Source organism: Ovis aries, chromosome 12 (genome assembly GCF_016772045.2).
Source record: "Ovis aries strain OAR_USU_Benz2616 breed Rambouillet chromosome 12, ARS-UI_Ramb_v3.0, whole genome shotgun sequence".
NCBI classification, from domain to species: Eukaryota; Metazoa; Chordata; class Mammalia; order Artiodactyla; family Bovidae; genus Ovis; species Ovis aries.
In genome coordinates, this window is record NC_056065.1 from 36,016,835 (window position 1) to 36,593,550 (window position 576,716).

The 576,716-nt window shown below is 39.8% G+C and overlaps 7 protein-coding genes, 2 long non-coding RNA genes, 1 other non-coding gene and 3 pseudogenes across 18 annotated transcripts; 8 read left to right on the top strand and 5 right to left on the bottom strand.

Moving 5' to 3' along the window:
* Nucleotides 1-18,408: 18,408 nt before the first annotated feature.
* Nucleotides 18,409-47,620, top strand: ATP1B1 (ATPase Na+/K+ transporting subunit beta 1). Its single transcript, NM_001009796.1, is given in 7 exon segments — nucleotides 18,409-18,527; nucleotides 18,988-19,493; nucleotides 23,833-23,961; nucleotides 39,373-39,528; nucleotides 41,282-41,466; nucleotides 45,227-45,307; nucleotides 46,230-47,620. Coding segments are annotated over 6 exon segments (912 nt in total). The 5' UTR covers nucleotides 18,409-18,527; nucleotides 18,988-19,396; the 3' UTR covers nucleotides 46,494-47,620.
* On the top strand, nucleotides 35,847-35,979 carry LOC114117360 (small nucleolar RNA SNORA66). Its single transcript, XR_003591063.1, has one exon. It is a non-coding gene; the product is annotated as a small nucleolar RNA SNORA66 (small nucleolar RNA).
* NME7 (NME/NM23 family member 7) lies at nucleotides 47,475-289,038 on the bottom strand. Its single transcript, XM_042257207.2, is given in 15 exon segments — nucleotides 47,475-47,763; nucleotides 102,970-103,077; nucleotides 174,726-174,827; nucleotides 185,842-185,910; nucleotides 189,734-189,798; nucleotides 221,857-221,965; nucleotides 229,478-229,685; nucleotides 231,027-231,077; nucleotides 235,051-235,161; nucleotides 244,961-245,099; nucleotides 245,102-245,126; nucleotides 245,971-245,990; nucleotides 245,993-246,077; nucleotides 288,721-288,823; nucleotides 288,955-289,038. Coding segments are annotated over 14 exon segments (1,182 nt in total). The 5' UTR covers nucleotides 288,778-288,823; nucleotides 288,955-289,038; the 3' UTR covers nucleotides 47,475-47,730.
* Nucleotides 167,489-167,912, top strand: LOC114117222 (prefoldin subunit 6-like; annotated as a pseudogene).
* Nucleotides 289,039-289,432: 394 nt separating the features above from the next.
* Nucleotides 289,433-315,082, top strand: BLZF1 (basic leucine zipper nuclear factor 1). Of its 2 annotated transcripts, XM_060396470.1 has the most exons (8): nucleotides 289,433-289,569; nucleotides 290,372-290,448; nucleotides 302,124-302,563; nucleotides 304,391-304,590; nucleotides 307,109-307,237; nucleotides 309,345-309,564; nucleotides 312,447-312,524; nucleotides 313,715-313,871. In XM_060396470.1, exons 2-7 carry the CDS (start codon nucleotides 290,418-290,420, stop codon nucleotides 312,504-312,506), a joined length of 1,080 nt encoding a protein of 359 aa, XP_060252453.1. In that variant the 5' UTR covers nucleotides 289,433-289,569; nucleotides 290,372-290,417; the 3' UTR covers nucleotides 312,507-312,524; nucleotides 313,715-313,871. The 2 variants fall into 2 exon arrangements, with proteins under 2 accessions (XP_060252453.1, XP_004013722.1); XM_004013673.4 differs by lacking the exon at nucleotides 312,447-312,524 and having other exon boundaries at nucleotides 313,715-315,082.
* Nucleotides 296,754-343,331, bottom strand: CCDC181 (coiled-coil domain containing 181). 7 transcript variants are annotated; one of them, XM_060396469.1, is made up of 7 exons: nucleotides 343,180-343,331; nucleotides 336,902-337,041; nucleotides 333,187-334,128; nucleotides 328,799-328,945; nucleotides 323,439-323,593; nucleotides 321,863-322,027; nucleotides 296,754-298,174 (listed from the first exon to the last, which is right to left on the bottom strand). In XM_060396469.1, exons 2-6 carry the CDS (start codon nucleotides 337,016-337,018, stop codon nucleotides 321,865-321,867), a joined length of 1,524 nt encoding a protein of 507 aa, XP_060252452.1. In that variant the 5' UTR covers nucleotides 337,019-337,041; nucleotides 343,180-343,331; the 3' UTR covers nucleotides 296,754-298,174; nucleotides 321,863-321,864. The 7 variants fall into 7 exon arrangements, with proteins under 7 accessions (XP_060252452.1, XP_042113146.1, XP_042113142.1 ...); XM_042257212.1 differs by lacking the exon at nucleotides 296,754-298,174 and adding an exon at nucleotides 340,212-340,330 and having other exon boundaries at nucleotides 321,672-322,027; nucleotides 323,439-323,590; XM_042257208.1 differs by lacking the exon at nucleotides 296,754-298,174 and adding an exon at nucleotides 340,212-340,330 and having other exon boundaries at nucleotides 321,672-322,027.
* On the top strand, nucleotides 318,296-318,517 carry LOC101108936 (SNRPN upstream reading frame protein-like; annotated as a pseudogene).
* Nucleotides 318,610-319,373, top strand: LOC101109198 (small nuclear ribonucleoprotein-associated protein N-like; annotated as a pseudogene).
* Nucleotides 343,332-343,405: 74 nt separating the features above from the next.
* LOC121820775 (uncharacterized) lies at nucleotides 343,406-358,298 on the top strand. Its single transcript, XR_009595816.1, has 3 exons — nucleotides 343,406-343,506; nucleotides 353,981-354,205; nucleotides 355,504-358,298. It is a non-coding gene; the product is annotated as an uncharacterized LOC121820775 (long non-coding RNA).
* Nucleotides 355,711-390,937, bottom strand: SLC19A2 (solute carrier family 19 member 2). Its single transcript, XM_027975590.2, has 6 exons — nucleotides 390,559-390,937; nucleotides 382,421-383,023; nucleotides 361,826-362,048; nucleotides 360,313-360,505; nucleotides 359,810-359,951; nucleotides 355,711-357,657 (listed from the first exon to the last, which is right to left on the bottom strand). The coding sequence occupies exons 1-6, from the start codon at nucleotides 390,757-390,759 to the stop codon at nucleotides 357,529-357,531; spliced, it is 1,491 nt and encodes a 496-aa protein (XP_027831391.2). The 5' UTR covers nucleotides 390,760-390,937; the 3' UTR covers nucleotides 355,711-357,528.
* Nucleotides 390,197-400,480, top strand: LOC132657507 (uncharacterized). Of its 2 annotated transcripts, none has more exons than XR_009595814.1 (2): nucleotides 390,197-395,947; nucleotides 397,278-400,480. It is a non-coding gene; the product is annotated as an uncharacterized LOC132657507 (long non-coding RNA). The 2 variants fall into 2 exon arrangements; XR_009595815.1 differs by having other exon boundaries at nucleotides 390,197-391,613.
* Nucleotides 400,481-421,194: 20,714 nt separating this feature from the next.
* On the bottom strand, nucleotides 421,195-497,525 carry F5 (coagulation factor V). The gene is made up of 25 exons (XM_012187245.5): nucleotides 497,239-497,525; nucleotides 492,614-492,705; nucleotides 483,103-483,225; nucleotides 470,283-470,495; nucleotides 468,938-469,081; nucleotides 466,140-466,361; nucleotides 464,742-464,907; nucleotides 459,370-459,547; nucleotides 457,125-457,224; nucleotides 454,980-455,191; nucleotides 454,269-454,419; nucleotides 452,126-452,338; nucleotides 448,253-450,719; nucleotides 444,406-444,568; nucleotides 443,428-443,664; nucleotides 442,328-442,538; nucleotides 439,581-439,760; nucleotides 436,980-437,096; nucleotides 436,026-436,097; nucleotides 434,961-435,064; nucleotides 434,175-434,330; nucleotides 431,752-431,896; nucleotides 428,803-428,954; nucleotides 423,626-423,808; nucleotides 421,195-421,715 (listed from the first exon to the last, which is right to left on the bottom strand). The coding sequence occupies exons 1-25, from the start codon at nucleotides 497,394-497,396 to the stop codon at nucleotides 421,569-421,571; spliced, it is 6,306 nt and encodes a 2,101-aa protein (XP_012042635.2). The 5' UTR covers nucleotides 497,397-497,525; the 3' UTR covers nucleotides 421,195-421,568.
* A 3,379-nt stretch (nucleotides 497,526-500,904) lies between these two features.
* SELP (selectin P) lies at nucleotides 500,905-535,656 on the bottom strand (the record flags this gene model as incomplete). Its single annotated transcript, NM_001009295.1, is given in 15 exon segments — nucleotides 500,905-501,145; nucleotides 501,766-501,821; nucleotides 502,917-502,947; nucleotides 505,918-506,037; nucleotides 506,975-507,160; nucleotides 508,181-508,393; nucleotides 509,509-509,694; nucleotides 516,501-516,686; nucleotides 520,075-520,260; nucleotides 523,993-524,178; nucleotides 526,790-526,975; nucleotides 527,723-527,908; nucleotides 528,670-528,777; nucleotides 532,757-533,143; nucleotides 535,565-535,656. Coding segments are annotated over 14 exon segments (2,308 nt in total), but the record flags the coding sequence as incomplete, so codon positions are not given.
* Between the last annotated feature and the right edge of the window lie 41,060 nt (nucleotides 535,657-576,716).

Below are 576,716 nucleotides of genomic sequence, written 5' to 3' on the forward strand. Positions count from 1 at the left end.
AACACTACAGAGGGGCTTTTAGCAGAAATACCCTATATTTGTCAGCAGAGGATTTCTTTTTCACGGCTAGGGCCTAGACAGATCTCTGAAGGATTGGGGACCTTCAAGTAGAAGGTCACAAGAATTGGATGAGAATATTATGGACTGCAAGGAAGAGATCACTCTCATAACTCTTGACTACAACCCACTGTCTGGATCATCTGCAAGTAACTTACCTGTGGGGCCACAATAAAGTTTTTTGGGTTCAGAAGTTTACTTTGAACAGCAACTATACATTAAAACTAGCAGTTAAAATTGGGGATCCTTCCTTCCTCATTCATTTATTCAAGAAGTATTTCTTGAAACCTCATGTGTTATCAGGCACTATGCTAAGAACTGCAGACAACTAGAGGTAAGATTTTGTTTCTGTTCTCAAGGAGGTGGCAATGTGAACATAGTGACTTCTTCCTAGTCCTCCTCTGGCCGCTACGTTTGGAGTTCTCTTTGGGATAGTCATTTTTGTCTTATGTTTTATGGCTTGAACTTTTCCTCTTCATTCATAATCCCAATTAATACAACCATTTGCATTGTTATTTTCAGTGGAACTCTCTATATAGGAGTTGGGTATTTGGTGAGACAATATAATGATTTATATTTTTAAAGAGAAAGGACAGTGATTATTGAAGATATTGGGGAAATATTAGAAATAGGAAGCAAGTCCTGAGGTGATGAGAAAAAAGAAAAACATCCTTGGAAGCTAAAGAATCTTTGATTTAAAAGATAGGAACATACCCTCAGATAGAGAGAGAGGAGAAGAGAGTCTTCAGAGAGGATGAAGAAATCTTTGTGGTGAAGTAAAAAGAGCAAATAGGTGAGCAAAAGAAAGATAAGAACACTTAGGAGAACACTTCCTTTAAAGGGTTTTCCCTACCTTTGTTGAATTGCATGCTTGGATTTCACTGAGGGTGATTGGTCATGTCAACTTCAGGATGTAGTACACCTCAATTATTTTTCAAAGAAAACAGAATTAAAACTTTATCAGCTCAGTGGTTTGGATGTCCTCAATAGATGAATACAGTGTATGTCTTAATAAGTTCAAAGACTTGAAATCAGACCCAGGGTTCCACAGAGATCTCAGTTTTTTATTCAATACTCCATGTCACCACTTCACCTGGGGATGTGGGCTTGGAGATGTTGGGGGAGAAGATAGCAAGCTACTGGTAACAGCCATGTCTTTGCTTTACTTTTTTTGGCCCCAGCACACAGCATGTAGGATAACTTCCCTGACCAGGAATCGAACCCACGCCTCTTGCAATGGAAGCATGGAGTCTTAACCACTGGACCACCAAGAAAGTCCCTATTTTTACTTCTTAAAAAGCCCTCTGTACAAAAGTGCTACAGTGAACACACCTTGTTTTATTTCCACATACCCTTCACCTAAGCACAGCAATCAACTGTCTCTAAATTTTCTAGGATGTCTTCAAATCTCAAAGGGCTAACTTGTCTTATAGGTTTCTTCATCAAGTTTAAGCATATTGAGAATTCCTGAATATAACAGTCTCATCCTAGAGCCACATTCCTGTGCCTAGAATGGGGGTCTTAATACCCAGCTGTGCTATCTTCCTAATCTTCTCATAGGTGAAAGTGAAAGTGTTAGTCACTTAGTCCTGTCCAACTCTTTGTGACCCCATGGGCTGTAGCCCACCAGGCTCCTCTGCCCATGGAGTTCTCCAGGCAAGAATACTGGAGTGGGTTGCCATTTCCTTCTCCAGGGGATCTTCCCAAGCCAGGGATCAAACATGGTTCTCCCTCACTGCAGGCAGACTCTTTACCCACTGAGCCACCAGGGAAGGCCTTTCTCATAGGTAGGGCTGCTCAATCATTTTGGTTCTTTTAATAGTTACCTGGGAATCTTGTTCACATGCAGAGTCCCAGGCCCGATCCAGATGATTCTGGAGGAAGAAGGAGATGAGCCCAGGAATGTGCCCTTTAAAGGAGTCAACCAGGTAAATCTGAGCAGGGGATTCATGGTCAACATGTTGAGAAAAATCTGTGCAATTGTATTAGGGTTTGAGACAAATGTGCAGGGGGACCTCGTTACTCAGCTGAATGTATAGAATGCATACATATGTGTCCATCTGTGCTAGGTAGAGGGGATACCATGGTGGACCAAGGCTGTTCCCATGAAACTTAAGCAAGTAAACAATCACACAAATGAATGTAGAACTACTTCCGTGACAAATGACACAAAGACTTACATGATGCCATATGAAAAGCTGTGGCTAAGACATTTTCCCTAGTTCCAGATGTCAGGAAAATCTTCCCCTGGAAGCTCTGTAGGTATTACCTAGCCAAAAGGGGAGAGATGAACATTCCAGGCACAGAGAGACTAGCATGTGTAAAAACCTTGTGATAAGAGGAAGACTGGAGAGGCTGAGGAGCTGCCAAAAGTTACCCAGGGGACTGAATAATATGTAGTCCAATGTTGGCCAACCCCAATTAAGACTTCAAAACTCTAACATTCCATCCTTTTGGAAGGTTGATGAGATCGAAGAACTATTAATTTGCTGGAAGTGGCTCTCAATTTGCAACTAAATGTGAGCTGCTCTACGACCTTGTCCGTGAACAGGCTAAAACTGGCAGGGCAGCTGGCATCCTGGGTCAGATAAATCACACATCCTTGGCCACCACAACTTGTACGAAGACAAGGCAACAGCTGTCTAAATCCCACAAGCCCCCAGAGAGGCTGGAGGAGATTGAATCCAATGTTGCCTTAGGAAGTAGAGAAAGATGGTGGGCAGAATATCAACAAATCAGCACTCATCATCTATCTATCTATACATACACACACACACACAGATACATATTGCTTCAGTTGTGTCCAACTCTTTGCAACCCCATAGTCTATAGTCTCCCAGGCTTTTCTGTCCATGGGATTCTCCAGGCAAGAATACTGGAGTGGGTTACCATTTCCTATTCCAGGATATCTATATCTATATCTATCTATCTATCTATCTATAGAGAGAGATCCTTCCTATGTTACTCTTGCTATATATATATATATATATATATATATATATATATATATATATATATATACATACATATATAGTGCCATGAGCATGATCTGTGTCTCTGCCCTATTGGCTAGGGTTGGTTTGCTGATATTCTGCCCACCATCATATTCACATATGTGTGTGTGTGTGTATGAATCTGTTTTCTGCACACTCTTTTTGAGATCTTTTCCAGCTCTGCTCCCCTGCTTCTTCCAGAGCCACTTCCTATGATCCAAGTGGCCTGGACTTTTCTTACGGTTTTGTCTTACAATGGCTCATCTCTCTTACCACAAAAGAACTGATATTCTCACTGGACAACATAGATAATGGTACCCCTCCCAGGATTTGTATTTTGAAAAAGGCCTGGAAAATAATAACTCAGAAGAGCAAATCAATATATGTCAAATTTCTCAGCATTGTTGTGGTAGACACAAGGATAGACCCTATAATTTTTAGCTGGGCCCACAGTGCCCAAAATAAACACTATATTTCTCATCTTTCCTTATATCATACGGTTGCCCTGAGGTCAAGTTCTGATCAATGAGATGGGAGCAGACATGTCGGGTTACAGTTTCTGGATGGATGTTTTCATAAAGGGAAGTTGGCACTTAGATCTTTCCTCTTCTTCTTTGTCCTTTCTTCCAGCCTGGCTATAATGACTACCATCCTAGGCACCACCTTGGACTGTGAAAGCAAGGGCCACAGACGAAGGATAATAAAACAGGGTAAGCTGGAAGGGGCTCAGCTCTCTAGGGATGTAATGGAATACAGCCATCTCCCCATTCCTGGACCATTTTCCTCTGGACTCATGAGAGGGAAATAAATCCTATGTGGTTGAAGCCATTGTTATTTTGGGTTTCAGTTACTCACAGCCAAACCTAACTCTAACTGATGAAAACTTCATGGAGATTTGTCTTTATTTTTTTCTTTCTTTCTTAATGGAAGAACCCAGTAAATTTTCTTCTTGGGGTTCCCTCAAATGTAGGCAACAACCTTCCCCATCTGCATGTGTGGCTGCTTCTTCAGGTCAACTCAAACTGAATTATAAGATGGAAAATGGACATGGACTCGGAGCATGAAGCCTTGGTCTGAAGCCAGTTCAGCCACAGGCTGTCCCATCAATTTCTCTCACCAGCTTCTGCTTCCTCATCTGAAAATAACCTCTAAGTTTTCTTACAATTCTGATCATTTCTAAGGCCAGGCATGCTAGGCCTCCCTCAAGTCTTATACCCACTCTGCCAGGCAATGAAAATTGTTATTAGGATAAAGAGTTGTCATCTAACAACACGTTGTATTTTTAAAGTCTATTATTACTTGTTTGGAACTTGCAACACAATTTTCCACAGGTCCATAATATACATGAAGGTTAGGGTCTCAAGCAAATTCCAAGAAGGTGTTTAATCAACTTTCAGTTCAACTATAGTGCTGGGAGAGTCAAGGAACCAAAACAGAATGTAAAATATTGGTGTGGGGGGAAAAGGTGCACAATTTCAAACTGGAGGAGGGGACAGAAACCTCTTTTCCTCTACCTGTGGCAAAGAAGGGGACACCCCTGTCCTCAGCCCTGTATTCTGGTGGAGGGAATAATCACCTCCCAAGTAATAGTACTTCCCTTTCACATCCAGATTCGTATGAAAGCTAAGAAAAATGGGAGTTTCATCAGGTGTCAAATAGGACACCTATGAGACTGCCACCTGGTTTTCTTCAGTCTAATTCTGACTTCATCTGAAAACCTTGTCCTATAGATAAAAGAAAGGCCATTTTCTGGGCATGCCCCAGTTCCCTTAAGCAGACATTATGCAGAACCTCTGGGACAGGCAGAGGGAGGAAGGGTGCTCTCTTTTAAGGAAATGATGCTTTTATGGCCAAGTCTGACTTCTCTGGTTGATTGCACAGACGCAGAGCCTGGACATCACCCAGTTCAACCAAGAGAGCTTAGTGAGGGAGAAACAGTGAGAGGAAGACCTGATTTCATACACTGTATGGACGGAGGGAGTATCTTTTTCTTCCTATCCTGATGAACATCAGAGTGCTGAGAAGGAAGTCACAGTTCTCTGGTGGGCTCTGATCTGCTCCGCTCTGTTTTTTTTTTTAACTGGTCAATATTATTTTATGTAAATAACACCTCACTAAAGCTTAAAAGTAATAATGAAAACAAAGCAAACAAAAAAACCCTAGAAAATGGTAAGATAATCTAGAACAGCTATATTATAAGCAAAAGGAGATCTTTCCAAGAACCCCCTCCCAGAGGACCTCCCCTTCCCTTAGAAAGGGCAGTCCACACCCTGTACCGCTAAGTCTCATCTCTTCTCTTTGTCCAAGGTGTTCCCTCCATCTACCCTGACTGAACACAGCCTGCATTTCCATGCACTTGCACAAGCTTCCCCTCGGTCTGCCAAAGCCTTCCCCTCATTCCCTCTCTTGTCCAGATGCCACTGTCTGCAGGAAGTCTTCCCAGCTCCCAGGACACCACCCTCCTGTGCTCTCCCTCTCCTAGCGCCTTGGCATGCATCATGGTGTCCCCACATGAGAGACTAAGCTCCTTGACCATGTTGACTCTGGTGACCAGCAAAGCGACCCCGCACACAGGAAGGTTCCTGATGGTCAACGAATGCGCGAGTGTTCCTTCTTCTCTGCTCCTTCTCACAGGGTTGTTGGAACCCTGCTCAGGGCCCATCTCTTCCAAAAGGGGTATCTCTCTTCTCTAAATTCCTATTGTCCCTCTTATTTGTGGTACTAACTGTGGAACATAATTATTTACTACCCTGCATTGTTGTCTGCTCATTCCTGTGTGTCTGGCCTCACTGTTTCCATTGAATGCTGCTAAAAGGTTAAGACATCTCTGTGGGGGAGAAAAGTGCTCAGTTTCAAACTGTGATTTCCCTTGGATTCTAAGGCAACAGACCATGTACATGGTAAGCAATTGATGAATGATTGATGGATAAGTATATGAATCCAAAATCGGCTTCTTTCAATTGTGACCCAGTGAAGATTTACATGATCTTGGATAGCTTTTGACATTAAAACAAACAAACAAAAAAGCTTTATACAATTCCACCCATGTGGTGGCATGAGCTATGCTTACACTTTCTACATGTAAACTTTCTATATGTAACTTCCAAAGAGGGAGTTAGGCCTAGGGGTTCAGAGCATGGGTTCTGGAGCCAGGCTGCCTGGGCCTGAAAGTAGCCTTCCTTCTTGAGAGCCTTAGGCATCTAAACTTATGAAAGACTTCTTTGTTTCATCTGTAAAATTAAGATAATAATCAGTTCAGTTCAGTCACTCAGAGTCTGACTCTTTGTACCACATGGACTGCAGCACACTAGGCTTCCCTGTCCATCACCAACTCCCAAAGCTTGCTCAAACTCATGTCCATCAAGTCAGTGATGCCATCCAACCATCTCATCCTCTGTTGTCCCCTTCTCCTCCTGCCTTCAATCTTTCCCAGCATCAAGGTCTTTTCCAATGAGTCAGTTCTCTGCATCAGATGGCCAACATACTGGAATTTCAGTTTCAGCATCAGTTCTTCCAATGAATATTCAGGATTGATTTCCTTTAGGATGGACTGGTTGGATCTCCTTGCAGTCCAAGGGACTCTCAAGAGTCTTCTCCAACACCACAGTTCAAAAGCATCAATTCTTTAGTGCTCAGCTTTCTTTATAGTCCAACTCTCACATTCATACATGGCTACTGGAGAAACCATAGCTTTGAGATGGACCTCTGTAGGCAAAATAATGTCTCTGCTTTTTAATAAGCTGTCTAAGTTGGATATAGCTTTTCTTCCAGGGAACAAGCATCTTTCAATTTCATGGCTGAAGTCATCATCTGCAGTGATTTTGGAGCCCAAGAAAATAAAGTCTATCACTGTTTCCATTGTTTCCCCATCTATTTGCCATGAAGTGATGGGACCAGATGCCATGACCTTAGTTTTATGAATACTGAGTTTTAAGCCAACATTTTCACTCTCCTCTTTCACGTTCATCAAGAGGCTCTTTAGTTCGTCTTCGCTATCTGCCATTAAGGATGGTGCCATCTGTATATCTGAGGTTATTTATATTTCTCCTGGCAATCTTGATTCCAGCTTGTGCTTCATGCAGCTGGCATTTTGCATGATATATTCTCATTTCAGCTCAGTTCAGTCACTCAGTCGTGTCCGACTCTTTTCGACCCCATGAATCGCAGCACGCCAGGCCTTCCTATCCATCACCAACTCCCGGAGTTCACTCAGACTCACATCCATCGAGTCAGTGATACCATCCAGCCATCTCATCCTGGTCATCCCCTTTTCCTCCTGCTCCCAATCCCTCCCAGCATCAAAGTCTTTTCCAATGAGTCAACTCTTCCCATGAGGTGGCCAAAGTACTGGAGTTTCAGCTTTAGTATCATTCCCTCCAAAGAAATCCCAGGGTTGATCTCCTTCAGAATGGACTGGTTGGATCTCCTTGCAGTCCAAGGGACTCTCAAGAGTCTTCTCCAACACCACAGTTCAAAAGCATCAATTCTTTGACGCTCAGCCTTCTTCACAGTCCAACTCTCACATCCATACATGACTACTGGAAAAACCATAGCCTTGACTAGACGGACCTTAGTCGGCAAAGTAATGTCTCTGCTTTTGAATATGCTATCTAGGTTGGTCATAACTTTTCTTCCAAGGAGTAAGCGTCTTTTCATTTCATGGCTGCAGTCACCATCTGCAGTGATTTTGGAGCCCAGAAAAATAAAGTCTGACACTGTTTCCACTGTTTCTTCATCTATATCCCATGGAGTGATGGGACTGGATGCCATGATCTTCGTTTTCTGAACGTTGAGCTTTAAACCAACTTTTTCACTCTCCTCTTTTACTTTCATCAAGAGGCTTTTTAGTTCCTCTTCACTTTCTGCCATAAGGGTGGTGCCATCTGCATATCTGAGGTTATTGATATTTCTCCCAGCAATCTTGATTCTAGCTTGTGTTTCTTCCAGTTCAGCATTTCTCATGATGTACTCTGCATAGAAGTTAAATAAGCAGGGTGACAATATACAGCCTTGACGTACTCCTTTTCCTATTTGGAACCAGTTTGTTTTTCCATGTCCAGTTCTAACTGTTGCCTCCTGGCCTGCATACAGATTTCTCAAGAGGCAGGTCAGGTGGTCTGGTATTCCCATCTCTTTCAGAATTTTCCACAGTTTCTTGTGATCCACACAGTCAAAGGCTTTGGCATAGTCAATAAAGCAGAAATAGATGTTTTTCTGGAACTCTCTTGCTTTTTCCATGGTCCAGCGGATGTTGGCAATTTGATCTCTGGTTCCTCTGCCTTTTCTAAAACCAGCTTGAACATCTGGAAGTTCATGGTTCACACATTGCTGAAGCCTGGCTTGGAGAATTTTGAGCATTACTTTACTAGTGTGTGAGATGAGTGCAATTGTGCGGTAGTTTGAGCATTCTTTGGCATTGCCTTTCTTTGGAATTGGAATGAAAACTGACCTCTTCCAGTCCTGTGGCCACTGCTGAGTTTTCCAAATTTGCTGGCATATTGAGTGCAGCACTTTCACAGCATCATCTTTCAGGCTTTGAAATAGCTAAAATGGAATTCCATCACCTCCACTAGCTTTGTTCATAGTGATGCTTTCTAAGGCCCACTTGACTTCACATTCCAGGATGTCTGGCTCTAGGTGAGCGATCACACCATCATGATTATCTGCGTTGTGAAGATCCTTTTTGTACAGTTCTTCTGTGTATTCTTGCCACCTCTTCTTAATATCTTCTGCTTCTGTTAGGTCCATACCATTTCTGTCCTTTATCGAGCTTATCTTTGCATGAAATGTTCCCTTGGTAGCTCTAATTTTCTTGAAGAGAGCTCTAGTCTTTCCCATTCTGTTGTTTTCCTCTATTTCTTTGCACTGATCACTGAGGAAGGCTTTCTTATCTCTCCTTGCTATTCTTTGAAACTCTGCATTCAAATGGGTATATCTTTCCTTTTCTCCTTTACCTTTCACTTCTCTTCTTTTCTCAGCTATTTGTAAGGCTTCCTTAGATAACCATTTTGCCTTTTTGTATTCTTTTTCTTGGGGATTGTCTTGATAACTGCCTTCTGTAGAATGTTACAAACCTCCATCCACAGTTCTTCAGGCACTCTGTCTAACAGATCTAGGCACTTAAATCTATTTCTCACTTCCACTGTATAATCATAAGGGATCTGACTTAGGTCATACCTGAATGGTCTAGTGGTTTTCCCTACTTTCTTCAATTTAAGTCTGAATTTGGCAATAAGGAGTTCACGATCTGAGCCACAGTCAGCTCCCGGTATGTTTTTGGTGACTGTATAGAGCTTCTCCATCTTTGGCTGCAAAGAACATAATCAATCTGATTTTGGTGTTAACCATCTGGTGATGTCCATGTGTAGAGTCTTCTCTTGTGTTGTTGGAAGAGGGTGTTTGCTATGACCAGTGCATTCTCTTGGCAAACTCTGTTAGCCTTTGACCTGCTTCATTTTGTACTCCAAGGCCAAATTTGCCTGTTACTCCAGGTATCTCTTAACTTACTACTTTTGCTTTCCAGTCCCCTATAATAAAAAGGATATCTTTTATTGGTGTTAGTTCTCAAAAGTCTTTTAGGTCTTCATAGAACCATTCAACTTCAGCTTCTTCAGCATGACTGGCTGGGGCATAGACTTAGATTACTGTGATACTGAATGTCTTCCTCAATGAAACTATGAGCCATGCCGTGTAGGGCCACCAAAGATGAATGGGTCATGATGGAGAGTTCTGACAAAACATGGTCTGCTGGTGAAGGCAATGGCAAACCACTTTAGTATTCTTGCCTTGAGAACCCCATGAACAGAATGAAAAGGCAAAAATATATGACACTGAAAGATGAACTCCCCAGGGCAGGAGGTGCCCAATCTTCATGACCCAGATAACCACGATGGTGTGATTCCTCACCTAGGGCACTCCACCAGCGACGAGTGGAGAAATAACACCAGAAAGAATGAAGACATGGCACCAAAGTGAAAACAATGCTCAGTTGTGGATGTGACTGGTGATGGAAGTAAAGTTTGATGCTGTAAAGAGCAATATTGCACAGGAACCTGGAATGTTAGGTCCATGAATCAAGGCAAATTGAAAGTGGTCAAACAGGAGATGGCAAAAGTGAACGTCGATATTTTAGGAATCAGTGAACTAAAAGGGACTGGAATGGGTGAATTTAACTCAGATGACCATTATATGGGCAAGATTCCCTTAGAAGAAATGGAGTAGCCACCATAGTCAACAAAAGAATCTGAAATGCAGTATTTGGATGCAATCTCAAAAACAACAGAATGATGTCTGTTCGTTTCCAAGATAATAATAATAGGACTGTATTAGTCATGGCTCTTCAGAGAAACAGAACCAATAGGATACATAGAGATAGATATATCTATAAGAGGAAATTTACTATAGGAATTGTCTCATGCTGTTATGGAGGCAGAGAAGTCCCATAATTTGCCATCTGCAAGTGGAAAACCAGAAAGGCCAGGGATAATTCAATCTGAATCCAAACGCCTGACAATCAGGCAGCCAATGGTTTAAGTCCTAGTCTGTTTCTGAAAACCCTAGAATCCAGAGCATCAGTGTCTGAGGGCTGGAGGAAATGGATGTCACACTGAAGTCGAGAGTAGGAATTTGCCATTCCTCTGCTTTTTGTTTTACTCAGGCTGTCAACGTGCTAGATGATGATGTCCACCTGCTTTGGTGAGGGTGATGTCCTTTACTTAGTCTACTGATTCAAATGCTGATGCTGCTAAGTTGCTTCAGTCGTGTCCGACTCTGTGCGACCCCATAGACGGCAGCCCACCAGGCTCCGCCGTCCCTGGGATTCTCCAGGCAAGAATACTGGAGTGGGTTGCCATTTTCTTCTCCAATGCATACAGTGAAAAGTGAAAGTGAAGTTGCTCAGTCGTGTCTGACTTCTACGACCCCATGGACTGCAGCCTTCCAGGCTCCGCCATTCATGGGATTTTCCAGGCAAGAGTACTGGAGTGGGGTGTCACTGCCTTCTCTGATTCAAATGCTAGTCTCTTTCAAAGATACCCTCAGGGACACAGCCAGAATAATATTTTACCAGCCATCTGGGCAACCCTTAGTCCAGTCACTTTGATACACAAAAGTAATCATCTCAGGATCTACCTCCTTAAGTTGTTAAACAGGACTATAAAGTAGGTAATAAACAGGTAATATAAAGTAGGTAATAAACAGGCAATATAAAAGCTTCCCTGGTGGCTCAGTTGGTAAAGAATCTGCTTACAGTGTGGGAGACCTGGGTTCAATCCCTGGGTGCAGAAGATCCCCTTGAGAAGGGAATGGTTACCCACTCTAGTATTTTTGCCTGGAGAATTCCATGGACAGAGTAGCCTGGTGGGCTACACAGTCCATGGGGTCACAAAGAGTTGGACACACCTGAGTGACTAATGCTAAAGTAGAAAACAGAAAAGAAAAGTGATCATACTGAATACTTGGCATAGTATTTGGCTTATCGTGCTTGATAACTGCAGTTATTGTTGGCCAGTGTAGCTGCTAATATGATGCCAGAAGGTTTATACAGAACAAGAGCTCTTGGGAAAGCCAGGGCTCAGTGATCCTGGTCGTCATTCCACTCACTCATGAGTTACTGTGAGGAAAGGCACAACAACACCTTTTGGAACCAGGAAGTCAAGCACCCTGGCAGGTAGTGTCATGTCCTGTGACTGTATATAAGGCCACCTGATACTTAGGACACATTTCAAAAACTTCAGCAAAGGGGGTCTACCCTTCAGTGAGATCAGTGGGTGCAATGCCACGTAGATGGTAGGTATGAAAGACTAAATGTTATCATTTATTAATCCCCCAGAACAAGCTGTCAGCTAGCTATGGTACAGATACTGCAAAAGCTCATTCGCCTAAAGGATTTGCTCCTTGAGAGTATAAAAGTGTTCTCATTACTTGGTGTAGAAATGGATATAAATTTAATTGTAATCCAGTTTATGCAAAAAAAAAAAATTGCATTTTCCTACCTTCCAGCTCCTCCTCAAAGTATAACAGATGCAAAACTCATTTTTCATGTCTTTTGGTTTTATCCCTGTACGGTAGCCACAGGAAAATGTAATCTTTCTAGAATGGTGTGGAAAGATACAGTACCTCGGAGAGCAGAAAATCTGGCAAGTTTATACAGGGTATAAAGGTTCATTGTTCTACATGCTTGTTTGTCTACCTGTCTGCCTGCCTACCTGAGTGTGTGTGTCTGTCTTGTGCCAGCCAACAGCTCGGTAGCCATTTCAACCAGCAGACGCTGCATGAGGCAGGGGGTACTTAGGCCAGGATAGTCAATGCTAAGATTTCCCCCAAATACCTCTGACCTGTGAAAATGGGGTCTGTGCCAAATAAGTAAGCCTTCGCCGGTCAGCAACGGGAACTACAGCCGCAGCGCCATGAGAAATGCAGGACCACAAAAGTCTGAGGCAACTGACCTGCCTACGAGCCACAGCTGGGCACAAGGGGCCTCCAAGGAAGTCAGAGTGTGGTGAGAAAGCCCACAGTACACTGCTGAGTCACTTCAGTGGCGATGCCAGAATAAAGATCTCCGGACCCTGGCCCGCCGTCTGCCCAGAAGAGTCCCTTCTAGCCCAGCGTTGGTGGCCCTTTGCCCAGCACCTAGGGACAGGCATCCCCCTGCCCTGACTGCTCCATGTGTAGCCATTTTCCTTGAGCTAGACTTCAGGGGATAGGGGTGTCTCTGTTCTCTGCAAGAGATTTTTCTAAAACATTTATTAGACGTCAGCGCTAAAGAGGTTTAGCTCAAGCAAACCCTGAAGGTACAGTGTTGGAAGGATCATCCTTGATGAAAAAAACCAATTATGTCCTGATCACAATCTGAAATCATCACCACTAGACTCTGTACTCCTTGGAACCAGGGTACTTCTTTTTAAAAAGGATGTCAACAAGCGGGAAACTGTGCAACAGAAAGGAGTTAGCATAACAAGGATGTCAGAAACCAGCTCACACATGTGCTGAAGAAATGGGGGATTTTTTTTTTTCACTTTGAAAGGCATGTATGTATGTAGAACTGACACACTGGACATGCACCTGACTTGAATCCTGTCTTTCAAGAAAGAACCAGGATTGGCAGAAGTTACCAGGAACTAGGTTTTAGTTCAGTGTTTCCCAACAGTGGAATGCTCCCCTGCAAGGAAGGGAGGACACAGCCCCTGGCTAGCTGACCTTGTCTCCGGGAGATGGGAGTTTGGACTCAAGGACTTCTGGCATTATTGCTAGAAGCACTGGACACAGTGAGTTCATCCCTGGTGATTCTCCATTGCTTTCAAGCCCTCAGTTAAGGAGCAGCTGAAAATTAAGCGGACCTTCTCAACCCTGGAAGACTTCAGGTAAGTGGTCCAGCAAGGAAAGGACTGTGATATACCTCCAGATTCTTGTCTCATCTACACCTGACCCTGAGACCAGTAAGACCAGGCCTATCCCACCTGCCAATACAGGAGACATAAGAGACGCCAGTTCAATCTCTGGTTGGGAAGAGGCCCTGTAGGAAGAAATGGCAACCCACTCCAGCGTTCTTGCCTGGGAAATCCCATGGACCGAGGAGCCTGGCGGGCGACAGTCCCTGGGGTCACAAAGAGTCAGACACGTCTGAGTGACTGAGCACGCACACACTGACGGGGGAATGATGCAGTGGGACCTCCCCTCACTGAGCCGAGCCTCAGAGGAGTGCCCACTTGCCTCCTTTTAAGTAGATGGAAAATACAGGCAAGGAATTTTAGTTTCTGAAGCCTAGGATGCACTGACTGGCACCAGATATTTTTCCAAGGTAAAGGCAAAGTTCCACCTCTTGCCCCACACTGGGGAAGTACAAAGCAACGGGTAAACTCTGAGAGCTGTAAGGGCAGTCTGGCAGTGCATGCCTCTGGACCTTCTTTTCTTACTGCCCACCACATCAGGAATATTTGTAAAAGCTATACACCTCTGTGGTCCTGCCAGAGCAAACAAACAGAACCACGTGCCCTGTGTCTTCTCTCTACTCTGGTCACGTCCACCATCCACATACCTAACAGCAACTCTGCAGAGGACAGGGGCGGTGGAAAGAAAGCAGGCAAGTCTCCTCACACCACATGCACACTTTCTGGACTGTTTCCCAAAACAGCATCACAGAAAGTAACTTTTGGAAGTCTGCCTGTCAGGGCCTGGTGACCAAGGGGACACTTAGGTAACTTGTCACTTCCACTGATGACAGGAATACCACTTTCCCAAATAGACCTTCCAAAAAAAAAAAAAAAAGTTCTTTTTTCATTATTTTCTTATTATGTCCTCAACCAGGATAAGAATTCAATTCCAGTGAAACAGCAAAGGGTCAGAATGACTTTAAATGAAAGGAATGGAGGGATATTCCTATATATCCCCATTCAGGGCCTCTGGCTTCTTGCAGAAACCAGAACCTTTCCACAGAATGTTTTTCTGTCCAATACGCAGGGTCCCTGGTGAGGCACAAAATGATGTACTGTGGACCTTTCAAGCCACTGTGATGGATGGGTAGGGTGCACAGTGTGGGGCCGGGTACACTGTGTGAGATGTTGGGCAGGCATCTGCCCATGTTCCTACCACGATGACCAGCCTGGAGACCTTGCCCAGCCCTCCTCTCTCCCAGTGCTTGGCCTCCACTGCGGAGTGGTGCATCCTGTCTGCTTCCCACTGCAAACAGACACTGCCATTGAGCCATTTTCCTCCACACTGCACACAGTTTCTGCTGCCAAGATGTCACCATGCAACACATCCCCTCACCCCCTCCACCATGCAACACATCCCCTCACCCCCTCCTCTCTGGGGCTGGCCGAACAGAACCTTGTTGTCCCTGAGCACGTGTGTGAACGTGGGATCAGCAGCCCAGCCCTTCCCTGTCCTCTGCGAGCGGACCGCAGCGTGTTTGCCCAAGGGGTTCAGAGAGCGGACAGCTTGGGGCGGTTCTGTTTTTCAGATCTGGATCAGCTCACGCTGCCTGCCAAGCTGCACCTTCTCTTTTGTGGGTAGGTAAACCTTCATGTGAGCCTCTCTGATCTTGAGCAAAGTAGCTGGCAGCCTGGGGTTAACCTGTTCCGCCTCTTGTCCCAGCCGGGCTTCTGACTGGTCATCATGCTGCTAGACAAGGCTGCCCTGTCCTTTTACCTTGGGGCCCCTTCTCTGCTGCAGGGTACATTCTGCTTCAATCTGCATCTCCTTGTTTCCTGAGTTAGATCCGTCATCCTCCTTGCTTGGACAGAGGTCCCTAACCTCCCTCCCCTCTTCGCTGCCATCCATGCTCTAGGTTTCCCCTCTCTCCACCCCACCACCCCTCACCCCCTCTACACACAGAGCTCCAGTCTTGGGCAGAACCAACCACAGTCCTCCATAGCCATTCCAATTCCCTAGCACGTGTAGAAAAACAGATGAAAACAGTGTCCTTTTGCCCTGAGCCTTTAACCTGGGCGGAAGAATTCTGTTCTCCTTCTTTCTGCACAGAAACACCAGACCTCCCTAGGCATGGACTGAACAGCTTCCATGGTGCACACCTCCTCCAGCCCTACCCAGAGCCACAAGCTCCATCTGCCAGAAGCGCCCCTCCCTCTAGAGAACCACTCACTCTCCGCTTTCAACCTGCTGCCACAGCACCCTTCTCTGAAGGGGCCTCAGTACGCAAGCCCAGCCCAGCACAGCCCAAAGGGACATGGTGTGCTCGAGTTATTCATTACTCAACTTAGAGGAGGTCACAGAGCAGGAAGCACTGGAAAGCAAGGGGAAAGGTGGCCTAGAGGGTGGAGAATTAGTCAGGGTGACCTTCTCAGGGAACTCAGAACCCTGGCAGGAGGGGCTGTCACAGTGGGAAGGTCCTAGCAGCAGCCTCAAGGTTAGACAAGGTCAAATGGAAACAGCTAATTATAATTAAGCTGGTTGCTCAATAGCTCTTGTTATGTACCAGGCAACTGCACTTAGGGCTTTCCCACATCTCCCATTTAATCCTTGCAACACTGTGTCACTCCAATTTTACAACTGAGAGAACTGGCCCTGGAGAGAACAAGGGACTTGCTCAAGGCCACACAGCTGAAGCTGGGTGAATGCGGGTCTGTCTTGCCCTTCACCAGGTTGCTCTTTCTGGTGATATGGTTCAGTCAGTTGCTCAGTTGTGTGCGACTCTTTGTGACCCCATGGACTGTAGCCCACCAGGCTCCTCTGTCCATGGAATTCTCCAGAAAAGAATACTGGAGTGGGTTGCCATTTCCTTCTCCAGGGGATCTTCCCAACCCAGGAATTGAACCCATGTCTCGTGCATTTTGGGCAGATTCTTTTCAGTCTGATCCAGCAGGGAAGTCCAACATAGTTAGATGAGTGAAACAATTCTAGACAGTCTAGAATGGAAGGTGAAGTTTGAATCTGATTCTCATCGAGATGAGATCATGCTTTCCAGTGGCAATACCAGGTTTGGGTAGAAACACAGAGGTTCCTATAAGCCAGGGGAGGTTGATTTAGAATGAGATGTTCTTGCCTGGAAAACCCCATGGATGGGGAGCCTAGTCGGCTGCCATCTATGGGGTTGCACAGAGTCGGACACGACTGAGTGCCTTCACTTTCACTTTTCACTTTCATGCACTGGAGCAGGAAATGGCAACCCACTCCAGTGTTACTGCCTGGAGAATCCCAGGGATGGGGGAGCCTGGTGGGCTGCTGTTATGGGGTCGCACAGGCGTGCTGCAATTCATGGGGTCACAAAGAGTCGGACACGATTGAGCAACTGAACTGAACTGAACTGAACTGAACAGAACAGAGTCAGACCCAACTGCAGCGACTTAGCAGCAGCAGCAGCAACTGCCGTGAAGGCATGACCCTCAAAGCTTGTCAGAACCTGGCAAAAGTTTACCTGCAAGGGAAGAAGAATGAACAAAGCTAGGGAGGTAAAGTTTGAGGGGAGTTTATCTTCCCCTAAAGATAGCAGGGAAGAAGTACCTAAAGGCCAGCAGAAAAAGCTCATCCTTGCCGGACACAGGATCAGGCCAATTGGCAATTGCCACAACTCTAGAGAGTAAGATAGAATACCTCTTTTTTAAGGAGAAAATGAGGGTTCTAATAAAAAACCTGGCAATGTGAGCCCTTCTCGGCATACTTTGTTGTACTACATATCTCTACTGGAGAAGAGAGAGAGAGGTAGAGTGAGGGAGGGAGGGGTGGGTAAAGGGAGTTTGCACAAAGGAGGGCGCTGCACTCTCTCACTCAAACCCCCATCCCTTCCCATTCCATCTTTCCCTCCATTCATCCTCTTTCACTGATTCTGCCCACAGGTTTTTCCTGGTCTTGCTCATAGCAGGTACTCCCTAAACGCATGCCCTTCCTAGTGACCTGTCCTGCTGGCGAGTCCGCCATGAGTTAACTTCTGCTGGGAGGGTACCGGGGCATCATCCCCACAAGGGCAGCTTCTTCCTGCAGTTCTACCACCAGCTTGGGGCTTTTCCAATACAAACACTGCAGGGGCAAAGCAGGGGGCAGCTTCCTTTCTCCGCAGAGCAGTTCTCAAAGTTGCCCTTGACCCAAGCCTACATGCAGCAGCCCCTCTGGGGCTGGGTGGATGGATGGCTGCTCCTGCATTTCAGGAATTTTCAGGTTTGCCCAGGTCATGTAGGTGGGCCTTGGGAAGGATTCGTGGGAAAGAGCTCGCACTACATCAATGCAAGCTTGTCCTTAGACTTACCAGGTTGACCTTGGCGACAAAAAGGTGACTCGGACAAGCATCCCCCTGTACGGCTTTCTAAATATGGGGATGGGAAAGCTCCTTTCCCAAGATGGACTAGGTTGCCCCCTGGGGATGGGGCTTCTCTGTCCTGACTGCAGAGGCTCCCCTGCTGATTTCTGCTGTGTCACTGTCTTGAGAAGGACATGTGAAACTGCTCAGGGGCTTAGCAGAAGGAGATGAAACCAAGAAGTCTGGCTTTTCACGTGAGGCACGGGGGATAAAGGAGGGGAAGGAATAATAGGTGCCAATGGTTGCCTTGCAACTTTTCGCCGTTTGAACTGGACTTCCCTGAGCCTTTTAGGCCTTCGGTATTTTATAGAAGAACAAAGTGGTCTTTTTGTGACCCCCTAAGGGGGCATAAAACCATGTCCGTGACAGTACCAGGCACCGATTCGGCGCCAAGGGGAGTCCTGGGTGGCTGGGTCACCTGCAGATTTTGTCGCCCAGGTCTAGACCGGTGTGAGCCGCCAGCCAGGCAGTACGACTGGTTTCCGAGGGAACGACCCACTGGGAGCTGACCGGTCGGCCTCCTACACCACCTCACCCCTTCCCAACCCCGGATCTGGGCTGCCGCCCTGGGTGGGTTTGGCAATTGTCCAGCTTGAGGTGGTTCAGGCCGCCCACAAGGAGCACAGTGAGGCAGTCAGGAGCCGGGGCGGCCGACTGGACTGGCCTGGAAGGAGAGGGACGGGCCGGAACTGCAACCGCAGCGGCGGGGAGCGCGGAGCCGGCGGCAGGTGCAGGAGCCGGGAGGCGGGGCGGAGCGGGGCAAGAGTCCCCGACTCTCAGGAGTCCGGGAATGGCCTTCCCCCACCCAGCCAGGGCCTAGGAGGGGTGGGACCGGCGGCGGACGGAGGCCGGGGACCCCGAGCGCCTGCCGGGCGCCGGGCGACGCAGGTGCAGAGCAGCTCAGTACGGAAAGGAGGGGTCTGTGCCCAGCCCGGATCGAGGAGGGGGCTGCGCGGGCTTGCGGGCGCGCCGTGTCCCCGCCCCGGCTCCAGCCCGCCCCTCGCGCCGCCGCCGCGCAGTTCCTTTGTGCCAGCCCCGCGCCCGCCCCTTCGGGCCGCAGGCCCCGCCCCTCGCGGTATATAGTAAAGGTAGGGCGTGCGCCCCAGCCAATTTCTCGACTCGTGGCAGACGGCAGTCGTTTGTCCGTCCTTCCTTCTGACTTTCTTCTGTCCCTGCCTGTTTCTGCAGAGGTCACAGGAGGTGGGGGCCGGACACGCGTCCCTGGTGGCTGCGGGAGCGGCATCTGCGGGCCCCGAACTGCCCCCCGCCCAAGGGCAAGAGGAGCGCGTGGCGGACCAAAGAGAGCCCGCGAGCGGCCGCGCGCCCACCAATAGGTGCGGGGCTCGGAGCCGCCCAGCGTGCGCGGTCCCTCCCTCCTCCCTCCGCCCCCGCCCCCGCCGCCGCCGCCTACCCCTCCTGCCGCTCCTGACTCTGCTTCTCCGCCGCGCGTCTGGCACTCAGAGAGCCGCAGCGCCAGCGGCGGGTGCAGCCAGCGGAGAGCCAGGCCGGGAACGCCGAGCGGCAGCCCGGGAGGACGCGAGGGCGCACGCCGCAGTCACCCATCTTCAGTCCCTGCGGCAGCTGCTGACCCGCCACCATGGCCCGCGGAAAAGCCAAGGAGGAGGGCAGCTGGAAGAAATTTATCTGGAACTCGGAGAAGAAGGAGTTTTTGGGCAGGACCGGTGGCAGCTGGTGTAAGTACGGGGTCCGCAGCTCTTGCCCCCCTAGCGCCTTGTGTTTCCGGGTAGGCGCATCCCTTGCGCAGGCTCTGCGGACCGCTCCGCGCGCTCCGCGCTGGCGAAGGCGCAGCGGGTTCGGGTGGTGAGCGCTGCTCTGATTGCGCCGGCCCGGGCTTGTCATCCCTGTGCGGAATGCGGAGTCCCCGGAATAGGCGCGGGCGGGGATGGGAGCTCGCTAGGTAGAGCGTTATGTGGATTGTGGCGGTCTCGGTCAGTTGTAGTCTATCTGAGCATCACTGGAGCCCTTCCGTCCTGGGAACGGTCCGGCGGTGGGAGAGTTGATCTGTCTCTCCCTTACAGTCGTGTCCCAAGTCCTTAAAAATGAAATTTGAGGCTCTGAGAGAACCACAGGAAGGAAATCGGATCGAATGCAGGAGAGTTTGTGTATTATAGCACCTTTCATCTAGTCTAAATATGTACTTCAGAAGGCGAGGGTGGGGGGCGGCGGAGACAGAATCCATACACTGCAGTGTTTCGTAGCGAGACCTAGAATCTCGCCACCGATGACCTACCCTGGAGTCATCACAACCCAGAAGCGGCCCTGGAAGCTCTGTGTCAGGACTCCGTTTCTGAGCCTTGGCCCGTAAACATGGCAAAGTCGGTTTGTTTTCAGGGTCTACAGAGAGAGGCAGAATCGGTGCCTGGGTGTAAGAAATAAGTCGCATAAAGGCAGAAACAGGTCATCTTACAAGATTTTGAGTAGCCTGTTGCTTGACTGGATAGATTTTTTTTTCCCGTTGCAAATTAGATACCTTACCTGTCTTCCACCTCTCTACACGGAAAGGGTGACTTTTTTTTTTGGTAAGGTCATTTTGAAGGGCAGAGTTGTAGGCAAATCTGAATATGAGTCGTGACTGCGGAAGAGAGGGAAGGAGGGAGGGAACTCCCCCCTCCTGCATCACTGCCCCTCCTTCTCTAATATCATCATCACCATCACCGACACCACTAGCACCGCCACTGCAACCACTGAGGGAGCCCTGGGTAGGTGCTGATGTGATTCTTCTGATTGGAAGGCTCTGTGAGCATCGGCAGGAGAATGAGTCAGGGAAATAGCGCTTGGCTGACATTTTGAAATGGAAGAACCTGGAACGTACGATTTTTGTAGAGGAAAAAAAAAGCAGCCTGTAATGGGTCTCTCTTGATTGAAAAGTAAAGGGTTAATAATGCATCACACTTCAAGGTTAGTCAAGGTGAAGTCTTATCCCATACCTATGCTGAAGCATAGGTATCCTGAGCATGTTGAATGCAGGTCTTTAAGGCGATGGCTTGCAGCTTGTATTTTATATTTTATTTTGGAAAGACTGTATTCTTCAGTGGGGTTACTGCCATAGTTTCTCATGCAGAATGATAGCTCTCTGTGTTTTCTTAACGTGGAAGGGAAGGCCTGGAGAATTCAGGGTGTTTGTGGAGTGAACAGCTCCCAGCCTGGGCCATCTCCTAGTGACTCTTGGTAACTTGAGTGAAGTGTGAGGGGTACGCTGCAGGATGGGCCCCCTTCTCCCAGATTCACCGGAGGTTCCTACCACAATGATCTGATTGCAGCTTCAGCTTCGTCAGGGGCTGGGGCGTCATCGACTCCAGGCATATTGTAAAATCGGCCCTCTAGAGTTTTTCCCTCTCATAAAATATCTTTTTTTCCTCATTCCAATTCCAGAATAATATTTGTTTCAGAGGGTAAGGCAGTGTGGAACGACTTGTTCTGTAATCTGACAGCACCTCCATATGAGAGAGAGAGTGTATGTGTTGATGTTTGTGTCTTGATACTACATATAGCAGAGTGTCGATACACTGATTCATGAATGCAGACATGAGTACTGATGCTTATGGTTCATATTTCCTTCCATTTTCCAAGATGCAGGTGAGGTGCTGGGCTAAGAAATTCAGTTTTTCTTTTGCAGTTTTCCTTTCTGGCCGTATAAGAAATGACAGAGCCTCTCACAGACAGAGGAGGCGGCAGCAGCTGTGTCTTTGTGGAGAAAATGCCACCTTCCTAGTCCTGGGCCCAACACGGATGCCCTTGAGACCAGGGCAGGTTGCCCTTGGTTCAGTTCTGCTTGTAGGTAGATTTTCACCAAGATGGACGCGAGAGCCTTGCCTGTCACCTGCTGGAGAGAGCGTAGCACACAAATCGCCCAGTGCTGTCTACCTTTTTGTTAAGTTAATACAGGCGTTGGTAGGTGTTTATGTTGACCGCTGGGCCCAGATGCCATTTTCCCTTCTGCATATGACCTTTTGAAGGGTACTCTTTTTTTCAAATTGAAATAATTCTATATTACTTATATATATTTTTAGAGGAAGACCTATTGCTTCAAAAGAAAAAAAAAAAGTGTCTAAAATGTACCCTCTGCGCCACTCTGTCAGGTCGGTACCATATACCTGGTTTTTCTTTTCGAGCCAGCATGTCAGCACCCAGGGCCTACGCCCCACCACACCTGCATTGCCCACTCTAAGCAAGTGACCTCACAGCACCAACGGGGGAGACTGCTCAGTAACGTCTCAGCACAAAAGTGGAGAACCCCTCAGTTCCCGGAGGGTACAGTGTTGGGCAGATAGGGGAGGCTGTATCTCCTGAAACTGAATCAGTGTGCTTACAAAATGAGTTGTTTTTCCCCAGTCGTACTTTAATCAAATTGTGGCCTCAATTCTGTACCTCCTCCTGTCATTAGAATCGGGTATCTGTAGCCCCAGAAATGAGTGTTAAACGTTTCCGTGGTTAGGCTGTAAGTGCCTAGGGTGGGGGCAGCAGAGAACCATATTGACCATGTTACACCAGCTCCTGCACCTCTTAGGAGCGTTCACTGGAAAATTTTTCCAGATCTCTTGACGTCACAGCCTTGCCATTTGCCTACTGCTGCCTGGATACAGAATGCAGCACTTAACTCTTGTCCTGCGGGGAGACATGGATTGAGCTGGGCAGCTGTAGTTCTGGATTGTACAGTCTTTTCATTTCTTCTTATCTTGGCGTGGGTCTTTGCCCATTTCCTTCTTTTCTTTTTTTTTTTCCAAATGGAGGAGAAAAAGGATTATGGTGAAGCATTTTTCGTATGGTTTTCTGTGGATTTTGCTTGTTTTAACAACTCTAGAGTATCGTTTCCCCTGAACTATTTATCACTGATAGAAAAGTTGAGCTTTGAAGTATACACAGAAGGCAAACCTGGCTAATTCCAGCCACAGTGAACCTACTCCCTCCTGACCTCCTTCACACATATACACATACACTTTAATAATACTTTTGTTCTATTGCTTTTTCCCAAGGACCCCAGCGTTTACTGCAGGAGATCTGAGCGTTTTGAGAAGTAACTTAAGGCCCCTTTGTGCAGTCATGTTTCAGACTTGATAACCCCGTTCCCACCGCTGCCTTCGCATTGAGTGTTTGGCTGGCACAGGGCTGCCCGGAGATGCCTAGTACAGCCTGTTACTATGCGGCTAATCTGGGAGATAATCCCTGTAAACTGGTAACTGATACCCTCATTCCAGTCCATGGGCTTCAAGGTTTGTTTTTTGGGTTTTTGGTTTTGTTTTTTATTTTTATTTTTTATTTTTTTGCTTTTGCAGCTATTTTGGCTTCCATTCTGTTATCCTGTGAACTATGGGAGAAAAAGTCAGTTTTATCAGTCCTTAATCTGAGTCCTGTCAGAAGATGAAATAAAAATTTCTACTTGCCATTTTACTATAGCGGTTCCTTCTTTTTTCTTTTCTCCCCCCTTGTTTGGTGCCCCTGAAAGGAAAGACAGTGTACTTGGTCAGGAGAGCTTCACCAGCTTGCTCAGCATTCATCACTCTTTCTCAGGGTAAAAACTCACGGGCATTCGAATGTTTGGAGAAGCATCAGGGCCTGGATTGTAGTGTTGGAATGTCAAGGGATAAGCAAGCAAAGGAAACATCATTCTCTAAGGGAATATATTGTCATATTTGAAAGGCATTGCATAAGCACACAAACACAGCCCCAGGTTTTATTAATGATCTTCCTGACAGTTCTTTTTTTTAATTTAGAGAATAAAATTATTTCCTAAAGAATCTTGGTTCTCGTTGAATATTCATCCTATCCTTAACCATCCTGCAACACAGATACATTATAACGGAGGGCTCCCTGTCCCCCTGTTTTTGCCCCACAGTCTGGGAGTCTGGGAGTGAGGTGCAGACTCTTGCTCAAGATTGGGAAAGCAGACTCTGAAGACACAGCTTAGAGGGGAAGCCAGGAAGGAAATCCATTCATCTCTGGCAAGGTTCGCCCTGTATTCTGAGCATAGGACTGCTTCATAGCCTTTTTTATTTCTGTTTGTTCTCCTTGCAGTTAAGATCCTTCTATTCTACGTAATTTTTTATGGCTGCCTGGCGGGCATCTTCATCGGAACCATCCAAGTGATGCTGCTCACCATCAGTGAATTTAAGCCCACATATCAGGACCGAGTGGCCCCACCAGGTAAAATGAATGTAAATATGTTCAGTTTTCTTCTGGAGATAAAAGGAGGGTCACTTTTTCAACTGATATAACACTTCTACCAATAATAGTTGTATTATCTGAGCACATTCTTCTGAACATTTGTCTGTCTCATGGTTGTAAAGCCAGCCTGGGAAGAAAAAATGGGGACTGTGTCTCTTGCAGGCAGCGCTCCTCCCTGCATTGCAGGCAGTGCTGCTGGGGTTGCAGACATCTTACTTTCCCAGCTCTGCTGGGAGGGAAAAGAGCCCTGGTCCTTTATGCAGCCTGGTGCTCACCTGCTCTGTGACTCCTGACCCTGTGACTCCTGACTGGAGCCTTGCTCTCATCGTCCCTCACACCCAAGGGGTTGGTTAGTGGGCTCGTTATGGGGCCTTTCCAGCTCACACACTTATTTTCAGTTGCTTGAGGGGACTATGACTCAGATAAATCCTTTAAAAAACCACTTTGGCTCTCGTTTTTAAAGGTTAACTTATTTGTAAGGATGATGAGAAGCTCTGAAACGGCCACCAACTCCCAGGGAGGGGAGCCCTGACTTCAGGAGTCCATTCTTTCACCTGTTCTTGACGGGCAGCTTGACCTTCAACAAGGCACACTCTCTTCACTCCTCTATTTATGTTCGTTTGTTTAATAGGCATCTTATTTACTGGCTTTCTGGGCCCCCTCTGCAGGCTAAGTAGCTGTCTCCTTTAGCTCTGAAAACTTGAGGCCACAAAGAGCTTATCACGGAGAAATGCAGGCTCCACACGAGTGCCCTGCTGTGATGTGGATGCAGTCGCTGCAGAGTGACCTGCCCTGTGTGCCCTGTGTGAGGCATGTGTGTCCTCAGTGGTCACTGAGCCCCGGGGAGTCCCGCTGCCCTTTTGGCTGACTGACACAAGGACGAGGCCGCAGAGCCGGCACACTCGATTATTCTGTTAGTGACTGCACTGTCTGGCTAGTCTAAGAGTCATTGTCAGGAGGACCTCGGGAGAGGAAATGTTGCATAACTTCCGGGTTCTCACATGGTCAATGACCTTGAGGCTGCCACCAGGGGTGGCGGTGACGTGTCCCGTCTCCACTTTCCCCGGGCAACGGTTTACGAACAGCTGTATTGAGGTGACAGTCTCGAGGCTGTCTTCATGGGGCTGAGCGGCCTTGATCAAGTGTGGCTGCCAGTCACAAGCTGGTCATGTCCACCTCCTCCTTAGGCCTGAGAAGGACTCTCAGAAGAAAGTCTTCAGAATATGGAGGTGGAAGACACTCCTTGTTAGCCCCAAGTCAAACAGTCCTCTACTGTCAGAAAAATCCTAAATATTTCCAGATAAATTTAGATCTAGGGGATTTTGGAAGTGACAGAAAGAGAATATATAAGTATATAAAATGACTTAAACCTGCTAAATAATTCCTAGTTTGTGACAACTGTTTCCTCAAAGAGGTGGGTATGTGGAAAGGTTGAGGCAAGAATTCTGGTTTGTACAGAGAAACTTAGGATCTTAAATAAACATGTTGGACACTGGCTTTTGTGACAGTAAAGCATGGCGTGTTTTTTCACGTTCATGTCTGCTTCAGCTTTTATGGTGGCATTAGCAGTCGTAATTCTAAATCTTTGTAGACTTTCTTTCTTTCTTTTTTTTTTTTTGCCATTTAAAAGCTAATTTTCAATCATGATGCCATTTTCTAACAATTCTTAGACTCAAGGTGACCCCAAAGTCAAGCATTTTCTTTAATTTCCTAAAGAAAATTTCCAGTTTAAAAACTGGCCCTTGAGTATTTAACCTTTGTGGAGTCAATCCGTAATAAAATTAAAAGTATTCTTCATGTTCTCTGCAGAAAGGGAAGTTTCACTTTCAAAAAGAAATAGTCAAAGAACCAGCCCTTTGAAGTAAGGGCTTACAAATGACCTTGCATTTCCCTCCCTCCCCTTCCTTCCAGCCCCTTCCTAAAAGACATGTTCTGAGTACCTATATTTAGTGTCCTCACAGCAGTTGGACTGACCTGACAAACAGTCACTTCTCCAAAGGAATGCCGGTGGCTCATCTTGGAAATATGCATTCCTGTCCTTTGGTCTGAGTCACAGGAGTCCTCCTCCTCAGCCCTCCATCCCACCCCCTTCCACCCCCCCCCCCCCCCCCCCCCCCCCCCCCCCAGTACTTTGTCATTTCGCTGTCTCTCCTTTTCCTCACCCATCAGCTTGCCAGTAGAGGCTAGGCCAAGCTTCCTTTTACAAACCTCGCCTTTTCAAGGGACATAACATTCATTTGAAAGTGATGGTGGCCTTTGAGCAGGGTGGCCAGGTCGGCAGAGCACTCGATGCCGAGAATCGAGAAGTGCAGCCTGTGGTCTCTCCCTGAGTGCTCCGAGGGACCCTCCCGAACTCTTTAACACATCTTAAGGATTTATATTTTTGGTAGGCAATAACTATTTCTTCAGGCCACAGACTGAAGGACTGTATAGAAACACTGGCAAAATTTTTGACTTCAAATTAATATCTTTAAGCCTCTGTTTTCATGACCGTTAAAGGGGGGAAAGTGTATGTTTAAGTCAGATGAACCTTTTGAGTGTGAAAGAGGTGGTCTGTTATTTAAAGATGTAAAGACTTATTAATGCTGTTATTAACTGAACTTGAGTTATGAAGACAAACCTGACCAGACTGAGGTTTGACTGCCCTTTTCACACTGGAATACCTTGTCATCAGATCTCTTCTAAATAACATGTGTGAACGTGGTCAAATTAAGCAGTGGCAATTGTACAGAACATTTGCGTCTGTTTGTGTATAATACTGGACAAGCTGTGGGGGTTAAACACAAAAGTCTCAGGGCAAGGAATAAACCTTTAAACAGGAGGAAAATGTAGGAAAAAAATAGATAACGTACAGTTTCTTGCCCTGACCAGTTGTGGCCATTAGTGGTTATAATATTCCTTACAAAGTCATACTGCTCTGTGATAGCGAAACAGAAGTGCCTCCTCAGCCTGGAAGGCAAGGGCTGCTAAGATTTTATGTTGAAACATATTAATTTGCTATTTTAGTGGGTCAAAAAATGGTTACCTGTTGGCAGTTTCATGTTGCATAACCTTAATGTGAGAACAGCGCCTGAGGTCGCAAGCCATGACGCATAAATTCCCAATAAAACTGACCTGAAAAGGACAAGCAGGGGCTGCGGAACTGGACACAATCCCCCCATTCCACACAGTACTTAACCTCACTGAGCCTCAGTTTTCTCATCTATAAAATGGGGATTAAGGATTAAAAAAGATACTACATATATGTCAAATGACTAGTACTTTAGAGTCACAAACCTCACGGCACTAGGTAAATGGTGGCTGTTAACAGGTACCTCGATTTTTTATAGCCCTGTCATTTCACTGGAAGCAGAGTGTCTTCTTTTTGGATATTGAATTTAGTATTTCCAACCTTTGGATGATATAACATGGATGTTTTGCACACTTAGATTTTCATTGGTCGGGAAGATACCCTGCAGAAGGGAATGGCAACCCACTCCAGTATTCCTGCCTGGGAAATCCCATGGACAGAGGAGCCTGATGGACTACAGTCCATCAGGTAGGACTTAACAACTAAACAACCACAATAGGATCTTAGCTTTCCATCAGTTCAGTTCAGTTCATTCAGTCGCTCAGTCGTGTCCGACTCTTTGCGACCCCATGAATCGTAGCACGTCAGGCCTCCCTGTTCATCACCATCTCCTGGAGTTCACTCAGACTCACGTCTATCGAGTCCGTGATGCCATCAGGCCATCTCATCCTCTGTTGTCCCCTTCTCCTCCTGCCCTCAATCCCTCCCAGCATCAGACTTTTTTCCAATGAGTCAACTCTTCACATGAGGTGGCCAAAGTACTGGAGTTTCAGCTTTAGCATCATTCCTTCCAAAGAAATCCCAGGGTTGATCTCCTTCAGAATGGACTGGTTGGATCTCCTTGCAGTCCAAGGGACTCTCAAGAGTCTTCTCCAACACCACAGTTCAAAAGCATCAATTCTTGGGCACTCAGCCTTCTTCACAGTCCAACTCTCACATCCATACATGGCCACAGGAAAAACCATAGCCTTGGCTAGACGGACCTTAGTTGGCAAAGTAATGTGTCTGCTTTTGAATATGCTGTCTAGGTTGGTCATAACTTTTCTTCCAAGGAGTAAGCGTCTTTTAATTTCATGGCTGCAGTCACCATCTGCAGTGATTCCGGAGCCCCAAAAAATAAAGTCTGACACTGTTTCCACTGTTTCCCCATCTATTTCCCATGAAGTGATGGGACCAGATGCCGTGATCTTCGTTTTCTGAATGTTGAGCTTTAGGCCAACTTTTTCACTGTCCTCTTTCACTTTCATCAAGAGGCATTTTAGTTCCTCTTCACTTTCTGTCATAAGGGTGGTGCCATGTGCATATCTGAGGTTATTGATATTTCTCCCAGCAATCTTGATTCCAGCTTGTGTTTCTTCCAGTCCAGCATTTCTCATCATGTACTCTGCATAGAAGTTAAATAAGCAGGGTGACAATATACAGCCTTGACGTACTCCTTTTCCTATTTGAAGCCAGTCTGTTGTTCCATGTCCAGTTCTAACTGTTGCTTCCTGACCTGCATACAGATTTTTCAAGAGGCAGGTCAGGTGGTCTGGTATTCCCATCTCTTTCAGAATTTTCCACAGTTTCTTGTAATCCACACAGTCAAAGGCTTTGGCATAGTCAATAAAGCAGAAATAGATGTTTTCTGGAACTCTCTTGCTTTTTCCATGATCCAACGGATGTTGGCAATTTGATCTCTGGTTCCTCTGCCTTTTCTAAAACCAGCTTGAACGTCAGGGAGTTCACGGTTTATGTATTGCTGAAGCCTGGCTTGGAGAATTTTGAGCATTACTCTACTAGCGTGTGAGATGAATGCAATTGTGTGGTAGTTTGAGCATTCTTTGGCATTGCTTTTCTTTGGGATTGGAATGAAAACTGACCTTTTCCAGTCCTGTGGCCACTGCTGAGTTTTCCAAATTTGCTGGCATATTGAGTGCAGTACTTTCACAGCATCATCTTTCAGGATTTGAAGCAGCTCAACTGGAATTCCATCACCTCCACTAGCTTTGTTTGTAGTGATCCTTTCTAAGGCCCACTTGACTTCACATTCCAAGATGTCTGGTTCTAGATTAATGATCACATCATCATGACTATCTGGGTCGTGAAGATCTTTTTTGTACAGTTCTTCTGCATATTCTTGCCACCTCTTCTTAATATCTTCTGCTTCTGTTAGGTCCATAGCATTTCTGTCCTTTATCGAGCCCATCTTTGCATGAAATGTTCCCTTGCTATCTCTAATTTTCTTGAAGAGATCTCTAGTCTTTCCCAATCTGTTGTTTTCCTCTATTTCTTTGCATTGATCGTTGAAGAAGACTTTCTTATCTCTGCTTGCTATTCTTTGGAACTCTGCATTCAGATGCTTATATCTTTCCTTTTCTCCTTTGCTTTTTGCCTCTCTTCTTTTCACAGCTATTTGTAAGGCCTCCCCAGACAGCCATGTTGCTTTTTTGCATTTCTTTTCCATAGGGATGGTCTTGATCCCTGTCTCCTGTATAGTGTCACAAACCTCATTCCATAGTTCATCAGGCACTCTATCTGTCAGATCTAGGCCCTTAAATCTATTTCTCACTTCCACTGTATAATCATAAGGGATTTGATTTAGGTCATACCTGAATGGTCTAGCGGTTTTCCCTTGTTTCTTCAATTTCAGTCTGAATTTGGTAATAAAGAGTTCATGATCTGAGCCACAGTCAGCTCCTGGTCTTCTTTTTGTTGACTGTATAGAGCTTCTCCATCTTTGGCTGCAAAGAATATAATCAGTCTGATTTCGGTGTTGACCATCTGGTGATGTCCATGGGTAGAGTCTTTGAGGGTGTTTGCTATGACCAGTGCATTTTCTTGGCAAAACTCTACTAGTCTTTGCCCTGCTTCATTCCGCGTTCGAAGGCCAAATTTGCCTGTTACTCCAGGTGTTTCTTGACTTCCTACTTTTGCATTCCTGTCCCCTATAATGAAAAGGACATCTTTTTTGGGTGTTAGTTCTAAAAGGTCTTGTAGGTCTTCATAAAACTGTTCAACTTCAGCTTCTTCAGCATTACTGGTTGGGGCACAGGCTTGGATAACTGTGATATTGAATGGTTTGCCTTGGAGACGAACAGAGATCATTCTGTCATTTTTGAGATTGCATCCAAGTACTGCATTTCAGACTCTTTTGTTGACCATGATGGCTATTTCATTTCTTCTGAGGTATTCCTGGCCGCAGTAGTAGATGTAATGGTCATCTGAGTTAAATTTACCCATTCCAGTCCATTTTAGTTCGCTGATTTCCTAGAATGTTGATGTTCACCCTTGCCCTCTCTTGTTTGACCACTTCCAATTTGCCTTGATTCATGGACCTGACATTCCAGGTTCCTATGCAATACTGCTCTTTATAGCATCGGATCTTGCTTCTATCACCAGTCATATCCACAACTGGGTATTGTTTTTGCTTTGGTTCCATCCCTTCGTTCTTTTCTGTAGTTATTTCTCCTCTGATCTCCAGTAGCATATTGGGCACCTAATGACCTGGGGAGTTCCTCTTTGGTATCCTATCATTTTGCCTTTTCATACTGTTCATGGGGTTCTCAAGGCAAGAGTACTGAAGTGGCTTGCCATTCCCTTCTCCAGTGGACCACATTCTGTCAGGCCTCTCCACCATGACCCGCCCATCTTGGGTTGCCCCGCAGGCATGGCTTGGTTTCATTGAGTTAGACAAGGCTGTGGTCCTAGTGTGATTAGATTGACTAGTTTTCTGTGAGTATGGTTTCACTGTGTCTGCCCTCTGATGCCCTCTTGCAACACCTACCATCTTACTTGGTTTTCTCTTACCTTGGACGTGGGGGTATCTCTTTACGGCTTCTCCAGCAAAGCACAGCTGCTGCTCCTTACCTTGGACGAGGGGTATCTCCTTACCGCCACCGTTCCTGACGTTCACCGTGGGATAGCTCCTCTAGACCCTCCTGTGCCTGGGCAGCCACCGCTACTGGGTTGCTCCTCCCGGTCGCCGGCCCTGGCCTCTGGCGTGGGTGGCTCCTTCCAGCTGCCGCCCCTGGCCTCGGGCACAAGGTGGCTTCTCCCGGCCGCCCCTGACCTCAGACGCAGGGTGTCTCCTCCCGGTGGCCCCTGGCCTCGGACGCTGGGTAGCTCCTCCTGGCCGCCACCCTGACCTCGGATGCAGGGTGTCTCCTCCCGGACGCCACCGCGACCTCGGACACGGGATAACTCCTCCCAGCCACCACTGACCTCGGATGCAGTGTAGCTCCTCTAGGCCGGTGCCCCTGACTTCAGACACAGGGTAGCTCCTCTCGGCCATTCCTGCGCCGTCACAGCTTGTCACTCTAGGCCGCTGCCCCTGACCTCGGACGTGGGTAGCTCCTCTCAGCTGTACTTAGTGAGCCAGCTCTCGCATGGAGAGTGGGAGAATCTGGGTTAGGAAACACGTTTAAGAAAAATGGTTAAGTACATTTAAGTGACATCATGTTGGTCCTACTCTCTCCCTCTAAAATGGGTTCACCCCTGCCAAGCTTTCCTCCCTGGGGGACCCTCTTAAGAAGATCACCTGTTAAGGGTGTTGGGTCTGGAGAGAGACGCAGTTGTCAGCATGCGAGAGAGGGCAGCAGGCACACCCACGTGCCCTGCCACACACACGCAAATGCACGCTCACCATGCCTGCCCCTGATTTGACCCTGCACTTTTTGCTGCCTGGCCAGTGGTGTGAGGGAAATGTCTCCCCTTCCATTCCTATTCCACCCCGCTCTGCATGCACAGAGCCACGGGGGGACGAAATGAAGGTCACTGTGTGTTAGTCAGGGGGTCCAGGAGACTCCCAGCCGCCTTCCTTCCTGGTGAGCGGTGTGGATGTGCACACTTCCTTTTAAGTTATGGGCAGGTGTTTGTTTTGTTTTGATGTAAAGATGGCTTAGTGTAGGAAGAATTCATTTTAAAAGGCTCATATTTTCAGTGAGATGGTAGCCAGCAATGAGGCAGGGGAATAGGGTGGGCAGAGACCAGCAGACTACACTGCCACCACCAGCAGGTTCCACTTCACCTTGATTGGGAAACATCTTGTCAAGGCACTGGAATTCCAATCTCATTGTAATTCCTTCTCATTCATTCTCAGTGATTTCTTGAGAAGTCATTACGTCAGTCTCAGAATTCCCTTTTTTTTTTCTTTCCAAACTATACCACACTGTATTTAGTCTCTTTCACCTAAATTTCAAAAGGGGGAATTGGACGTATTTGGCTTCCTTATACTTTGGGGGAATTGTTACTTCAGGGCGCCAGCAAGATGTTTTTCTGCTATTGCGTTAGATTACGTTGATCTGTGAGCTTATATGGTAAACAGCTGATGCCCTCCAGCTTCGCCTGGCACTCAGTTCCCTCACCTGCCTCTCCTCCCTCCCCGACATGGGTCCTGCCAGCCTGCTCCCAGAGCCTGAGGCTATGGATGAGTTGGCATTGGTGGCGCTAGGGTTTCCAGGGGCACCTACCCAGACTCGTAGTTTGCTAAAGGGTTGAGGACAGCAAACTCGAGGTTCCCTTCCTCAGTGAGCCTGCCTCTTAGGCCTTCACAACTCACCCACCCAGGGTGCTTTTTCTTCCAGTCTAAAGATAAAGGTATGATTAATCATGTCAGCTCAGGTGCACAGGAAGCCTACTGATTAACTTAAAAACATTCTTGGAGTCACAGAAAAAAATGCATCTTACTTCATATGCTCATTTTAGATGACTGAGCAGAGCAAAGACCTCTGGTGAATAGGACCAGGTAACAGATTTCATGCAGAGGTGGAGATGGGAGTGGGGAGATGAATCTGAAGCTTCGTGTAGGGCTTTTCCGCCGCTCTGTCTTGGGGAAGGTGGTGGAAAGAACATCAGCCTTACAGCCTCCAGCTCTGCCCTCCCTGTCTATGGTAAAATACGATGGGTTGCACTTGCTGTCTGCGCTTGTTCTGTGCTCTCATTCTAGTAATCTCAGGACCCCGCGCCTCATCTGACAGACAAGATGAGGGGAGCTGGGAAGACGAAGGGGAAATGGGGGCTAGCGCCTAGTGGCTTCCAGCCAGAAAAGTGTCTTTCCCCACATAACATGCATGAGTAGACATCGGCAGATATCCTGTTCAATGTGGCGTCTTGTTTTAGGATATTGGTCACTTAGCAAATTTTGTATCTAAAATCAAAATACTGTTTGTGCTTGTTCATCCATTTGGCCTTGGATTAAAAAAGCATCATTAATATGGTAGATTTCACTATTTATAGTTTTCCATTTTAAAAGTGGTTATCATTTATTTTACTGAGAACAAGCATAATAATGAGCTGTACAAGATATTAAAGCTATGTCCCTGTGAAATTCCATGTGTATCTAAGATAGAGCCATTGAATTAAATATCACTAGTTCTCTCTGCTCACCTGAAGATGATTATACAACTATAGGAAAATAAATATCTGATGATATAGGGTAATTCCATAAATAGAGAAGAGCCTTCAACCAATGTGCCTGCCATTTAACTTAGGAGAAAAGATTTCCATACACTGAGGGTTTTTGAACACCCAAATAGGCTGTAGAGAACAGTCCAGCAACCCATCTTTCTAAGGCTTTTCAAAGAGAGCAGCTTCTTGAGATTCTTGAGGGTTGGGGAGGGTGGAGACGTGAACCTTCCCAGAGGCAGGGGGGTTGACTTCAGCTGATCCCAGGCCACAGTGGAAAGCGAATCAGAGGCAGAGGTGAGGTTTAGGCGACTGGTTTCCAGAAAATACAGTGGCGCCTTTTCTCCTGTGCCCTCACTGTATTTTTGTTAGGTAAATTGATACTAATCCTACATAGGTAACATAAAAATTAAAAGCAACAGTCAAAACCCATAAATATCCTAGTGGCATTTGAAGGGGGAGTACGTGTGTGTGTGTGTGTGTGTGTGTGTGTGTGTGTGTGTGTGTGTATGTGCGGGTGTGTGCACGCACTCAGTAGTGTCCAACTCTTTGTGACCCCATGGACTGTACTCTGCCAGGCTCCTCTATCTGTGGAATTTTCCAGGCAAGAATACTGGAGTGGGTGGCCATTTCCTCCTCCAGGGGATCTTCCTGACTCAGGGATCAAACCCTCATCTCCTGCCTATCCTGCGTTGGCAGGCAGGTTTTTTACCACTGAGCCACCAGGGAAGCCCATGCATGTGTGTATTTATGTGTACCTAGATTTGTATGACTATGTGTATAAAACCACGTTCCCAGTTGTTTCTTTGAATGGAAAATTACTTTTCTACTTGGAATGTTCAGGAGACCAGTATGTATGTAGTATGTGCAAGGCTACCTTTATAAGCACTTTTTTGTCTTCTGGAGGTTTCTGTGGAAAGTGATTCCTATTTAGGGCATTTGGCCTAGTAATTTATTGGTTGTAATAAATGACAGGCACAAGCAGCTGTACTTTGGAACTCCCTTTGAGTAACTTTGAAAGGTTAAAATGAATGCATTCTAGTTTAAATACTTCAAACTCGTAAGTAGATGGAGAAATTATAAGCTTGCTACATTATAAACCTAATTAGAAGCAAAATACTTTTCTTAATGAACAGTCTGTCTTTTCTCTTTCCTTTCTCTTCCTCTTTTACTTTCCCCTGACCCCTCCTGCTATGAACCCTACTAAAGTCTGTGGTGATGTGTTTTCCTTATTTGTTTTCTCAAGAAATGGGGAACCAAGTAGAGGTCAATGTAATTCAAAGTCCAGGGTTGTTTTTTTTTTTTTTTTTTTTAATTATTTTTAACTTCACATCTTACGTGAAGTTGACATGCTAGTTAAAAACCACATATTAAAGCTTCACACCTCCAGATTCTCATTTCAGTCCTTTCAGATGACTATTTGATAATAGTCTGCAGTTTACGGCAAATGATCAGTTGAGGGCTAAGCTGTCCAGAGCTTAGTGTGGTTCATGTAGGTTCAAGTTCAGAAGCCTGGAGAAGCACAAGGTTAGGTCTGTTTCCTAGAATATAATTTGAAACTGCAAGTCAGTGATTGGGTATTCTGCTGGCTTGGCCTCTCAGAGTTACTACTGCAAAGCTTGTCCTTGTCCAGAGCTATAACTAACAATCATAAGGAGTGAGCATTGTGGAGAGGGACAGCTGAAGGGATTTGTGTAGTCCTTGGAGAGGGTCATGGTTGAGAAATTTGCTTATGGACTCAAGATGACTCTTTGTGATCCCATCAACTGTAGCCTGCCAGGCTCCTCTGTCCATGGAATTCTCCAGTCCAGAATACTGGAGTGGGTAGCTGTTTCCTTCTCCAGGAGATATTCCTGACCCAGGGATCGAACCCAGGTCTCCCTCATTGCAAGCAGATTCTTTACCATCTGAGCCACCAGGGAAGCCCCAAGAAAATAAAGAAGTTGCCAAATCCAGTTCTATCCCTTTTTATCCCAGACTAATGGAAAATTAGTCTGATAATATAAATGGTTTAAAGGATTTAGATACCAGGTCAAGGGTCCTTCATCATCTTCTTTTGAGTATCTAATTGCTTTAGAGAAATTATTAGGAATTTTCCTAATGGTTTAGAGAAAATCTCAGCAGAGAACGCTCCTAATTAAGATTATCCAGAACAGAACAGTCCAGGGGATTGCTCTCTGATAGCTTCCAGGAAGAGAAATTCTCAGGTTAGCAGATTCTACACAAAGAAAAGAGAAGAGGCAAAGGTGGTGGGTGAGAGAGTGAGGGGCCTTCCAGAAATACGAGGAAGGGGAGCTGAAGAACACACCAAGGAGGCGAGAGCCGCACTTGACTCTGGGGTGGCCTTCTGGATATTTGTATATTATGTGTGCGTGTGCTCACAGCAGCGTTTCTGATAAGAATTGCTGGTGTGCAGACTCGACCACTAGCTCTGCCTGATGTTGCAGGAGTGAGGGGCACCAGGTTTGCTACAGTAATTGTGGCAATAGAAATGGACTGGCCTTGGATGCTACCAAGGTGGTCTCCTCTGTCACATTATTTAAAAAAAAAAAAAGGGTCCCTGGTACAAGTCTCTGGATAGGCATGAATTTGGCTTTCACCAGAGCTCTCAGGCTGCTGAAGAACTCACTAGCTGTGCCCTTTTGGTAGTAAAGAGCCAGAGCACTGGGTGAAAGGAGCTAATGCTTCTTTAATAGTGGGGACCCTGCACTGGGCACTGAAAGGGAAAGGACAGCTCTCTGCAGAACCCCACCTCCTCTTCTTGCTCTTTCTTCTCTGGGAGAACCGGAGAAGTACATCACTCATACTCATACACACGTACACACCTGGGAGGTAGAATAGCCAGGGGAGAGAAATGCAGAAGCGGCCAGAAAGTGCAAGGCAGACTGCTGGGGAGGAGAGCTGCAGCTGGGCCAGAGGGAGCGCTGACCCGGGTGACCCTCACCTCGCCATGCCGACGCTACCATGTTTGCTCTCCACGTGACCTTTCGAACTGTTGGGTGAGATGCTCCAAATCTCACACCAGGCTCATGGACGTTTGGTAGTGTTTTGTGTATTGCTGTGTCACCGCTCTGCAGAGAGACGGCGGCTGCCATGCCTGACTCACCACGCTGATGTCCTTGCAGTCAGCCAGCCGGTTCCTCCCCACCTCCTTCCTTCCTGAAGTTGAGGGGAGACCACCCCTTGGCTTCTGACAGTTGGTCTCCTCTCTTTCCTCTGTCCACTGCTCTCCTGCCCCTCTCTTTCCCAAGCCTGGAAACACTGTTGAACCGTGTGCACCTAGGTCTTAGTCCGTTTCTGCCCACCCCCTTGCAGGCACACAGAGTACCTGATGCCTTTGGCGGCATTTGCCTGAGTGCTCTGCTCGCCCTGTGCGCTGCCTTTCTCAGTGCCCCCGCCCCCACCCCTGGAGACCAGTGAATGTCCCTCGAGGCTCCTCTGTTCCCTCCTGACTACAGGATTAGAACATCCGCGCCCCCCGAGTTCTGTGAAACCTCCAGCTCTGGGCCTGCCTCTGCTCTTCCCCAGGTCCAGGGAAGTCACCTTGACTTAGGTGTCTTGTTTACAAAGCAAACCAGCAACGACCCTCCCTCCTAGACTTTCTGCATTTCAGAGGGAGGAGCGCTGTCTGCTGCTCTAGCTCAGGCAGGCAGTCCCAGTGGCAGTCTGTGTATATTTGCATGTATGTCTTCATCATGTGGCCTCTTTTTGTGCTATAAATAATCACAATGCCCATTTTCTAAGTTAATAATGTGTCAACGGAAAAACATTTTTTAGAGTATATTTAAATTGCTTAAGTCATGATTTTCTATGGTTTGTGAGCATCATAAAAAATGTTTTAATTGTAGTAACCTTTGTTTTTAATGGAAGAGTCTTTTCCTGCTTCTTCCCTTTTAGACTCATTTTTATCACCATTGACACTCCCCTTCCCCCCAGAAATTCTTCAGGTTCTCTATTATCCTTCGGAGATGACTCTTAATGTCACTCGTAGCTTGCCTCGGGCACCCTCTCTGCCCAGCTGTAGACCCTTGCGTTCCCTGTCTTCATCATTTCCATGCCTTTAGGTAACTGCCTGTCTTCATCATTTCCATGCCTTTAGGTAACTGCCGGCACAGAAGAACTTCCCATTCAACCCTGAGGTCTCCCCAGCCTCATTATTTAATTACTTTTGAAGTGCAAAGCCATCGTTAATGATGAGGGAAAATAACAGGTCATTTAGCCCAGACCCTACTGAAACCTGGTCTGAAGCCTCACAAATGGTGCTGCTAAATGGGCTTCCCTTGTAGCTCAGTTGATAAAGAATCTGCCTGCAATGCAGGAGAACGTGGTTCGATTCCTGGGTCAGGAAGATCCTCTGGAAAAAGAGATGGCAACCCACTTCAGTATTCTTACCTGGAGAATCCCATGGACAGAGGAGCCTGGCAGACTATAGTCCATGGGGTTGCAAGAGTCAGACTCGACTTAGTGACTAAACCACCCAATGGTTACTACCCTCTGGTTATCACTTCTGCTTTAATGAGGTCATTGAGTCAGGACTGCCACACCCAGGTTCTCATCCTCTATAGCAGTAGTTCTCAAACCAAGAATGCTTAAGGATCTCTTCAAGCTTGGTAAGCAGAGATTCCCATGTTGCACCCTTAGAGATGGGAATTTGACAGGTCCCCAGCAGAGCCGGCAAGGCTGCACATTTAATAAGCCTCTAAATGAGAGCAATGGAGGTTACCCTGCAAGACTGTGATGATGAGGCTCCTTCTGTGCCCAACACCAAGAGGACAAGTCTGGGACTGGGGATTCATATAGGGTTGCTAGATTAACAGATAAAAATATAGGATGCCCAATTAAATATGAACTTCAGGTAAACCATGAATAATTTTTTATGTATGTCCCCAGTTTTACATAAGACATACTTGTATAAAACATTATTCATGGTTTATCTGAAATTCAAGTGTAACTGTGCATTTTATATTTTATCTCGCAGTCCTAGAATAGAATGCTGTTGTGATTGACTGTCCAGTCACTATCTGAGGCAGTGCTGTGTAGCATTGCTCAAATGTTTATCTAGGAAGTCATGTAAATGGCAGAGGCTTTTAGAAGTCAAAGAATCTAAAAAGTCTGTTAAAGAGTGGAAATCCAAGGTATACATACTTTGGTTTTTACCCTGTCTGGCACTTGCTTAGAATGTTTGGAATGGAAAGCTGGAGAAGCACATGAATTCCATATTCCTCCAGTCTAGGTTAAAAGATACATGTATCTCTATTGAGTAGTCTTAAGTCTGCAGTTTCCACTGGTCATAAGTTCATTGATTAAAAGGAATATGGAGGAAGACCTCTGTGCTCAGTCTTACGTGCAGTTAGGGAAGGAAGAACCATCTGCATGAGATGCTGACTTGCAATGTATTTTTTTTTTTAACTTGGGCACAAAGGAAGACTGGGAAGAGAGCAGGCTTTAGAGTACAGCATGCCTGGGTTGGAATTCCGGTTCCACCACTTCCTCTGTGACTTTGGGCCAGGTACTTAAGCTTTCTGTGCAAGAAGTATTTCATACACAAAACAGAGATATGTCTATCATGAAATGTTGCTGGGGAACTTATATGATATCTGATATTAAGACACAGTCATTGGTACTTATGTACTTAACCTAAATGCCAGAGAAAGGATTTCACACGAGTGAGAATTTAACCCAATTTTTTTTTTTTTTTTTGGGCTGTACACTGCAGCCTGTGGGACCTTAGTTCCCTGACCAGGAATTGAACCCACAACCCCTGCATTGGAAGGTGGAGTCTTAACCACTGGACCCACTGGGGAAGTCTCATAAGCCTTTCTTTTTAGCCAGAATGCATTAGCAAAGTATGTTTTACATGTGGAGAGTCTGCAGTATTATGGTTGATTGCCTTCCCACTCATGATTTCTGTTTTTCTAACTTTCTACCTGGTCTAGGATTAACACAGATTCCTCAGATCCAAAAGACTGAAATTGCCTTTCGTCCTAACGATCCCAAGAGCTATATGACATATGTGGATAACATAGATAATTTCCTGAAGAAGTACAGAGATTCGGCTCAGAAGGATGATATGATTTTTGAAGATTGTGGCAGTAAGTAGAAATGTTTTGGATGACTGTGATCGATTAATTCTGATCTCCCGTTTCTATTTGTTATTTAATAATTGAAAGATCCTCCTGAAGTATTTAAAAGATTAACTCTGACTATATTGAGAGGAACTGTTCTTTGTTTTTTACAGCAGAAAGACTTTATGGTTTAGGCTTGGATACAGTGAAACTGTATAGCTGCAAGTGTTACTTTAACCCCTATTTGAAAGGTGTGTTTTGAATACTGCCAGGCATCTCTGTTCACTGATCAGTCTCAAAGACCATATTACAATTCTGATCCTCCTACATACATTGGTTTTGAGAAACATAATTGCTTATATTTCCAGATTTCTGCCCCGCTCCTTCCCCCCAACCCCCTGGCCCCTACAGAAGAGTTCATAGGACCTTCTCTCACCCAAATGACCCTTTGGTGTGATTAGCTATAACCACACTGAACTGATGGAGGAGGGTTTATGGTCAGGGTATATTTTAGAGACCCTGGCCAGGATGGATAATGAAATACATCTTGGGCAGCTAAGCATCTGGATAAGGGAATGACTGATGAACGTAAAGAATAGCTCTTAGTTTCATTAAGCCATTGACACAAACACACATCCTCCCCCTTGCTCCCTGGAGTATGAATTTCCCAGCTTTGTTATCATACCTATCACAAATAAGACGTGCTGTGAGTTACTTAGTGATAATCAGTTTTTCTAATTCCATTCAACTCCAGTTCTTTATATGGCAGATTGTTGTGTAATATGGGGTAAATTGTCATTTTAAGTTATTTTGAAAGGATTTAGTAATTTAAAAGAAACATCTTCATGAAATTTTCCTCATTTGAATTTAAATGAGATTTTCATCTTACTTTGTAATAATTAAATGGCCCATATGATAGAGTGAATCACTTTTCAGGAGATGGACTGAATTGAGGTACTTTACTATTGGAAGGGAAAATAGTTAATTTGTGGACTTAAAAATATATATAAGTACATATATATACATACACATACATAGTTTATGGTATCTGCATCAGTTTCCTGCAGAATGCTTTAACTTTGAATTCTATTTTCATTTTTTTTTCCTAAGGCTTTCAATTTAAAACACACAGCTATAAATTTTCCCCATCAAACAAATGCTTATAAGAACTGTGTTAAAAGGCAAAAACTCAAAAAAAAATTTTTTTTAAACCTGAATGGTGGTTGAAAAGGAAAAACTATTCTTTCCTGTTCACTTTTTACTATTTAACATGTTCATTAGCAGCATAGCTCTAAGAAATCTCAATCAAGAAACTTCTAGTTCTGAAAATTACTGGCAGTCCTTTTAATTTGTGTTCTAATTATAACATCCCCATTATTGATCTAAGCTGTTGCTGACCTGTGCAAACAATGCTACTCATGAAGAGAGATCCAATTTCCTCTCAGTCTTCTAAACAGCAGAGTCATCCATTATTTAAAGGAAGAGAAATATTGTTAGAGAGCAGACATCATATGCTTGCTCATCAAGCACTATGGAGTACTATGACATTTTGGTGTGAAGTCAGGTACTGCCTAGTGCTTTTGGAAAAATACCTTTTTAAGGTCAGGGGAGAGATGAGAGATGGCTTGCTGGGAATCTTTCCTTAATTCAGGCGATACAGGAAGTGCAGGATAGCTCTGTCTGAGAATCAGTCATGGTGACAGGGAAGAGAGCCCTGTCCTCTATCAGTAATGCTCAGGGAATTGTCAGTACAATGTGAAAATGGCATTTGCGTTTTCAGATGTGCCCAGCGAACTCAAAGATCGAGGAGAATTTAACAACGAACAAGGAGAGCGAAAAGTCTGCAGGTTCAAGCTTGAATGGCTGGGAAATTGCTCTGGAATAAATGATGAAACTTACGGCTACAAAGAGGGCAAACCATGTGTCATTATAAAGCTCAACCGAGTTCTGGGCTTCAAACCTAAGGCAAGTAATATTTTAAATTGCAGAATTTCAATGAGCCATTCACACTAAAATGTAGTCCTTAATTGGTATGAGAAGAGGAGACTATAATGAGTTTTTAAAGGATCCTCATTTCTCTAATAATGAGTGATGTTGAGGATCTTTTCATGTGTTTGTTAGCCATCCGTATGTCTTCTTTGGAGAAATGTCTATTTAGTTCTTTGGCCCATTTTTTGATTGGGTCGTTTATTTTCTGGAATTGAGCTGCATAAGTTGCTTGTATATTTTTGAGATTAGTTGTTTGTCAGTTGCTTCATTTACTATTATTTTCTCCCATTCAGAAGGCTGTCTTTTCACCTTGCTTATATTTTCCTTTGTTGTGCAGAAGCTTTTAATTAGATCCCATTTGTTTATTTTTGCTTATCACACTGTTGGTGGGAATGCAAACTAGTACAGCCACTATGGAGAACAGTGTGGAGATTCCTTAAAAATTGCAAATAGAACTACCATATGACCCAGCAATCCCACTGCTGGGCATACACACCGAGGAAACCAGAATTGAAAGAGACACATGTACCCCAATGTTCATCGCAGCACTGTTTATAATAGCCAGGACATGGAAACAACCTAGATGTCCATCAGCAGATGAATGGATAAGAAAGCTGTGGTACATATATACAATGGAGTATTACTCAGCCGTTAAAAAGAATTCATTTGAATCAGTTCTAATGAGATGGATGAAACTGGAGCCGATTATACAGAGTGAAGTAAGCCAGAAAGAAAAACACCAATACAGTATACTAACATATATATGGAATTTAGAAAGATGGCAATGATGACCCTGTATGCAAGACAGGAAAAAAGACACAGATGTGTATAACGGACTTTTGGACTCAGAGGGAGAGGGAGAGGGTGGGATGATTTGGGAGAGTGGCATTCTAACATGTATACTATCATGTAAGAATTGAATTGCCAGTCTATGTCTGACGCAGGATACAGCATGCTTGGGGCTGGTGCATGGGGATGACCCACAGAGATGTTATGGGGAGGGAGGTGGGAGGGGGGTTCATGTTTGGGAACGCCTGTAAGAATAAAAGATTTTAAAATTTAAAAAAAAAACTAAAAAAAAAAAAATAAAAAATAAAAAAAAATAAAGGATCCTCAGTGACAGTTTTAAAGCCCCATCAGAGTAACATTGAAAACCTCTGTAGCCGTCTTGAAATTCTTAGAGTTAGGTCATTAATCTTATTTCCTAAAGTTAGAGAAGTCCTGTGTGGCAGAGTCAAATTCAGACATCAGTCCGGTGGCCCTGTTCTGCATTTCTATAATGTAATTGTATAAATTCTTTGAAAGTAAAAAGAGAAACAGGTCTCTCTTAGGTTTAAAACCTACCTGCCTGTACAGTCAGACTCTGGTTTTGGTACTCTAGGGGCCACAGTATTTAAAAAAACGAAAGTATCTGGTAATTTGAAAAAAATGATGTGATCATCAGAAATAAACTTTGTTTTTACTGAACAAAGATTTCATTGCAAAATTAGTTGAATACTAGGTTGAACTTTAATAACAATGCCATTGGCTTTTGCCATTATTGCAGCCCATGGAAAGGTGAGTATTCCTTGAGAGCACCAAAAAATGGCAAGTTGGCTCCATTCACCTTTAGTGGGATGATAGTAATTCTTTAGAAGGAAAAATTGTATTGGTGTTACCTCTGCTTTTATACAATTGCTGTTTATTTTCTCCCCCAGATCATGAATTTAAAAATGCCATCCTTTTCTCTTAAGCATGCATTCTTCCATAAGGTTTCTTGCATTTGTACATATGAACATCACCATTAAGAGGGTAGTTTTGGTTCTGATAGGAATTGACTTCGAACAAACTTATCTCCTTCTGGAATCTCGCTTTTTTGTTCATCAACTTTCTGTTACATGCTATTTTTTCCCACAGTGTTACCCATGAATAATATTTTTAAAAAGTCAATGTAGAGATGAAAAGTTTTATTACCATAACCAAAGGATGTAGCAAAACTCCCTCACTGCCACAGGAGGAAAAAATAGATGAGTGGGTAGATGGCTGGCTGATTTGATGGCCTGCCTACAGAAATTTATGTGTCGCTCAACAGAATTTTAAATCTTCTTTCCACTTAGACTAGGATGGTGGTGGTTTAGTCACTCAGTCATGACCAACTCTCTGCAACCCCATGGACTGTAGCCTGCCAGGCTCCTCTATGGGATGTCCTAGGCAAGAATACCGGAGTGGGTTGCCATTTCCTTCTCCAGGGGATCTTCTGACCCATGGATCAAACTTCGATCTCCTGCATTGCAGGTAGATTTTTTTACTGATTGAGCCACCAGGGAAGTCTGGACTAACATACAATGGAAGAAAAAGGGTGAGAGCCATTACATCACACACAGAGCTGATGTTCATATTGCTGGGAAGCTCTTCACCAAGATAAACCAGCTACTTAGCAGTGAAAGGAATTGGTGCAGTGTGTCCCAAGGACTAATCGTGATCTTTGCTCTTTGAACCTTTTTGGTAATTTTGGTATTTTCTCTTTATAGTTGCTGAATGATATTTGTCCCCTATAGAGGTAGTACTTCTAGTCTGTTATGATTCACAGCTCTTCCCATATTTGTAAAGATGCTCTGTTAAAGTTATGCATTCAGCTCCTTTTACTTTTCAGTCTGCCCCTGAACCCCCCCTGCTGTGGACTCCCCTTGGTTACCCATCACCACTTTCTGACTAGCACCCCATCCCAAATCCCAGTCTCTTTTGTTGTTGCAGTTATAGAGATCGTAGAACTCCACATCTTCCCTCATGTACCTGTTTCCTCCTCCCTGAAGATAGATTCCAGTAACTACTTTGTTAGGAAACATTTTCTATGTTAGTAGATATATTTTAAAGATAAGTCTATTGCTGGCAGAAAGTTCCAAGAGAGTTAAATCTAGATGGTCATCTTTCTGTATTCCAAAACAAAGAATAGTACCAAAAAGTCCCTTACTAATACAGAAAAGTGTCCCTTTTATCTAACTCTGATTGGACTGTGTGTTTACATCTCATGTCAAGGCTCATGGCTCTGCTGATGTGATGTGAGTAGGCAAGTGGCTGTGTTCCAGGGAGTAGACGTTCCTCACACGTCTTAGGAGGTGGATTTGAGCCAGGGCTGTAGGAGCGCAGGCCATGGGTATTTCACTTCAGCCGTAACTTTCAAAGTGTACTGTGGGTCCCTTCAGTGGACTCATCCCTTTACGAGACCCCTTCATGTAGGGCGGTGCCACCTTTATCTGTTCTGTATGCCGGGATTTCCTAACAAAACTGGGGCTTAAATGACAGTGCCTCTACTGGAGATTTAAAAAAGGAAAGCTTACTTGAAGAAGGCATGCTTGAAGGAGAAGGATGGCATTATTTATTCATGGCTTGGGAGGAAAGCCCAGTTTTATAAAAACAGAAATGTCAACCCACCTTTCCATCTAATTTTAATCTTAGCAAATGAGAAGAGAGGATTATTTCTGACTTGGCTTTTATTTTTCAGTGTTCTTGAATAGAGCACCTAATGGGTTACCATTAGAAGTTCCATTTAGAACAAAAGTTGGGCATTTATTTTCAAGAAAATTAGTGACCTTTCCTAGATTGGTTAGGGCAGTCATTCATTCTGCCGTCCTCAAGTGTTTGGTTATTATTTCAGCTGACAAAAGTGTACTTGTTTGGGCTGCAAGTTTTAGTTTTCTATTTCAGAAATAAAAAAATTATTTACAGACTTAGTGACCAACATGGATTTTATTTTTAGCCTCCCAAGAATGAGTCCTTGGAGACTTACCCAGTGATGAAGTACAATCCGTATGTCCTGCCTGTTCAGTGCACTGGCAAGGTAAGGAGATCTGAGTTACTGAGGGTCGGTCGGGGAGAGGGGAGAATAAATGAGATGGTCTTAAATTACAGGTAAAATTTTAACATGGAAATAAGAAACACTGCTTCCAGGAATTAGTCTCAGCCAATTGAGTTGTAGGTACACTGGGTAAAACTTAACAAAACCATAAGATAGAAGAAGAGTAAAACTGTCAGTTTCTCCACTGGCACAAGAAACAAATTTAATCAGTTGGGATACTGGTTTAAAGATCTGAGAGGTGAACTAGCCCACACAAATGTTTCTCTAGCCCATATGTTGTGTTAAAAACTTGAGGCCAACATTTTTTTCCAACTGACAATTTTACACTAAAAAGTTGTTTCTTGATGTTCTTTAAAAAAAATAAAAATATGAAGGTAACCATCAATGTGTATTTCCTTTAAGTAGAATAAAAGGAATCTCCAAAAGGTCCAATTTTATGTTGGCATCAAGAAAGGAAATGGATACAAGAAAATGCAAGGCAAATAGTTAAACTTTCAGGGATAATGTCATTGAGAATATCCACGGGACCCACACTGGAGTTCCTGACTTTCAGTGTTGGCTCTATTTCTAGAAGGTTGTGTTAGCTTGAAGAAGTGCTTGATCGGCCTCTGCTGCAGCCTCCCGTCTGTACCATACGCACAGCCTCCTTTGAGGACGATTTCTCAGGGCTGCTATGGATCAGGCTGCATGTGTGTCAGATACAGTATATGTTAGGCGTGTCATAGCCTCCGGTGGTTAATGTTCACCTCCTCCCAGAAGGGACTTGAGCTGGCATCTTACAGGAGGACTGATGGTGTTCTAGCAGACAGCTTTGTGGGACTGGCAGTCTCATTTGTATGTGAGCACTAATAGTGATTCCCAGGATGTGAGCCATTAAAATCTCATTCCCTCTCTGGCTTTTTAGCGAGACGAAGATAAGGAAAAAGTCGGAAGCATAGAGTACTTTGGACTGGGCGGCTACCCTGGTTTCCCTCTGCAGTATTATCCCTACTATGGCAAGCTCCTGCAGCCCAAGTACCTGCAGCCTCTCCTGGCCGTGCAGTTCACCAACCTCACCATGGACACTGAAATCCGCATAGAGTGTAAGGCGTATGGTGAGAACATTGGGTACAGTGAGAAAGACCGTTTTCAGGGACGCTTTGATGTAAAAATTGAAGTTAAGAGCTGATCACAAGCACACATCTTTCTCACTAGCCATTTAAAAAAAGTTTAAAAAAAAAAGATACAAAAACCTACTAGTCTTGAACAAACTGTCATACGTATGGGACCTACACTTAATCTATATGCTTTACACTAGCTTTCTGCATTTAATAGGTTAGAATGTAAATTTAAAGTGTAGCAATAGCAACAAAATATTTATTCTACTGTAAATGACAAAAGAAAAAATAAAAATTGAGCCTTGGGACGTGCCCATTTTTACTGTAAATTATGATTCCATAACTGACTTGTAGTAAGCAGTGTTTCTGACCCCTAAGTATCGCTGCCTTGTGTATTTTATTTAGTGTACAGTACTCTAGGTGCACACTCTGGTCATTTTTCAAGCCATGTTTTATTGTATCCGTTTTCTACTTTATGTGAGCAAGGTTTGCTGTCCAAGGTGTAAATATTCAATGGGAATAAAACTGGCATGGTACTTTTTTTTTTTTTCCTCTTTGGGTTTGGCTCTTTCAAATATAACGGCCCATCGATGAGCATTTTTAACACACTCCATAGTCTTTTCCTGTGGTGTTAGGTCTTCTTTCTTTTTTTCTCCTGGGTCTGGGTGGGGGTGGGGTGGGCTGTCATGGGGGAACTGCCCTTTCAATTTTAAGTGACACTACGGAAACACACACAAAGGTGATGGGTTGTGTTGTGCTTTGTACTGAATGCTGTCTCGACTTCTCTTTCCCCGTCCTCCGGTCCGTTCTGAAACTGTGGGTAAGATCTGGAGCGCCCATCACTTTGGCTAGTGATAGGGCCGATTAATTTGCTTTGTACATTTTCTTTCACTTTCCTTTTTTCCTTTCTCTGGAGGCATCACATGCTGGTGCTGTGTCTTTATGAATGTTTTAACCATTTTCATGGTGGAAGAATTTTATATTTATGCAGTTGTACAATTTTATTTTTTTCTGCAAGAAAAAGTGTAATGTATGAAATAAACCAAAGTCACTTGTTTGAAAATAAATCTTTATTTTGGACTTTATAAAAAGCAATGCAGTACCCCATAGACTGATGTTGAATGTTGTCTACAGTGCAAAATCCATGTTCTAACATATGTCATAATTGCCAGGAGTACAGTGCTCTTGTTGATCTTGTATTCAGTCAGGTTAAAACAATGGACAATAAAAGAATGAACACATTCCTCATGTGCGTGATTCACTCTTGTCTAAATGCCCCAAACTGTGACTGCTTTACTCTCTACACTGCTAGTTATCCAAGATCTTGAAGAAGTACTGAACCTGAAAGACAAAAATGTGATTTCATTAGTTCCTATGGAACTTTGGCCTTTTCCATCCAACAGACGCCAAGAGCTGGGTCAGGACTCTGGACACTGGACATCAAGGTGCACACCCCTTCCTGTGAGACAACTAGGTTAACTGCAGGCAGACAGTCAATGAAGCTTTAAAGTTCAAGTTTAGAAATATTTTGCAATGATACTCAGTTTAGAAAACATGAAATTTTGGTTCCTGCTAGTGCTTCACAAAATACGGCTGTTCAAAAAAAGTCAAGGTGGTTATTGCTTCAGTTTAAAAAAAAGTGATGCTAACAATCAAAAAATGGACAGAAAATGTGTATAGATGTTTCTCCAAAGAAAATGTACAGATGAGCAATAGGCACATGAAAAGATGCTCAGGATCGCTAATTATTAGAGAACTGCAAATCAAAATAACAATAAGGTACCATCACATACCAGTCAGAATGGCCATCTTTAAGTCTACAAAAAACAAATGCTAGAGTATGTGTGGAGAAAAGGGAACTCTATTACTCTGTTGGTTGGAATGTTCATTGGTGCAGCTACTATGGAGAACAGGATGGAGGTTTCTCAAAAAACTAAAAGCTACTATATGATCCAGCAGTCCCACTCCTGGGAATATATCCTGACGAAACTATAATTTGAAAAGACACATGCACCCAAATGTTCATAGCAGCACTATTCACAATAGCCAAGACATGGAAGCGACCTAAATGTCCTTCAAGAGATGAATGGAAAAGAGGATATGGTGTATATACACACACACAATGAAATATTACTCAGCCATAAAAGGAACATAATGCCATTTGCAGCAACATGGATGGACCTAGAGATTTTCATACTAAGTAAGTCAGACAAATATATCATTTATATGTGGAATCTAAAATAGAACATAACTTACCTATGAAATAGACTCACAGAGAACAGACTTGTGGTTGCTAAGGGGTGATGGAACAGGGGAGGGATGGATTGGGAGTTGAGATGATCAGATGCAAACTATTGTATATAGTATCAATAAATAACAAGTTCCTAATGTATAGCACAGGGAACTATATCCAATATCCTGTGATAAACCATAATGGAAAAGAATATGAAAAATAATATAACTGAAAAAACTAGCATGTGCCCAAAAAAGTTGAGGTTCAATAAATTAAGAAGGTTTATACCCTGGTTTTCAGTTCATGGTTTGGCCTAAGTCCTTGTTTAAGTGAAAGTGAAAGAAAGTCCAAGTTGCTCAGTTGTGTTCGACTCTGCGACCCCATGGACTATACAGTCCATGGAATTCTCTAGGCCAAGAATACTGGAGTGGGTAGCCTATCCCTTCTCCAGCTGATCTTCCCGATTTAGGAGTTGAACCGGGGTCTCCTGCATTGCAAGCGGACTCTTTACCAACTGAGCTATCAGGGAAGCCCAAGTCCTTATTTAGCTATATATTTAAAAACTAGCCTTAGAGTGAAAGAAAGTGAAAATGAGCTTTCAGAAAAACATTCTCTAGGTATAACTGAGCTGAAGATTTAAGCTTCACTTAACCTGCATGGGAAATACCCAAACTAAAGTCTTGAAATCGTGTTTCAGAAAGGAGAAATCTTTCACAAAGCCTGTGCAGCCACAGCTCACATCAACCCTTCCTGTCTTCAGGCTGGTCCTGAGAAATCCTTTGGTACGAAGCTGGGCTCCCCTCTTACAGAGAGACAGACCGAGAGGCCCATAGCCATTTCTGCAACAGTTCAGCTTGTTCAGAAATAGCAGTAAGAGCTTAAATTCCCACCTTATTGTCCCATTTTTATTATCCTGCCAATCTGCTTCTCTTGTTTATTCTTGAAAAATACTACCTGAGACTTTGCTATCGCTAGAGCAGCAAATCGTGTGACGGCAAATGAATATCAGAAGAAAAATGACTCCATTTTATTAAAATGTAGCAAAGGGAATAGTGGGAAATGGCACAACTGCCTAGATGCAAAGGTTTAAGGGGCCCTCCTTAACAACTGACGAGATTCTGCAGAATCCATTAGTGGACAGCATACTTCATAAACCTGGGTTTCTCAAAATGCAACCCCCATATACACTGAAATAGAGGGTATTTTATATTTTTAACAGAGGATGGTCTGTCTTGATGAAACTGAGCCTTAATTGTGTGATGTGTATGAACAAGAAGGGGAGAATGGCTCTACATCTGAGGAAAGGGGAGTATTTATTCAAATTGGAAAGTAGTTTGTATTTTTGAGACTGTTCTCATGTCTCAACCCCCTGCTTTCATATGAACCTTGTGCCTTCTGTTCTAAGATGCTGTATGTTCACGTATATGTCTGCATATGCACCCATGTATGTGTGTGTGTGTGTGTGCAGAGATGCCTATTCCTTCCTTCAAGATTGTGTGCAAATCTTGCTTCCCTGTAATCTCTCCAGATGCTGCTGCTAAGTCACTTCAGTCGTGTCCGACTCTGTGTGACCCCATAGACAGCAGCCCACCAGGCTCCCCCCTCCCTGGGATTCTCCAGGCAAGAACACTGGAGTGGGTTGCCATTTCCTTCTCCAGTGCATGAAAGTGAAAAGTGAAAGTGAAGTCGCTCAGTCGTATCCGACCCTTAGCAACCCCATGGACTGCAGCCTACCAGGCTTCTCCATCCATGGGATTTTCCAGGCAAGAGTACTGGAGCGGGGTGCCACTGCCTTCTCCGAATCTCTCCAGATAGTGCTAACCTATTCCCTGGCCACGAGAGTGGTTAAATCTCCAATGGGAGACTGGGAGCATGGTTAGTGTGGACTCAGTGGATATTTGCTGGTGCCAAGTACTCTCCTAACTGCTACAGAAAGACCCATGAGTGACCCTCTGCAGCTCAGATTCTAGTATTAATACTGAAGTACTTGCTTATTTCTGGAACTCTTGTTTCTATACATTTATCATGAATTTCTCACCTTGTATTATTAGGTGACACATTTCTTGGGTATAAGGACAATGCCTTCTACTTTTGGGGGTTTTCTTATATCCTGAACAGGGTTTCATGTTAGTTTAATAAATCAAATATTGAATTCCTCACCACAAAATATAAAAGGAATCAGTTTTTTCAAATGCATTGTTTCTCAAATGTGTGCTGAGTAACACTTGGAATCAAAAGGACTGGAAGTTACTGAATAGAGGAAAAGGGATTCTGTTTTTTCTTTCTTTCCTTTGTGTTTTTCTTCAATCCATCATATTCCCTGAAGGAAAGTTTCAATGTGGTACTAGTATGACTTCAACCCAGGTTAATCCCCTTTCAAATAAAGGGAGAGAGGCCTGGGGCTCAGAACCTTTGGCAAGCAATATCATCTAGCTAGAATTTAATAACTTTTGCTTTCATTGTATTTATTACCTTCAATTAAAGTACAAGTAATACTCGTTTCCCACCTAACAGCAAATAAAAATTTCCATAATGGAAATCAATGTATTCAAGTATTACAGTGAGTGTACTTAAAAGTAGTAAATATAATTTAAGGTGGTATTCAGATAATCCAAAACTCATGAAGGTAAAAAAGGCCAACCAGAACACAGGAACTTTTGCCCTAAAATACAGCATTAACAGAAGCCAAGGTTTTCAGTTCTGTACCTGTTTGGGCAAAATCTAATTTGAATCTATTGTTTTAGAACAATAGCATGCCCTGTCTGCTCAGGCTGCACTTATTACCAGAGGGAACTGCTCCAACTCCAAATTAAAAACATTATCAGCAATCAGAGACAAAAATCCAGTTATTAAAATCTTTCAAAGTCCAGTGAAAGCTCAAACTCCTGGCTTTTTAAAGGATTAGTAACACCTCAATATCAGGTTACATTTGGTCCATGGAGGAGAACTAAATGAGGTTACTTAGAAAATCCATGATTAAGGACAGAAGGCAACATAATCCAGAGGGAAACTATCCAAGGAGCATTTAAGAACAGTTGTAATCAACTGAATAAAAAACACTCTTGGTTTCAAATTCAGAGAAAATGTGACCCTCTCTCCTCTTCTTTCAGAGGGAATTAGCATTAACCAGTCATGTTATCTGCCATCTTCTTGGCCCTGTACAGGAAAAGATGACCAGGTGATAGATTTAAACCTGTTAATCTCCCAACTGAAGTTTGTGATCAGCCATAGCCTACCCAATGTGAAACCAGGAGGACTGGACCAAAGGCAGATTATCTTGGTTCATATTTTAATTCTGTATTTTCCTCCCAGAAACTGTCAGCATTGGTCTGTTCTGAGAGATTAAGTATCTCTTGAAGGTACTGATTCTCACTAACTACAGAATCCAGCTGTTTTATTTAGCCACAAATGAGTCCCACACCCTAAGAAAAGGCCCATATTGTAATAAAACTGTGACTTACTATCTCCAGTTTGCTTTTAAAAACAGGGATTTCATTAGATCAGCACTCTTACTGGCAGTCTGTAAAGTGCTACCTTTTCCAAGGAATTGCTCATCTTCTTCCTCCACGTTGGCCCTACATAGGCCAGGTAGGAGGAGGTACTGAGTGATTTGAAACCAACCTATTTATTTATCTACAACATCTGATAAACTCCTCAGTAGATTGATCCTTTGGTTTAAGTGCTTCAGGGTTCAAATATTTCATTTCTCTGTAAGGAGGCTATTTAGTGCCCATGACTTGTTATAGGAATTTATGGTTACTAAATTAGCAAGTGTTGGAGGAGCATGGAACAGTCCTATAGCAATGAGAAATTCCTTTAGAGAAGGAGCAGGGGTTCTAAAACGACCAGTGGGTGAGGATCAGGCCTTGGGAAGGTGGTGATTATTCAGCGTTGGAAGCTCTGGGGGGCAAGGGAACAGAATAAGGCTTATAGACCCTTTGGGGTTGTACTACCCAAAATGAAACACAGCAGGAGGAGTTAATGCTGATGGAAACCTTGGCCTATCACTAACCTTTCTTCTTTTCTTACTTACAAATTTCTCCCAAGCTACCTACTCTGTGCCCAGCACGGATTATGAATTCAGGGAGGGAAGGATTCAGGCAAACAAGACCCCTGTTCTTATGAAACTATGGCTTTACACTATACACATTTAAATGCCTTAAATGGCCTAAACTATTCTCACTTATACTTGATTCCTTTCCCTCCTTTGTCAATCATACGGAGCACACCCCAGTCATGATAATTCAGTGAAGGGTGAGACCTGGTCCTCAGAAAGCTTATAGCCTGGAAAGAGGAAAATCCATGTAATTAAATAAAATCACAATCCTGTGCTAAGATATAAGGGGGAATAATTAACTGCCAGTGGGAACACAAAATATTTCATAAAGTGGTTAACATCTGAGTCTTCGGGATGAGTTGGAAGCCACACAGATGAAGAAGGAACAAATTTTAGCTGACTATCCAATTGCTATGCCAAAGCCAATCTTCACTAGTAATATTAACTTGAGGATTTATTCTCTCTTTATCACTGTTAGATTTAAATACGAATACCTTACATTTATTAACTACTTCACAGTCTACAGTCTAACTTCATACAGAAGCTGTCTCCTTCACACCAGCTCTGTGGTCTTATTTCGAGACAGAGCAGCATCCTGAGACTCAGAAGCATATGACAATCCCTACATAGTAATCTGGTAAACTGGGGACTTGCTCAGTTGGCAAGGATGGAACTTGACTCTGTATCTTCCAAGTCTAAGCCACACTAGTGCTGTGACCTCCCTTGGAGTAGTCCCTGCATTTGCGGATGACTGTATATTACTGCAGATTCTGTAAGAAAGTACAATAGCTCAAACAGATGTATACTTTCTGTAATTGCTTCAAGTGTAGGCTTAACAAACGCTTGCAGAGTGTTTGGTCTTTGCCCTGAGTACAGTGCACAGCAAAAAATGGCTCTTAATGCTAGTGATTCCCAGTTCACCACTCCTGCAGTGGAACTTCTAGTATATGGAGCAAGCATGAAATTTCTTTGCATGTTTTATTAACTCTGGCTTTGTATCACAGTCTAGTGCAGCTCACTGCTCCTGACACCTGGGCTCTAGCACAGACGACAGAATCAGACACTTCTTAAAGGAGGAGCGCAGGTGTCTATTTTCCCATGATTCTTAATGTTGATAAGGGAAAGGCTACTTGGAGAAGGGAAAGGCTACCCACTCCAGTATTCTGGCCTGGAGAATTCCATGGACTCTATAGTCCATGGGATCACAAAGAGTTGGACACGACTGAGAGACTTTCACTTCACACATACTTAATGCTGACTGAGCAACAAAAATACCTGTGGAGTTTTGTTTTTTTCCTTACTTTTAAAGCAAAGTATAGGTATGCTCGAACATTTACAGAATTTACCTATCCTTCTATCATGGAGTTCAGCCCCAAATTTAAATATGTGTTCCTGTGCCATTATACTAAGTAGATTTTCAGATAACATCTAATCAGTTGGAATTGGATTGAGGTACAGTTTTGTTTTTGTTCCAATGATATATTGATTTTTAAATATGTCAGCCTATTTAGAAGGAAAACAACTTTCAACTCCCCGGGGACCCTTACAGAATGTAACCTGTTCTGACACACAGGGCCATATGCTTAGAAGGGCCTGCATGTTGCTAAGTCGCTTCAGTTGTGTCCAACTCTTTGCAACCCTATGGGCTGTAGTTCGCCAGGTTCCTCTGTCCATGGGGTTCTCCCAGGCAAGAATGCTGGAGTGGTTGCCATGCCCTCCTCCAGGGGACCCTCCTGACCCTGGAGGGAACCCTCGTCTTATGTCTCCTGCGTCAGCAGATGGGTCTTTACTACTAGAGCCACATGGGGAGCCCCAGAAGGGCCTATGCTGATTTAATGCTCCACTCTCTCTCTCGAAACTCTTTTTTGAACCAAGGCCCCTGTATTTCCATCCTGCAACAGTTTTTGGAATCACGGGCTTCTGTGTTAGGGCTAATTTGGCCTGGTTTTCCTATTGGCTGAGTGGAAAATGTGGTTGAAAAAGCTGCTTGTAAAATGGGCAATGGACAGATCCATGATGAGAGCTGGGTCAGAGAAGGTGCAGGTTGAGGCCGGCTATGGAAGGTGAGAGTCAGCAGACTTTCCAGGAGAGGAACAGAGGCCAGGATGTCAGGCGGAGCCCTGGGGCAGGGGTGAGGGGAGGAGGACCTGGGCTGTGGGGACAGCTGGAGGAGGCTACCAGCAGCCCTTCATGTGTGAGCCTGAATCCTTTCTGAACTCAGCCCTCACTCCCTCGCTCCCTCTTTGTCTTCCCTCTACAAGTCACCACTTATTTTCAGCTCCACAGATGTGGAGTTCAGAAGTAAACAGTTGTGAGGAAAAAGGTGGTGGGGAAAGGATACCTAGGGTTCTCCTGACAGATGGGGTCAGAGGAAACATTCTTGCTTTGAGAAAAAGGATGAAAAATCTGTCCTTGCTTACAATTGCACTGGCCAAAAATTTCATGAGGTTTTTTTCATAAGATGGTACAGAAACACCCAAATGAACTTTTTACCCAATAGCTACAGAGCCTATAAAGTTCTTGGACTGCAGAGGTACCCCCCTCAAATCTATTTATAGGCTACAAAATAAAGAAGTTGAACCAACACAGTCATTAAGAGTTACCTCCTTCACAGGTTTATCTTCTCCATTGCTTCAGAGGCTGTATTTGGCCTCTTCCCCCCTTTAACTGGAGTCCAGCTGATTCACAGTGCTGTGCTAGTTTCAGATATATATGAGATAGATAACTGATAAGGACCTACTGTACAGTGCAGGGAACTCTACTCAACAATCTGTAATAACCTATCTGGGAAAAGAATCTTAAGAAGAATTGATATATGTATATGTATACCAGATTTACTTTACTCTACAGCTGAAGTCTTTGAAGAGAAAATGAAAAGTTCACAATGAAATGACTAGAAATTTCAGTGATTCGGTAAACCCAGTGTTCTCAAAGTTCTCTTATAAAGACCTCTTGATTCTTATGCTGCCAGCCACTAATGAGAACAACCGTCTTTTTAAAGCTAGAAGAATATTATACCTCAGCCCAGAATAGAGTGGTGTTAACCTTTCTCTTTATAGGAAACAGACACCCTTTCCCCCCGCCCCCCAATACATCTAAAGATACAGGTGTCCTTTCTAGAAATTCATTCTAAAATTGTGTTTTGTGACTCATTCCTATCTGGCCTCTTCTGCCCTGAAGGTGGTTTTGGTTGCTGCTAGCCCTTCCCCAGCCCCTCAAAGTATCTAAAAATATGAATTGGTGTTTGTCACTTCTGTTCACTTCTCCCCACGCCCAGTGATTAAAAAAGTACTCTCTGATAGTCACCATATTTCAGGGTGAGTCATGTATAACTTTTCAATATTTACATTTAAAATTTTATCAATATTCACTCTTAAAAAAATGGAATCCTTGTTATTTATCAAATGCTTATCTTTTATGTATATTTTATATACGATACCTTATTTTGGTTAAACCTAACAACTGAAATAGATGCATTAGTCCCACTTTTTCAGTTGATGAGACTGGGGATTTTAGACCTAACAACTTGCCTGAGAACACAGGACCCCTGGGGCTCTGCTTATTCTGATTAACAGCTCAAGGTTGGGATGGAGCCTGCCAGAGGGGGTCTGATTCCTAGCCTTGCCATTTCCTCGATGGATGACCTTGGGTAAGTCACTTAACTTCTTGTTTCTCATATTCCACATCTCTAATATAATAATAGCATCACATGAGTGTTGTTGTAAAGATAAAATGAGTTACTATATGGAAAGCATTTAAAAGAATACCCAGAATATAGTATATATACCATAATAACTATCATTATTGGGTCTCCAACATTCCCACAATGCTGTGATCTGTCTTGCAATACATCAGTAAGCTTCCCTGGTGGCTCAGATGGTAAAGCATCTGCGTGCAGTACGGGAGACCAGGGTTCAATCCCTGGGTTGGAAAGATCCCCCGGAGAAGGAAATGGCAACCCACTCTAGTACTCTTGCTTGGAAAATTCCATGGACTGAGGAGCCTGGTAGGCTACAGTCCATGGGGTTGCAAAGAGTCGGACACGACTGAGCGACTTCACTTCACTTCACTTCACTTCATACATCAGTAAAGCCTTTGGTTTCTGAGCAACTTCTTCACGCTCTTAGAGCCAAAACTGCCAGGATAATTCCAGCTTCTTAGGGGACATGCATGCGTGTGTGTGCATGCTCCGTGACTTCAGTCACGTCCACCTCTTTGCAACCCTATGAGCTGTAGCCCACCAGGCTCCTCTGTCCATGGGAATACTGGAGTGGGTTGCCATGCCCTCCTCCAGGGGATCTTCAAGACCCAGGGATGGAACCCACATCTCTTATGTCTCCTGCATTGGCAGGTGGCTTCTTTAGCACTAGCACCACCTTATCAGGGGACAACCTACTTAATGAACCAGGTCATGAATGACAAAGGCAGACTAAGGATCTTTGCAGACAAAGACAGTAAAGAGACACAGAACCAAATACAACATGTAATCCTTGCATGGACACTAGACTAAACATTTTTTCTTTTACAGAAAAAAATCTGTGGGTGAAACTGCAACAGGAGGGAAAGGGGCAGGGCACAACTTTTGAAAGAATGACATAGCCCAAGGACACAACATAAATGGATTAGAATCAAATGGGTCCAAGATGGCAGACAAGACCTTTGACTAGAACTTGATCCTCAATCAACAAGCTAAATGACACATCCAGAAGTGCCATGACAGTTCCAAGGCACTGTCAAAAGAACAAGCAGTGGGAAGCAGCCCAAATCCTGGAAATCTCCACTCCTTCCCCCAAAGTTGTAATAATCCTCCCACTCATTAGCATATGAAATTACCCAGCCTATAAAAACAACTTTTCATGCAAAGATGGACACCATAAAGGACAGAAATGGTATAGACCCAACAGAGGCAGAAGATACTACGAAGAGATGGCAAGAATACATAGAAGAACTGTACAAAAAAGATCTTCACGACCCAGATAATCACGATGGTGTGATCACTCACCTAGAGCCAGACATCCTGGAATGTGAAGTCAAGTGGGCCTTACAAAGCATCACTACGAACAAAGCTAGTGGAGGTGATGGAATTCCAGTTGAGCTATTTCAAATCCTGAAAGATGATGCTGTGAAAGTGCTGCACTCAACATGCCAGCAAATTTGGAAAACTCAGCAGTGGCCACAAGACTAAAAAGGTCAGTTTTCATTCCAATCCCAAAGAAAGGCAATGCCAAAGAATGCTTAAACTACCACACAATTGCACTCATCTCACACACTAGTAAAGTAATGCTCAAAATTCTCCAAGCCAGGCTTCAGCAATACGTGAACTGTGAACTTCCAGATGTTCAAGCTGATTTTAGAAAAGGCAGAGGAAGCAGAGATCAAACTGCCAACATCCACTGGATCATAAAAAAAGCAACAGAGTTCCAAAAACACATCTATTTCTGCTTTATTGACTATGCCAAAGCCTTTGACTCTGTGGATCACAATAAACTGTGGAAAATTCTGAAAGAGATGGGAATACCAGACCACCTGATCTGCCTCTTGAGAAATCTATATGCAGTTCAGGAAGCAACAGTTAGAATTGGACATGGAACAACAGACTGGTTCCAAATAGGAAAAGGACTACATCAAGGCTGTACATTGTCACCCTGCTTATTTAACTTATATGCAGAGTACATCATGAGAAACACTGGGCTGGAGGAAGCACAAGCTGGAATCAAGATTGCCGGGAGAAATATCAATAACCTCAGATATGCAGATGACACCACCCTTATGGCGGAAAGTGAAGAAGAACTAAAAAGCTTCTTGATGAAAGTGAAAGAGGAGAGTGAAAAAGTTGGCTTAAAGCTCAACATTCAGAAAATGAAGATCATGGCATCTGGTCCCATAACTTCATGGGAAATAGATGGAGAAACAGTGGAAACAGTGGCTGACTTTATTTTTCTGGGCTCCAAAATTACTGCAGATGGTGACTGCAGCCATGAAATTAAAAGACGCTTACTCCTTGGAAGGAAAGTTATAACCAACCTAGATAGCATATTAAAAAGCAGAGACATTACTTTGCAAACAAAGTCCATCTAGTCAAGGCTATGGTTTTCCAGTAGTCATGTATCGGGGTTGCAGTGTCGGACACGACTGAGTGACTGAACTGAACTGAACTGATCCTTGGAAGAAAAGCTATGACCAACCGAGAAAAACCAGAGGTATTACCTTTCCAACAAAGGTCCAGCTAGTCAAAGCTATGGTTTTTCCAGTGGTCATCTATGGATGTGAGAGTGGACCATAAAGAAAGCTAAATGCCCAGAACTGATGCTTTTGAACTGCAGTGTTGGAGAAGACTCTTGAGGGTCCCTTGGACTGCAAGGAGTTCCACCCGGTCCATCCTAAAGGAAATCAGGATGTCTATCTATCTCCTGTCTATCATTGGAAGGACTGATGCTGAAGCTGAAACTCCAATACTTTGGCCACCTGATATGAAGAACTGACTCATTGGAAAAGACCCTGATGGTGGGAAAGACTGAAGGCAGGAGGAGAAGGGGATGACAGAGGATGACATGGTTGGATGGCATCACTGACTTGATGCACATGAGTTTGAGCAAGCTTTGGGAGTTGGTGATGGACAGGGAAGCCTGGCATGCTGCAGTCCATGAGGTCACAAAGAGTCGGACCCAGTTGAGCAACTGAACCGAACTGATAAAAACTAACCATGCTACATTTCATGGCCACACTCACCCTTTGTGATGGTCCACAGTCTTTTTGTGGAGAGTGCTTCTCTCTGAATCTGAACAAATCCATTTGTTACTTATCACTTTGTCTCTCACTGAATTCTTTCTGAGATGAGATATCAAGAACCTGAGCTTCATTAGGTCCTGAAACCAGGTACCGAGGGTTTTGGCTGGGTTAGAGTCTCAGTCACATGGGTTCAAGTTCCAGTCTGACATTTCAAAACTGGTTAAGATTTAAATTTCTGTACATAGTAGTACTGTATTAATTTCTGGATTTCTCATCATTGTTCTTTGGTGAAGGAAGAGAATATCTGTGTGTGAGGAAATAAACACTGAAATATTGAGAGATAAAGGGAATCATAATTGCAATTTACTGTCATATATATATATACACACAAACATATGTCAGAAATTAATATACACATACGCAAGATGAAAGAAGAAAGAGAATGATTAATATGATAAATTTTAACATTTGGGGAATGCAGGTAAAAGGTTTACAGGTAAAGGGTATTATTTCTTTGTAATTTTTAAAAATAAGTCTAAAATTATTTTGAAATAAAAGATGAAAATATTAATCAGTAGAAATAAACAGTCTAGTATTATTGCATGAAAGAGAAGGGGGCGCAAGAGGATGAGGTCACATCCCAGGTCACGTCCAAGTCCTTGGGATGGCTGCCAAGTGTGGGTTGTTCACTTCATGCAGGAAAAAATTCAAGAGCTATTGTAAAGTGAAAGAAGGTTTATTCAGGGAGGAAACACACTCCAGAGAGAGAGTGTGGGCCATCTTGAAAGCCAAAAGAGGTACAGGGTAGAAGGCAGTGTTTTTATTTTGGGAAGGGGTGGGAATTTCCAGGAATTGGGCCACCAGCTACCTTTTGACCTCATAGTGCCTGGGGTGTGTCATTTAGCATGCTGATGTGTTACAATGAGCGTAAAATGAGGCTCAAGATCAAGTGGAAGCTGAGTCATCCATCCTGAATATAGTTGGTTCTAATCAATTTATATTTTGCCCTGAGCTATACCATTCTTCATTTTTGTTTAGATTTTTTTTTTTATTTTTGAACATTTTATTTTATATTGGGGAGTTCAGTTCAGTTCAGTCGCTCAGTTGTGTCCAACTCTTTGTGACCCCATGAACTGCAGCATGCGAGGCCTCCCTGTCCATCACCAACTCCCAGAGTTCACTCAAACTCACGTCCATAGAGTCAGTGATGCCATCCAGCCATCTCATCCTCTGTCATCCCCTTCTCCTCCTGCCCCCAATTCCTCCCAGCATCAGAGTCTTTTCCAATGAGTCAACTCTTTGCATCAGGTGGCCAAAGTACTGGAGTTTCAGCTTTAGCATCATTCCTTCCAAAGAACACCCAGGACTGATCTCCTTTAGGATGGACTGGTTGGATCTCCTTGCAGTGCAAGGGACTCTCAAGAGTCTTCTCCTACACCGCAGTTCAAAAGCATCAATTCTTTGGTGCTCAGCTTTCTTCACAGTCCAACTCTCACATCCATACATGACTACTGGAAAAACCATAGCCTTGACTAGATGGACCTTTGTTGGCAAAGTAATGTCTCTGCTTTTGAATACGCTATCTAGGTTGGTCATAACTTTTCTTCCAAGGAGTAAGAGGCTTTTAATTTCATGGCTGCAGTCACCATCTGCAGTGATTTTGGAGCCCCCCAAAATAAAGTCAGCCACTGTTTCCACTGTTTCCCCATCTATTTCCCATGAAGTGATGGGACCAGATGCCATGATCTTCCATTTTCTGAATGTTGAGCTTTAAGCCAACTTTTTCACTCTCCTCTTTCACTTTCATCAAGAGGCTTTTTAGTTCCTCTTCTCTTTCTGCCATAAGAGTGGTGCCATCTGCATATCTGAGGTTATTGATATTTCTCCCGGCAATCTTGATTCCAGCTTGTGCTTCTTCCAGCCCAGCATTTCTCATGATGTACTTTGCATATAAGTTAAATAAGCAGGGTGACAATATACAGCCTTGATGTAGTCCTTTTCCTATTTGGAACCAGTCTGTTGTTCCATGTCCAGTTCTAACTGTTGCTTCCTGACTTGCATATAGATTTTTCAAGAGGCAGATCAGGTGGTCTGGTATTCCCATCTCTTTCATAAGCTGATTAATGATCTTGTGACAGTTCCAGGTGAAGCGTGAAGGGACACAGTCATACATATACGTGTATCCATTCTCCCCCAGTGGGCTTCCCTGGTGGCTTACATGGTAAAGAATCTGCCTGCAATGCAGGAGACCTGGGTTCAGTCCTTGGGTCAGGAAGATCCCCTGGAGAAGGAAATGGCAACCTACTCCAGTATTTTTACTTGGGAAATCCCAAAGACAGAAGAGCCTGGTGGGCTACAGTCTATGGGGTTACAAAGAGTTGGACAAGACTGAGAGACTAACATTTTCACTTTCTTTATTGTCCCCTAAAGCCCACCTCCAAACCAGGCTGTCACATAACACTGAGCAGAGTTCCATGTCCTATACAATAGGTCCTTGTTGGTATAAGGGATGTCATAGAGTATGTCTCCTTTTATATCTGGCTATGTCATTCTTTTAAAGGCTGTGTTCTGCCACCTTCCTGTCTCAGTATAGTAAAAGAGTACTGAATTCAGAGTTGGAAGAACTGAGTTTAATTCTAGCCACTATTTCCTTATGTTCTTCAGCAAGGCATGTAAATTCTTTCAGACTGTTCCTAATCTAAAAATTGAGACTAATAAGACCTATTTCACTGGGAAAAATGTGTATATGCTGAGTATGTATAAATTCATGGCTGAATTTATAAAGTTGTAGTGCTTTGTACAAATCATAAATTTTACTAAGCAGTTTAGCATGGACTCTGCTACAAGTCAGTTTCAGTGAGGCTCAGGGGCTCAATTGGGAATATCAGGCAAGCAGGGGAGAAAACACAGGTGAACTTTCCATTTCATGTTAGAAATTCATTTTTGCTCAGTCCCTACAGAAGAAAAGGTTTCTGATAGGGAACATAGTCTATACTGAAACTGAAAGTCGCTAAGTCATGTCCGACTGTTTGCAAGCCCATGGACTGCAACCCACCAGGCTCCTGTGTCCATGGTATTTCCCAGGTAAGGATACCAGAGTGGGTTTTCATTTCCTTCATCAGGGGATCTTCCTAACCCAGGGATCGAACCTGGGTCTCCTGCATTACAGGCAGATTCTTTATAATCAAAGCCACCAGGGAAGCCCACAAAAATGTAAATATGACGATCAATTGCTAAGATGGATTATTTCCCATCTGGCAATAGATCTGGATCACCCTTCAGTGCTTAAAAAAGAAATGGATGGTTGGATTCCATTCCCCGAGAGTCTGATTCACTAGGTGTCAGGAAGATCCTGGGCATATGCACATCAAATAACTCCACAGATACTTCTGATGTTAACTGGGGCTACAAATCACTGCCCTGGATAAAGAGTTAGTAAAAGTAGATGACCTAGAAATCAGGGCTGGAACCATGCCTATCTGATACTGCCATAAGTGATCAGAAATCTCCCAGTTTACTTGGCATTTGCTAGCACACTGGAGGTCCTTGACATGGATAATATGCCCAAGAGATGGGCAATACAGGAGACAGTGAATTTTGACAGGGTCATTTTGAGTATTCATGAGAGAGAAATCAAGCAGCCTCACAGACAGTTCTATAACAGTACACAGTGACTCAGGAAAAGGATGTTAGAGTGTGTTCTGATGGTCCTCTATAGACTTGGGCCCAAGGGGCAATGCTGTTTGGGAGGCTTTCTCTGCAGCTGACCTCATAATGGATACTAAAAATTCAAACCCATGGAATTACAGTACCCTTAAGGAAAACCAAACCCACAGGTATTTGTTTCTTGGGAAGTTCTTGTTGCTATTCTTCACATACATTTCAGTTTGAAAAGCTCCAAAAGGAAAACGATCAAGTTAGAAAATAGCAATTAAAATTATTTAGAAGATAGGGCATCATTTTTATAAAGAGATATTAGAAAAAACTTTAAGTGCTTAAATCAGATCAAAGCAGACAGAATATATAATAAATAATGATGGAACAGTTGGGATGGACTTTTCTACTAAATTCACAAAGAATTTGAGAGGGCAAATGTTGAAATAATCTAAGAAATTTTGAGATAATTTAAGATTTAGGGAAAAAAGAACTCCTTATATTCAAAGATTTAAGGGGTCAAATGGCTGGAATGCAATCTTTTGAAGGGCAAATTGGAGATGTTGAAGGAATACTTTTAATTTTTGATTTCAATGTTATAAAAAGCAATTGCCATACTTTTTCTATAAACTTTCCTGCTACTACTGCAAAAGTTATTCTGGGCTAAATGTATTCCAGTGAAATTTCAAGCTTCTTCTTATATATGTAAAGAGCTTGTTGCATAGTTTCTGGGAAAGATGAATTGAGACAATGGCCTTGAGCTGAGGTGGCCAGTGCTCCGGGTAGGTAGATAGTGGCCTGGAGATGGCTGCACAAGGAGAATGAGATGAGTTGCCAGCTAATGCTAAGAAGACAGGGAGGCTCCCCTCTCCACCTGTGCTCCAGCCAACTCTAATGTCACTGCCCAAAGCAGCCTCTGAACCTCACAGACCTTCCCCAGCTCAAAGGCTCCACTGCTCCTGTTTTCCACTGTATTACATCAGACTTTTTGGCGTGGCTTTCATAAAGCCCAACATTACAACCCCCTAAAACCAACTTGCTTCTGGCTCCAGTCACTCTCCCTGTCCTGATGCTCAGGGGCAGAGAAAGGACTTTACTGCTTGAAATGTCCTTTCTTTTATTCTTTCAGGGCAAAGGATGCCCCTTTTAATTCTTTTCTATAGGTCAGAGCTCTTTATATGTAGTGGGCTATAGACAATAATTAAATATCTGTATCATGTTCTCTAGTTCTCTTCTTATCATCCAATCTTTCTCAAAGTTGGCTACAGATTAAAAATAAGCTTTTTACCTAAATAGACGTTTCTCCAGAGAAGACATACAAATGGCCAAGATGCACAAGATGTTCAGCATCACTAATTATTAGAGAAATGCAAATCAAAACTATGATGAGCTACCACGTCACACTGGTAGAAATGGCCATTATAAAATCAACAAATAACACATGCTGGAGAGGGTGTGGAGGAGAAAAGGGAACCCTCCTACACTGTTGGTGGGAATGTAAGTTGGTGCAGCCAATGGAAAACAGCACGGAGGTTCCTCAAAAAACTAAAATCGGAGTTGCCATCCAGCAATCCCACACCTGGGCATATATCCTGAGAAAACCATAATTCAAAACTATACATGCATCCCTATATTCACAGCAACACTATTCACAACAGCCAAGATATGGAAACAACCTAAGTGTCCATCAACTGATGAGTGGATGAAGAAAATACAGTGAAAATACCTACCACATACATACAATGGCATACTACTCAGTCATAATAAAGAATGAAATAATACCATTTTCAACAGCAGGAATGGACCTAAAGATTATCATACTAAGTGAAGTCAGAAGGAGAAAGACAAATACCATATGAAATCATTAATATAAGAAATCTAAATATGACACAAAAGAACTTGTCTATGAGACAGAAACAGACTTACAGACATAGAGAGCAGACGTGTGGATGCCAAGGGGGAGAGAGGGTGTGAGAGCTTGGCACTAGCAGATGGGAAACTATCATTTCTAGGATGGATAAATAACAAGCTCTTATTACAGCAGAGAACAGAGAAAAGTATCCTGTGATAAAGCAGAATGGAAAAGAATCTGAAAAAGAATGTGTAAATATATGCATAACTGAACCACTTTGCTATATAGCAGAAACTAACACAACATTGTAAATCAACTATACTTCAATAGAATACATTAAAAAAAAAGTTTCTGATACAATCTCCATCACTGACTTCTGCCAATCACGCTGATACAAAAACAAACACTGACATTCATGGACAGAACGGAAAGCACTCTGTTTCTAGGCCAGCAAAGACCATGGCTGGTTTGCAGTGAACAGTTTAGGGCCCTAAAGAACTGGAGAGGATTTCTGGAGGATAAGAAATGAGTGACTATATTTCTGTCAAAAAAGGAGAGTAAATAGGGTTCCACAAAGAGGAAATTATGACAGAGATATGCTTCAGACAAGTACTTTTTATATCATGAATCAATCTTAATCTTATTTTCAAACAAGAATATCAGTGTCCCATAAATACTCCAAAAGATTTTTAAGTTTCCAGAATAGTATAAAACAATGACTCCTATAAAGCTTATCAGTTTTAAAGATTTCATTTAGAGTAGCTTAGTTCTTAGTTTCTAAGCCTTATTTCGAATGAGACCTGGACTTGGTCTCATCAAAAACCTAGATATTTTATTTAATGTTTCATTTTCTCTTACATTGCTTAAAACAGAACAGTGATGTCAAAGGCTTAAACAGAATCCAATCAATTAAAATATAGGTGACTTCCTGTTGGCATATTCCTCTGGGGCTATTTTCAAGAATCATGTTGATAGACTGTGTTTTAAAACAGAGAGGTTTTCTATGGATTCTGTCTCTGGGAACTTTACAGTAGAGAAAGCTGACAGTGTTTCAAGATAAAGCAGTAATAACAGCAGTAACAACACTGAAAATAATGTGGTGGAGACTGCCAGTGCCCACCCAGTACTCATTTTCCCTTCCTCCTGCATAAAGAGGATTTTGATTTTGTTGGTGGATAACCAAGTATATAACTTCTGTTACAGGTGGCGGGGAGGAGAGGATGATGACTCATTTCTGACTAATATCATATAAGCAAAAGTGTTGGGCAGGGCTTACAGGAAAGCTCCTTAAAAGCAGGCACACTCATCTCACAGTATCCTGTTGCTCTTTGCCCTTCAGTTCTTTCTGCTGGAATGAGCACACCATGCCAGAGACAGAGTAGCCACCTTAGAACTAAGGGGCAATCACAAGGGAAAGGACAAGAGCATCGCAGAGATCTGGGGACTGAATTCCAGAGCTGCTAAACCGAAGCCTATCATGGCCTGCCTCCTCACTTCTTGTTTCACAATAAGAAAACCTCTAATTTTTTGTTGTATTTTTGGCACATCTATTTCTAGCAGCCAAATTCTTAATGGATATAAATAACAGCAATAACTACAATAACACTGATGATAACAACAGCACTGGTCTACTAAATGCTCTGCATTATTTAATACTTACTGATCTATGATTATTATCTCTGTATGACAATTGAGGTTTGGACCCCATAGCCAGCTAAGGAGCAGAGTTAGGATTTGAGTCCTGGCAATCTAGATAGCATATTCAAAAGCAGAGACATTACTTTGCCAACAAAGGTCCATCTAGTCAAGGCTATGGTTTTTCCAGTAGTCATGTATGGATGTGAGAGTTGGACTGTGAAGAAAGCTGAGCACCAAAGAATTGATGCTTTTGAACTGCGGTGTTGGAGAAGATTCTTGAGAGTCCCTTGGACTGCAAGGAGATCCAACCAGTCCATCCTAAAGGAGATCAGTCCTGGGTGTTCTTTGGAGAAATGATGATAAAACTGAAACTCCAGTACTTTGGCCACCTGATGCAAAGAGTTGACTCATTGGAAAAGACTCTGATGCTGGGAGGGATTGGGGGCAGGAGGAGAAGGGGACAACAGAGGATGAGATGGCTGGATGGCATCACTGACTCGATGGACCTGAGTTTGAGTGAACTCTGGGAGTTGGTGATGGACAGGGAGGCCTGGCATGCTGCAATTCATGGGGTCGCAAAGAGTCGGGCACGACTGAGTGACTGAACTGAACTGAACTGAATTTAATTTTACTGGAGAAGGAAATGGCAACCCACTCCATTATTCTTGCCTGGAAAATCCCATGGACAGAGGAGTCTGGCGGGCTACAGACCATGGGGGTTGCAAAGAGTTGGACATGACCAAGTGGGCCATAATCTGCCGACCCTTATTAAAGCATGCTATGTCTAAATAGCACACATCTCTAGCTGGCAACATACATCATTTTCGATGACTGTATTCATAAATAGCAAAATCATACTGATCATATACCAGAGAAGATATTTTGTCACAAGTTGTATCTGCCATGTGGGAGGCCTTCATTTTTTGTGCCAAAAAATCTAGTTAAAAATAATTTTAAGTGACTTCCCTGGTGGTCCAGTGGTTAAGACTCCATGCTTGCAAGCAGGGAACAAGGGTTTGATCCCTGGTCAGGGGACTAAAATCCTTCATGCCATGCAGTATGGCCAAAAAAGTTTTTTTAATTAAAAATAGATTAAAATATAATTTAACATTTCTTGGTACTTAACAAATGCCAAAGATTATACTAATTGAACCCCAATAGAATACAAATTCACCTCATTATTGGTGAATTATGCATTTTTTTTTTTTTACATGACTTTCTCCCTCCCTCCTTTCTTCAGATTCAAGAAAATTTTCTGACTCAGAGAAGGAGCCAAAAACCCACTCCAACTTTGGTCACTGCACAAAGCTATATCAACCATAGCAGCTTACAGAGAGCAGGCACAGAGTCTGGTACCAGTGCAACTGATGTTATATTTCTTACTTGATACTCAAGGCTTCACAGGTTCTCATCACAGAAGTGATTATAAGGAAAAGGTCTTATTTGCTTTCTACAAAGATTAAATATATTGCACTTGTGTAAGTTCTTTTCACTGATACGTTATCCAAAAAAAACTCCTTGCTTTTGAAAAAAGGGTTAAAGTGTTTCAAAACTATTTCTTCATTTAGTTCTGTATTGATAAATCACCCAATATTTAATATGAAGTTAATGCCTTCTTTCCCTCATTTCTTTAGCAAACCCAGGTGTAGCTAGTCTCTAAGGATGGCCTTTATGAGTTGCACCATCCGGTACTTGTAACCTTGGGTATCTGCCCCTACACTGAATACAGGCTGGCCTGGGATTCACTTTAACGAGACATGTTAAGGTGAATGAAAGGGATGTACTGGAAAGTTTATGTGATGGAAGGGATGTTGTGCCAGTTCTTGATCTAAGCCTTAAGAAGGCCTAGCTGCTTCTGTTTTTGGCAGTCCTAAGCTGCCACATAAGGAGTCTTTCTGCTGGACACGTGACCATGTGACCATGTGAAAGGGGTGTTCAGCTGTCCGATCCAAGCTCTCTTGTGGTTCTCCACCAAACGTCAGAGATGTGAAAGAGTTCTCTTGAACATTCTAGCCCAGTTGAACCCCTATGTGACTGCAGCTCCAGCCAGCATCACAAGGAATAAATAAACCACCAAAAGAACCCAGTAAACCACAGAACTGTGAGAGAGAAAATGATGATTATTATTTTTTTTAGCCACTAAGTTTTGGGGTCGTTTATAACACAGCAATAGATAACTGAAACACTCTGAAATAATAAAAAAAGAATACAGGAATAGTGTTTCTTTGCTGGGAATCATTGTAGTGAATACTCAAACCATACAGACTTCTACCCGGAGTTAGTAAAAAAGAAAAAAAAAACACAACTTTTTTTCTTTCCTGAAAAAAGCTTATTGACCTGGTCTTGACTTGGCCCACAGGAACACAAAGTGAAAAACAACATCTTCAGAATAGGGTAACTTGGGGATCACCTAGAAGACAAGTGATCAATCAACATATTAGTGTTCTACAGAGAGAAGTAAATGTGTTCCATGGAAAAATCATCGGTGTTGGAGTCATATGTGGATTTGGGTTTGCCTCCCAGCATTTCTGTTTCCTTGCTATGAGATCTTGAGCAAATCATTTAGTATCACCAAATCTCAGTTTCCTTAGCTCCCAAGTGAGAATACTGGCTGCTGCTGCTAAGTCACTTCAGTCGTGTCCGACTCTGTGCGACCCCGTAGACGGCAGCCCACCAGGCTCCCCCATCCCTGGGATTCTCCACGCAAGAACACTGGAGAGGGTTGCCATTTCCTTCTTCAATGCGTGAAAGTGAAAAGTGAAAGTGAAGTCGCTCAGTCGTGTCTGACCCTCAGCGACCCCATGGACTGCAGCCCACCAGGTTCCTCCGTCCATGGGATTTTCCAGGCAAGAGTACTGGAGTGGGGTGCCATTGCCTTCTCCGGAGACTACTGGCAGTTCCCACCTTTTAGGACTGTTTTAAGGGTTCAATTAGATAAATGTATGTAAAATGCCTAGCACAGTTTTGGTATATAATAGGTATTCAGAAAATCTTATAGAGGTATCATGATGAGATCTTGGCTGAATTGAAGGCCTAAGTCTGGGGGTATGCCTCCCTCCCACCATAGTTCCTCTGATTGCCTTCCAAGGGATGGCAAGAACTGAATCCTCCATCTGACCAACAAGTATTATGATGTCCATCTTGGGCTACTGCTACTAGATGAACTGTGTTCCCCCCACATTCACATGTCTCTTAGTTATCTCAGAATGTGACTGTATTTGGAGAAGGATCTTTAAACTGGTGATTAAATTAAGCTGGGGTGGTTAGGATGGCTCCTAATCCAACCCTTGTAAGAAGAAGAGATTAGGGCCCAAACACACACAGAAGAAAGACTATGTGAAAACAAGAAGACAACCTAGATGGATGGGATGGGGAGGGAGATGGGAGGGAGTTTCAAAAGGGAGGGGATATATGTATACTTCTGGCTGATTCATGTTGAGGTTTGACAGAAAACAGCAAAATTCTGTAAAGCAATTATCCTTCAATAAAAAATAAATAAAGCTGTTAAAAAAAGAAAAGAGAAGAAGACAGCCATCTACCAACCAAGGAGTGAAGGTCTTGGAAGAAACCAAGGCTGCTGACACCTTCATCTCAAACTTCTGGCCTCCACAAATGTGAGTACATAAATTTTTGTTGGTTAAACCACCCAGTTGTGGCACTTTGTTATGGCAGACATGGTAAACTAGCTACTCTGAAAATGACTAAGGTACCTAAGGTACATGAAACAAGCTAATAAATCACTGGTTACAAAAGGAGTGGAAAGGAATGAAGCAGCAGGAGATGGGGGAAACGAAAAGAGAATGGAGAGAGGCCTTGCCACTTGGGGAGCTCAGGTTGTGATGTCATTTGGGATCCGCCTAAATCCATGCCTAAGCCTGGGAGGTAAAAGGTTCACCTAAGGATATAGAACAGCCAAAAGAAAATAACACCTCTATACCAAATGCAGAAAGAGCAAAAACTCTTCCCTTGGGACCCTCTTCCTCTAGAAAAGTATTAAAACAGCTTACAGTACAAGTAAAAAGGGGAAACGCTCTGCTATTTTGAGCCTCTTTCACTCTTGGAAATGACATATGTGGTGTCAACATTCAATGAGAGCTATTCAGAAGTTGGCACTTTTAATTCGTGTGAGAATGCCAATTCCACTGAGTAAGGAAGATATTAGAGCTATACTTAATATAGAGTGCAAATATTGCACTGGAGTAGGTTAGAGATAGAAATGTCAATTATATGTAAAATTAAATACCACCTTCTTGAATCATTCATCTTGGCATCATGGAAAATTTTCCAGCCTTCTCCAAGAGTGTCAGATTTGGTAACATTAATTCATAAACGGCCTGATTCCTGAGTGAGTCAACAGTGACTAAAATATTTTGAATAAATGTTCCACTGATTTAAATTGTCCGGTCAAAACCACAATTTACTGAATTCTCTCCGGGGGTTTATATTTTTTAAAGAGTTACAGTTGCCACTTGCATCCTCTCAATGCTCCCTATGCTACTGACACACAAGAAACCGAGTAGACATGATTAATAGGATGCTGATTGGGCACCCCCATGTCTTAAAAGTCAACAACAACAAAAAAGATTCATTACATAGGTAGCCATGGTGATTATATTAAAAAATAGAGCTTACTCCCATGAACAGATGATCCTGGGTTTCAAGGCAGGACCTTACTGCATCTTTGTCTCTGGAAATTCTAAAATAACTTCTTTTAGTGAACAAGGGACATTACATTGAAACTTGAAATTATGGGAGATTATGAGAATAGAGCTTGAAATTAACAAAACCAAACCATAAAAATCTAAGATTTTACTATAACCTCTTTTACTCCCTTTTAAAACTGAAGTTCTTCAGATCATATGGAAACTTAATACCTGGTTTAACATTTAGTGCTAAATATAAACCAAAGATTTAAGGACTATGAAGCTGGCATTAAACATATACCCTTCCAAATTAGTCCTGATGGCTGTTAGAGTCATAAAAAATTCAGAAGAAAGTTACTAATCCATGTCATTTTATAATTTTAATTAATTTAATGATTCTCTTATTTGTTCCTTAGTGGAGGGAACTTTCTGAGTCTTTCAGTGACACTGTGGAATTTACTTTGCTTCTAATCTGTAAACTAATATACAAAATAATAAATCAAAAATATTGAAGAACCTTGCCAAGGTTCTTCCCTTTCGCTTATGCCCAGATCTATTAATTTTTTAAAATTATTGTATTTTTGGCTCTACTGGGTCCTCATTGCTGCTCACGGGCTTTCTCTAGCTGTGGCGAGTAGAAGCTACTCTCTAGTTGTGGTGCACAAGTTTCTCCTTGCGGTGGCTTCTCTTATCACAGATCATGAGCTCTAGACGGTGTGGGCTTCAGTGGTTGCGGCACATAGGTGTAGTTCTCCCTCCCAGCCCGTGGGATCTTCCTGGACCAGGGATTGAACTGGTGTCCTTGGCATTGAAAAGCAGATTCTTAAGCACTGGGCCTCCAGGGAAGCCCCTAGATTTATTCATGTAAATGTGAAACAACATTTTTAAGTTGGAGATATCTGAATGTAATGTCTGAACATGTTAGAAAAAAGTGCCCCATAGGCCAGCATGATAGGTTCTGCATGGCTAAAATATCATATACTTGAATGAGAAAAACTAATATGTGTTCATCTCAGTGGAATGACATTAGTCATAAAAGCCCGAGCTGTAAACTGCTTATTACTTGATTTTCTACCATTTCCAAAGGATTAGTGATAATATATATTCTACTTTGAACATAAAAAATTCTCTGCTTCATTTCCTTTAACTTATAAATTATTTTTATCTTTCTTTTAAAAACTGTATCCTCATTTGGATGATATTGGAAAGGCATGGACTAAAAATAAAAATGTCTTAGTGAAGTCACTCAGTCATGTACGACTCTTTGTGACCCCATGGACTGTGGCCCACAGGCTCCTCCGTTCACGGGATTCTCCAGGCAAGAATACTGGAGTGGGTTGCCATTTCCTTCTCCAGGAAAAATGTCTTAAGCTTAGGCTTTATTTAAAATATTGTTGACCTGACACTGTTAGGCTGTTATAAATGCCCAGTGATATTTTGTGGTATGGACACGAAGTAACAAAGCTAACTTCTATGATCTATCACCTGGCACTCATTATTCTGCCATTAAATATTACCAGGGTTTTAGTATTGAGACATTACAGGAACTTTTTACTCAGATGTGGTATGTAGAGAAGTTTGACTCATAAAGAAAATCCTTGTTTTCATTTCTTTTTTAATTAGTAGATCATACTTCATTAGTCCAGCAATCAACTCAAAATTCTTGGTAGTGCTCCCAAGATTAAATCACAACACGGAGTTATTGGAATAGAGGCAATTCTGCTGAAAGTGGCCAAGTTACAGAGGGCTTGACCTACTATCAAGAAAATGCCATATAAATCCATGCTGTGAAAACTTTCACACTTTTCCTGTTTAAAGTATATTCATGATTTCTACTATACTTCCTAAATAGTTTGTGGTCCCTCAAGTACTTCTATCTTCTGATTTTCATTTATAGTTGTCAGTAACCAGACAGCACTTTTTTTTTTTTTGTAAATGAGACACTGGATGCAAAATGTTCCTTCCACCAAGGTTCCAGTTTTTCATAATCTTTTGCTAAGAGGCCAGTGAAGTGGCTCAGTCGTGTCCGACTCTTTGCGATCCTATGGTCAGTAGCCCACCAGGCTCCTCCATCCATGGGATTTTCCAGGCAAGAGTACTGGAGTGGGTTGCCATTTCCTTCTCTAGGGGATCTTCCCTACCCAGGGATCCAACCCAGGTCTCCCGCATTGCAGACAAACACTTTACTGTCTGAGCCACCAGCTTTGTACTTATCATGCCACTGAGCAGAGAAAACTAAGGCTTTGAGGCAGATTTTATAAACCTGCACTGAAGTATTCTACCCGAAATAAACTATTCTGTTTGTGAGATTCTAAACCTAAAACCCAAACTAAATGTTCTCTATCTTCTGGCACTTAACTTTTTAAATATATTTTTCATACCTGAACCCTACTACAAGGATACTTTCACTCCAACCAAAATGTTTATTCATGTTTCTTTGAACTTATACATCTTTTCTTCCACAACTTCATTTGAAATACTCCCTCTTTGTAGAGTACCCACCTTTTATTACCTTCTTTTAATGTCTATCCAAGTCTCACCTCCATATATGACTTTTCCTAAATATTGTTTGTGGTCCCTCAAGTACTTCTATCTTCTGATGTTCATTTATATTTTCATGGGAATATATATTATGGGAATATATTTTAAGAATTAAGAACATGATATAACAAGTATAGAGTATTGTTTCATGTGTATGGATTTGTCTGTTGTATTTTTGGACCCTTCAAATACAGGTAGGTCAACATGCACTTGTTGGTAATAATGACAAAAGGAGTTTCAGAATGCGATTATCAGGCTTCCATTTGCCAAGGAGGCTTAAACGAAGCCTAATATTAATTTAAACTTATACATTAGAAACTAGGGGAAAAAAAGAGCAAATTAAATCCAAATTAAGCAAAAGAAATAATAAAAACTAGAGCACAAATCAATAAAATTTAAAAGATGTCATCCATAGGTAAAAAAGGGAACCCTCTTACACTGTTGGTGGGAATGCAAACTAGTACAGCCACTATGGAGAACAGTGTGGAGATTCCTTAAAAAACTGCAAATAGAACTGCCTTATGACTCAGCAATCCCACTGCTGGGCATACACGCCAAAGAAACCAGAATTGAAAGAGACACATACATGTATCCCAATGTTCATTGCAGCACTGTTTATAATAGCCAGGACATGGAAACAACCTAGATGTCCATCAGCAGACGAATGGATAAGAAAGCTGTCGTACATATACACAATGGAGTATTACTCAGCCACTAAAAGGAATACATTTGAATCAGTTCTAATGAGATGGATGAAACTGGAGCCAATTATACACAGTGAAGTAAGCCAGAAAGAAAAACACCAATACAGTATACTAACACATATATATGGAATTTAGAAAGATGGTATTGATGACCCTGTATGTGAGACAGCAAAAGAGACACAGATGTGCAGAACAGACTTTTGGACTCAGGGAGAGGGAGAGGGTGGGATGATTTGGGAGAATGGCATTGAAACATGTATACTATCATGTAAGAAACGAATCGCCAGTCTATGTTCGATACAGGATACAGGATGCTTGGGGCTGGTGCACGGGGATGATCCAGAGAGATGATATTGGGTGGGAGGTGGGAGGGGTGTTCATGATTGGGAACTCATATACACCCATGGTGGATTCATGTCAATGTATGACAAAACCAATACAGTATTGTAAAGTAAAATAAAGTAAAAATAAAAATTAAAACAAACAAACAAACAAAAAGGCCCTAAAAAAGACCAATAAAATCCATAAGCTTCTTGCCACCCTAATAAAGAAAAAAAAAAAGGAAAGAAAATTATTAATAGTACAAATGAAAGAGGGGATATTACTACAGATCCTTTGGAAATTAAAAGGATAATAAAGGATATTATGAAATAAATACTCTATGTCCCTAAAGCTGCTGCTGCTGCTAAGTTGCTTCAGTTGTGTCCTACCCTGTGCGACACCATAGACGGCAGCCCACCACGCCCTGGAGTCCCTGGGATTTTCCAGGCAAGAACACTGGAGTGGGTTGCCATTTCCTTCTCCAATGCATGAAAGTGAAAAGTGAAAGTGAAGTCACTCAGTTTGACTCTTAGCGACCCCATGGACGGCAGCCTACTAGGCTCCTCTGTCCATGAGATTTCCTAGGAGAAACTAATTCCTTGAAAGACACAAAAGAAGTATACCATCTGAATAGGCCTATATCTATTAATAACATTGAATTAATCATTAATAACCTTCCAAAACAGAAAGCACTAGGCCCAGATTGGTGAATTCTACCAAACACATAAGATTATATTAATTCTCTACAATCTCTTACAGAAGACAGAAGCAGAAGGAGCACTTCCCAAGTCATTTTTTGAGACCAGCATTACTCTAATAATAAAACCAGAAAAACACTACATAAAAACTACATAATAATATCTCTCATGAACATAGATGCAAACATCCTCAACAAAATATTAGCAAATAAAGTCCAACAATATATAAAAATAATTAGACATTACAATGAAGTGAGATTATCCTAGTATGTAAGGCTGTATCAACATTTGAAAATCAGTGAATGAAATCTATTAAATCAACAGGCTAAAAGAGAAAAATCATATGCTCACTGATTCTTAGGAAAAGCATTTGATAAAATCCCACACACTCTTAGCAAACAAGGAACAGGGGGAACTTCCTCAACTTAATAAAGAATATCTACTGAAAAAACAAATAAAAGCCTACAGCTAACATACTTAAAAGTGAGAAACTCAAAGCTTTCCCACTAAGACTGGAAAAAAGGCAAGGATTTCCTCTCTCAATACTACTTTTCAACATTGCACTGGAATTCCTAGCTAATGCAATAAGAAAAAAAAAAGGAGGGGAAATAAAAGGTAGACAGATTAGGAAAGAAAAATAAAACTGCCTTTGTTCATAAATGACATGAGAAACAAATAAATGAACAAAAAACTTCTGGAGCTAATAGGCAATTATTGCAACTTTTCAGGTTGTAAGGTTAATTTGCAAAAGTAAGTGACTTTTCTATACCAGCAATGAACAAGATAAATTTGAAATGAAAAATACAATACCACTTATATTTTAACCAAAAAATAATACTTAGGTATAAATCTAATGAAATATATTAAAGATCTATATGAGGAAATATATAAAACTCTGACAAAAGAAATCAAAGAACTAATTCCTTGAAAGAAGGACATACAGAAGATATATACCAACTATAAAGCAACAGTAACCCAGAAAGTTTAGTACTGATGGAAGAAGTAGATCAATGAAACAGAATAGAGAGCCCAGAAACAGACCCATATAAATATAGTCAACTGAACATGGACATAGGAATGAAGGAAATGCAATGTCTTTTCAACAGATGGTGTGTGTCACTGAAGATACAACAGTGGCATATCAGCATAGAAAAAGATGTTTCATATCACATTTTGTGGATGTCAACAAACTGATTCTAAAATTTATATGTAGAAGCAAAAGACTCTGAATAGCCAATACAACACTGAAGAAGAGCAACAAAGTTGGACTGACACTATCAGACTTCAAGACCTAGAATAGTAACAGTAATCAAGATAGTGATGAAAAAAAAACAGACAAAAAGATCAATAAAACAAAACATGAGCATAGGAGAGAGTCACAGGCCTACATAAACATAGTCAATCACTCTTTGACAAAGGAGCAAAGGCAATGCAATGGAGCAAAAATAGCCTTTTTCTTTTTTGGCTGTGCCACACAGTTTGTGGGATCTTATTGATAACTCCCTAACCAGAGATGGAACCCGGACTATGGCTGTGAAAGCCCTGAGTCCTAACTTCTAGACTGCCAGGGAATTCCCAAAGATAGCCTTTTTAACAAATGTTTCTGAGCTATTGGACATGCATGCATGCTAAGGCACTCAATCATGTCTGACTCTTTACGACACTATGGACTGTAGCCTGCCAGGCTCTTCTGTCCATGGAGATTCTCCAGGCAAGAATACAGGAGTGAGTTGCCACGCCCTCCTCTAGGGGGATCAAACCCATGTCTCATGTCTCCTGAATTGGCAGACAGGTTCTTTACCACTAGCGCGCCATCTGGGAAGCCTAAACTATTGGATATCCACATGCAAAATAAAAATGAATCTAGACACAGTTCTTACATCCGTCACAAAAATTAACTCAAAATGGATTACAGACCTAAATGTAAAACACAAAACTATAAAACTCCTAGAAGATGGCATGAGAAAATATAGGTCACCTTGAGCATAGAGGTGATTTTTGAAATACAATACCAAAGGCATAATCCATGGAAAGAATAATTTGATAAACTGGATTACATTAAAATCTCTGCTCTGAGAGGACACCATCGAAAGAATGAGAAGCCACAAACTGGGAGAAAATAATAACAAAAACACAAGTGACAAAGGACTGTTACATGAAATATACAAAAATCTTTTAAAACTCAACAATAAGGAAACAAACAAGGGACTTTCCTGGTGGTCTAGTGGTTAAGAATCTGCCTTCCAATGCACATGACGTGGGTTCAATCCCTGGTTGGGGAACTAAGATCCCATATGCTGGGAAAGATAAAACTATGGAAATAGTGAAAACATCAGTGATTGCCAGGAGCTGGGGAGACGGAAAGACAAACAGACATTGCACAGGAGTTTTAATGTGGTGAAACTCCTCTGTATGATACTGTAATGGTGGCTATGTGTCATTATACATGTGTTCAAACCCACAGAATGTACAGCCTCAAAGGTGAGCTCTAATTTAAACTGCAGATTTGGGGTGATAAGGATGTGTCAATTGTGGGGTCACCAATTCTAATAAATGTACCACTCTGGGTCAGGGATGCTGATAATGGGGAGGCAGTCCATGCATCAGGGGAGGGGGTATTTCAAAAATCCCTGTACCTCCCCCCTCATTGTGCTGTGAACCTAAAACTGCTATAAAACTAGTCTATTAAACAACAAAACACCAAAACCAAAACCATAATGTTCATAATGCTAGATCATTAACTCAATATATAGCAGCACTTGATCTATTAAATTATAGGCAATTTTGTTCTGTCGGTTGTCATGTTAGGTGTAATTGTTTCATCTTCTTGGAATGTTAGCTCCATAAGGTCAGGAAGCATACCTGAAATTCATTCCCTAGGGATATGTCTAAAGGTCAATACATATATCTTTTAGTGAAGGAATTACATTTAAAGTCCTTAAATAAAATATGATGCAACGAAATAGTACAATGTAGAAAGTTTTCTGGATTTTAGAAGTGAAGTGAAGTCACTCAGTCACGTCTGAGTCACTCAGTCCATCTTCGCCACCCCACGGACTGCAGCCTACCAGGCTCTTCCGTCCATGGGATTTTCCAGGCAAGAGTACTGGAGTGGGGTGCCACTTCCTTCTCCAGAGGATCTTCCTGACCCAGGGATCAAACCCAGGTCTCCCGCATTGTAGGCAGATGCTATACCGTCTGAGCCATCAGGGAAATCCTTTGGATTTTAGAAGGGAGCGACAGAGGATGAGATGGTCTGATGTTGTCAATGACTCAATGGACATGAGTTTGAGCAAACTCAAGGAGATGGTGAAGGACAGGGAAGCCTGGTGTACTGCAGTCCATGGGGTTGCAAAAAGCTGGACATACTGACCAGACAACAACAACAACAAAATAATATATCTTTTAGCAAAGGAATTATATTTAAAGTCCTAAATAAAATATGATGCAAAGAAATAATACAATGTAGAAAGCTTTCTGGATTTTAAATGTAGTTAAGCAGGTATCCAAGAAATATTTCTTAAATAAATAAATGAAGAAATAAAACATCATTTTAGGGCATGCCGGCTTGAGTAGTCACAGCTGTCAGGCTCTAGAGCACAGGCTCTGTAGTTGTGGCACATGGGTTTTAGTTGCCCAAGGCCTATGGAATCTTCCCAGCCCTCAACATTTAAATTTCAGACTCATACTGATTCTGAAGATAAACATCCTTCTTATCTAAGTGTGATTGGCTGGAAAACATAAAATAAAGAAAGAAATAAAAATAGTTAAAGAGAAATTTATGCCACAGACTAAATACAAGAGAAATACAGACTTTCTCTTTTAACTTTTTATTTTATACTGGAGTATAGCTGATTAATGGAGAAGTCAATGGCAACCCACTCCAGTACTCTTGCCTGGAAAATCCCATGGACAGAGGAGCCTGGTGGGCTGCAGTCCATGGGGTCGAGAAGAGTCGGACACGACTGAGCGACTTCACTTTCACTTTTCACTTTCATGCATTGGAGAAGGAAATGGCAACCCACTCCAGTGTTCTTGCCTGGAGAATCCCAGGGATGGCGGAGCCTGGTGGGCTGCTATCTATGGGGTCTCACAGAGTTGGACACGACTGAATTGACTTAGCAGCATAGCTGATTAACAATGTTGTGACAGTTTTAGGTGAACAGCAAAGGGACTCAGCCATACATATACATGTATTTATTCTCCTTCAAACTGCCCCCCTCTGTCCAGGCTGCCACATAACATTGAGCAGAGTTCCATGTGCTATACAGCAGGTCTTTCTTGGTTATCATTTTAAATATAACCCTTTGCTTGACTTTCAAAATACAGGTCAGATGTTTAAACTAGCTCCTCTTCTCGGTAGTTCAGTTAATTGCAAAAGTACTGTAAGTGCTATTCCTGTCTGTCACTTCTGATTAAATCTTCCTTAACTAAAAAACAGTACAACCTGAGACTCTCTAGGTGAAAGGGAGCATTTGAAAAACAGGTGTCCCTGCATCAGAAAAAACAGGGAACTCTGTAACTGACCTATCATTTTGTGGGGTTGTTCTCATCCTAAAATAGTGATGGAAAGAACAACACAGATGTTTTGTTATTAGGGTTTCTGGGTGCCAAAAGCTTATCAGAATAGAAGGAAATGAATAGGGAAAATAAATAAATGAGAGGAGAGAAATGAAGATAATGGTGGTGAGAGCAATGCACTACTGCTATAATTACACTCTTTCATGAGCTTAGAAAATAATTTCAAAATGGTTGTACCATTGACAGTTTGTTATAGGAAAAGAAGATTTCGTTTCTGTCTAGGCACCCAATGAGATCAATCAGCTGTTTATACATAAATGCTGCAAAGCTTATCCTGTCACAAAAGGGTTAACTGAATTGAGTCCTATTGTTTAAATTCAGTAATTATGTTAACTGAATCAGAAAACACAAAGAAATTTGCTTTATTATCTACTGCTATCTTGCCAGGGAGAAAAATGGATCTTAAAAATAATGGGTTCACAACCTAGATGAAGATTTACATTTAATTGCATCCTTGGTACATCCCCTAAGAATAGAAGCAAATCAACCTCTTAAGGTTAATAGAAATGTACAAGTAAATTATGTATTATAACTAAGTGATACCTATACTCCTGCTACTAATATACCAACAGCAACAAAACCAACAATAACTATTACTTATTGGGCATCTGCTTGTATGCCATACTCTGGGCTCTGTTGTGGCAGATACCTAGATTGGGCCTCAATTTCTATTTTATCCTCCTTCTATTTGGTAACTGTTGTTATTGTCTTGGTGTTTAGTCACTAAATGCTAAAGGACATAAATCCTGAATATTCACTGGAAGGACTGATGCTGAAGCTGAAGCTCCAATACTTTGGCCACATGATGCGAAGAACCAACTCACTGGAAAAGACCCTGATGCTGGGGAAGATTGAAGGCAGGAGGAGAAGGGGACGACAAAGGATGAGATGATTGGATGGCATTACTGACTCAATGGACAGGAGTCTGAGCAAGCTTCGGGAGATGAACGACAAGGAAGCCTGGTGTGCTGCAGTCCATGGGGTCACAAAGAGTCAGACATGACTGAGCGACTGAACACTAAGTCGCATCCGACTCTGCAACCCCATGGACTGTAGCCCACCAGGCGCCTCTGTTCATGGAATTTCCCTGGCAAGAATACTGGAGTGTGTTGCCATTTCCTTCTCCAGGGGATTTTCCTGACCCAGGGATTGAACATGCGTCTCCCGCATTTGCAGGTGGATTCTTTACAGCTCAGCCTCCAGGGAAGCCCGCATTTGGTAATTAGAAAGCTACAAACTACATTTCCCAAACTCCCTTACATCTTAGATTCTTGTTACAAACTAGGCTCCACAAATCTGGGGCATTCATGGGAAATTTGGAAGAGAGAGGCAAACAAAGACTGTCTTCTTATTGCTCTGATGCTGGCAAGCATGTTCAGGGAGTGTTCACAGTGGCTGGACTCAAACTTCCAGCGTGGTATCATCAGGTTCACAGCTGTGAGATGGCAGTTACATCAGCGGTTGTGGTTGAGGTGGCATCAGAAGCAGGTGCCTGAGTCTGTTTCACAGTTAGCTGTTGTTCAGTTGCTCAATCATATCTGACTCTGTGACCCTGCAGACTGTAGCCACCAGGTTCCTCTATCCTCCACTATCTCCTAGCATCTACTCAAATTCATGTCCATTGAGTTCATAATGCCATCTAACCACCTCATCCTGTGCTGCCCCCTTCTAGTAATTGCCCTCTGCTCTTCCTCAGTAGCTTACTGGACATCTTCCAAGGGAGGCTCATCTTCTAATGTCATATCTTTTTTGCCTTTTCATACTCTTCATGGAGTTTTCCATGCACAAATACTGGAGTGGTTTGCCATTCCCCCACGTTTTGTCAGAACTCTTCACCATCACCCATCTATCTTGGGTGGCCCTGCACGGCATGGATCACAGTTTCATTGGGTTATACAAGTTCCTTCACCACGACAATGCTGTGCTACGTGAAGGGGCACAATTGCAGTAGTGTGAGGTCAGCGACCTGTGGCATCCTCTTCCTTCCCTTGATTCCCCTATATTAAACCCCTTCCTTCTTGAAACATCATGATTTGTTTCTGTTTTCTATACTGAACTCTGATGACACAGTCCATTTTTTTGTATATGGTCTCATTCAGTGCTTACTCTGAAATGTCATTATTTCTATTCAGCAAATGGGGAAAGTGAGCCTGAGAAAAGTAATTTTTCCTAAGTCACAAAGTTGGTAGGTGAAGAAGTTGGGGATTTGAATTCAGATCACCCAACTCCAGAGCCTGTGCTCAGAAGCACTATACTCCTCTGCCTGTCTCAGATTCATACTCAACTTTAAACTTTTGATTTACCTTTGAACGCAAGTTCAAATCAAGTAAAAAGCTTACTGAAAGCTCAGCTAATTTCTGTTTCTACTCATCACTTCTGTATGCTTACAGACTTTGGACTGACTTAGAAGTAGAAATGCTGGTCTTGCAATATTTTCGGCTTAGTCAGAATAAAGTAAGAAGTCTGCTCTCCTGGGAAGTCAAAGCAAGCTTCAAGTTTTAGTAAAATGATGTTTGAGATCTTAGAGAAATAAATTTTTACCAGTTATTGAAAAAATATGAAATGTATTTCTGATCAAAACTAAGGAAAGAAAAAAAAGCACCTGCAATCTTGATCATTATAATAACCAATGACCTAATCACAAGGAATATAAAGACAGTATACATATTAGAAAAACGTAGCATTACTGGTTAGGAGACTAATGTTCTACATGCACTGAGCTATGGAATCTTAACCTTTCCTTGTAGCTCAGTCAGTAAAGAATCTGCCTGCAATGCAGGAGACCTGGGTTTGAGTCCTGGGTTGGGAAGATTCCCTGAGGAAGGAAATGGCAACCCACTCCAGTATTCTTGCCTGGAGAATCCCATGGACAGAGGAGCCTGGCAGACTACAGTCTGTGGGGTTGCAAGAGTCAGACATGAGTTAGCAACTAAACTACTATGGAATCTCAGTGTATATAGTCACTTCCTTCTTCAGGCTACACACTTCTCATTGGTAAAAACAAGGGGGATAGACTGGAATTTGACTTCCTCAAAATCTAGAATCATGAAATGTTAGTGCACAGAAAGGGTTTACAGTGGGACTCTCGATCTTTGTCACCTTACAGCACATATAGAAAAGGCTATTTCTTGTGTGACACACTCAAGTCATAGCAGGAAGCCATTCAGAATCGAAGAACTGCTCTGAGGCCTCTGAGGATCAATTTCTCAGATCATTTGTGGGGAAGTCTAAACTTAGAGAACCACTGGTTCATCCTCATCAGTTTCCACACGGAGAAACTAAAGCAAATTTATAAAAACCCAATAAGTTACAGTAAAGTATATGGTATCGATATATTATCAATTGTGATACTTGTATATTATTTAATAAGTTTTCCCCAATTTGTTCCCCTTCAGTTCATTTTCTACACAGCAGCCAGGAACTTTCTTAAAACATACAGATTTGATCATGTCAGTGCCCACTTTCCCTTTCATTGTTCTTCGGATAAAGACTCATGTTCTTTATCACAATAAGAGAGCCCACTGGGCCCTGCATGTTCCAACCTCTGTTTCTCCAGGGTCATCTCATGCTCTTCTCCCCACTGTACTTTATATTCCTTTTTTCCTCTCCTAAAACAGCCCAAGCACTTTTCTGCATCAGAGATTTAGAGTCTAGGGTCTCTTTTACTTTCTTCCCCAGCTGACACTTAACTCATTTCCACAGTTCTCAGTTCAAACATCGTTTCCCCAAGAAAACCTTCCCTAATCCCCTTCTACATCAGGTTCCCCTACTATTTCTCATCTTTTCTTTCACTGCACAGCACTGATAACAGTATGAACTTGCTCATCTCTTTTGTGATTATCTGATTAGTGCTTGCTGTCCTCATTAGACTCTGAGCTCTGAAAAGGGACAGTGTGTCTTTTGGTCTCTCCTCAGAGCCAACCACAGCTTCATAGGGCCACTTACAAAATCATTGTTACCAAGATCTGACACTCTCATTGGAGAAGGATGAAAAATTTTTCATGATGCCAGGACAAATGATTCAAGAATATGTTTCAATTAGATATTTATTTAATGAATAAATGTATGGTTTTACTCAGGCTATAAGTAGGAGTCTTCCTGGCAACTCTAAGCTTTGAACTGATAAGGTTCTGTTCATCAAATTTCTTATGATGTAAAATACAGATACGGTGATACTTATTCTAATTAATGAACAGTATGTCCTTGCATGTCCTGGCGGCATACACATGAATATTTGCATGCTTTCAGTACAAATATTCTTAATTTTTGGATTATGGAATACATCGATATCTAATAAAAGCTTTGGATACTTTTTTTAAGAAAACAAATAATTCACAACATTTTTTACAAATAGTGTGAAAATAATTCACAAACAATCTTAGGCAGTCAGTCCATGGGCTATCTCTATGAATAAATTTCAAGCACCTAAATATGGCATAAAATAATTATTTGATTTGATCCTTAGATACCTTTCCAAGCTCACCTGCCACTTTCTAATATTATTTAAAATTCTAATATATCATTTCCCTTCCTAGGATGCCATCCTCATTTTTTCTTTTTAACATATCCTCCAATACTTGGATCAAAACTTTTATCTTCCAGGGGCCTCACCTGACTCATCTGCTGGGAAATAGGCTTCTCATAAGGGCTTTCATGACACCTGGTAAAAATCAGCATTTACTTCTTGATATTAAAATTATAGTCTTTCCTGGAGGACATTAAATTTTTTGAGTGTAGGGACCATGTCTGAAGCCGTTCAACCCTCTGCACCCCAGTGTTTGGAACTGAGAGGGTAACAGGCAGGAAGGCCAGGGGTCTCCAAATGGAGGAAATAGCCAGAAACTGTCAGACATTTTTATCTCTCTTAAGCAGCAGGAGGAAACAAAGTAGCGATATTTTTTCCTTCTCTATACAAATTTAAAAGGAGGTTTCTCTTAAAATTCTGTGTTGCCGTGACACCTGGTTTCACCTGAAGTTAACCAATGCCTTTTTCTTATGGAAATGTTTATCTTAGGCTATGCTATTGTACCATGCATTTACCCCAAACTCTGTCTTCAAGTCGGTTCCGCCTTTTGGCTCAGAACCTACTTGATAAACCAGTATGTTATACTCCGATATTGTTCCTCTAATCTATGTAAATAACACTATTTGTATGCTGCTCTGCCCTTCTTCAAGATTCAAGTTAATCCTTTTATGGCCCAAGATGAACCATTTGGAGCCAAGATTATCCCAAAATATATCCTATGGGTGAGGGGCCTGGTGCCATTCTAAGTTTTGAGACATTTCTTTCTTTCATTAACAGACTGCTGATAACTATATAACATCCAGCTAAAGACCAGCAGGGGGGTACTCTTTCTGCCCCCTCCTGATGCCTATGTCAGAAGCTTTCTCTATCTCCTTTATACTTTAATAAAACTTTATTACACAAAAGCTCTGAGCAATCAAGCCTCGTCTTTGGCCCCTGATTGAATTCTTCACCTCTGGGGGCAAAGAATCCTGGCGTCTTAATTCAACAACCTTTCAGAACAGTGAACAATACAAATGGGTCTTCAATACTTGTATGTTAATTTGAACTGTTGAAGAACCAAAATTAACAATGGAAGACGAGTCAAGAGTACCCATAAATAATGTTCCTCCACTGAGAGGACAAATTGGAATACTAACAAATAAACTGAACATCTACAGTGTATGTGCTGTGCAGTCGCTCAGTCATGTCCGACTCTTTGCAACCCCATGGACTGTGGCCCATTGGGTTCCTTTCTCCATGGGGATTCTCCAGGCAAGAATACTGGAGTGGGTTGCCATGTCCTTCTCCTTCTATAATGTATAATCATCAACAAAGGCTGTTAACACAAAAGACATATAACAAAATTGTTTGATCATAGAAAAGTTAGTCTAAGCTATCAGCATCACTATGGGTGTCTATCCCAGGAATAACCAGGAGAACAATGGATTCTTTATTAAGATAGTTTGAAGGTAATATTCAGAAATTGTATCATTATGATGCCTTCATCAAAAGGTCCAATACCAGGCTCCTGCTACTGCTGTATAATGTTTTACAGTTCTCACTGTCCCATGAATAGGAAGCAGCAGATTTCTGCTCTCGGGTGGTAATTGTACAGTAACAAAAAAGTTAATGTGCAACAGTAAAAAGGAGAACTTTGCACAGAGAGTTATGTACACTGATATTCCAAACAAATTATTTTTGCTGTTTTAAAGCTGGGTTACTCATTTACCCAGCAGATTATGAAATTCCACAGTTGATACCGAAGGGGACCAGTAATTATCACTGGGAGGATGACCATTCATGACACAATAGACCATAAGCATAACGTAGAATGTGATGGGGAAGGATCCAATGAGATGGCCAATTCACACATCTTCATTTCACTGACTCTGGAACTCCTCTCTTATGCCAGGTTCACTTACCGGCTGTCATTAGTCAGATATTGCAGCACAATGAGGGGTGGAGGCAAGGGACAGGTGCATTATCAGAAGATTCCACGGAAGGACTGTCTTTTAAGCCCTGCATCCCTGCTGAGAACTGATCTGCTGATTTCCTCTCAGCCTCATTCCAGCCACCCCCGGCCCCCACACCCTCCCACCCTGCCACACACTCCACTCAAACTGCGAGGATGAGAGAGATATCACCAATGGTACAGATTATGTTTTGTGTACAAAATGCCAGGAGCATTTTGTAATGAAAAAAAAAAAAAAAGACTGAAAACCACCAAACAAGAGGGTGCTTACAACAAAGATGGAAGCCGTCATGTTTGCTGAATTTAAAAAAAAGAAAAAAGACTGAATTATGTAGGAAGAAACATTTAAAGCCCTTAGAAACAAAACTGGCATCCAGTACAGTTGTGGACACACAGTGCAAAATATAAGTGATATGAACTAAAGTGGGGTGAAATGGGAGAGTGTGGTTGAGATAGGGAGAAGAGGGAAGAAGAAAGCAGAGAGAGACAGTATTTAGTATTATTGAGAGAAAAAAAAAACAAAACACCCCAATGCTGCACATTTGTCTCAAATAATAAATTGGTGGTTTTTCAAAGAATTGGCCATATTTTCTAAAGCAGACTTCCTAATGTATATCTATGTTATGAGATAGAAATTTGGATGATGCAATGCTGGGAGGGCACCTACACAGGCGTTCTGTAGAAATTAAGCAAAAACAAACATGCCATCAACAATCACATGTGAATTCACCAAGACTTCCACCAAAGCCCTGCTGACAATGTAAGTAGCCTTCTGGTTGTGCTATTTATTTGAAGAATAAGTAATTTTGTACTTTTCATCTAAAACTGAAGGGGACAACTTCATGAATACAAATATAAAGATAAAACATAAGTAAATGCCCAATCATCCTAATTATTGATGGAGGCCAAATATTTTCTTCCCAGCTTAATTTTCTTACCCACTATCCTACTGATAACTCTACAGAAGTAATACTTGCTACAGTTAAGATTATAATACAATGGCGGTGAAGGCAGAAAGTGTGAATTCTACACCCAGACTGCCTGGATTCAACTTCCATTCTGCTGCTTTCCAGCTGAACAACTTTAGGGAAGTTGCTTAACCCTTCTGTGCTTCAGTTACTCATCTGCAAATGAGGGACTAATAGTAACTTCATTGAGAGATACGTAAGTTAGAGCATGTAACACACTTAGAACAACGCTTGGCACACGGTAAGTACTCCCTAAAGCTAGTTAATAGTGCTGCCACCCAAATACATAAAAAACACAAAAGTAATCAGCAAATGACACAAAGGAGCTGATCCAAATAAATTTCATGACACAGCTATCTTTTAAAATGAGTCACAAACATGACTGTACTGAGTTCTTAACTATAATATATGACAAAGACTTGTCCAAGATAAGATTTATTTTTTTAAAGTAACTGTAGTGGTTTGGACCGTGTGACTTTGCTGTGGATACTTTCAAGATTCTGTCTAGTTGCTACCTTTGTGGGTAAAGGAATGTTCAGCTTAAAGAAGAGAAAATAACTCCCATTATCGTTCTTTCACAGAAAATTGCAGAATTATCACAGGAAAATACTTACACGAAATTAGTATGTATGTGATAGGAAAGGTATTTGATTGAAGATTAAAGTCTTTTCAAGTTTCTTTAGAAGCTTTCTGTTACCTGAAAAATCTCAATGTATTTATTCTGGAAAACATTTAGGCCTAAACTTTTCCTTCGGTTAGATTATTTCTGTTTCCTCTCTTGTTAAAATTAAAATGTCCATAACTATATAATGGGTGAAAAACAGCAGTGGGTTTAGCAACTTTTACTCTGACACTAAAGTGGAAGTAGTAGTAATATTTTATGAATGAAAAAGAAGATCAATTTGATTAGGTCAACAATGTTTCAGGCTCCTTTCTAGGCCCTCTCTAAGGACCTTCAATTAGTCAAGTGAGAGTTACTTATTAACTCAGACCATGCTTAGTCACTGGCTAAAAAAATGAAGGATCCTGTCGACCAAAGACAAGAGGTCAGGGTCAAACTGCAGAGAGCAAAGGACGATGAATGGATGGCTACACCTTCCTCCTCTTCTTTCAGTCAGGGAAACGAGGCAAGCAGGTAGCCTTCGGAGGTACTAGTGTGAATGTAACATCAGGTGTGCTAGTGAAGAGACACAAGCAACCCCAGTTAAAAAGGGTGTTTTGCCTGCCTCCCTTGAGATCAGGATCAGAGCCATGAACCCCCATGAGCGCTGGGTTTGGTACCTTTTTTCTTTCCAGGATGACAATACACATAGCAGACACCACCCCAATGCAGTTCTGATGCTATTCTGGAAGGTTTTTTACTTCAGCATTACTGAAATAAGAGCACCAGTGAGCATATCTATTTATTAGTTTTAAATAATATTTAACTCAGAGAGGCTAAATATTAGTTTAGCTCCACATTTTAATTCCACATTTCTATCACTAGAGGATTATACTTGATGATAATATAACCTCATCAAATCTAGAGCATATAATTCTGGGATGAATCAGTCTTTTAACTTCTAGTTTGTGACTTTGGGTCCCTTCACAATTCTTAACCACCTTCATTTGATCATAAACTATCTATTTTAAGCCCACAAGTATTTTTTGTACTTTATAAGAAAATGGCTAAGAATAACAAATTTAAGAGCAAGAGAACAATTCATTCCACTTGGATACTTATTACCGAAAAAGAAAAATGTCATTTGGTGAACAGGTTGGGTTGCACCAGTGGACAAATGGTTGCTGGTCTCTCTCTGGATTACAAGTGCCCTTGCCAACCTCTTCATGTCTCCATTCTGTAAATGACCAAGAATTGACCATACCCACTTTGTCAACATAAGTGAAGATCATCGTGGTGAAGGGCTACAAATTAGAGACAAGCACCACTCAGTGAGAATGGAAGGAACTTTTTGTTTCACTTGTTTTTAATAAAGAATTGGCAGGCTAAAGTTTTGCTTTTTTAGATAAAATGTGTATTTTTACTTCCTCACAATTAGCTCATCTAGCTTTGGCCTCTCAAACCTCAGCTGAAAAAGGAATCATCCATGAGTTTCATCTTACTGCTAGGTTATAGACAACAGAGTTTATACAATTAGACAAGAAGCTGGAAAACAAAAAACCAAGAGGACCAGGTTTAGTTGCTATGGCACTGAGGTTAGCTAGCACTTAGGTACTGACTTGGATTGCCTGCAAAGGAATATAATCTGATACTCAGTCATAAAGGGCTACACTAAAAAAGAAAGGCTTCTTTTATTAATATTTAAAAACATATTTGAAACCAGGTCTGTATATGCTTTGTATTTGGTGAAAATAGAATTAAGTGGTTTCTGACAGTGAAACTATACTTAGAGCTTTAATTTAACTGGGGATATTGTTTGTGAAAGAGCCGAACAGGCCTGACACTTAATGGGCACAACAAAAAATTTATAGCTTTCCCATTGACTCTGATATATTTATTTTCCAATAGTCAAATGTAATGGTAAGGATTTTGATAATAATGATACATATAATAATAACTATTGTTATCTTTATTGAATATTTCCTATTCTTATTGATTTATGTATATTAACTAATTTATTTCTTATAACTACCTTTGGAGCTGTGTCATTATGTTCATCTTAAGGTGAGGGGACTGATGCACAATATTTTAAGCAACTTGATTAAACCAGTCCATTCTGAAGGAGATCAGCCCTGGGATTTCTTTTGGAAGGAATGATGCTAAAGCTGAAACTCCAGTACTCTGGCCACCTCATGCGAAGAGTTGACTCTTTGGAAAAGACTCTGATGCTGGAAGGGATTGGGGGCAGGAGGAGAAGGGGACGACAGAGGATAAGATGGCTGGATGGCATCACTGACTTGATGGACGTGAGTCTCGGTGAACTCCAGGAGTTGGTGATGGACAGGGAGGCCTGGCGTGCTGTTATTCATGGGGTTGCAAAGAATCGGACATGACTGAGTGATTGAACTGAACTGAACTGAAGTGGCAGAGCAGAATTTAAAGAATAGATCATTAGAAAAGACCCTGATGCTGGGAAAGATTGAAGGCAGGAAGAGAAGGGGACGACAGAGGATGAGATGGTTGGGTGGCATCACTGACTCAATGGACGTGAGTTTGAGCAATCTCCAGGAGTTGGTGATGGACAGGGAAGTCTAGCGTGCTGCAGTCCATGGGGTCACAAAGAGTTGGACACAACTGAGCGACTAAACTGAACTGGTGTGTGTGTGTGTGTGTGTGTGTGTGTGTGTGTGTGTGTGTGTGTGTGTGTGTGTGTGTGTGTGTGTGTGTGTGTGTGTGTGTGTGTGTGTGTGTGTGTGTGTATAACAATTACTGTGCTATACATCTGAAACTAACACATTTTAAATCTTCTATACTTCAGTTAAACAAACAAATATTTTAGACTGCTAAGTCCTTAAGACTTCTTACTAGATGCTTAGAGTACGTGTTTCCATTACTCCTATTATCTATTCATGTAAACTCTGCTGCCTGGTTAAAGTTTTGACCTACTTTGCCAGGTCATTGCCCTATTCAAAAACCTTTGATTGCTTCCAGCTTTCTAGAGCCTAAGTAGCCACTTTGTGTCATACATATCAGCAAGCTACCATCCCCTATATATGGAAATGACAGTTATTTTTACGTCCACATCTATATCATCACACTTGAGCCTAAGTATTGCGAGTGAAGTGAGACAGACAAAGTCAAACATTGTATGATATCACTTTTATGTGAAATCTTTAAAACAACAAAAAAAGGGTACAGATGAACTTATCCACAAAACAGAAATAGATATACAGATATAGAAAACAAATTTACGGTCACCAGGGGTAAGGGTGGGGAGGGATAATTTGGGAGATTGGGATTGACATATATATACTACTGTATAAATTACATAAATAATAAGAACCTACTGTATAGCAAAGAAAACTCTGCTCAGTACTCTGTAATGGCCTACAAGGGAAAAGAATCTAAAAAAGAATGGATGTATGTATAACTGATACACTCTGCTGTTCATCTGAATCTGACACAACACTGTAAATCAACTAGACTCCAATAAAAATTTAAAACTAAAGAAAGACTATACCTTTCCATCCAATTAGAAAGGCTTTTGTTCTTTGTTTTTGTATCTACAGAAAATGCAACCACATTTTGCCTGTACCTGTAGCAGACTGCTTCCACCACTGGGCCCTTGGTATGTCATAACAATAAAGTGAGTTCTGAGTAAAGCTGTGCTGTGCTGTAATAAGTCACTTCAGCCATGTTCAACTCTTTGTGACCCATGGACTATAGCCTGAGAGGCTCCTCTGTCTATTGGATTCTCCAGGCAAGAATACCGGAGCGGGTTGCTATGCACTCCTCCAGGGAATCTTCTCGACCCAGGGATCAAACACACATCTCTTACATCTCCTGCAATGGCAGGTTTGTTCTTTACCACTAGCACCACCTGGGAAGCCCTTTGAGTAAAGCTAAATTTATCCAATTGAAGAGACAGGTCATTATTCTGTGACTAAATGTTGTTGGCAATTTAAATGTCCTTTCAAAACAAAATGATGGTGATGACGAGAAACAATTAAAAAAAAATCATTTGCTGAATATTTAAAGTTGACTGTTAGACCTATCCTCAATTCAGGCTTTGTTACTGTTCATTGCTTGGTTTATTTTTGCAAATGTCCCTACGTCTATGAAATCCCATGTCTGAGAACAATTAACCAAGACAACAACTTGACTTAGCAGAGTAAGGGCATGCTGTGACATTTGGCCTAGGGCAGTGGTTCTCAAAGTGTGGGCATGAGACGGCATGAGGGCACCAGGGTTAACTGGGAACTAAAGAGAAGCGCAAACCTACTGAATCAGAAGCTCTGGAGAGGAGACCAGTCATCTCTGTGTTTAAAAAGGCCTCCAGTGGATTCTGCTGCTGATAAAGGTTGCAGACTTTATCAAAGTTGACTGAACTCTCCGACTAGGTAGGGAAGATGAGAAAGTGCTGAGACAAAATATCTGGAGGTTTTTAAATGCCCCTCTAAGGTCATTTTTTAGTCCAATAATTCTTCATCTAATTTATTTTGTAGGGATTTGCCATGGTTATTGACTAATCAATCTTTACAAAAAGAATTAATTGAGATTTATTTCCTAGAGCCTACAGTGAAAGTTTTTATAAGTGCCTATTCAAAATGGGCTGTGGGGGGCGGGGTTAGTTGCTCAGTCGTGTCTGACTCTTGCAATCCCATGGAGTATGGCCTGCCAGGCTCCTCTGTCCACAGGATTTCCCAGGCAAGAATACTGGAGTGGGTAGCCATTCCCTTTCCCCGGGGATCTTCGTGACCCAGGGATTGAACTGAGTCTTCTGCATTACACTGCAGACCGATTCTTTACCATCTGAGCCACCAGAGAAGCCCCAAGGTAGGATAAATGATACTAAATATAGACCATAAGTAATTAGGCTTGTTACTTCTCAGGGTGAGAAGACAGTTGACCTAAGAAAGTTGGAGCTGAAGCTGTAATTGAGTGACTGAAGGATCTAGGGACCTGTGAACTCACTTTATGTAATGTCATTTCAGTCATTAGAGCGAATGCATAGTTATTATAGTATAGTATAGTATCTATAAATTTCTATAGAAATTTCCATGATGTAAGCAGGTATTATGACTGTTTATGATAAATTATGCCAGCATTCCACTACTGTCTTGAATAGAAAATTAAAGTCCCACCTAAGCTAAGTGAGGGAAATCCTAGAGATCGCTGATCCCTGAGAGAGTGTGAAACTGAGGTGAAAGTAATCAAAGTCACCCAGCAAGGAACATGAGCTCCACATGGGGCAGGATACAGAGGGAACCTGAACTTGCTCCTTATAGATTCTTTTATCAGAGAAAATAACCAATTCTGATGAAATAATAACTAGACCATAAACAATTACAATTTGATAGCCTAATGCTTCTTATGGTTTCAGGATTTTTTAAGATTAATGTAGAAACTTTTAAAATATTATGTTTGAGAAGGAAGAAAACTCGATGCAAACCAGCAGCTCTCCACACACACATTTCAGGTTTGGCCTATATACACAGTCGGCAGTAAAGGATACTGGCAGCAGTAGACTTTCCTGACAATTGGAAGTGGAGGGAAAGGTGGGATGCGGCCTTGGCAGTGGGGCTCGCCCTCATCAGGCTGTGCCTTTTCAGCCATGTGAAGACAGACAGAGGGATGGAGGTGCACTGACCCCATTCATGATACATTCCCCCAATTCCCGGCTGTGTCGACTCAGTAGACGTTGACTAAAAGCGTGCAGTATGCTACGCTAGACAGGATCTAGAGACAAAAGCCTATGAGAGATCAGGGCCCTCAAGGCACCTACACAACTATAGGGTAAGATGTGACTTGGTTCCCGGCACACTCTGAGCCACATGCCCAGGCTAATTTGTGAGTGCAGATGTGAAGGGTCTGAGGAGAACTGTTTTCAGCTGTGAGCGATCTGGGGCCTCTGTCCTTGTTAGCCTTAGCATGAATCAGTGCTTATACATACACACACATACATCCCAGGCTTCTAGTTACTCCCTGGGAGGGCATTATGGCAGCCTCGACATTGAGCCTTCCCCCCAAATCCAGGTCCTCAATCAGGTCATAGCTGCCTCCCTTCCTGAGGAGCCAAAGATTGCCCCAGAGACTGGGATTTCCGTGGAAGTATAACAACCCGTGGCTGCAGCTATATCCATTGACAGGCTACGTTGTTATTGTTTAGTCACTAAGTCGTGTCCGACTCTGTGTCCCCATGGACTATAACCCACACCAGGCTCCTCTGTCCACGGGATTTCCCAGGCAAGAATACTGGAGTGGGTTGCCATCACCTTCTCTAGGGGATCTTCCTAACCCAAGGATCAAACCTGTATGTCCTGCTTTGGCAGGCAGATTCCTTGCCACTGAGTCACCTGGGAAGTAGATAAGACTATAGATCATCTCAAATCTCAGAGGTTGTTCCTATTTCTGATTCTCACTGAGTTTTCAAAGCAAATTAACCCCTTTGTTGACCTACCCACAGGGTCTAGGTTTCTCTCAAAAGGAGGATCATGACCAACTTTTTCCAAAAAGTCTGAAGGGCAGTGGTTCCCAAATGTTCATTTAATTATTAACTACATCAAAATCACCTACAACATAAGAAAAATGCATTTATAGGAAACAGATCCAAGATTCACTTACCCAGCACCTTCTAAGATGGAGCTCCTAGTGCATGTGGTTTTAAAAATTCCACAGGTGGTTTTGATGTGCCATGAGCTGGGAACCATTGCACCAGGGCAGTGGTTCTCAGCCTTTAGGGGAATCACCAGGAGGGCCTGTTAAAGTATAGATTCCTGGGCTTGATCTCCAGAATTTCTGAGTCAGCAGGTCTACACTGGGGCTGAGAATTTAAGTCCCACTAAGTTCTCAAGTGATGGAGATGCTGCTGGTCAGGGATGAAGCTTGAGAACTACCGTATTAGGGGAGGGCAGGGGCCAAGTCTACTGGAGACCTGGTTCCTGGCTGAATAACCCTATTACCCTGTTGACCTCCTATGGCAGACACTGCTCTTCACCCCCTCCCTTTATGCATTCTAGCCAAAACTTGATTTTTATGGAGGTAGTAATGCTCTCAACTAATAGAACTACATTGATCAGCTTCCCTTGAAGAAGGGGGTGGTTGTGGGACTAAATTCCAGCAAACAAATCTTAAGCAGAAGTTGTTGGGTGGGGCTTCTGGAAAAGCATATTAAAGCTGGTGAGGAGGAGGGTGATGGCTGAGCTGGCATTTTCCACCTTTTGCCCCTTGCTTTTCCTCTTTTCAAGCCTGGAACACAGAAATGATGATTGTAGTTCCCACAACATCAAGTTAAGAAAGCTCCCTGACAATTTAACACAGTAACATTTCTGCAGCAATATCTGTGGGTTCCACACACATGGGGTATGAAGGGTGGACTACATTTTATATAAGGGTCTTGATCATCCACAGATTTTGGTATCCACAGGGGTCCTGGAAACAACCTACACAGATATTGAGGGAAAGGGAAAAGGGAAAGTTGCTCAGTTGTGTCCAGCTCTTTGTGACCCCATGGACTATACAGTCCATGGAATTCTCCAGGCCAGAATACTGGAGTGGGTAGCCTTTCCCTTCTCCACGGGATCTTCCCAACCCAGAGATCGAACCCAGGTCTCCAGCACTGCAGGGAGATTCTTTACCAGCTGAGCCACAAGGGAAGCCCAAGAATACTAGAGTGGGTAGCTATCCCTTCTCCAGAGGGTCTTCCTGACCCAGGAATCCAACCAGAGTCTCCTGCATTGCAGGTGGATTCTTTACCAACTGAGCTATCTGGGAAGCCCTAAAAAGTAGTGAAGACAAAAGTCGCTCAGTTGTGTCCGACTCTTTGCAACCCCAGGTCAATAGAATTCTCCAGGCCAGAATACTGGAGTGGGTAGCTGTTCCATTCTCCAGGGGATCTTCCCAACCCAGGGATCGAACCCAGGTAGGATGTCATATATAAGATCAGGTTAGGCTCTGACATCAAACTTACAAAACAAAACCTTTGGTCTCAGAAATGCTGGTATCACAAAGACGGTAGTTTCTGTACCAGCATCTTCGCTTGGAGCTAATCTTGTTTCATTCCCTCAGGTTATCTGTCATATCTGCCACAGTGTCTGTGGTTGTCATGTATACACTCCACACACGCCCCCCCCCCACCGGCCACCCCACACCCCCAAAAAAATCTTTCCAAGCTCTTGCTTGTGGCTATTTCCACTGTCGTGGCCATTCAGGCTACCAGAATCTGTCCCTGGATTATCTTTTTTTTTTTTTTCCTGGATTATCTTAATAGCCTTCTCCCTAGGAGGTCTGTCTCCCTCCAGATTGATTCCCCCAACTCTGCTTTGATTTGTCTCCACGCTGTAGCCAGAGTGGCCCCTATGACACAGAAATGATTGTGCTAATCTCCTGCGTAAAACATATATTTGGATTTCTGTTGCCCTTTGGATAAAGTTCAGATGTCTTAATAGGATGTTACAAGCCCCTTGTTGATTTTTCAACCCTTATCTCTTGTCATTTTCCACATCAAGGTCAAAGCCCCTGCCTTACTAAACTATTTTTAGATCTCTTAGAGAAAGCTATTTGCTCTTGTCTTTGTACAAGTTGTTCCCTCTTGGACAATGTACTAGTAAAAATCATAACTCTTCCTTCAAGATAGAAACTAAAGCTAAATTATGAGTGTTAGTGTGTGCAGAAGCCTACACTAACCACAGCCAAAAAATCCAGGCCTGTCCAATTATCTTATTCACCCTCTACCTATGTTTATTTCTGGTTAATGCTTGATTCTTTTTCTTCCAGAATGTACTAGAAGAAGCAATAAAGAAATAACTACCAAATAACTACCAAATAACAACCAAATTCAGACTTGTGTTGATTGACTATTCATACCTACAATGAAATACTTAATGTATTTCTTAAATTTTCATTTTATAGCTATAGAAGTGATATAACCAAGTGATAGAACATTTGGAAAAAAAAAACAGAGAAAAGATCCATATTTTCATTATTCTATAAAACAATTACTATGATTATTGTCGCCCAGAAGGTAAGCTCCCTGAGGGAAAGAGCTACACTTACCCTATTTACTGCTGTGTCCCCAGTGCTTTTAGTTTTGTTAAAAATGTAAATATCTGGATGAATGACTGATACATCATTTTGGTGTATAGAATTCAAGATTCAAACATATTTGAATTTTCTACCATATACCTATTAGTCAAATTTGAGAATTTCAATTACAATACACTTTACAGTGAAGTGTTGAAGATAATCAGAGAAAGATGGACCTGAGGACAGACTACAGTAGTAAAGGAAAGGCAAAGGAATATACTTTTTCAGTAAAGCTTTGGGAGAGATAAAGCAAGGAGAAAATCAAACTGACCCTCAGAAGTATTTGTATCATCAATGACATGAGTAGGAGGAGGACTAACATTGAAGGCAGGGGAGACACAAAGCAAAAAGAGTCACAAAACAAAAAGGCATCATGCACTTTCATGGACAGAGAGTCAACAGATGCCACTGCATACAGAATATATGCCATATCATCAAATAAAAATGTCAGTATCTGGTATGGACTGTAGGTGGAAGCCATCTAGAGAGGTTTCTGAGGAGCAAAGGAATGAATGGATCAATTAAATAACAATCTGTCCTTATTACCTTCAAAGGTGTCAAGGTCAAGGAAAATCTGAGAACTGTTCTAGACTGTAAGAAACTAAAGAGAAACTAAATGCAATGCAAGATTCTGACCTGAAGACTTTCCATTTATTATTTATTGGATCCATTTATTATTGATTGGAAAACTCAGAGTTTAAAGATTCCATAGAAGTAATGCATCAACATTAATTTCCTAATGTAGATGCTTGTGTTATGGTTATGATACATCATTTTGGAGAAAAGGAGAAGAGGAACAGACTGGTTCCAAATTGGGAAAGGAGTTTGTCAAGGCTGTATATTGTTACCCTGCTAATTTAACTTATATGCAGAGTACATCATGCAAAGTGCCAGGCAGCTGAAGCACAAGTTGGAATCAAGATTGCTGGGATAAATATCAATAACCTCAGATATGCAGATAAGGCCACCCTTATGGCAGAAAGCGAAGAACTAAAGAGCCCCTTGATGAAAGTGAAAGAAGAGAGGGAAAAAGCTGGCTTAAAACTCAACATTCATAAAACTAAGATCATGGCATCCAGTCCCATCACTTCATGGCAAATAGATGGGGAAACAATGGAAACAGTGACAGACTTTATTTTTGGGAGCTCCAAAATCACTTCAGATGGTGACTGCAGCCATGAAATTAAAAGATGCTTGATCCTTGGAAGAAAAGCTATGATCAAACTAGACAGCATATTAAAAAACAGAGACATTACTTTGCAACAAAGGTCCGTCTAATCAAAGCTATGGTTTTTCCAGTAGTCCTGTATGGATGTGAGAGTTGGACTATAAAGAAAGCTGAGTGCCAAAGAACTGATGCTTTTGAACTGTGGTGTTGGAGAAAACTCTTGAGAGTCCCTTAGACTGCAAGGAGATCAAACCAGTCAATCCTAAAGGAAATCAGGATGATTATTCATTGGAAGGACTGATGCTGAAGCTGAAACTCCAATACTTTGGCCACCTGATGCAGAGAACTGATTCATTAGAAAAGACCCTGATGCTGGGAAAGAATGAAGGCAGGAGGAGAAGGGGACGACAGAGGATGAAATGGTTGGATGGCATCACCGACTCAATGGACACGAGTTTGAGCAAGCTCCATGAGTTGGTGATGGACAGGGAAGCCTGGTGTCCTGCAGTCCTTGGGGCCACAAAGAGTTGGACATAACTGAACGACTGAACTGAACTGATATGGTTATGTAGGAAAATATTCCTTTATGTTAAAAAATACACATTAAAATATTCAGTAAAATGGGACATTATGTTGGCAACTTAATCCCAGACATCTATTTTTTAAAAAATTTTGTATACTAAGCTTGAAATTACTTTAAAAAAAATTAGAATCTTGAAAGTTGGGTCTTGACATCAGTACTTATAAACTGCCAAGGTGATCCTAACATACAACCAAAGCTAGAAACCACTACTGTAGAGTCTGCATTATCAACATTAAAGAAAAAAGGTTAGAGATTAGTACATGAACTATATTTAACCAAACTATTCCATTTTTTCTTTCAAAACTGACTTAGCAAAGGGTTTCGCTAGGCCAGACAAAACAGAATCTCTTCCCTACAAGTACCAAGTCTCATGGGAAATAATCTATAAGCAAAATAAGTGCTGAAATAATATAATTGTTATCATTTGTTCAATCAGTAACATGTGTTAGATACTATGCTCTCTGATAGGTCCAACACTGCTATTATCTTCTTTTTACAGAATGAGGAATCCTAGGCACAATGAATTGAGCAATTTTCCCTAGACTCTAGGGCCTAGAGCACAGATCTATGTTGACTCTTGACCACACTGACGTATCAGAGGAAAGGAAAGTGCTATGAAAACACACAGACGGACCTTTACTGCAGACTACAGGCATCAAGGAAGCTTAATCAGAGGAAGAACATCGATGTATCTTTAGATATGCACTCTATTTTCAATTTAATTACCACAAATACTTTATTTCATTTTATTATTATTTTTTTTTTTTTGCCACACCACTTGCAGGACCTTCACTTCCCTGACCAGGGATTGAATCCAGGCCCTAATAGTGAAAGAACCTAGTCTTAACCACTGGGCAACCAGAGAGTTCCCTCATACCACTTTTTTAAAAAATTTCTTTAATGTAAACTTTTTATTTTGTGTTGGGGTATAGCCGATTAACAATACTGTGATAGTTTCAGGTGAATGGCAAAGGGACTCTGCCATACATATACATGTATCCATTCTCCCCCAAACTCCTCTCCCATCTGGGCTGCCACATAACAGTTAGCAGAGTTCCATGTACCACAAATACTTCTTAAATGAACTTCCCATTTAGGAGCTGTGCTGCTACCTCTCCCCTTTGGTGTGATTCTAAGTAGAATTCTGGGACAAAGTATATGAAAAAATCCCATGGTTTTCAATACCTATTACCACATAGCTGTCATCAGCAATATAAGGGTATCAATATTACTGTAGCCTTACCAGAAGTGGGCACTGATACTTTAAAACTTCTTTGCCACTAGTAGAAAACTACTATTTCTTTATTACAAGTTAAGCTAAACATTTTCCATGAATGCTTTCTTGAAAGCATAAGTTTAATATCTTCCTAATTACCACCAGTAGTCTCTGTGCATGGCACCAGCAAAATAACATCTTAGAATGTCTCATACTAAAATGGGGCTGTCATTTTTCCCTATAACCACAAAAGGGGCTGTGTCACAACAGCAGCATTCAATGACATTAGATTTTTACACTCACACTAAGATCCTTGACCTCTACGACTTACTGTAAACTCAATGAGGACAGAAAAAATGTCGTTTGATTTTGAAATCCTAAAGTCAGCAACTTAAAATGCACTCTATAATTCTTTGCTGTAAGAATAACTAAATAAGATAATGGATAGTGACAAAATATAAATTGACACCATATTTTCTGAGCTCCACACACGTGACACAAATAAATTTAGCTCAGTAAACATCACATGAGAAAAAGGAGAACTAGGTTGTTCCTTCTTTCCATATAACTACGGCACCCGTGATTCCAGTATGCCAAGGACAGTTCTTATTTATACCTTTTGTTCTCACATCCTATCTGCTTAATTCTGGATTGGGCAACACATTTTATGGTCACTCTACATCAAAAGAATATTCCTTTCATGAATAGTAGATCTAAGTGCAAAGGAAAGCTCCTGTCCAGAGAGCTTGTCTTTGTGTCACTTTGAATTTCACTTTAAAAACCTATAAGCAGATAATTCTTTGGGCCTCACGGGTTTTTTTTTTTTTTCCCTTAAATAATATTTTACCACTTAAAGCTAAGTAACAACCTCCAAATAGTTAATCGCTAACTAACAGAATATCCCCTGATGGTATCAGCACTCTTTATTCCATTTTGTTGATAAGAGAAGAAACAAATGGGAAGAAAAAGTGACTTATTCCAGGGCACATCAAGTATGAATTATCAGCAAGGTGAAAGGAGGCTATTGGAGCTCCAGTCTCTGGTTTTTGATTAATTCTCTGAACCACACAGCCATTAATCTGCAATTAGATCTCCTGTGTAGTTTGGTTTGAGATTTTACTTAGTAAATGGCTTTGTAAACTGCAGGCCATAATAACCTATTTCAAATTATATGAGCAAAATCACAAGCATACCTTGGATAATATTTTTTAATGGGCATAATATTCATGGTTAATAATATTTAAATTTCACTGAACAACAGTCTGAATTCAAGCTTAATCTATAGTTCTAAGTTATCAGAAGGCAAAAGGAATATTTATAAAATAGGTGAAGTATAAATAGTTAATACTTTGGGTAACTGAAAACAAAATTGTTACAGTTTTACATTTCAGAAGTATGTATGTCTACACTTCATTCCACAGTGCAATTTGGATAAGATTTTAGCAGATTAACATCCCAAATTATAACAGTCTTAATGGAGCTAGCAAAGTCATTCTTTATAGCAACTACAACAAAAACTCACAGAAATAAATGTAATACACTATGAATGTAATACACTATATATGTAAGACCCATATATAAAAGAGGCATACCATATATGTATTTGATGAACTATTATTATACTTTGTCACACCCAGATTAATTTATAAACATATTGTAAAGCCAAGGTCCCATTGACATCTTGTGAGGGTGGGATAAGAAACTTGTAAACTCATGTAAAGTTCATTTAGAGGAATAAATTTCAGAGAATAAACAAGAAAACATTTTAAAAGTATAAATAAACTACAACAATAAAAAATAGTACTTTTCTGGCACAGACCAATGGAATAAAATGCAAAGAAACAGGCACAGGTGCATCAAGTATTCAATAAATGAAAAATAACAATGAAAGAACAGAAGGGTTTAAAAAGTGATGTTATGACAGCTGACTCAATCCGCACCTCACATCATTCAGCAAACAAATTCCAGGTGAGGTGGGCATCTCAGTGTAAGAAAGCAAAACCAAAATATTTGGGAAGGCTTTTCTACATACTATGTAGAAATTATTATAATATTAGTACAATAATTATAAATTATAATATTAATTAATAATATTTAATATTTAATAATATTAAATAATAAACATTATAACTTATAATATTGTTATTCATATAGAGGTCATTCTACATGACTTCAAAGATAAAAAGACATAGATTTGATATAAAACATAACATTTATTGAAATAAATATGTATTAAGGATAGCAATCAGTTTTCTGCCATTCATGCTATAATCACTTAAATTCATCATTTGTCTTTTAATTTCATTTAGCGCCTTGACACACAAAAAAAATGTTTAACTATAAGAAGTTAAAAATACCAATTTTTTCTTTAAGGTCTCTTTCCTTTTAGCTGTGAAATCGTTTTCTTAACCCCAAACCAGAACAATTTTCACTTCATTTTCTTGTGATTTTTTTCATTGTTTATGTTAATTAAACAAATGAGAAGTCAAAATACAGCTTTCCCCTCTATTATTTGTTTGATTTAAGGATGTTAATTAACTTCTCTGACATGATAATGTCAGCCTGTTACAGTTACTGTTAAGATTAAAATACTTTCTATGAAACATTTTTCATATTTACTACAGAACCTATTACAAATAGCATCCTACAACTTGGTCTTTAACGCTGCAGTCTGAAGTTATCAGATGGCCAAAGAACGTTGTAATCCAAGAGTACCAAAAGGTTCCTTATACACTAGAACCACAGATTATTTATGAGCTTGAAATATAAATAGGATATTTACCCTTCTTCATCTTACCTCTAATAGACCATCCTCTGGCAGATCTGTACAGTGGACAGCATTCTGGATCTTAGTTTTACCAAAGATTGCTCGGAGGGTTCCAGGGCGTAAATGTCGGGCAATTTCCTATTAAAAACATACTCATATATAAAGTCAGTCATGTAGTGTTAATTAAAAAAGCCACCAGCTATAGGAAACACCTGAATTATTCATTAATGAGATACATGTATATGTTACTAGTAATGATTTTTCCTAGAAACAGCACGAATGCATGAAAACTGAGCATTGAACATTCTCAGTTGACTCACAAAACTCACCTGGCCCAATGTAACGTCCACTGTAATCTATGTTAAAGGCAACAATAATTACATCTCTTCTTATCAACAGATTATGGGAGTCACATAAAATATGAACCCAGTTCATAAAATACAAGTAAGAGACTTGTATTTTATAAGACAATAGAGATCCTAATGACTTAATTTAAAATGAACTAGTCTGACAGCATTGATTTCAAAAGGGTTTTTTTTAAATGTAATAGTTGTATCAGTTTAGTGCTACCTCACACTTAGGGGAAAAAAGTTACAAATAAAATTGTGGGTAAAAGAAATGAGGTTAAAAAAACTGAAGATGTGGGAATATCAGTGATATACTTAATAGTCTTTGTTTTTCCAAGTTAAAGATTTTCTAAAACCCTATTTTAATTTTGAAATATATCGTACATGCAAAAAAGGCATTGACTGCACATGAATATTTAGGAATAATAATGAAAAAAATACCTGTGTACACACCACTGAGCAGAATTAAAATAATATTAAAATAATTTCCAATGCTCCTTGTGTGACCCTTCCTCATTCCATCTACTCCCATCTCCATCCAGAGGTTACAATTATTACCCTGTTATTTTTCAAGGCATTGTTTTTCACATTTGTCCATGTAAATATGTGTAGCTGTAACTCATTTTTGTTACTATATATATTCCAATGTATGACTGTTCAGCTGCTAAGTTGTATCCGACTGTTTTACGACCCCATGGGCTGTAGCTCTCCAGGCTCCTCTGTCCATGGGATTTTCCAGGCAAGAATACTGGAGTGGGTTGCCATTCCCTTCTCCAGTGAATCTTCCCAATCCAGCAACTAAACCCACTTCTCCTGGATTTGCAGGTTGTTTCTTTACCTCTGAGCCACCAGGGAAGCCCCCAGTGCAGGACAGAACATACTTTATCTATTTTCCTGATGATTGACATTCAGTTAATTTCTCTCTCTCCCACCTCTCTCTCTCTCTCTCTCTCTCTCTCTCTCTCTCTCTCTCTCTCTCTCTCTCTAACACACACACATACATGCGTGCACACACAAACAATTCTGCTACAAGCATTTTTGTACATGGTGCACATACGCAGTTTTTCTGTAATCTTAGGGCATATACATACTCAGTTTCCCTAAGTACTGTCAAACTGCTTTCTTAAATAGCTGAAACAATTTGCCCTCAATCATTATTGCATACCAGAGTTAAGGAATTTTACTACAAAGGGGAGAGAAATGAAGCAGTACTGGAGAGAGAGGTGGGATAAAGAGAGGGTTTGTTTGTTCGTTTGTTTGTTTTTTTGAGAGAGAGAGACAGGATGTAACTTTTAAAGTTGGAGAAATAATACATGGTTCTATGCTGATAGGAACGATCCAACAAAGTGGAAAACTGATGAAGCAGAAGGGAGAAGAGAGAGTCGCTGGAGAGATGGAAGCAAGTGACTAAGTAGAGAAGCTGGCCTTATCTAAGAGCATGAAGCATTCATCCTAAACATCAAGACAGTACACGGGCCCAGTTATAGCTGTGGGTTTATGTGGTAGCCGGAACTTATGGAAGTTCTTTCTCTACTTTTAAGTTTTACTGAGGTATAACTTTACATATGATAACATGCATTGGCTTTCAGTGTACTGCCCCATGAATTCTGTCAAATGTATATACTCAGCAACTCTCATTTTAAACTGAATATAGAACATTTCTAAAGTTCCTTCTAGATACTTTTTTTTTTTTTTACTCATTTTGACTATTTTCAAGTGAAAAAAGTCAGCAAGATTGGTACCAACTGAGAGGAAGGATGGGGAGGAAGTTTTGGGGATCTGAGGAGAGAAAAGGAGGCATGAGATAACATTTTAAGAGGGGAGAAAAGTGAATGAATTAGAAAAATGGATGTGACTCCACTAAGGGCCTCTTGAAGTCAGTGATCACAAAAGAGAGGTTATTCCCAACAGCAATGCATTCTCCAGTCATGGACACAGGCAAAGGTGAGGCAGAAAGATGAATTTAATGAGGGCTGGGTTTTCATCAAAACAACATGAGAGAGGGGTAAGGGAGGCTCAGGGTGTATGTAAGATAACGATGATAATCATGGACAAAATTTATTTTTAATTGAGGAAGAAAGTAAGTGGGGGAGGATAAGGAAAAGGGTGAGACACAATGAAAAGGTAGATCAGTACATTAGAGCTCCTAGTGGGATGCGATGATTTATGCAAATCCATGTGTTAGAAGAAATGAGCTGGAAAGTTAAGAGACTGGATATTTGAAATTGGAATTACAGGGGGTGGGCAGAGATGGCGTTATAAAGATTTATAATGACCCATTTTAAGGCATAACCATGCTGAGCTCAGGTGGAAAGAAAGAAGGTTGAAAGAAAGGAGGACAGCAGCTGGAGAGGCCAAGGTATGGAATGGGCTGTGCTGTGCTGTGCTTAGTCACTCAGTCGTGTCTGACTCTTTGCAACCCCATGGACTGTAGCCCGCCAGGCTCCTCGGTCCATGGGGATTCTCTAGGCAAGAATACTGCAGTGGGCTAGTGCATGGGTATGACCCAGAAAGATGTTATGGGGAGGGAGGTGGGAGGGGGGTTCATGTTTGGGAATGCATGTAAGAATTAAAGATTTTAAAATTTAAAAAAAAAAAAAAAAAAAGAATACTGCAGTGGGCTGTCATGCCCTTCTCCAGGGGATCTTCCCAACCCAGGGATCAAACTCAGGTCTCCCACATTGTAGGTGGATTCTTTACTATCTGTGTCACCAGGGAAGCCCTAAGGAATGGATTAACTGTATGAATATGCAAATCACCAAGAATTATGACAGGTGTAGGGTATGGTGCTGGGATGCTGAGCAGCGTTCACAGCTGTGATTTCATCACTTCTGCACATTTTAAAGGCATGCATTTAATTACTTAAGTCATAGTTTCAAGGTTTCTATCAAAAGTCAGTTACAAATGTATCAAGTTTAAGAAAACCATTTTGATCAACTACGAAATAAGGATGACTTTATATTTTATTTCATATTCATTATTTTCATTCTGTTCCTCATAATTGTCTGGGAATGAAGTACCCGATATTCAACACCTACTCTACTTATGGAATGCAAAAGTAGGAAGTCAAGAAACACCTGTAGTAACAGGCAAATTTGGCCTTGGAATGTGGAATGAAGCTGGGCAAAGACTAATAGAGTTTTGCCAAGAAAATGCACTGGTCATAGCAAACACCCTCTTCCAACAACACAAGAGAAGACTCTACACATGGACATCACCAGATGGTCAAAACCGAAATCAGATTGATTATATTCTTTGCAGCCAAAGAGGCAGAAGCTCGCTACAGTCAACAAAAACGAGACCAGGAGCTGACTGCGGCTCAGATCATGAACTCCTTATTACCAAATTCAGACTCAAATTGAAGAAAATAGGGAAAACCGCTAGACCATTCGGGTATGACCTAAATCAAATCCCTTATGATTATACAGTGGAAGTGAGAAATAGATTTAAGGGCCTAGATTTGACAGATAGAGTGCCTGATGAACTATGGAATGAGGTTCGTGACATTGTACAGGAGACAGGTTTCAAGATCATCCCCATGGAGAAGAAATGCAAAAAAGCAACATGGCTGTCTGGGGAGGCCTTACAAATAGCTGTGAAGAGAAGAGAAGTGAAAAGCAAAGGAGAAAAGGAAAGATATAAGCATCTGAATGCAGAGTTCCAAAGAACAGCAAGAAGAGATAAGAAAGCCTTCTTCAGCAATCAATGCAAAGAAATAGAGGAAAACAACAGATTGGGAAAGACTAGAGATCTCTTCAAGAAAATTAGAGATAGCAAGGGAACATTTCATGTAAAGATGGGCTCGATAAAGGACAGAAATGGTATGGACCTAATAGAAGCAGAAGATATTAAGAAGAGGTGGCAAGAATATACGGAAGAACTGTACAAAAAAGATCTTCACGACCCAGATAATCAAGATGATGTGATCACTAATCTAGAGCCAGACATCTTGGAATGTGAAGTCAAGTGGGCCTTAGAAAGCATCACTATGAACAAAGCTAGTGGAGGTGATGGAATTCCAGTAGAGCTGTTTCAAATCCTGAAAGATGATGCTGTGAAAGTGCTGCACTCAATATGCCAGCACATTTGGAAAACTCAGCAGTGGCCACAGGACTGGAAAAGGTCAGTTTTCATTCCAATCCCAAAGAAAGGCAATGCCAAAGCATGCTCAAACAATTGCACAATTGCACTCATCTCACACGCTAGTAAAGTAATGCTCAAAATTCTCCAAGCCAGGCTTCAGTAATACGTGAACCATGAACTCCCTGATGTTCAAGCTGGTTTTAGAAAAGGCAGAGGAACCAGAGATCAAATTATCCGCTGGATCATGGAAAAAGCAAGAGAGTTCCAGAAAAACATCTATTTCTGCTTTATTGACTATGCCAAGCCTTTGACTGTGTGGATCACAAGAAACTGTGGAAAATTCTGAAAGAGATGGGAATACAGACCACCTGACCTGCCTCTTGAGAAATCTGTATGCAGGTCAGGAAGCAACAGTTAGAACTGGACATGGAACAACAGACTGGTTCCAAATAGGAGAAGGAGTATGTCAAGGCTGTATATTGTCACCCTGCTTATTTAACTTCTATGCAGAGTACATGATGAGAAATGCTGGACTGGAAGAAACACAAGCTGGAATCAAGATTGCGGGGAGAAATATCAACAACCTCAGCTATGCAGATGACACCACCCTTATGGCAGAAAGTGAAGAGGAGCTAAAAAGCCTCTTGATGAAAGTGAAAGAGGAGAGTGAAAAAGTTGGCTTAAAGCTCAACATTCAGAAAATGAAGATCATGGCATCCGGTCCCATCACTTCATGGGAAATAGATGGGGAAACAGTGGAAACAGTGTCAGACTTTATTTTTGGGGGCTCCAAAATCACTGCAGATGGTGACTGCAGCCATGAAATTAAAAGACACTCCTTGGAAGAAAAGTTTATGACCAACTTAGATAGTATATTCAAAAGCATAGACATTACTTTGCCGACTAAGGTCCATCTAGTCGAGGCTATGGTTTTTCCTGTGGTCATGTATGGATGTGAGAGTTGGACTGTGAAGAAAGCTGAGTGCTCAAGAATTGATGCTTTTGAACTGTGGTGTTGGAGAAGACTCTTGAGAGTGCCTTGGACTGTAGGGAGATCCAACCAGTCCATTCTGAAGGAGATCAGCCCTGGGATTTCTTTGGAAGGAATGATGCTAAAGGTGAAGCTCCAGTACTTTGGCCACCTCATGCGAAGAGTTGACTCATTGGAAAAGACTCTGCTGTTGGGAGGGATTGAGGGCAGGAGGAGAAGGGGACGACCAAGGATGAGATGGCTGGATGGCATCACGGACTCAATGGACGTGAGTCTGAGTAATCTCCAGGAGATAGTGATGGACAGGGAGCCCTGGAGTGCTGCGATTCATGGGGTCACAAAGAGTCAGACACGACTGAGCGACCGAACTGAACTGAACTGACTCTACTTATGTGGTGGTAAGCTGCCATTCTGTGAAATACAGTGTACTTTGGAAAATTATGAAAGGTGAGTACTTCTTTTCTTTTCCTTATTGTTTCAGATTAGGGGAAAAACTTTGAAGTGACTCACTCTGAAATATCACTTTCATGTAGGTGTCCGCTATGTGCACAGCACTTGAACTCTGAAGAGACTGGTGTGTTGGAGGGATGTTGTACTGTGGCCAGAGAGTGCAGTTTCTTTGGTCTTCTTTTGAAAGGATTTGTGTGTCCTAATGCATAGTCCATTTTAGTGAAGGTCTCATGGACAGTGGGGGCTTCCCAGGTGGTGCAGTGGTAAAGAATCCACCTGCCAATGCAGGAGACAAAGTTTCAATCTCTGGGTTGGGAGGATCCCCTGGAGTAGGAAATGGCAACCCACTTCAGTATCCTTGCCTGGAGAATCCTATGGACAGAGGAGCCTGGTAGGCTACAGTCCACAGGGTCACAGAGAGACACAACTGAGCACGCATGTACACACACATGGGTAGTGGAAAAGAATATTATCACAGGTTGCATTCTCCCAGATATCAACTCTGAGGTGCACATTTGCATGCAGAAAGTTTATTGGGGAGTAGCCTTAGGAACTATACTTGTGGGGAAGTGAGGAAAACAAGACTAGGCAGAGGGAGAAGTTGAAGTTCAATGCAGTAACAGTAGTTGCCCCAGGTAATCCTACAAGGAGCTCTGGAGCTTCAGAGTTGTCCTCAACTGAAACAAACAGGTCAGACTTTTATTTATCCAAATTGACAAGTCACTGGACAGAGGCCAGTCCAAGGAAGGGGGCATGTCTTTGGACAGATGGCTTTTCTTCAGCAGACAGCAGTCTCTGGAGAGGGACTTACTGTATTACCATCAGCTGCTAACACTCCCAGCAGCTGGGGATTGTGCACTTCAGTCCTGAAGGGCAGATGGGGATCTGAGCAGCCCTCCATGGCATCTACTAATTACATACATACAAACATACACACACACAGAGAGGCACACATGCACACGTATATATAATGCATGTGGTATATACAGCATGTATGACAAAACACATGTGGACTATTGCAATCTGATTACCATTCTTTTTAGGTAATTTTTTTTCTTTTCCGGAAGTTTTTGAATTACCTCTTTATCTAGGCACTGGCCATTTACTGGTCATTCTCCTCCATACTCAATAGTCCAATCTAACTTAAAGATACATATTTTCAGTTTATTATTTCTTTTATTGTTTTCTCTCCTCTGTTTTATTTTTTCCTTTTTTAAACCAGCCATTTCCATGTAACAGATATTGACACTGCTGATTCTATCTTGCCTCTCTCTTTTTATATTTTCCATCTAATTGTCTATTTGTGTTATATTCTGGGAGAATTCCTCCATTTGACGTGTCAGCTCAATAATCTGCTTTTAAACTTGGTCCACTGCAGAATTCTATTCATTTTCTAAGTATTTTTCACATTTCAAAAATTATATTTTAAGTTTTCTGTATCTGTGATTATTTTTATGGATTCAATTTTTTTTTTCTGGGGATGCTGACTATATTAAAGACTCTTGTTAGCTCCAGTAATTTGCTTGCCTTAGGTGTTGACATTCTAGGAATAAGCAAACTAAAATGGACTAGAATGGGTGAATTTAACTCAGATGACCATTATATCTACTACTGTGGGCAGGAATCCCTTAGAAGAAATGGAGTAGCCATCATGGTCAACAAAAGAGTCTAAAATGCAGTACTTGGATGAAATCTCAAAAACAACACAATGATCTCTGTTTGCTTCCAAGGCAAACCATTCAATATCATGGTAATCGAAGCCTATGCCCCAACCAGCAACACTGAAGAAGCTGAAGTTGAACGGTTCTATGAAGATCTACAAGACCTTTCAGAACTAACACCCAAAAAAGATGTCCTTTTCATTATAGGGGACAGGAATGCAAAAGTAGGAAGTCAAGAAACACCTGGAGTAACAGGCAAATTTGGCCATGAAGTACGGAATGAAGCAGGGCAAAGACTAATAGAGTTTTGCTAAGAAAACACACTGGTCATAATAAACACTCTCCTTCAACAACACAAGAGAAGACTCTACACATGGACATCACCAGATGGTCAACACCAAAATCAGATTGATTATATTCTTTGCAGCCAAAGATGGAGCAGCTCTATACAGTCAACAAAAACAAGACCAGGAGCTGACTGTGGCTCAGATCATGAACTCCTTATTACCAAATTCAGACTTAGATTGAAGAAAGTGGGGAAAACCACTAGACCATTCAGGTATGACCTAAATCAAATCCCTTATGATTATACAGTGGAAGTGAGAAACAGATTTAAGGGACTAGATCTGATAGATAGAGTGCCTGATGAACTATGGAATGAAGTTCGTGACATTGTACAGGAGACAGGGATCAAGACCATCCCCATGGAAAAGAAATGCAAAAAGCAAAATGGCTGTCTGAGGAGGCCTTACAAACAGCTGTGAAAAGAAGAGGGGCAAAAAGCAAAGGAGAAAAGGAAAGATATAAGCATCTGAATGCAGAGTTCCAAAGAATAGCAAGGAGAGATAAGAAAGCCTTCCTCAGCGATCAATGTAAAGAAATAGAGGAAAACAACAGAATGGGAAAGACTAGAGATCTCTTCAAGAAAATTAGAGCTACCAAGGGAATATTTCATGCAAAGATGGGCTCGATAAAGGACAGAAATGGTATGGACCTAACAGAAGCAGAAGATATTAAGAAGAGGTGGCAAGAATACGCAGAAGAACTGTACAAAAAAGATCTTCATGATCAAGATAATCACGATGGGGGGATCACTCACCTAGAGCCAGACATCTTGGAATGTGAAGTCAAGTGGGCCTTAGAAAGCATCACTACGAACAAAGCTAGTGGAGGTGATGGAATTCCAGCTGAGCTATCTCAAGTCCTGAAAGATGATGCTGTGAAAGTGCTGCACTCAATATGCCAGCAAATTTGGAAAACTCAGCAGTGGCCACAGGACTGGAAAAGGTCAGTTTTCATTCCAATTCCAAACAAAGGCAATGCCAAAGAATGCTCAAACTACCACACAATTGCACTCATCTCACATGCTAGTAAAGTAATGCTCAAAATTCTCCAAGCCAGGCTTCAGCAATACATGAACCGTGAACTTTCTGATGTTCAAGCTGGTTTTAGAAAAGGCAGAGGAACCAGAGATCAAATTGCCAACATCTGCTGGATCATGGGAAAAGCAAGAGGGTTCCAGAAACACATCTATTTCTGCTTTATTGACTATGCCAAAGCCTTTGACTGTATGGATCACAATAAACTGTGGAAAATTCTGAGAGATGGGAATACCAGACCACCTGACCTGCCTCTTGAGAAACCTGTATGCAGGTCAGAAAGGAACAGTTAGAACTGGACATGGAAGAACAGACTGGTTACAAAGAGGAAAAGGAGTACGTCAAGGCTGTATATTGTCACCCTGCTTATTTAACTTCTATGCAGAGTACATCATGAGACATGCTGCCGGAAGAAACACAAGCTGGAATCAAGATTGCCAGGAGAAATATCAATAACCTCAGATGTGCAGATGACACCACCATTATGGCAGAAAGTGAAGAGGAGCTAAAAAGCCTCTTGATGAAAGTGAAAGAGGAGAGTGAAAAAGTTGGCTTAAAGCTCAACATTCAGAAAATGAAGATCATGGCATCTGGTCCCATCACTTCATGGGAAGTAGATGGGGAAACAACGGAAACAGTGTCAGACTTAATTTTTTGGGGCTCCAGGACCACTGCAGATGGTGACTGCAGCCATGAAATTAAAAGACGCTTAATCCTTGGAAGGAAAGTTATGACCAACCTAGACAGTATATTGTAAAGCAGAGATATTACTTTGCCGACTAAGGTCCATCTAGTCAAGGCTATGGTTTTCCAGTGGTCATGTATGGATATGAGAGTTGGACTGTGAAGAAGGCTGAGCGCCGAAGAATTGATGCTTTTGAACTGTGGTGTTGGAGAAGACTCTTGAGAGTCCCTTGGACAGCAAGGAGATCCAACCAGTCCCTCCTAAAGGAGATCAGTCCTGGGTGTTCATTGTAAGGACTGATGCTAAAGCTGAAACTCCAATATTTTGGCCACCTCATGCGAAGATTTGACTCATTGGAAAAGACTCTGATGCTGGGAGGGATTAGAGGCAGGAAGAGAAGGGGACGACAGAGGTTGAGATGGGTGGATGGCATCACCGACTCTATGGACATGAGTTTGAGTGAACTCTGGGAGTTGGTGATGGACAGGGAGGCCTGGCATGCTGCCATTCATAGGGTCGCAATGAGTCAGACACAACTGAGCGACTGAACTGACTGACTGACTAGGTGTTGATTACGTATGTTGTATTTGGTGTCTTCTTTATGGTATAAATTAACTGCAAATGGTTGGAACTCCTGACTCTTTATCTTTGGAATTCTCTGTTTACCTGTCACAGAGGGCAGGAAAATACCAACATATAAGGTTTGGTCATTGTTTTTCTTAAGGAGGTGGGGCTTCTCATTTTTCCCAGGTGTCACTAGCTACCTACCCACCACATTACCTCTAGCTAAAGCCCCACACTCTTGGCGTTGGGCTGTGGCTAAAAGCATCAGATGTCCTCTGCTCAGCATAAGCAAGCAAAGGGGAAATGGCTGGTGGACTCTGCTGTTCTTTATGCAGCCTCCTCACCCATCGTCCTGCTAATGGCTCCAGGCCCCTCCTGGGCATCGTGTCCACATCATCTGATATACAGTCAGATACCCTGCCCCTTCTGAGCAGGCCTCTCCTGCATGCTTTAGAGTAGGCTTCTCCTTAACAGTCCAATCCTACCCGCTTTTGCCTTTTGAAGTTGATGGCCTGCTAATGGTAAGCACTCTTTCTTGTTTTCCAGCTTGGCTGGAGATTTCCTCTTTTAAATAAAACAAGATAAAATACACCTCCCATAGTTTCTGAGGATTGGAAAGGGAGGGAAAGATGGGCACATATTTGTTATCTGCCACACTGATGAAAACTCATCTTACTGACATTTCCATTTCTCCAAACATAATAAGTTACTTTTAATTCACACTAGCTACTATCATTTTATGTGTAAAACACAGACATTATTATGCTATTCACTTGCTATGACCTAATGTCTCAGCTTGTTAGTGTGTCATTTATATTCCTCCACATTCTGCCTAAATCTATCCGTTAGGCCTCACAGACACCTTCCCTGAAACCTAAAATCCCAACAACATAATTTCCTCTATAAAACTAACCTGAATTCCTCCCAGAGTAATCTTTCCATTCCCACTGCTCATACAGGAATCTATGTTCCTACTGTAGATCCCTGACTTGCAATCATAGTTTTTCTGTGTGCCTATTTCAGTAAGTTTCCATTAGACTCCCAACCCTTTGACACAACATAAGACTGTGATCACATGGACTGTAACTTGCCTGGCTCCTCTGTCCATAGAATTCTCCAGGCAAGCCTACTGGAGTGGGTTGTCATTTCCTTCTCCAGACGATCTTCCTGACCCAGGGATTAAACCAGGGTCTCCTGCATTGCAGGCAGATTCTTTAACAACTGAGCCACTAGGGATGAACACACAGTAAGTGTTTGCTAAATATTTCCGACTGACATAAAATGCCAACACTGCTATTCAATAAGCCAGTAAGCAGCAGAATGAAGGATAAGGACTGTGGAGAAAGGCTCTCTGGATTTGAATTTTGCTTCAGTCACTTACAAGTGGTGTGGCCATGCCATGTTGCTTAACCTTTCTGCCTATTGTAATGTTCTCCTTCGTAAAATATCAATTAAAAACAGGACTTAACTACAATGTTGTTGTGATAATTAGAGTAAGTAAAAGTATTTTGGAGCAGTTAAAGACTCTGTCTGCAGTGTGGGAGACTCTGTTTGATCCCTCAGTTGGGACGATCCCCAGGGGAAGGGAATGGCAACCCCCTCCAGTATTCTTGCCTGGAGAATTCCTTGGAGAGAGAAGTCTATAGTCCATGGGGTCACAAAGAGTCAGACACAACTGAGTGACTAGCACTTTCTTTTCTTTCTGTCATATGGTAAACAATTAATTGATAATGGCTATTAGTTTTATTAATAAAACCTTAAAATTAAAAGGAGGTTAAGATAAGAGTTCTTAAAGAGATAAAGAAGGGTATATATTAACATATGTCAAAGATGACCCAACCAAATATTCAAGTATCTTTTAATTAATATGTGGAATTTCTTAAGAATTTTAATTATAAGTTTAGAATGTTCAAATAATCAAGTAATAAGACATTTAGATATTATCTATAAATAGACATTTACAGATAATAATCTATAAACATACCTCAGAAAACAAGGTATTTTTATGTGTATATTTGTTTGAGGTAAACAATAATGATAAAATATAGAACAAGTATTGTCTTCATATCTGTTAAAATTTAGACTTTCGTTTGGGATCAGTTGTTTTTTTTTTTTAAGGTAATACATTTATGTTAGATTTGACCATTGTAAAACATCAAATATGCTCTATAAGAGTAAAAAATACTGAAATGTTTAAAGTGAAAGCCTAGAAAACTCCTCCATTGATCATTTCCCCCCTCATTTCCTGGGAGACTTTCCCTAATCATTCCCAATAGATCCATCTTCCTCATGCTCCTTGTATTGTATGGTGAAAACCCTCCTACCATGCAGTTCCTCTCCCATAATGAAGCAGAGAGGAGTACCAGGTAAATAAAAGCAACGGAAGTATCAACATGCAATTTAAATTTAACAGGTAAATAAATTTTAAGTTATCACAATATTATAAGTGAGGGATTATGCTGAGAAAGTAAGACTCTTTAAAGAGCACTGTTTATTTACACTTAGAAGTCTTTCAAACTGTACTGAATTTCCGCATATTCATCCCCCACCACAACCTTGCCGTCTCAGCTCCATCAAGTCAAATGCTTGAACAGCTCATTTTAAGTACTAAAAATTCTATTCAGGGAATCCTGTGAGTGGGAGGAAGAAATATGGTTTAAAGAATGACCTTTAAAACAAAGACATGGGAAAAAAATGTACTAAGTACAATGGTAATAAAATACTGAAAACAAAGAAGAGAAAGTTTATATAATTATTCTATTACTGTGTGTATTATAAAGAATATTACTGTCTACTGAATAACAGGTCTATCAGACTGACAAAATATGTGTGGACAAAGAAAACAAACTGCTTCCCTAGAAAGCTAATCTGTTTCAGTTCTCCCTGATACAGAAGAGATATACAAGAATGAAAATCACCTTCCACTTAAGAAATGAATTAAATCTGGAAGAGATTTGTAAAATTCACTGATTATGGAAGTTTTAAGAATGACAACTTTGTGACTAACTCTAGAATACAGTCTGGAGAAGGAAATGGCAACCCACTCCGTATTCTGGCCTAGAAAATCCTGTGGACAGAGGAGCCTGGTGGGCTGCTGTCTATGGGATTCCACAGAGTCGGACACGATTGAAGCGAATCAGCAGCAGCAGCAGCTAGAATACAGTCATAAAATGAGTGACACATGGTGCATAATCACAGCTGGTCATTAGCCTAATTAGGGGAAAATTCTAAGTAAAAGGAAAAAACTCTTGGCTTAATCTATTGAATAACCTTAATCTATAGGTTATCCTTAATCTACAGGATAACCATGTTAGTAGTGATATAGATAAGAGGATAAATCTTAACAGAGGAACTAGCATGGCTCCAATCTTAGCAATCCTAAAAGATTTGTGAAACAAAAGAAATGTTACAGCCACTGCCATCATTCATAGGCAACAAGGGTAACAGAATTTAATATCAAAGGCCAATGAAACAATGACTATAATTAAAACAGCAAACACTCAAGTTTCTGGCCATTACTGGTGCTCTTCGGCAGAGTCCTATAATATTAAAAAGTACATGCTAAGCCCTCTTCTTAACTCCTCTGATACTCCAAATATATCTTCAGTTCAGTTCAGTTCTGCTCAGAACTGCTCAGTCGCGTCTTTGCGACCCCATGAATCGCAGCACACCAGGCCTCCCTGTCCATCACCAACTCCGGAGTTCACTCAGATTCACGTCCATCGAGTCAGTGATGCCATCCAGCCATCTCATCCTCTGTCGTCCTCTTCTCCTCCTGCCCCCAATCCCTCCCAGCATCAGAGTCTTTTCCAATGAGTCAACTCTTCGCATGAGGTGGCCAAAGTACTGGAGCTTCAGCTTTAGCATCATTACTTCCAAAGAAATCCCAGGGCTGATCTCCTTCAGAATGGACTGGTTGGACCTCTTGCAGTCCAAGGCACTCTCAAGAGTCTTCTCCAACACCACAGTTCAAAAGCATCAATTCTTCGGCGCTCAGCCTTCTTCACAGTCCAACTCTCACATTCATACATGACTACTGGAAAAACCATAGCCTTGACTAGACAGACCTTAGTCGGCAAAGCAATGTCTCTGCTTTTGAATATGCTATCTAGGTTGGTCATAACTTTTCTTCCAAGGAGTAGGCACCTTTTAATTTCATGGCTGCAGTCACCATCTGCAGTGATTTTGGAGCCCCCCAAAATTAAAGTCTGTCACTGCTTCCACTGTTTCCCCATCTGTTTCCCATGAAGTGATGGGACCAGATGCCATGATCTTCATTTTCTGAATGTTGAGCTTTAGGCCAACTTTTTCACTCTCCTCTTTCACTTTCATCAAGAGGCTTTTTAGTTCCTCTTCACTTTCTGCCGTAAGGGTGGTGTCATCTGCATATCTGAGGTTATTGGTATTTCTCCCGGCAATCTTGATTCCAGCTTGTGTTTCTTCCAGTCTAGCGTTTCTCATCATGTACTCTGCATAGAAGTTAAATAAGCAGGGTGACAATATACAACTTTGATGTACACCTTTTCCTATTTGGAACCAGTCTGTTGTTCCATGTCCAGTTCTAACTGTTGCTTCCTGACCTGCATATAGGTTTCTCAAGAGGCAGGTCAGGTGGTCTGTATTCCCATCTCTTTCAGAATTTTCCACAGTTTATTGTGATCCACACAGTCAAAGGCTTTGGCATAGTCAATAAAGCAGAAATAGATGTTTCTCTGGAAAATATATCTTACCAAACCTTAACCACCAACCATTTTTCCCATTTCCATGCAACTTTGTATTAAGTAATGCAGTTACAGTTTCACATTCCTGGGAGATACCAGGAATACCAGGCTAATTCACAACTAAAACAATGAAACACCAAAAGGAATCAAAAATAGGAAAGGAAATCAGAGAAGAGATCCAAAAGCTACTTTCTATAAGTCTAAGGATCCTTCTAGGAGAAGTAATTGCAAAACTAAACACATCTACTTATATATTAGTCTCATTGAATGAGCCATTGGAGAATTCACAGCAAATACTCTCATTAGCTCTAGAGACCACATGAATTATTTATATAGAGGAATCATTAAAATCTGGTTTGGGACCTCTGACTAGCTTCACAGCTCCCTTTTAATTAAATAGAAATTAGCTGTAATGTAAATTTATAGAACATGAAGAGGGTCACAATTAAGTGTAATTTCAGGTGAACCATTTAGACAATTCAATCCTATCTTCTCCACTAGTCTCCAACAGACCACAGGTCATAGTAATCACTGCCTCCAATCGAGCTCTTGCTACTGCAGTCAATAGTAGGCACTCGCTGAAATAAGGTCTCATTTGACACCGGTATTATTTTTATATGTAAAATGATTTGGTTCTCCTGGTTCTCCTTTTTTAAAATTGTTGGGCAAATCTTTTTGTTTGCTTTTATGTGACTTGCTTTGTATTTCAGCAAAATGCACAAGGACTTGTTTGTAAGTAAAGTCTGAGAACATAAACATTAATATAGAGGAAACAAACTCCTTTTCAGTAAATATTTTTCTATTTCTTTTCTGTTTTTCCCCAAAGTTACATTATAGGAGATTTAACCTTTGAAGTACAGGCTTTACCTGGCAGACACTATGGATCTGATTCCAGACCACTGCAACAAAGTGAGTTCTGCAATAAAGTGATTCACACAAGTTTCTTGGTTTCCCAGTCCATATGTTATGTTTACAATATACTTTAGTCTATTAAGTGTGCAATAGCATTATTTCTAAAAAAAAAAAGAACATATCTTAATTAAAAAATAATCTATTGCTAAAAAATGCTTGGCTTTCCCAGGTAGCACTAGTGGTAAAGAACCCGCCTGCCAGTGCAGGAGATGTGAGAAACGGGTCTTATCCTTGGATTGGGAAGTTACCCTGGAGAAGGGAATGGCAACCCACTCCAGTATTCTTGTCTGAAGAATCCACATGGACAGAGGAGCCTGGAGGGCTACAGTCCATAGGGACACAAAGAATTGGACACAACTTAGTTGTGAACCAACTTAGCTATTATTAGTTAAAAAATGCTAACCACCATCTGAGCCTTCTGTAATAGTAGCATCGAAGATCACTGGTCACAGATCACTATGACAAACATACACAATAATGAAAAAGTACAAAATATTGTGAGATCTGCCAAAATACGACACAAACATGAAGTGAACGAGCACTGCTGGAAAAACAGTGTTGATAGACTTGCTTGTGGCAGGGTTGCTACAAACCTTCAGTTTGTTAAAAACAAACACACAAACAAAAGACCCCCATGGTATTAGTGAAGCCTAATTAAGTGGAACAATAAAACAAAGCAAGCCTGTATAGACACATCACTACTGAGAAACTTGAGGGGCATTCTCAATCTCTCCCCCGTGGAAAAAAAAGTGTTGTGCAGTCTACTACACCCTGATAACATAACTGCTGCTCAAACTTCTAAAGAGACTTACAGCTCAATAAAGTAATGGAGCTATATAAATAATGAAGGAATAAAGTAATGAAATAGCTAAGACCCATTCTGGCATCTCTGATTCACTGCCACATTCTGCCATAACAAATGCTGAAATGTGGCCCTTATCAGTCTGCTTTCTATCTTTACTCTGCCACCATATTCTCATTGATTTCTAGGCTACTGATTTCTTCCTGGTTCATCCACTGCTCTTGATAAATATATTCACCACAAAATAGTCAGAGTGGGCTTTATAAAACGTAAGTCAAGTTATACCATTTTCCTGCCTCATATCCTCTGATGCTTTTCCTAAGAGAAAAATCCACAAGTTTTAACATAAGCTATACAGTCCTGCATGATCGAATACCTGCTTACCTCTCTACCCTGAAATGGTCTCGTCACACCAGCCTCTTCCAATTTTTCAAAGCCACCAAGCTCTTCCCTACTTCACGCATGAAAACACATACTATTCCCTTTGAATATTCTGGCTCAGAAATTCTTCTCCCTCTTCTTATGTTCTTTACAAATAGTTCAGAAAAAGCAGCTGTAGTAGATTCTACAGAGTGGCTCTTTCAACTCTTCATTCTATCCCCCTTCTAGGTGAAAGTCAAAAACCTAAAAACTACCTTCATGGTGCAGGTTATGTCATGCTAGTGAGATCTAGAAGGTAAAACTGAGCAGAGCCCATCTTCCGCTGATAATGTTACTGGCAGACAAAGCCGGTGGTGGGAGAAATGCATGTTTGGAGGCTTTTGTGGTGGCCAGACTCACTGTCTGAGTGACCGGATTCCCAGAAATGAGAGTCAGTGGTAGAGGCAGCAGTGGAGGCAACAGCAGAAGCCACTTCTGCTTCTAGACGCAAGGATGCCCTTAAACTCAACGGCTCCAATGGCCCTTCTAATGTTTGTAAAAGTCTATTTTTTCCCTGTATCAAATCCCTTTTAAAAGAATCCCTTGGCTGGTTTGTTTCCTGCTCTGAACTTTCAGTGATACTTTGATGTTCCATCTCTCTTTCTCATCTCTACACAAAATGACAATCTCTGCTGCTACTTAGTCAGTAGGGCTTCCCAGGCAGTTGTAGAGAATCTCCTGGCAATTCAGGAGACGCAGGTTCGATCCCTGGGTCAGGAAGATCCCCTGGAGAAAGAAATGGCAACCCACTCCAGTCTTCTTGCCTGAGAAATCCCATGGACAGGGGGTCTGGGGGGCTACAGCCAACAGGGTTGCAAAAGTCTGACATGACTTAGCGACTAAACAACTTAGTAAGTACATTCTTGCCATCTGGCTTTCACCACCACTCTCTTGAAATTACTCTCTCAAAAGTCACTTGAAATAATCAGTCTTCTTGCTGAAATCTCTTATGTAGTAGCAAAATGACAAAAGTGCCATCAAAAGTAGCATCTAGTATGGGTACACTTCAGTTTATAAAGTCGGACAGAGAGTTTATTAAAGGCTTAGGTCCAGCAATGCTAGGTTGAATTAAATGAGATAATGCCCATAAAATGTCTAATACTGTCTGACCAAATTGGAGGCACACAGAAGTAGATAAACTCATCTTCATATTTTTAAAAATAAACTCTTAAAGTTATAACTAACCACTAACCATGAGGCACTCACATAGTCTTTTCATTTTAAAAAGCAGGTAGTATTTTATATGAATCTCACAACCCCCTACTGTATTGACAATGTAAATAGTTTTCACCTTTTGTAGATATGGATAATTTGGTTTAATGGACCATCTTAGACTTCCCATCCAGAACTAAAGAAAGAGTGTATTCAAAGATCCAACCACTCTGGGAAAACTCGTATCAAAATTTTAATTTCCTAACTGCCCCAGGTCCACTATAATTCCCTTTAAAGTCATTATGAGCAGCTAAGATTCCACACTGAAGTTAGCACTTAAAAATCATCTAAATGCATTTCACAGTTACCAAGAGCAGCACAGTCTAATAGATATAATAACATGAGCCACATTAAAAAGTAAAACAAGATAAGTTAATTTTAACAATAAAAAAAGCTGAGTGCTGAAAAATTGATGCTTTTGAACTGTAGTGTTGGAGAAAACTCTTGAGAGTCCCTTGGACTGCAAGGAGACCAAACCAGTCAAGCCTAAAGGAAATCAGTCCTGAATATTCATTGGAAGGACTGATGCTGAAGCTGAAAATCCAATACTTTGGGCACCTGATGTGAAGAACTGACTCACTGGAAAAGACCCTGATGCTGGGAAAGATTGAAGGCGGGAGGAGAAGGGGACAACAGAGGATGAGATGGTTGCATGGCATCACTGACTCAATGGACATGAGTTTGAGTAAACTCTGGGAATTGGTGATAGACAGGGAGGCCTGGTGTGCTGCAGTCCATGGGGTTGAAAAGAGTTGGACACGAATGAGCGACTGAACTGAACTGAATACAATTTATTTAACCCTATATATCTAAAATATAATTCCAGTGAATAATTAATATAAAAATTATTAATGAGCTATTTTACATTATTATTTCACACTAAACATTCAAAGTCCTGGGTGTACCTCATATGTACAACACATCTCAATTTGAACCAGTCATCCTTTAAGTGCTTGAGTGCTACAAGGGCATAGTGGACACCATGTGGATAACATAGACCTAGAGACTGGTAGCTTTCTTCTTTGACCCAGTATACTTCTTGGCAACATTCTACTTAAAAGCTGAGCCAAAACTGTTAATATCTATAGTATCAATGCTTCTTACTTAAAGGAGACTTTACACTGGACCAAAGCCTCTAGGGCAATCTAGCCATGCTTCTCATATTTCCATCCTAGGCTATAATCTTATCTCATCTTATCTATTTATCTATCTATCCTCTCTGTTGCCCATTTTCTTCTACAATTGACATTACAGATGTACACCATTATCCTCATGCCCCTATCCTTAGCTACATCTTTTCTCTCAGCAGACAACTTTGTTTCCTGCTTCACAGAGAAAATTGAGACTATCCAGAATTATCTCCTTAAATTTCCTCTACCCAGTTACTTATATTTGTATACTCTCCGCTCTTATTTACTGTAAAAAGAAGAAAAAGTATGTCTTTTCCTTTTAATAGTTAACCCTTCCATCTCTTGGTCACTCTAAGTTAGGAAATTTGTTTCATTATAATTCTACTTCTCTTGTATTTAATATTTTCAACATTTCTTTCTCCTGAATCCTACACAAAAGCTCAAGTCTCTCCCATCACACACACATACAAATAAACAACTTTAATTACTCTCCCATCTCTTCCCTTCCCTTTTAAGAAGTCTTAATAATCTCTGGAAGAAAAGCTATGACCAAATTAGACAGCATATTAAAAAGCAGAGACATTACTTTGCCAACAAAAGTCATCTAGTCAAAGCTTTTATTTTTCTAGTAGTCATGTATGGATGTGCGAGCCAGACTATAAAGAAAGCTGAGTGCCAAAGAATTGATGCTTTAGAACTGTGGTGTTGGAGAAGACTCTTGAGAGTCCCTTGGACTGCAAGGAGACCAAACCAGTCCACCCTAAAGGAAATCAGTCCTGAATATTCATTGGAAGGACTGATGCTGAAGCTGAAACTCCAATACTTTGGGCACCTGATGCGAAGAGCTGACTCATTTGAAAAGACCCTGATGCTGGGAAAGATTGAGGGCAGGAGGAGAAGGGGACGACAGAGGATGAGATGGTTGGATGGTGTCACTGACTCAATGCACATGAGTTTGGGCAAGCTCCAGAAGTTGGTGATGGACAGGGAAGCCTGGCATTCTGCAGTCCACGGGGTTGCAAAGAGTGGGAAACAACTGAGCAACTAAACTGAACTGAATAATCTCTATTCCCTTTATACTCTTTGCTTTGGCAAAGGACACTAATTATTTTCTAACCGGTCACAGGATCTCTCCATTTGTGACTTCTCTCCATTCCCTTATTCCTGAAGCTCCCCTTTACTCAGTCCATGTGGTACCCGGTCCAGGTTCTCCCTATGGCTCCTCAGCCCCCTTTGTTTACACATTCCTCCTGCCCAGAGCTCCCTCTTTGTTCTCTCATCTTTTGGCTCTGCCTGGGCAATCTCATTCATTACTAATCATGTCTCTTCAGGGGACTCTTTAATCCCTAAATTTAGCCCAGTCCTCTTTACTAAATTCCAAACTGGAATATACAACTGCCTAACCAACGTCACTTGGTTATCCCACAGGACTCTTATGTTCAATTTGCCCAAAGCTAATCTCAGTCGGAGAAGGCAATGGCACCCCACTCCAGTACTCTTGTCTGGAAAATTCCATGGACGGAGGAGCCTGGAAGACTGCAGTCCATGAGGTTGCTGAGGGTCAAACACGACTGAACAACTTCACTTTCACTTTTCACTTTCATGCATTGGAGAAGGAAATGGCTACCCACTCCAGTGTAATTGCCTGGAGAATCTCAGGGATGGGGGAGCCTGGTGGGCTGCCGTCTATGGTGTCGCACAGAGTCAGACACGACTGTAGCGACTTAGCAGCAGCAGCAGCAGCAGCAATCTCAGTATCTCCTATCTCAAATCCTCCTCCTCCTAAATTCCCTCTCTTCATGAACAGCACTACCACTCAACCAAGGTATCTAGAACAAAACTTGGGAGTCATCCTCAGACTCCTCTCTGTTCCTTTTGGGTCCCATATCCAATTCATGTCAATGACATGGATTCATTTCTTTAACAAAGCATCCTTTCCTTAACGTTCGCAGTTTACCCCAATTGCCATAGTTCACCCTCTCATCTTGTTTAGAACACTGGGTCTCCTAATAAGCCAGCATGCCTCTACCATCAAAAATGTATTCCATTTATTTGTTCACACATCTGTTTTACTTTTGTAATCTGTAAACTCTGTAAGGACAAGGACTATGACCTTTCCATATCCAACACATAGGAAATGTTCATAAAAGAATCATTGAGTAACAGTCATTATGATTTAATGTAAGAGAACAAATAAATGAAATGACTAACATGACCAAATTTATACACTTCATTAACCTGCTTAATGACAGACAGTGAAACTATGCCTCTATGTTACCAATATTCCAGCCCACTTTGGCTAAATTACCCTCTTCAGAAGTGCCTATTTTAAGGAACACTGAAGCAAATCCTTTTGAAATCCAAGTAATCATCACTTAATTTATCTATTTTGTGAACTGACAGTTTTGTATATCAGATTTTCTCAAACTAGGGCACACGTGTCTGAGAATGGAATTTAAAAACTCCAAGTACTGATCCCCAAAGCTCTGAAAATGACTTGCTCTGTGACCTTGATTGAAGAGAATATCCCTGTTTTATCACAGATATGAAACATCTTACAGTGGATCCAAAATGAGATGGGAGCACTCCACCAAAGGAACATTACATTTATAAGTGCAAGATCTTAAGTGACTTTTCCAGTGGGGATATAAAGACATGCCTAATTCCCTGAAGAAATATTGAATCTTGAGCAGCAGCAGGGTGAATATACAGTGTAGAAAAGACCAATTCACTCTAAACATTAGAGTCCATACTACAGTAGATGATCTTTCATCTTATTTGTTTAAATTCTCTTACCTATTTTTAAAATATATACTCCTCTATTGCTCTATAATGCAATAACTCACATTTTAAAATATGATCTTGAGCAAGATTCTCATTTAAAACAGAAAGAATGAACTCTGTTTACCACAGTTGCAAAATCAACATTATTATTTTTTGGTTATATTTTTAAAAACCACTCATTTGTATACAGAATATACTGAATTATTGTATGAATGGGAATATTTCCTAAATAAGAATACCCTTTTACCTAGATAACTCATATTTAAATTCTTGCCCTCCAAGGTATCTTGTTTTCCTTCCCCAAGGCTTTTATTATAAAAAAGTAATTTTTTTCTCATCTTTAGTCTTTATCTATAATAGCTTTTTAAAAAATAAATTTTTTTCTTTAGGCATTATATTCTAAAAGGTAATTTTATCCTCCCCCCAAATTCATTTTCTCTTCCTAGGATTATTATAAACATTACCTTGAAATACATAATTTACTTCTCTCTTTTTTAAATTTCCTCATTTTCTTCTCTTCTCTCTGCCAAAATAATGTTCAGAATGTATTATAGAAATTTTATTTTCTCTTATACTGCTGGAATAAAGCAATTTTTTTAACTTTGAACTTTAGTCTATGTAGTTAAGTATTTTAGAAAACCACAGAAAAAAATAATTTCTATAATTGTATAGTAATTGGAATAAATGTTAGTAATCTTGAACCTTGATCTTCTGCTAGCACCTCAAACACATGTCCCAAAACACTTATCTTCCACTATTTCTCCAACCCGCACATCCTGCCTGATGCCAATGTACTTTCTCTTTGGTTTCTAGTGGCATCACTATTTTCCCATATTTTCATGCTTGATAACTCAGATCTATTTCTAACAATTTCATGTTATCCAAAGGTGTGAAGATGAAGTCTGGGCAATATAGATGGGAAGCCAACCAGAATTTACACTGGAGCATCTCAATAAAATTAGATTTTTCTCCATGAGAAAAGAGTCATGACCAGGTCCACTATTGCTTTTAGGCAACAGTTTAAACACCAACACTTTGCACCAGGTGCAAAGTGAAACTGGGAGGACTTGTACAAATAACAAAATGGCACCACAGACTGGACCCCAAAGTCCAGATATCATTTTGCATCTTTTTTTAAAGAAGTTTCCTGAGAACCCACAGGATGGGGATCTGGATATTATACTGCTTTGTGGTTTTGGATATGTGTAATATATTTCTTACCTATTTCAAAGTTTTTATTGATGCCACAATATTGATGCCACAATATTTGGTGAGTGAATTCATTCAAATACCTAAAGGAGCATTTTGTAACATGTTCTCTTTGAAGAGTATATTAGAATAAAACAAGATTCAAGGACAAATGTACTATGGGTACTTTATTGAGAGTTTTTGTTTTGTTTTGTTTGAATGTGTATGTTTTTATATCAGGCAAGGATAAGTATTTGATCACACCTCTTTTTAAAAAAAATATTTCAGACTAACACTATATAGTCATGCTTCATCCTATAGGGCTTTCGTAACTTGATTCTTCCAATAATTCCCATGCAACACACGACTGGAAATGAATCCAGGCCCTGCCTGTGGATGCAGCCCGGGCCTGCCTCATTATGGCTTTCCCTCCATTCAAGTGAATGTCCATGTTATTCTCCTTAATCTCCGCAAGTAGTGCACCTGGCTTGGCTAAGAGGAAAAGCACACCCCTCTGTACTTGCCCGGGGACATAGAATAACCACATTCCAGAGATTTTCCAGGGACTTTAACCTTGATCTTTGTGCCACTCAATATTACCAAATATTGATTTAATAAAGAAAATGTATAGAGCTTGCTTTAGGGAAATAGAAACAACATACCCTTCCTTTTAAAGCTCTGTCCCTGCACTGCACTACCTCTTGGTGAAGTTTAGGACTAGAAATCATGCTGATCTCTCACACAGTTATTGCCCACTGGGTGATACCACCAGCTTCTTATAAAGAATAGCCTACGAAACCTGCTTTCATTGAACAGTGAGTGCTAGATCACATAGGGCCTTCTTCCGGGATCCATGAAAGAATTTCCTCTTAGGTATCAGGAAAAGTTAGGATTTTGAGAAAACAAGTTTGTTTATCCCATGGACACTGCCAGTCATATAGCTTGATAGCATGGACGTCTAAAAATTAACACCCACACGGTGGCCTTTGTGTAAAAGTACAGGATTTCATGGCATGCCTTTTACCATGCATGAGAAAATGGCATGTTTTCTCATTTCCTCATTCATTTTAATTTGTCTTATCATCTTGCATAGTGTTTCTAATCTACCTTAAATAATAGCTGGAAAAAAGGAAATTTAAATAAATAAATAAATGTACCAATGGCAATGTTTTAAGCTTCTTAAAAGATATATAACATTAGCCTATAATAAAACATCTGCTTATATACAATTGCAACCATTATATTGATATGTAAGTACAGACATTCTTGTTGCAGGCACTCAAACAATGAATATTTTAAAATCATAAAACTTCTATTCATGTACTAAATATCTTACTTTCTGAAAGATTTATTTACTTTTATAAAACTAAACTCATAAAGTACTTGCATGATCATCGGCTCTATTTATTTAACAAGCTATATCAAAAGCAGCCCCATATTTACATGAATGCTGTGATACATCAGCTCATGCAGTTCAGCTATTTTCAAAATATATTTTAAAATATTTGATTCTGCTTTTAAAATATGATAACAAGCTGGTTGTGAAAGGCAACAAATAGCATATATATAGTCTCAATGTCTCAAATGTGACAAGACTGTAACAAAATTAGACAGTGAATTCTGGTAAGTCAAGTTGATGAATGTTGTTCACTGTAATGCCTGTAATGCCTACTGTTTACTATCTCCTCAGGTTAATTAGTATTCTGAATAGTACATAACTCTCATATATATTGATGCACTTTACGAACCAAAAAAAGTCCTGCTATTCAAACAAAATACAATGGAAACCATGTAATCATTTAAGTCATAGTCTATTATGCTGCCACTGTGGCTTTAGAAAGGACAAAACAAATTATAAATGAATACCTTTTGTCCTCTGACCCAGTAATTTCACCTGTAGGAATTTATTCAAAGGTAATAATAAAAATAAGAAATAAAATAATAAAATTAGAAAATAATAAAAACCTGTGAAGGTATATATTTATAAATCTGATCCCTGCAGTGTCCTTGACATAAAAGTGAATCAACAGTAGAAGAATTGTTAACTAATACATATGCTGGAATACTATGCAGTTCTTAATAATCAGGTTAAGGAAGTGACTTAATGACATTAGAAGAGATCACAACATATTTTTAATTAAATAAGGAAGCTACAAAATTGTAAATACTGCATGACCTTAATTTTACTTTTATAATGATATGCTGAGAAAAGAAGAGAAGCAACAGATAAAGGAGAAAAGGAAAGATATACCCATGTGAATGCAGAGTTCCAAAGAATAGCAAGGAAACATAAGAAAGCCTTCTTCAGCGATCAGTGCAAAGAAATAGAGGAAAACAACAGAATGGGAAAGACTAGAGATTTCCTCAAGAAAATCAGAGATACCAAGGGAGCATTTCATGCAAAGATGGGCTCAATAAAGGACAGAAATGGTACGGACTTAAGCAGAAGATATTAAGAGGTGGCAAGAAAACACGCAAGAACTACACAAAAAAGATCTTCATGACCCAGATAACCATGATGGTGTGATCATTCACCTAGAGCCAGACATCCTGGAATATGAAGTCAAGTGGGCCTTAGAAAGCATCACTACGAACAAAGCTAGCAGAGGTGATGGAATTCCAGTTGAGCTATTTCAGTTCCTGAAAGATGATGCTGTGAAAGCACTGCACTCAATATGCCAGCAAACTTGGAAAACTCAACAGTGGCCACAGGACTGGAAAAGGGCAGTTTAATCCCAATCCCAAAGAAAGGCAATGTCAAAGAATGTTCAAACTACTGCACAATTGCACTCGTCACATGCTAGCAAAGGAATGCTCAAAATTTTCCAAGCCAGGCTTCAACGGTACGTAAACTGTGAACTTCCATATGCTCAAGCTGGATTCAGAAAAGTCAGAGGAACCAGAGATCAAACTGCCAATGTACACTGGATCAAAGAAAAAGCAAAAGAGTTCCAGAAAAACATCTATTTCTGCTTTATTGACTATGCCAAAGTCTTTGGCTGTGTGGATCACAACAAACTGTGGAAAATTCTTAAAGAGATGGGAATACCAGACCACCTGACCTGCCTCCTGAGAAATCTGTACGCAGGTCAAGAAGCAACTGTTAGAACTGGACATGGAACAACAGACTGTTTCCAAATCAGCAAAGGAGTATGTCAAGGTGGTAGATCATCAGCCTGCTTATTTAACTTCTATGCAGAGTACATCATGCAAAATGCCAGGCTGGATGAAACACAAGCTGGAATCAAGATTGCCAGGAGAAATATCAATAACCTCAGATACGCATATGACACCACCCTTATGACAGAAAGAGAAGAGGAACTAAAAGCCTCTTGATGAAAGTGAAAGAGGAGAGTGAAAAAGTTGGCTTAAAACTCAACATTCAGAAAACTAAGATCATGGCATCTAGTCCCATCACTTCATGGCAAATAGAGGGGAAACAAAGGAAACAGTATCAGACTAATTTTTTTTGGGGGGGGGGGCTCCAATATCACTGCAGATAGTGACTGTAGACATGAAATTAAAAGAAGCTTACTTCTGGGAAGAAAAGCTATGACCAACCTAGACAGCACATTAAAGAGCAGAGACATTACTTTGCTGACAAAGTCTATCTAGTCAAAGCTATGGTTTTTCCAGTAGCCATGTATGGATGTGAGAGTTGCACTATAAAGAAAGTTGAGTGCCAAAGAATTGATGCTTTTGAACTGTGGTGTTGGAGAAGACTCTTGAGAATCCCTTGGACTGCAAGGAGATCAAATCAGTCAATCCTGAAGGAAATCAGTCCTGAATATTCACTGGAAGGACTGATGCTAAAGCTGAAACTGCAAAACTCTGGGCACCTGATGTGAAGAACTGACTCACTGGAAAGACCCTGATGCTGGAAAAGATTGAAGGCAGGAGGAGAAGGGGAAAACAGAGCATGAGATGGTTGGATGGCATCACTGACTCGATGGACATGAGCTTGAGCAAGCTCTGGGAGTTGGTGATGGACAGGGAAGCCTGGGGTGCTGCAGCCCATGGGGTCACAACAGGTCAGACATGACTGTGCAACCGAACTGAACTGAATATACATAAATATGGTTTGAGATCAAAAGGCATTTATTTCTGAAAAGTAGGAAAACTGTCAGGAAACGTTTAACAGGAGGATTACTATGTGCTGTTTCTTATAAAGCCTCTGTTCCTTATCAGTTCCTGGCAACAGGAATGAGTGGAACGGCAAGCCGCTCCCAGGACTGAGGTCATAGGATGAAACACATGCATGAATCTCCTTCAGGAAATATTCTCCTTATGACAATACTGCTTAGTCTTGATCCTCTTTCTTAAGATATGGGTTGTCTCCTGACCTTATCACCAGTGTTAATCCTTTGTTCCCTTGACAATGGTTGCTGTACCTTTGGTTTTCTGATCTTTATCATTTTTGAAAGAAATTCCTTGTACAACAGCCTATATATACTCACGGAAAGATCATTAAAGCACCCTTGCTCCACCAGAGGCTTGCTCCACCAGAGGCTTGGGTACCGGTGTCTTTCTTTCTCTCTCCCTCCCTCCCTCCGGCTAATTCTCTAAAGTATGGAAACCCTCCAAGCTCATTCTCCTGCCCAGGCTTTCAAGACCTCCTCGAGAGGGCGCCCTGTGCCTTCGTGAATGATGCAAGCCCTGTTCTAGGGTTTTATTGGTTCTCTGCATAAACCAGAGAATATTAGTTTCATTCTCTTTCACTTTCTTACCGTCGACTCTGGACCACCAGGTTCTGGTCCATTAAAGGACCACAACAATAGCAATTTTTAAATTTTTGTAGGTTGGCTCGTGGTTCTTTCATATAATTTTCCTTACTTTGATTCCTTTAGGGGGTAGGGGTAACAAGCATGAACTACTTTAGAAATTCAGGAAAAAATGATAAAAATTACATCAAAAAGTGATTCATTTCACTAGTTGTAGAACAGAAATGTCTTCAGTTTTAGTGTGCCTGATTTCACTTTCGAGGACTTATACTGAAGTAGATTTGGAACATGGGGATAGAGGCAATACAAAAAATTGTAGGCCATGAAAATTATAGCTCACTCACACCAAATAACATCCGGGCACTGACATTTCACAGGAAGGATGCAAGTTAACTATTTCTACCAAAATAACCAGAATAATGAGTCCTATTTGGATATTTTAACACTGGCAATCAAAGTTTGAAGGACACATAATCTGCTAGATTACCGTGTTCTCTATTTGGAGAAACAAGGAAAATCAACAATGGACTCTGGTAATGAACATGAGTTTCTCTGTTGCAATTACAGCCTCAGGACCCAATCATTGCTTGCTGATAATTCTTAATGGTCCACTTTTGAATTCCAACAGAAAAGGGAAGAAAAACTTTTTATAAATTGAGAATAAGTTTATGCATAATTCTTGATCCTGAAATGTGATACATACAGGATATGAGTCTATCAGGAAAACTATATCTGCTCCTCAAAGCTAGAGGTCCCAAGTAAGAGCAAAAGTTAGAAAAAGACTGGATAACTCAGATGATTGGACATGTGTTATGACAGCCCTTGCTCTTCAGTTCAGTTCAGTCGCTCAGTTGTGTCTGACTCTTTGCGACCCCATGAATCGCAGCACGCCAGGCCTCTCTGTCCATCACCAACTCCCGGAGTTCACTCAGATTCACGTCCATCGAGTCAGTGATGCCATCCAGCCATCTCATCCTCGGTCGTCCCCTTCTCCTCCTGCCCCCAATCCCTCCCAGCAGCAAAGTCTTTTCCAATGAGTCAACTCTTCCCATGAGGTGGCCAAAGTACTGGGCTTCAGCTTTAGCATCATTCCTTCCAAAGAAATCCCAGGGCTGATCTCCTTTAGAATGGACTGGTTGGACCTCCTTGCAGTCCAAGGCACTCTCAAGAGTCTTCTCCAACACCACAGTTCAAAAGCATCAATTCTTCGGTGCTCAGCCTTCTTCACAGTCCAACTCTCACATCCATGCATGACTACTGGAAAAACCATAGCCTTGACTAGACGGACTTTAGTCGGCAAAGTAATGTCTCTGCTTTTGAATATGCTATCTGGGTTGGTCATAACTTTTCTTCCAAGGAGTAAGTGTCTTTTAATTTCATGGCTGCAGTCACCATCTGCAGTGATTTTGGAACCCCCCTCCCCCAAAAAAGTCTGACACTGTTTCCACTGTTTCCCCATCTATTTCCCATGAAGTGATGGGACCAGATGCCATGATCTTCATTTTTTGAATGTTGAGCTTTCTGAATGTTAAGTCAACTTCTTCACTCTCCCTCTTTCACTTTCGTCAAGAGGCTTTTTAGTTCCTCTTCACTTTCTGCCGTAAGGGTGGTGTCATCTGCATATCTGAGGTTATTGATATTTCTCCCGGCAATCTTGATTCCAGCTTGTGCTTCTTCCAGTCCAGCGTTTCTCATGATGTACTCTGCATAGAAGTTAAATAAGTAGGGTGACAATATACAGCCTTGACATACTCCTTTTCCTATTTGGAACCAGTCTGTTGTTCCATGTCCAGTTCTAACAGTTGCTTCCTGACCTGCATACAGATTTCTCAAGAGGCAGGTCAGGTGGTCTGTATTCCCATCTCTCTCAGAATTTTCTTGTGATCCACACAGTCAAAGGCTTTGGCATAGTCAATAAAGCAGAAATAGATGTTTTTTTGGAACTCTCTTGCTTTTTCGATGATCCAGTGGATGTTGGCAATTTGATCTCTGGTTCTTCTGCCTTTTCTAAAACCAGCTTGAACATCAGGAAGTTCACGGTTCACGTATTGTTGAAGCCTGGCTTGGAGAATTTTGAGCATTACTTTAAGCAAGCCTAAGTCAAGTGAAGCCAGAAGTAGAAAGTATACACATATAATCTCAACCAGTGTGATATTTATTTATTAAAATGGGCAAGCTAAAGTCCATTCCTATTGATCAGAGAAATTAGAAGAAAAAAAAAAAACTCCTGTAAAATGGTTGTATAATTCATTGTGTAGACAATGAGTAACACAGGAGTTCAAAGGAAAGCAAATATAACTCAAGGTTGGGGCACTTTGTAGTGTCTTAAAGGAAAACCAGTACCTAGAAAAGAAGGGAAAAGTCAATAGGGTATATGCAACCCAACTTGGATAAATTTCCTCTCTAGCAGTTTTGTAATTGTGACATAAATAGAGCTCTGACTGAGGACTGAGTAGGATCAGGAGAGAAATGGTTAGCAGGCCCTGGGTCCTGTCCAAAATGTATGTAAGATATTTACTTCATTAGACATTTGGCCTACATCAAAAAGTTCTGGAAATTTGGTTCTACTCAGAATGCATATTTGGTTCATGCCAAATGGTTTTGCACAGGAAAAATAGCAAGGACCTTTTGGCATGGATCAAATGCCTTATGGATATTTTGGACAGGACCAAATGTCCTGCAAAGACAGAAACTATTAAGTCTGAACAACTTATAGCAACTAGAAAACAGCATACCAACTGGGTAGCAAAGCTTCAGAAGATAATAGAGTGAGGAATCCTGAGAGATCACATTGATTTATTCTGAAATGTATAACTAACCTTCTCTGAATGAGAACAAGTTTTTTGTTTTTTTTTTTTCTTTTAGTCCATTTATATTTTACTTTTTACATTAAATGTCTTATATCTGAGTTTTACTTAAAATATAGGGGAAAGTCTTTCTGAAAAGATTCTAATACCCTACTGAAAAGATTCTATTGCAAACTACAGAATCCTTTTATGATACTCATAGTGAATTCCTTAATTTACTGTGAGCTAACATTTTCATTATATTTTAATTGCTTTCAAAAAGATTCTGGCTATACTTACTACGGAGGAGCAATGATTACTGTTTTGCTCTCCAGTGTCACCGATCAAAAATCACAACACAAAGGTTATCTGTGTGCTTCTTTTAAGGATCCCTGAAGTCCCTTTCTTTGGCCATGCAAGTGGGAGGACTGTCTCACACAGATATAAATAAAACGCTTTACTAACAACATCCTGAGAACACCATGGCTCAGTACTATTCATGCCAAATGTAACTGATCCTGGGCTCGAGCTTGAGCTGGTGTCAGTGGCTTTTACCTGTTGAGAACTTTGTAAGGTGGCAAGCTCTTACATGTCCCCGAATGGTGATTTCCCAGGGACTTTAGAAGGTTTAAAAATATTTTCCTTCCATCTCAACACAAAGACTACTGTCTTTAAGTAATACCACTAGCAGTTGACATTTGAAACTAACAGGCAGCACATGTGCATAAGGGTGATAAAAACTGGCACATGTTGCTGTGGCCTCCTGGGATTTTAGAACACTACCAGCTCCAGCTGGCAGCTGTGATGCACGGCCCAGTGTGCACTGCTTTGGGGAAACTCGAGCCCCGCCCTCTGACTGTGATGGGGACATGTCTGACTGCAATATGGTTATTTTTGAAGACATTTGAAACAAGTGATCTCCTGTATGAATTAAAAAAAAAAAAAAAAGGAAAGAAAAAAAAAGAGGTAAAATGTTAAGCTAAGAGATCTTAATGGGAACAGTATTATCTGGTGGAAAACAGTTAAAGCAGCCAAAGGGAGAATAAAGGACCATTAGAGAGGAATATTTTTTAAAATAAAAAAGGAAAATCAATGAGAGAAATGAGACTAAAAGGGAAAATTTCTTGTGAGGATCATTCAGAAAAACGTACTGGCAAAATGTACTGATATGGGGAAGGGGAAATGAAAACCAGTTAAATATTAAAATTACAGAAAGGAAAAGAGAAGAGAAAAGGGAAGGGAAGGAAAGAGAAAGGGAAGGAAAAAAAGAAACAAAAAGAAAGAAAGAAAGGCATAATGGTCCATTATGAAAGAAAAAATATAGCTACCAAATTTCCCCAATCCCTGTGGGAACCAAGATGGCACCTACAGAATACAAGGCAAGGGATGAGAAGCTGAGGATGGAAGAAGAGGGGTGGACACAGTACTTTGCCATGAAGATGCTAGGGCCAGAGGAGCAAGGAAAGCCAAAAACCTCCCAGGGAAAACAAAATTCAAAATGCTTGAAGAGTCAGCAAAAGTACCAAACCCAAAAGGATACATAGACAAGCATCTTCAAAACAGCTAAAATTTTGAGTGACAGTTTCATGATGGGTTACTGAAATGAACTACAGATTCAGAAAGCTAATTTTGAGACTGATGTCTAGAAAGACATCACTCTCACCATCAAAATATCTGTTGTTAATATTGTCACAGACAGAAACCATACTGAAGAGGTTAGAGACTGACTCAGCAAGAGAATTATATTCTTAGGTGCTTTGTGGACCTTCAAAATATTTCTTGCATTTTACACAATTATAATTTGGAGAAAAAATGTTACTGAGATTTTTTTCAATCACTAAAAAAATTTCAAGATGGAACCAGGCAAAAAAAGAGTTCAAATCCAGACTTCAGTCTTTGATAGGAAAATGTCCTTTGAGGAAAAAAATTAAAAGATATTTTTTAATGTTTGTAAATAAGTCTCTCTGAGCCTTAATTTCATTCTTCATCTATAAAATGGGCACCAGAAAATCTACTGTTAAAGACATTGAGCATAAAACAAGTAAACATAAAGCTTCTGGGTCAAGGACTAGATATAGTAGCCACAAAAAATAGTACATGAAATATGTGTTTAGGCAATAGAAAATGAAATGTACTAATATTTTATCCTCCACTAACATTTGTCTTTTGGGAAAAAAAAAAGTACAATGAGTACCTACTATGTGCCAGACACTCTTCCTGATATATTGGTGAGAAAATAATAAAAAAATTCCTTCCTTCCTAGACTTTATATGCCACTGGGGGAAAAAAAAATGTGTTCAATAAATGATATAGTATGCTTAGAACCTAATACTTATTACAGAAAAAAAGTAAAACAAAATAGGGTAGAATAAGCAATTGACCTCTTTTATGTGAGACATTCAAGTACAAGCGCTACTTAGCACAAATAACTGATGTAAGGAAGTACGAATTTGGATTCCTCCAAGTAAATTTTTGATGTTTGATACATGGATGGCATTTTGTTACTGTTATCCAAAAGCTTAAATAAGCTATGTTTGCTGTAAGAATCTTACCTTGAAATATTCTAACAACTGTACTCCATTTTCATATTATTCTTAATATGAAAGAATAATAGAAAATCTATTTTGCCAATCTGAAGAAAATGAAAACACTAACTCAAAAAGATATATGCACTGTAATGTTCATAGCAGCATTATTTATAATAGTCAAGATACGGTAGCAACCTAAGTGTTTATCAACAGATGAATGGATAAAGACGTGTACATACACACACATACACACACACAATAGAATATTAACCATAAAAAGAATGAAATGTTGCCATTTGCAACAACATGGATAGACCTGGAGGGTATTACACTTAGTAAGGTAAATCAGAGAAAGAAAGACAAATACTATATGCTTTTATTTATATGTGGAATATAAAAAATAAAACAAATAAATGGATATACCAAAACAGAAAGAGATTCACAGATACAGAGAACAAACTAGTGGCTACTGTGAAAAGAGGAAAGGGGGAAGGGGCAACACAGAGGTAGGGAATTAAGAGATGTGAACAACTATATATAAAGTAAATAGGCTACAAAGACATTAGCACGGGGAATATAGTCAATATTTTATAATAACTTAAATGGAGTACGACTATATACATACTGAATCACTATGTTACATAGCTGAAACTAATATTATAAATTAACTATGCTTCAATTAAAGTAATTAATTTAAAAAATAAGTAAAACAGTCATTTCTTTTGACCTCACAGCAAAAGTACTGATTAAGGCCATGTTCATTATCAGTCTTCAGAGGCTGTCCTTAAGGCATTCCCCATCTCCCTGTGGTCTTATTTTACCTACTTTCTCTTGCCTGTTTTGCCATTAGAACAAAAACTCTGTGAAGACAGGGATTTTTGTATTGTTTTTTTCACTGCAGTATCCCTTAGCCTAGTATTGCCTGACATGTAAGAAGTTCTTGGTGCATGGCTGAATGAATGAAAGGAAGTAATTAAGAATTGTTTTTAGAAAGGAACCACCATTTAGGAAATCATTAAGATGTTTCCATAGTTAATAAAAGGCCTGGAATTCAGAGATTAGACATTTGTGGTTTCAAGTACTTAAAATACTGAAGGTGTGTGACATATAATAAAACACTGCAGACGCTTGTGAATGGGAGCAAATCACTTATCAAGGGAGCTGCCCAGCTTCTGACATAAATAAATGGTGGTTTTATCATTTTCTACTCATGACTGAGCACATCTGTATGCGGCAAGTTATTTGCTAGAGTAGTGCAAGGACTACTTCCCTAGGTCAGGAAGACTCCCCTGGAGAAGGAAATGGCAACTTACTCCAGTATTCTTGTCTGGAAAATCCCATGGACGGAGGAACCTGGTAGGCTACAACCCATGGAGTCTCAAAGAGGTGGACACAAATGAACAACTAACAAACAGTACAAGAACTGGAGAGTCAAGATCTCAGGATGTAGCCCTCTTACTTTATAAAAGTCATTTTAATATAATAAAATTCTGATCCCTAATCTAACAATACAGAGCAGCCTGGTGAAGTGGTCAGAGTACAGAAATGGCTTAAACTAAGTGAGTGACCTGGACAGGTCACTGCATTTTCCATGCAGTTTCCTCACAGATAAAAAAGGAAAGACAGTAACATCAGTAAGTAACAGTACCTATATCTCACCAAATTATTTTTAGGACCAAGTGAAGTAATGTATATTTAATTGCTTTAAAAACTGAAAAATAACTTTGGAAAAAGATATTCTCAAAATATAAGCTATGGTTAATATTCAGAAAAATTCCAGGTTTATGCAAGACTTGGAATTATATTCTTATTTATACTTAAGGATGTAATTCTGAATGAATCCTTACTTTTCATGTCTGGTTAACTCCATTATTATGATGATAAAATTGCTTATTTTCAAAAATTTTACAAAACAAACAAATCTTACATACACCTTCCTGGATGTCAACAGTCCTTAAAACATTCTTTTCTTTTAAAGAATGTCATTCTTTCTTTAAAAGAAAAGACAGAAAAACAATAAAATGTTTCAAAATCAAATCAAATGTATGTCTGGCAGAAGGACAGACACTACAGATCAATGGGAGAGCCCGGCAATAAACCCATACGTCTACAGTCATCTGATTTCCAACAAAGATGCCAAAACCACTCAATGCGGAAACAACAGTCTTTTCAACAAATGATGCTAAGACAACTAAATAGCCACATACAAAAGAATGAAGTTTGATCCTTAGCATCATACCAAATACATATTTTTCAGTTCACTTCAGTTCAGTCCATCAGTTGTGTCCGACTCTTTGTGACCCCATGAATCGTAGCACGCCAGGCCTCCCTGTCCATCACCACCTCCCAGAGTTCACTCAAACTCACGTCCGTCAAGTCGGTGATGCCATCCAGTCGCCTCATCCTCTGTCGCCCCCTCTTCCTCCTGCCCCCAACCCCTCCCCACATCATTTCAACTATTGATAAAAACAAAGACCTAAGAGTAAAAACTAAAACTATAAAAAGTTTAGAAGACAACATAGGGGTAAAACCTTCATGACCTTGGATGTGGCAAAAAGGATTTAAAAATACATCAAAAGCAAACAACAAAAGAAAAAATATATAAACTGGACTTTGCTAAAATTAAAAACTTTTGTGCTTCAAAGGACACCATCAAGAAAGTAAAATGACAATCAACAGAATGGGAAAAGACGTTTGCAAGTTATATGTCTGATAAGGGACTTTATCTAGAATATACAAAGAACTCTTATAACTCAATAATAAAAAGACAAAAGACCCAGTTAAAAATAGGCAAAAGAACTAAATAGATAATTTCTCTAAGGAAGATACATACATGGATAATAAGTATATGAAAAAATACTTGATATCATTAGTCAACAGAGAAATGCAAATCAAAACCACTGGGATGGTTAACATCAAAAAATCAGATAACAAGTATTGATGAGAATGTGGAGAAACCAAGGCTTTACTATACTGCACGGAGCCTAGTGGGCTGCCATCTATGGGGTCACACAGAGTTGGACATGACTGAAATGGCTTAGTGGCAGCAGCAGTACTGTCAAATGGTGCAGTCACTTCGGAAAAATAGTCTGGCAGATCTTCAAACACAGAGTTACTGTATGACCCAGGAATACTCATCCCAGGCATATACCCAAGAGAACTGAGAACATATATCCTCACACAAATTTGTACACAGTGTTTACAGTAGCATTATTCATAATGACCAGGGAAAGGAAAGAACCAAAATGGTCATCAATTGACAAATAGATACAGTACTGTGGTATAGATTTTAAATGACTATTATTCAACCATAAAAAGAAAGTTCCAAATACATGGTACAACAGGGGTGAACCTTGAAAACACTATGCTATAGGAAAGAAGACAGTCACAATAGACTACATTTTACATGATTCACTTCATGTGAAATGTCCAGAGCAGGCAAATCTATAGAGGTGAGGAGAAGATTGGTGGTTGCTCAGGACTGAGGCATAGGAAGGGAATAGCATAAGGTATGGGGTTTATTTTTGAGGTGATATTCTAAATGTTCAAAAATAGACTGTGGTAATGGTTGCACATATGTGTAAATATACTAAAAACTATTGGACTATACAGTTTAAAACAAGTAAGTTGAATTATATGCGAAACTATATCTCAATAGTGCTGTTAAAAAAGCATATGTATATAATTTAGTTTTTACAAACTTCACAAAAAGATTATTTTCCTCTCCCCCTCTCCCTCTTTTTTCAATCTCTCTAAAAATTAATTTACCACACAGCCTATCTGGGTTATTACTTTTTTAAAAGATGTCCTTTCATTGTCTTTGTTTTGATTATGCAAAGTGTGACAGATAATAGCAATTAAAAATGGCTAAATATAAATATTTAAAGCTAAATAATCCATTTATTTTCTTCCTTATTTCTCAAACATAATGCCATTACACTCTTTAAACCTTGGCCAGTATCGTACAGTAAGGGTGCAGAATATGATTGAGTAGCAATAATCATGATAATCTCCCTAACGCTGATGACAATAATAATGTTATCTATTAATAATGTCAATTAAGTGTTCACTATGCTAGGGAGTTTACATGAATAATCTCATTTATACTTTACAATAATAATCCCAAGAGGTAGGTATCATTATCCCAATTTCACAGGTGAAGAAATTAAAATTTTGAGAGGTTACCTACCTGAACCAAGAGCAACTGGTGTAGGTGGAATGTGCACTCAGATAACAGAACTCAAGATCTTAACCACCTTGATATACTTCTTGGATAATATTATATATACAAATCCTGTAACACATTTCTGAGAGTTGCAATTTTTAAACCTGCAAATTATGTCTCCAAGCCACATAAAGGAAAAGATCTAATTCACCAAAAGTTCAACAAAAATAAAAATTTCATAGTTGGAAGGAGCACCATAAATCATTTAGTTTGATGATAACTTCACGGAAGTAATAAAACTGAGGATTTGGGGACTTTTGTTTAATGCTTACAAAATAAGGTAATTTCAATAGTGATGCTTTTCCTATGGTTAAGACTAATTTAAAACTCATTCATTCATTCACTTATTCATTAAGCCATTTTTCATCTCAGTCAACAACTGTATATTAAATGTCAGCTACATGCTAGGTTACAGACCCTAGAAAATCAAAGAGGAATATGACAGTTCTAGTTCTCAAGGAAATGGCAACCCACTCCAGTGTTCTTGCCTGGAGAATCCCAGGGACAGGGGAGCCTGGTGGGCTGTCGTCTATGGGGTCGCACAGAGTTGGACACGACTGAAGCAACTTAGCAGCAGTTCTCAAGGGGATTACAGTCTGGGAGGGAGGTGGTCTTAAGCAATACATGTAAACTAGTATCTATAACATAATGTGGTAAGCAACAACGAATATACATGGTAGGGAGTTATGAGTCTGTTGGAAACGTTAGGGAAACCTTCACCAAGAAAATCATTAAGATATAAATTGTTCTTTTCCAGGAAGAAGGTAGAGAAATTTAACATGGAATGGTCAGACATTGCAAGTACTTTAGAACTGACGGAAACAAAGCCACTGAAAGTGGGAGACTGTTATTAGCATGTCTCTTTATTCTGATGTTCTGACATCTGGGCTTTATAGACCCTGGAAAGTCCAACCAGTCCACAACATTCCCCACAAACTCCCACCCCATACACACCCTCTTCTCCTCTATCAGGCATTTATACTCCTGGGCAATATTTCCCTGCCCTTATCACCCTAGGACCAGGTACCAGACAACTTAGAACAGCCTCCTACACCCCAAAATTCACTAAAGTTATAAAACCAGCAATCCTAAGCCTGCTTACTTGTCCTTCCACAGAAGTCACAATAGATTTGCCCACACTCCCTACTGCCATCCCACTTCTGCTTCTCGACTAACTCTGGTGCTTTCCCCCATGGCTCTGTGTGGGATGGCACGCCCCTTCCTCTTTAGAACTGCAAATACCTTTCCAGTAGCAACCTGTCTCCAGATCTGCAGACTTTACCATAAATGAATAATAATAAAACCTACATTTTAAAACAGAGATACAGTAAGTTCTACTTCATAACTAGAAAGGGCTAAGATTATGGCCTTATCTGTCTCACTGAGGCATTTTAAACTACTCAGCAAACACTGGAAGCAAAAGAATGGTTTCAAGAGGAAGCATATCATGATGAGAATGACATTAAAAAAGAAAATTACTCAGGTCACAGTGTGCTTACTGAAGTGGAGGGAAGTCATTCTGACTGTAAGGAAACTAGGCAGAAAATTACTGCATAAAACAGGAAGCGGAGAAAATCTCGAGACTTTTTTTTTTCTGTTCCTGCACTGTTTCATCTATCCCACACACAGAAACTAGAGATACTGTCAAAACACATCAGGTCATGTCCTCTGCTCAGACTTGTCAATGGGCCTCTATTTTACTCAGCGTAAAAGCCAAAGTCCTTTCAGTGGCAGGCACTGCTCCCACACAGTCTTTGTCCCCATCCCTTCCCACCTCCTGCTGCGCTCCCCACGGTCATTCTGCTCCAGCTACACTGTGCCGCTAGCTTCTTCAAGCACACCAGGCTCTGCAACTCTGGAAGTGGCTATTCCCTTGACTGAGATTGCTAAATGACTCTTACTTTCTTCAAGTCTATATTCAGTGTTACAGTCTTCCCTGTCCATTCCCTTTTAAAACTGCAAATTCCCTCACTTCCTGGAGAATCCTATTTCCTTCCCTGCTTGATTTTTCTCCCATAGCACATACCATCATTGGCCATACTTAACATTTTACTTATTTATTCTGCTCATGGCTTGACTGGTGGCTCAGACAGTAGAGAATCTGGATGCAACACAGGAGTCCTGGGTTCAATCCCTGGGTTGAGAAGATCCCCTGGAGAAGGAAATGGCTACCCACTCTAGTATTCTTGCCTGGAGAATTCCATGGACAGAGGAGCTTGGTGGGCTACAGCCCACCAAATAATGCAAAGAGTCAGACACAACTGAGCAACTTTCACTTTCACTTTTCATTCTGTTCATGATCTGTCTCCCTCCATCAGTATGTCATCTCTACAAGGACAAGGTTCATTGCTTGTTCTATTCATTGCTGTATCTCCATAATCCGCTCAGTACATAATGGGTACATGAGTCCATCTAAATATCTATATAGAAGTTGGTGCGAGTGTTAAAAGAATGAACAGTAAGAATGGGTTATAAGCCTTAGAAGTTCTCGTAAGGAAGAAGAGAATTCATGGTGGGCAAAGAAATAAAACGGAAGAAGCTGCCTTGGGTACCCTTTGTCTTCTAACTCCAGGTCTTATGGTTTATCCTTATTTAACCCTGCATATTTTCTTCTAAAACAATAGTTTTTCATTTTTTTGTTATTCTTGGGTCCTCTTCTGGCAGCCTGATGAAATCTAAAAACCATTCCCACAGCAATGTTTTAAAATGCATAAAACATATAGGATTACAAAGGAAAGTATTTTGAAATACAACTATCAAAGTATTTTAAGCTGTAATATAAAAATATAATTTGCATCTTTACTAAGATCTAGCAGCTGATCTAATTACTCCTATATTTTTAAAATGGCAATGGCTGTAAATAATATTTTACAACTCTACAGCTATAATGTGACACAAAAATATTTGTCGTTTCTAATGATTGCAAAGTCAAGGTATAGCTACTACAGTGGTTTACTGCTTGTATTCCCAGGAATTCTTTCATTCAAAGATTAGTGAAAGTAAGTACATGATTTTTTTGTTTTGCATCTAAGTTCAGACTCCTGATTCTGTTCCCCAAAACCTTAGGGGTCTATAGAAAACAGGATAAGAATTCCTCCTCTAGGATCAATCTCAGGCAATATTCAAAGGGAAAGGAGAGGATCAAAACTAAGTACCCTTCAATACATACAATGGAATGCTACTCAGCCATAAAAAATAATGAAATGATGCCATTTGCAGCAATATGGATGGATCTAGAAATTACCATAGTAAGTCAGAAAGGCAAATTACCATATGATATCACTTATATGTGGAATCTAAAATATAACATCAATGAATTTATCTATGAAACAGAAACAGACTCACATAGAGAACAGACTTGCAGTTGCCAAGGCAAGGGGAGAATGGGGAAAGGATGGATTGGGAGCTAGGGGTTAGCAGATGAAAGCTACTGGAAAAAAACATTTTTTCCAGGGAACTATATTCATTATCCTCGGATAAACCATAATGGCAAAGAATATGAAAAAGAATGTGTATATACATGTGTAGACTGAATCACTTTGCTGTACAGCAGAAATTCACACTACATTGTAAATCAACTACACTTAAGTAAAGTTTAAAATAAAATAGAAACTAAGTAACTTCCTGTTCCCTCAGCATCAGAAAGTGGATGACAAAAAACAAACAGAAGTAAAACAAAACTATTTTTCAAAATTCCTTTAACTGTAGATAATCTTTTTCATTTAATACTTAGAGACTAGACCTAAAAATGCAAGTATTTCTGAATGTTAGAATATCAAGATGAATGAATTTCACTAATAGGACAAATGGTTACTTTCTAACATTGACGAGAAATTCAAAAGCACTAAAGACTCAAAATCAGTGCACAGATCCATGGCAGGGTGAAAGGAGTATGCTGGGATGAGTCAATAGGAAGAAAGAAGATAAATTTTGAAATTTAGATTTATACCACCCTGTTTATCTTTCTCTCTTCCCTAAACAGTAAAAGCTATGTTTCAAAATTCTTTGTTCTCTTCACAGTCCCTGCAGGCAGCTTAGCAAGAATTATGGTTTGGGATTCTTCTTATCCTGACTGTCATCTCTAGCTTTTGGCAACAAAGTTGGAAAATACTTCATACCAGATGCCCTTTTTGGAGATTCACAATTCATGTTAGCATTAAAAATATTCTAGAGTCCTGTAATAGATAAATTTGTTTAACGTCATTTAATCCAGTATTTCTCAACCTTTTTTCTTGTTTTTTTTCCCAGTTGTTAGAAATGTATTAATTTTTCTTCCAGTTTTATTGGGATATAATGAACATGTAGCACTGTACAAGTTTAAGGTGGTCAGCATAATGGATTTGACTTATATCTGGAAACTACCACAATAAGGTTAGTGACCTCCGGTCTTTTCATGTAGATACAAAAATTTTTTAAAAATAGAAAAAAAAAATTTTTTTCCTTGTGAAAACTCAGGATTCACGCTCTTAACCTTGATACCTAACTTACAGCAGTGTTAGTTATATTTATCATGTTGTACATTACATTCCTAGTACTTATTTATCTTATAACTGGAAGCTCGGACCTTTAGAACACCTTTATCCTAATCCTCCTCTCTCATACCTCCTGCCTCTCATAACCACAAATGTGATCTCTCTTTCTATGAATTTGTTTTTAAAGAATAATCCACCTGCAATACTAAGTTAGTTCCTGGTATACAGCATAGTGGTTCAATATTTCTATACATTTCAAAATGATCACCATAGTAAGGCTAGTTACCAAGTCACCCTACAAAGATATTACATAATTACTGACTATAGTCACACGGTGCATTTTATACCCATGACTCATTCATTTTGTAACTAGAAGTTTGTCCCTCTTAATGTCCTTCACCTATTTCTGTCTTCCCCAACCCTGTTCTCCCCTCTGGCAACCACCTGTTTGTTCTCTCTCTCTCTGGCTCTGTTTTGCTGTGTTTATCCATTTGGTGTGCTTTTTCAGATTCCATATATGAGTGAAATCATACAGCATTTGTCTTTTTCTACCTGATTTCACTTAGCACAACACCCTTTAGGTCCGCCCATGACTTAGCACAACACACTCTAGGCCCACTCGTGCTGTTGCAAATGGCAAGATTTTTTTTTTTTCTTTTTAAAGGCTAATATTACATAGTGTATATGGTCCATATCCATTCACCTATTGATGAGCATTTAAGGTTGCTTCCATATCTTGACTATTGTAAATAATGCCATTCTGAACATGGGGAGCATGGACATATCTTTTCAAATTAGTGTTTCGGTATTTCTCAATTTATTTGATCACAACCTTTTTCCATTTGACACATATGACTATCATAGCCACTAGAAGACTTTCCTGCAGTTACTGGTTGTGCAGGGACTGCCTTAAGGACACAAATTCCTTTGGCTCAGGGAAAATGTGTTGTTCATCTTTTCACTGTCAATCTAGACACCTAGTGGTATGTAAACGTTGCTTGATGGCTGGTGGGTTGACTGTTTGAATCACAAATCAGAGAGAGAAAAAGAAATGCTTTGAGCCAAGTTCACTGTCTATACTACCTCTACAACTTGAAAGGAGCCTTCAGAAGCCTGATGAAGTGAGGTTAACAGCAGGAAAGGAAAACAAAGGATAAATGGCTGTTATCAGTAAACTTCTCCCTGAAAGTTCACATGCACAGTTAAACTAAAGTAACAGTACTATCCTAGCTAAGAAAAGGAAGACATATTTCTATTCTAATCATTTCCACAGCTTTGAAATTAGAAAGATTATGTCATTGATGATTTAATCAGCACCTCATTTGCATTTCATGCAAGATTAAATGTGACATCTCAGGAAGTGCCACATTTCCTAGCAGTACATTATGGTAATTAATAGGAAGGCTTAAAGGCCAAAACTGGGATCAATCCCAAAGCATTTATAAATGTAACCTTAAATGGCTTGGATCACATTTATAGGAGATAGTAAATTAGAAAATAGATATTCATAGAGTTGCAGGTTTAAGAAAAAAAAGTATTAGTAGTTGTATTTCAACTCTTCAAGATTGTAAAGAATTTTTTTTCACAGTCTATTTGTTTTTGGATCCTAATCAACTAATTCCACCCACTTCTGAATCCCCAATGCAGAACTAACAAGAAAACAACATATGCTGATTACAACAGGATAATACATAGCATTTTTGTTTTTACAAAACCTGATTACAAAAAATATCAAAATTAAAACTAACATTGAAGGAGCTGAATAAGGGTCCATTATGACCAGACTACTTTCTTTAAGGAGTCAATAACCTTATCGAGGGATTCCAAATACTCAAAAAGCTCATAGATACTCAAATAACAGTCTTGTTTAAAGACCGTTTAAACAGTCTTGTTTAAACTTAAGACTGAATGCTTTCTTTCCATTCCTATCTCTAACTTTTTTGAGAGTAAAGTTATTTATGTGTACCTAAAATTTAAACTGATAGCTCAGGAAGAACATTTAAATGATGAATATGGTTAAATAGGCTTTAGTGTTTTAATCTGTTTCCGTATGTCTTCTAAATAGTGATTCAGATGTGTATATACACATCTGTACACCTGAAACTAGCACATTATTAATGAACTTTAAAATTTAAGAATAAATAGAGATTCTTCTATCACAAATTTCTTTATAGTAAACTACCTAACTCTTCATGCCCATATCCAAATCATCGAGGTCTACAAGCTCTCCTTTCCAATACTATATTCAAAATCTCCCACTCTCACCATCTAATGCTGGTTATGAGTCCAGGGTCTCAAAATTTCCAATGTGAATTATTTTATCCTGCTCCAAACAATTTTCCACATGGTAGTCAGAACGGTATTTTAAAATACAAATTTGATCATATTGACCCCTTATTTAAGCTTTTCCATAGAATTTCCCATTGTACTTGAATAGGCACAAACTAGTTAATGTGGCCTTTATAACCTGCCTAAACTATCTCTTCAGTCACTCTGTAGGCAACCCTCCTCTTCACACTCGAAGCATGAATCAAACTGAACCTCCCTGAATTCCTAGAATATGCAAGATTCTCCCCAGATTTAGGGCCACCACATGTGGCTGTTCACTATCCTTCAAATTTGGATAAATGAGAATCTTTCAGGAATCTCTCTACTTTGACTAAGCTTTCTATTATAAGCTCTTGCACAAGGATCACACTCTGTTATAGTTTCTAACATAGCTCTAATATATACTCAGTCAACTGCTTAATAACCATATTCCTCATTAGACTATCAGCTCCACATTGACAAAGCTAACATCTATCATCCCACTACTACATACCACTCACATACACACTGTATACTATAATTTTAGTTAAATGAAGCAAAGTAAAATGTCAATCCAACAAAAATGTAGGTAAAAGGCAAAAATCTCTTAAAGTGAAATTTATCTCTAGTATAGATAGGAACAGCCGACTGATGTGAACAGCTGACTCATTAGAAAAGACCCTGGTGCTGGGAAAGATTGAAGGCAAAAGGAGAAGGGGGTAATGGAGGCTGAGATGGTTGGATGGCATTACCAATTCAATGGACATGAATTTGGGCAAACTCCAGGAGATGGTGAGGGACAGGGAAGCCTGGTGTGCTGCAGTCCATGGGGTCACAGAGTTGGACATAACTTGGTGACTGAACAACAGCAACAACATACCCTAAATCTATACCACATTCAATCTCTAGAAGTTTTACTCACAATGGATACTTTCCTGTATTCTCCATGCCACTAGTAGATAGATATTAATAGATAGATCTATATCTATAAAACATGAACCTATACTCTGTATAAGTTTGCATTATTTTTTTCAGATTCCACATATAAGTGAGATTATATGGTATTTGTCTTTTTCTGACTTATTTCATTTAGCATAATGCCCTCAAAGTCCATATGTTTTGTTATTAATGATAGGGTTTCCTTCCTTTTAGGCCTGAATAATATTCCATTGTGTCCACATACCACATTTTCTTTATCCATTAATCAAGGGGCATTTAGATTGTTTTCACATCTTCAGTTCAGTCACTCAGTTGTGTCCGACTCTTTGTGACCTCATGGTCTGCAGTACGTCAGGCTTCCCTGTCCATCACCAACACTCAGAGCCTACACAAATTCATGTATATCGCATCGGTGATACCATCCAACCATCTCATCTTCTGTTGTCCCCTTCTCCTCCCGCCTTCAATCTTTCCCAGCATCAGGGTCTTTTCCATCAGTCGGTTCTATGCAGAAGATGGCCAAGGTATTGGAGTAACAGCTTTAGCATCAGTCCTTCCAAATAATATTCAGGACTGCTTTCCTTCAGGATTGACTGCAGTCCAACACCACAGTTCAAAAGCATCAATTCTTTGGTGCTCAGCTTTCTTTATAGTCCAACTCTCACATCCATATATAACTACTGGAAAGACTATAGCTTTGACTAGATGGACCTTTGTTGGTAAAGCAATATCTCTGCTTTTTAATATGCTATCTAGGCTGGTCATAGCTTTTCTTCTAAGGAGCAAGCGTCTTTTAATTTCATGGCTGCAGTCACCATCTGCAGTGATTCTGGAGCTCCCAAAAATAAAGTCTGGCACTGTCTCCATTGTTTCCCCATCTATTTGCCACAAAGTGATGGGACCAGCCATGATCTTAGTTTTCTGAATGCTGAGATTTAAGCCAACTTTTTCACTCTCCTCTTTCACTTTCATCAAGAGGCTCTTTAGTTCTTCTTCACTTTCTGCCATAACGGTGGTGGCATCTGTGTATCTGAGCTTACTGATATTTCTCCCAGCAATCTTGATTTCAGCTTCACCCAGCCTGGCATTTTGCATGATGTACTCTGCTGCTGCTGCTGCTGCTGCTGCTAAGTCGCTTCAGTCATGTTCAACTCTGTGTGACCCTATAGACGGCAGCTCACCAGGCTCCCTCGTCCCTGGAATTCTTCAGGCAGGAACACTGGAGTGGGCTGCCATGTACTCTGCATATAAGTTAAATAAGTAGGGTGACAGTGTACAGCCTTGACATACTCCTTTCCCGATTTGGAACCAGTCTGTTGTTCCATGTCCAGTTCTAACTGTTGCTTCTTGACCTGCATACAGATTTCTCAGGTCGCAGGTCAGGTGGTCTCGTTTTCTCATTTCTTTAAGAATTTTTCACAGTTCATTGTGATCCAAAGAGTCAAAGGCTTTGGCATAGTCAATTCTCTGCTTTTTCGATGATCCAGCAGGTGTTGGCAACTTGATCTCTGGTTCCTCTGCCTTTTCTAAATCCAGCTTGAATATCTGGAAGTTCACAGTGCACATACTGTTGAAGCCTGGCTTGGAGAATTTTGAGCATTACTTTGCTAGCATGTGAGATGAGTGCAATTATGCAGTAGTTTGAGCATTCTTTGGCATTGCCTTTCTCTGGGATTAGAATGAAAACTGACCTTTTCCAGTCCTGTGGCCACTGCTGAGTTTTCCAGATTTGCTGGCATACTGAGTAGAGCACTTTCACAGCATCATCTTTTAGGATTTGAAATAGCTCAAGCAGAATTCCATCACTTCCACTAGCTTTGCTTGTAGTGATGCTTCCATGTCTTGGCCATTGTAAATGATGCTTCAGTGAACATGGGGATGTGGATATGTTTACAAGTTAGCGTCTTTGTTTCCTTTGGAAATACACCCTGAAGTAGAATTGCTGGACCACATGGTAATTCTATTTTTAACTTCTTGAGGACCATCAATACTGTTTTTCATAGTGGCTGCAGAAACTAATACTTCCTCCAAGGTGCACAAGAGTACACTTTTCTCTATGTCCTTGCCAACACTTGATATTTCTTATCTTTTGATAATAGCCATTCTGGCATGTATAAGGTAACATCTCATTGCTTTAATTTGCATTTCCCTGATAATTACTGATGTTGAACACTTATTTCATGTACCTGTTGGCCATCTTCACGGCTTTTTGGAAAAATGTCTTAATCTTCTGCCTGTTTTCTTATCAGAGTTTTTTTTGAGCTACTGAATTGCATGCGTTCTTTACATATTTTGTATAACCCTTCTAAAATATCATTTTCAATATCACAAAATATATTTTTTTCTGTCAAATAAGAGTGTACTCTAAATATAATATGCCAAAGCAAGAATTATAATGCTACTATACAATAACGGACTTTCCCAGTTAGGTTATAATCACAAATAAAATGGGAAAAAGGGAGGTGGGGGGAAGAAGTTCCATGATCAGAGGACAGTGTGATACCCCCAGAGAATCACACACTGTGTAGTTCTCAGCCAGCTAAGCTGGCCCCATCACTCTCCCCTACTGCTTTGGCTTAGTTCTCCTGGCCTCTCTGAGGCTTCCCCTTTGCCTCCAGGCCAACTTTGAGAAGTTTAGACTCAATTCAGCTCACAGACTTTATTTCTACCCTGGCCTATTTACAATCTGCTGTCCAGATAATCAGTCTTTTAAGATCAGAGAGTTTATCTCTTGTTTTCCTTTTCTTTTTTTAAATGCAACAGCTTATCATAGTATAATGTATTAGAAGACTGCATGAGATGGCTCAGTTACCATATTTGATGGACTTACAAGGCAGAATGCTAGAGAAACATTTGAATATATTTTAAAAAAAACTTCTGGAAAAGAATTAACTATAAATAGAATGAATACTAAAGAAATTTTCCTAGTTAATTGTCCAAAGAGATCTAGATGATTGTTTAGACCTCACCAATAGAGACCCATCTTGTTCAGACAGAAGTGTGAGCCTAAATGATTTCAGTAGTTTGCCAACAGAACTGTCTCATAAAAATGGCAAAATCTTCTTGAAAGAAAAGATATATAAACACACAGTGGAAACTCTGTTAACTAAGGTCCAGTTGACAGACTGTCTGGATTAGCCAATGCTATACACTCATTCTCTTTGTAATACACATTGATTGGTGGTATGAACACACAGACATCCCAGTAGTAAGCTACACTCTATTAGTGTATCTCTCAAAGATCTGTACAATCAGTCCTACTTATCATCTGAGAACTTCAAAAGCAAATTATGAGATAAGATAATGTTAGTCCTCATTAGATTTTGAAAGCTGGGAGACAAAACAAGTACAGATTTGGAAATATGCTGGAAGCAAGTTGGTTTAAGGAAGAGCTTATATGTGAGATTAGAATTAAACCAGGCAGATGCCCTAGAAAAAAGTCTCAATATCGTTCTCCATCATTATTCCTTTAAAAAAGATTGGCAGTTCCTTTTTCAAAGTATCCTGAGCCTCAGCCTGGTGGTGAAGGAGACAGCCTAATTTGAAAACAAGATTATAGACCCTGCGGTGACTCCTCCAAGTCCCTTGGTATCCTTATTCATTTGGAAAAACCCAAAGCTTTTATGTGATTTTTTTTTCTTTTTGCTACTTCAAAGAATGAAAAGAAGTCCAAGTTAAATTATCTCAAGTACCTTAAAGAGACTTTGACTAGGATAGAAGACCCCAGGGCATGAGAAATGGCTTTCTTTCTAAGACTATTTTATTTGAAGAGAAAGAAGTCTTCCTAACTTTCTCCAGGACCATGTTAACAGAGAGGTAGTATTTATTTTGTTGTATAAAGAAGATAGGGCTTCCCAGGTGGCTCAGTGGTAAAGAACCCACCTGCCAGTGCAGGGGATGTGGGTTTGATCCCTGGGTTGGGAGGATCCTCTGGAAAAGGAAACGGCAACCCATTCAGTATTCTTGACTGAAAAATCCCAAGGACAGAGTAGCCTGGTAAGGCTACAGTCCATGGGGTCCAAAGGAGTTGGACACAAGTGAGTACACACACATAAAGAACACAGGATTAATATCAAACTGGAACAAAGAGATAACTTATTTTTTCCCAAGGTTGAGGAATACTGGCTTAAGGCCTTATTTTGAGCTTTAGAAAGTAGGAGCACAACTGGAAAGCAAAGAGGAAGTTAGTTCCAAAGGTAGGTTGAGGCATTAGCTCAAAGAAATGACAATATTGACCAGAGTCCTGGGATATCTACATAAAGAATCTTAGTGCTTATTGCCCATAATAATAATGATAATCACATTGCTAATGAATTCTTGGAAGTAGAATGGGGAATGAGAAATTTAACTGAGAGAGGCATATTCCAGTTAAGTAGAATAGTAGGGTAAGTTTCACTGAGAAGGTTATATTTGAGTGGAGACTTGAAGAAGGTGAGGGAGTAAGGCATGTGGCTCCCTGGGGGAACAGCATTCCAGGCAGAAAGGGTAACCAGAATAAATGCCTGAGCATAAGAGCATCCCGATCCAGGGGTCATGTGCTTGGCCTACAGTGGGAAGATCCCCTGGAGAAGGGAACAGCAACCCACTCCAGTATTCTTGCCTGGAGAATCCCAGGGACAGAGGAGCCTAGCAGGCTACAGCCACTGGGTCACAAAGAGTTGGATACGACTAACCGACAGAGCACACAGTGACCTCTCTCGTATCATGTTGACTGTATCACAAGAAGGACACTCAGCCATTTGCCACAGATAATGTTGCTTGTTTAAAGATCTGCAATAAAATAACTAAAAATAACAAAGACTCAAAATTCAGTGTGATTTGATACTGGTGGTGCTCGTGGTGAAGAATCCGCCTGCCAACACAGGAGATGCAAGAGACCTGGGTTTGATCCCTGGGGGCCCTGATCCCCTGAAAATCCCATGGAGAAGGGAATGGCACCCACTCCAGTACTCTCCTGTGCCTGGGAAATCCCATGGACAGAGGAGCCTGGCATGCTTCAGTTCGTAGGGTCGCAAAGAGTCAGACATTACTGAGCAATTGAGCACTACTAAAGAAGTATCAGCAGAGAGGAGGCCAGTGTGGTTTATCAAAATTTCAAAAACCTGGTCATGGATCTTCTAATGCAACTATGTTCATAAAAACATATGAGGGACCTCCCTGGTGGTCCAGTGGCTAAGACTCTGTGCTCCCAATGCAGAGGACCTGGGTTAGGGAACTAGATCCCACATGCTATAACTCAGACCAGGCACAGTCAAATAAATAGGAAAAACAACAACAACAACAACAACACACATGAGAAGATTTAATACCATGAAGCTCTTTGCCATCACTGAACCAGAGATGTTATGTCTATGGGTCTTTCCCTAAGAGGAACCTCCTACTCAATGTTGTAGGCTTTGGAATTAGAGTTCAAATCTGGAAGTTCAAGTCTTTCACTTAATTTCAAGTCTTTCACCTAATATGTGACATTAGGCCAGACACTGATATTCTCTCAGGACCTCAGTTTCCTCATCTGTATGTTGGAATAAATCATAATATTCTCATGGGATTGCTGGGAGAATTAAATAATTAAATGGATTTTAGCACAGGGTCTGGCAAATATAAATGCTTAATAAACAATGGATAGTATCTATCACCTAAGTGTCCTCTTTAGAAAGTCATACCTGTTTAAATGGCTCAATTAAAGATTTTAAGTATAGCAAAACTGGCAATTTCAGATCTTCTAATAAAGGAACTAGACTGATATATGGTATAAAGAAAATATATTTCTAATAACTGAGGGAACTTGCTAGTATCAATGCACGTAATATTGCTGTTCCCAAAAAGGAATTTTATTTTACGAATCTCTTCATTTACTTAGGTGAATCAGTAAAGAAAGAAATGGAGGCTCAATCAAAAGTAACTCATAAGACCTTCAGGTTGCTAAAGGGTCTTCTATAGGAGATGAGAATGAAAATGATATAAAAGACACAAGAGGTTAAAAGCTGCAAATACAGAAATTATGAAATAATAAAAATAGCAAGGAAAGTAAGCTAAAAACAATATATAAACAATAAACATCTAAAAATAATTACATAGTTTATAAAACTATAGGATCTAGCACAAAAACCTAGAGGGCTAAAAGGATAGAGTAGGTAATAGCATACATTTTTTAGATTCCTTGTACTTACAGAAACAAAGCAAGTCATCTACACCAGTGAACTCTAAGAGAACTTTCTGTGACAAAACAAACGTTCTATAGTCTAGGCTATCCAATATGGAGGCCCTAACCACATGTGGTTATTAAGAACTTGAAATGCGGTAGTGTGACTGAGTACAATTTTCAATTTTATTTAATTATTATTAAATGTAGATAGCCACCGTGGCTAGTTGATGACTACTATACTGGACAACACATCTGTAGACAGAAGCAGCTTCCACAGCCTATCTTCAGGGCTCAAAGGAGACCCCTTCCTCGACTGCAGCCCTTTATTAACTGTGGCCCCTTGGCAGCCTTCACATATTTCTGCCTAATGAGCACAAAGAAACATGAGAGCACCACCACAAACTTGGGGTTGTAATGATTTTCCTTCCTCAGTCTCTGACTCATCTAGAAGAGGGAAAAGTCTTCCACATGTACTCGACATGATACAACACGGACCCTAAAGAAATCCTGTAGCAGAAGAAAAACCACGTTAAAATGATTCAGTGTTATGTCTAGGGCTCCTCACTCTCCCTGTTCTAACCCTTTAGAGGTCAATGACATTTCTGTTGTGCTTTCATAGTGCCATCTGGTGACTATCTTAGCTATTCATACTTACTACTTTTTTAAGCTTTTATTTATTTAAATTTTGACTGAGCTGAATCTTCGTTGCTACACCCAGGCTTTCTCTAATTGCGGTGCATGGGCTTCCTTGAGGTGGCTTTCTCTTGTTGCAGAGCATGGGCTCTAGGGCGTGTGAGCTTCAGGAGTGGTGGTACCTGGGCTTAGTTGTCCCACAGCATGTGGGATCTTCCTGGACAAGGATCGAAACCATGCCCCCTGCATTCGCAGATGAATTCTTAACCACTGGACCACCAAGGAAGTCCTCATTTATATTTTTTAAATGTCTGCTTTGTCGCTTAACCCATCCCCACAGAAAACTGCTTGAGATCAGATACTATATTATTCATGAATGTATTCCCAATGTACACTCCAATGCATTTTAACTATTAATTAATATTTGTTATAAGAATAAACTGAATATACTATGTTTTCTCAAAATCTTTCATTCTTTCCTTAACGCATTTATGGCCTGGCTTTCATTCTCAATATTCCATTGTAATTACTTTTACCACTTTCATCAGGCTTCCCAATACACCAAGTTGGATACTTTTCAAACTCTCCTCTCTCCACTCCAAAGTCCGTATGTACGAAAATGAAATTCAACATTTCCTCTCAAATTGGTTTCTCTTCCTATATTTACTAGTTTAATTAATAGTACTACATATAATCCAAGTTGCCTAAGATAAAATAATTTTTTAAAGCTAGGCATCATCCTGGATATTTCTTCGTGTATCACGCTCAGCTGATACCAACCACTGTGGATTCTACAGCCCTCTTTAGCATCTTTCAATCTGCCCTCTCTGCTCTGACTACAGTGCCACTACTTTAGGTTAGCCCTTCACCACTTCTCATCTACATTTTCATAGGATGTAAAATAAATAAATAAAAAATGGAAACCTCACTTAAATATAGTTGGGAAACAGAAGAGGGAGCTCTCATGCCCTTTGAAGATGACAGAGCCCAAAAGGCAGACTCTTCCTCATTCTTGGCAAGGATTCGGGATTAATGAAAGGATTAATGAAAAGCCATGGACTCTTTGCTTATTATTGCCCTCCCACCTTTCTTTTCTGCTCTTTAAATGTATTCTCTTTCCTTTGCCATGTGGGGATCTGCACATGGCTTACCTTGGTTGCAGACTCAAAACTATAATTTTCTGCTGATCCTGAATAAAACTGTCTTTGCTAGAGAGACAGCTGGCAGTCTATTCGTTTCAGGTCAACAAGGACCTTCTCTCTGCTTTTAATGAAGCTGCTCTTAAATGGGTCTTCCACACTACCATAATAATAATTTCTCTAAAAATGCAAAAATGATCAGATAATTGCTCTGATGAAAACTCACTAACTCGTCCCCCTTTCTCATCTCTAGGCCTCTGGAATGAAATCCCAACTCTTTAGCATAACTTACAAAGCCTTTTCTAATGTGGCCCTTGCCTAACCCCCACTGCATGGTCTAAAGAAACACGCGGTTAGAACTGTTAAAAGTACCTGAGAGAAACAAGCACAAGGGAATTAAAACAACGCATTATAATACTTTATTGTTTGTACTTTGACCCAGTGTAGCACTCCAATCTCAGTTAGACTATGGGAGAAGGTCCTTTATTCATAAGTAAGGTCTGCTGGAATGGTCTAGATTTGCACTATTCAATATGGTAGCCACTAGCCACATATGTCTATTAAGTATATGATATGTGGCTAGTTCAATTGAGATGTGCTCTTAGTATAAAATAAATGAAAAATTTTAAAGACAATGAAAAAGAACAGGTGTTGCTTCTTACCCAAGATCCAGACTTCTGAAGGAAGTAACAGTGAAGGCAGAAGGAAGGAGCCTTGATCTCCTATTAGAAGTCAGTTTGAATCATGATATCAAACCGACTATGATAAATAGGATCTCTTCTTGGCCTAGGCAAAGTTTATTGTCTTTAAATCACTACAACAGTCTACAAGATCTACCTCAGTTCTTATCTCACTGGCTTTATCTCCCACCTACTCATTCCCCCAAGTTCTAGGATTACCCCAAGCAACCTCCTCTCCTAGAGCTTACACCTTGGCTGTTCCCTCTGCCTATGACATTCTTCACATAGCAACAGGCATGGCTGGCTCTTTTCTCTTCCTTCTTTCATCCTTTTCTTATGACTCCAATTTCGAGCAGAATCCTGTGTATATATCCTAGCTCCAGTTCCCTTTTCTTGCTTCATTTTTATCCATGTGAAATTACTGTGCACTCTATTTTTTATTTGGCTATGGTCTGTCTTCAACTCAAACGTAACCCCAGTGCTTTGTGAGGAGACTACATGAGCTCTCTCCGTATCACAGACACACACACAGTTGTTTTGTACACTGATATATCCATAGTACATAGAATAGTGCATGGCACCTAGTAGGCATTCAATTATTCACGGATGAATGAATGAAAGAAAAGTATCTAAGAATTCCCATCAGTCAGCTTTTCTTTCCTCAGTCACCTTCCTGGGGCCTGACTGCAAAACAGGAAATTTTTTTTAAGATAAAAATAATTCATTCTGACAGAAGATGAGATGGTTGGATGGCATCCCTGACTCGACGGACATAAGTCTGAGTGAGCTCCAGGACTGTTGATGTATAGGGAAGCCTGACATCCTGCAGTCCATGGGGCTGAACAGAGTCAAACACAACTGAGCTACTGAACTGAACTGAACTGAATGCAGTTTTTAAATTTATTTATTTTAATTGGAGGTTAATTTGGGAGGAGCTACCCCATGTCCAAGGTCAGGGACGGCGGCCAAGAGGAACAACCCCATGTCCAAGGAGCAGTGGCTACACGGGCGCAGGAGGGCCAAGAGGAGCTACTCCACTTTCAAGGTCAGGAGGGGCTGTGGTGAAGAGATACCCCTCGTCCAAAGTAAGGAGCCGCGGCTGTGCTTTGCTGGAGAAACCGTGAAGAGATACCCCACGTCCAAGGTAAGAGAGACCCAAGTCAGATGGTAGGTGTTGCGAGAGAGAATCAGAGGGCAGACACACTGAAACTATACTCACAGAAAACTAGTCAATCTAATCACATGGACCACAGCCTTGTCTAACTCAATGAAACTAAACCACGCCGTGTGGGGCCACCCAAGATGGACAGGTCATGGTGGAGACATCTGACAGAATGTGGTCCACTGGAGAAGGGAATGGCAAACCACTTCAGTATTTTTGCCTTGAGAACCCCATGGACAGTATGAAAAGGCAAAATGAAAGGATACTGAAAGAGGAACTCCCCAGGTCAGTAGGTGCCCAACACGCTACTGGAGATCAGAGGAGAAATAACTACAGAAAGAATCAAGAGATGGAGCCACAGCATGCGGATGTGACGTGATAGAAGCAAGGTCCAATGCTGTAAAGAGCACTACTGCATAGGAACCTGGAATGTCAGGTCCATGAATCAAGGCAAATTGGAAGTGGTCAAACAAGAGATGGCGAGAGTGAATGTCGACATTCTAGGAATCAGAGAACTAAAATGGACTGGAATGGGTGAATTTAACTCAGATGACCATTATATCTACTACTGCAGGCAGGAATCCCTCAGAAGAAATGGAGTAGCCATCACGGTCAACAAGAGAGTCCAAAATACAGTACTTGGATGCAATCTCAAAAATGGCAGAATGATCTCTGTTTGTTTCCAAGGCAAACCATTCAATATCATAGTAATCCAAGTCTATGCCCCAACCAGTAATGCTGAAGAAGCTGAAGTTGAACAGTTCTTTGAAGACCTACAAGACCTTTTAGAATTAACACCCAAAAAAGATGTCCTTTTCATTATAGGGAACTGGAATGCAAAAGTAGGAAGTCAAGAAACACCTGGAGTAACAGGCAAATTTGGCCTTCAAACGCGGAATGAAGCAGGGCAAAGACTAATAAGAGTTTTGCCAAGAAAATGCACTGGTCATAGCAAACACCCTCTTCCAACAACACAAGAGAAGACTCTACACATGGACATCACCAGATGGTCAACACCAAAATCAGATTGATTATATTCTTTGCAGCCAAAGAGGCAGAAGCTCTCTACAGTCAACAAAAACGAGACCAGGAGCTGACTGTGGCTCAGATCATGAACTCCTTATTACCAAATTCCAACTTAAATTGAAGAAAGTAGGGGAAACTGCTAGACCATTCAGGTATGACCTAAATCAAATCCCTTATGATTATACAGTAGAAGTGAGAAATAGATTTAAGGGACTAGATCTGATAGAGTGCCTGATGAACAGAGGTTCGTGACATTGTACAGGAGATAGGGATCAAGACCATCCCCATGGAAAAGAAATGCAAAAAAGTAACATGGCTGTCTGGGGAGGCCTTACAAACAGCTGTGAAAAGAAGAGAGGCGAAAAGCAAAGGAGAAAAGGAAAGATATAAGCATCTGAATGCAGAGTTCCAAAGAATAGCAAGAAGAGATAAGAAAGCCTTCTTCAGCGATCAATGCAAAGAAATAGAGGAAAAGAACAGAATGGGAAAGACTAGAGATCTCTTCAAGAAAATTAGAGCTACCAAGGGAACATTTCATGCAAAGACGGGCTCGATAAAGGACAGAAATGGTATGGACCTAACAGAAGCAGAAGATATTAAGAAGAGGTGGCAAGAATACACAGAAGAACTGTACAAAAAAAGATCTTCATGACCCAGATAATCACGATGGTGTGATAACTCATCTAGAGCCAAACATCCTGCAATGTGAAAGTCAAGTGGGCCTTAGGAAGCATCACTATGAACAAAGCTAGTGGAGGTGGTGGAATTCCAGTTGAGCTATTTCAAATCCTGAAAGATGATGCTGTGAAAGTGTTGCACTCAATATGCCAGCAAATTTGGAAAACTCAGCAGTGGCCACAGGACTGGAAAAGGTCAGTTTTCATTCCAATTCCAAACAAAGGCAATGCCAAAGAATGCTCAAACTTCTGCACAACTGCACTCATCTCTACACTAGTAAAGTAATGGTCAAAATTCTCCAAGCCAGGCATCAGCAATACATGAACCGTGAACTTCCAGATGTGCAAGCTGGTTTTAGAAAAGGCAGAGGAACCAGAGATCAAATTGCCAACATCTGCTGGATCATGGAAAAAGCAAGAGAGTTCCAGAAAAACATCTACTTCTGCTTTATTGACTATTCCAAAGCCTTTGACTGTGTGGATCACAAGAAACTGTGGAAAATCCTGAAAGAGATGGGAATACAGACCACCTGACCTGCCTCTTGAGAAACCTATATGCAGGTCAGGAAGCAACAGTTAGAACTGGACATGGAACAACAGACTGGTTCCAAATAGGAGAAGGAGTATGTCAAGGCTGTATATTGTCACCCTGTTTATTTAACTTCTATGCAGGGTACATCATGAGAAATGCTGGACTGGAAGAAGCACAAGCTGGAATCAAGATTGCCAGGAGAAATATCAATAACCTCAGATGTGCAGATGATACCACCCTTATGACAGAAAGTGAAGAGGAACTAAAAAGCCTCTTGATGAAAGTAAAAGAAGAGAGTAAAAAAGTTGGCTTAAAGCTCAACATTCAGAAAACAAAGATCATGGCATCTGGTCCCATCACTTCATGGGAATTAGATGGGGAAACAGTGGAAACAGTATCAGACTTTATTTTTTTGGGCTCCAAAATCACTGCAGATGGTGACTGCAGCCATGAAATTAAAAGACGCTTACTCCTTGGAAGAAAAGTTATGACCAACCTAGACAGCATATTAAAGGTCCATCTAGTCAAGGCTATGGTTTTCCCAGCAGTCATGTATGGGTGTGAGAATTGGACTGTGAAGAAGGCTGAGCGCTGAAGAATTGATGCTTTTGAACTGTGGTGTTGGAGAAGACTCTTGAGAGTCCCTTGGACTGCAAGGAGATCCAACCAGTCCATTCTAAAGGAGATCGGTCCTGGGTGTTCTTTGGAAGGAATGATGCTAAAGCTGAAACCCAGTACTGTGGCCACCTCATGCAAAGAGTTGACCCACTGGAAAAACTCTGATGCTGGGAGGGATTGGGGGCAGGAGGAGAAGGGGACCACAGAGGGTGAGATGGCTGGATGGCATTACTGACTTGATGGACGTGAGTTTGAGTGAACTCCGGGAATTGGAGATGGGCAGGGAGGCCTGGCATGCTGCAATTCATGGGGTCGCAAAGAGTCGGATATGACTGAGCGACTGAACTTAACTGAATTACTTTACAATATTGTAGTGGTTTTTGCCATACATTGACATGAATCAGCCATGGGTTTACATGTGTCCCATCCTGAACACCACCCCCCCCCTCCTTCCTCATCCCATCCCTCTGGGTCATCTCAGTGTACCAGCCCTTTTAAAAGGAGGGGAAAAAAAGGGAAAACCTTGGCAGTGATAATGTATTCTTTAAGAGTAGTAATTTGCATCTCAATGTGACTGAATTTGCCAGATATGATTAGAGACTTTGTTGTGTTAAGGAAAAGAGGAACCCTAAGCCCAACAAACACAGCTAGTGGAGGTGATGAAATTCAAGGTGAGCTATTTCAAATCCTAAAAGATGATGCTACGAAAGTGCTGCACTCAATATGCCAGCAAATCTGGAAAACTCAGCAGTGGCCACAGGACTAGAAAAAGTCAGTTTTCATTCCAATCCCAAGGAAGGAACAGCAATGCCAGACAATGTTCAAACTACTACACAGCTGCACTCATCTCTCATGTTACTAAAGTAATGCTCGAAATTCTCCACATCAGGCTTCAACAGTATGTGAACCATGAAATTCTAGATGTTCAAGCTAGTTGTAGAAACGGCAGAGGTACCAGAGATCAAACTGACAACATCCACTGGATCATTTAAAAAGCAATAAAGTTCCAGAAAAACATCTACTTCTGCTTTATTGACTATGCCGAAGCCTTTGACTCTGTGGATCACAATGAACTGTGGAAAATTCTTAAAGAATTGGGAATACCAGACCACCTGAACTGCCTCCTGAGAAATATGTATGGAGGTCAAGAAGCAACAGTTAGAACTGGACATGGAACAACAGACTGGATCCAAATCGGGAAAGGAGTACATCAAGGCAGTATACTGTCACCATGCTTATTTAACTTATATGCAAAATACGTCATGTGAAAGTCCAGGCTGGATAAAGCACAAGCTGGAAGCAAGACTGCCGGGAGAAATATCAGTAAGCTCAGATATACAGATGACACCACCCTTATTGTGAAGAAGAACTAAAGAGCCTCTTGATGAAAGTGAAAGAGGACAGTGAAAAAGTTGGCTTAAAACTCAACATTCAAAAAACTAACATTACTGCATCTGTTCCATCATTTCATAGCAAAAAGATGGGTAAAGAAAGGTACCAGTGATAGAGTTTATTTGGGGGGGCTCCAAAATCACTGCAGATGGAGACTGCAGCAATGAAATTAAAAGCTGGTTGCTCCTTGGAAGAAAAGCTATGAAAGACCTAGACAGTGTAGTAAAAAGCAGAGACATTAGTTTACAGACAAGGGGCTGCCTAATCAAAGCTATGGTTTTCCAGTAGTCGTGTATGGATGTGAGAGGTGGACCATAAAGAAGGCCGAGAACCAAAGAATTGATGCTTGAACTGTGGTGTTGGAAAAGACTCTTGGGAGCCACTTGGACTGCAATGGAGATCAAACCAGTGAATCCTGAAGGAAATCAGCCCTGAATATTCATTGGAAGGACTGATGCCAAAACTCTAATACTTTGGCCACATGATGAGAAAAGTCAACTCATTAGATAAGACCCTGATGCTGGGAAATATTAAAGGTAGGAAGAGAAGGGGATGACAGAGGATGAGATGATTGTATAGCATCACTCACTCAATGGACATGAGTTTAAACAAACTCTGGGAGATGGTGAAGTACTTCAAAGCCTGGTATACTACAGTCCAGGGGTTGCAAAGGGTCAGACACAACTTAGCAACTCAACAACAACAACAAAGACACACAGAGCAAACTGGTGGTTGCCAGGAGGGGTGGAAGTTGTGTGAAATAAGTGAAGAGGATTAAGAGGTACAAAACTTCACTTACATAATAAATAAATCAGGATCATGGTGAAGGTATAGATATACAATCATAAGGAACAGATCAAAAATAATATAATTATTTTAGATGGGGACAGATGGTTATTACATTTAACATGGTGATAATTTCATAATATATGCAAATGTCAGTGATTGCAAATGTAATGATTAATGATGTACATAATATGTAAAACAACTATATTCCAGTATTTTTTAAAAGCATTGAGTATGGCTATGGAGGAAAACTGAGAAAATTGATAGTTGAGCTCTGAGGCTAGGTGTTGGGTGAATCCTTTACATGGATGTTATGGCAAGCATTTGGATGAAGAATATAATCAGGATTTCCAAGTCTTCAGTTAATAAAGGAATGTGACCAGAAAGTCAACAGATCATAGAACCAACAACTTTCAAGCATTTCTCTCCCAAGTTTCAACAACTTGCCGCACATTCATGCTAAAAGAGCTGCCTTTCAAAATATGACACTTCTACTTTGATCATGAAATCAACCACTAGATAACAGGCAGAATATCCCTCTGAAAAATAAAATGAATGCAAAACTTCATTAAAATGTGAAGAGCTACTTTTACTTTCTGTATATGAAAATGACACAACAGAATCTGGTGATGGGGTTAAAGGTTTCAAAGGAAGAAAGCAGATAAGGATAATTCAGATTCCCTGAAATAAGATCATTTACATCAAGTATTTAACAAAAACATTTTTCATAAAAGACAGCATACGTATGTTAGGTTATTTTTGCTTGTCATACTTACCAGTCCAAGGACAAATATATTTTGCATGATTTTTGCAGACAATTTACTACTTCTTTGGTGATTCTTTCAGGTTGCTAATGGCTCAGCAGGAAAACTGCCAAGCTACTCAACAGCGAAATTCTTCAACAGGTGCAATGAAAACCTCTTCCAGAGGCACATCTGGAACAGATTTCCTGCCTAAGTGAATGTATTTCTCCAGGTGATTGTGTGGTGAGTAAATACTTCTTGAATTGCAAAGAAATCTGTTGCAATAATTTTACCACTCTATGTAGTAGCGACTAACATTTCCCAAGCACCCTTCTCAGTAGAATATGTAAATACACCAAAATATGTATATATTTTAATAGATTATTTAAATGTACTCTTATTCATCCACATATTGCATTTATCAAACTTTAATTTCTTTTGTTTACTTTTTGTCCCCTCCCTCTTGAACCCCCCTCCCATCTTCTACCCCATCCCAATTTGTTACTTTTATATGGCAAATAAATGTAAGTGGAAAGTCTAATACTTCCCCTCACAATGAACTGTCTTGTGCACCACCCTCTCTCTGGAGACCACTTCTGGACAGACTGGAAGAAATTCCATTCATATATGTTTTCTTCAAGTTATGAGACCATAGAGAGGCAGAATCTCTGCCAACAGCAAATATTAATGATGAAATAAGTCAATATACAACACCTAAGAGTTGACCCTTGGACAACAAGGATTTCCACTGCTCACATCCACTAATATACAGATTTTTCTCAATAGTAAATGTCTGTCTAGTTAAAGCTATGGCTTTTCCAGTAGTCATGTATGGATGTGAGAGTTGGACCATAAAGAAAGCTGAGCACTGAAGAACTGATGCTTTTGAACTGTGATGTTGGAGAAGACTCTTGAGAGTCCCTTGGACTGCAAGAAGATCTAACCAGTCAATCCTAAAGGAAATCAGTCCTGAATATTCATTGGAAGGACTGATGCTGAAGCTGAAACTCCAAAACTCTGGCCACTGGATGCGAAGAAGTGACTCATTTGAAAAGACCCTGATGCTGGGAAAGATTGAAGGTGGGAGGAGAAGGGAATGACAGAGGATAAAATGGTTGAATGGCATCACTGATGCGATGGACATGAGTTTGAGTAGGCTCCGGGAGATCCTGGCGTGCCACAGTCCATGGGGTCACAAAAAGCTGGACACGGCTGAGTGACTGAACTGATAGTACTAGACAACTTGCAGTTGGTTGAATCCCTGCATTCAGAACATGGATATAGAGGAATCACAGATATGGAGGGCTGACTATATATTAAACACGGATTTTTGATTGCTCGGAGGGTTGGTGCCCCTCCACTCATTGTTCAAAGGTCAGCGGTATAGTTATAAACTGATCTAATGGTCACTGTTATGCTGAATCTTCTTTTGAATCAACTTGAAAAGTAGTTCTATATTTTAGAAAAGAACAAAGAAAAAAAGGATCCACTTTGTAGATAAAATACATTTAAATAATCAATTAGTACAAGTCCTTAATATAGCCAGTCTGTTCATTAATTCATCAAATATTAATTCCATGGTCATTATGTACCTGGCATTCTTCCAAGTACTAATTAGACTGACATGTATTATAACCAAGGTTCTCACTTCATATATGGGAATTACTAAGCAGTGAAGAAATATGTAAATTATTTTAACATAATACATGAATAGATTAGGGCTTCCCTGGTGGCTCAGAAAGTAAAGAAACTGCCTGCAATGCAGGTGACCTGGGTATGATCCCTAGATCGGGAAGATCCCCTAGAGAAAGGAATAGCTACCCACTCCAGTATTTCAATATGTCAGCAAATTTAGAAAACTCAGCAGTGGCCACAGAACTGGAAGAGGTCAGTTTTCATTCCAATCCCAAAGAAGGGCAGTGCCCAAGATTGTTCAAACCACCAGGCAGTTGCACTCATTCCCCATACTAGTAAGGTTATGCTCAAAATTCTTCAAGCTAAGTTTCAATAGTATGGGAAGCAAGAATTTCCAGATGTACAGGCTGGATTTAGAAAAGGCAGAGGAACCAGAGATCAAATTGCTAACATTTGCTGGATCACAGAGAAAGCAAGGGAATTTCAGTAAAACACATCTACTTCTGCCTCACTGACTACACCTTTGACTGTGTGGATCACAACAAACTGGAAAATTCTTAAAGAGATGGGAATACCAAACCACCTTACCTGCTTCCTGAGAAACCTGTATGCAGATCAAGAAGCAACAGTTAGAAATAGACATGGAACAGGCTGGTTCCAAATTGGGAAAGGAGTACGTCAAGGCTGTATACTGTCACCCTGCTTACTTAACTTATATACAGAGTACATCATGTGAAATGCTGGGTAAATGAATCATAAGCTGGAATCAAGATTGGTGGGAGAGATATCAACAACTTCATATATGCATATGATACCACTTTAATGGCAGAAAGTGAAGAGGAACTAAAGAGCCTCTTAATGAGAATGAAAGGGGAGAGTAAAAACCTGGCTTGAAACTCAGTACTCAAAAAAATATGATTATGGCATCTGGTCCATCACTTCATGGCAAATAGAAGGGTAAACAGTAGAAGCAGTAACAGATTTTATTTTCTTGGGCTCCAAAATCACTGAAGACAGTGACTGCAGCCATGAAATTATAACATGCTTATTCCTCGGAAGGAAAGCTATAATAAACCTAGACAGTGTATTAGAAAGCAAAGACATTCACTTTATAGACAAAGGTTCATATAGTCAAAGCTATGGTTTTTCATGTACAGATGTGAGAGCTGGACCAGAAAGAAGGCTAAGCAATTGATGCTTTCAAATCATGCTGCTGGAGGGCTTTCAAATCATGCTGCCGGGAAAGACTTTTGAGAGTCCATTGGACTGCAAGGAGACCAAACAAGTCAATCTTACAGGAAATCAACCCTGAATGTTCATTGGAAGGACTGATGCTAAAGTGCCAATACTTTGCCACCTGACGTGAAAAGCCAGCTCATTGGAAAAGACCCTGATGCTGGGAACGACTGAGGGCAAGAGGAGAAGAGGGAGGCAGAGAAAGACGGTGAGATAGCATCCCTGACTCAGTGGGACATGTATTTGAGCAGACTCCAGGAGATAGTGAAGGACCAGGAAGCCTGGTGTACTACAGTCCAGTCCAGGGGGTTGCAAACAGACAGACAGGACTTAGCAACTGAATAACAACAACAATAAATAGACTGGCATATCTAGCGGTTTAAAGTAAGATGGCTATTTAATTATCAAGTCTACCTCCTAGAACTAGACCATTAAATTCCTCAAAGATAAGGACTGTATTTACTGGAAAGGTAGGAGGAGAGCGAGGAAAAGAAAGGAAGGAGGATAAGATGAACTAACTTCTGAGACCGAACTGAAAAGGCTATTTTATTGTTCATAAAGCTTGACTATAATGACTAATGGTATTTCTTCTGACTTGAAATAATCATCAGTATTCATCAAAAGCATATGGTCTTGAATAGGGAACTATATTCAATATTTTATAATAACCTATAAGGGACAAGAATCTAAAAAAGAATAGGTACTTATATGTGTAAGCAACTGAATCACTTTGATGTATACCTGAAACTAACAAGACATTGTAAATCATCTATATTTCCTTAAAATTAAAAAAAATAGGGTTTACCAATACTGAAGGGAGAACACTCTCATCCCCGCCATGGCGGAGGTAATCCAGAAGAAGCTACAGGGAGAAGTGGAGAAATAATCAACAGCTGCAGAAGGACTTGAGTAAACCCGTGTCAGGGAGGCAGAAACTAGAGGTGCAACTAACAGAAAATAGTATCATGAAGGAGGAACTGGCTCTACTGGATGGGTCCAGTGTGGCGTTTAAACTTCTGGGGCCCATACTGGTCAAACAGGAGCTGGCGGAAGCTCGGGCCACAGTGGGTAAAAGGCTGGACCACATCACAGCTGAGATTAAGCGATACGAATCCCAGCTCCGGGATCTAGAGCGGCAGTCAGAACAACAGAGGGAGACCTTTGCTCAGCTGCAGCAGGAGTTTCAGACTGCCCAGGCAGCAAAGGCAGGGCTCCTGGGAAGGCCTGACACTGCCCTGGGGGTGGGGGAGGGGAAGGAATGAGGCAGCTCTAGGGTCTACAGTGTAGCTAATAAAATGTAAAACTATCCAGCGTTTTCTGACCAAAAAAAAAAAAAAAATCCACCAATCAAACTTTTAAAGAGCATATAGTCCCGCTTGAAATCCTATACCTACGCTTAGAACATGACGTAGGACCCTGAGACCCAAGACGAGAAATCAGTCCTAAATCAGCCCCAACTCCTCATTTATTAATACAAGTTCATTCACTTTCAGGTTTTATGATAAAATAAAATGTATTTTTCTTATTATAAAAATCTTAAAGAAAAACTGTAAAATATAGGAAAGTAGAATTGACAATTATAATCCTACCACCCAAAGACAGCCACTGTTAACATTTTATATGTTAGATTAGTACCAAAATTTAAAATCCCTGTGGTATAACTCTACATAATGCAATAAATGCCAAAGAATGTTCCAACTACACAAAAAAGATCTTAATGACTCAGACAACCATGATGGTGTGACCACTCACCTAGAGCCAGACATCCTGGAATGTGAAGTCAAGTGGGCCTTAGGAAGCATCACTATGAACAAAGCTAGTGGAGGTGGTGGAATTCCAGTTGAGCTATTTCAAATCCTAAAAGATGATGCTGTGAAAGTGTTGCACTCAATATGCCAGCAAATTTGGAAAACTCAGCAGTGGCCACAGGACTGGAAAAGGTCAGTCTTCAATCCGATCCCAAAGAAAGGCAATGCCAAATAATGTTCAAACTACCACACAACTGCATTGATCTTACACGCTAGCAAAGTAATGCTCAAAATTCTCCACACCAGGCTTCAACTGTATGTGAACCGAGATATTCTACATATTCAAGCTGGATTGAGAAAAGACAGAGAAACCAGAGATCAAACTGCTAACATCTGAAGGATTATAGGAAAAGCAAGAGAGTTCCAGAAAAACATTTACTTCTGCTTTATTGACTATGCCAAAGCCTTTGACTGTGTGGATCACAACAGAATGGAATATTATTAAAGAGATGGGAATAACAGACCACCTTACCTGCCTCCTGAGAAATCTGTATGCAGATCAAGAAGCAACAGTTAGAACCGGACATAGAACAACAGACTGGTTCCAAATAGGAAAAGGAGTACATCAAGGCTGTATATTATCACCCTGCTTCTTTAACTTATATGCAGAGTACGTCATGTGAAATGAAATGTACATCATGTGAAATGCAGAGTACATCATGTGAAATGCCAAACAAGCTGGAATCAAGATTTCAGGGAGAAATATCAATAACCTCAGATATGCAGATGACACCACCCTTATTGCAGAAAGCAAAGAGGAACTAAAGAGCCTCTTGATAAAAGTGAAAGAAGAGAGTAAAGAAGTTGGCTTAAAACTCAACATTCAAAAAACTAAGATCATGGCATCCAGTCCCATCGCTTCACGGCCAATAGATGGGGAAATAATGGAAACAGTGACAGACTTTATTTTCTTGGGCTCCAAAATCACTGCAGATGGTGACTACAGCCATGAAATTAAAAGACACTTGCTACTTGGAAGAAAAGCTATGACAAATCTAGACATTTCATTAAAAAACAGAGACATTACTTTGCCAACAAAAGTCTGTCTAGTCAAAACTATGGTTTTTCCAGTAGTCATGTATGGATATGAGAGCTGGACCATAAAGAAAGCTGAGTGCTGAAGAACTGATGCTTTTGAACTGTGGTGTCAGAGAAGACTCTTGAGAGTCCTTTGGAATGTAAAGAGATCCAACCAGTCAATCCTAAAGGAAATCAATCCTGAATATTCACTGGAAGGCTGATGCTGAAGCTGAAGCTCCAATACTTTGACCACCTGATGCAAAGAACTGACTCATTGGAAAAGACCATGATGCTGGGAAAGATTGAAGGTGGGAGAAGAAAGGGACAACATGGGATGAGATGGCTGGATGTCATTACCGACTCAATCGATATGAGTTTGAGCAAGCTCCGGGTGTTGGTGATGGACAGGGAGGCCTGACGTGCTACAGTCCGTGGGATCGCAAAGAGTTAGACACAACAAGCAACTGAACTGAACTCATCATACAGGGTTCATAAAAAACTACAATAAAAAAATTAAGTGGGGTAATTCCAACTATGCTTTAACGATGCAATTTGGACTCTGAAAGGGATTATGAGTCACTTAACGAAAGACAGCTGGCTTTAGACATCTTTATTTTGGCTCAGCCATGTGATAAAGCAGTAAACTTTGTACATATTGTTCAATTCATAAGTGTTCACTGAATATTTAGAAAGAAACGGAATCAGCAAATTTTTATATTCAGGACTCTTCCTTCTATGATCACTCACTTGCTTACTTCCCACTTCTTCCCCAGCAACTTTCTTTCTGATTCACTGCCCTGTATTTTAGCAAAAGCAGTGTTGTTTTATGAATTCATACCTTTATTATTTTCCACCTTCTCCACTTAGCTAAGCTCTACTCATTCCTCACAATTTAGCTCAGCTACCATGTTCTTGAAGAAGTCTCGCCTGACTCCATTATCCATCCCCAGACTAAACTAAATGGTATAATTCTGGACTGCCATAGTACCCAATGGGCTTCCCTGGTGGCTCAGACAGTATAGAATCCGCCTGCAATGTGGGAGACCTGGGTTCAATCCCTGGGTCAGAAAGATCCCTTGGAGGAAGGCATGGCAACCCACTCCAGTATTCTTGCCTAGAGAATCCCCATGGACAGATGAGCCTGGCAGGCTACAGTCCATGGGGTCGCAAAGAGTTGGACATGACTCAGTGACTAAGCACAGCACTTAGTACCCAATATAAGTATCCAATAATGTAATTGCCACAAAACCCAATATAAGTATCCAATAATGTAGTTGCCACAAAACATAGAAACTAACCACTTAAATATCTGTGCCCACTCATAGACTGTAAGCTCTTTAAAGCTTCTATCTTTATAGTCACAAATACTAGCACAGATTCAACAAATATTTATTGAATGAATGAAAGAATGAGCAAACTCATCTCATTCCTTTTTTGCCTTAATTTTTCTCTCTTTAACTTATCTATGTTTGGTCAGCTGGTCACCCACAATTTTAACTATCTTAAAAAACAAATGAACAAAATCCTCTTTGGCCAAACAGAAATCAAAAATTAAAATGACCCTGAGTTCTGCTTATTTATATACCCAAAAAGTATTCCTTTCTAATATTTTACAATTAATATTCAATAACTACTTAACATCACCACCACTTTCTCCTAATGTCCTCTAAAGCAGAGTCACATCTTAATATTCACTCTTTCACAATCACACATATTATTTATTTCTACTCTTCTTTCTCCTTGAAAAGATATAAAGTACAGTAACTCTTTCTCTACTGATGCCATCACGTCTGTCCCTTTCCATTTCTAGAGCCCCTGACCTTAATCTCTTTCAGTTCAGTTTGCTCTAGATGCATCAAAGGAATAATTTAGTATACCGAAACTACATATAAGGAATTTCTGTTTCTTACTATACAGTATTCTAATTACACAGAATCCACAATTTTTAGCCTGTCTTTTAAAGATATGCATCACACCTTCATCTCTACCAGTATTTTCCTTGTTTCCTCTAAAAAAAAAATATGTATTTCCCTGTGTTTCCAGGTATGCATTTCCCATTGAAGCCAAGCAAATATTCTTGATGTATATCACAGTAAATCTGCAAATTCCTGCATGGTTACTTTTGTATACTGAGCTTTCAAGCTTTCCCTATTTTCTTTGTACCTTGATTCATTTTTTTATTTAAATTAACTTTTATTGGAGTGTAGTCGTTTTGCAATGTTGTTAGTTTCTGCTATTCAGCAAAGTGAACCAACTACACATATATGTACATCCACTCTTTTTTAGATACCCTTCCCATGTAGATCACCACAGAGCATTAGGTAGAAATCCCTGCACTGTACAGTAGGTTTTCATCAATTAACCATTTTATAAAAAGTAGTATATATATGTCAATCCCAATCTCCCAGTACGTCCCACCCCCACTACCCACCTAGGTATCTATGGTTGTTTTCTATACTTATGACTCTCTTTCCTCTTTGCTAGCAAGTTTATCTCCTCCATTTTTCTAGATTCCACATATAAACGATATTGCACAGTATTTGTTTTTCTCTTCTTGAGTTACTTCACTCTTGATGACAATCTCTGGGTCCATCTATGTCACTACAAATGGCATTATTTCATTCCTTTTTGTGGCTGAGTAATAAACCACTTTGCCCATTCCTCTGCTGATAGACATTTAGGTTGCTTCCACGTTGTGGTGGTTGTAAACAATGCTGCAATGAAAGCTGAGGTGCATGGATCCTTTCAAATTATGGTTTTTCTCCAGCTGTATGCCAGGAGTGGAACTGCTGGATTATATGGTAGATCTAGTTTTAAAAGGAGCCTCCATATTGTTCTCCATAGTGGTGGTACCATCAACAATTTAAGGGAGTTCCTTTTTCTTCATTGGAGAAGGAAATGGCAACCCACTCCAGTATTCTTGCCTGAAAAACTCCAAGGACTGTTGCCTACATGGACTGTCACCTGAGGAGATTGGCAGGTGACAACCCACGAATTTGCAAAGAGTCGGACATGACTGAGTGACTTCATGACTTCACGATGACTTTTTCTTCACACCTTATCCACTTTGTAGATTTTTTTGATGATGGCCATTCTGACTGGTGTAGATGATACCTTGTTGTAGTACTGATTTGCATTTCTCTAATAATTAGTGATGTTGAGCATGTCTTCATGTGCTTTTTTGGCCATCTGTCTTTTTTGGGTAAATTTCTATGTATACATTCTGATCATTTTTTGATTATTTGTTTTTTGATATTGAGGTACATGAGCTGCTTGTACATTTTGAAGATTAATCCCTTGTCAATCACTTCATTTGCAAATATTTTCTCTCATTTTGAAGGCCATCTTTTCATTTTGTTTATGATTTCCTTTGCTATGCAAAATCTTAAAAGCTTAACTAGGTCTCATTTGTTTACTTTTGTTATTATTTTCATTACTCTAGGTGGTGAACAAAAACATCCCTGTTTACATTTCTCCTCCTCCTTAATTACCTTCAGAAATATTAATTGCTCCCTTAATAAACAACCTTTTAACATTTGTATTTTACCTGAACTGACACTATATTGCTCTGTAAATTTTGGGGAGGAAGTTTATATGTGCACTTCTGGATTACTGTCCTCCTTACAGGGCTTAATCCAGCACCACACTCTGTCATATAAGTTGGCTTTTTAATTCAAGTTGGCCCTAGAGGTAAAAAACCCACCTGCCAATGCAGGAGACACAGGAGATGTAGACTGGATCCTTAGATCAAGAAGATGCCCTGGAGGAGGGCATGGCAACTCACTCCAGTATTCTTGCCTGGAGAACCCCATGGACGAAGGAGCCTGATGGGCTACAGTCCATAGGGTCACCAAGAGTCGGGCACCACTGAAGAGACTTAGCATGCACCAGGAACTTACTATCTTACATTTAAGGGACTCAGTAAATGCAATTAAACTGAACTGACTGTTCTTCAATAAACTTTACAAGTGATAGTGAAATAAACAGTAAATTTAAATTATAGTTAGTGTTTAAAATCAGTAATACTTCCTATAACCCTACTCATCTTAGAATATTTGCATAGAGCTTTTGCATACGCATTCAAAGGTTATTTCTATTTTAAACCTCATCCCCACTTCATACTTCATCCCTTTTACTACTAAATGTACGTGTAACGAAACCTGAAGGAAACTGAAGGGCATACTAGAGAATATCACTTTTCACTTAAGTCTCACTGCTCATAATTATTTATACATCTGGTATGAAGCCATCATATTAATATTCTCCACATTTAGAGTTTTATTTATGGCCCTTGGTGGCTCAGATGGTAAAGAATCTGCCTGCAGTGCAGGAGACCTGAGTTTGATCCCTGGGTCTAGGAGATCCCTTGGAGAAGGGAATGTACCCACTCCAGTATTCTTGCCTGGAGAATTCCATGGACATAGGAGGCTGTTGGGCTATAGTCCATGGGGTCACAAAGAGTCAGATACAACCGAGTGACTAACACTTTGACTTTCATGTCAAAGGATAATTAATACGTTCAGTTGAGTTCAGTTCAGTCGCTCAGTTGTGTCCGACTCTTTGTGACCCCATGAACTGCAGCACACCAGGCCTCCCTGTCCATCACCAACTCCCAGAGTTCACTCAAACTCATGTTCATTAAGTCAGCGATGCCATCCAGCCATCTCATCCTCTGTCGTCCCCTTCTCCTCCTGCCCCCAATCCCTCCCAGCATCAGGGTCTTTTCCAATGAGTCAACTCCACATGAGGTGGCCAAAGTATTGGAGTTTCAACCTCAGCATCAGTCCCTCCAATGAACACCCAGGACTGGTCTCCGTTAGGATGGACTGGTTGGATCTCCTTGCAGTTCAAGGGACTCGCAAGAGTCTTTTCCAGCACCACAGTTCAAAAGCATCAATTCTTTGGTACTCAGCCTTCTTCACAGTCCAACTCTCAAATCCATACATGACCACTTTCTATCACAGAGCTTAACAAATTTACTTATACAATTTAGCAACAAGAAACAGTAAAAGAAAATGTCACAGTAAATGTTTTTGCCTATATATTGTCACTAGGTTAATTTAAAAAATTCACTTTTGGGAGAATACTATCTAAGAAATAAATAATGTAAAATGCTATTTTGAATAAAACTGTGTCCATATATTCATTTTGTTTCTTTAAAGAACAAACTAAAGGTATCAAAAACCCATTAAGATATTTAGTTAATGGATAAAACAGACTTGATTAATATATTAAACAAAAACTTACAGGATCAGCAGGTCCACAGAATTCTCGAAATGTCATTGTAGGATTAGTTTGTTGAATCTCCATTGCTACACAAGGCCCAGAATACATTTCTGTCACCATTTCCTATAATATATAAATAAGCTAATATTAACAAATGAGTAGAATTTAATAATCTTTTGCTTCTCTTCGATTAATTGCACTACTATTCTATTGGACTCAAAATGTTAAAGTTATCTTTGATTTCTTCTCCACCTGTACCCTCTATGCCAAGCACTTCCCACATTTTGTCCATTTTTCCTACAAAATTGTATTTTAGATATGTTCCCTTGTCTCCATTCCTACTATTATCATACTAATGCTTTATTACTTGATATGTTCACTATTTGAAATTATCTTCTAGTACATATTTCTTTTAAAAAGCTCTCTCCTCTCAAACACAAAATATATTAAATGAACATTTAGAAAGATATATATTCCAAGTGTTTCTCCCAAAGAAACTTATAAAAATCATAATGAGTTTTAGCAATGAGGAATAATAGTCATCAGATCATTTTCTCACATTAAACATCTAGAAACTAAAAGCAATAAACATAGATTGTTTTTAGACACTGAACAATAGACAGCACAGTACCATGATCCTCAAGAGAAGGAAAATGAAAGGGATAAGCTGTACAACTGTCCATCTTACTGCCTAAAGGCTTCTAGACAGTGAAACAGGTATAGGAAACACAAAAGAGCCCAACATTCTCACTGAATAGAACAGATGGAGACTGGAGTTTAGGGAGGCCGATGAGGCTACAATTTGCCAAACAGAATACTAGAGGAAGTGGGAGAGCAACAAGAGCGTAAGCCTCAGGGATCTGCAGAGAAGTTTTTGAGTCTTAGACTAAGAGTATGTGTAATATATAGAGGATACTACTGAAGGCTGAGAAAAGAAGTCCCAGAAAGCAGTAAATGAAACAATTCATAAATACAGAATAAGACTGGGAAGAATTTGTACTCCTATAAGCTGGAGTGGAAAGCCCCCATATATACAGGGCATCATGTAGAGTCCTCAGAATGGTATTATACCCTAGTTGTTATTGTTCAGTCACTAAGGGTATACAACACTTTGTGATCGCACGAACTGCAGAACGCCAGGCTTCTTTGCCTATCACTATCTCCCTGAATTTGCTCAAACTCATGTCCATTGAGTCAGTGATGCCATTCAACCATCTCATCCTCTGCTGTCCCCTCCTCCTCCTCCCTCCATCTTTCCCAGCATCAGGATCTTTTCTAGTGCGTCAGCTCTTTGCATCAAGTGGCCAAAGTATTGGAGCTTCAGCATCAGTCCTCCCAATGATATTCAGGATTGATTTCCTTTAGGATTGACTGGTTTGATTTCCCCACATTCCAAGGGATTCTCAAGAGTCTTCTCCAACACCACAGTTCAAAAGCATCAGTTCTTTGGCATTCATCCTTCTTTATGGTTCATCTCTCATATCCATACACGGAAAAACCACAGTTTTGACTAGACAGACCTTTGTCAGCGAAGTAATGTCTCTGCTTTTTAAACTGTTTAGGTTTGACATAGCTATTTTTCCAAGGAGCAAGTGTCTTTTAATTTCATGGCTACAGTCACCATCTTTTGGAGCCCAAGAAAATGAAATCTGACACTGTTTCCACATTTTCCCCATCTATTTGTCATGAAGTGATAGGACCAGATGCATGATCTTAGGTTTTTGAATGCTGAGTTTGAAGCCAGCTTTTCACTCTCCTCTTTCACATTCATCAAGAGGCTCCTTAGTTCCTCTTCATTTTCTTCCATTAAAATATACTACACTAGTTGGCCTAAATGAGCCTTATGTATGGAACACTCTGTATCTATCCTATGAAAGCTTAAAAGCAAGTCTCAAAAGTGTCAAACTGATGCCAAGTAACTTGTCCAAGGGCCAGAACAAAATCAAACATTTTTTAAAGAAATACAGCAACACCATGTAATGGTGTAAATTCCACAATACCAGTACATAACAAAAATTGCCAGACATACAAAGAAGTAGGAAAATATGTCAACCAGTGTAATTGGAGCCTCAAAAGAAAGGATGATGAACAGAAATTATGGGGAATTAATTAATCTTGAGGATTAATCACTAAAAAGTTTTTAAATTTGATGAAACTGAAGAGGAACTAAAAACCCTCTTGATGAAAGTGAAAGCGGAGAGTGAAAAAGTTGGCTTAAAGTTCAACATTCAGAAAACCAAGATCATGGCATCTGGTCCCATCACTTCATGGGAAATGGATGGAGAAACAGTGTAAACAGTGTCAGACTTTATTTTGAGGGGCTCCAAAATCACTGCAGATGGTGACTGCAGCCATGAAATTAAAAGACGCTTACTCCTTGGAAGAAAAGTTATGACCAACCTAGATAGTATATTCAAAAGCAGAGACATTACTTTGCCAACAAAGGTCTGTCTAGTCAAGGCTATGGTTTTTCCTGTGGTCATGTATGGATGTGAGAGTTGGACTGTGAAGAAAGCTGAGCGCCGAAGAATTGATGCTTTTGAACTGTGGTGTTGGAGAAGACTCTTGAGAGTCCCTTGGACTGCAAGGAGATCCAACCAGTCCATTCTGAAGGAGATCAGTCCTGGGATTTCTTTGGAAAGAATGATGCTAAAGCTGAAACTCCAGTACTTTGGCCACCTCATGCGAAGAGTTGACTCATTAGAAAGACTCTGATGCTGGGAGGGACTGGGGGCAGGAGGAGAAGGGGACGACAGAGGATGAGAGGGCTGGATGGCATCCCTGACTCGATGGACATGAGTCTGAGTGAACTCCGGGAGATGGTGATGGACAGGAGGCCTGGCATGCTGCGATTCATGGGGTCGCAAAGAGTCGGACACGACTGAGTGACTGAACTGACTGACTGATAAACCCACAGATACAACAAAATCCAAGGAGAAAAAGTGGAAAGAAAAATAAAGTAGGCCACATCATAATCAGATTAGCTATGAAACACGAACAACAATAACAAAAAAAGCAGCAAAAAACACTGGAACAAAAACAACAAAAAATGTAGAAACATCCAAAAAAAAGAAAACAGAACAAAGATAAGGATAAAAACAACTTATGTCAAATTCTATAATCAGTTGAGAAAATATTTGGAAAATATTTTTCGAAATGAATGAAAAATAAAGGCTTTTTCAGAGTATAGGTATTTAACCTCTTTGGTTAAGTTTATTCATAGGTATTTTACTCTTTATTACCCAATTTCAAATGGGGATTGCTTTCTCACTTTACCTTTCTGATAGTTCATTTTAGTGTACAGGAAACCAATAGATTTCTATATGTGAGCCTTGTATCCTGCAACTTTACTGAATTCACTTAATTCTAATAGTTTTTGTTTGTTTGTTTGTTTTTGGTGGAGACTTTAAGATATTCTCTATATAATAACACTTGTTGTTTAGTTGCTAAGTTGTGTCTCATTCTTTGTGACCCCATAGATTGCAGACCACCAGTTTCATCTGCCCACCAGAATTTCCCAGGCAAAAATACTACAATGGGTACGCATTTCCTTCTCCATGGGATCTTTGCAACCCAGGGATCATGCCTGCATCTACTGCACTGGCAGGTGGGTTCTTTAACTCTGAGCTTCCAGGGTAGCAAATAATACCATAGCATCTGCAAATAGTGACAGTTTTATTTCTTCCTCACAATTTGAATGCCTCTTATTTCTTTTACTTCTCTGATTACTATGGCAAAGACTTCTAATACTATGTTAAATAAAAGCAGGGAGAGTTGGCATCCTTGTCTTGGAAGTAAAAGACCTATACTACGTAAACTATAGAATACTGATGAAGGAAACTGAAGATGATGCAAAGATATCCTGCATTCTTGGACTGGAGAAAGTAATATTGTTAAAATGGCTATACTAACCAAAGCAATCTACAGATTTAATGCAATCTCTATCAAAATATCCATGACATTTTTCACAGAACTCAAACAAATAATCCTAAAATTTATATGGAACTACAAAGGACCCTGAATTGCCAGAGCAATCTTGAGGGGGAAGAAATGCTGGAGGTATCATGCTCCCTGACTTTAGACTACACAGGAAAGCTACAGTAGTCAAAAGAACATGGTACTGGTACAAAGATAGACACACAGAAGAAGGGAACAGAACAGAAGGCCCAAAATAAACCCACACACTTATGATCACTCTACAACAAAGAAGGCAAGAATACACAATGGAAAAAGACGGTCCCTTTAACAAGTGATGCTGGGAAAACTGAACAGCTACATGTAAGAGTGAAATTAGAACATTTTCTTACACTGTATAAAAAATACACTCAAGAAAGATTAAAGACCTAAAAGTAAGACCTGAATCCAAAAAAAAAATTACTTCTACAAGAAAATACAGACAGAATACACTTCAACATAAATTGCAGCATTATTTTTTTTGGATCAGTCTTTTAGGCAAAAGAAATAAAAGCAAAAATAAATAAATGGGAACTATTAAACATAAAAGTTTTATACCGCAAAGGAAACCATCAACAAAATGAAAAGACAACATACTGAATGGGAGAAAAAAATTATAAATACTCTGATTGATAAAGATTTAATATCAAAAATAAAGAGCTCATAGAACTCAATGTCAAAAGGCAAAAACTCTATTAAAAAATGTGGAGGGCTCAATAGACATTTTTCCCAAAGAAGACATACAGATGGCCAACAGACATACAGATGGCCAAAATCTCTCAGATTTTGTTTGTCTGATAAAATCTTTCTTTTTTGATTGAAAGATCACTGACTTACAATACTAGTTTCAGGTGTACAACATAGTGATTCAATATTTTTATAGATTATATTCCATTTACAGTTATTACAAAATAATGGCAATATTCTCCTGATAGTTTATCCTTTATACCAGAGAGGTGCAAATAAAAGCACAATGAGATATCACACCTGCTACAATAGCTACCATCAAAATGTCTACAAATAACAAATGCTGGCAAGGATGTGCAGAAACGGGAACCCTAGTACATTGTTACTGAGAATGTAACTGGTGCAGCCACTATGGAAAACAGTATGGAGGTTCCTCAGAAAAAGTAAAAACAGAACTACCATATGATCCAGCAACTCCACTGCTGGATATATATCTGAAGAAAATAAAAACACTAATTCAAAAAGATATATGCATTCCAGTAGCGGTATTATTTTCAAGAGCCAATATATGGAAGCAGTCTAAGTATCCAACAACAGGTTAATGAATAATGAAGATGTGATATGTACATAAATGGAATACTACTCAGTAATAAAAACGTCAGACAAAAATATGGAGCCACACAAAACAATGGTAAATATGTGGGTAAATATAAAACATGTTTCACAGCAATTAAAAAAGAAAATTTAATTGATTATTTAAAGCAAAAATATTAAAAATGTATCATAAAGCTTTTAACATATAAATGTAAAATCTAAAACAACAGCATGCAGAGTAAGAGGGAGGAAATAGATGTATACTTTTTAAGGTTCTTAACTGTATATGTGAAATGGTTTAAGGAAAAACATGGTCCAAAAAAAGTGCCTCTCACTGAAAGATTCAGTGAATGGAACATTTCAGACAGAACTGAAAATAAATATAAAGACCTAGAGGAAGAAGTACAGTTGGGGTATATGAAGTTCAGTAAAGAGCTATGGTATCAGGACCTGAGTGAGACCACAGGAAAGCAGTTAAGAGATGAGGCCCAGGGGACTTCCCTGCTTGTCCAGGGGTTAAGACTGCCTTCCAAAGCAGGGAGTGAGGGTTCAATCCTGGTCGGGGAGCTAAGATTCCACATGCCTTGTGGCCAAAAAACCAAAACATAAAACGGAAACAACGTTGTAACAAATTCAGTAAAGACTTTAAAAATAGTCCACATTAGAAAAGAAAAGGGATGAGGTCAGATCACGGCAGGCCATGTAAACCATGTTAATGACCTTGGAAGGCTTATAATACCCAATGCCAAAGTAAAATAAAGGCAATTTATTACAGACCAGTATTTAAATATTAATCAGAACTCAATCATCATGTCTACTAAAAATGCCAGAAGTTAAAAAAGGAAGGAGAGGACTTCATAATTAATATGGTAAACAGATCCCTACTCATGAGAACCCCTAAATTATGCCCCTGAAGTTACTTCACTAATTCACAAAGGTCATATGAAATTGATTTTTATGGATAATTATGTTGAGGAGGATCTTCTATCTCATGATATGAAGTACTGCCTACACATAAATGTCAAGAGCCTAAATCCTCAGTTGGGGCAGAAGAAGGGATGAGTATGTTATCCAAAAAGAGAAGTGCCAATTTTGTCCACCTTTCTTTTATGTGTGTGTCTCTCTCTCTTTCAGTGTTAAATACTATTAAAATGATAAACAGAGGGCTACACAAAGCACAAAGAAAATGTTGAAAAAAGAACTGCATCAAAAACATAAAGTGATCCTTAAAAATTGAACTTGAGAATTCTGTTAATAGATTAAGAATTAATTAAGAGAATTAACAGAATTCTCAAACCTAGGTTTTTACTTAAGTAAAAAGTATCAAACAAAAAAGGACTTGTTTCCTTCCTTAACAGCCCTTTGATTACAGTCCTTAAGTAGTTGAAATGGAGTATCTGATTTAATATCCATCCTCACCAGGACATAAGCTCCAAGAATGCAGGCAGTGTGCATTTCTGGCTCCCTGGTATCCAACACATTGTCTGGCCCACAGGCAGTAATATATGTGTGGCAAATAACTGGATCATGATAACACTATAAGATAGTAATTATTACCTTTTCATGACTGCAAATGCTGAAGCAGCAAATTTAAGTGTAAATGATCAACATGGAATCTACTATAAAGAATGTCAGCCTTAATAACAATAAAAGTAGTAATAATAAAAACAGCTGATATTTACTAAAGCAACAATCTCAGTAATATGTGAGATTGCTTTACATGATTTATTTCATTTCATAACCACAATAATTTTATAAAGTAATAATAACATTGTTTCAATTTTATATACAGGTAAACTAGGGCTTAAAAAAGGTAAGTAATTTCTATGGTCATACAACTGGTGGTTTTGGTATCTGAACCTAGCATCTGACTCGACAGTCAAAAAAGGAAAGAACCTGAGGTAATGAAGCTGTAAGCAGCTGCAATGAAATTTGGGAGCTAGGAAAATTCTACAGTTTGAAGAAAGTGATATGAGATAACCTAGAACTAGAGTCGAATTATACACACACACACACATTTAGTACGGCAGTGTCAGTGACACTGTATTATTTCCCGCTATGTATTCCAGGGGTCCTTAACCCTAGGATCTAATGCCTGCTGATCTAAGGTGGAGCTGGTGTAATAATAATAGAAATAAACTGCACAATAAATGCAATGCACTTGATTCATCCCAAAACCATCCCTCCATCCCTTTCCCCAGGATCCGTGGAAAAACTGTCTTCCACGAAACTGATCCATAGAGCCAAAAAGTTTAAGGACCACTGACATATTCTACATTTGAGAGGATCATTTCACATCCTTTTTTTGTTTTTTTTTTGTTGTTGTTGTTGTTGTTTGTTTGTTTTTTTTAGCTTTTTATTTTTTTAATTTTAAAATCTTTAATTCTTACATGCGTTCCCAAACATGAACCCCCCTCCCACCTCCCTCCCCATAACATCTCTCTGGGTCATCGCGCCTGACATTAAGAAAACTTTAAGTTTAAAAAATAATAAAATGGATGGAACCACTAATATGACTTTATATATCTTCTTTTATAAGTAAGAATCTGAAGACAAAGAGGTCAAAGCATTATACTAACAAAGTCAATAAGAATCAGATCACCTGTCTTTTAGTTCCTTTCGATTATGTTGCCTCTTAAGATTATTTTTACAGGGCCTACTTTATAGCATTATATAAAGCTCCTAAAATTAAGGGGCTTCCCCGGTGGCTCGAACAGTAAAGAATCTGCCTGCAACACAGGAAAGCTGGGTATGATCACTGGGTTGGGAAGATCCCCTGAAGAAGGGAATGGCAACCCACATCAGTATTGCTGCCTGAAGAATTTCACGGACAGAGGAGCCTGAGGGGCTACACTCCATGGGGTCACAGAGTCGGACACAACTGAGGAACTAACATTTTCACTTTTTCAAAATTAAGAGACATCTAGTATGCAGCATTTTACCTCTTCCACCTAAATATTAACTGTCATGAGAAATAAGACACCCAAGAGAAATAAAACAATCCCAATAGCAAGTGAGATCCAGGGTTTGCTATCTGATTCTTATGATCACAAATTACCCAAGGAAAGATATCACAAACATATGCATTTCTAGTATGTGAATACAGACCATCACACAACTTCCTCTGAATGAAATAGTCAGAGAATGAAATAGTCAGAATGAATGAGACTAGAACTTTTAAAGAATCAGACTATAAATCACTCATAAGAATATTATTTATTTCAATAAACTATTACTGGGATAAAGACACTCTTACTTCCCTTTGGGGAAAAATTTTCAAGGAAATAACTTTTCCTAGATTCAATAAAATTATATATCATATAAATATAGTAACATCTCAAAGATACTTGGATATTGATATATTCTGGCTCATACTATATGAGCCAGTGCATGAGCCAGTGCATTCTCCCATTAACAGGCTGTTATAAACCAACCATTTGAAATATATATTTTAAGCTGAATAAGCCATTTTAAGCTGAATGAAAATTATAACCATTACTAAAAACTACTCACAAGACTAATAATTAGTCTGGAATAAAGTAGTTTTTCCCTTTCAAAAAGTCCCTCTGTTCTTTCTCCTAAGTAGGTTCTTTCATTAATATTACAAGATTTAATTAATAATTATAGGAGATATCTTACTGAGAAGATTAAACAGAAGAAAGTATATCAACACCAATCATTCTGAGCTGTTCTGACATTAAAGTATAATATTGCTGCTGCTAAGTCGCGTCAGTCGTGTCCGACTCTGTGCGACCCCATAGACAGAAACCCAACAGGCTCCTCTGTCCCTGGGATTCTCCAGGCAAGAACACTATTGGCATTCAAATTCCTGATTTCTCAGGAAAAATAACATGTTCACCCAGTGATACATTTATCTTAATCTCCAGAATCCTGAGTTCAAAAAATTCCAAGAGTAAATGTATACTATACAAAAGTTGCATGTATGGCATTTATAAAACACACCATATAATGCTGTACACATGAAACTGATGTATACTGTTATAAACCAATGTTACCTCCACAAAAAGGAAATTTTAAAAGATAAAAGCTTTAAAAAAAAAAGTTGTTTACCAACAGGAAATATGACTTACCTCAGATATGGATATAAAACATTAATGTACCCAACTACTACTTGTTACCAAATTCAATTTTATCTGATATTGTAGGAGAATATAACTCAGGATCAAAGGGACTGTGAGATAAGTATCCATGAGTCTCTCTATCTTATAAACAGTAAAACTATAATGTGCATTAACAAAGGTACTTGCTTTTGACTATAAATTTAAAAGTCAATGTAACACATAAAAGAAGGGAAATGTAAAAAAGAAACATTTTTAAAATGGAAAACAGTTGTCACTGGTTGAATAAATGATGTTAAGAACACACTTCAAAATTTCTTCCATTCAAAAAAAGAAAAAGCATAACTAAAATGAAGAAGCCGATAAGATTAAAGCTTGAAAAGCTGTAACAATAGGAAAAGCACTTTGGTTCCTCTAAAGAAGGGTAGAACACTACCAGTGTGCTAAATGCAAAATATAAGATTTCATCATCGGTCTTTACTATGTAAGGCTAAACAGGAGAAAAGCTGAGGCCAGTTCTTGGACCAGTGCCGTTTTCCCTTTCCTAAGGTAGGTTGAGGACTTCCCTGTTGGCTCAGTGCTAAAGAAGCCACTTGCCATTGCAGAAGATACGGGTTCAATCGCTGATGCAGGAAGAGCCCACATACCACAGAACAACGAAGCCTATGCCCCACAACTACCCGCAACTATTACAGCCCCTATACCCTAGAGCCCGTGCTCCCCAACAAGAGAAGCCACCACGATGAGAAGCCTGTGTACCGCAACCAGAGAACAGCCCCGACTCTTGGCAACTTGAGAAAAAAAACCATGCACCAACGAAGACCTAGCACAGCCAAATATAAATAAATAACTTTTTAAAAAATTAGAAATAAAATTTTTTAAAACTAGGTTAAAAGGAAAGGGTGTAGAGAGATGAGGAGAGGGGAATCTAGTCTCACTGTCAGGGTGAACTTTACTCAAAAAGAAAAAAAAAAAAAAGAGCAAAATGCCCTATAAAGCAATAAGGGTGATGAGGCAGGCCACCAGCACAAATGTATCTAATTTGATAAAAGGGGAAGGAAACTAATTTTGATTAAATATCTGTCATGTGTTATTTTAAGGAACAATACTTGGTTTATTTGAATACAGTCTTGTTTTCAAGAATGAATTTCATTGCTCTCTAAACAGCTCCCCTTAAGTCTTACTATTATTCACTTTCCACTGTATTTTGAGATGATTCTATCTGGATTTGTATCATTAAATAGACTATGCTATGAAATAACTGCTGTGCAACTACATCAAGAACTATTTGCTCTCAACTTTTTAAAGCATTTTCAACAGTCTTCTACCTTGAGAATATTATCTCCATGTGCTGTGCTTAGTCGATGAGCTGTTTCAGACTCTTTGTGACCCCATGGGCTGTGTAGCCCACTTGGGCTACAGACTCCTCTGTTCATGGGGATTCTCCAGGCAAGAATACTAGAGTATTCTTGGGGCATAGCCCCAACCCAGGGATCGAACCCTGGTCTCCCGCACTGCAGGCAGATTCTTTACTGTTTGGGCCACAAGGGAAGCCTATCAAAACGTGTCAATATCTCAGCAAAGTGATTTTTGGATTTCTGTATATTTTTGTTCCATAAATGAAATAGCATCATATTTTAAAAACTGACCCACTGGCTTTCAGGGATAAAAATATTTCAGTCATTGGTATGATCAGTTGTCAACTGGCAGAACTGTGAATACTTCAAGGAATACTTTCATGATTATAAATTATACTGAGATCTACAAAATCTGAGATACACAAGTTTTCAATACCAATACTTCACGTTTACTTCAGTACTTACATTATACTCAGACACTACTCCTTTATAAACTTCATAAAACTCTTCAACATTAATCCGATCCATATTAAACTGTATTAAAAAAAAATAAATAAGTCAACCAAAAAAATAGAATGAATCACACTTAGCATTCAATATTTATGTTCTCTCAGATATATTTTCTTTAAAATTTAAACCCTGAAGAAATTAGTCTTTGAAGAAGTGTTAAAGTTCAGCCCATCAATAATAAATTATCATTTATCAAAAATAAGAATTTATTTGTAAAATTTATCGAGTACTCAATATATCAAGCATTGTTCCAGGTGCTGTTCATGTACCACCTTATTTAATTATAACAATTGCCCTACAATATAAGCAATGTTAACAGCTCCAATTTACAAATGAGGTGAAGACTCAGTGGGGTAATAGAACCTTCACTACCTGGCATTCCATCTCAAACTGTCTGATCCCACTGATTGGGCTCTCAACTACTACAATCTATCTTATTGAAGAAAAAACCTCATTCTTCATACAAAAAAGACATAGGCACAATGTAATTTTGTTTATCAACAGATCAGTGGCAAAAGAAAGCAACATTACCAAAGAACATTGCTTCAAATTTTGTAGAGGGGCCTGGAAATAATACTCTTATCCTCCCAGGTATTCAGAAAAATCCCTAGTTAGTCTGGCTCATAATAAAGCTCTGACACCATTCATCTGAAAATCCTACTATTCTTCAGAAAGAATTGTCAGAGTATGCTAGTAAGGTAAAGCCACAAAGACTCATTCTTATCCAGGCTGGATTCAAACTTAGAAATAAAATTTCATTAAGTTCTCGAGTTTCAAGAACCAAAACCTCAAATTTTTAAAAACTAGACACAGGTTTTTGTTTTCCTCCCTACTTTGTCCTTTTATTGTTGCCAGGATTGAAGACCACGGAGCTTCTCCCTAACCAGACAACAGTTCAAACTATTTATTTTCATAGTTCAGTTCAGTGCAGTCACTCAGTTGTGTCCGACTCTTTATGACCCCATGGACTGCAGCACAGCAGGCTTCCCTGTCCATCACCAACTCCAAGAGCTTGCTCAAACTCATGTCCATCACATTGGTGATATCAACCAGCCATCTCATCCTCTGTCGTCCCCTTCTCCTCCTGCCCTCAATCTTTCCCAGCATCAGGGTCTTTTCAAATGAATCACTTCTTTGCATCAAGTGGCCAAAATATTGTAGCTTCAGCTTTAATATCAATCCTTCCAATGAATATTCAGGACTGATTTCCTTCAGGATTGACTGATTGGATCCCCTTACAGTCCAAGGGACTCTCAAGAGTATTCTCCAGGACCACAGTTCAAAAACATTGATTCTTTGGCGCTCAGCTTTCCTTATAGTCCAACTCTCACATCCATACATGACTACTGGAAAAACCATAGCTTTGACTGCTATGGACCTTTGTTGGCAAAGTAATGTCTCTGCTTTTTAATATGCTATCTAGGTTGGTCATAGCTTTTCTTCCAAGAAGCAAACATCTTTTAATTTCATGGCTTCAGTCACCACCTGCAATGATTTTGGAGCCCCCAAAAATAAAGTCTGTCACTGTTTCCATTGTTTCCCCATCTGTTTGCCATGAAGTGATGGGACTGGATGTCATGATCTTAGTTTTTAAATGTTGAGTTTTAAACTAATTTTTTCACTCTCCTCTTTCACTTTCATCAAGAGGCTCTTTAGTTCTTCTTCGCTTTCTGCCATAAGGGTGGTGTCATCTGCCTATCTTGAGGTTACTGATATTTCTCCTGGCAATTTTGATTCCAAATTGTGCTTCATCCAGCCCGGCATTTCGCATGATGTACTCTGCATAGGCAACACAGCTATTACAGGGAGGGAACTTTCTTTGATTTCAGTATCTTCTTCAATATTCATACAACTTCTTATATTACTAATATTACAAAATAAAAACAGGGTGAAAATTAAAAGTAGTAGTTGCTCAGTCTTGTCTGACTCCTTTCAACCCCATGAACTATAGTCCGCCAGGCTCCTCTGTCCATGGAATTCTCCAGGCAAGATTGCTGGAGTGGGTTGCCATTCTCTTCTCCAGGGGACCTTCCCAACCCAGGCATCAAACCCTGTCCTCCTGCATTGCAGGCCGTTTCTTCACCATCTGAGCAACCAGGGAAGCCCAAATAACAAGGAATAATTTATTTAATATTTGGTAATTTGAACTGGAAATCTTCAAAGTATTGTGTAGTGTTAATTTATTTAATGCACAAAATAAGCCACAGCGGCAAATAATATTATCATTGCCTAGTTGAGAAAACTGAAGATAAGAATGCTTAAAATCTGGCCAAGTTTATAACCCAGAAAGTAGAAGATCCATGATTCAGAAATAGAGTTTGCTGATTTCAAAAATCACAATGATTCTGATTGCCATTAAACTACCATGCCTCCCCCATAAATTCAATTAATCTTTTTTAAAACAAATTATTCTTTTCTTTCACTAAGCACTTACTATGGGCAATCACTATGCTAGGTTGTAAGTCTAGAGTTAGATTAATGTTTAGTTCTAAAATGTTCACAGTGATTACTACGTAAGCAGGCTTAGATCCCATAATCCTGTGGCTCACTACATCACCAAGCTAATACTTTGAGAACGCTGTTGCTATCAATTTCATTACAGTCCTGGGCAAGATTCTTCAAATATTAAATTTCTCATTTGTCTCCGAGCTGTGCCTGATAACTTTGCAAACTAGCTGATACATCTAATCTTTTCTCATTTTATGAGCATTCCCACCAATCTGCGATACAAAATAGGCAGAACCCAAGTTAGTGCCCTGATCTCTGATCTGGGCTGATGCAAAGACTTCATAGAAATCAAAAGGAGTTCCTTTCCAGAGAAACAGAAAATAAACTGGTATGAAAATTCTTTCCAGAACTGGTAATTCACTACCACAATAACACAAACCTGCTGTCTTTCAAAAACTGTAAAATTCAAATTATTAATGGCAACAAACTCCAATCCTCTTGACTGAAAAATCCCATGGACGGAGGAGCCTGGTAGGCTACAGTCCATTGGATCACAAAGAGTCGGACTCAACTAAGCGACTTCACTTTTACTTTTCACTTTCATGCATTGGAGAAGGAAATGGCAAGCCACTCCAGTGTTCTTGCCTGGAGAATCCCAGGGACAGGGGAGCCTGGTGGGCTGCCGTCTATGAGGTCTCACAGAGTCGGACACGACTGAAGTGACTTAGCAGTAGAAGCATAATAATTGTACCAATTTATTTGTCAAGTGCAATGATAAGTGTACCACAAAGATACAGAAGAGCTCTAGAGAAGTTAATATTGTTTCTTCAGTGAAGGGTTTCCTGGAAATGTGTCAGCTGGGCAATTTTGAATGATTGTGGACTCCGGAGGCTTAGTGGTGTTATTGCCAAGAGAGGGGCTGAAATGTGCTAACTCTAAAGAAGATCCTGAGAGAAAGTCCAGAAACCAGCAAAGGTCCTGGTCAGGGAAAAAGGCCAAATTGATTCCCTTCTTAGTCACAAATCCAGACAACAAAATTTCATTATAAGTACTCAGCTTAAAACTATTTCTTGTTTGGAGGAATTAAATGCATTGTTTCAGTCCACATTTACTCTGCAACTAAAGTTCCAGGAATTATATAAATCTGCTTTATAAGCTTAAATTAGATGTACCATTGGACGGTTAGCTCTCAGTGAGAGATTATACTGGTAAAATCATTTCAAAAATATTTTTTACTATCAGTTATCATGTTCAACATATCTTTTTGCTTTTAATGTGTTGAGTTCACAAGTGCACAGAGAAAATTCAATGTAAAACGTATTAAAGCATGCTATTAAAACACACACACACACACACACACAGTTCATCAGTAAGTTAATGACTCTTGCAAACTACCTACCATCTGCATAGCTGAGATTTCAAAACCTGCATCTCGGATAGTCATCAGGATCTTTCCCAGAAGTCCTGAAAATACAGAACAAATGAGTGCAAAAATACAAAATTTCTAAGGTATTTTAGCTTAACTTTGCCTTTAGAAAATGCAAATTTTCTATATCAAAGTATTTTGCTTAAACACTTGGGCTTCCCTGTTGGCTTAGACAGTAAAGAATCTACCTGCAATGCAGGAGACCCAGGTTTGATCCCTTGATTGGGAAGACCCCCTGGAGAAGGGGGAATAAGCCAGTATTCTCAGCTGGAGAATTCCATGGACAGAGAAGCCTGATGGGCTGCAATCCATGGGGTCACAAAGACTTGGACAAGATCGAGCAACTAACACCTGCTTACACTATGTAAGAGTGAATCACATAAATCTGCCCAGGAAAACTAGACCTCTAATACTGTAACCCCATTTGATTCACTAATCCCATTTGATTTTGTAGTCCCAAATGTTTAGTAAAGTGCTTCAGGAATATTGACAATCATTTTTTTCAGTTTTGAAAACTATTTTTTAAATTTATTTTTAATTGGAGGATAACTGCTTTACAATGTTGTGTTGGTTTCTGCCATACAACTACATGAACCAGGCATAAGTATTCATATGAGAACCTTTCTCCCAGCCCCGCCCCTATCCTATCCCTCTAACTACAATACCTTGTTGAGCTGTGTTATGCAGAAACTTCCCACCAGCTATCTGTTTTACACCTGGTAAGGTATATGTTTTAATGCCACTCTCTTATTTCATCCCACCTTCGCCTTCCCCCACTGTGTCTACAGTCTGTTCTCCTCAAAACCAATCTTGAAGATTATGCAAAAAACTTTTAAGAACCTGAAGTCTCAGTTCAGTTCAGTTCAGTCGCTCAGTTGTGTCCGACTCTTTGCGACCCCATGAATCGCAGCACGCCAGGCCTCCCTGTCCATCACCAACTCCCGGAGTCCACTCAGACTCACGTCCATCAAGTCGGTGATGCCATCCAGCCATCTCATCCTCTGTCGTCCCCTTTTCCTCCTGCCCCCAATCCCTCCCAGCATCAGAGTCTTTCCCAATGAGTCAACTCTTCGCATGAGGTGGCCAGAGTATTGGAGTTTCAGCTTCGTGATATAAAAACTATGAAAATTAAAGAGTTAAACTAATATTATTTTAAAAATGTGGTGTTAAAGAACCAGATATGGAAGGAGTCCAAAAGAAGTCAAAGGTGGAGAAATGTCAAATTAAAACTGAAGAGAACAGAAGCTTCAGTGGGAAATGAGGGCAGGAACTAGCTCTTTAAGGTTATAGACAGATGGGATTATATAGGGACAAAGGTATAAAAAGAGACAAGGCATAGAGCTGGGGAAAATGTGAACCTGTGTACACAAATAGTGCCTGTGGGTGTGCTCAGACAGTTCAGTTTTGCGCCTTCAGACTCTTTGTGATCCCATGGACTATAGCCTGCCAGGCTCCTCTGTCCATGGGATTTCCCAGGCAAGAATACTGGAGTGGGTTGCCATTTCCTTCTCCAGGGGATCTTCTGGACCCAGGGATTGAACCTAGGTCTACAGCATTGGCAGGTGGATTCCCAGGTCACTGGTGCCACCCGGGAAGTCCATACACAATAGTAAGAGGTCAAAAAAGCTAAAAAGGAAAAGAAATCTAACCCAAATTTATAAAGGCCTTGGATGTCAACATGAAGAATTTGGTCTTTATGCCACAAATAGCAATTTTTATAATGGTGGTTTTAGACTCTGAAGGTCTAGAACTGATTTTTGAGATTCCATTAGTCTCCTATAAAAATCTAAGTTTCTCTTTTTCAAGTGAACTGAGATTCTTTTTCTCTCTCTTTCACACATTACACGCACAGACACACTCCCTATTCTGGATCATCTTGATGCTTACCTAATGATCCCAAATAACTAGTATCAGTATCAAATAAGTAGTATGAGTGCCTGAATGTGTATTTTTATTTACTGTCTTACTGCTGCCAAATAGGCTATTTTAATGACAGCTGGCTGAGGCATGAAAAAACAAACAAACAAAAAAGACAAGGACAGATCTATTTCTCAAAAGATATATTTGTACCAACTGAAGGCCAAATGATACAATAGCATGCTGTAGAAAGAAAGGTTTCTCAGAAGTTTCAAGAGTACACTAGGTCCCTGCCAAATGCAGAATACTCAGTGCCATATTCATCTTGAACTTACTGATTTTCCACAAACATCTTTTGTCACATTAATGTTAACCTAAATTTTATCCATTTTATAGTTTTGTTTGTAATGAATCTGTAAATTGTTTTAGTTATATAGCTGTACGTGCAAAAGTTTACATTTATTTGTATGTGCGGACATACTTAAGTTACATTATAATTAAAATAATTTATATCAACATTGAGAATCTGGTGAGAAAAATCTTCCTTCAAAAGAAACACAGCCAAAAGAAATGAACCACTGCAAATGTGAATAGGAGAATACAGGAAGATTATTAATGTAATAACAATGGGTGAGCTGGCCTGAAGAAAAGAATAAGGGACAGAAAGAATAGCAAAGGCTGTTGGCATCATCTACTCTGCTGATTGGACTTGCATGGTAGAAGTAAAGAAATAAAAAAGTACTGAATATAAGATATTCCCCAAAAAAAGTAATAGGACTAAAGTGAACATAGAGCATGAAGATGAAGGAATAAAGGATTTGAATCTAAGTGACCAGAAGAATGATAGCACTTTTAAGATGAAAACAAGGTATGAACCTGAATTAAGAATAAAGATACTGAATTAATTTGGACACAGAAACAGAATTTTAGAGAAGCACACTGATCAGCATTTGAGAAGACAATATGTTCAATGGCAGAAAAAATCATCAAGGAATGAATGAACACACTCCCTTTATTAAACTGGTAATGTGGGGCTGTATTCCAATAGATAGACATGCAATGAGGCATGATGAGAACAGATGAGTACTTGTTTGATAAAAATAAGGGGAAAAGCAAAAAAAAAAAAAAAAAGAGAGAGAGAGAGATGAGAGGAATGAGTTTCGAGAAAATACTTGAAGTTTGGGAACTGAAGAATGAATTCTTCAAACGAATAAAGACATGTAAAAGGACATTTGCAAGAGAATCAAGAAGAAAAATATTACAGTAGTATTATAATATCAAAAGGAGAGGAAAATTCTTGGAATATACGGATCTTTAAGAATGAAAGGAAATTAAGCACCCTGGAAATTAAGATAAATACGCTGGCTTAAGCAAGATGGTATGATGATATTAAAGAAAGTCGTATCAACAGAGGGTTAGGAAAGAGAGGTTTTGCATGTACATGCTCAATCATATCCGCCCCTTTTTGAGACCACATGGACTGCAGCTCACCAGACTCCTCTGTCCATGGGTATTTCAGGCAACGATACTGGAGTGGGTTGCCATTCCCTTTTCTAGGGATCTTCCCAACCCAAAAATTGAACCTGTGTCTCCAGCGTCTCCTACATTGACAGGCGGATCTTTTACCACTGAGTCACCTGAGAAGCCCCAACTTATTAGTAATCTGTATCAAATAGTCAGATGACATTGGACACAGGAGTAATAACCAAAATTTCAAGACTTTTATCAATAGGAAAAATATAGATAAGTTAGAAAAGAAGAAAGTAAATTAATTGTTGGGAACTCAGCCCTTTCACAGGAAGTTATTCCATTTAATCCTTACAGCAATATGCTAAAACAGGGATTACCATCCGACTACAGAATGAGACTATATGAAGATTTGGAGACGATAGATAAAACTTGCTTAACATCACAAAACTACTGGGTCTCCATATCAGTCTTTCTGCCAGTTTTAATGGGAAAAAAGGAATGTATGGAAGCCTGATATGTGAAACTCATGAGACAGACAGTGTGACTTCCTGAGGCAAATGCCATGTTCATTCTAAGACTCATGGTATCTCTAGTGACACCAGTATCACTAGTCTAGCATGGATGTAGTAGGTAGCTGACAAATATTGCTCATTGAATAACAAAGTTAATAAAAGAAATAGCCAAAGGAAGGAAACAATCATAGCTCTCTACCTGATGTGAGTCTGAGAAACTCTAAGACTCTTCAGAGCACAGTTAGAAAACACCAGAAAATTGTAAAGGAATCATTAAAATTAGAGAAGGGAAAAAAACTTTTTTTTTTAATTTTTGGTTTAATAATTCAAGAAAAAAAGTTCATAGTGACTTCATGCCACATACAAACATTAATTCTAATGAACTCAAGGTAAATGTTAAAATATATATATATAAACACAATTGCTTGGGAAAACATCTACATGATTATTCTCTTCTCATGATATAAGTAGCCTTTTGAAAAGGAGAGAAAGAGGTTGGCTGAAAGCTTCAATTCCAGCTCTGGATAGAATCACCCTCCTCCAACATGAAATCTTTCATATCCTTTTCCACATATTTATTCCTTTCCACTTTGGTCTGTTTTTTCCTCTCACTCTCACCATCAGACCACCTTCTAACTCTTTACCCAGTGTCTTTTGAAACCCTGAAATATTTTAAACAGTCTTTATATCTTCAATCTCAGCTACCCACCACAAGCTCTTCTTACTCAGAATTAATCTTCATTTTTCACTTACCTACAATCATAACAGGTTAAAGGTTTGCCTCCTTTTTTCCCTTGCTATAATTTAAGTTTTTGAGTACTATCTAAGCTCATATGTTGAAATATTAACGCCCAATGTGATGATAGGGGCCTTCAGTGGTGGCTTAGTGGTAAAGAATCCACCTGCCAATGCAGGAGATGTGGGTTCAATCCCTGGGTTGGGAAGATCCCCTGGAGAAGGAAATGGCAACCCACTCCAGTATTCTTGCCTGGGAAATCCCGTGGACAGGGGATTTGGACAGGAATCTGGCAGGCCACAGTCCACAGGGTCACAGAATCAGACTCGACTTAGTGACTAAACAACAACAATGTGATGGTATGAGGAGGTTGGGCCTTTGGGAGGTGCTTAAGTCATGAGGTTGGAGCCCTCATAAATGAGATTAGTAAAGGTCAAGATTTTAGATGCATTAGTAAATCAAGATCCAGTTATATGATATCTATAAGATAGCAAGTTTAAATATGAAGACACAGATAGGCTGAAAGTAAATGGACAGAAGGGAGGGGGTTCAGGATGGGGAACACGTGTATGCCTGTGGAGGAGTCATGTTGATGTATGGCAAAACCAATACAATATTGTAAAGTAATTAACCTCCAATTAAAATAAATAAATTTATATTAAAAAAATAAAGAAAAAAGATATACTGTACAAACAATAAGTATAAGAAAGCTAGAGTGGTTATATTAATTTTAAATAAAGTAGAATTTATGAAAGGAGTATTATACAGATAAATGTCCCAAGAGGCATTCAGACACAGAACTTTAGACAGAGAGCTGAAAGAAAGTGGATATTCATGACAAAAAGAGCATAGAGCAAATGTACGGAGAAGTAAAACAGCAAAGTTCTTTTGGGAAAGGGGAAATGAGACAGGAGAGAGCATAGCAGAGGTGGCAGAAGACACTGATAGAAGGACTTTTGGATCTTATATACAGAGGTTTAAATTTCATCCTATAGGCCAAAAGTTCCCAAAGCTTTTTGGTTTCATGGACCTCTTCTTAGAAATTATTAAAAATTCTAAAACACTTTTATGTACTAGGTTATATTGATAAATATTTGCTGCATTATAAATTAAAACAGGAAATTTTAAGATATTTATTAATTTAAATATAACAAAAATTCTTTACATTTTAACATAAATATAACTTTTATGAGAAAAATGACTTTTCCAAAACAATAAAAAATCAGTGAGGAGAGATAGTTTCACATTTAAAAAAACTCTAATTTCTAATTTGATGAAAAGCAGCTGCCTTCTCACATCTGTTTCAACTTTCAATCTGCTGCTCTGTGTTGTTTGCTTAAAATATGTAGATTTGGGCGGAAAATGTAATATTTTAATAGTCTAATAACATTTTATATATTCTTCTTTCTTTGACAAGTAGTAGTTTCTTAAAAGCTCACTGCCACATATAATTTCAAACTTCTACCAATGAACGTTAACCTTGTTACACTAAAATCCACTGGCCTATCTTATACTCTGTATTAATCTTCTATCCTTGCATGATTTTGTAACATCATACACATTGTTTGAAAAATTCTATTATGCAGATCTTCCAAATGCTGACTCTACTACACAACATCAAAAACATCCCATTTGTCAAATACCAATTTCATCAGAACAGTCTAAGTATTGGGAAGCTGTTCAAGATGGTGCATACAGTTTCCCAAACTCTTAACTCTAATTTTCACTTGTAATTTTATCTTCTTTTGGATTTTTATCTTGAGCAACAATATTTCCAGTTGTCACTTCTTTTAAATGACAAGCTTATTTAAAAGAAAATGCCAAATGGCCTTATCTGAATAACCACAGATTGTCATTCTTTCAAGTAAAAATGGTAAAACAGCTGTATATGTATTTCTCCTAAAGATAAAATTACATTTCAATATGGATCAAAACTGCTTTATGCATACTTCCCATTTCTTCACACAGAATATTATAAATATTTTGACTTGAGGGGCAAAACTTAAGTTAATAATTTTTACTGTTTCATCAAGGGTATTCTTAAGTGAAAGCGGTTTTTTCAATTTTTCTGCAAACACAGAAAATACACTGACCACTGGTATAGTCTGCTACCACTATCCTGATCTTTGCTGAAGTGCCAGCAGTTTTACACACCATTGCTTCTGCACCATCGGTCCAAATGTCAACACATTTTAAAAAGCAAATAAATGCTTAGTACTTATGAGATTTGGTCTCAAGGATACCTGAAAAGATCTTATTTATTCTAATAAAGAAAATTTTACATGATTACACAAGAATCCTGATGTCAATATGAAAGTCATATTTAGTCCTATGCATTCACCAATAGAGAAATACAGAATCTAGTATAAATCTATAAATCACATTAAACTATGCCCTGTAGGTCATATTTACACATTGAACAGAATAATTCTATTCACAGATAAACGAATAAAATTTATAGCCCAAGCAGCCCTGACATGGTGCCAAGAACAGTCAGACATGAGTCAAGGTTACTGCTTTTTTTATATTCAGTTGGTTATGCGTGGAGGCATGATAGAGAGGCATTTAAGAAAACTGTTCTGTGTTTAACAGCTTGAAACGACAAACTGTCAATAACCTTATGTCCTTTACTTTGTTCTAGACAGAAAATGTTCAGCTGACTAAACAAATGACAATAACTATGTAAATAAAGTAACAAACAAAAAAAAAAGGTATAACTGCATGCCCCAGAGCAAACATGTTCAAAAGGGTCAAACAAAACAGATAGCTTATTTTATTTGGCTGGTGTTTGTACAGTTAATTTGTTTTTTAATAATTTGCTTATAACTCCATGAATGCTACCTAAATGTTTTGAATGTCAAATCACCTCTCCATCTCCACTCATCCTCAGTTCATATCCTGATATCTTTCATCTGAACTGTTCTAAAGCCTTTTTAATAAGCAGCCACCCTCTATCCAATCATCAACAATATGTCTATTACTTCATCTTTCTAAAAAGGCTTGCTTCTCCTGGGTTTAGGAGCTTCCCATCCTCTCAGGTAAATTAAACCATTTGACTAGAAAAGGAATTGCCATCTTCTTACATGACCCTATAACCACAAGCTTCAGCCAGTGGTCAAGAAGTGGACGCCAGACCTAAAGAAGGTCAATCATAGCACTCAGCTGGCTGGGCCAAACTAATTCACCCAGGAATGGGCCTAGAATTGGTACAATTCAGAGTACCTTCCCTGACCCAATCAGACTTCTGCCCTGGAATTTTTCAGCTTGAGTCAGGGGAAAAACAACTCTTTCCACTATGTTTCTAAGTATATGAGCCTCTCATTGCTGGCAACCCAACCTCTCTCCCAAAGTGCTATTAAAAGCTAATCTGTGAGCATGAAAGTGAGTCAAAAGCCAGAGAGAACAAAGATGCTGAGCAAATCTCCCTAAGCCAAGCTCAACCCCCTAATCTACTTCCAGCACTATCCTTAAATGAGACAAATAGGAAATTCAAGTTGGGTTTCTGTCAGTTGTACTAACAGTGTCCTCACTAAGCCCCCTTTTAATATGAGGTGACACACTGAAGCCTGAGGGAAAAAAGGCTAACAGTTCAGTTCAGTTCAGTTCAGTCACTCAGTCATGTCCGACTCTTTGCGACCCCATGAATCACAGCACGCCAGGCCTCCCTGTTCATCACCATCTCCTGGAGTTCACTCAGACTCACGTCCGTCGAGTCCGTGATGCCATCCAGCCATCTCATCCTCAGTTGTCCCCTTTTCCTCCTGCCCCCAATCCCTCCCAGCATCAGAGTCTTTTCCAATGAGTCAACTCTTCGCATGAGGTGGCCAAATAGTAGGGTGGATAAAAAAGAAACAGTACATTTTGAAAGCTGAGGTACTCTGATGTGTGCTTTCTAATAAAAAAATTAAAGTCAGCAGATATTCTAGAAAAAAATCGTAAGCATAGGCAAATCATCAAAAACTGGAATTGGAAGATCCCTCTTCTGTCTACTAGGGCTTCCCCAGGAGCTCAGACAGTAAAGAATCTGCCTGCTTGCAGGAGACCCAGGTTCTATCACTGGGTTGGGAACCTGGAGAAGGGAATGGCAACCCACTCCAGTATTCTTGCCTGGACAATTCCATGGACAGAGGAGCCTGGTGGGCTACAGTCCATGGGGGTCACAAAGAGTAGACACGACCAAGCAACTACCACTTCTGTCTATAATGCTCATAAATGATCATGGTTGGAGAGTGTAAGAAAAGTAACTAATGATAAGTATTCAGGTACACTGAAGTCCAAACAGTATTAGAAATAGTAGACTTAACCATTTAAATAAAAACAGATTGGAACCAAATAAAGGAAACAAAATTGCAAGGAAACTGAATAAAACAGGCACTTTAATACCAACTGGTATCAATAAAATAAAAAGGACAGTAAAGACTTTCATTCAATTTAAATCATATAACACAACATGATTTGCATCATTTGGAAGAAAATAAGGGCATCAGGATTATATGATCCAGGATGGATGCATAAGTGTCACATACAGTACCCCAGGGGCTTCCCAGGTGGCTCAGTTGGTAAAGAAATCGCCTGCCGATGCAGGAGATGCTGGTTGATCTCTGGGTTGGGAAGATCTCCTGCTGTAGAGAATGTCAGCCCAGTCCAGTATTCTTGCGTGGGAAATCCCATGGACAAGAGGAGTCTGGTAGGCTACAGCCCATGGGGTCTTAAAAAGATTCGGACACAACTGAGTGACTGAGCACACACTAGGTACCCTAGGTCACCAAGGCAAGTATAATGAAGTGCTAATATAATGTTTTAAGACTGGGGGTATGAAAGCAGCAACATGATGACAGTCTTCAGGACTGAGACAAGCTTCTCCCAATAGTTACAGTGAAAATATGGCTTAAATTCAAAATGGAAATAAACGTGGGTTTTCTCCCCCAGTTTTAAATAAATACATAAATTGAAATACAGTATATATCTTTGAGAATCCATTGTTTCTCCCTCCAATCTGTACCTGGTCAGGGTAAATATATCACTGTTAACAGACCTGCCTTCATTTGGCTCTGTTATCTGCCATCACCCCTGCAAAAATGGGCACTTAGACTGAAAGTGCCCTTATGAGTTGAATTAGGATTATATTGCTCATTATAACCTAGAGTTGAAATGAGTTGTTACATCTGTACAGCTGCCAAAGAGGAGTAAACATGTGGAACAGAGAGAGGAAGGTTATCAACAATGACGACGCATGAGATATTTGGCCAGGGACTAAGTGTGTCAATTTGCTCTCCAGGCCACAGATATAAGGGCTGGTGAACACTTCAGTCTGAAGACCCTTCTCCTTCGCCTATCTCAATCTAACCTCTCTACAGTCTCAGTTTCTTTCCTCATCTGTAAAAGGGGGTAATACCTACCTCACAGGGTTGTCACAATGATTAAATGTATCTGTATATGTAAAATTCTTAGAACAGCCAGTGGCACACAACAGCATTATTAGGTAATGTAAGCAGCAGTAGAGACTTCCCTGGTGGCTCGATCAGACATGACTGAGCATCTAGCAGCAGCAGGGTGGTAGCAGATGTATAGTCGCTAAGTTGTGTCCAACTCTTTGCGACCCCATGAACTGCAGCCCACCAGGCTCCTCTGTCCATGGGATTTCCCAGGCAAGAATAATGGAGTGGGTTGCTATTTCCTACTCCGGGGCATCTTCCCAATCCAGGGATCAAACCCATATCTCCTGCATTGGCAGGTGGATTCTTTACCACTGAGCCACCAAGAAAGCCCCAGTAGAGAGTAGTATTAGAGCCAATAATCATCTCAGTGTGTTAGGATACACATCTGGGTTTTTACAATTAGCATGAATTTTCAGCAGTACTGTTAAAATGCAAACATTCTGTTGAACTGGACATGAACAGCAGACTGGTTCCAAATTGGGAAAGGAGTGTGTCAAGGCTGTATGTTGTCACCCTGCTTATTTAACTTATATGCAGAGCATATCATGTGAAATGCTGGACTGGATGAAGCACAAGCTGGAATCAAGACTGCCAGAAGAGATATCAATAACCTTAGTTATGCAGATGACACCACCCTTATTGCAGAGAGCGAAGAAGAACTAAAGAGCCTCTTGCTGAAAGTGAAAGAGGAGAGTGAAAAAGTTGTTTTAAAATTCAACATTCAGAAAACTAAGATCATAGCATACTGTCCCATCACTTCATGGCAAATAGAAGGGGAAACAATGGAAATAGTGACATTTTCTTGGACTCCAAAATCACTGCAGATGGTGACTGCAGCCATGAAATTAAAAGAAAGATTAAAAGCTCCTTGGAAGAAAAGCTATGACCAACCTAGATAGCATATTAGAAAGCAGAGACATTACTTTGCCAACAAAGGTCTGTCTAATCAAAGCTATGGTTTCTCCAGTAGTCATATATGAATGTGAGAGTTGGACTATAAAGAAAGCTGAGCACTGAAGAATCAACGCTTTTTAACTACGGTGTTGGAGAAGACTCTTGAGAGCCCCTTGGACTGCAAGGAGATCTAACCATTCAATCCTAAAGGAAATCAGTCCTGAATATTCATTGGAAGGACTCATGCTGAAGGTGAAACTCCAATACTTTGACCATCTGATGCAAAGAACTGACTCATTGGAAAAGACCTTGATGCTGGGAGATTGAAGTCAGAAGGAGAAGGGGACAACAGAGGATGATATGATTGGATGGCATCACCGACTCAATGGACATGAGTTTGAGGAGGCTCTGGGAGTTGGTAATGGACAGGGAAGCCTGGGGTGCTGCAGTCCATGGGGTCATAAAGATTTGGAAATAACTGAGTGACTGAACTAAACTGAGCCACGAGGGAAGCCCCAGTAGAGTAATACTAGAGCTAATAATCATCCCAGTGTGTTAGGATACACAGCTGGGCTAATACAGCTAGCATGAATTTAATTTTCAGAAGTACTGTTAAAATACAAACATTTTATATGTTCCATTTGACAGGAGACTGTTGTGTCACAGACACACCTCCAGGAGACTAATGCTAATGGCTGGGTCACAGTGAATGAGACTGATGCAGTGACTGTGAGAAGCAGATAACAGGGTCAGGTCTACACCCAGCTAGAGCCACAATAGGGCCTGGCAACCCCACTGGTTCTCAGAAGGAAAGCCACTGCTGTCTAAGCCAGTCATGCCTGGCAAGCACCATGATAAAAATGAGAGGAAGTCTGAGCAAGAAAAGAGGGAAGAAGGGGGTCCTTACACTTGACAAAGCAAGGCTTCTCTCTCTGACTAGGAACTCCTAGAAATATATGAGGTGAACTGTGTAAAGAGCTTGAGTTCTGTCTTAGTAGATGAGTATGTATATTAGTGAAACAACTTCTATAGGTTCATAAAGAATACGAACAGCTTTAAGTAGAATTTGAAACAAAGTTTTGCCTATAAAAACCTCTGCAGGGGGAAAAAAAACCAAGATAACACTTTATATTTACATCAAATTTTTGAAATAAAAAATCAAAATCATAAAACAAAATGGCAAATGTAGGATCAGTCAGTTTATAACTCCCCATTTAAAGATAGTCTCTATTTTATAGATGGTACCATAATATGTATTTTATCTATTTTACAGATAACCAATAAGGACCTACTATATTGCACAGCAACTCTACTCAGCACTCTGTAATGGCCTATATGGGAAAAGAATATAAAAATGCGTGGATATATACATAACTGATTCACTTTGCTGTACACGTGAAACTAACAGAATACTGTAAATCAACTACACTCTAATTAAAACTTTAAAAAGTAGCAGCCAGTCTGTTGTACAAGACGATTCATCACAATTTAGATACTATGCTCCACAATACTTACACTAAATAGGGGTGGTGAGAAATAAAAATGGTAGCTAAAGAAGTGTCAAAAAAGAAATCTTGCGTTTTATTTGAGGTGAGACCTGTGCAACATCAGGGTGAGACCTGTGAAACAAAAGTTTTAATCTTGATACAGCCAAGAATGCATGAACTAACAAAACTGATTTATAAACAGATGTCATGTTTAATGCTAATAATCAATTTAAATAAAAATGAAGGAATTTTATTTCTTTTAAATTTTAAATATTTTATTTCACTAGAAAATAGGCCTGTTTTGTCCTTAAAATGTGATTAGTATAAAGCAGATTACACTAATCATTAAGAGTTTGAGTTTAATTTTCAATGCCAAAATACAAAAGAAATAACAAACATTACTGAATTCAACAGAAAGAATTTAGTACTAATCATGGCAAACATACATAACAAATCAACTTAGGCATAAAAGCCAGGTGCAAAAGCTTTCTGTTTCTTAGGCAGCAATATGTCACTAGGCAAGACCACTTGACTGATAATCTTCCAGTAATTCTTAATCAGATGAAAAGATAAATCCATAGATCAGCCTGGCTTCAAATGTCTGTTATGATATTTTGCTGGCTAGTGAGCAAAAATATTGTAGCATCACATGACATCAATTGCAGATGAGAGTTTGAATTCAGCAGAATTATTAAACTGAGAGCTAGCAAATTAAGTCTTAGAGGATCTCAAAAATATTAGCTGATCGTAAAGTTCATTCCAGTAGCAAGAAGGCTTATAAAATACAGACCTAATTCATCTAAAAGCATTTCTGATTCTCTACTTATACCACATCCAAAACTAAAATACACACTTCCTTACCAGTGTCCTAACAACCGTAATCTGCAATTCCTTACAAGGCAATAAAAAGAGTAACCGATATAACTTTACAGATGCACCCACAATATGGTAACTCAGTATATTAAAATTCATCACAAAGTATTTGAGTAGAAAATAGTAAAGGCGGGTTCTACACCAACATTAGAGCAACAGAGAAGACCCATGGGATCTAAAAATCTCCAGGGAAAGGCCATCAAGAACCCCTCCTTACTGGGAAAAAAGTATGGACTCAGCATAGCAAAAGGAAGCCAAGAACAATCAGCATCAGCATGGTTGAAATAAGATTACAATTTTAAAACATGGACAGTCCAAGAAAAACAAAGCAGGGTACCAAGCTGACAGGGCAAAAACTGAAAATTTTGTAGTATTAGGCAAACAGATCATCAGAAGTACAAAGTTAACACCAGGTTACCACGGAAAACAAGTCAATCACATAATCATAAAGCAATGCTACATTTTTATTTTTTTTATTTTTTTTTATTTTTTTTATTTTTTTAGTTTTTTATTTTTTAAAATCTTTAATTCTTACATGCGTTCCCAAACATGAACCCCCTCCCACCTCCCTCCCCATAACATCTTTCTGGGTCATCCCCATGCACCAGCCCCAAGCATGCTGCATCCTGCGTCAGACATAGACTGGCGATTCAATTCACATGATAGTATACATGTTAGAATGTCATTCTCCCAAATCATCCCACCCTCTCCCTCTCCCTCTGAGTCCAAAAGTCCGTTATACACATCTGTGTCTCTTTCCCTGTCTTGCATACAGGGTCGTCATTGCCATCTTCCTAAACTCCATATATATGTGTTAGTATACTGTATTGGTGTTTTTCTTTCTGGCTTACTTCACTCTGTATAATCGGCTCCAGTTTCATCCATCTCATCAGAACTGATTCAAATGAATTCTTTTAACGGCTGAGTAATACTCCATTGTGTATATGTACCACAGCTTTCTTATCCATTCATCTGCTGATGGACATCTAGGTTGTTTCCATGTCCTGGCTATTATAAACAGTGCTGCGATGAACATTGGGGTACATGTGTCTCTTTCAATTCTGGTTTCTCGGTGTGTATGCCCAGAAGTGGGATTGCTGGGTCATAAGGTAGTTCTATTTGCAATTTTTAAGGAATCTCCACACTGTTCTCCATAGTGGCTGTACTAGTTTGCATTCCCACCAACAGTGTAGGAGGGTTCCCTTTCTCCACACCCTCTCCAGCATTTATTGCTTGCAGATTTTTGGATTGAGCCATTCTGACTGGTGTGAAGTGGTACCTCATTGTGGTTTTGATTTGCATTTCTCTAATAATGAGTGATGTTGAGCATCTTTTCATGTGTTTGTTAGCCATCCGTATGTCTTCTTTGGAGAAATGTCTATTTAGTTCTTTGGCCCATTTTTTGATTGGGAAACTGGTCAACCACTTGTAAAAGAATGAAACTAGATCACTTTCTAACACCGCACACAAAAATAAACTCAAAATGGATTAAAGATCTAAATGTAAGATCAGAAACTATAAAACTCCTAGAGGAGAACATAGGCAAAACACTCTCAGACATAAATCACAGCAGGATCCTCTATGATCCACCTCCCAGAATTCTGGAAATAAAAGCAAAAATAAACAAATGGGATCTAATTAAAATTAAAAGCTTCTGCACAACAAAGGAAAATATAAGCAAGGTGAAAAGACAGCCTTCTGAATGGGAGAAAATAATAGCAAATGAAGCAACTGACAAACAACTAATCTCAAAATATACAAGCAACTTACGCAGCTCAACTCCAGAAAAATGCTACATTTTTAAAGCACAGGATACTACTGCTGGCTTCCAGGTAGTGGGAGATTTTTTCTAATCTTGAAAGACAACAGTCCCTCTTCTGAAGGGTTGGAGAAAGCACAAGTCCCACTGGAAGTAGACATCACGTTTCTAGGAGGTTTTCATGAATATGATTGTACATGTGCTATACATGTTATAGGGGCTTCCCTGGTGGTGGTGCTGTTCAGTTGCTAAGTCATGTCTGACTCTTTGCAACCCCATGGACTGCACCATGCCAGACTTCCCTGTCTTTCACTATCTTCCAGAGTTTGCTCAAACTCATGTCCATTGAGTGGATGATGTCATCCAACCACTTCATTCTCTTTCACCTCCTTCTTCTCATGCCCTCAATCTTTTCCAGCATCAGTGTCTTTTCCAATGAGTCAGCTCTTCACGTCAGGTAGCCAAAGTATTGGAGCTTCAGCTTCAGCATCAGTCCTTCCAATAAACATTCAGGGTTGATTTCCTTTAGGATTGACTGGTTTGATCTCCTTGCTGTCCAAGGGACTCTAAAGAGTCTTCTCCAACACGACAGTTTGAAAGCATCAATCCTTCGCTGCTCAGCCTTCTTTATGGTCCAACCCTCACATCCATACATGACTACTGGAAAAACCCTAGCTCTGACTATACGGACCTTGTCAGCAAAGTGATGTCTCTGCTTTTTAATACACTGTCTAGGTTGATCACAGCTTTTCTTCCAAGGAGCAAGCATCTTTTAAAGAACTTGCCTACCAATGCAGGAGACACAAGTTTGATCCCTGAATTGGGAAGATCCCATGGAGAAGGAAATGGCAATCCACTTCAGTATTCTTGCCTGGGAAACCCCACGGATAGAGAAGCATGGTGGGCTATAGTCCATGGGGTTGCAGGAAAGTTAGACACAACTTAGTGACTAAGCAACAACAACGTTATAACTTACCAATAAAAATCTGTTAGTTTTATAAGCAAGCACCAGAAAAGACTGAAAAGGTAATTCAAAACCATGGGTCCATTAACTCTGAAATGAACAAAACCAAGTAAAATTCTTTTTCCTTCCATAAAATTAGTTCTGTTGTTTTGTATTCTATTTTTACAACATATAAAGAAAAGGACTCTCGAAGCTTGTCTTTGCACAATTTTTAAAAATATGAACATTTATTTTCTTTATTCCAGTTATCCAAAGTCACCATTAAGGAGGAAACAAACTTAGACATCTTATTACAAAAACACTGCTTCTTTTGTTGACTTTAAATGACTCTATCTAATTTCCCCAGTTGGCAAAATTACATTGCAATTCATAGATAGGCTTAAAAGTAGACATAATGCCACAAATTATATAACTCTTGCTCCTCATCTGTTGGAAGCACAGTTTATATGTACTGGGTACAGGCCTCTATTTTTGGTCTATTTTCCAGCATGTCCTTATGTAGAGGGCAGTTTTGCTGATCATTATTTCTCAAAATGTGGTCTCTGCATCAGCAGCATTAGCCTGACTTGGGAAATTTCAGAAATGAAGACATACTGAGTCAAACTCTCTGAAGGTATGGCCCAGGAATCTCTATTTTAACAATCCAGATCCAGTTACCCAGATGCTCACTAAAGTTTGAAAACTATGAATGGGAGCAAAAGATCTGAGGACAAGACAGCATCACAATTACTCTCCCGGCCATGAAAAAGGTGAATACGATCTGAAAAGCCTATGACTTAATCTCTAGTCTGCTTCTTCCTTAATCCCGTTACTTCATACCTACATCACTGTAAAAAACAAGTCAAAGTGAAAGTGAAGTCACTCAGTCGTGTCCGACTCTTTGCGACCCGTGGACTGTAGCCCACCAAGCTCCTCCATCCATGGGATTCTCCAGGCAAGAGTACTGGAGTGGGTTGCCATTTCCTTCTCCAAAACAAGTCAAACGTGTCTTAAATTCTTAAGTTCTGAATTTTGGGTCTTAATTTCCCCTACCCTTTTTTATACAAGTTTTAAAAATATGCCTCATTGGAAAACAAGCAAAATGGAAGTAAGAGGGGTACATGGTGAAAGTAAATCTCCTTTCCACCCCAGATTCTCAGTCCTTCCTCTTAGAGGAAATCACTGTAAGTAAGACTTTACATACTCTTCTAGAAATACTAAACATATGTACAAATACACATACATATTTTTTTGTTTGTTTTTAAGGAAATAAGAACATATTATACCATCTACTGGTTCCCTGGTGGCTTAGATGGTAAAGAATTTGCCTGCAATGTGGGAGACCTGGATTCGATCCCTGGGTTGGGAAGATCCCCTGGAGAAAGGAATGGCTACCCACGCCAGTATTCTTGCCTGGAGAATTCCATGGATAGAGGAGTCTGGCAGGCTACAGTCCATAGGGTAGTGAAGAGTCAGACACGACTGAGAGACTACAGCTTCACTTTTCATACCATCTACTCCTTCCCTTGCCCAGTTTCTAAATATTTACTGTAAAATATAAAAAGTACACGTTTTAGGCAAAATATATAACAGTTTAATAATTTTAAAGTGACCATCTGTGCTCAGAAAAAAATCAGAACATTCAGTTATATATATAATATATATATAACTGAATAATTTTGCTCTACACCAGAAACTAGGAAAACATGTAAATGTATTTCAATAATGAGAAAAGACCCTTAAGATTATCCTAAAGAGACACTGCAGAGTGCTCCTTTGATAACTAAGCTCTTCTGTAATGACCACCACGAAAATGGCTGACGAGAAATAACTTCCCATTTGGCACACACAAGCCACCATATGACAACACAGAGATGTAGTCAATGTAAGGTAGAGACAGGGCGTAAACGAACTAACCACCGAAACAAGTGAGAACTTTGAACCACAAGCTTTCTAGAGTAGGAAAGTTGTGTGAATATGCAGAAAAGCAGTGTACCATTTATTAAACAATGCAAAAAGTAATGACACAGATCACATCTTCCAGCACTTCTCCTAAGTATCAACTGCTCTCATCCTTTAACATGTCATTTGGAAACGCAAGCTCTCTAGACTTCTGTAAGGTACCATCCTTTCTTTAGATGTGTGCCTTTTTTCTTCCTCATAAGAATCAATTCTCACTAAGTTGTCAGAATTTCCTCATTGATAATCTGTCATGTAACATGAGTCATCTTTTAAAGTCTTAGCACACAAGGTCATGCTTCCATGGCTTTTCATTTTTAAAATATCTTCTGATAAAGTAACATGATGTGGCCCAAATCCCTGGGCCCCAGCTCCAGAGAGATGGGTCCTACTCCTGGGCTAGTGGAAGGAAGCTGTCCAAAGAACAAGACCAAAGCCTAAGTCCTGCCTTCCTCTGTCATTGTGCAATTACAGGGGCATTTCTGCAGAGGAGGAGTAAGAGAGATACACAATAAATCAGTACCAGAGATCCCTCCAAAGGCAGAAGAATGGGAACACACTGTCTTTGTAAATTCTTTGAGATATGTTTTCCTCAAGTCTAGACCATTTGTGGGCTTCCCAGGTGGCGCTAGTGGTAAAAGAACTTGCCTGCCAATGGCAATGCAGCAGACTTAAGAGATGCTGGTTCGATCCCTGAGTTGGGAAGATCTCCTGAAGAAGAAAATGGCAACCTACTCCAATACTCTTGCTTGGAAAATCCCATGGACAGAGGAGCCTGGCGGGCTGTAGTCCATGGGGTTGCAAAGAGTCAGACGCAACTGGTGAGGCAACTCAGCACTCACAGCACAGAACATTTCTAACTATGTTTGGCATTACTTACTGACCTTTCTAAAATTACATGGTCCTCTAACAGACATGAGCATGAAAAATAAACAAGGAGAGTAGTATTTTGTCAAAACTCAGCATCTATTCTTGCATGGATCCTGTTCCTTCTTAAACACTCTGAATAGCTAGAAAACATGTAGTCAAAGCTATGGTTTTTCCAGCAGTCACGTATGGATGTGAGAGCTGTACTATAAGGAAATCTGAGCACTGAAGAATTGATGCTTTTGAACTGTGGTGTTGGAGAAGGCTCTTGAGAGTTCCTTGGATAGCAAGGAGATCCAAACAGTCAATCCTAAAGGAAATCAGTCCTGAAAATTCATTGAAAGGACTGATGCTGAAGCTGAAGCTCCAATACTTTGGCCACCTGATGAGAGGAACTGATTCACTGGAAACGACCTTGATGCTGGGAAAGATTGAAGGCAGGAGGAGAAGGGGACGACAGAGGATGAGATGGTTGGATGCATCACCGACTCAACGGATATGAGTTTGAGCAAGCTCCGAGAGTTGGTGATGGACAGGGGAGCCTGGCATGCTGCAGTCCTTGGGGTCACAAAGAGTCGGACATGACTGAATGACTGAACTGAACTGAACAAGTCAACAGGTGAATAATCTCAAAGGCATACGTGTCATGTTGCCTCGGTAACATCATTCCCTGAATGGTAACTCTTAAATTCTAACATATAAAAAGATGAAGAAAAGGAATGGGAAAATGAAGCTTCCTCAAACAAAATAGTTCTCCTGCCAATAAATATCATTTCCTTCAGTAATATATATACAGGTTGTCCCACAAGACTTAGTGTAGTAACTTAAAAATATAAATGCTAGAAATGTATAATAAAATATGATTTGAAAGTTATGTAGATTTCTTTTTAAATATTTACCAAAACAAAAACTGTATTCAAGCTACAAAACATGGAATAAATGTAAAAGAAATTTAATTTAATTTTATAAATGATATTATTTATTGCATTTATAATTCTAAAGTCATCAAAGCTTAAAATTACACTAAGACTTCTGAGAGACCTTAGAAGTCACCTTCCTTAATGTTATACTTCTTCCAGTGCTCTTTCAATAAAAACAGGTTTCATTCTAATCTCACTTAGAGAGTAATGCCTAGCTAGACACAGGTCAAACTTTTCTGTTATTTTTATTAAACTGCTACATAGACATTATTGAGAATAATGCTATTGAAATAGCATTACTGAGAAGCTACTTTGGTAAAGCAGAGTGCCATGGATACTCAAATTTTCCATCACTCCAAGAAATTCTCACCAACTTAAAACCTAGAACAGGGGACTGCCTCTGTGGAGTCATATGAATTACTGAAAACTAAAAGGTAAACTCTTCCTTAACCTTCTTCGTGGTTGTTATTAACCTGCCACAGGAAACAAGCTACAAATCTTCCACTTGGTATAAAATAAATGGCAACTCACTCCAGTATGCTTGCCTGGAAAGTTCCATGGACAGAGGAGCCTGGCAGGCTACAGTCCATGGGGGTCACAAAAGAGTTGGACATGACTGAGCAACTAAACAACGAAAAAGTAGCCTCTGATACAGGTAGATCACCAGAGGAAACACAGGATGTTCCTTGTGCTCAAAATTTACGATAAATGGTTCTCAAACTGGACATCAGATGTTCATCAGGATGACCTGGGGAAACTTTAAAAAAATACATTTGTTTATCGCTAATTGGAGGATAATTGCTTCACAATGATGTGTTGGTTTCTGCCATGTACCAACATGAATCAGCCACAGGTATACATATACGCCATCCCTACTGAACCTCTCTCCCATCTCTGACCCCTCTAGGTTAGGAGAGACTTTTCAAATACTTATTTCTGGTCTCCGCTCCAGACTTATTAAATTCTGAAGTTAGGACCCAGAAATATGCATTTTAAAAGTCCCCCAAATGGTTCTGGTTCACTGAAAAGCTTGAGAAGCACTGTCTAACATATCTCCATGGTTTCAGGTTCGAGTATCAAATTCCAATCATGTACAAACTTTATAGTACTTGAGGGAAACTGCTACACTGACAGTCCCCAGTGAACCATGATCCCTGGTATTCATCAGTTCAGTTCAGTTGCTCAGTTGTGTCCTACTCTTTGAGACCCTATGGACTGCAGTATGCCAGGCTTCCCTGTCCATCACCAAATTCCAGAGCTTGCTCAAACTCATGTCCATCCCCTGTCATCCCCTTCTCCTCCTGCTTTCAATCTTTCCCAGCATCAGGGTCTTTTCCAATGAATCAGTTCTTCGCATCAGGTGGCCAAAGTACTGGAGTTTCAGTTTCAGCATCAGTCCTTCCAACGAATACTCAGGAGTGATTTCCTTTAGGATTGACTGGTTGGATCTCCATGCAGTCCAAGGGACTCTCAAGAGTCTTCTCCAACACCACAGTTCAAAAGCATCGATTCTTCAGCACTCAGCTTTCTTTATGGTCCAACTCTCACATCCATACATGACTACTGGACAAACCACAGCTTTGACTAGACAGATCTTTGTTGGCAAAGTAATGTCTCTGCTTTTTAATAAGCTGTCTATGTTGGTCATGGTTTTTCTTCCAAGAAGCAAGCGTCTTTTAATTTCATGACTACAGTCACCATCTACAGTGATTTTGAAGCTCTAGAAAATAAAGTCTATCACTGTTTGCATTGTTTCCCATCTATTTGCCGTGAAGTGATGGGACCAGATGCCATGATCTTAGTTTTTTGAATGTTGAGTTTTAAGCCAGCTTTTTCACGCTCCTCTTTCACTTTCATCAAGAGGCTTTTTAGTTTCTCTTCAGTTTCTGCCATAAGGGTGGAGTCATCTGCATATCTGAGGTTATTGATATTTCTCCCAGCAATCTTGATTCTAGCTTGTGCTTCATCCAGTCTGGCATTTCTCATGATGTACTCTGCATAGAAGTTAAATAAGCAGGGTGACAATATACAGCCTTGACGTACTCCTTTCCCAATTTGGAACCAGTCCATTGTTTCATCTTCAGTTCTGTTGCTTCTCAACCTGCATACAGATTTCTTAGGAGGCAGGTAAGGAGGTCTGGTATTCCCATCTCTTTAAAAATTTTCCACAGTTTGTTGTGATTCATGTAGTCAAAAGCTTTAGCGCAGTTAATGAAGCAGAAATACATGTATTTCAGGAATTCTCTTGCTTTTTCTATGATCCAACGGATGTTGGCAATTTGATCTCTGGTTCCTCTGCCTTTTCTAAATTCAGCTTGAACATCTGGAAGTTCTCAGTTTACATACTGGTATTCAGGCTTTTGTGTAATTCTCTCTCATACTGATTTGGCCACATGACTAGAGTTAGCCATTGGGACAGTAAGGCATGATGGAAGCAGAGGCTTGTTGAGCTCTTGCACATTGAGGACTGCCTTGGAATACTCTTTTCGGAAGCCAGCAACCATGCCATAATGAAGCTTAGGATAGACTACTGAATGGTAAGGAAGTGAAAAAGTGTTAGTTGCTCGTGACTGACTCTTTGTGACCCTATGGACTCTAGCCCATCAGGTTCCTCTGTCCATGGGATTCTCCATGCAACAATGCTGGAGTGGGTTACCATTTCCTTCTCCAAGGGATCTTCCTGACCCAGAGGCAGCACGCCAGGCCTCCCTGTCCATCACCATCTCCCAGAGTTCACTCAGACTCACGTCCATTGAGTCCGTGATGCCATCCAGCCATCTCATCCTGGGTTGTCCCCTTCTCCTCCTGCCCCCAATCTCTCCCAGCATCAGAGTCTTTTCCAATGAGTCAACTCTTCACATGAGGTGTCCAAAGTACTGGAGCTTCAGCTTTAGCATCATTCTTTCCAAAGAAATCCCAGCGCTGATCTCCTTCAGAATGGACTGGTTGGATCTCCTTGCAGTCCAAGGGACTCTCAAGAGTCTTCTCCAACACCACAGTTTAAACGCATCAATTCTTTGGCACTCAGCCTTCTTCACAGTCCAACTCTCACATCCATACATGACTACTGGACAAACCATAGCCTTGACTAGACGGACCTTAGTCGGCAAAATGTCTCTGCTTTTGAATATACTATCTAGGTTGGTCATAACTTTTCTTCCAAGGAGTAAGTGTCTTTTAATTTCATGGCTGCAGTCACCATCTGCAGTGATTTTGGAGCCCAAAAAAATAAAGTCTGACACTGTTTCTACTGTTTCCCATCTATTTCCCATGAAGTGATGGGACCAGATGTCATGATCTTCATTTTCTGAATGTTGAGCTTTAAGCCAACTGTTTCACTCTCCTCTTTCACTTTCATCAAGAGGCTTTTTAGCTCCTCATGTATACCACAAGAAAATTGCCAACTGAGCTCAGGGAACACACAGAATCATGAGAAATAATAAATCATTTTTAAGGAACTAATTTGGAGATGGTTGTTACAAAGAGATAAAACATAACTGATTCAGGTTTTCCAAAAAATGTGTTACGTGATATTATCTCTAAAGCTACTACTACTAATAGTCAACACTTCATTGTGTATTTACTAGGCAAACTACTCCACGTGCATCACATGTATTAACTTACTCATGAAGTAGGTTCTGTCATCTTCATTTTGCAGAACAAAAAAATAAATAAATAAAGCTTTAGAGACGTCAAGAAATGTCTTCAAGGCCACATAATCAGTGTCAAGCCATAAAATTATAACAGTCATTCCAAACATTATATACTATGATCATTCTTGCCAGATAGTTATTAGGACTTTCACTGAGCTCTCTGCCATTCTTTTATCCATATTCTTATTTCTTCTAATTCAGACATTTTGAGTATAGACAGATATTCCACTTGTACTATATATCACTAGGCTCTGAAGAGAGTCTAGGATTCCTCATGCACACATCACAGTTGGTAGGTGCTAGTGCTTTGGCTGCCTGGCAACAGATGTTTCTCTATTCCAGTCAGGTGTAAAGAACAAGCCCTGACTTTCAACAATAAAAGACACAGTGACTTTTCACTGCTTTGTCATTGGTTAAAAAAAAAAACAACCCTATAATCATAAAGGCATACAATTAGGCCTGGAATAAATCTATTCAATCTTCCTGCTTTCACATAGTAACATGCAAATAATCAAAAAACACTTATCCTCTAAATGTCTCCCAAGAGATATCAGCCAGGACCAAGTTTATCCACTAAGGAGGACTTCTTGACTCTAAGAGTTTGACATTAGTGCCAAAAATGTACAATTAGAATGTGTGCATTTTATATTATGGAAAGTTATACATCAATAAAGTTACTTAAAATTTTAAAAGGAGAACATTTTCACACCAATAAATTGGAAGATGGGAAAAGATCTTAGCGGTTGCTTAAACCATTCTAAAGCCTGTCTTTGGAAAAATTTGGAGTGAACAAACTCAAATTTTATTAACATGATTTATTAGAGTTAAGTACTAAAGATGCTAAAAATTAAGTAGAAGTTTAAATTTTAAGATGCTAAATTTAATTTAAAATTTAAATTTTAAGATGCTAAAATTTAAGTAGAACCAATTTAAAAATATGGGCTTCCCTGGTGCCTCAATGGAAAAGAATCCACCTGCCAAAAAGAAAACATGGGTTCAATCCCTGGTCCGGGAAGATCCCTGAAGAAGGAAATGGAAACCCACTCCAGTATTCTTGCCTGGAGAATTCCATGGGCAGAGGAGCCTGGTGAGCTACAGTCCATGGGGTCGCAAAAGAGTTGAACATGAGTTGGACACAACTTAGTGACTGAACAAATGAATTAAAAAATATATACTCTATGTCAGATGTCAGGAAACTTTTTCTGTAAAAGGTAAGACAGTTAATATTTTAGGCTTTTCAGGATTTACTAGTATCTGTCACAACTGCTCAATCATACTAATGTAGCAATAAAAGCAGCCGTAGACAATACATAAATGAATGAGTATGGCTGTGTTCCAATAAGCTTTATTTAAAAAAAAAAAAAAAACATTTATTTGGCTGCACCAGGTATTAGTTGTGGCACTTGGGATCTTCCATCTTTGCTGTAGCCTCTGGGATATTTAGTTGCAGACTGTGGGGTCTATTTCCCTCACCAGGGATCAAACCCAGGGCCCCTGCTTTGGGAGCACAGAATCCTAACCATTGGACCACCAAGGGAGTCCCAAATAAAAATTTATTTATAAACCCAGGCAGCTGGTCCAACTTAGCCCAATGGCTGTAGTCTGCTGATCCCCTCTCTAGGGCTTTCAAATTGGCAGATAAACAACAGAGAAAGAGGGAAATAAAGAAAAATGTATCCATCCAACAGAAGGTGGAAAGAGGTGGGGGGTTAAAGAGCAGGGAGAAAGAATGAAAAAAACATCTTAAGCATGATAAAGAAAGGAATCCAAATCCGTTATCACAATAAATGACAATCAGTTAAATTAAACTATTTTAACACTGCTAGACTGGATTGAAAAAGCAAAAAAATTTTAAATAGGAATGAAATAAAATTCAGTTATAATGGTTATAAGATATATAAGGAAAAGGCTGAAAATTAGAAAAATATATGCCTTCTTTTCAGGTAAACAACAAAAAACAATTATTGGAACTAAAGTAAGACACTACATTAGGAAGAAAAAAATAATCACACACACAAAAAAGTCTCAAACAAAGCAGTCCAAACTGAAAGGAGAAATGAAAAATTCATAATAACAGATAATTTTAACATGGAAGAATTTAACAAAGTTTTTTTCAGAAGCTGATTATTCAAGCAGATAAAAAAATACAATTTGGGGCAACCAAGTTTAAATGAATAACTACTTATATATAAAGAGAGAACAATGCAGTAACATCCTTCTTTTCAAACTCACATTGGAATTTTTAAAATGAGTCACTAGTTAAGTCACAAAGGACAACAACAAATTTCAAAGAAACAAACATCACAGAGACCACATTCTCTGACAACATTCAGATACTAAAGACTCCTAAGTAACACATTCCCTGGTGACTCAGATGGTAAAGAATCTGCCTGCAATGCAGGAGACCGGGGTTCAATCCCTGGGTTAGGAAGATCCCCTGGAAAAAGGAATGGCAACCCACTCCAGTATTCTTGCCTGGAGAATCCCTTGGACAGAGAAGCCTGGTGGGCTACAGCCCATGGGGTCATAAGGAGTCGGACACAACTGAGCAACTAACACTTTATTTCACTTTCTTCTCTAAAAATAAAAATTATAATGAGGAGTACAAAATATTTTTTAAAGTATGACAATGAAACAAATACTGTTCCTATAATCAGAGTTTGTAATACAGTAGAGGTAAAAAAGATCACTCAAAAATTAATATATATTATGTATTACAGCTATATATGTATCTACATGCATACACACACATACAGATATAATTACACAATATATAATAGCAAGCCATGCTAAGCGCCATAAAGGGAAAGCAGAGAGTGCCAAGAGAACATGTCATTTGGGGTTTCCCTGAGGAAAAAATGACATTTTGTGGGGTGGGAGAAGGAGGAAGGGATGCACCTCCCAGGGAAAGGAAAGCAGTAGAAAGGCCCTGAGGAGAAAAGGAACAAGGGAGTGGTTCTGGGACAGAGTAAACTGAAATACATGAAAATAAATTACACCTAGGAAAAGACTTCAACCTTAAAAACAGGATAAAACAAAATAAGAACTGAGTAATACTCCACTGTATAGATGCACCACGTCTTCTTTATACCCTCCTCTGCGGATGGACATTTAGGTTGCTTCAACATCCTGGATATTGTACATAGTGCTGCAATGAACATTGGGGTACATGTATCTTTTGGAATTATGGTTTCCTCTGGGTACATCATGAGAAACGCTGGACTGGAAGAAACGCAAGCTGGAATCAAGATTGCCGAGAGAAATATCAATAACCTCAGATATGCAGATGATACCACCCTTATGGCAGAAAGTGAAGAGGAGCTAAAAAGCCTCTTGACAAAAGTGAAAGAGGAGAGTGAAAAAGTTGGCCTAAAGCTCAACATTCAGAAAACGAAGATCATGGCATCCAGTCCCGTCACTTCATGGGAAATAGATGGGGAAACAGTGTCAGACTTTATTTTTTTTGGCTCCAAAATCACTGCAGATGGTGACTGCAGCCATGAAATTAAATATGACCAACCTACATAGTATATTCAAAAGCAGAGACATTACTTTGCCGACTAAGGTCCATCTAGTCAAGGCTATGGTTTTTCCAGTGGTCATGTATGGATGTAAGAGTTGGACTGTGAAGAAGGCTGAGCACTGAAGAATTGATGCTTTTGAACTGTGGTGTTGGAGAAGACTCTTGAGAGTCCCTTGGACTGCAAGGAGATCCAACCAGTCCATTCTGAAGGAGATCAACCCTGGGATTTCTTTGGAAGGAATGATGCTAAAGCTGAAACTCCAGTACTTTGGCCACCTCATGTGAAGAGTTGACTCTTTAGAAAAGACTCGGATGCTGGGAGGGATTGGGGGCAGGAGGAGAAGGGGACGACTGAGGATGAGATAGCTGGATGGCATCACTGACTCAATGGACGTGAGTCTGAGTGAACTCCGGGAGTTGGTGATGGACAGGGAGGCCTGGCATGCTGCGATTCATGGGGTTGCAAAGAGTCAGACACGACTGAGCGACTGAACTGAAATGAACTGAACTGAACTGAACTAAACAGGGTATATGCCCAGGACTGGGATTTCTCAGTCAAACGGTAGTCCTATTTTTAGTGTTTTAAGGAACCTCCATACTGTTCTCCATAGTGGTTGTACCAATTTACATTCCCACCAACACTGTAGGAGGGTTCCCTATTCTTCTCACCCGCTCCAGCATTTACTGTTTGCAGATTTGTTTTATAATGGCGATTCTGATAGGTGTGTAGTTTTAATTTGCATTTCTCTAATAACCAGTGATAGTGATGCTGAGCATCTATAAATATTTTCCACCCAGTTAAGATTTTTAAAACTACGTTTAAGATATTCAGATTACCCTTCATACCTATCAGGAATGGCATTCCACAATTAGTTATCTCAGTATTCATGGAGTAGCACAAATATCACAAATAATTTCAGCTGTGGAATCAAACAGCCCTGGATTTCAAGTTATAACTTATCCCTTCTAATTCTTAGATTCCATATCGGTAAAATGGGGTTAATAATCAAACTTGATGATGGGGATTTATAGGGTCTAAGTGATAACCCATGTGGATGCAGGATAGTATAATGTGATAAAAAGAAGACAAATTTGGTTCAAATCCCAACCCTACCACCTAAGAGTTGTAGGACTTTGGGCAAGTTATTAACATCTCACTGCCTAGGTTTCTTCCTCTGTGGCATGCATTTCAAATAATACCTAGCCTCACTCCATAAACATGAACTACAATTAGTATTAATAATAAAAAGCTATTGTTGTTCTATACTTAAGTTCTAACAGTCTCATTAACTAGATTTGAGGAGACTTTCTTCTCTTGCCCTCATTCAAGATATTACAACTGACAATCCTAGGGGCTCTCATTTCCTTCTAAAGGGTATTAGATGTTAGAACATATTAGCAGACAAATTTCACTATTTCTAAAAGGTTTTCAGTAGCCTAATGCACAACTACTTTGTTAGGACCATTAAAAGCAATTCTTCCTGAAGAGTGGGCTTCTTTAGTAGGAACTAACAGAACTCTTTAGATTCCTTATAACTGAATACATTGATGACTTCATTGAAAGTCCCCATAACTTACAAATTCATTAGATATTTTCAATACCTATAATCTTGTGCTTCAAAAATGCATGCTAAGCTCCATACAAAGTCAGAGTTTTATACGTACAGTAGTTCAATGAACCTATTGTACATCCCCTTCGACTGTTTACTCCTTCAGATAGGATAAAACAATCACAAAACTCTAACACTGTGAGTTTTAGAGTTTAAAACTCTAACTCCTAGCAAAGCTGGGCCCACTCAAGAATTTTTACTGAAACTGAGATTAACAATGTTATATCCAATCCTTTTATTTATAATTAACATATAGTACTACATTAGTCTCAGGTGTACACCGATTCCGCACTCCGAAATGATCACCACATTAAGGCGAGTTATCACCTGTCACCATACAAAGCTGTTACAATGTTACTGACTCTTCTATGTGTGCATTACATCCTCCTGACCTATTTATTTTATAAATTTGTACCTTTTCATCTCCTTCACCTATTTTGTCCACCTCCCCAAACCCCGCCCCCTCTGGCAACCACCAGCTTATTCTTGGACTCTGTGAGTCTGTATCTGCTTTGTTTGTTCATTTGCTGTTCATTTTTTATATTCCTCATATAAGTGGAATCATATGTAAATCCAATCTCTCTATACCAAAAACTGTCATGCTTCTTCCATAGTATTCCAGATGCTGAATTACTTGAAGGAAATCCAACACACAAAAAGCTGGGAACTTAACCAAATTCAGTCAGCCAAAATTCAGGGGGGCGCCTGTTAGGTAGTAAGTTAGTTTTTAGAGCCAAAACACAACAGTGAGCTACACAATATACTTTTCTTTCATAAGAATTTTCTACACAGTTTCATAGAATAATATCTATTCTATTCTTAAACTATCCTAACTTATTTTACTGAGGAGGAACATACAATCAAAGAGGGCAATGTTAAGAAAAATGTAGCAAATTGTTCAATGCAGTAATCTGTTAAAAGTAAGGAAAATTTCCAACAAAACTTCAGGGTTCTAATATATCAAAAAGCCTAATGTCTTGACCATTACAAGTACAAAAGCAGCTCTCCCATATTTGGTTAACATCTCCTGCCCAGGGCCAACAGGAATGGATAATCAGAATAGGTAATTGCTGATAGCTGCCAAAACAACTAGATGGAAGCATTAATCCTACTTCATGGGCTTAAGTTTAGACTTAAAAAAAATATTTTGTTCCTCAAACAATAAAGGGATTTTCTTTCTGGGGATGACGGACGTTGGATTTTGTTAGTATTTTAAACTACTGCTTTGTCTCTAAGGCGTCATTCACCTTCATTTAAAAAGGAAAAGATAATGACAGTAGTAATGGTAGTAGGAAGACAGCAGTAATCATAATAGTAATAATGCCTAACACATACAGCACTTTAAGTTCTGGGCACTGTCTAGGACATTAATCTCTACATTTAATCACTTAATTAGTCATTCAGTCATGTAACCATTACATTAAGTGCACTTAAACCTTACTACTACCTTGTGAAGAGGGGATACTATCATTTCCATTTTATAGATGAAAAACAAGGTACAAAGAGATTAAGTAATTTATCCAGTATTCCCATGGCTAGTAAGTAGCAGACCCAGAATACAAATCTACACAGCCTGATTTCAGAGTAAAAATAATTCATTTTATCGATGGAATTAAACTAACTATATATAAATAATACTAAGGACATCAAGACAAGCACATTGCATAATTTCTAAATTAGAAAACAAAACAAGAAAATTCACTTTGTTTTTCTTCCCTTATAAATCCTAAGTCCCAAATAACAAAATATATTTCAATCTACTGAGGTAAAAAGACTACAATACCCCAAATTTCCACCATTTATTCCACAAATTAAGCTCTTTTTCTCTAGTTCTCTTAGAAGTTAGAAGTGAATCACTGCATCCATATAGATTAACTAGAATACTAAGAACCAAGGCCGCCTACATCCACATGACTTTATCATTTGTGCCAAGAAATTACTGCCCACAAAGATAAAACTGTAAATCAGTAAATAACTTCACTGTTTAGCTCAAGAACCTCCCAAAAGTCCGGTTATCTCAACAACAGACTATTCAAAGTGTTTCTTTTTCACAATATTCCTTCAATGGGGCAAATAACTCAAACAGTTATATACTTTTAAGACTTGGTTAAGATTCTTGCCTCAATGTTTCTACTAATTCTAAACTATTATATTACAAATTTTACCCCATTTCAATCATATTACTGCACTGACAGACCTATCTTAAATCTGTCAGGGTCACACCTGAAATTCTATACTATCTGCCCATGACCTCTCCATTGTAAAGTCCACTAAGAGTCCATCCTGGTGTGATCTCCTTACTGTAGTAAGCAATAAACTCAGTTTTGCTTAACCAACAAGCCTTTTTGGCCTTCTTTGGGGGAGTGGACAGTCAACAAAAGATAATATTCTGTTATTCCATTTCAGCTGCTCTCTTAACAACTCCTTTTTAAAAGAAATCTCCTCTTCGAGAACACAGGTAAAATTAAATGCACCAGGAAATTGGATCATTATAGAAAAAGAAACATAAACCAGCCAGTGGAAGGGGGCCAAGTAAATCTAATAGTAAACTCAACATGAGACCTGAAACTTTATTTCATATAGTCACAGCTTAAGCTGAATTGGGTTAATTATGCATTTCACGATGGTTTAAAATATCCCTAAAATTGAAATTTAAAAATAAAAAATGCCTTCATATATCAAAGTTTAAATAAAATATTTTGCCATCTGATTAGACTCAACAAAAATTTCTTTTACTTGAACTCATATGCCTCTACTTTCATATATCAAATACGAGTATATGAAATATAGTTTAAATCTTTAAAAACTAAAAATGATTTAAACCCATATAATACTTAGAAAACAAAATTTTAAAAACCCATTCATTCATCTATTATTTATTTAGTATAAATAAATATTATTTAGTATTTATTTAAACATCTATTATTTAGTATATTCCAGTTTTTTAAAGATGACCTTTTAAATTATACCCCATCTCATTTCCAAAAGGATTTGGGATGGCTGACAAAAATACATTGAACAGACTAAAACAAACACATGAAGAAAAATAAAGAAAAAAATGCAAACTCTTTCACACACATACACACAAACATACACATATGAAAGAACTCTGTTTCAGATACTCAGAACCAAAAGAACTTTCCAGCTTTCTCAGGAAGGGCATACTGCAGATCTGATAGATTTTGCTTTAAATTAGAAGTGCTGTTTAAGTGAATTAAGTTAACCACAGTATGTGGCTGGGAGAAGAGAAAGCAGAGTAAAAGTCAGGGAATCAAGATCAGTAATAGGATGAGCATGAGCAGGAACCCAAGGAACACAATGTATGGCAAAACCAATACAGTATTGTAAAGTAAAATAAAAGTAAAAATAAAAAAATTTTTTTAAAAAAAGAAATGCACAAAGAGAAAGACAAATATAAACTCAGATTTTGCCCTCATATTACATCACTTTTATTCATGTGCCTTCAAAAAAGTGAATGGAAATATTAAAACTATATTTTAATTTCAACACATAACCTATATCAGGAAAACAAATATTAACAAATTCAGCTATTAGCAGAATGTATTGGCTATACTGTATTTAACACAGTACTTACCTTCGCTGACAGCATGGGGCTTAACAATGCAACAAGTAGTACAATTGGTAAATTTAGCAGTGTTTGCTGGCCCACACACTCCACTCGAAGGAAAAAATAACTCCATTTCCTAAAGACAGAGAGAAATGACTTTGGCACATGTAGTTTTGTTATACCTCTGTAAAACGACTCAGGAAATGTGCATCAGAGACTACTATCTGGGTACCTCAGAGAGGAGCTAAAGTAGAGGGTATGGGGGAAGCGACTGTCCCAGGGAGGCCCCATAGGCTCCTACCCAAATACAATCTCTTTTACTCCTAAGCTATTTATATGAGAGGGGAGGGGAAGAACAAAGCAATTACTTTTAAAGTTTCACAATATAAATTCTTTCTTGAATTTCCCAAAAATTATTTTTACAAAGGCTAACTGATGAACTGAACCTTGTTTTAAGTCTTAAAAAAGAACATATAAAGAAGTATTAAAGCAATGACAATATGTATTATCCTTGTTTTAAGTCTTAAAAAAGAACATATAAAGAAGTATTAAAGCAATGACAATATGTATTATTCTGTCCCAGGAATAAAACTGAGAATGTCTTAACATTTTGAATATTGGATGTAATCAATGTAAAGTTCCCTATTTTATCCAGAGTATCAGTTTATGAGACACAGGTTTGATTCAAAGCTTTTCATTAAAATGTCTAAAATGCAGTTAAAAATTAGGAAATCTTTACAGAAACAGATGAGTATTCAAGAATGAGAGCTACAGTTAGTTAAAATTAATTTACTATATATATATATACACACACATATATAGTGCTAAAGTCAAGTCACATGAATGTTATTTTCTAACCAGATACATGTTGTGCTATTTGCTTTGCACATAATTAATTAAAAGGACAACCCAGCAATTTGAACTGGCCATGAAGATGGTCACACTAACCAATTTTTCAGACATACGCTTCTCTGCCACTAAGCTTTTACTACTATTATCTCCACCGTTCCCTATAAAGCCGGTTGTCCTCAAAGAACCATGCTAATGTGTAAAGGATCACTTCAAAGATCACTTCCTCCAGGAGGCCTTTACTGATGCTGCCAGTCATCAGTACCCTATACTTCTCCAAGGTTGTGGTTATTTGGGTAATTGCCCCGCAAAAGAACTAACTTGCATAGCCTTGTAGGTGCTTCAGCATCTAAAACAAAGAGCTCAAAGTAAATACTCACTTTCACTAAATTTAAAAATTGAAAGATAATAGGATGTGTTACTGTACCACACTGGTGTGCAGTTTAAAAAACCAACTGGGGACATCCCTGGTGGTCCAGAGGTTAAGACTCTGCACTCCCAGTGCAGGGGTGCAGGTCTGATTGCTGGTTGAGGATCTAAGAGCTAACATGCCTTATGGTGTGGCCAGAAAAACAAAAAAACAATCTGAGGAACTGTTCAAATAGTAGCATATATACTTGAGTGATTCCAGCATTAACGACTCTTTAGAATTAAAATGTTCCATTCCTTAGACAAGTATCTTTCTATTGTATTAATGCCTTTGCTTACTACTCTTCTTGATGAGTATCACCAAGTACTGATTGTAGACCTGTACCAGATGCTTTGATTACATATTCTCAGAGAACATGTATGGTACAGGTGAAAACTCAGATACCTACAGGGTCCTGGTAGGTAGTGAATGAATGAATGAAGTAAACCTAGTGTGACAAGAAGCTATGGTAGAGGACTGCAAACTGCAAGGACAGGGCCATTCTACAGGTCCTCTTCTCTGCTTCCTTTGCAACAAAACTTCTCAGAAGAGATGTCTTCATTCTGTCTTCTTCTCTTCCACTCCCTCTTAAACTTACAACTAATTAGGCTTTCATTCTGTGGAAGTTTACTCATGAAAATCCCCAGCCACCTCCACGTTGCCAAGTACCCGGTTAATTCTCAGACCTCACCTTACCTGACCCAACAGCATTTGACACAATTGATCCCTACATCCTGGAATGCTGTCATTATGTGGTTTTCTTCCCACCTCACTGTCACTTCTTCTCAGTCTCCTTTAATAATTTTCTCCTATCTAGCAGACCCTTAAGTGCTCGTGACGGGTCTAGTACTATCTATTGTCACTATTCTATTGTCACTGTCTTGTATTGTCCTTGAGTCCCATGGCTTTCAATGCTCTCTGTACTCTGATGGTTCCTACATTTTAACCACCGGCCCAACTTCCGCCCTGAACTACACATCCATATTGACATTTCAGATTTAAAACATCTAAAACAGAACTTCTAATTTCCACTGTCTCCCATTATCTGTTCAGTCCCACCTTTTTCCTTATCCTTCAATTGCACGAGCCAAAAATAAACAACAACAACAAGAAACAGTAATTGCTGATTATTCTCCACCTGTCCCATATATCAGGAAATCCTTCAAAATATATCCAGAATCCATCCACTACCTCCACATCTGTCACTCTGGTCCATGCCACATGCCAACCAACTCTCCCTTTAACAACTTCACTAACCACCTGACTGACCTCCCATTCTAACTTTTCCCACAACACATGTCCCTCCACCCTAACTGGTCCATTATTCAGTTCAGTTCAGTTCAGTCGCTCAGTCATGTCTGACTCTTTGCGACCCCATGAATCGCAGCACACCAGGCCTCCCTGTCCATCACCATCTCCCGGAGTCCTCTCAGACTCACGTCCATTGAGTCCGTGAGGCCATCCAGCCATCTCATCCTGGGTCATCCCCTTCTCCTCATGCCCCCAATCCCTCCCAGCATCAGAGTCTTTTCCAATGAGTCAATTCTTCGTATGAGGTATCCAAAGTACTGGAGCTTCAGCTTTAGCATCATTCTTTCCAAAGAAATCCCAGGGTTGATCTCCTTCAGAATGGACTGGTTGGATCTCCTTGCAGTCCAAGGGACTCTCAAGAGTCTTCTCCAACACCACAGTTCAAAAGCATCAATTTTTCGGCACTCAGCTTTCTTCACAGTCCAACTCTCACATCCATACATGACTACTGGAAAAACCATAGCCTTGACTAGACGGACCTTAGTCGGCAAAGTAACATCTCTGCTTTTGAATATGCTATCTAGGTTGGTCATAACTTTTCTTCCAAGCAGTAAGCGTCTTTTAATTTCATGGCTGCAGTCACCATCTGCAGTGATTTTTGGAGCCCAAAAAAATAAAGTCTGACACTGTTTCTACTGTTTCCCCATCTACTTCCCATGAAGTGATGGGACCAGGTGCCATGATCTTCGTTTTCTGAATGTTGAACTTTAAGCCAACTTTTTGACTCTCCTCTTTCACTTTCATCAAGAGGCTTTTTAGCTCCTCTTCACTTTCTGCCATTAGGGTGGTGTCATCTGCACATCTGAGGTTCTTGATATTTCTCCCAGCGATCTTGATTCCAGCTTGTGCAGTCCGGCGTTTCTCATGATGTACTCTGCATAGAAGTTAAATAAGCAGGGTGACAATATACAGCCTTGACATACTCCTTTTCCTATTTGGAACCAGTCTGTTGTTCCATGTCCAGTTCTAACTGTTGCTTCCTGACCTGGATACAGATTTATCAAGAGGCAGGTCAGGTGGTCTGGTATTCCCATCTCTTTCAGAATTTTCCACAGTTTATTGTGATCCACACAGTCAGAGGCTTTGGCATAGTCAATAAAGCAGAAATAGGTGTTTTTCCGGAACTCTCTCGCTTTTTCCATGACCCAGCAGATGTTGGCAATTTGATCTCTGGTTCCTCTGCCTTTTCTAAAACCAGCTTGAACATCAGGGAGTTCACGGTTCACGTATTGCTGAAGCCTGGCTTGGAGAATTTTGAGCATTAATTTACTAGCATGTGAGATGAGTGCAATTGTGCGGTAGTTTGAGCATTCTTTGGCATTGCCTTTCTTTGGGATTGGAATGAAAACTGACCTTTTCCAGTCCTGTGGTCACTGCTGAGTTTTCCAAACTTGCTGGCGTATTGAGTACAGCACTTTCACAGCATCATCTTTCAGTATTTGAAACAGCTCTACTGGAATTCCATCACCTCTACTAGCTTTGTTCATAGTGATGCTTTCTAAGGCCCCCCTGACTTCACATTCCAAGATGTCTGGCTCTAGATGAGTGATCACATCATCATGATTATCTGGGTTGTGAAGATCTTTTTTGTACAGTTCTTCCATGTATTCTTGCCACCTCTTCTGAATATCTTCTGCTTCTGTTAGGTCCAGACCACTTCTGTCCTTTATTGAGTCCATCTTTGCATGAAATGTTCCCTTGGTATCTCTAATTTTCTTGAAGAGATCTCTAGTCTTTCCCATTCTGTTGTTTTCCTCTATTTCTTTGCATTGATTGCTGAAGATCCATTATTAACAGTAGTAAAAATGAAACTTAGAAAAATCGTGTCACTCCTCTGCACAGTACCCTCCAACATCTCCTGTCTCATCCACAATAAATTTCAAAGTCCCAGATGGCCTCATGTGACCTGGTTCCTGGCTATACCTGACTTAATCTTCAAGCTATTTCCATGAAGCTATTTCTGCCCCAGCATCACTGGCCTCACCTCCTCACTGTTCCTTGAACACAGCAAATATGTTCCTACCTTAGAATCTTTACACGTATTGTTCCCTTTCTTCCTGGAACATTTTCCCCCAGACATTTGCATGGCTTTCTCCCTCACTGCCTTCTGATCTCTGCTCAAACCAGAGACTGTAAGGACTTTCTGAATATACTGTATTTAACAGCATTCTAGAGACTTCCCTGGTGGTCCAGTGGTTAAGAATCCACCTTCCAATGCAAGGGGATGTGGGTTTGATCCCTGGTTGGGGAACCAAGATCTTACATGCTAAGGGGCAACTAAGCCTGTGCGCTGCAACTACTGAGCCTCCTGCCACAACTAGAAAGCCTGGGCACTTTAACAAAATATCCCGCATGCCTCAACTAAGACTGGACACAGCCAAAACTGATTTTTTTTTTTAAATAGCATTCCACACCTCCACTCCACACACCATCCTTCCAGACTCTGGTCTTTTTCTGTGCCCTTCTCCTTGTTTATTTTCTTCAGAGCACTTATCAGTAGACATCAGAGTTATCAATCTGTTTATTTATTATCTGACATTAGAAGAGCTGTAAGCTCCATGAGAAGCAGGACTTTGCCTTGTTCACAGTAGCTTCTCAATAAACATTTTGGAATGATTGAAATTCAGAAGCAGTTTATTTAACATATGAAGAATTTTTATTTATCTACCCTGTACAAATGAGAAAAAAAGACATTAAGAAGGCTTAGGAACAAGCCCTTGCAAGTTAATAGATGGCAAAGTCATGTTTCAAAATCCAGTCATACTAACTCCAAAGTCCTGAACTTTTTCTATAATATCACCTCTCTTTCAGATGTAAAAAGCAATACTAGAATGTTCCAACTCTAGTTTAACCAATTATTTGACCAATTATTTTTGTCTCAACTTTTTGCTCAGTTTAAAAAAATGAAAACCCAAGTTTTCAAGTATTCATTTATATATGAATAAATATGTATTTAAGGCAAAAATATAAAGATTGCCACTTAAATCTATCTTGGTGAAAGTGAGTAATTCTATGCCTTTGCTTTCTCTTTCTCCTTGTGCTGACTGCCACATCTGCCTCACCTATTAATCCAGCTAATATTTGCAAGAACACTGATACTGTTATTTGCAAGGTCACAGTTATATGGCAAGTAATTTAAAGACTTCAAACAACAAATATATTGATAATGTCAAACAAAAATTCATATTTGTTTGTGATTTCAGCTGCTTTAAACATTCTGCATAAAGCTTTTCTCTTTCTGAGGCTCTTTGCTATTACTCTAAGTCTTCTATATGTCTCTAAATGACCTAGCTGCTGCTGCTGCTGCTAAGTCACTTTAGTCATGTCCGACTCTGTGCGACCCCATAGACAGCAGCCCACCAGGCTCCCCCATCCCTGGGATTCTCCAGGCAAGAACACTGGAGTGGGTTGCCATTTCCTTCTCCAATGCATGAAAGTGAAAAGCGAAAGTGAAGTCGCTCAGTCGTGTCTGAGTCTTAGTGACCCATGGAACTGCAGCCTACCAGGCTCTTCTGTCCATGGGATTTTCCAGGCAAGAGTACTGGAGTGGGGTGCCATTGCCTTCTCTGAAATGACCTAGCAGGGAAGGATAAAGATATGTAACTTTCCCCAAAAATAAAACTCAGACTCAATTTGATCAGCTTTAAGTATAGAGTATTTTGTACTGTATTTTACACAAATTGTTAAGTATATACTTACACCATTTCATATATTTCACCCTGATAAGACCATCTCCAGGGTCGCATAGAGTCGGACATGATTGAAGCGACATAGCAGCAGCATCAGCAAGACCCCATGTGAAATCTCCTAAAACATTTGACTAATCTACATCCATATCCTTAATCATCATGATAAAATACATTAATAAACGGTTGCCAGTTACAGGTATCTCTGAAAATTTCCCAGTCATTTTAAATATCATTTTTGTAAAGGACCCAATTTAAGACATTAAAAAAAATTACTGAAATCTACATATTCTAATGTCAAATATGAAATCTGTTCTCAGAAAATAAACCAAGATATTGATGAAATATTAAGTCACATGATCAGTGCACCCTTATTACAAATATGAAAAGAATTAGAACCTAACAAAACATCCAAAGTAAAAATGCTTTATCCATGCAAGAGAATATTTCACAGCCATCAAAACTTAAGGGCTTCCTCAGTGGCTCAGCACTAAAAGAATCCACCTACAATGCAGGAGATGAGGATTCAGTCCCTGGGTCGGGAAGATCCCCTGGAGAAGGAAATGGCAACCCATTCCAGTATTCTTGCCTGGAAAATCCCATGGACAGAGGAGCCTGGTGGGCTACTGTCCATGGGGCTGCAAAAATCAGACATGACTGAGCAACTAACACTTTCACTTTCATATCATAAAACTTGCTAGTATTATTTCACTTTATTTATGACCAGACCAAAAACCATCTTAAATTAGCTGAGAAACTTCTCAGAATGCTACGAGTTAACTTGCATTTCATTAATTCAACATCAGTATAAACCCAGTGGAGTAACACCTTATTTATATAAAGTTAAAATGAGAATTATTAATAGAAAACTTTCATAAACACTAGCTGTATGTAGAAAAAGGAAGGATGTTAAGCTTGGAAATATGGTGTCAAGTCTGAGTCAAAGAAAGAATATGTCTTTTTGAATATTCACTTTCCATAAACTGGTATTCTTACAGGAATAATTCATTTACTGATAAGCCTCAGTGATTTAAGCCCTTGGAACAAAACAAGACAAGTATTTTAACTGAGAAACTTATTCAGACCATGACCAGGTTACCAATTCTCAAAGGAGACATATCATTGAAACACTGTTTCAGTTAGGTCACTCAGTCTTGTCCCACTCTTTGCGACCCCATGGACTGCAGCACACCAAGCTCCCCTATCCATCACCAACTCCCAGAGCTTGCTCAAACTCATGTCTATTTAATCACAAGCAAAAGGTCAAAGGTTTCTTCTACTATTAGATCAGCTGCATAAATCTACCTTAAGTCAGCTGTGACAAAAGGTTTTACTCTGACATCAAACATTTAGCAAAACCAAAACAAATTAAAACAGTTTAAAAACACCTTACTCTGGCAGCACAAGCGAAAGAATCAGGGCCATGAGCTGCATTCTTTATGCCATCTGTTCCAAAGAGGGCTCTAATGCTTTCAGGAGCATCTGTACGTGCCAGTCCAGAGTTTGCAGGTCCAAGAAGTCTCTTCCATTCACATATAGCGTCATCTCGTAAAATCTCCATGGCAATTATAGGTCCACTTGTAATAAACTGGATCAGCTCACTGTGAAACAGGTGAAAGATTGATTTCCTTCATTTTTGTATTAACCAAAGCATCTCTCTTAACAAAGAAATATTACCATTTGAGTATTTAATCACATAGCTATAAATATGAATATTATCATCTCAGAACTATTGGGCATAGTGAATTTTACATGGACAAGGTAAAGTTTTCATAAACTGAGTGTCCTGCAGTAGCCTGAGTCACTATAAATCACTATTGTCAAACCAATTACTGTTAGCAGAAGCATCAATAATAAATTTGTAGTAAGAATTCAATAATTTCTGTGTAGATTTATTAGAATTCAAAGAATGACAATGAATTTTCAGTCACTAGGCACTGAGTTGGTCAAGTGACATACAAGATATTAAACTAGAAGTTGTAATAATACAAATATATACTAAAAGCGAAGAATAATTTCCAAGAGAATTATGGATGCCTATTCTACACAAGGTTCGGGAATATTTTGATAATGCTTTGTTTAAAATAAACTATAACATATGATTTTCTTATGTAAAACTTGAATAAAACACTATTATATACAGGACACCAACTAGAATGTTTACTGTAGTTTGGCTAATCCTTCATTATTAGAAAAGTAAGCACTTCTCCTTTGTCAACAGTAATGAGGTACACCATATTCACCTAACTTTAAATACAACCCAAATATTTAGAACATAGATTCACTTTCTAACATATTTGTCGCTATATTTCAAACAGCAAAACGTGTATCAAACAATTTATTTAACACAAGGTTCTAGGAACAATGTTTTACATACATTGAGAATACCGTTAATAGTTTAAAACACAAATAGATACTCAACATAAATGTAATTATTACTCTATTTTTATTCTACTGAAATTTAAAAAGGAAGCTATGCTCCTCATAATTTAAACAATTCATGCCATTTGCTTCTGATTCAAGTTTAGTATATTTATTTAACAAAGAATTTTCACCTAGTGAAAGGAGGGGGGGAAAAAACACACCAATTCTTAGAAAAAAAGCTCTCTACAGTTGCAAGATGTTGCCAAGGACTTTTTTAAAAGATATTTTTATTTTATTTATTTGCCCTACTGGGTCTTGGCAGTGACATTCAGGGTCTTTAGTTGAGGCATGTGAACTCTAGTTGTGGCATATGGGATCTAGTTCCCTGGCGAGGGACCGAACCTGGGCCCGCTGCATTGGGAGTGCAGAGTCTTAGCCATTGCACCACCGGGAAGTCCCTGCTAAGAACTTTTTGACAAATTATTCTCATGTAACAGATTTTTGAATTGTGAAGTTATAACTCTAGTTTTCCACAATACCCTCCATTATACAACATGAGCCTTGAACTCAGTACCTACTTTAAAAAGGGCCTTGACTGATGGTCTATATGAAAATCTGTTGCTTCTTTCCTATAAAATAAACAAAATGACAAAAGTTAACAATTATGTAAGGAAAATTAACATATTAATAAAATAATGAAATTCTCTATTTGATCCATATGAGAATTAAGGACTTTTCACCAAATATTCTGCTCAAATGCCCCCTCTCTTCAAATTTTTGCTAGCTTGCATCTATGTTAAGATGTAAAATCAAAATGAATAAAAGAGGCAATATTTACTGTTCATGTTCAAGTCTACTATCTTCCTTTCCACTAGCATCCTTATCATTCTAAAAACAACATTTAACATATGACCAATAAGAATTACTGTTTTTTAAAGTTCACATAAGTTGAACATCAAAAAATATGTAATCTTTATCAATGAAAAGAAAAATATTAATTATTGCAAAGATATTTACAGATTCAAAAGATTTTACTTTCTTCTATAGGCTTTAACTTGAGAGCTTAGACTAGAATTTTAATTTAATAGTTAAAATGTTCTTTCTTATATAGATTGCTCCAAAAGAAAGACTATGGACTTGTGTTTTTAAAGACTGCTTGACAAATTATGCACATCAATGTACTCTTACTGGTTATTACTGTATTAACAACTAATGCTTGAACTTACATCTCCCAAAAAAGGGATAATATAGAGATATTCAGAAATCTGAATTTATCAGTGGCAATCAGGATTAACTTTTTAAATTTATAGTCCCACAACCATGGAGAAAATAAATAGGATAATGGAATTTTACACATATTGAAAAAGTTATTTAGACTTTTCAGCTAATCAAATCAAGTGTCTCAAACTCATACAGTTTTCTCAAAGGCTTGAAACAGTTCATAGTATGTGACAAACATATGTCAATACCAATTTTTTAACACAGCCAAGTATCCTCTAACAAAGGATTAAACTTTCAGGCTTGATAATTTAGTATGCAATGCATTAAGATTTTATATGTTAGTTGATCAACCATGTCCGACTCTGTGAACCCATGGACTGTAGCCCACCAGGCTTCTCTATCCATGGAATTCTCCAGTCAAGAATACTAGAGTAGGTAGTCATTACCTTCTCCACGGGATCTTCCCAACCAAGGGATCAAACCCAGGTGTCTTGCATTGCAGGCCGATTCTTTTCAAGCCACCAGGGGCTTGACATGATGCTTTAAGATCTTATGGGCCCATTAAGAAATAAATCATATACTAATTCATATAATAATTCATACATGAGGATATACTTTTATTCAAACCAAATGTACTAAAATATTCTCTTTGGCCATGAAGAGATTATGAAAGTATACTATGTAAGTATAGAAAACAAAATTTGCCCCAAGACCTAGAAGGGGAAGAAAATTTATTCTTCTAGAGACTATTATATGCCAACGTTAAATTTTATTATTCCCCACAACAATATATTGAAATAGGTATGATCATCTTCATTTTACATTTAAAAATAATGTAGTTCAGCATGATTCTATAACTTATCCAGAGCAAAATGCTACTTAGTAAAGGAAGAAGGACAAGGAGATTTAAACCCAAATTTCTGATTGCTTATGACCTTTCTATTACCAACTTCAGAAGAATAAAAATAAAAACTCTAGAGGGTAGGCAGAAGAATTCACAAAACTGATAGGGATAATCCGTATTGCATCCTAAAATGAGGTAAAACTCTGAAAAATTCAAGTGGGGAGTATCTTAGAAGAGTTAGCAGTGAGACTACTAATCTGACCAATTCTACAGAACTACTAAGAAAACAAAATCATCTTTAACATTAATAAAAACTATTAATTACTGAAAGTATTTTGTTTTCTTCTAACATGTCACTGACTCCATAGTTACTTCCATTCAAAATCTATCACTAAAACCAAAATGAGTTTATGAATTTTTTTCTCATCATTTTTATTTAATTCCTCCCTTAAAAGGCTTAGATGGAGAGAAACACGTGTATGACCAGCTACAGAAGTCTTTCTGTTCTTGTTTTGTTATGTTTTCTTGTGTTTTCATAACATTCTCACAATGATCTATTAATTATTTTACGAAATATTTACTTAGTGTCTACTTTGAATCAGGCCCTGATCCGAGAACTAGAAGTACTAGAAGTTAAATGGAACCCAGCTGCTGCTTTTCAGATACTGTCATGAGGGAGGAGCTGACGTTTGAGCAAATAAGTTTTGAGATTTAAGCTTTGGGAGACACTTCTCTGTGGGTCTCTTGTCTTCCTAACACATCTGATTGGGTATGCCAAGAATGCAAGGCCCCAACTACTCTTTATCCTAGCCATTTCTTGGAGTTATGTTTATAGTGAGGGACTTTGAGGGATGAGGTCATGTCTCCTTAGTACAAAGAGCAGACTTGTTTACAGCTTGCTAATGAAACAGTGGGTAACCTGAGTTCAACCCTCTTCAGCTGTGATGCAATCACCTATGTGTGCAACATCTACCCAGGCCCATCTCATATTATTCTCACAGGACATGAAGGCAATGGGAACCAACAGAAACATGATGTTCATGCTGCTAATTGAACCTAATCAAGCCCTGTGTCCCTGGCTCAGAAGTCTCATGTCTTCTGCTAGCATCCCTGAGAGAGTAACACACTAACTCATTAACTTTTAGGTAAAATCCAAGACATGACAGTAATATTAATAGAAATGTATGAGGTGCTATGAACAATTTAAACAGCTGTTAAGTTACTGGGGGCAGCTTTATTGTGGGAAATTTGATGCCAGATTACACCTCCAATGTTTGATATAGACAAAGTTTTAATGTCACTAACACTAATCAAAGTCATCTCTCAGAATTCAGCCCCATTGCCTGCTGTAAGGGCAAGCATCTTCAATACAGACAGAAACGGGACAAATCTAACTATGCTCATAAGGATCATGACCTCTGTTTCCACTAAGTAATAATGACAGCACTGGTAAGTACTATACTACCACCACTAATAGCTAACACCTTGAAGTAACTTAGCAGCAGCAGCAGCATATGTGCTTACTGTGTGCAACAATTTTTCAAAACATTTTACTTTTATTAAGCTCCCATAACCCTCATAACAACTTTACAAAATTGGTGATATTATAACCTCCATTTAGCAGATGAAGAAACTGAAACATAGAAGTTGTACAGAGCCACAACCTAATCTGGCTCTAGATTCTGTGCTCTGAAATAGATGTCTGCCTTTCTAGAAAATATGTAAGCTGGGAGATCTTACATAGGGGAAAATTTCAAATTGTCTTTTTTGGGGGTAAAATTGAGGATGTTTTGTTAAGGTTTCTAGGGAGCAGACTTCTCAATACTGAATTTCTACTGCTATCGATTGTCCCTGTTCTCATAGAGACAAAAAAGCAACTGACCCATGGGAGAGAGAGCCAGGAACAGCAGTGAGAAGACACCTAATCAAACAGATATAGATCACTGGAGTAAGTAACAAACTGCTGGGTCCAGCCCTGCCTAACAACTACACCAATCCCCTTACCTTACAGTAAGTCTCACTTTCACTAAATAACTTAGAAAATATCTGGTCAAATAAAATTGCTTGCTTTTCAGAACAGTAAATAGGTATATCTACCAATTACATACAATATGTTGGGAGGAACGAAAACATTTCCAAACTAAAACATTTCCAAACACATCACTTTTGAAATCTCAACAGTAAGAGCTCCTTGTCAAATATGAATAATCTAATATTCATTTCTTCTATAATTTCTATACAATGTGTTATATAAAAAATTACAGGTATGAAACACTGATGGATTATGAAAGAAAATAAAGAATTAATGTCTAATAAATAGTTAATAGTTATTAGTATAACCTGAAAATTCCTACTTGCTTAGAGTTCAATCAGGATTTATGCATCTGATTACCTGTTGTCTTATATTTTCTCATTCTAATAAGATTACTAATCTATTCTTTGTCATTCTGTGGAAGTTTTTAAACAACATGAAAGATAATTTTTTTAAGAAAAAAGGAACCAGACATTATATAACTGAAAATGATCAAAAAGTTTACCTTGATAGTGTCATCATTTTGAGTTTGGTTAGAGTAAATCCAGCTTTGTTTATTATTTCAATTATTTCTCCAGCTTTTGATACTGCATCTGGTTTAATCAGGGCTAATGTTCTGTAAGGAAATACATTTAAAAATAAAAATAGTTCAGGAGTTTTTACTTATAACACCTAATCAGAGGTCGTTTCCATTAAAATCCTAGCTCAAAGTGAATTATAAAGAGAAATGTACTAATAATCTCTTAAAAACTTATACAATGCTATTCTCTCAAATCATCCCACCCTTGCCTTCTCCCACAGAGTCTGAATATCTGTTCTTTATATCTGTGTCTTTTTTGCTGTCTCGCATATAGGGTCACTGTTACCATCTTTCTAAATTCCATACGTATGTGTTAACACTCCGTATTGGTGTTTTCCTTTCTGACTTACTTCAGTCTGTATAGTGAAGTCGCTCAGTCGTGTCCGACTCTTAGTGACCCCATGGACTGTAGCCTACCAGGCTCCTCCCTCCATGGGATTCTCCAGGCAAGATAACTAGAGTGGGTTGCCATTTCCTTCTCCAAGAGATCTTCCCGACCCAGGGATTGAACCCCGGTCTCCTGCAGTGCAGGCAGATGCTTTAACCTCTGAGCCACCACTCTGTATAATAGGCTCCAATTCACTCTGTATAATTAGCCTCCAATCAAAATAAATAAATAAATAAAAACTTATACAATGAAAGTTTACTATTTTTCCCAAAGAAATAAAAATTAGTACCCAATCTATAAAAGAGTAATAAAAGGTTAGAGGAAAAAAAAGTTAAGACTGTGATTTTAAATATGCCCACGTAAGAAAACATAGGTGTTTAAAAACACTTCTATTTCTTAGCATTTTATAAAGGACAACAATTTTCTAAAAAGTTGCATTAAACATATTATCACCTTGATTTCTGGTCTCTTAAACTTTAACACTGGAGAAGGCAATGGCAACTCTTGCCTGGGAAAATCCCATGGATGGAGGAGTCTGGTAGGCTGCAGTCCATGGGGTCACTAGGATTTGGACACGACTGAGTGACTTCACTTTCACTTCTCACTTTCACACATTGGAGAAGGAAACGGCAACCCACTCCAGTGTTCTTGCCTGGAGAACTCCAGGGACGGGAGCCTGGTGGGCTGCTCTCTACGGGGTCGCACAGAGTTGGACACGACTGAAGTGACTTAGCAGCAGCAGCAAACTTTAACATGTGTATGCCATGCAGTCAGCTCAGCATTGATTTGGAAATAACTATAAATTCTTCTGTTAACACTTTATTCATAGCATGAATCATGTACAAAGAAATAAATGTCTCCCTACCTGACAACGTTTATGACTAGCAAACACCCTAACATTTTTTTTCACTATGTGTTTAATCGGAGGATAGCTGCTTTACAATGTTGTGTTGGTTTCCGCCATACAACAACATGCATCAGTCATAAGTATACATATGTCCCCTCCCTCTTGAACCTCCCTTCCATCCCCTACCCATCCCACCCCTCTAGGCTGTCACAGAACACCAGGTTGAGCTCTCTGTCATGCAGCAAATCCATACTAGCTAACTATTTGACTTACGGCAGTGTATATGTTTCAAAGCCACTCTCTCAATTCGCCCCCCCCCCCCACCTTGCCCCGTTGTGTCCACAAGTCTGTCTCAGTGTCTGGGTCTCTACCGCTGCCCTGGCAAATAGGTTCATCAGCATCATTTTTCTAGATTCCATACATTTGTGTTAATATACAATATTTGTCTTTCTCTTTCTGATAAACTTCACTCTGTATAACAGGCTCTGGGTTCATCCACTTCACTAGAACTGACTCAAATCATATTTTCTAAGAGGATACATCAGAGCTATGAATTTTCCCCTCTGAAGCCATAGAATGAATATATTTTTGGAGTTGGAGAGCACCTTAGTTTCCTGATTTTACTAACAAGGAAATGAAACCCAGAGAGGTTACTCTCCAAAGGTCACAGAAGAGGTGTGTGGCATTTTCAGGACAAAACACCAGCTCACACAACTCCTGGATAGTCTGTGCTCCTTCCACACCACAAATAAAGCTACTATTAACATATAAAAAAGAGCAGAATCACAAATCCTCAAGATTAATACTTGCACATACAAGGTAAAATCAGATTAGTTGGAGTAATTCAGCTTATATGACACACAAAATAAGACTAAAAAATTACTGCCACTTTCTTTTTATTTTCAGTTGTTCTGATATGTTGGTATTAATTCAAGGAATCTATAAAAAGAGAATGGTTGGCTTTTTCACAGTGGACTTTTTTTTCCCCAATGAGACAAAATTAGCTAAGAATATAATGATAAAAATATCCTTACAGTTGGATATAACTTACGTGTGTGTTAGTCACTTAGTTGTGTTTGACTTTTGCAACCCCATGGACTGCAGCCTGCTTGGCTCCTCTGTCCATGGAATCCTAAAACTTATGGCTGGCTTTTAAAACTTTTAAACAACAAAAGCTGTTCATTTTAGTCTGATAGAGCTTGTCATAAATGGACTACCTTTTATTTTGAAGCGAGTCACTTATAGCATTTTACAACGCTTCATTAAAGATACAATTAAAATTGTCACTTCTTAGCTCAATTGTTTAAATATTATAAGGCCAAAACTAACCCATGATTGTTTATGCTAAGTTCTAGAAATGCCTTCAGGAACCAAAGCTCTTAAAGAAAATATGAAACGTATCGGCAGTGAACAAGAAGCAATGTGAAAAATTTTGCAGTTTAGTTTAAAATGCAGTTTCATTTTCTCTTTAAATGCCTACAGGAGACAAAGCATTGATTCAATCAGTTCAGTTCAAGAGAATGCACTGGTCATAGCAAACCCCTTTTCCAACAACACAAGAGACAACTCTACACATGGACATCACCAGATGGTCAACACCGAAATCAGACTGATTATATTCTTTGCAGCCAAAGCTAGAGAAGCTCTACACAGTCAGCAAAAACAAGACCTGGAGCTGACTGTGGCTCAAATCATGATCTCCTTATTGCCAAATGCAGACTTAAATTGAACAAAATAGGGAAAACCACTAGATCATTCAGGTATGACCTAAATCAAATCCCTTACAATTATACAGTGGAAGTGACAAACAGATTCAAGGGATTAGATCTAATAGAGTGCCTGAAGAATCATGGCCAGAGGTTTGTAACATTGTACAGGAGGCAGTGATTAAGGCCATCCCAAGAAAAAGAAATGCAAAAAGGAAAAATGGCTGCCTGAGGAGGCTTTACAAATAGCTGAGAAAAGAGAAATGAAAGGCAAAGGAGAAAAGGAAAGATATACCCATTTGAATGTAGAGTTCCAAAGAAGAGCAAGGAGAGATAAGAAAGCCTTTCTCAGTGATCAGTGCAAAGAAATAGAGGAAAACAACAGAATGGGAAAGACCAGAAATCTTTTCAAGAAAATTAGAGATACCAAGGGAACATTTCATGCAAAGATGGACTCAATAAAGGACAGAAATGGTATAGACCTAACAGAAGCAGAAGATCTTAAGAAGAAGTGGCAAGAATACACAGAAAAACTATACAAAAAAGATCTTCATAACCCAGATAACCACAATGGTGTGATCACTCACCTAGAGACAGACATCCTGAAATGCGAAGTCAAGTGGGCCTTAGGAAGCATTACTACAAACAAAGCTAGTGGAGGTGATGGGATTCCAGTTGAACTGTTTCAAATCCTACAAGATGATACTGTGAAAGTGCTGCACTCAATATGCCAGCAAATCTGGGAAACTCAGTAGTGGCCACAAGACTGAAAAGGTCAGTTTTCATTCCAATCCCAAAGAAAGGCAATGCCAAAGAATGTTCCAACTACTGCACAATCATGTCTTCACTGTTTAATTATTCAGTAGTAATAGTTAAACTTATTTTGGAGGGAAAATAACATAAGCATCAGGAATCATTTATATTATTTAAAAGTGAAGATAGCACACCAAAAAGGGCCACAAAAATATATTAATAGTGCCATTGTTACCTGTTGTTTAGTTGCTCAGTCATGTCTGACTCTTTGCATCCCCATGGACTACAGGCTCCTCTGTCCATGGGATTTCCCAGGCAAGAACACTGGAGTGGGTTGCCATTCCCTTCTCAAGGGATCTTCCTGACCCAGTAATGGAACCTGTGTTTTCTGCTTGCTGATAACAAACCACCCCAAAATGTATTGGCTTAAAATTACAAACAGTTTCTCAAGATCTTCTAGGTCAGCTGTTGAGTGGTTTCAGCTGGGATGGGTCACAAAACTGGGGCAGTGAGGCTTCTCTTTCCTTGAGGCCTCAAGAGCTGGAGCAGGCAAGGAGATAGATTCTCCCCTTCTGCTAATGCTGCTAAGTTGCTTCAGTTGTGTCCGACTTTGTGCAACCCTATAGATGGCAGCCCACCAGGCTCCCCCGTCCCTGGGATTCTCCAGGCAAGAACGCTGGAGTGGGTTGCCATTTCCTTCTCCAATGCATGAAAGTGAAAAGTGAAAGTGAAGTCGCTCAGTCATGCCCGACTCTTAGCAACACCATGGACTGCAGCCTACCAGGCTCCTCGGTCCATGGGATTTTCCAGGCAAGAGTACTTTGCTACAGTGGGCAGGATGTAGCAAAGTCCTAGCTACTCAGGGCAGAGAGAAGCTACTATTTACAGGGGGAATTGACATCAGGTGGGTTCACCAGTTACCAAGGGCTAATTAACCCTTATAATTAAGAGAACTGGATAGTTGTATGAGTGAAGCAGGCCGGAAGAAAATCTCAACCATTCTCAGAGGTGGCTTATACTAGACAGCCTAAACCAGTACTTGACTTTGATTTACATCTGGCACCTACATCAGTGCTCCATCAGTTAAAAATTAGGAGAATGAGACTAACTAAACCCAAGAGATGACAAGAAGACTGTATGATGTCTTTACATCTGAACAGTAAAACTATAAAGCATCAATTCATTGCTTAGTCACTCAGTCATGTCTGACCCTCTGTGGCCCCATGGACGGCAGCCTGCCAGGCTCATCTGTCCATGGAATTTTCCAGACAAGAATACTGGAACAGATTGGTATTTCCTACTCCAGGGGATCTTCCCAACCCAGGGACTGAACTCGAATCTCTTGGGTCTCCTGCATAGGCAGGCAGATTCTTTACCACTAGTGCCACAGGGAAGCCCACCAATTCATTTTTGCCCATACAAAATGTAAATCAAATACTCTTAAAAAAAAAGAGAGAAAAAAATTTAAAAAGACAAAAATGGGAAACAAAACAATTAAAAAAAACAAACACTCTGACTCATTGACAACTAATAACATTTATCCATTTGCTTTGAGGAGCTTCATAAAGGGAACAAGTTAAAAAATTAGCTAAGGGAGTAGATCTTTCATTAAGTTCTCTTACAACAAAAGAAAAATCAACGTAAAAAATAATAAGAGGGAGGGAGGGAAGTTTTGAAAGTGATAAATAAATTCACACCCTTGATTGTGGAAATGGTTTCATAGGTTTATACTTATCTCCAAACTCCAAAGTTGTGTTAAATATTTACAGCTTTTTGTTTGTCCATTATATCTCAATACAGAGATTTTGAAAAAGAGAATAGAAATGTGAATCAAATGTCAGATTTCTACAGTTAAGAGAAATTATATATGGAATTTAAAAAGATGGTAACGATAACCCTGTATTCAAGACAGCAGAGACACAGATGTATAGAACAGTCTTTTGGACTCTGTGGAAGAGGGAGAGGGTGGGATGCTTTGGGAGAATGGCACTAAAACATGTATAATATCATATAAAAAACGAATCGCCAGTCCAGGTTTGATGCAGGATACAGGATGCTTGGGGCTGGTGCACTGGGATGACCCAGAGAGATGGTATGGGGAGGGAGGTGGCAGGGTGGGTTCAGAATTGGGAACATGTGTACACCTGCGGCGGATTCATGTTGATGTATGGCAAAATCAATACAATATTGTAAAGTATTTAGCCTCCAATTAAAATAAATAAATTTAAATTAAAAAAAACAAAACAAAACAAAAAAGAGGAATTAGAAAGCTGAGGCTAGTTTGTGAGCTAAACTGAATTATATAGAATAGCATTATCTTGATAAGTACCTCAAAATTAGCAGATAGGCACCTTAGAGATCAGCTTTACTCCTCCCTCTCCAACAGGTTTTACTCCAGAAAGAAAGGAGTTGAGTATGATAAACATAATAGGGATGTAGTTAGTTCATAAATTCTCCTTGACACTATATAAAACTGAGAGCTAGGCTAAGTTACAATTATTACATAGAAGATATTTCCATGGGACCATGATAGACATGCCTGTATTTCTCCATACGCCTACCTCTTTGGTCATTTAAATGAAACAATATATTTTCAAAAACTCTTTAATTCTGAAGAAGCTTATTTAAGTCACCCAAATGGCTGCTGCATTTAACACCCTTGCAGTTAGGAAAGAATCAGAAGACAAAATGGCAAAATAATTTTAGTCAGTAAAAATATAATACTGCACATATTTTAATTAATTATATTTATAAAGCCCAAATATTTAAAATCTGCCTTCATATTCTTCTACTATTTTTAAATCAGTCCACTCAATAATATTTACCAACATATTAATTGGAAGTTTAATAGAATGAGTTTTAAAGTCAAACATGACAAGATTTACTTGTTTCCCCTTTCTTTGTAGCTGTGTGACTACGGCCAAGTTACTGAACTATTCTATAAAGGAAACAACAACATTCAGTGTAGAAAAATCAAACTTTATATACAACATGTAATAACTGCTATAGATTTTTACTTTGCTATATATACAATATATAATACATATAATAATTACTATAGATATGCTGCTGCTAAGTCACTGCAGTCATGTCCGACTCTGTGCAACCCCATAGACGGCAGCTCACCAGGCTCCCCCATCCTAGGATTCTCCAGGCAAGAACACTGGGGTGGGTTGCCATTTCCTTCTCCAACGCTGAAAGTGAAAAGTGAAAGTGAAGACGCTCAGTCGTGTCCGACTCTTAGCAACCCCATGGACCACAGCCTATCAGGCTCCTCCATTCATGGGATTCTCCTGGCAAGAGAACTGGAGTCATACTACAGATATAATAATTTATATATATTTATAATAATTGCTATAGATTTTACTTTGATTGGGTCATACTATTAACCCTGTCTCCCTCATTTACCTATTCTTGCTAGTTTAAATGAAAACTTGAAGTAGTCGTGAACTAAGATGCCTACCACAGTGATTGGCATATAGCATGTGCTCAGAAACTTTAAGTTATAAATATTTATTTCTTGTAAATAAAGGAATTGTGGTTGATGCTTCCTTAACCCCACAGACTTTTATTAGTAGATCTCATAATAAATGAGATTCTTATTTATCTAACATTCTATCTTCTTTTTTTCCTTCCTATTTCGAGTTGTCCTGGGAACCTTTGGTTTTTCTTTTTTATGAATCATTCACCATCTCACTGATCTATCACCACCTGTGTACTAATACCACACTGAGCATCAAAGTACCTCCAGAATCATAAAGAGTTTTTAAAAAGTCACAGAAAGAATATTACTATGAGGGGACTCAGATGTTAGGTAATCAGCTATTATTTGGGTGGCAAACCTCAAAAAATAGTTTGACAGATATTTTTTTTCCTGTAGAATTAAATAGTTTTTCGAGCTTTTTATACAGATAGCCTTAACTTCCACCAGTGATCCCTATTCTTCATTACTGCAACAATCACTCCACAAATACAAAGAATCCCTCAAGTCAGCATAAAAGCATATAATATAAGCCACAGAAACTAGAGCCTGGAAAGATGACCAAAGAATGAAAATTCCATTTCAAATACAGTTCAAACTAGACTCAGAAAGCTGCAAACTCATAAATGCAGAGATTAAAACTTACAATGTCATTTTAGTAATGTTTTCCGGATAGCCTAATTTTCAGCTACAACTCCAACTTGTTCTGTCTCTCTTCTAAATCAAAACTGAGGGAAAGTCAGAATGACAAATGTAGCTTTGACAAACAATGACTAGAAAAGACCAGAGAGACACCATGCTATAGTTTCTCCATGTCACAGGAAGAGCAACACACAAAGGCAGGGAGAGGAGAAGGCAGGGAAGCAGCCAGCCAGAAGCTCTTCCTCCAGACACAACTGTTTCCAAAGATGTATCGTTCATTCAGTAAATTTTGTGGGGCAGCTCCTGTAAATACTTCATTGTTTGAGGCACAATACAATGGACTTCTGGGAGGCAGTTGTGATCCCAAGAGGGATTAAATTTCTTTGTATCACAATGTTTTTGTACATTTTTTAAAAATAAATATCCTGTCTTCAATTGATCAGTTAATATTTATCAGTTCAGTTCAGTTCAGTCGCTCAGTTGTGTCCGACTCTTTGCAACCCCATGAATCACAGCACGCCAGGCCTCCTGTCCATCACCATCTCCCGGAGTTCACTCAGACTCATGTCCATCGAGTCCGTGATGCCATCCAGCCATCTCATCCTCTGTTGTCCCCTTCTCCTACTGCCCCCAATCCCTCCCAGCATCAGAGTCTTTTCCAATGAGTCAACTCTTTGCATGAGGTGGCCAAAATGCTGGAGTTTCAGCTTCAGCATCATTCCTTCCAAAGAAATCCCAGGGTTGATCTCCTTCAGAATGGACTAGTTGGATCTCCTTGCAGTCCAAGGGACCCTCAAGAGTCTTCTCCAACACCACAGTTCAAAAGCATCAATTAAATAAAACTCAAAAATAGACAATTTATATTAAAAGCAATCTTCTGGTGCTAGAGAAGACTCTTGCAGTTCCTTGGACTGCAAGGAGATCAAACCAGTCCATCCTAAAGGAAATCAGTCCTGAATAGTCATTGGAAGGACTGATGCTGCAGCTGAAGCTCCAATACTTTGGCCACCTGATGTGAAGAGCCAACTCATTGAAAAGACCTGATGCTGGGAAAGACTGAGGGCAGGAGGAGAAGGGACAACAGAGGATGAGATGGCTGGATGGCATCCCTGACTCAATGGACATGAGTTTGAGCAAGCTCCAGGAGATAGTGAAGGACAAGGGAGCCTGGCATGCTGCAGTCCATGGGGTCGCAAAAAGTCGGACAAGACTTAGCGACTTAGTCAGCAAGACAAAAACATCTTTGTCAATTAGATCAATGGTCATCATTTGAAAATGGGGGGAATGAAAAATAGGAAAGAGTAGATAATAAATTTTAAATTGTTATTCAATGATTTGTTTACCTAACACAGATAAAGTGCTTGTAATGTGTGAGGAGATGTGCCAGGTACCACAGGAGACAAAAATCTGAATTGAGACAGAAAGGAGACAACCATCTTGCAGGTCTTACTCATTCTCCTGTGACTGGACTTTAATATTGCCTCTACTCTGCGATATTCAGCAAGTTACCTAACGTCTCTAAGCCTCAACTTCTCCATCTGCAGAGTGGAATTAATAATAATATTATTAGCCTTTGTATTTAAGTTGTTGTGGAGCTTAAACAAATGATGCATAGAAATCATTTTAATACAATGTCTGATATAAAAACAGCTAACAGATATTAATACTTTCTTCTGAGTGTCCACTGAGCTTATGGCACTCACTGCTTTTGCCCCATAAACCAAGACTTAAAGTCTCAGCTCCCAATTAGAAGACTGATAAGGGTATATATAAAAGATTTGCATTTTCCCTCCAGAAAATAATCAGTCTAAGACCATGGGTATCACTTTATTATCTAAGTGAGGAAAAATTACAGAATCTGCTCCACAGAATTCTAAAAATGTCCTAACACTGAATTGGATCACTGAAAATACTTATACTATAAAAAACACAGGATAGAAACAAGAAATTCGAATTTGGTACCAAGACAGACATAATGTTCTAAGAATTTTAAAAAGATTACATAATAGTTTTCTTACTTTTCTTTCCTACTGCCCAGTTGACGAGCTGTGTATTGATCTCCATAGTCAAGCAGCACCAGTTGTCGAGAAAAGATGTTCACTTTGTTGCCTATAAATAAATCTTCCAGGTGAAGGTCTTCGTATTTTGTCCGCTTTAAAAGGTGCGATGATTCTTCACATCATGCTGGAATCAAAAACAATACAATAAAACAAATCATTGTCAGCAGGGAATGTTAACCTTATTATAAACTAGAAATAAAGTTATTAATTCTGCTTTATTAAACATAAGTTACATATTATTTCATTTTTGCCACAAGTACAAGTAATAATTTCTTTTATAGCATGCATTTCCTAGTTTAATCCAGTAATAACATAAAAATTACAAATTTGATACTTTTAAACCCTGAAGAGAAATTTTTGTTTATTTCCAAATCATGGGAGCAAATTAGTGCCTCCAAGATGCCAAATTTCTCCTTTCTTGCCTACACAAAATCCCAATACCAGATAGGTCAGCCTGCAAAAGGGACTGTCAGGAAAGGGACACAAAGAAATAAGCAGGATCTCTTGGCTCAGTCTTCTACAATCAGACTTTTTGTAGTGATAGCAGCATTCAACAATGGTGACATTGATGACCGTGATAATCTTTATCTACAACCACTTGACTATTGATTAATACAAAACATGAATAACCCTACTTCAGTTTTCTAACTGCAAAACAATTTCTATTAAAAATAAAGGCACAAAGTATCTTCTTGTAATGGAATTATAATATCAAAAATTTTTTAATTTCCCAAATAAAAATAATGTATTTATTTTTTTCTTTCAGTTTTGTTGAGATATGATTAACCTATGAGTTTAAAGAGTATGGCATAATGATTTGACTCATACATTATGAAGAGATGACCACAAAATTCCATGAACATTCATCATCTCACATAGACACAACTAGAAAAAAAGGCAATCCTATTCCTCCCCAATCCCACCTTTACTCCATTTGCCAACTTTTAAGCAAAGCAAGGCTCATTTACCATTTCAACAGATCCATCCCGGGGTAAAATAAAAGCTCATAACGTCGAAATAGTGAAGCATTTGGATCAAACCACTCTGCGATGAAAACGAATCTCTCACTATGATTCTGCAAAGAAAGAAGAATTTTAACAATAACATACAAAATATAAGCCCTCTTGTAAAAATCCTATGAATTGAAAGAATGAGCAAATATTTACAATGAACAAATCTACTATTATAATACTTATTAATAATTGCATAATTCTGGTTTTCAACAATATGACAGCTTTCAACAATATGACAGCTATCAACACATCCTCAGAAATATTTCCCTCTAATTTCTTATTAAATATCCTTAGATATATCAGAGTTGACTTATGAACTTAATACTTCACAGCCACCCAATCATCCTGGGTAAACTGACACTTTTTTAGAACATGAGCTCCTTATCTGTCAACTGTGATAATTCAGTACCTCTCCATAAAGTTCTAATTGTTCTAAGTTTAAGATTCCAGCAGTATTAGAATATTGTTGTCATTCAGATTATAGCAAACATCTTTTCTCTCCTTAGTAATTTCACATGATAGTATCTTTTTATAGAAATAGTGGGAGAATGTGTTAGTCTAGGTCCCCCCGAGAAGCAGACAAGATGCCAAGACAGTGCCAAGACAGGATTAAACATTCAAGAATCTTATTCCTGTAGGAGAAATTCTGAATGGAAATTCCTAACAGAGAAAATAGGGAGGGATCCAGGGAAAGCAGACAGACCACAGTACAGAGTTGACCCTGAGTTGAAGGAGAGAGAGAAGGAAGGTTGGGGGAACCCTCCTGGATTGCTCTTCAATCTAAGGAAGGTTCAGCAAGACATCAGGCAGTGCTCAAGCCAGATAGCCCTCAGAGTTCCCTGACTTCCAGGGATGGGTGGGCCTGTTTTAGTATCCCTGTTTCTCTCAGCCAAGGGCTGGGAGCCGCTGGAAAACAGGTCCTAAACACAAAAGCAGCGGTAGATTTCAGAGCACAGGAACTAAGGTCCTTTGGTCACTTATGCTCCCTCTGGATGAAGATCTGTGAGGTGTATACAATGAAACATAAGTCAAAGAAGGCCCTCTTTCCTTGACTGTTAGGCAGAATTTCCCATCACATGCTATAATAGCTTAGCCCCTAAAGGTCCTTCATCACAATAAGCAAATGAGGAAGGAAGAAAGGAATCTAAGGGTTTTATTACTAAGTCTAGATTTAGCATCTGATTCTCTGGTTAGTGTATATAGATGGGTTTCTTTTATATTAATAATTCACTTATAAATTCTAATAATAGTATGTCTAGCTATATTTACGATCCTATTCATAAGCTATAATAGAGGCACTTTTTAAGACACTATTTTATTTTTCCCACAATCATCCAAAAAGACACGTTTAAATAATGTGTAGTAGTCAAGAGAAACAAAAAGATAAAATAAGAGATATACCATTGTCTTAATACAAGTCTTTCATTATTTTTCATATTAATCCTTATAAATACAGCATTTTATTTTTATTTTTTAATATGACTGCTTAAAATTTAGGTTTCATTATGTATTCTAGTATTATACTCTCCTTTTAATACAAAATTTAAATAGTAGTAGTTTATCAAAAACCTTACTACCTATTTAAAATATCCATTTGTTCAAAAGCATTATTGAAATATTGCCTTCATTAAAACAGGTAAAATTATGAAATAAAAGAAATGATGAGACATGTAATTGAAGGTGAGGCAAATGAAAAACCAATGAGACTTGGTAGTTCCATTTATCCAGGCAGCCTTAACCACAAAACCTGCCAATCACACTCTTTAATTCTACACCAGATGGTAGAATTTTTCATGATTCATTATTCAGAAAACATCTTTAATACAAAGAAAGTAAACTGAAGAAGTACTGTTTCTGGCTAATAAGGCAGCTTATGGCATATCACTGATGCTTTCCAAGAACAACCAGAAAAATGGAATATTAAAAAAAAAAAGGATCTATCTGATGACATTGGAGAGCACCTAAAGACAGCCAGATTTTATCATCTAAGATTCAGAAAGAAAGGAAGCTCACTGAGGTGAGCACAGTACTTTTTATGCTGCTTTTACCCGAGGACATGTGCTCAGACTCAAGTCAAGCTGGATAAGAGATGAAGAAGCCCATGAAGCTGACAGAGGAAGGCTGTCTAGAGGCAGAGAAGCTAAGAGATTTTGACAAGGTCATGGGGATAAGTAGACAGATATTGGAATCTGAGCCTACCAAACCAGTCAAAACTGGAGGGGCAAAGATCCTAGAGAAAATGAAATCATAGAGAAGTGAGCTCAAGCCTGTGTTTGTTCAACGGAGCTTTCAGTTGCCTTTCTGTTGTATCTCCTGGAACATCACACTCCAGGAGCATGGGTAAACTAAAGGTAAACTAACAAAATTTGAAACAAGTTTTGTATTCACACAATGCTTAGCCCTTAATCATGCTGAAGTGATATTTCCTCTATTTTAGCTGTCTGAATCTCCAGAAATGGAAATAAAGGTTTTCCTATGCAATGACATGCTTGCAAAGATAAACGACGAGATTACCAAAAAAGAAGGCCAACAGGAAAAAAAGAGACAATAGAAAGAAATCCATGAATACCCTAGTTATCGGACAAAATTTTCAAAATAAGCATGAAAAATATATGTCAAGATTAATAATTTCACCAGAGAACCAGAATCTACTTTTTTAATCAATAAGAAATTAAAGAATGAAAAGCAATTGCACACAACATTCTATAACTAAGAAAATTACCCTTCAAAAGGTAAAGGTGAAATAAAGATATTTTCAGACAAGTAAAAACAGAAAATTTATTGCCACTGGAAGTTCTGAAAGAAAGTGGTTCAAGATGATTCAAGAAATAGAAGGAAACCATTATTTCCAAAAACAATGGAAATATAAGTATGTGGGTAAATCTAAATAAATCATGCATATATAAAATTACAATAATGTCTTGTGGTATACAAAATAAGTAGAACTTGAATGCAGGTCAATAAGAATATAAAGAGAGTGAGAGGAAGACAATATTCTTTAAATCACGTGAAGCAAAAAAAGTATCTCCTACATCAACTGCTCAATCTTTTCTCAAATTCCAATGAACATCAGTGAAGAGAATATCTCTTAAGATAACAGGCACACAAACTGGAGACATTCTGTTCAATTTTTTACCCTCTGTTCTCTTAGAATGACTTTTCTTCATCTCCTAGTGCTCAGACAACATGAAAACAATTCTCAAATATTAAATAAATCAGTGCCATTCAAACTTTAAGACACTAATAATAACCATTAATCATGACAATAACAATAATAATTTTTAGAATACCTACTAAATAGCAGTTTCTTTACATACATTATCTCTTTCCATCCTCATGACAGACAATGTAGGTTGACAGAAACAGGGATACAATTTCATGGACAAGAACAGTAAAGCTCAGATAATTTGAACACTGGTCCAGGGTTACACAACAAAAAATGAATAAGTCAGCACTAAAACTTTTGTCTGAAGACAAAACCCGTATTTTGTCGCATTAAACTGCATCACCTACATAAAATGATACAAAAGTCAGTGTTAAAGGAAGTACTCGTTCACTGGACCTAAATTAATGGTGAACTGAAGTATTTAACTACTCCTCTATGTAAAGTTAAATAATTCTATTTCAAGGTCAATTTTGTAACATTTAACAATCATGTAGGAGAAAGGGAATAGATTACTATAAAATAGGATAAGGAAATCAAGTTGTTCCCTGTGACATCAAACATACTTAACAAAATATCTCATTTCAATTACATCCCAATTCCAGAATCTTAAGAAATCAAGTCAGTGAGGTGTGCCCTTATACAATACCAAAAAATACCTGTAAATATAGAACTACATTTTAAAACCCATATCACATTCATATGGAAATGCAAGAGACCCAGCATAGCTAAAATAGTTTCAAAAATGAAAAACAAAGTTGGAAGACTCACATTTTCTATTTCCAAAACGTACTGCAAAGCTACAGTAATCAAGACAGTATACTACTGGCATAGAATAGATACAGGTTAATCTAAGAGGAGAGAGTCCAGAAACAAGCTCATACATATCTGACCAACTGATTTTCATCAAGGGCACCAAGACCATTCAAATGGGGAAAGATGAGTCTTTCAACTAATAGTGCAGGGACAACTGGATACCATAGACCAAAAAAATGACATTGTATCCCTACCTCACTCTATATACAAAAATTAACTCAAAATGGATCACAGACTAAACAAGAGCTAAGCTAGAAAAACTGCTGGAATGAAACATTTGTGACTTTGGGTTAGGCAATAGTTTCTTAGATAAGACACCAAAAGCACAAATGGTCAAAAAAACAGAACAACAAAAACACAGATAATTTGGACTCTAAATCATCAAAGGAGCAAAATGACAGGCCACCAAACTGGAGAAAATACTCACAATTTATATATCTGATCAGGGAGGGTCTAGCATCCAGAATATACCAAGAATTTTAACTACTCGATAATAAAAGACAACCCAGTTACAAAATGGACAAAGGATCTGAGTAGACATTTTCCCAAAGAAGATATCAGAAGATACACAAAGAGCCAATAAACCTATGAAAAGATACTCAATACCACTAGCTATTAGGGAAACGGAAATCAAAACTGCAACGAGATAGTACCTCTCACACACCTAACTGGCTATAATAAGAAAGATATACAATAACAAATGTTGGTGAGGATGTAGAGAAAATGAAACATATATTTTGCTGGTAGAAATGTAAAATGATGCAGTTACTCTGAAAACAATTTGGCAATTCCTCAGAATGTCTACCTGCAATGAGGGAGACCTGGGTTTGATCTCTGGGCTGGGAAGATTCCCTGGAAGAGGGCATGGCAACCCACTCCAGTATTCTTGCCTGGAGAATCCCCATGGACAGAGGAGCCTGGTGGGCTACAGTCTATGGGGTCTCAAAGAGTTGGACACAACTAAGCACAGAACAGCAACAAAATGTTAAACACAGAGTTATATATGACCCAGCAATTCCACTCCTGGATACAAACCCAAGAGAAATGAAAATATAGTATATACCCATACAAAACCTCTTGAAGTCTTGACATATACAGTTTCACAATAGCACCTATGTACAAAGAAAAAATATATCATAATCTCTCAAAAAATTAGCTCATTCCTTCACCTAATAACTGTGATTTGCCTCAATGAGACTGTTAAAAAAACTATATATGAATAATGGAACTTCTATTATAGAAGAAGAAAGTAACAAGCAAGTACTGTTTCTTCTATGAAAAAAGGTTTATCGTGCCAAGTAAAAATTATATCCAAATTTGACTTAACCTTAACCTTTGCAGCAGAAAATGGTTATTTCCTAGAGTCAAAAGATGTCTAGAGATGTAACAGTGATACATCTGGGCTTGGCAGAGAGCAATGACACATGGGAACGTCCCATTCAGGCTGCCTTTCAACTAGCTGCCTCATTACACACACACACACCCACACACGAGCACACACCCACACACAAGCACACACCTAAACACCTTACATTTTAAACTTTAAGAATTTTATTTTTAGCTAAGAAGAGCCAAATCTAGCAAAGAACTCAATTCCTTTTTTTCCCTGATGTCAGAGCTGAATACCATTGTGTTCAAACTCTTCATTTTATGGATAAAGAAACTGAGGCAAGCAAATATATATTACACCCATAAAGTCACAGACCTAGCTGATGACTGAGCTAAATCTGGAACCTCCACTCACTATGACTCAGATATTTCCATAATACTGGGCTTCCGGGGCCTACTCAAGGAGAAACTAACACTTACACAGGGACACCTCCAGTTTTCTGTCAGATCTTCGGATGAGAATGTCACTGCCCGGATAATCACAGGGACAACAAAGATTTCTGTCTCTGTCAGAAACACCATCATGCAGAATATTTAAAAATTATGCTCTAGCACAGAAAGACTTTTCCTTAAAGATGCCAAATTATTTTCCTTCTTCTGAACATTTCAAATATAACCTATACATAATAAAACACTTCTATTGTTTATACACAATAAAGCATTCAAGCACACTTTGTTCCAACTTTGTAAATAACCACCAAGGTGTCATCAAACTTTTCAAATGTTATAAGCAGATATCCACACAATGAGATTCAGAACATGTGTGTGCTTCCTCAGTTGCTCAGTCGTGTCCTCCTCTGTGACCCCATGGGCTGTATGTAGCCCGCCAGGCTCTTCTGTCCACGGTATTTCCCAGGCAAGAACACTGGAGTAGGTCCTTCTCCAGGGGACCTTCCCAACCCAGGGATCAAACCTGGGTTTATAAAAATCAATGTAAACAATTATGTATCAGATATACGATACAAAAGAGATTGGGATAATTAACATTAAAAGTTTAAGATTTACTTTTCTTCTATTCCTCTGTATTTTATATAAAAACATATTAAAAGCTTAAAAAAACTTTATATAAAAAGTACCAAAAAATAAATTTTCTATAAAAATCTTCATTTAAAAGATATAAAAACATTTTAAAATATTTTACATTGTAGAACTTTTAGTGAGCAGACAATTGGATACAGCATTTTTTATTTTATCTTAAATTTACCCCTCCTCTCCTCTTATAAAACAGAAAGATAGATGCAGTTGGGAGAGGAATGTTTTGAAGCAAAATGCATTCCTAAGTAGCAGTGGAATACAGAGAAAGTAGAAGAGGACAAATCTCCCAAAAAAAGCATTTCAGAATGAGGTAGGAACAAGTTCTAAAACCATGATTTCAGAACTAAGAAAAAGGAAAATCATTCAGATTTTTATAAGAAAAGGCTATTAGTGTTATACAGGGCTCAGTACAAAGCAGAGTCATATGTGGAAATTAATATAAGCATTAGCCATAATAAAAACAAGTGGTGTGTTTAGAGTATGGTCCTGGAGTTAAACAATCTATGACTAACTAGCTCCTAACTTCGATATGCTCAGTCTAATAAAGTTAATGTGAGCACATTTGTGAAAGGGTCTGCTACACAACATGGAAAACTAAAGAGGTCTTTTGTTAGAGCCAAAAGGCACTGGCTAATGTTCAACAACAAACAAAACAATGTATTTTTTAAACTGTCAATAAACCAGAATGATTAAAGATCAGAAGCAAATTAGCAAAATTAAAGATGAGAATTTCAGGATGAAATGATCACTTTTTAATCTCAGAGCATTACCAACATCTACAATTCTTAGAAGACTTAAAATTGCAGCTTAGATTTTAGGAGAAACTGACACAGGGTTCTGCAAGTGAGCATTCACTTGAAGGGCTGTATGAGAGTGTGTTCAATCTCATGTCTGCAGTTCAACCAGTGTACTTCAGTTTTCTTTTGAATTAATAAAATGCTTACAACTGTCAAACTGACTTGCATCAACCTATTTATATCTGTCTTTATATGACAAACATAGACAGTGTATTAAAAGTAGAGACATCACTTTGCTGACAAAGTTCCATATAATCAAAGCTATGATTTTTCCAGTCATCAGGTACAAATGTGAGAGTTGGACCATAAAGAAAACTGAGCACCGAATTGATGCTTTTGAACTGTGGTGTTGGAGAAGACTCCTGAGAGTCCCTTGGACTGCAAGGAGATCAAACCAGTCAATTCTAAAGGAAATCAACCCTGAATATTCATTGGAAGGACTGATGCTGAAGTTGAAGCTCCAATACTTTAGCCACCTGATGTGGAGAGCCAACTCATTGGAAAAGACCCTGAGGCTGGGAAAGACTGAAGGCAGGAGCAAAAGGGGATGGCATCACCAAATCAATGGACTCAATGAGTCTGAGCAAACTCCTGGAGATACTGAAGGACAAGGAAGCCTGGCATGCTGCAGTCCATGGGATGGCAGAGTCAGACACAACTTAGCAACTAAATAACAAATACAAATTTACCACAATTTCAGCATAGGCCTCACTACTTACATGCTGAAAAGGAGAAGGCAAGGCCACTACACCTTATTATGTCATCTGATTTCCATCCATCAATTCATGCATTCAACAGATTGAGCACTTACCACCTTCTGTATACTATGCTAGGTACTTGGATATGACATGACGATGATGATTAGAAACAAACATCGACCTTGCCTTCATAGACCTTATTATCTAGCAGAGAATAGCCAATCAATCACACAAATACTTTTTTTAACAAAAAGAAGGAAAAGAATCTATTGTGTTACTCTTATTTCTAAGAACTTAGAACTAGAACTCCTGGCTCTAAATTCATTATTCTACTACATTACAACAACTCAGTTAAGTAGGTCATTTAATTTTTCTCTCATCTTACTCAAAACCCATTTTATACTGTTTATATAACTACTCATCAGAATGTGCTGTAAAGCACTTTACAACTTCTATTTTAATTTCCCTTTGACGGTATGCATTTTTAAATGTTGAAAAACCTTAGATTATTTTTCTAAACTTATTTTGTAACACCTTCTAAAAAAGGAAAATGTCATTTTAAAATGCATCATATGAAAATTCCTGTCTATTCAAATGACATTCTGGAATGAATCATCTCCCAGTGCAGTCATTTTTTAAAATAGTAGGATTATACCATGTACATGCTGATTACTTAGGTAAGTTTCTTCCATTAATTTTGAAAACATTTTTCCTTCTCTCAATTCCTTTTTAAAAAATAGGTTATCAACAGTAGAAATGATAATGTTCTTTTATAAAACAGGTAAAATTCTAAAAACATATATATGTTGATTAAAGTATGGTAATGAATGAACTTGCATAAATGCTGGAAGGAAGGACAGGATTAACATAGATGAATTAGCCACATTCTGACCTTTGTTATTACCTGAACTTTTTCTACCACCAAATTCAGGGATTGGAGCATTCTCTTCACTGCCCATATCTCCTGTACTTACAGTTAGTTATGTCCTCATTATCAGGCTTTCCAATGCAAAAGTACTTTCACATATTCCTAATGCACCAGCCTCTCTTTCTTTCACTTCCTTCCTTATCCATCGCAGATTCCTTGATTTGTCGTTTCAATCACACTTCTAACAGTTCTTTTCATTGCACCATTTGGCCAACTCAACTCTAAATGAAATTGACTACTGTGCTTTCTTTGTGCTTGCAGTGGAGTTTACAACTTTGTAATGTATTAATATATTTAGGTCTGTGATCCATTTTGAGTTAATTCTGTGAAGGATATAAGCTTTGTGTCTAGTCATTCATTTTAAAAGGTATATATATATATATATCAAAGAGTGACTGAGCATTCAGGTCTTCCTAAAAATTAGTCTTAATCAATGATAATATAAACATTTTCACATTGCATCAAACATACCTTACTGAGTAGAATATAAAATTCACATAATTTGTAAGATTAAAATAGGTAATTTTAAGGAAATTTCAACCAATGCTGGAATTCCAGGTGATGTGACATTTGAAGGGCAACTAAGCCTTTGGAGGGGCTTCCCTGGTAGCTCAGTGAGAACCAGCCTCTCGAGTAGGAGGTGTGGTTTAATCCCTGGGTCAGGCAGATCCCCTGGAGAAGAAAATGGCAACCCACTCCAGTATTCTGGCCTGGAGAATCCCATGGACAGAGGAGCCTGATGAGCTACAGGCCATGGGGTTGCAGAGTCAGACAGGACTTAGTGACTAAACAATTACAAGCCTTTGGAAAATCAAATTATACCACACCTCTTTGTCATTGCTTGAAGGAAGGCTCAGCCCTAAATGGATCATGTGAAACTAACAATCTTTTCCATGCATAAGTGCTTTTAAAAATCCCTTAGTTCGAGCGTAAGTTTATTAAACTTGTGCCAAAAATATAATTGTACTTTGGCCTCATACAGTTCAATATTGGTGGTGGTGGTGGTGGTGGCTTAGTCACTAACTTGTGTCTGATTCTTGCACTCCATGGACTGTAGCCCACCAGGCTCTTCTGTCCATGGGATTCACCAAGCAGGAATACGGGAGTGGGTTGCCATTTCCTTCTCCAGGGGATCTTTGCAACCCAGGAATCAAACCCAGGTCTCTTGCACTGCAGGCAGATTCTTTACTGACTGAGCCACGTGGGAATCCCACACTTCAATATTACTGGTCAGAAAAAAACATTCCAGAAATATTGCAATTTGCAACAACATGGATGGACCTATTACACTAAGTGAAGTAAGTTAAACACAGACAAATATTACGATATCACTAATCTGTGGAATCTAAAAATAATACAAGTGTATCTATTTGCAAAACAGAAACATATAGACAAAGAAAACAAATTGGGAAGCGGGCAAGGGATAAAAAGCGGGCGAGGGATGAATGAGAAGGACTGTGTAGATGGATCACAATAAACTGTGGAAAATTCTTCAAGAGATGGGAATACCAGACCACTTGACCTGCCTCTTGAGAAACCTATATGCAGGTCAGGAAGCAACAGTTAGAACTGGACATGGAACAACAGACTGCTTCCAAATAGGAAAAGGAGTACATCAAGGCTTTATATTGTCACCCTGCTTATTTAACTTATATGCAGAGTACATCATGAGAAACGCTGGGCTGGAAGAAGCACAAGCTGGAATCAAGATTGCCAGGAGAAATATCAATAACCTCAGATATGCAGATGACACCACCCTTATGGCAGAAAGTGAAGAGGAACTAAAAAGCCTCTTGATGAAAAGTGAAAGAGGAGAATGAAAAAGTTGGCTTAAAGCTCAACATTCAGAAAATGAAGATCATGGCATCTGGTCCCATCATTTCATGGGAAATAGATGGGAAACAGTGGAAACAGTGTCAGACTTTATTTTTGGGGGCTCCAAAATCACTGCAGATGGTGACTGCAGCCATGAAATTAAAAGACGCTTACTCCTTGGAAGGAAAGTTAGGACCAACCTAGATAGCATATTCAAAAGCAGAGACATTACTTTGCCGACTAAGGTCTGTCTAGTCAAGGCTATGGTTTTCCAGTAGTCATGTATGGATGTGAGAGTTGGACTGTGAAGAAGGCTGAGCACCGAAGAATTGATGCTTTTGAACTGTGGTGTTGGAGAAGACTCTTGAGAGTCCCTTGGACTGCAGGGAGATCCAACCAGTCCATTCTGAAGGAGATCAGCCCTGGGATTTCTTTGGAAGGAACGATGCTAAAGCTGAAACTCCAGTACTTTGGCCACCTCATGCGAAGAGTTGACTCATTGGAAAGACTGATGCTGGGAGGAATCGGGGGCAGGAGGAAAAGGGGACAACAGAGGATGAGATGGCTGGATGGCATCACGGACTCAATGGACGGGAAGTCTGAGTGAACTCCAGGAGATGGTGATGGACAGGGAGGCCTGGAGTGCTGCGATTCGCGGGGTCGCAAAGAGTCGGACACGACCGAGCGACTGAACTGAACTGAGGAGATTAGCAGATATACATTACTATTTATAAAACAAATAAACAACGAGGATTTCCTATGTAGCACAGAGAATAATCTCAATATCTTGTAAAAATCTATAATGGAAAATAATCTGAAAAATATATGTATGTATGCATTCTTGGCTGTCCACCTGAAACTAACACAGTATTGTTATTATAAATCTATTCTGCTTCAATTTGAAAAAAGAAACATTCCATTTCTGATGACACTATAGCAGTCAATCAACAAATACTGCCTGGACCTGGCACTACCAGTATTGCTCAGTGCAGTGCTGTTGCCCGTCGTTCAGCTGCTCAGTCATCTCCAACTCTTTGCGACCTCATGGACTGCAGCACGCCAGCCTTCCCTGTCCTTCACCATCTCCTGGAGTTTGCTCAAACCCATGTCCATTGAGTTGGTGATGCCATCCAACCACCTCATCCTCTGTCGTCCCCTTCTCCTCCTGCCTTCAACCTTTCCCAGCATCAGAGTCTTCTTCAATGAGTGGACTCGTCACATCAGGTGGCCAAAAGTATTGGACCTTCAACTTCAACATAAGTTCTTCCAATGAATATTCAAGGTTGATTTTCTTTAGGATTGACTGATTTTACCTTCTTGCAGTCCAAGGGACTCTCAAGAGTCTTCTCCAACACTCTTGCTGGTAGCTTCAGCAAATGACATGGCTCTGAGCTGTGTTACTTGAAAAAGAAAATCCAGAAAACTGTAGAGTTTTCTTTTGGGGTCAGATGGAAAACACTTCAGGATAGCTAAGAACACGGACTCTAGAGTCATATAGACCTGGGGTTGGTGACACAGACAAGATAAACCTCTGAGCCTCAGGTTCACTCCCCGCAACATGGGAATAGTAATAGTACTTTCCTTAGAGAGTAGTTGTGTGGATTAGATGACTAGTGTATATAAAGCCCTAGGATTTCTGTTACTTAGGTCTTATAGCAGTGATGGTGGCTTGTTGGGACACCTGTGACTTGTGAGCTACACTGCACACAAGTGTTTCACTGGGCTTTCTCTGATATTCAAGAAGGGGCTCTTTGAATTAGTGACACTGCAGCCTGCACAGGAGCAAATCCTAGTAAATAGTTTTTTAAAGGTTTTTGCAGAAGAAAAAAAAATCAGTGGGAAGGAAGAAGTTTGTGACAAAGAGAAAACTATGAATGTGACTAAAATTTTATTATGAAAAGAACAGCTGCTGTGTTTTTATCAATATTAAATTGAGTACCAATTTTCTTCTTAAATTTTATGATGTCATCTCTTACACGTTAATCATTAGTATTGTAACTCAAACGTCTCAAAGGAAATGTACCACTGGAAAAAATCACAAATTACATGAATAAACACAAAATTATTGCTGCAATTTGTAGATGTAAAAACATAAACCATGTGCCTTGGTGTGGCATGGAAACACTGAGATGATGGAAAATAATAAGAAAACATTCACAATCTATAGCTAATATAATATATAGTCATAATAGACATTATACTTACTAGCAAACTGTATGTTCAAAGAAGCAGGTAGCACATCTTACCATTGAACTACTCTAAGATTCAAAATTAACTATGTGCCCAGTTACCAAGACCAAGAAGAAATCTAAGGAGCTATGTGAATGTTTATGAAATAGGAGTAAAATCTGAAGAATTTCCCTCTAATTCCACAAAGCAAAGCAGAGATATTCTATATTTTACTTAAAAGAGAGAAATAGGTACTTATAAGAAAGCATGCCAGTCCAAGGCTTCTCTGGTATCTAAAATAAAGCACAGAAAATTATTTTCAAATAAGTTATCTAAATCTTCATTTAATAGCTCAACAGTGAAATAAAATGTCTACTTAAGGCAACTTTTCACATAATATTTTATTCCTGATAGCAATAAGCTTGGGACAAAGGCAGGCTTTCTTTCGTTTGAAAATGAAAATCATACTCATTATCTGATCCCACATCAATTATAAATTCAGAAGAAACAAAATAAAATATTAATATGGATAGAAATGTACTTCCCCCATACATAAGCATTTGGGTTTATGAGTTCATGGGTATATGTGCATTTATATGTATATTAAGTGAAGATGAATATTTCTGAATAATACATGGTAACAGTACAAAATTATCTTTACTGCTTTTTACAAATGAACTACAAGGTTTCTGAAGAGCAGTTCCGATTTTAAATTGCTCCACTGGGGTAGAGCTCCTTAACAAGTATGTTATTCTTCCAGGGACCCTTTCTTTATTTTCATAAGGCTTCAAGGGGATACTGGAAAAATAACATATCAGCACAAATATCACCACCGTTAAACACTTTAAATGCTTACAAAGAAGAAAAGGAAGGAAGGAAGATGGTGCCATTATTGTATTGGTTCTCTTTTAGGGTACCAACAACCGTTATCTTGCATAAATCAGGGGGATCCACTGTTTACATTTGATTACTTGTACTTATGACTTTTTTTGGCATCTGGTCCCGTCACTTCATGGGAAATAGATGGGGAAACAGTGGAAATAGTGTCAGACTTTATTGTGGGGGGCTCCAAAATCACTGCAGATGGTGACTGCAGCCATGAAATTAAAAGACGCTTACTCCTTGGAAGGAAAGTTAGGACCAACCTAGATAGCATATTCAAAAGCAGAGACATTACTTTGCCGACTAAGGTCTGTCTAGTCAAGGCTATGGTTTTTCCAGTAGTCATGTATGGATGTGAGAGTTGGACTGTGAAGAAGGCTGAGCACTGAAGAATTGATGCTTTTGAACTGTGGTGTTGGAGAAGACTCTTGAGAGTCCCTTGGACTGCAAGGAGATCCAACCAGTCCATCCTAAAGGAGACCAGTCCTGGGTGTTCACTAGAAGGAATGATGCTAAAGCTGAAACTCCATACTTTGGCCACCTCATGCGAAGAGTTGACTCACTGGAAACGACTCTGATGCTGGGAGGGACTGGGGGCAGGAGAAGGGGACGACAGAGGATGAGATGGCTGGATGGCACCACCTACTCAATGCACATGAGTTTGGGTGAACTCCAGAAGTCAGCGATGGACAGGGAGGCCTGGCGTGCTGCTATTCATGGGGTCGCAAAGAGTCGGATATAACTGAGCAACTGAACTGAACTGAACTGAACTGATAGAGATCAAACTGCTAGTCAGAGCCAGTGCTAGAATTCAAAGGTTTGTCCGATGCCAAAAAACTGATGCTTATTTTCAGATACTGAAAGCACTGAATCAAGGCATATAACAAAATCAGGAGTTCTGGATCAGCCAGAAGAGCAACAGAGATGGGAGGCAGTGAGGAAGGTAGTCTGTCTACAAGGCACATCTGAACACAAAAGTGGACTGCAATAATAAATCAGAGGAGACGACTACAATGAAAACTCTGGCCTCAATCCAAGGAAAAACAGGAGCCATTCCAAGTTACAGAAGGATTCTGAGGCCTCGCAAACGTTTCTGGCAGTTGTATTTAAAATGTGTTATAGGAGATCATGGAGAAGGAGTTACTCGAGGTCAAAACAAGACTCCTAGGGGACAAAAATCAGTTCATGGAATAGAAAAACAGATAAAAGAAAAAATACTGCAGTGGCAACAGTGATAGGATGTAGTGGTGTGGATTCAGAGAAACAGATGTTTGTCTGGAAATGTCTTTATTTCACCTCCATTATTTTGAAGGGTACCTTTGCTAGCTATACAATTCGATAGTGGAGAACTAACAGTTATTCAGGAATGCATCTCGAAGAACAATACTTTGGAGTCTTCTACCCTAAAACAGTAACTGAAGAGAAGACTATCCCAAATAACTTCAGTTATTCAAAGAAATGCATCTTTTAAAACGTAATGATATTAGGTACCAAGAGCCTCCTCTATGTCTGAAACATAGTACTGTACATCTAGTTTCTGAAATTGTGAAAGATGAGATTTTTAAATGGCTGCTACTTACATATTTTACAATTACAGAACTGCAAAGGGTTATTGTTAAGACAGAAATACTAAATGAGAGTCATCGAAGAACAAAATAGTATATTGGGCACAGAGGACAGGAGTGGAAAATGTTTACAAAGTTGAATAAATAAGACTGTTGAATGACTTTAGAGTCTAAATGAGAAAAGCACAGTTATTAAAGTTATTTTTTAAAAATCATAGAAAGTATATAATACAGGAAAATTACTTATTATTATACAATATAATTTTTTCCATATGTTTAAAATCCCATTACACTAGTGGCTTTCAAATTTTTGACTAGTACAGTCATAACTTCAGATTATAACCCAATATACACATATTAATACATGTAAATATGTTATTGATATATGTCACAGAGCAATATTTATCCTTACTATATACTGTGTACTAAGATATTTTTTCTTTTCTTTTTATTTTATTTAACTTTTATTTTATATTGGAGTATGGTTGATTAACAATGCTGTGTTAGTTTTGTGTGTATAGCAAAGTGATTCAGTTATACATATATGAATAGCCATTCTTTTTGAACTTACTAAGCTATTTCTTATTCCAGTCTTTTTTCTAATACCTCAATGGAGTCCCACTAAACTGACTTTATAACTTAACATATATAGCAAAATCTTTGAAAAACACTGTTATTACCTCCCATGCTCCCTTCACATACTCTCCTTTGCTCTCAGGCTCACCACCCTCAAAAAGACAAAAAAATGGTCTTCCTTACTGAAACCAAGCAATATATCAGTCATTAAAATAAATGTGCTGAACTGAAAACAGACTACAAAGGGGAAACAGTCATATGTTCACACTGGCTACTGACCCATCCATGCACAGACAGAGTAGTAGCTTAAAATGAAGAGGAAATTACAACTCTGTGGTTCAGTATGGTTATAAGTAAACAGCCTATGATGCTATGGGGTCTGGGCTGCGTGGCACAAATAGTCAAACTGCTTAAAATTCTCATAGAAAGATGAAGCAAAAAAGAATCAGTGCTTCTGAAATAAATTATCTGAAACAGAGTCCAGTGAAAGAGCCATATAACACTTCACTAAACACTAAACACTAAACACTCCAGTGCTCTTGCCTGGAGAATCCCCATGGATGGAGGAGCCTGGTAGGCTCCAGTCCATGGGGTCGCTTAGAGTCAGACACGACTGAGCAACTTCATTTTCACTTTTCACTTTTCACTTTCATGCATTGGAGAAGGAAATGGCAACCCACTCCAGTATCCTTGCCTGGAGAATCCCAGGGACAGAGGAGTTTGTTGGGCTGCCGTCTACAGGGTCGCACAGAGTCGGACACAACTGATGTGACTTAGCAGCAGCAGCAGCAGGTCTAAACAATTACATTCTAGCTAACAAGAATTATCACTTCTGCACTTAATAGCTAAAGAAAAGAAAGAAAGTCATTCAGTCATGTCTGACTCTCTGTGACCCTATGGACTGTAGCCCACCAGGCTCCTCTGTCCATGAAATTTTCCAAGCAAGAATATTGGAGTGGGTTGCCACTTCCTTCTCCAGGGGATCTTCCCAACCCAGGGATCCAACTTGGGTCTCCTGCATTGCATCTGAGCTGCCAGGGAATCCCCTTAAAAGCTAAACACCAAATTTAAAATGTGCATTATTTAAATATTTATTGTACAAATTATTTGAACCTATGGATCATAACTCAATGCCACTTAGAAGTTTTATCTCTTCCAGCAAACAATGAAATAGTTCTCATTACATTTTCCCACTTGCCCAAGAATTGAGAGTGAACTTTTGCGCTTCCCTCATTTCCCATGGCATCTCACAATTCAGCCATGGTCAATTAATCAATACAAGTTTAACAAAACATTCTCATTACTATTTTTGAAAAATACTTTAGTCAACTGTAGGGAACTAGGAAATTTTGGCTAAAGTTTTAAACTACTAGTTCTCTTAACTGGACAGCAGTAAGCACCCTCTGTTGTATTTTGTTTTATTACTAACAGAAGCAGAAGGTATTAAGAGGTGACAAGAATACACAGAAGAACTATACAAAAAGATCTTCACAACCCAGATAATCACGATGGTGTGATCATCCACTGAGAGCCAGGCATCCTGCAATGTGAAGTCAAGTGGGCCTTAGGAAGCATCACTACGAACAGAGCCAGTGGAGGTGATGGAATTCCAATTGAGCTATTACAAATCCTAAAAGATGATGCTGAGAAAGTGCTACATTCAATATGCCAGCAAATTTGGAAAACTCAACAGTGGTCACAGGACTGGAAAAGGTCAGCTTTCATTCCAATCCCAAAGAACCACAATGCCAAAGAATGTTCAAACTACTGCAAAATTGCACTCATCTTACACACTAGCAAAGTAATGCTCAAAATTCTACCAGCCAGCCTTCAACAGTACATGAACTGTGAATTTCCAGATGTTCAAGCTGCCTTTAGAAAAGGCAGAAGAACCAGAGATCAAATTGCCAACATCCGCAGGATCATCGAAAAGACAACAGAGTTTCAGAAAAATATCTATTTCTGCTTTATTGACTATGCCAAAGCCTTTGACTGTGTGGATCACAACAAACTATGGAAAATTCTTAAAGAGATGGGAATACCAGACCACCTGACCTGCCTCCTGAGAGATCTGTATGCAGGACAAGAAGCAACAGTTAGAACCGGACATGGAACAATAGACTGGTTCCAAATCAGGAAAGGAGTACGTCAAGGTTGTATATTGTCACCCTGCTTATTTACTTTATATGCAGAGTACATAATGAGAAAGACTAGGCTGGATGAAGCACAAGCTGGAATCAAGACTGCCGGGAGAAATATCAATGACCTCAGATATGTATATGACACCACCCTTATGGAAGAAAGTGAAGAAGAATTAAAGAGCCTCTTGATCAAAGTGAAAGAGGAGCATGAAAAAGTTGGCTTAAAACCCAACATTCAGAAAACTAAGATCATGGCATCTAGCTCCATCATTTCATGGCAAATAGATGGGAAAACAATGGAAACAGTGACAGACTTTATTTTGGGGGCTCCAAAATCACCACAGATGGTAATTACAGCCATGAAATTAAAAGACACTTAATCCTTGGAAGAAAAGCTACGACCAACCTAGACAGCATGTTGAAAAGCAGAGACATTACTTTGCCAACAAAGGTCCGTCTAGTCAAAGCTATGGTTTTTTCCAGTAGTCATGTATGGATGTGGGAGTTGGACTATAAAGAAAGCTGAGTGCTGAAGAATTGATGATGCCTTTGAACTGTGGTGTTGGAGAAGACTCTTGAGGGTCCCTTGGACTGCAAGGAGATCCAACCAGTCCATTCTAAAGAAAATCAGTTCTGAATATTCACTGGAAGGACTGATGCTGAAGCTGAAACTCCAATACTTTGGACACCTGATGCGAAAGAACTGACTTATTTGAAAAGACCCTGATGCTGGGAAAGATTGAAGGCAGGAGGAGAAAGGGACAACAGAGGATGAGATGGCTAGACGGCATCACTGACTCAGTGGTCATGAGTTTGAGTAAACTCTGGAAGTTGGTGATGGACAGGGAGGCCTGACGTGCTGCAGGCCACAGGGTCGCAGAGTCGGACACAACTGAGCAACTGAACTGAACCACTTAATATAGGAAATGTTTCAGATCTAAGAAATGTGAAACTGTCTATACCTTTTGCCTTACTCTAGTCCCTTTACCTTCACCCTCTTTTCTGCTCTTCCAAATTTCAAAGCATTTAATTTTGACACAACTAAACTACCTTCAATTGAATCCTCCCTTTATTGAGTGAAATCTGTTTTTTTAAAAAAAGAGAGGATAAGATCTGTCTCACAAAGATTTGCCAAAATAAAAGCCTACTCACTCAGAAAAACGGTAAGCCTTCTAACTAGCTACACTGTGTAGTTACCAATGAACCACAGAGTTGTAATTTCCTCTTCCTTTTAAGGAGCTCTGCAACCACCTATGTGAAGATGGATCAACAGCCTAGCACAAACTATTTTCTGAGTGGGGGAAGAATCAGGAAACTAGTTCTTACCCATCATCACATTCCAGGAAGACGTGGCTGGCTCCTTCTGGATAGTGAATAGATAAATATAGGCAGACTCTAAAATCGTAAGTAAATAATTGGCCCATTTAGTTTTTCTGGGACCAAAAAAGGATCACACTTTAAATTCTAAAGGTGAACTAATTCAGTGTCTGAATGCTGAAATACACCCTTAAATTCTCTGCAGACCTGGATCAATGGGAGGTACCATGTATCTTCTTATTTATGGTACTTCTCCTAAGCTTTTGAACAGTCTCAGTTCCTTCAAAACCTTCACACATATTCTTTCCAAAACTCAATTCAAATTCCACCTGCTTGGCAAAAATCTCCATGAGCCTCCCAAATGAAAGACATTTTTCAATACTGTGAAATCCCCTTGTATTTTATCTGACCCTTTGAGGCATATTTACAGTTGTCTACATACACAGTTTATCTATCTACTATAATGTAAATCCCTGAGGACAAAGGAAGGGTATCATTCATCTTTATATCCCCAAAGTACATATCCTAGGGCCTTTTACAAGTTGGCATTCAGTCAATAATTGGTCAATACTTCAATCTTGGACTCATATAAGAACCAGTTCCTACTGAAAACTGTTTATACAATACCTAGCACAACACAACCCAGGCAGGTATTTTTATATGCCCATTTTATCTGTTGCTGTTAAGATTACAAAAAAAAATTGTTGTATGTATTTCTATATCTTACTACTTTACTTCTACTTTTAATAAACTTTACCCTGTATATCTACTAAGTGCTTGTCACTAATATATTTACAAGTTTTTAAAAGTACACCAGCCAAATCAAATATATATTTTTTGCACTCAAATAAACATGGGTTTAATTAGTGACTATATAAACAAAATAATAATTTCTAAACTCCAGTACTTTGGCCACCTCATGCCAAGAGTTGACTCACTGGAAAAGACTTTGATGCTGGGAGGGATTGGGGGCAGGAGGAGAAAGGGACGACCAAGGATGAGATGGCTGGATGGCATCACTGACTCAATGGACGTGAGTCTGAATGAACTCCGGAAGTTGGTGATGGACAGGGAGGCCTGGCGTGCTGCGATTCATGGGGTCGCAAAGAGTCGGACACGACTGAGCAACTGAACTGAACTGAACTGAAATACGAGGCCCATGCCTCTCTGTGGCCACTGAGGTAAACACACTCAACCCTTTACAAACACCAGTGATTGGGAGAGAAGGAGAAAAGACATACCACCAGATACTGTACTTAATTCCTTGTGTCTGATTACTATTAAGAAGTTCAATATCAGATTTTCTGTTTTTAATAATAAAACAAAAGGCTGATAAAATTAGTTGACAGTGTAGGTTGCTTTCACACAGATGATCTTCAGCAGGCTCTGTACAGACTGAATTGATAGGGAGAGAGAATAAGCATCCTTCTAGACTCAGTCTTAGGTTCTAGGTAGGAGAAGGGGGGATATACAGAGGTCAAATAACAATCTTCATAATCAGGTGCTTTGCAATCATCCTAAATGGGCAAATAAAAACCAGTACACATGAAAAAAAAAGCGCTAGAAAACTACACAAATAATTCAGAGATAAGCCAAGTGCTATGATAAGCCAAAACTAGAGGCATTTGAAGAAGAGCAGTTTATATGATCATCATGACAAAGCCACAGAAAGCTGAGCTGGGAATAAGCTTGGGTATTATTGGTGGCCTGGGAGGATGGAGCTTGTACAAGGACACAGAAGGTTCAACAAATGATATGTTTACATTTAAAAAACCAAATGAAAGTAGTGGATCATTGAGATAGTGAACATTCTGAATAGAGACATAAGATCATGAGGCTAAAATTAAAATAAGAGTCATCTGAATAGGGATATGCTCTCTGGAGGAAGAGCCTTATTGCCAGTACCTAGAAAAGTAACTGGCAAAAGAAGGGGCTCAATAAATGTTTTCCAATATAATAATTGGATGTACAGATGGATGGATAAGAGCACAAACAGTCTAAATCAGAGAGACTGATTGGGAAACCAAGCAAATGTCTTAATTCAGGCCTAAAAGTAGTAACAGTAAAAATGAAGAGGAAGTGATGAGTACAAGAGACAACTCTAAGTAAGTAGTAATAAATTCATGACAGAAGGGGAAGAGATATGGGAATAAAAAACAGATGGATCAAAGTTTTTTCAAAGCTTTTTCAAAGTTTCCAAAGTGAATGGGAGAATGCAGGGATCTTTTCAAAGGTAAACAAAATAAGATTACATTTAGGCCAATAGATTTTTGAAATGAAGACAGAACTTCTAATTGTTATAGTAATTAATAATTTGGAGCTACAAGATTAGGCAGATTCTTTATCAGCTGAGCTACCAAGAAAGCCCAGAAGTACAGAACTGATGATTTAAAATAAAATAAAATAAAATAAGAACAGATTAGGATCAAGAAAATGAGGTAGCAAAGTGCAAACATTTGATAGAATTGCCATATTTACCTGATTTGCTGTGTAATTCTCCAATCTGTTTCAATAACAAAATTATTAATAATTCATTAGAACTTTCTCTTCATGAGTAATCAGTCAAGTAGTACTGAAAGAAGTTTCTAAGGGGATGTTCACAGACCAAGAAATCAGGGGTATAAATTATGATTATTTTATTTTACAAAGTGACAGCATTTTCTTCTTTCTGCCACTCAGAGGCCAACAATGGCATCACTGATGATTTACCTGAGCTGTGCTCATCTGTTTACACTTTCACATTCAATAAAAATGTGCAGTTACTATGGCAAAAAAAATAAAATAAAATAAAATAAAATAAAATAAAATCCGCCCCTCCATAAAAAATGTATTAGAATATGTAAAAGCTAGCAATTTCATGAAAAATTCCCAAAGGAAACATATCTTCCAAAAAATCATTTTTATCATCATCAACAAAGCAATAACATGACTCTAATTTATTATCAGTATTATTATTATAGCTGCTAACATTTACTTAGCCTTTACTATGTATTATGCACCACAGTGATTTATATATATTATTGCATTTTATCCTTACAATGATTCTAGAAGATTGTTATGATTGTACCCACCTTCTAGAATAGGAAACTGGGACACAGAGTAGTTAAATAACCACATTTAAGTGCCAGAAGCAGAACTTAAATCCAAGTTTGATAATATTCTAGGCCAAATATTCTCTAAGATCCTGGATAGAAATTTAAAAAAAAAAAAAACCTCAACATTGCTTTTCCTATTTTAAAAAAATCTTAATCTATGAAGGTTTCTATTACTGTTTTACAACTTATATAATGTATTAACACTGCTGCTGCTGCTAAGTCACTTCAGTCGTGTCCGACTGTGTGACCCCATAGACGGCAGCCCACCAGGCTCTGCCGTCCCTGGGATTCTCCAGGCAAGAACACTGGAGTGGGTTGCCATTTCCTTCTCCAATGAATGAAAGTGAAAAGTGAAAGTGAAGTTGCTCAGTCATGTCTGACTCTTCGCGACCCCATGGACCACAGCCTACCAGGCTCCTTTGTCCATGGGATTTTCCAGGCAAGAGTACTGGAGTGGGGTGCCATCGCCTTCTCCGTGTATTAACACAGTGGTATATAAATTATAACTAAGCACTCATTTATGAGGGAGAGACAGTCTGTTTTTTCTAGTAGGAATGGGAGATCAAAACAGTTTATATATATATACATGTATATATGTTTTATACACACACACACACACACACACACACACACACACACACATACACCCTTTCCTGTCTACCTTTGTTTCCTACAAGAATTCAGTATCAAAAGTTTTATCTTCTGTTTTCTTTAAAAAGAGACCACTTAAATGCCCAGAAGAATTAAAAGTAGGGTTTTGAAGATATATATATATATGTATACACACTCACACTCACACTCACACTCACACACACCCACCCACCCATGTTCATAGCAGCATTATTCACAATAGCTAAAATATGGAAGCAATCCAGTGTCCATTCATGGGTGAATGAATAAACAAAAATGTGATATATACATACAAGGGAATATTATTCGGCTTTAAAAAGGAAGGAAATTCTGACACCTGCCACAACATGGATGAAACTTGAGGACATTATACTAAGTAAAATAAACCAGTCACAGAAAGAAAAATACTGCATGATTTCATTTACGTGAGGTACTTAGAGTAGTCAAAACTATAGAGACAGAAGGCAGAATGGTGGTTGCCAAGGCCTGGGGGAGAGAGAAATAGGGAGTCATTGTTTACAGGTTATAGAGTTTCAGTCTTACAAGATGACAAGGATTATGGAGATGGATGGTTGGTTGCACAACATTATGAGTGCATGTAAAATATACCACTGAATTGTACACTTAAAAATAAGTTAAGATGATAAATTTCATGTTGTGTGTATTTTGTCACAATAGTTTTTATTTTTTGTCTGGCTATTGATTGTGAAAACTGATAAACATGTTTTACTATTGTGAACAAAAAAAAAAGGAAGAAAAAAAAAACAAACAGACCACAGATGCTCAGATTCTCTATTTACACATTCATTTATTTTAAAACTATCTATTAACTGCTTCTCTTATGCCAAACTCTGGTGGTACATTCAGTGATTTCTAAGAAACAATCCCTGATTTTAAGGAGGTCAGTAAGGAAGTCAGTGATGTAAAACCCAAACATATAAACAAATCATTCTAAGTTAATATTCTAAGAACAATAATAGTGATAGTCAAAAGCTAGCACTTTCTATTAGGTACTTGTTATATGCTAAGTAAACACTTTTACCTGAACAATGTTAGGAGAGAGATGGATTATCATCTGTACTTTACAGAAGATAAAACTGATTCGGATAGGTTAAAAAATACTCTCAAGAGGGCCCGGCTTAGAAACATGTGAACCCAGGCAGGTTGATTCCAGACCCCATTCTTCTAGCCACACTCCCCAGAGTGGTAGAAAGGGGGTCTAGGGGAACAGACCTACACATACTACTTTTGTTTGCTAGGTCTCCAATACCCAAAGCCAAACTCTTTCATTTTCATTGCCTATTGAAACAAATCACATATTAAAAAACAACACTACAACAATAAAAATCAGGCCATACTCGTCAGACTTGTAATTCTAACATTTCATTGAAAAATGTATATTGCATTCTATAATGCTATATTTTAGAAAACATGGCAACAAAACACTTTTGTTTATACAAAAGTGCTCCCCAGCTTAAATCAAACTGGAATGGGTTTACAGAATTCAACATGAGCAACAGTCTTAAACCAGAAATGTGATTTTTCAGAAGTTGCATACTTAAGATTCAGTAACTAGTCACCATCTATTTTAACCCAAATATCTGCTTCTATGTGATCTCAAAGGCATCCTGAAGTAAACTATATAGATGGTAAAGTTTACCATTCAACAGGCTTCTAAAGTTTAATCTAAGTCTCCATATACCTCCATCCACCCTGAATGACATTAAAATAGAAATCAACAGTACATGCTGCTGCTGCTGCTAAGTCGCTTCAGTCATATCTGATTCTGTGCGACCCGACAGACAGCAGCCCACCGGGCTGAGAACCTGCTATATCAAGCCAGCTGTTTTCAGTGAGGATTCGTGAAAAGTGGTTCCAAAAAACAAACTTCACTTTGTCTTGAACATTCTAAGAACATAGTGGATCTTTAAATATTTATTACCTGACTAAGGCACATAAACATAGCAATTCCTATGGCTCTACTTAGATGCCACAGTGATAAGTACAATAGAAATGAAGAGTCAACAACCAAAAGGAAAAAAAAAAAAACAACCAACAGGTTTATATTTTCCTATTACCATGGACTAGACTTTCAGCAAAACCTTGTTTTGTACTAAATCTTTACCAGTCTTCCTCCAGGGCTTCTTTCAAGGATCAAGCATTCTTTTACATGGAGTTGTGTCAAATACTAACCTTAACTTTAATGTGGCCAAAACCACTTTCAAACCTGTCCAGATTGTTCTCAGAGAGCTATTGCTTCCTGATAAATCCACCTTGAAAGGCAAACAGACGGTTAGTTCAAGTGAAAAGGGTCTTCATGTAGAGAATCTGATTTGCTAAGTCTAGCTTAGTTTTCATGAATAAAGTCAGACAAGCAAATAACATTAGGAGGAAAAGTTTGGCGAACTATTAAATTTAATTATTTTCCTATTCCATGAAAATTCTTTAAGAATTAAGTAAAAATGCTGTAATCATCTTTTTTTTTTGTAATCATCTTTTAAAAATGTCAGTTTCAGGCCAATTATCTTCTCCTTTTATGAAAAAGAGAATGTTCAACATGAGGATTCTACATATTTCCAAGATTTAGTTTTCCTTTTAAAAAAGTCATTTGAGACAATATCTCAGGAGTAGAATGCATTATTTTCTTTAACAGAAAAAATAGTCAATACTGCAATCTCATGTGTTTTCCCAACTATGATGCTTAGAAATGCACTTAATACTTGCTTAATTTTATTAAAGAATAAAAATACCAGGAAAGAGCCATTTCCATAGTATAAGTGCAAATCATCAAGGCTGTATATTGTCGCCCTGCTTATTTAATTTATACGCAGAGTACATCATGTGAAATGCTGGGCTGGATGAAGCATAATATGGTATCAAGATTGCTGGGAGAAACATCAATAACTTCAGATACACAGATGACACTACCCTTATGGCAGAAAGTGAAGAAGACCTAAAAAGCTTCTTGATGAAAGTGAAAGAGGAGAGTGAAAAAGTTGGCTTAAAACTCAACATTCAGAAAACTAAGATCATGGCATCCGGTCCCATCACTTCAGGGCAAATAGATGGGGAAACAATGGAAACAGCAACAGACTTTATTTTGGGGGCTCCAAAATCACCACAGATGATGACTGCAGCCATGAAAGTAAAAGACACTTGCTCCTTGGAAGAAAAGCTATGACCAACCTAGACAGCATATTAAAAAGCAGAGACATTACTTTGCCAATAAAGGTCTGTCGATTCAAAGCTGTGGTTTTTCCAGTAGTCATATAGGGATGAGAGTTGGACCATCAAGCCGAGTACCAAAGAATTGATGCTTTCAAACTGTGGTGTTGGAGAAGACTCTTGAGAGTCCCTTGGACTGCAAGGAGATTCAACCAGTCCATCCTAAAGAAATCAGTCCTGAATATTCATTGGAAGAACTGATGCTGAAGTCCAATACTTTGGCCAACTGATGTGAAGAACTGACCCATTTGAAAAGACCCTGATGCTGGGAAAGATTGAGGGCAGGAGGAGAAGAGGATGACAGAGGATGAGATGGTTGGATGGCATCACCAACTCAACAGACATGAGTTTGAGCAAGCTCTGAGAGTTCATGATGGACAAGGAAGCTTGGCATGCTGCAGTCCTTGGGGTTGCAAAAGTTAGACACAATTGTGACTGAAATATAAAGCAGGAAACTGACCAAACAAGAATAATTTTTAAAAGCATATATCCAGTTTTAGGGAAGAAAGAACTTTTTCAGTTTGAGCCCTAAAGATCCTTGAAAATTCCTCCTCTTAGACTTTTGCAGATCAGTACCTTAAAAACTTAACTCCACATGTGGCCATGAAAAAAAAAAAGGGACATACTACCTACTAGGGGAAACCCTCTCTCTGAAAAGCAAGGCTGACAGAATGCACAATTATTGTAAAGTCTTTCCAGATCAACCCTAGCCAACTGATATTTCTATATACTTGGAACTTGATTTTCACCAACTTCCAGAGATCAAGGGAACATATATAAATTAAATGACTTGGCAAGAGTTTGGTGACTTGCAAAGTAGCAGAGTTTAACAAAGACCTTTGTTTCCTGATAGGCAAATTGATGCTTCCACAGTAGAACACTGGGCTGTCATCTGGCAGGTTTGTACAACACATAATCTCTCTATAACAAAATTCTGAGTTTCTGAAGGATAGAAACTGCACTATTTATTGCTTTTGAGACTCCGGAGTGATTTTGCTAGTTTTGGGACCCTTAAAAAAAAAAGTCAGATATATACTACCAAAATAAAGATTGAAGGGAGTAAATAAATGTGTTCAGGACAAGATCTTGATAAATGGCAAAAGTTCACCCTTCAAGATTAAAAACAAAACCCAGCACCCATTTGTCTCCATGTCTGTTTATTCTTATTTCCAGAAAAATTCCAAAAGAAGAGATTTTTTTCTTACTTTTTCAAATAAGTATGGCTTTCCTGTCTGGCACCTTAAAAACCATACTTGATGAAAGATTAAGGGACTCCAGGATAAGAGTTATCCATAAAGGATCTCTTGTCAATAATTATCTGAACCACAGTACTCAAAAAGGCAAACGGATTTGAACCAAAAAAGAAATATTGGGTCTAACTATAATGGCAAGAGACTATTAAAGCAATTACACACTATTCACCTAATAGTCAATTAGAAAATTTATTCCATTCTTGGGCTAGAAGTCATTTGATAAGACAGAAAATTAGAATATAAATGGTATCTGTATGTTTTTGGATCCAAAGAGCTGTTGCTAAGGTCATAACAAGTATAGCAGGCCTAATCTTATCATGCCTTTATCCCACAGCCACTGTACCCCACCCCTGGGCCTGGAAGAGAATGTGCTAACCAGTCTCAATGTGTCCCTCCAGACCTTCACTCTGCTCTTTTTTAACCTGTGCTGAGTTGGGCCAGCCAACCAGCATGAGCTTCACCAAAGGACTCTCTTGTCTCTGGACTTTCACGAGTCTGGCCAGTGGGAGGCAGTGACCAAAGATCAAAGAAAGAAAAGTGAAGATTTTTATACTCCTAACTTTCTCCCTTTTCCAGATGACATTGGTCAGTTGCTCTCCTCTACTAAAGGCCACAGCTCCTGTCAGTCCATCCTTCCATGACAGCTCTTCCCTAGTAGCTCTCTCCTTTTGCCCTGGGGACAGCCCTATAGGTAGTACTGGCTCCCTGCAGCTGCTAGCCCCTCCTTCTTATACTGAACCATTTCCCCTTAATTCTGCCCATACCTCTGTAATTATTCTCTTCAGTAAACTTTTCAGTTATCCCAATTGAATAGAGAGTATCTATGTCTGGTAGGACCTAGAATGATACGTTGGGATAGAGGTACTTCTTGCTTCACATTGCCAATTCCAGATAACTTTACTGGGGGTGGGGGAGGGGACCTTTGGTTACTTATGCTTTTGTTGTCATACCTAAGAAGGTTCTGCCTAACCCAAGGTCACATATATTTATCCCTGTATTTTCTTCTAAGAGCTTTACAGTTTTAGCTCTTCATTTAGGTCTATAATTCACTTTGATTGCTTTTCATTTAGAGTCTAAATGTATCTTTTTTAATATGGATGTCCAATTGTCCCAGTACCATTTGTGAGTATTCGTGTGAATTCTTTCTTCATTTAATTGCATTGGCATTCTTGTTGAAAATCAACTTACCATAAAAGGTTTATTTCTGGATTCTAATCCTGTTCCACTGATCTCTGTGTCTAGCCTTACACCAGCACTACACTGTCCTGATTACTGTATATTTAAGGTTTGAAACCAGGAAGTCTAAATCTTCCAGTTTTAGTCATTTAAAACTGTGTTGACTGTTCTGAGTTCTTCACATTTCCATATCAGCTTAGGATCAGCTTTTCAATTTCTACAAAAATGTCTGCTAGAATTTGGTATGGACTACACTGAATCTATTTACTTTCAGGTTTCTTCTTTTTTTAACCTATTTACTTTATAGAAAATTGCCAGTAAAATTATATTGATCTTTCCAATCCATGAACATGGAATGTCACCATTCATTTAGATCTTAGTCTTACAATTTTACTCAGCGATGTTTTGGAGTATTCAGTGTACATCCTGTACTGCTATTAAAAAAAAAATGTCTAAGTATTTATTCTTTTGATGCTATGGGAAATGGAAGTTATTTCTTAATTTCCTCTTTAGATGATCCATTGTAGTACAAAGAAATAGTTGATTTTTGTATATTGACATTGTATATCGATCTCATATTCTGCAACCTTACTGAACATATTAGTTACAAAAAAAGTGTTTTGGTATTGGGTAGGTGGGTGGTAGACTTGGGATTTTCTACATATATGATTATATCACCTATGAATAAAGGCAGTTTTAATTCTTCCTATCCAATCTGCATGCCTCTTTATCTCTTTTTCTCTCACCTGACTGCAAATGACTAAAACTTCTTTTACAACATCATATAAAACTGCTGAAAGCAGACATCACTCTCTCTTATTACCTATCTTAGGAAAAAAGCATCAACATTTTCACCATTAAGTATGTTGTTAGCTATAGGTTTTCTGTGAATCTCCTGAGTCAGGCTGAAGGAGTTTACTTCTCCTCTTAGTTTGTTGAGAATTTTTATTATGGATGGTACTGGATTTTGTAAAAGTGTTTTCATGTCTTCTGATGATCATGTGGATTTTGTCTTTTATTAATAAGGTGACTTATACTAATTAATCTAATTTTTCAGATACAATATCAACCTGGCATTCTTGGCATAAATCCCACTGGGTTAGGTTGTATAATCCCTTCCATATGTTGCTGGATTCAGTTTACTAATATTTTGTTGAGGATTTGTATATATAAGTTCACAAGGAATGCTGGCAGTTTTCTTTTCTCATAATGTCTTCCTCTGGCTTCAGTATAAGAGTAACACTGGCATCACTGGATGAGTTGGGAAGTACTTCCTCTTCTATTTTCCTGAAAGGTTGGTATTAATTATTCTTTAAATGTTTGATATAATTCACCAGAGAAATCATCTCGGCCTGAATTTTTCTTTGTAGAAAGGTTTTTTTTTTTTTTTTTTAACACTAATTCAATTGCTTTGCCTGGTATAGGTCTATTCAGATGTTCTCCATCTTCTTGAGTCTATTTTAGTAATTGTATCTTTCAAGAACTTCACTTGGTTCATCCAAGTTGTCTAATTTGATGGCATAAAGTTGTTTGCAGTATTTCACTATAATTCCTTTAATTTATGGAGGGTCCGTAGAGATACCTTCTCTTTCATTCCTAATTTTGGTAATTTATATCAATACCTTTGGTCTTCTTTTATTAGTCAGTCTAACCAAAGTATTATCTGTGTTAATCATTTCAAAGAAACAATTTTTGGTTTCATTCATTTTCTCTGTTGTTTCTCAGTTTCCTATTTTATTGATTTCCACTCTAAATTTCATTTCCATCTTTTTTCCCGTCTTAGGTTGAGTTTGCTCTTATTTTTGTTTGTCTTCTTAAGGTAGAAGCTTAAGTTACTAACTTGTAACCTCTTTTCCAGCATTTGCATTTCCCCTTGATTTCTTAACGTTCAAGTACCTTGGGTCTTGATCTTTGAACATCTTGTTTCTATCTATATTCACTCTCCTAATGATACTGCTTGGTCACATGGCTTTAAAATACACCCATATACAGACAGCTCTCAGGGTAGACCTCTCCAAATTTCAGGGTCATGTAAGCAACTCCTTCTTACCTTAGATATTAAATAAGTGTCTCTAACTGAATGGGCTCCAAACTAAACCCCTGCTCCAGCCCCTCACCAAACTTGCTCCTCATCAGTCTTCCACAGCTCTATTAATAGCAACTCAGTCCTTACCATTGCTTAGGCAGTAACCCAAGGGTAATCTTTTAACTCCATCCCTGACTCACTCTTTCTCTGAAACCTCAGATCCATCAGGAAACCCTGTTAGCTCTAACTACAAAGGATATACACTGAATCACTCCACTACCTCCATTGCAATCGCACTGCTCCAAGCCACCATACTCTGACTTAGATTACATCTAATAAATGGTCTCTCTACTTCCATTCTTGACCACTGCCCTTCACCACATTCTATTCTATTTTTCTATTCTCTAAGAAGCAGTCAAAGAGATCCTGTAAAAATATAAGCTGAACCACCTTACCATTCCTCTTAAAACCTGCAGACTCAAACACTTCCTATTTCTATCAGAATAAAATCAACCCACTTTCAATGAGCTGCAAACCTGGCCTCCAGTTACCTATCTGATTCCATCTCCCACAACTATCACTCTTGCTTACGGTGTCAGAGCCACACTATTACCTGAACACATGGCATTCTCTACCTAAGAGCCTCTCTATTGGCTGCCCTACTTCCTGGAATACTTTCTCTCCAGCATCTGCTTGGTGTATCATTTCTCACTCTCCAGTCTTTGCTCAGCTATCATCTTCTCTGGTAGACTGACCCTGGCCACTTCCCTATCAATTATATTCCCCATCATTACTAGCATTCCCAGTGTTCATCACCCTGACCATTTTTTCCCTATAGCATTTAACATCTTAAAATATTATGCATATTATACTTAATATGTTGATTATTTATTATACATCTCCCTCAATAGAATTTAAGACCTCTTAGGTCAGGAATTGTCTGTTTTGTTCACAGATATAGTCCAAGGGACTAAGTATATGCATGGCATGTAATAGGTGTAACTAAATATTCGTTGAAAGAACAAATTTAAAAAACAGAACTTATCCACTGGCTATTATCAAATAAAAAGTTATTCAGGCCTGAAAAGCTGAATTTATTTATTCCTCCATTCATTCAGCAAATATTCAGTTTCTTCTCTTTGCCAGGCACTGCAACAGACAATAGGGATATTCAAAACTGACAAGGCCCTGTTGACATGGAGCTTGCTCACCAACTTTCTGTCTCTCCTTGTAGCATGTTTTTAAAAACGGTGTGATTCCTACAACAATAAGTGCTATAAAGACAAGACAATGCCTAAGTAAATATGTTAATGATTTGGGACACAGCGCTAAGGAATCTTCCTTCAACTAGAATATAAAGCAAAGCCCTCTATGTGGAGATGTCATTTGAAGTAAAACCAGGATAAGAAATAAACCATTCACGCAGAAGTCTGGGAGAGAAATATTCCAGAAAGACAATAAGTACGAAGCCTCAGTGGGAAGATGAGGCTTGGTGAATTTGTGGGGTAAAAAGTCAGTATGACCTGAAGGTGGTGGGAGAGGGGCAGATAAGGTGGGAGGGCATCCTGATGCTATTGTGGAGGCTCTAAACCCACTGTGACCCTTTTAGCAATTTAGACACATCCTACAATGTTATTTTTATATCACCTTCTTTCTCCTGTGCTCCCTCTTCTATCTTCTACTCTTTTTTCCTCTAGGGAAAATGCCAATGGCACTGAGTGCCAAGCTTATTCCTTAGCAGACCTGGTGCTTTTACACAAATCAGGAAGAGTGCTTTCCTTGGAACATTTTCTGTCATCTATTAGAAAAATAAGCATATCTGCAATTCACTCACAGTTGTAGAGTGCACCATGCACAGAAGACTGCAGTGGCCCTGGCTACAGAGACCGAGGAGTGTTGCTCTTCACAAACCAAACTGGTTCCATGTTTCCTCTGCTTCAAATACTGAATGCTACAGATGTGAAACATACATGTAGCTTTGCAAACATCGTAATTATTACTATTGAGTATTTCTACAGTTGGCTACTGATTCTGTTAGCTTTATCCTCATGTGGAAAGGAATGAGTCTGAGTATTTTGAAGTATCAGTCATTGAAGAAAGTACTACATGCACGCTCAAGTGATGCAGATTCAAAGGGCTATAAGCAAAAATGTACTTCTATAAAATCAGCAAGTGTTAGACGTACTGATCATCAGAGAGTCTATCTGAAGAGATGCATATTAGGATAATCCTCCCTACTGTTTAGAAGAGTTTTTGCCTACATATTTCATGTGACTCCTGCATTATTTTAATTTAAATTTAGTAGTTTACTGTTTAGGGCTTCTTTTAAACAGGACAAAGGATATTTTGGTGGAGTAACAGATTCTTCAGAGAAGCCACTTTCAATTTTAATCCCCAAGAAAGCCCTTCTTTTCATCTAGGTTTCAGTTTCCTACTTTATGAAAAGGAAAAGTGTGTGTCTTCATGAGAAATAATCCGTGATACTGTGTTCTTTCCAGATGAATGGTATTCGTATACTATATCAATAAAATTAAAATGAATGAGCAACTGGTAATATCCATAAAACTATCGTTCCCCCAAAAAATGTATCCAGTGATTAAGGAGCGCCACCTAATGTTCAATGTGGATTTCAACATATCCAGGCCATGCAGCCATTTGACAAACACCCCTCAGTCGGAGCCCTGTAATTAATTCTATATTAAATCACGATCATTTTGCAGAGGCCATAACTATCAAAATATGAATTATGACTTTTGAAGAAAATTTGTATCACACATATGCTCTAGAAATTGAGTTTTCAAAAAGGAAGAGCCTTCACTTCTCTCTATAGTTATGAAAAAAAAGAGGAAGAAATTTATTCCTAGAAAATTTAAACACCGTGACCCCAGTTGAAGCAGATGAGAAAGAGTTCAGGTTTCCAGGTTAAATAGGTTCAAATCAGGGCCCAGCCACTCAACAGCAGTATAACTTTGGGTCTCTTTTAACACTGAGACTGTTTCCCTCCATGAAAAGAACTTAGTTTATTTATAGTAGGCCTAAAATAAATGATTGATATTAGTTACTAAGAAAAGAAGGTTTCCCATTCTGATTTACAAGTTAATAAGTTAACTTAGTTTTTACTAGATCCTCTTTCAGTCATCAGGGCTTTAAGAAATATTTTAATGAACAGACAATACATGCCAGGTCAACAATTTCATTTCTCTCTAATTCCTTCCATAAAAAGGACCTAATCTGAGCTCTTCTTTGATACTTCCCCCAACTAGTCCCAAGTAGACTTAAAGCATACTTTTTTAGTCACTGAAGAAATAATCAGGTTCAAACAACAACTCTTATGAAAGAAGAATAACATCCACTGAATTCTCTTCATTTGCTTTCTAATATCTAATACATTACATTCATGTGTGCGCAGTCGTATCTGACTCTTTGAAACCCCATGCATTGTAGCCCGCCAGGCTTTTCTGTGCATGGAATTTCCCAGGCAGGAATACTGAAGTGGGTTGCCATTTCCTGTTCCAGGGAAGTTTAAAAATTATTGTTTGGAATTGTTTAAAATCCCATTGGAGAAGGAAATGGCAACCCACTCCAGTGTTCTTACCTGGAGAATCCCAGGGACAGAGGAGCCTGGTGGGCTGCCGTCTATGGGGTCACACAGAGTCGGACACGACTGAGGCGACTTAGCAGCAGCAGCAGCAAAATCCCATTATGTGACATACAGGGTTTTAAATAATTCAAAACAATAATTATTTTAAATCCTGTTAAACAATTTCAAGAACATCTTTCTCATGACATTAAAAAAAGGAAGGGATTAATCTGGTATGTGTGTGTATATGTGTTTGTAAAAGAATTTTTTTTTAAACCTTTGGACTAATATCATCAAACTTCATTAATCTACCTTTGCAGTTCTCCAAAATTAAGTCTCTTTTGAGCCTAATCCTTCTTCCCTTTCATATTACAGATTTATTGTTTGTAGAAGTGACAATTTAGTTGTAACAGATAGGAACAGTCTCATGACAGCTCAGTGTCTTAATTAGGAAGGTCTTTCAAGCACAGCATTACTGAGGACCTTCATGGACCAGGCCTAGGGATGTCAAGGAGCGTAGTAAATAAACCCTGCTCTCCAGGAGCTCACTCTCCTCAGCACACTACTGATCCTCTGAGAGCCAGAAGACAGATTACAAAGGTAAATTCCCAATACATGTCTTTGAAAGTGGACGGAGCCCCTTCTCCACCAGCGCTGTCTTCCCAGAAGACCAGGCCTTCAGGAAGGAGCAATGGGAACCATAGAAACGGCAGGAAGAATAGGCAAGTCAGAGATCTGGCTACTTCTCTCTCTCTCTCATGGCCTTGGAGATTTCTCTCTTTTCTCTCCTGGACTGTAGATGTCTGTCCCTCTCCCTCTCTCTGGGTCCTGGATTTCTTTCTCTCCCTCTCTATCTCTTCACTTTGGATAGCTTTCTTTCCTAGGGAAATAAAAAGGATATTTAGGAAAATGAAGACTGCAAAGGGATATAAGCCAAACAGTGTAAAAAAGATCATAAAACAGAACTGAAGTTGCTATCCTAATACTTACTGATATGGTATTAACTAAATAAAGCTTGCAATTCCTTCCCGTATTTAAGAAATTAGAGGACTTTCTTGGTGGTCCAGTGTTAAGAATCTGCCTGCTAATGCAGAGGACATGGGTTTAATCCTTGGTCCGGAAAGATTCACATGCTCTGAGGGTAACTAAGCCCATGCACCACAACTACTGAGCCTCTAAGCCTAGAGCCTGCGCTCCACAAGTAAAGCCACGAAGTGAAAAGGTTGTGCCCCATAACTAGTGAGTAGGCCCCACGAGCTGCAACCAGAGAAAGCAGCAATGAAGACCCAGAGTAGAGAAAAATAAATAAATAAAACATTTAAAAAGACAGAAATTAGAACTAATGCAGCATGGAATCAGTCACATCTACATCCGGACGTGCATACAACATCTAGACAGGAGCACAGTACAGCAGCAAGAAGGGCTTGCTGAGCAAGAAATCACGTGCACCTCTGAGTACTTCCTAACTTGAGGTTCCCCATCTACAATATTTGGATGTAAGGCTAGATCAGTGGTTCACAAGCATTTTACTTTGTTTTCACCAAAACTTACAGTAATAACTATAATTTCCACCAAAACCAATACACACACACACCCCCCACAACTGAAGAAAAGTTCTATCAAATAATTATCCTCAGAATGTGCAATGTACTGATATGTTACTTTTGTAAAAGCAAATCGCTATTCACAATTTAGAGTTCACAATCCACCAAAAGGTCTCAACCTCAGTTTCAGAAACAAGAGTCTCTTTCAGCTCTAAGGGTTTATGATTTCATACCACATAGAGCTTATATGATCTGGCCTCAGGCTACCTCTCAACATTTCTGCTCTTTTCTCCTTCGCCCTCTTTGCTCCAATCTTACTGGCCTTCTTGCTCATCCCTGCAGGCTCCCACCTCAGAATCTTTACCCTTGGTATTCCCTCTGTCTCTTCTGCTCCACTGCTAGGATTACCAGGGTTCTCTAAGCATCACTGCATTCAGCTCTCTGCTCAAATGTTAGCGAGATAAGCTTCCCTGACCACCCACTAAATACCAGCAGAAATAATACTACCTTCTCCACTCCTTTTCCCATAATCTAATTTTTCAGAGCACTTATCAATAATTAACACTACATTTTTTTTTTAAATTCTGTGACTCCCTATCCCCAAATTTTAGCTCTATGAGGGCACGACTTTGCCGGACATTGCTACATCCTGGGTGCGTAGAACACTATCTGGCAAATAATAGGAACTTAAAAGTCATTGTTGAATGAGTTAATGAATCTAGAGTTCTCTCTTAGAATAAAACAGCCTACCTCATAGCTCAGCTGATAAAGAATCTGCCTGCAATGTGGCAGACCTGGGTTTGATCCCTGGATTGGGAAGATCCCCTGGAGAAGAGAATGGCTATCCACTTCAGTATTCTGGCCTGAAGAATTCCATGGGGTCGCAGAGTCTAACACAACTTAGCGACTTTCACTTCACTGTTTTGAGTTTGTTCAAATCCATGTCCATTGAGTCGGTGATACTATCTAACCATCTTATCCTCTGCTGTCCCTTTCTCCTTCTGCCTTCAATCTACCAATCTACCGTATATCATGTTTCTCTCTTCCCTGCCTTCCTTCTTCCTCCAAGACAGCGAGCTCCTTAAGAGAGAGATCTGGTCTAATTCATCTTTGTATCTCACATTTACAGCATGGAGCAGGAACCCAACAGTAGGGCAGAAGGATGAGTTCAAGAGGCTCTGCTCCACTTCTATATAACTACTTAGTAATTCAATTTTGGTTCTAAAAATGTTCTGATGATGCATGCCTGACCTACATGTACAGCAAGAGATAAGATAAATTCTCAAGGTCATTACTAGATTTTAAAAGGAAATTCTGAGAAAAAATGGGCTTCCCAGGTGACACTAGTGGTAAAGGAACCCATCTCCCAACGCAGGAGACGTAAGACACCCGGGTTCAGTTCCTGAGTTGGGAAGATCCCCTGGAGAAGGGAATGGCAACCCACTCCAGTATTCTTGCCTGAAGAATCCCATAGCCCTGGCGGGCTATGGTCTATAGTGTTACAAAAGAATCGGACACAATTGAAGCAGCCTCTCAAGCATGTACTGAGGAAAATTGAGCATGTTATTATAGGATCCATTCTCCCTTTGGAGATTAAATTTTCAATTATTTAATTATGAAAAACACTCAAATATCTAAGATGTACAAATATTCACCTTTCAGAGATTTGGGTACACACAGTAACACACTCAAGAAACTACTTAAAGAGCAAGATGGTTTACTAAAAATGATAGACCCATACTTGCCACTAGATGGAGGGATTTCCCATTTTCCAAAGCCCTATTTCTGAGCCTCTTTAGCAAGAAACCGGAGAAGGAAATGGCAACCCACTCCAGTGTTCTTGCCTGGAGAACCCCTGGGACAGGAAAGCCTGGTGGGCTGCCATCTCTGGGGTCGCACAGAGTCTGACACGACTGAAGCGACTTAGCAGCAGCAGTAACAACAAGAAACAGATTAGACCTGAAAAGGGCTCCTACATATAGTTTCACAATCAAATCACTGCATAGTAAAGTTTCAAGACTAACAGTAACAAAAGTACATGTTCCCAGCTAATCCATTTAAGTTGGACAGAAACTTATGGATCTCAAGATCTAATATTTGCTAACTACATATCATTCATGCTTAGCTGTCTCTTTCCCAAAAGTTTGTTGTTGTTTAGTTCCAAAGTTGTGTCCGACTCTTTCACAACCCCATGGACGGTAACCCACCAGGCCCCTCTGTCCATGGGATTTCCCAGACAAGAATACTGGAATGTGTTGCCATTTCCTACTCCAGGGGATCTTCCTGACCCAGGGATGGAACTCCTGTCTCCATGTCTTCTGCACTGCAGGGGGATTCTTTACCACTGAGCCACCAGGGAAGCCCCAAAAGTACATAAGAGCTATGAAACTGGATTAAGAACTATACCTGCCATCTCCCATTCCCTCCCTTTACCCTGACCTTTTACTATTCCTTAGGAAAATGAATCTATAACAGTAATTGAGGAAGATGCAATCTAATATATAAAAGGAAAAATTTTAAATATCCACAAAATTGAACAGTAACACAACAAAGCATGCCTCTGTACTATATCAAGTTAGAGGTTAAGAGAAATAGACACACTGGCACACTGCTGTGTGTTAGTTGCTCAGTCGTGTCTGACTCTTTTGCAACCCCATGGACTGTAGCCCTCCAGGCTCCTCTGTCCATGGAATTCTCCAGGCAAGAATACTGGAGTGGGTAGCTATTCCTTTCTCCAGGGGATCTTCCCAACCCAGGGATCAAACCTGGGTCTGCTGCATTGCATGCAGATTCCTTACCATCTGAGCCACCACGGAAGACCATGGCATACTGCTTGTAGAGTACAAATGGGTAATATTTGGAATCATCTTCTCTATTCTCTGTATACACAACAGTAAATAAATTGATGACTCTGCTATATTCTTTATCTTATCTTAAACAGTATGTATGGGAGACAACCTTAACTACAGTTGCCTATCTCTGCTTCATGAGATAAAGGTGGTTCTAAAATCTGAAACCTGAACCCAATTCTGCTACTAGAAGCTACAACAGTAACAAACCAGATGCAGATAACTTAATTGCAATGACAGGAAGCCACACCAGGAAACAAGCTCCATCCTCAGTTGCTTATAGCAACCATCAGCTTTGATAGAGTACAGATGCCTGTGGCCAGACTGAACAGAGAAAGGACATCTGTTTCTTTTTCTAAAGGCCTACTCTTTCTCATAAAGGACTGACAGCAACTGACATAAGAGGAAGATCTGGATGCAGAAACTTGAAAATTCTACTCTAGTCAATTTTACACTTTCACTAAATTCAGAGTTTTTCTTGCCACACAATAAGATTGTCACTGATTCAAAGGAGGAAGAAAAAATCTGCATCCCTTGAGATTTCAACTATCTTGCCATTTATAGTGTGTATTGCTCAAAGTATATTATATCTTGAACTCTGTGGATCATGACGTACAGTAAGAAATATATTCTACATCATAATCCAGTACACACAACACACATAGAATTTTTTTAAGTTTCATGAAAGCGATCCTTACATGCAATAAATACAGTTAAAGTCTACTTCATGTGTCTTCTTTTTTAATGTTGGCTACACACCACAAATTAATTTCATGACCCAATAATGGGTTACATCTATAGTTTGCAAAACACTGCTAAACTTCGTTCTTGTGGTTTACCCTTTGCCTACCTCTCTACTGGAATCTCATGCTATTCTCTACCATACTCCCCCCACCCCCCCGCCCCGCCCCAACACTTCACAATCTAATTTCTATTCTTTGTTCACATTAAACCTTAAGGTCAGAGCTCAAAGCTCTTTTGATTTGTTGTTGGTACAGTCTAGAATCTTCCCTCAGATCACTGCACCTTAATATTCAGACTCGAAGACAAAAGTCACTGCCTCAGAGGAGCCTTCACTGACCACCCAATCTGAAACAGCCACCACACACCTCCAGCCAGTGCAGAGAGTGCAGGGAGCAATTCATTGCTCTTAGGATTGTTGGAAAATCTGAATGGCAGGCACCAAAACACAGTATTTTGCAAATGTCACTTTTCATCTCCTTATGATTCTGTACAGGCTTCCCTGGTGGCTCAGTGATAAAGAATTCAACTGCATGCAGGAGACACGAGTTCAATCCCTGAGTCAGGGATATTCCCAGGAAAAGGAAATGGCAACCCACCCCAGTATTCTTGCCTGGGAAATCCCATGGACAGAGTAGTCTGGCAGGCTATTGAGCCCATGGGGTCGCAAAGAGCTGGACACAACTGAGTGTCTGAGCACATACTTCAGCTGTCACAGAAAAGCTAAATAAAATAAATTTTGAGGAGAAATTACTGGATTTGGCACTTAAAAGGCCATTCAAAATTTAAGCAAGAACACCTTCATGATATCAACAACCTCAGATATGCAGATGATACCACCCTAGTGGCAGAAAGCAAAGAGGAACTAAAGAGCCTCTTGATGAAGGTGAAAGAGGAGAGTGAAAAAGTTGGTGTAAAATTCAATATTGAAAAACTAAGATTGCGGCATCCAGTCCCATCACTTCATGGCAAATAGATGGGGAAAAAATGGAAAGAGCGGCAGATTTTATTTTCTTGGGCTCCAAAATCAATACAGAGGGTGACGACAGCCACAGAATTAAAACATGCTTGCTCCTTTGAAGAAAAACTATAACAAACCTAGACAACATATTAAGAAGCAGAGGCATCACTTTGCTAACAAAGGTTCATATAGTCAAAGCTATGGTTTTTCCATTACTCATGTATAAATGTGAGAGCTGAAGCATAAAGAAGGCTGAAAGTCGAAGAATTGATGGTTTTGAACTGTGGTGCTGGAGAAGACTCATGAGAATCCCTTGGACTGCAAGGAGATCAGACCAATCAATCCTAAAGGGAATCAGTCCTGAATATTCATTGGAAGGACTGATGCTAAAGCTGAAGCTCCAATACTTTGGACACTTGATGCAAAGAGCCAACTCACTGGAAAAGACTCTCATGCTGGGAAAGATTAAGGGCACCAGGAGAAGAGGGTGACAGAGGATGAGATGGTCAGATGGCATCACTGACTCAATAAGCATGGGTTTGAGTAAACTCAGGGAGACACTGAAGGACAAGGAAGCCTTGCGTGCTGCAGTCCATGGGCTTGCAGAGTCAGACATGACTTAGTGACTGAACAACTTCACGAAGCTGTTAGAGAGGAATTCAGACAACAGAGTTTTGAGGATGCACGTGAACAAGCAGAATTTGCTAAAAATGGAAGCACTATGCTTTCCAGCAGCTTACTGATAAGTGGGGAGAATAGATAAACACAAGATGGGGAATGGGCTTCTGTTTTATTTCATTTTCTTGAGATGCATGACTCAGACACTGAGGAGAAGGAAATGGAGAGGAAAAGGCTGAAAGTACAGGAAAGGAGAACGATAACCCGAAGCAAAAAGTCCTGTAAGTAGTGGGAGGCAATAAGATTTAGAGCAAAAATGAAAGCATTATCTTTCAACACCTGTTTCTATAAACTAGAAACAAAAGACCCAATGATGGGTAAAAAGAAATATCAATATATAGGTTGGAGACTTGGGGTTAAAGAAACTGACCGTTAGACTCTGTCATCTGGGTGGAATGGAGGGAAAGGGGACAGGGTTTTTAAAAGTGAAGGTTTGGAAAGGGATTGGAAGGAGGAGGGCAGAGACAGACTGGGGTAATAAAATGAGTTGCTGAGTAGTAGTGGAGAAAGAATGGGCAGTGGGAGAGCCTCTGATGTTAAGTTCATAACTAAATTCATCTGACAATGGACATCCTTCTATCCTCCAGTTCCTTATTTGTAAATGTTTAAAATGTTTGGCCATTAAGTGAATCCATTAGAACCCTGGTGTTTACAAACATGTGACTGAATTAAAATCATCCTTAGGCTTTTAAAAATTCAAATATGGAGCCCTATTCCTATTTATTCAGAATTTCTAGGGATGAAGCTCTAGCAAGTGCTGCTGCTGCTGCTGCTGCTGCTGCTGCTGCTAAGTTGCTTCAGTTGTGTCCGACTCTGTGCAACCCCATAGACGGCAGCCCACCAGGCTCTCCCGTCCCTGGGATTCTCTACGCAAGAATACTGGAGTGGGCTGCCATTTCCTTCCCCAGTGCGTGAAAATGAAAAGTCAAAGTGAAGTAGTTCAGTCGTGTCCGACTCTTAGCGACCCCATGGACTGCAGCTTACCAGGCTCCTCTGTCCATGGGATTTTCCAGGCAAGAGTACTGGAGTGGGGTGACATTGCCTTCTCCAAGTGAATTTTCTATAAATGATCTCCAAGTGATCTTGAGGGGCATTCTTGTTAAAAAGCACAGAACTAGAAGGTAATCAACTGGCTAGAACTAATGCAAAATACAGCTATTACTAAATGGCCCTTAGACAGTGTATGCGACAGTGGTTGACCACTCAAGAAAGCAAAGACTTCAGAATATAAGGATATTCAGATCAGTAATGAGAAAGTAGGGCTTCCCAGGTTGCGCTACTGTTAGAAGAACCTGCCTGCCAATGCAGGAGACTCGAGAGACATGGATTCGATCCCTGGGTGGGGAAGATCTCCTAGAAAAGGAAATAGCAACCCAGATCCTGTATTCTTGCCTGGGAAATTCCAGGGAAATCCCATAGACAGAGGAGCCTGGCGGGCTACAGTCCTTGGGGTCACTGAAGAGTCAGACACGACTGAGCGCGCTCAGACACACACACACACACTAGCCAATGAGAAAGTAACATACACACAACACAGTGTTAAATGAAGCGCGTTAAGGTGAAGCCGAGAGCTTGGAAGAAAAAAATGATTAAAAATAAAAACATTTTACACGTCTGTTCGAAACAATGTCTCACCTCAAACTGTTAGAGTCTTACCCCTAAACTTTCTGTCACATTACGCTCAAGGCTTAGCAGTACGAAAGTGGGATTCATGGTGCTACAAAAACCGGGAAAAACAAGAAAACTGCAGGGACGGCGCCTGGAAAGGGAGAAAAAGAAAACGAGGTGACGAGAGAAGGGACGCGAACTCCTCTCAGGACCCAGACGCCCCAGGACTTGGGACGCTACGTATACACGACCCCGGACCTTCTGGCCTCGCCTAGCACTCACCATAGCCTCAGGATCTTAGCACAAGGAAACAGGTATCTTTTCAACAGGAAGGAACCAACACCAACGCCAGGTTACTCCGGCAACAAAGCCCCGCCTACTGCCGGACTCTAGCCGGGCGGCCAGTGGCCCGCCCTTTCGTCTCTATTGGCTAGGAGTAAACCCACCTCCGCCCACTCGGTCGACAGTACTGCCTCGTCACTCCGTCGCCTAGGGTGACGGAACACCGCCTACCTCTTTCCCCGATCGTCACTTCCGTTTGATTGACAGGTGACCGGAAGTTGAAGCTACTACGTGGCTAAGGTCCAAATAATCTACATTTTTAAATAGGAGTTTATCCAGTTTTCACTTAGTGAAGTCTTACACCATATGTTCTGTGTTACTTAAGTTTAAATGCATCGCATAATGAGTTGACATTTTTCTTTTGGAAAATTTTCCGGAAACTAAACCCTGAGTAATCGGAAGTGATTATTTGTGAACCAGAAGCTTGATGTCACCAAGGCCTGGGCGGATCGGCTTCAGAATGCTAGAGGAGTGTCTGTCGTTAAACCAGTGAGATCTGGACGTAGAATCTGTAAAGTGAGGCCCCCTGCAATAGGAAGAGTAAGAATCTGAGCGGTAAGTCCCAGAACGGACTTGTGTAACTAAGAAGGGATTTTGGAAAGGGACGGCGGTACGAGTTGAAGTTTGGGTGTTGAGCCGCTTTGGATTTAGGGAAAGGTTGCCTGTTGTTCCAGAAAGGCTTGTACCGCCTTTAAGGCCATCCATACATTTCTGAAAGCATATACTATGCTATTTTAATTTCATTACAAAGAAATACGAATTAAGTTATGAATTTTTTTTGTCACTTGTCAAACATCTGAAGAGAAGCTCCTCTATGATGTATTTAATGAACAGTGGGTGTTGGTGGTGTTGGTGTTGGTGTTGTTAGAAGCTCAGTCGTGTCCAACTCAGCGATCCCATGGACTGTAAGCCGCCAGGCTCCTCTGTCCATGGAATTCTCCAGGAAAGAATGCTGCCATTCCCTTCTCTGGGATTTAGTGAACAAAATAGTGTCAATGATGTCTCGTGAGGACTTAATTAGTTTAACTGCTTTTAAATTCCTGGTGTCCATCAGTGATACAAAGGCCCCTATATTAACTACAGTACTATTTCTGAGCTAAATTTAAGGACACACATCAGATAATCTAGATTCTACTGGTGATAATTTAGAGTATACAGTGAAATTACCCCTAATTTTTTTAAGATATTTGGTAGCCATAACTATATTACCTTGTGAAAAGGGGCTTTAAGGGACACTTCCAAATGCAAGTTTACTAAATGCAGAAGCAAGTAGAATATCATAATATTAAAATTACAGGGACCTGGTGAATGTATTTATATGATACTGTTTTAATTCTTTCATTTTATACATTTTTAGGTTTTTCAGTAGAAGTCTTGGAGTACACTTTCATTGGTTAAAAACAATGACTACTCTTGAAAGCTTAGAAACCAAAGGTAAGTATTCTTCTTTTGGTGATAATTGTTTTTAAAACATGAAATTTATGATGATAAGATAAAGGAATGTTTCAGCCAGGGAACCAAACCCCAAAGAGCCCTTGGGAATCATCTGTGCTTCGTATCTCATGTTTGTTTTTTAATACAGTGTTTACACTTCAGCACTTCAGATATATGATTGAATATTGACATTGTTCGGTAGTATTTACTAGATGGCTACTGCTGTTAAACAGTAGTGAGAGCAAATTTTTACAGCTATGTTCTCTGTCCACTAGAAGATCAAGATTTAAGTAAATAAGAGCATACCTTTGTAAAGATTTAGGTAGATAGACAAACAACTGGCAGATATAGAATACCTTTTTCTTATTGCATTGGTTAGGGATACCAATGTGATAGAAAGTATCACAAACTGGTGACTTAAACAACAGAAGTTTATTGCCTCACAATTTTGGAGTCTAGTAGTCCAAGATCCAGGCTTCATTGGTAGCTCAGCTGGTAAAGAAGTGCCTGTAGTGCAGGAGACCCCAGTTTGATTCCTGGGTTGGGAAGATCCCCTGGAGAAAGGATAGGCTACCCATTCCAATATTCTCATGCTTCCCTGGTGGCTCAGACGGTGAAGAAGCTGCCCACAATGCAGAAGACCTGGGTTCAATCCCTGGGTTGGGAAGATCCCCTGGAGTAGGGTATGGCAACCCACTCCAGTATTCTTGCCTGGAGAATCCCCATGGACAGAGGAACCTGGTGGACTACAGTCCATGGGGTAGCAGAGACTCGGAAACGACTGAGCAACTAAGCATGGCACAGCACAGTCCAAGATCACGGGCTTCTCTAGTGGCTCAGTGGTAGAGAGTCTGCCTACCAATGCAGGAGACTTGGGTTTGATCCCTGGGTTGAGAAGATTCCCTTAGAGTAGGAAAAGGCAACCGACACATATTCTTTCTTGGAGAATCCCATGGACAGAGGAGCTTGGTGGGCTACAATCCACAGGGTCACCAAAGAGTTGGACATGATTTAGTGACTAAGCATCAACAACAGCAAAGTCCAAGATCAGTGTGTTGGCAGAGCCATGCTACCTCTGCAGGCAGTGGAGAAGGATCTCTTCCAGGCCTCTCTCCTAGTTTCTGGTGGCTTGCTGGGAATTTCTTGTATTCCATGTCTTGTAGACACATCACCATGATCTCTGCATTTTTGTTCACGTGGCATTTTCCCTTTGTGTGTGTGTGTCTGTGTCCAAATTTATCCTTTTTTTACAAGGACATCAATCATATTGGATTAGAAATGCACACTACTCCAGTATGATCTCATCTTAAATACATCTGCAAAGACTCTTTTTCCAAATAAGGTCACATTCTGAGGTATGGGACAACATTATGAATATTTGGGGTGGGACAGAATTCAACTCAGAATACTTGTTAACTACATTTGTTACTTTTTAGTCCTGCTTTGCTTGTCCTTTGTAGAGCATTTCATGCTATTGCTCATTCCCACTTTTTGAAATTCTTTCTATGATTTCCATGAGTTCATCTTATTTTCCATCTACTCTGTGGCCCTTCACTGTCCAACACAGTAGCGACATGTGGCTATTTGAATTTAAATTAACATTTTCTTAAAAATTAAAAAAATTGTAGGTTTTCAGGTTTTTTTCATGTTTTCAGTCACACTGGCCATATTTAAGTGCTCAATAGTCACTTGTGACTGGTGGCTGTTGTATTAGAAAGCGCAGATATAGAACATTTTCATCACTGTAGAAAGTCTTGTTGGACACCACTGCTCTAGCTATAGTTTTTTCTGTTTTTTTTAATTTGGCTGTGTTAGGTCTTCATTGCTTTGTATCAGCTTTCTCTAGTTGCAGCGAGCCGGGGCTACTCTTTGTTGCAGTGCAGGGGCTTCTCATTACCATGGCCTCTCTTGTTGTAGAGCACAGGTTCTAGGCGCACAGGCTTCGGTCGGTGTGGTGCTCAGGCTCCCTAGTTGCCACCTGTGGATTCTAGGTGTGCTGGCTCTAGGGCGCAGCCTCAGTAGTTGTGATGCATAGGCTTACTTGTTCTGGGATGTGTGGAATCTTCCCAGACCTGGGATCCAACCCATGACCCCTGCTTTGACAGGCAGATTCTTACTTGCCACTGTGCCACCTGGTACGGCCTTTAGTTTCTTTTTAATCCTCCTCTTCTTCTGGTTTACCTTTCACTGCTTTAAGACTTATGACTTCCAAATCTATCTATAGCTTAGATCTCTTTTCTTGTGATTCAGACCTGTACAGCCTACTGTCTACTATCTTCACGTAGACATGGATAAGTCTTAGCATGTCCCAAAGTGAGCACCTCTTGTTTCAGGTATTCTTGGGTGGAGTGAGTTATGGAGAAACTATTTTCTTTTTTGGTTGTTGGGGGCGGGGGGTGGGGGGGGGGGGGGGGTATGGTGGGGAGGGCCAGGCTGGGTGGAGTGAGATGAGAAACTATTCTCTAGAAGTCAGTTTTGCAGCAAGCAGGTCTCCAACAGCAAACTCTTTAAAGGGGGTTTAAATGTGTTTAGGAAGTGAAGATCATGCTAAATGTTTAATTCAATTCAATTCAGCTGTGTGCAATAGCATTTCAGAGTCACCAGAGGCTTTTTACAGTATTAGAATAAGCAAATTAGAGACTGAAGTGAAAGTAATAAGCTGGGGATTAATGGGGAAAAGAGCAGTTAAATCATAACTAATATGAAAGCAGCGTGATTCTTGGCAAAAAGAAAAGTTACATACAACATTATCATTAGTAATTAAAAGTCATTGCAAGGCCTCTGTGAAATTAAGTTATTATTTGTTACTTGTTTGTAATGAGGATCAGAGTTATAAAGCACTTTCACATGCATTGTTTCACTTGATCTTAATTTTACAGTGAAGTAGATAATTCAACTATTAGTCCTAATCCTATGTAATATCATGATAACTGTTGTTAGTGAAGAAGAATTACTTGCCTGTATCGCGTGGCCTGAGAAAGGGTGAACTTATGGTTGACATTTGTTGGTTGCTTGCATTTCCTATAACTGCCTCAGAAGAGAAGCAGGATTGGCTTAAGGAGACAGAACTTCCTCTCAGTGGACATTTGAGCAGTAGCCATCATGAGAGGGATGTGTCCTTGCTGCTAGGGCTGTTTTTGAAAGGGAAACATGCGGTAAATAGGGACAACTAGGAAATTAGAATTCAAATCCAAAGAGCAAAAGTTGGAGAGCAAAATTGAAATTAAAAGTAAAGGAATTAAAGCCAGACAGTTTAGTCTGACTTTCAGATAGGAAGGTCTGAGATGTTCAGATACTTTTTAATTCCATAAATAGTCTAACGTTTTTAAGTCTAGGTCTGTAAAATAATATTTATTAGGTGAAAAAGGACTCCATGGGTAGATAAATTTGGGGAATGCTGGATTAAAGGAGAGATTATACTATAGGACCCCTCAGAGCCTTTAATATATTAATGTACATTGTGCAACTCCAAAGAGATATAGTATGCAGCATTGCCCACACTTATTTGACCAGGGAACTCTTTATTTGTCAGGCCTTTGACAAAAGGAATGTTTGGATTCCATGTCAGTGTGGGCCTAACTCTTAAATTCACTGCCTATAGTATATTTTTCTAATTAAATGGTAACCAAACTTTATTAGGTGATATTGGTGACATTTAAAAGAATATTACTTTAAAATCACCAAGTGATGATACCTAATAACTGTTTTATAGCTGAACTGCATATGATCTGAAAAGTTTGTCAGATTATAAATGAGTAATTACTGATTTTGTGTAGTGGGAAAATATTCAGAAATTTTAAATAATTATTGGATGTTGAAATGAAATCTTCTAGGTGATGTGTGAGTGTTAACATTGATGAACTTCAAAACACGTATTCCCCTTTTCTGCACCAAGTACCTTTAAAGTAAGCTGGTGATACAAACATTAGGAGGCAGTCCCTTCCCTAAGGATTTCTCAGCAATTTCATCTACAGGAGAAAAATACTCGTGTGTTTGCATTATTCTGAAAGCACTGTAGGATATAGGGGTTGTGGGGGTCACGGGGGTGAAGGTGTGTGCAAGTTAAATGGTTTGCCCAAGGCCATATAATAAGTGGCAGTAGAGACTTAAGTTTTTGACTCAGAGTCCAGTGTTCTTTCCTCTGTACGATCCTGCTAACTTTGAGTATCTGTCTTCATAGATTTACAGTTTTATGAAAAAAGGAGAAACATCTTTTTAACAACAAACTATAAAATGATGTTCTTTTGTTGCCAAAAACTTGGCCTCTGTTCACCAGTGCTGAATAGAAACGTGAAGACAGAGCTTTGGAGGAGGAGCAAAGAGTAGCTTTGTTATTGGGTTGGCCAAGAGGTTTATTTGGGTTTTCCTATAAGATGTTACAGAACATCTTATAGGCTCCCAAAAGGAGCCTTTTGGGCAACCCAGTACTTTGCCAGGCAAAGAGGGCCACAGCAGGCTAATGCTGTCTAGACTGTCCCTTTCCTGAGGGATGGCAAGGGGTCTTACAGTTTCAGAGTGGAAAATAGGGTTGTAGATAAGGATCAGGGCTGATATTGTCTTACATTCTTCTTTCCTCATGGAGACATTAATTAAGATCATTAGCACTGGCATCAGGTGGTTCTAGAACTGATTCCAGTGGTCCTCAAGATTATCGTTGTATGACCTCCTTTCTAGAATGAAGAATGCTCACAAAGGACAGGAGCATTTTCTTGACATCAGGTGCTCTCTAGATATCATGTGTTTGGTACAGCTTTAGCGAGAGGGCAGTCATTCTCGGGGTGCAATTAGGCAAGAAAGAGAGAGGACAAAACATCTGTAGGAGACAGGTTGAATGGGCAGAAAGAATAAGGGCTATAACATAATAATGTGAGTGTCTCAACTAGTTTCTGCTACAGCAAATTTGCCTCAGTATTTTAGAGCAAGGGTTGGCACATTAGGGATCTTAGGCCTTCTGAGAATATTTGCAATCAGTTTGATAATAGGGAACACTAACTTTGAATCCTACTTAAGCCTAGTGTTTATCCCAAATAAAAGGGCTTCCCAGGTGCCTGCCAGTGCAGGAAATGCCAGAGTTGAGGGTTCGATCTCTAGGTTGGGGAGATCCGCTGGAGTAGGGCATGGCACACTCCAGTATTCTTGCCTGGAAAATACCATGGGCAGAGGAGCCTGATGGCTACAGTCCATGGGGCCGCAAACAGTTGGACATGACTGAGCATGCATCCAAACACATATCCCAAATAAAAAGAACTGTTCTTTTCATTATTAGACCTATATTACAAAAAAACACACTTTTATTGTTATCATAGTTTGAATTTCATCCTTAAAATTTTGTTTTTTCTCTTCATATATAAATGCCTATATAATATCCTTAATTTTGCCTCATGGTCCACAAACCCTAAAATATTTATTATCTGGCCTTCTATGGAAAAAGTTTGCCAACCCCTATTGTAGAATATTTGTTCTTTCCCTGCATGTTACCAATTTGCGAGAAAGGTGGAAAGAATGAGCCATAAACCTTAGATATGTTTTCATTCTTTGATAAGTGATCACAAGTAGAAATTAATATTGATGTTGGTTCCCTTCAAACAATGGAAAGGGGTTGATATTTTACTCAAACATTGCTCATAATTACAGAGCTTGTCCTCCCACCAGACCAAAGGTAATTCCTCTTGAATATTCCCTGGGTTGGGCCTAGTGCGTATGTAATAAAGGCTTCTGTGTGTGTCACAGGAAAAACAGAATTATGAAAGTAAGTTACCAGGTGAGAAAACATAAAGCCTTGGCTCCCCAGCCTGTCTCCTTGCCTGTGCACATTAGCTAGAAGTATAGACGTTACAAAGAGGGAGCTGCCATGTGATACACCGTTCAGCTTTGGTTCTCACAAATGCTTGAGTAAGTGTAACAGTTTAAATAAAGTTAAGAGTAAACTGAGTTTGAGCAAAGTTGATTAAATTACTTGATTGGAGTTTTATAACATATTTTGTTTGAAAAGAGATTTCTGTTAAGTACCCATTAATGTTTGTTTGCCTTTTAAATTTGGCATTAACCATTTTATGGTTTGTTCTTGAATCTTCATTACCTAAAATTCCAACTCAACAATGTTATGACTTGCTTAGAAATCATATTTAATCTTATTTCTTCAGGTTCAGAGGGCCTGAATGGTATAGCTCTAGTGTCTTTTTGTGGTCTTTTAAATTATTACTCTGTAGTTAATTCGTGGTTCTACATTATTTCTTAAATGCCAGAATGTCCGAGTGACAAGATTAACTTTGCACTAGGTACAGTTAGACAAACTTAAAACCAGATTTTGAGAGCATGGGAATAGGCCTTTATTTTTAAAACAGTTCATTTTTGGGAATTGTCCTCCATGCTAATATGCATGAATTAACCACAAAACCCTTTTGCTTTCTGAAGTATTCCTTTTTTCATCTCTTTGAAAGCAGAATCAGTCCTAAAGCCCAAGTGTCTTTGTTAACACTTAATACAGAAATGACAAATACTTTCAGTTCAGTTCAGTTCAGTTTCTCAGTCATGTCCAACTCTTTGTGACCCCATGAACTACAGCACACCAGGCCTCCCTGTCCATCACCAACTCCCGGAGTTCACTCAAATTCATGTCCATCGAGTGAGTGATGCCATCCAGCCATCTCATCCTCTGTCGTCCCCTTCTTCTCCTGCCCCCAATCCCTCCTAGCGTCAGAGTCTTTAACAGTGAGTCAACTTTTCGCATGAGGTGGCCAAAGTACTGGAGCTTCAGCTTTAGCATCATTACTTCCAAAGAAATCCCAGGACTGATCTCCTTTAGAATGGATTGGTTGGATCTTCTTGCAGTCCAAGGGACCCTCAAGAGTCTTCTTCAACACCACAGTTCAAAAGCATCAATTCTTTAGCACTCAGTTTTCTTCATAGTCCAACTCTCACATCCATACACAACTACTGGAAAAACCATAGCCTTGACTAGACGGACCTTTGTTGGCAAAGTAATGTCTCTGCTTTTGAATATGCTATCTAGGTTGGTCATAACTTTTCTTCCAAGGAGTAAGCATCTTTTAATTTCATGGCTGCAATCACCATCTGCAGTGATTTTGGAGCCCCCAAAAATAAAGTCTGACACTGTTTCCACTGTTTCCCCATCTATTTCCCGTGAAGTGATGGGACCAGATGTCATGATCTTCGTTTTCTGACTGTTGAGCTTTAAGCCAGCTTTTTCACTTTCCTCTTTAAGAGGCTTTTTAGTTCCTCTTCACTTTCTGCCATAAGGGTGGTGTCATCTGCATAGCTGAGGTTATTGATATTTCTCCCAGCAATCTTAATTCCAGCTGTGCTTCCTCCAGCCCAGCGTTTCTCATGATGTACTCTGCATAGGAGTTAAATAAGCAGGGTGACAATATACAGCCTTGACGTATTTCTTTTCCTATTTGGAACTAGTCTGTTGTTCCATGTCCAGTTCTAACTGTTGCTTCCTCACCTGCATATAGGTCTCTCAAGAGGCAGGTCAGGTGGTCTGGTATTCCCATCTCTTTGAGAATTTTCCACAGTTTATTGTGATCCACACAGTCAAAGGCTTTGGCATAGTCAATAAAACAGAAATAGATGTTTTTCTGGCACTCTCTTGCTTTTTTGATGATCTAGCGGATGTTGGCAGTTTGATCTCTGGTTCCTCTGCCTTTTCTAAAACCAGCTTGAACATCAGGAAGTTCATGGTTCATGTATTGCTGAAGCCTGGCTTGGAGAATTTTGAGCATTACTTTACTAGCATGTGAGATGAATGACAAATACTTTGTTCTACTATAAAATATTTTATTAAATAGAACACCTTAATTATAGCTCAGATGTCATTCTACCTCTTGTCTAATGAGCATAACTTGGGATTCCCTGTCCATTACATACTTAAGAAAAACTCTACAAAAATATGTTAAATGAAAAAATAGTTCTGGAGTATGGTGATATAACTTTGTAGAACTTTAGTGTAAGAGAATAAAAGGCAGAATTATGTTTTATCATATTAATTAAGCTTTTTGTCCCCTTAAGGATTAACTCTGAAGTTTATCATTATCACCACTATTACGTGTGCTCATCCTTTTCCCCTTGTTACCCTGCATTAATTGTTCCTCAGAGAGTCTTAGGTACAAGGCATTTTACCAAGAGTACGAAGGTAAACACAAGGCACGTAGTCCCGCCCCTCATGGAACTTATATCCCAGTGGAAGGCAAAAACAGTATATTTCTAATTACACTGAACAAAATGTCAGTTAACCGTTTTGATAAATGGTAAAAAGAAAGGCATGGTCTTTGCTGTAGAAGCATATAATCTTGGAAGACTAGAGAAAAGCTTCCCTTCAGAAAGTTTGAACTGAGAGTTGAAAGGTGAGTAGGGAGGAGGAAGTTAGGAAGAATATTCCAATAAGAAATGTTTGCAGAGGAAGAGGAAGGCATCTGCTCCTATTGAGACACTAAAAGAAAACAAATAAGGCTGGAACTTAGGATCTGAGGGAGTGAACCGCATAAACTTGAGACCCAGGAGATGAGCAGGGAACTAGATCACCGAGCTATGGTGAGGATCTTGGTCTTTCTTCTGAGAGTGATGGGAAATCATTCAAGGGTCCAGTGCAGATAAGATCTACATTTTTTTTTAAGCTTGCTATAACTGTTATATAAATTCTGTGGGCTTTTGCAACCTAACAGGGCTGTTAAAAGAGGCAATAAGTTTAGGCTGATAAGGTGCAATAGTTTTGGTTTGTGGGAAGACCCAAAAATCTGCCTGCAATGCCGGAGACCCAGGTTCAGTCCCTGGGTCGGGAAGATCCTCTGGAGAAGGAAATGGATACTCACTTCTAGTATCCTTGCCTAGAGAATTTCATGGACAGAGGAGCCTAGTGAGGTACAGTCCATGCAGTCGCAGAGTTGGACATGACCAAGGGACTAATACACTTTCCCAGATCAATTATCGTCTTAGCTCTGGATTCATATTTGGATTGAAATCCTAGTTTGACACTGATGATTTGGACAAGCTATTTAACCTTTCATTGCTTCTGTTTCTGTCTGCAAAATGGATACTATTGTGCAAAGTCATGAGACTTGTAAAACCAAATGATACTGATGCACCTGAAGGACTTAGCAGAACTGACTCCTTGGCACATAGTAAAGTAAATAAAAGCTAATTGTCATTACCATTCCTAGGTTTTGGCCTCCGTTTTCTCAGATGTATTCTGGACTTGTAAAATGGCAGGAATCTCACTTGTTGCTCACAGGAATGTTAGTGAATTTACTAACTCAGGAATTCCATGTCAGTTAGGTGTCATTCTAGCCATCTCTTCGAGGTTTGCAACATTTCCCATCCTCGCAGATCCTCAATTCTTTCTAAACTCTAAACCACGTTTTTTCTTGAATCAGTGAGTGAAAGTAGCCCTTTCTTGGAAACTTCTTACACTGCTTAATTAGAAATAAGGTAAAATAGAAAAGAAACAATTTGTTCTTTGACTGGAGCAATGGTAGTATAGTAGTGAGCATAGTTGCCTTCCAAATGCTGTCTGAACTAAGGATGACTAGTCAGGTTTGGCTTATATGAGGGGAGATAATTTATTTCAGTTGAGCAGATTAGTAGACATGTGCATCATTGTATTAAGTGTTTCAGAGGAAGGGGGATAGGAGCTATCATTTATCTGCATTTACTTCTGTGCAAGACAGTTTCTACACTTGAAGAGGCAGTGTGTACAGTAGTCAAGGCCCTAATCTTTGGGACCAGGCTACCTAGAATTAAATTCTGCACCGTCTACTTGGAAAAGACCCTATTGCTGGGAAGGATTGAAGGCAAAAGGAAAAGAGGGCAGCAGAGGATGAGATGGTTAGATAGCATCACTGACTCAATGGACATGTGTTTGAGCAAACTCCAGGAGATAGTGAAGGACAGGGAAGCCTGGCATGCTGCAGTCGATGGGGTCACAAAATATCAGATATGACTGAGCAACTGAATAACGACAACAATATTCTCTACTTACTAGCCGGGTGGTGTGACTGTGGGCAAGTTCCTGGACCTCTTTGTGCCTCATTTTCTTATATGTAAAGTATTTAGAATAGTGTTTAGCATGTGCTAAGTCTTTATAAACATTGGTTATTTGTTACTTACCATTCTTTCTTTGAAGACACAGGTAACCCTAGATGTACTGTTAAATCCATTTCATGGAGGCTAAAACTGAAGCTCAGATAATTTGCAGGGTTTTGTACAGGATTATACAGGAAGCAGTGGTGGAAATAGGACTAAGAACCAGATCTGGCTAATCCCAGAGTCTATGGCATTTCTATAATGTCCTGCTCCTTCCATTTGTTTAGGGCATGGTGCCTAGCCACAGAGTGTTTATCAGACTTACTGGGAAAGTGACATTTAGCATATAATAAAACCCATAAATGATAATTATGGATCATGATTAAGATTCACACTGAGTGTTGAGATAGTAAGTAGCATAGGCATTTAGAGTGTAAGCTAAAAGTTGGAAAATTTTAATGCAGAGTAGAGTTTAAGCTGGCTTTTTAAAGGGATAAGTTAGAATCACAGTAAGTGGTGGAAGAAGCCATCTAAGAGAATAAGAAATAGCAGAAACAGAGGCCTGATTAGAGGCCTAGGAGAGAGAGTAGTCCAGTTGGATAGTTTGTGAAGCATTCTTTGCTAAGAGTTCACAAACAGGTGAGTCTGTTCTGAGATAGACACTTTCAAATAGGTATATACATAGCCTACATTTATTTTTATATTTAACTAAGATTATTGAGTGTCCACAGTGTGCCAGGCATTTGATCTTACTACAGTCTTTCTTACCACAACCTTGTAGCATATTTATTACATATTTGTTACTATCTCCACTTTTCAGATTAGGAACTTGAAATTCACAGAGAGTTACATTATTTACCTAGGATTATACTAGGAAGTAGGACTTCCCTGGTGGCTCAGACGGTAAAACATCTGCCTACAATGCGGGAGACCTACAATGTGGGAGACCTACAATGTGGGGTCCAATCCCTGGGTCGGGAAGATCTCCTGGAGAAGAAAATGGCAACCCACTCCAGTATTCTCGCCTGGAAAATCCCATGGACAGAGGAGCCTGGCAGGCTACAGTCCATGGGGTCGCAAAGAGTCGGACATGACTGAGCAACTTCACTTTCACTCTTTTACTAGGAAGTGGGCTTCCCCGCTGGCTCAGCAGTAAGGAATCTGCCTGCAATGCAGGAGACACAGGAAACATGGGTTTGATCCCTGGGTCAGGAAGATCCCCTGGAGGAGGACATGGCAACCCACTCCAGTATTCTCGCTTGGAGAATCCCATGGACAGAGGAGTGTGGCAGGCTATAGTCCATGGGGTCGCAAAGAGTTGGACACGACTGAAGCAGCTTAGCACAGCACAGCACAGCATACTAGGAAGTAGAAGTGGGAACCAAATACCTTGATTCCAAATCTCTTGCAGTTTCTACCAAGAGAGGAACCATTTACTTAAGAAAGGTTTGAACCTATAAGACTTCGTTCATCCTTTGTTGACACAGGATTATTTTGAAATTTAATTTTTATTCGAAATTTTTTCTTTTTTTTTTGTCAATGCCAGGAATTCTCAATGTAGGGTAAAGTATATCTTGGCATTTCCTGGCATTTCTTTTCAGCAAATAGCTTATGTTTTGTTTTCCATCCTACAGTCATCCTAACTCCATCCCCAATCCGAGGAGCGGGAGATGGAATGGAAACTGAGGAGCCACCTAAATCTATTGAAGTTACTCCTGGAATCCAACCTATAACACATCACATCCTTCAGAGTCCACGAAAGAAAGCAGTCCCATCAGAGAGCCCAGGAGTTCTTCAGCTAGGGAAGATTCTTGCTGAAAAAGCCGTGGAAGTCGAAGCTGTAAGAATATTAGTTCCCAAAGCCGCTATAACCCATAATATCCCCTACAAAAATGCAAAGGTTAAGTCTCTGGGACATCATAAAGGAGAACTTCTTGGCCAGCCAGAGGGAGTCACAGAACCCAGAAAGGAACTGTCCGAGGTAAAGAATACATTGGAAAAGCTCAAGAACTCTGAAAGGAGATTGCTACAGGACAAAGAAGGCCTTTCAAATCAGCTCAGAGTACAGTCAGAGGTAAGAACAGCCTTCATAGCTTTAATGACACTGGCTCTTTACACCTGGGCCTTCTAAGCCTGCATGTTAGAATGAACATAGAGAATGTTATAAATATAGAATAAAATATATTTCCTCTTGGAATGTTCATTATAACTTGTCATTACTCCAAAAGGCTTCCTCTTAAATTTCCCATTCTCTTAGTGCCTCTACTAGAATTAGTTTATATTGGGAACTTATATTCTAAACATGGTTGAAGATGACATGTAAGATACTTTGGACAATGTGAGGTACTTTGGACATTGTACAAGACCACCTATAAGTTATTAAGGAGGTTATTACAGTTAAGAACTCACAGGCCAGCGATTAACCAAATCAACTAGTTAGTAATCCTTGCTTTAAGAATCCATAAATTCCAAGTATTTTTTCTATGTATAGATAATTCTTAGAATAAAGAAAATTGTGGAGTAAGCATTGGTATCTTCATTGTAAATTGGCAATGACCTATATTGCTTGATTTACTTTCTGTAAACTTTTGTTGTTGCTGTTCAGTCACTAAGCTGTGTCCAGTTCTTTGCAACCCCATGAACTGCAACACGCCAGGCCTCCCTGTTCATCACCATCTCCTAGAGCTTACTCAAACTCATGTCCATTGAGTCGGTGAAGCCATCCAACCATCTCTTCCTCTGTCGCCCCCTTCTCCTCCTGCCCTCAATCTTTCCCAGCATCAGGGTGTTTTCCAATGAGTTGGCTCTTCACATCAGGTGAGAAGAGAAACAAAGTGAGGAGCGGTAAGGCAATATTTGCTAAAATGTAAAGTTTAAAGGCTGTTTAAAAAAAGTTCATAGTCTTAATCTTTACATCTTAGTAAATATTGCCTTACCACTGCCCACTTTGTTTCTGTTAGGTTATACATCTTTCTACTAGAGGTTAGTCTTTATAAGTGACACCATGGTTACTCTTACCCAAATATGTTTCTAATGTATTTAATAATATATTTTAAACAACTAATTTGAAATTTAAAAACTAGTACATATTTATTTGTAAACATCTTAGAAAATACAGAAAAAACAATGAAAATAGTATCACCTATAAATACCATCCAGCTATCCAGCTATACATGCATAATTATACATATTGAGTTCATTTTTGCCTTGTAATTTACTTTTTTTAGTTAATATTTTCCTATGTCTCAAGATATTCTATTAAAATATCATTATTAATAGCAACAGTTTTTCAATGACTATACCACATACCAATACCTTTTATTGGACATTTGTTTTAATTTTGTTTCATTTTTGATAACAATGTGAAGAACATGATTATAGACATCTTGAATTGCTTTCTTTGCTTAAATTCTTAAAAATCCTAGGGTACAAAGAAACCAATTTTTATTTTATTTTTCTTTTTTAACAAGGAATGCCAAGCCTTTTTTTTCCTTTTTTTTTTTTTACAATACTGTATTGGTTTTGCCGTACACTGACATGAATCCAATTTTTAAATGTTGAAAAAGATTTATAAAACACTGTCATACTTTTTAGCAAAATTTATTGGTTTTTTAAATTTTTGCCTTTTTAAGTGTTGACAAGAGGCAGTTTGTAATATTTATGATAATGATTTGTACTCTTAAGAGGCTCAAATTATAACCGCATGGACTATAGATTAATAGAGATATAGACATGGTATGTATATATTATGAAACTTAACTATTTGATATCACTTTTTGATATGTACTTATAGTAATGGAGGTCCAAATTACATATGAAGCACAGTTTCTTTCCTGTTCATTTTGCTACACTGAACTCACTGGCATTATTTTGAACTTGTATTGGTCATGATTTCTTCCAGGTCAATCGTGAGTTAAAAAAGCTGCTCGTGGCTTCTGTTGGGGATGACCTTCAGTATCACTTTGAACGTGTAGCCCGTGAGAAAAATCAGCTTATTTTAGAAAATGAAGCCCTGGGTCGAAACATTGCTCAGCTTTCTGAACAGTTAGAACGGATGTCGATACAGTGTGATGTGTGGCGAAGTAAATTCCTCGCAAGCAGGTATTTTCTATTTTATTTCCTAGTTTTTGCTCTGCCAGATTTGTTGACCCTCCTAATGCCAAAAAAAAAAAAAAAATGGATTGTAGTGTGAAAATTTCTGACTGAGATTGTCAGATTACCTCATACATTATTTAGGAGGTGGACTCTCCCTCCTCTGGATGGTCATACAGTAAATAGTAATTCATTTCCTACTTTTTGCTCTGCCAGATTTGTTGACCCTCCTAATGCCAAAAAAAACTGGATTGTAGTGTGAAAATTTCTGACTGAGACTGTCAAATTAACTCATACATGATTTAAGAGATGGACTTGCCCTACTCTGGATGGTTATACAGTCTCTCTACATGGAAAAGTGCATTCCATGCACTCCCTCATTCCAGAATTCTGAGTTACTCTTCTGTAGTGCAAATCACTCTGACTACAATGTTTAAGATCAAAACAAAACTAAATTCAGACAGCTAATAAATATTTAAATTTTTAAAAGATTTTTTCCCCACATTCTCTCTAAAAACTCACATACTATTGCCACTCCATAATGTCTTATTTTGTCTCTCAGACTTTGTTCTCATTGCTCATTTAAGTACATCATAAGAGAGTTTCCCAATCTTTTTCTTGCCATGCACAAATAGAAAGTGATAATAATCTGCATGGCATACTGGAAAAGGCTACCTTTCCAGTAGAGGTGAGAGCTTTAGGCCCTTATAACCCCCAGGCCCATGAACACAACTGGTAGTTGGGAAGGTCTCTAATATGTTATGATTTTCTATTCATCCCCTCCTTCCAACTTTGAGTTACTGGAGAACAGAATCTGGGTGTTATCCATCTGTGTATTTTCAGCATTTAGCTCAGTGCTTCACATATAATATGTTATAATAACATTGATTTAAATTTAATCATCTGGAGGTTTCTCACAAACACTAAAGGTTTCCAGTCTGTACCTTAAGAACCACTGATTGTAATGAATATATTTTTAGAAAGTTATTTATTCATGTCTTAGTATCGGTGATACTTTCTAATAATTGATTACTCTTAAAATCCTTAATTTGTTTTCTAATGGTACTAATAAAGGATGTATTTGGAGAAATGAATTTACTGTTTATTGGCTTAGAATGAATAAGTTCATTTTTACTGAACAGCTTAAGAAGCAAATCATGCCTGCATTTTACAGATTACTACAATATGTAACTTATTAAACATTCTGATCAATGTTAATAGTAATACTTTGAGGGCAATAATAGTGAAACCAAACTTTATTGATATTTTAGTTGATTTAATCTTTTAACATCAGAACTGTTTTCATTTTAAGGAATTCAGTGGTTACTCTGGTCTGAGACTTTAATTTTAGTTGCAAGATTTTTCAACTGAATAAAAATACTTTAAAATTTTGCTTCAGTTCTATCACTAGAGAATTGTTAAATACATTTTGCTACATCCAATCAGAAAACATGAAGCTTTTTTTTTTTTTTAACCAAAAAGGAAACGAAATGGCTCTATATATGCTAATATGAAAAAAATCATCAAGGTAAATTATTAGGTGAAAAAGTGAACTACAGAAAAGTTTGTATCAGATAATTCCTTTTTGTAAATAAAATTAATTAATATATTTATTTTTATACATACTTTTATGCTGATATACATATAAGTTACTTTTTCCTAGAAAAATATATTGGTTGCTTTATTGATTACTGATTATAAAAGGAGGGGCCAGGCTGCTGGACAAGAAGACTTTGTTTTCCTTTTATATAAACCTTTCTATATTTAATGTTTTTCTAATGTCAAAAGGTTAATGAGTGGTAGAAAAATAACTCTTGTTTTTCTCTAAAATTTTCTCTATTTGAGAACAATTAATGTTATTTGTCTTCCAAAACTTGATTAATCTAGAGTAAGACTGAAGTACATTCCAAAGTCACTGTACAGGAAAGTTAAAACACTGTTTTCTTTGTCATTTTGTAAACAGATATTTTAATTGTTATGCTTTTTATGCTATGTTATGCATTTTAAATATTATGCTTTTGAACTGTGGTGTTGGAGAAGACTCTTGAGAGTCCCTTGGATTGCAAGGAGATCCAACCAGTCCATCCTAAAGGAGATCAGTCCTGGGTGTTCATTGGAAGAACTGGTGTTGAAGCTGAAATTCCAATACTTTGGCTACCTCATGCGAAGAGTTGACTCATTTGAAAAGACCCTGATGCTGGGAAAGATTGAAGGCAGGAGGAGAAGTGGACGACAGAGGATGAAATGGTTGGATGGCATCACCGACTCAATGGACATGGGTTTGGGTAGAGTCTGGGAGTTGGTGATAGACAGGGAGGCCTGGCGTGCTGCAGTTCATGGGGTTGCAAAGAGTCGAACACGACTGAGCAACTGAACTGACTGAACTGAAGTGAAGGTTTAAAAACTGAGAAGTAATTTGACAGTGGTAAATCTTTTTGTAAGTTTTTAAAAATGACAATCACAGAGGTAGTATATTAACTTTTTAACACTGTCTGAGAATTTATATGTAAGATTTTTATCTTTCCAGGGTTATGGCAGATGAGTTAACCAACTCCAGAGCAGTTCTGCAGCGTCAGAACCGTGATGCACAGAGCGCTATACAAGATCTCCTGAGTGAACGGGAACAGTTTCGTCAGGAAATGATAGCTACGCAGAAGTATGGCCCTTGTTTGCATTCTGAGCCCTTCTATTTTCTCCTGCAATTTTTGTAATTGTTATAGTTCTTTCGTATTTCTACATTTATTAATTCACTCAGCATGTACTTTGAGTAGCATTTTAAAGCAGCTGCCCAAGGAAAGGAGGAAGAATGAAAAAAACAGAAGACATGCTTCTTATATTCTTAATGGGGGAGAGATTAGTTATATCTATACTGGAAGAAATTTTTGCATTTAAAAGTAGTTTTTGGTTACAGTTATAGCAGTTATGTAGTTTTTGGTAGAAGCCAAAAAGTGAACTGGTCTTTACTTTGGAGGGAGATCTTTTTGAGAACTATTCTACAGTATAAGAGCTTAATTTTATGTCCATATGAACCAGAACTGTCAAAGTTGAGAGTCTTCCTTAAAAACACTTTATGCTTTTATATAATTGATTTCTTACAAATTAAATAAGTAAAATTCAAGAGAAAATTATAGAGGACATTAGAAGAATGAAAACACAAATATATCAAAATATCAGATTTTGTGGGAGGCAACTAAAGCAGTGTTTAGAGGGAATTAATAAAGCTATAGCTTTAAATGCTTATTGTAGGAAAGGAAAAAAAGGTCTCATCAATAAGCTAACCTTCCTTTTTTTCCCTTTTCTTTTATTTATTTATTTATTTTTATTTTACTTTACAATACTGTATTGGTTTTGCCATACATCAACATGAATCCGCCACGGGTATACACGTGTTCCTTTTTAAGAAACACAGCAAATTAAGCAGAAGAAAAGAAAGGATGAGAGCAGAAATAAATGAAATAGAAAACCAAGCACTGGTTGTTTGAAAGGATAGATTTACAAAACCTCCAGGCAGTACAATCAGGGGAAAAAGAAAAACAAAAGATACACAGCATGAGAAGGAAAGGGGTACACTAGAGAGTCTATAGTCACACGATAATAGGAGATGTTAGGAACAACTCTTTTCATGTAAGTTCAACAGCTTACATGGACAATCTACTTAAAAGACTGAGACTACTAGAATCCTCAAGAACAGATAACCTGAATAACCCTGACCTATTAAAGCAATTTGCTTTGTAGTTAAAAACCTTCTAATAAAGGAAACTGCAGGCCTACGTGGATCAACTGGTAAATACTAACAAACATCTAAGGAAGAAATAAAACCCAATTTATACAAACTTTACTAGAAAATAAAAGAACAGTTTCTAGCTTATTTTATGAGGCCAGCATCATCATGATACCGAAACTATACAGAGGTATTACAAGAAAACTGCAGGCCAATATCTCATCTATAATGAATATAGATGCAAAATTCCTTAATAGAATTTTAGTGATTCAAATCCAACAGTATATAAAAAGCTTTAAATCATTATGGCTATGGAGGTTTTACCCCAAGAATTATAGGTTGGTTTATCATTTAAAAATCAATCAATGAAATACAAAAAAATTATCATATATATACATACATATATGCACACACATAACATATATATATATACATACACACATGCATACACATACATATATATATACACCTACATATATATATACACCTGCTATATAAGCCTCTCAATAAATGCACAAATTAAATAAGTAGTTCTATAATACTGCTGCTGCTGCTGCTGCTAAGTCGCTTCAGTTGTGTCCGACTCTGTGCGACCCCATAGACGGCAGCCCACCAGGCTCCCTGTCCCTGGGATTCTCCAGGCAAGAACAGTGGAGTGGGTTGCCATTTCCTTCTCCAAAGCATGAAAGTGAAAAGTGAAAGTGAAGCCGCTCAGTTGTGTCCAACTCTTAGCAACCCCATGGACTGCAACCTACCAGGCTCCTACGTCCATGGGATTTTCCAGGCAAGAGTACTACCTGAGTATATTTTACCTGTACTACAATAAGAGAATCAAAAAGGTACTGTTTGTTGATTTCCAGATAACCATAAAATTAGTTTAAGTGCTTTTTGTAGTCTGACTTATTTTACCAGACTTCGTGGTTTATTGAACTCTTGAGAAAGAGGAGAAAGAAACTATATGATTTCAGAAACATGTTTCTCAGCATTCTTGATTTTTATATTTTATCCTCTTACTAATGTTCAGTGCTGTGTGTTGCTGCAGGTTGCTGGAGGAGCTCTTGGTCTCTTTGCAGTGGGGAAGGGAGCAAACTTACTACCCTAGCGGGCAACCTCACAGCACGGCAGAACTGGCATTAACAAATCACAAGTTGGCAAAAGCAGTAAATTCTCATCTTCTGGGAAATGTTGGCACTAATGGTCAAAAAAAGGTTCCATCAACAGTTGAATTCTGCAGTACTCCAGCAGAAAAAATGGCTGAAACGGTAAAATATTTCTCTTTCATGATCTGTATAACCTCTAAGACTGTCCTCTTCAGTTCAGTTCAGTTCAGTTGCTCAGTCATGTCCGACTCTTTGCGACCCCATGAATCGCAGCACGCCAGGCATCCCTGTCCATCACCATCTCCCGGAGTTCACTCAGACTCATGTCCATCAAGTCCGTGATGCCATCCAGCCATCTCATCCTCGGTCGTCCCCTTCTCCTCCTGCCCCCAATCTCTCCCAGCATCAGAGTCTTTTCCAATGACTGTCCTCTTACATATTATAATGAAAAGTGGCTTGGCACTGGGAGTTAGGAAATATGGAATCAAAACTTGATCCTCGTGCTAATGAGCTAGGAATCTTGGAGAAAATTATTTCCTCCTCTGAGCTTAATTTTCTCAAACTCTATTACTATACTCTGAGGAGAAAAAAGTGTAATTGTTTTTAAAGATGACCATTCCTATCTTAGTTCAGCTGCTTGCCCTCTTGGTTTTTATACCCATCCAACTTGTACCTCAGATTCAGTAGATGACTTTGGTTCCTCATTCACAGAACAAAAAGAGGGTAGGGGCAGAAAACTCCCTCCAGGTCCCAGCTTGGTCTCTCAAAGCCTAGCTATGTGGCCTCCAACCTTACATATATTTCTGTTACTTGAAAAGTGTCTATTTGGCTCTCCAAAGCATAGCATATTCCCCCAGGCTGATCAGGCCTCTCACTAACAGGTACTTCTTCTGTTGACTCTTACCTTTTGACTTAAGAACATGTCCAAGTATCTTCCATTTAAAAGAAAACTGTTCCATCTATCTTAAGTTCTCTACATATGGTCTTATCACCTTCCCTTCACAACCAAGAATCTGGAACAAGCAGTTCATATTTATTTCTACTTACATACCTCCCCTCCTCAACTCCTGCCATTGCTTATCTCACTCGACTTCCAGCTCCACTGTCCTCAAAAAGGACTCGCATAAAGGCCATGAATATTTAAGTACCTTGTCACATTTTACTTGAACTCCCTCAGTTTCTGAAGCTGTCATACTCTCCCAATTCTTAGCTACTGCTGTGACTGTTCGTTCTCAGTATTTCGTGGGGGGAAGGGGAATCCTCTTCTTGTGCCCACTCTTGAGCCTTTCCTCACGTAGTTGACTTTCTGTATCTTCTCGGGACTATCGTTAGCTAATTCCCATAGTTTTATGCTTGTGACTTCTTCAGCTGAGACTTTTTTTTCTAGAATAAGACACATACCCAGCTGGACATCTCCATCAGCTCGTCCCATAGACAGCTAAAAATAGAACAACCTCTTGCTTTTGTATTTGTATTTCCATTCTAGGGGTAAAAAAAAAAGTAAAAGAAAAATAACCTGTTTCTTCTGTATTTCCTAGCTTAGCGAACTGTACCTACTACATTGGATGTTTTGAAGATTCCATAAAATAATACATATAAAGCCTATAGCCATTTCTAATATAGGTACAGTAATTTCTCAATAAATAGTAGCTATCATTTTTATTATTATATCCTTCATCCCCTAAACCTGTTGCCTTTATGAGTCCTGTCAGTTTCTTCTAATTTATTCCCTCTGCCAAGTTTAGACACCTGACTTCCAGGCTAGACTGTACAGTAGCCTCCTAACCAGTATCCCTCCCTTGCTTTTCTACTTACCTCCAGCCATCCTCTGCTGCCAGAGTGTTCTTTCAAAAATGTCAGTCCCATCATCTTGGTACCCGTGTTCAGAGGACTCCTAGTCTCCCTCATTACTCAATCTGAATTATTTCATATTGTATAGAAGGCCTTTCATTAATCATTATTCCAGCTCCCCTTCCCTTGGATCACTTCCCAGCTGTGCCCACCCCCTGCACTTCACATCCCAGCTGTGTTAACCACTTTCATTCCACAGACAAGCCACTGTATCTCATGCCTCTGTACATAGTTTCACTCTGCCTAGACAGCCTCCCAACAATCTCTCTTCTTGCCCAACCGCTACATTGCCTTTAAGAATCAGCCTTCCCTGATTCCTTCAGGCAAACCTAGATTTTCCTTCCTCTAGGCTTCCAGTTCATCTTGTACATAAATCTAGTATAGCTCTTTATCATGGTACATTGCAGTTTGATTCTCTGCCTCCCAAACTGTAAGCTCTTCAAAGATGGGCACTATGTTTCCTCAAGTCTGGCACAATCCTTTATACATAGTAGGTGTTCAGCTATTTACTGAATGAATCAGTCCCTGAAACTAAACATTATCCAAAATTGTTTCTCCTTTTTCTATTTTTTTTGTTGGGAAATTGTGTTGCTGCCGTAGCATCTGGTATAATTAACTACTTCTGATATCTTGAAACACTCGCTTCCCTTGGCTGATGTAACCTTTCGCCCTCCAGACTTTTCTCTTTTCCCTGACCATTCTATTTCACCATACAATGGTGGGTAACCTCAGGGCTTGGTTTTGGTTTCCATCCTCTTCTTCCAGTCCTTTATCCACCACACTGTCTGACAGAACAAAACTGACAGTCCTCCTTCCTCAGTGTCTCTTAGACCTTTCAGCCACATTGCTTCAAGATCAACCTTTCTTAGCTGAATTATTGCATTAAACTCCCTTTCTCTCTTATTCCCATTGTCTGCTTTGGTTCCCACCCCTTCTCTCATCTACCAGCTGTGTACAGAGTGATCGCTCTGAAAGGCACCCAACTTAAAATCTTTATCACTTTCAGGCTAAAATCTGGAAACCTTTTATCCTAGTGGTATCTCAGTCTCCTTTAACTGTATTCATTTGGCATTTTGTTTCTCTCTAAAGATACGTAATATAATTACAAATATAGAGAACAGGGTTACCTTTCTTATTTCCCCTTCTCAATTTATAAGCAGCTTTAAGATAAGCCCTTTATCTCTGTCCTTTAGCATCTAACCAAGCTCCATAAAAACAGAAGAATATCAAAAACTAAATTGAAGAAGCAATAATCCTGTAGAAAAACAGAGGTATGGAAATGGAATGGTAGCTCTTAAATGATGCTGGGACATTTTTTAATTAGTTGTGGCTCCTTGGGTACCTTGGTAACTTAGAAGGAAAAAATCCTGTTGGACAATATGACAGCTAGGGAAACAGACATCTTGAGCCATTTCTGAAAGTTGTTTTGATAAGCCTTACATAGAAGAGAAAGCTCCTTTCCACACTGCTTTTCCCAGTTCCTTTCTAATTCCACTGCCAATCTCCTTTGCACAGTAACTCATATTCATCATATGATGATGGTTGTCATTGTTTAGTTGCTAAGTTATGTCCAACTCTTTTGCGAACCTATGGACTGTAGCCCCCAAGGCTCCTCTGTCCATGACATTTCCCAGGCAAGAATACTGGAATAGGTTGCCATTTCCTTCTTTAGAGGATCTTCCTGACCCAGGGAGCAAACCTACATCTCCTGCATTGTAGGCAGGTTCTTTACTGCTAGGCCACCAGGGAAGCCCCATCAAGATGGTTAGGAGAATATGAAATGAGAAATAGGAGTTATGAGCCAGCCATGTTATCCTTGCCCTTAACCAGAGAATTTTTTTCAAACCAAGATTTCCTCTAGTTGTGGGTCTCAGAAAATGAAATGGAATAGAAAATTCAGAGCAGAAGAATTGAAAGTGTATGATGTCCATGAATCCAAGAAACAAAAACATGATTTTTAGCATAAAATATTGCATGTAAATTAGAAAAGAAAAGAAAAACCATTGATTTGACAAATAAATGATCAAAAACTTTGAAATACATTTCAATAGAAGAATAAAGGTAGAATTCCAGTTTCAAAAGTTCAATGAAGGCCTGAAGGAGAAAGATAATAAGTATATTTTGATTAAGGATAAAAATGAGTATCACTTATGGTAAAATTGATATAACCGTATCAATTTATTTTCTTCTATGTTTTCATATATTTTCATCAATATGCATGAGAACATTTCTTTATTTTTAAAAATAGGTAACCTAGGTAATATAACAACTAGACATCATTGTTAAATTTAGAAGTTTTTGAGAAAAAGCATAAGTTCTTGAGTCAAATGCATCATTCAGATCTTACTTTTATGGTAGTTACATATTAATGAAATAGAACGTATGAGTAGTTACATATTAGTAAGCCAAGGACTTTTGTAGTCCCTGCTGTGTATATGACGTTACCTCTTATTTTCCTTAGGTTCTACGCATTTTGGATCCAGTTACATGTACAGAAAGCTCACCTGATAATCCATTTTCTGAGTCTTCACCAACCACCTTACTTGCTACAAAGAAAAATATTGGACGATTTCATCCCTATACAAGATATGAAAATATAACTTTCAATTGCTGCAATCACTGCCAGGGAGAACTTATTGCCCTTTAACAATCAATATGGTGGAGGCACACTACAGCCACTTGCTTTTTACCCAAGAGTCATTATTATTTGGGAGCTAGGGATCTTTGGATGCTAGAAGTATTATCACTTTCTATTTTAATAATATATATCCCCAAAGATGTTTCATGTACTGGACTCCAGATTACCCTTTCTTAATAAATACCTCAGGGTAAAGAAAAAAAATGAAACTGTGTCGATATATATAAGTAGACAATACTTTCCAGGCATGTTAGGATGGTTCTTCCTAAAGGACTAGATTCTATACCTTTCTTTCTTTCAGGCCCCAATTTATTATTTATCTTGCTATATATTTTACATAAACAGATTTAATTTCTGAACTCTAAAACAAGGATTGGCAGACTATGGCCTTGGGTCATATGCAGCCATACCCATTCATTTACTGTTGTCTATGGTTATGCTACAACAGCAGAACTGAGTAGATACAACAGGGTTTATATAACTAGCAAAGCCTAAAATATTTATTATCTGACTCTTTACAGGAAAAGTTTTCTGACCCTCACTCTAACACAAATTAGCTGCAAGGGTTGGGGAGGGAATGGGGTAAGGAGTCCTATCTCTTTTGGAGCAGAGTACAAAAGAGTCTTATGGAAATAACAGGTGGAGGAACTATTTTAAAAATAAATGCTAAATGTTAAAACAAATTTAAATATTTTACAGCCACATTAACAAATGCTTGAGCAAAATCATTGTTCTTATTTTGGTTTTATGCAGGGGATTCTGTATTTTAAATGGATATAACTGATCTACAGAAGAAACAACTGTTGAGCTCAGTTTGGCAATTGCAGCACAATAGGAATATCCAATTTGATACTTATGAAATATAGCAGAGAAAGTATAATCTTTGGAGAACATCGCTCAAGCTCAAAAATGCAGTTCATCAATTGATTTTTATTATGTAACGTGTTATTATTTATTTATGATGGCCCATCATAAAACACCTTTTTAGAGGCCTATAAAAATGTCCACAAAAATGTTTATAACAAATTACCCTAATTGGTTTCTTTACCTATCAGTAAAGAAATCCTCAAAAGACAACTCTGATCAAGTAACAATATATTTTAATGTCAACTTAATGATTTTTTTTTTTTGGTCTGATTCATCTGAGTTGTACTTTCAAATGGGTGGCAATAAATTTCTTTACCTGCTTTAGTTTGAATATTGATTTTTTTTCCCTCCAGAATGATGTACTTCAATTCAAGTCTTCATCTAGTTTATACTATTTACAACTTACTCTTCAGTCTTTCTTTTAAGTTTACAGAGCATAAAACTTAGAAGGAAAAATAGAGGAAAACCTTCATGACAGTGGATTTGGCAATGATTTCTTGGCTATGACACCAGAAGTACAGGCAACAAAAGAAAAAAATGGATGAATTAAACCTCATCAAAATTAAAACTTTCTGCATAGCAAAAGAAACACTCAACAAAATGAAAAGGCATCCTGAAAAATGAAGGAAAATATTCACAAGTCACGTATCAAGGGTCTACTGATGAGAATAAATGAAGGGCTGCAAATCAACAACTGAAAAAAAAAATCCAATTTTAAAAAAATGGGCAAAGTAACAGACATTTCTCCAAAAGAGATATACAAATGGCCAATAAGGACATCAAAAGATGCTCAGCATCACTAATTATTAAGTAAATTCAAATTGCTATCACTTCACACCCAGAATGGCTACTACCAATAAAGCAAAATAACAAGTATTGGCAAAGATGTGGAGAAACTAGAACCCTTGTGCATTGCTGGTTGGTATGCATACAACTGCCATATGATCCAGGAATTCCACCTTGAGGTAGATACCCAGAAGAATTGAAAGCAGGGACTCAAAAGGACATTTGTATACCAATGTCCATAGCAGCATTATTCACAATAGCCAAAAAATAGTAACACGTGTCCTTTGATGGATGGATACATAAACAAAATGTTGTATGTACATGTAGTGGAATATTATTCAGCTTAGAAGGAGTAAATTCTGATGCTACAGCATAGATGAACCTTTAAAACTCCATATGGAGATCTGACACAGAAGGACAAATAATGTATGATTCTACTTATATGAGGTACCTGAAGTGATTAATAGAAATAACAAGTAGAATAGTGGTTACCTGGGGTTAAGGGAAAGCAGAATGGAGAGTTTTTGTTTGCTAGGTACAGAGTTTCAGTTTGGGAGGATGAAAAATCATGAAGACAAAGGGGTAATGGTTGAAAAACATGAATGTACTTAATGACACAATTATACATTTTAAAAAATGGTCAAAATGATAAATCTTAGGTTATATATATTTTACCACAATAAAAAAAATTCTATACATACACTCATAACCACAAACTGGTGGCACACTTTGCAACTGTTGGTTAAAGAGTGTCAGTAATACTAACAATAGCTCGATAACAGTTAATTGAGCTAAACAGGCCAAGAAAGAAAAAAAAAACGACTTCATATTAACAATCTAAATACTATACCTGAAGGAACTAGAAAAAGAAAAGCAAACAACCCACAGCTAGCAGAAGGAAGACAATTGAAATTAGAGTGGAGAGAAAATAGAAAAATAGAGAATGAAAATCAAAAGCGGGTTCTGTGAAAAGATCCACAAAATTGGCAAACCTATAACCAGAGTGACAAAAAAAGTTGCAAATACCTAAACTCAGAAATGAGTGGGGGGGACATTAGCAATCTCATTTAAATAAAGGAATAATTATATACCAACAAATAACCTGGATGAAATAGACAAATTCCTAGAAACACAATTTACCAAAACTGACTCAAGGAGAAATGTAAAATGTGAAAAGGCTTATGTATGAGTGTGCTTAGTCGCTCAGTTGTATCCAACTCTTTGGGATTCTATGGACCGTAACCCGCCAGGCTCCTCAGTCTGTGGGGATTCTGCAGGCAAGAAAATGAGTGGGTTGCCATGCCCTCCTCCAGGGGATCTTCCCAACCCAGGCATTGAACCCAGGTCTTCTGTAATGCAGGTGGATTCTTTACCATCTGAGTCACCAGGAGAAAGGCTTGTAATGAGAGATTACAGCAGTAATCACAAACCTCCCAACACCAAGAGCTATAGATGTTGGATGATAGTGATGTGTAAATTTAGGTTCATTAATTGCAACAAATGAACCACCTTGTGGGAGATGATGACAGGGGAGATTTTAAGGAGGGAGGAAGCAGGAGTTACATGGGAACTCTGTACTTTCTGCTCAGTTTCTCTATGAACCTAAAACTGCTCTAAAAAACAAACTGTACTAAGAAACAAAAAACTCCCAACAAAGAAAAGTCCAGGGCCAGATAGTTTCACTGGTGACTTCTGCCAAAAATTTAAAGAGTTAATAGCAATCCTCCCAAGAAAATAAAAGACGGAACAGTTCATTCTATGAGGCCAGCATTACCTTGATACCAAAGCCAGACAAAGATCCCCCAAGAAAAGAGTATTACCAAAAAAAAAAAAAACTCTTAAAAATACAGATGAAAAATCCTCACAAAATACTAGCAAACCAAATGGAATATCATAGAAAAGGGGATTTATATACCACCAAGAGGTATTTGTCTCAGGAATGCAAGGGTGCTTCAATATTAAGAATGTCATGAATAGAACAAAGGAGAAAAAGCCCATTATCATTTCACTTGACACAAAAAGCATTTAATAAAATCCAACATACTTTCATGATGAAGTGAAGTGAAGTTGTGAAGTTGCTCAGTCGTGTCCGACTCTTTGCAACCCCACGGATTGTAGCCTACCAGGCTTCTCAGTCCATGGGATTTTCCAGGCAAGAGTACTGGAGTGGGTTTCCATTTCCTTCTCCAGGGGATCTTCCTAACCCAGGGATCGAACCCAGGTCTCCCACACTGGAGGCAGATGCTTTATCCACTGAGCTACCAGGGAAGCCCACCCCATGATAAAAGCACTCAAAAAAAAGTAATAGAAGAATAGAAATAAGTACAGGAGAGGAATAAGAATAGGACTTGACCTCAACTTTATAAAGGACATTTATGGAAAACCCACAGCTAACATCATGCATGTGTGCATGCTATGTTGCTTCATGTCCGCCTCTATGTGACCAGATGATCTGTAGCCCACCAGGCTCCTCTGTTTGTGGGATTCTCCAGGCAAGAATACTGGAGTGGGTTGCCATGCCTTCCTCCAGGGAATCTTCCTGACCCAGGGCTCAAACCTGCATCTCATGACTCCTGCACTGGCAGGCGGGTTCTTTATCACTAGTGCCACCTGGGAAGGCCCAGCTAACACCATACTTAAGGCTAAAAGACTAAAAGCTTTCCTCCTAAGATCAAGAACAAGATAAGGATGCCCAGGCAGAGGGGAGTAGCAGCCAGAGATGTTCTGTTCTGAGGAGCAGCCAGTGGTGTGATGGTGCAAGCCATGGACCATTCACACCTGAGACGGACTATGGAAAAGCAAGTACTGGAGGTGGAAGTCCAAGTCAAACACAGAAGGACAGCCTCGCTGAGCAACCTGGAGTGTCACCTGTACCTGAGGTAATCTCAGCAGCAGCAGCAACAAGTACCTGTGGTTGATTTCCAGGCAGAACTGAAACAAGCATTCTTAGCTGAGACACCAAGCAATGGTTAAAGCAGTATTGGAACACCTGGGTGGCTGATTCCAAAAGACACAATCAAATAAAACTACCTTCTCTTAGGTCTTAAGGATCCCAAATCTTTGCTATGGGCATTGGAGCTGGTGGAACAGCAATCATGACTGTGGGAAGGAGCAGCAAGATGCTGCCGCACACTGACCATAGGATAGAATATATCCTGAGATGGCCGGACCTTCATCGGTACGTTCAAGACTTTTGACAAACGTATGAACTTGACCCTCTATGACTGTGATGAGTTCAGGAGGATTGGGCCAAAGGATGTGAAACAGCCACAGCATGAAAAAAAAGTGAGTTTTGGGTCAAGTGTTGCTCTGTGGGAAAACTTGGTTTCCATGACTCTGAAGGGAAAGATACTGGCATTGCTCAGGTACCTCTTGCTGGAGCTGCAGGAGGCCCTGGGGTTGGCAGGGCAGTTAGCGGAGATGTTTCAGCTGGTGTTCCAATTCCCTAGGTCCCTGCTGGAACAGCAGGCTCTGTCCAAGGGATTGAGGGGTCATCCCAACAGGTAGTGACCCCACAGGGAAGAGGCACAGTAGCAGCTGCTGCAGGTGCTGCTACTGCCAGCACTGCCGGAGCCCCAAGTAGTATCCATGAGGATGGGGGACTGCCCCTGCCGCCATCAGTTGGTCGAACAACCCCACCTCCAGGAATTATGGCTCCTCCACCTGGTATGAGACCACCATGGGCCCACCACTTCCTTCCCCCTACTCAAGAGATATCAACAGGCATGCCCCCTCCAGGAATGAGGACCCCCCTTCACCAGGAATAAGAGGTTCACCTCCTCCAAGAAAGCATCTACTAAGACCTGAGGGTACTACTGATTCTTCTTAGTCACTTTTTTTCCACAATGAATCTTGTGAAATATGTGGAGTGTTTGTGAACTTTTGTCTCCTTTGCTGCATTAATGCAAGTGAAAGTGTTAGTAACTCAGTCATGACTGACTCTTTGCAACCCCATGGACTATACCCTGCCAGGCTCCTCTGTCCATGGGATTCTCCAGGCAAGAATACTGGAGTGGGTTGCCACTCCCTTCTCCAGGAGAACCTCCCGACCCAGGGATTAAACCCAAGTCGCCTGCATTGCAGGCAGATTTTTTACCATCTGAGCCACCATGGAAGCACTGCTACATTAAGATCAACTAATAGACACATATGGGGAAAAAAAATGATGTCCACTTTCACTACTCCTACTCTACATTATACTAGAAGTTTTAGCCAGAGAAGTCAGTCAAGAAAGATAAATAAAGGCATCCCATTTGGAAAGGAAAAATTAAAACTATCTCTATTTGCAGATGATATCTAGCCTACATGGGCATCCCTGGTGGCTTGGCCATAAAGACTCTGCATGCAATCCAAGAGATGTGGGTTCAATCCCTGGGTCAGGAAGATCCCCTGGAGAGGTAAATGGCTACACACTCCAGTATTCTTGCCTGGGAAACTCCATGGACACAGAAACCTAGCGGGTTACCATCCATGCGGTCACAAGAATCAGACCTGACTTAGCAACTAAATACCACCACCACCATCTATCCTATACAAAGAAAATTCAAAATTTTTTCACCAAAAAATGTAGTACTAATAAATTCAGCCATGTTTCAGGGTACAACATCAATATACACAAATCTGTTTGTGTTTCAAGTATAGAACACAAAGAAAAGAAAACAATTCCATTTGCAATAGAATCCAAAAGAATAAATATCTATGAATAAATTTAACAAAGCAGGTGAAAGACTTATACACTGAAAACTATAAAACATTGCTGCACTAAATGAAAAGACATCCTGTGTTTATGGGTTAGAAGACAGTCTCATGATGGAGAAGGAAATGGCAACCCACTCCACTACTCTTGCCTGGAAAATTCCATGGATGGAGGAGCCTGGTAGGCTATAGTCCATGGGGTCGCAAAGAGTCAGACATGACTGAGCAACTTCACTTTCTTTCTTTCCCTAGTTCTTTTGGAGAAGGGACTGGCAACCCACTCCATTGTTCTTGCCTGGAGAATCCCATGGACGGATTCGCTGTCTATGGAGAATCCCATAGACTGGTGGGCCACAGTCTATGGGGCTGCAAACAGTCGGACGCAACTAAGCAACACACACACACACACACACACACACACTCTCTCTCTCTCTCTCTCTCTCTCTCTCTCTCTCTCTCTCTCATGAAGATGGCAATGCTACCTAAAGCAAATGACAGATTCACTGCAATCCTTATGAAAATTTCAGCAGCCAGTTTTGCAAAACTGTTGTGGAATACTTAAATGTCAAATTGGTTCTTATCATTAAAAATAAACATTAAACAACACAAGACTAGTTATAATGAAAAGTTAAATTGCCTGGTATACGCTCAAAGTGCTGTAATAAGCTGAGAAAGGATTGAATAATTCTGTTTTCTAATTTAGGGTCAAGTGATTAAGGTACAAATATCCAGTTGTTAAGAACCCTGTCTTCTGAAGCTTTGAAAGAACTCCTACAGCAATTCTCCACTCTCCATCACACTTGTATGTTTGCCTTTGTCCTCCACTCCTCAAGTGCTCTTACACACATCAAAGATACTGTTTCCCCACACGTGGAATTACAAATGTCTACCAAGGTATGTAGGCTTTATAGTAAAACTAAAAGAAAGAATTCTGCAACCATACAAATCTCAGAATCTGTGAGCAAACTGCTCACCTCTATAGTTTCTTCATCTGCAAAACAAGAATGAGTAATAGGGTTGTTATAAGATCAAATTATTTATGTAAAGCATTTACAACAATACCAGGTACATTATGAACTCTCAATAAGAGCTGTATGATTTTGTATAACATACCCAAAATAGTTATGCTTTTTGTTTTTTTAAAGAACATGTGGAAGTATGCCTAACCTATTGCTTAGCTTGCTACCGCTATTCAAAATTGACATAATTAGGACTGTGTATGAGGCCTTGATCCAGATTTGGTTAAGAGGTCACTTCTCCTGCCTTATGAAATGTTCTACTGCAATTTTTTAAAATGATAACAGGAACTAAGAATAGGTACCTGTCCCTTTTTTGTGTCTGTTTCAGCTAGAAATGTTAAAATAACTTAGAAGTAAAGAAATGTAGAGTTCATTTGTTCAATTTTTTGCATGGACTAAGATGGTATAACACATTACAATGCTGCAAGATAAGAAATTTATTTTGCTCTACTATTAAAGGAAATAAGACAAATTCACCATCAACACCATCAAAAGATAAGTAGCACTTCCATAATTTAGAGTATAACCAAAGCACACAGGCCATAAGAAATGATATCCAAAATTTTGAGGACAGCAGCTTCCAAATGAAGTATTTAATAAATACCTTCAGTTGTAATGATCAGTAAAACGGAAAGATTTGGCTTCTGACATATTATATAGGTGGCACTGTAACTGTTTAGACCGCTTTGCTTCTAGTCGGAGCTGTCTAGCTCTTTCTTTGACAGCTTGTTGCTCTGCTATTTTTTCTATCTGTTTTCTTCTTAGCCATCTGTAGAGAAAGACATAATCAGATCTGGTATCAGCCTGGATATATCTTCACACTATAAAGTTATTACTATAGACAATTATAGGAAATTGGACTTATATTGAAATGCTCTGGTCACAGCACAAATTAGTATTAACTGAAAAATTTCATTCTTATACCAAAGGCTCACACTAGGAAAGCATGGTAACATTCACAATCAAATATTTGAAATGAAGTTTGTCTTATAATGAAACTGCCAACTAAAAAACTTTTTAAAGTGATTTACAAACTATTTTACATGTGGCATACATAATATGTAAAATGAATTTTAAATCTTTTTTAAAATATGATTTTCTAAACAACTAAGTGTTTGACTGGTTCCATATAATTTATTTAGCAGCATGCAGAAATGCTGCCTTGCTATTCTTGGTAGAGAAATCATAGAGTTCCTGCTTTTCAGTGAATAAAATTATTCTTCCTTAAAATGGAAAAATAAGCCTAAGAAGAAAAAACATCAAAAAAGGTGATGGGAAAGGCCACATTCTAACAAATTTAAGTCTATAAAGCTTGCTTAGGTTAAATAACATTAAAAATAACTATATATATTACATCTCTGGTATGAAAGTGCATAAGTGGTGTGTGCATGTGTGTATATATGTTTTCAGAAATAAATCCGAACAACTAAATGACTGCACTAGCATAAAAGGGACTTAGGAAACCTCTAATCCAATGTTGTATGGTCTTGAATTGGATAGTAGTTTGAGCAAATTAACTGCAGTCCCTTAGGGGTCAACTGGGAAAGGAAAGAAAGAAAGAGGCTAAGAAACTAAGAAAGAGAAAGACAGCAGAAAAGAAAGAAATGAACTTCAAACAGTGGACTAAATTTCCACTCCCTTTCCCAAGTCTTGCTGGCAAAATTATGAAGCCAGATCTGTTTCCTCAGAATAAGCCAAGTATTACACTCTTACCCAGGCAACTGAAAGGAGACTGGGCTTGCCTTCAATTACCAAAATAGGTTTCTAAATCCCCCTTTCATCTGGTCTGTACAGATCTTCCTCCTCTTTACAGAAAAAATACTTACTGGTTAAGTGCAACTCTTTATTCAGTCTTCTGAGGACTAAGTAGGAGAAGCTGTAACCAATCTTGGGCCCACTTCTCCAAGCAATGAACAAATCAATCAATCAATGGGAGGCTATCAAAAGTTATCACACTGGTGCCATTAAGAAATAGTTTTAGTATTAAAACATATCTTGAAAGAATGGTATAGATATTACGCAAAGCATGGAGTTAAAGAATTTTCTCACATATTTTTAAAACTGTGGCTTTAAAACTGTATAGGTATATAATGTAAGGGATTACTTTTTTTTAAGTTCTATTGACTATATAATTGTCTAAGTTGCCCCTGAGGAGGGGAAACACCCTTCTTTTGACTTACTGTTTAAAGGCCCGGTCACGGCCTTCTGTTCCTTTAAGGAAGACTAAGCACTCCTCTTGCTTCCGCAGTTCTTCTGTCTTTCTTTCTTTCAGTTGTTCTTCATGCTTTTTTTTAAGCCATAATCGAAAAGCTTGCTGTGGATCTCTGTTTTCCTGCTGTTCGCAAAAGTAAGTTTTGCTTAAAGAAATGAAAACTACTTTTTAAGGCCCTGCCAATAGAACCCTATAAGAATACATGTCCTATTCACAACTGTTCATAATAATACCAGTCTCATTACTTGCACTCTTAGCATCCAAACCAAATATATGACCTCTGAATCAACATTTACTGCCCTCTTGCTTCCTTCAAAAGTCTTACTGAGGTAATCAATAAACGGAGAATGTCAAGATGCAGTGATTGGCAAACTTTTCAAAACTGAGCCCTTTGACAATTAAAATAATTTTGCACATTGACACAAGCATATAAAGTCAGTATGAGTGACGTATTGGTATCAATTACTGAAGGAAGCTCCACTGGAATTGAAAATCAATGACCCAACATTTGTGTTATTCAACCTTTCTTTTAAATTATTCTTTCATTTTTAAGAGCACCTGCCAAGCCCATCTCCAAAAATGCAATTATTACTATGGAACATGGCAATAAGGATTTTCAACCATAAGAATTTTTTCATAAGGATAATTGCCATGAGGATTTTGTCATAAGAATGGGCTAGTGGGAATAGCTTATTGTATGGTTCTTCAAACTTTATGATGGATACAGTCCTCAAGGAGTTTTCAAAAGCTGAAAGAGCTCTTATTTGGGAGAGTAAAGAGAGCAAAGAGAAAGATTTTGGGGCTCTTCAGCCTTGGAAAACGCGTGATTCATTATATGGATGCCTGGCTAGAATACAAAAGGAAAAGATGCATTCATTTAATACTTTTGCCACGTCTGAGTTCTGTGATAGCTCCTACACCTTGCATTTTCCTTTATCTGTAGCCCACACTGCCAAGTATGCTCCAGTCTAATTTATTTAATTTATATAACCTAGAATCTTTGGTGTATAATGCAGAACTTTGTGAAGAGGTCCTATGGACCTACAAGACCATTGCTGAACACCTGAAAGTTTGGGAGTATCTGGAGATTACTAAAAAGTGTTCAATCTGCAACTATAGATTAAAAGAGTTAGGAATGCAGGGACAGACAGGATTGATGGATATCACTGTTCATCTATTCATTCAACAGATATTCACAGAGCATCTACTACATACAGCATCTACCTGTACAGAGCTACTGCTGCTGCTGCTGCTGCTGCTGCTGCTAGGTCACTTCAGTTATGTCCGACTATGCACCAAAGGTGGGGGGGTGGGGAAACAAGGCTCCCTTTCTCATACATTCTATACCAGCACTGTATGATACATAGCCACTAGTCATAAGTAACTACTTAAATAAAATTAGAAATTCAGTATCTCGGTCACATTAGCTACATTTTAAGTACTTAACAGTCATATTATAGCCAGTGGCCACTTTACTGGACAGTGTAGATACAGTGTTACCATCATCACAGAAAATTGTATTGGGCAGTGTTGTTCAAGATAAGATGAAATATAGGATTGATTGACTGTTATGTCAGCTTCAAAAGAAAAGTATGGTAAGGAAAGACAGTAATAATGGGAGATGTGAGGAAAAAGGAATAAACTCCTAGAAACATAATATTTACCAAGGCTGAATCAGGAAGAACAGAAAATGTGAACAGGTTGATTACTAGTAATGAAACTGAATAAATAATCAAAAATCTCCCCCAAAACAAAAGTCCAAGACCAGATGGCTTCTAGAAAATCTAAAGAAAAATTAATACTGTTCATTCTCAAACTCTTCCAACAAACAGAAGAGGAGAGGACACTTCCAATCCATTTTAAGAGGCCTGATTACTGTCATACCAAAGCCAGACAAAGATAATACAAGAAAACAAAATTAGAGGCTGACATACTTGATGAATTCTTTAAATGTAAAAATACTCAACAAACTATCAGAAAAGCTAATTCAGCAGTATATTAAAAAAAATCATACATCAATGATCAAGTGGGATTTTACAGAGATGCTAGGATGGTTCAAATCTACAAATCAGTGTTATACACACTAATGAGTTGAAAGATAAAAATCATATGATGATCTAAATAGATGCAAAAAAAGCATTTGACAAAATATATATTTTCATGATAAAAACTCTCAAAAATTGGGTATAGAGAGAATATACCTCAATATAATAAAGACTATATATCACAAGTCCACAGCTAACATCATACTATCAGGGGCAAGATAAGAATCCCCATTCTCACTACTTTTATTCAACACATAGTTGAAGTCCCAGCTGGAGCAATCAGACAAGAAAAAGAAATAAAAGGCATTCGAATTAGAAAGAAAGAAGTGAAATTGCTCTATTTGCACATTACATATTATTATTATATACAGAAACCCTAGAGACTTTACCCCTCCCCACAGGAAAAAAAAAAAAAAACAGAACTAATAAACCATTCAGTAAAGCTGCAGGATACAAAATCAATATATAAAAATCAACTGTGTTTCAATACACTAAAAACAAACTATCTGAAAGAGAATTAACAAAGCCTTTTAAAATAGCAGAAAAGAAGAATGAAATAGATACCTAGGAATAAATTTAACCAAGGAGGTGAAAGACTATATGCTGAAAGCATAAAGACATTAATGAAAGAAACTGAAGAAGATACAAATGAATGGAAAGATACTCCATGACCATGGACTAGAAAAACTAATATTGTTAAAATGTCCATACTATCTAAAAATTGTCCATGCAATCTAAAATTCATTACATAAAAGTTCCAATGGAATTTTTCACAAAATTGAAAAAAACTCCTAAAATCTGCATAAGGGCCAAACCTCCAATGTAATCCTGAGAAAGAACAACAAAGCTGGAAGCATCTCACTTCCTGATTTTAATCTATATTATAAAGCTGAAACAATCAAATAGTATATTAATAGTACTGGCATGAGAATAGACACATAGATCAATGGAAGAGAATAGAGAGCACAGAAATCAACCCATGCATATACTGTCAATTATTTTCAACAAAGAAGCCAACAATAACAATGAGGAAGGAACAGTCTCTTCAATAAATGGAATTAGGAAAACTGAATTGCTACACGTAAAAATTACCTCATTTCCTTTTCTCTTAACATACTGGATAGAACTCCCAGAATGAAATTATTTATTATAGAAGGGAGACTTACCTGTCTCTGACTTTAATGGGTATACCTATAGTATTTCCTAAGATAGTATTTATCCTGTAATCCACATTTTATTAGAAAAAATTAAAAATAAATGCTAGTAAATACGAGTATATACTTTTTCTATATCTTTCAAGATAGACAAATTCTTTTTATTTACCTATTTTGTACTAAATATATTAATAGATTTGTTATTACTGGTCCATAATTTCCTTCCTAAAATAAACTAAACTTGGTTATAGCATGCTATTATTTTACTATACAGTTGCAGTCAAATTTCTCAATATTTTCTCTTTTAGTTCATGGTTTCAGGTTTACTACCTGAAAAGATATTGTCCATCCCAAGATTATAAAAGCTAAATTTCTATAAATAGCATAACAAATAACGTAAAAGTACATCATTTTGTTAGTCAAGGAAAACATATTTACAGACATAATAGACAAGGATTAAAATCTGTACTGCCTGCAATGCAAGAGACCCTGATTCAAATACTGGGTCAGGAAGACCCCCTGGAGAAGGGATAGGCTATCCACTCCAGTATTCTTGGGCTTCCCTGGTGGCTCAGTTGGTAAAGAATCCGCCTGCAATGTGGGAGACCTGGATTCCATCCCTAGGTTGGGAAGATCCCCTGGAGGAAGGCATGGCAACCCACTCCAGTTTTTTTTCCTGGAGAATCCCCATGGACAGAGGAGCCTGATGGGCTATAGTCCACGAGGTCGCAGAGTCGGACATGACTGAGCAACTAAGCACAAGAAAAATAAAACTGGTAAAAAAGAAAAGACTACAAATAGGAAATTCACAGAAAACACATGCTCATATACATTCATATATACTAATAATTTGAAAAAATAAAAAAATAAACTACATACAATGTTAGACATGATATATTAAACATTCGCTCTTACATACTGCTGGCTGCTGCTAAGTCACTTCAGTCATGTCCAACTCTGTGTGACCCCATAGACAGCAGCCCACCAGGCTCCCCCGTCCCTGGGATTCTCCAGGCAAGAACACTGGAGTGGGTTGCCATTTCCTTCTCCAATGCATGAACGTGAAAAGTCAAAGTGAAGTCTCTCAGTCGTGTCCAACTCTTAGCGACCCCATGGACTGCAGCCTACCAGGCTCCTCCATCCATGGGATTTTCCAGGCAAGAGTACTGGAGTAGGGTGCCATTGCTTTCTCCATACATACTGCTGGAGGGACTATAAATTGATACAACCTTTTAGGGGGCTAACTTTGCATATTTAACCACAACTTTTATTCTGGATATCCAATAAGTCATAAATTTCCAAGAAACCCTCTTACAGAATATTGATGTTCTCCTATAGAATTTACATGTTCACAACAGCCCTGTTAATTAATGGAGCAATATTAGAATCAATCTAAATATCTACAAATGAGGAATGGTTTAATAAATTGTTACGTCTGAAAGTAGAATATCATGGAGCTATTTGAAAAGAGATCTAAATGCAATGATCTAGAAATATGTCCTTGATGAATGAGTGAAAAAAATCCAACCACATAATACACTTTTAGCAGATAAACATGTAAATAAAAATAAAAGCTAGAAGGATTTACAGCACACTGTTAAAAGCAGTTACCACTAGGAGATGAGCCTGGAAGGAGTTAGGATTGAATTTTCAATTTTCAGTTTATATACATTTTTTAAAGAGTAGGGATATCGATGATTTTTTTACTTTCTCATGGGTTTTCTGTATATTTCAAATTTTTAAAAAAATTACATATGATGGCTTTGTTAGTTTTCACATAAGATTCCTATACATCTATTCTTAAGTGAGACCAATCTGTAGAGATTTTGTGTGCATTGTCCTATTTAAATATCAAAGTTATATATCTTGAAAAAAATGAATTGGTAGCTTTCCTTTTTTCTGTGCTTTAACTGTTTGAATAAAATAAGAATCATTTGATTTTTACAAGGCTTCTTAGAATTTAATTATGTAATAAAGTCATCTGTATGTTGCATCTTTTGCAAGGGTAGTTCCTGGACCACTTTTTCTACTTCTTTAGGCTTTTAGTCTGATAGTCAGACTCCCTTCTATAAATAAATCCAGCTTTCACATATGTATGAACTTATTTTTCATGAAGAAGGATTGCTTACTCTACTGTTCATGTCTTCAATCTGCTTTGCTCGCTGAATTCTCCTCATTTCTTGGACCTGCTCTCTCTTCTTTTGCAACCATGCTTTAAATACCATGTCGTTCTCTTTTTTCTTTTCTTTTTCTTCTTCTATTTTCTTTTCATCTTCCTGGGGGAAAGAATATCCAAACACACTAATATAAAATTATATATGTTATCAAAGTAGAGAGATATATTTTGATGTCTGACATTAGAATTCCCAGCCTCTAAAAATTTCCATCTGTAAATTGGGCCTCCCTAAAGAAAACAAGGCCTCCAATTTTCTTAGGGAAAAAAAGGAGGACTTCAGATAAATTGTAGAGGTAAAGTCTATAATTACATAAATCTACACTATGCAACATGCTGTTCAAGAATTTCTTGGATCTCTCCTTAGCTTCCTAGTTTATTTTTTGTATTTAACTCCTCAAAAACCACAGCTATGCAAAAGACTGCCCCCAAAACACACACACATACACACACATTCTCTCTCACTCTACAAGCGTGAATATGGTGTCTACAGAAGCACTGTAAATGCCTTAAACATTTTTAGATGATTGTTAAATTTGTTAATTGTGACACATGACATTGTGATTATGAAACCAGTGCTATAATCATTTTCTATTTGAAGTATACAATCATCTCTGAAGTGTACAAGTGAGCAATGATTGGATGTCCAGGACTTGCTTTGAAAAAAACTTCAGCCAAAAAAGGAAGAGATGAAGCAAATCAGCCAAAATCTCAATGACTCTTGAATCTGGGTAATGGAGATATAAGGGTTAACTGTACCTTCATATGTGTTGGAGATTTTTTATCATACTGTTTAAAATATTTTCAACTAGTGTATATCGATAAAGTAACATTTTTGCTATCAGAAAAATATTTAAACAGTTAACTATAAGAACAAAATGAATTTTTAAACTGAATTATTAAAGTGATGTTATAAAAGAGAGTTACTTAAACTTTAAAGGAGGTATTTATTTAAACCAGTTATGAAGAGCTATAAAACAGTAACTGGGAACAATGTAGCATGTCTTAGTGGAAATATCACCATGGTAGAAGTTAAGAGATCTGAGTAACAATCATACTGCCATCATACTATGTTAATTTGGGCAAACCATTTAACTCAGTATTCTCATCTATAAAATGAAGTTGTATTAACAAGCTCAGAAGTCTCTTTCAATACTAAAATTTTAGCATGGAAATAAATTGAATGATAGAATCCATGCTTAAACTGTTTTCAAATAATGAATTCAGAGTTCTTTCCACATGTTTTGACAGTATAGCAAGCCCTTTTTGATCAAACAAAATGTAGAAGGAAAAATTCTATACAATTAATAGCATAAAATGTCTTTTTAAAAACTTGTTACCATTTTCTAAGCCCTTATAATGGAGCTTACATAATATGTGAATTTACTATTATATTTTATATTTATTTTAGCTCCCTTTTACCAAAGGATTTGGGATGCCTTGCATGAATAATTGTAGGACAATTATTTTTCCAGACAGGACATCTGGATTAAACAGATGATATTAGCCAAAGCACAGACATTGCAGTTGCCAAAGAGAACAGTGAGATGATGCACTTAGCGTAGAGAGATGGAGTAGAGCAGCCCTACCTGCCCCTAGGAAATATTTTGCAGGGCATCAAAAAGGAAGGCCTTCTCCTGAAACCAGCTGAAAATATTTTAAAGTCTTAGCACTTAAAGACCATGCTCTGAGCTAGTACATAACCAAAGTGAAACTTAGTTATGAGGATCCTGACATGAGAAAAGTATATCCCAAAACAGTGTGTGACACCCAAAAAAGAGGATCAAAAGAAAAACGAACTGTCCATTAGTCATACCCGTTAAAGATTACCATTAGTTCATTAGTGAAAATGACACTGACATTATATAAAACCTTCTATATAACTTCTACAGAAATATATACAGAAGCACACATGTAAACATGTGTGTGTGCAGCAAACAAGTAGTTCAGTTATTCTCAACAAGTTCTTTTATATTATCATGCAGTTCTGAGTTAACAGATCCTTTTACATACCTATCATATACCTGAACCAAGGAAGCTGAGTCTGACAGAGCTCAGATTTCAGTAGCCAACTAAGCTAAATTTTACTAAATATGCACCCTTTCAGATTTCCTGCCTAAAAGTGTGCTATAGGTTACATGTTCTTAGTAACTTCATTTCTTAATCTTTTTCTGCTAATTTGAGTTCCTGATTTAAATGCCAGAAATTTCCATTGATCATTTCCTGCATAAGTGGAAAACAGACCACTTATCAACTTCTCAACATGACAGGAAAACTGGGATTTTGACTTTGCTACAAACAAGTCACGGGAATTTGGTAAAGTTATTTAAATTATCTGGACGAGTTTTTCACCTATGAAATAATCTTTTAAGGTTTCTTCTTATGTTCTATTAACTGTGATTCTTTTGCCGTTAGGTATTTACAGTTAGACATTTTATGTGGTTCAGCTTAATGCTATCTGGTATTCAGTAAAACAGAGAATCAGGGCACTGATTTATGTAGTTCAGAGAAAATTCCCGTTTTAGTACTTAGAATTTTCAATTATAAAACACTTTTATTCTCTTTAGGAGCAACCCCCCCTCAAAATAACAATAATTTTGGATTCGGTAGGACATCCTGGAGACATTTCAGTTAGGTTATTAGGCTCTATTCTTAATTAAAATGAGAATCCCTGAAATCAATAAAATGTAGTGTTGATAACAATCTCTAAGAGGAACAGAGGAGTTTCATTCCAGCCACACTGAGGACTATTGCCCAGGAGACACAAATTGAAGAAGCATCTGGATTGTGTTCCACAGCATTACAAAATAGGCGAGGCATATATGTAGGCAAAAAATGCAAATCACAGAAGTTGTTTGTCAGGAATTAGGCTTGAAGCTAGCAAGCAATAAGGGTGCTTCTTAAGCAAGGATTGGCTGGTATCTGACATGGTTAAAAAACTACAAGGGGAGACCTTGAGACCATAAAGTTGAAGCTGGCAGATGGTGTTTTGAAGAGGTCTGGTGATATACTTGAGTTTGACACAGTTCAGAAAATTCAGGTTCTCAGTGATACAGGAACACATCTGAAACCATATCCACAATGGCCACCCAGCTCCATTCTGGATGCCTGAACCACAGTTTTTTATCTTGTCAGAACAAAGAACATGAAATATCAAATATGACGGGGGTACATTCCTTCAAGGTTTCAGAAGAGACAGGTGAACATGTACACAGTAAGGCAGTATGGCCTTGGTGTCTGGGAAGGGAAGCTCATCTTCAAACGAGAACTAGCATGAGTGTCATGGGAAGGCGGGGAGCATTTATCCTATCTTCAAGGAGGCATTCTAAACAATCTGGTAAATATTCTTTTTTTTTTCCCCAATGGTGAAAGCAGAGGTACAAAGTATGTTTGACAGGCTGTTCAAATAGATAGGCTGTTCTAGTCAGCATAAAAGGCTTCCCAGGTAGTGCATAATGTTCAAGACAAATCAGGCATAAGCCAGAATTCCCTGTACCTCAATATGTGAAACTTTCTTCCACCCAGTAGTCCTGGAAGATATATGAAATATACACACATCCATACACACACACCAGAGAATTATAATCTAATTCCTTTGTTGCCTTCTAAACCCCAACAAATTTGTGCCTTCATTTTTTTCATCTGACATCTGATTTTCACCTATCTCATATCAAAATTGGGCTTTCCTGATAGCTCAGCTGGTAAAGATTCTACCTGCAATGCAGGAGACCCTGGTTTGGAGGTTGGGAAGATCCCCTGGAGAAGGGATAGGCTACCCTCTCCAGTATTCATGGGCTTCCCTGGTGGCTCCGATGGTAAAGAATCCACCTGCAATGTGGGAGACCTGGGTTCGATTCCTAGGTTGGGAAGATGCCCTGGAGGAGGGCATGGCAACCCACTCCAGTATTCTTGTCTGGAGAATCCCCATGGACAGAGGAGCCTGGCGGGCTACAGCCCAAAGGGTTGCAAAGAGTCAGATACAACTGAGCGATGAAGCATACATAGCACAGCATATCAAAATTATTTTCAGGAGTCACTTAACTTCTCTGAGCCTCACCTTTAAAAGGAAAGGATCAGACGAAACCATCGCTGAGATCTCCTCTAGCTCTAACACAAGTCATTCATTACCATGCTTTTGTGATCTTCACAAGAAATGACCAGGGTAATCAGGGTGCTTGTTCCCTAAATACGGATTGTTAACACTTAACCACTTAATTTAACAACAGGAAAAAAACAAGCAAGTGCATGTATCCAATCATTTAAAGAACCATGTCAATTCTTACTGGATTTATAAAACACAGAAACATATTCTACTTTCAATATAATGCCCACTTGTGCTCTCACCTCTTTCTTCAGCTTCTCTCTCTTCTGTTCTAGTCGTTTTTTCAGTTCTTTCTGTCGAGGGGAGAGACAGAATGTTGAGGTCGCTGGAGACACATCTGCGGACTGGGTCCTACGGTTAGATTTTCCGTTCCCTTTACTTCGATCTGAGTTGACAGCAGAGCTTGGGTAAATCTTGGGGTTGGGTGGTGGCTGAGGGATGTAAGTCAGTGGCTCTTCTGTTGATGAGGGAGCAAGAACATGTACTTTGGCTACTGGCTCTTCTCTCTTGACTCCACTGACAGACAAATTGGGAGATCTGGGTAAAAACTGCTGAGGTTCACCTTCTGTACTATTAGCATTATTAATGGGGGGCAAAACCCCCTGACTCTTAATGTCCTGTAAATTCACAAGTTCAAACTTTCCATCTCTCTCCATTAGGATTTTCCTATCCTTGTTTTCTTCACAATTTCCATCAGTAAGTGACAGGATCACATTTTCTTGTCCAAATTCATTGGAAATACATAACTGTGACAGTTTTCCAGACACATTACTTTCATAATTTTTGTAAGTATCACTGTCTTCCAGAGGAGGAACTTCTAAATCAACTAATTTGTCCTTAAATTTAAGTTTGCGTTCCCTTTTATCATTCACTGGTTCTTGATTTTGTAGAAGTCTGTTGGCTTGTATAATTTTCTCCATAATATATCTCCTGACTTCTTCATCCTCTTCCTCCTCCAGGTCTTGATGGCTTTCTAGTTTGGATTCTTGCAAAGAGTTTTCACTATCTGAATCTGATATGGGGTCCAAAGGTTGAATACTTGGTACAGAAATAAAGTCATTTCTTCTTGGTGAAACCTCATCCTTCAAAGATTTATCAGGATCAGAAAGCTGCTTGGTGTGTTCTATTTCTGTTTCATTCACTTTTAAGTCTTGGTTAATATTCTCTTCATTCCCACAAGCCATCTAGAAAAAGAGAGATGAGATTCATTTTCAGTAAAAATTGAGACTCTTTGTCCATTCATATGTAGACAATCCAAAATGGATGTTCATGCTCGTAATTTATTTTATGAATGGGAAAAGTTACATGCTTCCTGCTCATATTTCACTCATAGTTTTCTAATTCATATTTTACTTCCCCAAGGGAAAAAGCAAAAAAATTGGGGAAAAATTTAAATCTGAATTTGATGTTGCTAAGTACTACAGTGATTACTTTTTTTTAAAGATTCCATGCCAATGTATGAAAGTGTAACTACAAACAGTACAATATTAATATCCCTCCCTCTATAAAATGTTCCTTTTACATTTTCAGAAGAATATACTTTTAAATGTTTTCTCCTTGTAATATTTGTGCTTTTTCAAAGAGATATCTTTCTCCCCAGGACCATTACAAGGTCACTGCCTTTGGTCAAGTCCTTATCATTCTGAGTTTCCTATGATCTTTTCAAATTATTACTGCTGCTATTTTCTGCATGATCTATACCCAAATTCCAAGTCAATTTTTACCTCTGGATCAGATTTTCCCTCCTCAATTATATTCAGAGGCTCCAGTAATCTATGTTAAACACCATTATATAACTTGGTCTTACTTTTTTTAAAAAAATTTAATCCCATGTGAACCATGAACCAGTATTTTCACAAAACCCTGCTCCACATCTACTAAGTAATGGCTATTATGTCCTGCTGTCGTCAACCCCTTAAAATTCCCTTCCTCTTTTACTAGCTTAGTCACCAATTCTAACAGCCTCTTCTTCCTAACCTGGACAACACTGCTGTATGTCCAATAAGCAAATCAACATGGCCCACTAAAATGACTACCAAGTAACTAAAATTAAACTAAGATCTCTGCATTGTAATTGTTCTTTTTAGCCTTATTTTATTCTCTGGTTCATTTCTACAGTATCTGTTTTCAAATTCTCCTTTAGCTTTTACTTCTTTTTAAAACCCACTACAATAAAATCTTTCCCTAACCCTCACCCCTGTTTCTCTGTCATCCATTTTTTCCTACCAGCCTCAAAGGAAAAAGTGATTTTAATAATCCACTGAAATGAACAAGATTCATTAGAGCACTGTGTTTTAACCACTGCTGTATCCACAGCACCTAGAACAGCCTCTGACACACGGCCAAGTGATCACTGCTTTACAATGAATGAATAAGCAATAAGGCAATGAATTATCATTATAATTTCTCTAATTCTTTAACCTTGTGCTGTGGATCTCATACCCTTCTAGTCATGAGACCTTGGTTCAGCATTATTGCTCTGATATCTCTTCCTCTGGGCTTCCTTGGTGGCTCAGATGGTAAAGAATCGCCTGCAATGTGACAGACCTGGGTTGGATCCCGGGCTGGGAAGATCCCTTGGAGAAGGGAATGGCTACCCACTCCAGTATTCTGGCCTGGAGAATTCCATGGTCAGAGGAGCCTGGCGGGCTACAGTTCATGGAGTCGCAAAGAAGAGGATATGACTGAGCGACTTTCACTTTCACTTTTCTTTCATCTCTTCCTCTACTCATTCTGATTATTTTTCTGTTAAAGATGCATAAAACCGCCATGTAAAAGCCATCTTAGAAAAGTCTTCACTTTTGACTCTGTTGCCTTTTCCAAATGTTATCTATCTCATCTGTCTTCTCCACTGCATAAGAAAGCAAGATAGAACCAAGCGAGAGTTGTGATAAAAAAAAAAAAAAAAACCTGCAGCCTTCATTTCCTTGTAGTCTTTTCCTTAACCCTCTTAAAACTGGCTCCTGCTTTAAATACTTTGATCAACATCCCTCTCAAGTCACCTATCTTATCCCAGTCTTGGTCCTTTTCTTCATTACGTCCCTATTTATTGACACTAATTACATTATGTATAATAGTTACATATTTTAATAAAATTATATATAATTAGTGTCAATAGGAGCTTCTCTGATGGCTCAAATGGTAAAGACGATACCCTGGATAAGGGAATGGCTACCCGCTCCAGTATCCTTGCCTGAAGAATTCCATGAACAGAGGAGCCTGGCAGGCTGCAGAAACAACTGAGCAAGTAACACTTTCACTTTCTTTCATTTTCAGTGTCAATACATATGCATATATATACACTCATATATACATATACACACACTGTATATAAGTAAAAAGAGACAGAACTTTCTATAATTCAGGAACTAGTTCATTTTCCTAGATAGCCCTACTACATGTCTGATAAATAGTACAGAATCATGATTAATGGATCCACTTTTTTCTACATATATTACTGTGTCTCAGTCTTTGACCCTTTGTTTTTTTTCTGTATATTCATTCCCCTAAAATTCACTCTTAACGTTTCAAACATAGCTGAAAGACCATGTTTTTGAGGATTTGCTTTATTTTTCATGTATATTGAAAGTAAATCCCCATTTTACCCAAGTTCACATAAAGTAGAAATTAGTTGTATTTGCTTTTTACTTCTGATGCAATAAATTGTATTATTGAATTATATAAATTATAATTTTATTTTTAATTATAATTTTAGCTTTAAGTGCTAATTCAATCACTGTTCTCTCACTAATTAACCCTATGCTTTATGACACAACATTTAAACTCTACATGCTTCAATTTTTTCATGTCTAAAATAGGAAGAACGCTACTCATTCTATGTATACCAAAGGAATTGTGTGAGGTTTAAACGAGATAATACATGTGAAAACTCCTCAAGAACTACAAAACACTTTGTTAATATGATTACTACGAATGCTGCTGGCAATTTATATGTACCTCCATTATGCTGGCACTGCTTTTTTCTTTTTCATTAATCAACCACTCCAGGTCCTTTTCAAAGTCATCTTCATATTCTCCACTGTCTTTTAAATCAGTATCTTTATTTTCATTCATTTTCTGTTCGTTAAAGAATAATGCTGTAAGATTAAAAGAGATAAGGTATTACGTCATGTCCACTTTAGGGGCAGTATGGAGTATGAAGATTAATGCTAAAGGTAAGATAATTAACACATAGAAACACAAATTATCGGATGTTCAGAATAAACATATCAGTATATCCTAAAAGAGAAACTTACAAAGGCCAGACATTTTCCAGGTATACCACTCCTAATAACCATTGCATCTCCCCCCAATTCCTGTCAGCCTAATATACAAGGAGATTTTAAAAGGCGGATATAAGGAGACTATCTGAGTGTCAGAGAAGGATTTTCCACATCCCCTGCCAATCATTAAAACTCCTTCTCCAGGTCTGAGCTGATGAATCATCAGCTTTTTAGTCTCACTCACACACATTTTCCCATATTCAAATTAAAATGATTATATTAATTGTTATCCTCAGTTTCTCAATCCTTCTGGTAATTTATTCAGTATAATTATACTTTCTGATCTGAGAGGTTTAACTATGTAACAATTGACCCTTAGTTATGGTATAAGCTAATTTCCGCAGAAGTCAAACTGCTGTCAATTCAAAATAAAATATTTTTTTATATAAAAAACAAACTGTGATACCTACTACTATCTGGAAGGCAGTGACAATAAATAAGAATGTCAGGTGAAAGTTAATAAATGTTTGTGAAAATGGTATATAAATTTAGTCATTTTTAAGAAAACAAACCATACAATTATCTGAAAATTGAGGTCAGTTCCAAGCCCTAATTTATTAGCCCATAATATTTCAAATGAAAGATGCATTTCCATCTTTACATATAACATGGTCTTTGTGTGTGTGAGCATACTATGTATGTATGTGAATATACAATACAATGTTAACAAACCTATTTGTTGAACACCTACAACACGTCTCTAAAAATTATAAAATATGCTCTTGAGCCCTGATACAGAAGACAAATGTAAGTCAAATACATACATTCCAAATGTAGACAAAACATAAACTGAAAATGTAGGTAAGTGGAACAAAGGTATAAAAGGACTGTGGAAGGAAGAATAAAAAAGCAACTAAGTTTAAAATTGGAAATATCAAGGGAAGTTGAGATGTGTTTTGAATATTGAGTATAAGAGTTCATCACCTACTCCAGACAAGGGAACAGTTTGAAAAAGAACAAACATAAAAGTGCATGGAATTTCCCAGGATGACCTGAACATAAATGTGCCCCTGGAGAAGGTTCTAAAAGGAGACAGAAGGGGTCAGTTTGATGTCATATTATCTTTTCGAAAAGAAAAAGCGTGAGGGAAAATTGTATATTTAATTGTCATAAAATAGCCAAAGGTAGAAATATACAGCAATAATCTGCATACTTTCCACTACTGACTTAAACAAAAACAAAAAGAGCAATGATCGGTAAATATACTTAGAATTTTAGGTCCAATTTCAAAAGAACTGTAGAAATATGATTTGCAGGGCCCCAAACACCTGGGACCGTTTCTAAACCTGCCTTTTCTTGCTCTAACACCAAGATTAAGTTACCTAAAAACTTCTCTGGAAGTAGAAAGTACAGGTGTCAAGAACACATGGAATCTAGGCATATTTTTAAAGATATAAAATAAGAGGTATTATGTTTGATTTGATAAATATCCACAAGCTTTTTGTGGCCATTAGCTTCACTTCTTCCAAAAAGTTTGACCAGACCACCTAACCAGGTACCAATTTTACTAAAGCAAGATTTCTATTTTTTCCACCAAATGATAATGAAAGCATGTGGGAGACCATCTTTCCACTAGCTATACCAGCACTAGCTAAAAGATGAGGGTTTTCAGTACTAAGTGCAATATAAGTTAAAAGAATGAGACAATTCAAAAAGACACAGGCACCCCAATGTTCACAGCAGCACTCTTTACAATAGCCAAAACATGGAAGCAACCTAAGTATCCATCAGGAGATGAATGGACAAAGATGTGGCGCATATATACAGTGGGATACTACTCTTGCCACCCAAAGTAAGAATGAAATCAAGCCATTTGCAGCAACATGGATGGCTCTAAGGATTATCTTACTGGATGAAGTAAACCAGAAAGAGAAAGAAATACCATATGATATCACTTATATGTGTAATCTAAAGTATGACACAAATGAACTTATTTACAAAACAGAAACACAGAGACATAGAAAACAAACATACAGTTTCTAAAGGGGAAAGGGGGTGGGGAGATAATTAACTAAGAGTTTGGGATTAGCAGACACATACTACTGTATATAAAACAGATAAACAATAAGGCCCTACTGCCTAGCACAAGGAACTATATTCAATATCCTGTGATAAACTAGAATGAAAAAGAATATAAATGTGTATGTATTAATGTTTGTGTATATGTGTGTGTGTGTGTGTATCACCTTGCTGTACACCAGAAACTAACTCAACACTGTAAATCAAGAATACTTCAATCAAATATACTTCAATTTAAAAAATTATGACAACAAAAACAAATGGGTTCTAAGACTGAGACTTGGCTAAAGAACAGATAACATAAAGCTCTGTATCCAGTTTTCTACAGTTTAGAGAACAAAAGAAACTGGAACACATTCAGAGGTTGGTAAACCAGGAGAAAAGGGGATAAAAGACAAGGAGAAGGGACAAAGGCAGGTTATGAAAATAAAATGCCTTAAAGCCAGATTCTGAGGACTACTTGAAAACCCTAGGAATGTTAGCCTAAAGAAGACAAATCCCCTAAAGAAGAGTCATGACAACTGCTTTACAATATTCAAATAGTCATTATGTGAAGGAGGGTTGGACTTGCATAATTTCCAACAGTAAGACCAGTACCAAGGACTAGAAACTCAGGGGCAAATTTTGGCATAATTTACAGTTGTCCATAATTTAAACTTGTCCTGAAGTGAAGTGAGCTGCATTCTCTGTTGATCAAATGTTTATATATAGCTCAGAAGGTGATCATAGCACGTTTTAAAGGGAGACTGAAGCTTTAGAAAAAGAGGTGAGCTAGATGACCCTTACGGAGAAGGCAATGACACCCCACTCCAGTACTCTTGCAGGGAAAACCCCATGGATGGAAGAGCCTGGTAGGCTCCAGTCCATGGGGTTGCAAAGAGTCGGACACGACTGAGCGACTTCACTTTCACTTTTCACTTTCATGCACTGGAGAAGGAAATGGCAACCCACTCCACTGTTCTTACCTGGAGAATCCCAGGGACGGCGGAGCCTGGTGGGCTGCTGTCTATGGGGTCGCACAGAGTCGGACACGACTGAAGCGACTTAGCAGCAGCAGCAGATGATCCTTAAGGTTTATTTTAACCTTTATTATAATATGCAAATTAGCAAACAACTGCCAACTTATGAAATGCAAGCAAATATTCAAACAAATGTAGAGTACCATGGTAATGCTTAGTCTAAAATAAATGATCTCAAACTGGGGCTCTGTAATAACCTAGAGGGGTAGGAATGGGCAGGAGGTAGGAGGGAGATTTGAGAGGGAGGGGACATATGTACACCTATAGTTAATTCATACTGATGTATGACAGAAATCAAACCAATATTATAAACCAATCAATGAAAAATAAATATTTTTAAAAGTCAAAAATAAAATAAATGATCATTGTCTGGATAACTAAATTCAAGACTTAAAATTCTATTTCACTTAAATGTCACCTTTACCCTGCAGAGTTCTTAATACTACTTCTCCTTAATGCTTAAGACAAAGTTAGTTTTAGGTACACTGAATATTAATTATTCAACCACATAATTATAACTATTTCTACTGTATTAGTTGGACTGTAATTCTTTCTATTTATTTCTTTTCAGCTAAAAAAATAGGAAATAGACTTTCTTAAAAGACTCAAAGTAATGCTTCAATAATTCATAAATCAGAGGTTGAGAGCAATAATATTTTGAAGTGATCTGAAGAAAACAAATCAGTATTCCAGAGTGAGTTTATCATTGCCTGAGCTTCCCTGGTGGCTCAGTGATAAAGAATCCACCTGCCAATGCAGGAGACTTGGGTTTGATCCTTGGACTAGGATGATCTGCTGGAGGAGGAAATGACAATTCATTTCAGTTTTCTACGGACAGAGGAGGCATGAAGGCTGTAGTCCACTGGGTTGCAAACACAACTTAGAGACTAAACAAGCCGCAAGACAGGCTAAATCATGCAAGCTGTTGTGTTTACGTACCTAACCATTCAAAGTAAGGGTGTCATGAATGATGTTCAGTTCAGTTCAGTCACTCAGTCGCGTCCTAGACTAAAACTCACTGTAACCCAAAACACTTACATAAATAAAACTTTTTTCACAAGTCACAAATGCCTTAGGATAATATGCTTCATTTTCTGATCAGAAATCTGGAAATTTATTATTTTAAGATGTTTAAGTTACATAACAAATTGTTAGAATAAGAATTCTACAGAACTCAACAGTGCTTTCCCTTAGTTTTATTAGAACATGGTCTCAACTGTAAATAAATGGTTGCCTGAAAACTTTAGTAAATATGTTATTATTTACAAAGTATCTCACAACCATGTGAAAACTCAAATTCAAAACTAAAACAGAATCATCAAAATAAATAAAAATCAAATAATTATAAATTAAGCATATTAGGTTATTATGAAATTAAACTATTATGCTGTAATTTAAAAGAAAAAAGCCATAGTTGAAGTGACTCAGGGAAGTAAATGAAGTTCATCAAACAAGAAGGGCCATCCCTTCCCTATAACTTCAAAAAAGTCATGGCTGGTTCCCAGTTAACAAAGAACATATATCATAAACTCGGGTTACCAAGTCCCTTAAGCCTTTTTCAAATGCGTCACAGGATAATCAGTCCCCTTCACTTCTTTTAATCTTCATCCCCACGGTACTGGACATATGGTACACAATCAACATTCTGGAACAAAAATACACCTCACTCAAACTGAATCATATTCAGTTTCATACACAAACTAACACATATTCCTTATAAGTTTCACACATTCAATGTGTATCATCAGCAAAATTGTATATACCTGTTTTAGGCCAGAACAACCCTCTTAATAGGGAACTGCAGCAAGAGACAGAAATTAATTCCCTCCTCCTATGTGTCTGCTAAATCCCATGTGGGTATGTGACTGCAGATCTTTTGAAAGAAAGTGAAAGTGAAGTCACTCAGTCGTGTCCAACTCTTTGCGATCCCATGGACTGTAGCCCACCAGGCTCCTCCGTCCATGGGATTCTCCAGGCAAGAATACTGGAGTGGGGTGCCATAAGTCCATGTGTTAGTCGCTCAGTGGTGTCCAACTCTTAGCCACCCCATGGACTGTAGCCCTCCACGCTCCTCTGTCCGGTGGAATTCTCCAACCAAGAATAAAGGAATGAGTAGCCATTCCTTCTCCTGGGGATCTTCCCAACCCAGGGATGAAACCCGGGTCTCCTTAACTGCAGGCAGATTGTTTACCGTCTGAGCCACCAGGGAAGCCCAACTAGGTCCACAAATACACACAACTTTTGAAACTTTCTTTCAGGATTCAAAAAACTAAATCATAGTTTAATTCATTGGCTCCTGTCATACTATTTTAAGCTCAAAATCTAAGAAAATGGGAGGAACGTCAAATAGAACTCCTTTATCATATAAAATAAGTACTTAAGCAAAAGCGAACCCATAATAACATCTCGAGACCATATGGCCCATTCTTACTTCTACATCCTGCCAAGACTGTGATCCCATGAGTATATTTTTTTAAGTCATAATAATCTGCCACATCGTATGATGATAAGTAATATTTTACAAACATCTGCGGTAATTTTCATTTCTATACAGGGTCCCAAGGTACCACCAACTAACTCAATGTCTTAGCCTCTTCATGGAAGCTAACATTTCAAGAGTGACTTTTTTTCCTCCCAGGGATGAGGCGAAAGAATATGACAAAAATTAGAAATGAAGCTACCCTCCGAGGGGCTTCCCTCAAACAAAGCTAAACAAGGCGAAACTGCCAGGCTTCCGGGCCAGAGCAGAGGTCTGTGGACCCCAGATGAGGATGAGGCGCCAACACAAAATCTCACTCGCTTCTCTATCCATCTTTCCTCCCACCTGTCCCAGACGATTACCCCTTTACCCTCCCTCCCTCCGTAAATATCTCTGCATCATCCTTCCCTTCGCTCCCTCTATATCCCCTCCTGCCTGTGTAAGACGCAGCGGCTGGAGTCACAAAGATGGCCGGGGGCGTGCTCCTCTCCTCCGCTTTTTAAGTTCTGACAGTGAGGCGAGGGAAACCCCAGCACCTGAGCCGCAGAGGCCAGGACCCGGCTGCCATGGCAACGGCGCGTCTCCTTGTCCTTCATCCGGGCCTCTCAGTACATGGGCGCAGTGGGCCTGCGCAGGCGCAGGACATAGTCGACGAACACCTGTCTCTACAGGCGCTCCTCAAGGTGCGGGCAAACGACGTGTGTGGCTGCGGTTTCCGGGGAAACGACCAAGAAATCCACGCCTCACCCGCAAGTTTCACAGGTGCTAGTAAGAATTGGGAGGAAGGTTATTCTTGTTTATGAGTTTTCCCAGGTTTTAACTGTCTCTTGCGGGAAATGTATTCTGTTAGGTTTTAGAAATATACTGTATGTTATTTTCTTCACTGTTAATGTCCAAAAGTAGTTTCACTCGTTGATAAGCACGTTAATTAGTTACCAGTTTTTTTACCCTATGATTCGCCATCCAATTAAAACATGTACAACTAGAGATTATCATACTAAGTGAAATAAGTCAGAAAGAGAAAGGCAAATACCACGATATCACATATATGTGGGATCTAAAATATGGCTCAAATGGACATACCTAAAAAACAGAACCAGACCCACAGAATTAGAGAACAGGCCCGTGGTTGCCAAGGGGGAGTGGGATGGGGGAGGAAAGGATTGGGAGTTTGGGATTAGCAGATGTAAACTATTACATAGAGGATGGATAATAAGATCCTAATGTATAGCACAGGAAACTATATTCAATTTCCTGTAATAAACCACAAGTGAAAAACAATATTCAAAAAAAGAGTACATCCATATGTGTAAACGAGTCACTTTGCTGTACAGCACAGATTGGCACAACACTGTAAATCAATTATATTTCAATGAAAAATTAAAACTTCCGTTGCCCAAGAGAATGATCAAAGGAAATAGGATGTTTGTTTCTACTTTCAAGCATGTCAAAACGGTCATGTAGAATTTTCCAGATCCTTAAACGTCCTCCTTAAAGGTCATCTTTATGTATAAGAAAGGAGCAAGATGATTTTTAGATTGAGGTGACAAATGGCAAGATTTAAGGATTTGTCCGTTCCGTGCCAGAAGTAACACAGAGAAAAGTGAAAATATTTCCTCAGTACAATATATTCAGATTATTGTTTTTTATTATTAGGATTTCTGTCATTTGGTATAATGGAGAGCATCTTTTCTCCAAAGAGGAGCAATATAAAATTGAATTTTTAAGTTTTCTCCAAACTGTACAGTAGACTAAGTTCAAAAAAATTAAGATGAATTATTAGTAAGCACACCTCCTAGCTACAGTGTAGAATGTATGGTTGTAATAACCTAATGTTTCTTCTGCTGCAGGACTTTGGTCTTAAGCCAAACACTTGAAAAAGACAAAGAAATATATAAAATTATCAACTGTTGAAAGTCAAAGGAATTTCAGTCAGATCTCCTTTAGTGAACATGGAATTACTTCCTAAGCTAAAGTGGACCTTTTAGGTTTCTGAATTCCTAGTCAAATGTTTTTTCCACTGACCCTTCTAAATATTTTAAATATTTTTGCAAGTATTAGTAAAATAGTACCATTGTTCATAATAGACAAAAAGCAGAAACAACCCCAAAAGCCAACAAATGATGAGTGGACAAATTAAGTGTAATATATCCATACCATGGAATATTTCAGCAGTAAAAAGGAATGAAGTACTGATAAACATTACAACATAATGCACCTTGAAAATGTTACCGAATTGGTCATTCGTACCTGTGTTGAGAGAATAGATCTTCAGTGTTAGCACCAAAAGAATAAAAGTAACTATGGGAGGTAATAGGTATTTAATTAAGTTGACTATTGTAATCATCTGTATTTATAAATTATATATACTATATATATAATCACATTATGCACATTAAAATTGTATAACTCAACTATATATAATTGTTATTTATAAATTATACCTTAGTGAATCTGAAAAAATAAAGTCCTCTTTTCTCTTCTCTTGGATATGAGCCCTCTTGCACTATCAGTGACTGTACAGGAAGGAGAATTTAGGAAATATAAGAACAGAGTAGTTTAGGTAAAGCCTGGTACAAAAAGAAGACATTTTCTGCTATCCAGGGCCTTTCATATAGATGGACTCAAATGCTATTCAAAGTCTGAAAATGTTATATGTCAATAAATGTATTTTAGTTATAAGGAGCAGAAATGTGTGTTTGAAATTAATGACTCTTCAAAGACAATGGGATTTTACAAATAGAGATCACTGTATATATGCATAGGGCCATGTGTTTTTCCTCTTGCCTGGTTAATTTAATACTAATTATAAATTTTGAATGCTCACTCTGAAAAAAGATCCAAGAAATAGATAAAACTCCAGTTTTCTGTCTTTATTCATTACACATGGTATAGAAAAAACTACACAATATGAGGAAGAGACCAAAGTAGAGTAACTCTCATTCAATACATAAAAACTTTGAAGGAATCCTTTGACTTAGAAAAGTGTTTATTTAAGTAACTAAGAAGAGATTAAATAAGTGCCAAGAATTAAGAAGATATGACTATACATGTGTTCTATAAAACTGATCAAAGGAATATATTTTATAGATAATGTTCAGATTCTGCATATAGTCACAATATTCTAAATCATTTCAACAAATAATTATTACTTATATGGCAGACACTATTCTCATACTTGGAATATATCAATGAATTATAATATACATATATTATATATTATATCATAATTATATATTATAGTCAGAGTTCCACCTGCCTCAGACTCCTTGAACCCAGTTGCCAAAAAGAAAAGTGCAAACTTCTCAGAGTCCTTTGCCTTACTTTATTCTAATAAGTTCAGATCTCTGAGTTCCCAGGCCCAGAAATTAGAATGTTATCATTCCAATGAAAGGGAAAAAGAAGAGGTGAAATATTTTAGTATTTTTCTGAGTTTTGTATATACGTATTCCATTTTTAAGGCTCAATTATTTATAGAGCACAGAAGCTTTATAATACTAATGTTTAACACGCATATATTTAAAATCAACACCTTAACACCTAGGTCTTTTGTAAATTTTAAAAACTATTTTATAATATAGGGAATCCTCATTTTAGGAAGTCAAAAACTCACTGCCTTCATAGAGCTCACATTCTAACAGGGAGAAAAGACAATAAATAACAAACATACTAAATAAGTAAATCATATTTGTGTTAGAAAGTGAGAAATGATATATAAAGCATAAAGCAAAAAAGAATTAGAAGTGTGGGGCTAGGTTGTAGTAATAGGTTGACTGTGTCAAAAGATGTATTCAAGTTAAGCCTTACTGAAGTGACATTTGATACTTTTAATATAATTATACACATTTTATGTATAATAATATCAATTATATATGTATATTATAGTTATAATAAAAATAAAGCAACTGCCAAAATAAATCAAGACATTCTTTCTGTAAAGGGCTATTAGGGTGTGTCAAACTAAAGGCTGGAGGGCCTGAGTTTGCTTATGTCCCTTAGCAGCAGGACAGTCCCTTTTCAGGGTGTATGCCAGCAATAAGTACATTCCTTAAACACAAAAAGTTATTTACACTATAATTATTTTTGTTTGTTCAGCAGATTTGTTCAGCACTTGTTTCATGTGTTCAACCCTTCTGAGTGTGTGTGTGCAGCCCCAGATAGGCAGAAGTTTGGAGGAACCTCCTGCTGTGAGGCTCTAGCTTACTCAGTGCATGATTTCTTGTTGTTTTAGTTGCTCAGTGGTGTCCAATTCTTTTGTGACCCCATAGACTGTAGCCCACAAGGCTCCTCTGTCACGGAATTCTCCAGGCAAGAATACTGGAGTGGGTTGCCATTTCCTTCTCCAGGGCATCTTCCTAAGCCAGGGATCAAACCCGCATCTCCTGCAGTGACAGGCAGATTCTTTACCACTAAGCCACCTAGGAGTAGCAAAAACCTATATTCCAATAAAAAATTTTTTTAAAAAAAGAAATCATGTGTTCCTCAAGAAAAACCTAGTGTCCTGGCATTTATTTTTAATTTCTTTGGTGGGATTTTTAGTAGGAATAGTCAGTGAGGAAAGGGACAAGTCAAGGTATAGACAGGTTCTTTATGGCTGTTCAGATTTTCTTGAGAATAATAATGTTTTAAAACTATAAAACAATGACTCTTAATTCTTCCAGCTTTTTTCTTCGCCTATACCTGGTGTAGGTTTCTCTTCACCTATACCTGCTATAACCCTTATGGCAGAAAGTGAAGAGGAACTAAAAAGCCTCTTGATGAAAGTGAAAGAGGAGAGTGAAAAAGTTGGCTTAAAGCTCAACATTCAGAAAACTAAGATCATAGCATCTGGTCCCATCACTTCATGGGAAACAGATGGGGAAACAGTGAAAACAGGGTCAGACTTTATTTTGGGGGGCTCCAAATTCACTGCAGATGGTAACTGCAGCCATGAAATTAAAAGACGCTTACTCCTTGGAAGAAAAGTTATGACCAACCTAGATAGGATATTCAAAAGCAGAGACATCACTTTGCCAACAAAGGTCCATCTAGTCAAGGCTATGGTTTTTCCAGTGGTCATGTATAGATATGAGAATTGGACTGTGAAAAAAGCTGAGCACCGAAGAATTGATGCTTTTGAACTGTGGTGTTGGAGAAGACTCTTGAGAGTCCCTTGGACTGCAAGGAGATCCAAGCAGTCTATTCTAAAGGAGATCAGTCCTGGGTGTTAATTGGAAGGACTGATGCTAAAGCTGAAACTCCAGTACTTTGGCCACCTCATGTGAAGAGTTGACTCATTGGAAAAGACTCTGATGCTGGGAGGGATTGAGGGCAGGAGGAGAAGGGGACGACAGAGGATAAGATGGCTGGATGGCATCACCGACTCGAGGGACATGAGTTTGGGTGAACTCCGGGAGTTGGTGACGGACAGGAAGGCCTGGCATGCTGCAATTCATGGGGTCACAGAGTCGGACACAACTGAGCGACTAAACTGAACTGATACGTGGTGAGTGTCTCCTGCTTTGTAGTGATAATCTAATAGCAGTGGAGGCTATCTGTTTCTTCTCTGGGATTGGCAATATTGTTAAAACTCATTATAAACTTGGCTGTGCAAAAGTACCTTTGGTATTAACTGGGAATGAACTCATCTTGTTTTCTGAATAGATGCAAATAGTGAATGACTCCCAAGAACATACATAGCCACACCTAGAGGTTCATGTCAGCAAGCAAATGTAAATCAGACCATACCCCTCTCTGACTTTCCAGTGCTATTAGAATAATATTTAAATTCCTTACCTTACTTCCCACGTTCTGAATAATTGGGCCCCTTCTTACTCCTATAACCTCACCCCCTACCACTTTGCTGTTCACTCATGATACACCAAGCTCCCTGTTCGCCTCTCTGTTCCTCAAATATGTGAACCTCTTTTCCATTTTTGCTTTTTCCTCTGCCTGGAATGCTCTTCCTTGGATATTTGCGTTGCTAACTCCTTCTCATCATTTATGTAAGACTGGACATCCTTGCCTTGTCCCTGATTTTAGGGGGACAAGTGTCCCAATTTCTCACCATTAAGTATGATGTTAAGTGTAGCTTTTCTGTAAATGTTCTTTATCAAGTTGAGGGAATTCCCCTCTATTCTTAGTTTACTGAAAATTTTTGTTTTAGTTTTTTGTTTAAACATGAATGGCTGTTGGATTTTTCACTTTCCATTAGAGTTCTTAACACAGTGACCATAGTTAAAGGCCCAGTCTGCTAACTCCAGTTAGCAGTTCACTCTCTCAAGCTGGGCCTAGTCCTGTTGCTCTCTTTGTTTTTTCAAACTGTGCTTTTTCTTGACTTTTAGCATGACTTGTTGAAAACTAGACATGGTATATTAGATAATAGGGACTGAGGTAAATAGGCTTTTAGCTTGAGATTTTGTGTCAATATGACTAGAATGTAATTGAGCCGTGTGTAGTGTTTTCAGTAGCTACAGGTTCCATGAGATTCAAATTCCTCTAGTGTCCTTTTTCTCTCTCTAGTTTTTGGGCTAAGAACTCCTCAAAGGGACTCTGTGTCTTCTATATCCTTCAGTTGTAATTCACTGTTATTATTATTATTCTTCCAGTTGAAATTCACTGGGATTTCCAGGGAGCACTCTGTCCAAATGCTCAATCTGTAAATACTGTTCTCGAGCTCAAGGTCTACTTTTGTCAGCACTCCCAGAACATGGCAGATAGGTCCTCACAAGATTTTTGGCATCCTGCAAGGAATGATGGTCAAGTCATGCAGTTTGTTAGAATAAGAAGGTGGTGGTGGTGTGGACAGGAGTAGATGAACTGTATCAAACAGATGAATAAGTTCAGAGGTTTCCAATAAACATTAGTCGGACAGGACTGAGCACAGCAAAGCAGCATACTGATTACCAAACATGTTTGAAATGTCCTGGGCAGCAGCCCACCAACCCCCTTAGCAGTCCTTCACCGTGGTTTCTGGTTTCCCTCACGCCGGGGTTTGGGGTTGCGGGTTTCAGAGGAGGACTTTCAGAAAACTGTCAAGAGCGGCACACAGCCTGATCTTTCCAAAGCCCTACCTCCCTCTCCCACGGTGGCGGCGGAGTTGGAGCGCCGTTTCTATAAGAGAGAGTGCGAAAACTTGGCAAGGGTCGCAGCCCACGCTGCGCGGCAGGCTGTAAAGGGCAGGCGCTCAGGGCTCAGTAAGAGGAGGGAGCAAGGAAGTGCGCACGCTCCGCCCACGGCAGGCCTGCCTCCAGTCTAGCGCTGGAGAGGTGAGGAGCGCGGAGCGCGGAGCGCGGGAGGGGGCGGGGGGCACCGCGGGGCTCCAACCCCACAGTCACTCAGCCAGCCATTCCAACAGAGCCCCTCGGCCCACCCACCCTACAGCAGCTGTGCCCGGCTGCACCTTCCCACCCCCTCAGTCTTCCCGCTGAGGTCTCATCCTTACAGACCCGCTGGGGTGCAGGGGTGGAAATGACGGTTAGTTTGCAGTGTAGGGTGGGAATCAGACTCCTATCCCGAATAATTACAATAATGTGATGGTTTCTGCCATACAGCAACATGAATCAGCAAAGTTTAGGGGCAACTTTAATAAAATCTTATTAAAGGGAAAAAAAAAATACTATCCCGGCTTCTCCACTTCAAAGACATGTGATCTTGGGTAGGTTATCTGCCATTCCAGATGATGAAAGTGAAAGTGGAGAGTGAAAAAGTTGGCTTAAAGCTCAACATTCAGAAAACGAAGATCATGGCATCCGGTCCCATCACTTCATGGGAAATGGATGGGGAAACAGTGGAAACAGTGGCTGACTTTATTTTAGGGGCTCCAAAATCACTGCAGATGGTGACTGCAGCCATGAAATTAAAAGACGCTTACTTGGAAGAAAAGTTATGACCAACCTAGATAGCATATTCAAAAGCAGAGACATTACTTTGCCAACAAAGGTCCATCTAGTCAAGGCTATGGTTTTTCCAGTGGTCATGTATGGATGTGAGAGTTGGACTGTGAAGAAAGCTGAGCGCCGAAGAATTGATGCTTTTGAATTGTGGTGTTGGAGAAGACTCTTGAGAGTCCCTTGGACTGCAAGATCAGCCCTGGGATTTCTTTGGAGGGAATGATGCTGAAGCTGAAACTCCAGTACTCGGGCCACCTCATGTGAAGAGTTGACTCATTGGAAAAGACTCTGATGCTGGGAGGGATTGGGGGCAGGAGGAGAAGGGGACGACAGAGGATGAGATGGCTGGATAGCATCACTGACTCGATGGACGTGAGTCTGAGTGAACTCCGGGAGATGGTGATGGATAGGGAGGCCTGGCATGCTGCGATTCATGGGGTCGCAAAGAGTCACACACGACTGAGCAACTGAACTGAACTGAACTGAACCATTCCAGAATGTTCATAACCGCAAGTCAGTCTTGTTTTTTCCCTCTGCTGTGGATCATAAAAGCCTTCCTCGCCGACACCTAGTGGACCCAAAATAGCAGTCCAACTAGCAATTTTGGGTAGTATCTTCGACTGCTGCCAGATTAAATTCTAAAGACAAGCTTAATCATTACTCCCTGATTCCTTCTGCAATTAATGAACATTAGAAAATGACCCCCAAACTGCCCTGTCCTGCTCTCTATATTCCTTGCTGATTGTACACCCACACTTTCTGACTTTCATACCTTTACTTATGCCTCTTTGTCCACTATAGTCCGTTCCTCTTTCTAAATTTCCTTTAAGATTCTGGCCATGCTGCATGACTAACTTTTCAAATATCACCTCCTTCTGGAAGTCATACATTATTTCCCCAGTGGACTTGTAGTTTTTGAGATCCAAGCCTCTTTAAATTATTATGATACCTGACACACTAACTTGTGTTGCAGTTGGGCCTCTCTGTTATGCTTTCTATCAATACTTATCTTTTCTTATCACACATTTTAAGTTCTTTGAGATCCGGAGTCATGACATTTTCATTGTATCCCCAGAACTTTCTAAAATATACATTAAAAATAAGAGGGAGTGTTTAGCTTTCTAAATAAAAATTTTACCTCAAATTATACTTTCTTATTTCAAATGAAATAGATTACATATTTATAACTTGCTATTAAACACATGAATTTAAAAAGCAGTACCGTTTAAAACCTAACACCTTTAATAATATCTCACAAAATACACTCCAGGATTTTTCTTACAAAATTTTGTATTACTAGAAATTGTTATTTTAATAACCTGCAATTCAGTAACATTTGGTAATATAGAGCATCTAAAGCCCTTAGGACATTATTCAGCACAGTCATAAATAGTAAACACTATCTAATAATGAGCTATCATTACATTATTGTTTATATAATTCATCTAAGTAATTAAATGTTGTTGTCGTTCAGTCCCTCGGTTGTGTCCGACCTTTTGTGACTCCATGGACTACAGCACGCCAGGCTTCTCTGTCCTTTACCATCTCCTGGAGTGTGTTCAAACTCATGTCCATTGAGTCAGTGATACCATCCAACCATCTCGTCCTCTGTTGTCCCCTTCTCCTCCTGCCTTCAATCTTTCCCAGCATCAGGGTCTTTTCTAATGAGTTGGCTCTTCGCATCAGGTGGCCAATGCATTGGACATTTAGCTTCAGCATCAGTCCTTCTAATGAATATCCAGAATTGATTTCCTTTAGGATTGACTGGTTTGATCTCCTTGCATTCCAAGGGACTCTCAAGTCTTCTTCAACACCACAGTTCAAAACCATCAATTCTTTGGCACTCAGCCTTCTTTATGGTCCAACTCTCACATTCATACATGATTACTGGAAAAACCATAGCTTTGATTAGACAGACTTTTGTCAGCAAAGTAATGTCTCTGCTTTTTAATATGCTGTCTGTCATAACTTTTCTTCCAAGGAGAAAGTGTCTTTTAATTTTGTAGCTGCAGTCACCACCTGTGGTTTTTGGAGCCCACGAAAATAAAAGTCTGTCACTGTTTCCCTGTCTATTTCCCATGAAGTGATGGGACCAGATGCCATGATCTTACTTTTCTGAATGTTGAGTTTTAAGCCAACTTTTCCACTCTCCTCTTTTACTTTCAACAAGAGGCTCTTTAGTTCCCCTTCACTTTCTGCCATTAAGGGTGGTGCATCTGCATATGTGACGTTATTGATATTTTTCCTGGCAATCTTGATTCCAGTTTGTGCTTCATCCAGCCCAGTGTTTCTCATGATGTACTCTGCATATAATTTAAATAAGCAGGATGACAATATAAACCCTTGACGTACTCCTTTCCCAATTTGGAACCAGTCCATTGTTCCATGTCTGGTTCTAACTGTTGCTTCTTGACCTGCATACAGGTTTCGCAGGAGGCAGGTAAGGTGGTCTGGTATTCCGATCTCTTTAAGAATTTTACACAGTTTGTTGTGACCCACACAGTCAAAGGGTTTAGTGTAGTCAATGAAGCAGGAGTATATATTTATCTGGAATTCCCTTGCTTTTTCTATGCTCCAGCAGATGCTGGCAATTTAATCTCTGGTTCCTCTGCCTTTTCTAATCCCAGCTTGAACATCTGGAAGTTCTCAGTTGATGTACTGTTGAAGCCTGGCTTGGAGAATTTTGAGCATTTCTTTGCTAGCATGCAAAATGAGTGCAATTGTGTTGTAGTTTAAACATTCTTTGGCATTGCCTTTCTTTGGGATTGGAATGAAAACTGATTCCAATGAAATGGAATTCCAGCTGAGCTATTTCAAATCCTAAAAGATGATCTGTTAAAGTGCTACACTAAATATGCCAGCAGATACGGAAAACTCACTAGTAGCTCCAGGTCTGGAAAAGGTGAGTTTTCCAGTCCCAAAGAAGGGCAATGTCAAAGTAATTAAATAAAACTTGACCAAAAAATGAGAGTGTTTAAAAGCCTCCTATCATTTTTATTTTGAAATATTCCAAAAGAACTTTCATTTGAGAGTACAACTTTGAGATTGATTGTTGTTCAGCCACTAAGTCGTGTCTGACACTTTGTGTCCCCATGGCCTGCAGCACATCAGACTTCCCTGTCTACCATCTCCTGGAGCTTGCTCAAACTCATGTCCATTGAGTCGGTGATGCCCTCCAACCACTTCATCCTCTGTTACTCCCCTCTCCTGCCCTCAATCTCTCCCAGCATCAGAGTCTTTTCCAATGCTCGGCTCATTTGAAACTGACAGCTAAAACTAATTGTTAGTAGAGAATGAGGGGGAAGGGAACTGATTTCTCATGTGACAGGTGCTTTCTCATATGTTCTTTCGTTTCTTCATGACAGTCTCATGAGGTAAGTATCATCCCCACTTACTGATGAGGAAACTGAAGCTCAGGACTTCCCCGGTGGTCCAGTGGCTAAGGCTCCACGCTCTCAATGAAGGGGGCCCAGGTTCAACCCCTGATCCGGGAACTAGATCTCACATGCCACAACTAAGACTCGGCATACCGATCCCATATGCTGCAACTAAACTTCCTGCCTGCCAGAACAAAGACCAGACACAGCCAAGTAAGTAAAAAGAAATATTAAAAAAAAATAAACTGAAGCTCCAGAGTAACTTCCCTAATGAATCAGAGCTTTGAATGGCAAACTCAGTATTCTGAAGCCCCTTCTATCAGCATTACTTAATGAAAAAAGTAGAAGAATTACTAATACTACCACAGGATGCTTTTTCCAGAATCAAGAGAGATGATGTTCACAAATGCCTTTCCAAACCAAAGCATGTTATATAAATGTAAAGTACTAATTACACATGCATGCCTGCTCAGTTGCTCAGTCCTGCATGTCTGACTGTCATGAACTGCAGCCTGCCAGGCTCCTCTGCCCATGGAATTTTCCAGACGAGAATACTGCAGTGAGTTGCCATTTCTTTCTCCAGGGGATCTTCCCAACCCAGGGAAGATCTTCCTGTGTCTCTTCCATCTCCTATATTCGCAGGTGGGTTCGTTACCACTGTGCCATCTGGGAAGCCCTAGGATTCCATAAGAAGTAAGACAAATAGATATCCAATTTCTAACATTTGAGCACAATGCCTTTAATAAAGCATCCAGTGGACTAGACATCACTGACAGGCATTTTAATCTTAATGCTTTACTTTGATGTACTTTTTTAAAAATAGCATTTATTTAGCTTTTGTACTGGCAGGTGGTTACGTTGAGTCCATCACATATCATTTGTATAATTCAGGGTTCATGGGGCACAAACACAAGATGTGTTCTGCAACAAAAGACAAAAATAAGGTGTGGTTCCTGCTCAGATACATAAGATATGCTATAAGGACAGAAAATGTTATCTTTAAAAAGTTTTTTGCATGAAAAATTTCCAAGTCTTTGGTGATAATCAATAAAATGCCTTAATGAAGGTTTTGCAATGGGAACTAATGAGAAAGTACACATTCAAATACTATTAGAAAAGACTGGTTCGGTTTGTCGGGTAAAATGAACAAAGCAATTCTCAACTGATGGCAAGAAGATGCTTCCGTGGGTACCAGAACATTTGGGGCTATAACCAAAAGACCATGATTTTTTCAAAACAAGATGGCACCTTCTACCTTTGATTCAATTTCATTTCATTTACCTGAAAAATTCAGTTAACACTGAAGGGAACATTGGTCTTTTTAGTTTCTAAATGGGAGAATGCTTTTAAAAATATAAGAGGTACCAACATCAAGACCAAGAAAAATAAACAGTACAATGCGGTGCTAGAAGAAAAATTGGGAAAACAACAGAAATGAGAGGGAAGTGTCAAAGGTAAAGACCAGTGCTTCCCTGGTGGTCCAGTCGTTAAGACTCCACCTCCCGATGCAGGGGCCATGGATTCAGCCCAGGTCCAGGAAGATCCCACATGCTGAGGGACAACTAAGCCGTGTGTCACAACCACTAAGCCCATGCTCGAGAGATGGCAAGCCACAACTACTGAAGCCTGCAGGCTCTAGGGCCCATGCTCTCCACAACTAGAGAAAGCCTGCATGTAGCAAGAAAGACATAAAAATAAATATTTTAAACAAGGAAAAATATACTGTAAAATATTTATTTAATAAAAAATAACTGTATAATCTATACAGTATTGAATAAAAAGTACAACAAATTATTTGCACTTCTTTCCAAAACCGCATACAGTACAACTTGCAAATTGGGTTCAACATTCTACAAATAGTACCACACACACCAAGATATGAACTTATTATTGTCTTAAATAAGTAAACGCTCTGATTGTATACAACAAACTGTGACTTAAATTCCAGGGAAATACTGCTTTAGTTAACATGAATAGTTTGTACCACAGTCTATTTTATTTAAAAAATTAAATTCCTCAAACATCATTTTTCTACTTGTTTCTGAGTACACATTCCCTATGTAGCAAAATAAAACAAAGACAAAATACAAAATTAGAGGCTGCTGTTTATGATAGCGCTTCCTGTTTCCTTCCTTAGCTAGTGCTCTTCTCCTTTCATTTATTCACAAAGGAAGGTGACTGGAAAATGACTTATTCTTATCCTCATTCATTTGCTTCTAGAATTCTTGCTTACATAAATGAATATGTCAGTTTTGGAATCTTGACATTACTATTCAGTATTTACCTATGTCATTCTTAAAAAAGTTGACCTAGTTTTTGTTTTTTTTTTTAAGATAAGGCAACAAAATTGGTTTTAAAATAGTCATGTCTCACATATGTGAGCAATCACCTGTTAGACTAATTTCCCAATTAAATGTACACAGAATAACATTTTTCAAGTAACTTGGAAATGGAATCAATAGCAATTCTTATTTTAAGCAGATATTTAAGATGATCATATGCAGGAACCAAGTCCATCCTAGTTCCTGTCCCACCAAAATAAAGAGGCTCAGTTTGTGAAAAAGACCTTGGAATAACCCAACAGTTAATGACACCTTTATCTTGGATAAGAAGGACAAATAATATAAATGCCATAAATGGAGATGAAGTTATTTTAAAAAGACTTTCCCATTTTATTTTGGAGATAAAAGGGAATGCAGATACAAAATGGACTAGTTATGCCTTTAGCCCACTTAGTAACTTTTCATCATAGATTTAATAGTCCTTCATACCAAAGAATAAAAGACAAGTAAACCTACCTTAAGTTTTCTGATTAGGTCACTTATATTATTAGTAGGCCTCAAAAGTTGCCTTATTTTTTAACTAAATTAGCTTCTCTGGGAAGCATATGAATAATGTAAAAATATACTTCTAAGAAAAATCAACACAAACACACAACAATCAAGATGGGCACTGAGAGTATTTACACAATGAATTTTTTAAAATAACTCAGAATTAACACATATTCTTTATAGAACACCAAACCAGGGCCGATGTTGTCATCTGTAGAAACAAACGCACATCAGTAACACGGACATGAGAACTAAGTTGAACAGAGGCAGATGCTATTAGAACACTATTTTGATTCTGACTGTAACATCCTGTGGCCCATGAAGCCCTGGTCCCAACAGGCCAAGCATCTGGCTAATCAGACACAGAAGTAGAATACTTGACCTATGAAACACCAAACTCACTTGTGAGCACATGTACATTACCATGTGGTGCCTGACTGCTCTTGAGTCTTGGTTTTCAAAAGCAAGTTCACTTCTGAGGCAGGAAAAACACATTCTTAAATTGGCTCTCATAAGTATTCCAGGAAGTACACTTCATTTCTCAACTGTTATTGTTACTCTGGGAAGACAAGGTATAGTCAACTGGCTGCTTTGAAGCCATGAAATGCATACTCATAAATATGTGTCTACACTTAAAAAAATTAAATACAGCCGGTTACAGCCATTGTGCAGAATTCTTGCAATATGAAGCTCACTTGCAGTATGTTATGAAGGGGTCACTTGAGAACTTGATTCTGGATCTTCTTGCTTTCTATATTTCTTCATAATACTGACGGTACCATTAGCCAGGAAAACCACAGCGATGAGTGCAAAGTAACCAGCGTAGATGAAGAACTAAAGAGAGGGGAAGAAGTAATTTACAGAATTATCCACTGGAAGGTCAGCTCTTTTATTACATATATGTGAACAGACTCTATAATTAAAGATATGTTCAGTTTCTCAATACAATTCCAAAAAACACTGTGTGCTTACACAATGTGCCAGGCACTGAGGATACAGAGAGGCAGGACAGCATGGTGACACTGGAGCCAGACTGCCTCGGTGCCAATCCTGACTACCCACTTACTGGCTGTGTGGCCTGGATGGAGAGACTCAGTGTCTGAGCCTCCACTTCATTTAAAACCCATTTTGTAATTCATAATATATCCTGATTACAGAGTTGTTGGGAAGGAATAGTATTCTGTATGTAAATGCTTATTAACACAATGCTAATACTGTTAATATTGGTTTTCATTTTTGTTGCTGTTATAACTGAATCCTGGTCTCTACCCTCAAGCCGACTAACTCAAGCTGATATGAGGCCAAATTCTGAAGATCAAGAATTTCCACTCTCCCAGAAGAGGGCAGTAGAAGGTCAACTATATTCCATTGTAAGACAACTTTTTATAGGAATCTTCTCTAAGCCATTTTTTAATGTGATTATATGATTTATCAATATCATCATTTTCTTATTAAAATAACTTACTAAATACTGATAAGCTGGTTCATGGATCCAGTAAGCATGCCGCTCTAACCCTCTGCGTGCATGCTAAGTCGCTTCAGTCGTGTCTGATCCTTCGCGACCCCATGGACTGTAGCCCACCAGGCTCCTCTGTTCATGGGGTTCTCCAGGCAAGAACACTGGAGTGGGTTGCCAATTCCTTCTCCAGGGGATCTTCCTGACCCAGGGATTGAACTCACTTAAGTCTCCTGCACTGACAGACAGGTTCTCTACCACTAGCACCACCTGGGAAGCCTAACCCTCTGAGCCAAGTCCTTTAAAATGTGGATACATTTTCCTATAGGAAATCGGTTAATTAATCATGGCAGTCATGAGTTTAAGCACAGCCCACAAAATTATTATTCCACACATTTAAACCCACCACTTCTATAGCAAGATGATAAGCACTTATTCTCCTACCCTCCATCCCAAATGAAAGCACTTAACCCTTGAGAGGTCTTCCCGACATTCTTATTGCAGGCAGTAACTGGGAAACACATAAGTAATAATTACTTAAAAGACAGTAATAAACTCCCATTCCTCTGCTCTAACCACCTTTCCCCCGCCCTTTTCTGAGCCAGCATGATGCAAAGGGAGATGCGTAGGCTTTCGAGTCAGATGTTGCTTTGAATCCTGGTCCTGCCATACTATTATTGACCGTAACCTTAAACAACACATCTCTCAGATTCATTTTCTTGATGTCTAATCCTGTTAGCAACCCTGCAAAATTCTATATAAAGTACCTGGCACACAGAAGGCACTCAGCACACATTATCTACTGTATCTCTTTTAGATCTCCTCGGTAAAAACAAAGTTAATTAACATGTCAGCTCTTTGTATTCTAGGAAAACTAATACGTAAGTGGGAAGAACAATGGAGATAGAATCTTTTGAGCTGAGATGAGTTGGAGTAGGCACTTTTTGATTCAATTGCCCATTTTGCTAAAGTACATCCCAAGCCCTATTTACAACTCACAATGAATGAAGCCATATACAACTATACAATTACAGAGTGAATAAACGTATTCACACGGTCTCTGGGTGTTTGTGCAGGTGTTTTCTCAACAGGTCATGTGTAATCCTAGTCATCAACAGCAAATCATTACCTTGGTATCTGGGTGGGGGGTGTTTAAAGAAGGGAGGAGACTCAGAGAGCTCTCAAGTGAAGCAGGCATCTCAAACAATAGGATACAGTATTCCAGGCACAGAATTTAAAATGGAGGGAAATAATGGGTGAGGAAGCAGAAGAACTAACACTACCTCTCAGCTCCACAAGGCTGGATAATCACACTCAGATGAGTTCTAGGGCCTCATCAAAGAGATGATGGTTTCAGTATCCTCCTGATAGAAAGGAACTAAGGGTGGGGGATAACTGAAGGAAGGAAAGAACACTTTTACTTTCGATTTTCTATCTGTCTCTATTGTTTGAATTTGTTTCCCTGAAGCATGCTCCACTTCTGTTACCCTGATCAACCCATAACATCTTCAGTACTGAAACAGACCTTACCTGAGTGGTAATTTCCAAGCCAAGGCCACTGGCATCTACCACAATTAGAGTGAGCAGAGTCTGCAGTGCTAGGGCAATGAAAGTATTTACACCAAACACTAGGGCATAGCGCTCCATGCTGAGGTTTGCAGCAATCTGAAAACTTAAAAAATAAATAAAAAGAATGCAAAGATAAGAACTACTTCAAGGATAGTTACATTTCTTATTTCAAATGTGAAGAGCAGCCCATACTCTTCTACTGTCAATTCCCTTCCCAACCAAGTGAAGAGTATTCTTTTGCTAAATGATACAAACCTCATGCAAATGTCTGAAAACAGCAGAAACATGAACAAGGAAATAAATGAAACTTGCCTAAATACTTCCTCAAAAGAAAAACTGATAATGCACTTATGGTATAATGCTTCCTCCCATTTGCCCTTGAACCAGAAATTTAATTTGTAAAGAAACCAAAAAGTTAATCCTGTTACAGCTCTTCTGATGCTGCTTTGAATCGTAATACATACGTTGCTATTGTGATGAGTAACATGTAGATGATTCTGAAGACAACGTAGGATGCGTAGCACACCCAAATGTTACGCACAGTGTCCATGATATACACTGCAGCAGCAATCAGGAGAGAAAAGAGAGACAATGTCAATTCTCCCCAAGTGGACCAGGATATTTTTATGTAACCGACTGCAAACACTGCAACAGCACCTACAAAACAAAAACAGAAAAGTAATTACTCATTTTGCTAAACAAGCACTATTTCACTAAATGAAAAATTCACCTTAGATTAGGACATTTTAAGCTCTTTAAATTTCTAACCAGGGTAGTTCAAGATTATGAAGGCCCTTGAAAGTTAGGCAGAGATTTTTGGACCTGATGGAATAAATAGTATGAGAGAATAAATAGTATGATGGAATAAATAGTATGGAGAGATGATAAGAGACTGAATTAGGGCAGTGGGTAATGAGATGGAAAAGGAGGACATAGAACCAGGGGTGCTGCTAAGGGAAAGCTACTGAGGTGGATGCAGAGGCAAGAGTCAAAAAGAACCATCCTGCCTGTAGCCTGGCAACATGGCAGGATGGTTCATCTCTCCTCCCATCTGAGGGGCAGTTTGTCACGTGGTCAAATGACGATGATGAGGATAATGAGAGCTAAATGGTATGGAGTGCTTTCTAAGTGCTGGTCACAGTTAAAAGTGTTCACAGAAGTCCTTTATGATCTTCTAAGACCTATGAGGTGGATCAACAAATTAGACTGGAACGATAGATGCTAATGGCCAAAGACAGGCTCTGAGTTCAAACCTTGACTTTACCACTGACCATCTATATGACCTTAGGCAAGTGATTAACATATCTTTCAACAGCTTCCTTAATTGGAAAATGGGGGTAATAACTGCAACAAAGGAATTTTGTGAGGACGGTGTTAATATACATAAAGTCTTCAGAATGGCACCTGCAACACAACATATACTAGCTACTATTGTTAGAAAGTACTGAACAGTGCTGCTCAAAGCTTCACGCATGGCCAAAGCACGCAGTGAATCAGAGATAAAGGAAACTTGGGTAAGAAAACAATTTACAGGATCCTTACATTAGGTTTCCCAAAGGTTATAAATAATTCAAGCATGATAATAGGATGCTCAGGGCTGGTGCACTGGGATGACCCAGAGGGATGGTATGGGGAGGGAAGTGGGAGGGGGGTTCAGGATGGGGAACATGTGTACACCAGTGGCGGATTAAAAAAAAATGTTGATGTATGCCAAAACCAATACAATATTGTAAAGTAATTAGCCTCCAATTAAAATAAATTTATATTAAAAAAAAAAGAATTCAAGTTTGTTATCATAGTACTCCCTGAACGTACACTTCTGAACTGTCATCCTAAATGATAAAATCAGAGCTCAAAGTAAACAAACCATTCTTTGAGGTTACTTCAAATTTGAGAGGGGAGAAAAACTGATCATGGTCAACTAAACTACCAGAGGCCTCTCCCACCCAACCTGCCCTACCGCCCAGCACTGCTTACCCAGTAAGGTTGAAACGGCCTCCACACCGCCGTTATAGATAGCAGCATGGCGGGAAGGCATCACCTGCTCCCACAGGCCCTGTGCGTAGTTAATGACTTGAAAATAGCCGCAGGTGGAGAGGGCCCACCACACAGACCAGCAGAGCAGAGGGCGAGAGGAGTAGCACACCAGGAAATCATTCCACAGGACCTTCAGCACAAGGAGACGGTCTGGCTTGGATTCCTACCCAGAAAAAGGGAAGAAAGCAACTGGACAGAAAGCTGTTGTGTAGACTCAATTTTCTATTCAGCAGACTTTTTTCTGTTTCCTTGAGAAAACCAATTGCTTCTTTCATATATGTTGTTGTTCAATTGCTTAGCTGTGTCTGACTCTTTGCAACCGCATGGATTACAGCATGCCAGGCTTCCCTGTCCTTCACTACCTCCCTGAGTCTGCTCAAACTCATGTCTATATGTGTTTATATGTGTGTGTGTGTGTGTGTGTGTGTGTGTGTGTGTGTGTGTGTATGAACTTTTCAGCAATTACATTTATTCCCTCTTGGGAGAAAAATATATTTTGCTTTAAATGTTCTATATACATTAGTACCTCCAGCAAATGATACATTGTTTACAAAATGAAGGTAGAAAGATGATCAGAGACTGCAGACGTCAGTCAAAGGGAGATGACATTCCACATCTTCCCACACAGGGGCAAGCAGCATTAAGAACAAACAATAATTAGTAATCCCAGTAGGCTACATGCATGGGGTGGCAAAGAGTCAGACATGACTGAAGTGACTTAGCATCCACCAGTAAGTCACTGTTCAGGTAGAGTTCATGAATGAGAACCTATCAGATTCACTGAAAGATAATGGTTAAAACAGAAGTCTTAGGAAAAAATAAACCAAAATATTAGCAGCAGTGCTCTCTGGGTAAGGGGGTAATCAGTGATTTTAATTTTCTCCCTTAAGTTTTTTTCCCCAGTATTTTTTACAGGAAACATTACTATAATAATGAGGTAACAAAGCTATTATGCATGTAACTGAGTCAATCAAAACATGACTGAGCTATGTTCCATTATCCCTGGACTATGTCAAGAAGTCAGTGTGAGAGTCCAGACACCATATTCAAATATGCAATACAGTATTACTAACTACAGTCACCATGCTGTATATTACATCCCCACAACTTATTTATAACTAGAACTCAGTACCTTTCGACTCCCCTTTACCCATTTTTTTTTCCATACAAACTTTTGGGCCAACTCCAATCATATCAAAGGTCAGTCTACCAAAAGTTGCCATTAAGTTCAGAACCTTGCTCAGAACATAGGAAATTTTGCAGCTAACACAAGAAGGCAAAATGAGAGAATCCAGAGACCAAGAGGAAGCTACCTATGAAGCAGCATTCAAGAGGAAGGATGTGCGGCAGAGGCACGTTACAGACTATCTACATGGACGGCAGCAGCGTGCATCAGGCCGCGAGCTGGCTGCCGGCCACGCCTTGCACATGCCGCTGCTGCTGCTCAGTCTCATCAGCTGTGTCCACCTCTCTGCGACCCCAGGTACTGTAGCCTGCCAGGCTCCCCCTGTCCGTGGGATTTTCTGAGCAAGAATACTGGACTAGGCAATTAGGGTTGTCATCCCCTCCTCTAGGGAGCCTTCCTGACCCAGGAATCGAACCCACATCTCCTGTGTCTCCTGCACTGCAGGCGGATCCTTTACCACTGAGCCACCGGGGAAGCCAGTCTTGAACATGAAACTTCCTTTATTTTAAAAAATTCAGGTATAACTGACCTTTGACATTGTATTAGTTTTGGGTGTGTAACAAAATAATTCTGTATTTGTACACATTGTGAAATGATCACCACAATAAGTATAGTCAACATCTGTCACCATATATAGCTGTAATTTTTTTCTTGTGATGAGAATTTTGAGATCTAGGAACTTTCAAATAAACAATACAGTATTACTTACTATAATCACCATGTTGTACCTTACATCCTCACAACTTAGTCACAACTGGGACTTAGAACATTTTGACTCCCCTTTCTTTACCCATTTGCTTATCCCCTAGCCCCTGCCTCTGGCGACCACCAATCTATTCTCTGTATTTATGAGCTTGAGGTTTTTTTGTTTTTAGTTTCCAAATATAAATGAGATCATATGATACTGGGTTGGCCAAAGGTTTGTTCAGATTTTTCCATACAAACTTTTTGCCCAACACAGTATTTTTGTGTGTCTTACTTCACTTAGCATCCATCCATGTCCATCCACGTTGTTGCAAATAGCAAGACCTCATTTGTTTTTCTGTGGCTGTATAATGTTCCCGTGTGTATATATATGTGAGCATACCACATTTTCTTTACCCATTCATCCACTGTTGGACACTTAGGTTGTATTCACATCTTGGCTATTATAAATAGTGCTGCAATGAACTGGTAGGTTTATCTTTTTGAGTTAGTGTTTCCATTTTCTTTGGGTATGTAGGCAGGAGTAGAACTGTTGGATCTTGTGGGTAGCTCGAGTTTTAATTTTTTGAGGAACTTCCACACAATTTTTCATAGTGACAGCACCAATTTACATTTCCACTAACAGTGCAAAAAGGATTCCTTTTCTCCATACCCACACATTTCTTATTTTTTTTAAAACAGCCATCCTAACAGGTGTGAGGTGATAGCTCCTTGTGGTTTTGCTTTGCATTCCCCTGATTAGTGAGTGACTTAAGCACTTTTCATATGTACCTGCTGACCACCCAAACATCTTTGGAAAAATGTCTATTCAGATCTTCTGCCCATTTTTAAATTGGATTCTTTTTTTTTTTTTTGCTCTTGAGTTGTATGAGTTCCTTATATATTTTGGATATGAACCCCTTATCAAACATGATTTGCAGATATTTTCTCCCATTCAATAGTTTGTCATTTGGTTGATGCTTTTCTTTGGCATGCAGAAGCTTTTTAGTGTGATGCTTTCCCACTTATTTTTTGCTTTTGTTGTCAAATTAAAAAAAAAAAAAATCACTGCCAAGACAGATGTCAAGTTTACCACCTATGTTTTCTTCTAAGCATTCTTATGGTTTCAGGTTTTATATTCAACTATAAGCCACTTTATGTTAATTTCTGTGTAGCCCCTTCTCTTTAAACAGAACCTTTTAATAGTTATAGTTAAGTGTTTACAATATCAAGTTAAATAATTACTCTTTTCTTAGCTCAGTCATATATGCAGAAGATTTGTCTATAATCAAACAAGGATGAAAATTTTCGAGAATAAGTCTTCTGATAAGTGCTTTTGAAGGACACAATTCTAATTATTGCTATCAACAGTGAACAATTTTTTTTATGATGAAAGGAAGACTATTTCCTCAGCTATTGATATTTCACTATCCAAAATGGTAAAAATGTATACAATGAGGGACAGATAAAAGTACACCTGGTTTCAAGGGAAAGGAACCAAATATATATCATGGAAGAATGTTTGAGAGACTTTGGGAGACACAAGATTAGAATAGTGCAATACTGATGAACAACATTCAAAGGAAACAAGAACAAAAGGACAGAAGAAGGCACTTTTGAGGTGTGTTTATGAGTCAGCAATGATAGAGTTCTCTTCCAACAGAAAAGGCTTCTGGGACACACTTTCCTGCTCTGGCCTGCTGTGCACTTATCCTAGGAATATTCATTCTTGGCTCAGTCTGGTATCTCATAGAGCCCTAGTTCATAAGCCTGAAAGTGAAGCATTGGAAACCTGTTAAGAGTTGGCACAGAGATCTGCCTTTGGCTACTCTCTTTCAGGGGGAATGACACCTACCTGAGTTTCAAGGGCATTAAGCTGCAAAGGTGGGGGGGGCGGGTACAACCATATACGGCTTCACACCCTCCCCTCCATCCCAACTCAGACATAACTTGGCAGGGGTCCAACTGGAGACAATCAGAGGGAAAGGTTGTGACCACAAATGAGGGGGAAAAAAGTAGAAAAGGTCAAGAGACAGACTCTGTCCGTCACATAAATCTCTCTCTGATTCCGGCTTTTAGCACTCAAGGCCAACCTGATGGGAAAGGCAAAGTCCTGCCCAACACAAACCTCCCATCAGTCATCTTTACCATTATGGTTTCAATTCTTTGGATTCTGAAAGCTATTCTGACTTTAAAAAACATAGAAAGATGAGCATTATATTAACAATGAGTAAAAAAACAAAGTTATGAAACATGTAGATTATACTTTTGTTTGCTATAAAATGTATATATACAACAGCAATGTTTAGAAAGGGCAATAAAATATTAACAGTGGTAATCTTTGCACCCAGCAGTTCAGATGACCTCCTTTTATGTAGCTTTCTGTATTGTTTACTTAAAAGTTAAGTATGAATCTTCTAAATAAAATCAGTATAGAGATTCTCTTTTTCATCTTAAAATGATGTTTATTAGCCATATATTTTAAGAGGTGACTATTGAAATTAAGTAAATAAAGGCCATCTTCTCCTTAAAATGCTAAGATAACCTCACCAGAATAAGGATCATGAAATATTTCATAGATCTGCCTATTTACACCATCCCTCAGCTTAATTTTCACTTATCACATAGGCATCTTTTTTTTTTTTTTTGGCTGTACCACATGGTTTGTGGGATCTCAGTTCTCCAACCAGGGTTTGAACATGGGCCACAACAGCGAAAGCCAAGAATCCTAACCACTAAGCAACTGGGGAACTCCCCTTGGATCATCTAGTTTCAGATTTTATTTGAAGGTTTTGATGCCTTTTTTTTAAGCTTGAGAAGTTACTTCTCTGCAACAAGGGAGTCTCTACTGTAGTGGTTAGGAGTCAGCTAGGTCTGGGGTGGACATTTTGACTGCCACTTTCTAGGTGCCTTTGGGTAAGATAGTTAATGTAAGCTTCTTTTCCCTCCTCTGTTAAAGGGAGATAGTGACACTTTTTTTTTTTAATTGAAGGATAATTGCTTTACAGAATTTGTTGTTTTCTGTCAAACCTCAACATGAATCAGCCATAGGTATACATGTATCCCCTCCCGTTTGAACCTCCCTCCCATCTTCCTCCCCATTCCACCCCCTAGGTTGATAAAGAGAGGCCCTGTTTGAGTTTCCTAAGACATACAGCAAATTCTCGTTGGCTATCTATTTTACACATAATGTAAGTTTCCGTATTACTCTCTCTCCATACATGTCACCCTCTCCTCCCCTCTCCCCATGTCCGTAAGTCTGTTCTCTATGTCTGTTTCTCCATTGCTGCCCTGCAAATAAATTCTTTGGTATCATTTTCTCTAGGGCTTCCCTCACAGCTCAGTTGGTAAAGAATCCGCCTGCAATGCAGAAGACCCTGGTTCAATTCTTGGGTAGGGAAGATCCGCTGGAGAAGCGATAGTCTACCCACTCCAGTATTCTTGGGCTTCCCTTGTGGCTCAGGTGGTAAAGAATCCGCCTGTAATGCGGGATACCTGGGTTCAATCCCTGGGTTGGGAAGATCCCCTGAAGAAGGGAACGGCTACCCACGCCAGTATCTTGGCCTGGAGAATTCCATGGACTGTATAGTCCATGGGGTCACAAAGAGTTGGACACGACTGAGCGACCTTCACTTTTACTTTTCTAGATTTCATATACGTGTGTTAGAATATGGTATTTAACTTTCTCTTTCTGACTTACTTCACTCTGTATAACAGGTTCTAGGTTCATCCACCTTATTAGTACTGACTCAAATGCGTTCCTTTTTATGGGTAATCAGTTCAGTTCAGTTCAGTTGCTCAGTCGTGTCTGACTCTTTGGGACCCCGTGAATCACAGCACGCCAGGCCTCCCTGTCCATCACCAACTCCTGGAGTTCACTCAGAGTCGCGTCCATCGAGTCAGTGACGCCATCCAGCCATCTCATCCTTGGTCGTCCCCTTCTCCTCCTGCCCCCAATCCCTCCCAGCATCAGAGTCTTTTCCAATGAGTCAACTCTTCGCATGAGACGGCCAAAGTACTGGAGTTTCAGCTTTAGCATCATTCCTTTCAATGAGCACCCAGGACTGATCTCCTTTAGGATGGACTGCTTGGATCTCCTTGCAGTCCAAGGGACTGCAGCATCAAAGTCTTCTCCAATGAGTCAACTCTTTGCATGAGGTGGCCAGCAGTCCATTGTATATATCTACCACCACTTTCTTTATCCATTCATCTGTCGATGGACATCTAGGTTGCTTCCTTGTTCTAGCTATTGTAAATAGTGCTGCAATGAACAATGGGATACATGTGTCCTTTTCAGTTTTGGTTTACCCAGGGTATATGCCTAGGAGTGGGATTGCTGGGTCATATAGTGTTTTATTCCTAGTTTTTTAAGGAATCTCCACACCGTCTTCCCATAGTGGCTGTATCAATTTACATTCCCACCAACAGTGCAAGAATGTTCCCTTTTCTCCACATCCTCTCCAGCATTTCTTGTTTGTAGACTTTTTGATGATGGCCATTCTGACTGGTGTGAGGGGATATCTCACACCACACACATTTCTTCATCCATTCATCTGCCGATGGACATCTAGGTTGTTTATTGTAATAGCTAGATATGTAACAACTAGATATCTCACAGCACACCTCACACATTATAGTTTTGATCTGCATTTCTTATAATAACGACTGAAGTTAAGCACCTTTTCATGTGTTTGGTAGCCATCTGTATGTCTTCTTTGGAGGAATGTCTGTTGAGGTCTTTTTCCCACTTTTTGATCGGGTTGTTTTTCTGGTATTGAGTTGTATCAGTCGCTTGTATATTTTGGAAATTAATCCTCTGTCAGTTGTTTCATTTACTAATATTTTCTCCCATTCTGAGGGTTATCTTTTCACCTTGCTTATAGCTTCCTTTCCTGTGCAAAAGCTTTTAAGTTTAATCAGGTCTCACTTGTTTACTTTGTTTTTATTTCCATTACTCTGTGAGGTGGATCAGAGAAGATCTTCTCTTAATTTCTGTCATTGAGTGTTCTATATTTTCCTCCAAGAGTTTTATAGTTACTGGTCTTATATTTAGATCTTTAATCCATTTTGAGTTTATCTTTGTGTATGGTGTTAGGACGTCTTCTAATTTCATTCTTTTACACGTAGTTGTCCACTTTTCCCAGCACCATTTATTGAAGAGGCTCTCTTTGCCTCATTGTATATTCTTGCCTCCCTTGTCAAAAATAAGGTACCCATAGGTGTATGGGTTTATTTCTGGGCTTTCTATCTTGTTTTATTGGTCTATATTTCTGTTTTTGTGCCAGTACCATACTGTCTTGATGAGTGTAGCTATATAGTATAATCTGAAGTCAGGAAGGTTGATTCCTCCAGCTCCATTCTTCTTTCTCAAGACTGCGTTGGCTATTTGGGGTCTTTTGTGTTCCCATATGAATTCTGTAATTTTTTCGTTCTAGTTCTGTGAAAAACGCTATGGGTAATTTGATAGGGACTGCATTGAATCTGCAGATTGCATGTGGTAGTATAGTCATTTCCAAAATATTGATTTTTCCTGCCCAGGAACATGGAATATCTCTCCCTGTTTATGTCATCTTTGATTCTTTCATCAGTGTCTTATAATTTTCTGTGTACAGTTCTTTTCTCTCCTTAGGTAAATTTATTCCTAGATATTTTATTCTTTTTGTTGCAATGGTGAACGGGACTGACTCCTTAATTTTTTTGATTTTTTGTTAGTATATAGAAATGCAAATGATTTCTGTGTATTGATTTTATATCCTGCGAGTTTGCTAAATTCACTGATTAGCTCTAGTAATTTCCTGATACTATCTTTAGGGTTTTCTATGGACAGTATCATGTCATCTGCAAACAGTGAGAGCTTTACTTCTTCTTTTCCGATTTGGATTCCTTTTCTTTTTTTTCTCTGATTGCTGTAGCCAGGACTTCCAGAACTATGTAGTGGTGAAAGTGGACACTCTTAGGGGGATCGTAGGGGGAATGCTTTCAGTTTCCCACCACTGAGAATAATGTTTGCTGTAGGTTTATCATATATGGCCTTTACTATGTTGAGGTAGGTTCCTTCTATGCCTACTTTTTGAAGAGTTTTAATTATAAATGGGTGCTGAATTTTGTCAAAGGCTTTTTCTGCATCTATTGAGATGATCATATGATTTTTATCTTGCAATTTGTCAATATGGCATATCACACTGATTGATTTGCACATATTGAAGAATCCTTGTAACCCTGGAATAAACCCAAACTGATCATCGTGTATAAGCTTTTTGATGTATTGATGAATTCTATTTGTTGAAATTCTGTTGAGGATTTTTGCATCTATGTTCATCAGTGACATTGACCTCTAGTTTTCTTTGTGTTGTCTTTGGTTTGGATATCACAGTGATGGTGGCCTCGTAGAATGTTTGGAAGTGATCCTTCCTCTGCAATTTTTTTAAAGAGTTTTAACAGGCATAAGCTCTTCTCGAAATGTTTGACAGAATTCTCCATCTGGTCTGGAGCTTTTGTTTTTTGGGAGATGTTTGTTCACAGCTTCAATATCAGTGCTTGTAATTGGGTTGTTCAAAATTTCTATTTCTTCCTGTCTCAGTCTTGGAAGATTGAACTTTTCTAAGAATCTGTCCATTTCTTCCAGGTTATCCATTTTATTGCCATAGAGTTGTTCATGGACCACAGCCTTGTCTAACTCAATGAAATTAAGCCATGCCGTGTGGGGCCACCCAAGACTGTTGGGTCATGGTGGAGAGGTCTGACAGAATGTGGTCCACTGGAGAAGGGAATGGCAAACCACTTCAGTATTCTTGCCTTGAGAACCCCATGAACAGTATGAAAAGGCAAAAAGACAGGATACTGAAAGAGGAACTCCCCAGGTCAGTAGGTGCCCAATATGCTACTGGAGATCAGTGGAGAAATAACTCCAGAAAGAATGAAGGGATGGAGCCAAAGCAAAAACGACATCCAGTTGTGGATGTGACTGGTCATAGAAGAAAGGTTTGATGCTGTAAAAAGCAATATTGCATAGGAACCTGGAATGTCAGGTCCATGAATCAAGGCAAATTGGAAGTGGTCAAACAGGAGATGACAAGAGTGAACGTTGACATTCTAGAAACCAGCGAACTAAGATGGACTGGAATGGGTGAATTTAATTCAGATGACCATTATATCTACTACTGTGGGCAGGAATCCCTTAGAAGAAATGGAGTAGCCATCATGGTCAACAGAAGAGTCCAAAATGCAGTACTTGAATGCAATCTCAAAATGACAGAATGATCTCTCTTCGTTTCCAAGGCAAATCATTCAATATCAGGTAATCCAAGTCTATGCCTCAACCAGTAACACTGAAGAGGCTGAAGTTGAACAGTTCTATGAAGACCTACAAGACCTTCTAGAACTAACACCCCAAATAGATGTCCTTTTCATTATAGGGGACTGGAATGCAAAAGTAGGAAGTCAAGACATACCTGGAGAAACAGGCAAATTTGGCCTTGGACTACAGAATGAAGTAGGGCAAAGGCTAATAGAGTTCTGCCAAGAGAATGCACTGGTCATAGCAAACACCCTCTTCTAACAACCCAAGAGAAGACTCTACACATGGACATCACCACATGGTCAACACCGAAATCAGACTGATTATATTCTTTGCAGCCAAAGATGGAGCAGCTCTATACAGTCAGCAAAAACAAGACCAGGAGCTGACTGTGGCTCAGATCATGAACTCCTTATTGCCATATTCAGACTGAAGTTGAAGAAAGTGGAGAAAACCACTAGACCATTCAGGTATGACCTAAATCAAATCTGTTATGACTACACAATGGAAGTGAGAAATAGATTTAAGAGACTAGATCCGATAAACAGAGTGCCTGATGAACTATGGATGGAAGTTCATGACATTGTTCAGGAGATAGGAATCAAGACCATCCCTAAGAAAAAGAAATGCAAAAAAGCAAAATGGCTGTCTAAGGAGGCCTTACAAATAGCTGTGAAAAGAAGGGAAGCAAAAAGCAAAGGAGAAAAGGAAAGATATACCCGTTTGAACGCAGAGTTCCAAAGAATAGCAAGGAGAGATAAGAACGCCTTCTTTAGCAATCAATGCAAAGAAATAGAGGAAAACAATAGAATGGGAAAAACTAGACATCCTTTCAAGAAAATTAGAGATACCAAGGGTACGTTTTATGCAAAGATGAGCTTAATAAAGGACAGAAATGGTAGGGACCTAACAGAAGCAGAAGATATTAAGAAGAGGTGGCAAGAATACACAGAAGAACTGTACAAAAAAAGATCTTTGCAACCCGGATAATCACGATGGTGTGATCACTAACCTAGAGCCAGACATCCTGGAATGTGAAGTCAAGTGGGCCTTAGAAAGCATCACTACGAACAAAGCTAGTGGAGGTGATGGAATTCCAGTGGAGCTATTTCAAATCCTGAAAGATGATGCTGTCAAAGTGCTGCACTCAATATGCCAGCAAATTTGGAAAACTCAGAAGTGGCCGCAGGACTAGAAAAGGTCAGTTTTCATTCCAATCCCAAAGAAAGGCAATGCCAAAGAATGCTCAAACTACCGCACAATTGCACTCATCTCACACGCCAGTAAAGTAATGCTCAAAATTCTCCAAGCCAGACTTCAGCAACTCATGAACCATGAACTTCCAGATATTCAATAACTTCAGATATTCAGTAACTTTCAGATACTCTGGTTTTAGAAAAGGCAAAGGAACCAGAGATCAAATTGCCAACATCTGCTGGATCATCACAAAAGCAAGAGAGTTCCAGAAAAACATCTATTTCTGCTTTATTGACTATGCCAAAGCCTCTGACTGTGTGGATCACAATAAACTGTGGAAAATTCTCAAAGAGATGGGAATACCAGACCACCTGACCTACCTCTTGAGAAATCTGTATGCAGGTCAGGAAGCAACAGTTAGAACTGGACATGGAACAACAGACTGGTTCCAAATAGGAAAAGGAGTACATCAAGGCTGTATATTGTCACCCTGCTTATTTAACTTCTATGCAGAGAACATCATGAGAAATGCTGGGCTGGAAGAAGCACAAGCTGGAATCAAGATTGCTGGGAGAAATATCAATAACCTCAGCTATGCAGATGACACCACCCTTATGGCAGAAAGTGAAGAGGAACTAAAAAGCCTCTTGATGAAAGTGAAAGAGGAGAGTGAAAACATTGGCTTAAAGCTCAACATTCAGAAAACGAAGATCATGGCATCTGGTCCCATCACTTCATGGGAAACAGATGGGGAAACAGTGGAAACAGTGTCAGACTTTATTTTGGGGGGTTCCAAAATCACTGCAGATGGTGACTGCAGCCATGAAATTAAAAGACGCTTACTCCTTGGAAGGAAAGTTAGGACCAACCTAGATAGCATATTCAAAAGCAGAGACGTTACTTTGCCAACAAAGGTCCGTCTAGTCAAGGCTATGGTTTTCCAGTGGTCATGTATGGATGTGAGAGTTGGACTGTGAAGAAAGCAGAGCACTGAAGAATTGATGCTTTTGAACTGTAGTGTTGAAGAAGACTCTTGAGAGTCTCTTGGACTGCAAGGAGATCCAACCAGTCCATCCTAAAGGAGATCAGCCCTACGATTTCTTTGGAAGGAATGATGCTGAAGCTGAAGCTCCAGTACTTTGGCCACCTCATGTGAAGAGTTGACTCATTGGAAAAGACTCTGATGCTGGGAGGGATGATTGGAGTCAGGAGGAGAAGGGGACGACAAAGAATGAGATGGCTAGATGGCATCACCAACTCGATGGACATGAGTTTGAGTGAACTCCAGGAGTTGGCTATGGACAGGGAGGCCTGGCGTGTTGCAATTCATGGGGTCGCAAAGAGTAGGACACGACCGAGCAACTGAACTGAACTGAACTAAACCATCACTATGGGCTTCCCTGATAGCTCAGTTGGTAACGAATCCACCTGCAATGCAGGAGACCCCAGTTCAATTCCTAGATTGAGATGATCTGCTGGAGAAGGGATAGGCTATTCACTTCAGTATTCTTGGGCTTCCCTTGTGGCTCAGCTGCTAAAGAATCTGCCTGCAATGTAGGATACCTGGGTTCAATCCGTGGCTTGGGAAGATCCCTTGGAAAAGGGAAAGGCTACCCTCTCCAGTATTCTGGCCTGGAGAATTCCACGGACTCTGCTGTCCATGGGGTCGCAAAGAGTCAGACAGGACTGAGCGACTTTCACATTCACTATCACTATTCTGAAATCTTTTCCAGGTAGTTTGCCTATTTCCTCTTCATTTATTTGGATTTCTGTGTTTCTAGTTTGTTCCTTCATTTGTACAGTATTTCTCTGCCTTCTCATTTTTTTTTTTTAAGTCTTTGTGTTTGAGGTCTCCTTTTCCCAGGATTCAGGGTTGAATTCTTTCTTCCTTTCAGTTTCTGCCATCCTAAGTTTGGCCCAGTGGTTTGTGTAAGCATTGTATAAGATGAGATTTGTGCCGAGTTTTGTTGTTGTTGTTGTGCTGTTTTTCCTCTCATGGGCAAGGCTGAGTGAGGTGGTAATCCTGTCTGCTGATGGTTCAGTTTGTAGTCTTGTTTTGTGTGTTGTTTGGATGAGGTGTCCTGCACAGGGTGCTACTGGTGGTTGGGTGATGCCAGGTCTTATATTCTGGTGGTTTCCTTCGTGTGAGTTCTCACTATTTGATACCCCCTAGGGTTAGTTCTCCAGTACTCTTGCTTGGAAAATCCATGGATGGAGGAGCCTGGTGCACTGCAGTCCATGGGGTCGCTAAGAGTCGGACACGACTGAGCAACTTCACTTTCACTTTTCGCTTTCAGGCACTGGAGAAGGAAATGGCAACCCACTCCAGCGTTCTTGCCTGGAGAATCCCAGGGACGGCGGAGCCTGGTGGGCTGCCGTCTATGGGGTCACATAGAGTCGGACACGACTGAAGCGACTTAGCAGCAGCAGCAGCAGCAGCAGCAGCAGCAGCAGGATTAGCTCTCTGGTAGTCTAGGTTCTTGGAATCAGTGTTCCCACTCCAAACGCTCAGGGCTTGATCTCTGGTCAGGAACGAAGATTCCACAAGTGGTTTGTTATGGCATTAAATGAGATTAAAACAAATACCTCAAAACAAGAAACCAAAGATTAACCCCAGACAAATGGCAGTTACAAAATCAGGCAAATAATAATTAAAATAATGGAGTATACACATATACATATACACCTATAAGCAAAATCAAAACAGTCCAACAAAAATAAAGTACAATAGATTGACCCAGTGAACAAACGAAACCAAAAATTATATCTACCAGTTAAGACCAAAACTAACTAAAGCACAAACTGGAAAACAAAACTAAGGCAAGGTGCCGAGCAGAGAATAAAGCAAAGAAAACAAAACTAACAAATATTTTGAGAGGAAAGGAAAGAAAGAAAAGAAAGAATAGATATGCAAAGTTAAATACAGGTAGATATACATTAAAGATTAACTGCAAGGGGAAAATAAAGTAGGAAAAACAAAGGAATAAATGTAGAAAAAATAATAATAGGCTTAAAAAATTAATAAAAGAAAAAAGAAGAAAAACAAAAAAACAAAACTCTACAGGAATGCAAAAGCCCAATGTACAGGCAGAGTTTATAAGAACAATAAAAACTATGACAGAAAAAAAGAAAAAAATATTCAAAAGCTTAATTAGATTTCATAGTGTCAATAAAATCAACAACTACAATGGGGGGCAGGGGTGGGGAGGGAAGAAAAGAAAAAAGAAAAAAAATCCAAAGGAAACTACAGAACAAGTGAATAATAAATTTTTTGCTTGAGTCACTGGTGTCAGGGTCCTTTCTCTTGCTAGGAGTCAACAATCCACCTCACCTCCCTAGGATGCCCTCCAACACTGTGCTGGTGGTCTCTGTACCTGCTGTGGGAACAGCTCAGATTCTAATCTGGTCCTACTCCTGTGTGTTCTTGCCTCCACACAGAACTATCAGAACCAGTGTGTTTTTCTTTGTGGGAGCTCATGATGTGCTTTTATATAAGGGCTTCCCTGGTGACTCAGACGGTAAAGCGTCTGCCTGTAATGCGGGAGACCCGGGTTCAGTTCCTGGGTTGGGAAGATCCCCTGGAGAAGGAAATGGCAATCCACTCCAGTACTCTTGCCTGGAAAATCCCATGGACGGAGGAGCCTGGTAGGCTACAGTCCATGGGGTCGCAAAGAGTCTGACACGACTGAGCAACTTCACTAGACAGTCTGCCTAGTTGATGGTGTGGATTGAATCTGCAGCTTGTATAGCTGGTGGGAAGGTTTTGGGTCTTCTTCCTTAGCCACACTGCCCCTGGGTTTCGAGTGTGGTTTTATTTCTACCTCTGCATGTGGGTAGTCCACTGGGGTTTGCTCTTGCAGCTGCCCTGGAGGACCTGGGTCTGCCCCAGTGAGGGCCAGGTGTGGAGGTGGTGCAGCTCCTTGGGTCACAGGGGTTCTGGCAGCACCAGGTACTCAGGGGAGTTGGTAGCTATGGCAGCAGAAAATATAGTGCTCTAGAAGGGTATGGCAACCAGTATTGGCCAATACACTCCAGTATTCTGAGCTGGAGAATGCCCCTGACAGAGAAGCCTGGCAGGCCACAGTACACAGGGTTGCAAAGAATTGGACATGACCGAAGCAACCCAGCATGCACAGACACCAGACCTTTTTTGCCTGTGGCAGCTCTGCCCCAGTGAGGGTTGAGCATGAAGGTGGCACAGCTGCTTGGGTTGCAGGGACCCTGGCGGCACCAAGTGCAGGGATATGGACTGCCTCAGCCGTAGGAGTTAGGACCCTAACAAGGGTCTTTTTTCAAGCCTCTGGTAGCTGGCGATCAGGAGGCCTCTTTGGCTAGTCTTCCTCTGTAGCTCCGCCCGTTCAGGCACTTAAGAGGACTCCCTTGCCTGTGTTCAGTTTGTCAGGCACATAGAGGGTCCCCCCTGGCTGGGGTCCTACTCTGTAGATTGGTGTCTCCGTCATTTAAAGGAGCACCCTGGGTGGGGTCCTGCTCTGTAGTTCAGTGTGTCAGGCATTTGAAGGGCCAGCCTCTCTATTGTTCAACTGCCAGTGCTGGCATGTGGGGAGAGAGAGGCTATGGTGATGGCTCCACCCCCTACGCATGACTCAGCAGTACTGCCTTGATTCCATGGCTGCCTGACTTTCCTCCACTGGCATTTTCCACCACAATCTCCTCCTTCACATCTCCTTGGTCTGTCTCTCCACAGTCAACAGCAGCCCTTGCCCTGGGATTGCTCCACAATCCCTATACTCCAGCGCCTACCTGCTGTGCCTTCTAGGGGACCTGCATCCCTGCCCGGGGTATGTATGGCTGTGGGAAGGACTGTCTAATTCTCATTCCATTTGTGCGTGTGTGTGTGTGTGTGTGTGTGTGTGTTAGTTGCTCAGTCGTGTCCGAATCTTTGCAACTCCATGGACTATAGCCCGCCAGGCTCCTCTGTCCATGGAATTTTACAGGCAAGGATACTTGAGTGGGTTGCCATTTTCTTCTCCAGGGGATCTTCCCAACCAGGGATTGAACCCAGGTATCCTGCACTGCAAGCAGATGCTTTACTATCTGAGCTACTAGGGAAGTCCTCATTCCATTTAGGCTGCCACAGGTCGGCTGTTTCACTCTCAATCTTAAATGTTTCACGTTTGACTCAGACAATTGCCCCTTTGTGGGGATCAGACCCCTGCTTCAGTTCCCCCACCCACTGAGGGCAGGTCCAGTCCTACTAACACTCCTGCTTTTCTCCCTAGTTCCTTCGTCCTACCAAGTTTTGTGTGGTTCTATACACTCTTTTCCGTGGGTCAGGTAGTTCTGTCCACTCTCAGCTGGTGTTCTGCATGCACTTCCGTGTCTAAGGGTGTATTCCTGATGTATCCATGGACAGAGATGTACCCCATGTCCACCCTACTTCTCTGCCATCTTGTCTCTCTGACACATTTATCACAGAGGTTTAGAAACAGTAATTTTAATAAGAATGAGATAATGAATCTGAGGTTTGGGGCACAGTATCTGGTACCCACATCAAAATATATGGAAGCTAAGATCAGCAGCATACTTATCTACACTCAGATGAGAAAAATTCCCAAATCTTAGGGGTTTTTTTTTAACTGTAAAATGGAAATTAATGCTTACTTCAACAGGTTATTACCTAGATAAGTATTATTCAGTATGTAACAAGTGTTCAGTAAATGTTGGTTTCCTTTATATTCTGTTTATCATGACTCACTAATGCAATCAACAAATAGTCCTCAGTCAGTCAGTCAGTCCAGTCGCTCAGTCGTGTCCGACTTTTTGCAACCTCATGAACCGCAGCACTCCCTGTCCATCACCAACTTCCAGAGTCCACCTAAACTCATGTCCATTGAGTCGGTGATGCCATCCAACCATCTCATCCTCTGTCGTCCCCTTCTCCTCCTGCCCTCAATCTTTCCCAGTATCAAGGTCTTTTCAAATGAGTCAGCTCTTCACATCAGGTGGCCAAAGTATTGGAGTTTCAGCTTCAACATCAGTCCTTCCAACACCCAGGACTGACCTTCCTTTAGGATGGACTGGTTGGATCTCCTTGCAGTCCAAGGGACTCTCAAGAGTCTTCTCCAACACCACAGTTCAAAAGCATCAATTCTTCAGTGCTCAGCTTTCTTTATAGTCAACTCTCACATCCATACATGACTACTGGAAAACCATAGCCTTGACTAGATGGACCTTTGTTGGAAAAGTAATGTCTCTGCTTTTGAATATGCTATCTAGGTTGGTCATAACTTTCCTTCCAAGGAGTAAGCGTCTTTTAATTTCATGGCTGCAATCACCATCTGCAGTGATTTTGGAGCTCAAAAATATAAGGTCAGCTGAGTGCCCACAATCTGTCTGTCAATGTTCTAGACACTGGTGACACAAAAGGAAAGTTCATGAAATTTACACTAGAGTAAGGGAGATAGACGATAAATATACACATAATAAGATAAATATACACATATAAGAGACCTTACAGTAGGAATACTATAGAAAGACAGTAAACAGGGAATGGGCTAGCAAGCGACTTTGGTATGGAGAAGCAATGATTGCTAAGAATGTTAGATGGCTTTCTAAGCTGTGGTACATATACACAATGGAGTATTACTCAGCAGTTAAAAAGAATTCATTTGAATCAGTTCTGATGAGATGGATGAAACTGGAGCCGATTATACAGAGTGAAGTAAGCCAGAAAGAAAAACACCAATACAGTATACTAACACATATATATGGAATTTAGGAAGATAGCAATGACGACCCTGTATGCAAGACAGGGAAAGAGACACAGATGTGTATAACGGACTTTTGGACTCAGAGGAGAGGGAGAGGTGGGATGATTTGGGAGAATGACATTCTAACATGTATACTATCATGTGAATTGAATCGCCAGTCTATGTCTGACGCAGGATGCAGCATGCTTGGGGCTGGTGCATGGGGATGACCCAGAAAGATGTTATGGGGAGGGAGGTGGAGGGGGTTCATGTTTGGGAATGCATGTAAGAACTAAAGATTTTAAAATTTAAAAATAAAAAACTAAAATTTAAAAAAAAAAAAGAATGTTAGATGGCTTTCTAAAAAGCGGATGTCTGAGTTGAGACCTGAGTGACATAAAAGAACCAGCCATGGAAATAAGAGTGAAAGGCAGTCCTGACTGAGAGAACCTCCTGAATGAAATTCTGAGGTGAGAAAAGCTTGATGTGTTTCAGCCCAATTAAGAGATAAGGTCAGAGGGGCTGGCAAGGAGCCAAACTGTATGAGGTCTCATAGGCCAGGATGAGAATTTTGGATTTTCTTCTACATCCAATAGGAAAATGTGGATGAAGATAATTAGGGTTTAATGCCTAAACTATGAAGATTTAAGACAAGGGCTGACAATTGCAATTAAATTACTTCTATGGTATTAATTATGTATCCCTACATATATGGGCTGGACAGAAAGAAGTTGTTCATGGTACGCCTGGGAAGCAGAAGAGAAACGACAGAGTGCCTTCACATCAACCAGCTCACAAAACACAGGACTCTAGTCACGGAGAGCTTCATGACCAACTGGCTTAACATTCTCTGCATTTAGGGATAGCCTAACTCAGTTAAAGAAAAATAATTTGTGAATTAGTACCAGTACCAGACCCTCATAACTCTTTTTATAAGGCCCAGAATACCAGGGATAACTAATTCAAAGGGAAAATGAAAGATTATTTATAGCCCCACAAATAAATATCTTGGTGAAGGTACAAATCTGTTCTTGATTATTCATATCTAATGATAAAGATAATAATAAAAATTACCATATATTGATTGAAGTGAAGTGAAGTCGCTCAGTCGTGTCCGACTCTTTGCGACCCCGGGGACTATAGACTACCAAGCTCCTCTGTCCATGGGATTCTCCAGGCGAGAATACTGGAGTGGGTTGCCATTTCCTTTTCCAGGGGATCTTCCCAACTCAGGGATCGAACCTGGGTCTCCTGCATTGCAGGCAGACGCTTTACCCCCTGAGTCACCTACTGAGTTACCTACTTACAAATACTAACTTGAAACTTCTACATGGATGTATTTAATACTTGAAATAGCCCTATGAGGTAGGTATATGAACAAAGGAACTAACAGCCACAAAGAATTAAGAAACCTGCCCAAGATCACCCTGCTGCTAAGTACCAGTACTGCAGACTGCCTTTCTTCCTCAAAATCTGCTACACTGTGCTGTGCTGCAACAGATAATCTTGAGTATACATTGAAAATATTTATTTTGCTTCTGTCACTGTTTTACAGAACTCAAACACACATGCACACACAGCACACAGATACACACAGAATTCTTCCTAACAGTAAAATGCGTCACTCTACAAATAAAAGTACTGCTGTATTAATAGTTCCCAATACTTATCTCTAAAATGAAAAGGTGATGTGATCTAAAGTCCCTTTAACATGCTCTAATTGTTCTATGACTTGTGGTTAGAATCACTTCTAACTCTAAAATTTTATAATTCTTCAGCATGTCAAGTACTGACATCTTGCATATCTACAAATAATAAATATCAAGGTGGTCTAGGACATAATTTTTTAAACCTTAGATTTCAAGTGATTGCTGCTGCTGCTGAGTCGCTTCAGTCATGTCTGACTCTTTGCAACCCTATGGATTGTAGCCTGCCAGGCTCCTCTTTTCATAGGATTCTCCAGGCAAGAACAGTGCAGTGAGTTGTCATTTCCTTCTCCATGGGATCTTCCTGACCCAGGGATCGAACACACATCTCTTACATTTTCTGCACTGGCATACAGGTTGTTTACCACCTAGCACCACCTGGGATGCTAGTCATTAGTAGGTAATAAAATCAATTTAGTGAGCAGTGATCACATTATAAAAAACAAATGGAATGTCAGACAACCACTGTGCTGTAAAACTTTTGTTTCATGGATGACTTTGAAGGGTTCAAGACTTTTGTGGAGGAAGTAACTACAGATGTGGTAGAAATAGCAAGAAAACTATAATTAGAGATGAAACCTTAAGTTGTAAATGAAATTTCATAATAAACTTAAATGGATAAAAGCTACTTCCAATGGATCAGCAAAGAAACTGGTTTCTTGAGGTGGACTCTACTCCTGGTAAAGATGCTGTGAAGACTGCTGACGTGACAACAGGGATCTAGAATATCACATACACTTAGTTCATAAAGCAGGGTTTAAGAGGATTGACTTCAATTTTCAAAGAAGTTCTACTATGAGTGAAATGCTATTGAACAGCACTGGTGCTGCAGAAAAATCATTCCCGAAGGAAGTCAATCAAGTGGCAAACTTCACTGTTGTCTCATTTTAAGAAATTGCCACAGTGACCTCTACCTTCGGCAACCATCACCCTGGTCAGTCAGCAGCCATTAACATTACGGCAAGACCCTCCACCAGCAAAAAGATTACAACTCACTGAAGGCGCAGATGATGGTTGGCATTTTTTTGGCAATAATGTAATTTAAAATTTAGGCATGTATACTGTTTACACATAATGCTACTGCACACTTAACAGACTACAGTATAGCATAAAAATAACTTTTATATGCACTGTGAAACCAAAAAAAATTGTGTGACTTTGTTTTATTATGTGATATTTGCTTTATTTCAGTGGTCTGGAACCAAACCTGCAGTATCTTTGAGTTATGACTGCACTGCACATAATTTTCAGCAGAGAAGAGGAAGATAAGTTCCTATTCTTAAATACTTCGGACTTCATTTCTGGAAGTAGACATTCATGATTTACTGGCGTCATTTCACCTATTCATTTAGACAACATATTCTGAGAGGCTTTCTTTATATACCAAGTTCTGAAGACAAAAAGTTGAAGAAGAGATAGACATTTCTGTGGCTTCTAAGATATCTCCAACATGAGCAATATATTGAATCAGTTTGACCTGAGAGGTTATTCACTCCAGAGGAGCCTGGTGGGCTATATAGTTCATAGGGTCGCAAAGAGTTAGACACAACTGAGCAACTAACACACGTTCCAAAGGAAAATACATTTTTCATCCCTCATACAAATCAATGTTATCTTGAATGAATAAATGGAACCAATGAAGCAATTTGAGATAAAACCAGAATCCAAATGAACTGTTGGATTTCTATCTGTTGGGTTTCCATCTGTTTTTTACCACCGGTCTAGCGCCAGACCAGCACTACAGGCTGCGCTTACCTGTTCCTCCACTGGTGGCTCCTCCGGATTTAGAGGGATTTTTGATTCAACGTCCTCACACTGTGGAAGGTGGTTAGAAGCTGCGGTGTCAGTAGCAACGCCACCATTGTGTACCTTGATGCCATTTGTCCCCTGGCAGGAGGGAGGAACGTGGTGAAAGAAAAGGCTCTTCTGTGGCATAGGCAGAAACCAGGCCACAGCGAAGGCCACAGAAACACAGGTGAGAGAGATGACATTCAGGCTGAACAGGGACCAGGATGCCACTGAGACAAGGATCTGCCCCAGGACAGAGCCCACTGTGAAGCCCACCAAGGTGGCACTTCGACAGTAGCTCGTGACTTTCTGGTACATGCTCAGGTCTACCACACTGTAGATGTAGGAGTAGTAGGCAATTTCAGTGGCAGTGGCGATGCCATAGAAGAATTCCAAGAACTGAATGGCCAGCAGTCCCTGGGCATAGAGCAGCATGAACCACGTAACAATAAGGCTGAGTCCCTGGAGCAGAACGACAGGCTTATAGCGGAGGTAGTCTGTGGCAAGGAACACAGGAAACAGCAGCACCAGGTACGAGTAAGTCCATACTGGATATATTTCATTGAAGACCTGGTAGAAAAAGGATAAAACCCTGTTAGTGACCTCAAACAAACTGGAATATTCATAACAATTTATTCTTATAAAACAATCTACCATAACCTCAAAGATCTCATTCTTAGCAAACAAAGAAATCTCATCAACAATTCTGAGAACTGTTTGGAATTCACTTCCCTGTTTCCATCCCATCATCTCTTCTTAATATCTTCCCTATTCATCGAGGCCTAGTTCAATGCCTTCCTCATCCTGGAAGACTTGGCTACAGTTGATCGTATTTGTAACCCAACATCCAAAGCTCTCTCTTAACACTGCTTTCTATATGTCACTCTCTTCAATTACCTCATAGCACTGCTTCTTAACCATGGTTACACGTCTCCCAAGGAGCTTTAAAAATTTTGGAGGCCTAGCCACAGGCATTTTTTCAAAACTTCCCAGGAGATTTTAACATGAGTCAGAGTTTAGAACCACTGATTTATAGGTTCTTTCAGGGTGGCCTTGACTTTCATTTGCACAGCCTGCATACTGTTTGGAAGATATTTGGCTGAATGAATGCTCTGGAAACAAACAAATGTTTTGCAATCATCATCAGTTCTTACTTTCAGCCACAGAACAAGGAACATAGATTCTACTGATTGATTAGGTTTTTCCGTTATTAAGTTTCACGTCGTTGGGGTAACAGGAATAGATCAAGAAAGTAACTCTGTCCTACAGTCTTAACAGAGTAACAATCTATGGATGAAACATCATAAGCAACTCTGGTGCCTTTCTTTTTGCGTGTCTATGATATGAAAAAAAAAAAAAAAGGAAGGTTTTATTTTCTTTTTCATTAAATTTTCATTGGAAGACAGTAGAAATAATTTTTAAACCAAGAAGACCCCAGGTGGAAGTTTAGTTCCATCATTTGCTTAATGATTTTAAGTTCCCTTTAGCCATCTCCATCATCAGTAAAAGAGAAGGAAAACCTATGCCACAGGGTTGTTTGTTACAAGGGCTAAATGAGAGAATACATGTAAGTCACTTACTCCACCATCTTTTCATAAGTCTAAAGATTTAAGGACTGAAGCTAAAACACAGACCACTTGAGACGATATGCATTAAATTAACTGATTTCAGTGTCAGACTTTATTTTTTGGGGCTCCAAAATCACTGCAGATGGTGATTGCAGCCATGAAATTAAAAGATGTTTACTCCTTGGAAGAAAAGTTATGACCAACCTAGATAGCATATTCAAAAGCAGAGACATTACTTTGCCGACTAAGGTCCGTCTAGTCAAGGCTATGGTTTTCCTGTGGTCATGTATGGATGTGAGAGTTCTGAAGGAGATCAACCCTGGGATTTCTTTGGAAGGAATGATGCTAAAGCTGAAACTCCAGTACTTTGGCCACCTCATGAGAAGAGTTGACTCATTGGAAAAGACTCTGATGCTGGGAGGGATTGGGGGGCAGGAGGAGAAGGGGACGACAGAGGATGAGATGGCTGGATGGCATCACGGACTCGATGGATGTGAGTCTGAGTGAACTCCAGGAGATGGTGATGAACAGGGAGGCCTGGCGTGCTGCGATTCATGGGGTTGCAAAGAGCTGGACACGACTGAGCGACTGAACTGAACTGAACTAAGACTCCATTCTTCAAAAAAGAATCATTGTAGGTAGGAGACGTTTTCCTCTTCTCACACCTACCCCAGAGCTTAGCAAATTCCTGGGGGCTTAATAATAAGTCAGTTTCTAAGTGATCACTAAGTTTAGATCAGTGGCCTCAGTTTTTAAGTGCTTTTTGAAAGGCAGTCCTGCTAACAGGCTAAATACTTTGTGATGGAGTGATATAACCCTCTACTTTTTTTAATTCTCATGTATACCTCAGTTCACCCAAGTGTAACATGGACTAATCATTTTAAAGTTTTAGAGGAACAATATAGTAAAAAATTATTATAAAATATTTGCCAATGGAGAACAACTATAAAAGGAAAACATAATCTGAGATACATTCCAGACTTGATTTCTGGTTGGCTGAGCATCAAAAGTGATTCATCTATGGAGATTACTCAGCCACAAAAAGGAATGAAGTCAGCTGAACTGAGGTGGAGGAAACGAGAGTTCGTTATATGGAGTGAAATAAGTCAGAAAGAGAAAAACAAACATTGTATATTAATGCATATATATGGAATCTAGAAAAAGAGTACTGATGAACCTATTTTCAGGGCAGAAGCAGAGATGCAGAAGTAGAGGATGGACTTGTGGAAAGAAGAGCAGGGGAAGGAGAGGATGGGATGAACTGAACGAGCATCACTGAAACAAATACACAACCATGTGCGAAACAGCTAGGGGGACGTTGCTGTGTAACACAGGGAGCTCAGACCAGTGGTCTGCGATGACCCCAAGGGGCGGGGATGGGCAGGAGGGAGGTGCAAGACGGAGTGGATATATGTATACTTACGGCTGATTCACCGTGTTATATGGCAGAAACCAACACACATTGTAAAGCAATTATCCTCCAATTAACAGTAAATTTGAAAAAAAAAAGGAAAAAAAAAAGTGATTGATCTAATAGCCTCATCTTCATGAATTCTGGTCTAATTTCCTTTTCTAAATCATTTAGCAACCTCCATTTACCAGGAAACTTTCTTGTGACTGAACATATACATAAAAGAATAACTGAGAACGGCAGAAATGATTCCCATTCACAAGTGTAGTAATTTCAGCAAACGAGGAGCAAAGTGCACTTGGCTGACATAGCAGAGGGTCAGACACTTCTCAGTAGAAAAGCAGAGCAGTTAAGGGCAACCTTGAGATGCAAGTCCTGAAGAGTGACGGCGTCCCTACAGACTTTGCACAGGTGTGCTCCATTAGCAAATTCCCACTTCTTTTCAGCCTATAGTTTTAGATATTCTCCCATAGTTTTCTTAAATGTGAAACTGCCTCCTTTGGTTGACTCTGCATGTTTCTCCACCTTCACATTTTCCATTTATATTTATGAGTCTAATTCCACTCCTAATACAAAAACCACAATTTAGATAATGAAGATGAGGAAAAGCAATGCCAAGCAGAAACAAAAATAAGGCAAGCAGGGGGAAAAAGACCAGATGTGTTCTCTTTAAGTTATTCTAAATAAGAAACCAGAATTTACTCCTAGGAGAGACATCAACCCAAGTGGACAGCCTCTTCCACAGTATTATCAGCAGTATAACAGAGCATCTGTTACACACTATGCTAATCACCTCACCTGTATGACCTCATTTCATCCAAACAAGGCAAAGAGGTAATTGCTTTTATCATCTCTATCTTACAACCAAAGTAACTAGGCCTTAAGTGAATTGCCCAAAATTATCCCAGCACGTCACTGGCAGAGGAAGAACCTGACCTGGATATTCCGAATCCACCACATTCAGACGCCCCATTTCTTCAATCAGAAAACTGCTTTTGATTATCTACTACGTTCCCCCCTTACTTCTAATGCCAACAGCACCTTTTCCAACCTGTATAGGGGTGCTTTTATGGGGCTTTCAAGAAGAAAGAAGACCAAACAACCTACAGAGCTTAGCCACTGGGTCTCCAAAAGTCTCCAAAAGAGGATCCCTTCTCAGGATAGTTAGGGAGTCTGGGATGGACATGTACACACTGCTATATTTAAAATGGATAATCAACAAGGAGCTATTGTAAAGCGCAGAGAACTCTTGCTCAAAGCTGTATGGCAGCCTGGATGGGAGGGCGGTTTAGAGGAGAATGGATATGTGTATATGTATGGCTGAGTCCCTTTGCTGTTCACCTGAAACTATAACACTGTTAATCGGCTATACCCCAATACAAAATAAAAAACTAATAATAAAAAAAAGAAGATCCCTTCTCTCTCAATGCCTCCAAGAAGCCGTGGAACCAGGAAATAAATTCTTTGGTGGATACTTTCCCTTCAGGAAACTTCCTACATGCAAAAATGCACAGATTACAGAGATTACTTTCTATCTCATTGCCCATTCTTGGACAACACCCTGTTATCTCAGGTAACATCTGTCATTCGAGAAAAGGGAATTGATTTTATTCTAAAGTGTCTTTCACAGATTTTTGGATCAGAGCTTGTTTGTGCTTTCTTCTGAGACACAAACAGTTAAGGAAAAACATGTTTAGTTTTAAACTCTAATTCAGCTTTAGACTTTCAGAATCGTTTCATTTAGACTACTAGTTAATAAGCACTTATTTGCACAATACTATTTCCGAACTGTATGAAGATTACAAAAACAGACAAAAAAAGAATAAAATGAAGCCTCAGTTCTCCAGGAGTTCTGAACCTAGTGAAGAATATATACACACAAATTATTGATAAGGGAGAATAGGAAATACGGGGTTGCTTCTTTGAACTGGACCTTGAAGGATGAGAAAATCAGAGGCCAACAGAAAGATATCAAGAGTTCTGTAGAAGATTATCCCAAGCGGAGATCACATCTTTGAGTACAAGCCGGTAAATGAGAGAATGGATATGCTGGATTTATGACTATAAGATTAACATGGATGGAATTTGAGCACATATTAATAGAAGGCAAGAGGAAGAAGGATGGAGTAGGAGATAAGGGTGTTAAGAAGTAACAGCCAAATTCTGTAAGGCTCTGAATAGCAGGTACAGTAGTTTTAATATATTAAATCGAATGCTTTAAAAACATCAAAGAGGGGCTTCTCTGGTGGTCCAGTGGCTAAGACTCCACGCTCCCAAAATGGGGGGCCCAGGTTCAATCCCTGGTCGGGGAAACCACATGCCACAACTAAGACCCAGTGCAGCCAAATAAATAAAGTAGCCCGCCAGGCTCTTCTATCCAGGATTTTCCAGTCAAGAATACTGGAGTGGGTTGCCATTTCCTGCTCCAGGGGATCTTCCCCCATGCAGGGATGGACCCCCATCTCCTGCAGTGGCAGACAGATTCTTTACTGCTGAGCCACTGGCAAAGTCCCAAAGAACAGTACTGAATGTCAAATCCCATGCTGAAAAAGGTGAGAGGATAAAAAAGTTTTGGGTGGTAAAGAGCTCTATTTTATTAAAAGTTGGCTTTTAACTACTGAAATACAAATTTTAACCTATCTAAAATTTATAAAGTGATACAGGTTAACGGTTTTCCTATAATCTAAGGAAGAAATCCTTTGAGAATGGAAAGAGGAAATTCTGTCCTTTTTCTCCTCCTTTTGTCTTTGGACCTGGTTAACAATAGCTCTATCCAAGATCTGGCCCTTCTAAAGTCTCCTGGAGGAAATATAAAATATAAAATTCAACACAAATATTACTAACCATGCACTTTCCTTAAAAAAAAATCATATAATATTAAGTAAATAAATAACTGTCCAGAGGTGAAAAACAAGCACTCAGTTAGGAAGGAGAACAAGTTGTGCTGTTTATTTCAGTTATTAGAGATTTTAAAAATCTAGGATTCCAGAGAGTCTGGACAGAGCTATACTGTGCCTGGCCAACAGGACAGAATCAGCCACAATTCTGAGGTTCTCAGAGACAAATGACATCCTTTTCCAGACCTCTAGATTTCTCTTTAAACCGCGCCCTCTTCCTCCACTAATCTGCAGCGACAGAAGCATGCTCTGTTTTCTTACACATTCAGCGAATATTTCCTGGGCCTGGCACCCCTGCTTTATTGCACTACACCGCCCTCCCAACATATTTCATTCGCCCTAGGAAGATTTGTGATAATCAGGGCACATGACGGAGCGTCACATAGCAATTCTGCCCAGGGCACTTGTGCCAAACAGACTGGCTTTCAGATAGCAACACTGGAAGCATGTCCCCTGTCCCCCCCCCCCCCCCAACCGTGCTTCTCTTTCAGGCAAGGTGCAGATCACATGGCAGGGCACATGAAATTTTAATTGTGAACAGCTCAAAAGTAGTTATCATTTCTGCTTCAGAGGTCAGGCCTCAGATTCAGTGTTGTTTGGGGTGTTCTATTAATAGAATCATTCTATTTAAGGAAGTCATGTTCCCTCTTCTAGGATCATTCTGTTCACAGGAGTTGGCCCTTTCCACTGCATTACTGTTTTTAACCAATATTCTATTTCAAACAGGTAATGAGTAACTGTTACAGTTCCTTGTGGAGCAGTCCATAAGACTGAGAAACAAAGCTGAAGTCGGGTAAAAGTTAATGCTACTTGCTAGCTGCAAGGCAATATGAGAAACTCAAATGAAATCCTCAACCCAGGGTTCAAGGCCAGAATTTCAATTCCCTTGTTAAGTGCCCTTGAAAATGGAAGAGCAATGCAACAACAAATTGGAATATAAGTAATTACATCCTGCTCTGACCTGTTATGCAGGGGTATTCAAAAGAGGTGACCAGTAATCACTGTGAAGGGAGTAAGGTTTAAATGGGAGGACTTCACTGGGAGCAACTGGGGCAGGGAGGCAGGGTGAGAGGAGTGGACATTGGAAAAAAGGGACAGCTAACATCTGCACTCAGCTTTCACCCTTTGTGATGTTCTAGAAAGGAATACCAGATCTCAGCTTCCATGCTTTGTAGTATTCAAGGAAGAGGATGCTGAATCTGCTTTATTTGGGTTGTATGGGAGTAACTTCAATTTAATTCCTTTTCCAGTTAAGGTCTTTCTTTTTCAAGTAACAGATGTTGAGATTGACATACACTTATGAAGAGTTGAGCACATTTTTTGAAGCACACAATGCACTTCTAAAGTACTTATAAATTCTCCTAGGGAAAATCAGTCAGCAAGAAGTTCTTGATCTTGGACTGTGTAATCTCAATTACTCTGAACATCGCGGGCAGAACAGAAGGAGCAAAACTAACATCCGTGAAGCAACAATTCACAATGCACGAAAAACTATAGTTAAATGACAACTGTGTGATACCATCTAAATATCTGCTTTTATCACAGAGAGGTGGCGGGGGGCGGGGGAGGGGAGTGAGGCGTATCCTTGGACACAGTCTCACCCAATAAAAATCAAGACAAGATGATGGTTCTTGTTCTGTACACTTCTTCCTTGAGCACGATCATCCGTCAAGGGTAAACAATGTAAGGAAGGGGAAGAAGGTGCAGGAGGTAGAGGGGAAGGTCCTTTCAGAAAGCAGGAGTCACTCGGCATGTGGCTCCTTACTTTTACGCAGCAAATATTTATTTAAACCTTTACCATGTCCAAAGTACAGCTTGCTGTTTTCGCTTTTCCTCCCAAATATTCTCTCCACTCCTCCCCCGCCCGCAAGATGGATCAGGTGGAGTAGAGGGGCTACTGCAACATCAACACATCGCCTGAAGCACACGTGCACTGGGGCTCCCAAACGCCGAACCGCGCTCCGAGTCCTTCACCTTTAAGATCTGCCCTTCCAATCCGACCGAGGACAGAAACACAGCGTGAATTAAGGCAGCGCCCAACACGGAGCCGCCTTCCAACTGGGGAAAGTCAGCAATCTCTCTCCAGAACGGCTCCCCGCAGCTCCAGAGACTTTCTTCCTCCGCCTTTCCTCACCTGCGTCCCCTCCGCCCCGCTCTCACCGATTTCCTCACGTCTCGGCCGGTCCGCGCCCCGCGCCGGCCAAGCCACCGCCAGCCAGCCGCGCTTACCTCCCTCTCCGTCAGGTTCTTGTCCGGCCCCAGCAGGTAAGGGGTCAGGAAGGGTTCGGACGGCCTGAGGCTGGCGAAGAAGCCGTAGGCACAGAGCAGCGCGGTGGGCAAGAACCAGCACTCGCGTGGGACCCGAGATGTGTGCAGGAGCATGGTGGCCGCCGCCGCCGCCCGCCGGGACACCGGGCCGGGCACGACCATCCGGGGGGCGGGGACACGGCCCCTTCCTTCTTTTCCTTCCTGCCAGCTAGAGTGAAGCTTAAGCGCTGCCCCCAGCGCAGGCACCTGCAATTGTAAGTGGCGCCTCCTCCCGGCAGGGGCAGGCAGTTCTGGGATAGTCGCCTCCCACCGCAGCAGGTCCCAGGCTTTCCCAGTGTCTGGAGGCACACGTGCCGCAGCCCACCAGCAGCGCCGCGGAAAACTAGCCACGCCCTCCGCCACCGCCTCCCTGCCGACAACCAATCGGAGAGGACGCCTGGCAGTGGCTTCTCTCCCATTGGTCGGTGGCTCACAAGATGCGAACCCGCGTAGGCGGCGGCGGCGGGCGCGTGACCACTGACGTCCTCTGGCTCAGGGGCGGAGGACAAGTATGACCCTGGTGAGAACGCGGTGATGAGAGGTGGCTAGTGCATCCGCGGTACTGCATCTCACAGGTCACGAGTGCTCGGAGTGGGTCTCATCCCCAGTTAGCCTCTCATTCTTAACCACGGTCCCTTTTAGAACGTCCGTTCAGATTCTCTTTCCCAGGTGGCCAGCACCAGTCAAAGATTTAACCTTGGGACGGGGGAATGCTGTGCCTTTCTTCCAGTAGGTTTCCGGCTCTTAAACTGTATTCATCTACAGTTAAAAAAAAAAAAAAAAGAAGCAGCCCGGTGTCTAAGAGTTCTGAGGCTTTGACCAAGAGCCTGAGCAGGAAAAAGCAGACAAAATACTGTGAAAAGAATGAAAGAGCCAGTCACTTAAAGCGAAAGATGTCCTGGAATCCTAATTTGAAAGCGTTTTGGCTTTATTTTGTTACAGTTTGTAAGCGGAATACAATGGAAGCAAACAAAGCTGTAAGTATAGCCAGTATTTAGAACATAAGGTGGAAATCCCGAGTCATTATAGCAATCACGAATTATGATCGGTCTCTTTATTTAAAAAACCACAGCAGAGGTCTTGGAATAGTTTTCAAGGGCAAAGCGTGTCAAGAATCCGCAATGCTTTCTTTCATTTCTCTCTCTAAGCCTTTTTCTGCCTGACTCAGCTTGACTGTATCCCAATCCTCCTACTGCAGACCAGCCGAACCGTTTAAAGCAATTTACCTGTGCTGTATTTAGAGAGTAACAGATCCTACCAGAAGCTCAGAGAAAATATTTTTTAACTCTGTTTTGCATAATGTGTGTTAGACCTATTTAGCCCAGTTTTCCTCCTGAGTCAGCAAATGACAATTTCTGCAAAAAGAATACTTTTTACAGTAGCCACAAAAGTAACTCTACTAAATGAAACAATGTACTAGTAAAGGGAAAGGAGTTTTTTTCTAAAACTTCACAAGTGAATGCCCCAAAGTACGTGAGTTGATCGGTTGCTGAAGAAATGCAGTTGTTGTTATACATCTATCAGTTATGATAGCCACTGTTTAAGTCACTCAGTCATGTCCGACTCTTTGTGACCCCATGGTCTGTAGCCTACCAGGCTCCTCAGCCCATGGGATTTTCAAGGCAAGAATACTGGAGTGGGTTGCCATTTCCTTCTCCAGGAGATCTTCCTGACCCAGGGATTGAACCCAGGTCTCCCGCATTATAGGCAGATGCTTTACCTGCTGAGCCACCGGGGAAGTCATACATCTATCAGTGGGTCTCAAAGTGTGGTCCAGGAAGCCCTAGGGAACCTTGCCATCATTCCAGAATTCCACAGGGCCAAACTACTTCTGCAATAATACTAAGATTGTATTTCCTTTTGCGCTCTGAAGACTACATGCTGTGTGATGACATTGTCACTCAGTAGGCCAAGAGAATATGTTTGTATATTTTTCTGTTTAAAAACTTTCCAGATTTAATTCTAATATGGCAACTATCAGCAGGTATACATTTGTGCTCTGTGTTCTAAGTCACTTCAGTCATGACCAACTCTTTGTGACCTTAGGGACTGTAGCCCTCCAGGCTCTTCTGTCCATGGAATTCCCCAGGCAAGAATACTGGAGTGGGTTGCCATGCCCTCCTCCAGGGGATTCTCCCTACCCAAGGAGGAAACCCTCCTCTCTTATGTCTCTTGTATTAGCAGGCAGCTTCTTTACCACTAGTGCCACCTGGGAAGCCTATCAGTAGTATAACCCACAAAGTTTAGTCTTTCAGTTCGGTTCAATCAGTCGTGTCCGACTCTGTGACCCCGTGAACCACAGCACTCCATGCTCCCCTGTCCATCACCAACCCCCGGAGTTCATCCAGACCCATGTCCATCCAGTCGATGATGCCATCCAACCATCTCATCCTCTGTTGTCCCCTTCTCCTCCTGCCCTCAATCTTTCCCAGCATCAGGGTCTTTTCAAATGAGTCAGCTGTCTGAATCAGGTGGCCAAAGTATTGGAGTTTCAGCATCAGCATCAGTCCTTCCAATGAACACCCAGGACTGATCTCCTTTAGGATGGACTGGTTGGATCTCCTTGCAGTCCAAGAGACTCTCAGGAGTCTTCTCCAACACCACAGTTCAAAAGCATCACTTCTTCAGCTCTCAGCTTTCTTTATAGTCCAACTCTCACATCCATACATGACCACTGGAAAAACCATAGCCTTGACTAGATGGACCTTTGTTGGCAGAGTAATATCTCTGTTTTTTAATATGCTGTCTAGGTTAGTCTTTAGAAACTTCAGTAATAGGCAACTTCAGGCCAAAAAAGTAAGAACTACATAATACAATTATCTAGTCCCCTGAATTCCAGCCACAGTATCTGCCTTTCATTTTGATTACAGAGGGGACATCAGTGGTCCTCTTGGCAATTGCTTCACATTTACATTCAGTGCTTTAGTAGAAGAGAAAGAAAAACAAATGAGAGGCTTCAGAAGGAGAAGCCCACCTGTTAAGAACAGCTTTCCATCCCTTCCCTGAGTCTTGGAGACCTGAGTTGTGTTCATCTATAAATCATTAGTCCTGAAATTTTTCCTTGGTATAAATCACTTAGGCAATGTTGGGCATTAACAAGAAGTTGTTCTTGAATTAGTAAACTGTTTCATTATTTTTCTCTAAGAGATCATGACAGATTGTAAGAATGACCCCCAGCAAGCTGGCCCTTGTATAATCCACACCCCTTTGAGTGGGGGGTGGAACTGGTGAAGTTAACCAGACAATACAACTGTTACCTTGTACGGCCCACCTGCGATTAACCAGGTGGGCCCAGTCTAATCACAGGCACCCTTTAAAAGCAGAGACTTGTCTCCAGTACTTTGGCCACCTCATGCGAAGAGTTGACTCATTGGAAGACTCTGATGCTGGGAGGGATTGGGGGCAGGAAGAGAAGGGGATGACCCAGGATGAGATGGCTGGATGGCATCACCAACTCGATGGATGTGAGTCTGAGTAAACTCTGGGAGTTGGTGATGGACAGGGAGGCCTGGCGTGCTGCAATTCATGGGGTTGCAAAGAGTCGGACACGACTGAATGACTGAACTGAATTGAACTGTCTCCTGTTTGAAGTAAGAGAAAGATATGCCACGCTGTTTTTGGACGGGGTTATGTGCCAAGGCACCCTGTGGCAGTTGAGACTAATTCTTGGCTGACAGCCAGCAAGGAACTGGGGATTTCAGTCCCATAATCAGGAGAAACTGAATCTGGCTACAAACAAGCCTGAAAATGAATTCTTTCTCTGAGCTTCCAGATGAGAGCCCAGCCAACACTTTAATTTCTTCCTGTCAAGCTTGAAGTAGAGAAACCACCCAAGACCCCTAGAATTCTGATCTACAGAACTGTGAGCTATATTGTTATTTTAATTTTGTTACACTGCTAAATTTGTAGTGATTTGTTTTATAGCACTAGGAAACTAATGCAGAGGTAAATAGAATACATTTTTTTAATTGAGGTAATGTTCACGTAATACAAGATGACCCAGTAACTGCACTTAAGTGTACAACTCTGGTATTAGTACATTCACAGTGTTGGGCAACCATCACCTCTATCTAGTTCTAAGACATTTCACCACCTTAAAGGAAACTTATACCCCTTAAGTATCACTCCCTATCCTTCCCTCCTCCTAGCCCCTAACAAACACTAATATGCTTTCTGTCTATGGACATATTAACTGTTGTGGATGTTTCACATAAAAGGAATCATACAATATTGAGTTTTGGTTTCTGCTTTCCTTCATTTGGGGCTTCCCTGGTGGCTCAGACGGTAAAGCGTTTGCCTGTAATGCAGGAGACTCAGGTTCCATCCCTGGGTTGGAAAGATCCCCTGGAGAAGGAAATGGCAATCCACTCCAGTATTCTTGCCTCGGAAATCCCATGGATGGAGGAGCCTGGTAGGCTACAGTCCATCTGATTGCAAAGAGTCGGACATGACTGAGCGACTTCACTTCCTTCATTTAGTGTAACATTTTCAAGGTTCATTGACACATGAATCATGTATCAGTACTCCATTCTTTTTACAGCTGAAAAATATTCCGCTTTATATATATAACACATTGTTTATCCATTCATCGACTGATAGGTTTTCTGGTTGTTTTCTTTTTTCTGACTATGTGAATAGTGCTGCTATGAACATTTATGTGTAAGTGTTTGAATACCTGGTTTTAATTCTTTTGGGTATTTAGGAATGAAATTGCTAGATCACCTAATGATTCTATGTTCAACTGTTTAAGGAATGACCAGACTGTTTTCCTCGGACCCTATACCATTTAACATTCCCACTAGCGATGTGTGAGGATCCCAATTACTCCACATCTTTGGCCAGCACTTGTTATTTTCTTTCTTTCAAATATCCATCCTAGAGGTGTGAAATGGTGTCTCATGACTGTGATTTGTGTTTCCCTAATATGACTAGTGATATTGAGCATCTTTTCATGTGTCTGTTAGCTGTTTGTATAGCTTCTTTGGAGCAAGGTCAATTCAAATCTTTTGCGCTCTTTATAATTGGATTCTTTATCTTTTTGTTCTTGAGTCATAAGAGGTTTTTTTTTAATATATTCTGAAAAATAGAGCCTTGTAAGATATGGTATGCAAATCTTTTGCTCATTCTGTTGATATAAATAGAATATTGAGAGACATTTTTTCTCTGTTCAGATGGTCTCCAACTTCATAATGGGTCAGCTTAATGGTTTTTCAACTTTATCATGGCATTCTGTAGAAGTCGTACTTGGGATTTTGAATTTTGAGCTTTTCTGCAGCTAGTGTTGGCTTCCCTGGTGGCTCAGTTGTAAAAGGTATGCCTGCCAACCCTGGGTGGGGAAGATCCCCTGGAGAAGGAAATGACAACCCACTCCAGTATTCTTGCCTGGGAAATCCCATGGACAGAGGAGCCTGGCAGACTACAGTCCATGGGGTTGCAAAGAGTCAGACACGATTTAGCGAGTGAACAAGAACAAGGGGCTCACATGGTGTGATTCTCTCTTGTGATGTTAGGAAGCTGCTGCAGCCAGAGCCCCAAGTCAGCCAGGTACTCATGAGGGTAACTAACCAACACACTTATAGCCATTCCATACCCAGACAACCATTCTGTTTTTCATTTTCAGTAAGCATTTAATAAATTATATGAGATATTCAACACTTTTATTATAAAGTAGGCCTTGTGTTAAATGATTTTGCCCAATTGTAGGATAAAATCAGTGTTCTGAACATGTTTAAGGTTGGCTAGGATAAGCAGTGATGTTTGGTAGATGTATTAAATGCATTTTTAACTTAAGATATTTTCAACTTACAATAGGTTTATTGAGATGGCCCCATTGTGTAAGCTAGGAAGATCTATATATGAAAGAATGAGGGAATGTGTGTTTTGCAAAAGTAGAATTATATTATGTACCCTTTTGAATCTTGCTTTTTCTCAGGAATAATTCATGGAAAACATTCCATGTAATAAGGTTAAGCTTTAATTCTTTCTAATATTCCATTGTGTGGGTGTATTAAAATTTATTCGACCATTCCCTTTTATGATCATTTACCTGTTTTTAGTTTTTTTTTGGTCACTGCCAAACAATGCTGCAATTAACATCCTTGTACAATATGTGTTTGTATATTGTTTTCATTTTATGGAATTTATTCCTAGGAGTAGGATAACTCCTAAATCAGAGTTACATATTCTTAGTAGACATTGTTCAGTCACTTTCTATAGAAGCTATAATAACTTACAATTTTAGTAGGTGCATATGAGAGTATTCTTTTTGCATTGGGTGCTTGCCAACAACAGGTATAATCAGGCTTAAAAACATTTGCTAGTCTGATAGGTGAAAATCATTGGTTCTCAATCTTTATTGATTTTGCCACACCCCCACCGCCAGGACATTTGGCAGAGTCTGGAGATATTTTTGATTGTCAGTCAAGGTTGAGGGTTGGTGCTACTAGTTTATAGTGGGCAGAGCCAAGGATTCTGCCAGAATCCTGGAATACTCAAGGAAGCCCCCACAATAAAGAATTATCCAGCCTACAATGCCAATTGTACCAAGACTGAGAAACCCTGGTATAAAGTGATGCCACATTTTGTCTTCAATTTGAAAATCTTTACAGATGAATTTAAGTACCTTTCCATATGTTTGTCAGGTATTTGGATTTACTCTTTTGTAAATTATGAGAGATCCAACCAGCCCATTCTGAAGGATATCAACCCTGGGATTTCTTTGAAAGGAATGATGCTAAAGCTGAAACTCCAGTACTTTGGCCGCCTCATGCGAAGAGCTGACTCATTGGAAAAGACTCTGATGCTGGGAGGGATTGGGGGCAGGAGGAGAAGGGGACGACCAAGGATGAAATGGCTGGATGGCATCACTGACTCGATGAACGTGAGTCTGGGTGAGCTCCAGGAGTTGGTGATGGACAGGGAGGCCTGGCGTGCTGCGATTCATGGGGTCACAAAGAGTCGGACACGACTGAGCTACTGAACTGAACTGAACTGTACTTTGTTCATTTTTCTTTTGATTGTTTATTCCTCTCGTCAATTTATGAGAGCGTGTTGTTTTACAAGGGCTTTATTTGTCCTCTCATTGAAGATATTGTTTTTTAAAAGTATTTCTTATTGACTTGACGTAAAGCGAGGTGTGAACCAATGATCAGACATATTACGACCTTGGGTAGGAAAATAACATCATAAAAATATCCCTTTCGCCCAAGTTAATTGATGTATGGCAAAACCAATACAATATTGTAAAGTAAAAAAAAAAAATTTATAACCTTAATGCAATTACAGTTAGAATCCAAACTATTCAATTAAGAATCCAAAATGATTTTAAAGTTCATATAAAATAATAAATGTACAGGAATAGCTAGTAAATTTTTGTAAAAGGCTAGTAAGGAGGTACTTGCCTAAACAGATATCAGAACATGCTTTAAAGGTTCTAGAAGCAGATCAATTTGGTAATATAATTGAAATAGAGAACTACATAAGTGAAATAGACTAGAAAATCCAGAAATAGGATTTATTGTGTGTGAAATTCTAATTGATAATTATTTTGTTCCATTAAATGAAAAAAAGATAAATAATTCAACAAATTTTACCAGCAAAACTGTTGATTCATATGAACGAAATTAGATTTGAGGAAATTTTATACCATATGTAAAAATGAATTTCAGATATAGACATTATTTAAATTTAAGTAATACTAATCCTCCCCTCGAATCTATGAAGGCTGCATGTATACTCTAGGAGATAAGGAAGCCCCTTAAGAATATAAGTGCACTAGTATAAAAAATAAACTATAAAAAATAGAAAGGGAATGATAAAATGATTTGACTTATTAACCTGACCTTATTGAGGAGATTGTTGGACTGAAAACAGAAACCTTTTTGTCTTAATCTTCTGTTTCTCTAGCACAGTATCTGGCTATCTGACTACTTGCAGGAGCCTGATGAATCTTGGTGAATGAATGGCCCTCTATGGATTACTAATTCTAATCCTTTAGTGACCCATTTAAAAACCCTCAAGGATAGCCTCCTAGAAAGTAGGGATCTACAAAGCATGAGCGAGTCAAACATTTATAACCTATGGTGTGGCATATAGAACTTTAGAGCAAAAGCAAGGATTATATCAGCTTACCTATTGTATTACCTTCCAGAGGAAGACTCCAGATTACAGAGAAATTAAGAGATGTGATGTGATGAAATTGGAAACATGCCTGATGACCCAATTTGAACTTTGTTCTACAATAGATATAATGATGTACTTCAGAAAAACATAATCATAGACTATTAATTTTGGAAATAATATCAAAACTGAGGCCAAGAAATGTAAATCAGTCTACCAAGATCACTAAGAGAATTAGCAGCAAACTCAAAACGGACTTTGGTTGTGCGGGCTAACTGTCCAATGTTAATCCTCCTTGCCATGTAGCCTTTTATGTTCTCTATTATTTAATATTTCCTTACTTTTCAATATAATGTACCATAAATCAGTTCTTCTTGAAAGCAGGGTGTTGAAATGCCTTTCAAATGTATGTTCTCCAACTTATATTCTTCCTTCATTCCTTTAAGTATGATATGTACAAATAGACATTTTCCTCGGTTTATAAGTGGGAACCCTGAGTGACAGGGAATCTCAGCCCTTCCAAGTCATGTTTATTCCAACAGGAGTTTATTAGGAGTCTACTGTCGGGCTTCCCTGATGGTTCAGTGGTGAAGAATCGAATCCACCTGCCAATGCGGGAGATACAGATTCAGTCCCTAACCCAGGAAGATCCCCTTCCTGTGGGGTAACTAAACTCATGCACCACAACTACTGGAGCCTGCACTCTGGAACCCAGGAACTGCAACTGCCGAGCCCATGTGCCACAACTGCTGAGGCCTGCGTGCCTAGAGCCCGCGCTCCGCGACAGGAGAAGCCGCTGCAGTGACCAGCCCACACACCACAACTAGAGAGCGGCCCCCGCTCACCACAGCTACAGAAGAGCCCATGCAGGGACAAAGATCCAACATAGCCAAAACTAAATAAACTTTTTTCTTTCTAAAAAAAGTGCCTCTGGTTCAAGCATTGTCCTTGGTACCATAAAAAATAATCATAGAACAATCCCAACCTTGAAGTGTCATATGATGGATCAGCAGTGAATCATCAAGCCCTATTCTAGGCCGTACCCTTGAAATACCTGTAAGCTGATGACCTGTGTCACAAACAGAAGCATGTTGTGTCCTGACAGTACTCATTGAATGACTATACTGTGCTATCCAGTAAAAGGTCAGCTCAGCCCACAAGTGGCTCTTCTGCCTGTTTCTTACATACTTGACCCAGAATTTTGTTTACAGTCATCAAGACATCACCCTACAGCTCAGCCATGCCTTGGAGCAGCCCTTCCAGAGGGCTGCCTACTCATCAGCCAGTTCTGTCTGTGTGGGCAGAAATGCGGTACCACACAGGTGAGGTGCTGCCACACGAGCAAGGCCCTTTGGGATAGTGCTTGGGGTTTGCCTAGTATATCCTTGGTGAAAACATGCCCCTCTCCTGCCTTTTCCTGTCTTCTGCTACCCTTTGAGATCCAAACTGAAACACCTCCCTCACTCCCTCATCTTATATTCTTTCCTGTGTGAAAACTTAGTACACCCTCTGAGTTATGGTTAACCATAACTCAGATTATTAAAGCACCATTTTCATCCTCTGGCTTGCATTTATTTGATTGTAGTTTTCTTGTCTCTAGTCTCTCCCTAGCAAGGTCGGTTTCCATACTACAGCCAGAATAATCTTCCTGGAATCAATTATTACCCTTGTCCTTAACTCTGTTTAAGAATTTTGAGTGTTTACTGAATAAAGCCCCAAATTCTTATTTTTGACTTTTGCTGACTTTTCTAGTCTCACTCCTCACTGCTGGCCCTGCACTCCTATGTTCAATTACAAGTAGCTCACCAGTTTCTCAAGATGCTGCTCAGATATCGTATCTCCTCCATCACTACAACTCTAGTCCAAGCCATGACCATTTCTTCTCTGAGACAACATACTAGACTTCTTGCTTGTTTTCCTGACCTTGGTCTTCCCCAAATTGTAGTCTGTTTGCAGCAACAGCCAGAGTGATATTCCTAAGTCTATATCAAGTCGTACCATTTTTCAACTCAAACCCCTCCAGTATTTTCCCCTTTCACCTGGAATTAAATCCTAAGTTTTTACCATGGCCTGGAAAGCCCTGCCTGATTTTCTTACTCCACTTCAGTGTACTTCTGTTCTACTCTCCGGTGACTCTCTAACTTCCCACTTGGGGCCAGCTGCACTGGCTTCCTCATTGTTCCTTGTATGTACTGAGCATTCTCCCACCTCAGGACCCTTGCACTTGCTGTGCCCTCTGCCTGAAACAGCCTCTTTCTAGTTACTTGCATGGTGCCCTCTCTCTACTTTCAGCTTTCTGCCTGATTATCACCTTATCCTACTTAAAATAGCATGTATCTCATCCTGACACCTCTCTGTCCCTCTACCCTGATTTACTCATCCCCATTTGTAGTAGGGGGGATGTAATTGCTTGCTTGCATATTTTCTGGAGCCCTAGAATGAGAGCTCCATGAAAGAAGTGACTTTTTGTTTGTTGCACTACAACATTGCCTGGCAAGAGTAGGATTGCAATTAATATTTGTTGAATGAATGAATGATTAAAATTTCAGTTTCTCTCTGCACACTTCCCTAACACTCCAGATTACTTGTTTCATTCTCTGTAGCATCGGAGCTATGTATATACCTCTATTATAGCTATCACATTTTTATCATGACTTTTTACCTCTTACTCATTACTAGTCTATAAAATCCTCAAAGATAGTATTCTTACTTATCTACGTATAATTCCTTGCACCACTAATTTGGTGCAAATGTATAGGATGAATGAAGGTAGGAGAAGCAGGATGATGCAGATATACTGGAGATTCTAGGGTGCAAATATATTAATCCCATCTTCTGGAGGCTACACTGGGACTAAATGCTAGCATTTACTTTAATATAAATGCCCAAGGCAAAAAAAATGTGAGAACAGTCTCCTTCCAGTCTACCATTATATCCCAAATCTGTCTTCCTAAGAACTTTTGGCTTTTGTTGGCTCTCCAAAAATGGCTTGGATGGTGATTACACCTGAAGCCTTGAAAACAAGTTAGTGTGTAAGAGTTCTGACATGAAGGTCATGTGACAAATACCAGTCACCTGTGGAATTCAATCAGAAAATGAAATTGATGGTCTTAGGAATGAGACTGTTATCTATCACCCAGCTGACTGAGATGAGTCTGTGGACCTCATACACACTCTAGGAGCCAATCTAAGGATACGATTTACTGTTGTAGCAAGCAGCACTGTTTAAGGAGTTGGAAATCCTGAGTTTTAGTTCAGGTTTTTCTATCAGCAGCGTTCATGACTTTGGATTAGTGGCTGCACCTGACACGTCTTAGATGAGGATTGGGACTGGATGAACCACAAAAGCTTTTCCGAGCTGTAAAAATCTATCAGTTGATTCAGCCAGGAGTTTGTACCCAAGTGTCTGTACCCAGTGGGATAAACCGAGTCTGGGAAAGGAATATATTCTCTCTCAACATTGATGACTTTGCATAGGGAGGTATAATAAAAGAATCTGACACTTGGCAGAGGTTGGAGACAGGCCTCAAATCCCATTTTCCCTCCTGTTTCTACATAACTGCCTTCCCCAACCTTATGGCAGCTGGACTCCCACTAAGATGGAAGAGGAAGAGTAAGGGGAGGGATGGGATGCCCCTCTGGCAAGGTTTAAGCAATATGTGTAGCTGCTGCTGCTGCTAAGTTGCTTCAGTCGTGTCCGACTCTGTGCGACCCCATAGACGGCAGCCCACCAGGCTCCGCCATCCCTGGGATTCTCCAGGCAAGAACAGTGGAGTGGGTTGCCATTTCCTTCTCCAATGCCTGAAAGTGAAAAGTGAAAGTGAAGTCGCCCAGTCGTGTCTGACTCTTAGCGACCCCATGGACTGCAGCCCACCAGGCTCCTCCATCCATGGGATTTGCCAGGCAAGAGTACTGGAGTGGGGTGCCATCACCTTCTCCGATGTATAGCTGAGAAGAGTTTAATGAGACTGCAAACCTGTCAGTATTGTGGTGGTATCTTAGCTCTGCTCTGAGGTTTTTCTCTGAGAATTAGGATTAATGTGGCCCGGTGTGCAGGGTGTGCCCTTTGGAAGTTCCTATGAGGTTCCAGAGATTGCAAGAGGCACAGTGGAAGCAGACAGTCACTTGTGAAGTGGCAGCCTTTAAAGTCCCCTCTGTGACTCAGCTGAAGAGCCTCTTTGCCTCAGACAGACCACACAGAATGGATTTCACCTGAGGCCAGAGCGGTCTAGCCTATTTAACCAAGCTATGTGGTGAAATAATTAACTTTCTGATATACTTTTATCTTTTTAAAAGAATGCATAGAACATTTAAGAAAAAATGTTATCAGTCCTGTTTTATGAAAGCATGTAGCCTCTTAGGGCAACCTCCAAAATCAACATTCACCATCATATGTGAGTGAGTCATAAGTTAGGAAATCCTGAATGAGCTGAAATAAGGGTGTGTTGGTTTCTCAAACCTAATATTCATCATGACAACATACTTGCCCAAGGAGTAGATGAAATGCTTTATAAGCGTCTCACGGCCATGGAGTCAGTCCATATCTATGAAAATATTTCTGATGTGTCACTCACTCTCCTCTCTGCCTCTCAACAATGTATAAACACAAGCAAACACACAATCACACACACTTTCTCTCCTCTCATTTAGTTATATATTCTCCATGTGGTTTGGTGAGGTATTTTAAAGTACTCTCTAATGGCAAAGGGCTCAAAACATTTTATGTAAAGTATACCCAGACAGAAGAGATTACTCTTAATCTGAATACTAGGATTTCCTGCCCAGATTCTCTCCTATCCCTGAATCCTTCCTATTCTGAGGCCAAGGATTCTTGGCTGGAATCCTTACTAACAGAGAGGACATTGTCAGTTATCGATAAGCTATCCAGGTACAGGGAAGATGACAGCTCAAACCACAGGTACTTCTGTTAGGCCCTGGCCATGTCCTGCCTGGTAAATGATTTCTGGTATATATATATATATATATATATATATATATATATATGACTTCTCTCATCAACTGTGGGTTTCTTTTGTGATCAGAAACTGAATGTGGTCTTTATCTTTGTATTCCATGTGTTTATTCTGGTGTTTTGAGCATAGGAGTTATACAGTAGATGCTTGTTGGTGGACTAGACCTCACAAGTTACATTTCCAATCTTCATTAATACTTTCGTACTGTGTATATACAAGTATTATAACATCACATATTGCTGAATCAGTTTATGCTTATGGCCCACTTCCTCTTTTATGATGTAAACATCTGTTTTGATCTCAGACAAAGCCACCTTTAGAGTCTGTTAAGGATTATAAGATCAAAAAGGGCTGTTTCTGTATTGGCATTTGAATGCCCTTTCAGGAGAATAATTCATTCATGCTGTTACCTGTAACTAAGACCAATTTACATTTCTGATCTCACCTCTCCAGTTCTCTACCTGCGATCTAGAACAGAAGCTCTTGAAAGACAAGCAAGGACCCACAGATTCAGGATATTGTGTCTGGAGATTGACCGAGAACTCTGCCTTAATATTTTATTCTGGCAGGGGATGGTTTGGTGGAGAGTATTTTGATGTGCTCCCAGCAGTGAAGATAGGGGCTTCATACAAGATAGAGAAATACAAGAAACTTGTGAGCAGCTGGTCATTCTGATCCCTTACCTCTCCACTCCTACCCTACCTAAAATCTGGTAGGGTTATCAGATCAAATCACCTGGCTTATTATATGAAGAGGGTGGAGGGGAATTGCATCAGACAGCCTTTGAGTGTAGGGCCCAGCCCTCACTGCATGTTCAGGCAACCTTGCCCAAGGTACCGTCCCCTTCTCTAAAGCTCAGTTTTCCCAAGTAAAATGTAAATAGTGATACCTGCTTCTTCCAGTGGCTGGGAGGGTTAAATAAGGTTAGATATGATAAATGCTTTGCACAGTGCTTGGTACAGAACTGATCGAAAAATTGAGATCTGTTATTTTATAAATACCATTGTGGTTCAGCTTCCAAATACTTAAGAGAGACCTGGGCACATAGTGGAAGCTCTTTGAAAGCTTGACCAGGCCCAGATGCAGATTACATTTTCTAATTTAGCTTTTATTTATTCTATAAGAGGTTGGAGTATATTTTGTGAGCTGAGGAAAAAAGATTCAGAGTTTTAAAACATCTTAATTTTTTGGAGGTATAATTTTCATCCAGTAAAAATCATCCATTTTTAACCAACAAGGACTATATAGTACAGGGGACTCTGCTCAAAGTTATATGGCAACCTGGATGGGAAGGGAGTTTGGAGGAGAATGGATACATATATATGTATGGCTGAGTCCCTTTGCTCTTCACTTTAAACTATCACAGCATTGTTAATTGACTACACCCCAAATCAAAATTAAATGTTTTAAAAAATCATCCATTTAAAATGTATTGTTCAATAAGATTTGACAAATATATATAATCCTATAATCATCACTCTGAGATTCAGAGGTTTTTGAAAGAGGCTTCTGAGGTGGAGGACCTGCTGGGTCTAAAACTGAAATGAAGGTTGACTAAAAAAAGGGAGCATTTTTTCCTCCTCAGAGAAGGAGGTAGGGTGGATAGAAATGGAAAAAAAAAAAAAAAAAGGCAGTGGGTAGAAGTAGAAACAGGGCTTCCTGGGTGACCCAGGGAAGTAAAGAATCCACCTGCCAACAGGAGACCCAGGTTTGATTCCTGGGTCAGGAAGATCCTCTGTTAAAGGAAATGGCGGCCCACTCCAAACTTCTTCCTGGGAAATCCCACGGACAGAAGGGAGAGTCCTAGAGTGGCAGGCTAGAGTCCACGGGGTTGCAAAGAGTTGGATAAAATTTAGTGACTAAACAGCAGAAGTGGGAATGACATTGAAAGCACTGCCTAATGTTATCTGTTTCTCCTGTGTGGAAGGAGGCTAGGTATGTGTTGAGATAAAGGTGAACAGGAATGGGACAGGTTCTACTGCAGCGTATGGAAGTTTTGAAATAGCTTACATGGGGAGTAACTGACAAGGGACTTGTATGGAGGTGGCCCAGCTCAGCATGTCTGACTGTGAGAACCAGCCTGCGGTGGCCATGGAGAATGCAGGGCTGGACTAATCCAAGATTGGGGATTTCTCAGGGCATGGAGACAAGGGGTAGAGAAGATGAGATTGTTCTGAGGGTTGTAAGTAAGGCTGATGAACGGTGGTGCATGCTGCTTAGAGAAGGAAGTGAAGTAACGAGGGATTTGAGATGCAGGAGATAGTGGAGGGGTTGAGAACTGGAGGCCTCGATGGAATCTAATATTTGGTGGGGTAGAAGTTTACAAGATCCACAAGGGGTTGCTGGCTGGCTGGGTTGGACATTCCACAGGAGGACCTGTTCTGAGAGATTCAGGTTCAGGTTATGCGCACAGGAGTTAGCTGAGGAAGTAGAGGGGAATCAAAGTTATCTGGACAACTGGCACAAGACACACACCAAAAAGATTGCGCTTTTAGAAAGCACTAGCAGTGTTTACTGGCAAGAACTTTTCCCCAGAGACTTTGGAAGTATGGTATATTGTACATTGTACCCTAACACCTGTACTTCCAGAGGCTTTTAGCACCCTATTGCTACCACCCACTTATATGAATACCTGCAATTGCATTTAAATTAGTCTTTCTCTGAATATCCTTGCTCTATTCTCAGTACAGCAGCCAGAAAGAGTCTTTTAAAGCCTAATTCACAACTTACCACTTTTCTGTTCAAAATTCCCAAGTAATTTCCCATCTTATTCAGCAAAGATGTCCAAGAACTTTCTAGACCTACATGCCATGACCTCCCTACCCCCACCTCCCTGCTCATTTGGCTTCAGTTTCATTGGTTTCCTTGCTATTCCTGGACCACCCCTTGCATGCTTTTATTGCAGAATATTTGCACTCATTGTTCTTTCTGCCTGCTAATTTTCCCCCCATATGTCTGTGTTTACTTCTTAACCTCCTTTTGGTCTTTGCTTAAATTTCACCTCACTCTAGGGCCTTACCTGGCCACCCTATTTCATATTGATCTTACCCCTTCTACAAACACCTTGTTCACTCCTCTGATTTATTTTTCCCTTAGGACTTCTTGTCTGCCATCCTGTATGTTTTTCTTATTGTTTATTGCCTTCTCCTTCAACATGAGAGTAGCCACCATTAGAGTAGTGATTTTGTCTGTTTTGTTCTCTTTGGTACTTAGAACAGTGCTTGCAACTTTAATATGAATTGACTGAACAGATCTGCTCTTAAGAGATTCAGTTTTCATTGAATGCAATCTTAGATAGACAGAGGAGAAAGAAACATGATTAAAAGGTCTTTTTCTCTGGAAAAAACTAAGAGAGAAAAAAGAGACTAAAAATCTACTCTTTATTACCAGATCCTTTATAGTCCAAAGTCAGATCAAAGGTCAGAGAAAGAAAATAAGGGAGTAGGGTAAGATTTTTAAAAATCAACTGGAAGCTTTGCATGCTAAGGATATATTCTAGGAAAAGCCTACAGTTGAATTTAAAATCCCTCCACATCTATACAACCTTAGATGGTAAGAAGCATCATTAGAAAGTGTATTTTTTTTGAGAGTAATATTAGGTTTAAGTGGCCAGTACTTTATTACTTTTTCAGAGTATCAGTTTTTTACTGCTGCTGAACAAATTAACAGATTTAATGGATCAAAACAACAAAACTTTATTATCATATAGTTCATATCAGAAGTCCAAAATGAATGTTACTGGGCCAGAATCAAGGTATTGGCAGGGCTTACTTCCTTATGGAGTCTCTAGGGAAGAATCAGTTTCCTTAGTTGGCCAGTACTTTAAAGGGGGCTAAACATAGATTGACAAGATGCTGTTGGTAAAGTAGATGATAAAAATGTTTACTTCAAATGAAATTTTCTTAATATGAAAAAGGGAAAGATACATCTTGTGAATTTTGGAAAAAAAAATAGGGTGAATAAAGTGTTAGAGAAACAGGGTATGTGTTGGAGAGGAAAAGGAGGGAAGGTAGTTAAATATAAACCTGGGTTTATTTGCAAAGCTTTGATCTTGATAAATGGCACCCTCTTAAAACAAATACCTCTCCAGGGAGCTCATGACATATTTGTTTCAAAATCTAGACTATAGTCCAAATGATTTCAAATTCTAGGAGAAATTGTTGGTTTTGAATCCATTGTACTGAGTGTTAATATAACACATCAGAAAATATTGTCAGCTCTTAAGAAGAGGTCAATATATAATTACTCAAACCAGGCCTTAATAACTAGAAATTTATAAATAAGTCTGTTAGTCTTTGAATTCTATAAATGATTAACAAATAAATATTTGTTTAACTGAATTAGAAGACTTCAAACATGGTCTGTTCTTTTTCAAGAAAGACTATTATTAGAAATGATTAATCTGTACTAAACAGATTATGTCTATACTTATGTTTGAATGTTGATGTGTTTGCCATCGGTATTCTGTGAGCTGGATGAAGGTGCTCTAGTCCAAAATTATAGGAAAAAATTAGACCAGTGCAAATAATTTTCCAGTTTATAGTTTTTCTCCCATTAACTTTAATTTAATTTCAGTGTCAAAAAAGGTACTCTTTGGGACATTTTTGAGGGACACTGAGTTGTATAGCTGATAAATCTTTTCTTTTTACATTGGCTATTTACAGACTTCATGGTACACCTAAGCACCACCCATAGCAAAGTGAATGGCTTTATGGTATGCATTCTTATATTGTTGATGATTATGCCTCTGTTTTTGCTTTCTCTCCTACTTCTAACATATGCTATCTAGTAGTATTTTATGTTTTAAACAGTCATAAATCTTTTGGAAGAACAAGACAAGAGATATATAAGTCCATTCATATGTATATAAAATTGTGTTTTATATAATATATATGTTTTATATAATATATATTATATATACATTATATAAATTACATTTAGTCGTTTGAATTTTATTTTTTCACTAAGAGCATGGTGCTGTCCAATTATGTTGCCTCCTGAACAAGGATGAGAATCTTTGATTTAGTATATTAGCTGATAGGAGGGGAGAGAAGATTCTTTATAATGTCTGGAATATATCAAACTATACATTTATCACTAGCTGATAAATTTTTAAAGACCTATTTGGTTCATTACAGAAAAGTATAGTCTTCATAATACATACTACAATCTAACCATTCTATGAGCTGATTGACCATTCTTCCTAGTTTAGCCTCTGGCACAACTTATTTACGACTCCCTTTTTCAAGGCTTCTTCACTGACAACCAATTCATTTTTTTTTTCTTGTAAATTTTTACTTAGTTCTGCTTTTAAAATTACTATGGATAATTTACAGTAATTTTAAGCCCCATAGTGGGCCTGTGGACTCTGGATGTAAACTACTGTTAAATAGTCTCTATCTCTGTGAAGAGCATAATTAGGTCAGTTAAGTCCACAGATGAAAGTCAACCCAAGCTGTTCAATTCTTTGTTTAATTAAGGATAATTAAGGCTTGACCTCTGTGTGAATGGGCTTGCCTGGTGACTCAGAGGGTAAACAATCTGCCTGCAGTGTGGGAGACCCAGGTTCCATCTCTGGGTTGGGAAGATCACCTGGAGAAGGGCATGGCAACCCACTCCAGTATTCTTGTCTGGAGAATTCCATGGACTGAGGAGCTGGGCATACTACAGTCCATGGGGTTAAGTTGGACACAACTGAGCAACTAACACTTTCACCTTTCTTTCTGTGAGAATGTCTTCAGAACTCTGGCTAGGAGTAGTTGAACCAGACAGTCATTTTATTTGCCATGTCCTACTGCTTTTACTGCCTCTAGTTCATAAGCCCATTAGAATTTGGGAGAATTAAGCATTCAGAATTTCCCATAAAATAACTCTCTATTAGAAAAACAAAAACTAAAAAATCCTGCACGATAAAAACAGTGGCTTGGAACCCTCAGATATTTTAAAACATATATTAGTCCAATTGCCCCAGGGCATATGTCAATTATAGAACCAAAATCCACTGCCCCGTGACTTGCTCCTTTTTGACCCCTCCAGAGAAATAAATGGTGAAATATCCATGGCTCTTTGGAGGATCCAAACTATTTGATGAATGCCTTTTCCCTGAATTTTGCCAAATGGTCCTGAACTCAAAATAGGGTGATTATTCAAAGTTATTCTAAAAAGAGACATGCAGTTTGTAATTTCTTTTAAGAATCTAAAAAACCCTGGAGAATTAATTCCGTATTTTCCCCTGGCCCTTGAATATTTGTGATACGCTCATGGCCCCTCTTTTCTAATTCTCAATTAAAATAATTCATCATGTTTTGGATATTATCTGTTAGTTTCCTCTTCTGAGTCATGATTCTACTGCAAGTCATTTAACTCCTTTCAGTAGCAACCAGTTATGATAAAGCAACCAGTAGACTATGTTATGCCAGTGAAAAAAGTACTATATAGCAAAGGTTGTGATTTTATCTCAATGACTTCAAACAGAAGAAGTCTGTGATTTTATCTCAATGACTTCAAACTTTAAACATAAAAATATGGACATGCTTTTTATGTCAAAATGAGAGGGGCTTCAGTATTTTTACATAGCATCAGATATAACCCAAACATCTCACTGATCCCCAAATGAGTATATTTCAAATCAATTAATAGTGCTTATTAATCAATATTCATATCTACCTGTCTGGGGGCGATGAATCAAACATTATAATTTCCATTTTATGAAAGAGAAACTAGACTGAAAAAGAAGTTGGGTATCTGATCATCTGGTTTCTGGTTTCAGCTCTGACATAAACAAAACATAGCATCAGGCAGGTTGTCAAAACTTAGTGACCTTAATTTTTTTCATATATAGGATGGCAAAGCTTGACCTCATGCTCTATTCTCATCTCTTCCTCTATCAATCCTATTATTTTCTTGCCCCTGTTATACTTTGGTAGATTGGAAGAGATCCTGCCCATTCCTAGAGGGACCTAGGAATAGCTACATAATTTGTGGGGCCCATTGCAAAATGAAACTGTGAGACTTCTTGTTAAAAAATTGTTAAGGAAAAAAAGTATTAAGAATTTCAAGAGGGTGACCACAGAGCGTTAAACTAAACACAGGGCCCTTCTGGACATAGAGACTCTTTGTAACGAATAGATCATTTTATACCCCTGAGGCTGGTCCTGAAGAGACCAAAGGAAATTTTCCTTCTCATTTTGACACAGTCTTTTGCTCTTAGTGCTTCCCTGATGACTCAGATAGTAAAGAGACTGCCTGCAATGCAAGAGACCCAGGTTAGATCTCTGGGTTGGGAAGATCCCCTGGAGGAGGAACTGGCAATCCATTCCAGTATTCTTACCTGGAGAATCCAATAGACAGAGGAGCCTATTGGGCTACGGTCCTGGGGTCACAAAGAGTTGGACACGACTGAGCAATTAACACTTTCATTTTTGCTCTTAACAGAATGAAAGCAAGAGAAATTTTGGTGGAACAGTCACATGAATCATGAAAGAGAAGCAATAATCCCATTATTAGAAAGACAGTGTTTTAGATTGACCAAGGTGGCGCGATATGGGGCTCCAGACTCTCCTTCCTCCCATAGATTCACTGAATAAACAATTTCACATGGGTCCATTTCCCTTGAGAGAAATCTAGAAAAAAATTGAGTTACCCCTACACATTGGGTCACTGAGAAAATACCCACATCGAAATGGGTAGGAAGGGCTGAGAAACATATTCACTGCAGAGCCCACCCCCAGCATAGTGCCTTTCGATCAGGAGAGACGCCCCCCCACCCCCTCCAATTCTCAGTTCTCCCTGTGAGCAAAGGTTTGGATCACACACCTAGTGCCCCAACTTTTGCAACTGCCACCTGAGGAATAGGAATGCCCAAATCACCTAGCTGAGAGAGTCAGTGGAGTTCAGCATTTCCCAGGTCCCACAGGATCTTAGCAAACAGAGAAAAAGTGGTTAAAGGGGTCATGAACACTCCCTGTGGTGACACCCCAGGGTCAGTGCAAAGGGAGCAGTCATAACCTCCCATCTCCCAGTTTCTGCCAGAAGGGGTTTCACTGCATACTTCTCCAGCTGCTGCCTGAGGGTCCAGCTTCTAATCAGCCTGGATATGTATGTTATCTGGGATCCCAAAAGCCTAAAAGAGCTGGTGGGTATTTCCCCAACATTCTTACTCTGGCTCACAACAACAACAGCAAAAACCAAGTCACCAGCTTCTCCCTTGAAATTTGTGCCCCAACTTTGGAAACTGCCAATTGAGAAGTGTGTCCTGAAATCACACGGCTCTGATATCCAACAGGGCTTGACAGTCAGAGTTCCATACGACCATAATAAAATTAAAAGAGCAGTTTTCTAACAGGCAGGCAAGCATTTTTTGTCGCTATTCCCTCTCAAGGCCCAGCGCAGACAGAACAGGCAAAAACATTCATCTCCTAGTTTCTTCCTAGGAGGGATTTGGGTGTATACTTTCTCAGATGCTATTTGAGGTTCTGGCTTCTAATCAGCCTGCCTGTGGAAGCTGACTGGGGTCCTCCCAGGAGCCTGAAAGCGGTGGTGAGCATGTCCTCTGCTATGGAAACCAAGTCTCCAGCTTCTCCCTGGAAGAAACATACCCTCCCATGTAGCACACCAAATATTATGGCTGCCCCGTAAGGGACTGGCTCCCAAGGCACCGAGCTCTGGGTACTGATTTGGCTTGGCAATTATGAGTCCCCCAGTACCAAGAAAATGAAGAGGTAGCTCTACATGGGTGCACAGATACTACAAGAGACTATTCCCTCTGGCTCAGCAGAGTGAGTAGGCAAAAACACCCATTTCCAGGTTTCTCCCCAATAGGTCTATACTGAATATCTAGTGTCTTGACTTTTAAGTTGTTGCTTGAACTTAAACTTGGAACTCATGCTTCCAATTATCCTCTGTCAATGAAAGTGAAAGAGGGGATTGAAAAAGTTGGCTTAAAACTCAACATTCAGAAAACTAAGATCATGGCATCTGGTCCCATCACTTCATGGCAAATAGATGGGGAAACAATGGAATCAGTGAGAGACTTTATTTGGGGGAGCTCCAAAATCACTGCAGACGGTGACTGCAGCCATGAAATTAAAAGACGCTTGCTCCTTGGAAGAAAAGGTATGACCAACCTAGACAGCATATTAAAAAGCAGAGATATTACCTTGCTAACAAAGGTCTGTCTAGTCAAAGCTATGGTTTTTCCAGTAGTCATGTATGGATGTGAGAGTTGGATTATAAAGAAAGCTGAGTGCTGAAGAATTGATGCTTTTGAACTGTAGTGTTGGTGAAGATTCTTGAGAGTTCCTTGGACTGTAAGGAAATCCAGCCAGTCCATCCTAAAGGAAATCAGACCTGAAAATTCAATGGAAGGACTGATGTTGAAGATTAAACTCCAATACTTGGGCCACCTGATGCAAAGAACTGACTCATTGGAAAAGACCCTGATGCTGGGGAAGATTGAAGGCAAGAGGAGAAGGGGATAGCAGAGGATGAGATGGTTGGATGGCATCACCGACTCGATGGACATGAGTCTGAGTAAGCTCCAGGAGTTGGTGATGGGTAGGGAAGCCTGGCATGCTGGGGGTAGGGAAGCCTGGCATGGCATGCTGCAGCCCGTGGGGGTCACAAAGAATCAGACACAGCTGAGCGACTGAACTGATTTGAACTGAGAGCTGATAGGTAAGGCAGTTAATAGTCCTCTAGGACCCTAAACAGCCATGTGGGCATTTCCCACTGCCTTTGGGACAATGACAGGTCTTAGCACCCAGCAATCTACTGGGAGCACTAGGAACAAAGAAAGTGGCTTGGTCAATCACAAAAGTTTAAGAGGCAACCAGGAGCTCAGGCTAGGCTGACTCATGAGGTTCATGTCCTACAGGAGGCAGTCTGTCAAGACTGGAGAGGTGCCTGTTTTATCTGATACACAGAAACAAATGCAAAGAATCAAAAAAAAGGAATAAGTGAGAAAATATATTCCAAACAGAAGAACAAGATAAATATCCAGAAACTGACCAGATGGTGTCACAGTTAAATTCTACCACATTAGAATTAATACCAATCCTTCTCAAATCCTTTCCAAAAATTGAAGAAGGAACATTCCAAACTTATATTACAAGGCAAACATTACACTTATACTGAAGCCACATAGGGATACAAAAGAAAATTAGAGGCTAATATCCTTGATGAACATAGATATAAAAATGCTCACCAAAATTTTCATAGACTTAACAGTACATTAAAATGATCATATGCTATCATCGTGTGGGATTTATCCCTGGTTCAACATTTGTGAATCAAAATATGATATACCACATTACAAAAATTAATGATAAAAATCATATCTCAATAGATGCATAAAAAGTATTTGACAAAATTCAATATGCTTTCATAATAAAACGGATTCCCTGGTGGCTCAGACAGTAAAGAATTGGCCTTCAATTCAGGAGACTGGGATTCAGTCCCTGGGTCAGGATGATTCCCTAAAGAAGGAAATGGCAATCCACTTGGGTTTTCTTGCCTGGAGAATTCCATGGACAGAGGAGCCTGGTGGGCTACAGTTCACGGGGTCACAAAGAATTAGACATGACTGAGCGACTTTCACATTCGTGATAAAAACTCTCAAGTTAGGTATAGATGAAATGTACCCCAGGATAATAAGAGCATATCTGACAAGCCCACAACTAACATACTCAGTGGTGAAAAACTGAAAGCTTTTCCCGATGATCAGAAACAAGAAAAGGATACCTATGTTCACCATTTCTGTTCAACATGTGGAAGTTATAGCTGGAGCAATTATGCAAGGGAAAAGGAGGCATTCAAATCTGAAAGGAAGAAGTAAAATTATTTGCAGATGATATTATCTTATATTTAGAAAATCCTAAAGGCTCGACTAAAAAGCTGTTGGAATTAGTAAATAAGTTTAATAAAATTACAGGATACAAGATCATTATACAAAAACTAATTGCATTTCTATACATTGGACTGCAAGGAGATCCAACCAATCCATTCTGAAGGAGATCAACCCTGGGATTTCCTTGGAAGGAATGATGCTAAAGCTGAAACTCCAGTACTTTGGCCACCTCATGGGAAGAGTTGACTTATTGGAAAAGACTCTGCTGTTGGGAGGGATTGGGGGCAGGAGGAGAAGGGGACGACAGAGGATGAGATGGCTGGATGGCATCACTAACTCGATGGACGTGAGTCTGAGTGAACTCCTGGAGTTGGTGATGGACAGGGAGGCCTGGCGTGCTGCGATTCATGGGGTCACAAAGAGTCGGACATGACTGAGCGACTGAACTGAACTGAACACTGACCTGTTCTCTGTACAATGAACTACTGAAAAGAGAAATTAAGAAAACAATCCCACCTATAACAGAATCAAAAAACTAAAATACTTAGGAATAAGCTCACTCAAGTAAGTGAAAGAGCTGTCCACTGAAAAGTATAAAACATTGAGAAAAGAAATCAAAGACACAATAGAATTGAAAGATATTTTCTATCATGGATTGTAAGAATGTATATCGTTAAAATGTTCATATTATGCAAAGCAATCTACACATTCAGTGCAATTCCTTTCAACATTCCAATGGCTTTTTTTCACAGAAATATAAAAAGCAATCCTAAAATTTCTACAGATCCACAAAAGCCGATGAATTGCTATAGCAATCTTGAACACAGGGAGCAGAGGTGGAGGCATCACACTTCCTGATTTCAACTATGTCATAAAGCTGTAGTAATCAAAACAGTGGGTGCTTCCCAGGTGGCTCAGTGGTAAAGAATCTGCCTGCCAACGCACGAACCATAGGAGACAGGCATTTGATCCCTGGGTTGGGAAGATCCCCTCGAGGAGGGAGTGGCAACTCAGTCCAGCATTTTTGCTGGGATAATCCCATGAACACAGGAGTCTGGCCAGCTATAGTCCATGGGGTCGCAAAGAGTTGGACTTGACTTAGCAACTGAGCATACGTACACACACAGTCAAAACAGTATGGAATTGACATAAAGACAGACACATAGGCCAATGAAATAGAATTAAAGCCAAGATAAACCCATGAATATATATGGTCAATTAATTTTTGACAAAAGCACCAAAAATATGCAATGGGGAAAGGATAGTGTCTTTAATAAATGGTGTGAAAACTTGATATCCACATGCATAAGAATGAAATTGGACCTCTATTTTACATCATGAACAGAAATCAATTTAACACGTATTAAAGACTTTACTGTTAGACCTGCAATCATGAAACTTCTAAAATAAAATACACAGGATAGCTCCTTGACTTTTGTCTTGGTAATGACTTTTCTAGATGTGAGAGCCAAAGCACAGGCAGCAGAAACAAAAGCAAAATGGAATTTACAAAACTGAAAGTTCTGTGCAGCAAAGCAAACCATCAACAAAGTACGAAAGAAATCTATGAAACCAGAGAAAATGTTTGCAAACCACACAATCAGTAAGAGATTAATATCCTAAACACTTACAGAACTCATAGAACTCAAGAGCAAAAACACCAAATAACTGAATTTAAAAATAGGCAAAGACCTGAAAAGTCCTTTTTCTAAGATGACATATAGATGGTCAACGGGTATATTAAAAGATACTCAATGTCACTAATCACCATGAAAATGCATCTCAAAACCATAATGAGGTATCACCTTACACCTATTAAAATGACTATTATCAAAAAGATAAGACATAACAAGTGTTGGGGAGGATGTAGAGAAAGGGAACCCTTATATACTGTTCTAGGAATATAAGTTCGGAGAAGGCAATGGCACCCCACTCCAGTACTCTTGCCTGGAAAATCCCATGGATGGAGGAGCCTGGTGGGCTGCAGTCCATAGGGTCACTAAGAGTCGGACACGACTGAGCGACTTCACTTTCACTTTTTACTTTCATGCATTGGAGAAGGAAATGGCAACCCACTCCAGTATTCTTGTCTGGAGAATCCCAGGGACGGGGGAGCCTAGTGGGCTGCCGTCCATGGGGTCGCACAGAATCGGACACGATTGAAGCGACTTAGCAGCAGCAGCAGCAGGAATGTAAGTTGGTATAGCCACTATGGAAAACAGTATGGAGATTCCTCAAAAAATTAGAAGCAGAACTACCATATGATTCAGCAACCCCACTTCTGAGTATATGTCCAAAGTTAGCTTAAAGATAGAGCTGCACTTCCATGTTCATTATAGCGTTTTCACAAAATCCAAGATATAGGAATAATCTAAGTATCTATAGATGGATAAATGGAAAAAGGAAGTGTGATCTGTATTCACAATGGGGTATTATTCAGCCATGAAAAGAATAAAATCTTGTCACTTGTGACAACATGGATGAATCTGGAGGGTATCATTCTAAGTGAAGTAACCTAGACAGAGAAAGACAAGTACTGCAAGGTATTACTTACATGTGGAATCCTTTAAAAAAGTCAAGCTTATAAGGAGTAGAATGGTGGTTGCCAGGGACTTGCTGGTAGAGGAAATAGGAAGAGGATGATAAAAGGTACTGTTAAGATGATTAAAATTTGAGGACCATCATTATAGCATGGTGACTACAGTCAATAACATTGTGTTGTATAATTGAAATTTGCTAAGATGGATCATCAAAAACGCAAGAGAATTCCAGAAAAACATCTATTTCTGCTTTATTGACAATACCAAAGCCTCTGACTGTGTGGATCACAATAAACTGTGGAAAATTCTCCAAGAGATGGGAATACCAGACCATCTGACCTGCCTCTTGAGAAACCTATATGCAAGTCAGGAAGCAACAGTGAGAACTGGACATGGAACAACAGACTGGTTCCAAATAGGAAAAGGAGTACATCAAGGCTGTATATTGTCACCCTGCTTATTTAACTTCTATGCAGAGTACATCATGAGAAATGCTGGGCTGGAAGAAGCACAAGCTGGAATCAAGACTGCTGGGAGAAATATCAATAACCTCAGCTATGCAGATGACACCACCCTTATGGCAGAAAGTGAAGAGGAACTAAAAAGCCCTAGAGGATTTTTTCATCTAGAATGAAAGTGAAAGAGGAAAGTGAAAAAGTTGGCTTAAAGGTCAACATTCAGAAAACGAAGATCATGGCATCTGGTCCCATCACTTCATGGGAAATAGATGAGGAAACAGTGTCAGACTTTATTTTGGGGGGCTCCAACTTGAGAGTCCCTTGGACTGCAAGGAGATCCAACCAGTCCATTCTGAAGGAGATCAGCCCTGGGATTTCTTTGGAAGGAATGATGCTAAAGCTGAAACTCCAGTACGTTGGCCACCTCATGCGAAGAGCTGACTCATTGGAAAAGACTCTGATGCTGGGAGGGATTGAGGGCAGGAGGAGAAAGGGACGACAGAGGATGAGATGGCTGGATGGCATCACGGACTCGATGGACGTGAGTCTGAGTGAACTCCGGGAGATGGTGATGGACAGGGAGGCCTGGCGTGCGGCAATTCATGGGGTCGCAAAGAGTCAGACAAGACTGAGCGACTGAACTGAACTGAACTGAACTGAACATCACTTCAGATGGTGATTGCAGCCATGAAATTAAAAGATGCTCTCTCCTTGGAAGGAAAGTTATGACCAACCTAGATAGCACATTAGAAAGCAGAGACATTACTCTGCCAACAAAGGTCCATCTAGTCAAGGCTATGGTTTTTCCAGTGGTCATGTATGGATGTGAGAATTGGACTGTGAAGAAAGCTGAGCGCCAAAGAATTGATGCTTTGAACTGTGGTGCTGGAGAAGACTCTTGCAAGTCCCTTGGACTTCAAGGGGATCCAAGCAGTCCATTCTAAAGGAGACTAGTCCTGGGTGTTCATTGGAAGGACTGATGCTGAAGCTGAAACTCCAATACTCTGGCCACCTCATGGGAAGAGTTAACTCATTGGAAAAGAATCTGATGCTGGGAGGGATTGGGGGCAGAAGGAGAAGGGACAACAGAGGATGAGATGACTGGATGGCATCACCAACTCGATACACATGAGTTTGGGTGAACTCCGGGAATTGGTGATGGACAAGGAAGCCTGGCATGCTGCGATTCATGGGGTCACAAAGAGTCGGACACGACTGAGCGACTGAGCTGAACTGAACTGAAGATTAGATCTTCAGTAATCTCTTAAAAAAAAAAAAAAGTAACTGTGAGGTGGTAGGGATGTTAATTAACTTAGTGGTGGGAATCCTTTTACAATGCACACATATATCAAACCAACATATACACTTTAAATATATTTCTGTTTTATTTTTCAACTATGCCTCAAAAATGAAAATTTTTAAACATAAAAATGAAAGTCAATGTTTTGTGGATGTTTGAAGCTTTTGAATACATTCATAATGCTCACCCCAGTCAGAGGGGCAATAGGTAACTCTGAGAGTTAGTATCTGAAGAGGCTCCCAATGACTTACATCTCCTAGAAACACCTTTGTGTCGTGACATCCTACATTGAATCTAGACTGGCCTGTGACTTATGTGAATGAGTAGAATACAGCAGTAGTGAGGCTGTGCCATTCTGGGCTTAGCTTTAAAAGGACTGGCAGCTTCTGCTTCCTACCTCTTGATCTCTTGCTTTGGGGAGCCTCTATCATGGTATAAGAAGTCTAGCTCAAGTGTTGGAGGCACCAAGTGAACAGACCATGTGGATAAGCCATGTAATGAGAGAATCTGAAACTACCTGGAGAGGGACAATGGACCAGCTGTCCCAACACTGAGGTCAGTCTCCTGATGACTAGAGACCCCAAGTAAAGTTAACTGTGCCGAGTCAGCCTACAGAATCAGGAGCAATAATAAATCCGTGGCTGTTTTAAGCACTAAGTTTGGGGTGGTTTGTTCCACTAAAATAGATACCCTCACCAGTGATTCTCTCTCATGTGACTTAGAGGCTACCAGAAGGTTACCCAGTCTCACAGTATCTGTAAAACCGTGAGCTGCCAAGTTCCCAAGGAAGGGAGTGCTTGAAAGGGGAAGGGAAAGGAGGAGGAGGAAGTGAGAAGTAGAGGCTGGGGCCATAAGGAGAAGGGAACTGAGAATTTCAGCTGTTTGCCTGGAGCCAGGTCTAGCAGGAACAGCTGCATTTGGGCCAAGAATTCCAGTGATCTGTTCAACGGGTATTTGCCTTTTTTTTAGGGGAGACTGGTTCCAAGTAGGAAAAGGAGTACGTCAAGGCTGTATATTGTCACCCTGCTTATTTAACTTATATGCAGAATACATCATGAGAAATGTTGGGCTGGAAGAAGCACAAGCTGGAATCAAGATTCCCGGGAGAAATATCAATAACCTCAGCTATGCAGATGACACCACCCTTATGGCAGAAAGTGAAGAGGAACTAAAAAGCCTCTCGATGAAAGTGAAAGAGGAGAGTGAAAAAGTTGGCTTAAAGCTCAACATTCAGAAAACAAAGATCATGGCATCTGGTCCCATCACTTCATGGGAAATAGATGGGGAAACAGTGGAAACAGTGCCAGACTTTATTTTTGGGGGCTCCAAAATCACTGCAGATGGTGATTGCAGCCATGAAATTAAAAGACGCGTACTCCTTGGAAGGAAAGTTATGACCAACCTAGATAGCATATTCAAAAGCAGAGACATTACTTTTCCAACAAAGGTCTGTCTAGTCAAGGCTATGGTTTTTCCTGTGGTCATGTATGAATGTGAGAGTTGGACTGTGAAGAAAGCAGAGCACCAAAGAATTGATGCTTTTGAACTGTGGTGTTGGAGAAGACTCGAGAGTCCCTTGGACTGCAAGGAGATCCAACCAGTCCATTCTGAAGGAGATCAGCCCTGGAATTTCTTTGGAAGGAATGATGCTAAAGCTGAAACTCCAGTACTCGGGCCACCTCATGTGAAGAGTTGACTCTTTGGAAAAGACTCTGATGCTGGGAGGGATTGGGGGCAGGAGGAGAAGGGGACGACAGAGGATGAGATGGCTGGATGGCATCACTGACTCGATGGACGTGAGTCTGAGTGAACTCCGGGAGTTGGTGATGGACAGGGAGGCCTGGCGTGCTGCGATTCATGGGGTCGCAAAGAGTTGGACACAACTGAGCGACTGAACTGAACTGAACTGAACTGAACTGAGGGGAGCCTGTGTTTGAAACAGTGTGCCATGTATTTAATAGTACCAGCTAGAATGCAATTAAGGTTACACATTCAGCCATCCCATGTTTATTTTAGAGCTGTCCTATTAACCTAACCCTGAACATCAATGTATGCAATCCGTCCCAAGGGAAACCAGGCCAGAGTCACAAGTCTGGTGGGACCGCTGAAAACATGCTTACTTTTATCTTTACTCCTGGAGGGTCAGAACAATCATTGTCATGTGAGGAAGACAGGGCATTTTAAATACTTGTTCTTTCATGCAGTAAGATTTTTTTTCCCTCCATTGTCAAGATAAGCAAAACATTTAGAAATACTGTTTTTTTCCTATACTCTTAAGTCATAGCTCTTTTAAGGGAAAATGTAGGAATGAAAGTTATCCGGGTTTATGAGTGGTTTAAGGAAGTAATACTTCTTTTATTAATGTGTATAGCATTTAAGAAAACTATAATGAAGAATGTTAATCGTATGAATATTACTTTAGATAGAATTTTTAATCAGTGAAATAAAAGCCTTTTCTTGTTGGTTCTTGGTGTTTTCCTATCTATATTCAAATTAATGCAGAAATAATAGTCATCATCTTACTTAGTGGTTATCAGGAGTTATATCATAAAGGTTTCACATATAAAATTTTATTCTCTAATAGAAAAAAGAGAAATAATGGAAAATTTTTAATACTTAAAATAGCTACAAAATGCATTGCCCACTCTGAGTGGTTTGATATCGTTAAGTCCCTCCTATCTTTTAAAATATTCAATTCTAGTAAATATCACAGCCAAAGAGTTCCAAACGAAGTGCAATACTCTGATTCCATGTTTTAGGAATGATGCGTATAAACCTGGAGATGATTGGTGGGCTGAAAAAGTTCTTCACATGTCCTCTGACATTATTATTTCCTTCGAAAATCTGAAAGCAAAATATGAGAAACTCTTTAATGATGGCATAATGGGTATGGAAACCTTATAACTGAAACTAACATAATATTGTACATCAACTGTATTTCAGTTAAAAAAATCTTACAGGTAATTTTTTGTGTTTTTTAGTTCAAACTGTGGATATCAATGAACACATACAACTTATCACAAAGATGATCCTCAATCAATTATGAAATCTCACTCCAGACATGCCTCTTTAGGGATATCACCTCTCCAACGATCTGAGTTGAAATAGGAAAAAATAAAGAAATCTGATATGGTGCTGTGAAGCAGCCACAAATACATCTCCACCTTTAGCCCCCTTGTAGTTATGTGACTTTGAGCAAATTACTTATAGACTTTGATTTTCTGTTTTTTCCTCATTGGCCAAATGGAGATAATAGATTTTACCTAGTAGAAGTTGTTGTGAAGATTTTAAGAGCATGTCAACATATGAAAAGTGTTTATTAAGCACCAGATAATAAGCATAAAAATGCAGGGTTGCATTTTATTTTAAATGTTAGTAATAGCTAATGATTATGGTTAGTTATTACTAACATTTCAAATAAAATGCAATCACACATTTTTATGTATTAATATCCTTTCTGTCATATGCCCTACATCCTCAACTAAACTGAGTTTGAGGTGTGCTTTTGTCATTCCCAGAAAGTTCCCCAAGATGTACACACATCAGAGACTGAGTCACTATTTGTTTATCAAAATGATGCTTACCCTACTATGAGAACATCCTGATACAGTGAGAAATAAACCAATCCAACCGAAACAAACCAGGGGTTTAGAGAGAGAAAGAGAGATTCAAACCCATTAACTAAGATAAGGGCCGGGTCCATGTTGAGCACCCAGTAAACATCCGTCCCCTACTCCTGTGTTCCCCCTCCTACTGGTTTCAGCCCAGTTCCCTTTCCTGGAATTTTTGGCTCATCTCCTTAGCTTTGCCTCTCGTAAGATTTTAAATCCACATAGCTAGGAATTTAAGAGTGTGATGGAGTAGTTCATCTTGCAAGAAATTAATCTCCTTGTGGGGAAGGATAACAATTGTTTTCTGCCTAGTAACAGTATGGCACAGAAAGGAATATGGCCATAGGTATTTGATCAGACGTGAGTAACAAGTATAACTAAGCTAATGCTAAGATGGTAGGTTTTCTGCTGCTGCTGAGTCACTTCAGTCGTGCCGACCCTTAGCGACCCCATGGACTGCAGCCCACCAGGCTCCTCCGTCCATGGGATTTTCCAGGCAACAGTACTGGAGTGGGGTGCCAATGCTAATATGGTAGGTTTTGTAGACCCCTGTTATAGATTGTACGTTTGTGTCCTTCCAAAATTCATGTCTTCAAACCCTCGTTCTCAATGAGGTGATACTGGCAGGTGGGGCCTTTGAAAGGTGATTAGGACTAGGAATGGGGGTAGGGCCTTCATGGCATCTCCCTCTGTGTGTGCACACACCGAGGAAGGCCACGGAGGGCACAGCAAGGAAGACTGCCCGCACCAAAAACCTGCCCATGGTGGCACCCGGATCTAGGATTCTAGCCTCCAGAACTGTGTGGAATAAGTGATTTTTGTTTGTCACCCAGGCTGTGGTAATTCATTACACAGCCCAAGCAGGCTGAGATGACCCTTTCTTTCACCATCTTCCTCAATCAGAGATAGTTGAACTTCACACCATCCCCTGTCGTTCTCATTACTTTGCAGGTGGCTCAGTCAAAACAGAAAGATAGTATACATGGTCCCTGTCCCAACACCAGGTCCAGGACTTAGAAGACGTAAGGAGTGATGCACATCAATGCACACTTATCAAATACAAGAGCTAGTTGCAAATTTGAGGTATTGGTCTCATCACAGCAGTTTTCCAATTGTTTTCTTTTTGCCAAGATCTCTCTGTACCTTGTCCACCATGGAGGATTTCTCCCTGTAAGGTTTCCAGTCCATGCCCTGGTCACTGTAGTGGATGGTGTAGCTCTTCACATACATTTCAGAGGACAGAGACTTGCAACCTTGTGTTACAATCGCAGTTATCTTCTTGATTTTGAGCAGATCAATTTGTAACCACTGATTGTTGTTGTTTGCCTATGAAAATGATTAGAACAATGGGTAAGACAGAGGTTAAAACCTTTGCTTTTTTTTAGATCGAAATACTCAGAAATGCATTGAGGTCAAAGGATTTCTTTTCTGTCTCATCCCTGAGAACTCCCTTTCTCCTAGAATCCTCCCCTGTTCCTTCTCATTTATCATCAGCATGTTTAGAAACTTCTGGAATATTTTACCCATTGGACAATAGTTATTTGTTTACTTGTATTCCTTATTCTTTGAGGGCAGGGACTTAGCTTTGTTTCCAGGTACTAAACACAATGTATGGCGCACAGATGGAGCTCAAAAAATAAATATATTTTATCTGAGGAAAAAAGTCAATTGCTAAATTATCTAAATATTTTTCTTTTAAGCAAGTTGGTTTAAAATACTATGATGGTATAATATAAAATGCATTGCAGTATACATTAAGTGCAAATACTGTTTGATTCCCCTTATACGAGATGCCTAGAATGGTCAAAGTCATAGAGTCAGAAAGTATATTGATAGATGCCAGGGGCCATAGGGTGAGGAGGGGTGGGGAAGAGAAATAGGGAGTTAGTGTTTAATGGGGACAGAATTTCAGTCTAAGAAGGTGAAAAATTTGGGAGCTGGATGATGGTGAGAGTTGCACAATTATGTGAATGTACTTAGTTCACTGAACTGCACAGTTAAATATGGCTTAAAATAGTATGATTTATATTATTCAACTTTTACCACAATGAAAAGAAAAGAATGAAATACTATGATGATATTATTGACGTTATTTGGGAAAGAACTAGATAGTATACTTTCTCTTACTTATTTTAGAAAAGCTCCAGTTTTCTTTCCATTGCTAACGTCATATGTCAATAGGAGAAGAGGTCCAATTTCTTCTTTTCTGATATTTCAAATAAACATGTTATTTGAGAGACTTGATAAAGCTACACCCAGGGCTGGACATGCCATAGTAGTTGTCTTGTCTCTGGCCTAAACAAAATGCCTAATCACATGTTTGGCATTAGGTGCTTAGAGAAAGAGGATCAGAAAGACTAATTGAGTTTTGGAATAACTTGAGATTAATTTTCATCTTTGGGAGATTTATCCTGGCCCATAGTCTCATTTGGGCTTCCCAGTGGCTCAGTGGTAAAGAATCCGCCTGCCAATGTGGATCGACGCATGTTCAATCCCTGGGTAAGGAATATCCCCGGGAGAAGGAAATTGCAACCCATTCCAGTGTTCTTGCCTGGAGAATCCCATGGACAGAGGAGCCTGGTGGGCTGCAATCCATGGGGTCTCAAACAGTCAGACACGATTTAGCAACTAAACAACAATGTAGTGTTCAATTCTATATGAAATAACCAATATATATTTTCTCAACATCACTCCTATATATATGGCTGTATGTGTATACACATATGCTACAATCACATGTTACTGTATTTTTAAAGCAAATTAATTAATGTACTGTATTAGATAATTTGGGCTAATTTTGTAACACCCTGTAGTGACATCTGCTGGTGTCTTCAAGGTTGTGTAGAATTGATGCTTTTGAACTGTGGAGTTGGATAAGACTCTTGAGAGTCCCTTGGACTGCAAGGACATCCAACCAATCCATTCTAAAGGATATCAGTCCTGGCTGTTCTTTGGAAGGAATGATGCTAAAGCTGAAACTCCAATACTTTGGCCACCTCATGAGAAGAGTTGACTCATTGGAAAAGACTCTGATGCTGGGAGGGATTGGGGGCAGGAGGAGAAGGGGATGACAGAGGATGAGATGGTTGGATGGCATCACCTACTCGATGGACATGAGTTTGCGTGAACTCCAGGAGCTGGTGAAAGACAGGGAGGGCTGGCGTGCTGCAATTCATGGGGTCACAAAGAGTCGGACACTATTGAGCGACTGAACTGAACTGAAGGTTGTGTGAATGAGACAGCATGCATATAGGTAACTAGAAGATTTTTGTAGGTATATATCTTTTTGTCTCTACCATAAAACAGATAGAGACACTTGCGCACATACCTGCACATGCCTGGTTTAGACTTTCAGCCTCTCTAAAGGAGCTCTATAAAAGACATTTTATACTAATTGATGGTTAAGTGAAACAAATAGTTCTGACCTAAAATTCCCTGGCTGCCTTGCATGGCATGTGGGATCTTAGTTCCCTAACCAGAGATCAAACCCATGCATCTGCAGGGAAAGTACAGAGTGCTTATCACTGGATTGCCAGGGAATGATTATTTTTTATTATCTTATTTATATTATGGGGCTTCCCTGGTGGCTCAGAGGTTAAAGCATCTGGCTGCAATGTAGGAGACCTGGGTTTGATCCCTGGGTCAGGAAGATGCCCTGGAGAAGGAAATGGCAACCCACTCCAGTATTCTTGCCTGGAGAATCCCATGGACAGCAGAGCCTGGTGGGCTACAGTCCACGGGGTTGCAAAGAGTCGGACACGACTGAGCGATCTCACTTTCACTATTTATTTTATAGGGCTTTTCTGGTAGCTCAGCTGGTAAAGAATCTGCCTGCATTGCAGGAGACCTCGATTCAATTCCTGGGTCAGGAAGATCTGCTGGAGAAGGGATAGGCTACCCACTCCAGTATTCTTGGGTTTCCCTTGTGGCTCAGCTGGTAAAGAATCTTCCTGCAATGTGGGAGACCTGGGTTGGGAAGATGCCCTGGAGTAAGGGAACAGCTACCCACTCCAGTATTCTGGCCTGGAGAATTGCACTATACAGTCCATTGGGTCGCAGAGTCAGACACGACTGAGTGACTTTCACTTCACTATTTATATTATAGAAATTAAATAAAAATGTTATATAATACTGTCACTTTTATTAATTTCTGTGGGTCTCAGTTCTCCCCTTTTGCAAAATTGCAAAATGAGTACTTGGGTTGCTTCAGATGGTACAAGGACCACAGATCTATTTATCTGGAGAGTGGGATTCCTGATTCTGCCACCAGGCTAAACTAAAATTATTTAACTTCCTTTGTGGTTAGGCTTGGCTACAATCCACAGAGTCACAGACTGCAACCCATAGAGTCACAGGGTTGCACATGACTGAAGCAACTTAGCATGGATGCATGTGTTTAGACCTAAGAGGAAACTCTGGGCCAGATGCTTTGTAAAAACCCCTTGCCTTTCTAACATTCTGTGACTCTATGGTAGTTGAGAAATGAATTTCAGGGCACAGACATTGGTCCCCGAGACTATCCAAATGGAGTCTGTGCTAAGTCTCTTCAGTGCATCTGACTCTTTGTGACTCCATCGACTATAGCCCACCAGGCTCCTCTATCCTTGAGATTCTCCGGGCAAGAATACTGCAGTGGGTTGCCATGCCCTCCTCCAGGGGATCTTCCCAACCCAGGGATCAAACTTCCATCTCTTATGTCTCCTGCATTGGCAAGTGGATTCTTTACCATTAGCGCCACCTGGGAAGCCCTAAGATGGGGTCCAAACTCTTGTTTACTCCACTTGCACCAGACAACTCCCTTTTTCTTTCTGGTGGCCTAATTTAAGATTAGGACATGGAATTCTATAGAGAGTCCAGGGAATTGGAGTGTAGCTTTCTTAAGAGAGGGGCTTCCCTGAGCTATCAACTGATAGCTCAGTTGATAAAGAATCTGCCTACAATGCAGGAGACCCAGGTTCAATTCCGGGGTCAGGAAGATCCACTGGAGAAAGGATAGGCTACCCACTCCAGTATTCTTGGGCTTCCCTTGTGGCTCAGCTGGTAGAGAATTTTTCTGCAACGCAGGAGACCTGGGTTTGATCCCTGGGTTGGGAAGATCCCCTGGAGAAGCGAAAAGGCTCCAGTATTCTTGCCTAGAGAATTCCATGGACTGTATAGTTGGATATGACTGAGCGACTTTCACTTTCTTGAGAGCATTGCTGCTGCTGCTGCTGCTAAGTCACTTTAGTCATGTCCGACTCTGTGCGACCCCAGAGATGGCAGCCTACCAGGCCCCCCTGTTCCTAGGATTCTCCAGGCAAGAACACTGGAGTGGGTTGCCATTTCCTTCTCCAATGCATGAAAGTGAAAAGTGAAAGTGAAGTCGCTCAGTCGTGTCTGACTCCTAGCAACTCCATGGACTGCAGCCTACCAGGCTCCTCCATCCATGGGATTTTCCAGGCAAGAGTACTGGAGTGGGTTGCCATTGCCTTCTCCAAGAGAGAGCGTTAGGTGGATAGAAAATAGGGAACTTGGCATACGTTGATTGACTGGACTATTCTGATTTCTTATGGTTTTCTGATTTTCCAGGTCAGTTGAAGAATGAAATAAATATGAGTCAATATTAATAGTTACCCTAGAACTAAGTTACCTTGATTGCTCAATGGGCTAACATCTAGGGCAATATAACTCTCTGTGAGGTGTTTATAAAACTTAGATCACAGATTTAAAAACCTGGTTTGGCAGCATTTTATCATGTCACCATTGTAAAAGAATGTTACAGAGTTCTGAAAATACAGGAACAAAAAAATTTAAATGACACTCTTAAGAAAATAAAGGATAGTGCTAGATTGTGGAGGGAACCAAAGAAGAGAAGATGGTACAAATCTCAATCATTTACTGATAATGTAAGTTGTCTCAATCAGGAGCTGGCAAAATACAGCCCAAGGCCCAGTCTGGCCTACTGCCTGATTTTATAAAGTTTTATTGGAACACAGCCATGCTCATTCATTTACATATTGTTGATGACTGCTTCCCACAACAGTGGTAGAGTTGAGTAATTATGACAGAGAATGTATGACTCACAAAGCCTAAAATATTATCTGGCCCTCTGCAGAAAAGTTTTGCCCACCCTTAGTCTAAATCAAGAACACACAGATGATAACTTCTCTCTGAGCTAAAACTGTCAACACAACACACATCTTCGTTTTCAGACATAATATCATACTCTGTAGAAACAAGGGAGGATCTTCTGGCTTCCCAGGTTCCCATGTTCCCTGGAGTGAGGGCCTATGCTTTCTTCAGAAAGTCTAAGAGAACTCCATTCACAGGGGACAGTTTACCTTAGCTTGCCAGGCATTTACACGGCCCTGGGCATTAAGACGAGCAAGGAAGGGTCCCCAGTAATTTCCCCACCAAGACTTTTTAAAAGAAGAAGCAGTGATTTGCTTGTTTTCTATCTTTCCACTTTCCATACCCAGCGGTGTGGAGCATCCTGTCAAGAGAAAAGTAATGTGATTATTTACACACCACCAATACTCCTTTGTGGTATTTTGTACTTCAGCGGAGACAAATAATATTACTGCTAAGTAACAACAAAACAACCATCACAGCAATGTTTTCCGTCTATACATGTATTACTTAATGCTCTTAAATAGCTCCATTTTACAAATGAAAAAACAAGCACAGCAAGAAAAAGAAACTTGACTAAAGTAACACTGGTGAAAGAATCAGAAACTAGATTTGAGCCCAGGCAGTCTGACATCAAATGCCATGTTCTAAACATCTAAACTCATTTCCCTCCTTCAGAGAATCATGGAAACTTTGGTCTCTGCTTTCAGGTAGACAATATTCCTAAGTTCAGTTCAGTTCAGTCTCTCAGTCGTGTCCGACTCTTTGTGACCCCATGAATTGCAGCACGCCAGCCCTCCCTGTCCATCACCATCTCCCGGAGTTCACTCAGACTCACGTCCATCGAGTCCGTGATGCCATCCAGCCATCTCATCCTCTGTCATCCCCTTCTCCTCCTGCCCTCAATCCCTCCCAGCATCAGAGTCTTTTCCAATGAGTCAACTCTTCTCATGAGGTGGCCAGAGTACTGGAGCTTCAGCTTTAGCATCATTCCTTCCAAAGAAATCCCAGGGTTGATCTCCTTCAGAATGGACTGGTTGGATCTCCTTGCAGTCCAAGGGACTCTCAAGAGTCTTCTCCTACACCACAGTTCAAAAGCATCAATTCTTCGGTGCTCAGCCTTCTTCACAGTCCAACTCTCACATCCATACATGACCACAGGAAAAACCATAGCCTTGACTAGATGGACCTTAGTCAGCCAAGTAACGTCTCTGCTTTTGAATATACTATCTAGGTTGGTCATCACTTTTCTTCCAAGGAGTAAAACATCCATGTATATACGTGAAGTGAAAGTGTTAGTTGCTCAGTCATGTCCTACCCTTCACCAGTTGGACTGTAGCCTGCCAGGCTCCTCTGTCTGTGGGATTCTCCAGGCAAGAATACTGCAGTGGCTAACCATTCCCTTCTCCAGGAAATCTCAACCCAGGGATCAAACCCAGGTCTCCTACATTGCAGGCTGTTTCTTTACCATCTGAGCCACCCAGGAAGCCCCTATGTATATAAAGTATCACAGAGACAAGACACTTTGTTCTTGCTAGTAAATCATGTAGACATTTTCTTGAAGTGATACCTTAATTTCTTCAAGAAAAAAGAGGCTTACAAGAAGAATGTCTATCATAGATACTAATTATATAAACATCAAGAAAGTGAAGAGATCTTATAATTAATGCTTCTTGTAAAGAAAATGGAGGTTTTAAACAGACTAGCATTGTTGAATGTCACATTTTAGGGTAGCTTGACTCTATGACCTGAACAAACGACCAGTTCACATCATAGACCATATGGAAAGGAAAAAAATAATGACTTAAAGAGCTGTTTCAGGGCTTCCCACGTGGCTCAGTGGCAAAGAATCTGCCTGCTAATGCAGGAGATATGGGTTTGATCCCTGGGTTGGGAAGATCCCCCTGGAGGGGGAAATGGCAATCCACTCCAGTATTCTTGCCTGGAAAATTCCATGGACCAAGGAGCCTGATGGGCAGTTCATGGGGTCGTAAAGAATCAGACACAACTGAGCATGCACACGCTATACTATGGAGCTGTTTCAAGTTTTCCTGCTTATACAAAATTTGCATTTTATGTGGACATGTTATATACCATGGTTATCTGGGCATAGGTAAAATGCCCTTTCCATATCCTTCATGAATATCAAGAGTTTATTGTATTATTATCTGCTTTGATAAGAAACTGATTCCAAGGTTCAGTTACTTTCTCCACTGTGAGCTGTACTTTTTCCCTCTACCCTGAGAGGAGGTGCTATACCTTCCCAGTAGATGTGCTGCAGCAAGTTTTAGGTATGTTTGTATATTGATCTCCCTCCTCCCTCAGCCCTTGAGCAACTTGGTGGTGCCTGGATCAGCCAAGCCCAGGGTGGTCTGTTTCATTCTTTTACTGCGGACTGTGAGACTAAGGTTATATTCTATATATATGCTTTGAAGTAAAAAATGTTGGAAAGTACCACTCTAAGAGAGAAGAATGTTTGATGAGCACCTTAAACATCTTATTATATATAGAAGAATTTTATTATTGCCATTTATGATTGCCTAGATTTATATATACCACAGGTCACATTACATCCCTTGAAAAACTGAAACTTACTTAGAAAAGGCTTGGGTACCTACATAGAATGTGAAACAGAATACAGAGTTCAAGCAAGGTTTCAGGAAGTTGGGAAGCAGATTTAGTTCTCAAAAACAATTATTGAATACCTAATATATCCAGTAATGTTGCAAGACACTTTTATTATATTAAAGTCTGAGTGACCTGGTTGGAAGGCTTTTAGAAGGGCCAGACCCAGTTTGACTCTCAATTCTTATTGAAAGTGGGCTGGTGGAGGTCATGCTTTGCTAGGGTCCTTCTTTGGAGGGTCAGAGCAGTGTCCATATGGTCCAAACATTGTTCAGAGAGATGGTGCCTGCCCTCTGGCTGCTAGAACCAGTCTCAGTCTAGATCATTCCTTGAATGGAACCTGTGTTTCACAGAGGTTTTTCTAGGAGCCTTAGTAATTGGAGAAAACTAAAAATTCTACTCATTCTCCCATATGCCCCAAATCTTGATTTGATGAATAGCAGTGAAAAAAATGTCCACGGGGTTGCAAAGAGTTGGACACTACTGAGAGACTGAACTGAACTGAGCAAGGAAAATAATGCATCTGTGTTCCTTACCATTAACCTCACAACCTTGCAGTTCCAATCGAAGGGCAGGTTTGTTATAGGATCTAGTTGGAGAGATCCTAATGTATCTAGCCACAACAGGTGGGTCAATCTGATTCTCTTTGATTGTAGAAGCATCTGAATTGCCACCAAAATACTAGAGGAAAAGAGGAAATTTTAGTTATGTAACAATTATCCATAAAGTGATTTTATAATAAAATTTCCATCCAATTTAATATTATAATATTACGTTTTCAGGTAGCCTGAGTCAAATTAATTTGGTCTTAAAAGATAATTGGGAAGACTTCTACTTCAGGAAGATAGTATAGATGAATTTTGCCCTGTTCCTTCTACTGAGTACAGTTGAAAACATAGAGAGACTCTGAAAGGTGGAGAAGAGAAGGCAGACTGGCTAGAGTTCTCAGGACCCAAGGAACAACACATTGTCAGTCCCCTGGGTTTTGTTTTTACCTCATATACAGACTTATAAGTAAGGAAGCCGGGACTCAGGAGCCACCAATAGGTACAGACAAACATACAAAAAAAAAAACAAAATAAATAGCAAAAGCATTTTTTCTCTGGCCTCAGGACCAGGAAAAGGCAGTCTAGCAAGACTGAAAACTTGTAGGCAACAACTGTTCTACTTTAAGCCAAACACCATAGGTTAGAAAACACTGTGTCCCCTTCCCTACCAACAGCTGCAAAGGCTAGATGGGGAACCTAGACTCCCATGCTCATGAGACTGTAATGAGGCACCCCAACACTGTCGCTGGAGTTGTGTCAGAGAAAACAAAATAGAGACCCCAGATTTCCATCTCTTCTGTCTTATAATAAGGCTCTCACTCTTGCAGTGTCAGTGGAGACCATTCCATCCCTACCTATTTGCAAGGAGGAGAGGGGTCCCAGCTCACGTGTCAACAGAGGAGGCCAAGTGGAGAATGGACTGTGAGCTCTATCTACCTTGGCAGTAAAGAGGCTGTGTCCCATCCCCCTTCCCTGGCAGAGCAGTGTCAGAAAGAGCCAAGGAAAGTCAAAGATAAGAGCAGATATCAGTAGCATTGAAAACAGAAAAGCAATAGATAAGAGCAATCAAACAAAGGGCCAGTTCTTTTAAAAGATTAAAGAAAATTGGCAAATCTGTAGTAAGACTGATAAAGCAAAAAAGAGAAGAGATTCATGTTACCAGTATCATAAATGAAATAGGCAATATCACTACAGAGCCTACACAAATCAAAAGGACAGTAAGGGAATTATACAAATAACCTGTACATGTATATTTAACAACTTAGAAGAAATTACTCAAGTGACTGAGAAAACACAAACTATCCCAATTCACCCAAAATGAAATAGATAATCTGAATAACATGTAACTATTTAAAAAAATGAATTCGTAATCTAAAAAGTCCCAGAAAAGAAATCTCCAGGTCCACGTGGCTTTTACTGGTGAATTGTACCAAAAGTTTAAAGAATTAACATCAATACTAGATAATCTCTTCCAGAAAATAGAAGAGCATACCTAATTTATGTTATGAAACTAGTATTATTCTCGCATTAAAACAAAAGGACAGTAGAAACAAAACTATGCACAGATAACCCTCGCAAACATAGATGCAAAAATCTTTAATCTATGGACTTTAATCTGTGTACTCTCTGCAATACTGATTGCTAAGACTCATAATTTAAGGTTTTCATGATCTATTCTAAGGTTATAGTGCAAATGATTTATTATAAGAAATAGCTAAATGATGACATAGAAGAGAGTAAAATAGTAAATGATTTACAGAAAAAAAATGAAAGTGATTCAAGGTTATTAGTATAATAATGGTGGACTGATCCTTGTATTCAGATAGCTTTCTTTGGAGAGAGGGGATAGGGAGGAGGGGAAGGATTGGGGTTGAAATAATTGGGTCATTGGGAATAACCCAGTGAGAAGATCCTTTGGAAGATCCAGCAGGGGAACATCACTCCTTGAGCATGGCAACAAAAAAAAAAAAAAAAAGAAAGAAACATGAGAATCACTACCTCACAGCATTGCTCGTATTAACACTACTATTTCCTTCACTTGGGGCTTCCTTCAGTTACACTGAACTAAAGAACAAAATAAAATGTGAGAGCAAAATCAAAAATTGGTGGCCCAATTTTAGCATGGGCTCTTTAAGGCACACAACCAGATATTCTGCTATATAGCATCTGCCAATCTGAGAAGTTTGGATGCTTAGTTTGATGATAAAGAGATTTTTCTTGCAAGTTTTATGGAGTTTTGAAATTTTAGAAGTTAAGGTTATTTTTTTAGTTTATAATATACAAACACATCACTTTACCACTTTTCTTCATAAAACACTAAAAATGCTGTTTGTATTTATAACACCCAAAAGGTATTTTTCAAAAAGACATAGTAACCCTAGGCTTGGGAAGAAACAGCAGTGCCCACAGACCATCACATTCTTTGTGCTGTTCCCTTTGAAGATCCGCCAGTTTTTCTGATCAGAGCTGTAAGCCACACAGAACTCGGTGGTGTAGTAGGGCTTCAGGTAGTGTTTGGCGCCCTGGGTCTGGATCCCTGTGAGCAGGACTTCCTTTTGCATGTCTACCTGCAATATAGCAAAGCCATTGAGCAGAACTATCCTTGTCAACAAGTCACATACACTGCCTGAAGTCACTGTACAGCTAACTTTCTTTAAAACAAAATAACAGCAAACAAACTAATAAAATGGCTAGGTGCAATCCATATTTGAACACAGGATACCTGAATTTGAACCCAAACTCAACCAGAAATTAGTTGTGTGTGACATTGGGAAGTTAGTTAATCCCTCCATATCTTAGATTTTTTAATCTATAAAACTGGATATTGCTAGAACTAACGTCACAGGTTTTGAGTATGTAAAGTACTTAGAATGCTGCCTAGCACCTAGTAATTGCCATTTCCCCTAACAGCATTGCAAGAACAACAAGAAGAAATTATTAAACCACTGTCATTTTTATTATTACAATAGTAGTAACTATTATCAGGTTGGGGCTTCCCAGGTGGCTCAGGCAAGGCAGGAGCCAGAGGTTCAATCCCTGGGTCGGGAAGACCCTTAGAGGAGGAAATGGCAAACCACTCCAGTATTCTTGCCTGGAGAATCCCACGGACAGAGGAGCCTGGTGGGCTACAGTCCATGGGGTTGCAAAGAGTTGGACATGACTGAGCATGCATGCATTATCAGGTTAGTAAGACATACCTGGATCCAAGGCTGAGGGTTAAATTCTGTTGAAAGTTTTTCTGCAATCCAAGCATTGTATGATCCACCATTGTTTAATCTTGCTAATTTGGGTTCCCAATAACCTAAATACAAAGGAAGAAAATAATTTATTCAGAATTAAAATGAACATCCAACTAGCAATTTCTCAAGTGAATTTAGTCCCAGTGGAAAATCAGATTTCTAAAGGAACGTCTATTTTAGTTAGGAAACCAGGCAATGGAAACAGGCCTCAGCTACTAAGTCAGTCCCTGATGATGAAATCTTGGTTTCAGGCCTGTGCTTGGACAGCTGTCAACCACCACCCACCCCCTTTTCTTGAATATAGGTCATGTTTATTTTTTCTCAGTTATGCTCATGTGGTTTCTGCTGAGTGTGCCTGTCTAACAGAAAGATATGGGGCAGATTTATGGGAGCCTCGCGATCCTTTCCCCCTGGAGGAGGAAATGGCAACCTACTCCAGTATTCTCCAGTCCATGGAGAATCCCATGGACAGAGAGAGGGCTACAGTGCATAGGGTCACAAAGAGTCGAACATGACTGAACAGCCTTAGCTTGTACACATGCATGATCCTTTACATTTGACCTCTTGATCTTGGCAAGAGTTTGAAGGCACAGAGAGGAAATTGAGGAGTTTGTGATGCACAGTGGGTGAACAAAAAATTTCTTGAATAGATGAATGGTTGATACAGCAAAGAGGTCTATTAATGGGAACTATATTATGTCGCCTGTAAGACCCTGTGGTTCTGGCTGGAATATTACACAGTTTAGTCTCATTGACACCTTTATAGTCTATAAAAAAATCAGTGATGAGTAAATGCTGCTTAGAAAATACACATAACAAAGTAAAGTTCCATGGCTAGAGATTATATCTCTGGGGGGTCAGTAATTAGATATTTTACTGCTCTCTTACTATCAAAATGTGGTAGAAAAAAGCCTTGAGGGGAGCAATGACCCATGGAGGAAGGGTCATCACATATGGTTTTGCAGGCTATATACAGCACAGCTGTAGGAGGACCCTTTCACAGGCTATGACGCTACTACTTACCCCAAAACTCAGAAGCCTGGATCTGTGAGTCAGCTATCAGGCCAGTGCTTAGTCCCATTGGCATCTTACATTCTACAAGAAATAGAACAGTGAATAAACTTTGCTTAGAAAGCACATATAACAAAGTAAAATCTCCATGGCTAAAGATATACCTCTTCTGGGTCAGTAATTAGTTTGTTTTCACCTATCTGTGTGGCAGCCGACTTAAATATGTCTGATCATAAAATCATAAACTCACTGGCAAGACTGATATTTAATAGAAATGAAAATTAATGACACCTTAGTGGAAAACAACTTATCCGGAAGTGCAAATAGTTTTTAAATTGATTTTCCATCTTTTTGTATCTTAAAATAAGCCATTTTACAATATTAAGTACTACCCTTCATAAGACTGTGTTCTCAAAAATTGACCTGAAAGTTACAATGTTATTTATGTCCTGAACAAAGAAGGGAATGCTAGCCACTGAGCTATTTGGATATTGACACAGTGCTTGGTACTCAACAGGTGCTTAATAAGTGCTGGCTAGCTGGCTGGCTGGATTAGTGGATGGACAGATAGAAACTGTGTTTCTTGAATACCAAAATGCCAAGTTCAGTGACTATCTTGGTCATAGCTGAATTCCTGGTATCTTTCCCTTCCTCTACTCTAGAAATCTGGAGAATTTCTCACATGTGCTTTCCCATGGTTCACGAATCACAAAGGAGGATGCATTATTTCGCTTCAGCAAATGAGAGGAATGCCTTTGGTTTGAACCATTTAGTTTAAGATTCCTGGCGGACTGATGTTTGCAGTATAGTCAGACTGTCAGAATAAAAGCAATTACTGCTACAGATCATGCCTCTGTTATGTCAGAGTTCTCAGAGTTGAATATTTCCAACCTAAAACTTGGTGATATTCTAGGAACAGGTACTCTTCTGCTAAAACAAAAAAATAATGTGGCTCTTAGATGATACCTCTGTCTACGATGAGAAATGGTGTCTGCATTCCTGCTCTCTGAATTTCTCCAACTTCTGTGTCTAGGAGCCACCAGCCAGGTTTTGATGCCTTCATTTCAAGAGTTTTAAATGAACCTAAAATAAAAGGCAACATTGCATACCCAAAGATTAACAGGCTAACACTGGTTGACTCCTATCAAAGAATCCTAAAATCTCTGCATAGCAAGTGATTTAGAATATAACTTGAGTTAGCCGTTTCTCTTTAGACAATATTACAGGTGTATCAAAACAAACAACAACACACACACACACTCACTAAAAACAAATTGCCCTGGGACCTTAAAAAATCTCCAATACCCCTTACAAAAAGAAATTTTTCATTTATCTAAATATCACGTTACAAATTAACCCATACATAATGCAGCTTATCAAAGCAACCTTGAATGATAGTCATTGGGCCTCACAAATATTGTACATGTTTCCTTCTCTTCATTTTTCTAGTTTTTCTTTTTTATATGAGAAAATAAAAATAAAACATCCTTCCCTCATGTTTCATTTTTTTCTATGAAGTTTACATTTTAGATAGAGGTGTACAAACATTGTTTCAGAAAAGCACTGAAAGAATGAAATTTCTGAAACCTCTGATTATTCATTCTGGTATTTAACATTTCCTACCACCAGTTAATACTTATATTCTATCGACTATGATTTGTGACCATTTCCTAGATTGTGAATAAAAAGTAGTAGCTGATGGCCCTCCTCCTCAGACACACTAAAAAAAGATCTCCAGCCTTCTACTCTCTAATGCAGGTGTTAGGTGTGAAGATTTAAGTGGGCCAGTTCCCTGACCCACTTCTCCCAGGCTTGTGGAAGGGATAACTGATCTGGTAATACTTGGTGAGAAGTTAGGGGTGAGCCTGACCTAACCCTTTCTGTCCCTGATTTTAATAGAGTGGCTTCTGATAGCTTTGTTAATGAGAAACTGGTGTGTTGCAAACAGAATCCCCTTTTCCCCCGTGTGCGAGAGTGCTAAGTCGCTTCAGTCTTTCTTTCTGTAGTATCCTATTGGGGTGTGTCAAACTAAATGCCGAAGGGCCTGAGTTTGCTAATGACCCTTAGCAGCAGGACAATCCCATTTTCCAGGGTGTATGCCAGCAATAAGTACATTCCTTATTCCAAACACAAAAAACTACATACACTGTAATTATTTTTGTTTGTTCAGCAGATTTGGTCAGCACTTGTTTCACGTGTTCAACCCTTCTGAGTGTGTGCGCAGCCCCAGATAGGCAGAAGTTTCAAGGAACCTCCTGCTGGGAGGCTCCAGCTTACTCCGTGTGTGATTCGTTGTTGTTTTAGTCGCTCTCCTGCTGCTGCTGCTAAGTCTCTTGAGTCGTGTCCGACTCCATGCAACCCCATAGACAGCAGCCCGCCAGGCTCCCCCGTCCCTGGGATTCTCCAGGCAAGAACACTGGAGTGGGTTGCCATTTCCTTCTCCAATTTTAGTCGCTCAGTTTTGTCCAGTTCTTTTATGACCCCATGGACTGTAGTGCACAAGGCTCCTCTGTCATGGAATTCTCCAGGAAAGAATACTGGAGTGGGTTGCCATGCCCTCCTCCAGGGGATCTTCCCAACCCAGGGATCAAACCCATTTATCCTGCATTGGTAGGCGGGTTCTTTACCCCTTGCACCACCTGGGGAGTCTCTCTTCCCCCATCCTTAACCACATCGGGCCTGTTTGGACTTGTTTGCCTACTTCTGAGGCTGATTCACACAGCAACTTCCCCACTCAAAATCCTATCAAGGAATTGCCTTGACTAGCTTCTCAGGTACCATTTGTGGAAGGTAGGCTGCTTATTAAAAATGCAGACTGCTGGGCTCCTGCCCAAGTTTCACCAGACCAAAGCATCTGCATTTTAACCAGCTTTGTAAGTTTTTATTATGCCTACTACAGTTTGAGGATCAATGGCATCAAACACACTCCTACTCACACAGCTACAATCAATACACACCTACAAGCAATTCACTGGGAAACAAAAATCATTTTTGATGGTTGTAGTTTGTTTAAACCTAGTCATTATTTTGCATATGAAAAGATTTAAATACTAATTTTTCTTTGGCTTTTATAATCATTTAAAAATATATTCTTCACTTCATAAGTCAGTTTAAGATTCAGATTTCGACAGCCCAAAGATATCAGAGTGATAAGACTGAGGAGTAGAATTCAAGAACACTGAAATCCTGGTTAGTCTCTGATTTCTGCCCAACAGAATGTTTTAGATGCCTGATCCTTGTGGGATTCATTTTGTAATCAGCTTAAGACCTGGCCTGCTTGACACATAATAGCTTGGGAGAACCTGCAGTAGACACAGCATCTCTGTAGAACCAAGCTGGTCTGGAGATTTAGTCTGCGCTGTGCTGCGAACAGCGCAGACACTGGCTGAGTCTTCTGTACTGTGCATGCAGTTTTGGACTATAGCTTTGCCCAGGATCCATGTCAGAGCCCATGCATGACTGCTTTGGAAGGAGATGCACAAAGAGGGAATGGGAGAGAGTTACAGATGCTAAGTTACAGCCTCGCCATTTGTTACTGGGAGCTTTTTCCATTGCCAAGAATTTTACCAGGCATAAGGGGCCAAACCCCTAACTGGTGCTGTTGAGTGCCGTTTTCTAGCAAGGTCTGGCCATGAAAGTGAACCACGTGAATGTCTCGGGAGCCGCCTAAGTTCAGCAGGTGCAGCCTCACCCACTCTTGCTCGTACATTCTCAGGCCAGGCAAGTTGTAGATCATCCCATTGATGGCTGAAAGGACAGAAAGTTGCAGTCAATTAGAAATCTGTGTCTACCAGGAGAGAGGCTGGTAAGGAAATATAGGGCCTTCCACTCACCACCCATCTTCTTTATTAGTCGCATGCCTACCCACCCCCCAACCCTGCCCAGGCATGGTAAGGGACCTCCTACAGTTCCTAATATAAGTGAGAGACTGAAACAGAACCACTTCTCACACCAGCCTGAGGCAGAAGTGTGGGTGAGTCCCCTTTCAAAGCAGTTTATCACTCTTTTCCTCAAATTTACATGTTTCCTGTTCTGTGCTTTATCCATTTATTCTTTACATTTATAATATGAATTCCCCTGGGCTACTTAAAAAGAGAAGGACTAATGTGGGCAGATAAGTGAACTCTAGTCTTTAGAGAAAAGAAGGTAAGTAAGGGGATATGCAGTGTATCACCCTAAGGCCTCCGAAATTCAGAAAGAGTTCCAGGCAAAGTTAGGAAGCTGCGCTTTATCTCTGTTGGACCCACCAACCTTAGAGATTCATGTTTATCCTCTCATTTGTCTGCGTGCTCCTCTGCCCCTTTCCCAGCTGGGATGTCCAGGGTTCTCAGACTTTATCAACTCTCCCCTTACTGAAGTGTGTATGTTTTTAAGCATCTGATAAACCTGGTCATCTTAAAAAAGAATGCATATAAAATTTTAATGATAAAGCTTAGAGCCACCTTGCACTTAATTGGGACTGAAGTGAGGGAAGTTTTGCTGGTGGTGATAGCTGTTGTTGTTTATTCTTCTAAAGTTAAAGGAACTATTGTGGAATTTCAGGAACCAAGCAAATGAATTTTTGGAGGGAGAAGAGTTTGGATCATTTTGGCCCCCTTAAAATTATATCAGGTATGAGAGCACCTGTCTACATCCTCATAACATCAGCCTCACTTCCTCATCTTAGTTTCAGTGAATAGATCTCCTAAAAATAAAGGTTATCTCCAACAGTTATTAGGTCAAACCACTACATTAGGTAGAGAAGGAAAGATGCTCAAAGTATCAAGTGCTCAATAAACAGGTGCTGAATTTAGCTGAGTGATAGAGTTCATTCATTCATTTATTAATTCAGCACATAGTTACTTAGTGCATACTGCAGAGGCCAGGCATAGGTGGTCTGCTTATCAAATACCCTGATAAGTTTGACAGTGGAAGATTACCAAATTACAGCAATTTAGATGACATTACATTTAAAACTAAAATTAAACAGGATGCATTTTAGTCTTTCCTTGAATAATCAGGAAGCAGGGCCTCGAGGGTACTCAGCAGGTAAAGGACATAACCGCGAGACAGCCTGCCTGCTTCTGCAGTCTGTGTTTTCCCACTGGGTTGAGAGGTTTTCAGAGGATGCGCTTCCTACCTTGAGACCAAGCACCTTGGGCTGAAAGGCCTAGAGATGGTAGGAGAAGAGAAAAGAAAGCTCTGCCTGGAGTCTCTTGGTCAGCTCTCAATCGACTCTATTCTAGACTACATAATAGAATTTTTAAAATTTGTGTGCCAAGCAGAGTCCAGAGGGTGGGGTTTTGGAGCAGATTGTAAATCATATTGTTTTCTTACAGGTGAGATCAGATTGAATTCTACAATTGTAGAAGTTTAATTAGGAAAAATAAGCTAAAAAGGGGTAGCCTAAGTAGGTAAATGGGGTGGGAGAGGGAGCATAGACCAGCTTAGCCTTGATGACTGGCTGGGAGAGGTGGCAGTGAATTGAATATTGCTTATAATGTCTTTTTTTTTAATTCTTGAAGCAATAGCAACTTTCTTCTTTCCTATTACATTGAATGACTGACCCATCACCCAAAGCACAGGACCTTCCTGATCAGAAATCTCATAGCAATCACCTCTATTCATCAAACTCTGAAAACAGGATCTTCATTTGTTTTCTAATTCCTAAATTCTTTAGAAATTTAGGATTTCTAAATCCTAATTACTTAGGATATCATTGTTCACCATATCCTAAATTCTGCCTTTCCCTAAAACTGTAATTCCACTGCCAACTTACTGACTAAATTCCCAAATGGATTTCAGAGTAAATATACTTTTCCCTCTTTTCCCACCCAAATGCTATCTTGGCACTCTTCCTAGTTTCCTAAATCACTTTCTTCTCATATTCTTTGAGTTCCACCTGTGAACTGCTGAGAGTTGCAAATATGACAGTCATTCTTATTTTGGAAGTATATGTGGGCGATCACTTCTACATAAATAATTGATCCCGTAGAGATCAAGAAACAGATTTATTAACTGTTTAATTGCAGAACAATACTAATTCCTTTCCCGTTTATGTTACCAGCTGAAGCCCAGTGACTTTTTGTTGTTTGGTTTGGGTTTGTTTTGCAGCAGCGTTGTGTGCTATCTTTCAGATTTTGTCTGCTCTCTTTCACCTACACTGTCACCTGGCAGGTGACATCAGCCTCGTAGACATTTAAGGATCTGGTTTTAGTTAGAGCTCCTGTTTCCACAGAAGCATCTTATATCTGATTTTGAGAAGACCTGTGGGCAGGAATCACTGTCACCCAGTAAGGTGGTTCAGAGATGAGATCAAAGTCAGAGGAAAATACCATGAAACTCATGGGAGTTTTTGACTTCTGAGGATGTGTGTCTCCAAGACCTTGTGGGCTTCTTGTCGTAATACCAGCTCTTCTTTTCATCAAAGACCATAAAAAGTAGGACAAATTCTCTCATGTCCACAGGCATGTTGGTCTCCTTATGAAGTGTCCCTTTCCGGCAGATCAGAAGAGGCCCTATCAAGCCTGAATGGATATCTTTTTCCTGGAAGACAGTAAGAGCAGACAGCGCACATTCACGGTTTCTCACGATTTTCTTTGCTCTTCTGACAATCACGGATCCTATTGAAAAGGAGACCTTCTCAGAGGCTCTGGAAGATTGTAAATGAATTATAGCTTAATAAACCTGGATATTTATTGTCTTCATTCTGTGATGCTCATATTGCCTTGCTCTGATTAATCCCTTATTTCAACATGGTAGTAATGATAACTATGGTGACGATAATGATAGGGATACTATTATAAATACTATTTATTGAGTATCTGTTAGGTTAAATATTTCCCCTGTAGTATCTTATTTAATTCTGACAACAATGCTATATGGTAAAAAATAAATTCATTGATTGATTGAACAAATATTACCAAGTGCCTACTCTACATGCTATGTACGGTTGCCTCCTTTTTAACTCTGGGAACAGTGGCTGAGAGAGATCAAGTAACTTTCCTAGGGCTACACAGTAAGTGATAGGATAGAAATTGAAATCTAAGTCTATGCTGTCTCTACCACCATCAAAATGGAGGAATCTTGAATTTATAGTTCTTTTATTTTAAAAAAAGAAAGAGCAGGAGATAGCTTTCTCAAGGAAAGCTTGTTCAAGGAAATTGCAGATAAACATCTTCCTCTGTAAAGCAGTCACTCTAACTGGGGCTAACCATTCAAGTAATCCTTCCTCCTTTCCACTGAACAAATGCTTCTCACTGTCTTCTGAAGATCTGCATGGAGAGTCCCTGGTTTTGGCAGCAGTTGACTGTGGACCCTGATCCTTAAACATGCCTCATGTAAAGCAGGACAGATATTTACTAGGAAATCGTGACATTTCATTTGATGGACTCAACGTAGGGGAACGACAAAAATTTTCAGTGGCTATGCTTACTGGGTTCACTGCTGAGTAGTAGGCCCAAGCCCGACAGGCAGATCCAGGGTTTTCTGGCCCGGATCGTGTAGTGGCGTGCCATACATAGGTATAAGTGCTATTGGGCTGAATAGCATTGTCTTCCTTAAACCATTCAGGAGAGTCATCTTCATAAGTCTTTCCTTCTGATGATTTTTCATAGGAAAGCCCATGGGCATGAAGAGAATATGGTCTGGATGCTAAATTTTTAAAACGAACCTAAAAAGAAAGGGATGATTCACAAATGTATTTAAGCTAATAAAGCCCAACCCCCCAAATGTCAGCATCATGGGCTAAACTGGATGGCTATTCAATTGAATCTAAGATATATTGAATGCTTAGAATTGCAAAGTAATTTTTGTGTATTATTTAATCTAATTTTACAATCATCCAATGAGATAGGGCCCATGTAGTTTTCTCCAGAAACACCAAAACAGGTTTGTTTTTAGGCTCAAAGATTATCTACAAATGAAATGATAAAGATAGGTGCTACAGATCTGAAAATGAATGAGGCTTTGGTTTTACTCACAATAAGATTTCAAGCTACTGGTGTAAAGAGACATGTACATGTGAATTCCAGTTAAAAATATGGAGACAAAAGGTACTGTAAACAAAGTATGGATGGGATTTGGTGGGAATGCCTGGGAGGAGCAATTCAGTTGAATGTTTAGGAGAGCTTGGGAGAATTAAAGAAAGTTTCTTCAGAGAGATGGAATTGGCCTATATAGAATGAACAGGAACTTGGCAGGGGAAGAAATAAATTTGTGAGATCATTTCTTTTTTTTTCTTGAAGAGTGGAAAGTGAGTTGGTAAGCAGTCTTGAAAAGAAATGTAGTTATTTGTTAATTTTAGAAAATTAATAAGTCACCTACAGCTTTCTTGCCATTTCCATCTCTACAGCCCTCTGGTGCTTGTGGAAATTCCTCTGATGATCTTATCAATGCTCGAAAGATAACTTACTTGTATAACATCATCCACTTCAGCTCTAATGACTGGACCAAGTATGCCAAGATGTTCTTCATACTCCCCCTGAGGATCAAGTTTGGTAAAAGTGCTATCAAGGTACTTTCGGAAAACTACTTTCTTGAATACGGTGTGCTCTGGAACATCATCAGTGTCTTCACTGAAATGAAAGTAATAGCGTTTGTTTAAAAGAACAAATTAAAGACCATTCAAAGAATTGAGGAAATTCTCTGTTTCTGAACATAGCATCTAGTATAAACAAGATATTTGAAAATATTTAATGAACAAATGAATTAAAATATAAGTGACTAAAATCATAAGCCAGTAATATCATTTAGCTCCCATCTCACATATTGTTTCTAAGCATATTCTCCTATGACCCTTTAGACTGGATCAAATCTCTCTCTAACACTCCCTAAATTTCTACAAAGTTACTCTAGTATATATAGTAAATCCCTGTAGTATTCTTATAGGGTTTCTATAGTATATATAGTAAATTATATATTATTTATTTGTGAGATTATCTATTAAAATCTGACTCTACCATTAGAGTGAAAGCCCCGTGAGATCAGGGACTGTGCTTAGCTTGCTTATAATTTTTATTTCCAGTGCCTAGCAAGGTACCTGGCTAATAGTAAGCAGATATTTATTTTATGTATTAATGAATAAGGCTTCCCAGGTGGCTCAGCAGTAAAGAATCTGCCTGCCAATGCAGGAGAAGGGGCTGGATCCCTGGGTTGGGAGGATCCCCTGGAGGAGAAAATGGCAACCCACTCCAATATTCTTGCCTGGAAAATCCCATGGACAGAGGAGCTTGGAGGGCTACAGTCCATGGGGGTCGCAAAGAGTCAAGCACAACTTAGTCACTAAACAACAACAACTCCAATTAATGAATGACAAATATAATCAGATATCAACATAGCAGATTTTAATTTTAAAAGTAGAGAAAGTCATGCAATGGAATAGTGCCAGGGTTTGGGACAGGCAGATGATAATGGTCAGTTGATTTAGAGGGTCACCTCTGTAAAGGCCACTGGATGGGTAGGTGTTTTATATTCTGAAAGTAGCCACTCTCCCCACATTTGCTTTTGCTAGATCACATCATTCTGTATGTGGTTCACCAGCTCAGTCTGGGGCTAGAGCATATCAGATTTTCCTACTGAATATTAGATTTCCCTAGAGTCTGGGTGGTTTAGTCGCTAAGTTGTATTCAACTCTTGCGACCCCAGATAGAGGAGTTTGACAGGCTACAGTCCATGGGATTCTCCAGACAAAAATACTGGAATGGGTTGCCATTTCCTTCTCCAAGAATCTGGGAAACAGGCCAGAAGCTCACCCATGAATCTCATAGTATTTGTTATACAGTACAAGCCATTATTAGAGAATCCCATTCTGCCTACTTTCTAGTCTTGCTATACTAGTAATCCCATGCTTCCAGACTCTAAGCATGGTATACAGCCCCCTAGAACATACATAAATGTGTGTGCTAAGTCGTTTCAGTCACGTCTGACTCTTTGTGACCCGATGGACTGTGGCTGGCCAGGCTCCTCTGTCCATGGGATTCTCCCCCGCGACACACATGAGGTTTTGAAGGAACTGGTTTCATCTCTTTACACTCTAGAAAACCTTACTCCCTCAGGAACTTGCTTAGCAATCCCCAGATAAACTACTTATTCTCATATAGTAAAGGGTGTTACAGTTAAATAGGAAGTCACAGGAGAAAGTCTCTTAAACTCAGAGTTTTAATATGGAAATGTCTGGCACCAGACGTTAACTGGCACCAGATTAATGAAATAATTTCTCTGAATCACACCATGTGTTGTGTTTACTTACTCTAGTTGCACTTTGATTTTAATTTATTAGGGTAACAGCTAGCTTTTGTGAAAGCTATGAGCTATATTTAGACAGTATAAATATGGCCATCAGCTACCATGTCATCAGCTATACCCAAGAATTTGTAGTTGCTTTTTGTACCCCTTTCTCTTCTTTCTCTGTCTTGTCATCCCAGAATACAGAACCCAGTCCAATGTGGTTTTCCATAATTGAGAAAATTAAAATGAAAACTAACTTTAAAAAATGCATGTCAATCCATTAAAAACTCTCTGTTGTAAGTCAGTCCACTTACAAAATTGCATCAACTCCTTCAACTCTATGGTTGAAAAGTGGCTAGAACCCTAAAATGTTAGAGCTGAAGCAGATCTTGGGACCCACTTTGTGTAACTGCTTGTTAAAAAGACTGCAAATATCCCAATCAACTAGGAGTGGCTTAAAACTTTTGACGGTTTCTCACTGCTCTTGGAAGAACATCGAAATTCTTCCCAGGGCCCACAAAGCCTAGTAGTATCTTATCTCTACAGAGCTAGCCAAACACTTTCTTAGCACACACCCTCATCTTGAGCTTCAGCTACCAAGGCCTTTAGTCTCAGGGCTTCCTCCTTCCCCAGGGCCTTCATCATGCTGTTTTCTCTGTCTAGAATGCTCTCCCCTCTCCACTTTCTGTTCATTTTCAGATCTCAACTCAAATGTCACTTTTCCAGTCAGACTTCCCACTTCTCATATCACCACTGATCACCTTTCCTTATTGGTCTTCATCATGGTTAATTTTTTTACACTTATTTATATGAGTGCTTGGTTCATATCTACCTGCCCAACTAGACACAAGTTCCATCAGAGCAGGAATCACTTGCATTTATATTCTCTTTTACCGTCTCAGCGCTTAGCACAATGCCTAGGAGAGAATAAGCCCTCATTAAGGAGTTATTGGACTTCCCAGGTGGCACTAGTGGTAAAGAACCTGCTCGTCAATGTAGGAGACATAAGAGATGCAAGTTCAATTCCTGGGTCAGGGAGATCCCTTGGAGGAGAGCATGGCAACCCACTCCAGTATTCTTGCCTAGGGAATTCCATGGAGAGAGGAGCCTGGCCGGCTACAGTCCATGGGGTCATAAAGAATCAGACACGACTGAGCACACACACACACACAAAGAATTATTAACTGAGTGATGTTATAAACCAAGTTAAAATAAAAGTTCCAATCAAGATGAATCATAATCTAATGAATGGCTCAATCGAGGGCATAAACTTGCTTTTTGCTTCTAAGCTACTTTATACCCTTGACCTCTGCAACTGGAATCACATGGAATTTGACTTAATCTTCATCAAGATGGTATATACTTCATACTAATCAGTTAACAATTTAAAAATATTTTTGTTAAGTAATGGCAAAAGGAGATTTCTACATCACAAATTTAGATTTGAAGCCAACTTCAGTGAAATCGTATTGATTATCCTATAGCTATTGATAAGTCGCTTCCCAGGTGGTGCTAGTGGTAAAGAATCTGCCTACCAAAACAGGAGACAGAGGAGATGCAGTTTCAATCCCTAGGTGGGGGAAGATCCCTGGAGGAAGAATGGCAACCCACTCCAGTATTCTGCCTAGGAAATCCCATGAACAGAGAGCCTGGCAGGCTATAGTCCATGGGATCACAAAGAGTCAGACATGACTCAGCAACTAAACAACAACAACATTGATAGATTGGGCTCTGCACTGGAGCAAGAAGGAGTAGGAATATATTTGATGAGCAAAGAAGAGAGAGGAGGGTGCTGATTTAAGTACAGCATATCAAAGACTTCTCACAGAGATGGCTTTTGTGTTATCCAGATGTCACCTGAAGTGGAAAAGCTTATCTTGAAATTGACAATGGAAACAGTATAAGCCAAGTTGCACTATATGGGGGAACTAAATTATACTTAGCACGATTTGTCCAAAATCATCTTCTTAGACTGTTGTAATTACTTTTTTTAGCACTAGTGGAAAAAATGAGAATATAAGAACTGGTCAAACCTTTGCACAAATTTTGAATAATCCCAGGATATTTCTTCAGCTGCAATGTAATAATTTTTTCTGTTTCCATTGTTGCTGCGGAGGTACCATGCTGCAATGTTGTCAGGATTTCTGGAGGAGCTGATATCTGTCCTAAGATCAGTTTGGTAAGGGTCATTATAGGCTACAAATTCAAATTCACCATAGTCTTCTTCACTGCTCTCTTCCTTCTGCCCTGGAATAATTTCAATATAATCTCCATCATCTCTACTGAGGCCTACTACAACCAGTGGATTAAATTCTTCTGGTATAAAAGTGTTATTTAGTGTGGAGTCTGGTGGAGGAGATGGCATCTGACCAATATCTGCATAAGGGAAAGTCTGACCAAATTCTGGAAGAGACAATGACTGACTTGATTCAGAAGTGTGGGATGTCTGATCAAGATCTAGAGGAGGTGATGTCTGCTTGAGATCAAGCTGGCCAAGGTCTGGAGAGAGAGACTCCTGGCTGAGGTCTGGAGAAAGGGCTGTCCGGCCTAGGTCTGGAGAGAGAGACTCCTGGCTGAGGTCTGGAGAGAGGTCCGTCTGGCCAAGGTCTGGAGAGAGAGACTCCTGGCTGAGGTCTGGAGAGAGGGCCGTCTGGCCAAGGTCTGGAGAGAGAGACTCCTGGCTGAGGTCTGGAGAGAGGGCCGTCTGGCCAAGGTCTGGAGAGAGAGACTCCTGGCTGAGGTCTGGAGAGAGGCCCGTCTGGCCAAGGTCTGGAGAGAGAGACTCCTGGCTGAGGTCTGGAGAGAGGCCCGTCTGGCCAAGGTCTGGAGAGAGAGACTCCTGGCTGAGGTCTGGAGAGAGGCCCCTCTGGCCAAGGTCTGGAGAGAGAGACTCCTGGCCAAGGTCTGGGGTAGGGGCCATCTGGCCAAGGTCTGGGGAGATGGATGGTTGACTGAGGTCTAGAGAGGTAGCTGTCTGCCAGACTTCAGGTTCCAAGGAAGGGAAAATTTGACTCACATCAGTAGGGATGGCCTGGTTTCTTAGGTCATAGTTGGGTATCTGGCTGGGCTGTGTGGGAGGAGATCTGTTACTGTGGGCTGTAGTAGAATGTGTTGGATCAGAGTCTTGAATAGGGAATGTTTGATAGCGTTCCTCTGGGCTCACTGTCGGATAAAGATCTGGAGGGGAGCTAGTCTGACTGGTGTCATTTGGTGAGGTCTGGTCATGATCAGGAAGTGAGGCTGCAAGGCTAAGATTCATAGAGGGGAATGTCTGATTGAGGTCTATGGAAAGAGATGTTTCATTGGACGCATGGAGTAACAATGAATGATTATGTCTTCTGTCTGAAAATGAGTCATTGACCTCTCCTCTCAGAGGCTGAAAACTCCTTGGAGATAGAGGAACATGGTATGCAGGCTTCTCTTCCTTTTTCTTTCTTCGTGTCCTAATTAATGGAAGGCCTTCCTTCAATCTACTATTTCTTCTATCCTGTCTGTCTTGTAGAGGTTTACGTCTAGTTACCAAATATGTTGGGTGGCCACTCTGCTTTCCATGACTGTTTTTGAAAGGGATGTTTTCTCCCCAAGTCCTTGAGGCATTCTGGGGGCTGTTTGGCAACTTATTAACAGTCTTGTTTTCATTAGCATCTTGGATTATTTCATAACTGCCTTTCTCAGAAACCAAATACCATTCTCCATTCAGAATCTTAGATGGATCCTTTTGTTGTAAGAGTAACAGATCACTGGGAATGTCCTCCCAGAGCCCCATTCTGGAAGAAGAAGAGTTGTCTTGGCTTAAATGTGTCCTGGTTTTATGTGCTGGGGATTCTGTCTGGGAGAACCTGTGCTTTGCTGCTCGGCCTCTTCCTACCTGGAATCTTTGATGTTTGGCAGGTTTTTGATTTTTGAATCCTGTGCCAAATGGAAGTAGGCTTATCCCTGTGACATCTGAGAGTGGAAGATCTTCTCTATGGTCTTCAGAATAAGGGCTGGAATGCTCTGCCATGGGAGGGTTGAGAGTTGAGTTCTTATCTAAGCCAGCGTGTTCCAGCGCGGGACCAGCCGCAGGGGCTTCCAGGTGCAGAAGAGTTTTCAGAGGTTCTGCAAAGTTGTTGGCAATAAGCCTGCTAACATTTCTTGGGGAAGAAGAATTTGAACCAAGATCTCTGTTGGTACTTGGAGGAATGAATTCAGAGTCTTTCTCCAGAGCTAGGGCGGTAAGATTGAGCTCATCTTTCTCCTGATTCAGTGATGAATTTCTGAATGACCTAAGACCTAGAATTGAAGCCAGTTCTTCCTGGTAATCAGAGTCAGCATCATTTTCATCTTTGATTTCTGAAGAATCATGCATTTTCCTTGTAGTCATGGCTGTAGATCCTGAAGGTTCATATATAATCTCATAGGAGTCATCATCATCATTCCGGATACACTTAGCATCCCTGAACCTCAGCCGTAGTTTTTTGCTTCTTGGGTTGGAATTCATGGTGGTTAACATCCAAGTTCCTACAAAAGAGAAACAAACAGAATAGAGAACTCTGAGGACAGAAAAAGATATTTAAAACCCTATGGTCCATTGTAGCAGATAATTTCCAGTGAACTTTCATCAGGGATACTGTGGTCTGTGGACTGCAATTGATCTGTGAACTGCTGGTTACTGTTCCACAGTGACATAAGGAATGAAATCGAGAGGAAAGGGTATAGGAAACCTTTTTGTAATCTGACATTTCCATGACATCCAACCGTGTGATCAGCACATTGATCTCATTTGACAGAATATGGACCCAAAATATTGGTCAGTGCAGATTAGGGAGAAAAACTTTCAGCACAAATAGTTTGAGAGTCCCTGTTTTAGAATATATTCAAAAAGAGATGAATGTGCGTGTATGCTAAGTCACTTCATTCGTGTCCGACTCTGTGCGATGCTATGGACTATAGCCTGCCAGGTTTCTCTGTCCATGGAACTCTCCAGGCAAGAATACTTGAGTGGGTTGCCATGCCCTTGGGGGATCTTCCCAACTCAGGGATCAAGCCCAGGTCTCTTATGTCTCCTGCACTGGCAGGCGAGTTCTTTACCACTGAGCCACCTGGGAAGCCCAAGAATGAAGTGGTCTTTGAATATCAAAGCTCTTGTGAGTTGCACATTTTGTTAGAGAGCTGAAGTTAGGTGAAAGATGATGAAATAAGAAACATCTTATTGTTTCTATTGTTTCCCAAGAAATAAGAAACATCAAGATATTTCTAAGGAATAAATAATTCAAGTGGATCCAGGACAATACTGAATCTCTTTGAAATGGTATGTGATTTCCTGGCAAACCTTCCATAGATATAACATGTTGATTGTCTACTGAGTCCTAGGCACTTGGTGCATATTACAATGAATGTCAGAGCAACTCTGTAAAGTGTTATTGTTCTGTTTTTCAGATTAATAAACTGAGGCTCAGTGAGGTGGAGTAACTTGTCCAAGGTTAAACAGATATCAAATGGCAGAGCAGGTTTTGAACCTGGATCTGATGAACTCCAAAGCCCATGACAGCTATCGTGAAGCCCACCTCTAAGGTACTATATTGGATTATTGCTAACCCTAGTGTGGGATGGCTGTCTTAAAAAGCTGAAAAAGGCATTTGGTAAAAGAAATGTGCTGTGGCTGAATGCTCACACTTTCTTCTCAAAGTGATGCTTGATCCTTCTATTGTTATTATCTTTGCTTCTCATTCAGCCCAGAGAAGGATAAATGAAATGCACATAAAGAACTGGACCCATTTGAGTAATCAATTCCCCCAACAGAAATCATGAATAATATTGAAAGGAAAGCCCACCAAGAATCAGAGAAGCCCAGGAAGCGTGGTAGTCTGAAGAGCTGCAGCAGACCAGGCAGAGCAGAGGATCCCCTCTAAATATCCAAGTCTTACCAACATTATCCATTGTGACAGTCACGGACTCCCCCTGCATGGGGAAAAGGGTCAAGGTGTCCTCGTGCCTCTTTCCATAGATGAATGAGTGCCCAGTGAAGTGAATGGTCAAAAGGTCATTCTGGGTTCCCACACTGCAGAAGTGCCACTGGACGGTGTCATCAAAGCAGAACCCTAATGTGGGTATACTCTCAGGCACATAGCCATTAATAGCTGAAAGAGTGAAATCTGTTAAAACATCAGGCCTATACCAACAAAAGGGAATGTGGCTAATGATAACCCAATGATGCTCTGGTTGTGTCTTAGTGATTATATGGGATAAGCTTTACCAGACTGAACATCAAACACAGACTTTTCAAATGAGAACTTATCCTTTAAAGTTAGCTAAGGGAGAAAGGTCAGGATAAAAACAAAGCCTTTCATTCACATTGATTTATTCATTCATTTGTTAAGTGTATATTTTATACTCTAGGTCTGCTTTCAAAGATATTCTGAGGGTCAACTTAGAATATTATCTAGAGTAATTTTACCTGGAGAAAAAGCATAATATAAGAAAGTCAAATTCTTGAAGCATTAGTTATTGAATACAAGTAATTATCCCTAAAAACGAAGACTGTTTAGAATATTTTGCAGTTTTTATTGCTCCATCTTAGCATTTATATAATCTCTAGTTTGCACTCAGCTATCAAGTTCAGACATTTTCATTATCTTTCAATGGGATACATTTTTAGGCAGTATCAGTATTTACATATATACTAAGCATGTTAATAAAATCACAGATGATTTCTATGAGGGCAGGGTCTATGTCTGCCAGGGTTACCACTATAACCCTCATCCTAGTATAATGCCTGGCACTAGTGAGTACTTAAATACTTATCACATAGCTGACCTAATATGTTTTTACTTTGTATCTGATTCTGGAAGCTTTTCTAAATGGTCTATAGCTGCACTAATATGGTAGCCACTAGCCACTCGTGACTATTGGGCACTTGAAATATGGATAATCTGGATTGAGACGTGCTGTGAGTATAAAATACACACTGGATTTCCAAGACTTAGCAAGAAATAAAGTAAATCTCTTTAATTTTAATATTGATTATATGTTTAAATGATAATATTTGCAATATATTCAATAAAATATATTACTAAAACAAACTTCACCTTTCTCTCTTTAATGTTAACATGTCTACTAGAAAATTTTAAATTGTATTTATGGCTCATATATAATTTCAAATGGACAGCACTGGTCTAGAACTATGACAGGTTTGCTGCCAAAATGAAATTAAGCTAAAAAAGCTGAGGCTGACTCCGTGTTCAGAGTTATTTTCCTGGTAACTGCCAGTTCTAATAATCGTCAAATGTCAGTCATCTGAAATTATATGAACAGTCTGTGGAGAAACTGTCCTCCTTTCTGTGATTACTTGTGAGAGAAAATGAGTTCAGTGACTCCCAGCTCTGAGGAAAGGGACCCTGGCCCTTGTGGAGAAGTCTGCTTCCAGCTGGCTCAGTGAAGTTTCTCCCAGACTTCCCATAGCAGTGGCTTTGAGCACGGACTTTAAAATTACGGAAAAGCCTGCTGAATCTTGACTCAGATTATTCTTTCTGTTCTGTGCTTCTTGCTGCTCGCTTCAAAACTCTTCACGGATTGGCTTTCTAAGACTCTTGGCTCCCTGTTTGCATTTTGCTTAGTTTTATTTGACAGTCTAGCTTTAGATCATTTCCTTTGTTTCTGCCCTGGGCATAAAGACTGTTCACCTTGCACCCAGTCTAAAATCCTCAGACACCTCTGACCAAGGCCTCTTCCCTCACCCACCCCCACCCTTCACCCTGTTCTTCCCGGCTCAGAGCATGTGTTCATGCACAGGTGCTCATGCACCCACAAACACACACGCACAGACAGACAGACAGACACACACACACACATTTGAAGCAAGAAACCAACAGGGTGTCGAAGGATAACAAGCATTGACCTCCTGCTATAAAAAGATTTCTTTATCACCCAGTAATTTCATCACCAAATTCCTGGACTGGAAGTGAGACTAAGAGGTGAGTGGATTCTAATTCACACCTCTGCCTCTTGATACAGTCACACTTCAGCCATGGGAATAAAAAACTGATGGACAAAAAGAGTGCTCCGACTTACTACTCATGATGTTTGACTCATAAAACTTGGGGTCATCACGTTTCACCTTCTCAGGATTTTCACAAAACTTGTAGATGTTATCTTCAATGTACCAGCTCTTGTTCTCATCAAACACAGCAAACACAGCCTGCTGCTCAATGTCTGCTGCCCTCTGGAGGATAAAAGTGCTGTGTTCAGTGATTAGCATCCTAGCCTATGGATTCCCTACAACACTGAGTTCTCAGAAACCAAAAGCACACAGGTCTCGGGGCCCGTGGAGCCACAAATTCAGACATCTGTGGGCCCATTGTGAACAAAGCCCTGTGAGAGTCACTTTTACCAGGCAATGTCTCACTGAGCCCCAAAACAGCTCTGCAAAAATTTTTGGAAGGAATAACACTGTTTTGATGAAAGGAAAAAATAAAGAGAAACTAAGTGACTTGCTTATCATGTAGCCAGTATGGACAAATCTGGAATTTGAAACAAACAAAAAGTACTGTTATAGCACTGTAGACTTGTCTTCTCCAGTAGAGTCCATAGAAGACTTATCTAAGAAATAAATAAGACAATAAAGTAACTAAAGGAATAAGCCTTGTTATATTCACACTAAAGAAGGACTACTAAATATTCTCTGTTCTTCAGAAGCAAAATCCCCATTATTTAACAAGGAGAACTACTCTATTCCCATCAGAAGTTCTCAATTTCTGAAAGGTTACTTCAGAGACAAAGTACCTGTATGCCTCGTTTATCCAAGGATCTGCTCTTACAAATTAGAAGAAGCCCTATCAGTCCAGAAGCAAGGTCCCTTGTGACATCCACATTACTGTAGTATGGTCTTGTTAAGCACTGAGCATCGTTTTCTGTGGGTTCATCAGATTCTAGGATGTTCCACTTATAAGTGTAGGTTTCCCCTGGTTGAACTGCTCTGATCATGGTGTTGCTGCCTAAAAGAAAATATATTCAAAATTGGTTTTGATTTTCAAAATTATTTCATGGAAAAAATAAAAAAGTAAAAAATGAATGAGTAATTTAAAATAATTGAGCTCTCAATAGAATCAGTGTTGAGAAAGGGATATTCTCTGTATATTAAGCTCCATTTGATAGAATTCTGAATTGTTGTTGCTGTTTAGTCTCTAAGTCATATGCGACTCTTTTATGACCCTAGGCCCACCAGGCTCTTCCGACCATGGGATTTTCCAGGCAACAATACTGGAGTGGGTTGCCATTTCCTCCTCCAGTGGATTTTCCTGACACAGGGATTGAACCTGTGTCTCCTGAGGCTCCTGCATTGGCAGGCGCATTCTTTACCACTGAGCCTCCTGGGAGATGTCCAGAACTCAGGGTCAGTCAGTTCAGTCAGTTCAGTCGCTCAGTCGTGTCCAGCTCTTTGCGACCCCATGAATCACAGCATGCCAGGCCTCCCTATCCATCACCAATTCCTGGAGTTCACCCAAACTGATGTGCATCGAGTCGGTGATGCCATCCAGCCATCTCATCCTCTGTTGTCCCCTTCTCCTCCTGTCCCCAATCCCTCCCAGCATCAGGGTCTTTTCCAATGAGTCAACTCTTCACATGAGGTGGCCAAAGTATTGGAGTTTCAGCATCAGTCCTTCCAACGAATACCCAGGACTGATCTCCTTTAGGATGGACTGGTTGGATCTCCTTGCAGTCCAAAGGACTCTCAAGAGTCTTCTCCAACACCACAGTTCAAAAGCATCAGTTCTTCAGCTCTCAGCTTTCTTTACAGTCCAGCTCTCACATCCATATATGCCCACTGGAAATACCTGACTAGACGGACCTTTGTGAACAAAGTAACGTATCTGCTTTTGAATATGCTATCTAGGTTAGTCATAACTTTCTTTCCAAGGAGTAATCGTCTTTTAATTTCATGGCTGCAATCACCATCTGCAGTGATTTTGGAGCCCCCAAAAATAAAGTCTGACACTGTTTCCACTGTTTCCCCATCTAATTCCATGAAATGATGGGACCAGATGCCATGATCTTCGTTTTCTGAATGTTGAGCTTTAAGCCAACTTTTTCACTCTCCTCTTTCACTTTCATCAAGAGGCTTTTTAGTTCCTCTTCACTTTCTGCCATAAGGGTGGTGTCATCTGCATATCTGAGGTTATTGATATTTCTCCTGGCAATCTTGATTCCAGCTCGTGCTTCTTCCAGCCCAACATTTCTCATGATGTATTCTGCATAGAAGTTAAATAAGCAGGGTGACAATATACAGCCTTGACGTACTCCTTTTCCAATTTGGAACCAGTCTGTTGTTCCGTGTCCAGTTCTAACTGTTGCTTCCTGACCTGCATATAGGTTTCTCAAGAGGCAGATCAGGTGATCTGGTATTCCCGTCTCTTTCAGAATTTTCCACATTTTATTCTGGATAGCTTGTAGCTATTAGATATTGGTTCACTTGAGGCTGCTTATTACACTAACAAAGGACACCATACTTTGTAGTCATCAGAATAAACAAAATCCCTGAAGTAAGCAGTGTTTGGTTATGTTTCTGAGGATACCCCTACATGTATACTGGGGCTTCCCAGGCAGCACTAGGGGTAAAAAACCTGCCTGTCAATGCAGGGGACACAGGAGATGCGGGTTCCATCCCTGGGTCGGGAAGATCCCCTGAAGGAGGGCATGAAAACCCACTCCAGTATTTTTGCCTAGAGAATCCCATGAACAGAGGAGCCTGGCAGGCTATAGTCATTAGGGTCACAAAGAGTCTCAGACACTGTAGCAACTTAGCACACACACTACATGTGTACTATCTGATGGTACAAGTTATACTAACAGGCAAGACGGATAGTAGGACTAAATATGACAGTCTCTCAGAGGTCAGTATTTCATTCAGTAGACGTGAAAGATTCACACCTGAGGTTGAGGAAGCATTGACTTCATCGTCATAAGGAGAGAAGGTCACACCGTGAGGGTAAATGCTGTAGGCGCGGCTGGCCATATTTTTGAACACGATCTACAAAATTAATTCAAATCATTATTTCAGGATTTAGGGTCAATCATGAGAACAGACAATGCTAGCTTTGCATATTTACTTGTGGGATGGTGCGTATGTGTGTGTGTGTCTTTATGTGAATGCAAACTAATAACTGTGTATGTGAGGGGCAACCTCTCCCCATCACCTGACAGATGCATTTGAGAAAGCTCCACTTACATAGTAAGGTGGAAAACGGAAAGAGAAGTCTGACCTTTGGAGTAACGTTTTCCTCACGGTACATCACCCTCTCCAAGTTGAGCCCCACCTCCCTTGCCCTGTCCTTTTGGCTTGGACCACATATGCCTTTGAATCTGCTCCTTCCCTTCTCCAGTCTGCCAGATCTCCCAAACCCGTGTCCTTGATGCCATCTTCTTCTTTCTTTAATACTTGTTTATTATTTACATGGCTGCACCAGCTCTTAGATGGGGCCTGTAGGATCTTCAGTCTTCTAGGCATACAGAGTCTTATAACTGCAGCATTCAAACTCTTAGCTGTGGCACATGGATTCTAGTTCCCTGACCAGGGATCGAACCCGGGTCCCCTGCACTGGAAGTGCAGTGTTGTAGCTACTGGACTACCAGGGAAGTCCCTCAAAAAACATCTTCTTGATGGGGCATAGCAAATAGCCAGATCTTGAATTTCCAATGAGGCATCTTTATACTTCCTAAGAGCACCTAAAGGGATCAGAAATGAGGGAAGGAAGAGAGAAACAGGAGAAAGGTGGCTTTCTGCCCTTTGGTTATTATTATTTTTTTAATGAACAGAATTGGCTTTGTCTGCAGATATGGCTCAGATGGTAAAGCGTCTCTCTACAATGCGGGAGACCCGGGTTCAATCCCTGGTCAGGAAGATGCCCTGGAGAAGGAAATGGCAACCCACTCCAGTACTATTGCCTGGAAAATCCCATGGACAGAGGAGCCTGGTAGGCTACAGTCCATGGGGTCACAAAGAGTCAGACACGACTGAGCGACTTCACTCATCCTCTTAGTTCATTTCCATGAAGAGATGAAGGAAGCAGCTTCATCACACAGGAGTCCTAATTAGCCTCCTTAATCTAAAAAAAACAACGTTAATCTTATCTTCTACTTGGTTGCTTGCCAAAGCATTTGGGTCATCCTTAATCTGCAGATTATATTCATCCTAGACTCTAGCCTAAGATTGCAACTTTTAATTCTCTGCTGTCTAGTTCTTACCAAAAGATAAGATGATGACATGATACAACATGTAAAGAAATCAGCCTAAGGAACACTCAGTGTTCCTGACACATACCAAAATTTACATTCATCAGAGACCAATCATCAGAGAACTACATGCTTAGACCACATTGATGAATTGTTTTCATTCAATTTGGTTATGTTCTCAGCTATAATGAGAAACATTTTTAAAAGCTATGCAACTTTTAGGAAGTGGAAGAAGATGGCCGAGGAATAAGCAGGGAGATCACCTGTGCCCCCAACAAATACATCAAAAACTCATGAAAATATGGAACAACTCCTACAGAGTAACCTCTAAATGATAGCAGAAGACCCCAAGGCCTCCAAAAAGAAATCAAACCAATATTGTAAAGAATCATCAATCAATTAAAAACAAATATAATTAAATAAAAAGCTATGCAGCTTTTAAATTTATCATACCAGTTGTAGATGGGTCAAGGATCCCATCTGCCACATCACACAGCATGCTCTTTTTAAGCATCCATAGGATAACTTTCTCTAAGTCTCAATAACAGGGGAAATTGTACTTTTATGACTACTGTGAATCTTGCCTGACCTATTTACCTGTTTATTTTGGCTGCTAGAAAGCCTAGGACAAAATTTGCAGATGTTGTAGGAGCATATGGTATGTGTTTCATCATGCTTATTCTTGGCTTTATTTTCTTTGTCCCCACATTATCCTTCACCTCAGTTACATCGGCTCCTTGGTTTATTCCTTTATAATCTGATCGACTATTTTAGATGATTTGTATTATGAGATAGGCTATAATAAATGCAAATATGAAAAAGAATTAAAACCACATTTGAATTAAAAATTACATGGACACGTTAAAAAAAATAAATAACCAGTACTTATCATCTGTTTTTCACTATTCAAGTTCTTCCATGGTTCTGTATTTCTGTGACTTACTTTCAGTGTGTCTCTGACCTGGGCTCTGATAATAGGGCCCAAGATCCCATCTCCTTCGCTACTGGGATCCTCCAGGCGTTTGGTGAAGGAGTCATCTTGGTACTGTTTGTAGACAACCTTCTTATAATGTTTTCCAATTCGGTTTGAGAAATTATCCAAATGCAGAGATCTGTATTTTCTTAAAGTGAAATAAAGTTCAAAAGATTAAATAGTTTTCTCAAGTAGAGACCCCAATAGGATGGGAGACACCCTTATGTTTAGAAGTTCTGCTCTTGAATTAGATAAAATGCTAGTTTTCTTGGTGGGGGTGGGGGTGGGGGTAGGGTGGGGGGGGGGGAGGAGTGGGGGGGGGGGGGGGGGGGGGGGGGGAGGGGTGGGGCGGGTGGGGGGGTGGGGTGGGTGGGGGGTGGGGCAGGGAGGGAAACCTTGGTGTGATTTGCAAAGTCCTGATATCTTCTCTCTAGTTGGAAAACTGGAAACCTCTGATCTGTCTCCTCCACCATTGATAAAGTCATAATCTTGGTTAGAAGCAGCTACTTACATCTTCCTATCTCTCTGGTTTCTAGAGTAGCTATCTCTGAAAGGTCTGCTTGGATGAAAGGATAAGATACACTATGAATTTTTCTTAGGTATCACTTAATTTATAGTATCCTGCTGGCTTTCCTACGGGCTCCCATGGTGGCTAAGAATTTCAGTGGTTAAGAATCTGCCTGCCAATGAAGGGGATGTGGATTTGATGCCTGGGTTGGGAAGATCCCCTGGAGACAAATGGCAACCCACTCCAGTATTCTTATCTGGAAAATTCCACAGTCAGAGGAGCCTGGAGGGCTACAGTCCATAGGGTTGCAAAAGAGTCAGACACAACTTAGTGACTAAAACAACAAGCAATTGGCTTTCCAGGTATTTCTCCATCTCTAAAAGAACACATTCCCACTCTGGGAAGTTTCTCCTGTCTTTATTAAACATAGTTCTGTACTGTTGGGCTATCCCTTCTACCATCCACCCAATCCTGGTGCCAACTGAAAACCAACTGCCTTCACCTGTCTTCTGTAGCTACTGCAATAAATGATTTAGGGGAGGTAACATGAACTACTTTCCCCCTTGGTCCTTTTTATTGCCTCTGTTTGTAAAGGCAGAGTTCCATAACAGAGTTTATCCATTTTATGGATTTATTCTATACAATAAAAAGCACTGATTGCTGCTACAGAGCAATCTGGATTTTTTTTTTTTCTTAACCCCGCTTCCCTAACTCTTCCTGCATTTTCTAAATACTTATCTGTATTCATTTCAAGTAGATAATTCCAGAGCATCTTTATGCAAATATGACTTGCAGATATAACTATTCTTATCCTCTCATGCCTCTAACAAAAGGGAGCTATTTGCATATTCTGTACCATACCTTGAATTTTTTGTTGCATTTTCCAGCTTTATTGAAATATAACTGACAAATGTATGTATCTGAGATTTACAACATAATGATTTGTATACGAGTATATGAGATTATCACAATCAAGCTAATAACCACTTCTGTCACCTCACCTAGTTGCTTATTTTTTTAATTTTGATAACACTTAAGATCTACTGTCTTAACAAATTTCAAGAATATTATACAATGTTATTAACTATGGTGTTACTGACTGTAGTTAATATATTATGCTCTATATTAGGTCTGCAGAGCTCATTCATTTTAAAACTGAAAATTGGTATGCTTTGATCAACTTCTCCCATTCCCTCCCCCTCTCAGCCCCTGGCAACCACCACTATACTCTCTGCTTCTATGAGTTCAGCTTTAGATTCTGCATACGTCATTCTGTGTCTGGAGTATTTCACTTAGCCTAATGTCCTGCAGGTTCATCCGTATTATTGCACATGGCAGGATTTCCTTCTTTTTTAAGGCTGAATAATATTCAATTATTACACATATAATTGTAACATACATACACATCTATATCTCCACTGATAGGCACTTAGGTTGTTTCCACGTTTAAGCTGCCATGATTAGCACTGCAGTGGACATGGGAGTACAGGCATCTCTTTTGACAGTATATACTACATTTCCTTTGGATATATACCCAGAAGTGAGATTGCAGGATCATACAGTAATTCTATTTTTAATTTTTTGAGGAAGTTCCTTACTATTTTCCACAAGTAAAAGTGTTAGTCACTCCGTTGTGTCTGATTCTTTACAGCCCCATGGGCTTCCAGGTTCTTCTGTCCATGGGGATTCTCCAGGCAAGAATACTGGAGTGGGTTGCTGTAGGGAACTAGGTATAAAGAAGGTTGAGAAGTGCTTGCAAACGAGACTCTCAACCAGGGCTGAACATTCTTGCAAATGAGATGTTCTGCCCAGTGTAGGGAACTAGGTTTAAGGAAGGTTGAGAAGTGCTTACAAACGAGACTCTCAACCAGGGCTGAACATTCTTGCAAACGAGATGTTCAGCTAAGAATCCTGTTTGTTCCCATGGGAAAAGAACATTGCTTGCACACAAGGATGTTTCTCTGATTCCTCAAAAGGAACAGACCTTGGGACAAAACGGATTCTAAGTTGATAAGGAAGTTCCCCAAAACAAAGTCTTAGCTGCAGTAAATAAGCCAAGGAAAAGGTTATCTCGCCCTGCGCCTGTGCACTGTATAGTCTCTGAATCGTAGTGCTTGGCAGCTTGCCCTGTAGGTTGTTGTGCAAGGGATATATAAAATAAAGCAGCTGTAAGAAGCAAGTGTTAAAAATATAAAGATTTAAACCACTCTGCAGTGTTGGTGTTTCATTCCGTCGCCGGCTGGTTGCCATTTCCTTCTCCAGGGGATCTTCTTGACCCAGGGATTGAACCTAGGTCTCCTGCATTACAGGCAGTTTCTTTACTGTCTGAGCCACCAGGGAAGCCTGTTTTCCATAAAGGCTGCACCAATTTATAGTTTCATTAACAGTATACAAGGATTCCCTTTTCTCTGTACCCTCATCAACACTTGTTACCTCTTTTGCGTGCTAGTCATCCTCACAGGTGTGAGGTGATAGCTCATCAAGGATATGATTTTTCCCTGATGATTCGTGATGCTGGACACCTTTTCATATACCTATTGGCCATTTGTATGTTTTCTGTAGGGAAAATGTCAGTTTAAGTACTTGCCCATTTTTTAATCAGGCTATTTTCATTTGTTTATTTTGCCATTGAATTACATGAGTTCCTTTTATAGTGTGGAAAAACCTGAATAAACTTTTTGGCCAACCCAGTATTTTGGCTATTAACCTGTTATCAGATACATGGTTTGCTGAGATTTTCTCCCATTCTGTTGGTTACCTTTTCATTTTGTTGTTTCTTTTGCAGAAGTTTTTCGGTTTGATGTAGCTCCGCTTGTTTATTTTTGTTTTTGTTACCTGTGCTTCTGGTGTCGTAGCCAAAAACATCATTGCTGAGACCACTGTCAAAGAGCTTCTTTGTTTTGTTTTCTTCCAGGAGTTTTATGGTTTCAGATATTGCATTTAAGTTTTTAATTTATTTTTACTTAGCTTTTGTATATGTTGTATGTAATAAGCTAAGGGTCTAATTTTATTCTTTTGCATGTGAATATCCAGTTTTCCCAGCATCATTTATTGAAGAGACTATCCTTTCCCCATTGTGTATGTTTAGTGCCCTTGTCAAAGGTTAATTGACTATACATGCATATATTTATTCTAAGTCCTTGCTTCTGTTCATTTGGTCCATGTGCCTGTTTTTATGACATTATTTTTCTGTTTGATAACTATAGCTTTGTGATATAGTTTGAAATCAGGAGGTGTGATCATGGTTTATGATCATTTCAATGTGGTATTGAATTCAGTTTACTAATATTTTGATAACTTGGCATTTATGTTCATCAAGGATATTGGCCTGTAATTTTTTTCTTATAATGTCCTTATCTAGCTTTGGTATAAGAGTAATGCTGGCCTTGTAAAATAAGTTTGGAAATGTTCCCTACTCTTTAATATTTGGAAAGAGTTTGAGGATTCATGTATGATATACTTGTGAAGCCATCTGGCTCTGGGCTTCTTTTATTTCAAGGTTTTTGATTACTGATTCAATCTTCTTACTTGTTGATCTGTTCAGGTTTTCTGTTTGTTTTTGATTCAGTCTTGGTAGAGTGCATATTTCTAGGACTGTTTTCCCTTTCTGCTACTGATCCCATTTGTTGGCATATATTGTTTGTAGTAGTCTCTTGTGTTCCTTTGTATTTCTGTGGTATCCCCTTGTTGGGGGATACAAGTAGGGGAATCTGCTCTTCTACCATCTTGTTCCCTTGACTTATTAATTTAAAAATATCTCTTGGAGAACTTTTTGTATTAGTAGAGAGAGAATGTTTGCATCCTTTTAAAAACAGATATCTAGTATTCCACTGTGTGAATACACTCATACATTCCTATTGAGGGACATTATAGGCTGTTTCAGGCCTTCCCTGGTAGCTCAGATGGTAAAGAATCCGCCTGCAATGCAGGACACCCAGGTTCAATCTCTGGGTCTGGAAGATTCCCTGGAGGAGGAAATGGAAACCCACTCCAGTATTCTTGCCTGGGAAATCCCATGGAAGGAGGATCTTGGTGGGCTACAGTCCATGAGGTCACAAAGAGTCAGACACGACTGAGCAACTTTCACTTTCATAGGTTGTTTCCAAGCCTTTGCTACTACTACAGTACAGCTGTGAACATCCTGTACATACTTCATTTCACCTGTAAGCAAATATATGAATCTGTATAGTAAATTCCCAGAGTGGGATTGCTGGGTCAAAAGATATATGCATTTGTAATTTTAATACATACTGCCAAATTATCTTCTAGAATGATTTTCCAGTTCACTCTTTCACCGGTAATACATGATAGAGCTTGTTTCCGACAGTCTTGCTACTAGGTTATTTCATCTGAACTTGTGAGTCTGATGCTAGGTGAAAAATAGTATTCCACAGAAGTTTATTAATAATTTGCATATCTCTCTTGAGTGAGCTTGAGTGTTTTTCAAGTGTTTAAGAGCTATTTGAACTTCTAATTTTCTTATTCCAGCTCTCCCATTTCCTAATCTCTGAAATAAATGAGTTGTTTCTAATTGTGGAGTTAAAGCTCTTAGAAAGGTTTACTACACTGCTTGACAATAGGAAGCATTCAACAAGTGGTAGCTGCTATTATTGTTGTTGTTGTTCCTATGACTATAGTTATTATCATGCTGAGTTCTCTTGGTGAGTATGGAGTAATTTCAGTTTGACTTGAAAATGAAATCCAATACACGTATTTCCTTGAAAGCTGTCAACTCATGACATTTCACCCTATGGATCAAGGACCCCATGAGTCTAGGACACTATAGACCATGTCGTGAACATTTGCACAGCAGTAAGAACCCCTCCAAACTCACTTGTCCATGCTTGCTGGTATTATAGGTGCATAGTCCCAAATGACTTCCTCTGCAGCGATGAAGTATTCCCACCTCTTAATGTGCCGCCTCTGGTCTCGAGTTAGTTTCCTAGGATTTCTGGTTTTCTTTGCACAGTTTTTAATGTCTATGTAAGCCTGCATCCCAGCTGAGTTAGAACGTAAGGAAAATGGAAGAATTTGAGAGAAGAAATAAAGGCTGATAGAAATGCAAATCTTTTAAATAAATTTGTGGAAGTTTTCAATAATAACAGTGAATATAGTACTTAGAAAACTTTTGAACATTTTGGTTTGAAACTGTTTTAGTACAGTGAGGAAGGCAAGAATAAAAAGCAAAGGAAAGAGAGAGAATGAGTTAGGGGGAAAAAATTGGAAAGGTTTTCTTTGTACTTCTCAAGGGAGAAAAATTTTGTGTAATTTCCAGACTCTTTTTATTATTATTATTATTATTATTATTACTTTACAATATTGTATTGGTTTTGCCATACATCTTAAAACTTCACGACTTAGATCTTATCAATTTTTCATTTTTCCTATCATCTGTAAAATTAAGATAATATTAATACTAATATATACTGTATGAAATTATAAAAAGACAAAAGTACCTAAACTCAGTAATGTTAGTTTTATTATTTCATTGTTATTTGGGACTCTATCTTCCAGGAATATTGTGACAATTCATTACTTCAAATATAATTTTGACCACTCAGTTTGAACAAAAACTGAAATGATCCCAGAAGTGTCTCTTTTTTGTATGTCTTGCTTTTATACACATTATTTTGGTAACACAATGATTTCCTATAGTGATATTTACTTTTATGTACAGGAACCTTCCTCCTAACAGTTTTAAAGCAACAATGTGCAATAGAGCATTATTTTGTTTGCCTGATAGCATATAACAACCTAAGTTGATTTTTTTCCCACCAGAATTCACTGATGTCCTTTAAAATCTTCAGCTGGTTAGATTCTGCTTTGTGCTCATCTTGTTATGAAAGACAATCTTTTCATGGTAAAACTTTTGCACTATCCATAACTTGGTCTTTCTATAAATTTACAGAAGTTTGGCTGGAATACCCCAAGAAAGAATATCTGCACGTATGTTTCTGTTTCCTTCCCCTTTTCTCCTTTCAAGGAAGTAGAGATCTTGTTGGCTTTTGCATCATTTTAAAAAGTCTTTGTCAATTTTTCTACTTCCTCCATCCCCAACTAACAAGCTATAAGTCTAAGAGCAAAGTATCTAAATTTTGTTTCTGAGGACCAAGAAATGTTATGTCTGGAGCGTGGGCAGCTTGTAAGGAGAAAGAATGAGAGAGTGAGTGCCTAGGTAGGAAGAAAGAAGGATCCTGCATTCATAAGCAAGACTTGTGGAAGAATTTCTTGCCTTGAAAATGTTTGGGGATGAGAGAAGCTATGGTCCACCTTCCCTCAGGGCTCACGGTCATGTTCGCAGTTGTGGACGTGGCGCTGACGAGAGTGATGGCTGAGATCTTACGACGGTTCTGCTCCAGGACCTGACCATTGAAATGGATGGAGAACAGTTCTGGCCCAGAGCTCATTCCAATCAGATGCCAGCTGATGTGGTCATGGGCACAGACTGTTATATCTGAGGGAGAGATGGGGGCCAATACAGGTCATCAGCAGTCTGTGATAAAAGAATTCACTCACCAGAAACGTTTTGAGCATCTGCTTTGCATCAGGCCTTATGCAAGATTCTGGGGGTATAAACACTCCCACTACGGTACCTTCCCTAGAAAAGCAGACATCTGAGTCATGAGCAAACAAACAGTCACAACTCACTGCAATAAGTGGTACTAAGAGCCCAGAGATGGAGGATGTTAGCTCAGAAACACAGGGACTGCCAAGATCCAAAGAGAGAGGCAAGTAGGTGACCAACACTTCTGGTTTACCAAGGACAGAGGGATTCCCAGAATACAGAACTTTCAATTTTAGAATTGAGAAAGTCCTGGGCAAGCTTGAGTAGTTGGTCACTCTACAACCAACCTGGGCTCAGCTGGAGTTGCCAGAGCCTCCAATAGGGCTGAGTTTAAGGGCCAAACCTCCAATAGGGCTGAGTTTAGGGGTCAAGTTTAAGTGAAGATACTTTAAGGAGTTTATACTGTTTCTTTGGGCTTCCAAGTGGTGCTTAGTAGTGGTAAAGAACCTGCCTGCCAATGCAGGAGACGTAAGGGATAGAAGTTTGATCCCTGGGTTGGGAAGATCCCCTGGAGCAGGGCACAGCAACCCATTCCAGTATTCTTGCCTGGAAAATCCCATGGACAGAGGAGCCTGGTGGGCTACAGTCCATGGGGTCACAAAGAGTCAGACACGACTGAAGTGACTTAGTAAGCATGCACTGTTTCTTTACCCACTGATTGATTATTTTAATGACAAGGCAATGAGTTACTCTGTGGGTTATAGGATCTCCTTAATATGCAGTGGGTAAATCCTCATTATGCTGGGTCGTTGGGAGCGTTTCATGGATGGAGTAATGAGAACTGACTACAAAAGCTGTTTGGCTCCTTCTTTGCTCCACAGTGACCGTGAAAATGCTAATTTGCTCTGCAGGAGATTCCAACCTTGGCATCTATCCTTGGCTTGGGTTTTAAATTTCAGGTCTATAATCACTTGATATTAGATTGTGGGGCCATGATTCAGTCCCTCACACAAAGAGGGGCTGAGGGCTTGTCTGTTTTAGACCATTGTAACAAGACCATTTCCTGGTATCATGGGTGAGAACAAGAAGCTGGAAGGTAGGAGGCTTTGGTGGAGGAATTTATCCGTCTCAAATCAATGCTCACATTGGTTTGAGCCTTTTATATATCTGTGCTGGCATTTATCATCGTTTTTCAATTTATACTGCTCCATAAGGCAGTTTAACAAGCATTAACTTTTCTGTTTCTACTAATGACATTTCTCTATGTTGCCCTTCTTAACCCCAACTACTCTCTTTTTCAACTATAAGTTCTTAAGTTCTATGCCCACATAGAGTTATTAATTGCTATTTTTTTCATATGGGTTACTTTGGCTTCTCTGCATTTGCACAGACAATTTACTCTTCCAGGACACAGATACAGTTTCTCTTTTTACCACTCCCCTTAAGGCCCATAGTACTAGACATGCTATGTTATCTGTAAAAAAACATTCTTGAGTACCCTCTGCACCGGGATAGATGATTAACCCATTTTTGTAAGAAAGTACATTGAGACAGTTAACTGCCAAAAAACCCGACACTAAGGTAGAGAAGTGAGCAAGGTGTGAGGTCAGATGTGCTCAGTTAACTAAGTTTAAACTCTGAATCAAAACCCAGGGTCACATGAGTATAAAGACCTGACTGGGAAGATGGAATCAAATGAAATGGAACACAATTTAAAAGCAATATCCAGACCTCAACTCTTGACAAGTTTTATTTTTAGTAAGAGAAGCCGTTTGTGATTTCCAGATATAGAGAGTAGCTTCTGAGAAGCTTAGTGCTTTGAAACATAGTTTATTTAATAAAGTAATATGTTCACTTCTCCCATTTTTCCTCCACAGGATCTTTGATTCTAGGTCATTTCTATCAGAAGAGAAGCAGAGGTGGTTTAGATGAGGGTCAATTTTTTTTTCTCTTAACAATAGTTATAATTTTGCTTTTTCATAAGAGTCTACATGCAAATGAAGAGAAAACTATCCCACATGTCACTGAATATTACTCATTCATTGTCTTTCGCAATGCTGGTAGTATGTTCATATACTGGATCTTCCTCCTAGTCGCCTAGTCATCTTCACTGTGTCTTCATTGCATGACTTTTCCTGCTGGGGACTGACCTTGAATTCTGTCCTCTAAGGCTTCCTCTCTGGAGGAAGTATGGTCACTGTGCAGCAGGAACCACACAATTCACTGAAGAAGACCAAGGTGATATCCTGGAGGTCTTCTTGGAAATGCAGGTGAAACCTGCTCAGAGCATATCTAGTAAGATCACATGCTTCTCTTAGCTTCTACTTTGTCTGTTGTACTTGCTAGTTTTTTTGTTTGCTTTTTTTTTTTTAATAGGATGATAAAATCTTGAGAACTACTAAACTAGATTACATGACCTTTCAGATCAGAAGTTAAAAAAAATAGTATAGTCAACTTCCCTAGGGCCTTAGCGAAACAACGGGACCAATGCTTCAACTAGTTTTTCAACACAGCCTGTGTATTACCTGGTATCGTCCCATTCACATAGCCATTGACTGTGTACATTAAGGATGATGTCTGGTTCCAGATTTTACTTTCATCAAACACAGCAAACATCAGTACATGTTGCTTGTCAAACATTTTCTGAATTCCATCCTCGGTTAGGGCGCCTGTGAAAAAAGACATAGTTTTAATAACATCCAGGTTAGAAGACTTTAGCTATTCCTAGATGGCAGTGTTTTAGATAAGCAGCCAATCATACCGATGTCTACTGTGAGACATTCTTATAAAAAATAGCATCTATCAAGTAATAATGATTGAATGCTTATTAAAATCCTGGTACCACCTGTTTCCTCTGACATCTGATAGCCTTGAGGAATGGGACTTTAAAGGTAAATTTGATCTGACACAGAGAGAAAACATTTGATGACTGTCAAGACTTTAGTAAAGTAGCCATTTCTTCCAGTGTCAATAAATCAATATATAGGTCCCATAGCTCATCTGGTAAAAGCATCACACTCTAAGTTTAATAGAGTCATCTTGCTAGTATCTGTAATGAGACATAGGGGATTGGTTGAGAGGGTCAAGATTAATCTATTCTCATGAGGAGAAAAATGCAGCTGATAATAAAATGAAATAAGAGACTTTTATAAGTTTAAAATCTTTTTCAGTGTCATGATAGTATCTTCTGCAATGAAAATATATATTTGTGTACTGAATAAATGAATTAGGAATGTTATATAGGTTTGGTATGTGTATATGGATAGACAGATGGTGAATCCATCATATTGTTTTCCACAGTGAAATTTGTTGTGGTTGTTTATTTTAATAAAATAAAATGGGATGGGATAAAATCTTTGGGGTAAAATAATCCAAGCTTACTCCTTAAGAAGCCCAGCCAATGAAATTTCTTATAGTCAATTGAGTGTGTTCAAAACCTACCACCCAAAGTGTTCAGCTTGTTTACAAGAAAGAAACTTAGAGTTTTGTGTATTTATAGACCAAATTACCAACCCAAACCTCAGGTATATTAATTGAAATTCTTTCCAAGGACTCTCAGCAGAGTATATAGGCTGCTGTATACTTTCGGAAAGAGTTGGCCTTGAGGTAAATGTTACAAATCATATGGGCATGGCAGCAGAACACACTCTCAGACAAAGATTTACCTGGGAGAGACTCCCAGGACCAAGATGAAGGAAGGGTTGAAGAAAGAGAAGATTCCACCCTTCCAATACCAGTGTCAAACAATGATCTGGTTTCTGCACCCTTCTCTTAATTTATGAAAAGATTCCAAGGCACTTTCCAATCTCATTTCATGACAGTGCTCCTTACCAGTCCAACATCTTTGTTGTCATTGAATTTTTTTTTTACCTTTCTTACAAATAAGCAGAGGTCCAATCAATCCAGAGTTGAAGTCCTCTACCAGATTTACATAGGAGTAATAGATGTGTGTGAGGCATGGAGGGTCATCGTGGGTGGGCCCACTGTCCTCACTGATACTCCACTCATAGGTATATTCTTGGCCTGGAGCTACAGCATCATCCATCTTCTCCATGGGGAGTGTGTGGTCAGAGTAAGACGCACCTGGAGAAGTAAAAGCCATGAGAACATCTGAAGAGTTTCTGAGACTTTTGCACTACTCTCAAATCTGCAGGAACATAAGCTTTCAATGAAGATGTTTGTGCCTTTCTATAGTAAACCTTCATTATGTGGAAAGATTCACTTAGATCCACTTCTATGTCTATGTAATTATAAAAACTCTGAGTCTATGGTGATCTGAAGTGAACAAGAAATTTTACTTGTACATTATTTAAAGGTTAGCAAGTTAATTTTTCAGTGTGTCTAAATAATTATTATTTAAATTTAATCAAAGAAGTAAGTAACCTTTGATCAGGAAATCATCATAGAATATGAGGATGGGCTGTATCTTCTCTATGATGCTAGACAAGACAGCCAATATTTTTAAAATTCTTAAATTTTTTATTGAAGTATAGTTGATTTATAATGCTATGTTAGTTTCTGGTGAATAGAAAAATGATTCTATTACATATGTATGTCTTTTTAAATATTAGTTCCCATTATAGTTTATTAAGGATATTGAAAATAGTTATCTGTGCTATACAGTAGGACCTTGTTGTCATATTCATTTTATATATAGTAGTTTGTATCTGCTAACCCCAAACTCCTAATTTATTGTTCTCCCACTCTCTTTCCCCTTTGGTTACCATAAGCTTGTTTCCTGTCTGTGAGTCTATTTTGTAAAAATGTTCATTTGCATATTTCAGATTTTCACATACAAGTGATATCATATTTGTCTTTCTCTGTCTGACTTACTTCGCTTAGTATGATAATCTCTAGGTTCATCCATGTTTCTGCTGATGACTTTCTTTCGTTCTTTTTTATGGCTGGGCAGTATTCTATTGTATGTATGTATAGATAGATAGATGTATATATACCTCATCTTTATCCGTTCTGTCAGTGGACATTTAGATTGCTTCCATGGCTTGGGTATTGCAAATAGTACCTCTATGAATATTAGGGTACATGTATTTTTTCAAATTAGAGTTTATCTGGATATATGTCCAAAGTAGGATTGCTGTATCATACGGCAACTCTATTTTTAGTTTTTTGAGGAACCTCTGTTCTGTGTTTCATAGTGGCTGCACCAGTCTACACTGCCACCAACAGTGTAGGTGGGTTCCCTTTTCTCTAAACCCTCTCTAGCATTTGTTAGTTGTAAACTTTTTGATAATGGCCACTTTGACTCTGGTGAGGTGATAGCTCATTGTAGTTTTGATTTGCATTTCTCTGATAATTAGTGATGTTGAGCACCTTTTCATGTGCCTATTGGCCACTTGTACATTTTCTTTGGAAAAATGTCTATTTAGGTCTGCCCATTTTTTGACTTTCTTTTTTTTTTTTTTTGTCATTGAGTTGTATGAGCTGTCTATACATTTTGGAGATTGCAGATATTTTTGCAAATATTTTCTCCCAGTCCATAAGTAAGATATATTCAGTTGCCTGTTAGCATGGGTTGTAAGTACACTCACATCTACTTATACACTGTTTCACTCTGTGTTTCGTGTCTTCTTTCCAACTAATGCCACTCTGAGCCCTTTTATCACATCTCTATCATCTGATTATCCCAGTTCTTTCCCCGGAGTCTCAGAGTCTAGCAGTTGAGTTGTTCTTGTGATTATGAAATATATCTACCCTCTGAAGTTTACATGCTTTACTTCAGTCCTTTGTGTATCTAGAAGGCCCACCAGTAAGACTTTCATGTGTATTTAATGTTCCATACTGGTGGGAGATGGGGGAGGATGTAGAAATGGTCTTCCTTATTGAAGAAAGGGAACTGTGATGCTCAAGAGTAAAAGCAGAGCAGAGGCTGGGTGGCGTTTTCAGCAACAAAAGGAAGATGTGGCTAGAGATGAAGCAAGTGAGGACAGGAAAGGCAGAGGTAGATGTCGGACAGCAAGAGGGAAGAGCAGTTTCTTCTGAGGAATTCCTCATTTAATTAGGTGACAGTTTCACATCATCGACTGGTACCAGAATTTCTCTTTGGGATTCAGTTATCTTTGTTTAGTACAACAGTCAATAAATTCCTTGAGGTGGAAGGTAAGACCATTAGAGTGTAAATGTGAGTAGAAATTAAGGATCAGAGAAAAGGGCTAAAATGTTTAACATGATGGAGCAAAAGGCCAGTGGAAACTACTCTAACTGAAATGGCTGTACTTTGGGAAAACAAATGGTTAATTTCTTTTCTTCCCCTCCCCCTTTCCTGTTCCTTTTCTTCTCTTCTTTATTCCTCCCCCCTTCTCTCTCTCCCTCACTCTTTCATCATCTTCACCAAGGTATAAATTACAAACAATGCAATTCACCAATTTTAAGTACAATATTTGCTAAATTTGGATAAATATGTACAGTTCTATAGCTACCATCACTGTGGAGGTCCAGAACAATTCCATCACTCCAAGAAGTTTCCATGTACCATTTGTAGTCAATGCCTTCCCCTACTCTCTGGACACAGGCAACTGCTGATTTGCTTTCTGTCTCTATGTTTTGCTTTCCTCATGTGAATTTGCATGGAATCAGCATATATTTGGGCTCGCCAGATGGGTGTGGGAAACAGCATCTGCGCTCTTCAGCAGTGGGACATTCAGCTGCTGCAGGAGCATGTACTGCTGTACCACTTGAGCTTCTAAGCATGGAAATCATAAGATAGAAGAGTTGAGTAGTTATATCTAGATTTACTGACCCACTGTCCACAGGACACCATTCAATGTATGAAAGATAGTGCAACCAAATGAAATAATATCATAGTCATGATTTCATTTGCCTTAGAGATAAGAAATACAGATGTACTTTAATATCCTCAGAAGCTGCCAGTTATTGTTGGTGATTAAGCTTATGTCATAGAGGGGAAAAAAAGACTAGTTGTGGATGGACCATAAAGTTTTGAAGACAGGAAACTGAATCAGTTACTATAAGCTCAACACAAATCCAATTGTGTCAACTCATTCCATCAAACTTTAAAGGGTTTTGTCTTACCCACAGGATAAAGACTAAGTGTGTTGCTAAGGCAGCTGAAATCATTCATGAGTTTACCCAGTCCGCCTATCCAGTAACATCTCCCTTTATACCTCTATGTTGTGCATATTTTATAATCCACAGCAATGTACTATCTCTAAAATATACTCCAAGTTTGCACTTTCTCTGTGTCTCTCTACAGCCATCACTGTAGGGCAAGTCTAGACTTGAGAATTAGCCTGTTAACTGGTCACTGGGATTCTGGCATAAGAGGAATCCCACAATCTATTTCCCAGCCTGTACACAGAAGGATCCCTTAAAACCACAGATCTTACTTTGCCGTGTTCCTGCTTAAAATCCTGACAATGACCTCTTATTTATCAAAATCCCTAACAGCAACCACAGGTCCATTTATCATCTAGCCCTCTTTTCTCTCCATGCTCAAGATGTGTGACTTTGCTCCTTGCTTACTGTGTATCAGTCACACTCGGACCGTCTTTTAGTTTCCCAGACATGCCAAATCATGTCCTAGCTCAGAATCTTTGCAGATATTATTCCCTTTGCCTAGAATGTTCTTCCTCCCTTTCTTTCTTTGGATAAATATGCGCTTATCCTTCAGATGTCAACTTAAATGTAAGCTTGCTTCTTCCTAGATTTCTGATTGTACTGTGTCTTTTTTTCTTTTATAGCACTCATCACAATTTATCATTAAATATATGTATAATTATATGATTAATTTCTCTTTTCCTAATAGAAAATAATTAACTGTACCATGCACATTTCTATCACTAGAATATGAACAATTCAAAACAGGTGCTGGATTATACTTCTTTTAGTATCTCTGATGCTTTTATAGTACCTGGCATGGAGAAGGTGATCAATGAATGTATTGAACTCTTAAGATTTAAGGTTCCTATGGGCTAGAAGCAAGATCATCAAGTCTAAGCTCATGTGTACATCTGTTAAAATTCCATAGTGTTAAAACAAATCAGATATCAACTTTAACTATATGGAGATATTATGTAAGAATCTGGATTGCTTGTTTCTGTTAAAGAATAGAGACTTCCTGGTAGCTCAGCTGGTAAAGAATCCACCTGCAATGCAGAAGACCCCAGTTTGATTCATGAGTCAGAAAGATCTGCTGGAGAAGGGATAGGATACCCACTCCAGTATTCTTGGGCTTCCCTGGTGGCTCAGCTGGTAAAGAATCCACCTGCAATGTGGGAGACCTGAGTTTTATCCCTGGGTTGGGAAGATCCCTGGAGAAGGGATAACAACAAATAAAACCTAGAGATCAAGGTGACAGTGGGACAAATTTCTGCATAGAATTTGGCTGGATCTGAGTCCTGGCTGCCCCCTGCAGTTGGACACTGGCTATCTGATCACCAGTCTCTACTGGACTCAGTTTTTCATTGAATTTCCTTCCTTGCTGCTGTTGGCATCTATGTTTGTGACCCTTGTGCTAGTGAAAAGCTTAACATAGGACTCTTGTATCTTTTGCCCCCGCTCCCCACAAAGGATATCCTTTTGACACTGATAACCAATATTTAATAGGTTGAACTTTCATTCTGTTGATAAAAAGGATGTAAGTGTTAAAATTATCAAGAGTTGAGAAATGTTAAATGCTGAAATAGCTTCCTGTGAGTAATCATATTATTCCAGCCTAAAGCCAAAAGAAAAAAAGACTTTATGGGGAAGAGTCTCTGCTAACGAACACAGTGAACTACCTCTGGAAAGTTGCAAAACAGCTTTGGTAACAGAGCTCAACCAGGACTGATAAGGAGATTTGCCATCTCAGGTCAAACTTTGTCTATTGACCGGAATTTGCATGGCAAGTTGTTGACTGACACTATGTTGAATCAAGCATGATGACCCTTATTCAATGCTTCATGCTTTGTGACCTCATGAAGTGAAAAAATGAAGTTTCTGGACATAATGCTTCCACTGTTCCAACTGTGATTCTACTGTATGAATTTCTCTAGTGGAAAATGGCATTCATAAGCTCTCGAAAGGATAAAATGTGATATTGTTTGTAGGGTGAGAGAGAACTTTTGAGGTTTTTCCTTTCTTTCTCTGGATAAACATATTTCAAACTTCAGATATCAACCTATATTTCAGCTTATTCATTCCATGATCTCTGATATATATCATATAATTTCACAAATACTTAATTAAAATTATGATGACACTATAATTAAAATATTTGTGAAATTATATGATTAATGGTATCATCTCCCTGCTAGGTTATGGGAGAAAATACAATAGTTTAGGAGCTAGACTTGAAATATCTTGGTTGCACCACTTGCTGTCTGAATTTGGGGAAATTGCAGCCTTAGTTTTCTCATTCATAACTTAATGTAATCATTTTGTAGCAATAATAGTTCTTTGTTGATGGGTTCTGAGGACTGAAAAATACATGCAAAATATCTGGCACTTAATCAGTGTTATGGCAACCTGTGCTAATATTTTCGAATTTTGGTTATGTCCTTTCTCAGCTATTTTTTTTTAATTGGAGGATAACTGCTTTACAATATTGTGTTGGGTGCTGCTGTACGTGAATCAGTCATAATTATACATATATTCTCTCCCTCTTGAGCCTCCCATCCCACTCCTGCTGCTGCTGCTAAGTCACTCCAATTGTGTCCGACTCTGTGCGACCCCACAGACGGCAGCCCACCAGGCTCCCCCTTCCCTGGGATCCTCCAGGCAAGAACACTGGAGTGGGTTGCCATTTCTGTCTCCACTGCGTGAAAGTGAAAAGTGAAAGTGAAGTCGCTCAGTCGTGTCCGACCCTCAGCGACCGCATGGACTATAGTCTTCCAGACTCCTCCATCCATGGGATTTTCCAGGCAAGAGTTCTGGAGTGGGGTGTCATTGCCTTCTCCGCATCCCACTCCTAGGCATTTTTTAAACTGACATTGCCTCTTCCACTTTTGAAGAAATGAACTTCGTAGTTCTGATACAATTTATCTTGTGTTCTTAAAGTCTCTTAATATATTAATCAGCAAATTTAGTAAGTTTCAGAGCAAGCAGAAAATAACATATAGTCTTTACTTTCTAATCTGGTTCCTCAGTTTCTCAGTTTAGTTCAGTGATTATTATCATAAACATCTATGTCCCAGGCTCTGGGTTAGGTGCCACAAATATAAAGAAGATAGCTTGGGATCCTAAGGAGCTCACAGCCTAGTTAATAGCAGATTACAAGCAAGTGCCCTGATTGTGTTGGATTTCATTTCTAGGTTTCTTCTAGGGCCACTTCAATGGAGAAGCCATGATCAGAACACCGTGATCAGATAAGTTCATCCCTAATGAGACCAATCATAAAATTATCTAAGAATCACTGAAGAGGTTCCAACACATGCTAGATAGAGCAGTGTAACTGATTATCCAACAATATCACACTTAATTTAAAATGGTCAGGGTTTCATATCTAAGTTTATTTGAACACATGGTGGTTTTTAATGTCTGCTTTGTTGACCAGAGTAAATTACCGAAAATTTCAGATTCACTTGTTGGTTAAACACAGGATAAATTTCAGGTAACTGAATGAATTTCACAAGGTGAAATATGGGCATCTTGAAACAAATCTGTATATAGGAATAGATCCTGTAATTAAACTGAGTGAGGATTACGAATGTGATAGTTTGGGGATAATTTTTCACTGCTTTAATTCTTTTCACTTTAAAGTATTTTATTTTACTTTTCATCTAGAATAAAACAAGCAAGTTGTATCTTTGATTTTTGTAAGGTATATAACATGACGTATGAAATAGAAATGGCTATATAAAGGAAGCATTTATGAAATATATTTTTGGCAAATCTGACTTTGACTTTGTAATCAAAATAAAAAGTTTAAAACTCTTAACCAAAAGGAGGAGAACTATCCAGCAAAGACTATTATGCTAGAGGACAAAAAGTCCTTGTTCAGCTTCCTGCTAGAATAAATTCTTTACACAAGGGTGACCTTTTATTTTATAGTTTTCTCAATTCTGTTCATTTCCTGCTCCGTCTATAGTCAGCTTTGTGATTACACTTGTCAAGATGAACTAATTATTTGCCAAGAGACTCTCAGGATTTTTTTTTTCCAAATGTAAAACAGTGTGTACAAGCTTTGGAAAAGTGAAGTTACATAAAGGGCCACTTTGGACACCCACTAGGGAGCTTTTCCTCTCCATTTAATAAACTCAGTGTACTGTCCGGTGTGCACTTAAATATTCGGAACATTCTTTTAGAGACTATAATTTAGGCACTGAGCAAATTAGAGTGCTGATATTTTGTAAAGAGCCTGATTTCATTGCACAGGGCCTGAAAGTCTTTTGAAGCAGAAAGACTTGCATGCTTGTCACATTTTTTTAGACTTACAAGAATTATTATCAATATATTAGCCCTTACAATTTGTTTCAGATATTTCCTATATACTCAAAGAAGCATCTGCAGGAGGCCAAAATATCCAGAGCAAAGTGAAAAATGTAATTGACTGCATTATGTCAAGCATTGGAATGTTTTGAAAAATTTGAGAGGACTAAGTTTTCACATAGAGAATTTGGCAACACTTAGATGCAAAGAACAATCTCTGGTGGAAAAGTTACTTGTTTATGTATTATTTGAGGAATTAGCTTACCAACAGATAGCTGAACGTTGTAGAACTCATTTTGTTGTGTAGTATTCACAGTGCAACTCACACATTTAAATTGTGAGCATATAAGTCAAAGAATAATATTAATATTCCCTCAGAAACAAACTGTTAAAGGGAACTGTCCAAAACAGCTTCAGAAATCTTACTGGACAACAAAATTTGCTCAAGGGTGTAGCACTGTGATCAAACAGTTCAGCATGTACTAGCTACAGAATTTCTGATATTTTAGCCTCAGATTGAAATTCTTTTAGTGATAAAAAGTTTAAAATCAGGTACAGTTGCAGATATTAATATTTTCTTTACTGGTTTAAAAACATATCCCTATCAAATACATTTCTAAAAGAAATTTTCTTGTAAGTATTTTTATAAATCACAATTTATCCTGTCAAAAGAGCTGCCCATCCTTGCCCTACGTAACGTTGTACACCTGGGGAGGGCATGCAACTGGAAGTAAGTTGAAAACACCATGCTGCAACTTGGCACTTATGTCACATGCCATCAGTTTTTGGAGGAAAGGCCATCATGAGACTTCCACACTAAATACAGTAATGTCTCTCCTGGCCTGGACTCATATTTCCAGTCATCTCCTAACTAAAGCATAGTCTAGAACTTAAAAAAGCAACAAAGTTCCTGGACAACCAAAATAAATGTAACAAAATCCATGAATGAAAGCTCAGGGTCTTTATCTGTGACAATACCATAGATAATGCACTTCCCTTGTGGCTCAGCTGGTAAAGAATCCACCTACAATGCGGGAGACCTGGGTTCAATCCCTGGGTTGGGAAGATCCCCTGGAGAAGGGAAAGGCTACCCACTCCAGTATTCTGGTCTGGAGAATTCCATGGACTGTGTAGTCCATGGGGTGGCAAAGAGTCGGATACAACTGAGTGACTTTCACTCACCATAGACAACGTAGGTCTTCATTTCGAGTCTGTTTACTCTTAGACTACACACAATTCTAAAATTTGTGAATATTTGTAAAATCTCATAGTAGACTGGAAGTAATGGTTTAGGAAGGGATTAGAATTTTACTCCTCATCTTCTGTTTTAAAAAAGTCTGGGAAAGTATAACATTTAGAAAGAGTTCTATCCAAAGTGATTTTATTTTTTTATTTTTTTTTTATTTTACAATATTGTATTAGTTTTGCCATACATCAACATGAATCTGCCACAGGTATACACGTGTTCCCCATCCTGAAGCTCCCTCCCTCCTCCCTCCCCATACCATCCCTCTCAGTCGTCCCAGTACACGAGCCCCAAGCATCCAGTATCATGCATTGAACCTGGACTGGCAATTCAGGCATTTCATATATGATATTATACATGTTTCAGTTCCGTTCTCCCAAATTTTAAAAAGTATCTGAACACTTAAAGTAAACCTCAAACTATCCGGAAAATGTTATTACTCAAAACACTTCATGCCTTATGCACTCTGGATAACTGAAGTTTTCTGTGCAATTTTAGTTCCTTCTGTCATCTGAATTCTATTGTAGAATTTGATTTCATTTGCGTAGAAATAAAATGATGAGTACTCTGTGCCAAAAACTTGACATATACTGTGACTAATCCTTGCAATAACTTTAGTTGGGAGGAATTGCTACCTCCTTTTATAGAAATGAAACTGAGGCTTAGCGATACAGGCAATTGCCTAGTCAAATTTAGGGTTCAAATCCAGGGGTCATTCTGGCTCTAAAGCCAGCATTCTTTCCATGGCTCTTTTTCTTCTAGCTAATGTCAGTAGGTCTCCAAATCTTTGGTGGGGCTCAAGGATTAATTTCCAGATAAAGAAGATTGCTGTCTAGGTTGGATCATTCACTGGTTAGCCCAAGCAACCACAAAGACTGTCTTCTCTTAAGCCCTTTATATTGTTTCAACCTCCCACCATTCACCTCTCAAGTATCTACCTCTGAGATAAGGGAATCTGGATTCTCTTGTAGTTGACTCAGCATATGGTTAATTTATTTCCACTCCTGAGAAAATAGTACAAACCATAGAAGCAGGCTATAAGAGGTAGGGTAAGTGTCAGACATGAAAAAGGAGAGGTTTTATTCTAACAGAGGACACAATAAAATGAACAGAAGGCTTGCCTTTTTATTTTTTACCACAAAGGACAGACCAATCTTTTTAGTCTGTTTACTAGATTTGTATCTCATTTCCAAGATAAAATTGGACTTTGCCCATTAATCTGAGTTTACCTTTCTCAGATTCATGAAACCAGGGGCAATAACCAAGTGACCAATGGAAGTGGTGAGAACATTTTAAAACAACTGCTCATAAATTATTCTGGCAGGAGGGGAGTGCAGGGACAAATAAATAGTAAAGAAAGAGCATAATGTTGCAAGGTTCATTCTCTGTGCAAACAGCTTAGGTGGAGTACAAAGTCTGTAACACTTAACTCCTCCCACATCTGAAATAGAACCTGCCTGGAACATTTTAAGTGTTCTCCCCTTGTGCATGGATTGCCGTATTCCTGATGCAGTCATCTGGAATACTTATAAGTAGGTGAAATTCTTCTTCACTATGTCATTATGCCATTACGTGCTACCTCACCCAGAATTTTGCAAAGTGGCTAAGATGCCTGAAATTTCAGTTAATGCTTCATTGTTTTTCCTCAAGCCAAAGATGAAGTGATAATGCCAATGGTCCTGGGGAGGTTAATTCATTGACATTATCAGGATGAGTTTGATAGGAATTTACATAGGAAATAATAAATAAAAAGTCACTTTCTAATCCATATGTGTTGTGTGCTTAGTCACTCAGTCCTGTCTGACTCTTTGTGACCCCACAGACTGTAGCCTGCCAGGCTCCTCTGTCCATGGAGATTATCCAGGCAAGAATACTGGAGTGAGTTTCCATGCCCTCTTCCAGGGGATCTTCCCAACCCAGGGATTGAAACCAGGTCTCCCACATTGCAGGCAGATTCTTTGTCATCTGAGTCACCAGGGAAGACCAAGAATACTGGAGTTGGTAGCCTATCCCTTCTCCAGGGGATCTTTCTGACCCAGGGATCAAACCAGGTCCCCAGCATTGTGGGCAGATTTTTTACCCTCTGAGCCACCAGGGAAGCCCTCTAATCGTATACTGTCAGGTAAATATTAAGTTATTTGAACATATTTCAAATAACATTTTTAATTGAGATAAAATTGACATTATAACATTATAATTTAAAGACATTTTAATTGAATTACTTCTATCATCATAAAATTATCAACTGCTTATTATTTGTTAATGTTTATCAAGTGCTTATTTTATATACAGAGCTTCCCAGGTGGCCTGGAGAAGGAAATGGCAACGTACTCCAGTATTCTTGCCTGGAAAATCCCATAAAGGAGGAGCCTGGCAACCTACAGTCCATTAGTTCTTAAAGAGCTGGACATGACTGAGCAACTTCACTTTCTTTCACCTTCCCAGGTGACACCAGTGGTAAAGAACCTGCCTGCCAATGTCCAGTCCCTGGGTGGGGAAGGTCCCCTGGAGGAGCGCATGGCAATCCACCCCAGAATTCTTGCCTGGAGAATATGCAAGGCATTGTTCTGATATTTCTTGACCACAAACATATATGAGATAGATACGATTACAATCTCCATTTTATAGATGAGAAAGACGAGGCACAAAGAGGTAGAGTTACTTGCCAAAAGTCACACAGCTAATAAATGTCTGAGCCAGAATGTACAGGGTGTCTAGTTCCAGACCTACAATGTAAACCGCTCTCCTACTTAGTTCTTCTCTTCAAAGGTATAATGGCTGGCATACATGGGGGAAAGATTTGTGAATCATGAAAAGTTAAAATTTATTTTTTTAATTTTTTTAAATTAGTTTTTTATTTTTTAAATTTTAAAATCTTTAATTCTTACATGCGTTCCCAAACATGAACCCCCCTCCCACCTCCCTCCCCGTAACATCTCTCTGGGTCATCCCCATGCACCAGCCCCAAGCATGCTGTATCCTGTGTCAGACATTTTAAATGGTGTTATACCAACATCTATTGTAGTATGGATAATTTTACATTAGTCCCTAACAAAACGCTACTCTGCTTATTGTGGTCTGAACATCAACGTAATGGAAATAATCAGAACAATATCAGCAATAGGTACTTACCATTCTGTAGCTGATGTGGTCCCTTTAATTTCCACCATATCCATGATCTTCACCATCACTGTCATCATTTACCAGGGACTTACCAGGTTCCAGGGAACCATATTTAGTACATTACCTAAATGATCTCATTTGTTTCTCAAAGCTATCTTATGGAATAAGTATAACCATTCCCATTTTAGAGATGAGAAAACTGAAACTCAGAGATGCTATACTCATAGAATCCGAAATTGTAAAGCTGGAATTTGAACCTAAGTATGCCTTTAAAGTTTATGTTCTTAACCACTTCAGTATGTCCAAAATTTCAATACTACATCTATTACCATCATCACCATCGAATATCACTTATTAGATGCTACCTATGTGCCAGGGTAGCCCTGTGTCAGACTAGCCCTATGTCACTGTTTCAAACTATGGCTCATGGACCAAATCCAGCCAGCTGCCTATTTTTTGTAAATAAAATTTTATTGGGACACAGCCATGTGCATCCATTTACATATTGTCTGTGGCCGCTTTTATACTAAATGGTAGAGTTGAGTAGTTGCAACATAGATTCTATGACTCTCAAAGCCCAAAGTATTTACTGGCTCTTCACAACAAAGTTTTTGAACCCCTGCCTTAACCCATCTTGCAATATTATTATTCTCATTTTGCAGAGGAACATATTGGAGTTCATAAAGATTAGATAACCTGCCCACCCAACTATTCAAAAATAAGAACATAGCAAAAAAACTGAGGTCTAGATGACTCCAGAAGTTTCTCACTTTCTCCTCAGAAATCTACAAAGGCACAATTTTTATTATTACCAGTTATAGGAAAGGAGATTTCTCTTAACTTAGTTAACAATATGGTTCAAAATGTTTGACACTGGTGGTAAAAGAGTTGTACATTTTCCCATGTCAGAGGGATATGATGTTAAATTCCTCTTACCTTCTGAGAATTTACTGTACTTAATTCCTTGAGGATGGATGCTTAAGGGCTTGTGTGCTTTATTCTTAAAGTGAACTTTCATGATGTCTCCAACTTCAGCATACAAAGTAGGCCCAAGAAGTCCTATGAAAACAAGGATTTAAAATATGTCTGTATTCAGGATTACTAAAACAGCTGCTCGGAGAAGGCAATGGCACCCCACTCCAGTACTCTTGCCTGGAAAATCCCATGGATGGAGGAGCCTGGTAGGCTGCAGTCCATGGGGTCACAAAGAGTCGGACATGACTGAGCGACTTCCTTTCCCTTTTCTCTTTGATGCACTGGAGGAGGAAATGGCAGCCCACTCCAGTGTTCTTGCCTGGAGAATCCTGGGGACAGGGGAGCCTGGTGGGCTTCTGTCTATGGGGTCGCACAGAGTCGGACATGACTGAAGCAACTTAGCAGCAGTAGCAGCAGCAAGACAGAGCTGCTAAGCAAGAAAAGCGTGCAGAAAACCCCACAGGTGATTGCTATCATTCCTCTCAGTCTTGAGGCTGACGAGCTTATCTTCAATCTAGAAGGCTTTCCCAGCTCATTACCTCTGTATTCCATGCAGGCAGATAAGGATGGGAAGGTAGAAATACGTGGCTTGGGCCCAAAGCCAGTTAAGATGAATGGATAAGAAAGCTGTGGTACATATACACAATGGAGTATTACTCAGCCGTTAAAAAGAATTCATTTGAATCAGTTCTGATGAGATGGATGAAACTGGAGCCGATTATACAGAGTGAAGTAAGCCAGAAAGAAAAACACCAATACAGTATACTAACACATATATATGGAATTTAGAAAGATGGCAATGACGACCCTGTATGCAAGACAGGGAAAGAGACACAGATGTGTATAACGGACCTTTGGACTCAGAGGGAGAGGGAGAGGGTGGGATGATTTGGGAGAATGACATTCTAACATGTATACTATCATGTAAGAATTGAATCGCCAGTCAATGTCTGATGCAGGTTGCAGCATGCTTGGGGCGGGTGCATGGGGATGACCCAGAGAGATGGTATGGGGAGGGAGGTGGGAGGGGGGTTCGTGTTTGGGAATGCATGTAAGAATTAAAGATATTAAAATTTAAAAAATAAAAAACTAATAAAAAAATAATTCTCAAAAAAAAAAAAGAAAATAGAAGAAATAGTTCTGATCATGTCCACCCATTCTGATTCACTGTCATTCCTGGAGAGACTGCCATCTTGAGTCAAGAAAGGGTGAGGTGAGAGAAGGCACCTGACTACTTCAGATCTCTCTGAGGTGGGAGACCTCAGAGACCTAAATGAAGTCAGGGAGCAGAACCGACCATTCTCTGGCCCTGAGGTAAGTTCAGAGTCCCAAGGCAGGAGTGAGCTTGATGTATCCAAAGAACAGACCATTGGTGTGGCCAGGGTGAGAAAAGTTAGGGTCACCCCCTATGGGCCATGGTAGGGACTTTGGATTTTCTTCTAAGTGAAATGGAAAATTACTGAGCTTTGTGCAGCCGAGAGACATGGTCTCATATGTTTTAAAGTTAATCCTGCATGTACACACCGCTATATTTAAAATGGATAAGCAACAAAGACCTACTGTATAACACAGGGAACTCTGCTCAATATGATGTGGTAGCCTGGGTGGGTGGGAAGTTTGGGGGAGAATGAATACACATTTATGTATGGCTGAGTCCTTTTGCTGTCCACTTGAAACTATCGCAGCATTGTTAATTCGCTATACCCCAATACAAAAAAAAAAAAAAAAATCACAAGAAAGATTTGTCCTAGCTGCTGGGTAGAAAATATTCTGTGTAGTGACAACAGTGGACACAGACCAGGTGGAATAGACTAGAGATAATGCTGTGTTGGGCCAGCATGTGCAGCAGTGAAGCAGGGAGAAGAGGTTAGATTCTGGGCATTTTGACAGTAGAGCCAGTAAATTTGCTGAGGGGTTAGATGTAGCCATTGAGAGAGAGAGGTCAAGGGTGATCCTAAGGGTTTTGATCTAAGCAACTGGATAAGTGATGTTAGCAGTTATTTGATGGGGAGCACAGCAGGGACAGCAGATTGAGGTGCAGAAATCAACAGTGAGGCTTCACTTACTACATGCCAGGTGCTGTGCTAGGTCCTGGGGACACATGGATAAATATGTGACTGTCCTTGTCCTTAGGAGCTCACAGGCTCATTTGGAGGTAGACGTATGGTAGGGGCTACTGCTGAGATACGGGCAAAATGCTACAGGAGAAGAAAGGACGAAGGACCAACTCTGTCTGTGGAGTTAGGGGAAGAGTTGATATTTGACTCAGCTTTCTGAAGAGTCACATGTTACAGTTTCCCAAAGTGTAATCCTTGGATGTTTCTGCATCAAGAATCAGTGAGGGCTGAACTAAAAGGCAGATTCTCAAGTAAGTACTCTCTCAGCCCCAGTGAACCTGAGTCTTTCTGGAGGTGGGGTCCGGGAATCTGCATTTTAGAGGTGTGCTCCTGAGTTGATTCTGATGTCCTTCAAAGCTTGAAGACTTGTTGCCAAAAGCCCTTTTTCAGACAGTTGACTGTTCTCACTTCCAAGCCATCCATAAGCTCTTGTGGGGTTGGCTTCTGCCCATTAGGAATCACGGGAGCAGGAGAAGGAAGTTACAGTAGTCATGGAATTCAACTAGCATTTGTTTACCATGGAGATAATTGTAATTGTCCCTCTTGATATATTTAAGCATTCTAAGTCTTTACATTAAACGTTCCAGCATATCTTTAAGGTTGTTATTAAGATACTTATTTTCAGATGAAGAAACTGAACCTCAGAGCATTTAAATATCTCACCCAATACTATACAGCTAATTAGAGGCAGAGCCATAATTTAACCTTAAATCTGTCTGACTCTAAATGCTAAGCTTTTAACCACCTCTTTTTATTGCATCTTGTAGTTATTCATTCTTTTAAGAAATATTGAGTGCTCACATTATCCTAGGTGTCAGAATTGGAATGGTGAGTAAAACAGATGTACCCCCTGCCTTCAAAGATAATAGAAGGCAAGATAGATTTTAACAAATGGTCACACAAGTATTTAATTGCAAACTGTGGTTCATATTGTGAAAGAAAAGAATAAGATTCTCTGCAGGGCATTTGACAGGGGCTTCTAGGCTATTCTTAGAGGGAAGAAGGGGATCAGAGTTGGAAAATGCTTCCCTAAGGAAGTGAGATATGAAGATATAGATGTTACTTTCTCAAGGCCCTGTTTTCTGGAGACTGTTCTGTCTTACCCTTTCCCTGTGTGCTCTTTCTCATGCCCTTAGGACAGATATCTTGGCTGACACGTCAGCCTCGATAGGTGGTGTTCTGCACGCAGAACAAACTTCCTTATCTTCAAAGCCTTACTATATGACTCCCTTGTCCAAAAAGGGGACTTTATAAACATACACTCAGCGTTTTCTCGGACAAATGCTCTTTCGTGAGCTGTCTACGTACACCGTCTCTTCTAATCCTGTGTAGTTGTGAAAATTAATTCAATACGACACCACCACGGTGAGACGTTAACTGAAGCCCAAAGGCAAAGAGGCAAAGGGATGGACAAGAGCAGTCCAGGGAGTGGGACTAGCATGTACAAAGGCACTGAGGTGCCAGCACACTGGCCTATTCAGAGAACTGGCAGATAGCCACGGGAAGGCAGAGCTTTGTAGGTAAGAGAGAAAGGCAGAAAGTGAAGCCAAAGGCATGATCAGAGGCCTCATCACACAGAGCCTTGTAGACCTCTCAGAGTTTTGCCTCTGAATAGTATCTGGAAGCAGAGGTGCAACATGGACCAGTGACCAGCTGCATTTGTGAGAAACCAGAGTGAAGGTTGAGAGTTAAACACGGAAGGCTCCAGGAGAGAGATGTTGGTAACTTATTTCAAGGTTAGGACAATGGAGATGATAAGGAGAGAACATATTAGAGAGCTGTTTAGATCACACTGTCAGGACTTGATGGGTTGCATATAGAGTAGGGGGTGAGGGAGATCAAGTAGCCATGGATGGCTGCTGAGGTTCTGGTTTGGAGGGCTGGGTGGATGAGAAGGCCATTTCCTGAAACAGAGGACACTGTGGCAGAGTTTTGTTTGGGGGGGGCGGGTGGAGGGTGTAGTAGGCAGGATAATGCCCTCCCACATCCTAATCCCTGGGACCTGTAAATATGCTATCTTATATGGCAGAATAGATTCTGTGGGTGTGATTAAGTTAAGGAAGTTAAGATGGGGAACGTTTCTTGGATTATCCAGGTGGGCCCAACGTAATCATAAAGGTCCTCAGAAAAGAGAAGCAGGAGTATCTGAGTTAGCAACTAGAAGATGCTACCTGCTACCTCCTTCTTCAAGAAGGAGGAAGGGGCCATGAGCCCATGGAAGCAGGTGGCTTCTATCAGTAGTAACGGGAAAAGGAAAGGAAGTAATTCTCCCAGAAGCCTCCAGAAGGAACAGAGTTCTTCAAACACCTTGATTTTAACTCAGTGAAACTCATTTGGACTTCTGGCCTCAGGAATTTTAACATAACAAATTTGTATTGTTTTAAACCACTCAGTTTCTGGTAATTTGTTACAGCAACGATAGGAAGCTAATTTTCCCTTAGCAATGAGAAAATGATCTTTAAGACAGTCATCCTATGTTTCCACCCACTGTTGTCTTATTCCACTCCCTGAGCTCCAAGTCCTAGAGTTTACACTGACCTTGTGCCAGAAGCTTTTTGTTTGTGTTTTTATGTTAGTTCTGCATAGGACCATGGAGTCCACAGAGCTGAATCCTCATCTGAGAGATAGTTACAAAGCCTGGGAAGCGGGTGGGAAGAGTGGCATGTCCAAGGCCAGTCAGTGATTGGTGGCATTGCTAGCACTAGAACTCAGGTCTCTAGACTCTTGAACCAAAGCTTTCTTTTACCACCTTCTGCAGGGCAGTTCAGCTCCCTCACTTTCTTGGAATAGTACCCATGTCTGCACTGTTCTTCACTCCTGGCCATAGCTGACTCCACTGACTGACCCCTCTCTTCTGGCTGATACTCTCAGGCCTAGCTCCCAACAGACGCCCCCACTGGCTACTCCCACCTGCCCAGAATGCCCATGAGCCAAGTCAGGTGCTGACTGCTGTCACATGGTCCACTGCAATTTGTTACCATGGATGCCTTGCTCGGTTGATTTGTTTGTTGGCATCACATGGCTGCACATGCCCGATGCCCAGAATAAGTCTTCTAAGTTATTTAACCTCTTACTGCAATGAGTGGTTAGGAATATTTGTTTAGCCTCCTTATCTACTTCTTCAGAATTAAAGCAAAACAAAGGGGTATTTTTATAAATGCAAACCAAATACCTTCATGCATGGAGGCAAACACGGCTGAATGTTGTTTGAGCTGCCATTTAGATCCTCCGTAAACCAGATGGCCTAAGGCCTTCTCTGCCTTTTCTTTGGTGCCCGGTGTCAAATTGGGGGAAAGAGTGGCCTGTCTTGAGATCGTAGGAAGGTAGCACAACCTGTACCCAATTTCATGCAGTTTTGGAATGAAAACTGCAGGAGGTAAGCTAACCCAATCCCTTGCTCTCAGGTGAATAATGTGTTGCAGAACGCAGGGCAGCCCATTGTTACTACTATTATAAAACTCCTTTGGGGGACAAACATTTCATAATCCTCCTTGAAAATACAGAGACTCAAAACTAGTCATTATAAAGCCCCAGACAGGATTCCTAAAAATGAGCCTGGCCCCTCCACCTGTCCATGTGTCTAAACCTCACTGCAGAGGCATCTCTTCAAAATTCCTGTCCGGTAGCTTGACCCCACCTGAAATTACAAAAACTTCTGGGCTCATGCTACAGAAATGCAGCATATGGCTAGAATTGAATCATACCCACCAGATGAGTGGAGCAGAAAATAAGGGAAAGACACAGAGAACACAGAACTAGGCAATGGAGGGGGGAAGCCCATGCAGTCAATGGCAGTGTTCATTCCAGATCTTATTAAAAATCTGAGACTTTTCGTTTACACTAGATTTTCCCTCTTGTATCCACTATTAGTGGAGAAGAAAATAGCAACCCACTCCAGTATTCTTGTCTGGGAAATTCCATGGACAGAAAAGCCTGGCGGGCTATAGTCCATGGGGTCACAAAAGAGTTGGGCATGGCTTAGCAGCTAAACAGAGTCTTCCCTGGTGGCTCAGATGGTAAAAGCATCTGCCTGCAATGCGGGAGACCTGGGTTTGATCCCTGGGTTGGGAAGATCTCCTGGAGAAGAAAACGGCAACCCACTCCAGTACTCTTGCCTGGAAAATCCCACGGACGGAGGAGCCTGGTAGGCTATAGTCCATGGGGTCGCAAAGAGTCGGACACGACTGAGCGACTTCACTTTCACTTTCACTTAAGCAACTAAACAACAACAGGCAACTCTTATAGGGATATAGAAGTGAATAAGATACAACCCCTGTGCTCCAGGGGTTCATTATTAAGCAACTTTGGGCTTTCAGGAAGAGGTTACATAAAAATAGATATTAAAATTGCTCAGAATTCACATAAAACAAATATGAGATATACAAGTGTTGACAGAAAAGTAATGTTTTAAGTGTCCTAGGCTTAAACATAAATCAGCTATCAAGCTCTACTTCTAATGAGATTGAATCAGGAAATCACTACAAAATTAATCATCTCAAAGGATTTAGACCACAGTATTCTCCTCTTCAAAAATAATCAGTGCCTACACATTGGGCTTCCCTGGTGGCTCAGAGGTTAAAGCGTCTGCCTGGAATGCAGGAGACCCGGGGTTTGATCCCTGGGTCAGGAAGATCCCCTGGAGAAGGAAATTGCAACCCACTCCAGTACTCTTGCCTGGAGAATCCCATGGAGGGAGGAGCCTGGTAAGCTACAGTCCATGGGGTCACAGAGAGTCAGACATGACTGAGCGACTTCACTTTCTTTCACTTTTCACACATCACATAAAAGACAACCTCCAGTCTGGCACTGGTCCTTCTACCCCTTACTGCACTCAGCAAGTGGCTAACAAAGCATAGACAAATTCAGTTCACTTGGCAAAAGCCACAAAACAGAGAACTCTGAATATCTGCCCAATTTCTCTTTTTCCAGGCATAATGAGTGTTTCCCAGCTTGTTTTCCCTTACCCACCTACAATTTAATTTCATTAAATAGTTCTTAAGTATTTATTGTACGTACTAAGCTTAAAGCTGGATCTATTTTTAAAAAAAAATTACAGAGTCTATAGAGGACAGAAGATTCTTTAAGTTCCTGCCCCAAAACTACAAGCAATTTTTAGTAAACTTATTAATAAAAGGTTGCTTACCTAGTCTCCCCCCCCCCCCCCCCCCCCAGCCAGTTCCCCCGTGAGAGCAGTATCTCTTCTTCCTCAGGCCGATCCAGCCCAGCTTTGAATCCCATCGCTTCCTGTTTCTTCTGAGGCTGGTTCTTTCAGTTATTCTTCCTCAGATGTTTTATCCTCTCCTTTTCTTTAGGATTCTTCCCTTGGGCACTTAGAGATTTTAAGTCACTGTCATTCTTTTTTAAAATAAAACTCTTGGACTTCCCTGGTGGTTCCATGGCTAAGACTCTGCACTGCCAATGCACGTGGCCTGGGTTCAATATCTGGTCAGGGAACTAGATCCTCCGTGCCGCAACTAAGATCTCGCATGCTGCAAAGAAGATCAAAGAGCCCTCGTGCCACACCTAAGACCCAATGCAGCCAAATAAGTAAATTAAAAATGAAACAAAACTCTTAAAATATCCTTTAACCTCTCATTTCCTCCCAGAACTACCCTATCTCTCCTCCCATTTGGAGCCAAGTTTCAGGAAAGAATTATCTATGTAAGTTCCTCCTCCTTCCATTTCCTTATATTCCAGTCACTTCCATTCGATTTCTGTCACCAGAACGAAGTGGCACCTGGGACACCAGGTAATGACGGAGTTTCTAGAAGGGAGAGCATTACATGTCCTAGTAATGCTAAGTGGTAAAATAAGTGGACAGCACCCAACGGTCTGGTATCTTGAGGTCATTATTGTTGTCTTCAGTGTCTCAGTTGTTTCCGACTCTTTGTGACCCCACGGACTGTAGCCCTCCAGGCTCTTCTGTCCATGGAGTTTCCCAGGAAAGAACACTGGAGTGACTTGCCATTTCCTTCTCCAGGGGATCTTCCTGCACCAGGGATCAAACCCACATTTCCTCATTGGCAGGCAGGTTCTTTACTGCTGAACCACGGGCGAAGTCCCATCTCAGAGGTCATGGGTGCCCTTTTTTGAGAGTAATTTCATATGATAGAGAATGAAATGCACCAATCACACAGGAAGTTGGTAGTAAAAGAGGGAAGAAAAGGCAGGCAGAGTCAAGGGGGGACTTTTTTTTCTTCTAGATGGTGGTTAACCTGGACAGAAGTTGTGTCCTGTTTGATTTTTGAGGATTTTTGACAGAAGGGAAGGCTCCAGCTAGGAAAAATTGAATATGAAGAGAGACCTAAAGAGGAGGCATGACAGTGAATAAAAGATGTACAAGGATCAGTCTGGGGAAAATGACAGGTCTTCACCTGGTTGGGGGTGGGGGCAGTGAAGTGAAGTCTCTCAGTCGTGTCTGACTCTTTGCGACCCCATGGACTGTAGCCTACTGGGCTCCTCCGGCTATGGGATTTTCCAGGCAAGAATACTGGAGTGGGTTGCCATTTCCTTCTCCAGAGGATCTTCCCGATCCAGGGATTGAACCCAGGTTCCCCGCAGTATAGGCAGACGCTTTACCGTCTGAGTATGTGTGAATTATCAACTGGGGGACCTAACTGGAGGACGTTGTCTCTTAATGGCCTTTATCAGTCCTGTGAACTATGTTACCATATTCACCACATTTGAGATCCCGGAAACTCATTCAGCCTACTTAATGGAAAAAGAGTTGAGGAAAAGAAGAAATTTTTCTTTAAAAATTATAGCTATTATGCATATCACACTAAATAAAAAAGAGATGGGAAGGATAGATGCAAAAAAAAAAAAAAAATCAGCCATATACAGTTCCTTTAAATGAATTTCAGGACCCAGCAAATAATCATTTGCTAAAGTTCATTTGTGCTCATTAAACTAGACCTTAAGCTCCACGAAGGCAGGAGATGCATCTGTCTTGTCCACCATGACATCCATAGTGCCTATTTCAATGCCCAGCCCACAGTAGGTGCTCTTTAATAGTTTGCTAGATGAATGAATAAAAATTCAAACACTTAAAAGTTGTGATTAGCTTTTTTAAATCAATGTTAAAAACAGTTATTTTCATAGGCATGTGATCCATGAAATTGCGCAGGGCCCCATGCTCAGAAGGGCCCCCAGCTTGGCTTAATGCTTTGTTGTCACTGTTTTGAAATTCTCAATACTATGAATAAGAGCCCTACAAATTATGTAGTCACACTAGTTAAAAACAACAAAAACACATTTCTATAAAATATCACTAAATGTATATTTTAGATATATGTGAATATCAAATTAGCCATAGAGTTTTATCTTTAAAATTTAAAAATATATTTCAGGCTTACCTGAAGTTCTGGATTGTGGTTTTTCTTTCTGAAAATATGCTTCATACTCCCTGTAGACAATTTTCTTAAAGGAGGTTTCAAAAGGTTTCGAACTGGAAAGAAAATACATTTGAAAGGCTTTATATGACATCTACTCACCGTACAACAACATAGATCTCTCATGTCCTCAAACCTTTACTAGAAATAACAGTATCTTTTAACTGCATTTCAGAAACCCCAGGTCTTATAAATATGAACAATAAGTGAAGTTAATAAAATAATTATTGATGTCTTCAAGAATATTCTATTGTGATAACCATTCTCCCACAAATTTAGCTTGCATTAACCAACTCTATTACTCAGATCAAACTTCTAAAAAAGAATCCAAACTTCAGGCTTATATTTTAAATGATTAAAGATATGGCCAAATTCCTTATGAATAAATATGTGAGCTGCTTTTCAACTCTTCATTCATATACAGTTTTAAGCTGCTGGTGTTAGTTGCTCAGTCATGTCTGACTCTGTGACCCCTGCTCTGTCCATGGAATTCTCTGGACAAAAGTACTGGAGTGGTTTGCCATTTTCTTCTCCAGGATTCTTCTCAACCCAGGGATTGAACCTGCATCTCCTGCATTGCAGGCAGATTGTTTACCGCCTGAGCCACCAGGGAAGCCCAAGCTGCTGGAGAACACTGTCAAAAGCTGTTGATTTAATGGACTCTTTCTTGCCCAGAAGTTGAAGATGGCTAATGGAGTCAAAGCCCTGGGATTCATATAGGAAGCAAACAAATGACAAAACTAAGTTTAAGTAACTTGCCTGAGGAGAAACAGTTGATAATGGCAAAACCGAGATTCAAAAACTACTGTCCGGATCGGTCATCCCTGGTATCTGCGGGGGTTGGTTCCACAACACCCCTGTGCCAGCTCTAAACCCTTTGTAGGTATCAGTTTATTTAAAACTGCAGATGTTCAAGTCCCTTCTATAAAAGTACAGTTAGCCGGCTGTACCTGCAGCTTTCATATCCACAGATGCACTGGGCCAGTTGTTTCCATGGTTAAGAATTCAGAGAGGAAAGCAGGGAGAGTACTGGGATAATATCCATCCTTTCCTTCTGTGTCTCTAAAGATGGACACATCATTCCCATCCTTGTCTTAAACTCAAAGGTAAAAGGAAAGATAGTAGTAGTAGTGTTAGTTGCTCAGCCATCTCTGACTCTTTGCAACCCCATGGACTGCAGCTCACCAGGCCCCTCTGTCCATGTGATTCCCCAGTCTAGAATACTGGAGTGGATAGCCGTTCCCTGCTCCAGGGGATTTTTCCAGCGCAGGGATCAAACCCAGATCTCCTGCATTGCTGGCAGATTCTTTACCATCTGAGCCATCAGGGGAGTCCAAAAGGAAAGATAATTGGGGGAAATTTCTTACAGATGTGTAAACCAGTTGCCCATATTGGCTTTGCTATGCTTCCTAATCCAGAGAGTGGCCCAGTATAATTAGGTCGTAACAGAGAAAGATACTAATCACATTTGCTATGATGTTTATGTAGCACAGAGGCTAAGAAAACTTTTTTTATGTTCAGAGTGTCTGGGTTTGAATCCTCTATCTACCCCTTGTTACCTGTATAACCTTGAAAAGTTTATTTAATCCATTTTTGCCTCTGTTTCTGTAATTGTGAGCTGGGACCACCAGTAAAACCTCCTTCAAGGATTATTACGAGTTTTAAATAAACTGATACCTATAAAGGGTTTAGAGCTGGCACATTGCAAATATTCAATGCATGTTAGCTAGTAATATCTTAAAAGTGTAATTAAAGTTGATTTTTCACTTTCAAGTTTTCCCAGCAAGCAGAAAAATCTGTAATTTTAGTAGTTCTCATAATTTTAAAATGTGGGATACAAGAACTGTGTTAATATTTGAAGGCAGAGTTAAAAGAGGCACGCGTAAGTATTTTTGGAAAGGCTAGCTATAGAAGGTGGTAAGTTCTCAGTCACTGGAAGCATTCAAGTAGAAACTAGACAATTATTTACTAATTGCTTTGGGTGCTTTGAGTTTGGGGAAAAGTAGGAAGTTAAAACATGCAAGTTTAAAATTAATTAAATGACCTCTGAAGAGTTTATAGAGCCCAAGAACCCTAGGATTGTATGTTAGTGTCCAAATGTGGAGGTCCTTTTTCTTGGAAGGGTGCAATTGAAACGTGTTTCCTGTCCCTAACCATAGATCTTTAAATACAGGAGTACAGGTGACAGTATAAAATCTTTACTAAGAAAAATCAGTCTTTTATGTAATTTTAATAGAGGTGTGCTTCCTACTATGTTTCCCTGTGTATATTGTGTGTGCATACTGAGGTATATTTATTTTTAATTTGAACAACTGAATTGCTATTGGCAAATAATCAGTCTGAGCAGAAAGTTAAAGATGAATTCAAACAATATGCGTGATGAATTTTCCATTTATGAGAATTCTTTAAAGATGATTTATTAATAATAAAATCATATAAAGCTTAAACCCTTGACAGACCAATGTACATCTATTTTTTTCAATATCTGTTACTATATGCATGCAAGTGATTGAACATATTTCCTTAGGGAAATTTTCAAAAATATTCACTTTAGCTCCAGAGCAAGAATAAAAGATATATTTCACCACTAAAAGGCACTGCCCTGCCAATATTACATGAAATAAGGAAAGATCTTTGCTTGGTGCTAAAATACACTTTAGGAAAGGATGGATGTTGATTTCTTTATACTGAGTATCATTAGCTCTCAGTGTAGGACAATTCAAAACAAGTTCTTAGTTTAAGCAGCCAGATATACAGGTTTAATTTTTCACATAGATGTACTAGACCAACACAATACTGTAAGGCAATTCTCCTTCAATTAAAAATAAATAAAATTTTAAAAAAGAAATACTAGAAAGAAATGACATGATTTGAGGTTTGAAAATAGTGACAGTTGATCTGGATTATCACTGTTTGGTTTTGACTCAGTAATTGATACCAGAGGAGTAACTGTTCCCAGAATTCTGGAAACTCAATCACAGAGTGAGAGGATAGGATGACCAATCGAGGCTTCTTTTGAGAACTCACCATGTAAATCAGGGTGTTGCCCTATGTGATTCTGCCTCCTCCAATATTCAGCTTGTTATTGCCCTATGTGATTCGGCCTTCAATATTCAACTTGTTATTCTCATTGTTAATTGCAGAAGAAAGAACAAACTCCCAAGTATAAGCAGGCATAAGCATGACATAGGAAAGCCAGCCTCCAAGCTAGTGTTCTACCCATCAGCAGGAAAATAGATGTTGGAAAGACTATTTCTTTGGGGGTTTTTGTTAGTATCACCTTTCTAAGGGTGTGGGTGTGACCTAGATTATCACCTTGAAATACAATATTTTAAATGATCTGTTTTTAAGAGGGACTTACTACTACAAGACCAAGCTGCCACACCCTCCAAAATAATCCAGTTATAGAGAAAAGATTTTGAAAGGGTTAATGTTATGCACTAAAAGGCTTAAAACCTCACAATACTTTCCTGGCAGATTGCTTTGGTTTCGAAATTGTAAAAGAGGAACACATCTTTCACAATCATTTAAACTGTGATGTTAAGTTAAAAAAGAAATCTTAGTTACACTAAGAGGTTTACTATTCAGAGAAATACTGAGTAGAACCTGTGATTTGTTTAATTTCTGGGAAATCTTATTTCTAATCTTTCAGTTAGGAAAAGAGTTTGCAACTCAGATACAGATTTATTATTTAACCCTTGTCTTAGTTACATAGGCCTTTTAATAGTGACTCTTATCAAAATAGGCAGAGTAGACCATATCCCAGGGACTGATACAGAATGAGAGAAGAATGAAGAGTCATGTGAAACAGAAAAAAAGGTAAAAGAAAAACAATGTTGCATTTTTATGAATTGATGATGTTTTGAAAGTCATTTATAAGAAGGCAACAAAAGTTTGGCAGTTGTTACTGAATAATCTGTTTATAATAAAGTTACAAGGTACACATCTTTAGTTTTAGAAGATGAAGCTAAGTGCATATAGAATAAATAGTATGTACCTAGAAGTTTTGTGTTCGACTCTTTTGAGACTGGATGGACTATAGTCCACCAGGCTCCTCTGTCCATGGGATTTCCCAAGCAAGAATACTGGAGTGGGATGCCATTTGCTTCTTCAGAGGATTTTCCTGACCCAGGGATCGAAACCAAGTCTCCTGCATTGCAGAAAGATTCTTCACCATCTGAGCCACCAGGGAAGCCCTTCCTAAAAATGCTAAACTACTAAAAATCTGGAACAGGAGTTTGCAGCAAGGGCTAATGAAGAGGTAGGTGCCTGGTGCTTTTGAATCAATCAATATATTAAACCAACAGTCAATGATACTAACTAAATTATATCAACAACAAGCTCTTGAAAGCAGTATCTAGGCAAACAATATTTTCTGTAACCACTGTATTATTTATTAGAGGCAAAATGAACACCCACCAATTTTATTCATTAAACCCTCCTATTAATTGTATTTACCTATCTGAAGTTAACCACACACACACACACACACACACACACACAGCTATGGAATTGCAAAAGGAATGTTCTCTAAAAGAAACAGATTATCCTTCCCGGAGAAGCCCATACAGACACCCCACCTGCCTTACCTAAGGTGTGTGGACTCGGGTCGGTAGTTCCATCTGATGCTCTGAGCAGCTACGTAGAACTGCCTTAGCCTCGCTGCTTCAGCCCCTAGGTTCCCCCAGCCTGCCCAGCTGGTGCCTAGGACCACGAGGACCCAGAAGCCAGGGCAAGCGAGGAACATGTTTCCTTTCCTTCTCTTGCCTGCCGCCGCCACCCCGGGGGTGGATAGGGCTGCCTCTGCGAGGCTGTCGGCGGTCCTAGCTGCAGTGAGCTCCCGGAGGCTGCGGGTGGCAGTGTCCTCCTCCTCGTCAACTCCCCCAGGCGCCGCTGATGGCTATAACCCGGGCTGTCCCCACCTCCTCAGACCTTTCTAGGCTGAGGGTTGGCTAGGTCACTGTCCCAGATGACAGGAGGTATTAGGAAGAGCCAGCGAGTTAGTGACTGATTTACCACGGGTGAAGGAAATGCGGTGATGGAGGTTCTATCAGCCAGGGCAGTACTCAGGGGTTCATGAGAGGGGGTAAAACTGTCTCCCACACTTCCATCTGCTCAGCCCACTGCCCAGGAACCCCTCACCAGCCCCAGCCACCAAAAAAGCTGCCTAGGGCAGAGTTCACACTTGCCAGACCGTCTGCAGTTCCCATGGTGGTGGGACCCAAAATCCTTAACCACACTACTCTCCTTCTAATCTGAGGAAGAGGGCATTATGCCCTGTTACTGGGCACAGATATACCATATTTTCAGGTGGTGAGGAAGCAAGGGGGTGATCACATGAATGGGGCCTGATGGCCTGGCTCACTTTACTAACTTCTACCCATGTACAGTTCTGTCTTGATTCAATATTGTGTTAGTTTCAGCTGTACAGCAAAGTGATACATATATGGGTTTCCCAGGTGGCTCAGCAGTTAAGAATCTGTCTGCCAATGCAGGAGATGCAGGTTCAATCCCTGGGTGGGGAAGATCCCCTAGAGAAGGAAAATGGCAACCCACTCGAGTAACTAATGTCCATGCCTGGGAAATTCCGCAGACAGAGGAGCCTAGCAGGCTACAGTCCATAGGGTCACAGAGTCAGATACAAGTTAGCGACTAAACAACAGCATAAGTGTATATAATCTCTTTTAGATTCTTTTCCATTATAGGTTGTTATAAACTATTGAGTATGGTTCCCTGTGCTAGACAGTAGGTCCTTGTTGTTTATCTATTTTATATATGGTTAGTTATATATTTTAATCCCAAATTCCTAATTTATCCCTCCCTTCTCCCCCTTTGGTATTCATTGTTTGATTTCTAGGTCTGGGGGTCTGTTTCTGTTTTGTAAATAAGTTCATTTGTGCCATTTTTTTTTTAAGATTCCGCATGTAAGTGATATTGTATGCCATCTGTCTTTGTCTGTTGCACAGTTCTGTCTTGATAAGGGCCTGTGGCCACCTAAGGCAGAGACAAAAAAGAGGGTTTAAAGAGTTTCACTGGGAGAATCAGACCAGATTTCAATCCCACTTAGTAGCTGTGTTCTCTTGGATAAGTTACACAGCCTCTCTGATCTCAGTTTTGACATCAGGAGAATAAGGATGATAATAATAATTTTCCCCAATAGGGCAGTTGGGAGGATAAAGGAACACTGTGAAGTATGTAATTCCTAGCAGCTGGAAAGAGCACACAGCACATGTTGTTACTATGATTATATCTTTTCTTCCTCCAGGGCTCCTTACATATTTCAAAGGATCTGGCTGTTTCTCATGGCTTTAAGATATGATTTTGCTGTGTATAGAGAATCTGAGAATTATCTTGTCTGAAGCATCATTATGACTTACCCCGGGCTCCCTGCATCTACTTGCCTCCAAGCTTCTATGACTTGTCTCAGGGGCTTCCCTGGTGGCTCAGTGGTAAAAAAAATCCACCTGTCAATGCAGGAGATGTGGGTTCAATCTCTGGGTTGGGAAGATCCCCTGGAGAAGGAAATGGCAACCCACTCCAGTATTCTTGCCTGGAAAGTCCCATGGACAGAGGATTTGTTGCAATAGTTCTCAATAAATTGTAATCTAGCACCTCCCATGGGATCTCCATGATGTCAGGCTCCTCAACAACCTCTGTCTTTGCTTCTTGGCTGACATTATTTGGTCTACTAAGAATGCCATTCTCTTACTCTTCACTGTCCACTCTGTAAATTCCAATCAGAGTCTCACCTATCTCCTTGATTCTGGGACAAACTGACTTTTCCATTTTATGAATTCCTGCCACACTCTTCAAATAACATACTTATTACTCTTGGTCACTTTGTATTGGTGTCTCTTGTGTCCCCAATTACATTATCAGCTATTGAAGAACAGGAACGGTGCCATATCCTTTTTCATCTATAATATCAGTGCTTTACAAAGCTGGTAAGCCATCAGAATTCCCTGGGGGGGATTTTTACAAAATATGGATTCTGACTCAGGACACAGGGCTGATAATCATCCTCCTATAATACTGAGCCTAAGTAAGTAAGTGTTAGTCACTTAGTTGTGGCTGACTCTTTGCCACCCCGTGTACTGCAGCCCACCAGGCTCCTCTGTCCATGAGATTTTCCAGACAATGATACTGGAGTGGGTTGCCATTTCCTTCTCCAGGGGATCTTCCCGACCCAGGGATCGGACCCGGGCCTCCTGCACTGCAGGCAGATTCTTTACCAACTGAGCTATAAAGGAAGCCCTAATACTGAGCCTAGTGATCAGCATAAAGTGAGCAGTCAGAGGTGCTGTGGGCACTTTCATGTGAGTGAAACCTTTTAAAAGCAGTGTGTCCCTGAATCTCGAGGTTACTACCAAAATCCTTGCAAAACCTTGTAACCTTTAGTTAGACTGTTTCACCATTTTTATTTGCATGTTTACCTAGTCTGTGTGACATGTTCATTGCCTCACTTTTCACAAAAAGGACAGCTATATTGTTTGGCTCTGTATTTTTTGTATCAGTTTCAGATAAGTACCGTGTACCTTTTAATAACGTATTTATTAAATATGTGAATCAAAGAATGGGTGAAACACATTCAGGTGATGAAGACTTTTCTGCTTCTCTAATTTTCTTCTTGTGTGTTTAGGGCGGTGGTAAGATACGTATTTGCCGATCCTAGTCTCAAGTTTGTAATTGGGACAACCGTGATTGTGTATTACATTAATGTCAACAAAGTGATCGATACAGACTTTATTCAGCAAAATATCAAACACTAGAACACGGCATTTAGGGAATCCTTTTAACTAGACATTCAAGGATTGGTCTCTGGGTCCTCAGGGGGAGAGTGACAGCGGAGTTCCCTGTCACTGACGTGTACCTTCCTGTCTGGGGCACCAGTCTTCTGCGGCATCTGCAGCCTCTGGTGCCATCCAGAGGCCTCTCTTGGAGCTTCAAGGAAGTCCAAAAGGCTTCACCAACAGCAAGCACTGAAGACCCAGGAAATCCTATAGAAATTCCCTCAAGTCAGAGACACCTCCTGCCTTCCAGCAAAGTAGAGGAGAACCTCCTCCAGTCCAAAAATAAAGAGGCATTTTTATTTTTCCAGTCTGGTCTTCTGCTGAGTCAGATGCTCTGGACTCTAGCTAATTAGTACCGCAAGTGACAGCTAGGCCAAAGCCCACAGACCATCGCAGGAAGACTCAGTCCCAGCTTCTGAGGCTTGTGTTGGAGGAAGAGGAAATGGAGCAGGAAGGGGTGGTGGGTGGAGAATTGGGGCTTGTGGTCCAGTCCTTCTGCTCTGGTGCAGAACAAATCTAAAGGAAATTCCATGTCCTTTATTCACAAGTATTTACAGAAAACTGCAGCAAATACTCAACAGTTATAATCAAGTCTTTTCGGGAAAGCTGATGTTCAAAAATAGGATCCTGTGGGGGTTGGATGAGGTCACCAAGATAAGGACAGGTCTCTGAAAATGACAGCAAAAATTCAAATTATCGTATTTTCCTGAAAAAGATCAAAGAAAGCTCTCATTATATGTACCCTCTACAGCTTTGTATAATCTTTTTCTAGTTTACAGATATTCTGTCATCTAGGCTATTTAGGAAACTTAATCACTCACTGAGCTTTTTGGGAGAAAGAAGGTATTATCATATATGGTATATATGATATTATATGATAATATAACATTATATGATAATATGATATTATTTTTGATAATTATATGATAATATCATATTATTTTTTTCCCAGCAGGTTGCATAGGGAATTAGCTCCATAAAGTTCATAAAATTTTTCTAATTGTCATGATTTCTGGTGATCAAGCAAGGCTACAGTATCAGTACCATCTAGCAGCCAGTAATGGGAATGTCATACATCCTGAAATAAGTTATGTCTATTTAGAACATTTATATCCTGGAGTCAATGGAAATCCTCCTGTATACTCACTTTCTATTGTCACTCTTCTGCTATACCTGTCTCCCACTGCCAACACAATTTCCTGCATAGTTTGAACTGTAATACACGCTTAAAGTGTAACTCCTGATTATATAAAGAAAAGGCAAGCTTTATATTCTTCCTTTTCCTACTGTCTATTTCCTTCAAAAATACCTCCATAGGCAACTTACCTTAAGGGCTTGGGTCAAATGCAGCATTTGTAAAAACTCCGTATGTTCCTAGGTGGCTAAAGAACAGAAACACAAAGATGAACTTGCCATATGATGTTTTTTCCTTGACCCCAGTCCTTCACATAGTTCATCCAGAGACCGTGAAACACCACCCACCCCCGAAATTCTCTGATTTTAGAGGGAAAGAAGAGGAAAAATCAAAGAGATTTTCAAGATCCCGATTAACTGTTCTGGGTAATTTTCTTTGCACTTCATACCCAAGTTATTGTTGATACTTTAGGTACTGAATACCTGCTCTGACCCCTGCTGTAGCCTCTTCCCAGTGAGAGGAAATCCTTTTAAAATTCTACCCTTAATACTTGATCATATGGCAATAGTTTTCAAAGAATGATAGTACTGCTCCCTATAGCAATTTTTTAAAATTTTCATAATGAGCAAGACTTATTATTGACATTTAGGCAGGGGCTAAGGATGCTAGATGTCCTAAAATGCCCAAGGCACAAAAGAATTGTCTTATACACTCCACACAACTTTAGAAAAGCTACTCAACATTCTTGGAGGTGAAAAATCTCTGAGCCTAGAACTGAACGGCTTTGCATATAGATGTTAAGTTTTTTGTGTGTATCTTTTAAAATGCAATTACCATCTGAATTAAGAGAAGATGATAACAGGTTTTCCGACTCTTCGCCAGAATAGTTCATCATTTTAAAAAATCAGGTTGGTGTTGACAACACTTCTGATACTGTTTGACTCACTAATAGAATATTCCTGTCAGCTGACCTTTATGACTGTTGCCTTCATAGTGATTCTACTTGAATGAAGGTACAAGTATCTGATGGATGACCTCATAGCACCTGCTAGTGTGGTGCCCCAGTTCCAGTGTGTTATTTCCATGTCACTTTCCCTTGTATCTTGTATTTCTCCTTTATATTATCATTAGGGCACTTAGTGATTTTTTTAAAATATTATATATTGCTGGGACATATTACTGGTAAATTTTGCTTCAGAATTAGTCTAGGGGACGTTGCCAGAGATTGTTTCATAAAAGCCATGTCTGTATAGTCATTCTGACATACAGTGAATTAATAATTCATAGCGTGAATTAAACAGTCAAACTAGAAAAACTTAACCATAAAACATTTCCATCTTACCTTTGAGGGTTCAAGGGGCTTTTTCCATCATCTGAAATAAGCAAGAAGACACAGACGATTGGTTTAAAAGAAGAAAAATGAGATGAAGGGGAAAGGTCATCAGCAATAGGGGTTATTGGGGTAAGTCAGCAGACTGATTTCCAGGCGGGCTTATTATAAGAGACTTATTGGGAACAATCCCTCCCTGACATGTGGGACCTGTTTTAGGCTAAATTAAACATTCAGCAGTATGCAATTCCAGAGTCCACTCATCTTTCTTCTCTTCTCTTTCTCTAACAACCTGTCCTCCTGCCTCTGGTCCCTGACTTCATCCCCTTGGCTACTCTTGGTGTCGTTGAGACCATCGGTTCTCAAAACCCATTTCGTTGGCACTTGAGGTCCTCTATGTTTGCATTCTGTCCATACTCTCTTAATCATTATTTGGTGGTGGTTTAGTCACTAAGCCGTGTGTGACTCTTGTGACCCCATTTACTGTAGCCTGTTAGACTCCTCTGTCCATGGGATTTTCCAGGCAAGAATACTGGAGTGGGTTGCCATTTCTTTCTCCAAGGGATCTTCCCAACCCAGGAATCCAATCCGGGTCTCCTGCACTGCAGGCAGATTCTTTACCAACTGAGCCTGGGCAAGCTAGTTGCATAAACAAACCCAAACCAACATAACAGTGGGTGTTTTCCTTCCCTGATCATATACACTATCGAGGGCCTCCTGTCATAATCCAGACACTGAACTCTGATCGTGGAAACTTTAAACATGGCAGCATGTTTGTCAATTATCCCATGGGTAGATAAAAAGGGGAAAGGATCTCATGCCTAAATACATTTAGAAAATATTAGGTGAAATGAAAAAGAACAAGTGTATTTATTACAGGGCATGATTGAGCTTTCAGTGTGATAATGAGGGTGCACTTTGAATTTGCAGGAGAGGGACATAGTATGCAGGCTTTTCCTAGTATTTGAACTTGGAATCCTAGAAAGTTTAAAATCAAAGTGGGACAGATCAGAACATTCCATCCCCACAAATGAATTTTTTTATTATATAGATATTAGAGGATGGGTGGTGGCTGATCCCTCTCCATATTTTAGAGGGTTCACTGGAAATATCTCAAAACTAAAGAAAGAATTTGGGGAAGATGCAGGAACAGGATTCTTACATGGTGATGGAGATTAGGATCAGGGTCTTAGGAGCTCTTGCCTCTGCCTTCTGGATTAGGTTAAGCAGGCACAGATGTTGCATGGAGGGACTGGCTGTAGATTTTTGGTCTTTAAGCAGAGTTACTGTTTATCTGTTGTCCTATTCACTCACTCACAGGAGAGTATATGAAGGAACTTTGGAAAATCAGCCTAATGCGATGGTGGCTTTGTGAAGGGAGAGAGCATGAGGATAGGGAACAAGCAGTTCTTCTGAGCAGTGAAAAATAGGTGTTGAAATTTCAATTCCAGGAGAGTGCTGGCAGGCGCTTTTAACATAGCCACTTTCTGTCCCTGGATTTGAGCATTCCTGACCCCTTTGATAACCCCAGTTTCATGAGGAAAGATGGGCAGCCTCATTAGCTTATTTGAAGAGGCTTCTTTATGTCAGAAAGATACAAAACCATATTATATCACTTAAATGTGAAATCTAAAATCTCGCACAAATGAACTTATCTACAAAACAGACTCACAAACATAGAAAACAGACTTGTGATTGCCAAGGGGGAGGATGGGAGGATAAGGGATGAACTGGGAATTTGGGGTTGGTAGCTGCCAACTATTACATTTAAATGAATAAACAACATCCTACTGTATAGAATAGGGAACTGTATCCAATCTCCTGGGATAAACCATAATGGAAAAGGATATTTTAAAAAGAATGTATATATGTTTAAAAATGAGTCACTTAGCTGTATAGATTGGCACAACATTGTAAATCAACTGTACTTCAATTTACAAAAAAGAAGAGGCTTCTCAACTTACGGACAGGTTGAGCATCTCAGGCAGACAATGAAAGGATGTTTGAACTCTTAAGGGAGGGTTCTCTTTTTTTATTCCTAGGCTACAGCTATCTTTTGATGAACAATCAGAGAAACAGTTTCCCTTACAGAAAATCTTCATCCATTTGGGTCACTTTCTTGCTTCAATCCTGAATTAGCTCTACAAGTTTTCATGAGCACATATGCATCTCTTAGCTTTCATACCAAGTCATTACTAAAGCAGCAGCTCTTTCGCACTTCCAGCTTTGTTTTTCACTTCCTCCACTAGCGTTTTTTTTTTTTTTTTCCAATTCAGGTGCAATAAACTATTGAACGTAGTATTTTCCGTTAGTTTGCCCTTTAAGATCTTGTAACATGCCATTTTCTCTGCTGTTAACTCTATTTTGCCTTTTTCCTTTGGCCCCTCTTAGTCTTCAAAGTTAAACTTAAAAGAGCCTTTTCTGCCCTATCAATCTGGATGGGACCCTTCTATTTTGTATTTCAAGAGTAGTCAGGTAGCACTTTTGCCCTGATGCACTTGATACACTTCAGTATTAGCATTGATTTAACTTGTCCAAGTCACCAACTGAATTATGCATTCCTCAATATCAAGCACCATCATTCTGGGTTACACTACCTAATCAGTTGACCAATAAATGGCTATTGTGTGAAAGAATGAATGAATGAAGTATAACTCCTTTCTAGTTAGTTTTGGCAATAACTAAGGTTACCTAGACCAGAAGCCCCCAAGTGTCAGTATGCACACTGGCCTCATAAAATCTTAGTAGGTGGAGTTAGGGTGGGGAGGAACTTTTTAAAAATTCAGACTTCCAGGCCCATCTCCAGATCACCATTATATGAGGATCTGTGTTTTCTTTTTTTTTTTTTCTCCCTAAATTTGACTCTGATGGGAGTTGGTTCTCAAGACCACTTAACTTGGCCTTGTTTTTTTTAATGCAAATGTTTTCAGACATGAACTACTGAAGTTGTGCTTTCACTGCCTTGCCCCAAATCACAAGAAAGAAGAAAATGAGAATACTGTTTCCAATTTACCTTTTTGTCTGCGACGCCTTCTTAGCAGAGCCAGGAGTATCGAACTCGTCACTAAGCCTGTTGTACCAGCTGCTGCTCCACCAATATAAGTCAGGGCTTCCTGGATAGTCAGTGGCCCTGCTGCAAAACAGACACACACACACGTGTGAGACATAAGAAGTGTTTTGTGCAGAAGACCATCATTCCTCCAGAAGGGCCCCAACAACACTAAGGTGTGAGACCAAATAAGTCCTCCAAGGTCCTGGCAGTGCTAACAACCCAGCACAAAAAGCCTGGAAGTCATGAGTCATTTCAACAGAATGGGACACAAGCAGGACTTGATTTTCTTCCTAATGTTTAAATATCAAACATAATTTCCAAGGAGTCAAGGTACGGACTCAATAAATGGAATTAGATATTAAATAGGAGTTTGGACAAACAAAATAAACTGGGTAATTTGAGGGGGAAGGTAATTGAAGATTCATTTTTATGACAAAAAGTAGTTACAACAAGCTACTAGAGGGGAAAAAATGGGAGGGGATGAAATAAACCTTGCAAGCAGAGCTTGATTAAGGAGGACATATGACACAACTGAGCGACTGAACTGAACTGAACTGAACTGATGGTATTTGGGGGAGGTATATGGTAAACAAAGGTCTTCTGAGATAATGAGTTAGGATTCTTCATTAAATAACCTTCAGTTTAAAACATCTTGAAACTTCAAGATATATTAGGCTGGCCAAGAAGTTCATTTGGGTATTTCTATAAGATCTTCTGGAAAAACCCAACTGGACTTGTTGGCCAATCCAATACTATACAAAGATTATAAGGAAATGAAAGGATTCATTTCACATTGAAAAAGTAGTGGTGATTGTTTACACAGAGTCACTACATTTGATTCCCACTGCACTGCATAAGATTCAGAGATTCTGTTTGATTCATTGTGAAACAATTATTAAACGCAGGGGAAACCCAGTGATAGAAAGTGAGACCACTGTTAAGAAACACACAGAGGAGAAAAACTGATTTCATTATTTTCCATATCAAAGCGACTTCCTAACCTGTATGAGACATATACCTTGGCAGGTTGGCATGGTCGTTGACCACTGACCATTCTCTTGGCATGCTGTTCTTTCTGAGCCATTAAGTAATTGACCCTCGGGGCAATGGAAGCTGCAGGTTGATCCATAGCTGAAATTTCCCCAAGGGTTGGAGCAGTTCATCACTATTGGCTCAGTAACAGGTAGCTTGGAGCATTTGACAGCTGCAGAAGAAAAAAGAATGTAGGAAAAGTGAACATACAGAGTGAACATTAAAGAGATTATGGTTGCATATGAAACACGGCTAGGGTTGCCCATAGATGTGGTGCAATACAAAAGATCAGAAAGGACAGGAGCTGTTTTTGACATTCCCACAAGTTCTTCCAGCATCAAATATACTGAGATATACACTCAAAGAATGATAGCCGAAGAACCAAGGAGGGCACGAAGTGGCAATTCAGTAAATAAACTTCCAGGGGATTGATCAGTCTTGCCCACAAAAATACTATTTATAAATTTTGCTTCTCAAAAATACTGTTGTCCTAAATATTATTATTACTACCACTGGCAATTAACTTCCATGTCAGCACATGTTTCTTGAGATAACAATTGTTCAGCATACCTGGCCTCTGAAAGTTTGAAAGAAGTAGAGACCACCATTCTCTTTAAACTGTTTTTCAGGGCATTTCAGGATACTCTCCCAAATTTGTGTACAGAGAATGAAATTTAACTCAAAGTTGACTCAGGAAACTGAACTTAACAAATGTTGTTGGGCAGTACTGACATTTGCAAAGCACTCTTTTGTGCTTCATAGAGAATACAATGAAGAGACACAGTGCTTCGTGCATGGGGTATAGGTCTTCAAGAGGTAACATTCATAATTTATCTTTTTAATTGGGTTCCAGTTATGAAATATAGAATGTTTACAGGGCCACATCCTTAATAGAATTGTACCTTGTAACTCACAATTCATATAGCTGGTTCCATGTTCAGTATGCTAAGCCTCTAACACATTTTGTCATTTCCATGTTTCTTCCTTTAGGAGCACCAGAGCATTCGCTTGTGATGAAGGGGAAACATGATATGCCTGTTGCTCATTACTTCTAACTGGGATTGGATGTGGGTTTCATGGAGGAGCTGACACTTGAAGTGGTCACTGGCACTGGATAGGATTTTGACAGGCATGGACAATGCCTAGCATGCTAGAAGGTAGCATCGGAGCTGCCTGTTATGTTTCGCCTTACCTCTGCACGTGGGAGCTACTGCTGTCCATTGTCTGGAAGGTCTGCATTGGAGAGCACTCTCTCCCATGAGTGTGAATCCAGCTTTGCATCCAAAGTGGCAAGTGGTATTCAAACCAAAGTTCCTCAGATGATGCTGACAGGACATTGTTCCCTGGTTTGGTGCGATGAGGGATGGGCATCGCACCCCTGGAGCAGGAGCTGATACTGTGTCCACTGTGAAAAGAAAATGTTTCAATTTACAGAGTTCCCAACTAAGAGGAGCACAACAGAGTTAAGACTGACATACAGTAACTGTCTTCTGGTCCTTTCATAATCAGGGAGGCTCTAGCAATAGCTCCTTAAGGAAGTTAAGGAAAACTATTAAAATCAGGAATGGACAGCCAGGAGCTTCCCTGGTGGCTCAGCGGTAAAGAATCTGCCTGCAATGCAGGAGATACGGGTTCCATCCTTGGTGCAGGAAGATCCTCTGAAGAACGAAATGGCATCCACTCCAGTATTCTTGCATACAAATTCCCATGAACAGAGGAACCTGGCAGGCTACGATCCATGAGCTCGCAAAAGAGTCAGACAAAACCTAGCAACTAAACCATCCACCACCATAGAAAACCAGATGAAAACAATTATCTAAAATTGCTCTTAAAGAGACGATTCTCCTGGCCAGAAGAATTTGGGGAGAGGATGTCAATGTTACTTATATTAAGAAGAAAACCAACCCCCCCCCCAAAAAAAACCCAGAATAATGGGTGTAGAAATATGAAAATTCGGCAAAATATGCATAGACCAATTGCTTGCCCATTGCTGCTTTATTGGGAGGTGTTCATTATCTTCAGGCCAAAGGTCAACATGAAATGTGAAGTGAGAAAGATGCCACTGGCTCTGTCGTTAACTTGCCACGTGGCAGAGAGATGACAACTGACCTCTCCCCACTTCAGTTCCTTGATTTGAAACATTTGACCAGTAACTCCACCCCTAGTGCTCTGCTGGTGACAAAGAAATGGAAACCATTCAATGGACCCAATAAAGCTCTTTGAGAAAAAGAGGCCAAAATTATGAAAGAAAATTTGTGTTTAAAAATCAGTATATCTTTTATTCACAAATATGAAAAAGTCCTGCCACTCCTTGTATATTTTTTAAAATCCATAGGCTATGTTTCCTGTATCCTAATAGATAACCCACTTCATGACAGAAGTGAAACTTTCACAATAATAATAATAGTATTATGTGTACCTGTCACATAGTAAGAGTGTATGTAAGTATTTGTTATTTTTGTTGAGGAAATTTCTAGAAGAAGAGCTGTCTTGCAAGGATACAAGGCATGTATCTTTTACCTTTGCAGCTTGGTGGGGGTGCTGTCCATCTCCCAGAAGCTGTGCATTCAACATGGTTGGACCCCTCCAGCTTCAAGCCCTCGTTACAGGAGAAATGGCAGATGGAGCCAACGATGAATTCTCCATGAGTGTCAGGACAGTCCAGGCTTCCCTGCTCAGGGGCAGATAGTTCCGGACACTTGCTGGCTAGAGAACCAAATCAAGAATGTCACAATCTCCAAATTGATCTAGAAACCCTGTTCTACACCCAATTAATTCATTCATGTTTTCATCAAATTGCACTACCACTGTGTTTTGCTAGGTAGCAGACATTTCACAACAGACACAAGTCATGAAGTGCAGAGGGCAGGGGGAATGATGGTGGGTTTGCAAAGAGGAGTATAGGGAGAAATTCTAAAAATGAGTCAAGGGTTTAAGCAGTCAGACTCAAGAATTCACCATTTCATCCTCTTGTCTCTAAACCTTTTGCTTCAGAGACCTTGTGGCCTCCCTGACTCTCACTATTCTCTTTGTATAAGGGCAGTCCAGGGTTTCATTTCTGTTCTTCCTTCTGCCTGAAACTCCTTCCAGTTAGATATCCTGCTGTCTCCATAAATTCAGCACATCTACACTTGCAATGAGCATGTTCTGTCCTAAACTACTATTCCTTCCATTTGGATCCTCAGGCTTTCTTTTTTTGGCACAGGTAAGTGCAAAACCTCCTGGTCAAGCTAAGATATTCCCTGGGAATTCCTTAACTGACCTCATGTGTTCTTGCCTCTGGGCCTTGGCTCCCACTACCCTAAATTTCTTTCAATTTTCATTGAATAAAATCCCCAGCCATCCTCTGGGATCCAATCAAACACAGCCTTTCCAAAGCCTCTTCTGATCACTGCAGCCTGAAGTCTTCTCCTCTGAACACATCAGTATTTCTGTTTGAACTCTCATGCTATCATATCAAATGTCAACTCTTCCCTCTTCTCCTGGATGGAAAGCTCCTAAACCTGAGAATCATAAATCTTTGTGTCTCCCACAATCACAGTAATCACACCAAGAGGTGGTGCTCAACAACCATATGCCAAGTGTATGAGTGAATGAATTTACTATTTCCCTCAAAAACTATTTTTATAAATTTATTGAAGTTACATATTTATCTTAGGATCGTGTCTTTCTCTCAGTGACATTCTCTGACATGAGACTATTATTTATCTACAAATATTGGGTTATTGGAGCTTTCCTGGTAGCTCAGCTGGTAAAGAATCCACCTGCAATGCAGGAGACCCCAGTTTGATTCCTGGGTCAGGAAGATCCCCTGGAGAAGGGATAGGCTACCCACTCCAGTATTCTTGGGCTTCCCTGGTGCCTCAACTGGAAAAGAATCCACCTGCAATGCCAGAGACCTGGGTTCGACCCCTGGGTTGGGAAGATCCCCTGCAGAAGGAAACGGCTACCCACTCCAGTATTCTGACCTGGAGAATTCCATGGACTGTAGAGTCCATGGGGTCGCAAAGAGTTGAACACGACTGAGCAACTTTCACTCACATTGGGTTATTGCCAAATTAAGTGACTGTTCTTTCTTTAAATCCGAGGCTATCTGAAAGCTATGCCTTGGTCAGATAAAGCTCACTTTGCTTAGCTGTTTTGCTTTTCTTTAAAAACAAAACAAAACAAAAAACCCTCTTGAAGCCCTGTGCAATGCCTCATGGAAAAGTATTGGTTTTTACATGCTGGCCCACGTTTTTTCGGAGCGGGCTGTTCGCTGAAGGACTGTGGATCCTGATTGTGTGAAACCATTCAGATAGCCAAAATGACATACTTAATTTCAGTTTAGAACTATGAAATTTTTGAGTAATTAATGAATCCATGCCTGGCAGATCAATTCTGTTTATTAAACATTTATTATCTACTGGTATATGTCATAGATATTAAATCATTTATGAACATTTTCCCTCAAATAGCTTTTTCAGAATCTCCCAGAAAATACATGTCAGCTATACCTCAAACAAAAGTGCCTAACACAGAGTAGAGGGGTCTAAAAATATTTGTTAAAAGAATGAACGTTAGTAAGCATAATTTAATTTGGATGCATTCTGACAAGTGTTTTTACATGATATGAAAAGAAACAAGAGGAGTTCCTGTTTTTAAGAACTGACTTAAATGACCCCTAGCATACAAAGAGAATTCCACAGCATTAAATCTACTTGGGGGATATGCTTTGGTCTCAGTTCTATGAGTCTTTTTCTGCCAAGGTTATAAACACAGCCTTTTGTGTCTAGGAAAGTTTCTGAACCCTCTTCTGTAAACATAAACCTTGTCAAATCAAAGGCCCCTAAGAAGGATTTGACTCACTTGCACAAGGAAGCCTGTTTTCCGGTCTGAGGGGCAGACTTGATGAGGTACGTGGAAGCCTATTCCAGATCTGGAAAGTGGTGGGCACTCAGCAATCAGGGGCTGAATTAAATCTGAGGAAGTTGGTGGAGTGAAGGGGCCTCATGCAGAGGTAGAGGAAGAGATTTTTACCAAGGGATGACCTCTCTGGGTAACAACAAAAAGTAGTCATATTCTTGAGCCTACTCTGAAGCTTTATTAAAAACTTAGTACAAGAATAGGAAACGGATAAGAGCTGCTTTTATCTCTATACTTAAAGCTCTATTTTCATGGACTTCAAAGCAGTGCTGTCTATTGAAATGGTCTTCACTGATGTTTTCTATGATTGGTGATGCAGGTGAATGAATGTGATGGTGTGTGAATTCACGAATTAGTGGGTTCACTGCCATGCTATCATCAACTGATAAAATATTGCTTTATATTATTTTAATTTTAATGAATTCTTTGTCTCTGTATATTATTATTATTTTCTAGCTTGAGTCAAATGTAGTTTTGTCATGAAATAAAGGAAAAATAGTGTACATAATAATATTCATTGGGTTGGTGGTTCTAAACTCAAACTTTGAAAATAAAGACTGGGAATCTTCACAGAGTCAGATGAAGGTTGGAGGAGTGGAGAAATGAAACAGAGACATGAGCCAGGCCAGAGCTTAGAGGGCACCAGTCTGCTGTATTTTAGATCTTGGATGAGCAGGGGTGCGGCAGAAGGACCACGCCAGGATTGGGACTCAAAACCAGGACCCACACCTCCCCATCAAGGTGAGGTTGGTCATTAGGAGTCAGGTCCAGCAGTTGAACAGGGTCTCCAGAGAGTCAATGACAACGTGATTGAGGGAACAGTCATCATATCAGGATAGTGGCCCAACAGCCAGGAAGGTAGGGAACAGAGCAACTAGATGGGAGCAACTCAGTACCGTTTATGTTCAGGGAAAGGAATTCAGGTCCTGGTGGGTAAAGGCAAGGGGGAAGATTAGGAAATGCAGGCGGAGCTCAAGTCCTAGAGAGCCCAGGAAACTGACATTCTAACAGAAAGGGAAATATCTGTGGACTCACTCAGAAAAATGGAGCCCCATTTTGCACCATGAGACTGTGCTCCACTTGCCACACCACCCCTATGTACTTGGTAGCCCTCAATCCCCTCTGATAAGAGTCCAGGACTCTGCAGAACACCATGTGAAAATCAGAGTTCATTGCTGAAAGTTTCAAAATTCATGGACTCAGGCATATGGGAAAAGAAGAGGAACTCTCTGCCTAAATCTAGAGCCTAAATTTGGAGAATGAGATAGAAACACAGGTCCAAAAGCCAGAGCTAACTATCAGGTTCAGACCAGGTTGGCAATTCCAAAGCCCATAGCTCACTAAAGCTGCTGCCCATGGTCAAGTTTGGTTTTCGACACTGGGCAGGGCCAGGCCTGAAATGTCACCTCTTGAGGAGAAAAGGAGGTAGAAAAGAGTCAGGAGAAATGGGGGCTTCAGAGATCACAGATTTTACAACCATGTTGATTGCAACGTATGATTTAAAACTTTCATGAGAAAAACGAAAACAAAAAACTTCAGTGAGGTATTTCTTATATCTCAGGGTTTTCTTTCTTTTTTTTTTTTTAGCCTTAAAACAGAATGTGGAAAAATAGAACTCATGATAAATGCCCATGGAATAAACAAATGAGTGATTGAGAAATCTGTGATGAAGCACAAGGCCTAAAGATATCAGCTATCAAAGTCCTAGATTCCTTGGATGGCTTGTAGTGGGCTTTTTTTGTTTTTTGTTTTTTTTTTGACAATAGATGATAGCATTTTGGACTTCCCAGGTGGGTACAGTGGTAAAGAATCTGCCTGCTGATGCAGGATACACAAGATACATGGATTAGACCCCTGGGTTGGGAAGATCTCTTGAAGGAGGAAATGGCAACCCACTCCAGTATTCTTGCCTGGAAAATTCCGTGGACAGAGACCCATGGACAAAGGAGCCTAGCAGGCTACAGTCCATGGAGTCACAAAGAGTCAGACAAGACAGCACACACACATGCACAGTAGCGTTTTATGTGCTTTAGCCTACAGAATCCTTGTCCAGGGGAAGAGCCTCAGAGGTGTCCTTGTCCTCTCCTCTCCTTTTGGAATTGAGAATATCAGGGTGTGGCATGATCTTCTATGTGACTCCATAACTTCAGGGAAGAGCAATACAAGTCTTTGGATATTAATCTAGTGCTCATTCCACAAGAAGGAATAAGAAAGAATGAATATTTAGCTCTTTTCACTAATAGATTTCTAGAAACATACTCACTCATTTGATCACTCATTTTAGTTCAACTAAAGTTCATTTTAGAACAACTGCTACTGCAGTTGCTGCTGCAACTAGATAAGAGCAGTGGAATTTACGAATGACTATCATTGCAGATGGGGACTGCAGCCATGAAATTAAAAGACGCTTGCTCCTTGGAAGAACAGTTATGACCAACCTAGACAGCATATTAAAAAGCATAGACATTACTTTGCCAACAAAGGTCCGTCTAGTCAAAGCTATGATTTGTCTAGTAGTCATGTATGGTTGTGAGAGTTGGACCATAAAGAAGGCTGAGCACCAAAGAATTGATGCTTTGGAACTGTGGTATTGGAGAAGGCTCTTGAGAGTTCCTTGGACTGCAAGGAGATCCAACCTGTTAATCCTAAAGGAAATCAGTCCTGAATATTCACTGGAAGGACTGATGTTGAAGCTGAAACTCCAATACTTTGACCACCTGATGTGAAGAACTGACTCATTTGAAAAGACCCTGATGCTGGGAAAGATTGAAGGCAGGGGGAGAAGGGGACAACAGAGGATGAAATGGTTGGATGGCATCACTGATGCGATAGACATGAGTTTGGTAGGCGCTGGGAGTTGGTGATGGACAGGGAAGCCTGGTAGGCTGCAGTCTGTGGGGTCGCAGAGTCGAACAGGACTGAGCGACTGAACTGAGCTGAGCTGACCTGGGATTCAGAAACTGGCCACTGGGTGGCAGTGTAGTGTAGAGGTAAAAGCTCTAGTCCTGTAATCAGGCTAAACCTGGGTTTGAATCCTAACTGCACACTTCGTAGCTAAGATGTAGCACACACATCTTTGCCAGCTATTTATCTTCTCAAGCCTCATTTCTTCATCTTTAAAACAGGGATAATGATAACCATGTTAAGGATTGTGTGTATTGAATGCAAAAATGCAAATGTAATTGCTTGTACTTATGCAAACAATAAAAATTAGCTATTATTGCTGGTTTTATTATTCCTGACTATAGTATATGGAATAATAGAACAAAAGAACCAAAAAATGGTGACTTTTTTTTCCTTTGAGAATATTGCTTTTATTCTGGGTTTCATATGTTACAGGTAAAAAATGCTGTACACTTGCTTATTCCTGCAACTTAAATTGTGTAATGTCTGTTTTCTAAAATTTATTTAATTGGAAGATAATTGTTTTACAATGTTGTGTTGGTTTCTGCCACACATGAATCAGCCATAGGTATACATATGTCCCCTCCCTCTTGAGCCTGCCTCCTGTCTACCACCCCATCCTAGCCCTCTAGGTTGAGCAAAATGATGATGTTTGAAAGTAAACATGAGCAATAAATGCATCAGTTTGCAAACTTCTACTTTAGAGCACACTATCTCTGGTGGCTCAGATGGTAAAGAATCTGTCTGCAATGCAGAAGACCCAGGTTCAAGCCCTTGGTTGGGAAGATCCCCTGGAAAAGGGAACAGCTACCCATTTCAGTATTCTTGACTGGAGAATCTCTGTAGACAGAGGAGCCTGGCAGACTACAGTCCATGCGGTCACAAAGGGTCAGACGCAACTGAGCGATTAACAGTTTCACTTTCATATACCAGATATGTGTCAGCCAGATGTTTCAGGGGAATCAGATAAGATCTGGCCATTGCCTTTGAGGATCCCCTAATTCATTGTCAATAAGGCTTGGGTTTGAATAAATTTAACCAGCAAATGAGAAGATTCAGTTCAACAGATACTTGTCACACACCTACATTTTTTTTCTGTCTAGCTGCTGCAGGACATGCAAAGGTGAAGTTGGGACAGTCCCTGCCCTCAGGGAGCTTGTAATCCATATGGAACTGGAGCAAGGAGAGGCTATACACAAATCTTTAGACTGAGATCCTCGAGGGGCTGGGATGGAATCACACCCACTCTGAGGTCAGCTCAGTGTCTGGGGCTTAGCAATGCTCAGTGAAGGAGGATGTCGGAATGAATAAGAGTGTAGTACGAAAATTCTTTACAATGAAGTAAAAGTCCCAGTGACATAGCTAAGCTTCGTCACTAATAGTATGAATTTCCATAAATTACCTAATCTCTGAGCCTCTATTTTCTCATCCATAAAATGGCGATAATATTGCCTATCCTCATTATTTCAGGATTGTGATAAACATCAAACATCACAATGACACTGAAATACATTATGGAACTATGAAATGGTTAAAGTTATTGTTACAAGAATACTCGAGGTGGGGAAGCTTTTGGTCTAGATTGTTATGCCTTGAAGAGAAGGCTTTCTTTAGCTTGAGGTTTACATGAACTCCTGATGATGAGGCTCCATTCTATACTGGTACCTGAGGAGCCATAAGAAAGGGTAAACCCATGGTCCTACCTTCACATGTTGGTGGGGAGCCCGTCCAGTGTCCAGATGGAGTACAGTCCAGTCTTTCTGGTCCGGATAAAGAGAATCCCTCATGACATGTGAACCAGCATGTGGACTTATAACTGGAACCTCCAAGAGGTTGGACACAAGTCTTTTCTCCATTCTGAGGGTTTGGCAGAGGTGCGCAGGTAACAGCTAGCATGGGCATAGACAAGGAGGAGAGAGGAGATTGTTTTAGAACACAGCCTCTTAAATCAGTGTGTGTGTGTATGTGTGTGTCCTTCACAGACCAGTGCAGTACTGGGTTAGAACGATTGTTTAAATTGCATGATACTAGTCACCAGTTAGACGTCCTGAATGTGTGAAACGGCAGCTGACAGTGGGTTGGTATTCTGAAACGCTTACCCCTAAAGAGATTTCGAAGAGCTTTAGGGGTGATTTAAAAGGATGCTGGCACTTTGTTGGGAAAGATGGTGATGGTGATGCAGCTCATGTTAGTTACCCCTGGATAAGAGTGGGAGTGACTGCTTCCTTGACACTTTCTTCAGAGGTAGACCCAATAACCTTGCCAAAAAACAATGACAAGTGATTGGAAATAGGGAAATGGAGTGAAATACTTTCTCCTCTTCCAAAAGTTCCTTCCCCCAACCAAGTGATGAACTCTGGGTCCAAAACTTGCCTCTGTTACTCACTGGCAGTGCATCTCTGGACAATAAACATACTGAACCTCAGTTGCTTCATCTATGAAATGGGAAAAATAACAATCTTTGCTTTGCAGAGAACCTCAAATTTATTATTATATAAAATAATAAGTTAACAAAATATAGGCAAAATTAAATTAAAAAATCATGACACAAAGTAGGCAAATAATGTAACTGGCCATCTGCAAATGCTCTTTCCACCAGTCTCATCCTGTAGTGACCAGCAGCAAATGACTCTACCTGTCTACTTACAAAAAATGGTCAATAAGATATCACAGTTCTTTGCCACAGTTTATCCATGTGGAGTTTGTGGGTGCTAGAGGATTTGATTTGGTTAGAGATCATGCTCTGTGACTTTCGGCCAGTCCCTTAACCTCTCTGAATTTCCATATGTTTATTCACCTTTAAAATCTGGATAATAGCATTACATAGTTCTCAGGATTTTTATAAGGTTCAAAAATGAAAACACTATGTATGCAAATGTTAATGGCTGCCAAGATATCCCTCAGCCAATTAATGAAATCAAACTCAATTAAACACACTAGCTTTTTAAAAAATGAATACATGGTTTAAGGTGTTTCTTCTGCATTCTTTAGCCCGATTGGGTCGTGTGTGGCTTTAGACCAGAGACAGTGGTAGTGTGGATGAACCAGGGCTGTCTTTCAGCCACAGATTTGAACTGCTTGAGGCTTTGTGAGCATTTTCTGCACCTGTCTCTTCCCTTCTCTCCAGCTACATCCCCCATCTCATCCATGTGTCCAAAGACCTGGTATTTTCCACCGCTTGAAAAGTCTTTCTGTATTCGGTGTGGGGGTGAGGAGAGGGGAGAGGAGACAAAAGAAGGACAAGTGTGGTGCGATGAGTGTTGGTGCATGAGTCTGTGTGCCTCTCTCTTGTGACTTTGCCTTCTGATAGCTGGGGTGGGAAGGTGGGTGTGGGGGTGTGGCATTGGAAAAGGAAACTGATAACACATTTGGGGCACATTACAACAGCTAGTAGGTTGCAAGCCTCGTGGTACCTTCCTGCCCAGACCACATTTGGGTATTTCACATGATGCTCGCTCAGCAGCAAGAGGAGAAAGTTCAGTCAGAGTAAACAAAGAACTAAAAGCGGAAGGGAACTAGAAGGTCACAGGAAGCCGTGGTGAGTGTCAGCCTCCCTCCTGTGAAACACCCACAGGCAGGCCAGTATGGAGCAATGAACTGTAATCTGTGCCCTGCACAGCCCAAGGCTGTCCGGAAAGGTGCTGTGCACTGGAACGCCCTCAGGGACTCCCAAGTTTTCCCTACAGTCGTGTGGTCTTTGTAGTGTATCCAGGCTTCAGCGTAGCCAGGGTGAGAGCTGAGGGGCCAAGGTCACAAGCCTCAGCCTGGTCTCTGCAGACCCAGCTCGGAAGGTGGGCTCAGCCTTAGCCCCCGGGGCTTGCCAGGCTCTCTTGTGTCTGGGGATAAAGACCATGCAGCTCTGTTGAGCTGGTCAGCCCCTTTTTTCATTCATTGGTTCACTCTGTGTTGACCTAACTTAATAGTAGTGTGCGTGTATGTGTGCTTGTGTGTGCTTATGTGTGACCTGAATAGCAAGTGGTTTCCTTTTTATTAAAAACATGTATCTGTCTGCTTTTACTCATGTTGAAAGTGGGCACAAAGCGAAAAGCAGAGGCAAACGATGCAGAATTGTCTAGTATTTTACCTATCTAATTTCATTATTAAGCTTATATATGCCTCATAAAAATACTAATTGTGTGGAGGGGAAAGTGGGAAAACATTGGAGGAATTTATACAATAACAGAGAAACATAACCAGTGTCTATTTTAGGGTGGGGTATTTTGGGGACAGTATGTAAGAAGATTTTTTTTGTTTATTTTTCTAGAGCTTTTATAAATACAAATGTTATCTTTTAAAGGTAAGTAATGTTAGTCACTCAGTAATGCCCAACTCTTTGTGACCCCATGGACTGTAGCCCACCAGGCTCCTCTGTCTCTGAGATTTTCCAGGCAAGGATACTGGAGTGGGTTACCATTTCCTTCTCCAGGGGATCTTCCCAACCCAGGGATCGAACCCAGGTCTCCTGCACTGCAGGCAGATTCTTTACCTACTGAGCTACAAGAGAAGCTTTTATAAATACAAATGTTATCTTTTAAAGGTAGGGTTTGACATAAATATAAGTAAATAACTGGATAGAAAAAGGAATGGGGAGTATAAAAAGTATACATCTATCTTTCAATTTCCAAACCCAGATGATCAGAACCAGTTCCATTTCACTCAATAACTGGCTTTATTTTATATCAGGTGAAATGCAGACATATATGATTATAGTGAATAGGTACTTTTTTTCTTCCGAGAATCCTGTGACTTTGCATGTGTAGATTAGTTTCTGTCTGTTTTAATCACTCTTCACTTTACTCTAAGTGGGTTTCTCCAATCTTGTTTGCAGCCAGGCACCTGTAAATGCTGCCCCTCCCCTTCTCCTATTAAACCCATGCACTACCTGCCATTCCACCACTACACTCTGTGTTTCCTAGGATTAAAGTGCCAGATTACTCTTGGAACAACATCATGGGACTGTCTTTCCCTGGCCTTGTTTCCAGCGACTATCTTTAGCCAAGTGAGACCAGCGAACCTAGTTCATGATAGGGACCTTCAGCCCATGCCCCTGTCCTGCCGTCGGACATCCTGTCGCTTGTGGTATCTGCCAGCCCCTCAAGGCCTCTGCACGTGGGATCCCCATGTGACCTGATAACAAGGGCTTCCTGATGATAGTGTTTATTCATTTTCTAGTCCATTTCAAGCTTCTGTCCCCTAGACAGTTACTACCTTTTAAATATAGCTTTTTAAAATAACTCTACAATTTGTCTCCAAGACTCTGGAAAGAGTTCATCCTACCTTGGCATTCTGGAAAAGGAGCATCCCAGTTCCCTGTATCCAGGCATTGCAGCACACTTGCTCCCACCAGGAATGAACCTTCATCGCAGGTGAAGCTACAGGTCGACTGGTACCTAAAGTCACCAAAGGGATGCGAGCAGTTCACCCGGGCCTTGTTTGAGGTCGGAAGATCCTGGCACTGCAATGCTAAGGAGGGAGGAGGTAGGGAGTGAGGAAGGAGTAATACACAAGTACTCACTGATTCCCACCCCTTAACTCTTTCTAATGCCGACAAGAAGGATCTCTGAATTGGGCATGTTTAACCAGGAGGATGAGAAAAGTATCATATAGTCACAATGCCAGTTGAATGACTTTATGAGGAAACGCTGAGTCATTGTTAAGCATTTGATAATATGCATCCATAGTTTTAAAAATATTGTAATTTTGGACCCAAGGATCAATGCTAAGTATGTAATAAGATGCATATCAAAAATCATTTTGGAGAAGTTTTATCATATCATTTGTGAGAGCAAATACTGAAAACAAACATAAATACCACTAAATTTTTATCATTTATCATAAGTGAAAGTCACTCAGTCATGTCCGACTCTTTGTGACCCCATGAACTATACAGCCCATGGAATTCTCCAGACCAGAATACTGGAGTGGGTAGCCTTTCCCTTCTCCAGGGGATCTTCCCAACCCAGGGATCAAACCCAGGTCTCCCGCATTGCAGGTGGCTTCTTTACCAGCTAAGCCACCAGAGAAGCCCTTTTTTTTTTAATCATATGTGAGAGCAAAATATTGAAAACAAACATAACTGCCACTAGTTAGAGGCTGAAAATTAACTATGGTGGAGCCATGAAAGGAATATGATCTATTGCACCTTGAAAAGATATGAGAGGTATCTCAATGTACAATGTTAGGTGAAAAAGCAGAATAAAAATTATATGTACACTATGATCTCAGTCATATGAAGTAGATGGCTTTAAATGGAGAGAACACCTGTATTTTATATATAAGTCTTCTCACCTTTAAAATGGGAGCAATAATTTTAACAACCTCATGGCGTTAAACTAAAATGCTCAATAAATATTATATATTGCCATTATTACTAATAGTAGTAGTAGCAGCAGCAGTAGTATCAGTAGCAGTCATAGTCTTGAAATCATTCTAGCTATGCGTCAGGTGCTGACCCAGCCTGTCAGAGTGGAGAACGCTAGGAAGGCCTATCAGGGGAGTTACTGCAGCCATGTAACTGGATGCTTAAGAGAATAAGCCCATTTTCTATTATCTGCCTGCAGACAAGAATGGCTCCAGTGACCCCTTAAGAACCCCTCCCTTTTTTTTTAATTCCAGTACATTTTATTCTGAGAAAATAGCCCATACAAATTTCCCCACTATTTGATTTCAAAAGGTTAAGTGTGGGATAGGAGTTTTGAGAAAGTCTGACTCTAAATGTGGATGTCATCTATGATATATGTGACTAGTTGGAACCTTCACTGCTTTATCTCAGGAATCAGTTCTTTACTGAGAGCTCATTGCATGTCAAACATAATATGAAAGTAACACTTTAATTAAAGACAAGGTTGGAGTATTCAACCTTATATTTTAAAGATACCTATCCAACTAAGAATACAAGTGATTACACTTCTTGAGTACTTAAGAATCATAATGTGTTTATTTGTTCGTTTGCTTGTTCAATCACTAAGACGTGTCTGGCTCTTTCAACTCAATGTTGAAACCCATCAGGCTCCTCTGTCCATGGGATCCACCACGCAAGGACACTGGAGTAGGTTGCCATTTCCTTCTCCAGGGCGTCCCCACGAATCAGGGATTGAACCCCCATCTCCTGAACTGCAGGCTGACTCCCCACCACTGAGCCACCTGGGGAGCCCAGTTTGCTTATTATTGTGTATTACATAATGACAGAATGAACTTATCTCTGATTTTGAAAGAACGAACAATATGGTATTACTGTCTCTGCTCTACTTTTTAATGCAGATATTGAGCATTCGATATATTTTAGTAAAATTATCTCTAGAAATATTTTACTGCTTTGCCACATTATTATTACTTATGTGCAGGAGCAGTCTGGTGCTAAAGGACATGCCTCTTGACCAGATAAAGAAAAATTCTAGAAACAAGTGGAAACAAGAAACTGTAGCTAATGCATTTTCATCCCTTTAGATTTTAACCTGGCTTGTTCATTAAATATAGATGGAACAAAAGTAACAAACATATATTTGGTAACCACTCCCTTTTAAGCATGTCGCAGTGCTCTCTGTGTCTTTGTCTCTCAGACAATAGATCCCATTGCCCTCCCTAAGCCTCACCATCATAGTGCGTAGTGATCTAGTCCTCTACTGCCTCACTTTTTTTTTCCATTTTTTAACTGTAGTAAAATACACATTGCATAAAACCCATCTTTTACCAGTGAACCATTTCTAAGTGTACAGTCCAGAGGTATTAAGTATATTCATAGTTTTGTGCAACCATCAACACCATCCATCTCCAAAACATTCTTCTTTACCTCCAACTGAAACTCTGTATTCATTAAACAGTAACTACCTATACCCACTCCCTCCAGTCCCCAGCAACAACCATTTTAATACTTATTGTCTCATTGATTTTAACTACTCTAGGTATCTCCCATATGTGAATCATTGAGCACTTGTCTTTCGGTGACTGGCCTACTACCCTCAGCGTAATGTCCTTGAATTCATCCACGTTGTAGCATATGTCAGAAAAGTGAAAGTGTTAGTCCCTCAGTCGTGTCCGACTCTTTGCGACCCCATGGACTCTAGCCTGCCAGGCTCTTCTGTCCATAGGATTCTCCAGGCAAGAATATTGGAGTTGGGCAAGAATACTGGAGTGGGTTGCCATTCCTTTCTCCAGGGGATCCCTACCCAAAGATCGAATCTGAGTCTCCTGCATTGCAGGCAGATTCTTTACCATCTAAACTACCAGGGAAACCAGAATCTCCTTCCGTTCTAAGGCTGAATAATATTCCGTTGTATGGATACATCACACTTTTCCTTATCCATTCATCTGTGTGGGACACTTGGGTTTCTTCCATATTTTAACTATTATGAATAGTGCTGCTATGAACATGGGTGTATACATCTCTCTTCAAGACCTTGCTTTCAAACCACTGCCTCATTTTAAAACCAGGGTATACTTCAACCCAGGAAATTCACATAAATTTTTGGGGATCTCACATAAGATGCTATTAATAGTATTTCACTTCTGGGACATAAATTCTGTGTGGGGTTCCCCCTTGTAAAAGAAAATAATCCTAGTGTCTTCCCTATTTTGTTCTTCAAGAGCCAAATATTGAGAACAGGAGCTATTTAAAGGAGATGATTTTGTAAAATCAGATCAGAGACATATGATTTACAAAGTTATTATCATTATTATTATTATCATTGTTATTATCATTATTTTCCCTACATTTATGAAGCTCATGCAGTTTTAACCTTGCATTTACACACTTTAATCCACAACCACTAATGAGGTGGGTAGGTAAGGCAAACGTTAGTACCTTTATGTTGCAGGTAACACTGAGTTTCAGAGAGACCAAGAGCTTATTGTCAGGACATGACGGAACTGGACTAAGTCTGGTCATTACTCTGGCACTGTACCAGCTGTTCCTCATGTGTCATTCCTCTGTCTCAACCCCCTCTCCTTCATGCTAACTCACCACATCTGTGTCGATCAATGTAGCTCTCACCTTGCATTTCAGGATGCTGTAGTGAACATGTCCCCAAGACTGCCTTCACCCACTACTGCCTCTGAGTGCCCAGCACAAAGGGTCTGGCACAGGATAGATGCTCAGTGAACGCTGGAGCAATAACTGAATGACAGAACTAAATGCAGATGCTGACGCCTGTAATAAGCCGAAAGGCACGGAAGCAGCATGATGATGTCACAGTATACCTTGACAGACTGGGGCTGGCGCTGTCCACTCTCCCGAATCAGCACATCGAACTGTGTCAGCGCCTCTCAGCGTGAAACCCTCAGCACAACGAAAGCTACAGCTGGTGTTGTACTGAAATGCTCTCGGAGACGGGGAGCAATCCATGCTTCCATGGACAGGACTCTCCAGGGACTCACAGGCAATGGCTAAATGGAAATAGTGATTGTCAGAAACTGGGCAGTGGAAGGGCTCAATTCTTTTGTGGAAGAGCCCCTCAAGAGATCGTGCATCTTTTTGACTCACATTGTCAGTATATTCAGAACCCCAAATCGTCCTTTTTCCAAATAGGGAATCTTCCTGGAGCACCTTCCCTTCCCCTCCCCTTCTTTGCCTGGATTTCTCACCTGCCCTTCAAGTCTCAGCTTACACTACACTTTGCTTAAGAAACCTTCCCTGCCCATCCCAGCTCAGGGTAGAACCCCTTCCAGCATGCTCCCACAGCCCGTGTGCTTGAGCTGTTCATGCCCTATTATAACTCTGCCCCTTAGACTGCAGTCTCCTTGTGGCTGATGTCAGTCATCCAGAGTTGTATCCCAGAGCCTGGCAGTGTTTGGGACATTGAAGGTACTCTTTAAATATTCATTGGAAATATTTGTGAAAATTGTATCTGTACGGAGGAGATATAGCCAGACTGAACTTTTAAGGAAAAAGCTAAAACAACATAGCTTATTGTTGACACTCTAATACCCAGCCCAATAAAAGGATTATAAATGAGCCTTGTTTCTGGAACACAGGATGTCATCCTAAACAGACTTCGGTTGCCAAGTGAGTGTGCAGCCCAAGGTCAGTTCCTGAGCATAATTAAGTCCCAAGTGACCTCAGTTCTGATAAAGGCTGATTTCCTCATGCTCTTCCTTGACAAAGAACTTCATCTCCAGAATATTCCTGGAGCTTTTCAGAATACAAAGACTGCACACACTGACCTTAGACCTCTAGGCTTTACGGAATCAGGGTTTTTAAGTTCCAAAGATCCTCTAGCGTTTCTCTCTAACTTTGCAGGTTAAAAGTGAGGTTTAGAAATTTTAAGTGACATCCCTAAGGTCTCACAGTAGACAGTAATAGAGCTGGGCTTATAATTCAGGTCTTCCAGGAATTCACTTATCCAGTATTTAATTTCCCGCTATGCTATTCCCCATTTTTGCTTGATAAGATACAATTGGTGTGAGGTGTGAGGCAGTTGCACAGAATGCAGTTTTGTGGTATTAGATACCTGCCTTGGATTGTATCACAGCCTCTCTTTCAGTGCGGTGTTCCTCTGATCCTTTGTTAAAGACTGCCACCAGGGACTATGATGAGCAATCTGTCTGTGTGTCCTGATAGCCAGTGTTTTGACTCTGTCTGAAGTATAGCAGGGACACTGACCCACAGCTTCTAGACACGTGAGGCAGGCAGGGAAAAAAGAGGCAGAAACAAAGGCTCTCTTCGAGGTACTTTATACATACTATTTAATTGTATACTTTTTATATGCTTCATCCTTATTAAAGCTCCTTGAAATTCATAGTTCATTTCACAGAAGCTGCTTACAATTCATAGCTCATTTTACAGAGGAGAAAACCATCCCTCCTGGGGGCTGAACAACCCATTTCAGGATCAGAGCCTGGAAAAGATCATACTGATATTAAAAGCCCTTGATCCTCCCCACTGTGTCCTGACTCCTTGCCTAAACACACAGCATGAACTTATACTTCCCAGTGGACTGGGGGCTGCTGATGAAAAAATCCTACCCTTGAAGGCTGGCAAGGGTGGGGTCCCCCAGCCAGGGCCAAGGCAGCAGTTTGTCCTTGCCCCTCACTCGATGGCAAGGTTTGCATTCAAATTTGCAGCTAGAGCCACTGCAAATGAGGGGATGGACACAGTCCAGGATTCCTTTGGTAGGGGCTTCCAGGAACTCACACTGCATAACTGGCCAGAATCACCAAGGCCATAGAGAAAGGTACTGAGGAAGGAGAAGAACCATGCTCACAACTGGGAGAGCAATGGTGAAACCACCTCTGAAAATCTAAGTGGAGCTAGGAATCTGTAAGGGTCAGGATATCCTAATGATGTTTGTCCAGACTTGTAGAACCAAGCTTCAGGAGGACAAAAATCTCTTTAAATAAAAGTTTCTTTCAAGTCTCCTTTGTCAAATGTCCTCTAACCCCTTTACTGCTAGAAACCTCTCCTGGTAGGTCTTCTAGCATCTACTTACAGATGGAGATGTCTCCATTCCATCTTAGGTGAAATTTATGAATGAGCTCATTCTGAAATTACTTGAGGGCAGTGAGTTTTGGGGAGAGGAGGACTTCTAAATTTTGTTTACAGTCAATAGTAAAATCAGCCTCTTGTTCTTCTAGAGCCTGACACTCCTTTCCTATCCCAGATGAACCCAGTCTAGCTGTGTGTGTGTGTGTGTGTGTGTGTGTGTGTGTGTGTATTAGTTGCTCAGTCATGTTGCTTGACATGACTGAGTCTCTTGACTCTTTGCAACGCCATGGACTGTAGCCCATCAGATTCCTCTATCCATGAAATTTTCTAGGCAAGAATACTGGAGCGGGTAGCTTCTCCCTTCTCCAGGGGATCTTCCAAACCCAGGGATCAAACCTGGGTCTGTTGCACTGCAAGTGTATTCTTTACTATCTGAGCCACCAGGGAAGCCCCAGTCTAGCTGAGTGGTAGGTAAAACGAGAGTCAAGTTGTGATTCAGGCTGGTTTCATCTGTGCTCCCAGCAAGAACCAGGTGCAGTGGACATTATACATAGCCAACCTCCTGGAACTCACCTTTACACACTGGAGTTGGGGCTGTCCACACCCCCAAGGCTGTGCAGTGCACTACCTCTGGCCCAACTAATGTGAATCCCTCTTCGCAGCTGAAGCTGCAGCTGGACTGGTGCTGGAATGCTTTTGCGGAATGGAAGCAGCTCATGCTTCCTTGCTCCGGAGACTTCAGAGCCGGGCACTGGACAGCTAAAAACAACCACGGAAAAAAAATAAATAAATAAAAAATAAAAATAAAAACAACCACGGAGCAATAGCGTGAGGCCTGGTGTCCTGCCCAGCACCTTGGAAACCTTAGGATGCTGCAACAGCATGCACTCAGTCATGTCCAACTCTTTGTGACCCCATGGGTGCTCCTCTGTCCAAGGAATTTTCCAGGCAAGAATAATGGAGCAGGATGCCATTTCCTATGCCAATGGATCTTCCCAACCCAGGGGTCGAATCTGTTGTGTCTTTTTCGTCTTCTGCATTGGCAGGCAGGTTCTTTAACCACAGCACCACCTAGGAAGCCAGCAATAGCTGTCTACATCTTCCCGAAGTGTTAGGCAAGGTGCTGAACTTGGTTGGTAAAATGGTACTTTCAGTAGCTGTTTGGAAAGACCCAAACATCCTTGCTCTGTTTACTTTCTAAAGAAGCAAGGTGAAATTCTCAAATTAATAATACCCAACCCTTGAATCATTATTGTATCTGTTCACTTTGCAATGAACAAAGGGAGAGGGACCTTTTTGTAATGCTTTTGCATGAGAATCAAGAATTAAACTCCCTCACTCCTCAGATGAAAATTAAAACTAGTGTGATTCTGGTTGATGGGCAATAGTAATAAGCACAGTGTCCCATTTAGTGTAGATCTTCTTGTTTTTCAAATAGAGAAAGCCTCTTGTCCCCTCTGAAATTCTAGTTGTCAATGAGGATGGAAAAGAATTGGGTGTACATACCTACACACTGTGGGGGTGAATTCGTCCAGATTCCAGAAGCCAAGCACTCCAGCTCCCTAGGTCCGTTCAGCGCGTACCCTTCAGCGCAGTGGAAGCTGCACTGTGATTTGAAAGAGAAGTTTCCAAGAGGGTGGCTGCAGTTCATGTGCACATTTTGAGGAAGGTCAAATTCGCCACACTCTCTGACTGTAAGGACAAAATATCAGTTTCCTTCTTTGCATACTGAAAGACAATGTCAGCTTTGCTAAAAGCTGAGACTGTTTGTATAACCCATCTGAATCAATTTCCCTGGGCTTCTAACCTAACCTGTTCATCTTTACTTTGCTCCTTTGTATTGATTTGTTTGGCTTGTTTAGTTGCTCAGTCATGTTCGACTCTTTTGCAACCCCATGAACTATATTCTGCCAGGCTCCTCCGTTCATGGAATTTTCCAGGCAAGAATACTTTTGCAACCCCATGAACTATATTCTGCCAGGCTCCTCTGTTCGTGGAATTTTCCAGGCAAGAATACTGGAGTGGGCCGCCATTTCCTTCCTGACCCAGGGATTGAACCCGCATCTCCTGCATTGGCAGGTGGATTCTTTACCACTGAGCCACCTGGGAAGCTCTTGTATTGGTTGCATCTTGGGAAATGATCATATTTTCACTGGTGTTTATTCCCAGCAAACAAAATTAGCCTGAAAGAGTTCTCTTTGTTTTACTGCCCTTACATTTTTCCTTTTAAATTTTGAAATTTTAGGAGGACGTGTTCATTCTAAAAATAAAGTAGTTTAACCCCGAGTGTGTGATTGGCCAGTCTGAGTGGGGCAGACTGACAGATGGTGAAGAGAGGACCTAGGACTAGCCTGTACCCACTGGAGAGCCTCCAACATGACAGTTTACTTCCTGGCATCACTTCTAGCACAAGACCATGGACCACGTTGCTATCAACAAAATAAGGGGCTCACCATATTCACACTCCGGTCCATAGAATCCAGGGTAACAGGAGCAGGTGTAGTTCCCAATGGTCTCAATGCACTCTCCTTGCTTGCTGCAGGACATGTCCTGGCAGGAGGCTGCATGGATACAGAAGGGTCAGAATCACAGGCATTCCTAGGAGGTACGAAGAAAAGCCGGTTTCTTATTCCAAGTCTTACCCCCACTTGGGTAACCTCCAGCTGGCCAGACAACAGAAAACCACAACCTCCCCCGGAGAGCCAGCCTGTTCCCTGTGAAGCGTGCTGTAGGAGCCTGCTGGAGCATTGCTTGGCTTCTATTTTTTAAATTTTTGTTTAGAGGATAGTTGCTTTACAGTGTTGCGTTGGTTTCTGCCATACAGCAGTGTGAATGAGCCATAAGTATACATATGTCCCCTCCCTCCCGAGCCTCCCTCCCATGCCCCACCACCCCACCGCATCCCACCCCTCTAGGTTGTTATAGAGCACTGGGCTGAGCTCCCTGTATCGTACAGCAACTTCCCACCAGCTATCTATTTTACATATGGAAATGGATATATTTCAGTGCTACTCTCTCAATTTGTCCCCCCGCCCCCCACCACCATGGCCCCACTGTATCCACAAGTCTTCGTCTCTGTTCCTGCCTTACTGGTTCATCAGTACTGCCTGACTTCTGTTTCAGGCTGTATTTAATGTGGCCTAAAGAGGGGTTGCCATTTGGGGACACAGAGGGACAAATGGAGCTACCAGTACATGGATAGACAGAGAAGCTCCTCTGTGTGGTACAAAATAGGTTGTGGCTCTTAACCAATCACATTCATAAAGTTGTATTATTATGGAAGCTCCTATCACAGATATCACAGCATGGAGGTTAGGAACTGGATGAGGGGTGGCAGGGGTCACACTTACATGATCAGAACCCATGCCCCACCCCCTACTATTATGTGACCTCAAGCAAGTTCCTTATTTGAGTCCAACCTGTCCGAAGTTAGGGCCAAAGCCTTTCCACTTTTTGCCTGCGTTAAGTCTATGCCCAGCACCACATGGCAGAGGAGTTGAATGGGATGTTTACGACCTTCTCATGATCAAAGACAAACGACCTTATAGGGAGCTGTGTCATAGGTCTGAATATATGAGATTTAGGTGGTGCAGAGCATGACTGGCCTGCCAGGCCCTCCTCCCTAAGTCTATGCCACTCGGACGACAGAATGGAGAAGGACAGAGTTTCCCTCCTGCAAGAGACTCTTTGAGGGCATAGGCGCTGTACGCCTGTGGTGGGTTCGTATTAGAAATGATACTACAAAAGCACTGAGTGTCTGTGTGGATGAGGTCACAGCTGGGAACAGGTCTGTGGCTAGGCTGTTTCCTGGTAGTGTTTCCTAAGCCTGGCCACACGCTTGTCCACACTGGGGTCTATCACAAGAGGAAATCCATATGTCACACAGTGGGTTGTGCTGTTTGATCTCTATGTTCCCTCTCAACTCTCAGACACTGTAGCTCTCTAAGCTGTGCAAGGTTCTACAGCAGTAAGTTCCCATGGCAGCCAGTGAGTTTGATGAAGCTGCACTGAACCACTGGGAAGCATTTCAAGTAATGAGAAGATGCAGAAGGGGCTTCCCTGGTGGACCAGTGGTTTAAGACTCTGTGCTTGCAGTGCAAGGGGCCTGGCTTTGATCCCTAGTCAGAGAGCTAGATCCCTCATGCCCTAGCTAAAAGATTCTGCATCCCACATTTAAGTCAGCATTCAGCCAAATAAAAAATAACGACAGAGAGAGAAGATGCAGAATGCAGCAGCAGCGCCTAGGTGGAAGTGTGGGCCATGTTTTCCCTCCTACTCACCTTGACCTACCAGTGCCCTACAGTGACACCTGCCTGCCCTATGCTCTTGAAACATTAAAGTTTTGTTCTGACTGTAGCTTCCTCAGGCTCTCAGAACTCTAGGAATGCAAAAACAGCCAGGTTCTGTATTCTACTCCATGTCAGGGTTTCCAGGCACATTAGTAACATATATACTTCTTGGACCTCCAGGAAAGAACATAATGGTGATTCAATGAATCATTCTTTTTTTTTTTTTTTTTTTTTTGACACCTTGTTCTGAGGTGTAGCAAATCATTCAGGGAATTATTCAATTTAGTTCTCTTGTTGCAGGGTAGCATATGTATCTATTTCTCATCTATCTCCCACGGAGAACTGATGGTTCCCTCCATGCTTTACTTCTTGGATGGAAAAATATCAGTGATAGTGGCTGCCTAGCGTATTGGGTTAGTAGAGATGGAGGCCACCGGTGTTCAGGTGAAATGGTATCAATTAGTGACATCTGCCATCGTCGCAGGCTAGACAGTGGCATTGTTCCGTATCATTCATGCCAGTAATGTTCAACCTCTGTTCTTACTTGTAACTTTTTGCAAGTGTTTTTGAGGAAGACTGTCTTGCAGATATGGATGCTGAAGTTCGAATAGGGAGAGGAAGCAGTGGCATACTGCAGCCAAGACCATCTGCTCAGAGTGGGTTTAGGGAGCTAAAGCCCAGGAAAAGTAGGGAGCTGACTAGGAGATCAGTAGGATGGGCTAGCATTCTGGTAATGTCCATCTTGGCCTATAAAAAACAGGTCATTGTTTTCTTTGTTAATATAATAATAAATAAGTTACTTATAAAATGAGATCTGTCTACATGACAATGCGTATATAGATGTGTTTCCCCTTGGCTAGAAAGCTGTGCGAGGAAAGGGAGAAAGCACAGGGAATACTCTATACTCTGTGTTCTGTTCCATTACTGCTGAGGGCTTCTGAGGGGAGGTGTTTATAATCTAACATAATTTAGAACATACACAGCAGAGGGTGCGTCTGGTAGATCATTTATTGAGGAAGAAGCTTCAGAGTACTCAGGACTCTGTTGCCCAGGGCAACCCATACTCTCCCGGGCTGTAGTGTTCCTGTGCTATCCAGGGCAGGGGATGGGAAGTCACTCCATCAGAGAGATGGAGTCAGTTCTGGCATGAAGTGTGTGACTACCGGAAGACCAAGCTTTCACACATGTCTGCTCACTCTGGAACCTGGACAGTAGAGGACCAAATATATTCACAGGATCTCGCCTTCAGTTACCTCTTACCTTTCCTCACCTCTCACCTCCTACCAAAGTCAAATAGACCCGGAGATATGCTGTTGTTGGAGGGAATCTGTAAAGCATCGTCATCCTTGGTTATGTTCTCAAATTGTCTCCCAAGAATGTCAAGCCAAGGGTATGGTCACATATGTGGCTAAAAATACCACCTTGGAGTCAATGTGAATTTGAAACTGGCTCCATCATCAAGGGGACTTCCCTTGTAGCTCAGTTGGTAAAGACTCTGCCTGCAGTGCAGGAGACCCAAGTTCAATTCCTGGGTCCGAAAGATCCCCTGGAGAAGGAAATGGCAACCCACTCCAGTGTTCTTGCCTAGAGAATCCCATGGACAGAGGAGCCTGGCAGGCTACAGTCCATGGGGTCACAAGAGTCGGACATGACTTAGTGACTAAACACTTCCCCCTCAACATCAAGGAACTTAGAACCTTGGGCAGATTCCTGAATAGCTCTGAGCCTTTCCCTCATCGGCTAAAGGAGAGCTGTATCTGGAGCTGATTGGTGAGGTTTTCATGAGGAAGAAACACAACAAATACTAAATGGACTAAGGACATAAACGAATAATAATGCTTGGAACATACTGATGATCTGTAGGTATTAGTTCCAACTGTATCTCCTAGAAACAAGGCCAAATTCTCAAACTATACAGTCTTTTATTCTAAGGCCCAGTGATACTGAAAAGATCTGGACATAAATTTTAGGAGACCAAAACTTCCTGAGCATCTATTTTGGCCATTGTAAACTATAAGCGTGGACCAAATGATATTAAAATTTCCTTCTGGCTTCAAAAAGCCAGTTCTGTCTAATTCTGATCTTATATTCTTCAAGATGCTCAATAATGCTGCTTGACTAACAGTTCACTCTTTGTTCCCAAGTCCCTGACTTTCAGACTCAATGTTATTGATTTGGGGGCTACATTAATGAACCAGGGAAGGCATTTTTTTTTTTTAACAGGTAGATTTTAGAGTCAAGAAGCCCCTACCTCTATAGCAGAGTGCTCGCTTTCTTTTCCCGCAGGGCTCATCATTCCACTTGCCGGGGGCTGACGGACTCTTGATGTAGATCTCCACACAGTCCTGGTTGTTCTTCTTGTTGTTAGGCTCGTTGTCAGCCCAGTTCTCAGCCTCCTCAGTGAGAGTCTTCTTGGTTCCCACCCAGGTCCATTTATTGTCGATCTTTCGAATACCAATCCAGTAGTAAGAGTTGTAGTAAGGTATGGTCTCATTGAGATAAGCAATCTCATTTTTATTCTGGATGGCCACTAAATCCGTGTAGTACTTCTGGCAGAATGCCCGGGAATAATTCCATGAATATGGTTTATCACTGTAGTGGTAGGTCCATGCTGATACTTCTTTCTGGGTCATTAGCTCTAAGTAAAGGAGAGTGAGGATCAAGTTAGCGTCCCTAATGAGAAAGAGGTTGTGAGCATAAGCGTACTTCTGTATAGTCAGATGAGTCTGACTAGACGAGAAATACCAAAAGCATGATCCTTTTATGTCTAATCTAGTTGTTTTTAGGAAAAAGAATGGTTTCCACCTTTTAGTTAAAAGCGTTGATACACTTTAAGTCAGAATAAGAAAATGTGCTCTTCTAGATGGAGAAGGCAATGGCAACCCACTCCAGTACTCTTGCCTGGAAAATCCCATGGACGGAGGAGCCTGGTAGGCTGCAGTCCATGGGGTCGCTAGGAGTCGGACACGACCAAGCGACTTCTTTTTCACTTTTCACTTTCATGCATTGGAGAAGGAAATGGCAACCCACTGCAGTGTTCTTGCCTGGAGAATCTCAGGGATGGGGGAGCCTGGTGGGCTGCCGTCTACGGGGTCGCACAGAGTCGGACACGACTGAAGCGACTTAGCAGCAGCAGCAGCAGCAGACTTGTGGACGCAGTGGAGGAAGGAGAAGGTGGGACGAATTGAGAGAGTAGCATTGAAACATATTCATTTGTATGTATAAAATAGATTGCTAGTGAAGTTTCTGTATAACACAGGGAGTTCAGCTCAGTACTCTGTGATGATGTAGAGGCGTGGGAGGGGAGGGGTGGGAAGGAGGTTCAAGGTGGGGGAGGACATATGTATATTTATGGCTGGCTCACATTGTTGAATGCCAGAAACCAATACAACATTGTAAAGCAACTATCCTCCAATTAAAAATAAATTTTAAAAAAAGAATAAGAAAGTGTCCTCTCCTGAGGATTTTTAGTATTAATATTAAAGATTTGGAATCACAAAGTACCGGCATTGAAAGGGATCTTGGGGGCCTTCTAACCTCCTTTTAGAAATGGAGGAGATGTTAAATACTTTGCCCAAGCCCAAATTAAAGTGAAAGTGAAGTCACTCAGTCATGTCCAACTCTTTGCAACCCCATGGACTGTAGCCTACCAGACTCCTCCATCCATGGGATTTTCCAGGCAAGAGTACTGGAGTGGGGTGCCATTTAAATGACATGTCAAATGTCTTGATGGCTGCCTCATATCTACAGGTACTACCTCTTCACGTGGGAAATAAGATGCTTTATGATCTGGAGCCTACCTGCTAGTCCAGCCTCATCACCCACCATATTTACTTTTCTTTAGCAAAAACAGAAGTCACCCGCTTCCATGCCTTTGCACATGCTCTTCCTTCTCCTCTGGCTCCCCTTTTCTGCTTAGGCTGGGTAAACTTTTCCTCCACCTACTTTCCATGACTCCTCCGGGGGGCTTGGTGTTCCTTCTTTCAGGCACCCTGTCTCTATCTGCACCTCCCTTACTGCCAGGTGTTGTAACATCTGTTTGTATGACATGGGCCACACCTGCTAGATTGTGAATCCTAATAGGGGTCTCTTTTTACCTCTGGATTCTTAACACCAAGCAAAGAGCTTGGCATTACTCAGGCATTCCCTGCATACTTGTTGAGTAAAAACACCAGGTTTGTGGCGGAGGCTCATGGTATCTCCTGGTTAGCAATTTTACACTCATCCTACTACACCGGGCTGTTTCCCTTTGATAAATTACTCCACTTCCTCCATCTCTGCTTACTCACTTGTTAAAATAGCGCTTAAAACAGGCCTTTAAAAGAAATGTTTATGAAATCAAATGAAATAAAGAATGTGCCCTTCCAAAGTATAAAGAGGGTTAGGACACAAAGTAGTGTTAACCTAGCCAGTGGGAGCTCACCCCCACCAGAAGAGGCCAGTTCCCAAGTGAAGAGGTGCACAGGGTAAGCAATCAGGCCTGGAAATGGCTCTTTTTCCTGTTTATGAGGGCTTGCTCCTAATCAACCCTCTCCTCAGCTGCCCACATGAGAGTCGGTTCTGTTTGCCTTCCCTCACAGGCACCTCTATTGCATTGTTTTGCTATAAGACTTTATTCTGATATCACCAGGGCTAGATTCTGACTTGCATAGAATTTTGCCTTCAGAATCCCCTTCCTCAGTAATAAAATTAAAACTTTTATAACTGCATTGGTTTAAAGATGAACATATTAGTATTGCACATGAAAACATTTTCTTTGACCTAGAAGAAAATTATTTCTAAAGAAATTACAGCATTTTTGTGGCTCTCTAAAAGTAACGCAGGCCTGTGTCTATTGAGTCTAATGCATAAATTGGCCATAGGTGTATTTTTGTATGTTCTCCCTGAAGCCTTTTCTACCAATATGGTGGTGTTTGTTGGGTGCATTTCCCCCCATCCAGGAATCTGGGCTTGAACAGTTTTCCCATGCCTCGCAACTGGCTACCATCCTTAACTTTGCCCATTTGGAGAAGTTACCCTAATCTCTGAGGACCAGGTGAAAGGTGAGCATAAAGTTTACCGAAGATCAGGATACTGAAGCAAAGGAGTTGGACAGATCTGAAGACCACTCTCTGAAATCTCCAGCTCCAGATGGCTTTGGGGCAGCTGGCCTGAAACAAGAAAACTTCCTTTTAGTGTCCACGTGCGATAAATGTGGCCAACCACTTCTACTTAACAAGGATGGTCTTGAGTGACCTGTCTGTTTCCGTTAGTGGGCGGCTCAAGCCTTCTGCTCAATTTTTATTTCTCGATGCTCTGCTTAAGTCCTCCCCTAGTTGAAGATTGCATCAAGACTCAGAACAGACTTAATTTCTCATTCATTCAACAAATATTTAATGAGTAACAACTGGTTGCCACTAGTATTTTCTTTTATGATGTATTTTGCAGTATCATGTTAAAAATGCTATCATTATTATTATGCAATAATCTCCCTTTAAAAACTGGTATGCCATACTCAAGAATAATAGGAAGTCTCACAAAACCTCCCTGATCCACACAGCTGTCTGGCCTGTACTCTGATGCACAGAACATCAGTTAATCATGCTGCAATATGCCATCTATTCTGTATTCTTGATCTATGTTTTCTTCCTTTACTGTTTTAATATATGTCTATAATATTATTCAGTGCTTAATGCATGTATGTAGACATATATAATTTTTATTAATAAATGAATAATAAACTTACTCACCTTGAATCTATAGCAAGGATGACTTCTCATAACCTCCCTTATGTTGGGATTTCATCAAATCTATTAACATGTTTAAAGTGTTTTTGACTGTGTGGATCACAACAAACTGTGGAAAATTCTTAAAAAGATGGGAATACCAGACCACCTGACCTGCCTCCTGAGAATCGGTATGCAGGTCAAGAAGCAACAGTTAGAACTGGACATGGGACAACAGACTGGTTCCAAATCAGAAAAGGGGAATGTCAAGCCTGCATATTGTCACCCTGCTTATTTAACTTATATATAGAGTACATCACACAAAATGCCAGGCTGGATGAAGCACAGGCTGGAATCAAGATTGCTGGGGGAAATATCAATAACCTCACATATGCAAATGACACCACCTTTATGGCAGAAAGCAAAGAAGAACTAAAGAGCCTCTTGATGAAAGTGAAAGAGGAGAGTGAAAAAGTTGGTTTAAAACTCAATATTCAGAAAACGAAGATCATGGCATCTGGACCCATCACTTCATGGGAAACAGATGGGGAAACAGTGGAAACAGTGTCAGACTTTATTTTTCTGGGCTCCAAAATCACTGTAGCTGGTGACTGAAGCTATGCAATTAAAAAGAGCCTGCTCCTTGGAAGGAAAGCTATGACCAACCTAGACAGCATATTAACAAGCAGAGACATTACTTTATCAGCAAAGGTCCACCTAGCCAAAGCTATGGTTTTTCCAGTAGTCATGTATGGATGTGAAAGTTGGATCATAAAGAAAGCTGAGCACCAAAGAATTGATGCTTTTGAACTATGGTGTTGGAGAAGACTCTTGAGAGTCCTGAGGACTGCAAGGAGATCCAACCAGTCCATCCTAAAGGAAATCAGTCCTGAATATTCATTGGAAGGACTGATGCTGAAGCTGAAACCCCAATACTTTGGCCACTTGATGCAAAGAACTGACTCACTGAAAAAGACCCTGATGCTGGAAAAGATTGAGGGCAGGAGGAGAAGGGGACGACAAAGGATGAGATGGCTGGATGGCATCACCAACTCGATGGGCATGAGTTTGGGTGAGCTCTGGGAGTTGGTGATGGACAGGGAAGCCTGCCGTGCTATGATTCATGGGGTCACAAAGAGTCGGGCACAGCTGACTGACTGAACTGAACTGAAAGTGTTTTAGACAAATAAGCTCTGGAGATGCTCACCCAGCACCCTCCTGTTACACATGAGACTACTGAAGGTTGGTAGTGTTGAAAGCAACACATGGAAAATGACAGAAGCAGAGCCTAACTTTGAAACAAGAACTTTTGCCACTGTCCTTTTTTGCTTTTTGAAATCTCCAGGTTTTCAAACCCACCCTGAGTTGCTGTTGTAGATGATGGAATATGTGACATGCCCAAGCCTGGTTGCCACATCTGTGCTCATCCAGAGCCACCCCAGCAAAACCACCAACATAAAAATCATGTATTTGTTTTCTACTGAAGCTATGCTGCTCTCCCAGCCAGACTGCTAACTGAAGCCCTTTCTAGATAGAAATTCTCAACTGCCACAGTCAGGCTTCAGAGATGGATGATGTAGGGTCTATGGGGTAAGTGGTGGTTGCGGTGGTAGCATATGTGTGTGTGTGTGTGTGGGCGTGCACACAGTGTATATGTACTGTTGACTCCAGCCAGACCAGACAGTGTGGAGCATGTAACACAAATCAGTGCAAATCTTCCAGACAGTGGAGTTATCTTTGTATAAGAAGCCTGGCACTTTTCTATCTAGAGTTTCTGAATATAGGCTTTGATAAGCAGGCATGCTTTGTGTTCTTACTAGAATGCTAATCAACTGGCCACTGCAGGACCTATTATCAGGCGTTGACAGTATCATAATGTTATGATTTACGGTGCTGTTTCTTTGCATAGGAAGTATGGCGATAATTCCCTTAGTAGGAACTTAATCCCATAGAGGTCTCTGTGAGTTATATTGTATCACCAGTTATTGTTACACCACTTTCAATTCAGTACCCATTGAGTGTCATGCCAGGTGCTATAGCAGCAATCTTCAAACCAGAATGAGCCTGGCTTCCCAAGGGGTACATAGCAGGGAGAATTTAAGTAAATCTCTGTTCAGATTCCCAACTTTATCTTCAACATGTACACTTCCCTAAAACCAATCTGCCTACAAATGTATCTACTTCTCCCATTTTACAAAAGAAATCACACCTTTTGTAACCTGACTCTTACTAATCATTAGGCCTGGTCTCTGTATGTAAAAAACATCCGGTATGCCAAACAGAAACCATCCAAAATATTGATGTAGATCTGACAACTTGAATGCTTCAAATGATAGTGAAACAAATCCTTTTCATGTCAAGGAGTTTGCCATTTCTCTCTTTTCATTAACTTGATTGGGACATGAAACTTGGAAGGAGTTCAAAGAATTGAGAGACATCACTATAAGAAACTTCCATTTACTTATTCAACTGAATAAAGGTCCTTAATGTTTAATAAAGTCCTTACAAAATGAAATATAGGAATAGAATTGATGGTGAACTTGTTTGATTATATCAATAAATAATATTCACACAAGGTTACATGGATAGGGAAAAAGCCCCTCTCCTTATGTAGAGATGTGTCTTCAATACCATTTTAAATATGGAAGTTTAAGTTACTTATTAAAACTTGCAGTATGTTTATGCTATTTTTAAATTGTGTACTTAGAGTAATTGTCATGCTAACTCGATCAAAAAGGAAAACATTTAACACATAGAGATTTATGATTTCATAAAATTGAATCTTTTAAATTTCAACTTAATTATATTTTTATTTATATAAAATATATGATATAGTCATCAATCAAATAAGCTTAAAATGTATTAGGTTAAAATTCTGTATAGGAAATGAAATAGAAATAGGTATTAAAGAAGAGACAACAGAAAAGAAAAAAACATTAACTTCCCTATTATTAGGAACTAGTTTGTGTTTTTTTTAAGTGATAAGTGTTATCAGATCACTGTGGTATTTTATTCCATTGGATAAACTCTAGGAAATGATGTAACATTTATTGTGAAAGGCCAATTTTTAGAATTCACTGGAAATTCCATCTTTTATTTTAAAACTTATGATTAAAAATTTAGCTCTCCACTTAGAAGGGTTCAAGAGGTTATATAATTTTCCAGGATTTTGATGGGGGGCAAGTACAGAAGCAAAAATATTGCTGGTGAAGAGTGCAGTAACGTAGCTAATGAGATTCAGTATTTGCCTTTGAATCTGCTGGCTTTCTCCCAGGTAGACCAGAGGGTTGTAGTGTTTATCATCTACTGGCTGCTCTTCCTGTGCCCTGAGAAAGTGGTTTTCTTCCTGTAGAGAGTATTTCTACAGGTTTCTCTGGCTTTGGGGCCAGCTCAAGGAAGAGTGTTGGAATAGTGAGCCAGTGAGGCTCCTACCCCCATCTCCATTTCCAAGTCCACCCACTGTCCCAGCAGAACCATTTTATGTCTTAAGTTGTTTGTATAAACTTTCAATATGGTTTGGTTTAGCAAAATATAGACAGAGAGAGAGAGAAAGAGAGTGTGTGCTGGTTTTAAACATTTTAAGATTTTAGAGGACTGGCAATTGCTTCTGATTAAGACACAACACCTGAGAAAGGAAAATGCAAGTCATTGTGTGTCTCCCGCTTCAATCTGACCATCCTTTTCTGTGTTCTAAAATCAGGATTATACCAAGAATCACCTCTCATTCTATAAGAGCGGCAGGAGACTGTAAGGATGACTACCAAGTCAATTAAGGATTTCTCCAGCCTTCTATAGTAGGTCTGGGACTACCGTCACTGCCTACCACTGAGACTCAGTGAGTTCAGATGACCTGCCGATGCTTGCTCCCTGCAATGTATGTTGGCTTAACACAGTGATACTTTTTTTTTTCTCCTAAATTTAATTTTTATTTTATCTTGGAATATAGTTGATTTATAATATTGTGTTAGTTTCAAGTGTACAGCAAAGTGATTCAGTTATGGATATACATATATCCCTTCTTTTTCAGATTCTTTTCCCATATAGGTCATTACGGAGTACTGAGTAGAGTTCCCTGCGCTATACAATAGATCTTTGTTGGTTATCCTTTTTATATGTATAAAGCACAGTGATTCTTATTCTCAAAGAACTCATGAACGCCTTTGAAAGTCTGATAAAAGCCATAATCAGGATTCTTTTTTAAAAATTGCACACTTGCAATTTTTCAGACAATGTCAGAATAATCTCTGTGATATCTGTAAGACGGCTCCTTGACTCATTGGCAAATGACAAGCATTTGGTGTGTGGGTGTGGAAGATGAATGATGTTTAAAAGCCCTCCTTTGAACAATCATTTTCCTCTGAAACTGCCTTGGGGTGAGGATGCTTTCTCACATTTGTCCCTACTTTCATTGTCACCTTTAGGACAAGGCAGCGCTAGATCGAGGATGATGAAGAGTTAAGGGCTCTGTCTTGGTGTCTGTGACTAAACAAGTGCTAAAACACCAGGAAATACCTCCTGAGGAGAAGCAGCCGTGTGCTCTGTTCATTTTTATTTTAATATTCTTTGGCAGCCTACATCAAATCGGAAGTCACTGGGAAGGAGTCTGAGACCGGGTTACTGGAATAACATCCTGTGCCTGTGTAAACCTTCATGAAAGCTGCTTTCCACTGTGCTTGTCTTTAATTTTACTTTCCAAAGAATTAAAAGTGAGTGTGGGGTGAAGAGAGAGGCAGAGACAAAGTAGAAGGAGCAGGAAGTGTTTCTTTCCCCTCAACCTTTGCATAGAGCTTTTAGATGCCAGTAGTGATCCCATGTCTGCCAGCATGCCGGGTGGCTGACAAAGTTGGCAGGAAAGGTACCACAGAAAGGTGATTCTGTTCTCCTGCCTATGTTATAGACCACAGCCTTGCACTTTAGAGGCAGAACCTTCAGGGTCTCTCCCTAGACCCCCTGTCTTCTGCTTAGGTCCTGTCTGATTCTTCTCCTTCCTCTACATTTCAGTTTTATTAATTTCCTTGCCTCCTCTTTCTTCCTCAGCTCTTAGTCCCCTCCAAAACTGCTCCTGCTGACTTTACCACTGACATCCCAATGACCAAACTCAATGCAGTCTTCCCATCATTATCTTCCTTGACCATTCTGTAGCAATAAATATCACTACTTCCTTTTGCTTAAAATGCTTCCCTGATTCTTCTCTTGCTTCTATTCTGACATCTTAAGTGATTGTTCTCAGTCTTCTCCTGAATCCACGTCAACTCTGCCTTCACTTGCAGAGACAGAGATTATCCTGGGTTCCTGTCTCCAGGACACTTTTCTCATCAGTCTTTTGCTTTCCTGAGGCCTCCTTATGGTCATCTGCATGTCAGTGGCTCTCCATCAGCATCTCCACCCCAACTTTCCTCCTGAGCATGAAGTCTGCAATCCAAATGCAGAAGAAACCTATTTGCACTCAGCTGGAGGGAGCAGCTGGCAGAGCCATCTTAGGACAAGGGCTATGACTTACATCTGAACCCCAGCCATAGTAGAGAACAGATGCTTACTGCTTAGTAAATGTGTTACAGAGGGCTCCCCTGGTGGCTCAGTGGTAAAGAATCTGCCTGCCAATGCAGGGATTGAACTAGGAAGATCTCGCATGCCACGGAGCAACTAAACCTGTGTGCTGCAGTTATCGAGCCTGTGGTCTTGAGCCTGGGAATCGCAACAAGATGAGTCACCACAATGAGAACCTGTGCACTGCAGCAAAGAGTAGCGCCCTCTCCCCCACCTGCTCTCTGCAACTCGAGAAAAACCTGCACAACAACGAAGACCCAGCACAACCATAGATAAATAAATAAAATGATATTAAAAATATGTTACAGATGAATAAATGAACGAATAAGTGAAAAAATAGCAAGGGAATGACTGAAAGTAAAATGGAAGCATGCTGAATGGAAAAATGTTGGGAGAATGTGATAATTAGAATTAAGTACAATAGGGTTACAGCAGTGATTGTATCAAATTTAAAAGTGTATTGTATGGGAGGTGGGAGGGAGGTTCAAGAGAGAGGGGACATATGTACACCTATTGGCTAATTCATATTGATATAGGGCAGAAATCAAACCAATATTGTAAAGAAGTCCTCCTTCAATTAAAAACAAAAAGTGTGGTTAGATAGAGTATGAGAAGGCTGTACAAAAAATATGTTCTAGGCACTTTGTCTCATTCTCTTGGAGTGTTAGAGAAACAAGGGCCTGATGGCTCACGTCCCATGTGAGAGAACAGAGGAGCAGGACTCACTCACTGAACTCCATGTGGGTGGCTTTGGGGCCAGCTCAAGGAAGTGTGTTGGGACAGTGGCCGGTGGAGGAGAGGTAGAGATTCAGGACCTACCATAGCTGGTGTGTCTCGAGAAAGCCTGGAGAAGCATCAGATAGCAGCAGCTCTTAGAAGAGGGAGAGGAGACAGCAAATTCCATGTTAACTTTCTGGAGTGGGTGTGTCCCTTTGAAAGGCTCCCGCACCAAAGAGGGCTCATATAAAGTATGCATGTTCTTATTATTAACAGTATCCCTGACCCAAGCCCCACAGCCTACTTGCCCACAGAGACCCTCAAGTCCTCCATCAAGTAGGACCGGGGAAGGAAGACCAAGGATCCCTTCACATCAATCTGCCATCAGACCCAATGGACTTTACCTTCTGGTGAGATACCTGGCCATTCTCCAGATTTCCACTTTACTGCTGCTGCACTAATTCAGACATTATCACTTCTTTCCCGGACCAGAGAAATCATCTTCCCCTTGATCTCTTCTTCTCAAGTTTACCCATCTCCAGTTCTTTATCTCGAAGGCCATCAGAATGATATTCCTAACACAAAATCTGATCGTATTGCTTCACTACTTAAAGCCCATCAGATGTTTCTATTCCCTGAACAAATTCTTAAGAGGACACTTCGAGGCTCTTCAAGATGAGGCTTCTTCTTATTTATCTAGTCTCATCTCCTGCCATTACTCCTCAATTACCCCTCTCCTCCACCACAGTTCTACCATGCATTTATAACAAGACATCTTGTACTTTTCAGAATACACTGTATGTTCCCTATGTTCTTTTTATGCCCAGGGCACCCTCTCCCTCTGTGGGTGCCTAGCTCTACTAGACCAGGAATCTCCTCCTTAAAGGAGCCTTCCCCATACTAACCTCTTCCTCCTCACACCAAGATAGGCATGTCCTTGTATTGCCTGTGTTCTTTCCCAATACTTATTTCAATAACTATCAATTTATTAAGTGCCTACAATGTGTTGGGTACTGTTCCAGGCAATGGTATTAAAATGATTAAAAAGATACAGTTCCTGTCCTCATGAAATGTACATTCTATGGAAGACAGACAATGAAGCAAACACGAATACATAACAGTGCTGAACAAGTTAACATAAAAAACAGAAGATAGTGAAAAGGGGTAGTTAGAGAATCAAAGCCAGGTTATGTGATAGAATGACGGGGTAGTGATATTAGACAGGAGGGAGGTCAGGGAAGACCTCTCTAAAAAGGTGACATTTAGACTGAGAGCAGAATGACCAGAAGAAAGCAGAGAGAAACAGGAGGAAGAGCATTAAAGCTAGAAGGAAATGCTAATACAGAGGCTTTAAAGTGGAAGGAAAGTGTGGAGTGTTCAAAGGACAGGAAGAAAGCAGAGCAGCTGGAATGGAATGAACAAGGGGAAGCAAAGGATGAGATGGTGCTGAGGACAGATCACTCTGGGCTTTGGCAACCAAAACAAGGAGATGAAATTTTTGTTCTAAGTGCAAGTCAAGTGGGGCAGCAAGCAGATTTTAAGAGCGGGAGTGATGTGGTCTGATTGCTGCTGAAAATTGGGAAGTCCTGGGGGTTAGCTGAAAAGGAGTTGGTTCATGGCCAAATCGTGTGAGTCAGAAATACTGGTTGCAGAAGGGATCCAACTGCCAGGGTTTTGAACAGAGAAGCATCCTGAGTAGATGGTGTTTCTCTCTCTCTCTTTGGAAAAATTTGTGGCAATAATCTGTAGACTTTCAAATTGAAAATGTAATAAGTCTGTGCTCAGTCTCTGAGTCATGTTTGACTCTTTATGACCCCATGGACTTCAGCCCACCAGGCTCCTCTGTCCCTGGGATTTCCCAGGATTTCCATGGGATTTCCCTTCTCCAGCAAGTCTACAGGTGATTTAAAACAAATTATTTCTCTTCAACATTTATTTACATATATTTCTAGCATACTGCTAGGTACATGGTGGGGCACCAAATGAATATTTGCAAATGTTGGGTATTATCTACAAAATCAGTTGGTTTTGTCTTAGAAATTTCCTATGGGAAGGAAAGAAAATTAAAGAGGGTCAATAGGAATGGAAAAGCAGTAGGAAGATATGAGAGTCATTGAGGAAATAGAGTTCTGAAAATTCTTGGTGGCAGAGTAGAGATTTTCTAGGTAATACAGCTGATCATATAATTTCCCTTAAGTTTCCAGGTGGTGGTGGTAATATAGTATAGCTTTTAGTGGCCCTAGCCTAAAGGCAGAAAATGAAACAGTGAAACAAAGAGATCTAAAAGCCAAATAACCGATACAAATAAAGACAGGAAGGAACCCAGGACATCAAAACTAAGAATCAAAGCATATGTATATATTTAAATCAGACTCCTGATCACCATTATATAGGGTGAAATATTAATATTAAAAATAAAGTAGCATAATTAAAAGATTTTAAGTCATCTGAACCATCACTGAACTATATCTCTAAAATATAAAGGATTCATTTTGTATATTTGACTTTATAAAATTTCTATTTTGCTTTTCAATCCGGGAAATGAATTACTTAGAAGGCAATGTATAAATACCATTTATGAAACACCATATGCTACCCTCTAGGGTCAGGTCTAGGGTCTTTTCCCAGGGCTGCCTGTTGAGTAGTAAGTCACTTTGATGTTTGGGGGTTTGATTAATAAGTTTCCATTTACAAAATTCTGAAGCTGAACTTTTTAAGACCTAGCAGCCAGCCCAGGAGAATGTGAACCATTTATTTATGTTTTGAAAAAATAGGTACTGAAAGGAAGAGTAAGAACTAGAGTTAACAGACCTAAAATGGTTAAAAGGCATAGATGAAAGTGAACCCAGACCTCCTCTTTAGCCTACTGATACTCTAACTCTGGCATAATTTAACTGTAAGTTCCCCATTTAGAGCTCCCACATTCTGAGATCCATCTGGTTGAAAACACACCAGCAGATAAACTTTAATATGTTTCCTCACATCCTAGGGTTAATTGAAGCCATTCTGAACTTGAAGTTGAATTTACATGCAGAGTTTGGTGTTCCTGAATCCCAAGAGACAAACGTTCTCCAGGGCAAAGAAAGAGGTCTTGTCTCTGGAATGTTTAAAACAATTCCAGGGCTGGAGTTGCTAGCACTTCATTGCAGAGTCCCAGCCTAGTTTCAAGAAGCCAATGGAGAAACTTCTGAGCTTAAAACACAGGAGGTGAAAGGATGGGGTTCTTAGACATGGAAGTTTGGGGACCCCCTGCAGTTATCCATAAAGCTCAATGTTTATGTGGATGTCTGGCATTTCATCTGGGAAAGGATTTGCACCTTTCTTCAGAATCTCGAAGAACTCCATGATTTAACATTCCTCTAAAAGGAGGATCCCAGGGAGAATAGATGGAAGAAAGAAATAGCTGTTCACTAGTTTAAGTTGACCAATTCAGGAAAAATATGCAAGAGATAAAGAGATAAAAGAAATCTACATTCTTACATCACTGGAGTTCACACTCAGAACAGACTCAAACTCCTTCCTCTTCTTTTCATCATCCTCTTATCGCTGTTCAACCCAACCTGGAAAATCCTCACTAAAGTGTTTGAAAATTGTTCTATAGTAAAGCAAAGAAATGGAGGTGAAGTGAATATAAGCACTACTTTCTTCTGGTATTCCATAGAAAGGGGCTCAAAAACAGGGACAGTCTGCTTCCTCTCTAGCCACAGACTAAAGGATTTTAGACCCTAGGACTGTATGAGATACACCTCATAAGTCAAGGGTAAAACTATGTGTTTGTGTCTTATTTAATGAGTTAAGAATGCCCTTTTCCTTGGATCTTTCCTGGATTTCAGATCCTACAAAATCCCGAGATCTTCTCTTTCTCATAACAATAATATCTAACATCTGCTAACCCATAACTATGTGCCAGGCTCAGACCTACTTGTTTTCAGCTTATTTAATTCCCACAGTGATGCTACAAAGTAAAGTACTATTATTCTGTCCATTTTACAGATGAGAAAACTGAGTCACAAGCAAGACTGAGAGTTGTGGCAGAAACAGAAACTGTGTGGCTAGTCCACATCAGTCCTAGCAGACTCCTAAGGTACAGAAAAAGAAATGGGGGAGCTGGGTGAGAAACCATTTGACTGTAGTCTTATACCAGGGCACTTAGCCTTGCCTTCAACCCAGACAGAGGAGCAATCCTGGAGAAGAGTTGAGGGTTAACCAGGATTTGCTCCAAGAGAGTCCCTATAAGCCCTGCTAGGAAAGACAGTAGCTATGGAGCAAGAGGATAGAAATTCAGATCCAGACCACATCCAGTCCAACAGTGCACCTTAGGTCAAACACCTAGCCTCTCTGTAAGGCACAGCAGCTTCATTTGTAACATGGACATAGCAACTCAAAAGGATGCTGGGAGTGTCAAAGTGGGCAGCAGGTTTTGAAATTCTTACAAACTCCATGGGGCTACTCAATGTAAAAATCCATAACTACTGCTATTCCACATTTTAGGAATCCTTATCTGCCTGCCTCAACCCCAAACCTCTTCCACCCAACCACTTCCCATAGCAAAAAGAAATGAACTTACCATCTCTCTTGTGACACGGCTGGCTTTCTGCTGTCTGTCCAGCCCCGACTTCTTATAATCTCGCTGCCACCCCTCAGCCGTCAGGCTGTTTAGAAAAGCACTTCCTATTCACTTTCCTGAAAGTCACCACAGCCCTTCCCACGAAGTTAGAATGTTGATAATATGGGAGCAATGTTGGCAACTTAGAAATAACAGTCACTGAGGAAGGGGGAGGGAGGGGGGGTACAGACTTCCATGGGAGGTGGTCTGAAGACAGACGGGGGCAAGTGTGAATCACTCCTGGACATTCCAGGGTGGGTAGTGCAGGAATCATACCCACGTTCCCCAGTGGTCAGGTTTCCTTGATATGACCTGTGATAAGTTATCCAATTTAAGGTCATATATCAGAAAACACACTTGGTCTTAATCACTAATGTAAATTTTCCAGTTACTGTAAAATCTCAGTAAATGTTTTCTATTCCAGCAGCTTTCTGAGCAAAAATAGTTACAAAAAAAAAAAAAATTAGGTGGAAAAGGGAAAGCCACTGAGGGTTTTCTGGCATCTGGAGGGATGTTAGAGTTTTGGAGTAAGATATAAAACAGACGTGGGTCATTATTAGAAGGGAACTTCTGCTTCTTAAATTAGAAAAAAAAAATATGAAAATGGTTAGTGTTGGGCAAGTAAAAGACTCTGTAGCAGAGTGGTTAAGACTTGGGCTCTTTGAGTCAACTGCCTGAGACCCCTCTTGGGTCCATGTGTGGCTGTCCTCTAGGCAAAAATGCTTAAACTCTCTATGCCTCTTTTTTTTTTTTTTTTAATTGTGAAATAGAATGGTACTAGAACTTACCTTACAGAGTTGTTATGTGATTAAATGAGTTGATATGTGGAGTGTTTGAAATAATAACTAGCCCACAGTTGGCACTCAATGAATATAGGCTATTATTACTTTCAGATATGCCATCAGACAGTAAAACCAAGTATCAAGCATTTAGTGTCAAGTCAGAAAACCATAACTCCAGTTTATCCTTTCAGAATTCAGTTGTGCAGTAGTGGGTATTATTTTTCATTCACTACATGATTATTATGTAGTATATTATTATTATACTACATGGGGCTTCCCTGGTAGTTCAGATGGTAAAGAGTCTGCCTGCAGTTTGGGAAACCCAGGTTTGATCCTTGCGTTAGGAAGATCCCTGGGAGAAGGAAATGGCAACCCACTCCAGTACTCTTGCCTGGAAAATCCCATGGATGGTGGAACCTGGTAGGCTACAGTTCATAGGGTCGCAAAGAATTGGACATGACTGAGCAACTTCACTTTACATGATTATTACAGCTTGTAAGTAGGCATCTCATGGACTGATTGAAAGTGGAATAAAATGGAAAAATCTGGAAGTGCAAAGATAAAGATGATTTAAGGACCTTGGAGCTGCATTTGAACTTAGGAGTTCGGAATGAAGAGGAAAGGATTAACACATGGCAGAAATAGAAAGCCTAGTAAAGGAGGCAGTGATGGAGGAATGGAAGCAGGGGAACAAGGGATGCTGAGAGATAGGAAAGCACAGGGATCTTTGAGGAGCGTGATGCAAGGGTTCAGAGCCAGACTGCCTGGCTCCATCACCAACAATCTGTGTGACCTGAGGAGGTATTTTCCTCCTGTGACTCAGTTCCCTCAACTATACTAACAAATAAGGATAACAGTCACCAGTCATCATCACCACATGGAATTGTTTGGACAGTTAAATGGATTTACACTTGAAGTGCTCAAAACAATACCTGGCACAGTGCAAGTGCAGTGGATGTGTTCACTATTTTTTTTCCTAAGACTTGCCTTGCCTTCCTCCTATTCTTATTTTTACACTCTAGACTCTCTTTTTGACATTGCTTCACTTAAAAACATTTCTCAGAAGAATATGAGGGAAGACACTAGATAAACTCTAGGTTCTATCAACAATATGTTTTAAGTGGGATAATGTTAAATTGTAAGGGGTGTGAGGGAAGTAGAAAAGAATTCCAAGGAATAGGAATGGAAGGAAAATACCATTGACTGTTTAAAAGCTGTTCAAACTGAAACCATTTGCTCAAATGGATTTAGTCTAGTAGAAAAATCTATATTGTTTCTAATTAGGTGGCCACTAAAAACATGATGATTCTAAGATAATCTGATTAATAGTATTTCTTCTATGTTCCATACATGTTTTCTTGTCTTGTATTGTACTAGAAATTCCCAAAGGATGGGACCTCTTTTTATATTAGTCTTGCTTCTCCTGTAGTATCTAGCAGAGAGCAATCAGACACCTAACAAATACTTGTTGATTCATTGATTAGATCTATGACTCTGGGTAGACACAATAAAAGTGTCCCCTTCATCTTCCTCTCTAATTTCTATTTATATTATTTCAGTGATGCGTTTATATACACAGTAAATAGTTGAACTGTCCTGGTGGCACAGTGGATAAGAATTTGCCTGCCCAGGCAGGAGACACAGGTTCAATCCCTGATCTGGGGAGATTCCACATGCTGCCAAGCAACTAAGCCTGTGTACCACAACTACTGAGCCTGCACTCTAGAGACTGTGCTCTGAAACAAGAGAAACTGCTGCGATGAGAAGTGCGTGCACTGAAAGGAAGTGTACACCTTGCTTGCCACAAATAGAGAAAGCCCGTGCAAAGTAACAAAGACCCAGCACAGCCATAAAATTAAAAAAAAAAAAAAAAAACCTCAAATCCTGGATACATCAGGAGTACACCTTAAGACACAGAAGTGCATGCAGGACACCAGCGGAGAGCAGACAGGAGTACCTGACCAGCAGAAAAGAATATATAGACCCATGCAAAACTCAGGATCAAGCCCTGAGCCTTTCGAGTGGGAGCACTGACTCCAACACCCTAGACTACCAGAGAACTAACCTTAGGGAGTATGAAATAGTGAGAAATCACACAAAGGAAACCTCTTGAATACAAGACGTGGCATCACCCAACCACCAATAGCACCCTGTGCAGGACACTGCATCTAAACAACAAACAAACCAAAATACAAGCCAAATCATCAGCAGACAGGATTACCATCTCATTCAGCCTTGCCCATCAGAGGAAAAACAAACAAACAGAAACAGAAACGCTCAGCATAAATCTCACCCTAGACAAAGCTTACACAAACCACTGGACAACCTTAGAGGGCAGAAACTAAAAGGAAGCCTGGGAATAGGAGACCTCAAACACAATAAGTTAAAAAAAAAAAAAAAAGTGCAAATGCAGAGAAATACTGCACAAATGAATGAACCAATCAGAAACACAGAAGTCCAAATAAATGAAGAGGAAATAGGCAAACTACCTGAAAAAGAATTCAGAATAATGATAGTAAAGATCATCAAAAACCTTGAAAACAAAATGGAGAAAATGCAAGGATCAATTAACAAAGACAAAAAGAATTAAAGAATAAACATACAGAGACAAATAACACAGTTACTGAAATTAAAAATACTCTAGAAGGAATCAGTAGCAGAACATCTGAAGCAGAAGAATGAATCATTGAGCTGGAAGATAAAATGGTGGAAGTGACTTCTGAAGAGCAGAATAAAGTAAAATGCATAAAGTAAAAAGAACTGAGGAGAGTCTCAGAGACCTCTGGGACAATATCAAAGGCACCAATATTCGAATTTTAGGAGTCCAGAAGAAGATGAGAAAAAGAAAGGGAATGAGAAAATATTTGAAGAGATTATAGTTGAAAATTTCTCCAACATGGAAAAGGAAATAGTCAATCAAGTCCAAGAGGCACAAAGAGTCCCATACAGGGTAAGCCCAAGGAGAAACACACCAAGACACACACTAATCAAACTAACAAAGACTAAATACAAGGAAAGAATATTGAAAGCAGCAAGGGAGAAGCAACAAGTAACATTCAAGGGAAATCCAATACACTTAACAGCTGATCTTTCAGCAGAAACTGCAGGCCAGAAGGGAATGACAGGATATATTTAAAGTACTGAAAGGGAAAAATCTGTAACCAAGATTACTGTACCTGGCAAAGACCTCATTCAAAATTGATGGAGAAATCAGTCAATTTTGCTTCTCAGATGAGCAAAAGTTAAAAGAATTCAGTACCACCAAACCAGCTTTACAACAAATGTTAAAGGGACTTATATAGTCAAGAAATAAAGAGAAGAAAACAGATCTACAAAATCAACCCCAAACAATGAAGAAAATGGCAATAGGAACAGATATATAAATAATTACTTTAAATGTAAATAGACTAAATGCTGCAACCAAAAGATACAGACTGGCTGAATGGATACAAAAACAAGACCCATATATATGCTGTCTACAAGAAACCCACTTCAGACCTCAAGACACATGTACACTGAAAGTGAGAGGATGGAAAAAGATATTCCATGAAAATGGGAAGCAAAAGAAAGCTGGAGTAGCAATCCTCATATCAGACAAAATAGACCTTAAAATAAAGAATATAACAAGAGATAAGGAAGGACAGTACATAATAATCAAGAGATCATTCCAAGAGTTAGACACAACAATTGTAAATATCTGTGCACCACCCAACATAGGAGCACCTCAATACATGAGACAAACACTAACAGACATAAAAGGAGAAGTTGACAGTAACACAATTATAGTAGATTTTGACACTCCACTCACACCAATGGACAGATCATTGAAACAAAAAATTAATAAGGAAACACAAGTATTAAATGATACGTTAGATGAGATGGATCTTATTGACATCTTCAGGATATTCCATCCAAATGCAGAAGAATACACCTTCTTCTCAGGTGCACATGGAACAGTCTCCAGGATAGACCATATCTTGGGGTCACAAATCAAGCCTCAATAAATTTAAGAAAATTGAAATCATATCAAACATCTTCTCCAACCACACGCTATGAGACTAGGTATCAATTACAAGAAAAAAACTGTAAGAAACACAAACACATAGAGATTAAACAACATGTTTCTAAGTAACCATCAGGTTACTGAAGAAATCAAAAGGGAAATCAAAACATTTCTAGAAACAAATGAAAAAACACAACTCAAAACCTAAGGGGTGCAGGAAAGCAGTTCTAAGAGGGAAGTTTATAGCAACACAATCCTACCTCAAGAAACAAGAAAAACATGGAATAGACAGCCTAACTTTACACCTAAAACAACTGAAAAAAGAAGAACGAAAAACCCCCAAAATTAGCAGAAGGAAAGAAATCATAAAAATCTGAGCAGAAATAAATGAAAAAGAAATGAAAGAAGCGATAGTAAAGATTAAAAAAATAAAAGCTGGTTCTTTGAGAAGATAAACAAAATTGATAAACCTTTATCCAGACTCGTCAAGAAAAAAGAGAGAAGAATCAAGTCAACAAAATTAGAAATGAAAAAGGAGAGGTTACAACAGACAATGCAGAAATACAAAGGATTATAAGAGACTATTATGAACAACTAGATGGCAATAAAATGGATAACCTGGAGGAAATGTACAGTTTATTAGAAAAGTTCAAACTTCCAAGACTGAACCAGGAAGAAATAGAAATTATGAACAACCCAATTACACATACTGAAATTGAAGCTGTGATCAAAAATCTCCCAAAAACCAAAATCCCAGGATCAGATAGCTTCACAGGAGAATTTTATCAAACATTTAGAGAAGAGCTAATGCCTATCCTTCTAAAACTCTTTCAAAAAATTGCAGAGGAAGGAACACTTCCAAACTCATTCTATGAGGCCACCATCACCCCAATACCAAAACCAAAGAAAACCCCCCAAAAAAACTACAGACCAAAATCACTGATGAACATAGATGCAAAAATCCTCAACTAAATTATAGCAAACAGAATTCAGCAACACATCAAAAAGTTCATACACTATGATCAAGTTGGATTTATTCTGGGAATGCAAGGATTCTTCAATATAAGCAAATGAATCAATGTGATACACCATATCAAATTGAAAGATAAAAACCATATGATCATCTCAATAGATGCAGAAAAAGCCTTTGACAAAATTCAGCACCCATTTATGATTAAAACTCTTCAAAAAATGGCCATAGAAGGAACCTACCTCAACACAGTAAAAGCCATAAATGATAAGCCTACAGCAAACATTATTCTGAATGGTGAGAAACTGAATGCATTCCCCCTAAAATTAGGAACAAGATGAGGGTGTCCACTTTCACCACTGTTATTTGACATAGTTCTGGAAGGCCTAGCCATAGCCACTGAGAAGAAAAAGACGTAAAAGGAATCCATATTGGAAAAGAAGAAGTATGCTCTCACTGTTTGCAGATGACATGATACTGCCCATAGAAAACCCTAAAGATAGTATCAGAAAATTACTAGGGCTAATCAGTGAATTTAGCAAAGTCACAGGATACAAGATCAATACACAGAAATCACTTTCATTTCTATATACTAACAATGAAAAATCAAAAATCAATGTTAAGGAATCAATCCCATTCTTCATTGCAACAAAAAGAATTAAATATCGAGGAATAAATTTACCTAAGGACACAAAAGAACTGTAAACAGAAAATTATAAGACACTAAAGAAAGAAATCAAAGACAACATAAACAGATGGAGAGATAGTCCACATTCCTGGGTAGGAAGAATCAATATTGTGAAAATGACTATAGTACCAAATGCAGTCTAAAGATTCTATGTGATCCCTATCAAATTATCAAAGGCATTATTCACAGAACTAGAACAAAAAAATTTCACAAATCATATGGAAACACAAAAGACCCTGAATAGCCAAAGCAGTCCTGAGAAAGAATGGAGCTGGAGGAATCAACCTTCCTGACTTCAGATTATACTACAAAGCTACAGTCATCAAGACAGTATGGTACTGGCACAAAAACAGAAATATACACCAATGGAACAAGATATAAAGCCCAGAAATAAACCCATGCACCTATGGGTACCTTCTTTTTGACAAAGGAGACAAGAATATACAATGGGGCAAAGACAGCCTCTTCAATAAATGGTGCTGGGAAGACTGGACAGCTACATGTAAAAGAATGAAATTAGAACACTTCCTAACACCATACACAAAGATAAACTCAAAATGGATTAAAGACCTAAATATAAGACCAGAAACTATAAACTCTTAGAGGAAAACATAGGCAGAACAGTTGATGACATAAATCAAAGCAAGATCCTCTAGGACCTACCTCCTAGCATAGTGGAAATAAAAACAGAAGTAAACAAATGGGACCTCATTAAACTTAAAAGCTTTTGCACAGCAAAGTAAAGGTGAAAAGCAAGGTGAAAAGACAGCCCTCAGAATGGGAGAAAATAATAGCAACTGAAACAACTGACAAATGATTAATTTCCAAAATATACAAGCAGCTCATACAACTCAATGCCAGAAAAACAAACAACCCAATCAAAAAGTGGGAAAATGATCTAAACAGACATTTCTCCAAAGAAGACATACAGATGGCTAACAAACATGAAAAGATGCTGAACATTGTTCATTATTAGAGAAATGCAAATCAAAACCACAATGAGATATTGCCTCACACCGGTCAGACTGGCCATCATCAAAAAGTCTACAAACAGTAAATGCTGGAGAGGGTGTGGAGAAAAGGGAATGCTCTTGCACTATTGGTGGGGATGTAAATTGATACAGCCACTATGGAAGACAGCATGGAGATTCCTTAAAAAACTAGGAATAAAGTCACCATATGACACAGCAGTCCTACTCCTAAGCATATATCATGAGGAAACCAGGGTTGAAAAAGACATGTATCCCATTGTTCATTGCAGCATGATTTACAATGGCTAGAACATGGAAGCAATCTAGATGCCCATCGACAAATGAATGGATAAAGAAGTTGTGGTACATATACACAAAGAACATTCTGGGCCAGTTGAGGCTTGGAGCAGCCTGGGAGCTACCAGACAAGCACAGTGGTTGGATGGTGGTGAAGGAGTCTGGGGACTTAGGGAGCACCTAGACCGTGCCAGATCTCACAGGCCATGTTAAAGTTGTATCATCATGTGTAGCATCTGTCATTGGGTCAAACAGAAGACAGTTAATTTCTCAGGAAGTTCTACCTGCACAGCTGGTCCCCTGCACAGAGAAGGGTCCTTTCTACAGAATAGTCCATAGGATGACAAGTTAGAACTTCAAAAAAGAATATATAGCTTTTTCCACTTTTGGTTAATATAATACATGTTTGTTGTAAAGAAGAGCATGGAGAAGGGGAAAATATCATCCAAAGTACTGTCACCAGTGGAATTGGAATCACGTTGTATATTGGGCACAGTGCTTTTTTTCATTTGATAATATATCATGCTCTTTTTTGATGTAATATTTTTTCTCTAGTTACAACTGAAAAGAAAAAAAAAACAACCTGCATGTCTGTTACTCCCCTGATGGCTGACGCAGTCATGGACAAAGATGTTATCTCTCCTCACATAGTTTTTGAAAGATATCTGACACACATTTCATGAACAGCTAACTCTTTCTGCTGAAGTTCTATTTAAATTGGTCTGTGGTCTAAGTATTTCATGTCTCTATCTTGCTCTCCAGTTTTTGAAAGGGAAGGAAAGGCAAAGGAATCAGTCATCTGGGCACAGGTCTCAAACAGCAAACATGAGTGTTCATAAAACTGTCTACCCTGCTGCTGCTAAGTTGCTTCAGTCGTGTCTGACTCTGTGCGACCCCATGGACTGCAGCCTACTAGGCTCCTCCACCCATGGGATTTTCCAGGAAAGATTACTGGAGTGGGTTACCATTGCCTTCTCCTGTCTACCCACATAACCTTAAATAAAAGTCAGCATCTCAGGACACACTCCACATTACCCTATTTATAACTACTTAGCCCCATCCAGGGTTTCATTTATTTGTTCTACACATTTTTATAAGGTCTATTCTGTGTTATCATCTAAGCTACTCTCTGGAGACATACAGATAAATAAGATACAGTCCTGGACTTCCCTGGTGATCCAGTGGTTAGTAATCCTCCTGCCAATGTGGGGGGCATGAATTTGATCATTGGTCCAGGAAGATTCTATATATCAAGGGGCAGCTAAGCCCATGTACCACAAGAGAAGCCATTGCAATGAGAAGCCCATGCTTTGAAACTATAAAATTGCTGCTCACCATAACTAGAGAAAGCTCACACACAGCAACGAAGACCCAGAGCAGCCAAAAAAGAAAAAAAAAAAAGAAGCCATATTAAAAAAAAAAAAAAAAAAAGCAGTCTTGGTCCTGATGGAACTCAAAGACCAAATGAAAAGATGAATATAGAAATTTAATTGTAACGATATGGAGGAGACTGTGTATACATATGTGCAAGTCCCACAAAAGGACATCTACCTCAGTCTGATGGTGGCAGTGGACAGGTAATTGGAAAGGATGCTTAGAGAAGGTGACCCTTGAGCTGAGTAAAATAAGTCAGATCCTTTTGTGCAAGCTCAATGGTTGGACATGCATGTACAAAAATACTCTAAACCCAGCAGATGAATTAGGAAGTGGTTTCTGTATTAAAAGTATTTTTATCCTTCGAGGAGCTTATGTGTCTGGGGCCCTTTGATTACCAGAAGGCTGTGATAACCACAGAAGGGTTATCACCCTACAGTTGAACACTAAAAACACAATTAAATGGGTGACCTGTCTGTACATGAATACCATGGATAGTCTCTCACAGTCACTGAGGAAGTGAAACAGAGATATTGTTACATTTTTAGTTACTATCATGGAGCCCCTGTTTTAAAGCCTGTATATCATTGAATTCCTATAACAGTCTTATGGGTTAGTTCCATCTGAAGAACTGGCTCATCTACTCAGAGATTATGATATACATTTTGTTAAAAAGTAAATTGCAACTTAGAGGATTATAGCATGCCAGAGCTGATAAATGAAGAAGAGGGGGTTCAAACTCAAGTTTAGCTGAAATGACCATACTAAAATGTGGGTTTTCCATTAAATTCATTAAAAAGCACTTTCTGGAAAAAGAAGTGGTCTTTCTGACCCCCTTCTCTTGATTTTCTGGTGAATATTCCATGCATGAACTCTGGTAATTAAAGATGAATCAAGAGTAAAACTAAATCAAGCTACTTCTTGTATCAAGATAACAGCTTCACACGTTCTCCAGGTTGATTTCCCCTACCATGTTCTAGAGACAAGAGCATCAAATCCAGAATAAAAATACAAATTTAGCATTCAAAATACCACTTCTAGTTCAGAAAAGTACTCCTCCAGTTAATTAAGTTTTTTATTTAAGGATTAAGCAATTTGTGCAGTCAGGCCTCTCAGACTAATATCAAGCATTCCCATCAATACGCATTTATTGAATGTCTGTTACATGTAGGATGTTGTTCTAGGACTTGGGACTGCACAAATTTATGACACTTGGTCTGCTAAGTCTGCATGGAAAGCTGCCTCTAGAACCTTTCAATCTAGCTGGAGATATAAGCCAGATGCAAAGAAAGGAGAAAAGCCTAAATGAGAGAGTGCATGCCCAGGAGGATAATTAGGGCCACTGGGGTTCAGGAGAGAGCAGCTATGAGCTAGGGAGCATGGAGGATACAGAACTGGAGATGCATCTTGTGGTTTCTGCTCCAAACCCACAAGTCGAGGCGAGGTCAGCCTCACGTGGCTCACACAAACAGACAGCTTGTTCTATCACATTTGACTCTGAACAACTGCAAAGTATTAATTCATGTTTCATGTGTAATTTACCATTGGCTCTTGGTATCCATGGTCCTTCCACATTCGGTTGGGGATTCAGCCAACAACAGTCCATGTAACACTGTAGTATTTACTACTGAAAAATATCTGCATATAAGAGGATCCAGCCAGTTCAAATCTATATTATTCAAGGGTCAAGTGTATTTCTTAAAGTGCTAATATTTATTGGGTTTTAGAAATTTAACAACTTCAGATTAAGAAGAGAGGAATTGCAGGGGAGAAATGCGTTCTACACTTCCAACACAGATACAGACAAATACACACACATATGTACACACACTGTACATACACTTTTTTTAAAATTAAAGACAGTTCTTTTTAACTATGGGAGCTTCCCACATGGCTTAGTGGTAAAGAATCTGCATGCCAATGCAGGAGACGTAGGAGACATGGGTTCTATCCCTGAATCGGAATGACAACCCACTCCAGTATTGTTGCTTGGAGGATCTGATGGTCAGAGGAACCTGTTGGATTACAGTCCATAGGGTTGCAAAGAGTCAGACACAACTGAAGTGACTGAGCACACACATACACACATTTTTTACTGTAATGAATGTATGAATCTGGTGAATATACAAGTTTTCCTTTTTCTTTATTGCTTGCCCCTATTGTAAGTTCTTAAAGTCAGATTCAAATGTATCTCCTTCTTTGAGACCATAGACGTGTACTGGCAGGAAGAGTCTGAACCCTAGTAAGGGGCCAGCGTCAGGCCAATTCCAGCTTAGGGCTGAGTGCATGTAGACTGAATGAGGGAGACCCTAAGGGGCAGAGACTGGGAAGTCTGGGACTAAATCCTGGAGGAGATCAGGAGCCAAAACCCTGAGGCTACCAACAGCGTCAAGGCTAAATGGTAGGAGAGGAGGCCAAGAGAGACTGGGCAGACAGACTAGAATGCAAGAGAGGAGCCTACAGTCTTTCTTGGTTGGCTTAAGTGCAGGAAGGTCAGAATGGTCAGGCAGGTCAATGAAGGTAAACACCATCTGCTTCACTCTAAAAGGAAAGTTTCGCAAAGGATTTGGAGAACAGGAGTGATTCTGGTTTGGCGTCAACAGTAACTCTTCAAGTACTTGAAGGACGGTGTGTGGAAAAGGACATATATTTTCTGTGACACCTGACGTGACCGGCATGGGACCAGCACACAGCTAAAGGCTGTATAGGCAGCGGCAGGCTCTGTAAGAAAAGCAAGGCTGTGGCCTTTCATCTGAGTGCCAGGTACCCTGGGCAACCACAAGTACCTCCTCTGCTGGTTGGGCCTGAACCCCATCCTCCCTCAGAAGGCTGTAAGTTTCTCCAGTGAGGCACCGTGTCTTAGTCACTTTTGTAACCTCTGGCTCTCAGTGTACTTACTAAAAACCTGTTCAAGTCACGTCAGATTCCTGGCGTCTGAGATGCTTTCTCTCTCAGCCAGCCATCTATTCAGAGCAGTAATACCGTCTTTGCCTGTAACGCTCAGCGCTCTTCCATAGCCCTCTCCACAGCCTGCGTGGACCGGCACCCTCTCCACAGCCTGCGTTAGCCCATAGCTCACAGAATGTTCTTGCATTCAGAGCCATGAACCCCTTGTCCTCTCCCACCACACGCTTTTCAGTTGAACAAAAATATATAGAATTGAAGAAGTACTAGGTCTTTTTTCTTTTTCTTTAACAGATAGATTGTGTGTGTGTGTTCAGGCGCTAAGTTGTGTCTGACTCTTTGTGAGCCCATGGACTGCAGCACACGGGTATTGTGGGAAATGACTCCCTGAACAGTATCTCTGCTCTGAAACTGGGACTCAGAAGAGCCTGCTTGTGCAGTCTGACCAAGCGAGTTCTTACACAGAGAACGTAGATTTCCCAGGCATAATTAGAACAAAGGCAGCTTTAACTGTGGCTTCCACTGGTCTGAGGGTCCCTGAGTGAGTCCTATAGGTAATTTTGAATTATGCTTCAAAATTATTTACACGTAAATTTTAAAATTGCTTCCTTTCCTTGTGAATATCTTTGTTATAAAATATGTAATTTATTGAAATACATGTAAATTCTGGCAGTGGAATCTATTAAACAATAGATTATCATAAAATAGAGAAATGGGGAAAAGGCAGCTGTATAAAATCATTTAGCTGGAAGTAATCAAATCAAGTCCAATTTTTTAATCTTCAAATAATCCCGTTTCTGGCTCCTGATAAAAGGGAATTGTCTTACCAAGAGTTATAATAGTCTCCTAGGGATTTCGCTCTCCTTTAACAATAAAGAGACAGGAAAAGGTGTCATTTGAGGTTTTAATTTGGCTGACTCATTCGTGAGTAAACTATGTGTACTAAGTGTTCTCTTTCTATAGCTAGAGCTTGTTGTTTTACTCTGTTATTACAGTAAATTATGATTTTTAGCTCTTCTGTCAATGTAATTAATAAAACTTTCCACAGGAAAAGGCTTTTCAGTTCAGTTCAGTTCAGTTGCTCAGTCGTGTCCAACTATGCAACCCCATGAATTGCAGCACGCCAGGCCACCATGTTCATCACCATCTCCCAGAGTTCACTCAGACTCACATCCATCGAGTCCATGATGCCATCCAGCCATCTCATCCTCTATCGTCCCCTTCTCCTGCCCCCTATCCCTCCCAGCATCAGAGTTTTTTCCAATGAGTCAACTCTTCTCATGAGGTGGCCAAAGTACTGGAGTTTCAGCTTTAGCATCAGTCCTTCCAATGAACACCTAGGACTGATCTCCTTTAGAAGGGACTGGCTGGATCTCCTTGCAGACCAAGGGACTCTCAAGAGTCTTCTCCAACACCACAGTTCAAAAGCATCAATTCTTCGGCGCTCAGCCTTCTTCACAGTCCAACTCTCACATCCATACATGACCACAGGAAAAACCATAGCCTTGACTAAACGGACCTTAGTCTGCAAAGTAATGTCTCTGCTTTTGAATATACTATCTAGGTTGGTCATAACTTTTCTTCCAAGAAGTAAGCGTCTTTTAATTTCATGGCTGCAATCACCATCTGCAGTGATTTTGGAACCCCCCAAAATAAAGTCTGACACTATTTCCACTGTTTCCCCATCTGTTTCCCATGAAGTGATGGGACCGGATGCCATGATCTTTGTTTTCTGAATGTTGAGCTTTAAGCCAACTTTTTCCCTCTCCTCTTTCACTTTCATCAAGAGGCTTTTTAGCTCCTCTTCACTTTCTGCCATAAGGGTGGTGTCATCTGCATATTTGAGGTTATTGATATATCTCCCAGCAATCTTGATTCCAGCTTGTGTTTCTTCCAGCCCAGCGTTTCTCATGATGTACTCTGCATAGAAGTTAAATAAGCAGGGTGACAATATACAGCCTTGACATATTCCTTTTCCTATTTGGAACCAGTCTGTTGTTCCATGTCCAGTTCTAAATGTTGCTTCCTGACCTGCATACAGATTTCTCAAGAGGCAGGTTAGGTGGTCTGATATTCCCATCTCTTTCAGAATTTTCCACATTTTATTGTGATCTACACAGTCAAAGGCTTTAGCATAGTCAATAAAGAGAAATAGATGTTTTTCTGGAACTCTCTAGCTTTTTCCATGATCCAGCGGATGTTGGCAATTTGATCTCTGGTTCCTCTACCTTTTCTAAAACCAGCTTGAACATCAGGGAGTTCACGGTTCACGTATTGCTGATGAAAATATAAAAGTAATATATTCTCTTATAAAGGATCCCTACCATGCTGCTGCTGCTGCTGCTGCTAAGTCGCTTCAGTCGTGTCCAACTCTGCGCTACCCCACAGACAGTGGCTCCCCCATCCCTGGGATTCTCGAGGCAAGAACACTGGAGTGGGTTGCCAGTTCCTTCTCCAATACAGAAAGTCTAAAAGAAAAGTGAAAATCATCCATTATATCACCTCACCCAAAGACAACCACTATTAACTTGGTAGGCTTTCAGAATTTTTTAATTCATATATTCAGAAAAATTTTTTGACAAAACTAAATTACAGTTGTATTTTTATATTTTGGTTCTCAAAACTAAATCATATATTAAGGACATCTTTTCTTAGTAATAAAATATATACCTACGTCAGCCTTCATAAGGGCTGCATAATATTCCATTATATAATATACCATAACTTATTTAAAATATCCCATACTGATAAAAATCTTGCTATCATAAATAATACTAAAAAGCATAGTAGGATATTTATCTTGGCTATATTTGTCCTATAATTTCTCTAGGAAAATTACTAGAAGTGGATTTACTAGGGCAAAACCTATGTGCATTTAAAATGTTGACAGAAACTATTTCATCATTCTCCAGATAAAAATATAAATTTGAATTCTATCACTAGTACTGTATGAAAGTGTTCATTTCTTCAGTTTTGCTCTAATGCTCACTTTATCAATTTTATAATTTAAGTAACTTGGCCAAACTGATAAATAACTACCAATTTAAGAATCTTCACCAAACTGGTAAATAACTACAACAAAAATCTAATTTTTCTAATTTTTATGAAAATTTTCAAAACTTTCTAAATTTTATGAATTTTTCTCATTTTTCTAATTTTTATTTTAGATTACTGTGAGTTTACCTAATCTGTAGTATTTTGAGACTATAATACAAAAAACTGGGACACTTACCACTTAACAAGCTTGGGGACTTTGGTACAGTCACTGGCAGTGAGGTATGAATGGTGGCAGGCTCAACAGAGATGAAAAAGATCAGAAAATATAGATGTCCAAGACATAAACATGAATGAACTGCTCCATGGGTTTTTGGCTGCTGCTTTTGTAGTTATTCAGTTCTTGCCCATTTTTAAAAGATTATGTTATTTCTGGGGACTGCATTGTTAGACTTAAAGAGGAGAATTCAGATAAATGTGTGAACCTGAATAATTAAAAAAAAAAAACAAAACTCCATAAATACTCTGGAATACTTGGCACCCAAATATCTTGGTTATCAAAATGAGCCATTGAACAAAATACATATTAACTCCAGCTGTGACATTAAACAACAAAATATAGTAAAGAAATGGGAAAACAGCAACTATATAAAGTCACTTAGCTGAAAGTAATCACATCAAGTCTGAGTTTTTGAGGCTCAGATAATTCTATGGATTCTGGCCCTTGATAGATGAGATGGAATTGTTTTTCTCAGAGATTTCTCAGAGGTTTAATACCTTCCCTGAAGATTTACTTATGAGATGATGGGGACCCTGCATAACTCTAAATGAAACACTGGGGTCCTACTACTGCAAGGCAAGTTTAGGACTAGATGTTATTATCCGAGGGATGGAGTGGTTCTTTCTGAACAAAGTGGTCTGCTGGTAATCACTAAACACCTTTTAGGTCGAATCCATTTTTTTCCAGTCTACTTTACTCAGAATGTCGAGCTTTCAGTAGTCGGTTTTCAATAAATACCTGAGTTGTGTGGCCTTGGGCAAGTGGCTCATATTCCCTTAGTTCAACTTTCCTTATGTGAACTATGTAAACAATGAAGAGGTTACATAATGCACCGTGACCAATTGGGATTTCCCCCAGGAAGGCAAAATTGTTTTAACATTAGAAAATTAGTTATGAAATTCTCCATATTAAGAGATTAAAGAAGAAAAGCATGTAAACTTCTCAATATACACAAAAAATGTTCAGTGAAATTCAACATCCATTTATTTAAAAACCATTAGAATATTAGGAAACTTCTGTAATGTAATAAGTGTTATCTAAAAGAAAATCCTTAATAAGTAGTATACTGAGTAGTGAAACACTGTAAACCTTCCCTTTAAGATCAGTAGTAAGACAACATCCTACTGTTTCCACTATTCAGTATTGCACTAGATGGCTTAGACAAGAAATAAAAAACAAAGATTACTCTAATTTCATTCTTTTACATGTAGCTGTCCAGTTTTTACAGTACCACTTATTGAAGACATTGTCTTTTCATCATTGTATATTCTTGCCTTCTATGTTGCAGATCGACCATAAATACATGGGCTTCTTTCTGGGCTGTCTGTTCTGTCCCATTGATCTATGTGACTGTTTTTCTGTCAGTGCCATACTGTTTTGATTACTAGAGTTTTGTATTATAGTCTGAAGTCAGGAAGCATGATTTCTCAGGCTCTGTTCTTTCTCAAAAGTCTTTTGGCTATTCAGGGTCTTTTTGTTTCCATACAAATTTTAAAGTCAGTTCTGTGAAAAATGTCATTGGTCTTTTGGTAGGGATTGCACTGAATGTAGGTTGCCTTGAATAATAAGGTCTTTTGGCAATATTAATTCTCCCTATCCAAGAACGTGGTATATCTTTCCATCTGTTTATGTTATCTTAAGTTTCTTTCATCAATGTCTTGCAGTTTACCAAGTATAGGCCTTTTACCTCCTCAGGTAGGTTTATTCCTAGATATTGTATTCTTTTTTGACCCAATGGTAAATGAGATTGTTTTCTTAATTTCTTTTCCTGACAGTTTGTTGTTAGTGTATAGAAATGCAGCAGATTTCTATATATTAATTTTTTTATTTTTTTCTTGAAGGATAATTGCTTTACAGAATTTTGTTGGTTTCTGTCAAATCTCAATATGAATCAGCCATAGGTATACATATATCCTCTCCCTTTTGAACCTCCACCTATCTCCCTTCCCATCCCACCCCTCTAGGTTGATGCAGAGCCCCTGTTTGAGTTTCCTGAGCCATACAGCAAATTCCCGTTGGCTACCTATTTTACATATGCTAATGTAAGTTTCCATGTTACTCTTTCCATACATCTCACCCTCTCCTCCCCTCTCCCCATGTCCTTAAGTCTATTTTCGCTGTCTGTTTCTCCATTGAGCCCTGTAAATAAGTTCTTCAGTAACATTCTTCTAGATTCCATATATATGTATTAGAATATGATATTATTCTTTCTCCTTCTGACTCACTTCACTCTGTATAACAAGTTCTGGTTCATCCACCTCATCAGAACTGACTCAAATGCATTCCTTTTTACAGCTGAGTAATATTCCATTGTGTATATGTGCAACAGCTTCTTTATCCATTCATCTGTTGATGGATATCTAGGTTGCGTCCATGGTCTAGCTATTGTAAATAGTGCTGCAGTGAACAATGGTATATATGTGTCTTTTTCAACCCTGGTTTCCTCAGGGTATATGCTTAGGAGTGGGATTGCTGGGTCATATGGTAGTTTTATTCCATACCATCTTCCATAGTGGCTGTATCAATTTACATTCCCACCAACAGTGCAAGAACATTCCCTCTTCTCCACACCCTCTCCAGCATTTACTGTTTGTAGACATTTTGATCATGGCCATTCTGACTGGTGTAAGGTGATATCTCATTGTGGTTTTGATTTGCATTTCTCTAATAATGAATAATATTCAGCATCTTCTCATGTGTTTGTTAGCCATCTGTATGTCTTCTTTGGAGAAATGTCTGTTTAGGTCCTTCTCCCACTTTTTGATTGGATTGTTTATTTTCCTGGTATTGATTTGTATGAGCTGCTTGTACATTTTGGAAATTAATTCTCCATCAGTTGTTTCAGTTGCTATTATTTTCTCCAGTTCTGAGGGCTGTCTTTTCATCTTGCTTATACTTTTCTTTACTGTACAAAAGCTTTTAAGTTTAATCAGGTCCCACTTGTTTACTTTTGTTTCTATTTCTGCCATTCTAGGAGGCGGGTCCTAGAGGATCTTATTTTTATTCACATCACCAAGTGTTCTGCCTATGTTTTCCTGTAAGAGTTTCATAGTTTCTGGTCTTACATTATGTCTTTAGTCCATTTTGAGTTTATCTTTGTGTATGTTGTTAGGAAGTGTTCTAATTTCATTCTTTTACATGTAGCCCCACCAGTTTTCCTAGCACCATTTATTGAAGAGGCTGTCTTTGCCCATTGTATATTCTTGCCTCCTTTGTCAAAAATAAGTCACCCATAGGTGCATGGGTCTATTTCTGGCCTTTCTATGTTGTTCCATTGGTGTATATTTTTATATTTGTGCCAGTACCATACTGTCTTGATGACTGTAGCTTTGTAGTATAATCTGAAGTCAGGAGGGTTGATTCCTCCAGCTCCATTCTTCTTCCTCAGGACTGCTTTGGCTATTCAGAGTCTTTTGTGTTTCCATATAAATTGCAAAATTTTTTTGTTCTAGTTCTGTGAAAAATGCCTTTGGTAATTGGATAGGGATTGCGTTGAATCTGTAGATTGCATTTGGTAGTATAGGCATTTTCACAATATTGATTCTTCGTACCCAGGAACATGGAATATCTCTCCATCTGTTCAAGTAGTCTTTGATTCTTTCATTAATGTCTTATCATTTTCTGTGTACAGTTCTTTTGTGTCCTTTGGTAAGTTTATTCCTAGATATTTAATTCTTTTTGTTGCAATGGTGAATGCAATTGATTCCTTAATTTCTCTTTCTGATTTTTCATGTTAGTATATAGAAATGCATGTGATTTGTGTCTATTGAATTTGTATCCTGAGATTTTGATAAATTCACTGATTAGCCCTAGGAATTTTATGATGCTATCTTTAGGGTTTTCTATGGGCAGTATCTGAGTATCATGTTATCTGTTATTGCTGAGCTAGGACTTCCAGAACTATGTTGAATAACAGTGGTGAAAGTGGACACCCTCATCTTGTTTCTAATATTAGGGGGAATGCATTCTGTTTCTCACCATTGAGAATAATGTTTGCTGTAGGATTATCAGAGTAGGCCTTCACTATATTGAGTTAGGTTCCTTCTATGCCCATTTTTTGAAGAGTTTTAATCATAAATGGGTGCTGAATTTTGTCAAAGGCTTTTTCTGCATCTATTGAGATGATCATATGGTTTTTATCTTTCAATTTGATAATATGGTGTATCACATTGATTTGTGTATATTGAAGAATTCTTTCATCTCTGGAATAAACCCAACTTGACCATGGTGTATGAGTTTTTGATGTGTTGCTGAATTCTGTTTGCTAAAATTTTGTTAAGGACTTTTGCATCTATGTTCATGAGAGACATTGGCCTGTAATTGTGTGTGTGTGTGTGTGTGTGTGTGTGTGTGTGTGTTGTCTTTGTGTATAAGGGTGATGGTGGCCTCATAGAATGAGTTTGGAAGTGTTCCTTCCTCTGCAATTTTTTGAAAGAGTTTTAGAAGGATAGGCATTAGCTCTTCTCTAAATGTTTGATAAAATTCTCCTGTGAAGCCATCTGGTCCTGGGATTTTTGTTTTGGGGAGATTTTTGATCACAGCTTCAATTTCAGTACTTGTAATTGGGTTGTTCATAATTTCTATTTCTTCCTTGTTCAGTCTTGGAAGATTGAACTTTTCTAAGAATCTGTACATTTCCTCCAGGTTATCCATTTTATTGCCATCTAGTTGTTCATAATAGTCTCTTATAATCCTTTGTATTTTTGCATTGTCTGTTGTAACCACTCCTTTTTCATTTCTAATTTTGTCTATTTGATTCTTCTCTGTTTTTCTTGATGAGTCTGGGTAAAGGTTTATCAATTTTGTTTATCTTCTTAAAGAACCAGCTTTTAGTTTTGTTAATCTTTACTATTGCTTCTTTCATTTCTTTTTCATTTATTTCTGCTCAGATCTTTATGATTTCTTTCCTTCTGCTAATTTTGGAGGGTTTGTTCTTCTTTTTCCAGTTGTTTTAGGTGTAAAGTTAGGTTGTCTATTCCATGTTTTTCTTGTTTCTTGAGGTAGGATTGTGTTGCTATAAACTTTCCTCTGAGAACTGTTTTCCTGCATCCCTTAGGTTTTGAGTTGTGTTTTCATTGTCATTTGTTTCTAGAAATGTTTTGATTTCCCTTTTGATTTCTTCAGTAACCTGATGGTTATTTAGAAACATGTTGTTTCATCTCTATGTGTTTGTGTTTCTTACAGTTTTTTTCTTATAATTGATATCTAGTCTCATAGCATGGTTGGAGAAGATGCTTGACATGATTTCAATTTTCTTAAATTTACTGAGGTTTGATTTGTGACCTCAAGATGTGGTCTATCCTGGAAAATGTTCCATGTGCACTTGAGAAGAAGGTGTATTCTTCTGCATTTGGATGGAATGTTCTGAAGATGTCAATGAGATCCATCTCATCTAACATATCATTTAAGACTTGTGTTTCCTTATTAATTTTCTGTTTTGATGATCTGTCCATTGGTGTGAGTGGAGTGTCAAAGTCTCCTACTATAATTGTGTTACTGTCAACTTCTCCTTTTATGTCTGTTAGTGTTTGTCTCGTGTATTGAGGAGTTCCTATGTTGGGTGCATAGATGTTTACAATTGTTGTGTCTAACTCTTGGATTGATCCCTTGATCGTTATGTAGTGCCCTTCCTTATCTCTTGTTGTATTCTTTATTTTAAGGTCTATTTTGTCTGATATGAGGATTGCTACTCCAGCTTTCTTTTGCTTCCGATTTTCATGGAATATCTTTTTCCATCCTCTCACTTTCAGTGTACATGTGTCTTGAGGTCTGAAGTGGGTTTCTTGTAGACAGCATATATATGGGTCTTGTTTTTGTATCCATTCAGCCAGTCTGTCTTTTGGTTGCAGCATTTAGTCTATTTACATTTAAAGTAATTATTTATATATCTGTTCCTATTGCCATTTTCTTCATTGTTTGGGGTTGATTTTGTAGATCTGTTTTCTTCTCTTTATTTCTTGACTATATAAGTCCCTTTAACATTTGTTGCAAAGCTGGTTTGATGGTACTGAATTCTTTTAACTTTTGCTCATCTGAGAAGCAAAATTGACTGATTTCTCCATCAGTTTTGAATGAGGTCTTTGCCAGGTACAGTAATCTTGGTTATAGATTTTTCCCTTTCAGCACTTTAAATATATCCTGTCATTCCCTTCTGGCCTGCAGAGTTTCTGCTGAAAGATCAGCTGTTAAGTGTATGGGATTTCCCTTGAATGTTACTTGTTGCTTCTCCCTTGCTGCTTTCAATATTCTTTCCTTGTATTTATTCTTTGTTAGTTTGATTAGTATGTGTCTTGGTGTGTTTCTCCTTGGGCTTACCCTGTATGGGACTCTTTGTGCCTCTTGGACTTGATTGACTATTTCCTTTTCCATGTTGGGGAAATTTTCAACTATAATCTCTTCAAATATTTTCTCATTCCCTTTCTTTTTCTCATCTTCTTCTGGACTCCTAAAATTCGAATATTGGTGCCTTTGATATTGTCCCAGAGGTCTCTGAGACTCTCCTCAGTTCTTTTTACTTTATGCATTTTACTTTATTCTGCTCTTCAGAAGTCACTTCCACCATTTTATTTTCCAGCTCAATGATTCATTCTTCTGCTTCAGATGTTCTGCTACTGATTCCTTCTAGAGTATTTTTAATTTCAGTAATTCTGTTATGTGTCTCTGTATGTTTATTCTTTAATTCTTTTTTTTATTTTAAATTTTTATTCTTACTTTATTTTGCTTTACAATACTGTATTGGTTTTGGCATACATTGACATGAATCACCAGTCTATGTTCGATGCAGGATGCAGGATGCTTGGGGCTGGTGCACGGGGATGATCTGGAGGGATGATGTGGGGTGGGAGGTGGGAGGGGGGTTCATGTTTGGGTGCTCATGTATTCTTTAATTCTTTTAGGTCTTTTTAAATTGATCCTTACATTTTCTCCGTTTTGTTTTCAAGGTTTTTGATGATCTTTACTATCATTATTCTGAATTCTTTTTCAGGTAGTTTGCCTATTTCCTCTCATTTATTTGGACTTCTGTGTTTCTGATTGGGTCGTTCATTTGTGCAGTATTTCTCTGCCTTTTCACTTTTTAAAAAAACTTATTGTGTTTGAGGTCTCCTATTCCCAGGCTTCAAGGTTGAATTCTTTCTTCCTTTTAGTTCCTGCCCTCTAAAGTTGGTCCAGTGGTTTGTGTAAGGTTTGTCTAGGGTGAGATTTGTGCTGAGCTTTTCTGTTTCTGTTTGTTTATTTTTCCTCTGATGGGCAAGTCTGCTGATGATTGGGTTTGTGTTTTTTTCCTTGTTGTTTAGATGAGGCACCCTGCACAGAGTGCTACTGGTTGAGTGATGCTGGGTCTTTTATTCCAGTGGCTTCCTTTGTGTGAGTTCTCACTATTTGATACTACCTGGGGTTAATTCTCTGGTAGTCTAGGATCTGGAGTGAGTGCTCCCACTCCAAAGGCTCTGGGTTTGATTTCTGGTCAGAAACGAAGATTCCACAAGTGGTTATGGCAGTAAGTGAGATTAAAACAAATATCAAAAACAAGAAACCAAATGTGAACCCCAAACAAATAACAGTTACAAAATCAGGCAAATAATAATTAAAATAATGCTGCTGCTGCTGCTAAGCCACTTCCGTCATGTCCGACTCTGTGCGACCCCATAGATGGCAGCCCACCAGGCTCCTCCATCCCCAGGATTCTCCCAGCAAGAACACTGGAGTGGGTTGCCATTTCCTTCTCCAATGCATGAAAGTGAAAAGTGAAAGTGAAGTTGCTCAGTCGTGTCCAGCTCTTCGCAACACTATGGACTGTAGCCTACCAGGCTCCTCCATCCATGGGATTTTCCAGGCAAGAGTACTGGAGTGGGGTGCCATTTCTTTCTCCAATTAAAATAATGGAACATACACATATACATATACACCCATGAGGAAAGTCAAAACAGTCCAACAAAAATAAAGTAGAGTAGATTGTCCCAGTAAACAAAGGAAATCAAAATTTATATTTACCAGTTAACAAAACTAACTAAAGTACAAACTGGAAAACGAAACTAAAACAAGGGACAAAGTAGGGAATAAGGCAATGAAAACAAAACTAACAAATATGTTGAAAGAAAGAAAAAAAAGAAAGAATAGATGTCCAAAATTAAATAGAGGTAGATAAAGAAGACTCAATGGACGTGAGTCTGAGTGAACTCCGGGAGATGGTGATGAACAGGGAGGCCTGGCATGCTGCAATTCATGGGGTCACAAAGAGTCGGACACGACTGAGCAACTGAACTGAACTGAAAGAAGATTTATATGATTAAAGATTAACTGCAAGGAGAAAAGAACAGTAGGAAAGGCAAACAAAGGAATAAATGTAGAAAAAAATATATGTTTTAAAAAATGAAAATTATAAAGTAGAAAAAGAGAAGGAAAAAAAAGAAAAAGCGGGAAAAAAGAAGAAAAACTCCACAGAACTGCAGAAGCCCAACGCAGAGGCAGAGGTTTATAACAACATAAAAAGTGTTACTGAACATACACATATATATAAATTCCCATATGGAAAATCAAAACAGTCCAACAAAAATAAAATACAGTAGGTTGAGCCAGTGAACAAAGAAAACCAAAAATATATCTATCAGAACAAAACTAACTAAAGCACAAACTGGAAAACAAAACTAAAGCAAGATGCCAACTGGGAAATAAAGCAATGAAAATAAAACTAATAAATATGTTAAGAGGAAAGGAAAGAAAGAAAAGGAAGAATAGATATGAAAATTTAAACAGAGGTAGATAAGGAAGTACTGCACTTCAGACTCTTTTGTTGACCATGATGGCTACTCCATTTCTTCTAAGGGATTCCTGCCTACAGTAGTAGATATAATGGTCATCTGAGTTAAATTCACCCATTCCAGTCCATTTTAGTTCACTGATTCCTAGAATGTCGATGTTCACTCTTACCATCTTCTGTCCCTGCTTATTTAACTTATATGCAGAGTACATAATGAGAAACGCTGGGCTGGAAGACGCACAAGCTGGAATCAAGATTGCTGGGAGAAATAGCAATAACCACAGATACGCGGATGACACCGCCCTTATGGCAAAAAGTGAAGAGGAGCTAAAAAGCCTCTTGATGAAAGTGAAAGAGGAGAGTGAAAAAGTTGGCCTAAAGCTCAACATTCAGAAAACTAAGATCATGGCATCTGGTCCCATCACTTCATGGGAAATAGATGGGGAAACAGTGGAAACAGTGTCAGACTTTATTTTCTTGGGCTCCAAAATCACTGCGGATGGTGACTGCAGCCATGAAATTAAAAGATGCTTACTCCTTGGAAGGAAAGCTATGACCAACCTAGACAGCATATTAAAAATCAGAGACATTACTTTGCCAACAAAGGTCCATCTAGTCAAGGCTATGGTTTTTCCTGTGGTCATGTATGGATGTGAGAGTTGGACTGTGAAGAAAGCTGAGCACCGAAGAATTGATGCTTTTGAACTGTGGTGTTGGAGAAGACTCTTGAGGGTCCCTTGGACTGCAAGGAGATCCAACCAGTCCATTCTGAAGGAGATCAGCCCTGGGTGTTCATTGGAAGGACTGATGCTGAAGCTGAAACTCCAATACTTTGGCCACCTCATGCAAAGAGTTGACTCATTGGAAAAGACCCTGATGCTGGAAGGGATTGGGGTCAGGAGGAGAAGGGGATGACAGAGGATGAGATGGCTGGAATGCATCACCGACTCGATACACATGAGTTTGACTAAACTCTGGGAGTTGTTGATGGACAGGGAGGCCTGGTATGCTGTGATTCATGGGGTCACAAAGAGTCGGACATGACTGAGCGACTGAACTGAACTGAAGATAAGGAAGATTTATATACATTAAAGATTAACTGCAAGGAGAAAAGAACCATAAGAAAAGCACACAGAGGAATAAATGTAGAAAAAATAGTAATAGGTTTTAAAAAAGAGAAAAGAAGAAAAAAAGAAAAAGAAAACTCCACAGAACTGCAAAAGCCCAACACAGAGGCAGAGGTTTATGACAACAATAAACAATGTGACTGAGGAAAAAAAAATCTCAAAAGCTTAATTAGATTTAATCGTGCCAACAAAATTGACAACTACAACAGAGGGGGGATAAGGGGGTAGGGAAGAAAAAAATCCAAAAGAACCTACAGAACAAGTCAAAGCATAAGAATAATAAATGTTTTTCTTGAGTCATTGCTGTTAGAGTCCTTTCCCTTGCTGGGAGTCACAGTCCACCTCACCTCCCTAGGATGCCCTCCAACACTGTGTTGATCTCTGGACCTGCTATGGGGGCCGCCCAGATTCTAATCTGGCCCTACTCCTATGTGTTCTTGTCTTCAGTGTTCACAGATATCAGAACTAGTACATTTTCTTTTGTGGGAGCTCTCAATGACTTTTGTATATTCCTTAGACAGAGTCGGCCTAGTTAATCATGTGAATTTAATCTGCAGCTTATACAGCTAGTGGGAAGGTTTGGGGTCTTCTTCCTTAGCCACACTGCCCCTGGGTTTCAATTGTGATTTTATTTCCACTTCTACATGGGGGTCATCCACTGGGGTTTGCTCCTGAGGCTGCCCTGGAGGACTTGGGTTTGCCCCTGTGAGGGCCAGGTGTGGAGGTGGTGCATCTACTTGGGTCGCAGGGGTTCTGGCAGCACCAGGTACTCAGGGGAGTTGGTGGCTAGGGCAGCAGGAACTATAGTGCTCTAGAAGGGTATGGCAACCAGTATTTGCCAATACACTCCAGTATTCTTGCCTGGAGAACCCCTCTCCCTGACAGAGAAGCCTGGCAGGCCACAGTCTACAGGGTCTCAAAGAGTCAGATACTACTGAAGCGACCCTGTGAGCATAGATGCAAGACTTTTTTTTCCTGTAGCAGCTCTGCCCTAGTGAGGATTGAGCACAAAAGTGGCACAGCTGCTTGACTTGCCAGGACCCTGGCAGCGCCAAGTGTGCAGGGACACAGACTGCCACCGCTGCAGGAGTTATGGCTCTATCAGAGTCTTTTTTCAAGCCTCTTGTAGCTGGAGATAGGAAGATCTCTTTGGCCAGTCTTTCTCCATAGCTCCTCCTGTTCAGGCACTTTAGATGGCTCCCTTGCCTGGGGTCCTTCTCTTCTTCAGTGCATCAGGCACTTAGAGGGCCCCCCCGTGGCTGGGGTTCTACTCTGTAGATCGGCTCATCAGACACTTAAAGGGGCACCTGGGTGGGGTCCTACTTTGTAGTTCATTACATCAGTCACTTAAAGGAGCACCCTTTAAGGGCAGACACTTACTTAACGGGCACCCTGGGTGGGGTCCTACTCTGTAGTTCAGTGTGGTCAGGGTCAGGTGTTTGATGGGCCAGCCTCTCTGTTGTTCACTGTGGATGCTGGTGTGTGGATACAGAGAAGCTGTGGTGATGGCTCCACCCGCTATGTGTGACTCAGCAGTATTGCCTTGCTTCCATGGCTGCCCAGCTTTCCTCTACAGGCATCTCCCATCACAATCTCCTCCTTCACATCCCCTCTATCCGTCTCTCCACAGTCAACAGCAGTCTTTGCCCAGGGATTACTCCACAATCCCTAAACTCCAGCTCCCAGCTGCTGCGCCTTCCAGGGAACCTGTGTCCCTGTCTGGGGTATGTATGGCTGCGACAAGTACTATCTGATTCTCATTCCATTTAGGCTGCCACAGATCAGCTGTTTCACTTTCAGCCGTAAATGTTTCTCCTCTGACTCAGACAATTGCCCCAGTGTTGGGATTGGACCCCTGCTTCAGTGCCCCCACCAGTGGAGGGCTGGTCCAGTCCTACTAACACTCCTGTTTTCCCCTACTTTCTTCATCCTACTGAGTTTTGCACGACTCTATATATTCTTTTCCACTCGTCAGGTCCTCCTGTCTGCTCTCATCTGGTGTTCTGCATGCACTTCTGTGTCTGCAGGTGTATTCCTGATGTATCCATGGAGAGAGACGTATTCCATGTCCACCTGCCCCTCTGCCATCTTGTTCTCTCTTCTGTATATTAATTTTGTATCCTACAACTTTACTGAATTCATTTGTAAGCTCTGATAGTTTTCTGGTGGCATCTTTAGAATTTTCCATGTGTAGTAGTATCAAATCATCTGCAAATAGTGACAATTTTACTTCTTCTTTTCCAATTAGAATTCCATTTATTTCTTTTTCTTCTCTGATTGCTATAGCTAGGACTTCCAATACTGCCTTGAACAAAAATGGCAAGAGTGAACATCCTAGTCTTATTCCTGATCTGAAAGGAACTTTTCACCATTGAGTATATTAACTGTGGGTTTGTCATGCATGGCCTTTATCTTGTTGAAGTATGTTCTTTCTATACCCACTTTCTGGACACTTTTTATCACAAATGGATGCTTAATTTTATCAAAAGCATTTTCTTTATCGATTGAGGTGATCATATGATTGCTGTTCTTCAGTTTGTCAATGTGATCTGCTCTTTGCAACAATGTTGAGGGACTTGGAGGGTATGGTGCAAAGTGAAGTCAGGCAGAGAAAGACAAATACTGTATGATATCACTTACATGTGGAATGTTTAAAAAGTACAATAAACTACTGAATGTAACAAAAAAGAAACAGACTCACCGATATAAAAAACAAATTAGTGTTTACCAGTGCGGAGAGCAAAGAGGGGAGGGACAACATGGAGCTAGGGGGTTAAAAGTAAAACCTGCTGCTGCTGCTACTGCTGCTAAGTCACTTCAGTCGTGTCCGACTCTGTGCGACCCCATAGATGGCAGCCCACTAGGCTCCCCGGTCCCTGGGACTCTCCAGGCAAGAATACTGGAGTGGGTTGCCATTTCCTTCTCCAATGCATGAAAGTGAAAAGTGAAAGTCGCTCAGGCGTGTCTGACTCTTAGCGACCCCATGGACTGCAGCCTACCAGGCTCTTCCATCCATGGGATTTTCCAGGCAAGAATACTGGAGTGGGGTGCCATTGCCTTCTCTGAGAGTTGTCCCAGGCCCCACTGTACATGAGGAGCAGGATTTGGCTTGGTGGCCCTCCCCTTACCTCATGCCCCCTGCCTTAAATAGGTCTGCAGAACCTAACATTTCTGTTCTTCAGACATTTCTGTGTTAAATACTAATAAAAGCTTACAAATCCACAGGGAAATCAAAGTAAAACAATTCTGGTTTAACAGAAATAATCTAGTAACAATAAAAGTTCAATTAAATAAGCACACTAACGGTTCTGGGTGCTACCATAATAAATGTACATAGGAACAGCTTTTTGTCTTCACTGTACAAAAGCAATGTATACATGTCTTAGGAACCTGGTCGAGACTCAGCTTTTTATTTTCCTGATGTGTTATTCTGCTGTTGCTGCTCTGCCAGGGCTTGCTGAAAGCGCATCTGCTTCCAGGAATAGTGCTGCCAGTGCAGAATTTGCTGCTCATCAATAAATTTCGCACACTGAGCATTCACCAGCTCCTTGCAGAAGTGTTCGTACTGGAGCAGTTCTAACATGTGAAACTACTAGGTATCAAATAACTTGCAAGGATATATTGTACAACACAAGGAATATAGGCAATATTTTATAATTATAAATGGAGTATAATCTTTAAAAATTGTGAGTCAATATATAATAACAATAACTATATAATATTGTACATTATAGTTTTTAAAAAGACAGGGAATAAAAGGAAAAAAGATATAAGGACTGGAGAGTGAGAAACAAAATCATCTTTATTTGCAAATGATATAATTGAATAGAAAAACCTCAGTGAAATTACAGATAAGTTATTAGGACTGATGACAATTTTAAGAGGTGACTCAATAAGCAAATAATATACAAAGTTAAGCTGCAATTCTAAGCATCAACACAAAGAACCAGAAAATGTGATGTTTTTGTAAAAAGGCCTTACAATATTATAAAAGTTTTAGATACCTAGGAATAAATCTAACAAAAGATGTGTGTAGCCTTATAGCAAAAAACTATAAAGCTTTATTGAAAAAATTACAGAAAACATAAAGGTATATTTGTGAGTCATAAAATATAAATACTCCTAAAATTAATCTAATCCTATATAACTCTAATTTTAATAAAAATCTCAGTGGATTTTTTTGTTATAGAGCTTTTATTAATTTAATAACTGTTTACTGATTACCTAGTCCTTGCCAGACGCTGTACTAGGCATGACAGAATATAGCAATCCTTATCTTTATGGACCATCATCTAGAGGGAAAAACTGACTTAGAAAGAGCCAACATTAGTATGCGATATTGATTTTAGGCTGTGTGCATGACATTTTGCTGATGATAAAATTGAAGCTTAAGTACATTAGTTGCCTTGTTCAGGATTGTAGAGCTGATACCAGACCCTCTTCTTAAATCAAAGTCATGAAGTCTGACTTCAAAGATCCAGTTCTCCT

Excerpts from the sequence above, each read along its gene's own strand:
- F5 (XM_012187245.5), bottom strand. The coding sequence starts at position 497,396 with ATGTTCCTCGCTTGCCCTGGCTTCTGGGTCCTCGTGGTCCTAGGCACC. Across the intron at positions 435,065-436,025 it reads CCAGGCTTCTGAGTTTTGGG|GTTATTGGGAACCCAAATTA; the intron begins GTAAGTAGTAGC and ends CTTTGTATTTAG. Across the intron at positions 423,809-428,802 it reads TAAATGCCTGGCAAGCTAAG|GCAAACAACAACAATCAGTG; the intron begins GTAAACTGTCCC and ends TCATTTTCATAG.
- CCDC181 (XM_060396469.1), bottom strand. The coding sequence starts at position 337,018 with ATGAATGAAAATAAAGATACTGATTTAAAAGACAGTGGAGAATATGAA. Across the intron at positions 334,129-336,901 it reads GCAGTGCCAGCATAATGGAG|ATGGCTTGTGGGAATGAAGA; the intron begins GTACATATAAAT and ends CTCTTTTTCTAG. Across the intron at positions 322,028-323,438 it reads CGTGACCGGGCCTTTAAACA|ATGGCTAAGAAGAAAACAGA; the intron begins GTAAGTCAAAAG and ends CTTTCTCTACAG.
- SLC19A2 (XM_027975590.2), bottom strand. The coding sequence starts at position 390,759 with ATGGTCGTGCCCGGCCCGGTGTCCCGGCGGGCGGCGGCGGCGGCCACC. Across the intron at positions 383,024-390,558 it reads AGAACCTGACGGAGAGGGAG|GTCTTCAATGAAATATATCC; the intron begins GTAAGCGCGGCT and ends TTTTTCTACCAG. Across the intron at positions 362,049-382,420 it reads AGCCACCAGTGGAGGAACAG|GAATCCAAGCCAGACCGTCT; the intron begins GTAAGCGCAGCC and ends TTTTCTGGGTAG.
- BLZF1 (XM_004013673.4), top strand. The coding sequence starts at position 290,418 with ATGACTACTCTTGAAAGCTTAGAAACCAAAG. Across the intron at positions 304,591-307,108 it reads AGTAAATTCCTCGCAAGCAG|GGTTATGGCAGATGAGTTAA; the intron begins GTATTTTCTATT and ends TTATCTTTCCAG. Across the intron at positions 307,238-309,344 it reads GAAATGATAGCTACGCAGAA|GTTGCTGGAGGAGCTCTTGG; the intron begins GTATGGCCCTTG and ends GTGTTGCTGCAG.